Source organism: Erpetoichthys calabaricus, chromosome 12 (assembly GCF_900747795.2).
Source record: "Erpetoichthys calabaricus chromosome 12, fErpCal1.3, whole genome shotgun sequence".
In the NCBI taxonomy this organism is placed as follows: domain Eukaryota; kingdom Metazoa; phylum Chordata; class Cladistia; order Polypteriformes; family Polypteridae; genus Erpetoichthys; species Erpetoichthys calabaricus.
Window position 1 is genome coordinate 101,055,867 of NC_041405.2, and position 576,716 is coordinate 101,632,582.

Consider the following 576,716-nt stretch of genomic DNA (forward strand, 5'->3'; position numbering starts at 1 on the left):
ATTTTGAGAACCACTGCTAAGATGTTCCCTCAAGTGTCAGGCTTGCAATATATAATTATATACAATATATGTATTTCCTAAATAAGTAACGTCAATTTACATTAAATATCATGTGGAAAATATCCATAAACTTCCTAAAAACCCAAGAGGTTTTAGGTGCTGGGATGAGGGATGAGAATGCTAGTAGTTCCTTGGTGGAGACAATGATGGCCGAGAAGTGAAGGTGGTACAAGGAGTCAGGAAAGCAAACAAAGTGGACAGAACCAATGAACAAAATCTGAACCCCAAAATATAATGTCTCCATAATGGTAAAGCCCCAAGTCCTGTTGTATTTTCTCACATACATATTTTGTAATCTTCCTGCTTAGGTGTTTTATACTGGGGGCTAAAATGTAAGCTCATATAATGTATTGTTTAGTTCTGGTTTACGTCAGTCCGCTAAATAAGAACGGATGTGTGGAGGTTATTGTGTTGTTTTGTTACAGTAGTATGCATTGTTTTTTTAATTAGGATGAGTGATTCTTTTTTAACTCTCTAATCAGTGGTGGGTTTCTACTTCTCCATAGACGCACAGGCTCGTCGTTGTAGGAGGTCACATTAGGCGACAGAGTATAAATTATTAACAATGATTTTAATTGCAGTGTGCCTGCACAGAGAATGTTCGGACTTGACCTTGCTTCAGAGTTCATCTCAATGACTTTCATCTTTAATAGCAGAACTCTTTTATCTACATTTTGTAAACAAATATCATTAACGGTGAAGTAGTTTGTTTTTACCGTCTTCTGCTGATCATTGTGAGTGCACCGATTAACTTCCATATTAGATGTAAAACGACTGAACAATTGCCACAACTCAAGAGTTCTCCAGAGCCTTGACAAGCACAACATGTAAAAGTCCATTTATTATACCAAATCAAGAGCGATTATGAATCTACTAATCCCCCGCGCCCAGTGAAAGAGCACACCTTTAATTACAGCATTTAGCCATTCTGAAACTGAGGCAGCACCCGTAGAGGACTACTGGACGGCTGCCAAGGCGGATTCTTTCCTGATGGTCTTTTTATATTATAGAATAACAATGCCTCATATTTAAAAATACAGTGTCCACATATTCCAAAGCAATGCCTTGTATATCGGGATGAGAATTATAGTTTGTATAACAATGTCTAATCAAAAAGGGTTATTGACTTTCATGTGCAAACCAATAAAACTCTTACAGGCTGTGAAGAAGGTCTGCAGAACAGGTTTATGGGTACAGCAGAGATACAACGAGATGGCCAGTTGTGTCTGAGGAAGCTGTATGGACATGTTTGAAAAATGCACCTATAAAATAATGACCGAATTATTAATGAATTACTGGCCATGCCTTTTCCAAACACTCACACATTGCTCTTGTCAAGGCCACTCCAAAACCTTCACACTTTTATATAATTAATACTCAAAACCTGTTTTCATGGCTGCCCTTAAATTGTAATTGTTACAGTAGACATGGCATGCAGTTAAGGCAAAGATCATCAAAAGGTGTCTGATGTTTTTCCAGATTTATTCTGTACTGTGAAGAATACCCAGGGTTATTTATTTAATGAAAGCAGGAAAGAAGAATGAAGGTGGGCATTGGTTTGTTGCATTTACTGCATGCAGATGGGAATTACAAATCCCTGTCCAATTTACAAAAGCTCTGAATAGCCTTCTTTGCTGATTTCAACTTAAAATCTGCATATTTGATCACATTAAACAGTATCCTGAATCACTTTTTAACAATATCCAGTATACAGAGAATTTGCTTTTATTTTACATTGTCACAAGGGAGCAGACGAGTAACTCCACTTACCTCAGAGTGTGGTCTTCTCTGAGTTCATCTGCAGACTGTAAAGAACTCATGGAGGACACGTCCAGTAAATCATCCTGAGGTGCCTGGGAGCGAGGACAGCCCAAGAGGGTCAAGCAGAGGACTACCTCTTCCACTCATGTGTCTCTGCAGACCCCAATAAAAGAAGAAGCTGGAGGACAGAGAATGGGAACAGAAGGAACTCCAAGAAGTACTGGACAAAAGCACTGGTACCCCTTCACTGTTTAAAAAGGAATGACAATTGTAAATGGAATAAGCTGAAACTGAAAAAAGTAATTGGCATCCACCGTTCTTTAATCCATAGACCAGACACTTTGCTTTTGATTCAGGACTAAATGCATTGTTTAAAAAATGAAACAAATGAAACTGGTATGGATAAAGTTATTGGCACCTCTAACCACACACCTTTTTGAGGCATTTCTGGAGCTTCTACACCACTCAGCTGGTGACCTGGTCCACTCTGCTTGAGCAGTCTGGTCTCTTACGTTTGATTGATTCCTTCTCTCAGGTTTCAGCTCTTTCTATTGATGTTCAGTTGGGTTCAGATCAGGATTTTTTTTCAACCATTTGTGGGTGCATTTAGATGTACGTATGTTTTGGGTTGTTATCCTGCTGGAGAATCGAAGACCAGCAACTGAGGCAGAGTGTTCTAACATTGAGTGGTATGTTTTGCACCGGAATGCCTTGATAACCTTCTGATTTCATTGTGTCCTGCAAGATTCAAGGCATCCAGTGCCAGACGGCAGCACAGCAACCCCATAACATTAAGGAGCCTCCTCCATGTTTTATGTTATTTTTCTTTGTCCATCCATCCATCCATCCATTATCCAACCCGCTGAATCCGAACACAGGGTCACGGGGGGTCTGCTGGAGCCAGTCCCAGCCAACACAGGGCACAAGGCAGGAACCAATCCCGGGCAGGGTGCCAACCCACCACAGGACACACACACAAACACCCACACACCAAGCACACACTAGGGCCAATTTAGAATCGCCAATCCATCTAACCTGCATGTCTTTGGACTGTGGGAGGAAACCGGAGCGCCCGGAGGAAACCCACGCAGACACGGGGAGAACATGCAAACTCCACGCAGGGAGGACACGGGAAGTGAACCCAGGTCCCCCAACTGCGAGGCAGCAGCGCTACCCACTGCACCACCGTGCCGCTCGGAAACGGTAATGCAACTCAGTATTCTGCATTGCTGTTTAATAAGTGCATTCTTGTTAATTTAATTTTTTATTCTTGACTTTGCTGACAATTCAACTTTGAGAAGTCAGTCATTCTCCAACCTGCTATATCCTAACACAGGGTCACGGGGGTCTGCTGGAGCCAATCCCAGCTAACACAGGGCGCGCACACACACACACACACACACACACTAGGAACAATTTAGAATCACCAATGCACCTAACCTGCATGTCTTTGGACTGTGGGAGGAAACCCATGTAGACATGGGGAGAACATGCAAACTCCACGCAGGGAGGACCCAGAAAGCGAATCCGGATCTCCTAACTGCGAGGCAGCAGCGCTACCCATTGCGCTACCGTGCCGCCTATTTTTTTTTGTCAGCATTATTTTGTCTTCTGTGAACATAAAGCTGCTGTGACGTACCATAAAGCTCTAATTTAGTTTCATCTGTATGAAGGACATACTCCAGGAAGAACTGTGGTTAGTCCACATTCATTTTAGCAAACTTCAGTCAGGCTTTTTGTGTCTTCCTTTCAGGAATGGGGTTGTCCTCGGTCTTCTACCATGGAGTCCACTTTCATTCAGGTAGCAACAGATAGTTCACTTGAAACTGTCATAACTTGATGTTGGAGGTCAGCATGAATCATTCTTTGTTTTCCTTAGTTCTTTCTTCACCATTCAAATTATCATCCTGTTCAATGCGGAGTCAATTTTCTTGCAGTCACATCCAGGAAGGTTGCCTTAAACCAGCTGATAATATTAGCTACTGTAGTCACAGAAATGTGAGACCAGCTTTGTTATATGGGTTGGAGACGGTGACACTGACCAGAAAGCAGGAGACAGAGCTGGAGGTAGCAGAGTTAAAGATGCTAAGATTCGCACTGGGTGTGACGAGGATGGATAGGATTAGAAATGAGTACATTAGAGGGTCAAGTCAAGTTGGATGGTTGGGAGACAAAGTCAGAGAGGCGAGATTGCGTTGGTTTGGACATGTGCAGAGGAGAGATGCTGGGTATATTGGGAGAAGGATGCTAAGGATAGAGCTGTCAGGGAAGAGAAAAAGAGGAAAGCCTAAGAGAAGGTTTATGGATGTGGTGAGGGAGTGAACCGCATCCTGATAATTATGTTTGCCTCCTATGTATATCAGATTAATGCACAGACATGCAGGTTAAAAAGTTTGCCGTGTTGTCTATACACCGCGTTCCAAATTATTATGCAAATGATATTTTTCTCTAATTTTCCTAAATAGTCGATGCAAGTGGCAGTCAGCATAAATGTTTGAGTCATCAACCATTAGAGTATAATTTGAATGTTACTGAACAAACCTCCTAATGATAACGGTATGTTTCCAAATTATTACGCACAACAGAGTTTCAAAACATTTTATAGGTTGTAAAGAACTGAAAATGGTCATTTGTTGAATTTGCAGCATTAGGAGGTCACATTTACTGAAATCAAAAGCTATTTCAATCAAAAACACCTTAACAGGTCAAGTTAGATATTAACATAGGACCCCTTATTTGATAGCAGCTTCACAATTCTTGCATCCATTGAACTTGTAAGTTTTTGAAGAGTTTCTGCTTGAATTTCTTTGCAGGATGTCAGAATAGCCTCCCAGAGCTGCTGTTTGGATGTAAACTGCCTCCCACCCTCATAGATCTTTTGCTTGAGGATGCTCCAAAGGTTCTCAATAGGATTGAGGTCAGGGGAGGATGGAGGCCACACCATGAGTTTTCTCTCCCTTTATGCCAATAGCAGCCAATGATGCAGAGGTATTCCTTGCAGCATGAGATAGTGCATTGTCATGCATGAAGATGATTTTGCTATGGAAAGCACGGTTCTTCTTTTTGTACCATGAAAGAAAGTGGTCAGTCAGAAACTCCACATACTTTTTCAGAGGTCATTTTCACACCTTCAGGGACCCTAAAGGGGCCGACCAGCTCTCTCCCCATGATTCCGGCCCAAAACATGACTCTGCCACCTTCTTGCTGACGTCGCAGCCTTGTTGGAACATGGTGGCCGTCCATCAACCATCCACCACTCCATCCATCTGGACCATCCAGGGTTTCACGGCACTCATCTGTAAACAAAACTATTTGAAACTTAGTCTTCATGTACAGTACTGTGCAAAAGTTTTAGGCAGGTGTGAAAAAATGGTGCAAACAAAGAATGCTTTCAGAAATATAAATAATGATTGTTTATTGTTATCAATTTACAAAATGCAAAGTGAGCGAACAAAAGAAAAATGTAACTCAAACCAATATTTGGTGTTACTACCTTTTGCCTTCAAACCAGCATCAATTCTTATAGGTACACTTGCACAAAGTCAGGGATTTCGTAGGATTCTAGTCAGGTGTATGATCAACCAGTTATACCAAACAGGTGCTAATGATCATCAATGTCACACGTAGGTTGAAACACAGAAACAGAAACAGCTGTGTAGGAGGCTTAAAACTGGGTGAGGAACAACCAAACTCTGCTACCAAGGTGAGGTTGTGGAAGACAGTTTCATGTCATGGCAAGATTGAGCACAGCAACAAGACGCAAGGTAGTTATACTGCATCAGCAAGGTCTCTCCCAGACAAAGATTTCAAAGCAGACTGGGGTTTCAAGCTCTTTTGAAGAAGCACAAAGAAACGGGCAGCGTTGAGGATCGTAGATGCAGTGGTCAGCCAAGGAAACTTGAAGTGCAGCAGATGAAAGACACATCAAGCTTATTACCCTTCAAAATCGGAAGATGTCCAGCAGTGCCATCAGCTCAGAACTGGCAGAAACCAGTGGGACCCAGGTACACCCATCTACTGTCCAGAGAAGTCTGGCCAGAAGTGGTCTTCATGGAAGAGTTGCAGCCAAAAAGCCATACCTCTGACGTGGAAACAAGGCCAAGCGACTCAAGTATGCACGAAAACATAGGAACTGGGGTGCAGAAAAATGGCAGCAGGTGCTCTGGACTGATGAGTCCAAATTTGAAATATTTGGCTGTAGCAGAAGACAGTTTGTTTGTCGAAGGGCTGGAGAGCGGTACAATAATGAGCGTCTGCAGGCAACAGTGAAGCATGGTGGAGGTACCTTGAAATTCTGGGGCTGCATTTCTGCAAATGGAGTTGGAGATTTGGTCAGGATTAATGGTGTTCTCAATGCTGAGAAATACAGGCAGATACTTATCCATCATGCAATACCATCAGGGAGGCGTATGATTGCCCCCAAATTTATTCTGCAGCAGGACAACGACCCCAAACATTCAGCCAAAGTCATTCAGCAGGACAACGACCCCAAACATACAGCCAAAGTCATTAAGAACTATCTTCAGCGTAAAGAAGAACAAGAAGTCCTGGAAGTGATGGTATGGCCCCCACAGAGCCCTGATCTTAACATCATCGAGTGTGTCTGGGATTACATGAAGAGACAGAAGGATGTGGAGAAGCCTACATCCACAGAAGATCTGTGGTTAGTTCTCCAAGATGTTTGGAACAACCTACCAGCCGAGTTCCTTCAAAAACTGCGTGCAAGTGTACCTAGAAGAACTGATGCTGTTTTGAAGGCAAAGGGTGGTCACACCAAATATTGATTTGATTTCGATTTCTCTTATGTTCGTTCACTGCATTTTGTTGATTGATGAAAATAAATGATTAACACTTCCATTTTTGAAAGCATTCTTTGTTTACAGCATTTTTTCACACCTGCCTAAAACTTTTGCACAGTACTGTAGTTCTGGGCCCACTGCAGCCGTTTCTGCTTGTGAGCATTGGTTAGGGGTGGCCGAACAGAAGGCTTATGCATAACTGCAATCCTCTGAAGGATCCTGCTCCTTGATGTTCGCGGGACTCCAGAGGCACCAGTAGCTTCAAATACCTGTTTGCTGCTTTGTAATGGCATTTTAGCAGCTGCTCTCTTAATCCGATGTATTTGTCTGGCAGAAACTTTCCTCATTTTGCCTTTATCTGCACAAACCCGTGTGTGCTCGGAGTCAGCCACAAATCTTTTAACAGTATGATGATCACGCTTAAGTTTTCGTGAAATATCTAAGGTTTTCATACCTTGTCCAAGGCATTCAACTATTTCACGCTTTTTGGCAGCAGAGAGATCCTTTTTCTTTCCCATATTGCTTGAAAATGGTGGTCTGCTTAATAATGTGGAACATCCTTCTTTAGTAGTTTTTCCTTTAATTGGGCTCACCTGGTAAACTAACTATCAGAGGTGTCCGAGATTGATTTCAGTGATCAAAAGAGCCCTGAGACACAATACCATCCATGAGTTTAATTGAAAACAAAATATTTAATCTTTATGACACTTAAATACAATTTGCATAATAATTTGGAACGCGGTGTAGATGCTAGTTGCTGATGATGGTCCAACAAACAGTCACTAAGATCTCTTTTTCTAATCGTCTACACTCAGTTTTTAAATATTAAATATGGAGGGGTTTAACACAGAGTGTGCTGGAAGGTTCGAATCCCTTAAGTGCCAGAGCAAGGCCCTTATCCTGTAATTGCTCCATCCTGGGTATGACGTTAACCTGAAAGCAGGTCTTGAAATTTGCTGGGAAAACCTGGGTGTTGGCACTCCAGCCACTGTAAAAAACCTCACTGTTCCACTCCATTTGAACTAATATGCTGCTGAAGTGTCACCCGTTGCACAGCTGTGCTCAGCTCCTAATTTGGGATCCAGTGGTGGTTCATCGTATGGATGCATGCTCTCACCCTCTTAACACAGTATAACATTTCCAAAACCACTGTGACCACTAGTGAGCAACTGAAAGTCCCAGGTTATTTTATGCTGTAACAGCACCTTAGTAGGCTTCTTATTTAATCCAGCACTGTAGATTATAATAAATGTTTTCTCAGCGAGCATTGCCCTCTTTCTCCCTCCTCTGGGTCATATGGAAGCTTAACAAAACAGGGAGGTCCTCTTTTGGCAATGCCCTTTGGCAGCACTCAAGGACCATGACAAGGTTGTCCTTCCAGACTACCAGTCCCATGCAACTCTGTCGGTGTCCAAATTGAAACCAAATCAGAGGAGCACTGTGACCTCTTATACTGGGGGATAAAATGTTCTTGATATGGTGTCTTCTGTGGCTTATCTATTATTTGGCCAGCTTGAACCTCCATTCATGTTGTCTTTCTATTACAGCCTCCTGTCCGGGCAAGGACTCACTCTCTATCCCAGTCAGGATGCTAGTCCGTCCTCTATGGCATTCACATCACTAATCCAATTCAGGCTAATGGGAGCCAAATTCCAGACTTCCTAGAGTGTGTAACCTTACACCCCACAGTCCTCTTCAGGTATTGTACTGTATATCAGAAAATTCCAGAATTAAACAGTGATGACAGAACAGACACCCCAAGCTACTATAACACTATGACACAGTATTAAGCCTCAACCAAAATCAAGTCCTGGCATCACTAAATAACCAATAAGCCTCTCTCAGACCTTCTGATCTCTTTGGAACTTACTGTAAGCCTGCCTGAGCTTTCATAATATTTAGAGTTTTTTTTTTTAACTCTTCTTACTTTTTTAAACTTCACATCAGTCAACCTGGAAGAATATCAAGAACTTAATTTTGGTGGAAAAAAAATGTGTATCTGGCACGATTAACGACTTAGTTTTCCATTTTTGAATGTCTGGAGGCTTCCTGCATCTCCATGGCAGTTTCCCTGCTTTTTGATAGCTGTTGCTGCATTATTTTATGCACGTTACTGATAGTTGATATGTTTGTTTGTTTGTTGGTACACTGAACTTAGCATACTAAAGAACATGTTGTGCAATGTGGCATTTTTAACAATTCCTTGAGGAAAACTCAAAAATTCCATACAATAACTTGTACTTTGTTTTCTTTATTTCATGTATGCTAATCCTCTTCAACTTTGTTTTGCACTTCTATTATACTGTTATTTACGAGAGCCATACATTACAATTGTAAGTTTTTGTACTATTATTTTGTTTTAGGTACCTTTATTTTCAGATGTCATTTATCATTAATCTGAAGACTCCATTTTTACTTTCTCGTATACGAAGTACAGGAAAAGTATTGTAATCGTCCAAAGATTTGGTGTTGAGAATTTGATGAATCATGATGGTTTAGACATCCCATGACTTTCTCGTACATGAAGTATAGGGAAAGTATTGGAATCCTCCAAAAATTCCCATTTCGAGATTTTGATGAATTTCATTGTTTTAGACCTCCCTGTGCCCGAAAATACCATTTTTGGAATTATGTCTATGTGGGTGTGTGTGTGTATCTAAACACAATAACCTGAGTATGCTTTCAGTTTGGTCAACCAAATTTTGCATACAAGTATTATGTACAAAACATAGATTTCTTTCAAGTTTTAGGCTATTTCTGTTAACTGGAAGTGGTACTTTACCTTTTATTCATGTAGCTGCAGAGTCTGATTTATTCAACTTTACTTTTATAATAATTGTTCAATATATTATTGATTTGATTTGTTGTTGATGGTTCCTTAATGTAGATTATAAAAATATAATCCTTGTCTTGCGGTTTACTCCTCAAATATCCACCCCCATATCTGAGTATACAAGAAAGTCCAGGGGAGTCCACTCCCAAGTTTTGTTCTATTTTTGGTGTCTCATGGCTGTTTTGTGACTGTCCTGGTAGAGCCATGGGCAGTTTACTACTGGTATTGCTGTGTTCACAAGCTATCACACACAAGGGTTATCCGAGTTTCCGATTTGGAAATTTCATGTGAATGCCATACAAAGTTGGAGTGCTGAGTCGGTCAAGTGAGAGAAAACAGTGCTGCCCAAATTTTCTGAGTCGTGATGTAACACTGTCCTTAATAATAAATAATAATAATTCTTTGCATTTATATAGCGCTTTTCTCACTACTCAAAGTGCTCAGCAATTGCAGGTTAAGGGCTTTGCTCAAGGGCCCAAGAGAGCACAGTCCCTATTGGCACTTATGGTATTCGAACCGGCAACCTTCCGATTGCCAGTGCAGATCTCTAGCCTCAGAGCTACCACTCCACCACTCTGTCCTTTAACGTACGCCAATCATATAAAACAAAAAATATAACCTGGTCAGGCACAAATAGCATTTTCGTGATCCAGCTGCATTAAAGCAAAACCATACAGCTTTAATATGCTTAGTGTGATCTTTATTTTTATGAAATTTTACAGGTTGTCATTTTTTTTTTGCACATCAAAAAACAAATCAAGACCAACCTTGTAGTTCCCGATAAAGTCTGACAGGAAACTCATGTGCACACACTGACGTGGGAAACTGGAATGTCACAAGTTGGAGCTTCGAAAACTGCTGATTTTACGTGAACGCAGTCACGTAACAGCCTGAGTCATGACACCTTGCTATGAAAGATGGCATGTTAGTCTCGATGTCCATGTTTTAGGATTGGCTCTAAAATACATCACCATGTGTTTTAGTTATTTCAAACTTTTCCTGGGGATTTAGGACTTTGAGTGTTTTTTGACTATGAGTTTTGTCGAACATTTTTGGTTTCAGTGTTCAGTGTTTTCTTGTCTTTTTTTTTCTCATACTCCTGTTATTTCACTTGAATTTTTATTCTCATCTCATTGTCATTTTTCTTTAATGCAAAGCCTTGGTGGGCTGCCTATTTTTTCTTACTGGCAGAAAACAATGTGGTAACAACATGAAAAGAATTATGTAAAAGCGTGTATGAAACATGCACGTTTTTAAAGAACATATTTCTGATTAGTTTCACGATTTGGTATATAAACACTTTCACAGACTGTGGAAACTTACCACATACTGTACACGTCCATGATTATATAACAATTACAAAGTCAACCATTGTGGGAGAAAAGCATGCCAAAAGAAAAATGCTTGCAGGGAAAAACGGGATTTCCTCTCCAGCTGTCAGATTTATAAAACATTTTGAGCCTCTTTTTGTGCATATGCAGCATTCCACACAAATGTTGGGATTTATAAAACTTGACAGGAGAAGGTGACACGGAACTGGCCAACAGTTCAGAAATATCTCAGTCAATCTTCACTCTGTCATGCCTGCTGTGCTGGAAGCCATTAACCAACCAGCAAGGCGCTACACCCGGTTTTCGTGTGGGTGAACATACACAAAACAGGACATGTTTTTTCCAACATAAAAAGTCAATTTGCAGCACTGTCCGATTCTCCTATTATAACTGGAGCAATTTCATAGCGAGAATGAAGCTGCTAACCGTGAGCAGTGACTTTCAATTGATGCACATGTCATCTGTGATACCAAAATGTGACTGACAAACGTTGTGTTCCTGTGGCCCAAGTCAACTCGTGATTCATTTAACATTGAGGCAAAGTTGGTTTGTCAGATGTGATGGTGCTGTACGTGGTTGTAGGGTTTGTTGGCAAACCCTCAGACTTGTATACGGTCTGTACTATTCATTGTAACAGTAACCATGTTGTTACATGTGCCAGGTAATTGCAGCTGCCCACTCAGAGACTGGCAATTTATGCCCTTCTCTGACCCCTAGAATGCAGAGGAGAGGGTCTATAATGCCATGTTCGATCTTGCACTCTCAGGTGCGGAAAGCACCCAGATACTCTTGATTGCTGGTGGCGTAGTCTCACTGTGTCATGACGGAGGCTACTGTGCCAGCCAATGAAGTTCTGCAGTGTTGGGACCGCATATGTATGAGGTAAACTAACGCTGTGCACATATGTTTAAGGTGTGTCTGTGTACGCACAGTTACAAGGTGATTGTGATTTATAAAGATAAATTGCATATAAATGTGCATATGCCATGTTTTATAAATCAGATTTTTCATTTCCCTGTTTTTTTGGCATTCAATTATTTTCAAACTCAGACCCACTGAAAGTTTTATAAATGAGACGCCAGAGCTGTAGCCGTTAGACAATCGGGAAGACACATTATATTGGAAAGCAGCAAAGACAGGTTGCCAGGTTTGCTATAAAACAGTTGAATTTGCAAGACAGGATAATGGGCAATCTTCAATGGACTAGCAACTCTGTGGAGAGCGAACTGGCATCCATCTTTTTAGTAAACAGTGGATTGCCAAGTCTGGCCTCATGTTTTGCAGATCCCATTTAGTTCCAAATTCAAACCTCATTCAGAGACATCCAAACCCCAAACTGTCCTGCTTAATCCCTGCCTGCAACAGTTAATACTGACACACTGCACGGGGGCCTCTTTTAGACTGCACATAATGTGGTGCTATAAATTATACAGTACAATTACCATTTCATTTTCAGGCTTTTGTGTTGTCCATTTGTACATTGTGTTTCTCCTGCATTGTATGTTTTGTTTTGCCACATTTTTAAATTTTCATTAAAATATTATCTTTAAAGTGAATAAAGTGAATTGTGAAATCACAGTTCATGAGAGGCTAATGTATCATAACTGAAATTAAATGTAATTGTGTGTTGTTAGGGTGGCACGGTGGCGCAGTGGTAGCGCTGCTGCCTCGCAGTTCGGAGACCTGGGTTCGCTTCCCGGGTCCACCCTGCGTGGAGTTTGCATGTTCTCCCCGTGTCTGCGTGGGTTTCCTCCGGGCGCTCCGGTTTCCTCCCACAGTCCAAAGACATGCAGGTTAGGTGGATTGGCGATTCTAAATTGGCCCTAGTGTGTGCTTGGTGTGTGGGTGTGTTTGTGTGTGTCCTGCGGTGGGTTGGCACCCTGCCCGGGATTGTTTCCTGCCTTGTGCCCTGTGTTGGCTGGGATTGGCTCCAGCAGACCCCCGTGACCCTGTGTTCGGATTCAGCGGGTTGGAAAATGGATGGATGGATGGATGTGTGTTGTTAATGAAAAAGCAAAATAATCACAAAGGCTGGTTACCTCACATTGCCTTAAACCAACACGTCTCAAACTTGTCGGGGTGTCTGGGGCCCCCAACTTCTGTTTTCAGTTGGACTCCTAGCCTGATTATGCAAGCTGCTATTTTCCAGTTTCTCCATTTTGGGGTCAAAATAGAAATTAGAGAACTAAGTCCAGTCATTTTTATTACAATGAATCAAGCATTGTGGATAAATCAGTATCTTTTTTAATTTAGATTTTAAGATGTCTAAACTCATGATTTTCATTCTGCTTTGAGGTGTTCCTGTTATTTATTCCATGATTTGCTAATGTGCACATTACTCAAAAAACCCAGATAATAAAATGAAATCAGTTTGAGCTAAAAATGACCAGTTGAAACTGTTTGGAGCAAAAACCTGCAGCCACAGGGGGTCCCCAGGACTGAGTGTGAAAACCACTGATTAAAACTTTTCAGATGTTTTTGATGTTTATTTCTGCATTTTAACAGCCCACAATTGTCACTGCATGCACTTCTGGCTGTGCACCTCATGATTGTTCTGTAGTAAAGCATGAGGAGCTTCCTTTATTAAGGATTAATTGTGTAACTTATACATAACTAAGGATGGGTAGGATAGGCTCCAGCTGCCCCAGGACCCTGTCTGTATAAAGCGGGTTAGGAAAATGGATGGATGGAAGGTTGGATGGGTATACCTACTGTATATATATATGTGTGTGTGTGTGTGTGTGTGTGTGTAGAAAAAAAGTAACTTTAATATTTACTGTGAAGTGACAAAAGCATAAAATCAATTGATAGAACTCTAGTCATGATAAAAGTATCACATTTGCCACTGGTGAAGCGTTCACATCCTTGATATCCTGGACTTGCAGTTTTTTTAGTTCTTTTGCATTTTTTCTCAATTGAGAACTAGACTGCTAGGCTATGCGCCGTTGTGAAGAGGGGGGGCTGTATGCACCCCAAGTAGACGGGGCTGCTCCTCTGAAACTCCTCTTAAGCAGTGAATGGGAAACAAATAGTTTTTTTTTTTAATCACCTCTTTGCTTGATCAGCTGCTGGGTTGCTGTTGTGCCACGTGATCTGCACTTTGCTCGCTCGTTGTGAAGAGTTGGGCTGAACGCACCCCAAGGAGATGCGGTCGCTCCTCCGAAACCCCTCTTCAACGGTAATACAATTGGAAACAAGTAACAGCTGTTTTTTTTACGTTCTCTTTGCTTGATCAGCTGCTGGCTTGCTACCGTGCTGCATGATCTGCATTTCTTGCGGCACTTCAAATGTTTAAAAGCCTGTTACAGCACCTGTCCTTTTGTCTCACTGCCTTGTTTCTCTTGTCCCCCAGACATCCTCAAACACTATTCGATCTCTTTTCACTGTCCCGTTATTTCACCGAGTAATATTTTCCGTTTGTTTGTGATAATGCAATCTTTACTCTCAGTTTTTTGAGACTTTCAAATTTTCCTACTTCCATTATCTCTAACCTGCTCTGCATGTGTATCACGGGACTTGCTTCCAAAGGTTGTAAGTATGACGTGACTTGTCCGGGACGTGAAAGTGTCTCACTTCCAAAGATCACATCTTGTTTCTCTATCGTCGCAAGATTTTTTTTTTTTTGTAATAGATATCACTAAATACTTTTTTTTAGATTTTTTGCAGTAGTTCTTGTCATTTTTCTTGACTGTATGCCCTAAAGACTTCCATTTTTAAAGAGACTGAAATTCTTTGTAGAATGTTCTGTTTTTTCCTTCCTCTATGTAATCTGTACACATTATTTCATGAATGTTTGCTTGTGAGCCTCACCTACATGGCTCCCATTGAAACTTGCTGACATGTTTCTTGTTAACACGCGATATTCCACAGGCAGTAGCAGCCTCCACAGCTCTTTGCATCAATAATATCTGCTAGTGGAAAAGAAAACAAAGTCAGATGTGTCCTTTTTCTGTTTATAGCTAATTCAAGTTTTGTCTAAAAATGAAACATTAAAAACAACCATCTTTGGAATTTCAGTCTAAGGCAAAATGTAACAATACAGAAACTCTATATTGTTATTTTTTAAGACATTATAATCAAGAGTATGTGCTCATTGGCTTCAAATGATATTTTCAGGTCTCTTCTTGCCACAAACACACCACTGTGTTTTGAGCTGGCCATAGATCTTCAGGTCACTTACTGCTAGGGTCTTTATAACTTCTTTACAATGCTCAAAGATAATTCAGCACTGCACTCTTATCTACAGTGTGGAACTTTGAATAAAATGTGTAACACTTCATGTTAGTTTACTTCATTTATTCATGTCTGTGAATTCTAATGACTTTATAGTTGCAGTGCAGCGGATTCTAACCCATTACATGTAAAACGTGGATTAGAGAGATGTTACACAACTTACTCAGTGTCACACAATGAAGAAGAGGCTGACCCTGGTGGCTAAAGGATTAAAGTGCAACCCGAGAAATTAATGGAGGCAAGTATAAAAGACACAATTGAAAGCCTCATATACAGTATAGGTGTGTAACATAAATCTGTTGCATGATCTGCTGGAAGAAGAGAACAAAGAAAGGCAAGAGAAGCTCAATCTGTCAACAAAGGCTAGCCCTACATTTATCCGATAAAACCTTTCAGGACACAAAGCTACCAGATGAGGCGCGGCTGCCACAAGGACAATGGAACACAAAACTTCACAAATTGCTGATTGGGGCGAGGAGGCAATGACCCTTGTTCTAAAGACCAAGCCTCTCATTCAGCCTAGAGTAGTCATCCAACATATTTCTAAAACAATGGAAAAAGTATGGCAAGCAAAAGAATTTATTGTTTTCAAAATCAAAAAAAGACACAACAATACTTTATATGCCTGATGCAAAGCATTACCATGGTTTCAGAAAATAAAAAAAAAAATATGAAGAATAAAAAGAAAACACACAGCTGTCATAACACCTTTTCCACAACCAACAGCAGTTAGGACAATTAGGGAGGGCACCTTTGAGGAACAGGGGGTTGTGGACCAATGTTACTTATCTGAGTGATACGTTATCTTTTTCAAGGACAGTGCTGTGGATTTTTTTCTTAAAAAATAGTGGTTTTGAGTGTTTTTATCTTAACCTGCATTATGTGATGTTGTAGCCCGTGTAATAAAATAAACTGCCTGCTTTAGAGAACTAAAGCACGTCTACAAGCCACAGCATAGGGAATGATCAGCTATCATCGTCATCCATCACCCTAATGTGGTCTGCATTTTTATTCTTACAACATTGTATTCAGGTGTCCAGCCTTATTGTGCTGTGTGTGTGTGAGTGAGTGTGTGTGTGTGGCATACAAACATACACTCTCTTGCTTGTCTGTGATAGCAAATCTCCCTATTTGCTGTTGGCATGATATGGTACTACTGCTGACAAGCTCTCATAAAGTGGATGTGTTGGCCCATATTTTGCAACCCCCTATAAACCTGCCATGTGGCTGAATTTAGGTTTGAACAGCAAAGTGTACTTTAATACACTCAAAGCATGAGTTCTTTGTCACATATGTAGCTTATAAATGCATAAGCAAGTGCACACAGCATTCCTACACTAAGGACTAATGGAAGTATGGATTGCCTTCTAAATTTGTGCTACTATAACAGTCATGATTTGTACTTTCAGAAATTGAGCTGCTTGTTGTCAAATTGTTTGCACTCAAATTAACGCGGCCACCATCTGAGCTCGAGGACTTGTGCATTCACATTATTAACTCATCTGGCTATCATAAAGACATCCAGCCAAGCGTTACTAAGGAAGGTACTATATCTGAGTTTAATCATTTGATGTCTAAATAAATATAGCTTTGCTCCATGCTTTCACACTGTTAGAATGGCAATGGAGGTATGTCAGCTGTAAACAACTTACAAACATACAGTATAGTCAGCAAAGCGAGCTAAATGCTAAAACGTACAAGAAAACAAAAATACACCTCTGAAAAAAATCTATATACACAAACAATTGGTTAAAACTGTTTATACAAAGCTTTACATTTACATTACAACTTTTTTTAAAATTTAACTCAAAGATAAGGAAATATAAAAATTCTGCCAAAATTTATTGAGAAACAAACTGACTTAGAAAAAAAATCCATTTTTGTTTTTACTTTTTTTTTTAAGATGAAGTTATGTGTGTTTTATTGTTAAATTATAATTTGTACAAAAATTTTTGGTTTCAGATATCTTTTTTAAATACAGTACAGCTATATGTATGCACGTATATAATTGTGTGTATACCTGTAAAGAATTTATTATAAATAAATAATTCTTAACCCACCATCCTACCTCTCTTATACAGTATCTCTTTTCATAAACACGCATATATACTGTACACATATGCACAAACTCGCAGTATATATCTGGGTTTTAGACTTCACCCAGATAGGTGGATACCGAAAGAAAAGGAATGTAATGTGCGCGTGTGTGTGTGTGTGTGTATACATATATGATGTTTACAGCTATATACATGCGCTGCAGACCTCCAGGCTCCGTCAACAGAAACTGCTCATTACCATGACAACCATACCAGAATGAATAAAAACTGCTGCCTCCTGGTAGAGGAAGTCAACTATTGTAAATCTCAGGCACTGGAAGACGTCTGTATTTCTCCTGCTCCTACACAGTCCTCTAAACCGTGTCACAAGTGCCTGAAAGAAGTGGAGTAAACTCAGCTCCTGTTAGCTAACTTGAACTAGAAGCCCTGCTTCATTCACCAGTCTACAAGTCTGCAATTTATTCTTATTCATATATAAAAATAGATACTGTGCATCTTCCTCAGTTTTTTTATTTAAGCAATCCTACCATAAAATTTTATGTTGAATCATTTTTTTAAAAATAAAATGTACAAAAAATACAGCAAAGTTAAAGGCCATAGAAAAAAAGTGAACTTCATATTTTAAATATGACACCCCTTGACTTTCTCTCACAAGAATCTTTGTCCTTTCTTTGAGCATCAATTCAATATATAATATATGCTTGTCACATGCCGGGTTCCTCTGTTGCAAGAGTTAAAGCTTTTAACTACAGTTTCAGTGTAAATAATAGAGGTCTATACAAGCCACTCCGGTTCAGAGGGAACAATCACTGTATCGACAGAAGAGGCGAGGCCCAGTAAATGGCAATAAAAGACAAGAGCCAATCAGACGCTGCTGTGAGAGGCAGTGGCACATTATTTGGACTTTGGACATTGCAACAGGGGCAAGCTAATAATGAAGATGTAAACTTTCACAGTTTCTAAAAGTCGGATTTGGCACAGACTTTTCTTTTTTCTATATTACTTACAGCATAATATTTGAAGATGGCTTTCGGAATATTTTTCCAAACTTGCTTTGCTTTTAATTTAAATTGTACAACACATTACACACCAGTAATACAATGGTTGCAAATAATGCTACGAGGATGAGAAAACTTTGCTTGGTCACCCTTGATACTTAAGGAAAATATTTACGATTCTATGGAATCCACATTTTCTGTGATTATCCCTTACTGAGAAATCACATTTTACAATTGTTTTTATATTAAGAATTGGAAAGTAAGCAGCAATATCAAAAAGTTATAAAACCTTCCACATGCAAAATTGATCTTTTTAATTGCTACTTTTAATTTAGTTTGTTGACAAAGGTAGCGCCTGATATTCCTTGACATGCAATCTGGAGAGGGAGAGACTCCCCCTACGCAGGGTCTCATGCTTTAAGAAGAGATGCTAGCAGATGTGCCAGTGAAGACCCATCAAAGTTTTTCAGCCTCTCTGACATCAACAGGGTGCAGAAGAGAACAGGAAAAAGAAAACTGAAAGATGTTGCCATAAGTTGTTTTTGGCTGGCAGATCAGGAAATCTGTGTTGTTTTGGTGACATCGATTACCCTGTGGTACAAATGAGTGGCTGGAATTATGGCACCATATTCCACCACAGAACCCTGAATGTGGACAAGAGATACCAGCATTCTCCTTTAGCTGAATCTCTTCTGTACACTACACCATGTACAGATGTGTGGGTGTATTGTGTAACGGATTAAAGTGGTACATCTTCCGCTCAGTCAAAACAGAGTTGACAGTGTCTGTAGGAGGATAAATAAGATGCTCCCTGTAACTGCATTGAGGACAACTCCGAAACACTAATAAGGCACATTATGTGGAAGCAAACAGAAGTCCAGCAGGTCAAAAGAAAACCTTGTAAGAGCAATAAATTAAGAGTCATTTGCACAAGTGATGGTCCTGGTTTTATTCAAATCAGTCCTTTTTATGTATCTGCAGCTTCTTGCTTTACTGATACAGGGCTGAAGGATGGAGAGCTGACGTGAACAGTCAGAGGCTGACACCTTGTCAGTTGCATGTTTTGGACCTCCTCCAGCTCTGTAGAAGGTGTTAAACCAACAGTAGGGCTGCTACTCTCCTTGATGCCCGTTTCATTGACTATGTGCTCTGAATGCCCATTGATGTGATTTGTGAGTACCTGAGTGGGTTCTGGAGAGCCTCCAATAATAACAGTTTGGAAACCGAAATCTGTATCTTCATCGGATGTTTTGATTGATCCTGCATAACTGACAGAATCCCCACTGACCAGAGACTGAAAGTAGTTTGCATCTAAGATTTCCTCCTTAATGTTAATACCATTTACCTCACCAGGTTTGAGGACAGTAGCAATAACTGTGCCGGGGTGTTGCGCCACAACAGGCTGCCCACTGGCATTCAATGTGACAAGACGGGTTATTCCATTCATGGGTTGAGACTGGGCTGTGGTGTTAATCAAGCTGCTAGAAGTGGATGACAAAGTAGCTAAGAGTTGCTGATGAGAGCTGTCAGACAACCCATTGACTGCAGAGGGTAGAGTTGTCTGAAATGCCATCATATCTTTGATCCCTGGGGTTGAGGAAGGCACAGTGTGAAGAATGACTCTCTGGCTAGTAGAGGAGGCAGGGTCTCCATTGGAAATTACAGTTGTTAGAGGTACAGTTTGTAGAGTCACTGTCCCTGTAGCTTGTGCTCTGGAAGTCAGCATCATTGGAACACTTGCCTGGACTGAAGCTGGTACATTAATGGTCCTGAAAAAGGATGAAAACATTTCATGTTTTATTAAAACTGAATTTCACACAGTCAAGTCAATGTAAAATAAATCCCAATGGCACCACGCAGTAAGCCACAAAAACTATAAATGAGAAATTTTAATGGATGGTGTCATTTGGCACAGTGGATTATAGCGTGTAACATTCCAGGAAAACGGCTATTAATCATTACTGTCATACTGAGAGCAGATTCCTCTTGGATAATTCAGACATTTTCTATTAAAAATATAATAAATACTCTCAATTGAACAAAACTAAAAAAAAAAAAAAAAAAAAAGTTTTTTTTTCAAATGTTAAATAAGCTAGTTTTCCAGTATAAAACTTAAGCACTGAGTGCCACCGTACCACAAAGGCTATCACTGTTGCCTCATAGATCGAATCCTGCACCCAGATATTGACTGTATGGAGTTTGCACAGTCTCTCTTTTGTCTGTGTGGGTGTTCCTATCCCATTCCTAATGATGTATAGCTTAGGTTTATTGAAGATTTAAATTGTCCCCAGTATGAGTGTGAGTTTAACTGCAAGTACAAGATTTAAGAGTAGATTGATTCAACAGAGGTGGTCCTCACACAGTTACAGATGTCATCTATGCCTAAAAAGCTTTGTAAGATGTTTGTAAATGAAAACCATGATACGGAGTCTTATTAGATTGATAGTCTTACTGTACTGCAAATTAGGCATCAAAAATGTGTAATGAAATTAGATCTACTGGTTTTCTGTGTTGGATTGATGGTCTCACTGTGCCTTATGTAAAACATTAAGCAGTCACTCATCAAGTACCACTGTACAATATAAAATACAGTACATACACCCTCTCTGATTTCCTGAATTTTTGCACATTGTTTACTGTAAATATCAGTTCTTCAGACATCCACATCTTACAAGATTTACTGGCCAAAAGTTGTTTTTTTTTTTCCCCTTTAACAAAACATTGCTGTGGCACGGTGGAAGCCCAGAGCCTTAGAAAATGCTTTGTAACACTTTTCAGGCCAATGCATATCAACAAATATTTTCCAGAAAGAACGGGATGGACAAGATTGTTGGCCTGTTCAGGTTGCAATTTCTTAATGATATAATAAGTTTTCAGGAATGTACTTCAGTTGTGGCCAGATCACTCTGATGTTAAGAGCTTAAGTTAGTCATATTTATATTGGGAGGGGACCACCTAATCCATGCCAATATGTTAATCAATATTTTAAAATAACCTAATATACTTGAACCTGTGTACCACTCGGTCAGGAACACTGGCACTGGCACTGGGAAGTCAGGAACACCGAGAGAAAACAGTTAACAATAATTGTAACTTTGTTTGGGGGTGAGTTCACGAAGAGGAAAATAACATTTTCTAATCAAATACTGAATGTTTGATTACTGTGTGTATCAGTGTGATGCAGCACATACAGTAGAGGTCCATGGCTGGGCGAAGGGAAGGACAAGATGTAGAAAAAAGTTTACAAGCAATAGGGATAACCGCATCCTGGAGAGGATTGTGAAACAAAACCCATTCAAAAATGTGGGGGAGATTCACAAAGAGTGGACTGCAGCTGGAGTCAGTGCTCCAAGAACCACCACGCACAGACGTATGCAAGACATGGGTTTCAGCTGTCGCATTTCTTGTGTCAAGCCACTCTTGAACAAGAGACATCGTCAGAAGCGTCTCGCCTTTGGACTGCTGCTGAGTGGTCCAAAGTTATGTTCTCTGATGAAAGTAAATTTTTTCATTTCCTTTGGAAATCAAGGTCCCAGAGTCTGGAGGAAGAGAGGAGAGGCACAGAATCCACGTTGCTTGAGGTCCAGTGTAAAGTTTCCACAGTCAGTGATGGTTTGGGGTGCCATGTCATCTGCTGGTGTTGGTCCATTGTGTTTTCGGAGGTCCAAGGTCAACGCAGCCGTCTACCAGGAAGTTTTAGAGCACTTCATGCTTCTTGCTGCTGACGAACTTTATGGAGATGCAGATTTCATTTTCCAACAGGATCTGGCACCTGCACACAGTGCCAAAGCTACCAGTACCTGGTTTAAGGACCATGGTATCCCTGTTCTTGATTGGCCAGCAAACTCGCCTGACCTTAACCCCATAGAAAATCTATGGGGTATTGTGAAGAGGAAGATGCAATACGCCAGACCCAACAATTCAGAAGAGCTGAAGGCCACTATCAAAGCAACATGGGCTCTCATAACACCTGAGCGGTGCCACAGACTGATCGACTCCATGCCATGCCGCATTGCTGAAGTAATCCAGGCCAAAGGAGCCCCAGCTAAATATTGAGTGCTGTACATGCTCATACTTTTCATGTTCATACCTTTCAGTTGGCCAACATTTCTAAAAATCCTTTTTTTGCATTGGTCTTAATTGATATTCTAATTTTCCGAGATACTGAATTTGGGTCTTTCATTAGTTGTCAGTTATAATCATCAACATTAAAATAAATAAACATTTGAAATACATCAGTTTGTGTGTAATGAATGAATCTAATATACAAGTTTCACTTTTTTAATGGAATTACTGAAATAAATCAACTTTGTCATGATATTCTAATTTTATGACCAGCACCTGTACATATTATATATATATATATATATATATATAAATAAATAAAAAAAAACAAGTATACTTTGAAAGGAAACTTAGTAACAGGACAAAAGCACCAACAACACAGAATATTAAACTCAAATGCCTCAAGCTGCAAAGTTTTGGCGCCAATCAAGTATAATAAATTAGGTCATTTGAAGAAATGTGACTTTTCTCTTACCTAATGGTATGTGGAGGTGCAGGGACTGCTGCCCCCTGATTCGGCTGGAGGACATGAACAGTTTGCAACAGTTGTTCCGATTGTCCCACACTGATTTCTTGGAATGGCATTCCTGGGTTCTGTTGCTTGACTGCCTTCAACAGAACTGGATGTGCAGGAGACTTTCCCTGGCTTGAGCGCGAGTTTGCACGTTGTCCTCCTCGACCTTGACTGACTGAGTGGTTAAGTGCCTGATCTGGTCTCGAATCAGAGACCTGAGTATCCTCATCATCAATCACTATCAGGTCTTTGGGCATTTCTTTAAACTGGTATACAAGTCTCTGTCCTTCAACTTTGGCAAGAATTCCACGCTGATAATAATATCTTTAAGAAAAACAGAACAAGTATAGGATATTCTGATCAGAGAGATTTTAGTTGTGGAAGAAGAACATGACAAATATAAGAAAACAGCAGGAGAAAGAAACAATAAAGAAGGGGCTACATTATTTTATATTTAGTTACTATGCTGTACTTTTTTCTCAAACAGGTTGGTGCTTGCTCGATGTAGACATTTTTTGTAAGGTACAATAAAAAGGAATGCTCAATTTGGAAAACAGTGTTTCATTCAAAACCCACTAAGCATTAAAAAGAATCCTGCTTTGCCTTTCATCAGATTTGAAATTTTGAGCAGTATGGAACAATGTCCAGAAATTAGGCAATGTGCCCCTACTGCTGAATAGAATGCTCTTGTGTGTACCCATGAGATATTGCATACTTAAAACATCTGGCACCTCATCAGTCAGGATCAATTAAATTTATACCATCATAAGTATTTATAAGTTCTGTTATTTATAAATACTGCAATTCTTCTGGATCTACTTTGCACTCTTTGATGAAAGGGGAGGTTTCACTCATAATTTTGTACAAATGCGGGAAGCAAAAAAAAATTTGTGAGTAAAAATGTCAGGGAACCCACAGCTAAGAAAATGATTTTAAATGCATTATAATGTATACATTATAAAATAATGCGCTGTTCATATGGAACAAATAGGTGAACATCCAGTAAAAATCCTATGGATTTGGAAATACCCAACATCACTGGCAGATCTTGAACTACCAAATAATTCTCCATAAATGTGCTTCGCAAGCTTGTTCAAATTTTAAAAATGTAGTGAAAGTTCTTTTCTTCTGTTGCAAAGTAGGAGAAACAACATGTGGCAGCAAAAAATGGGCACTTTCAAGGTATGATACACAAGTTGCCTCACCTGAGAGCACGCCCCATGGTTTCATAGTTCATATCTGGTTTATTTTTGTGTTTACCCCACAGTTTGGAGACTGCTTTCGAATCTACTAGCTTAAAAATTCCCTTTTCTCTCTGTGTCCATTTGATGTATTTGGGGCATGTGTTCTTATCTTGAAGAAGAGCAAGGAGAAACTCCCAAAGGTAAATTGTGTTCCCTAAGGAGAAAAGATAATCAAATTAGTTGAACTTGCAGTAGCCGAACAAAAAAGGTAAAATCTCCAGTGACCTAGATTTTTTGCAGTATAGCACAGGTGTTGACCTCCAGGCCTGGAGGGCCGTAGTGGCTGCAGGTTTTCATTCTAACCCTTTTCCTAATCAGTGACCAGTCTTCATTGCTAATTAAATTCTTTTGCCCTGCATTTTAATAGCCCTGGTTTTAAGGATTCTGTCCTCTGAATTGATTCTTTTCTTCAATAATGGCAGCCAAACAGAAATGAGATGGTGAACAAGCCAAGAGATGACCAGCTAAATTGGGGCTTCAAACTCCAACCAATTTCACTCCAATCAGTTTCTTAATGAGAAGCTGAAATTCTAATTTCAGCTGTTAATTAAACTTGTTATTTAATTCCATGGCTTGTTGCTGCTCTCATTCTGCCACAGCAGACATTTCCAAAACTGTTGATTTTCTGTTTTTTCTAAGAACATCATCACAATGTTTTGGTGACCTGAGAGATAAACCTTACTGAGACCTTCACTTTTCTTTATTTTCAGATATTGTGTGATGGGTACAGGTGAGCTGGTCGTGTGGGTGGCTTGTTTTGTGTCTCATTATTGTTTGGCTGCTAATTAAGGATAAAGAAACAACAAAGGGGCCTGAGCCCAATTTAATTAAAATCAAGGCAAAAGGAGTTAATTAGCAGCAAAAAACTGGTCACTAATTAAGAAGATGGTTAGAATGAAGACCTGTAGCCACTGCAACCCCCTAGGACCAGAGTTCGACACCCGTGCAGTATAGTAAAATTAGATTTTCACTCTAAACAAGAAATGACAACACAACATATCATTGTCATTCCCACTTAATCCAATTTGGGGGGCAGAGAACTAAAGCCTAGTCTGGTAGCACTGAGCACAAGGTAAGAACCATCCCTGGACAAGACTGCAGCCTAAGGTAGGGCCCACTTACACACAACCACTCTTATACTCATGCAGGGCTAAATTGGTATTTCCAATTCAACTAGCATGCATATCCTGGACTACCGATGCAGAGTCTACACGGGCAATGAGCAAGTGTAGGATTTGATTCCAGGATGTAAACCTGTCTGACAGCACTGCTCACCACTGTGCTGCCAAACTACACTAAGAAATAATAAGCATACATATATCTAGTGATAATACAGCAACTTCTTTCCACTTGACCATGACTTGTCTTTTTTCTGCTTAGCACTCATCTTACTCTGCTTATTTTCAACTAGGCTTCACTCACACAGAACACATTAGCACTTTCAATATTCTTATACATTTTACAAACAAAATTAATAACAATTCACATTTTCTCATTGCTTCAAGCAAGTAATAATAGGAAATGTAATAAATAAAGAAATCACTGACTAAATGACTCATCCATATTACTAACAGAAAGCAATGTAATTTGTTTTTATTTTTTTCCTGCAGAAGAGTTGAATGAATGTACTGGTATTCCCTGATGGTAACTACCTCAGTGAAAAACAAAATTAAACATAATTGCGAAAACAAATGAGCTATCAACAAGCAATCGATCAAACATGAAAAATGCTTCATATTCTCAGTGGTTTGACCTCAGAAAGATAGACAGCACTGAATTCAAACAGTGTCTGCAGATGAGTTCCCTAAGGTACCTACGGCTGTCCTCTCTTTTCAGGCATCGGTCCTGTTTGAACCAAGTGAGATCCTGCTGTCCCGGGGACAGAGAAAAACAAAACAAAGTAACCCCACATCTGGTCCCACGTGGAGGACTGTTAAGATATACAGACGAGGAGCCCACACCAGGGTGCTCATTCATGCCAGCTTACTGCACTGCACCATCCATCATTCAAATCCTGCCTGAATTTGAAACAAGAAATGTGGCCAGATGGTGCCGAGACCCCTGGCTTTTTCAGTATGCACCCAGGGCACTTGGTTGAATGTAACATCTTGAACACTGACTTCTGCAGAGCCTAAATATAAAATAATTCTATAGAAAAATGCATTATAATGAAGGCAATAGCATCAAAAATATAGCAATAAACTGCATTCTGGACATGAAAAAAATTCACTTTGTAAAAGCTTTGTCATGAGCTGGCGTTGTTTTCTACTGTTAGCTGTAATAGCTCTTAAAATTAAATGTTATTCTGTGAGTTCTAGTTTTACATCCTCTAGCAATTCTCACACATTAGCATATGAGCTTCATTATTACATTTGTCTTTGGGTTACAAGCCAGTGTTAAAGTGAGCAATAAAGAGTACAAAAAAATGTCCTTTGTAACAAAATATTTGAAAGCAACAGATATCAAGTCCAACTAAACATTAGTCATTTTCAATGACCCCTTTTGATAGAAGTACTGTGGTACTCCAAGGCAGCATTTCTAATCTCCACAACAGTGTGACTATTACCAACTAATAGCAACTATTAATATTACATTTGGGCAAAATTTTAATATAGTAGTATACTTGCAAAGTTTCAGGGATGGTGGTCACTGCAGAAAGATTCTCTACATGATACATATCTGTAGAACCCTTACCTTTCCCATCCTTGCTCCTCTTTCTAAGAGGTAGACTAGGTGTGGAGACTGGTGATGACGGTCTGACTGGCCGGGGTTTCCTGACTGGTAGATGAAATAAAGTCAATGAAATACTTTTTTAAGTAAGAGTCCTAATCAGTAATAGGCACATGACATTAATACAGCAGAATACAAAAACTGAAAGGGAAAAAAACGACATTACATACATCTCTACCTAAGAGTAAAGAATATTAACTGTTGCCATAAATAAATGAAGAAGAAGTCATATGAAGGAAACTTTTAAAACTCTTGTTCATCTCCAATATATTTATAGCTGTCAACTATAATCAAAGTAAAACATATACATGCTGAACTGCTGTGCCATCCATCTTGTGCTCAGCACTGCTGGGCCTGTAATAATTAATGTTTTTTAAATTATAAATGTCTGACACTATGTGAAACATCTGATTATAATTTATTCCCCAGTTTGATTTCTTGAAATTCCTCTGAGCAACACAGACACCTGCTGTTTGCAATGCAATACAATGTGGCTAGAAAATATGCAGCTGATGGCCACACAGGAGTACAAACTTGGGATGTCACACATTGACTGGAAATAAGATATACGGCCTACATTTTAAATCTATTAAATCATAAGCCATCTACTTTATTCTTCCAACTTAATAACTAGGAAAGCTGAATGTGAAATGGCAATAGTGCTGTTAAGATTTTTTTTCTGCTAGTGTTCCCAGGAGAGATGCATAATACAAAAGAAACCAATCATCAACCTACCTTTCTTTTTCTTTGGCGGCTTTGTGGGACTTTTCTGTGAAATCTCATCAGTGGACTCCTCATCCAGGGATACATCTACTCCATTATTATGGTTCTGCAGCTGCTCAGGCTGGAGAGATATGTATGTGAGCTCACTCTCCAGCAAAGTACTGTAGCCATGAACTGTTAAAAATGAGAAATAATAATGTAATTCTTTATGCCATGCATGATGACTACCACAATTCAAATTATTCTACTGTACTTTAGTCTAATCATTAATAACAGAACATTAAACGTTTTAGATAACTTTTGCTATATAATACAGCTAAACTGAAAGAAACTGGGGGAAAGGACGGAAGGAAGGCAAATAGGAAATTAAAGAAACTCTAAATAAAAGCAAAGGAACAAATCTTCACATAATGTCAGCATACCACTGAAAATGGTAAATAGTAACAGATTTTCACAGAAATTGCCTTCAGCTGCAGACATGTCATTGCAATGCAAACCAAATTTGGGTTTTAGATTTTAAGATACAAAACACATCTGTTTAGTTTTTTCCTCTTCCAACAAAACTAATATTAAATATGCCTCAACATGATGAAACATTCTCTCATTTTATTCAGCTTTCTCCAGGCTTTCATAATAAAATGAAAACCTTTTTTAGAGTTGCCTGTAGATCAGAATGCATATGCAGCACTAGAAATGATAAATGTCTGCGCTAACAGCTGAATGCAGTGCAAAGACAATGCAAGAGGTGTTCAAAAGAGTCAGAGTAAATTCTATTGGCCTATTAAAAAGTGAACAACTTTAAAATTCTAAAATGCTACATAACCTTGGATCCAACCGACTCTATGTATTTTGGAGGACAGGCCACCAGGAAACTGCCACAAAAGTTGGAGATCAGGGGTGCAGGGGAACCTGAGGCTGCCAGAAGAAGCTCCGTGGAGAAGGCTAGACAATTTCCAAAAGATATTCATGTGTATGCACAAATGACTGATAAAAAGATGAGAGACCAGGGAGAGGTAGAGTTGGGATTTAGAAGGTGGAAAATTGGGAGCTTTTGTGTCACACTTTATGGTGGGAAAGCCATCTGACACTGAAGAGTTTGTTTACAGCCCAAAGACAGACAACAGGGCTTACTATTTTTTGTTTATTTTGTATATTGTTGTCTCCACATTTGTTCACCCCTTCCTTGTGTATATTTTCTACAAAAAACACCACATTGTTTGTATTTTATGACATTTTGAAGGTTTTGACATGCTTCAATCAGGACATGGGTCTGATATAGCCTCACATTAAACTGACTGTAACCATGGATTATTTTTAATATTAAAAAAACACCACATTGTTTGTATTTTATGACATTTTGAAGGTTTTGACATGCTTCAATCAGGACATGGGTCTTATATAGCCTCACATTAAACTGATTGTAACCATGGATTATTTTTAATATTATATTTTTCTGTGTACATCTTGCTTATTCTCTTACTCTCACAGTTCAAGAACAAGCTGTTTGGTTTATTGGAAAATATAAACTGACTTAGTGGAGTAGTTTTCTGTGACAAACAAGCATACTGTAAAATTCTAATTTCTGCCCTGGATCCACACACACACACACACAAAAATAAATCTTAAAAAGATTGGAGGAAGTTTTAAAGATTTATAATGAATCACTACTGTGGTTTACAGTATGTTTTTCTGAAAGCAAATACGTTTTCTATATAATGCAGGGAGGAAGAATCTCATTAATACAAATAATTAAATTTTAAATCAACCTATTAGCTACCTTCTTTTTGCCTATTAACAGTTCTCATTATAAAAAATTGTGAGTGTGCTCCCCTTGACTTCCTCTTATACTGAGATAGAAGAAATGGTCATCAGAACCACTTCCAGTTGTGCAAGATTTCTCATATATCATATGTCTTTGCTTCTCATCATAACTAATTGATAATATCGACACACAATCATTTATCTCTATTTGTAACCAAACTTTATATTAAAATGATATTTTCACACTTAGGGAGATCGAAAACAGTGGTGGAATTTTTTCATGATTACATATGCGTTACCTAGATTACGTGCAAAGTAAAAAGAGTTATAGCCACCTAAAAACATAGAAAAAGTGTTAGTATCTATATATATAAAATCCCTGTGTGCGTCCAGGTGTCCGTGTGTGGGTGTCTTCTTATGAAGTTCGCATGCGCGGGGCACGGTGCGACACGCGATATTACTGTCAGAGAAAGTTAGAGGCGTTTTACGGAAATACAAACCAGTATTACTGCGAGAGGAAATTAAAGGTACACAATACAGTGATGCATATTACAGTCACATACAAGCCAGTATTACTGTCAGAGGAGATTAAAGGCATATTACCGACGCGCACGCCTGTATTACCACCAGAGAAAATTAAAGGTATATTACGGACGTACAAGCCAGCGGATGTACAAGACGGTATCCTTCAATAAGGGCGCGCACAAAAAGGCGAGCCCTTATTCGCCGCGCTCAATTGAGGTCGCCCGTTTGAAGCTTGCCTTTTTGTGCGCGCCCTTATTGAATAGAGCCGTACAAGACAGTATTACTGTCACAGAAAATTAAAGACACACAATACACGGCAGCAGCCCATGAAGAACGGTCAGCTCAGCAAGTAAACATCAACAAAAGAAAGGCTGAAAGAAAGAAAAATACGACCAACAAAAAGAATGAGGTCAAAGTCCCTTGCCATTTAATATAGACTGTTCCTACTAATGTTTATGCACTACTGTTCTAGCGCCCGTTATTGTAACGGGCTAAATGACTAGTTAAATAAATTGCTATAGGTAGAACTGCATTTAGCTACATTTGATTATGATAACGATGGCAGAAATAAAAAAAAAATTAAATATATTACCAGGAAAATGACGGGGAGGGACGTAGCAGCTTATTACTCCTATTACATTTTTATATTTACATGGCATGTTCAATGTGTACAAGTTATTGTTAAACTGATGATGTACAAATTAAAATAAAATTAATAATAATTATTGAAAAAATATGCATTATATTGAATACATGTTTTAATATCATGTACACATTTATATTTCCATGATAAAAAAATGTGGATAGTTGTTTAAATAAAATACTATTTCCGGTTGAGTAATTTTTCTCAAATTTCATATCTGTTTGCTTTTTATCACTATAAATATCTAAACAAAATCGGAATGATCCATCTTTAATTATAACCATAGTTTACTTGAAAATTTGCAAAAGTATTCAGTTATAGTACCACTTCTGGTTGGTCGGAAGTGGCCCAAACGTTGATAGGATTCCTTAGTTTTGATATAAAGCATTGACTTAGGTCAGAGCGTTTTCAAGTGATTGTGTTTACACACAGACACACAGACAGACATAATTTCAAAAATGGTATTTTCGGACTCAGGAAGATCTAAAACGTCAAGATTAATCAAAATCTCAAGGTCGAATTTTTTCACAATTCCTATACTTTCTCTATACTATTTATACAAGAAATAATAATACTATGTAATATCTGTGGAAGATTTACCCTTAACCAGCTATGTGTCATACCCCTAAATAGTTATTTAGAAACTGTAACCATAAAATAATCTTACTTATGACCTTCATAATTTTAAATACTTTTGCCATGTCTTTTCTTAGTTTATGCTTTCTTTGGCTGTCCTTCAGTTGAAAAATGTACCCAGCAGTTCTTCTCTGGACTTCTCTACTTTTACTCTCTTATGATGTTCTTCTGACAAAAACAAAATCATACGTTTGTTGGCTTTCTCTTCACATTACAGTACTTTAGTAAAATTCATTCTTCTCTGTCTTTTGATGTGCTATTACTGAACATTGGCTCTTCTTTTGTAACTGTTTCCATTGTTATTTATATAATGTTAGTTAATAAAAATGGCATTTACTTTCAAAATGTTGATTTTTAAAAATCAAACATGAGCCTGTTTGAATTACTCTGGTTTGAGCTGTCTACCAAAAAGCAGGGTAAGAATCTATTAATATAATAACTAGAGTCTTTAAGGTCTAAAGAATAAATGTTGTTTAGTCCTCTTTATTTAACTTAACTTAGGGTAAGAATCTCTTAATACAATAACTAAGAGTCTTTAAGATCTAAAGAATACAGTACATGTTGTTTACTCCTGTTTACTTAAAGTCTTTATTTGCTATTATCTCCCTCTCTGTTATTATTGAAGTAAAGTACTTAGAACATGTGGCATCTTACCTAAGATTTTTGGCATAAGGTTATGGAATTTTTCTACTATAATGGTTATGGTTATGTTCCTATGCAGTTCTTTATATGCTTGACCTCATACTTCTCCACTCTCTTTACTAACACATAGCACAAGCTTGATCTTTTATATCATTTAAAGAAGCTTAAAGATTAAAACGTGCTTCTGTTTTTAGCTGACTAGATTGCCTCAATCCATTCCTATCAGAGCTATTAAGAAAAAACAAAAATCAGCTTCATCTTGTTGAAAATGCAGCAGCAAGAACCATAATCATAAGGATAAAACTGGAACACATTTTACCCGAATTAGCATTGTTAAACTATCTTTTTAAAATACTCTAAATGTATGTAAAGATTATGAAAAATCTTGCATCTCCAGATATGTCCATACTCCTGTAAAGCTAACCTTAGATCTTTGAACACTGGCTTACTCAATGTGAAACGTAAAATAACTGGTGAGGTGGCCTCTTGATTTTAATATCTGCAATTTCTCATCAATAGAGATAATTCAGGCTAGTACAGTTTATCAAGACTCCTAAAACACATTTTCTTAAATAAGCCTTTTCATAATGAATTCATGGTAGACCTACTTAATATAGCCTTCTGTAAAAAAGATGAACACTAATGTTGCATAATTACATATTTTAAGCTTGGCATCGGTTCACAAATGTTTGTTTCTGTGTATATATATCCATGCATGCACACTTGGATACCATCCAGGTGACTCATGTAAGCCAAGTAATACCACTGCCAGGCAGAAGGGGCGCTGTCGCTAACCATGTTTCTTGTTTCCTCCACAGCATGGTCTCCGCTGGATGTTCTAAGCCTCCTTCCCTTCTGTGAGTGGCCAGATATAACCTGAAACAGCAGAGGAGACCGAGCTCTCTGAAACCATACCCTGTAACCACCTGTGTCCATCAGTTAGCATCCACAACTGACTATATACAGTATATAAACTTGTATATAGTCAATTCTTGTTATCCATGGGAGTTACGTTCCTGAAAAATCATGTGGATATGGAAATCGTGCATACTGCAGTATGGATCCAATGGGAAAAATGGGGGGTGGGGGGCAGGACCCTGGCTCTTTGGGTCATCAAGGTTCAATTTACCTTGTTTAGAATTGTCTAAAATGTACCCAGGACAAGACCCAACCTATGAACGCTGCCACCTAGTTCTAACATCACTTGGCCAAATGTTTTGGTAATGCAATCCATACTTTAACATTATTTTGGACAAAAATCTTTACGTACTTTTCAAATGGCCTCGGTATTACAATCACTCCTAATCCATTATTTGGTGTACTTCCAGAAGGCATCAAAGTGCACAAATAAATCATAATCTATATATATAAAATTCAATGTACATGGGTTTGTGTGTATGTATGTATGTATGTATGTTCCAGCATCACTTCTGAACGGCTGGAGCAATTTTCATGAAACTTGGTACACATGTTTCTCATTGGTTGACTAAAAATACTGTAGGGTGAAACCAACCCTAACCCACCCCCTTCTGGGTAGGGTGGGGTTTGACACTTGGAACAACCACCAGAGGGTGAACTGGAGGTGACTGCCAGCATTCTTTATGTTTGAGCAACCACCGCGCCGCTGTTGCTTTTGAAATTAAATAGAGGGTCAACTGGATGATACCATACATACAAGAACGCAAGACAGACACATTAGTGAGTCTTCATTGTTTGTTACTTTATTTTTATTTTTAAAGCTGTGTTTTTTGTTTAATTATATTTTTCTCAAACAATTAAAAAAAAAAAAAAACTTTATTTTCCTCCCGTGCCTATACTACTACTAGCACACAGACTTACCTTGCTCAAGTTTAAGTTTCCCAACGCACCCTCTATAACTCAGTGGGTATATGACACACTATGATATCTCAAATCAGAAAAAAACAAAATTTGTATCATAGGATATATCCAAAACTTTAAAACATGGCAAAAGTGTATTAAGATGTTTTAGAATAAGCAGGCTGCGGTGGCTTGGCACCCTGCCCGGGATTGGTTCCCTGCCTTGTTCCCTGTGTTGGCTGGGATTGGCTCCAGCAGACCCCCGTGACCCTGTGTTCGGATTCAGCGGGTTGGAAAATGGATGGATGGATAAGCAGGCTAGGTCTGTGAGTGACTCTCTTATGTTGTTTTTTTGTATTTAAATAGTTAGACTAGTTTGATTGTTCCCTTGTCCTTCTTTTTTTCTCTTTCACTTGGGTGGGGGCTGAATCTTATTTTGCTTTTTTTTCTCCTTTGTATTAATTTCAAAGTAAATGGTTGTACCTATTATGTTATTATAATATGTTTGGTTGAGCAGCATGCCATTGTAATGTTCAGACTTGGTTTAATATCTGAACTAGTCACTGTCGAAGTAGTGTTCGGGTCCACTCAAAAATGCTAATATTCCCTCTGAAATAAGTATAATTAACACCATAACTTAAGTAAAAATAAAAACAGATAAAAGGGAAAGTATCACTTACGCATTCTTTTCTCATCCAAAATATTATTAGGTGACTCCATGTTTAAAAGTGCTTCAGCAGCCACAATGGTTTCCATATTGTCTTCTGAACTGGTACAAGAAGGTTCAACTAAAAGTGAAAACATTGCAGAAATTGAATAACTTACAGGAACAAACAAAAATAAAAACTGTGAGTCTCATATTACAGGGCCATAACTTTTCCCACTCATCCTAACACTACAGATTCACTGCATACTAAAGATTCAATGTATATCATAACATAGCAGTGCCTGAAAGGTAAAAAAAGCTTACTTATTTGGAAAATCTAAAATCAACAGACGCTTCTAGGATGTATTTCAAACCCCATCTATTTTGGGAAAAAAGAAAAAAAATGAAATTAAGACCATTTAACGTTTTGTCCCCCGAACTGAGATGGAGAAGTTAACATTGAGTTAAGAAAATTTGGAAATCTAGGTACGGTTTGATAGAAAAGTTATCACTGTATGGTTCTCCACCCTTTTTAAATTTCTGGGCTTACTCTATAAGAACTTATTACCAATAATATCAAATACAAATAGTCCTGGATTGGTCTTGTCATGTTTTTATGTTTTATATCTTTTCATTTTTTTAACAATCAGGTATGGAATTAATTATAATAGCATACTGACAAAGAATTCAAAATTTAAAATGTGGTAGTTTATTCTACATATCTGATGCTTTATAAATATAAAGTAATCACAAGAATGTCATGCAAACATCCAGAAATATTAGGTAAACTCAAACCAATTTGCTGAGATACATTTCCACTCTAAGTGCTTTCACTTCATTCGGCTTTGTAAAATCCCATAACTATTATCTCCCTGTGCTGGAACAAATTGCTGTTGACTCTGTTAAACTTTACAGAAATATATTAGAAAGAGATTACCAAGACTCACATCATTGAAGAAGAGGGAATGACAGAAAAAAGCTGTGATGTTAATAAAACAACCCTGTTTATTATGAATGAATTCAAAATACTTGCTCTGTTGGAATGTTTGTGAATTGGATGGCTCTGCAAACATCTAAAATGGTAAAACCAGTTGCACTGATGATCATGTGATTTATTACTGTTTATCCCTGACATAATACAATGCAGCAAAGCAATAACTAGCATACTGATGTCAAATACAAATAGGAACTAATCATAATGATTAATATTCATGAAGGAAATCTTAAACTGTGACTGATGGCACATTGTCTTGGGAAGAAGTTTGACTCTTAAAGTATCCCTGGGTTTTAGGATCAAATAGAGTAAATTTGGTTTCATAAATAAAGAAGAGGAAAAAAGAAGGAAAATAAATGTTAATGCAGATGCCAAGTATTATCATTTTTAATGCTAAAAAATTGTAAAGCAAGATAAAAAGGGAACAACTCTCACTAGATTAGGTAAGGTTCCATTATTCTTAATTTGGTATAGTCTAGTATATCTTAACCCTGCACAAAATAATTTTCTGAACACTAAATCTGACCTGTATTCCTATGGGCTACTACACTTTACAGTATATACACTGTGTTCATGGTGTACTCAATGTAACTTGGTATTATAAACAGTTAAATGAACACTTCATTCTCAAATTGCTCAATCTAATCAGTGTTTTGCAAGCCCAAAGGCTATCCTGGGTTCAGTGGACTCAAGGCTAGAATAAGCCCCATTCACACAAACATACACTCCAACTTGCACTCACAGCTATGCAAAGCCTACCCAGACACCAACCCAGTGCAGCTCTTTTTTCATAACTGTTTTCTCCTGTAACCAATGTGTATCAGGAATTATAATTTTCAGTCTTTTCGGTGTTTTATAAAAAGACCCCAAGTCTAAGTCAATACAATCAAACAACCTGTAAACTCAAGCTGTGCAGTAACTACGAAGCTCAGATATTCAGTAGTAAAAATCTTCTTAAAATTGTTTAGGTCTAATAAAATTATCAATATATTAAAACATATTTTGAAGTTAGTGTTGGTTTGTGAGCTGGAAGGGTGACGGACCAGCGCCAGCCTTCCAGGTTTGCCTCTGTCTTTTGACAGTGCCTGGAAAATGACAGAACAAATGAAATGTACATTATTAGTAATGTAATTCTTTTTCATATTGCTTGGTTTGTTAATTATTCTGTAAACAAGAAGTCAGAAAAAATAAATATAATTCAGTACTGTGTTATTCTATTATTGGGTTTAGTGGACCAAAATCCTTGCTGGCAGCCCTGGATGCAATGCAGGAAATAACCCTGAATGGCATTGTAATCTATGATAGGGCAATTTCATGAGTACAACCACACTCACTTACAAAAGTCCACTTTATAGTGTCAACTGAATGTAATGTAATCTGTACATCTTTGAGATATGGGAAAAAAAACCACACAGAAACAGGGACATTGTAAATTCCACAGACACCACAGAGGTTGTTTATCAACTCAGATTTCCTGCCCTCCTCAGTTCAATTCAGTTTCCTGTCATTATGATTATAAATTAGTATAATTGCAGTGAAGCTTTTGCAAAATGGTCTCATAATGCAACAATACATCAGTACCACAATAACAAGGCAGTACATGAAAACTGACAATCACAACAAAACACAACAGTGATTGGCAATAAACAAATAAAAGAACATCATATTTAACCAAACAAAGACTAAAGAATCTATGGCTTGATATTTTTGCAGAACAAGTAAATGAATGCATCAGACAAAAACAGATGTCACAATTAACAGTTCAATCAAAACATGCAAAGAAGACGAGTTTATGATGTATGGATAAAAGACATTTGTGAATCTAGAGGTTTGATGCAGAATATTCCATTACTGTTAGCTGAATGCAAAAAGACCAAATAACCCGTGGCTTATATGTGCAAACTATGCAGAGATGCTTCTAGCTTTACTCACATGCTGCTCATTATAAACATCCTGAATCAATGAATGCAGCACTCTGTTGATGAGCAGGGTCACTTTCTTCACCCTCACCAAAGCCTTATTGTCTGGCACAATAGAATTTCCATACTACACTGTAATGCAGCTGGTCACGAGATATGTCTAATATGCCACAAACATATATGATGCATACTGATGCTACCCAGAATGGGATTTGAACCCAGGACTTTAGAGCTAGGAGAGTTATTTACTGTACTGTCCAGACTAAAGCACAAATCAAAGTTGTCTCTCATTCACCATTCCTTGAGAATTTAAAATTACAAGAGGTTTTTCTTTTATCCAATCTCTGATGATTTTGAATGTTTCTTGTATAACAATGTGCCTTTTTTCTAAAAACAATGGTATTTCAGGTTTTCATCTGTTTCATAATTTATAATGTCACATGCTAAGAATAACTTTGATTTTGTTCTAGGAATAATAAAACCCTGACAATAGCAGATAAACCTCGCACCAATCGTCTAAGAATACCAATTACAATGCAGCATTCCTTTTTTGACAGCATAGGTATTAGTAAATTTCACCACATACACTATAAGGCTGTTCAGATTAAATTTCAACACAGTGGATTATCTCCATAAGTACATCACCCACCACCAAGGGCATCCAAAATATTTTTGTCATGCATAAATATAAAATGATTGGTCATTTAACACTTTATGCATTAATTTTACATTTCTGCTTGATTGCTGTCACTCTGCATTGAAAAATATTCAAACACAATCATATGATACATACATTTTGAATAAGCATGCAATTTACATGTGCTTTTAAGATGACTGAATTGGAAAGTAGTTAAAAAAATAAAAGTAGCTCCACAAATCCAAGGTAAACAGTCCTCTTATAAAACTGAAAATGTTTAGCAAATGTTCAGTGATAAATGCTCTAAGTGTGCAATATAAGAATGTAAATTGGTAATCATCTTAAAGTGGCTAATGGTTTACTCCTTTAAATTTTGTGTTAAACTAGCCATTTGAGTCAAGACAGGTTACTGTCATGAAAAAGGTTTGATAAATATTGATAAATACTTGAAGTGTCTATTTGTCTAATTTCTTATTTAAAGTGTTAAGAACATTTTGGCTTTTGTATGAAAACAACTATAGTACTTCTTAGTGTCTGTCTTTTGTTGGAAATGTTTCTTTGAATCCTTTAGTCTGCTTTAAATATCTCAATAGCGATGAGAAAGTAGTTTGGGGATTTATCTTTGTGTTGTTTGGTGGTTTTAGAAAAAACAAATATCAAGGTACTACCAAAGTATTTGTTTAAATTCAAGTGACAGGTTTCTCATCAGTATATCCAGCTCTGCTGGGTATACAAAAATATAGCCCTATAGTCAGAAGAGTAGTCTTATTTTATGTTCAGGCACCTAATAAATAAAAAAAAATACATAAAGCTGTTATGAACCCCATTAGTAAAGCTTCAATGCACTTTGAATAGATGTAACCTTAACCGAAAATTAGACATGGTGGGCTTAGTGTTGTAACTTGACCAACATTACTTGTTTATTCTCTCTGCCATTCTGTTCAAGAATATCTATGTTAGGTAGAATGCCCAATGGGGGCTGGGCGGTCTTTTGGCCTTGGAACCCCTGCAGATTTTGTTTTTTTTTCTTGAGCCCAACTGGAGTTTTTTTTTGTTTTTTCTGTCCTCCCGCCATCTGATCTTATCACCGGACTCATCTTTAGTGCCTTACATCAGTGGTCCCCAACCTTTTTGACAGCAAGGACCACTTTATTAGATCAAATTTTTCCACGGACCGGTCGGTGGGGGTAGGTTGGGTTTTGGGGGGGGGGGCAGTTTTATACACAATTTACATAACATTTCTATTATTATTAAGTTATTAAGCAGTTCGCATACGTTTGCAACACGAGATTTTTCTTCTTTTTTTGCATATAACAAAGACATATGCATTGCATTTGTCATTCCAACAGACTGCGCATCACAAACATTAACACTTTTATCGTTTTTTTCGTGTCTGCCATTTCTATAGGAGGGTGACAATGAGTTAAATTCCAATGGATGTTTTTCAGATGTTGACAAGCAATAAGCAAAACAGAAAACAAAAACATCAAAAAAAAAAACAGTACGAGGAAAGTTCAAAGAAAGAATTTTTTTTTTACAATGTTTCTGTTTGGGGATCGTTGTGTAGCCTAAATGTGTACAACTGAGCTGCGGCCACAGATTTAACTGCTCTGTGGATGATTCATTCAAGCATTTCAAGGTCACCTCGTTGTAATGAAAGCATCTGCTGAATGTACTTCGTAGTAACGAGATTTCTATAGTCTCGTGTCATATGGGGAAACTGTCGGGACCGTAAAAATACTTTGTTGTAATACTCTCTCACCTCGGTCTCTCTCCTCTCTCTGGGCCGCTGCAAAGCCCCGCCCACCAAGCATTCTGAAAAGTCTGAGTGAATCTCCATTGCCGGCAGTTCTCTCGCGGCCTGGCTGTCAGACGGCTGCGGCCCGGTAGTGGGTCGCGGACCGGTGGTTGGGGACCCCTGCCTTACATCATGAAATTGCATATAAGGACTCTACTCTTCTAATTGATATTAACCTGTTTTTTAAGATCATTTAGATTTATTTGATTTTTGTTTCTTTCTTTGTTACTTATTCTTTAATATTATTGCCTAATCTTTCTTTTCTTGTAACGTTCTCTTTGACATCTGGTAAAGCACTTTGAGCTACTGTGTTTGTATGAAAAGTGCTACTTAAATAAACATTGTTGTTCAAATAATCTATATATATAAAGGAGAGTTGGGATCCGTGTGACTGTGTTTGTGGAGGGACGGAGAGTTAAGTGGGTGTTGGAGTCACGTGATCATCTCCCCTCCCATTCACCTCATTTCATTCACTTCTTGCCGTCCTTTCTCCTTTACTGATTTACTGTTTAGTAGACGCGGTACGTACTGAATAGTATTATTTCCTTTAGTGTTACTACTTAGTGTTTCTTAGTGTTTAGTAGACGCGGTGTGCCGGTGTTCCCGGCTGTGTTGCGGTTTAGTGTTACTTTCTACTTCGTTTTTGTACTTTAGTGTTTAATAATAAATAATAATAATTCATTACATTTATATAGCGCTTTTCTCAGTACTCAAAGCGCTAAAATAGTGAGTGATACTTAGCTGATAGCAGTGTAGAAGCAGCACATCACAACGCAACCGGTAGGACAGGCGGGTGTGGTAGCGTAAGTGAGCGGCGATAACAAGCAGCAGAAGGAGGAAGCAGGATTTGGATGTTCCAATACACAGCCATAAACAGTAACGCTTCGTAATTTCAGGCGTGATCGCCCCGGAGCCATAAGCCATAAACCAGGTTAGTATGAACATCAGATCAGTTCCCGGTCGTAGGGTACTGTAAGATGAAACGGGAGCAGATCAGCATAGCGAATATAATCATGGAGACAGATCATCCCGAGGTGCTAGATCGCCAGGTACAAAGAAATGTTCATAGGTCTCGTCCTGTGATCCACAAACTCAGCTGTTCCCAGTAAAGTGGAGTCCATAAAATCTGTAAATATTAAGCCAAATCCATGGAATTCGAGTCAGCTGTATCCACAAACTATACGTACAATAAACGAAATAAAACAAGCATAAGAAAGTGCAGAATTAAGGTGAATTTGCGAAAAGTATTGTTAACAGGGAGGAGAGGCAACAACAAGCGTGCGCCACCGTCCCCTCAGCTGCTATAATAAAGCAGTTATAATAAAGAAGTTTAGTAGACTTTTACTTTATCTCATTTAGTGTTCTTCCCGGCGGTGTTGACGTTTTTTAGTGTTAGTGTCTACTTAGTGTTTGTGTTTAGTGTTATGGAAGGAGTGATCTTACCACTGTCAGATTTTGCAATGAATGAGTTGGTAAATAATGATTATTTATCAACAGATCACATGAGCAAATTCAACGAAATTTTAGCTGCGCATACAATTTTCCAACCTCAAGAGGTTTTGCTAATGTGGACTCCTGACATACCTATAATGCCCATTCCACAAAATGCAAAACATATTCAAATATTACCTCCTGCAGCTACTGAACGAGTGACTCACTGGGTGTGTACCTATTATGATGGTGCTGTAATTCATGTCTATGACAGTTTAAATGCTGATAAAAAATTCAACCTCACCGAAGAGCAGCCTCGTTTCCTTCATGCTTTGTTTCCTTACAAACCTCCCATAGTTTATGAAGATGCACAGCAACAATTAAATCATACAGATTCTGGTGTATTCTCAATTGCATTTGCTGTATGTATTTCTTTAGGTATTGACCCAAGTGATCAAGTTTTTACTATTTCTTCAAATACACATATATATACACTAGTCATTTAGCCCGTTACAATAACGGGCGCTAGAACAGTAGTACATAAACATTAGTAGGAACAGTCTATATTAAATAGCAAGGGACTTTGACCTCATTCTTGGTCGTATTTTTCTTTCTTTCAGCCTTTCTTTTGTTGATGTTTACTTGCTGAGCTGACCGTTCTTCGTGGGCTGCCTCCGTGTATTGTGTGTCTTTAATTTTCTGTGACAGTAATACTGGCTTGTACGGCTCTATTCAATAAGGGCGCGCACAAAAAGGCGAGCTTCAAAAGGGTGACCTCAATTGAGCGCGGCGAATAAAGGCATTCGTAGATAATTTAGTTCAAATGGCTCTGGAATATGTGAAGAGCAACAAAGGTGCAGATCTTTATTTACGCGCGCCTTTATTCGCTGCGCCCAATTAAGGTCGCCCTTTTGAGGCTCGCCTTTTACACACATACATATATATATATATACACACACACACATATATACATACACATATACATCTATACTAATAAAAGGCAAAACCCTTACTGACTCACTCATCACTAACTTTCCAACTTCCCGTGTAGGTAGAAGGCTGAAATTTGTCAGGCTCATTCCTTACAGCTTACTTACAAAAGTTACGCAGGTTTCATTTCGAAATTCTACACGTAATGGTCGACAACATCCGCCATGTTAAACTTTCTTATTTATGGCCCCATCTTCACAAAATTTGGTAGGCGGCTTCCCTGCGGTAACCGAAACCGTTGTACGTACTTATTTCGGTGGTATGACACCACTGTCGGCCACCATATTGAACTTTCCAACGGTCTTTGTTACTTAATGGGCCCATCTTCAAGAAATTTGGTACGCGGGTTCCCAATGCTAACTGAATCCTACTTACGTACATATATATGTCCATAGCCTGCAGCTTGGTCCACACTCTGAATCCTCCAGGCACTCCTGAGCATAATCTAATTTTGAAGGTTGGGGCACCAATAATGTTACTGAGAAACTTACAGCCACCGAAACTTTGTAATGGCACGAGACTTCAGGTCACATGCTTGCAAAAGAACCTAATTGAGGCAACTATTTTTACTGGCGGTGGCTCAGGGGAGAGAGTTTTTATTCCTCGCATCCCCGTTATACCCTCTGATCTCCCATTTCAATTCAAACATCTCCAATTTCCAGTAAGGCTCTGCTTCACAATGACAATTAATAAGTCTCAGGGACAGACTCTACAAAAGGTTGGCATTGATTTGAGGCAAGATTGCTTTTCACATGGCCAACTATACGTTGCATGCTCAAGAGTAAGCTCGGCGCACAGCTTGGTCATATTACAACCGGAGGGGCGAACTGACAATGTGGTATACAAAGAGATCCTTAACAAATAATTATTGGTACATTTTCCCTTAGTTTATTATTTAAAATTTTAAAGCAGTACTTTGCCGCTGCGAAGCGCGGGTATTTTGCTAGTGCATATATAATTGTACATGTCAAAATTTAATAACCTACTGAAACTACTGGTACTTTAAAAGTTCAAGTGAGCTTCAGTGTAAGCAGGGTTTGCTAGAATAATCACCAATAACAAATAAAAAGAATAATTTTAAATATCAAATTCATTTATATATCAAATATACTATATCAAATATTACGTTATTTTCCCTCTTTAACCCTAAAGTGGGTTTCATGATGGATTGTGGGATGGATGGATGGACTGCAGAACAAGCCACATACATGTAAACCGTGCCTGTCCTTGGATTTCTTTTGCTCTTTTCCTACTGTTTGTCACTGAGCTTTGATTATGCTCACTGCAAGTGACAATAATATGAAAGTAAAGAAATATGACATCAAAAAATATTTATGTTTGGTATTAAATTATATTTTTTTATTTTAATACAACGACTAATAACAGACCCTATATAAATTTTTCAAGAAATAAACTAAAACCATAAGGCTTCATTTGCTTATTTCCTAAATTTATGATAACAGAAATATCTGATGTTGCTGGGATAGCTCTGGAAAGTGATGATGTGTTTGAAGTTGGTCAGACATAAAAGGAAGAATCTCACAGTACTCTGTACGCATGACAATAGTGCTACTACTACATTTCAAGAGTAGTATTTCTATTAGTTGTACTGCTATACATCTTTGAATATACTGTATCTGTCTGAACTCAACATGTCCTTAAAAAATGTGAAGTTCAATATAATTCTCTGTCTCTAACAATTTACCTTTGGCAATGGGTGTATTTGATATTTCCAATTTACTCAAACTTTGTACTGCACTGTCTATGTTCTTCCTATAAATACTTTAAAAAAATTAAAAGGGTACCTTTAGTAACAATCAAGTGTCACTGCCACAGAAAAAAAAATACAGAATGTTGTTTTATATATAAGACTAAACTCCGAAACATCTGTTTGCAAGTTGTTCATCGAGAATCTACAAAACCCAAAAAACCCAAAGAAAGCAAGGCTTTCTATTGTCCAGGCTCAAAAGCTCAAACTTAGGATATCCTGTCCTTTAATTAATGATCATATATTAGAAAAAAACCTAGATAGTGCTGAAATAGCAACTTTTTTATACTACGTTTTGAACATTGATTTTAAAGTCAAATAAACTGAAAGGTCAAAATTCTTTTTTTTGATTAAACATGATGAAATGAAACCTTAAACACTTACTTTACAGTAAGGAGACTATATAAATGTAATGTATTATTATTATTATTAAACCTGTTTGTGCTATTTTTAGTTTAACCACTAGATGGCTCAGTCACACCAAAAATCTGAAAATCCTAGCTTTATAGCACTTTATGTCATATCCTTATTCAGGAGTTTGTGCAATTTGCCTTGCCAAAATGAAAACTGTTTAAACAAAGTTTTACATGCATTACATTTATTGTATGTACCACCAACTAAGCTGTAACAGAAATGCATGGATGGATGGTTAAAACTATGATTAACCTTATCTGATACACACTTGACTTGTGACAAAATTAAATATTAAAGCTTTAATTAGATATTTGGCCCTGGCACACTAAACCCCAGGTTCACCAAGCTTTGTTTTTTCTTAATTATACCTACATATTCTTGCAGTTTATTCAACTCTGCTTGTTTGGCTTGTTGCTGCACACCCTGATGCAACTGTCTATTACCCATCAGTATATGTTTCTGTTTTTTGGAAAATCTGATAAACATGAAATGCATTCATGTTTAGGAATTATACTTAAAACATGTAAAATGTGGCTATTTCAGATGGATAATTAAAGCCATAAAAGGTTTCCCCACGAAAAGCTGCTCACTTATTATCCATTCTTTTACTCTGGAGCAAAATACGATTGAGTATAATGTGTGTCATTTGAACTTGTGCAAAAGCTGGAGTACTGCTGGAAGTGAAAGAAAAGTAAAATGTTGGCATTGACTTCTTTGTCATTTCATGCAGTGCTCGAGTGTATAAAAATGCTGCCAGAGCTTTGGTGCAGACATTATTCTGGTTTTGAAAGCTGAGAGAAATGTGATTGTTAAATTAAAAATTATTAACTTAAAAGCTGTTATTCTGAATGACTGACCAACATCCCAGATATTGTACATAATCCAATATTTTCCAAACATGGCCAGAGTAACAAAATAAAAATATGCCTGCTAGGTAGTATCACTGTTAGCTGTTATGCAATAAATAAACATGAGAATTAAGATCCTCACAATGGGTATATAACTAAATGATTCCAGCCAGTAGGGATTTATAGTTTAAAATTTTCTCAGTGTTCTGAAACAAAATCCAACAAAATATACACTTATCTTCATCTTCATAAATGATATTGGGTACTGTGCTGAGTTTACATATTACCCCAAACCTGTGTGCTTTTTTCTTTCCCAGGACCTCCCGTTTCTCTCCCAGGTGCCTTATGTGCAACCCCTCATGCTAAAAGGACAGGCTCCAATTTTCCCAGAATCCAAGAACTGGATTAAGTTGTTTTATTAAATGGATGGATAAAAATGGTACCTTTGAACTTTGCGGTATGTAATGAATGTGACATTCTTAGAAATATATAGTGCCCAATCAGCACCAGAGCACATCAAGTGACACTCATTTACAAACTTATTGACTGTGTTTTGTTTTGTTTTATTTTGTGGCGGGCAATGAAATGGAATGGGCACCAAGGAAAAGCAAACCTCAGCTACTACACGCAATAGAGTGGTTTTGCTAATTAAAAAGAAGGATAAAACATAATTCATTTGTGAAATAAAGATAATTATTTTTGTTTATGAATTGTTATTTAAAAAAGTAAAGCACTGTGAAAGGAAGGGATTCTTGCAGGAGAGCTTCATGAATAGTATCTTATTTGCAACTTATTCTGATTATACCCTGATCCAAACACTGCATTGAGAACAGGACATGGCAGAATTTTAGCGAAGCCGAAACAGAATTCCCACAGCTGGGAACGACAGTAACACTATAGCAGCTGCATAGATAGTGTAGTTGCAAACAGCAGTCAATATGCCAAAAAATAAAGCAATAGTGCAGAGTAAGAATCCACTAAGATGGCACAGTAGACTTAAAACATGTCAAATCCTGGAGGACACATCTAAATCCAGGTCAATAGCAGGGCAGTTGAGCTTCACATGTAAGTTAAAAACTGTTAATTAAAGCGATAAAATAGTGTGTAGAAGAGAAGTGTTAGTGTTGCTAACATAAAAGTGACAAGGGCCAAACAGAGTATGATAAATAGGTTGATATCAGTTTGCCAGGCTTGTCCCCAAGGTAAAGTAATTTTTCAGGATTCTCATTCTTCTTAAAAATTGTGAAGATAATTATGATAGCTATGCAAACAAAAAACATACACTAGATTATGCACAGTATGGTTTTACAACTTAGCACAGCACTAAATTCTTTTAAAATTTATCTGTAAAAAGAATGCAGATGTAACAACCAAGTAAGTAGTTAACTGCAGAACCAAAAAGAGTGTTTACTTTGCATATGTTTGTGACTGGCATGTCTACACCAATAGGTGCACCAGTCCCTTACTTGAACATTAGATATAAAACAAATCAAAAACTTCAAACTCGACAGTTTTACAATAAAACAACAAAAATGTCTTGTTATAGGGTTAATTATCTTGAAAAATGAATGCTATGTACATGTGGGTTGACCAAAAAGTTTTGAACCTCAACTATATCACTAACCAAGTCATGTTTTAACCATGATTCCCTTGAAAACTAATACATTCGTTAAAATGTTAAAAGTTTTTTGTTCCACTCAGATAAAATGTTTTCTATTGCTAATGCAACTTGTCTTCTGTAGCTGACCATGCAGGTTCCTTTCAGATTGAGAAAAAGGAGTTTTTTGCACAAGGCTAGGCCTGGGGAATACGGTAGGTATGGCATCTGTTCACATCCAAAGTTTTGCAGAACATCTTTTGCAATCCATGCAGTATTTGCAGAGACATTGTTCTTAACAAGCATAAGGATGGTTTTCAGCTTTCCTTGCCATTTTGCCTTGATTGACTGCTGCAAAACCCAAAGCAAGCCAGCGTAACATGGACCAGTTAGGGGGACTTTGAAAAATGCAATCAAAATGGACATTATCATCAGTGTCATAAACAATTATGCACATGTTTTTACTGGCACTGGCTTTTTACTTTGAATTTCCTTGACATTGGAAATTCACCATGCTTCCATCATTTCGATTGCTGCTTAAACTCTGTGCCATTGTTCACTGCCAAGTTTCATCTCTGGTTAATAAATTAATTCTTAACAAATGCATTAGGTTAAGGTTCTTTTTGGATCATTAGATATGGTGATGCTTCATTTCAAGGGTCAGAATTCTGGACACCAATATACACTGAACTTACCTAATGTTTAATTATACATGAAGAATGATTTCAGCTGACCCTTAACTAATCCCTTTCGTGTCTACTGTTTCACTCCACAGCAGCAACAATTTCTTTGGTTATTGGTGTTGTAGGTCACCCAGACCTTGGCTTATATCTGAGAGACATCCTTTCAAAATGTGGACTGGTCCTGCTATATGTTGACTATGCAAGAATGAATTTCTGAAGGTATATCTGACCTCTAGTTTTAGAAATTCAAAATTTACACAACACACAATTTTAAGGTTTTCAGCATCTGTGTTGACTTGGATTTGAATTAAGAAACATATACTATAAACCACGAATGCTAGAATCTTGAGTTTCACATATTTTAGTATAATTTTAGTATAAAGATGCTAATCTTTGACCACCTGCAAACTCAACTAAGAGTTTTTGATCAACCCTAGTTAGTGTATGAAATACCCTTTAGTAATCCAGGGTTACATTAGTGCTCCAGTGTTTGCTAATAACTGAAATTTTACTCTGACATACAGAATGCTATTAGTTAGGATAGTTATGTCATAATTGTATGGTAGATAAGAAATCTCCAAAAAAAAGTCTCATAGCCTTTTACTTTTAACCAGAATCATGCAAAATGGCCACTTTTATTGACACAAAGGACCTTCTGTGTGAAGCTCCTTACTTGCTTGCTATAACTGTGCTGATGCTCGCTTCAACTGTATCAAAAGATTCTGTTGAAGTTTCATCATTTGGAACATTTTCATTAACTTTTCTATTTTTTTTTAGAATCGGATAACCTAAAACATTTTTCTTTTTTAATTTCTGGGTGGAATTAGGTTAAATGAAATATCACTGGCTAAAATGGCAATCTTGTAATGTTGCATAAAGTAACTGCATATAGTAAACCAATGGCATAGTTCTAGTTAGTTAACACTATATGCAACATAAACACACTGTTTTTTGGATAAAATAAAAATAAACATCCTAACAATGACCTTCTTCCATGTTTGTATTTGAGCATATTTTATTATAAACCCAATAAAAGGCACTTAATGATTTATAATACCATGAAATATCATTAATATTTATTCTCAAGGACCCTACCCCCCTGTAGATGTGATTTTGAAGCTTTCAAGGTTGTCTAACAGGACACCCATAATTTGCACCTTGATTGCCATCTTGATAAAACAATACCATGAATTACAATGGATATAGAGGTTATCTGACAAGTCACCAGAATCACCACAGTACATAAGAAGGGCTTCCAAACCAAAGGAGGCAAAAGCCCTCCTGCAACTATGAAAAGAAGAGAGTGATCATCAGGTCAATGCAGGTATAATGTCCAATGACTGGCCTAAATGAGAAGGTGTGCATTATGTTAGGGGACCTGAAATTTGGAAACTACAGAGTACTGAACAAGGGCAAAAAAACGGGGACCCTAAAATGAGCTTAACCAATGTTCCTTAGACAGCCAAAGGGCACCAGGGATTCTCAAAATTATGCTACTGAGACCCTGTTATCTACTAGCTAGTGCTAGATGGTTAGGAACTCATTTTACTGCCTTGTTGTTTAATGGAATATAACCATTTGTAAATGCAGAGACACCAATAAGCCACCAGAGGGTACTATATATGGTGAACTTTACAACAACAACAACAACATTTATTTATATAGCAAATTTTCATACAAAAAAGTAGCTCAAAGTGCTTTACATAATGAAGAAAAGAAAAATAAAAGACAAAGTAAGAAATTAAAATAAGACAACATTAGTTAACATAGAAAAAGAGTAAGGTCCGATGGCCAGGGGGGACAGAAAAAACAAAAAAAAACTCCAGACGGCTGGAGAAAAAAATAAAATCTGCAGAGGTTCCAGGCCACGAGACCGCCCAGTCTCTTTATACATAATTTGGACTCTCGTGCTTCTAAAAATGATGTGAAGGAATTCAACAAGTAAATGTTGGGAGGGGGTTAAGTGGCTGCCTCCTTCCAAGCAAATAAAACTTACAGAGGAAATTATATTTCTAGTATGGAAAAGGGTGGTTATAATTTGGAAACAATCAGGAAAGATATTATTTACAAAATTTTAGAAGGTAGGAATCATAAAAGATAGAGTTTAAAGCAAACAACCTGCCTCTTCTGATAGACAATGGTATACTGTTAAACTTTCTGGCAATTATTTTTGTGTCTTTGGTGTTTACTGTTTTTTGGGAACATAGAATGGGTGCTCATTTATTCCTTATTCATTCCCAAAGGCAACACAATACTGCAACACTTCATACCTTCTCTGAAATGCCTTTACCACATGATAGACACTGTCTGAAATACTGTAGCACTTACTTCAGCCACTTAAGTCTGTTGCTGTGGGAACTGGAAGCAAAGTGTTAAGTTACATACTCTGAGGCTTCCAATGCAGATGCAGAGAAAAAAATGGCGAGGCAGTACAGAAAGAAGAGATAGCCAAAAACAGGAGGTTAATGGTCAAACATTTCACTGAATAATGTTCATGTGTCTAATATGTCAAATTTGTGGCTCTTGTAATAGGAATAGCCCTAAAAATAAATACAAATACAGCAGCATTAAGTAACATTAATGAAAGCAGGTAAGAACAATAGGTTGCACCAGCAGCTCCATTCATTTGGAAGAAATGAACTGTACTCATCACAAAATTAGAGCACATTCAGTAGATATGGTGCTTAGCTGCCCAATGATGTGGTTCTAACCTGCAAGTCCAATATTGCTTCCAATGATCTGCTCCGCTGCAACATCCAAAGAGGTATCAGCCATTATCCCATTAGGAACTTCATCTGATTCCAGCCCTGAATACACTTGCATGAGATCCGCAGCAGGGTTCTGTTCCACAATTACTGCCGGGAACACTGAGGGGTCATCCAGCTAGACATAAAACATATTTTTTTAATTAAAATTCACTACTAAGAAATGCATTATCTTTAAAATGCTGTTATTAGCATTGCACTTAGCTTGAGACATATCAAGCAGACTTATTACATATGTATATATGTATACATATATAAATATATGTAGATTTTCCAACCACCCTAACTGTATAGATCAAATTTCACAATGTTTGTTTTAAAATACACAACATGACTTTACAGGAAGCACAGGCACCTTAAGTGAGTTCAGTGCTATACAGTGAGTAACTAATATACGTGAATGTTTCTTTACCTTTGTCATCCCAGCGACTTACATAAAATCCTGACATTGACTTTTATTTCACATATAAAGAATATATAGGTATTGCTTTCTTGTATGAAAAAATTTTTCAAATTAAGAATATGTAGAAATAACAGATGTTCAGCTATGACAAGATTGTTAGTATAATTAATTTAATTCAGTTAAATGGACCTGAAACAAGCATCAAATTAAAACTGGATATCAATTAAAACACAATAAAAGTAGTGATACTTAAAGAAGTATTTAAAAACAGCATACTGGTGCAGTGTAGGATGGCTTCACATCTCTAAAAGCTCAAATATACAGTACGACTTGCACAAAGAAGAAAGTCACTTTATTCAATGTGCAATTGGAACATTTCAGATTTTAATATTAAATAAAAAAAAGTTAGACACAATCTAAAAGGAAAACCACACTCCATTATAAGTAACTAGCAGAAATAGCATTTCCATTACAAATATCTAAACATGGCTTGTCCTTTAACAGAATGCACTTCTCCCAAGTTCCTTTTTTGATAAACAAGGATAATACTGCTTCCTCAGTATTCTTCCACCCACTATACAGTACTTATTTCTGTATCTAAGAGAAAATTCATACAAGTTTGGTGGCGTGACAAAAGTAAAGATAAACAAGTTAGTTTCATTTATATACTATGTAAAATGTGAAGTTTTTGTATCACAGTTTTTTATGGTCAGAAGGAGTGAGATTAATTGCCTTCACCGTTGGCTTAAAGAAGGAGAAGACAGCGTTAGCAGCAGCACCCCCTCTTGCCTCGGAGGGTTACCACATACCTCGATGGAGCATGCGAGGATATTAACCGACACTCATGTGTGACACGATAGCAGTACATATTAAAGTTTAGCTCACTTTTTAAACAGTTTTGCGTTTAACACTCTGTATATTCTATATTTTCTTTTCAACCAACAGAGATTCTATTCTGTACACTATGTAAACTGCTCCAATTAAGCCAAGCAGCTTTTTCTGTGGAATTGACTTTAATTACAGCTCATTTGTCTAGTCGACAAGTACAAGACAACACATTACCTGTTTAACAGTCAAAATTTGTATTAACAGCAGTGTACAGTGCATCCGGAAAGTATTCACAGCGCATCACTTTTTCCACATTTTGTTATGTTACAGCCTTATTCCAAAATGGATTAAATTCATTTTTTTCCTCAGAATTCTACACATAACACCCCATAATGACAATGTGAAAAAAGTTTACTTGAGGTTTTTGCAAATTTAATAAAAATAAAAAAAACTGAAAAATCACATGTACATAAGTATTCACAGCCTTTGCTCAATACTTTGTCGATGCACCTTTGGCAGCAATTACAGCCTCAAGTCTTTTTGAATATGATGCCACAAGCTTGGCACACCTATCCTTGGCCAGTTTCGCCCATTCCTCTTTGCAGCACCTCTCAAGCTCCATCAGGTTGGATGGGAAGCGTCGGTGCACAGCCATTTTAAGATCTTTCCAGAGATGTTCAATTGGATTCAAGTCTGGGCTTTGGCTGGGCCACTCAAGGACATTCACAGAGTTGTCCTGAAGCCACTCCTTTGATATCTTGGCTGTGTGCTTAGGGTCGTTGTCCTGCTGAAAGATGAACCGTCGCCCCAGTCTGAGGTCAAGAGCGCTCTGGAGCAGGTTTTCATCCAGGATGTCTCTACATTACTGCAGTCATCTTTCCCTTTATCCTGACTAGTCTCCCAGTCCCTGCTGCTGAAAAACATCCCCACAGCATGATGCTTCCACCACCATGCTTCACTGTAGGGATGGTACTGGCCTGGTGATGAGTGGTGCCAGGTTTCCTCCAAACGTAACGCCTGGCATTCACACCAAAGAGTTCAATCTTTGTATCATCAGACCAGAGAATTTTCTTTCTCATGGTCTGAGAGTCCTTCAGGTGCCTTTTGGCAAACTTCAGGCGGGCTGCCATGTGCTTTTTACTAAGGAGTGGCTTCCGTCTGGCCACTCTACCATACAGGCCTGATTGGTGGATTGCTGCAGAGATGGTTATCCTTCTGGAAGGTTCTCCTCTCTCCACAGAGGACCTCTGGAGCTCTGACAGAGTGACCATCGGGTTCTTGGTCACTTCCCTGACTAAGGCCATTCTCCCCTGATTGCTCAGTTTAGATGGCCGGCCAGCTCTAGGAATAGTCCTGGTGGTTTCGAACTTCTTCCACGTACGGATGATGGAGGCCACTGTGCTCATTGGAACTTTCAAAGCAGCAGAAATTTTTCTGTAAAAATTTTGAGCTTCATGGCAAAGGCTGTGAATACTTATGTACATGTGCTTTCTCAATTTTTTTATTTTTAATAAATTTACAAAAATCTCAAGTAAACTTTTTTCACGTTGTCATTATGGGGTGTTGTGTGTAGAATTCTGAGGAAAAAAATGAATTTAATCCATTTTGGAATAAGGCTGTAACATAACAAAATGTGGAAAAAGTGATGCGCTGTGAATACTTTCCGGATGCACTGTATATTAACATTTTGTTGACTTTTTAAAGTTTTCAGACTGAGTACTCACTCATTCAGCAATAATACAACTGACCTGAAACATGTAATAAATATGCTATTAGCATCTATGCAACAAGAACTGAAAATAAATTTGTCACATCATTAATCTATCCATCTACTTCCTAAAATGCTCTTCTATTCCATGTTCATGGATCAGCCAGTTGATCCCAGCAATAATGCATGCAGCACAGATAATGGAAAATGATACTGTATAAGGTTTCACCCATTTATCAGCCTACAGCAGCACAGATTCTTTGCCATTTTGATGTAGGTATGCTACCATTAACTGAACTTTTTCAATTACAAGACAGAGATTTGCTTTCTACTTGCTATCATAGAAATTAATAATAGAAAATTTTTTGCTTTTCTTTGAAATTCAGAAATATGCTTTTTGTTCTTACGCATATCTCTGAGCACACATGACTTGATTTAGGGGTGGTATAGGGGTTAAACCTTGTCCTGCGGTGGGTTGGCACCCTGCCCGGGATTGGTTCCTGCCTTGTGCCCTGTGTTGGCTGGGATTGGCTCCAGCAGACCCCTGTGACCCTGTGTTCGGATTCAGCGGGTTGGAAAAAGGATGGATGGATGGATAGTGGTTAAACCCTGCTACTTCACCACTCCAGAGTTCAAATCTCAGTTTGGTCATTCTCAAAACATACATTCCTCCCATTTTACTGTTATATCCCAAGATGTGTGTGTGACAACTGAGCAGCGACAAAGTTGGTTCCTGCCCAAAGCTACTAACAGAGTTTGTATGTATGTATATATATGGTGGCGCAGTGGTAGCGCTGCTGCCTCGCAGTTAGGAGACCCGGGTTCACTTCCTGGGTCCTCCCTGCGTGGAGTTTGCATGTTCTCCCCGTGTCTGCGTGGGTTTCCTCCGGGTGCTCCCCCGTGTCTGCGTGGGTTTCCTCCAGTTGCTCCGGTTTCCTCCCACAGTCCAAAGACATGCAGGTTAGGTGGATTGGCGATTCTAAATTGGCCCTAGTGTGTGCTTGGTGTGTGGGTGTGTTTGTGTGTGTCCTGCGGTGGGTTGGCACCCTGCCCAGGATTGGTTCCCTGCCTTGTGCCCTGTGTAGGCTGGGATTGGCTCCGGCAGACCCCCGTGACCATGTGTTTGGATTCAGCGGGTTGGAAAATGGATGGATGGATGGATATATATATATACACACATATGCACACTATGTACATTAGGTGGCCTGAGTCCCAAGACCACAGACACAACTACAACAAACAAGTCCCGGGTTCAAACAGGTTTACTTTATTTAACAAAATACTTTTGTACAGGTTTCTCCATTTCAATCATCACAGTTCTTTCTTTCATTTCATCTCCTTTATTTTCCTCTTCCCAGATGAGTTGTATCCTGCTCTGTCCCAACTCCAACTCCCTGGGCAAAGTGGAGGGTGTCCTTTTAAACTGGACCCGGGAGTACTATCAGTGCCTAAAGCATTATCTCCAGGAAGCATTGTTTTTAAGTAAATTATGCAATAGTTTCCTTACATTTCCCAATTCATTTGCTGTATCCGTAGTTTAAACTCGTTGAATGTGAATGGACACGGTGGGGAGATTTTATGAGTTGGAATCACATATGAGGTTTGTTCCTGCTTTACACCTAATGTTGTTGAAACTCAGAATTGTAGTGTATTTTGGAGTCTATACAACTTTTTTAAAGTAAGGCTGTTCTGCTTGCTCATTAGAGTGCTATAAAAACTAAGAACAAACTTGAAATTTAAATGAGTTGAATTTTATATTACTAAGCTGCAAGTGAAACAAAGAATCCTAACCAGCTATAATTTGCAAGAAAATATGTTTGCATTACCTGGTTTATTTCATCCATCCCATTGCTGGCAAATTCAAACACCAGCTCTGTTGGGTGGACCACTGTTGCCATGACGCCTAGGCCACTAGTAGATTTTGGAGATAAGGAGAGAGGGGGGATCCCTCCCTCAGGCAATCTGCCAGAATACAGGAAGCCGTCACTTTGTACCAGAAAGTCGAAGCTCTTCAGTTTCTTTCCAGATGGTGTGACGTGTCTACAGAGGAGTCAGTGGGTCTTTGAGGTTGATTTATTGATTGACCTTTTTAATCAATCAGATAACAAACCACAGTCTTTTCTTCATATACAGCATATGTCCATCAGGGTGAAAGTATGTGACCAATTGACTTGTCCCATAAGAATTAATGTAAATCACTGAAAGATAAAAATAACACAAGAAACATAAGACATAAGACATTGGACATAAGACACTATTTAATATTTTTGTAAAAACAGGTGGAAAATAGCTTGATAATAACAGAGGAAATAACTGATGCGTATTTCAGCGTGATCAGATACATTCATTTGTGTAGAATCCTGATACTGAAAGTAAATAATGATCTTAACTGAAACACACCCAATGTTTACAAGCAGAAAATAAAATAAAACCTGGCCTATGTTACTCTGTATTACGTTAAACTGAACACGATCAGTCCAAAATGTACTAACACATTAAAATGATGGATATTTGTTTGATGCAATGTTGCTTATCTTTAATCTAAGCAGAAAATAAAATAAAACCTGACCTATGTTACTCTGTATTACATATTCACATCCTTCTAGTAGTGGACATACAAAATTCCTTCATTAAACTGAACATGATCAGTCCAAAATGTACTAACACATTAAAATGATGAATATTTGTTTGATGTAATGTTGCTTATCTTTAATCTGAAGATTGCGCAAAGCTTGAATTTACCAGTTCTATTTTGATTTTCTTACTAAAGATCTAATATTACATTCATGTGAAAATATAGCAACTCTTAGAGGAAAACAGGAAAAAAAGGCTAAAATTAAATTTTAAAATATTTTGGGGCATTGCAAAATATATTATCAAGTATCCTTTTTTGGAATCCTCTTGTACAATTTTGCTACAAATGACTGTATACATACTATGGAGAAATTCATCAAAAAGTAATTTATTACTAAAAAAAGGGAAGTGTATCATAAAGATAAGATACATTGCAACCTGTCTTGAAAGCAAAATTTCTGTTTAAGATTCATTCTTTTTGAAAGCAATACATCACTAAATTCAAAGAATGAGCCAACCCTGAATGGGATGTTGAATCAACTCAGTGCAAAACCATGTACACATTCTCATTCAGTTCTGGGTTCATTTCTGCTTTGCGCCCAATGTTAACATTTGTTTATGGCTCCGCAAAAGAAAAAGCAGATTCAGACAACTGATGATTAATTTAGAAAATTTGAATAAAGAAGTTAAACATATTTAACAGGTTTTTAAGCTCAATGTAGTTAAAATTTTCATTACTAGAGACTCTGCATTTATATTGTTATTCTTTACAAGACTGTTTGAGATACCTACAAGTGGAAAATAAAAACTGTTTAGCCAAATTTTAATCCATTTTGGTAAACATAATGCAATACTCAATCATATCCACTCAGGGAATACAGCCTATCCTGGCAGCATAAGGTGCTAGGTAGCAATTAACCCTTGAAGGAGCACAGAGACCATGCAGGCTCCAACAAGGGGCCAATGTAGAAACTGTACATAACCCTAATACACACAAACGTCATGTCACCCCAAATTTCTGGTTTTTGAAATCTGCTCTTTCATTTTGAATAGCCTTGTATATATTCAAAAATTTATTTCAAACAAACTGTATAAGACAGACAGAAACACATTCCGCACATCACTGAATGGACGAAAGTTAAAACTTTGGTCCTATGGTCCTTTGGGTTGCATGCACTCAACATGAGCACCATGTGTAGTATGACAAACACCAAAATGATAGACCATTTCTTGCCACACATGAGTCAACTGTTCCCTAGTTACTGAATTCACAGCTTCCTCAATTTGATGTCAGCATATCTTGACGATTAGCAGGCATAGGTGAAACAAACACTCTTTCTATAATGTACCTCATAGATAAAAATTGCAGGGGGTAAGGTCTGGAGACCTGGGAGGCCATAGATGATGAGCAAGATCTTGTTGTCATCCTCTTCTAATCCATCGTCCTGGAATGGTGTTGTTCAGGTTTCTGTTCAAACACACCTTGGATACGCTCGACATTTTCATCTGACTTGTGTGGACGACCAATGCTTTTACGTTTGCATATGCAACCTTCTACAAATTTTTTATGCCACTCATAAATTTGCTTATGACGAGGCGGATATTTGTTGAACCGTCTGTGGAATTCACGTTGCCATTGAACAATGAACTCACATTTCGCAAATTGCAGCATGCAAAATGATTTCTCTTATTGTGTTGTCGCCCTTTTACTATAAATGAGAAACAGCGCTAGTACTTTTAGTACAGCTTTTACACTTTGAACTTTCCTCTACCCAGTGATGTGCGGAATGTGTTTCTGTATAGTAAGTTTATTAAAATATGTAACATGCAATAAAACCTATCGTCACTTCGAACAGAAAAGACAAAAAAAAACTTAAAAGAGACAAATGATTGTCTGGGAACTGGTACAAAAATACTTAGAAAATAAAATATATTCCTTAACAATATTGGGACAATGTAAAGAAGTTCAAAGCTACTACTAAAAAGATGGCTGACATAAAACAAACATGATGCAACTGTATATTATGCACAAAGACAGTGAGGAGGATGAGTAATCACAAGTGGATTACTCATTACTGGGATCATCTTGCCTCCAAATCAACAACTAGCTAACTAGCTATCATTTGAATGGCTAAAGTGGCTAGCCTGACAGGAAATGTCTGCTCTGATTGAATTGTTTTGTCATTTGCATTATCAGTACATTTGGAATATGGAGAGAAACAAATATCAACCTTCCTCCGAAGCATGACTGGTTAAAAATTATGTTGTGAGGCTGTCTTGTTAAAAATCAATGGTATAACGAACAGTATGTTCTGACCACAAACCTTGCTGGAGGTACCAGAAAGCTGTAACGCAGTCACAGAACTTCTAGCAAGCAACTGAACCAAAAACACCTTCAAATCCATAAAGCATATGGTTGACTAGACACAAAAATCATAGTCTCTGGATTATTTAAATCTGATTGAAAACTTGTGATCCTTTGTGTAGATGTGAGTGTGTGTCAAGAGTCCAGTAGAATTCTATACACAATGAGAAATGAATGCTTCAAGATCCCTCCCAATGCCCACTCTTATTTAGAAAAGCCTTACTGACTGTCATCAAAGATTTACCTGCGATTTACTGAAAAGTGTGAAATAAGTTCTATCTAGTTATGTCCCTGCATTTTTGAGATTCAAAGTCAACAGACAAGCTTTTATAGCTTTTATAGATGTAATATAAGTTTGATCAGTACTGCTGGGGCCCTGTCCAGGGTTTGTTCCTGCATTGTGCCCTTTTTGCTAGCTGGGACAGGCTTCAGCTGTCCCTGTAAACTTGTTGAGAGCTTAGCGGGTTAGAAAATGACTGACTAATCAGTTCTGGATGAGATATTGTTTAGGCAAACAAGCAGTTGGGGCTTGGAGTGCTGGGAGCACACAGAGCTAGGATTAAAAATGTTGGGTGATTGGGTTACTGACTGTACAAGACAGCAGCACAACTTAGTTACAAATGAATCAGAAGAAGAATTAGAACAAAACAAGTATCGAGTTACAAATAGGAAATCAAAAAACGTAACCAAGGATCAATACATGTAACTAAAATCATAGTCAAATAGAAAAGACAGAAATATGAAAAACATTAAAATACACACATAACCAGATATTTTCCAAAACAACAAAAGAATCATAGTTTTAAGGTTTGGGTTGAATCCTGTCAAGGACAACCAGAAAGTGCACAAAGGGACATTTATCCCTTGACCTGTTATGCACTGCACACTTCTGGTTGACCTTATCTTGCAATGGCATGGCAAATGTCCACAAATACTCCTCAAAATGGCGATGCTTATATGAAAAGCAGCATAGTGTTGCAGGAGATTGCTATCTATTTTCAATATCATTAAAAACACACCAGGCACAAAAATGAATGAAAAAATGAGATTTCCTTAACTCTAAAAACCTTCAAACAAGGACCAAACAATTTTTTGAGAAGGAAAATTTATAAAATATCAAAAGCAAAAGCCTTATCATGATAATTATCGGTTCATTTCGTGACACTAAATGAATGGCTTTGGGCTTTTTAAATGTTATGATGGGCATGGTATTTTTTAATTTACAAAAAAGGACAATATTAACTTTTTAATGCTCAGTATAAAGCAGTGCTATTTGTCACTTGAAAAACAAGATGTAATGTACTATAGGTGTGGAGGGCAAGCTAAACCAGTTTTCAGCATTTTATAATCACCACTGTAGTGTGACAGTTTAATTCACTTGACTAATACTGGTTAAAGATCGTCCTTTGTCTGTTTAGTAGAACCAGTCGCAAATTAGAAAAAACTCCATGACTGTATTACCAGCCAATCCTGAGCAAGCACAAGGCACTGACTGCAGCAACCAACCTAATCTACTGTAGCCTGTCACCAAAGCATAACATAGACATTTCTACAAATGCCATACTTTCTTTTGTTTAAAATACCTAAAATATGTGCACACACCACCACTGAAAACAGAATAAGACTCAGAAAAAATGGGGACATACACAGACTGACATGATAAACCTAGTAAAGAAACCAGACAGTTTATTCAGGAAAATGTGTTCAGAAAAGAGTATCTATTCCCTGCTATTCTGTCTTAAAAGAATTTCTTCCATTTGCAAAAGAAAAGAGAATCACATTTACCATTTGTGTAGTGTGTAAAAGATTAAATTGTGAATCATAGTACAGGTCAAATCCCATTATAATGAATACCAAAGTAATAAAACTTTCAGAACAAAGAATACCTATTGTATGCCTGGACAAATATTCATACAACATCATGTTTAACGGATTTCGTTTTAACGAAATGTAAATTTCACTATAATTAACTTTTTTTTCGGACAAAAATGGCCACTAAAGATAATAATACAAGGCAAAAAATACTTAATGCCGCACTACACTTTTCGTTGAATCTCGAGAACCCTGCAACAGGCTGTCTCTTTCTGGTTAGGCCAAAAAAAAGTGAAAGTCTGTTGACAAATTTCCAGTCAGATAGTCTCGGCAAGAGTGTAGGTGCAACATCATACTAACAGCCAAATTCTGAGTCAGTGCAGCATCCGCGTGGGTAATTGTGTTGTGTGCGGATACTGTACTGTTCTGTATCTGTATAGAGATACCTTAATTTGTAATAAGAAAATATCTATACTCCAACCCTGAATCCATTCATCCATTATGGAATCCAATTAATCTGGTTCTGGGACACACTGGCCGGTATCATTTGAGGCAATAACTAGAGCCATGCAAGAACCAAACCTGAACCACCTGAATGCCAGACCATTCAGGATCACCTCTACACTCAAAAACACCAGTCCAATTTGGATTTGCCAATTAGCGTAACATACATGCTTCCGATATATGGGGAAAAAACACATGCTTGTCTCCGATATGTAGGAAAATAGGAAAAAACATATTACATTCTGTCTGGTATGCTTATATAAAATTAATCATATGAAAGGAAGTGATCTGAGACCTTTAGACACCTGATCCATTCAGTTTGTCTTGTTCACTACTTTATGCTTGACTAAGCAACAGCACAATATACTGCCATATTCAGAAATTACAGCAAAGCCAGCAGAACAGAGCTTGGTATGGTCAAGGACGTGGCAGGTGTTTAGAACATCTTAGACTTATGAATTACAGGTGAACATTTGAGACAAATGCAAAAAGCAACCATTACAAAAAAGGGCGACAAAGCTATTTAACTATTTAGCCATTGAAGGTGTGCATTAGAAGTGATAGATCAAATAAGGAACAACTAAAGAAGATGTAAGTGATGATCAATTGAAAAGAGCAGAGACTTAAGTACATGCACATATACTGTAACATATACAATCACAGGAGTCTGTTCAAATCATTACAATGCTACAGATATTTAACAGAAGTCTGTGAATTATTATGAAGTGAATGTCTGAAAACTGAATTATTTTAATTCTTTAAGAGTGGAAAAAAATTCTACTTAAAGGCGACATTTGTATCAAACATCCAAGTACACAGAAATCATACAGAACAGTTTTGTTGGTAGCTTTCCCATGCATACTAAAATTGGTAGATTAAAATAACTATGAACATATTTCCTTTCCAAAGTGACATCTTGAAAGAAAAGCCGTGACAAGGCATTGTAAAGTATTTCTGAGCTCATGTTTGCATTTTTGGCAAGCTGAATATTGTGTTTTAATGTTAGATCATGGGATACCCATCAGGGGCTCATGATAGCTTGAAGGCAAACTTCACTGAAATACAAAGTTCTTTGTTAATTGGCATACTCAGTACAACATCAAGAGACAGCATGAAAAAGTCCTCAGCAAAGCAATCTGTCACATTTCATTCACAATATTTTTTGTTCATGAGATTTTAAAATTTTTCCTTTTAATATTGACTATTTTATCTTTTCACTTCCTCTTTAAATGTAACAATTAACCCCCAAGATTACACATGTCTTGTCTGAAAAATTTGGAGTATGTCTTTCCATCTCATCATCATATGTTAACTAAACTAGTCAATTACACTGCCTAGAATCATCAATCAAATCTCATCAAGAAAAGCAGTCGGAGCCATCACAGCAAGATCAGTTCAATGAAGGGTCTGTCCCAGCTCACCATGTTAATGCACAAACGTGTTATTTCTGTTTGAAACAGATCCTTACATTGCCATATTGAAATGGGTCAGAAGCTGAAATCATGAAGTATTTTTTAAAGTTTTTGTACCATTTTATTAACTCTTTTAAAAAGGACAGAATTATTTGTAACATTTTCATTATTCATTTTTTCCCAGTAAAATAAATGACTTTAAAACTACAAATAATTACCCATATTGTTCACTTATGCTACATTTTTATGGATCTTGATTTAATCTAAGTACATTCTTTTCAGATAAATGGAACTAACCGCAAATTATGAATTTCTTTAATCACAATCTCTTTCAAAATATTTTAGATTTTGATTGACTAGAAAAGATAAGCCCCTCTAGATAACATGTTGAATGGACACCAGTGCATCAAGAAAATGTTTAAAAGGTTTAAAATGTATTGGCTTACACCTGATTATACCTCTTTTCATTCCACAAGATGGGAGAGCTCTCAAATAGATTCAGTAAATTTATACATGTACAACCAGAACACTAACCCAAATTAAACTGCTTTTGTCACTTGCAGTTCAAACAGGCTTAGCCCCAACTATACACTTATAATTGTCACTAATGAAGTAACCATATATACTTCTAAAATGTTTCTTTGTTTTGTTTTTGTTTGTTTTTCTTTTAAATTATAAACCATGTTAAAACAGCCCAATTAGTAAGCTTAAATGATACTGTGATAAGCCAGAGACTCAAGCAAACCTACAGTCATATGAAAAAGTTTGGGAACCCCTCTCAGCCTGCATAATACTGTAATTTACCCTACTTTCAACAAAAAAGATAACAGTGGTATGTCTTTCATTTCCTAGGAACATCTGAGTACTAGGGTGTTTTCTGAACAAAGATTTTTAGTGAAGCAGTATTTAGTTGTATGAAATTAAATCAAATGTGAAAAACTGGCTGTGCAAAAAATTGGGTACCCTTGAAATCTGATGATTTGAATGCATGTAACTGCTCAATACTGATTACTTGCAACACCAAATTGGTCGGATTAGCTTGTTAAGCCTTGAACTTCATAGACAGGTGTGTCCAATCATGAGAAAAGGTATTAAAGGTGGTCACCTGCAAGTTGTGCTTCCCTTTGACTCTCCTCTGAAGAGTGGCAGCATGGGATTCTCAAAGCAACTCTGAAAGATCTGAAAACAAAGATTGTTCAGTATCATGGTTTAGGGGAAGGCTACAAAAAGCTCTCTCAGAGGTTTAAACTGTCAGTTTCAACTGTAAGGAATGTAATGAGGAAATGGAAGGCCACAGGCACAGTTGCTGTTAAACCCAGGTCTGGCAGGCCAAGAAAAGTACAAGAGCGGCATATGCGCAGGATTGTGAGAATGGTTACAGACAAACCATAGATCACCTCCAAAGACCTGCAAGAACATCTTGCTGCAGATGGTGTATCTGTACATCGTTCTACAATTCAGTGCAATTTGTACAAAGAACATCTGTATGGTAGGATGATGAGAAGGAAGCCCTTTCTGCACTCATGCCACAAACAGAGTTGCTTGTTGTATGCAAATGCACATTTAGACAATCCAGATTCATTTTGGAACAAAGTGCTTTGGACTGATGAGACAAAAATTGAGTTATTTGGTCATAACAAAAAGCACTTTGCATGGTGGAAGAAGAACACCACATTCATTCCAAGAAAAACACCTGCTACCTACTGTCAAATTTGGTGGAGGTTCCATCATGCTATGGGGCTGTGTGGCTAGTTCAGGGATTGGGGTCCTTGTTAAAGTTGAGGGTCAGATGAATTCAACCCAATATCAAAAAATTCTTCAAGATAATGTTCAAGCATCAGTCACAAAGTTGAAGTTACGCAGGGGTTGGATATTCCAACAAGACAATGACCCAAAACACAGTTCGAAATCTACAAAGGCATTCATGCAGAGGGAGAAGTACAATGTTCTAGAATGGCTGTCACAGTCCCCTGACTTGAATATCATCGAAAATCTATGGGATGATTTGAAGCAGGCTGTCCATGCTCGGCAGCCATCAAATTAAACTGAACTAGAGAGATTTTGTATGGAAGAATGGTCAAAAATACCTCCATCCAGAATCCAGACACTCATCAAAGGCTGTAGGAGGCATCTAGAGGCCTTATATATTTGCAAAAGGAGGCTCAACTAAGTATTGATATAATATCTCTGTTGGGGTGCCCAAATTTATGCACCTGTCTAATTTTGTTATGATGCATATTGCATATTTTCTGTTAATCCAATAAAGTTAATGTCACTGCTGAAATACTACTGTTTCCATAAGGCATGTCATATATTGAAAGGAAGTTGCTATTTTGAAAGCTCAGCCACTGATAAACAAAAATCCAAAGAATTAAGAGGGGATCCCAAACATTTTCATATGACTGTACCTTGGAATGAGTAATTCAAATTAAGTAAATTATCAAAAATCTTATTTTTATTAAATAGCTGCTTCACAAGTATAGACTAATTATACAGTAATTTTGTTTGAGGGGAGGGAATCAAGTATTCTAATAAAAGCCTTATTTTAAAATGTTCTATTGAGTGTGTTTTTGTACTGTTGATTTTTTGTTTGCTCAGACTGTTATTAAGCTTGGCTCTGAGCCTTACCAATATAGACAATGTATGAATGCACCAAACTAAGCAGAAAAAATAAGACAAGCTTTTAATGTCATCTTAATTTATTATATATGACTCATTTCACGGTACATACAAGATGCTTTACAAAACTAACAAGAATAGTACATAATGAATGATTACCCTGCGAAAACTAGATAAAATAGGCAAAAAACTAAAATTTGTCTATATTTACATTTAAAGCAAATTACCCTCTTCCAATCTGAGACTGATTTTGATATGATTTCCTGATTGTAAATATCTTGTTGCACACTCGCAGAGAAGACGTTATCATCAGTAAGAAAGGTTTGTGCAGACTTGTGTAGTCTTTATATACAACAGATAGGTGAGAAAATTTGCATATCATGTGATAATGACCAAGGATCAATGCAATTTCAGCCACGCTAGGGTAGAAAAAGTTACTGAAAGGTGTGTAGATTCTATAAAGCATTGTGTCTGTCCGTTGCTAGCATGGTCAGTGTACCTAAATAGGTTGCAGCAGCCTTCCTAGTACAAGACAGAACTGTAGAACCACATTGGAAGAAACAGAAAGAAATGCACCTGAAGGTGAGCAGCCTGATGGATATCAAGTGCCAGAACATGGTGCCTTTTGTGTTATTAATGACTGCAAAATGCTAATCACTGCTATGTACATATAATTTTGCAAATATGAACAATCCACTTAGACCCTCTTTTCACTTTTGTGTTGTGTTTATTTCTTTAAATGTTAGCATACATGTTAAAGGACAGTGTTCCAGCAGTTTTGTAATGGGTTTCTTTTATGTTCCTTTTCCTTCTGCTTTGTTTAAAAGTTTACTGTAATAAATCTTTGTTTTTAACACACTTGGAATTATTTATAATCATTTTTTACATTTTTGAGCATTTCTGAAAGTGTTTGGTTTTACTACTCTGTCTGGGACACCACCTGACCACCATTTTGAGATAATGTTTGGTCCCAGGTGCCACTATTTTGCATCCATTTTTGCATGGCTGCAGCCATGTTGTTTGTGGCTGCTATGCAGAGATTGTGATGCACTTTCACATCTACTTTATCACGTTGTAGATAAATATGTAAATTATTAACAGGCAGTAGTTGACTAGTTGTCCATTACATTCATAAATATTATTTTATTCACCCTTCAATAGCACATAATATTCTCAGCTAAATTCATTGTCTTATTCCATGCAGTACATCTTTGGTAGACTCGTTTTAACTCTTTTGTTTTTTTTTTTCTATGTATGCAGTCATCTGGGGAAATATATATCTTGAACTGGTTTTTCAATAAAAAACATAAAAGCACTAGCTGACATGTTGTCGAAGGGTGGTAAAGTTTGTGCATTAAGGTTGTGACTTACATTAATGAAGCATTTCACAGACTGACCTCTGCCGTAATTACATTGCTAAATATTTACATTTGCATTTTCTCAGAAAAATTTCCAGTGCAAACAAAATGTACAAATAGGTAAACAAAGGATGTATTATAACTGTAATGATTCCACTGTGTGATGCATTATCTGCAATGTGTAGAAAAAACCTTTATCAAAAGAAAAAACTTTTTTTTTTCTCATTCCTCTTCAATTTAAACATGTGCTGGTTAGGTTGTCAATTGCCTCTTGGCCTTCTGAGACTGGGAATGTGGTGTATGTAAGATGACACTGTAAAGGACTGGCCCCCACTTACCCTGAACTAGATTAAGAAGATTTGAAAATGTTGTGAAATAAAAATTAATTTAAAAGAAATATAGAGAATTTTTGTTTGAATATTCTGCTTCATTTTGGAACTCAATAGCAGACAAACTTCATAATAACTGTTAGCATTTGTCATTTTCTTTATTCTACTAATAACACTTGGCAGTGTAAGAAAAAAAATTACTCTACTAACTGCTGACTCGTTGGAATCTGTCCATTCCTTATGTCTTATTGTACTTTGTGATTTAAATATTCAGCTTGATACTAGTGATTCTAAATCTGTCACTGACTTGATACACTTGTTAGACTAATATAATCCCATTTTCAAATAGGGGGTACATACAGTATTTTTCTTAATACATATTCAACTGTCTTCTTTCGCTAAACATTTACTATTATAAATTGTTTAAATTGTTATTTAAATACTGGAAAAAACCAATACTGCAAAAAACAACAGACACCTTTGAGTGCATATTCATAGAGCTGCATGTATGACTAGTACAATTATTCAAACCTTTCACATTCATCTGATCAGATCAATTTATTATCATTCCATTCAAAACACAGTATCAGTAATCATCACTCTTACAAGAATGAGTCATCAAGGTAGCTTCTAATTGTGCTTGGAGGTTTTAGTGATATAGTATCAGTAATTTAATGGGTGATAACATTACTAATATGTTCGTTTGAAGAGCTGTCATTGCTGAGACGTGCTGATGTGAATGTTCTATTTATACAATGCAAATGAATGTCATATTAAAAGTACTTCATGAAAACAGGCAAATGCAATTCACAGCTTAAGCATTTTTTTATATGTTGCATTTTCAAAAGTGGTAAAATTACAGCTGGGAAACTGTCTGTCCATAAAGTTATAAATTTCTTAATTTTTATCTTAATTATTAAAATTAAAGCTATGTAAACATTTACTTACTCTTAGTGCACATGAGTATTATTATTACTCTTTACATTGGTAATAATGACTATCCTAAATCTATTTGTAAACTCAGTAAGGGACTAATTACCAATTAATTTAGGAATGATCATTAATGCTTATTGTATCATTGATAACAAAATCATCAGGCAGACACCTCCGATTTACTTGACACACAATAATGGCTCATGATGTCATAATTTGAACAACTTCCAATCAAATTTGCTTACAGATTTTAAATATTTCTGTAGCACTTTCATTCTATTATTAAGTCCTCTCTCAAATCAGATCCCTATTATTTTAATTATGTTACTGTTTTTTCTTATATTGTTCTGTAAAAAACTATCCAACTTTTAATAAATTCTACAAGTAAGTTTCATTGTAGTTGAAATAAGGATTTGCAAGTGAACAGAAATAGATATCTGGCTTTATCACTTCATATTTTCATATTTAAGTATTCCCTATTGATATACCAGCATTTACTATGAAAGATGAAACTGCCACTTATGTTTACCTAGCAGTGAAAAATTGTTATTTAAAATAAATTTAATAACTAACTCAATGTGGAATGTTGTCAGCTGGTAACAGGTAATAAGTTTATATTGGTTATATGAAGAAACAAACAATATCTATCATTTAAAATGAATTACTTATGCAGTGACCAAAAATATTAAGACAAAGTTCATGTTTAAATAAACTAGGGGGCTTCGCTCGCCAACCCCCTTTTTTGGTTTTGCGGATACACGCTTTTAAGATTTTTTTTCTTTGAATTGTTGCTATTTCATTAGTTTAACTTTTATTTCAGAACTTCTGTAAAAACAATATTTGTAATCTTGCGAGTCCCAATATGCTGAATCTTTTTAATGAGGTCTGAATAGGTTTCTCTGTTTGGAATTTAAGCATAGACAAAACGATCTATATCATCAGCATTTAATAATTTTTTTTTACAAAGTAAAAAAGTAAGTAGAGTTCTGCATTGGACTCCTGCCTGTAAAGTCGTGCTATTTTCCTCTCACAGTTCCAAAAGTACATGGGGTTACCAAGTTGATACCCCAGCTTTTGTCTAGGTTTTTGTACAAGGGCTAGACAGAACGTTTTTGACTCTTGGGGTAAATTTAGGTTTTTAAATAAGCAGACAGATAAATATATATACATTAACAAAGTAACCAATAAATGCATGTGTGGTAAACTCTGTTTTTGAAATTCTCAAGATTCTTTATTTGTCACATGCATAGTTATACAGGACAACACGCAGTGAAATGCATCCTGATCCGCTTATCAAAAACTGTGTAAAGTTAGAAGAATATCAGTTAGATTAACAAAAAGTCATAGATTGAAAGAGAACAGTATAGTAGAACATAATAAATAAGTACAATTATGTGAATAAAGTAGAATTACAGTGGGGCAAAAAAGTATTTAGTCAGCCACCAATTGTGCAAGTTCTCCCACTTAAAAAGATGAGAGAGGCCTGCAATTTTCATCAAAGGTATACTTCAACTATGAGAGACAAAATGAGAAAAAAAATCCAGAAAATCACATTGTCTGATTTTAAAGAATTTATTTGCAAATTATGGTGGAAAATAAGTATTTGGTCACTTACAAACAAGCAAGATTTCTGGCTCTCACAGACCTGTAACTTCTTCTGTAAGAGGCTCCTCTGTCCTCCACTTGTTACCTGTATTAATGGCACCTGTTTAAACTCGTTATCAATATAAAAGACACCTGTCCACAACCTCAAACAGTCATACTCCAAACTCCACTATGGCCAAGACCAAAGAGCTGTCAAAGGACACCAGAAACAAAATTGTAGACCTGCACCAGGCTGGGAAGACTGAATCTGCAATAGGAAAGCAGCTTGGTGTGAAGAAATCAACTGTGGGAGCAATTATTAGAAAATGGAAGACATACAACACCACTGATAATCTCCCTCGATCTGGGACTCCACGCAAGATCTCACCCCGTGGGGTCAAAATGATCACAAGAACGGTGAGCAAAAATCCCAGAACCACACGGGGGGACCTAGTGAATGACCTGCAGAGAGCTAGGACCAAAGTAACAAAGGCTACCATCAGTAACACACTACGCCGCCAGGGACTCAAATCCTGCAGTGCCAGACGTGTCCCCCTGCTTAAACCAGTACATGTGCTGGCCCGTCTGAAGTTTGCTAGAGAGCATTTGGATGATCCAGAAGAGGATTGGGAGAATGTCATATGGTCAGATGAAACCAAAATAGAACTTTTTGGTAAAAACTCTACTCGTCGTGTTTGGAGGAGAAAGAATGCTGAGTTGCATCCAAAGAACACCATACCTACTGTAAAGCATGGGGGTGGAAACATCATGCTTTGGGGCTGCTTTTCTGCAAAGGGACCAGGACGACAGATCCGTGTAAAGGAAAGAATGAATGGGGCCATGTATCGTCATATTTTGAGTGAAAACCTCCTTCCATCAGCAAGGGCATTGAAGATGAAACGTGGCTGGGTCTTTCAGCATGACAATGATCCCAAACACACCGCCCGGGTAACGAAGGAGTGGCTTCGTAAGAAGCATTTCAAGGTCCTGGAGTGGCCTAGCCAGTCTCCAGATCTCAACCCCATAGAAAATCTTTGGAGGGAGTTGAAAGTCCGTGTTGCCCAGCGACAGCCCCAAAACATCACTGCTCTAGAGGAGATCTGCATGGAGGAATGGGCCAAAATACCAGCAACAGTGTGTGAAAACCTTGTGAAGACTTACAGAAAACGTTTGACCTCTGTCATTGCCAACAAAGGGTATACAGTGATCCCTCGCTATATCGCGCTTCGCCTTTCGCGGCTTCACTCCATCGCGGATTTTATATGTAAGCATATTTAAATATATATCGCGGATTTTTCGCTGCTTCGCGGGTTTCTGCGGACAATAGGTCTTTTAATTTCTGGTACATGCTTCCTCAGTTGGTTTGCCCAGTTGATTTCATACAAGGGACGCTATTGGCAGATGGCTGAGAAAGCTATCCAGCTTACTTTCTCTCTCTCTCTCTCTCTCTCTTGCGCTGACTAGGGGGGTGTGAGCAGGGGGGCTGTGTGCAGCTGCTTCCTGAAAGGACATGCTGCACGGAGCTTCGCATACTTAAAAGCTCAAAGGGCACGTATTGATTTTTTATCTCTCTCTCTATCTCTCTCTAACTCTCTCTCTGCTCCTGACAGAGGGGGTGTGAGCTGCCGCCTTCAACAGCTTTGTACCGGCGGTGCTTCGCATATTTAAAAGCCAAAAAGCCCTATTGATTTTTTTTTTTGACTGCTTGCTTTGCACTCCTTTGAAAAGGAAGATATGTTTGCATTCTTTTAATTGTGAGACAGAACTGTCATCTCTGTCTTGTCATGGAGCACAGTTTAAACTTTTGAAAAAGAGACAAATGTTTGTTTGCAGTGTTTGAATAACGTTCCTGTCTCTCTACAACCTCCTGTGTTTCTGCGCAAATCTGTGACCCAAGCATGACATTCTAAAAATAACCATATAAACATATGGTTTCTACTTCGCGGATTTTCCTACTTCGCGGGTGGCTCTGGAACGCAACCCCCGCGATGGAGGAGGGATTACTGTATAACAAAGTATGGAGATGAACTTTTGTTATTGACCGAATACTTTTTTTCCACCATAATTTGCAAATAAATTCTTCAAAAATCAGACAATGTGATTTTCTGGATATTTTTTTCCTCATTTTGTCTCTCATAGTTGAAGTACACCTATGATGAAAATTACAGGCCTCTCTCATCTTTTTAAGTGGGAGAACTTGCACAATTGGTGGCTGACTAAATACTTTTTTGCCCCAACCACTGTAAGTGTTAAGGTGCAATAGTGTAGTAATTATTGTGCAAAACCAAAGTTAGACTGGTGCATAGTTAAATGAGGCGGTTTGTTTGTTTGCGCTACTGCAATCTTTACTTTTTTATATTTTCTAATTTTCCTACTTTCATATACTTTAACTTTCTCCACATGTGTATAGCGCCAATGTTTTTTTTTTTGAGCCTTTCTAATTTCCCTGGTTTCATAGTCTCTAACCTGCTCTGCATGTGTTTAGCGCCAACGTTTGTAAACGTCTTTATGAATTTCTACTTTGTCTTTTACTCACTGTCATTTAATTCTGAGCTGGAATGGACTTGATTTTTTTTCAATTCCACTTGTTCCGGGCTGATAATTACTTTCCTTATTTTCTGAATTTGCACCTCGATTATTCTTTTTTGCTCTTTTTTCTGTCCAACGCATTTGAGTCTCTTTTCTCCGCGCTTTTCTTTCTTCTTCGTTTAATCGTCAACGTTTCATTTCTACCCTATTCATTTCATTTCTACCCTATTCATTTCTACCGTATTGACCTTATACACTTTATATGCACTAAGAGCCCTTGAGCTGTGTGTGCTGCATGACTGCCTTTACACTACTGATTTGTTTTTTTTTGATATTGCTTGTAAGTAGGGCGTGTCTTGCAAGACTCTCGTTCTATGTTCCCGTGAGACGCACCGTGGCAGGTCTCTTTCGTCTTGCGGGTCTTTAAATTATCTTCCGAGAAGATCACGTATTGTAGACTATCAGGACAGGGGACAGGATTTCTTTTTATAATAGATAGAAATGAAAAAGTTAAACATAATTTAAGAATTTATATTAAGCTTAAAAGAGCCTGAATTTGTAGACAATTCTAGACTTTACTAACAACCCAAGAGTTTGTAGTCCTGAACACATAAAGCCACAATTTTATTTTTTACATCACTTGAACTTAAATTTAGGCCTCATCTGTGAAAACATCAACTTTGAAGCAGATACATGAATATTCCTGATTCACCTTGTTAATTTTTACATCACTTGAACTTAAGTTTAGGCCTCATCTATGAAAACATCATCTCTGAAGCAGATACATGAATATTCCTGATTCACCTTGGAACAGAATGTACCAATAGTTTATTATGACATTTTATTAAGTTCTGCACAGGCACTAATCCATGACACCACCCCCCTTTTTAACAGATTTAGTCCAAGAATGGTCTTATTTGATCCATGCAAATTTTCCCTGTCTGTTCGTTTTCTACTTCACATACTTCATCGTCTCAAAGATGCACAGGTTGCAGTAACTGACCCAGTATAAGTGAGTGTGATATGTATTTGTTGCTAGGTTCATTTTTGTTATACCTGCTGGAAAAGGTAAGTGATTTTTTGAAAGCACCAGGAAAAGAGATAAAGTTATAATGTCAAGCTAAAGTCTACAGCCAATTATCAGTCCTGCCTTTTACCACAACCCAAATGTTATAAATGTCAGAAAATTGAAGATCACAAATCTGGTATTTAAGGAAAACAAACGAAGCAAAGAACATGCCAACAAGTTAAGTATTTTATCTATAGTCTCTGATAACCCGGAAGTGTATGCTGTGCACCTTAAAACCGTTGACCCAATGACATCACAGGTCACGACCTCCAGTTCTATACAAAAAAACCTATAAAATAGCAGCCTCCATAAAAACAAAATGGTATCAGAAATAGATTCATCAACTCAAAGACCCTATGATTGCATGTACAAAGTCCCAAATAAAGGCTTGCAAAATGTGGAAAAAACTGAAAACAAAACCAATTAATAAGAATTTTCGTGTATTTTTTAATTTATTATTCCATAACATGATTAATCTAACAATGTTTATATTTTCACTGAAATGTAGTTTTATTTTTTTGACTGTGGGGACTGATTTTTGTTTTTAGGAATGGTACTCTGGCTGCTACCATGTGCTTGTGCTTGACAGCTTGTGTTCACCTCTGTTTTATAGGCGTCCTTCCACTTTGTACCTCCTTATAACAAAAAAGTTGGAATTAGGAACTGTTGTAAAATTATTTTTGATGGTGCATGACATCATGGCTAAAGCTCTGGACTTTAAACACGAAGTTGTCAGTCCAATCCTTATCTTTTATTTACTGTGTCACTTTCGCAGTGTCCATTCCTCCATGTTCAAGTTTCTTGATATTGATTTCAAAAACATTTGTGTGCTTTTCTTTTCATGAAAGACTTTAGGGCTACTGAACAAAACACTTTTTTGATTTTGATTTTTGAATTGAGAATTGGGCTTTGTCATTTTCTAACTTTCTGGTTTTAACCTTGACTCATTTATATGTAGTGTTCTTCTCACCTCCAGGTCTTTTTGTTTTTAGTTTGCCAGTTTCCCATGTGAAACTGAGTGAATCATGCAATAGACTGGCACTCTGTTCAGGTTTGTTTCCAGCTTTTGTGCCCAGTGCTGCCAAGATAGGCTCTGGGTCCCGGACGCCCTAAAATCCAATTGAGTGGATTAGTCATGTGGGCTTGGTTTTGTTTCATCCATATAGTATCCAGGTCTTGGAGATTCAACAAACACCAGTTTTCCAAACTTTTCTCTCTACTATATGTTGTCCAGTTCATATTGCGTGATAATGTTCACTCCACCCTTCCCTTCCACTTTATTTTCTGCCTTATGATCTATTTTGTTTGAGTGCCAGTTTTAGTTATTTGTAGCTTTCATTTTGTAGATAGGCTCCAGCTTCCCCAGAACCCTGCTCATGACAAAGCAGGTTTAGAAGATAGATGGGTGAAAGATGTCTGATATGTCATAACTTTAGTTTGACAACAGATGATTTCAGTACTGTCATTTGGTTTGACCTGTCTTAAAATGAAATGATTTGAATACCTTGCAGCTCATGATGTGCACAGTAACGTATTTATTATCTTTCACTTCACTTTCATGATGGAACAACTTTACGGCTATGTTTTGCTACTGGGAAAACAATGTACATTTTTACTAGCCTCATCTGCAATACAGCTAAAAATAAGATATTTTCATCATATCTAAGTACATAAGGCTTATTAGAGAATGCATCAAGACTTAATGTTAAAGGTAAAAGAAGAGGAAACAAGGTAAACAGATACTATCACTGAACTGTGACTCCAAGACTTGAAAAACAAAGGGCAAGGAACTAAATTATGTTATATAGCTGAAAATATTAACTTTGATTTTTTGATTTAATATACTACACTATTTTAATAAAATGTTTGAATTCAATCCATTTCTTTATCTAGTCTAGTGAAATTTATGACTCAGCTCAGCTTCAGAAATAAGTAATCAAAGTGTTTGTGACAATGCTCACTTAAGTGTTATTATTCTACTTTTTTGCTTCTAGGATTATTATGGCATGATTATGTATCTATTAGATTTATGGTTTCTTATGGTTATTATGTTTTACAATTCTATTAATGGTGCATTTTTATGGCTTCTTTTTTGTTCGCTTAAGTATTTTTGCAAGCACCAGAATTGTTCTGATGTCAAAGCTACGTGTGATGTCACAAATGCTAATGAAATTTAGGAAGATGCTTTAACAGCAGCTGAATATATGGATAAAAACCACAAAAGACTCTTGCTTTGCACTAGTTATTTACAGAAATGATCACAAAGTAGCTAAGAGTTATGAAAAGCTTTTCAAAAGAATTTTAGCTCTTGTTTAGGCACTACATTTTTGTTTCAAGTCTCATTTCTTATGATTTTCAGCTTCTGCCTATCAAATGACTGTTTGCATTTGGAGCCCCTTTAGGTGCCTTCATTTCCCTAAAACAAAAGTCGTTCAGAACGAGTGTGTCATTACGAAGAATGTGCAACCAAAATAGTACTAATTATTCAGTTGTTTTTTGTTTCACCTATCCACATTAAATTTAAAAACTTACCATATTTTTCCAACACTATGTAAAATCAATGTGGTTGTTAAAATCAGATATGCAAAATAGGGTCTCAAACACGCCTTACTGATGATTTCTTTATGTATCAGCAAATTAAAAAAATATATGTTTTTTTCTGCAAAGACTGTTGTCTCTGCAGAATAATAATATGCATAACACACAGTAAAAACAACATGGTACAGCAGCCATAGACTCCTAGTTCAAATCCCAGCCAGATTACTGTCTGTGTGAAGCTTTCAAGTTTCCTTCAGGATACTTGGGGCTTCCTTCCTCATCCCAAAGACATGCAGGTTAGATTACCAGTTAACTTTAAGTTGCACTTATGACAGTGATAGTAGGTATAAATATAACTGTACCCTATGGTGGATTGGCACCCAATTCAGGGTTGGTTCCTGCCTTATGCATGATAGTGCCACAACCCTAAATCAAAATGGAAGGCTGGAGACAAATATCCTTTTCTGACTTATGTAATCACTCATTTTTTTTTCTCAGATGAACAACAAATAAGGTTGATTTAATAATTCTACTAAATCAACCCAGGTGAGCAAAAGGTTCCCATTTAACTAATAAAGCCACTTTTCCCAATATTGCAGTTTGACTAGCTAGAGCCTATTCCACTATCACTGGGCATGCACCAAGAATCCATGGCCGCCAGTTCACAGCTATGAACATACTCTGGAATGCTGCCAACCTCATTCATAGCAAGCCGATTAACCAAATATTCACGTCTTTTGAATGTGGAAGGATACTGGTACACCCAGAGTAAACACAACCTGTTCTGTGCGTCTCTATTAAAAAATGAAATGTATTAGAATGGACAACATTTTCATTGACAGCCAACCACTGAAGGAGTCACTACACGACTATGGGTGATGATACACTAATTTCATAACAAGGTAGTTATATCAGGTAAGGAAGACAGACGTTATGAGGTAAAATACTTTTACTCACTAAATTATCATGGTGCCGTAGATTTTCGATGTGTTGCATGATGATTAGCACTTCTAAGTACAATTTTAACTGTACTCCGTACACATGACAATAATGACTCCATAAACCAATCAAGGGCAGAGACTGGCAAACCAATTCACAGGGCAAAACTAAATTACAAGTTACTAAATCATCACAGAATCAGAACCTAATCAATCTTCCAAATTGAAATGCTCAACTTTTTCATTTATTTTTAACAAAGTTTGGAAAATAATAAAAAAAAGTTGCTTAATCTTAAATAAGATGGCTATCATGAGATTACATATGAGCATGGGAAAGACACCATATAAATAAAATGTATTATTATTATTTATTATTATTATTATACCATGCCATGTGTGGCCCACATAAGCAACAACATGCAGCATCATTGTGATAAACATCACAAAATGCAGATGATCATGATGTTACCAAATCCAACTGTACAATAAATGAAAATTTTCTACAAGGATGGAAACACAGTTGTAAATACAACCCAGATCCCTGGAGTGGTGAGGCAGCAGTGTTTACCACTGTTTGATTGTGGCACTGTATCTTTATTCATGATATTTTGAGTCCTCATAGTCAGTAAATACTATATACAGCAAAGATTGGGCAGTTAAACCAGTAGAAACAGGAAGAGGCTGAACAATTGATGTGCAGCAATCTTATCACTTTTCCCATTGCTCACTGAGGCAAGAAAATGATAAGGAGGTTCTAGGTTTGAATTCACCACACACCTTTTACATTTCTAGGACAAATGTGAAAACACTCAAATAAAGCTACTTCAGCTAGTATTTCTTGAGCCTGAGCATTAGAAATGTTATTGGCATTTTTAATAAAGAGGGTATTCTGTTAAATACCAAACTGAAAATTAATAATCATTATGAATTATGGAACTTTACTAAAAATAAAAGCATTATGAAATTAAATAAGGAAGGAAAGAATCTAAACCGTTACCACCTAACTCTTTCAAAGGAAATTTGTCTCGTAAATATTACATGGAGTTAAACTTTAGCCAGCAGGCCTGGCCTAACAATTCCTTTCTGTAGAACTCCTATTTTGGGACAACAACATTCAGTGGATTGGAAGGAACGCAAATATGTTTATATGTTTACTAGTTTTCAGATTTCTGGACTCTGAGGCTCCACTTACATTTTAAATAATTGTCAATAAAAAAAAAAATTGACACAGAGCCAGTGCAGCATATATCCCTTAGTTTATATACCTTCTCTTTTCAATAAGTGTTACATAAGTACAGTTACAAGCTACAATCACAGCACAGGCAGATAATGTGAGCTTTCTAAGGTGACACAGGACTGAACCAACAACATCGTGTTTAAAGTCCAGAGCCTTAACTGTGAAGTCATGCAGCATATCTTACTCAAAAATATTTTTACAACACTTCCTAATTATCCATTTTTTTGTTATAAGAAACTACAAAGTGGAAGAACACCTATAAAAATGAGGTGACCACAAGCTTATTCATGACAGCTACAGTAACCAAACTGTCAGGACTCTAGTAGTATTTACAGTGCATCTGGAAAGTATTCACAGCGCATCACTTTTTCCACATTTTGTTATGTTACAGCCTTATTCCAAAATGGATTAAATTCATTTTTTCCCTCAGAATTCTATACACAACACCCCATAATGACAACGTGAAAAAAGTTTACTTGAGATTTTTGCAAATTTATTAAAAATAAAAAAACTGAGAAATCACATGTACATAAATATTCACAGCCTTTGCTCAATACTTTGTCGATGCACCTTTGGCAGCAATTACAGCCTCAAGTCTTTTTGAATATGATGCCACAAGCTTGGCACACCTATCCTTGGCCAGTTTCGCCCATTCTCTTTGCAGCACCTCTCAAGCTCCATCAGGTTGGATGGGAAGCGTCGGTGCACAGCCATTTTAAGATCTCTCCAGAGATGTTCAATCGGATTCAAGTCTGGGCTCTAGCTGGGCCACTCAAAGACATTCACAGAGTTGTCCTGAAGCCACTCCTTTGATATCTTGGCTGTGTGCTTAGGGTCGTTGTCCTGCTGAAAGATGAACTGTCGCCCCAGTCTGAGGTCAAGAGCGCTCTGGAGCAGGTTTTCATCCAGGATGTCTCTGTACATTGCTGCAGTCATCTTTCCCTTTATCCTGACTAGTCTCCCAGTTCCTGACGCTGAAAAACATCCCCACAGCATGATGCTGGCACCACCATGCTTCACTGTAGGGATGGTGCCAGGTTTCCTCCAAACGTGACGCCTGGCATTCACACCAAAGAGTTCAATCTTTGTCTCATCAGACCAGAGAATTTTCTTTCTCATGGTCTGAGAGTCCTTCAGGTGCCTTTTGGCAAACTCCAGGCGGGCTGCCATGTGCCTTTTACTAAGGAGTGGCTTCCGTCTGGCCACTCTACCATACAGGCCTGATTGGTGGATTGCTGCAGAGATGGTTGTCCTTATGGAAGGTTCTCCTCTCTCCACAGAGGACCTCTGGAGCTCTGACAGAGTGACCATCGGGTTCTTGGTCACCTCCCTGACTAAGGCCCTTCTCCCCCGATCGCTCAGTTTAGATGGCCGGCCAGCTCTAGGAAGAGTCCTGGTGGTTTCGAACTTCTTCCACTTACGGATGATGGAGGCCACTGTGCTCATTGGGACCTTAAAAGCAGCAGAATATTTTCTGTAACCTTCCCCAGATTTGTGCCTCGAGACAATCCTGTCTCGGAGGTCTACAGATAATTCCTTTGACTTCATGCCTGGTTTGTGCTCTGACATGAACTGTCAACTGTGGGACCTTTATATAGACAGGTGTGTAGCGCCTTTCCAAATCATGTCCAGTCAACTGAATTTACCACAGGTGGACTCCAATTAAGCTGCAGAAACATCTCAAGGATGATCAGGGGAAACAGGATGCACCTGAGCTCAATTTTGAGCTTCATGGCAAAGGCTGTGAATACTTCTGTACATGTGCTTTCTCAATTTTTTTATTTTTAATAAATTTGCAAAAATCTCAAGTAAACTTTTTTCACGTTGTCATTATGGGGTGTTGTGTGTAGAGTTCTGAGGAAAAAAATGAATTTAACCCATTTTGGAATAAGGCTGTAACATAACAAAATGTGGAAAAAGTGATGCGCTTTGAATACTTTCCGGATGCACTGTATAGGGTGTGGTGTGCCAAAGACAATTCAATTTATAAACATAATCTAATCAGACATGTCTTAAAAATATGGCTTAAAATGACTTTATAAAGTACATATCATGGAAAAAGGGAATACAACTTGAATTAGATTATCAATCTATCCAATATTCTGAGTAAAAGATTCCACCTTGAGGGGGCACTTATTTCTCAATGATTACTAAAAAAGGGGGACAGCTATGAACATGGAAGGATTTAACTGGACTGCTCATCATGTAAAAGCAGCTGAGTGGCAAATACTTCATCTGATTGTTTAAAATGTAGTGTTTGTACTACTGTTTTATTTACTTTGACAAACTGTTCTGTTCTCTGAGTCACCTTGCTTTAAGATAATTAGATAAAAAGTGAATTTGTGCACGTTTTTGAAGTTGTGCACGTTTCTGAAGTTGACAGCACAGTTGTACAGCGGACAGCACTCCTGCCTCTCAGCTCTAGGCCATTCCTGTCACTGTCAGCTGGACGTTCTAGATTTGCCTGCTAGGAATGAGTGTGAATATGCACTGTAATCAACAGGTACCTGTTCTGACAGTTGCACTCACATCTGCCTATTTAGACTCAAGCTTCCATTATCCTGAAATGGATTAAACTGCTGCTGGAATGAAAAGACAGATACAAGACTATTGCAGATATTTTCTTAATAGCATGAAGATAAAAAAATGAAATTAGTACATGTGAGTCTGCCTGCAAAAGACTGGCATCTCTTCCAGGAATGGTTCATGCCTTGTGCCCAATACTAAGCTCCTGCTTCTGTGATCCTGAACTAGATTAGGCAAGTTCAATGATGGCTGAATGGATGTCTCTTAAGAATTTTAGAAATTAAATTGACTGGTATAGAAGTGGTCCTTTGTGAGAATACAGTATACATGAGGGTATCCTGCAGTGGCCTGATACCTCATCTAGGCTGTGCTCTTGATCTGTGCTGCAGCGATAGCCTCCATCTACCTGTGTTACTGTTACTGTAACAAACTTCAGCACTTCAAAACGTGGACTTGTATTAAGTAGTATGAGAAAATGGATGGTTGGATGGTTTTGTATTTAACAGCTGGGCAGCATATAAGCACGATGGTTAGAGCTGCTTCCTTATAAATCTAAGGACAAAGTTTTCACTTCTGATCCTGTCAGTGTACAAGCTGTTTGCATGTTCTTGTTGTTTCTCTATAAGCTTTCCTATTATAACTCTGTTTCTCTCAAATTACAAAAACATGCATAATAGTTAAAATGATGACTCTTAAATGGCCTAGTCGGAATGAGTTGGAGCTACATGTATGCCTAGCAGCTTTGCCGTAAAAAAGAGGTTTCAGAAAATGAAGATGTTTTAAAGTATTTCTTAATCACGGCGAACTGCTTCTCACAATACCCTTTATTTTATACTTAGATAAGGATAAATATCTACACAAATTTAAGAATGATTGGGATTCATCTATCTGTCACACATCCTATAATGCGGTAACCAAGTAAAATATGAGAATGCCATGGTAAAGGAAAACTAACGATATGCTTTAATATTGACTATAAACTTGGACCCACCCACACCATCCAGTTCACGAGATAGCTGCCATTCAGTTACAGACAATTTAATGTTTTTATTGTTAAACCTTTCTGTAAATTAGGTGCAAAACACACAGCTAATAAAAATGACAGAAAATACAAAAAATTAACAAGTCAAGCACTTCTTTGTGCTACACTAGAATCACACTTGGGAGCACAAATGCAGTTGCAGTGCTATCCCAACATTCTGAAGTTATCAGAAATAAAAACATGTTAATCTACAGTATCTGTTCTCAAGTCTCATTTGTGCCACACATATACATCACTTGCAGTTATGTGACTGGCATTTCTAAGGAAGGAAGCAAGAGTCTCCAGAGGCACCTTAAATGGCACAGCAAAGAGGATAGCTGTGGACTCATCTGCAAAGAAACAGCAGCACAAAGACACTGAACTTCTTTTACCAGCAAATATTTAACATTTCCTCTCTAATGGCAAGTCATTCCTTGTTGCTTCTGGCGCAGTATCACTCACATCAGCTGTTTTAAACATGCTGTAAGTAACGTAAAACACAAAATGGCAAAAAGTACAATTGACTTGTTGAGTGCCAAGTTACAGGACTGTTTGTAGTTACTGACCATAAGATAACAATCCAGAGGCAGATCAACATGAGCAGGAAATATGACTTTGTGCACTGCAATGCAAATTATGGCAGGGTCATAAAATTAATCACAGATGTGTCAGAAAGCTTGCTGTGAACATAATGGCTGGTGCAAATACACATTTATTAGAAACTGGCAAAACAGCTATTGTCAATGGACTAATGGCCTGCCTTTGCCCATTTTGTGAACCTGCTATTTCCATTAGAACAAGTGCCTATAATGCATGACAAGTGCAAATGTTAAAGCTCACAATTAGAAGGGACCACCAGCTCCTCACAATGTGCACTTGCCCACACTGGGATTAGATTTAATTATAAATTTAGGGTCTGCAACTAACCTAATATGCCTATTTATTGAGGAAAGCTGGAAAAGCTGGATAAAACACAGAATGAACATACTTACTTCAAACACTGGGAGTTGAATGCAGGCCTCAGAAGCTATGAAACCATAGCACTACTACATGACATCCGTTCAAATCTTTTTGTCACAAATCTACCACATTTATGAGGCATTATCCAACAGCAAAACTTTTCTATTGCATTTATTGTATTTTATGCCTTTTGAATTGTAAAACATATTAAATAAAAAATGAAAAAATGGAAACCTTGACAAAACCAGTTAGGTATTTTCAAATTATTTACAGTAGGGTAATTTACAATAAAAACAACTTTTTTTAAATGCTAAATTGCACTACATTTTAAATATGTTTCACTGATATACTGAATAAAGTGGTCCATCCACTCATTTCCTCAACCCACGTATGTCAGTACAAGGTCACAGACAGCTAGAGGCTCTCCCTGCAGTAAAACTCTCAAGGCAGGAATGACACCAGGAAAACACTCATGCCCTCACCAGACCAACATGAAATCACTAATAACCAAACACGAATGTGTTAGCTATGGGGGAAGAACCCATAATACTCAAAGAAGACTCAAAAAGAACATGCAATCTGCTTCCTGGCAATAACCACACCAGGAATTCAACCATGGTCCTTTAGCCCGTGAACCAGCAGTGACATTATGCCAAAGGGTAATCACTATCATTATGCTTCCTTCAGGGGTTGAGGAATCATTGTACTTGACATATCCTTACTTTCCCCAGGGTTCTTATATATTGGCTGCTGACCAGCTACATTCTGAAGGCTGCTTGTTCTGAAAGGCAACATATAACTAGAAGGAGGTGTGCCAAGGTACAGGATAGAGAGGCTGCACCATTACCTTTCTAGAAAAAGGCTATGGGCCACATTCACTTTGTTGAGACTGGCAAGGTATTTGTCCAATCTGCCCAAAATGAAATGACATATATTGCTGCTTTTCATCTTTAAATTTCATCAGCTCTATAACATCAACTCCAATTTGTCAGGTGACCTGGGCCTGCTTCATTATCAGGATATTTTTAGTTATTCTAGGGTCTTTTTAATGGGAGTCAGATAGCTTGGAGCAAGAAAAGCCACAAGTAGAATAAAAAACCATGGACTTCAAATCTGATAGGTATATAAGCAAGATGAGCAAGGCTTTTTTAAGTCTAGTTACAGAAAATAAAGGGAATCATTTCTCTGGTTTACTGCAGTATACTTTTTGGAATAAACAAAGATGGGATGGGAGCAACTATTATATCATGAAGGATTCATTCACAGAAGCATGAAGCAGGACCAAAACTCAAATGGCATTATGTTACATGTCTCCTGCATGTTGTCTATGGGCAAGGTTCAATTCATGTTGCAGTAAATTATAGTCTCAATTAGACAAAATAAGGGATGAAGGAGTATGCCACCATCAAAGATAAGGAAAACTGTGGGTGGGGAATTTACTCCTGAAAAAAAACAAAAAAAAAACAAATTCTTTTCTACATGGTGGTACGTTTTGCAGAAGTACCACTACAACTCATTCAACATAAGTTATAAAGCTTACTAAATGACGTAACTGTAAATAGACTGAAAGGGTACTAGTAGGACATCATTGGGCAGGGTAAAGTCCCACCACTTCCTGACTTCTTCTACTGGCATACAAAGGACTTTTCTTCTTGTCAGTGTGGTATACACGCTTTTGGATGTAGATTTTTTAAACGACTTTACACTGGCAAATTAAAATACTGGTGGTATCGTTGCTCTGGGAACTTCTTGACAGCAGGGTGTCCATCACACTATCTTTGTATAACACTTAATTTCATAAAAAGAAAATAAATACAACAGCATAGATGGTTATTATTTATATTTATTGAAAACAGCATACTTTTAAATGTAAGTAGGGATAGTTTCAAATAATATAGTTAGCAATTCATGGACACAGCTGATGACAAAACCTCATCCAGCCATTTAGGAACCAGGAAAATATTAGAAGCTCTTACGCCTGCGGTGCTTGCATTTAAAATGCAGGCTTACATGGAGCGTTCATTAACAAAGATTAAAAATGTGCAACTAAAAATAAGATGGTCTGAGCGGGACCAGCAAAAAAAGAATACTTTACAGACAAGCTTTCTTCTGCTTTGAACCTCATAAAAAGTTGTGCAGATAATATTTAAGGATTTCTCTTATCTTCATGTAGCACACCACTCTTTAATAGTGTAAGCAGGAAGAAAGCGAGAAAGAGAAAGAAAAAAGGTCCCCACAAACTGACCCGAGAATCTAGAACTTCAGGAAATGGAAGGGGGTTTCTGTCACTTCCTGTCTGTTAGACCACACTGACACTAAGTTCTCTCTTTTGTTGCTGTGACTTAAAGCAATGGAAACTCTCTTTCTCACTATATGAAATCTACCAAATTAACTCATTCCTACCAATCCTCTAAGCACAGAAATATTTAACTGCAAAGTGTGAAATTTGCTGTTGTTTTATTTTTTTTTTGAGTAAAGTTACAATATTATCTCTGAAACAACTACAGGCAGTAATCATTCTGTTGTAGGTGAAATTTATAAGAGTGAGGTAAAACTACTTACACTTTATGAAAAATCATATACCGATGAAACAGCAATTTCAAGTGCAAAGCAGATTTCCTTTATAACTTGTTTTCTGCACATGTTAGCACTTAAGAATACTTTCAACAGACTTCACAAGTTCACTGCACGTCTTACGTGCAAACAACAATCCCCTGCTTCTAAAAACTGTAACAATTGTACCACAACCTATTGACTTACCAGCTTCCCAAGTAACAGTCCAAAAGCGCTCAGGTCCTTGAAAAACATTCAAAAGCTGCTGGGTTACAATTTTTTTTTTTTCAAACTTAAAGTCCCGTAGAAAAATTTGAAAGGCAAAATGATTTATTTGTCAACTGAAACTGTTAAATGAAACGGTTTCAGTAAGTATTCAGTTCTCAACAGCTAATATTTATTAAGCAACTTTTTTATTTAGTGATTTTTTTAATAACAGCTCTGAATCGTTTAAATTAGGTGCTGCTAACTTTACACACCACTTAGGAGAGATTTTTGTAGAATCTTCTTCAAAGATTTGCTCCATTCAAATTTCTAGGATCATGTGTTTGCACATTTTCACATGAAGTCACAGATTTCTGATGTGGTTGAGGCTGAAACTTCAAGTAGGCCTTTCACAAACGCTTCTACCTTTAACTGTTGAGCCTCCTCATTGTTGCTTGGGATCACTGTCATGCTGACATATTAAAACCAAGATCCATTTTGAAAAAATCTTCCCCCACTGCTCCACCTGTTTTTCTTCCAGTTTAACTAATTGTCCATTTACTGCTGATAAGAGGCTCCTCCAGAACTGAGGTTCTCCTCATTGGTACAAAATCAACATTATCCAAAGCCGATAATCTTTCACTTGCTATTGATTAACTCTTTTGTTTCCCCTTCACCTTGGGTCAAGAGTCTGGGTGTCATCCTTGATAGTACTCTATCTTTCCAATCTCACATTAATAACATCACCCGGTCTGCTTACTTCCACCTACGTAATATTAATCGCATCTGCCCCTCTCTCACTCCCCATACCACTGCCATCCTTGTTCACTGTCTTTTTACTTCTCGTCTGGACTATTGCAATTCGCACCTCTTTGGTCTCTCTAATAAATATCTCCATAAGCTTCAGCTAGTCCAGAATTCTGCTGCTCGCATCATTACTCGATCCCCGTCTATTCACCATATTACTGTGGTCTTTCAGCAGCTTTATTGGCTCCCGATTAAGTCTTGAATTGATTTCAAAATTCTGTTGTTAACAGGCCATTCATAATCTCGCCCCTCCATATTTGTCCGACCTTCTTCATGTTGCTATTCCCTCCCGTAATCTTAGATCCTCTTCCTCTATTCATCTGACTGTCCCTCTCGCCCGTCTAACCACCACTGGGAACAGAGCATTCAGCTGTTCAGTTCACGGACAAATACGTTTCTCTTTAAAAATGTTTCTGAACAAAGCAGCTGCAATAAAAATACAAACTGGAATAACAGAATGTACCATTTTTATTCAGCAACATTGAAAACATACTGCCAAAATAAAATTTATTGGAGGAATAGATTTCACTCTTCATTGCCACGCTAATATTAAACATAAAATGAATTTGCTTGTTGCCTCACTGCACATTACTGTAAATGATTAGCAGGAAGATTACAGAAAACATGGTCAAAAAAAAAAATCTAAATTATATTAGAAGATGCAGAGGTGTTTTTCATAGTATGCAAATTTGTTCCCAGACACAACTACCGGGTCCTCTCCAGTTCAGCCTGTTCTTTAAACAGGTGTAACAAGTGAACAAATATATGTATGGCAAAACAGTCCAGTGCATTCAAGGACTTAGTTAACTGCTTTGAAGGTAGGAATATTTTTTATTTGTTTATTTACTTCATCAAAAACAGATTACATTTTCTTGTTTATTACATATTTTTGTAACAATGACTTGTTTATAAATAACAGTGATAATGTAATGTACAAGCATGTATTAGTAGAGTACATCAAATACAGATTTTTAAGACCATTTTATAATATCATTTAATTAAAATCTAAACACAAACAGACTTGTAGTGGCGGAAATAGTGTTCATTGGCACCAGATTTAACTCAAGAGATATAAACATTACATCAACTGATGTACTATTGTTAGTTGGGGAGGGTCTATAGCTAATTTTAGTTTTTATTTCTGGAAAATAAGGTTGCTGAAAGAAGTGGAGTGTTAAAATGAATGTTGAAGTCCAACTCTATAGACAAGTCAATAGCTTGAAATGTGGATTGGTTTTACCATCTGGAGCAGCTATTGAATGTGCAAAAGAGGAAAATATACAAGTTGAAATTACCTCTCCTAAAGTAAATTTTAAGGAGTAAATGAATCAGTAATTGTGACCATACAAAATGCTTCCCTGTTTTAAGAAAGATGATTATGAAAATTCACCAATAACTTTAAAATAAGAATTTTGAAATTCTAATCATTTGTACAGTGCACTCTGTGTAAGATATTGCCAAGAAAACTAAACTTTCCAGAGAAATGACTTCAAAGAAACAGTATACTAAACCTAAACAAAATGAAACCACTGGGAGTTGTTTCACGTGGCCAAACTGATAGACAGAACAATGTAACAGCAGCAGTAGGTGCTTTCTGATTTTATGCAAATGCATCTTGAAAACCCAACAGGAGTCAAAATCAATCTTGGCTGAGGTTCTTAGTTATCAGAGTTAAAAAGTAACACCCTGCACAGTGAAACTGACTAACAATACTGATGAAGCCCACACTGCTAACAACACCAAAAGTATTGATTTTGACAGGTTACTGCTAGAATAATTAAATCCAGACACCTATAAAGTAGGAAGCCATGCTAATATCCAAAACGTCAAAACAGCTTTGTAAGTAGGAAGTGAAAAGTTGACTGTCTTCTGCTTTTACACAAAGCCCTTTTACAATTACCTCAGTTAGTCTTTCTACTTACATAAAGCACTTTTTCAGAACATGAGATCTCAGTTCCTCAACAACCTGATAATCCTGTAAGCTTGAGTAGAAGGAGCTCCTCTGATATCAGCTTTCCTGCTGTAGGAAGACACAAAAAAGTTTTACGTTAATAAAGATAATATGAACACTTGTATTCTAATTACTTTGAATATTATTGATTTGGTTTGACACAGAGCATAAATGTAAACTAAGTTCTATTGATTTAATTCTTTTTTATTCATTCTCTCATTTATTTTAATATTACAATATTAACAGACAAAAATGACTCAGGTAATTAGGAGCTGTTCAATTTTTGAAAAGGACTATAAATTGCTCTTATTTGATGGTAAACATAACATATTATACGGTCTCTTCCTGAAACAAAAAAGCTTTCACTTTACTACACAGTAGGAGGGCGTTTAAATACATGCATGTATAAGCCCTTTAGTTACATCACTTGCTACATCACTTTTGCCATTTGTACGACTTACGATTTTACTGTTAGTTCAAGGACAGCTGTTAAATTGCCTAGTTATGTTACTTTTAGCATACTGTATAAAACTGAAATTGAGTGTCTTTCTTTGTGAAACAACCTAACAAGAACATTTTAATCAACAATATTGGCACCCAGATATGAAAAATAATTAAGACTAACTGCTTTGTTCCATTAATTAATTACATTTTTTAGCTATTTTATACTTTACATGAGTACATTTCATGTAGGGCTACATTTTTTACTTTTACCCCACTTATATTTTTAGGTGAAAGGGCACTTTGTATCATTACATTTTCCTGCAAGTACTTGTTACTCATTACATAGACCAAACTATTGAAAAATCATAAAACAGACCTATCAGGTGTGGTGTCAACTTAAGTTAAAGTTCATTGTTCCTCAGACACAATCAATTAAATCCTATGTATCATTCAAAGCTAAAAGAACAACAGCGCCTTCCACTGCTTATTTGAGGGCCATTTCTATGCTTTCCACTCACTGTTGAGACATGGAAATTGAATGTGTATTTTCCCCACGTCGTATTTAAAAACTGCACCTAAAGAAATTTCTGCTTTCAAGAATTCGCCTTCAAAATTAAAGAAGCAGGTTAAAGTAAGCGTTTTTTCCCTCTTCTTAACTTATCTTATATGGAGACCCTGAAGTCACAAAAAGCAGTTTTCGAGCATTGTGACACAACCAACTGGTATACATCTGGTTATGCTAGAGAGTTAATAATATGCCTTGAGTTTAAGTGTGGTTACTTCTGTAGATTACATGAGTGCTCGAGCGGGTAGCTTAAAGATAAAACTTGGTACCAAACTGAGCAAAGGAAACCACAGCTTTCTGAAGAGAATTCTTGTTTAAGATAAACAACAATTTTGAAATTGGTGTTTTAGTGTCTATCGCAATAATTGCCCTTCTCAAATCAATCTTTACTTCAGTTAAGTATAATAAAACCAATCTGTGTGGATTTTCACTCAGTTTCTTTATATAGTGTATCTGTTTGAGTGATAAGGTTAAGAGCTGATCACTTAATTTGTTTATTCTTTTTTTTGTATTTTATTTTATTATTAGTTTCTCTCGAGTAGGAGTGCCTTGTCTACTGTTGCCAGGTATCCCAATAGGGGAGACACTGCCTAAGTCATATCCACACTCACTGGTACTACACATATCATCACTGTGACACTGACTGCATTTATGTATGGATCAAACAGAAGAATGATTGCATTTGCATGATTCATTATTCTGTTTGCATTTCTGTAGCAAAAATATTACATGTCATGAAAAAATAAAATATGATATATGTATGGAGCTTTTTATACAAAGCCTTGCACCTTCTCATTATTATAAAATGTACTGTTACTTTTGGTACTTGAGTGCTTTTGGAAGTTAATACTTTTTACTTTACTTATGTATTTTTTTAATGAAATACTTTTTACTTCAGTGAAATTAAACATTTGACGTTGTATTTCGACTTTTACTCAAATAACACTGCTGAGTACTGTTTACCACTATAACAGCACCACAGCCAATGAGAGAACAGGCCTGAATTGTCCCTTAATCACTCCCACTTACTGTACAGGTACACCCTTTTGGGCAGTAAACAACTGCAGGAGCATATCACAGCAGGCTTCAGACTGACGGCAGCCATGCCCCTTTAAGAAATATACACACATACACTGGATACAGTTACTACAAGGATTTTCCAGAATTCTTCACTCTCAGTTGAGTCTTGCTTAGATAACCTACAGTCCAGTATAATAACAAAAATAAAGCACTACGATAATGCCTTCCCAGTGTCTAATGAATCATGCCTGTTTTATTGAGAAGACATGTACTCAGCATTTAAAAGTGGAGGTTGTACCTCTACAAATAAATATTATGATGTTATTTTAGATTTTAGATTAGTTTAGTTGGAGCATTTACAAATTAAAAGAAGCCATACACGATGATTGCAGGATATTACGGCTGAATGTAATGTCTGTTTGGCAGAACACAACTGGCACATCTCTGACAACTGATACTCTAAAATAACAATACAATACTTAAATGGGACAAGGAAGACCTAAACTGGGGCAGTGTAGCACTGTCAAAAAGACTTAAGAGAGACTGATACAGTCTAGAAGGAGGTACAAACAGTTGCAGTCAACCGAGAATGTCATGAGTGCTGCCCAGTATGCACAATACTTAGTAAGAACTTAGTCATGATTAATTAAAATGTGGCATGACACAATATGCTCAGTTCTGCTTAATTCAACTCAGGGCTATAGCAGCAATTAGTTTAAGGTAGGAACTGGCCCTTGAACAGGTGTCAGTAAGCTATGGGGCACATACACAAAGGCCCAACTTACACTTGTATGTCTTTTCCGAAATGAAAATGATTACATCTTGCCTGAAGAAGGGGCCTGAGTTGCCTCGAAAGCTTGCATATTGTAATCTTGTTAGTTAGCCAATAAAAGGTGTCATTTTGCTTGGCTTTTCCTGAAATGAAAAGAAAACCTGACTACCGGAAGGAGAATTTATGCACATGGGGTAAACATGCAGACTCTGCACAGGCAGCAACCAAGTGCAAAAAATCAAACCCCGATCACTTGATCTGCAAGGCAGATGGACTAACGACTGAATTACCTTGCAGTATCACTATAAACTGGAACCCTGTTCAGACCTTGCACTCAGTGCTGCTAAGATTGACGTCCGCCTTCCCTACAATGAATTGAATAAATGGAATAGAAAAAGAAATGGATGATATTGCTACATGAATCAGTCTGATTCTATGACTTTAATGGAATAAAATACAGTAATTCATGTTTTACTGATCTTTAATGTATGCAATATATTGAAACACTAGTAGAAGTAGATAAAAGAGTTTTAAAAAAGAAAATATATAAATAGATATATTGATATTAACATACTTCCAAAATAATGGGTATTCCCTAATGCACATTAAGATATTTCTATGGAGACAAATGTAGAAAAACAAGACATACACAGAAGGAGAATACTCACTTTCAATTCTCCTTCTAACAATATTACAATTCATATATTTATACACACATCTATTGAAGATACAGACATACAGAAAAACAAAACACACACTTAGGCATTACAGAAATAAAGGTTAAGCTTCGAAGAATAAAATACTAAGTTTGACCCTCTCAATTATGAGTAGACCTATATAGGTCTTAAGTAATTAGATTCAGAAAATATATGGATAGGTGACATCCATCCATCCATTATCCAACCCGCTATATCCTAACTACAGGGTCACGGGGTCTGCTGGAGCCAATCCCAGCCAACACAGGGCACAAGGCAGGAAACAAACCCAGAGCAGGGTGCCAGCCCACTGCAGATAGGTGACAAGGATATCTTCCAAATATCAAAACTGAACTATAGCCAAATGTGTCACTAACTGCATAAATACTGTTCCTTCTTTATTCTAACCTGTGCTGAAAATGGTCTTTCAATCACCACAACATTTACAGCTCTCTTCCATTCTGATTAATCCATCAGTCAGTTTTTCTTTTACACAATGCTTTCATAGCAAGTATCACCATAAAATTCATTAAAAGGAAATAATAAAAATACTTCATTTTTGTCTTAAAAAATACATAATATTGGTCATATAAATGCTGTTACCATTCAGGATTGTGTTGCAGGCACAGCCAAAAAATTATATTGTATGGAACTGACTCCCTGATCTACATTAGTATATTTGTTTTTATAAATGTTTTATTTTTTAATGCACACTTCAAAGTGATCTTAATAAAAAAAAAAAAACCTTCTTTATCTGGATTTGAGAAAATGCAGTCTCATTAGTTCATGTTTTATTCAGAATATTTGTCCAGGAACGCCAAGCATGAATTATTAAACCACAGTGTGTCTCCAAAAAATACTAAGCAGCACCTTGTTTCTTGGATGTGGCCATCAGTTTATTAACACAAACGGGATCAACCAACCTGCAAACCGAATGCAACATGGAAACTGGAAAGAGTGTGGCAGCCTGATGAAGAGCTATAGAAAGAGATTTCTTCTGTCACTTTCTTAAGTGAAATCCTGACGAAGTGTTTGACAGCTTTCTGACATTGCAGTTTGTTTAGCCTTTTGTGATTATTCCATGTTGTGTTACAGTTCAGTTCTAACTTGACATGGAAAACAAAGACAAATGAATGTTTCTGGCTTCCCCTTTTTCCTGGGCCTCCAAAATGGCTTTGTTTTGCATCAAGGTATCTGTTTGCTTCCATTTCATTCGTGTGTGGTGTAAACACTGCAGTCATGAAAGCCAGAATGTTTTATCTATATTAAAACAAAGGTGTTAGCCTGTTATGTTTTGAGGTGTCCATAATCAGGTTGGCTTTAATACAAAACAGCCAGCAGTAGTGTGAATGATCCGTTTCAGCTACTTTTCATTTTCCTGTCCTCAACAATCCAAAAAAGAACTGGGTCATGCAAGAAAGACAATGACACTACTTCCCTACCCAATATTTTAGAAAACAAATTCATTTTCAGCAGGTGGTATGGTGGCACACTCGTAGTGTTGCTGCCTCATAGTAAGGAGGCCAGGGTTCGTGTCCTAAGCCCACTCTGCATGGAGTTTGCATATCCTCTGCGTGAATTTCCTTCCAGGTGCTCTGGATTCCTCCAACACAGTCCAAAGACATGCAGGTAGGGTGAACTAGTGAGAATAAATTGGCGTATTTTCCCAGCAATGGACTGGTGCCATATTCAGGGACCGTTAATGCCTTGGGCCCTATGCTTGCTGGGATGGGCTCCAGCCCGACATTAAACTTCTTTGGATTAAGTAGGCTTGAGAACTGGTGTAGTATTGTTTTTCAGTATAGCAAGCAGAGTAAAATAGGAGTTGCAGTGTGTAATGTTATGATTACTTTGTCCAGTGCATATCTTTTCTACATAAATATAAATTTCTTTTCTTTCATGTACTAACAATAGCTTAATTTTTCCAAATGTGTTACAGCTAGGAGTTTCCAGTAGGCCATCCAAAGCTATGGTACACTTCTTGTTGCCAAAACAAATGTGTGCCTAAGACATTTCCAACATTATACTTTTAGAGCAAGACTTATTTTTAAATAATACTTTACATCTGAAAATATACCTTTTTTAAAAATTCTGATCATTCTCCTTACACCACTTTGCAGATACAGTAATACAGATAGTATTCACTTCTTGCACAATCTTGAGGGTCTATAACCATAACTACTACCTTTGCTCCATCTGCAACTTTTCTTGCCCGTCTTAAATTTAGAACTTCAAGTTTACATTCGAGAGGAACCAATTCAGGCCAACAACCTTACCAGTTAGCTAACAAGAAGCTGAGTCTATTTGTTCTTGTCACCTCTTCAGCCAATCCATCTACCTTTATTTGAAAGTGAGCCAAATCAGAAAACCCATCCCATCATATGCTAAATCCTAGTCACTATCTGGGTGGAGCTGACAACTTGAATGGTGCTGTTGAATAACAGAGACCTTGCTTGAATCCTTGATGATCTGCATATGTTCTGGTAAAACATTCATACATACATAACTGGTAAATATATGCACTAAAAAAATATAATTAATAACATTTTGCTACATGTTAAAATCTAACCTAAAGTTACTCTGTTTCTAAAATTTTATTCAACTGATGCTAACGTCTGTTTCTCATACTTTCTTAATATTGTAATTTCTTAATACTCTAATTTTACTCCTTTGACCTCCATTGCTATTAAAAAAAAGTTATAAAACATTACATGAAAAAATTCAGCAATGTTCATGATGTAAATCATTGCTTTGGGTAAAATGCTTCATTTAGTCTAAAGATCAAGTAGAAAGGGGATTTGCTGGGTAAATATTCGGGTTTGGTCTTAGTAACCAGTTAAACTGGCAATTCCTGTTGGATGAAAAAGCAAATAATAACACTGACCTTTTCAACATTTTTACACTAAATCACCCATTTTCTCCTTTACTATATATAATCCCTAGACGTTTAAATAGGTGGGCACTTCACTTTATCATCTTTACCCTCCATGTTCGTTTTACGCCCTTAATTTAAATTAGATTGGTATTCTGAAGATTTCCCAAGCTGACTGGAGGAAATCAGAGCTTTAAACTCAGCAGTGTTGCAAAAACAGTGAATCCCACATAATATGTAAAAAATTTGTAATGCCAGGGTACAACTGTGTGGAAAAACCAGGACCACTATGGGGCAAAAAAACATGTCAGGACGGATGATCAGAAACAAAACCTTTGAGCACATCAAAAATGGTAAAGGGGTCTTGGTGGCTCAGTATAAAGCTGAAAGCTACCTCTCAGGACAACAAAGGGCACAGAAAAACCAACAGACAGATATAGTAGAAAGCAGGCAACACTTGATTTGCTAAAGCTGCCTTCCTCTATCAGTGAGATACCAAGATCTCCACTGCGGGTTGGCAAGAGACCACAAAACCTCCAGGCTGAAAGGAGCAGGCCAAGAAAACTAGGGCCAAGCTGCTTATTTGTTAAAGAAAATGAGACCATGGAGGACTATTAAGATATGAAATGAAATCCAGGCCAGCAGGGGGAGCACCAGATGTCTCATAATTTGGGTCCGTGCTGCCAGGGAGATAAAGCAGGACGTATGGAGGCTGCATAAAAGATATGACCTATTAGAAGCTATGCTGGGCTCTGTGCTGTAAGGACACCAGAAGCACCTTGAGAGTTAGATTCTGCTGAACCTATAGTTAAAAAGGGCTTTCTCTGACTCAGGATGTAATTCCAAAGCATGACCTGGAAGTGACTCCAGTAAGGAAGTTAAAAGCTGCCTCACATTCAGGAATTAATACGTCTTGTGTGGACAAAGGCTCAATGGAAGGAGGCAGAGAGTGCAGAAACATGACAAAAGAGAGTATCCAGAAGAAGAAAATGCTTTGGTGTGATATCTAAAAGACTGACATGCTGGACAATTTACCTATGCAGGCAGTGTTTTTGTTTGTGTTCAATATCCTGGGTACTTGGTGAGATCTCTGTTTATCTTGTGAAACTGCCCCCTGTGTGTCTCATTTTAGAAGCAAACTGGCCATTCCTTGACAGAGTGCTATCCTCTATTATTTTGTATATGGAGTGACACCATGAGGGCACTGACAATCATTAATCAGTTGCATACAGATCAGTTTCATGGCCAAAAAATAAAATAAAATGGTAATAAGAATAGAACAATCTGATATGTTTTAACTTCTGTGTTTCAAGATTTATACCTTTAGAATTGACCTATAGGAAGGTTTACAGGTCGGCACCATCTATTTCATGCAACAAAAACATTAATGCCAAAAAAAATAAAAAAATAAAAATAAAAAGGATGGTTAAGGCCAGAGTAAGCGTAGTTGCTTTTCATGCAAGGTCCATTAAAGCACACCACAGAAAACTGTTGTTATTGCCCAAATCTAACAAGTGAAATATATTGCACTGTTGTTATAGAGAGCATGGTGCTCACCAGAACCTGCACTGTACCCATAATGACAAGAGAGTTGTGTATTGAGTCTATAACAGACAGACTTGCTTCTTGTAATCTGGATTTGCAAACAGAAAGCTGCAACTTCACATTCAATTGCTGAGTTAATAAGGGGCACCCTGAGCAAGTCAGTTGTCATGTCTGTGATGCAAATAACTGTACAAAAAAGTACCCGAACTTTTTAATGCCACAGATGAAACATTCTTCAAGCAATGCGCTGGTACACATCATCAGTGATGTTACCTAGGGTAAATGGGTATTTCAGCTCTTTGAACAACAGAATATTCTCGTCCAGACTGCCTAGTCGGAATTATGTTCCAGCAGGATTAGTCCACAGGTCATTGCTCATTATCCAGAACCATCTGGAAGCTTTCTCTTCAGCCTCAGCTCCTTGCTACCCCTATGATAATAAGCAAAGTGTAAGTTCTGCAGTGCAAGGTGACAAAAAAATCCTCTGCACCAGACTTCAATGGGGTCACATCATGCTCTGCATCCTTTTCTACAGCATTCCTGCTCAGCTGTGGTTGTGGATATGACCTTGCCCTGATGAAGATGACTAGTAACTTGCCTGGTCAGTGACTTTTCATGTTATTTACAGCTGTGTGCATAGATTCTGCTACCAGCTTTTAGACATGATTGTGCAGCAAGTGGCAGTGTCCTTCTGCCAGTGCTTTCGGGCAACTGTGGAGTAAATGAAACAGAAATTGGTCCAATGAAACAGGGTGAATGATGCAGTGTTATGATGGCAAGCACTGCTGCCTTACACATTCTGATTTCTGGTTTATAATCTAGGTCTGGCCTCCTTATGTGTGGAGTTCTCCCCATATTTACAGTTATGTGTGTTAGGATGATTTATGCCTCTAAATTATTCTGGTATGAGCGAGTATGGGAGTGTGTGTGCCTGCATCAGATTAGCATCCTTTCAATGGCTGGCTTCTGATTTGTGCACACCTCCCAAATGTAATTGTATTGGGGTGTATAAGTTCAGAAAATAAATTAATGTTAGGTGGCATATTTTTATCAATATTAAGATGCTTCAAAGATTATAGAAAAGGAAAGGCAAAGTTAAAGTTTAGCTTCTGCATATGGAGCGATTATGTCATGAGAAATCTCACATGCATCAGAGTGGGGAAGCTGCCTACATAAATACAGGGTTAGCCAAAAAGAAGTACCACATTTCAAACATTTATTCTACAAAAATGGTACAAGATAAAATAATTTTAATTACGACACAAGAAAGGGTTTATAAAATAGATTTTTTTTCACTGTGTTTTAAAAATGATGTCTTCAAGGTGGTGGCCATCATTAGTGATACTCTTTGAGACGCTTGTATAACTCTTTCGGGGAGTTTCAAGGGGAATATCGGCGATTTTGTGGTGAATAGCATCCTTGAGGGCCTCAAGGTTTTGAGGTTGGTGTGTGTATACCTTTGACTTGAGATAGCCCCACAAGAAGAAATTGCATGGAGCAAGATCAGGCGAACGTGAAGGTCACCCGACATCACTGCGTAAGGAGATAAGCTTCCCTGGAAACATCTCCCACAAAACTTGCATGGATATCTGCGCTGTAGGAGCTGTTGCTCCATCCTATTGAAACCAGGCATCCTCCACATCTGTTTCTTCCAGTTGGGCCGTAAAAAGTTATCTAACATTTCAATGTAACATTCTGAAGTGACGGTGACTGTTGCTCCACCCTCCTCAAAAAAGTAAGGGCCTACAATGCCAAATTCTGCAACATCGCACCAAACTGTAACATGCTCACGGTGCAGCGGTCTCTCATGAAGTTCACGAGGGTTCAGCCCAATAGTGAAAGTTTTGCTTATTATGCAACCATTCATTTGAAAATGAACAGTTTGCAGAATGTTTGCGCACAACTCTCTACGGCTCTCCCAGCCTCTCTCAGTGAGTTCCTGCAGTACCATCATTTTGTATGGATGGAAATATAGGTCCTCATGTAAAATGCTCCTCAAAGACATTTTGGAAATGCCTAAGGAGAAGAATGTTTGCATGCTGAAAGTCCAGAAGACTGTAAAATTGATGCTCTTACAGCTAAGATATTTTCAGGCGTTTGTACAGTCCGAGGATGGCCTGGAGATTTTCTGTTCAATGTTGTACCTGTCTGTCTAAATTTAGCCACCCAGTAAAGAATTGTTTTCCAATTTGGGACATCACCATTAGGAAGAATGCTGAAGTGCATCGCATAGTGATTATGGATTTGTTGTTTTAGAAGGGGGCGGCACGGTGGCGCAGTGGGTAGCGCTGCTGCCTCGCAGTTGGGTGATCTGGGGACCTGGGTTCGCTTCCCGGGTCCTCCCTGCGCGGAGTTTGCATGTTCTCCCCGTGTCTGCGTGGGTTTCCTCCGGGCGCTCCGGTTTCCTCCCACAGTCCAAAGACATGCAGGTTAGGTGGATTGGCGATTCTAAATTGGCCCTAGTGTGTGCTTGGTGTGTGGGTGTGTTTGTGTGTGTCCTGCGGTGGGTTGGCACCCTGCCCAGGATTGTTTCCTGCCTTGTGCCCTGTGTTGGCTGGGATTGGCTCCAGCAGACCCCCGTGACCCTGTGTTCGGATTCAGCGGGTTGGAAAATGGATGGATGGATGGATGTTTTAGAAGGACACTTTCACAGCGAAAGCGCGATGTGCACCGGACCAAGGTATGTTGCCGACTGAAAACTACAAGGGATCGCCTATCAAAGAACATTCCCTCCCCCCACCCCAAACCCACTCGGCTGCCTCTACCTTGTGCAATGACTTTGAGAAATGTGGTACTTCATTTTGGCTCACCCTATATAAGGTGGATAAAAAGGATTATCTGTCAGAGATTTCAAAGATCACTATGCCTGCAATTTTTGAGTACAACCAAACTCATCATGAGCCTGAAGGCATTCAGAAGGGAGTTTCAGTGTAAGAAAAAAAGTTAAACGGACTTGCTGTTTAAATACCTTCTATGCTTATTTCTTCAGAAGATCTAAGAAATTAATAGAGGTTGTGCACTGCTTTCAAGAATATTGCCCATTTGTTTCATGGTTTGCAAAATTTTTGCTCACCAGTCACTACTAATGCTTCCAGCTATTTTCACCAGTTTATTTTCCTGTCAGACTCAGCTAGTTTACAGTGATCTGATAAAGTGCTAATGCTACTTCATAGAGGATTGGTATTCAAATTAAAAATCCATAATAACAATAATTATACATTTTATTTATATAGTGCCGTACCCCCAAATTCACACAGTAAAACATACAGAGCAAGGTAGGAATGTTGGGCTTAAGGCCATTTGAATAAACTTTATCAAATAAAATGGGGCAGCCATGTGTTTAAACACCTAAAGCAACAGATAAAAAATTGTAGTGATGGCTTTAAAATGAGCTAGGAAATGAAGCGCATGAAAACTGTTGAGTTTCAGTAGTGTATTCACCAGCTGGATATTGGGAAAGAAAAGGGCGTGCACCAACTGGCCTTCAAAAAAACAAAGACAAAGCGATAAAAATGCTACTCTGCAGGTTTCAGGTTGTTCCTGACAAACAAGTAAGAGGCAGTTTATTGAAGAATGCCCCATTTAATCCTTCAAGCCAACAATTAGAGCAATGATGTAGTCAAAAACTTGATGATGCACCTAACAACTCCAAGAGTCATTGATTATAGCTATGATTATGAATTTAACAAAAGATCCGCTCCTCTCAAAGGTCCAAAGCCGCTCTTCTTCAACTTAAAGCACATTCAGATATCAGCAATCTAAATGACTCGCACACACCAACAAAATGGCTACTTCTGAAAGCTGCTGGTTGCTCGTGTCCCAAATACTGAAGTGCTAATGGAGGTGACTCTGCTCTGATATGCGACACTTTACTCTGAGCTACACAGTCAGCAAGTTGTAGCTTATTTGTCTAGTTTGAGGTTTAAGAGAGCCACAATAACTGTTTTTCAAAGAGATAATTTTTCTAAACATACTTGCTCTTGTTCACTTTATGAATACCTAAAACCATGAATGAAGATAAATTTTAATCACCTTGGTCACTGCTGAATCACTACCCAACTATCACAGCACAAATCTGAAAATGAATCAGCAAAAGATGCAATAAAGGGTCATACCAGACGCCAAAAAAGTAAAAATTCTTTCTTATCAGCGAAATAAAGACATTTTTTCAAGTGAGTTTAAAAAATCAGCTAAGGCACATAACAAATCAAGGTCACTGGAAAAAAGTCTGTTTCACGGAATTTGAAAATACATTCCCCTCCTCCTCATTCAACATTGTGGCATTTGAATCTCTCCATAACAAATAAATAATACAAGCAGATAAATAAGGGAAGACCAAATGCTTCATCATGAGTATGCTATTTGTAGGCCTGAGCTGTTGAACAGGGGAAGATAAAAGGCCAGTTAGGGAAACTTCTAGGACACACCAAAACCTACATCCTTCTGCTTATTTTTTTTAAATCATATATATATATATATATATATATATATATATATATATATATATATATATATATATATATATATATAAATGACTGAATCAGCCTAGCAATCAAAAAATTGGAGCAAACCAGATTAAAATTCATAAACAAAAAGGAGTGATAAACCAGCATCAAAATCTTTTGGAAGAAACTATTTGGGAAACTAGTTTAAATTTACTAAATATATTCCCTATGCCAAACAAAGCTTAGACAATTTCTCAACCTTACATAAAAAACACCATGACATCAATGTACATGCAATCACATGTAACCACGGCATCCAGTGTCAACACAGAACACATGTATAATGGGTTAAATGGAGAAAACAAATTGGTTTGACTTGAGTGACTACTGTTTTATTCAGGGCCGCTTACTGCCTTGCCTTTCACCTAATGGTGCCAGGATAGGCTTCAACTACTCATGATACTACACTTGTATTAAGCAAGATATGAAAATTAAAGTAAGTATTAAAGTATTTAAGTATTTCAAAATCAGTGGGTGAACATTAGTGAGACAAGGAATGATCCTGTTCAGGAAAGCAGCACAAATATTTGAAAAAATAACCTGTATTGTATAATTGTGTATCCAGAAACAGGTAGAGCTAAGCCGCTGTGCATCGTTGGACTAATATAAAAAATGTATTCCACATCTGGAAACCAAATCTGTTAGGCTGTGACTTTTTTTTCCTGAACCCACTTTCTTTCTAAAACTAATACAGGGATAAAAGCAGCTAGAACTTCAGCCATAACAAATTAGGAACCATTGGATATGGGAGTAAAATAGAGTATCAAGAGAAAACTTCTATGGATACAGAAAGGCCCCAGGCTTATATCTAAACCCACACACCAAAGTGCTGCACAGGCGTCTTTTCAATTATTCAATCATTTCCAAACTTACTTGTTCCGAAGCAGGGTTGTGCTGGAGGATGACAATATCAGTCCATCACAGGGCACACCCACACTCATCTATCAATTAGCTGAGAAGGCATGCCACTGAGATGTGGCAGGAAACCAGAGTACTCTGAGAAAGCCGACATAGCCATGAGGAAAACATACAGACTCCACACAGACAGGACTTAAACCATGTTTTGAAAACAGGACTAGCTGCCACGAACCAGGTTCCCATTTTATTACATATTAAATAATGTCTGTTTGTCTGACAAAACTTATACAAGTAAAAAAAATAAATAAAAATAACATATGTTTTCTTGAACTACTTAACCAAAACTGTAATTGAAATTCTTTAAATAACTTACCATACTTGGATTTATCTTTCCTTGGATAGATTACGTTGTCATTACACAAGACTTTCTGTTCAACCAATCTGTTTGCTATCAATGAGAACGATAGCATTCTCCGACAATAACAGTAGTCAGCTCCATGTCAGTGGGATTACCAAGCCCATTGCTAGCCTTATTATCAGAGATTTCTAGACTGACAAGAAGCAAGTGAGCATTTAAAGAACAACTATTAGGATTGGGGCAACACGGTGGCACAGTGGTAACGCTGCTGCCTTGCAGTAAGGAGACCTGGGTTCGCTCCCTGAGTAGAGTTTGCATGTTGCATGTTCTCCCCATGTCTGCGTGGGTTTCCTCCGGTGCTCTGGTTTCCTCCCACAGTCCAAAGACATGCAGGTTACGTGCATTGCCGATCCTAAATTGTCCCTAGTGTGTGCTTGGTGTGTGGGTGTGTGTGTGTGCGTGCCCTGCCTGGGATTTGTTCCTGCCTTGCGCCCTGTGTTGGCTGGGATTGGCTCCAGCAGACCCCCCGTGACCCTGTGTTAATATATAGCGGGTTGGACGATGACTGACTGACAATTAGGATTGGCAAGCTTATTGGGCTGAATGGCCTGTTCTTGCCATAGTTCTAATGTTCTAATATACAACAATGCTACAGTATTGGTTGCTGCTGTTAGACGAATTATCAGCCCTTTTTCAAGTGCATTGGAACTTAATAGTATTAAATTAAAATGCAAAAAATCAAATCTACTTGTATTTGATTTACTGTCTTGCTGTAGTGTATAGTGCTTCAAGTTACTTTTTCCAAGTACTGCATAATAGGAGAAATGGTATAGAAAGCAAAGACCTTCGCTTAGACTACTATTTATCGATCTTCTTAAAGATACTTGCTGCAAAATACAGCATTAACTATGGACCATAAATTATTGTAATTTACCAACAGGTCTTCATTTACATAGTGATTAGCATATCATAACAATGAAAGATTTTGAAATGAATGCACACAGGCATTATTGTTGTTAATTAAACTGCAGACAATAAACTTTCTAGTGGGCCCTGTAGGTACCTCCAGGTGCAGTTGCATGGGACTGATGATCGCCGATTACATCTGTTCAATGGAGTGATAACAAACAGACCAGGCATTGTGCTTCTTGGAGGTCGACAGTAGCTGTAGACTGGCTTGTCACTGAATAGGTCAACAAGAACAAGCTTATGCTATTCTGATGAACTGCATAAGCTTCTGGTAGAAAAACACCTGAGCAACACAACACTACTTTAGTGATCATTTAAAATATAAACCTCATACATGAGTGAAGATGGAGTTACTAAAGGGATGTGTCAGCATGTATTAATTATTCACACCAAAAAAAAGTTTCAAGACATAATGTTCCAGCTTTTTCATAATTTTCTATCCTTGAGAGAAGAAGTGTTATACCCACTGTTTTTAAGAAGTGTATGATATGCACACATAATGTATTACAATGTACAGTGGTGACCTAGATTTGAATTTCTGCAAGTTTTCTCCCATCAGGTAATAGTGTGAGTGAGAGCAGGTGTGTGCATTAGGACATCCTCTGACAGGCCATTGTCCAATCTGGAGCTACTTTCTGCATTTTCCATGCTACTCATGTACTTTGTGACACTGTAAGGGAGAAACTGCATTCAGAAAATAGCTGGAAGTGACAAAGTCATAAACTTAGTTGAGACGTCCGGTATGATTTATTTGAGTGTGATTATTGATAAGAAAATGTGGCCTACTAGCAATTACAGAAGGGAAAAAATAAGGAAAAAATATTTTTTGGTTAATCACTTTACTATAATTCACATCTTATTTGTATTGTAGTGCCTGAGCCAAGCAGGCATTTAAGAGACAAGATGTACCTGGTCTGCGGTGGGTTGGCACCCTGTCCAGGATTGGTTCCTGCCTTGTGCCCTGTGTTGGCTGGGATTGGCTCCAGCAGACCCCCGTGACCCTGTGTTCGGATTCAGCGGGTTGGAAAATGGATGGATGGATGGATGTACCTGGTTGAAATGTTTACAAACCAGCACCATTTTAAGAGTTGGCTCAAACAACAAATTAAATTTCCCTGCCCCCCTCCTTGGCTTGACAGCTCAATGGTTACAGCGTGCATTAGCCCTCTACCACAAAGCTTCTGCATTTCTCTTCTGAGAAAAAAAAAAAAAAAACTGTTCCTGTTTTTTTTTTTTTTTTTAAGTTCGACAAGAACTTTAAGTTTCAAAATAGGAAAGATAATTAAGCTGTGCTAGTTGAGAAATGCTGTGTTAGCTGTGCTGGTTTACTTTGAAGCCATCTTTGAAGTATGTGAACTACTGAAAGGTGTACGTGTTTAGAAAAGCAAACATGATAGTCTGTTCACGCACTTTAAGGAAACTTATAGCGGGAACAAAAAAGTGTCACTCAAAAAGATGAAGGGAGAAGTTCTATAAACCCCACAAAAAATACAACATGGTACAGCAACTTAACAGATGGAGAAGCTCACAGAACAACATTGTGGTATTTTAGCTTAATAAAGAATTGGGCTCACAAACGAAGACAGACATATTGAACCCAACCCAGAAACAGCCTAACCTGGCTCTGCAGAAGCAATCTGCCATTTTCTGAAGATACAAAACAGTACATACACACACAAAATACTGTAGTAGGTAATGGGTCAAGGTCCCCTCTTATATATACTTTATACTTTACTATAAGTAAAAATTCCTAATTCACAAAAATATATCACAGATTTAGGATTCCACGACTAGAAACATTTCACTAGTGTATTGCATTACAAGTAGTTGTAATTGTAGTTTTGTTACTTGGCACTGCAGCCTAATACTCTGCTAGTACTGCTTAAATTATTGAGGTTATATTCATGTTTATTGTACCCCATCACACATACATTTAAAATCCTGGTATTTTGGAAACAGGTATAGAAGCATATCAGAACTTAACACTACTTCGACTTAGCTACCACTCCCTCAATTTAAAATATTACAGTATTCAGTGATTCTGCTGCCTATCGTTTTACTTTACATATCTAGCAAGAAACTCTTGAAAAGACTAAACATATTACTAGATGAATAATCCCTATAAATAAGATTCTGCTCTAAATAATTATTGGTGTTGGAGTTTACAATGCATCGCAAACATTCGTCATGGGTTTCCAGGCTTGCAGATTGGAATGAAGCATAATAAATAAAATATCTTTAATTTACTCACAACAGTGCACAACAGCTTGGCCGCGTCATCTTTCCTCCTAGGGTCGCTACACTATGAAGAAACTGTAGGCACAGAGCAATGACAGGCCTTGTAACTTATAGCTGCCATCTTCAGAGCTTTTGAAAATAGCACAGGAAATTGCAGCAATGAAGCACAACTGCCTCACTGGACTAGCTGACTTCTTCACTGAAGGCGTTCTCAGTCGTGTTTGTATTTTTGGCAATGGTTTCTTTTTTCCCCTCAGTGCTTCAGTTCACCTTTTTTCATTATATTTAATGCATTACCAGTAAAAGATGTGTTTAAGTCAACAAAGTGCAAAGGCATCAAGGAAAAAATGACCCTGTATTAACCTTAGTACTATTATTTTTTCTTTTTGTACATTTTTACAGACGGAGTAGCACTCATATCCACACTACATATCACTGAATTTATATAATAGTCCTAGCATACTAAAGCTATTTATCCATCTGTCAAACCTGGCAGCAGAGAGTGCATTTTAGAAATGACACCCATTCAAAAACATCAACTGTTCTTTGGACTGATGTGAAATGTCTTTTAGATGTGGTAAATGAGTGAAGCCATTCCTGTACATATGTACAAGCATGCGGCTGTACGGTAGCTTCAGGTTTCTAAAAGAAATTAATAATATAAATAACTTATATCATACTGATGTAGCCTATACCATTTTTGTTTTATATGCCATGGTGCAAAGCAACAAAGATATTTACAGTACCTACACAATGATGAAATCAGTTGAAACACTGTTGCAGCGACCAACTTCCAGGCTTCATCACTGTACTTTCCTTCTTATGATCATGTAATAGAAAACCTTGGTTTAAATTATGGATGGTCAGATGGGAATATTGTAAATGGTAGATATTGAGGGTGGGGTGAAGCACCACACAAAATTGCAGTGTTAACTCTATCACTAAATGTTACTCAAAGTCATTTGACAATATACTGTAATTGCTACTGGCAAAAGCATCCTTCCCCTCATGTAATGTGACACGATGGCATATACCAACTGGATTCATAAACTTATCCAGTGTACACATAAATATTTCTATGTAAATTATCAAAGGAGATGTGACCTAGAAGAAAGTCTTTCCAAGAAAATAGAGCAGAGTGTTAATGAAATGTTTGTTCAGGTGGCAGGGGTTGAAAACACTAAATGGAAATCAAAGTCGAAGACAAGCAGGGGTCAAACAATTAACTTTTACTTAGATGGCAAACAAGAAATCGAAGTATACAGATTTAATTAGAGGCAGAACTAAACAAAAGTCTTTTAAAAATTCTTTTTGAAAAGGCTCTCAAACAGGTCATGTCTGATGCATTATCAATTAATGCATGTGCAGGATATTCCTGCAACAGTAATGTGTCCTTGGATGTGAAACTGGGCCTGAAACACAGCATCATGTCATCAAGGCAGTGATAACAAAAGAAGGAAACAAAACATTAAATTAATTTTCAAGAAATCAAATATTGGAAAATTCCCCAAAAGGATCTAACAGAACACTTAACTCACCAAGTATTCTGAGAGGAGAAATATAAATATGCATACAACAAAGACCTTGCTTTTTTAACAGAAAAAAACGTATTAATTACATCAGTTTCTTCACCAAGATGCACGAACTCTCAATGAGGAATAAGAAGAGTGGAAGCAAGAGTTGGCAAGGTGTATATATAAAAGACATCCATTGGTTTTGGCAGCCCCCAACACAACATGAGTGAGCAGATCTACAACAGCTACAAGCTAAATATCATCCAGTGCTGAAAATGAAGTACAAAGATTCCCCATACTGGATAAAAAGGTTTAAAATGTTTAACTTTTCTGAATGTAATTCCTTCCTAAACACTGCACTTTGAATAGTGTACCCAGCCCATGTTACCTGCCTTTATTATAAAAGTTTAACATGAAGATTCCCAATTTACTTTCTTTTTTTAGGAAGTAGTAATGTCAAAACTACATTCAGCACCATCACAGCCTCTAAACAATAGCTTCAGTAATCAATGCCAATTTCACACAGGAATGAAATATCTTAACAAAAATCTTTTTGAAAAGGGAAATTATTTTTCTGCACAAACACCATACAATAAACAGACCTGAGACTGCAGCATCATTAAGACAACTATGTGCAACTATGAATTGTACCATATACAAATGACAATAAATCTAAACTTGAATTTGGTCTTAAAGCTGCATCTGCATTTCAGCAATATTCCAGTATTGAACTGGAGTAAACCAAAAGAGACTCTATAAATAGATGATTGTAAGGTATATTCTTTCATTGAAACACAGTGAATCATGCCATAATGCATGTAGAGCAACATAGGCATAGACTATTTTAAGTATGGGAATACTAAACTGAGGAGGTTAGTTTAACATGAAAGGTGAGGGCCATACATGCACAAAATTGAGGCGATTCAGAAACATGAAAGACAATGTTCTATATGTGCTACTGGTTTGATATGTGTTACTATAGCCTTTTGTGGTTTCATGGTGTCACAGTGTTTACTGAGGCTATTTCAAAGCTCTTGAGACCTGAAAAACTGCCAAGTTTGCAGATTCGCCTCATTTTTTAGGGGGTTGTCTCTGTGATCTCTGCTCTTTGTTTAAATAGCTTAAATTAAGAATGCAAATCTACTTCTTTTGACTAAGCGTTGGTGTGCAAAGACGTGGAGAGGCACATAATTCAGGGCTGGTTCCTTCCTATGCTCCTAAGCTAGGCTCTGGGCACCCCAAGCTAGTACTGGAATTGGCAGATTTCAAAATGAAATGATAGCTAGAGACTATGTTTTGCTAGTGGCCCTGGATGGACTATGGTGAAACTGCCAAGGGTAAGTACAAGTAGGTACTTGTACAAGTAAGCAAGTACGGTCATTAGTCTAATATTACAGATCTTGGGCAGCAGCTGGCAACATCCATTTAAATAACACCTTTCAGCCACACCCAGGGGTGTCCATATTATAAAACTAATGAAGCTTAAGTTTTAGGGCTTCTAATTCTGTAGGGAACTCAGAAGTGACATTAGTCCACATTGCTTGAAAATTTTGGGTGTCTGCTGTATGAGAAGGGATTTTTTTTAAATGATAATATTAACAATATAGTACAATTCGATACAAAATAATAGTTAAAATAAAAATTAAAAGGTTATTAAAGTATTATGTAGGCTAGCTGTAAACAAAAATACGTTCCAATTAGATAGATAGATAGATAGATAGATAGATAGATAGATAGATAGATAGATAGATAGATAGATAGATAGATAGATAGATAGATCGATCTTTATTGTCATTGTCACTTTTACAAAGGAACAACGAAATTGAAGAAGGATTGAATTGAAAGGATTGAATTAATTAATTAAATTAAATTGAATTAAGGATTAAGGATGTTTTGTTCTATTTAATATAAAATGATTCTAAACAATTTAAAGCACTATTAACATTTATGACAGAAATTGAAATTTGTATTTAAATTATTTTATCATATTTCTTTGCTTGTGGAGATTGTAAAGTCAACATCTCTGTAACTTTTTTTGTAGTTAAATAATCTAATGCTATATTAAAATATATTAAATATAAAATACTATTACAAGAAATATTAACAATTTTGCCTACCTGTATGTATAATTAAAATACAGTAAAAATTAAAAGGTGTGATGGATGGCCGGCTAAATATTCCGGCCCACACCTCCAGGCTGCCAGGTGGAGCCCTCCCAACAGCATGGAGGTTCCCCGAATTCCAGCAGGGCCTTATGGACCTTGTAGTTTGTATACACATCCCCGCTGGATACCTTGGGGACCACCAGGAGTCGCTGTAGGGAGGCTGTCAGACTGTTATGTGCCCTATAACCCGGAAGTGCATTATGATCACATGACCAGAAGGAACGACGTGCTTCCGGGTTGAAGAAAAGGACTTTTACTCTGACCCGGAAGTAATGAGGACTTGTGGATTGGTGGACAGGAACCACTTCTGGGTCAGGGGGTATAAAAGGACTCTGGGAAAACCCAGACATTGAGCTGAGCTGGGAGGAAGGGTGGCGAAGTGTCTGGGAGAGGAGGAGTGTTTATTGTGCTTGATTATTGATATTTGTATTTGTATGTGTAGTATGGAGTGGAGGGTGCTTAGTGCACATTATTATCATAAAAATAAAAAGTCTTGGACTTTTACCTGGTGTTTGGCATGGTACCTGAGGGTTCGAGAGGTCGATAACAACCCCAAGGATTCTCTGGCTGTCCGTTGGCAGAGGACCTGATATTTAAACATTTGTGCAAACAGTGAACCCTAAGAAGGTAACGTCGGAGCACCCGAAGGTTGAACCGCCACACTATTACAAGAGTGCTTCGACAGTGAGCCTTATTCGACTTCGGACCGTGATGGGGAAGAAATCCAGCAAAAAGAATGGGAGTCGCCCAAAGGTACAGACCATAACTGACACCAAGCGACTCTGGACATACCTGACGGGCAGTGAGGAAGACAGGGCGCTGATTGAAGCCGAGGAAGCCCGAGCGGCGCGACAGCAGGAGCGCTCTCGGAAATCGGACATGCTGGACTGCCTAAAGGACCTTAAAAAACGCCATTCAAAGCTGGAGGTATGTGCCGAGAAAACGCCCGTTACGCCGGGACCTTTCTTTACTTGTTTTTCAGAGGTCTGTTGGCACGAATCGGACTGTGAGTCGGACACCTACCTTATACCTGGGCAAGATGGCCGCGATTCGGAGAAGGCGCACCAGTCTAGGAGTCTCCAGGGGTGCCTATTCGACGATATCGGTCACGTGGACTATCCTGGGCAGGCTGGGTAGGCCGAAACCAAAACATGGGATTTTGGGAAGGAGAAGGTCAGCGTCGGTCCGTAGGTGAGGTCAGCATTTCCCCGACGGAACCGAGCTCCCCGAAACGGAAGAGGGAGGTGAGCGAAGCAGCGGCGAAAATAACTAAAGAGAAAGAGGAGCGGGATGTAACTGAACGGTCCACCAATAACTTAGAAAAGGTGGATCGCAGTTGGCCGGCGGCGGCCACCTGATCCTCTAAAGACTCAAATTCCCAAGAACCTTTGCGCAATCCAACCAAGCACGTGCCAGGAGCGGACGTGCCCATTAGCACCTGGCTGGAAGGTAAGGCAACTGAATATTCTAGCCTGCCTCCAGCCGACTTAAATAACTTTTCCAGCCGACTTAAATAACTTTTCCTGGGCTGCAGGGGAGGTGGAAACCGTCATCCTGGCCCTGCAGTCCTTATTTAAAGTGTTCCAGGTCCTACAGGAATCGAAGGAGGGTCTTGAGAAGAAGCTCGGCGGGCCGTGTGGAGCCCTGGTCGAATGGCTTCGTACACGCGGAACATCATCCTCCTACCGGCAGGACAGAGCAGTACAGGTAAGTGAAATATGTGCCGTACAACATACACGGACGCAGTGCGATCAGGCCCCGCAGTTAAAAAGTAGCAGGTGCCAAAGCACTGCGTGCCCAACAAAAGAGAGCGGAACGATAACCAAGTGGTCGGGGGAAGGACCGATCGAGCCGGGGCGACTGTATGAGACAGCTCCTCGGAGCGATGCGGACCTCAAGACCCCGACCCGCGCTATAGGGGAGTTGCCGTTGGTGACAGAAGGGGCAGGGGAAGCGCCAATCAAACCGGAGCAGTTGGAAAGTACTGTCTCTCGGGGCGATGTGGTGCTGAAGACGCCGCCTCCGAATAAAAGAAGGTCAACGGGCATGCAAACAGCAAAGGGGCTCTCTTCTTACAATAGGGAGACCCAAGCTGTGCACAAGCCCCAGAGTAAGCAGGAGATCCCCACAACAAAACGCGGGTCTCCTGACAAGATAGAGAAACGGGCGGAGAGAACCGAGGCGGCCATAAAACCTCCCTTGGCGGAGAAAAGGGCGGAGACAGGACTAACGGAGTTCCCGAGGTGTTTCCGGTCTCGCGGAGGAAGACAACCGGGAGAACAACGGCTCTGTTATAACTGTCGTCGGCTGAGCCACGTTTGGCGAAGCTGTCCTCGGAGGACACAGGATCAGAGGGACATACGATACACCGTTCCCCCTAGGTTCTCTGGGGAGGCTAGACAGCACAGCCAAGGCCCGACTAACGAGTTCTCCTGGAGGAGGACGGCACTCGCGGGGCTGGACGCTCCGCCCCAGTGGACTTCACTAAGGGGAGAGAACTGTGATGGATGGCCGGCTAAATATTCAGCATGGAGGTTCCCCGAATTCCAGCAGGGCCTTATGGACCTTGTAGTTTGTATACACAGCCCTGCTGGACACCTTGGGGACCACCGGGAGTCGCGGTAGGGAGGCTGTCAGACTCTTACGTGCCCTATAACCCGGAAGTGCGTCATGATCACATGACCAGAAGGAACGACGTGCTTCCGGGTTGAAGAAAGGGACTTTTACTCTGACCCGGAAGTAATGAGGACTTGTGGATTGGTGGACAAGAACCACTTCTGGGTCAGGGGGTATAAAAGGACTCTGGGAAAACCCAGACATTCAGCTGACCTGGGAGGAAGGGTGGCGAAGTGTCTGGGAGAGGAGGAGTGTTTATTGTGCTTGATTATTGATATTTGTATTTGTATATGTAGTGTGGAGTGGAGGGTGCTTAGTGCACATTATTATCATAAAAATAAAAAGTCTTGGACTTTTACCTGGTGTTTGGCGTGGTACCTGAGGGTTCGAGAGGTCGATAACAACCTCAACTGTAACAAAGGCAATAAAAATATCTCCATTGGTACATATAATCAGTAGATGATGTTTTATAACAAAAAAGTGGAGCTGTTGAAAAGGCAATCACAACGTTAGCATTATGATTGCCTTTTCAACATGATAGCACTCGTGACAGCGATCTAGACAAGAATTTTTTTCAGTAAAGTGTTCATAAGGATACAATATTTTTATTACCCCTACTTAAAAGTAAATTTTATATTTAGAAAGGTTAAGTAATAAAAGTGAAGCACTGTTAGATTAGTCTAAGCCTATTATTGTTTTTCTCAATAGCGGTTACCAAGACCTCATTGCTAGATGCTAAGGGGCCTCCGTAACAGTTCAGGCTGCAGGGCCCCAAAAATGTATGTTTGTCAATGTCTTCCTTCACAAACTAGCAAGAAATGCTATCATATCTCGCTAGAAGCTACACCATATTTGAAAATGATGCTTTTTTAAAATTCTCTCAGTCTTTCTACAATGGTAACTGAATCCTTCATTCATTTAACATTCATTTTTCTTCAGCTCTTGGCTAAACTTGAAGATGCATTGAACAGGTCACAGGGTTTAATCTACCGCTCTATGTAGTTCTCTTTCCATGCCTGTAGCTGATTTCCATGTATTTGACTGTATATTTGAAGCAACTAATACAAGAATGCAGGTCACCATCCTTCTTGTGGAAATTTCACTAACACTTTTCACATTCTATTAATAGACTAAGAGACTTGAATCATTTATAACTTGCAACTATTACCATGCTTTCAAACTGCAAAATTGAATTGAACAGAAGGCTCATTATATGGTGGGGGGGGGGTTAGGTGTTGGCATAGCGGTTAGTGCTGGTGTCTCATAGATCCAGAATCACAGGTTCAAATCCTAGCCTAGGCAGTTTCCTAATGGATTTTGCACATTTCCAAAATGTTTTCGTGCTTGGTCTGGTCTCCCTCTTAAAACGTTGGTGGTAAAGTAAACCGTAATTGCTAATTTGGCCTAGTGTGAGAGTCAGTGACTGCATAAGTGGGCCCTGGTATGGACTGATGCCATGGATCGGTATATTCTCTAGTCTCCCGTGGCTCTGAATCAGATTTAGCAGGTTTGAAATGTATTTTATATTTCAAATTTAACTGGGAAACTGCAGTGGAAGTGGCCAGAAATGAGTCATCTTTTCAAGTGATGTAACAATTTTTAAACACATTAAAATCAACTATAAAATAATGTATGTTGAATCTAGCCAGTATATATACAAAATGCAGTGTCATATAATTTGCTCATTTTATGACATACAATTCATTAAAGACAAGAATAATACATAACAAACTGATACTTGAAAAAGTGAAATAAAGACTTTATACATCAATTTTTAAACAGGTCAAACATGTTTATTGAAATGAAAATATAGATTAAAGTTCAAATTCATTTAATGCTCTTATTACAGTATATCTTCAAGGCAATTACCTTTCTTGTTCTTCTTCTTTTCTTTATTTTTGCCCTGTTATTCAATAGCCTACAATACTTCAGCCATTCATTAATGCTGTATATGGACAGGATTTTCTGGTCTAAATCCGGTACAAGTGTATTTTTGAAAACAAGGAGAGAGAAAAAAAAAAAGCAAATTCCGTTTCATAATACCCGGGATGTCTTAAGTAGAGAGAAGCTACAGCTAAGGTACAAGGGTGGGCAGAAAGGCTTGCAACGACATGCTCAGTGTGAGACAGTGAACCAAGGGCTCAGCAATGAGCTGCTCTGGCACTCTTTCACAATCATAGCTCTAGCTCAGGGCTGTGTTTGCACGCATCACTCATACCATTACTAACATGTCATAGCATGGGAAGGCTGGAAAAATACTGAAAAGACACCAACAAAACAATCATGACTCAGCCCAGCTCCCAGTTCAAGATGTTCAACTGTAATTGAAAGCTGCTGTCACAGTCTAACGAATCTGATTTGCTCAGAATAGCCATGCCCAGACTACTGAAGGGTGTCCACACCCAACAGAACTCCAAAGTGCCCCCAAACACCCACATATTGCATTATTTCAATGCTTTACCAGAAGCAAAACACAAACAGAAAATGGGCAGATTTTTATTTTACAAATTCATACTAGATAATACCCCAATCAGCCGCAACATTAAAACCACTAATGGGTGAAGTGAGTAACATTGATTACCTCGTTACAATGGCACCTGTCAAGTGATGGGCATGAAGTGAACAGTCAATTCTTCAAGGTGATATGTTAGAAGCAGGACAAATGGGAAAGCGTAAGCATCTAAGCAACTTTGATTACTGCCAAATTGTGATGTCTCGATGACTGGAACAGACTATCTCCAAAACAGCAGGCTTACCTGGCCAGGTGTACTCATCCATATTTTTATTATGGTTGTGCTAGGAGTGAATAGTCTACTCACTTTTAATTGACAATTCATACTTTGTTTTTTGTTATTTACACCAACTGATGAGCAATATGCCCTTTCTTTTAAGATCTATAGTTTCAAAATCAAGTTTTATTTGGCATGTGTAAGAGGCACATGTTATTTTCCACAACTGATTTCTGACTTATAATACAAAGACACTTCAATAAACAAAAGCAAAAAAACCAAGAGTACAGAAAAGCAATTCAGTACACACCAGTAAAGGGGTATATATAATATGTAATCTGTCCATCCATTTATACATAGTGTTATCTGTCCATCCATTTATGCACCGTGTTTGCTTAGCATGGAGTAGTGAGGAGCCAGAGTTTAACTCCACACCAATGGGAACAAGGCAGGAATCAGTCTTGTACTGAATACCAACCTACTGTAGAGAAGACACACACAAACACTAACACAAGATCAATTTAGAGTCTTCAATCAATACAGGATAAAAGTGCAATGCCCAATGCTAACACCAAGCTTACAGCAACATTGGAGAAAACACAATAAGTGATAACTTGAGAACCTAAGAAAACTAACAATAAGATACCACTCAGTCAATCAAGATCATTTGCTTAGCTATATTATAGCTAAGCTGTCCCAATATCTCATCCAGGTACTTCTTAAAAATGATCAAGGTTTCCAGCTTCAACTACATGTCTTGGTAGTTTGTTCCAGTTTCCCACATCTCATTGAGTAAAGAAGTGGTGCCTGACTTCAGCCCTAAATGCACTTGACCTTATATCCTGGGATACACCTGGTTGCCTTCCTCTGCACAGCTTAATGTTTTTTCTTGAAGCGTGGCGACCAGAACTGTATACAATACTCTAGATTCAGTTTCACTATTGAATTCTATATTCTGAAACAGTGATCCAGGTACCTGGGATTGTGAGACAAAAGTACTAGCAGGCCCTGTAAAACACATACAGCTAAAAAATTCTACAAACATCTGATCTGATTTGTCTGCATCTACTGGCATGTAGACATATATTGTCCTGCAAGAATCACTGTTTCCTGATGTTACTAGTTAAGACAGAGAAGTATTACCGATTTGAATCTGTTTCCTGTTAGGTTCACCATCTGTGCAGACATTCGCTTACTTGAATTTAGCAAGAGGATTGTGAAGCTCACTTATGTACACTGGATAGTGATGTCATGGTGACCATTTTCTCCCATTAAAGAGTCTTATTAACACAAATCCACCGTCAGGATTTCGGATTTAATTAGAATGTCATACACCCTGCACTTGACATTTTTCCTTCCCTGCTGCTGGCACCAAATTTGTTTCATCTGTGTGCATTTGTCTTCATGTCTTCTGTGTCATAACACTTCTGTAGCATCCTCAAAGTTATGTAGCTCTCTTATTTTGATTAGGAGAAAATGTCAAAGTTGAAATAATCCCCCCACTTAGCAGGGTGGGTGGTGGCGTAAGACAGGTCACCTAATGATTTGCATGACTAAACCGGGGGAGCAGAAGGTACTTATCATTATTGCCAACATTATTATTCATACTATATGACATCTCCTAAATGGTAAATGAATTATCTCAAATCAGGCTGTCATTTCTGATTTTACAGTTTTTTTCAGGTTTTGACGTTAATTGCTCCTTTAGTCCTTGATTTCTCTTTTACTTTCATTGACTCAATACTGTAACATTCTCTACCAAACTGCTTTATAACCTCTGCAATGAATTTATTTCAATAGACTGTTTTCAGCAAACGATTCAGCAAACGATTTTGCTGCTGTTTTATTATTAAACAAAACTTGACCCAGAAACCCAGGCTTACAAATGTTAATTTATACTCAGGGCAATTTCAAATTACAAGAGTAACATTGTCAAAGTGAATTTCCTTTGCCCTCCCAATTTTAGATCTGCCATTTTCTCATATAATAAAAAATTATTTCATGTTCAATATAATATAAACCATAAATAATTTTATTTACATTAGTGCAGGATCAGCCTCTGATCCTTAGGTTATATAGGATGCAATGAAGGAACTCTATTTTGTTCTTTTCCTTAATTGGAAGTGACAAATTAGGGTGTGACAGAATTTCCTGCTGGGTTTTTTTGCAAAATGAATTGTTAAAACTATGCACCATTCACTGCTCCTTACTTAAACTGATAATTAAATTTTTTGGATGCATGCTGTTTGTCGTCATAATCTTAAATAGGTGGAGTGTGATAACAAGGTGGATCATATGACATTTATGTCATGTAACTAGAACAGACATTACAACCATAAACAAAATAGCCACAGCCAGGCAAAGATGAATGCAAAATGTTGGCAACTTGTGACAATTATTTCAAAATGGTGATGCAAAATGTCACAAACAGAATGACAAAGATAATAAGTCTTAATTTACTAACAACCACACAGAAATGATACTAAAACTTTACAAATGATTAAAAACAAAGGTTAATCAAAAATTATTTTTAATTGTCACAATCAATCTAGAGTACTCACGGCACCTGAAGCCATCATCCTTAAATACTCCATAAGTTTCTGGGCATTCGGTCTTCTGTGAGGAATGGTAGGGTACCACGCTAGAATGGTGTTCATTTTTTCTTTTATGTGGCAATACATTTCTGTAACTCTTTCCTGGTTATGTCTTGCATATCTGCTTTCCTGGTTGTCACTAACACATTGTATTGATAAAGTTATCAAGATGTGCCAGAAGTAATAGCTCATATCAATAATTTAAATACATGCCAAGTTGTTTACAAAAATGTTGCTGGAGAGTGCATTCAAAGTCATTCATAAATTACATCTTGTCCATATTGTGTTTATTCATTTAATGAAAACCACATACAACATCAATATCACACAACAGTATATACCGAACCTGTGACTCATCCTACAATTCCAACTCCACTACCATCATGCCCCTTTCCATGGATATCAACAAAACCTTTATTTCCAAACTGTTCTTTTTAGCTTTGGGGGAAAATGTTACCCGTATATTTAAAATTCCATATTCTTCCTTTCCAAACTAAATTTAACTCATTATTTTTTATTTAATGGGGCTGCAGCCAGGAATACACAATACATAATCAAAATATTCTGTCAATTGATATACTCACTGAAATCATGTGTGTCTCCCTACATATAATATTTATTTTCTCCATTATTACACACATTCTTTTGCAAACATAATGCCTTAAATAATAAATAATGTCCAATAATATTACACATGTATTTGTTAGGTTTACTTATCATCTAACTAAAAAATAGATTGCACTAAGTCAACTGTACTTCCCTTGAAATTGATGTAGAACTGTGCTGCATTGATCATAAGAACAGATTTAGTTCCATTATGACCACATTCACTAATGACTGTTACCTTTGAAGTTAACTTTATTCTCATCTCCTGCTCTAACATCTGCTTGTCTCTTCTGGAACATGTTGCAGCCAACAAGATCAGCAAGGTGCCATACTTTAATTCTGTAAGATCCACCACTTCCATCTTTTTTCCTTAAATACTACAAGGTTAAAACTAGAACTTCAGATATGAGTAGAATGGAAGGAAGTTGATTTTGAATTGGATTTTTTCTGGTATTCCTTCAGCCACAATGCACTTCATTAAACTGGTTTCATTGCATAAAAATGATCACTAAAATACAAATGGAAATTAAATTCAGTGTATGGCAGAATCCTCCCAACATATGATGATGTTTACAAACTTCACCCAGTGAAACAGATCCTTATTTAGTCTAGGTACACCTGAACTTTCTTTAAAAGAACATAAAGGAGCAAATATAGTAGAGCTACTGCCAGTTACCTATATTTAACTTAAATGCACATGGCAATTGCAGCATAAACAAATGACATGGATTATTATTTTGGACTTACTTTAAAATCAATTTGGTTTTATTTTACTGGAAGAAATAATGAAAGTAACAAAATAAATTTCACCGTCACTACAACTGTGGACTGAAAACAGCACTCAGTTTTTCTCCATACCAAACTCTGGGCATGACATACTCAATGTAATTGTGAGGATTTCATGTGAACTTACCTCATATTGGGAGATGTTTTACTGACAGGGTTTACTTAATGGCTTAATGACTGTTTTATCGTAGCATGAGATGGGATTTCAATTCTGACATGGTCTCCATCAGTGTGTGGAACTTCCATGTTCTCCTTTTATCCAAAGTAAGTTTTATCCAGTACCTTGGTGTTTCCCCAGTCCAAAAACATGACCCCAAGTGGGAATGTTTTGCAACTGACTGTCACCCCATTCAGATTTGTTTCTTGTCTTAGCTGATATTGTTAAGGAAGGCATCCCTAATGTGGAACGAGCAAATTTAGAAAATTGGTGGATTGATGCTGATTGACATAAAGTTTATAATGCTGAGCACTGAAAGGTTTATTTTACATATTATGTTACTATTGGCAGATGCAGAAGAAAACACATTTTAAAGGTGGATAAAGTTATCAATAGGCAACTTTTAAATATGTTTTCCTCAGCTGCAGGAAAAGATCTTTTGGCATCCTTTCACATTCATCTGACTGCTATTGGCAAATCATTTGGAGCCTCTAACCAGTGAATAAAGCAAGAGACTCATCAAGAAGTCTTTCAGCCTTTTCATACAATTGAAATGGTAGGAAGAAAATACATTAAAACAGAAGTACCACTGTAGAAACAGCAATAAAGGCAATTAAAAGGTGAAAGACACAATACAGCATGCTAGGCAGAAGCTGGTTTAATATGTATAATATCTTTTTTATTCCCATAATGATGGTCCCAGCATTACCCAACTTGGCAGGATTTCACCATTAAAACATAATGTATATACTGCACAATGAAGTTAGCATTGCTTGGTAATGTCCTTACAGTACCTATAGTGTGTTTTGCCAGTCTTTTTTTTTTAACTGACATGCAAATCTGCCACATGTACTCTGCCAAAGTTATCAAGAGTCCCCTGGGTCTTTTCTGGTGATCCACTACATTATGTCCTTAAGGTCTTAAAAAATTGGAATTTTGTGACCCTTTATAGTGAACTACAAAAATCTATGCAAGTTAAGCACAGAGAGAAACTGCAGGTACATGATGCTATCATCAGTTCTTTATAACATATTGTACTTACAGTCATAAGAACAAATTTGGGAACCCCGTTAAGCGTTAAGCCTTGAGCTTCATAGACAGGTGTGTCCAATCATGAGAAAAGGTATTTAAGGTGGTCAATTGCAAGTTGTGCTTCCCTTTGACTCTCATCTGAAGAATGTCAGCATGGGATCCTCAAAGCAACTCTCAAAAGATCTGAAAACAAAGATTGTTCAGTATCATGGTTTAGGGCAGTATTTCCCAAACTCGGTCCTGGTGAACCCCTGTGGCTGCAGGTTTTTGTTACAACCGGATTCCAAATCAGTGACAACACCTCATAGCACTGATCTCATTTAATTAGCTGTTTTTTTTCTTTTATTCGACGTTCAGAAAAGCACAGCAGCATGATTTTTACATTTATAAGACATTTAGAAATATTTCTGCTTTTGCTATAGATTTAAATGCTTAACTCTCTTTTGTTGATTTCATTATACTTTGCCCTTTCTCTGTGCAGTTTTTCCCTCTTCAGTGTATCTTAATAATGAGAATTTAAAAACGAGCAGATCAGACACCCAGGCAAACAACACTGAATAATCAAAGGCTGCAACTACTTTAGCGTTAGACCCACTAATTAGTAAATAATGGATTAATTAAACAATTAGAACACCTAGAAAAGTAGAATGAAAATCAAGATGAAAATACTGTTAAAAAGAAAAAAAAAACATTATTCCTATATAAGTGCTTGGTACATTTTAATATTTTTTTAGCAAACTTAGGTTTCTAATTTCTATATTGTTCCCTAAACACAGAACTTGGGAAATATCAGTTCACTTAATTAGCCCAGGAGTTCAATTAAAAACAGAAGCTGGTTGGAACAAAAACCTGCAGCCACAGGGGTTCACCAGGACCGAGTTTGGGAAACACTGATTTAGGGGAAGGCTACAAAAACCTCTCTCAGAGGTTTAAACTGTCAGTTTCAACTGCAAGGAATGTAATCAGGAAATAGAAATCCACAGGCACAGTTGCTGTTAAACACAGGTCTGGCAGGAGAAAAATACAGGAGTGGCATATGTGCAGGATTGTGAGAATGGTTACAGACAACCCACAGATCACCTCCAAAGACCTGCAAGAACATCTTGCTGCAGATGGTGTATCTGTACATTGTTCTACAATTCAGTGCAATTTGCACAAAGAACATCTGTATGGCAGGGTGATGAGAAAGAAGCCCTTTCTGCACTCACGCCACAAACAGAGTCGCTTGTTGTATGCAAATGCTCATTTAGACAAGCCAGATTCATTTTGGAACAAAGTGCTTTGGACTGATGAGACAAAAATTGAGTCATTTGGTCATAACAAAAAGCACTTTGCATGGCGGAAGAAGAACACCGCACTCCAAGAAAAACACCTGCTACCTACTGTTAAATTTGGTGGAGGATCCATCATGCGGTGGGGCTGTGTGGCTAGTTCAGGGACTGGGGTTCTTGTTAAAGTCGAGGGTCAGATGAATTCAACCCAATATCAACAAATTCTTCAAGATAATGTTCAAGCATCACTCTCAAAGTTGAAGTTACGCAGGGGATGGATATTCCAACTTGACAATGACCCAAAACACAGTTCAAAATCTACAAAGGCATTCATGCAGAGGGAGAAGTACAATGTTCTGGAATGGCTGTCACAGCCCCCTGACTTGAATATCATCGAAAATCTATGAGATGATTTGAAGCAGGCTGCCCATGCTCGGCAGCCATCAAATTTAACTGAACTGGAGAGATTTTGTATGGAAGAATGCTCAAAAATACATCTATCCAGAATACAGACATGTTATATTTGCAAAAGGAGGCTCAACTAAGTATTGATGTAATATCTCTGTTGGGGTGCCCAAATTTATGCACCTGTCTAATTTTGTTATGATGCATATTGCATATTTTCTGTTAATCCAATAAACTTAATGTCACTGCTGAAATACTACTGTTTCCATAAGGCATGTCATATATTAAAAGGAAATTGCTACTTTGACAGCTCAGCCAATGATAAACAAAAATCCAATAAATTAAGAGTATAATGACTGTACATATTTGACACGTTGAACACATACAGTATCTATGACTATACATATTTTGCCTAACACAAAAAACAGTCAACATAAACATATTTATAGAAATTCATTTTTGTCTGAACTCAAATAAGGCTATTAAAACCATTCACAATTATTTTCATTTTTCAGTATGTGACTCGTGGACTATGTGTATTTTTACTTTTTTTTAGTTTATCACAATAATACAATATGATTTCAGCATTAAAGGTCATTAGCTGTCCCATACTTTATATTTATAACATTTCTTTTTTGTGTCTTATAGATTAATAATAACTGAATGGTGTTGGAATCAAATTTTATTGTATTTTTTAGATGTAGATTTAATGCACTTCTTCTCATGTTAATGAGCTTACAGTACAAATTGAAGGTCTGTAAGACCATAAAACTATCATTAACCACAAAATATCAGTTGGTATATCTTCTTCTGGTTGCTCCCGTTAGGGGTTGCCACAGCGGATCATCTTCTTCCATATCTTTCTGTCCTCTGCATCTTGCTCTGTTACATCCATCACCTGCATGTCCTCTCTCACCACTTCCATAAACCTTCGCTTAGGCTTTCCTCTTTTCCTCTTCCCTGGCAGCTCTATCCTTATCATCCTTCTCCCAAAATACCCAGCATGTCTCCTCTACACATGTCCAAACCAATGCAATCTCGCCTCTCTGACTTTGTCTCACAACCGTCCAACTTGAACTGACCGTCTAATGCACTCATTTCTAATCCTATCCATCCTCGACACACCCAGTGCAAATCTTAGCATTTTTAACTCTGCTACCTCCAGCTCTGTCTCCTGCTTTCTGGTCAGTGCCACCGTCTCCAACCCATATAACATAGCTGGTCTCACTACCGTCCTGTAGACATTCCCTTTCACTCTTGCTGATACCCATTTGTCACATATTACTCCTGACACTCTTCTCCACCCATTCCACCCTGCCTGCACTCTCTTTTTCACCTCTTTTCCACAATCCCCATTACTCTGTACTGTTGATCCCAAGTATTTAAACTCATCCACCTTCGCCAATTCTACTCCCTGTATCCTCACCATTCCGCTGACCTCCCTCTCATTTACACACATGTATTTTGTCTTGTTCCTACTGACCTTCATTCCTCTCCTCTCTAGAGCATATCTCCACCTCTCCAGGGTCTCCTCAACCTGTTTCCTACTATTGCTACAGATCACAATGTCATCAGCAAACATCATAGTCCACGGGTAATCCTGTCTAATCTCATCTGTCAACCTGTCCATCACCATTGCAAATAAGAAAGGGCTCAGAGCCGATCCCTAATGTAATCCCACCTCCAACTTGAATGCATCCATCACTCCTACCGCAGACCTCACCACTGTCACACTTCCCTCGTATATATCCTGTACAACTCTTACGTACTTCTCTGCCACTCCCGACTTCCTCATACAATACCACAGCTCCTCTCAAGGCACCCTGTCATATGTTATGCACAACATTTATCATCACACCTCCAATTTCCAGCTTCATAATCATTATTGTGCCTGACACTCTTTTCACCTCCAAAACACTCTTGACATACTGTTCCTTCAGAATAACTCCTACCCCATTTCTCCTCCCATCCACACCATGACAGAACAATTTGAATCCACCTCCGATCCACCTGGCCTTACTCCCCTTCAATTTAGTCTCTTGCACGCACAATATATCAACCTTCCTTCTCTCCATCATATCTGCTAACTCTCTCCCCTTGCAAGTCATACTGCCAACATTCAAAGTTCCTACCCTCAGTTCCATTCTCTTTACTTTCCTCCTCTCCTCCTGCCTCCGGACACGTCTCCCCCTCTTCTTCTCCTTCTTAACCCGGGGCTCAACCGATCCGGTATGGAAATTTGTATTGTTGTCCGCATATTGATTTGGCAAAATTTTACACCGGATGCCCTTCCTGACGTATGTCCAAACCCCAATTTATACGGGCTTGGGACCAGCACGAAGAAACACACTGGTTTGTGCATCTCCTGTGGTTGGGTATCTAAAGTACTAAAAATCTATAAAAAGGACCCTGGGTATGAAGAAAAAAAGAAAATGAATGCCACTGTTGTTGTTGGAGGTCCTTTACTTATTTAATCCATACTGTATGTTTACATATTGTAGCATTCCAATACAAGAATCATATTATGAAGAAAGCACTGCTGCTATATGATAATTACATGTCCCACAGAGTTAAGAAAGCAAGTCTTGGCCTAGACTCTCAGGGTGGCACACGTTAAACTATTATCTGCATTAAAGTGTCCTGTAAGTGACAGTAGTACATAATTGTGACAGCACTCTGGCCTCTAAACTCTTTTGACATCTCTCTGGATAATTGCTTACCTTTACCAGGGATAATGTCCAGATGTAAATGGATTCTTAGAAATATAGGCCATACTGGAGCCCAAGCCCTTGTAATCATTCCTGGACTGGTGAAACTGGGAGCACAGTGGTTCAGTCCATAGTTCACATCCCTGTTTTGACTGTTCTCTGGGTGGAGTTAATATAATATTCTCAGGTTCTACTTAAATTATCTGCCTTTCCTCCTAAATCTCAATTACTTGATGGTCAGGCTGAAAGAAGACCCTAAATAGCTAAAATGCAATTGATTGTACTTTGCGAGTGACTGAGATATGCAACTACCTGATGCTAAATGTTGCTTTAATCATTCTGACAAAAACTTCAAGTTTTGTAAATGGATGTACTAGTGAGATTATGGATTAATGACTGCTTACTGTATTTAAAAAAAACTATAAACTAAAAATAAAGTGATTCCTCTGAGTCTGTTTTCTACTTATGCAGGAGTTTCCCATAAAAGGGATGTCAGTAAAAAAGTTTTTGAATGATGAAGTGGGTCTGCCATGTGATTCCATAAATGCTGACTGTTTTATAGTCCGATATGCATACCAAATGTGTGTTTAAATTTATCTTGCTGTTAGCTTTCAGTTAACTTTATCTGATAATTTGAGTTATTCAACATTTAACACACCAGACTAACGGAATTTCCCATTCAGGGATACTAAAGTTCACCTCCACCTGATCACTTCTTGATAACACAAACGTATTTCTGACAAGAAAATGCTACCCAGCTCAACATAGCTCATCAGTACACATTTATACAGTGCATCCAAAATAATACTCACTTAACATCTGAAGCTACCCAAGGTGCTAGTTTCAAAAATGGTGGCAAGTGAACAGTTTTCATGTTTCAACATTTCTTGGTGTGAACAAAAGTTTTCTAACATTTGTGTGTTTCTTCCGGACTTGTCACAGACTGTTATCATTAGCACTTGGGTTTCCTGTATTTAAATACATAATGTGACATGAGCTTCAGTATTTTCAGCCTTTCCATCTGCTTAAAAAAGTAAGATACATAATCTGTGATGACGAGGCCACTGAATAAACCAAGTAGAAGCAAACAGTTATCCTGAGCCCTCTACCTGCAAGTCAGCAAATGGCTCAAATTTGAACAACACCCAGAACTTCCAATCAGTGAATGAGCCTGTAAGTCATGTGAGTTCCTTGAAAACATGCTTTTGAAGCACTCAAGAGTGTTGCAATTATTATGTAGTGTTTAGATGGAAAAGATCAAACTGCTTAACATCTCCTTTAAACAATGAATGCTTTTGATGGCTTACACATTACAAGTACTGTCTAATATTAGGACAAAAAGAAAAAAATGACTCTCAGCATCTTGTTTTAGAGGGACTTTTGTATATCCTGCAGTTTTTCCACAAATATGAAACCCAAGGAATCCAAAGATAGACAATTCCTGAAATATTCCATCTGTTTCAAGTATGTCCCTTCCAGGGTTGTTAGAAAATTTATTTTTCCCAGTAATGTTCTAATCCACAAGCAAGTAAACATGAATTAAGAGAGAACCTTCATCTGAGGTCACAAAGCACCTCTCCTTCCATCATTGCACAACTTGTACAAAATGGACAGCTGACAGTAGTGGTCAACAATGTCTAATCTTTTGGAAATAATTGACCTTTACAAAGACAGATGGTGCTTTGCCTGACATGAAGATAAAACTCCTTAAAGTGTAACTTTCTCCAAAAACAAATCCAAGGCTAGTTAAAATGGCTGAGGACATTGGGGAGCTGAAATACAAGCACCCTCATTTTTATAAAAGACAAATGATTCAAAGCAAAAGCAAATGACAATGAGGGAATACTATAGAATGCAAGACACCATCACTTTATAATATAAATATGCATATAATGTAAAAACATTTAATGAACTAAGACACCATCATATTGGGAAAAGAAAAGGAAACACTAAGAAATGGGAGAAGAAATCACAGGAATCTCTACCTCTCTGTCTTAATAAAATAAAAATAAAGCAAAAACATTACATAAAACCACTGTATTTTCCAGCCTCCCTATTTTCCTGGCATAGCAAGAATTTGTTTCTATTTAGGTTACAAAAGTAACAGTGATTTTGAAATGATGGCACAACAACTCAAGTTTCTTAAATTTTATTTATTTTTACACTTTAAGAAAGAAGGTAAGCCTGTTTCACTCCTAAAAACTTGTTGGTTTTATGCATCCCTGCTTTAAATTTGTTTGTGAATTAACCACATTACGAAACACTTTTATTAGACATTAAGTAATAAAGAAAATGCCTGCTGGCTATAATTAGACCTGTGTGTGTATTTATGCCTCTCCAAATGGAGAAAGAGGTACTTTACATTACGGGTTCACGAGTGAATTAAGTGTTGCATTGTAATATGTTGAACATAGAACTTTATGTTATTTTTTTTTGTATGTTTTTTACCAACACCTGAATGTATTTTACTGTGATAATTTTTAAACTTACTTTTAGACATTTTAATTATTGGGAGGTTTACACATGTTTCTTGAAGGCTGATGTAATGTAACCCAATTAATGTCTAAGCTTTAAGATTTCGGGAAGGGTGCTGAATGAGCTCATTTTCAATATTTACATACAGTACCATATAGCAAAAGATTCTTGAATTTTTCTCCTCAGACAACTGTAGTGCTTGAACATCATGATAATTTCATATATTTTCAGATTTTTAAAATATTGGGTAGCAGAAAATATACAGAAGTCTTAATTGAATGGCTACGCAAAAGGATAGTCAAGTTTGCACCAAGGGCCTGTACACAAAAACTTGTTAAGTGTTTTTCGCCTAAACAAGGAAAACAAAAATCACTCTCTAAATATTTGATTTATTTGCTTGTATGTTATTCTTGTGAATCATTCCTTTAAATCTATACTAATAAAAGGCAAAGCCCTCACTCACTGACTCACTCATCACTAATTCTCCAACTTCCCATGTAGGTAGAAGGCTGAAATTTGGCAGGCTCATTCCTTACAGCTTACTTACAAAAGTTAAGCACATTTCATTTCGAAATTCTATGCATAACGGTCATAACTGAATCCTACTTACGTACATATATACGTCCATAGCCTGCAGCTCGGTCGCCGTGTGAGGCGGGGTTGTGTCCTGCGTCCCCCGGCCTCCCATGTAGTTGGCTGCCTGCCTATATTGCGTCCCCCATCCTCATGCCTCCCACGTAGTTGGCTGCCTGCCTATTTTACACATTTGGAGAACCGCCAATGCCTCTTAAACATCTTAGATTTACAGGTGACGATTTGAGTAGTGGACACTTTGATGTTTATGAATGTTTCAACTCTCAAAAGCTGGATGCGAAGTTATCGATGAAACCGGTTGTATGCTTACAACGCTTGACAGATGCCAAATGTCACTTCAACACAACAAGTCCTGCAAATACTAACGTAATTGAAACAAACCATGAAACTCAAACCGATTATGACAGCAGCAATCCAAGCTGTGAGAAAACAGTAAAAAGGAGGCGTGTCAGACGTCATGGTACATTTTCTGATGCAGCTAGATGGAAACAACTTTGTGACGCTGCCGCCAAATACTCGCAGAAAAATCCACAAGTTAATAGACACGCTGTCGCTAAATACTTGCAGGCAAATCCACATGTTCATAGAGACGCTGTCGCTAATTACTCGCAGACAAATCCACAAGTTAATAGAGACGCTGCCGCTAAATATTCGCACGCAAGTCCACAAGTTAATAGAGCTTCTGTTTCTAGGTACGATCCCAATAATAAAAAGCGGCTCATACGAAAACAACAGGTTTGGCTCAAAAAAGCCGATTGTGGATTTGCATACAGCCACCGCAACTTTGTAACGGCACGAGACTTCAGGTCACGTGTCTGCAAAAGAACCTAATTGAGGCAACTATTTTTACTGGCAGTGGCTCAGGGGAGAGAGTTTTTATTCCTCGCATCCCCGTTATACCCTCTGATCTCCCATTTCAATTCAAACGCCTCCAATTTCCAGTAAGGCTCTGCTTCGCAATGACAATTAATAAGTCTCAGGGACAAACCCTACAAAAGGTTGGCATTGATTTGAGGCAAGGTTGCTTTTCACATGGCCAACTGTACGTTGCATGCTCAAGAGTAAGCTCAGCACACAGCTTGGTCATATTACAACCGGAGGGCTGAACTGACAACGTGGTATACAAAGAGATCCTTAACAAATAACTATTTGTATATTTTTCCTCAGATTAAAAATGTTTACTTTCTTCTTAATAACAATTTTAAGGCAGTACTTCGCTGCTGCGAAGCGCGGGTATTTTGCTAGTAATTTAATAATTACGTTTGGACGCTTGCTTAATGTACACAGAGACCTTTAATTGTGCAGACGTGATAATGTCAAATGTTATGCAATGTAAACATCACATGCCCAACAAGACATTGCATCTGTAACTCCAAATTGCACTGTCCTACTACACTGCTACACCAAACAGCCACACCAACCACACCAGCAGGAAAACAGATACAAAAAACGGCAGTGCAATGATCTCACCAGGATAACGATACAAATAACAAAAAGTAAAATAAAAGTTAATAACACACAAAAAATCAAACATTCTAAAGAAATGAATAATGCATTCCTGACCAGTCTGTCTTGTTGCACTTTTCAAATTAACTTCCAAGACTCATTAACACTTTTACCTAAACAGAACTAAATTCCGACACTGTAGATCTCTTGGGGAAATGGAAGGATCTGGAGAGTAAGCCTGAGATAGTCTAGTTACCTTGGAGCACTTGTTTTCTTAATGTTTGCATATTTTAATGTGTATAATGTAACTGAAAATATTGTTTTCTATTTAGACTCACTACTCAATAATGTTGCTTATTTGGATTCTCTTTCCTTTCGGTTCTAGGTTTATTTTGACATAAGCAATATTTACAACAAAGTTTTTAATTCAGTTTGAAGTGGACAAAACCTACCATATGTTTAACAAAATAACACAAAAGACAGAATACAACAATAAGAAAAAGGTCAGTCTGAAGGTGCTCTTGTGTCACTTTCAATAAGGTTTCAATGTCCAAGGCAGGTAACCAGAGAACCGTAACCTGAGGAACTCAAAGAGGCCAATCATCCCCACCCATGCACGATAGATGCTGATCACAGCGTGACTCTCTCACAATAAATAGCTCAGAATGAATTCCAGTACTTGACCACATGACGCCATCTGTGGAGGTCTGGTAATGCCGAGTACCCAGTGAAGGAGTTGAGGTCCTTCATGTCAGATCTCAGTAAACCACACCTTCCATCTTGAAGTCTAACCACTACAGGAAAATTCAATCTTCACATGCACATGCTCCTCTGGGAGTAGTAGTGCATTGTTTAAATCCAAAAATCAAAGCAATACAAAACCTACTCTTTCACAATAAAATTCAAGAACACTAAATACTATGCAGGTTAAGAGACATACTGTAACCAAGAAGTGATGAAGAGACAGAACACCGAGCACCACCATCTTAGATCCATATTATATTTTCACATGTGTACTCTGCTCTGTCTGTGTGTGTTTAAACATATGTCTGTGTGTAGAATGATACTAGCATGATTACAGTTATCATATATTTGTTTCTGCACCACCATAGCTTATTTGTTTTAAAGGCAGCACATCAAATATATAGGCAATGCAGAACAATGATTAAAACGGGACTGAGACTTGATTCAAATGTAAGCTCATTTTCACAGCCTACATTTAGAATGTCAGAGCAGAATTAACTGTATGCTGTGATGCACATGCAAAACATGAAAAATACAATACAAACAAATGTTCGGCCAATGATTTGCACTTACACTGTAGGCACTAGTGAAAATTGCAGCCATTTGCATTTCTGAAAGAAAAGAGGAAGTACCTGGTTAGGAAGTGGTAGTTTGGGAGCTAAGACTACTCTGCCATATTTCAAGAAAAGAAGTGCACAATGAAGGCAGGAAAACAACTGATTGTGAGAAATGATATTGTAAAAAAATAATCAAAAATCTATAGGTAAAATAATAAATCAACACAAATATACATGTCTGAAAACAGGGAAAAATGGCACTGCATGATAAAAGGGTTATGGAAATATACATAATAAAGGAAGATGCTGACCTCAGAGATAAAACTCTGCTTCTTTTGTTTCACACACAAATCCACTTTTGAACTGACTTAACCGAAATATGGGTCATGAGAGCAGGTGTAATTTAACCCAAAGCATTTGGTGCACCTAACCTTAGACAAGGCACCAGTGCAGCATAAGGCCCTGTCACACAAACACACTGAAATCAATACAACTTCTAATTAACACAACCCATGGGCATTTAGGGTGTGTGAAGAAAACTAGAGCACCTTGAGAAAAATCTAAGTATACAAGAATCAGAATCAGTGGTCAGGCTGTGATTTAAATACAGATTTGTAAGGTGCCATCATGCCATCTTTCTTTTGTTAGTAAGTTTATATAGCTTTTCATGATATGCTCTTCAAATATGAGGACCCCCCCTAATATGTAAGATGAGGTTTAAGACATAATTTAAATACAGCCTACTCTAAATAGTTGCTGGAAGTCAAATCTTCCTTTTAATCTCCTTCTTTTTTTTGACATCCTGGATGTTATTAGTTTCATTTAGGTATTCTCAGATTGCCTGATGGGACTGAGTAGTCAGCTGGCTAAAATATGTGCCTATCTTTTTTCTTGACCATTTCTTGTTTTTTCTCCCTTCTTTTCCAATACTATTGACTGTTGGTCATGAGCTTATTATGTGTACATCAATATTTTTTGTATATTTTTACATCATATGCTTGAATTATTTATTTTTTTGGCTAATTCATGCCAGTGTAGAATAACAGAGGACTGAAGCCTATCCTAAAAGCATCTGCTACAAGGCAGGAACCCACCCAGGACGGAATGCTAGTCAAACACAGGACACGCTTAAACACACACCATACATGTTAGATTTCCAATCGACCCAATCTGCTTCTCTTTGGACATAGTAAGAAACCAGAATGCCCTCAAAAACTGATGGACACAGAAAGAGCATGTAAACACAACACAGGCCTGTCAAGCAACAGGTAACTCTGGTTGACACTTTGCTGTAAAAATAGTCATAGATGGCCTTCCACTTGGTGGTCAGCTATATGCTATATAATAATATTATGAGTACTATCTGTCAATAAACCATTAATAAATGGTAGCACTGACACCAAAGAAATGTACTGAGGAAGGGCTAACAGGTTGAGGCTCTAAAATAATGTGAATGCTGGCTTCAAAGGACAAGAATTTAAACAATGCACATTGTACAGAACATGTGCTATACAGATTACAGAACTGTGTTATGTATGCAAATAGGACTTCTTTAAGATGAAGCTGCACTGCTGAATAAGCCATTACAATTATGCCTGTTGAAGACTTATGAGATCTTCACACTTAGTGCATGTCATTAATGTAATATTTGTAGGCCCAGATGTTTCAAAGATAGGATCAAATCAGTTCAGTTTTATGCTGGAGCATCAGTCAACAAAAGATATACACTGAGATCTCACACATGCAAAGAATACAATGAATACAAAGAACACAAAGTAATGGGGGAAACCAAATGACCAGAGCGGTAATGACACATTGGAAAATTCTCAAAGTTGTCTGCTCAGAGGGACATTCAAGAGTAACTCTTGTAGAAGGTAGCACAGTGTGAGCATATCTTAGATGAGAATTCCTAGAATTGATCGCACCCTGCTTCTGGTAAATATTAATGATCTCACTTTTGAAAAGAAAGAAAAAACTAACAGATAAACTTAGACAGATTCAAAATTGCTTGGCATGAAAAGCAAGATGCTATCAAAAAAAAAAAAAAAAAAAGACAGAAACCAAAGCATGAAAAAAAATCTTTTTGATAAAAATGTTAGGTGATTTTGAGAAGTGTCTTAAATCATACCAGGAAAGAATTTTACCACCAAAGTGGGTCTCAAGCTGCTCTGACGTCATTGTGGCCACATGATACTTTTCTTCAAAATGTGCCTGCCTGCAGGCCTCTGCTGACTTCTCCCATTAGTCTCTTTAGGGCCCGCCCTTGACTTGCTGTACAACCTTTCTTTAACACGTCTCCTTTATCAAAATGTCATCTCACTTTACTGCCTCCTTTTCTTTTTCTTCTCTATCAAGTAGAATTGAGGTTTTTAGTGCTTTTTCCACCATAACTTATTTTGACTTTCTTGGCCTCAGAAGTCAACTAACATTACACGTATATTCAGAAAAACATTTGTCTTTAAAATTTCTACTATATTTACAATTACATGTGCCAATTTTACTAATAAACTTCTTTATCCAAAGTGACCTACAAAAGACGTTAACATAATTGAGTAAACATCAAACTGAGGACTGTTTTCAAACAAGGACAAGTTTGCAAAATTAGCTGTCAAAAGTGAACAGTCTGAAACCAAACAGTACAATGCAATACTAGTTACCATTTTACTAGCTACAAAGTTCCTGTTGTTCGAATCATTATCAATTAGAATATTAACAATACATTCTCCTATTCTACGTATGTAGGGAATAAAGAAAGACTAAACCTTTTCCCAAAAGCCACCCATCCATTTGTATCTCTATAACCTATTAAACTTGCTTACCCAGTGCAGGGTCATAGGGCCAAAGCCTGAAACTGATGTCAGTTTTCTGAAGCACACACTTGTACAGTCAACCCCACATATCCATACTTACTGATTTAGAATTACAAATCAGAAATACAGAACATCAGTAGACTGTGGGAAGAAACTGGATACTCTCGAGGAAACTAAAGCTTACAAATGACACATATGCAAACTCTAAACACAAGGCATCCTGTATGGATAATAAACAGGGGTCCAAGCACAGTCAGGTAGCAAAACTTCGTACTGTGCTATCATTTTACTATAGTGTATGGTATAAAAATAAATATGTAAAAAAATATTTACTCACCAAACATACATTTAAATAATTTTTGGGTAATTCCACCTTCAATAACTTTTAACTAAATAGGCTATCAACATATACTCCCCAATTATAGAACATGTTCCATCTGCAAATATCACATCTCAAAAATAAGCTTTTCTCTTTCAAATAATTTTTGGCAGGTACTGTACAAATTTAACAGAACATCTAACAAAAACATCTCTAGCACACAGTGCATTCTGGACCTTAAATTTCAGAATCCTACATTTCCTGAAGCTGGAAAAGAATGTTAATAAACAGAATAAGGAACAGGAACCAAATGTCAAAATTACAGAAGCACAATTACATATGCGCCTTAACTTATTAAATTTGCATATTTCTAGGGATGACTGCAACAAATAATAAATAAAAATAATAAGTTCAATGCACTACACAGCACTATCCTCTAAACTGTACTGGACGATCATGCGAAGTGCTTGGTGTGTATTTTTGGGGTTGGCCTCTCGTAAAGACATGGTTTGCCCCAAGCTCTGCTTTTCAACCTGGCATAAATGATCCAGCTGTGACTTGCCAACTTGCCTTGCATACATTACTCTAAATAGCCAGAGGCTGTTCACCTTGGAGACCAGCTATGGATGTGAATACAATGTGAACATTAAATGTAATTGCTTATTAAATATTTAGAATTGGGGTCCATGGTGCTACAGGCTACAATGTTAAGTGATCCCACATTTTAATAGGCCCCCATAGTATATTGTTTGAAATTCTCTTTGAATTTTAACACAAAGATCCTCTTTGGTTTCTTTCAAACATTGTGTGAACGGATGGCTCATGATTGCCCTAAGATTTCAGATTGTTGTGATCATCTTTTTGGCTTCTTTCAAAACATTATATCAGATGATACCTGATGATTTTTCCATTTTCACCGCTATTTCTGTGATTTGTTTTTGTTTTTTTTCCAAGGAGAGAAAAAGACAGGCAGAATGTGCAAGCAAGTGAGAGAGAGAGGGGGAACAGTTGAAAAGTTGAAAAGCTGCCATGTTTATCTTCAATAAGACCCCGACCATGCATAGTACAATTCAATACCCGTCTTTATTAAGTACGATGAAGCACATGTACAGATACACTTAGTTGGCATTTACAAAACAAAATCAATTGGTTATGAACAGAACAGTATGATTATTAATCAATCAATTCCAATCACACCCTGATCTTTTGGTGTACAGTATTACTTCTTTTAAATAGAAAGTTCTGTAATAAATTTTAATTCATTCATTGCCTTATTACCTGTCATCTCAACTAAGTTTTATTGGACCAAAAGCATCCCAATAAGCTCAATAATGGGCTGGTTTGCCAATACACCTAATTACTCAAGAAACAATTTGTTTAGGTCATGAAGACTGCAAAACACAATCTGTTCTGCTCCTATACCTCAAGCTAGGAAATGGTCAAGACATAAAATCATTCACTCAGTGGACACTGCTTTAGACACTTAGATCACCCTGAAACAAAGTGAAAAAATATTCTCTTCAAAAACTACTCTGAAAAATCCTCTTATTGGTCAAAGGATCTGATAAACACCCCAACCCCCCCATTTAATTCCTTCATACCTTTAGGTGTCACTTTATGTTCGGAGTAGATATTGTGTAAGAAATTGACTTTAAATGGTTGTATAAACTGTTGTGAGGACATACAATTTTAGGATTTTCAGTGATTTTTCCCCGAAAAAGAATATTAATATCGTCATGTAGATAGATAGATAGATATGTATCCTCCTGTACCATGTTTCTAGTATCATCATGTTTCACACAGTTCCTATCCATGTGCATAAATATGTTTCTGGCCCTCACCATTTTTTTTAATGAAAAGTAGTAGAATATTGCATTTATTTTCATTTACGGTACATCTGAATGCAGATCAGCCTTTTTAAAAATATGGTGCAAAGTTAATGCTGGTAGTAGGAGTGCACCCAACATTAGCCTTTCTGAATTCCTTCTAACTGCTTTGTAAAGCATACTGGTGTGAGATACGTATATAAAAATGAAGACAAACAAGTCTTTAGAGATAAATGAAAAGTAGAAGACAGACTGCCTAAAAGTAGAAGGCAAACTTGCATAAAGAAAAAGAACAAAAAAAAACACTCCAGCTCTGGGTGGTGCCAACAGCTAGGTTTCTGTGTGGTAAAAGACAGGACCTAAAAGAAACAGTATCAGACCACATTCTGTTTTAATTTTTACAAATAAACATGCAGGAGAGGGTTAATAGAGGGAAATGCACAGCCATCAAGAAAGTGTCATAAAACACTTAATGGCCATCTCAGGACTAGCCACTACCTCTGGAGCAGCTGACCACACCAGGAAGGAGCTTATTGCATCTGCTCTGGTAATACCTATAGCATTCCATAGGAACAGTGCTAGGCCAGCAAGATATGAACAGTCCAGGTAGCACTTCCATGAGCGTTCATGTCTATGATATGAAGATTACAGTACCATCCTTTAATACTGACATGCACACCCTTCTAAATGTAAATCCAACTACATGGTCCCAGGTAATCAACATACTGTAACAGCTCCCCAAATATCAGGCTTTATACCAGGGACAGGGATCAGACATACAGAGTAGATATAAATCAAACATCTTCTTAGCCAGAGACTAACTAACTACAAACAATGTTCCTGAGGTTTCTGATACACAAATCATTATTTCTGTCATTTGGTCTCTGATGCTACCTAACCAGCCATTGTCACAGCAAAAATCTAGGGGATCTAAAAGTGCAGAGTCCTTTGAAAAGATGAGGATATGCCAATGGTGTGGTGAACAATTTATGCTGAGCATTACCTAAGTAGACAATACAGTACATTGTCATAGCAAAAGAAACATGTCCTACACACTATGCACTGTATAATCAAGAATATCTAACACAGAAGTAACTTGAACAATATAAGTAAACTGAGCGAGATTAAAACAATACAAATTCTAAACTGTCCTGGGTGGTTATTCGGTCCTTAATTGTGATCAGTCAATCCATAGTTGTTTGCTTCTGTGTCCTGCTGTCTTAAATAGGCAAAAATGAAGGAAGCCTGCCCACAGCACATTATGTGAATCTCCTAGAAAAAATTCTACTGTAGCTAAAGGCTCCCAGCTAGCAAATGAACTATGGGCATGTAAGGAATGTCTTCTCTCTCTTGACATCTACCGTCACTGATGGAAAGATGACTCTATTATTTTAAAGATGCTTACCAGACAATAGTCATCTCCCTGTCTAAGTTCAATTTATAACACGACTCCTTGGGGGCCTTCTTCTCACTGGGGTCTCAGTTACACCATGAAAATATATAAAGCGTTAAGAGAACTGTGAAGGAAAAGTGCCATATAAACATAAATGTGTTAATCAAGCTGATAGTGCGGATTTAAAAGCAATCTATTTGTACTTGTGAAGTTAATTACATTTTTGCTGTTACTACAGCTAAATCTATACTTCTGTAATATATTTCAAGGGTAAGGAAAATCAAAGCAGCCAAAACTAAGGAGACAGACCAAGGGCATAAAAGAAATGTCATAATGCAGTCCATCTTCAGTAATGTACCAGAAGACACTCTTGGTGATGCAATGTTCTACCCAAACTGAATTCATGCAAATGGGGGACTTGCTGCAAAAATGCAAAAAATATATACAGAATATATTTTTACTTTCTCAATTTTTTAAATATCTTAGCTGAGATACTAGAGCAGACATGTTGTGAATGGACTAGCTACCTAAAACATAGGTCTTTGATTGTACTGTGTAACAAATTCCTGAACCACTGTTTACAGAACCAAATCAGACTGCACATTCAGGCCTATATTTTTTAGCTGTTTCAAGTGGACAAATTTATTGCCAAACTAATTCCAGTGCTCCCAACCTGTAAGTGTTAAATGTAGGTTATTAAACTGTACCTCATAAATTTAGCTTCACGAAATGTACCTCCTCAAGGCACTATACCAGTGTCTGGTGACAAAGAAAGATTTACTTTCCTTTGTTGTTTCAAGCAGCAAATATTCACCATGACTGACACACAGTTTAAGAGCGAGAGGCTTAAGCCCCTGTCCATACCTACTCTCTTGAGTTTCCTACTGGACTCTGTGTGGGTGAGAAATGGTAGATCAGCGAATGAGTGGGCTGAAGATTCTGAATAAAATAAACCAATCTGAAGGTTTAAGCATCTGGTTTGTTTTTCTTCAGCTGATATAAAGGCAACCAGGTCTTCTAATAGTTTTATCATCTCCTGAGAGGAAGGAAGTTTTCTTTATGAACTGATGAAAGGCATCCGTAGGGTTACTAGCAAAGTGTAGAAGCTCTAACTCTCACTCACTCACCCTACTACTGTCTCAACATACAATATAGCGTATGTTCATAATTGAGCAGAATTGCTTTGCTGAAATAAGCAGACAATAGGTTTCGTAAAATGCTGTCATTCAGAGTGAGTTTCTACCAAGTGCTGACAAATAAGGATCTCTGAGATGAACTGAATTAAGTGAAACTGGTGGTGGATAGATGTTCTGGTCCAAGAAAACAACAAATGTTTTCATCAACTCTATACAGTATGTATGGTAGCAGAGCTTTTTTAAGTCTCATCAACTACCTGTACTCACAAAGTGTTTTAATTTGCCTTCACAGAAAAGCAGAGATATTTCTTTTCAAATACGGGTTGGGAGATGAATCATGAGTCAGAAACCAGGCAAATTTTGTAACCAAAAAGTCAGTCCTGTCTTGTACCAAACTCTAATTCAGAAACCAAGAAGTCTGAAAAAATGGCTCAAAACATCAAAAGCAAAGTACAACGCACATACAGTACTGCATTCAAAATCTCAGATGACCCAAGAGTCCACATTGGTGACCGTTATTACCTCCACGCTGATGTCATAAACCTTGATCTCTGACCTGATTACCATAGTGAAGATGTAACAACCGGACCACAAAATGGCAGCTCCCATTATTAAAAGGCATCAAAAAAAGATGTGAAAATAAACGAACATCTTTAAAAATGTTTTGAATACATTTTTAGAGTGACAGATCAAATCTGCATGTATTCAAACCTAAAAAGAAAAAAAAAATCCAAAACAAATGCAAACTAAAGCTAGGAAAATATTGTAAAGAAACCAGATCATAACACAAACCATTGGAAGATGAGAGAATCAAAAAAATTTCAGGGCAATGTTGGATATATAAAATATACTTCACAACCTTTCAATTGCATGCAGAAGCTGCTTTTTGGAAATAAAAGATCAAAATCAACACAATCATAAGATACAAATGTATTTTACAGATGTAAAATGCACTCATGGGTACTATTAGGCATACGTACCTGCTCATTAATGCAAATAGTTAAACTGCCAATCCTGTGACTACAACATAGCATGCACATACAGTCTAGCAGTGACGTTCCTGTTAAAGCAAACATCAGAATGGGCAAATCACCTTTTTGAAGTGACTTTGACTATGGTGTGATTGTTGTCACCGTGGTTGTTTCAGCATTTCAGAAACAGCTGCCGTCATGGTATTTTCACACATTACTGTCTATAAAATTAACAGAGAAAGGTGTGATAACAAAAAAAACAGCCATTAAGAGGCTGTTCTGAGGCCAAAGAGCTCAGAGAGGTATGTCCAGACTCATTCAGGCAAACAGAAAGGCCACAAATACTCACATAACAACTCTTTAAAACAATGGTGTATAGAAAGGCATATCTGAAGGCATAGTGTGTCAGACCCTGAAGCAAATAAGCTAAAATGGCTCACACGGGGCTCCTCTCAGCTAAGAAAATGAAGGCTACAGCTGATGTGTGATCACCATAATGGATGACTAAATATTGGGGAAATTATGCTCTATTTACAAAATTTTTATTTATGCTGTGATATGAAGATGGTAGGGTTAGAATTTGACTTAAACAGCATGAATCTATAGCTCTATCAATAAAAGCTTGTGGTGGCAGTCTAACAGTATGAAGAATGTTGTCTTAGCACATTAGACCTCTAACACAGTGTTAATTGAAAGCTGCAATTTACTTAAAGATTTCTTGCTAACTACTTCCACCTCTTTATCAGCACAGAATACTTAAAGCAGTATAATGCACCATGTCTCAAAGCATACATTTTGTTAAATTGGTTATACAAGCATGACAGTGACTTCATCTTACACCAATGGACTGCATAGTTGCCAGATTATAATCCAATTCAGCACCTTTTGGATTAGTTTGAATGGGGTGATCACAGCACGAATGTGTGGATGAAAAATCTGGAGAGTACATGTGATGCTATTGAGGCAACAGGGAACAAAAATAGATATGGACGTATCTTGCATGATCCATGCCTCAAAGATTTCAGCATGTTGAAGATGCAAAAGCATTTCCTACTCAGTAGTAGATAGGTACACCAAATGAAGTGACAACTGAGAGTATACTGTATATGTCATCAAAAACCTGGGCTTGTGTGTCCTTTGTTCTGGTACTTCTTGTTTCTTCCCATATTCCAAAAGACAAACTGTACATCTTAGGTTATATGGCGACTCTAAACTGAATCAGTATGAGGGAGAGTGGGTGTCTGCAGAAGAATTTACCTATCACCTCTTTCAAATATAATGCAGAATGTAGATTTAGCAAATGAATGTATGGACAACATTTATATTTAATAGGGTGGTTACTAACTGTGTGACATTTTCCCCAGGTCACATAGTTTTCTCTGGATACTTCACTTTCCTCACACATCCCAAAAAACATGCACATTAGATTATTTATCTATTATTATTTATAAGTGAGTGCAAATGTTTGCATGGGTGTCCCCAGTAACAGATTATGTCCTATCCAGTGCTTTATGATTTCTGAAATGAAGGTATGCAGCATCATAACTGCATATGTACAAGACTGATCAGCATACATCCATCCATATATGATTGTTTAAAGGTGGCAAACAGGCGTGGTTAAAGGAGCGTTCACATACAGACATTTACAAGACGATTATGGTTATGGTCAGCTCTCTATGCTCATTTTTCTACATTACTCTAATCACCTTCTCCACGAATCCAAAGTAATAAAGAACGAGCCCACAATATCTCTTCATCATTTAAAGCCACACACCAGTTTTGCATGTCAAATTACCAACTGAAAACACCATGAAGACATTTCCTTTTAATATATTTCTCCTTCTTTCCAGTTTGTCTGTAGTTATAAACCATCCATTTTATATGCCACTTTTTTGTTCAATCCTAGTGTTTGCTTGATGGTTGTCAATCGATCTTCATGTAATATAAACTTCTGCTTGAAATTGCCAATTTTTTGTTTTCCCTGCTGTTGTACTTCAACAAATAACCTTCATTATTTATGATCCACAGTATAACACACAATCTTACCTAAATATTAAGGCACTGAACTTTAGAGTTACCTGCACTTGGCTCACTTTGAGATCTTTAGGATGTCTCTTATAGATAGATAGATAGATAGATAGATAGATAGATAGATAGATAGATAGATAGATAGATAGATAGATAGATAGATAGATAGATAGATAGATAGATAGATAGTATCTATCTATCTATCAGAAGTCAATTTTTTTTTTAAATTCAAATTTGTTGCAAATTTATTTTCTACACTTTTAGCATAAACAAGTTACATGACTTACTCAGGTTTGTACAGTAGGCTAATGATGGGAAGTGAGCCGATAGCTTTGTACTTGACAGCCACCATGTCACACCACCTGCCATGCTGCATATTTGTGTTGGCTCAGGGCAATATCTTGACACATTCCTCACACTGCCTCTGAAGCTGTAGAGCAAATCTTCAAATGTATTGCCTACCACAGAATGAACTTCTGTCATCTCTGCAGGTTTGCACATCTTTATTCTTTTCATACTCAATATGCAACCCACCTCCTTCTTAGTTTATATATACTAATTACTTTTAACTCCTCATTTGCTCTAAGACATGTGTCCCTCATGTTAAGAAAAAGGCCATATGGTACACATCAGATCACACATTAGTTGACCTTATTCAAGCCTCTGTCCCATCATTGCTGGGTATACCTAAACCTTTATTGGCCCTGGAAGGGACTTCTTTTATTCAGCTTTATTCCTACTGTAACTTCCTTTTTTTAGTTTTTCAGTGACTACTCTCTCAGGAGGCAACCTGTGAGATGAATAAGTAGAGTGGGCACATACTGTATGTACAGCCATTTACCCATTAGATGGAAGGACTTGGATGAAATAGGCTTACACAAAAATTCAAAAAAGCTGTTTTTTTAATTTATTTACTGTTCTTATTTGGAAAATACTTTAAGATAGTGCTCATGATGAAAGTCTCCATATATAATGAGTACAGGTATGCCATTAGATGCTAGGATAGAATTTGACCTCATACTCTCAAGATGAAAGAAATGACAGCAACTGCTGCTCTTTTAGTCATGTGATTACAGCAGTCAGATCAAGAAACCTCAGGAGGGTGGTTAGTGCACATCCAGCCACAGAGCTGCAAGGCCCACGTTGCTCTAGAGCAACATGCTATGTCCTAAAGGCCCGTCCCTGTATGAGCTTTCACACTATGTTAAAGCTAGTGTCACATTTTTTCCATCAATAGTGCTATAAATGAAGAAACCAGATCATTAAAACAGCACAAAGACTGAAACTTGTGAACTGCGAAATCTTACACTTGTTGTGAACGATGACATTGGTTTTTGCTGAACGACAGATAAGCACTAAGAGGTCAAATGCATTTTAAACACATATCTTGTTATCAAGCGTGGTAGCATTAAACTTCAAACTTGTATACTTGCCTCCATACCTAATCATTCTACATTATTTAGAAAATAATATAAAAATGATATCCCATTGACACAAGTCCAGTTTCTAAATCCTCCTTATCAGTGTTGAGGGGACCTGAATTGTTGGCCAGCAGCACCAAGTGCAAAGAGGCAATCAACCATGGATGTGACACCCCTTGCCATTACAAGGCAGGTCCTCTCATATGTACAAGTCTGATTTTGAATAACTAAATAACTTAACCTGCATGTTTTTGGAATATGGGAGAAAAGCCACAGTTTCCAGAGAAAACTAATGAAGATACACAGAGAATGTGATATCTTTGGAAAGACTTGACATGGCAAGGAATCAGTTAGCAATGGTACGGATGTGCCACTGTGCCACTAACTTATGCTCAGGCATGTTAAGTATCTCAGTCAAGACCACGGTTGTCTGTCTGAAAAGCATCTTGCCCATAAAATGAACACCTAAACAGAGTTCACGCTAACACACACCCATACAGGAAGTAAAAATTTGCCAAGTCTATATATCTCTGGGATGTGGGAAGAAAACAAGAGGATGAAGGGAAAATGAATGGTTAAATGGAAGAAAAATCAGATTCAATCCCATTTCCTGCAGGTGTGAGAAATCATTACACTGCTCACAAACAAATATATCCATCCATCCATTGTCCAATAACTTAAGTAAATTATGAAGTTGATTATATGTCTTTACTGTATGTACAAGGGTATCCATCAATATTAGCACTTGAACAGGTAAGCCTTACATAAGCTCTTGAATTCCTCTTAGGACCCAATGAAGCTGATAAGACTACGCTAGTGTGAATGCAAAATGCAACCATACAGGGTTATTTTTAATGGAAGGTTACACAATACCAAAAATGTTCAAAGTCAGCCTCCTGAAACCAGACTGTGTTGTTTAGATCTGACTTCCAATGCAGACTTTCTAACTATAGGCTTCATTCTGTTTTGGCTATCAGGACTCATTTAAGAACATGAACACTCTAATATGATGGAAGCATGTTTTTGATGAAGATGGGAAGAACCATTGCAGGGGTGTATTCTGCTTGGTATTGTAAGGTACAAAACACATTGCATTGAGCATTTAGACAGTAAGAATGATTCAAATCATTGTGGAGTGAAGTCCACATGGGGTACTGATTAGAGGTACTATGATTAGAGTCAAGGGGCTGAGTGTTCTCCATGACTTTTATACAGGAGAAAGAATGACTTGGGTGGATGTTTGTTTTCATTTATAACAGTGAGTTCATCTGTACTGTATGCACATTGGGCATACACTATAGCATAAATCTACATTACAGTATATGATGTGGGTTGTCACTAAGACATACAATTCCAGATCCCATTTATGAGATACATTCCTATAAAATTCACATATAGATAAGATGGAGCTAAATACCATTTTGGCAATCTTAATGCATATGAGGGGAAAAAAAAATTCCAGACACTTAAATAGCCCTTGTCCTTCAGGCTAACAAAGAAAACAGAACAGATAGATAGATAGATAGATAGATAGATAGATAGATAGATAGATAGATAGATAGATAGATAGATAGATAGATAGATAGATCACAAAGGAAATTGCCGGGTTACAGCAGCATAAATACTAATAACAAGAATTACAACAATCATAAATATATTAATAAGGTACAAGCACACATATAACAAGAATAATCTTTAAGTAAATTAACAAAGTGTATGTATTTACTAAGATACCACTTTATTTATTTAGTCAGTCAGTCATTGTCCAACACAGGGCACAAGGCAGCAACAAATCCCAGGCTGCCCACTGTAGGGCACACACACCCACACACCAAGCACACACTAGGGATAATTTAGGATCACCAATGCACCTAACCTGCATGTCTTTGGACTTTGGGAGGAAACCAGAGCACCTGGAGGAAACCCACACAGACATGGGGAGAACATGCAAACTCCACACAGGGAGGACCAAGGAAGCGAATATTTATTTAATAATTTTTAAATAATATATATTAATATTATTTTAATAATATTTGAAAGGTAACATTATCAGATCAAATTGATTTCATTCAAGCTCAAAATTGATTTACTGCTTCAAAACAATATCACAGTCATGTCTTGGAAAATAAAATCATCTATGATCAAGGTTGCCATTCCACTCTTTTTATACTCTTTAATAATGTATAATAAACACTACAAGCATCTGTCAAATTATAGCATGCACATAAATATTTAGTAGAAAACTCTAATGGTGACAGTTATCAAGTTTTTTTTCCCTAAATTTTCAGATTACCCCATTGTTTTATAAAGGATTACAGCAAATGGTTAGTCCTGCTGCTCCTTAGATCCAGTATCCCGGGTTCAAATCCTATGACTGGACATTGTCCATGTATCACTTATCATTTTTTCTCTATGTCTGTACCCAGGTACCCTGACATTTCTCCCACACCCTCAGAGATATGCAGGTTTGGTTAACTAGCGGTTGTGTGGCTGTCTGTGTGACTAGGCACTTCTATAGATTGGCGCCCAGTCCAGGGCTGTTTACTGCCTTGTACCCAATGCTGCCAAATAAAGGCTGTGGCTCCTTGTGACCCTAAATTGGATTAAGTGGGTTTCAGATGGATATGTTTTATGATATGGGTGTAGCAAGTTGGATCCTGTCCTGGGTACAAGATATTACTTAACAATGAATGAAGTAACAATGAAGGAGCTTATCACTGGACACTCTCATACAAATGATTATCCACCAGTTAACCTCATGTGCATGTCTTTGAGGAGTGAAAGGAATGAAGACCACATCAGATACCTGTCTAAATTACTAGAGGACAGTACTCTGGGAACTGCAATTAGGCATCTGGAGCCAAGACAAATGAGCACTAACTCACTTTTCAAAAGGTATTGAGGAATAAAACTTACCTAGTTATGGCTGAAAGGGAAGATGTCAATTATCTGTCTGTGGTGGCCCTGCAGTGCATAATACAATTTCTAAAGAAATGTCTATCATAAAAAGGAAAGTGTAATAAAAGATAAAAAAGAGAAAGACTTTCAGAATTCAAAAGAGAGATTGCATTTAAGCAGAGTGTACTGCTCTAATAATTTATTTTCCAATAACACCGGGAATAAGAGAAATGCTGATGGTCTGATTACTAGTGCATTTCCATTGAAGGAAACTATAGTAAAACAGGCAATATCTGTAAGTTTATTTCATAAGTTGTGAACAGTAGGTCTTTGTATAATTACCCATATGGATGATACAGAGGAAATTTCAACCATGTTAATTGATCTTTTTCCTGCTTTTCTATATTATTTTCCAGGCATATGTTTTCCAAAGCTGCTAAATCCAATCCAAATCACCAAAAAAATTCAATATCATGATGTCATAGACTGAAACTAATCAGTGACCACAGCATCCAGCAGCATCTTTCAGACATTTTCAGGTCAGCAAGGGCTCCAGATACAAAGGAAAAGCCAAATGCAGTTAGTTACATTCCATGGCTGGTTCCAGGAACATTTGAGAAACAAAAATAAAACAGGATCTAGGCTAACTCTTGGCACTAGTGGAAAAGTGACAATGCAGAAGATGAGTTGAGTTTAAACAGAAAAAATTATTCTTTTACAAGGCATCCTTCTCACAGTATTGTGCCACTTTCATTTTTGATCATGTCTTCTAAAAAAGGTGAGGATCCTTTGTTGAAACGTAGTTTCTGCAAATAAATGCCACCTTCCACCTAGTTGCAACCTCCAGAAGTAACACAGCACTTTGTATCTAAATACATCCCTTGCACTGAATACCTACTCCACTATTTGAACGTGCTGTCTGCCATTTTGAAAATACCCTTTAACTACTCAACATTTTTTTCTTTTTGCATTTGAAGTAGCATTTTCTTTATAGGTTATGATGATGCTTTACTTTTGTATTATGTTTTGTATGTCAGGGCTGCAGCTTTAATGAGTGCTGAATGCCACCAATCAAAAATATTCATATTTCTGCAATTGAAATTTCTCTCTACTATCAAAAATCACATCAGATCAAATAACACCACAGTACAAATATTCAAAAAACAAAATCAATGCACATCATGCATGTGACTGGATGGTGTACTAAAGGGGCACTGAGGCAAGTAGAACATTAATGATGATGTTGACAAAATAAGGGTAACCATTGCTATAGAGAAAAATGTGTCTCTTTAGCTTCCTATTTTTGCAAATGATCGATAATACTGGAGATGTTCTGTCTACATAATCTGTAGGCTCTATGGGTGTGTACAGTAAACTGTGCTCCAGCTGGACAAGACTTGCAAGTCACAAATGAAGGATCTACTGTCATAGACCCTGTTCCACCACAGTTTAAAACCATGCATCTCCTACTTGGCTTGGGCTTAAGAATGATCAGACTTGAAACTGCAGGACTGTATGCCACACTGTCTTCTCTCTCTAGACATGGCTTCACTCCACATGCCTTTCACCCTCAAAGAAAGGAAGTGAGCACTGTATCATACTGTATGTCATGCATCACAAATAAGCCAGCGAGTTACTTATCATACAGGGGCAGATCCAGCCTCAACGATCCTGGGATACTGTTGCTAATGAAAATTACAGCACTTACATGTACTTCAGCTACGGCTTTGGTGAAGTTGGCAGTTAAAATAATTCTGGCTCCAACTCATCTCTTCAGCGTTTGGTTGCAGACAAAAAGACTGGATCTGTTTTAGTTCAAACTTAAGTACTCTAACAGAGCTTTTTCATTTTTCAATTAAACAGCTTTAACGTTGCTAAGGAAGAGAGGTGTGCCACAGTTTACCACCCAAAAACATGTGATCATGTGAGAGCATACCAAGAGTGCAACAAAGTCTAGCTGCCTCCTTGATTATGCTACAATATTTTGTGCCAATATCTCATCCAGTCACTTATTAGTCACTTGGTTTGAAGAAGTGCTGTCTGGTTTCCCACTCTGAATATACTGTAGTTCCTCTTGTGTTTTCACTGCTGTTTTCACTGTTTATGTAGAAAAGATTGTCTGGATTCACTTTGAATACTTGGAATATCTGTATTTAGATCCTGTAAACCCTCCTCTACTCAAAGGGTTTCCACCCTGATAGTGAAACATTGTCTTTATTGTCTAAATGTAGTGTATCAAAGATGAGGATCGTTTCATTAGTGGAGAATCACACAATTCACTACTGATCAGAAACTAATCTATAACATGGGGGAAACTTTGTGGGATTGACAGTTTAGTTTTTTTTAGCAATATGATTTTAATGTAGGCATCTCAGTGGTTAAACACTTTCACCTCAAAAACCCAGTGTCCTATAACATAAATCCACATGCCTATTTGTAGTCCAATGTGGATTCTGTATGTTATCCCCATTACAGTATGGCAAAGTTAGTTAACAACTCTAAACTGGCTCTGTGTGACCCCATGAGTGGTCACTGAGATAACACTGGTGGCCTGTCCAAGGCTGGTTCCTGCCTTGAATCCAATTGTGTCAGGATAGGCTCTTCCTCCATGCAGCTGTGAACTAGATTAAGCAGATTTGAGAATGTTATTTTATGATCGTAATGATGTAGTTTCCTAGTTGTCCCATACCAAAGGGCATTGGCACACTGTTCATGTATCAGTCATTTGAAGAAACACTTAAACAAATGGTAATATTTTATGTCTGTTTCTTCTTGCTAAATTCCATCAATACATAATTTTTTGGTAGCTGCTCCATCCAGTTCAGAGTCACAGCAGACCACTATTATATTGTGCACAAGCAACATTAGGCACAAGGTAGGAATCAACAGCTGATGTGGTACTATTTCCCCACAGGGCACATTCATGTTCACAACCACACTCACTCATACCAGACCAATTTATAATTGTCACTGAGAAGAATCCATAGAGACTTAGGAAGAATGTGCAAAGTCCAGACAGACACTAACCTGGGAGTTTTAATAAATACGATGGAGACTGGCTAAAGTTCCTAGCTGCAAATAAATAAAATACTAATTAATAATAATAGCATCTAACATTTCACGGTATGAATCAGTGCCTCAACATGTAGGCATTAGTCACACAGTGGAGGGTTTAAGTCCCATGGCTTGCTCACTGTCTGACCTTAATCAAGTTTGTCTTGCATTTGCAATACAAGGCTATTTAGCCAACATTTTAATGTTTAAGGATAGCTCCAGGAACTTTTACCTTGAACATGTGGAGTCTGCTTGTTCTATCCAGACCTACATTATTTTCCTATTAAATCCCAAAGACTTTTGGGGTAGGTTAATTGGCCAGGATGGACTCTAGGAACTGGCAAGCTTTTTCATAATGAAAAAATCTGGCTCAGAACATGGATCAAAGCATGAACTATATACTGTTCATGTAAAGCTCTATAAAAGGTATTATATATAAAGAAGGTTAAAGAATATGGCTATAATTTTCCCCACCAAGTTCTGGGAGTCTTGTTATTTAACCCAGAGAATAAAATCAAAATGGGTTTATTTTATCAGGTCATCTAATTGCCTTCAACAGTCCTGCATAATTTCTCACACATGTGGCAGCCACTTAGTAGCAAAGTCCATACTACTCGGAAATAAAAACCTCCAAGTTGAGTTGTACTTTCCACTGACCTTAGTGTTGTTCAAAGGCTCAAAGTAAAATGAAGGTAATGAAGAATGAACAATGAATGAGCAAAGCAATTCCACAGAGAGGAGATGCCCATGCAATGTGCTGGGCCAGTGAGAAGGGAATGTCCAAGTGAGCTAAACTATCCCATTAAATTGTTGGTGACCAATGTCAGAAGTGAGATTTATTTATTTATTTTTTGAAATTTAAAGGTCAAAATGGAAGATGTTTAAGACCACTGATACAGCACCACAATTTCTATTATCAGACTGCAGCACAATCATTTTGCACTGATCTCAGTTTCTAAATCAAGCTGATGTGTGAGTGCACATTGCTAAAGTTAAAAACAAAAAAGCCAAACTTATCAGCATATGGCACCTGTCAACTTTCCGATTCACTGAGTTATTCTAAGGCAGGGTTTTAAATGCAGCCCCTGTGGTGTCCACAGAGTCTGCAAGTATTCATTGGTAGCTACTACTGGTAACAAAACATACCTGGAATCCATTGTTAGAATTCCAAAGAATTCGTTCCTTCTTTTTTGAAATTAGCAGCTGCCAATCTATTTCTATATAAAGTATACAGTATATCATGCAAATCTGATTGACTAACTCACATTTTAACAACAATACTATATCCTGCTAGTTAAAAAGCTGATATTTGGCAGGACGGTAAATCGAAGTTAGTAGGTAACTGCTGGGAAAGGACATTTCATCAATATGTAGAGGTAACCCCTGCCCCGCCCCCCCCCCCCCCCCCCCCCAACAAAAGAAAAGCTAAATACCCCCAAATCTCAAAAATGCCTTGATAGATTTAATTGAAATTTGGTGATATTATAAAAAACAGAAAATTAGCTGACACTTGTATTTTATTTTTCAATATTTGTTGATAATAAAGCTGTAATCAGTGGGGAATTCTAAAGGCTATGTCACACTAGATGACTTTTCCAGTGATTTTCAGACAAGCTTTAATTTATATAATCTTAGCCAGTCAGAGGCTTTTGGTTGTCACACTCCCATAAAACCCAGTGTCTAATGTGACAAATCAAACAGATCTAATTTTCTCATTAGTCGGAGGGGTGGGCTATGTATGCTGGACAGCTGCAACCAAATTAACTAATGAATGCTCCTTCGGAAATACAATGCATAGAGTGTGACTGACAAGGAAGAAGGAAGATGTGTGTTTTGAACCTCACAAAAACAAGAGAAGCTCGTCTGTCTGATATCTCATATTTTACATATCATAACAGAATGGAAAAAAGAATTAAAAGGCAGGGATCGCTGCTGAACTCACTGCAGTTATTAATCCTTCAGGTAACATGTTGTCAGAGAAAGGGGCAATTATGACTTTACTGGAAGATCTGCACTTGGTTGGTAAATGTGACATGGGCTGAATTTTCAGTTGTGTGATTTGACATGGTGATATTGGCAAATCTGACATATTCCATGACACAAACATATTATGTGACATCAGGTTTAGGAAGCATGTCATTTTTTTTTCAGTAGTGATTGAGCAGAAAAATGGGGCAGGCAGTTCTTGCAAATGAATGCCACAAGCAGAAGCACGCTACTGTACTAGCTGACACAGTAATCACACAGAGAATTGGGCTTGACAGCGAGTAAATAGAGGAAAAAGAGATAAGGTGGCAAGCTGCACAGAAAATGAGATGTGAATTGGAAAAACAAAAGTCAGATGAAACTCAAAGATGTGGTTAGTAAGTGGCCTCTTTGGGTTTTCAACAGTTCTCCCTATTCTTTCGGCCTCTTATTCCTCTCATTGCAGTATAAAATACATTCAAATTCAAGCTGAATTCGATTGTTCAGCAATCTCATATACGAAACTTCAAAGAATGTGTTGTAGGATGGGTTGGCTTGGTGGTAAAATGCATACAGTGTTGCAGGGAACTGGGATGTCCCCTTCAACATCAGACCACAATGTGCAGCTACACCCTGGTTCACATAGCACAAATAGACAAGTGCCAGTACAGTACACCAGCCCACTTAAAGCTCAATGTACAACACAAGCTGGGGGCAAAGGCATACCCTGGTCAGTTTAAATGCTTACACAGCTTACTAAAGGGATCCCCTAAGGAAAGTGCATAGAGGAAGAAGACACTGCACTTTTTCACTGTATTTTTTTCTTTTCACATTTTTTATCTGTTCAATGCTTAAAAATTAGAATTCACTCCATGGGATATGTAAATGTGCAGCCTGTAAACGTCACTGCTGTATGTAATGAGTTAAAAGTAAACCACAATTCAGTGTATATTGCTTTTGATCTAAATCCTCGAACACACATCAAAGTGTTATATTTAAACTGTTACATTCTGACTGACCATTTTTACAAGATCTGCTACAGATGTTATTATAGTCAGTAAGTCAGTCATTACCCAACCCGCTATATCCTAACACAGGGTCACGGGGGTCTGCTGGAGCCTATCCCAGCCAACGCTGGGTGCAAGGCAGGAACAAACCCCGGGCAGGGCGCCAGCTCACCGCAGGGCACACACACACACACCAAGCACACACTAGGGACAATTTAGGATTGCCAATACACCTAATCTGCATGTCTTTGGACCGTGGGAGGAAACCGGAGCACCCGAGGAAACCCATGCAGACACAGGGAGAACATGCAAACTCCACTCAGGGAGGACCCAGGAAGCAAACCCAGGTCTCCTTACAGCGAGGCATCGGTGCTACCACTGCACCATTGTGCCGCCCAGGTGTTATTATATTGAAATCAAAAATTCACAATAGTCCTACTAACTACGTGTTTGAATTTAAATGAACAGTTTGCTCTAAAATGGTGTTTTGCAATGACCATTAAGTCAAGTCACTACAAAAATCAAGAACCGATTTATGGCAGGAATGTTTTACTTTATGTAGAACGTTGAGGAACAGTGGCGAAACGGAAGGGCAGAGGTACCGCAGCTGCCCTGCAGTATGGAGGCAAACGTTCACATCCTGGGTGCTCCCTGCATGAAGTTTGAATGATCTCACTGTGTCAGCATGGATTCCCTCCAAGAGCTCAAAGATATGCAGATTAGGTGGATTGGTGACACTAAATTGACTAAGCTGATATATCACATCTATTACAATTATATTATTATTAATATCAAATATATTATATTACAAAAATTAATGCTGCTTTTACGAATCCCATACCAAATGACATATAACAGACACATGGATGGCATGGCGCATTGCAAATGTGCACAGTGAGGCCTAAATTGATTGCGTAGATTTCACTCTTAGATGGGTAGCAACGGCTTGTGCATATACACATACATACATACATATGCTCTCACCGTAAATGCCAGAAGTGATTCCACTCCATTGGGCCCTTGAGCTGGGCCCTTAACCTGCAATTGCTCCATCCTGGGTATGACGTTAACCTTCATCCAGCACTGCAAGCTGAACCTCCAACTTGAAGCGAAAACTTAGGGTTGATGGCAGGATTGGCACTCCAGCCACTGTAAAAAAAACTTACACTGTTCCATTCCATTCCATTCAAACTAGTGTGGTGCTGTGGTGTCATCTGTTGTACAGCTGCGCTCGAGTCCTAATTTGGTACCCTGAGGTGGTTTGTCATGTGGTGGGTGCGGCAACGCACTGTATCAGTGCATGCTCGCACTCTCCTCCTCCTTTCAATTTTTTTGCAATAAGTAAACCATCTATTTGGAGATACATGTCAGAAAAGTGTTCATTGCATTGCATGAGGTGCTAGACAAAGCATACATTGATATATAAGCTTGATCGTTTGAATGAAATGACTGATGGTTTTAATGTAAAATGGCAGCTTAATCACAGTGTCAATGCTGTGGATGGAAGCCACATTTTCATCAATGCTAACAAAGAAGCTATGCCTGATTATATTAAAGGAAAATTTATTTTAGAAAAAATTGTTAATTCATTACTGGATAATTTTATACTTTCAATCTATACTGCTTCACTAGTGCCCTGAAGACCCATGCTTAATTAAAAAACTATGTGCAGCTCTTGTAATAACTTTATTTATTTTAAATATCAAATTTATGAATAGGAAAGGTTTAGAACATATCCACAGATTCACCATGATTAATGACAAATAGCTCGAAGATAGCATAATGAAAATGTTTATACTTGGCCAAAAACTCCATGAATAGTTTCAAAGATCGTCGCTAATAAAGATTTTGTTGAAAAGTTGAGCATTTTTTATCTATTGTGTCAAATATATTGTACATTTTTGAAATACAAAACAGAGATGTAAACTCTGAGAACACTCTTCTATGTAGAATTAGCTTGTAAATGCACTTATATAACATTTTGAAGGCATAATGCACAGAAATTTTCTTTGTGGTGGCAACAAGCTTAAAATCCTGGCCAGAGTTTCATCAGTGTATTGCTTACTTGGGCCACATATATTATCTGAGACACACCCAGCTGTGTTATTAAACTCACTTCAGATACACTTACTTATTTCATAACACTATCTGTCCCCACTCAATAATTTTGGAAGGCTACCTTGGATATTGTGGGTGTTACAATTATTAAAAACCATTAATAACTGTTTGAGCTTGTGAAACAGGGAACATGTTAAGAAGTTGAAGTATCTGTGGACCCATGAAGTCATCATAAAAACTAGTAGTGAAGTTGACTTTACACTAGAATAACTCCATCCATCCATCCATTATCCAACCCGATATCCTAACTACAGGGTCATGGGGGTCTGCTGGAGCCAATCCTAGCCAACATAGGGCGCAAGGCAGGAAACAAACCCCGGGCAGGGTGCCAGCCCACCACAGCGCACACACACACACACACACACACATACACCCACACACACCTAGCACACACTGGGGACAATTTAGGATAACTCATCTTTCTAAACAAGTCTTACTGAAAATGGGTGATTTGCTCTTTCAAGAGAAGTATTCACCGATCCACCCATCCATTCTTAGACTCACCCATGATAAAAGCCTCAAGTAATTCAACAATTAAAATCCTTAAGCAACTCTTTTCCCTGTCACTGATAATTATGGTCCATAAATGCATGTTCAGTAATCTTGACATGTTAACAATAATAGATGCTTTAGAAAAATGTGTTAAGAGTCCAATTTCACAGTCTAATGACCACATTTTCAGAACTAAGCCTTATTTCTATATTTTGCTCCAATTTTATACACTCTGACAAAATAAGGTATTTTATTTATATAGTGGAAATAAGTGCAAGTTTCTACATTTTAAGGGACTAGTTGAAAGACACACAGTAAGTCAGAGGTGATGACTGAATCAGAAGTCAAACACTTTGTAGTCTAGCAAAGTGTGCCTAAAGATTCAGTTCAGTTTAATTTAGTTTCCTGTTGTACAGTTCACTTCACTGAATACAGGTCTGGTGAGGTTACATACATTTACTCTTGTAATACGTGAAGAGTAAATTACAAAACATTAAAATTTATGCATACTGTACAATGTAAACACATATATTATGGAAGAGAGCTAAATACCGTTTTGGCAATCTTAATGCATATGAGGGAAAACAAAATTCCAGACACTTAAATAGCCCTTGTCCTTCAGGCTAACAAAGAAAACAGAATGAGATAGATAGATAGATAGATAGATAGATAGATAGATAGATAGATAGATAGATAGATAGATAGATAGATAGATAGATAGATAGATAGATAGATAGATAGATAGATAGATAGATAGATAGATAGATAGATAGATAGATTTAATCCCAAGGGGAAATTCACATTTTTTTTTTTTTTTATTACAAGAATATTCAGTAGTACTAGGGTTTTGTACCGTGTTTGCCATTATGGATGTAGTGAGAAGTCAAGCAAAATGGCACCTTTTATTGGATAACTAAACAGATTACAATATGCAAGCTTTCGAGGCAACTCGGGCCCCTTCTTGATTACATCTTGCCAGAAGAATGGGCCTGAGTTGACTCGAAAGCTTGCATATTGTAATCTTTTTAGTTATCCAATAAAAGGTGCCATTTTGCTTGACTTCTCACTACAAGAATATTCAGGAAATTTCCATTCTAAAAATAAATAACAATAAAACAAATCTAAGTAAAATTTTGCATTGATGGATTAAACAGTATTCTTGTCAGCTGATAAAAATAATCAAAGAAACTATGGTATCTATATTCTATATCTATAAACATGGGGTGTAAGTGCCAGCTCCATATAAACCGTGACTAGGCTAGAATTTGAAACAAGCCCTTCTTCTGCAAACCTGTGGATTCCATTCCAACCTTTTAGCCAGTGTTAAAGTGGGACAGTCAATTTTTTAGTACACTGATAGAACTCAGGAATATTTAAAAAAAGAACAAGAACCACACATTTAAAATAAAGAGAAATAGAAACCTGATAGATTAATTTGGAGCACAGTGTATATGCATTAGTAGATAGATAGATAGATAGATAGATAGTATTTTGTATTTATGATTTTTATGAGCTGCACATGGGCCAGCAATTTCTACTCTCTATTACATTCTGATGACAGGGGAGCACATTTCTAAAAATATTTGACTTTTCTCAATTTTCCATCTTCATGACTTTTTTCTAGCATGTGTTATTACTAAACAGAGGCTTCCAAATGAGTTCTGATACTCTGCATAAAAAAAAGAAGTGTGGGAGAACAGTGATGCTTTGACTGGAACCTTGCTAACAAGTTCATCTTTTGTCTTTTTTTTATTATGTTTGTTCCTTCACTGTTGCTTTTATTTTTCTAATCTAACCTGTGGATTTTTTTTGACATTTTTCTTAACCCCTACATACTCTCTAAATCATCTGTTAACTGCAATTTTCTTTTTTGCCCCTGAAGAGTCTCGCAAAATTCAATTAAATTTTCCTGAGCTCTGCTAAAGCTGGCAAAACCAAAACTATGAGATTATGCCGAAGGGTAATCACTCTGGAGAACCAGACTTGAAGTGACGGTTTCTGCTTTTGGTGAAGTTGACTTGTTTTTCGAATGAACTGGCTTTCAATGGTATGGCAGGCGCAACAACTTCATTTTATAAAGTTTGTTAATATTGTAAGAGTGAACTACATTGCAACTTAAAAATAAAATACAAATGAAGATTACAACTGTAACTGAAGAATGACAACATATAACTTATACACTTAAGAAAAACAAATGATGAAATGAAAAAGTGTTCTAAAAATCCAGAAGAGTCACAGTGAAAACCCCTGGGAATTTTATACATAATTAAAGATCATAGAAAGATCCCAAGAAATAGCTCTGTAAATAACAACAAAAAAAGAGACCTCACAGTGCGCTGAGAAAATGTTACATTGTTCAGGTTTTCTACAGCCAGTGGTCCTGAATTACTTACAGTATTCTTTACCAGTGCAAACACTACACGCAGACATGCACAGCACCAAAAAGAGTGTGTATTCTTTGAAGAGAGAAAGAAAGGAGTAAGTTCTCCTAAATAAAAATGTGCACAGTAAATTAAATTAACAATACTGTGCATTATAAAACATTGCAGCCCTTATAATTTTATTTTTCTGGAAGATCCTGCTACTGACATACAGCTCCCTCAAATGGTAGAAACTTCAGACTGGCCTTCAGCACCGCTTTTCACCCATCTAACACTTCTGAAGATGACGCAAAACTGTACTGCCGTATAATTGGTGGGATTCGATTTCTTTTTTACTTATTGTAATGCCTCTAAGTATGCAGCTGAATTGTTTATGGCAGGGGGGCTACATGTTTCTGTTATTCTATTTTAATGCACACTATAATAATAATAATAATAATTCATTACATTTACTTAACTGACTTCTTAAGGCATACTGTATAAATGACTTTGCAAACAAAATGTGGCTTTCACAAGAAGACATTACTGCAGATTTAGAACATTTTCAAGAATTTTTATTAAAGGCCATGAACAGATCAGTTTACAGTGAGGAGTAACAAAGTGACAATAACAACATGGCTGCTATTCTAATAAAGAGCGCATTGTACTTCACATCTGTACCTTTTGTAAATCATAAATTATTTCTTTTTTCACAGAAATTGGGCTTCTGTGATAAGCTCTAAAAGCAATACAAGTAGCACTACCATGAACAAAAATTAAGAAGAATTTACTATGCCAGGTACCCTGAATGCAGTGAAAAGCATCTCAGGGAGGGGCTAATTTATGGGTGACAATTAGCTACTGACTGAGAGTTTGGTGCTAACAAAAACCTGAAACCCCAGCATCCTCCACAGCCCTAGGACAATTATTCCTATTTATTACTCTATTACTAATATAGAGTGACCTGAAACAGCTTAATGAGTACAGGATGGATATGCAGCAAATTAAGATTCCTCAGGTGGGGGAATTCCCTGTGATGGCTGGTTGTGATATAGATATAAAACTCAAAAATCAAACTTCTGTAATTCCAATTCCCTATAAAATTCAAAAAATTACTGATGACAGCAAAATGGCATGGTGAGAGTGACTTTAACCATGTGTGACCTATGTGATGAACAAAAGTCTATTTCTAGGCTGCTTCCAGATACTGTATGTCTCATCTGATTCTAAATTTCAGCTCTTTAGGATTCTGAACAAGAAAAAAGGCAAAACAAAATGATTGGAAAGGCAGTGTTCAGTGGAACTGGAGGAGGAAAGGGGTGGCACTCCTGTTATACTGTAAATGGCCTGAAAGAAAAGACTAGTATGTTGACCATGGTTGAGGCCTTTTAGTCCAGTTGACAAGAGCAATCATTACACATATGTATAGATGGGTGGCTAAATAAGGCCATTTGGGAGAGATGAGAAAGTATCATACGGTATCCGTCCATAAGTCTTTTTTTCTTTATATTTTATCTATGACATTCACTTAAAGTTATTTGTTGTTCAAGACATTCAGCTGTACTGTTATACTGAGTTAACTGCTTTATACTTTAATGATACTTCCTCTGTAAAACACTTTGTAGTGGTATAATGACAGTGTTTTTCCTACAACTGTCTTGCAAAAATGTACTAAAAGTGGAATCTCTCCTTCTCTTCTCAAACAACTACATCTTTTTTTTCTGAGTTTAAATCAAAAAAATAATAAAACAGTTCAGTTTTAAAACAGCTGACCTACAAATTAGTTTGAAAACACAAAAGTTTATGAGCATTGCATATAACTAAAATAGAAAGTAACATCAATTCTGGGAAAGGAAATTGAGGATAGCTGGCTAGACTAGCGCAAAAAAACTGGTGCACTCTTCAACTGTCCTCACTAACCGTCATCACATTTTCATAGACCAACAGGCTGTTTTGATGTTATTGCCTAGACATATGTAAGTACAGAAGATTAATTCTGTTAAACACTCATTGTTGAATGCTTTCATTCTCCTCACCTATTTTTAAAATAGTCTACATATCAGATAATTTCTCAGTACATAATCCAAATTATATAACAAAGCATCATAAAGTGCTGTATAATGTTATAGCGAAACTAAATGGTATTTTAATTATCAAGATTCAATTGTTTTAAATTTGAGACAACATCCCATATTGATTTAATACAACAGGAGACCTCTTCTGTTTAAATATGGCAAACACTACATAAAATATGGACCCATGCAAGCCTGTAATTGTCTTCAGGCAATACTTTTTTGGTTTACTTTGTGGCTCATGATCTGTTGTTTATTCCGTTAATTGAGTATTGAGGCTGTAACCAGAGGTCCTGCACACATGCTTTGATCTATTTAGTTCTGCCTTTTTAAATCACTTCCAGAGCTGGGATGGTTCTTGTATTCTGGTCAATTTGCTGCTCATAGTTGGGAATATAAAAGGATGTCATATAAATCTAGGAATATTTTAGGAAATCCAGCACAGGCAGCCCTGGATTGCCTGCTTTGTGGTGTCATCTGCTTTGCGATGAACCTCAATGAATACTTTGGAATATTTTAGTCTAAATGGAGTTTAAAACTTGAACACCTCACTTCACATCCAAACATGTCAGACCACGGTGAGAGTAAATGAACAGTGTTTTGTGCATCTTACTTTAAGAGTTACACTAACTTAAGTAATTACACCTTACCTTCACCATTTTTATTCCATTTTTTCTGGTGCCGATCACAGTAGCAACATGCTGAGCTGGGATGACTAGGACTCCCTATCTCCAGCTATTTCTTTAAGCCCTTCTTGGTGACTACCCAGATGCTCCCACAACAGTTCATAGATATAACCCTGCTGCATATCCTGAGTCTGCCCTTGGGTTTTCATCCCATAGGTTGTGCCTTGTGCATAAGCAAGGTGCTAAGGGGGCATCATAACTACATGCTTAAACCACCTCAAATGGCTCTTGTTGATGTGGAGAAGTAGTGCCTCTACTCTGATATCTTTACATATTGCTACATGCCTCACCCTGTCATCGAGAATTGACCCAAAAAACCCTGCACAAAAACTTCATTTTCACCACTTGTACCCATGATCTCTTTCTTTCAGTGACTACTCAATGCTCATTCCCATAGAAGAATAGAGGAATGTACATTGACCAGTAAATCAACAGCTCTGTCCACAGGCTTATCTCCCACATCACCACCATACACAACATTCAGAAAACTGCTGTTGCTGCACTGATTTGATTGTCAATCTCACTATAATCTCTACCATCACTCGTGAACAAAACTACAAGATACTTGAACCCATCTATTTGGTGAAACTGCTCCTTTCTTACCTGCTGCGAACTTGTCACACTTTTCTAAGACAGAAAACTATGACTTCAGATCACAAGGCACTAATTCACTCCTGAACCACATCATAGTCTGCTGGGATCATTCCAGTGTGAAGTGATCATTGTATAATGAGCTCAATCAGCAAACAACAGATGCAACTCTTAGGTTCTCAATCTAGATACCCTCAAAACATCAGGTGCATTTTCATAACCTGTCAAATGAGATCATGAATAAGAGGCAAGAGAAGATGCACTCTTGAAGCACTGAAGGGCCTTGACTTAATACCAAGTATTCAAAATAAATTTTCACTCCACAAATGGCATACAACACAGGAAAATATTCATACCTATGGTACAAGAGGTAAAGAGGACACACTAAAGAGAAGGTGAAGAGAAGGAGAGATGGGTACCATAAGATAGCCAAGTGGGTTAGGTTGTTGTGCTTGACAGACAGCGATCAATACCTGTTAGATAAGCACAGACAGGCTACAGATTAACATATTTGTCTTTTATTTTATGATTTAGTTACTCCTTTTGTTCATTCAGTTTTTTATACCTTATGGCCTCTTTGTAGGAAAAAGAATGTGCTACAAGAGTATCACCTTTTGTTACAGTATGATTTGGGAAAAAAAGCCAAACCAGACAGACATAAAATAAGTAAATGTTGTTACTGAACTACAGCTAGTTTACAAAAAAGATACATCTAAGTATCCACTAAAGCATACATTGAGTTACATACTATTCATGACTTGCCATTTGTTGCATGTACATTAGGCATCTCTTCTTGGAGTTTACTCCCATGACCATTGAAAAACAAGCTTTAACTGAGTTACATTAAAAGATAAAACCTAAGCCTCTCCATTTTCACTAATTCCACACTTAATATGATGATGACAAGGTATTCATGTGTGTAATATTTTTCTTTGCTTAGTATACAGTATATTCTGATTCACATAATATTATTTTGGGATTATACTTTAATTGTTTAACACAAATATAATCTTCATATGTTCTTTAGCAGACCGAACGGGAGGTTGGCATGCCCAAACATATCTCATTATTTATGTATTTCTTTCTTCTATCATATGCTGAGATTACATGGGCTAACTCTGCTACCTCAGAGCTCCCAGGACACATAGGTTCAGTTGTGGGCCTGATCCATGTGAAGATGGCACATTCTCTCACTGTACTCAACTGGGCTTCTTGTAAAACATAAATATGTCAGTATTAGATTACCTTGGCCTGGTACTGGCCAATATGATTGTTTGTGAGTGTGCCCCAAGAAAAACTGGTGTCTTATGCAGTATTGGTTTCTGTCTTGAAGTAAATGTAACCAAAACAATCTTCTTGTATCTGTGTATGCAAATTAACTGAAAAAATGGAACAATGAGTCATCTTTCATTGGAATAGAGGCAAAACATGAACGATGGACAATCATATTGAACTACAAGTCAAGCTGTATTGCTTATGTTGTTTTTATGTCTTTTTTATCCCATCATTATCATATGCAGCAGTCTAATGTAGCAAATAGATTCCAGAGGTCCAATCTGAATAATTATTTAGTCTAATAAGCTAAAATCGCACATGCTTACAGATTAGGTAAATCGGTTTCATGTGGACTTTCCACTGTTACTTCTCACTTTCAGATTCTATGCACAGAGAATGAAAGACGTAAAATAGGATATAAAGTTAGACTGATCTCATATTACCTCATGGAGGAAAATGCACTAAACCTTGAGCTAAGCACAGAGTCTCAGTGGCTTTAGTGTTATTTGAAAAAAAAGTCAATTTTAACTTCATACTGCACCTTTCAGAATGAACACTGTCTAAATGCACAGGATGCATGCATATACAGTTTGATAAATATACTGTATATACATATATATATATATATATATATATATATATATATATATATATATATATATACATACATATACTGTATATACATATATATATATATACATACATATACTGTGTATATATATATATATATATATATATATATATATATATATATATATATATATAAGGGTGACACGGTGGCGCTGCTGCCTCGCAGTTGGGAGATCTGGGGACCTGGGTTCGCTTCCCGGGTCCTCCCTGCGTGGAGTTTGCATGTTCTCCCCGTGTCTGCGTGGGTTTCCTCCGGGAGCTCTGGTTTCCTCCCCACAGTCCAAAGACATGCAGGTTATGTGGATTGGCGATTCTAAATTGGCCCTAGTGTGTTCTTGGTGTGTGGGTGTGTTTGTGTGTGTCCTGCGGTGGGTTGGCACCCTGCCCAGGATTGGTTCCTGCCTTGTGCCCTGTGTTGGCCGGGATTGGCTCCAGCAGACCCCCGTGACCATGTGTTCAGATTCAGCGGGTTGGAAAATGGATGGATATATATATAATCTAGTAAAAGTGACCACAACAAAATAAGCAATACTATGGATAAGGCACTGTCAGTAGCATGTCCTGGCAGAGAGAATGGACCTAGACAATGCGGTAAGAAGAAATTTCTATTCATGGTTCCTTTAGGGTGAATGAAGAAGCCTCCCCACGGATTTGAGAAGGACACTTTATACATGCAGGCTGAAAGGGGCTTTGGTATCTTTATCTGTTCATCTATTGTTATTACAATTCCTTTGATTCTACCTCTTCTTGTATGTTTATTTTTTGTCAAAAAGTCACCCTCTTTCACTTTGCGTGAGATTCTTTGAGTTTATTTTGAGTTTTGGAATGCCTTCACCAGCACCAAAACATTTTCAAACCTGCTTAATTTACTTCTGGGGCAGGCATGACTAGAAATACACTGGGTGCCTATGTTTTGGTAAGTTACTCGATGGACAATTGGTTTCAGAGTCTGAAGGTGACAAAGATTAGGGGAATATCAAACAAATTAATAGGAAAGAAAATAAGTCATGCACCGGTAGTGACAATACACATCATCTTGTCAGCTCATTAAGTGATAAATGGTAAAAGGCCTCTGTGCTGATAAATGGCAGCACACAGGTACAGGCTGGGAAACTATCAACTTCCTCCATTAAGAAGCTATGAAGCTAAATAGCTCTGAAAGTAATGGAAGGCTCACAGTTGGACTGAAAACTGGATATATATTCTTTTGGAAGCCCAAAGTAGTGCCTCCCTTGACCCAAAGAAACTAGTGAAGAAATGACAGTGAGTCAAGCATTAAAACCAACTTAAATCAGAACATTCCTTGAACCTACCCTCAGAAGACAAGTTTGGGAAAAAGCTCGCTTATGAGAGGAAGAGAGATTTGAATTGTGAGGAAGAAGGAAGGAGAGAGAGAGAAAAAAGCCAGTGGCACATTGCATAACTCAGAGGAGATGTCAAACTTGACGACTGTGATCTTGTGATCTTGTCGCCGGAGTATGTCAGATGACAGGACTAGAAATTGCAGGGCCTGGCAAAATACATGACCCTGTGACAACATTCCAGCTCAGTTTCACCACTTTCACCCTTTTCTCTTATTGCCAATAACATGCTGCCTGACAGAGCTGGTGCGGTACATATGCTTTATATGCAGGTATAGCAAGTTCAGCCTCAATCTCAACCTTTTTTCCCTCTGTTGCAGTACATAAAACATGAGACATTGGACAGATGAACCTCTCTTCTGTATGCGAGATGCAAAAAATGCCATGTTCCTTATTCCTGAATTATATATGCATTGTACTTCCAGCTGAGTGCTTATTGATTCTCATCTCTTACACACACTGCCCACACCTATAACTTAAGACAAAAATAAACTCGTTGAATTTTGTTGTTGAGGTGAGATGCAGACTTTGTTAGACTTAGTTGCCAGGTTTGTCAGACTACATGACTACATAAGGTTATGTAAACAAAGTCTGAGATTATAAATTGCTGGAAAAGTCGTGTAATGTAACAAGGCCTTAAGAGAGCGATATATGGGGTGAGCATTTGCTTGACGTTACTTATGGTAGGTATGTGGGAAAACCAACCATACCTAATATGCAGAAAATAAAGTCTGTGTAGGCAGGCCAAAATGGTAATAGGATTTATTATTTTATTGTTTATATGTATTTGGAGCTGTTGTTTTTGTTTATTCCTCCCCAGTATTTAGTCACTTGATAAAGCAAACCATTTTGTACATCTTCAGTCACTCTGACTGTGAGTACTTATGGCAATATATGTACAATAGCCTAAGGAAACAGTGTGACCTTTAAGCTGTAAGAAACTATCAAGACTTTCTTAGTGAACTTTCAACACTCTATAGCAGTAGTACAGAACCAGACCCTGCTAGAAGTTCAACATTAAGGTTTTACATAGCATGGGTACATCTATAGTAAGTTGAAAGGTGAGAACAGAGTTTTAGTCAAGCTTGTTTAGCTCTGGTGATTTAAGCAAATTAGCAGTTTAGTTTAAAAGCAAGTTTGCCGTCAGGTGCTCGTGTTTGCTTTCATGCCAATATATTTTAACCCACTTTGCCTAGGGCCATTTTCACCTTTTCTTTACTGCTTTTGCAAATTATCAAAAACACCATAAATATAATAGTTTGAGTACATGTGACTATGGTATTTATTAAATAAAAATATAAAATTTCAGTTTACTTCAAAAGCAGACCTTCTGTGTTATAGTTAAGCTTGAAAATATCCACCCAATCATCTATGAAAACGAGACGCCACATAACCTTAGATAAGATTCTAGCATGGGGCATATTTACAGGCATACGAACATATGAGACCAATTTAGAGTTTCTAATAAACCTTATCAACCTGTTTGTAGAATCTCCACAAAGATTCAAACCCAGAACCCTGGAGTTGTGAAACAGGGACACTGACTGCTGTGCAGCCATGCAGTAAATAACAATTACCAAATAAAAGTATAAATTATTACAACAACAACTTTACAACAAAGTCAGAGACACCACACTTATTTTCACATGTTGACGGAGATGGTGTTTATCACACCCAAATAAAAGAAAAATCTTGGAGGTTATATTCTGGAGGATTTATTCTGGTAGCAACTGCATCTCTTTGACCACAGTTAAATTCACAATGTTGCACCGATACAATTTCAAATGTTAAGATCCACTATGGTTCTTGGGAAATCACCATTTGCATAATTCCCAGGTCAACCATAAAAACCATCATGATGGCATTTTATGATACAATTTGAGTAAAACACAGAGAAGCTGGAAATTTAATTTTCTTTGTTCCCAAGTATTGGCTGCTTGCAAACTCTCTGGTAATTGAATGGAGCTAGCCTCAGACTTAGCCGAGGTGAAATTTTGCAACACAGTTTTCAAGAACAGTAAAATAGTATATAATCCAAAAGAAACGGTCCTGAATTTACTTGCTCTGCTGAGAAAATGGGCTCTAGTTGTAATCAAACTAAAAAGAATTTCCATTGATTTGGGCAAAATAGTTGAAATCAATGGACCAAACTAACACAAAAATACAACTACTTAAACTACTACTATTACTACTACTAGTAGTACACAGTGAGTGTGAACAAGACAATCGCACTATATTCCAGATTCCATGTGTTAAAATGTGTTATTACCATGGAAAACAGAGACAGAGCCAAAGGGAATCAGCTAAAGAGTAGGCATGAGAGGGGAAGAGCCAGAGAGAGAGAATGTCACAAGTGAGAAGTGCCACAATGGCTGACAGGGGTGTCTTAAACCCCAGCTATCCTTCTGTTCACTCCTTAACATTTGCTTTTCCCACATTTCAACCACCAACATATTACTTTTTATGTTTTAAACTTTTAAGAAATGTATGCAGTATATTGCTGAAACACTGACTCCTAAGTTTAAATTAAAAAATGTATTACTTTTACACCTGGTCAATGACTTTACTCAAAGCAACTTACAAGTTTAGGATACAACTGCTTACTGGGATTTTATACCATTGAAACAGTTTGGTTAGGAAAGTGGTTCCCAAGTTCAGTATCCTGGGGGCCATCTGAGGCTCAGCTAAGTCGGATGCTGGTTTTTGTCCCAAACAACTTCTGGTTTTGAGTGAACTCCTGCCTAAATTAAGAAAACTGTTATTTTCAAGCTTCAATATTTAGGCATCAATGCAAAAATGACAAAACTGGGCTTTCTAAATTTTTATTGTAATGTGTGTTACATGAACATGATTTATTGTTTTTTGTCTTAATTTTTAAGATTTAAATCACAGTCATGATCACAATTTGAATTCTGCCTTTCCTGGAATTCTGGCTTATTAAGCTCTTATTTACCAATGGGCAAGTTAGTGGGTCAGAGCCTGAGGGTGCTGATGGGGAACAACTGGGTTAGGTGACTTGGTAAGGGTAATACAGTGTGTCAAATGCAGCAACTAAACCAGCCGCTTGGGGTTTAATGGCTAATGCCATAGCCATTACACCTAACTACCTGCCATTCTTGAAAATAATTTATGATTCTTGGACCAACTGATAGATATTATATCAACAGTTTTACTTAATGAATTAAAAACTAAAATAAGGTGATGTGATTATGGGAGCAAGCCCCAAAGTCAACAAACTCTCCAAGTATTGGGCCACCAAATATAGATAAGCTCAAGTTGCATGCATGACCTAGCCTGGGGTGCTCTCAGACCAAAAAAAGGCATTTCATATAAGTTATTAGAGCTTAAGAATAGGAAAAGACAACTGAGTTTCACTATTCCAGAATTAACAAATAAACAATTTGAAGACAACAGGGAGGTGAGACCATTTGCTTTGAACGTAGAGTCCTGAAAGTGCTCAGGAGTGGAAATGTGGTGCAACTGGTTAGCGGCCACAAAGGTTTCCATTTTTACCGGGTGATGCAGAATTGTTTAGTGCATTCCCCTGATGAGGGTGGACAGGGTTCATTTCCTCTTTGTCACAAGGAGACTCTAAATAGTGAAAATCTTTAAAAAGATATAAGAAAAGCGTACCCGCAGGGTTAAGGAATTGCCAAACAGAATGACGTGGCCAGACCTTTATAATTATGTCATTCTCTAACATGCAGTTCCTCCCTTGATACCATCCATCCATTGTCTAACCCAGTGATTCTCAAGTTCAGCCCATTGTGCTTCCTGTGGCTGCAGTATTTGTTCCAACCAGCTTCTCAATCAGTTTAATTTAATTAGCTGACCCATTTTTTTAATTTTATTTTGCATGTAGAACAATGCAGAAGTATGAGATTTACATTTATAGGACAATTAAGACGTACTTGTATTTTTTCTGTTGTGGCAGATGGCCGGTACACCTCTTCTTTATATGGTCCGGGGAAACAAGCAGGGACTGAACAGTACCTCCCCCAGGATGGCAGATGGCAGCCCCCCTGGGTGGCAGTGGTGCCTTAGATTCCCACAGGACTCAATGGGAGATAGAGTTCTCTACAACCCTGTTGGGATCCGGGGGTGCCGCCAGGGGGAGCTGGAGTGGTTCCTGAGCCTGTGTGGGCAGCTCTTCCGCCACACCTGGAAGTGGAACTAGAAATAGGTCATCAAACACCTGGAGCACTTCCAGGTGGGCTCTAAACGAAGCCAGCAGCCACTACTCCGGGAGCCAGAGTTGGGAGGAGAAGACGAGGCTTGCCGGAGAGGAGTGGTGGAGAAAGAGAAGAAGAATTGTGTGGGCTTGTGCTTATTGGGACTATATTGAGTCTGTGGGAATAGGGAATGCGTTACCCACAGGCGAAGAAAATAAAATAAAATCATTTACTTGTTTTATCAGTGTGCCTCCTACGTCTGTCTGTGTTGGGTTGAGTGCTGATATAGCGGCTTTTGTCACACTGTATCTTTAAAATCCCACTTTGTTTTATTTTTTAATTCACTTTTTCTGTGGACTTTGCTTTCTTAATTGTATCTGAATGTGGAAAATGAATGAAGAGCAGAGGAGACACAGCACAAATGACTCTGAAAGTAGAAACTATTTTAGTTTTACCCACATACATGCTTATTAGTAAATAACTGCCTAAATAACTTTAAACATTAAAAAAATGAAAAAGAAACAGAATACATTTTTTACCCATTGAGCACATATAAAGTCCTGCTTCTTTCAGTAAAAATATAGTATAATCAGTCTGTAATTTCTGGATGGATGCAAAAATACAGAAACTGGGAAATAGCATTTTGCCTAATTAAGGTAGAAGTCCAATTAAGAGAAGAAATGGGTGGGGCAAAACCCTGCAGCCACAGGGGGCCCCCAGGACTTAACCTGAGAAACACTGGACTAACCCACTTGTTGCAGTTCAACTTCAGTGGTAAATGGCACCTACCTTAACAACATAATGAACAGGGTACCAATCCACTAAAGGGTCTGCTCACATACCCACACTCACTCATACTCAGTCAGTTTAGAGATATCAATTAAACTAAAAGTGCACATCTTTGAAAGAAAAAAAAATGAATAACCTGGAGAAAAGTTCACACAAAGCAAGAAAGGGATTGTGCAAGTTCCATACAAACAGCAGCTGGGGAAGGATTTAAAACTAGGACTGCAGAGTTGTAAGGCAGCAACATAACTAACCACTGTGCCTTCCCTCCTCCCTTCACTGAAGGATGAAATTGTGCTGAATCCCTAATTTAAACAATTTGTTAAACTTCCCTATTTTGGTCCTCCTTTAGAAAATCCAGACTCATTAACAGAGGCGATACACAAAGTTTTGAATTATTAACTGAGACGGGTGGAATTTTTCTGCTGCTTCCATTTTTCTGAGCATCACATTACTGTTAACCATAGAACAACAAAATGCTGAAGATGCCACTTATACTATATTATGGAGCCCGCCACAAATCTTTAAGTCTTCACTGATTTTCGTTCTGAAAAGGAGGGCCTGGTGCCTATCACAACAAGAAGAAAAACGGGTTTCTGTCAAATGTCAGCTGGAGGTGAGCTGTTTGCTGTTTAGCTAAAATAAGAATTGAACACTTTTATACTACTTTTTGGGGTTTTCAGCCAGTTTCACAGAAAGGCCTTTGCAAATAGTAACTTTCCTGAGGGAAAATGGACTTGCAGACAAAGTGTAGCCATACTGGTGGAGCTCGTGGCTTCTAAAGCCTTGTTTTTTATGTCTGTGACTCATTAATGTGCAACCTTCTGCTATTCCTCCTGGCTTTAGAAACAATTAAGCAATTTTAAGAATAAGCAACAATGGAAGGCAGGAAAAAGGGGGAGGAGGTGGTCAGAGCATGACTGCAATTCAAGGGTAACCACCCTGTCTACACACAGTAGTTTGATGCATGCTCAAATATGGTGAAAAAAAAAAACAACAACTACAAGCCTCAGTGGGAGAGGTGGGAAAAAAATCTCCTTACTAGGGTGTCGCAATTTGCAAGCTAGAGCCGGGCTAGCCCGTATGCAAACTAACTCCTCCAGTGTTAAACAATGAAGCCCAGAAAGCTGGATGAGGTGCAGTTAAACCAGCTCATCAAGCAAATAACAAGGGCTTTCAGAACATGCCACGCATAGCGCCAAACACACCACTCCCTTCCAAGAACAAAAGCCAAAGCTTGGACCATTGAGGTAAGGGTTAAGAAAGAGAGCGAAAAAAAAAACTACCCTGAATTAATCTAAACCCGATTCCAAACAAGGGCACAGTCTTTGACAACTGTTCTTTAATGACCTCTATCCTATTCTTAGACTATTTTCTTCCAGAGAAGGTCTTCAAAATGTCATTGATTAAAGAAAAAAAAAAATGATGTGATAAAGAAAGTTGCAGGTGATAGGCACAACTACTACATCACTCTAATCTCATGCCATACATTCCATGGCAATTTCTTGGAGTGCTCCATTTACTAAGTTTGTTTCAATGCCCATTTTTTGTTCCATCCTCATTTGTATTTCCTTTCCATATCCAGCACATCAATTCGGCACCTTTGCCTCTCAACAATGAAAGCAAACGGTTGGTATGATTAAATGTCACCTGCTGCCGGCTTTCTCCCACATTTGCCTAAGGCTCGTAACGAAAAAAATACATAAATAAACAGCAGCCATTGCAGCGCCACTCTCAGCTCATTTACTGCACACACTTGCATTTGAACCAAGAATCATCTTTCTGTAAAAGGGGAAACCAAATGTCTCAAATGGAAATCACATGCAAATCATCTCACCTTCTCTGCAGCTAGCTTCATGCGTTTCCTGGCAGCCAACAAGATGAAACGATGCTGGGAGTTTTCATCCTCTGAAGGAAAAACAAAATTATAGGGCATAAGTCAAAGAAAAAAAAATACAACATCACTGTCCCTCGGACTCCAACCCTCATATCCCTCATACCATGCAAAAGCTAAGACTAAAGCCCAACTGTGTTTTCAAGACTATATATTGCCTTTAATGAATGCACACAATTCACAGCTTCTCATATTACAACAACTACAATTTTATTGTTGCTTTCATTGACAAGGGTAGATATAACATCTTAGCCTTTCGGAGGGAAATGCCTAAAGGACTATCAAAACCTTATGTCTGTTAACATTCTACAATCAAACTAAACACATTATCTACAGAAAAACACATGAAAAACATTGTGCTTGAGAATTTATTATAAATAAAGCACAGCTATGCTCGCATCTCCAAACAATATGCTGACGTCTTTTTGAGGATTCAGTCATTGACACATCATGAAAACCAGTATGACTCTTTGTTTCACAATGCTAATAATAATAATTCATTACATTTATATAGCGCTTTTCTCAGTATTCAAAGCGCTATCCACACAGGGAGGAACCGGGAAGCGAACTCACAATCTTCCACAGTAATGCTAGTTCAGCGCATTCACTTGCTTTCAGAATTTTTGGAGTTACGATGTATAACTTTTATTTTATTCACATTATTTACAGTTTGCATTTTGGGAGGAACGTGTGGTTGTGGTTGATTTCATTCTCGATCCACACGGAAAGCAATTACAGATTAGCTCTAATTGTTTTCCTGAAAGTTTAAAGCAAACTAATTGCATGAAGTGTGCAACATAGTATAACCAAATTTTACACAAAGAAATGAGATGACAGGTTTTAGCTGTGTCACACACCACAGTATCATAGGATATAAGCTCATGACCTCCCAAATGGACAAAGGCTTTTTATGCAACACCATGCAGCAGCATGGCTAGCAGGTGATGAATCTAGTGAAGTATCAAGGTGATAAATTATACTTCTTTTTAGAGCAGCACTCACACAAAACTTCTCCTTCTCTAGAGTTTCAGGAGCCTGTCGCTTAAGCTAAGAAAGGCACAGGAAAAAGGGTTCCTATTTTAACATACACTGGGGTAACCTAGAGCTGCAATGACCTAGAAAACGTAACCCTGTCTGGACAAGTGCTGAGCTGTGAGACCCTAGGCCACTGAGGCCTTAAAAGAACCGGAACAAGGTGCAGGCTCACTTTGAGGCACTCAACATGCACACATCTGCAGCAGGCCACATTAGTGACCCTAGTTTATCCAATGAGTATGTCCTTCAGATGTGGAAGGAAACCAAAAAGTACCCAGAGACAACCTACACAGGCCGTGAGCTGACACTAGGGATTGAACCCTACTTTAGAAAGCAGAAAGAAATGTTGAACAGTACTCTAATACTGTGGGCCTTCTTCCATGTCACTGCTTGGAAACTGGGATAAGAACAACTTAAATCGCTTTTTCAGTTCTCTTTTTAATTTTTTTTCACATATAATATCTCCTTGTTCAATATTAGTCATGATTTAGTACAATTACATAGATTAATTTCAACTTAACTCAGCCCATAAGTCAAGTGGGCACCAAAGCCAGAATGCAGTACTTATTCTACAAATCACTACCTACAAATGATCATTATATAGTGGAAGGCAAAAGATCCACTTCTGTATCTTGATTTTTATTAAAAGAAAAGCACATTTCAAATACTGTACGGTATACAAATGACTGGAAGGAAACTAGGCTTTCTGGTTCCCTTTTTAAATGTCATATTACAGGTGTGAATTTATTTTTACCATCAGACTTTTTTCATCTCCCGGGTCTATACTGCAAGGCTTCATCACTGTTACCATTCATTTTCCAGTGCTTCTTTGCACATCTTGAATTGTCATTAACAAGAATCTTCTAACCTACTATCCTGTAAAGACCAAACTGAAGAAGACTTGATTGCGTTATCTTATCAGCTCTTAATGTCAAGGTACTTTGAAGTATGTTCTGCTAATCTTCCTAGCCTGATTATTTCCCTCTAATGTATTATATTTATGACTGTTTTCACATTTCGGCATATTCTGTCTGTGTATCACAGTATTTTCTTTCTGCATACCAAAAAGGAGTGTATTTATTGACAACTCTAAATTGACTCCCTACATGTAAGTGTGGCCTGGGCTGGACTGGTACCCTGTTAAGGGTTGGTTTTTACCTACTGTTCAGTGTTGCCAGGTTTGGCTCCAGCCTATATAATGCTACAACTGGATTATGTGGGTTCAGAAAAAAGGATGGATTTAATTATTTTGCATTGTACTTTCTGTGTTGTTGTTCTAAGTTGTATTGTTGTGTGGTTTTTAAATGCATTGTTCTGGAGTGCTTTATATTAAATAAAAACTGATTCCTAGATTCTAATATAAGAGGGTGAATGGGCAAAAAGACAAGTAAAAATGGCAAAATATAAGTAAAACAAGTCAAAAAGTATAATAATATAAATAATTGTCAGAAGTGGGCTTCCAAAATTGAAAGAATTTTACTCATTATAATGCTTGGTATGTAAACCATGCTTGAAGTCATACGTCACATAAACATTGCATCACATAGGGCTGTACATAGTAATCCCAAGTAATCCCAATCTGCAAAGTATTCCAGAAAGTAAAAGATAAAATAAAATAAAATAAGCGGCCAAATTACTATACAGGCCCACCTTTCAGGATTCATTACAGAGACACAGAATTGCTGGCTGGCTGCAACACACACATTACAATGCAAATTGGTTTGAAAGAAAAGTAGGAAATTATAAGCACATGGGAATTTTTAAAAATGTAGGATAAACAAACATTTTGTTGGAAACAGGCTAAGAATAGCTCATCCATTTCTATGCAATCAGTATGTTATAAATTATAAAGTTAAAACATAGAGGTTCCCAAATTACATCAATGTTCCATACTCTATTCACTCTTGTGGGAACATGTGCTCTCTGATATCTGTGCAGAACCAGCACTTAACCAGTATGCCACTGTGCCTATCTTAAGCAATGTATTGTAAAATAAAAGAAATGTACCAGAAGTGCCAGGACTGATGCAGAATAGTACTGAAAAAGCTTACTCAATACACGCCAGATTGCTGTAGGTTTGTGTATAGGATACAGGAGCTTTTTTATTTTTATTGCAGCAACAGGAGGGAGCCAAGATCATAGACACACCCTTCTCAAATGACAAAACAGAGCTGACGTAGACGGAGGAGCATACAACACCCACGGGCCTGAGGTCACCAAGCCAGTGTGCCTGGAATGGCTCTTAAAGGAACAGCACACAATTGTGCTGAAGCTTTCATCTGCTTCATTTGTAAGGTAAAGTCAGAAGGCAAACCCTTGTTAAAAAAACAATGTTCCCTACTGAACAGGATTCTGGAAGAACTTGTCAATGCTTTTATAAAGAAAACTAATAGCACGGTATGTCAGCTTCACACAATATGCTTTATATGAGGCACTAAATAAAAAGACACCTATAATCAATAACACTACATGTCCACAAATACAGAAGCAAGTGCAGTATATGCCATTTCTGACTTTCCAATTATAGTATAAACATGAAACCTACTGTGAAATTATAGGTTAAAAGATGAGCCTAACACAACAATAACAAATCATTTTAATTTATATATGAATTTGCATTCTAAATTTCATAATACAGTTTTAGGGTATATTACTTCATTAAAAACTGTAAGGAGCTCCTAGGCAACAGGTTGCATAGTATATCTAGTAAATTTGAATGAAAAAATGAAACTGTGTGTGGTTATTGCAAGTCAATAAATAAATAGACATTCAAAAATATTTTGATAGATAGATAGATAGATAGATAGATAGATAGATAGATAGATAGATAGATAGATAGATAGATAGATAGATAGATAGATAGATAGATAGATAGATAGATAGATAGATAGATAGATAGATAGATAGATAGATAGATCCCGTCATGGACTAGCAAAGAAATAAATATTTAAAGTAGGTACCAGGGTAAATGCTCAGCAGAGAAACTTAATAACCATAGGCATGGAAGTTGAATGCAATTCTGCATCCTCAATCAGCAAAGCGTAATCTTTTATCTATAATGGAATATTGTATGAAGCAACTCTTTTTACAAATTATTTTCCATTTCTTCAAATAAAATATCTTTGTATTTCCGTCCAAAAAAAAAAGCTTCCAACTACGTGATAGCAAGTTAAAGCCTTTAGTTCATTCTCCCAAAAATACAGGCACGCATGCACACACACATACAGGCACACACACACACTTTGTAAAGTCTGTAGCTGTCAGAGCTGTAGGCTCAAATACCCTCAGTTACAACATGGTTCTTAAAAACTCTATTGCAACATGGAGGGAAGCTGCCCATACAAGGTAAAGGTGTGGAGACAAGAGAAGCAAGTCGGCCAAACTAATAGTGACAGCAGGATCTTCGTGAACAAGGGGCAACATGCCTTTCCTGAACTGTCACTACATTGCACGCTTTGAGCTTTGACGAGGCTTGAATGGACAAATTTTGCTGATGCATGGAGCCACCATGTACCTTACTCCTGCCTCCTGCTGCCACTATTAAGAGCTCTGTCATGTACGCTCCAAAGTTACATTAATTGATAGTAAATTAAGCAGCAGACTGATAAACAAATAATCAGGTCAAATCAAGTAATAAATAAATACATTACTTTCAAAGCTACACAAACATGGCAACTACCGATCGCCTTAAAACCAAAACAACAGGTGTGAGCATTATAAAAACAAGAGTTTATTGCCCGGTGCCATTTAAACATGCTAATGATACAAGTTACTGGATCCCAGGATTCTTTTCTAATGTAGCCCAACCCCACCTATGCATAGACACACACCTGTATTCCACACAGAATACAGCCATTTGACTAACCTTAAAGCCAAGGAATTTTTCTGCTGGAGTCCACACAGATGAAACAGAAGTATCAAAAATTTTAAAAACGGAGTCACTAGCTAAGCACCAGCTCAATCCAAACAAAAAATGCAAAACAAACTTATCAAAAATGAAATAAAAAACAAAAACGGAGATGATAGAAAGCAATCCTTGAGTGTACTCAAAGTGAGGTTTGTAATCAATTCTAAAACCTGGGTTCAGGTTGACAACTCAGTAGAAAGAAAAAGAAAAAAAAGAAAAAAAAAAAAAACGGTAGCACTGAAATGGCTGCTGGTGGAAACCAAAAGCAGAAGTGCTCTGTAGTGGCTCGATTTCTCAAAGTGACTCACACAGAGAAGTCAGTTGTTGGTGGGGCGAGGTCAGATAAGCCTTCTTTCACCTAGCCAATCGAAGGTCAGGGGTGGAGCCGGTAGGCAAATCTACCTTCAGGTAAGAACCCCTCCCCCCAGCACCTCCACCACTGCTCTATCTCTGCTCATCTGTTTCACAAGCAGACACAGGTAAAGGGGGGCAGGGGGAGGTAAACTACACCTGGATCTACTACAGCCAGCTCAGGGGCAGATCTGATGAGAGCTTTACTATTGCCAGTATGATGAAACACCTCCTGCCCCCCAGCCCACCCCATCAAACTCCCTATTCCACATGCACACCTGACTTGAAACCATCCTTTAAAATTACTACTAACTAGGTCAAGTGAGCAGGCATGGCACGTGGAAAAATTAAAGGATGGGTCTGGATTGAGATCAAAGCATACAAACTGGCTGCCTTGTACAGGGCTGAGCGAGCACCAGGAGGAATGTGCAGAAAATGTTTTGACGAGCAAAGTTATTTACGACCATACAGTCAGCCATCTGGTTTGGCAAGACACTGTGCACGGACCTGAAAAGCAGCCACTCTTCATCCAGAGTATGGACAGTCTACAAAATTGTCTCAAACACAGGTCTGCCAGATCGGCTGAAGAGCTTACCCTCACCTTCACCAACAGAAATGATTCCACATTAAAGCTGAGTTAGCCAGGAAAAGACAAGCAGCTGCCAGCAATGCATCCCTCTTTCTTTTATGCAGGAATCCAATTTCAAAACTGTTTATTCAAGTAAAGGTTTCTTATACCTATTGCCTAGTGGGAGTCTAAACCACCCATTCTTCCATCTTCTAATTCTCTAAATACAATTAAAGGTCACAGAGAGCTAGAGTGTACACTATGACAGTGCACACTTCTAGTCAAGAATGAAATTTAGTAGTGGAGTCTATCCAAGCAATATGCACAAGGGAGGAGACAAATGTGGACAGGACACATACTGTATAGGCATAGATACACTGACTCATGCCTGCAGTGTCCATTCAGTATCACCAATCAACCTTACACACTCTTCTTTAAGACATGGGAGGAAAACAGAGTACATTGAGGAAAACTCAATCATGACTGAACATAAATACTCCACACTGAAAGTGATACAATAAAAAATATGTGTTCTTCAAATACAGTAAATACAGTGGTGTGAAAAACTATTTGCCCCCTTCCTGATTTCTTATTCTTTTGCATGTTTGTCACACAAAATGTTTCTGATCATCAAACACATTTAACCATTAGTCAAATATAACACAAGTAAACACAAAATGCAGTTTGTAAATGGTGGTTTTTATTATTTAGGGAGAAAAAAAAATGCAAACCTACATGGCCTTGTGTGAAAAAGTAATTGCCCCCTGAACCTAATAACTGGTTGGGCCACCCTTAGCAGCAATAACTGCAATCAAGCGTTTGCGATAACTTGCAATGAGTCTTTTACAGCGCTCTGGAGGAATTTTGGCCCACTCATCTTTGCAAAATTGTTGTAATTCAGCTTTATTTGAGGGTTTTCTAGCATGAACCGCCTTTTTAAGGTCATGCCATAGCATCTCAATTGGATTCAGGTCAGGACTTTGACTAGGCCACTCCAAAGTCTTCATTTTGTTTTTCTTCAGCCATTCAGAGGTGGATTTGCTGGTGTGTTTTGGGTCATTGTCCTGTTGCAGCACCCAAGATCGCTTCAGCTTGAGTTGACGAACAGATGGCCGGACATTCTCCCTCAGGATTTTTTGGTAGACAGTAGAATTCATGGTTCCATCTATCACAGCAAGCCTTCCAGGTCCTGAAGCAGCAAAATAACCCCAGACCATCACACTACCACCACCATATTTTACTGTTGGTATGATGTTCTTTTTCTGAAATGCTGTGTTCCTTTTACGCTAGATGTAACGGGACATTTGCCTTCCAAAAAGTTCAACTTTTGTCTCATCAGTCCACAAGGTATTTTCCCAAAAGTCTTGGCAATCATTGAGATGTTTCTTAGCAAAATTGAGACGAGCCCTAATGTTCTTTTTGCTTAACAGTGGTTTGCGTCTTGGAAATCTGCCATGCAGGCCGTTTTTGCCCAGTCTCTTTCTTATGGTGGAGTCGTGAACACTGACCTTAATTGAGGCAAGTGAGGCCTGCAGTTCTTTAGATATTGTCCTGGGGTCTTTTGTGACCTCTCGGATGAGTCGTCTCTGCGCTCTTGGGGTAATTTTGGTCGGCCGGCCACTCCTGGGAAGGTTCACCACTGTTCCATGTTTTTGCCATTTGTGGATAATGGCTCTCACTGTGGTTCGCTGGAGTCCCAAAGCTTTAGAAATGGCTTTATAACCTTTACCAGACTGATAGATCTCAATTACTTCTGTTCTCATTTGTTCCTGAATTTCTTTGGATCTTGGCATGATGTCTAGCTTTTGAGGTGCTTTTGGTCTACTTCTCTGTGTCAGGCAGCTCCTATTTAAGTGATTTCTTGATTGAAACAGGTGTGGCAGTAATCAGGCCTGGGGGTGGCTACGGAAATTGAACTCAGGTCTGATACACCACAGTTAGGTTATTTTTTAACAAGGGGGCAATTACTTTTTCACACAGGGCCATGTAGGTTTGGATTTTTTTTCTCCCTAAATAATAAAAACCATCATTTAAAAACTGCATTTTGTGTTTACTTGTGTTATATTTGACTAATGGTTAAATGTGTTTGATGATCAGAAACATTTTGTGTGACAAACATGCAAAAGAATAAGAAATCAGGAAGGGGGCAAATAGTTTTTCACACCACTGTATGTTGAGTAATCATGGGACCAAAGATGCCCAAGTGTCAACACATACTTCACATGCATTTCCAAACTTTTCTTACAATAAAAAACATTTTGTTCAAAAACTTGGTTTTGAAGGACTGAGTGATTTTTTGGAAATTTGCTCCTCGTCAGTGTGGTCAAGCCACACCACAAGTGACTGGGGTCTAATTAAAAAAGCAAACAGGAGCTGCACTGTGGTATAACAATGTACGCTTTGTCTCTTGTGCAAATAAATTTTACCTGCGCCAGTGGCTGCCTATTTTCATCTGGTGAGGCACTGCATCTAGGCCTTCATCACTTAATTTAGCTTTTTTGAAAGAACATCTGCATTTTTGGTTTAGCAATCATGGAGTCAGTGATTAGCTTGGGCCTAAGACAGCAAGCAGCCATTTAATATAAAGCACTGGAGCTGCCTACTCATTTGTGCCAGGGTATCTGCATGTTCTGCCTACAGTGTACTCAAAGTATTCCAACCCCTTCACTTGTTTCATATTCCACTGTGTTGTGATACATTTCTTTAAATTCATTTCTTTTTCATGTTAAGCAAAGCTCAATAACCCAAAATAATTGATAACAGCAATTGAAAAGTTTTTGCAAATTTATCCTTAACCTGCAATTGCTGAGCGCTTTGAGTAGTGAGAAAAGCGCTATATAAATGCAAAGAATTATTATTATTAAAAATTTAAAAAATGAAATGCCACATTGAACAGATCCTTTTAAGCCAAACGCAGACCATTGGTGGACAGCTGTTTTCAGTTCTCTCCAGAGATATTCGACTGGGTTCAAGTCTGGATTCTTACTGGGCCGCTCAAGGACATTCCCAGAGTTATTCCTAAACCATTCCTGTGTAATTTCTGCTTTGTGTTTAGGGTCATTGTCCTGTTGGAAGGTAAACCTTTGGCCAAATCTGAGGCCCAGAGCGATTTGAAGCAGGTTTTCAATAAGGATGTCTCAGTACTTTGCTCAGTTCAGCTTTCCCTTCACTTTGCCCTGTCTTCCAGTTCCTGCTGATAAAAAACAACCTGAGAGCATGATGCGGCCCCACCATGTTTCACTGTTGAAATGGTATTACACAGGCGATGAGCTGAGCCTGGTTTCCTCAGGACACAACAATAATCTCAGTTTCAGCAGACCTGAGAATCTCATTTTTCACAATCTGAATGTCGTTTAGGTGCCTTTTTGCAAACTCAAGTAGGCTTCCATGTGTCTGGCCACTTTGTCATAAAGCTCAGATCAATGGAATGTTGCGATGATGGTTGTCTTTCTGGAAGTTTCTCCTATCTCCACACAGGTTCTCTGGAGCTCTGCCAATGCCACCATCCGATTGTTGGTCACCTTCTACACCACCATTGATCAGTTTGGCCAAAACACCAGCTCTAGGAAAAGTCATGATTTTTCTAAACTTATTCTGAATTATTGAGGGCATTGAGCTCTTGGGAACCTTCAATGCAGCAGAACTTTTTTATTGCATTCCCCAGATCTGTTCCTCGACACAATCCTGTCTCTATGCTCTGCAGGCAATTCCTTTAACCTCATAACCTGGTTTTTACTGTGATGTCCTAGTAAAGGGTCTGAATACCTGTGTCAATATCTTATGTAAGTTTTTCATTTTTTTGTAATTCTAGTGTACTGAGTGTTGCCTGATGAGCTAAAAAATTAATTTAAATATTTTAGTATAAGACTGTAACATAGCAAAATGTAAAAAAATGAAGCATTCTGAATACTTTCTGAATCTACTGTATCAATGGTACTGTGGGAAACAGCCCGGACACCGACAGGCAGACATCGTTTTGTCACCCAACACACGTTTATTATACAACTATTTACAAAGTCTTGTGCCACACAAACCACAGACTCCCCCAAAGTCCAGGCCAATACCACAACGCCTTACCTTCAGACCACCTCCTTCTCTCTCCTTCCAGACCTCGTCCTCTTCCACCCGACTCCAGCCCCGAATGAAGGGAGCCAGCCCCTTTTATCCATACCCGGATGTGTTCCAGGTGTGCACCGGCAATCTTCCACCCGACACGCTCCAGTGTGGCGGAAGTGCCAGCTGTCTCCCCGGAAGCACTCTGGGTGTTCCCTCTCTTCTTCCCCCCCAGCACTTCCTGGTGTGGCGGAAGTGCTGGGGTCCAGGGTCCATCAGGCACGGGGACGTCCCCTGGCGGTGACCACAGGCCCCTACAGGGTTGAGCTTCTAAGCTCTGTACCTGTGGCCCCCAATACAACTAGGGCGGTCGCCCCCTCGTGGTCTGGAGGAGGCATGAGCCCTCCTCCTGTCTCCCCGGGCGTCCCGGCCGGGTAGGAATCCCAGCCGAGTGCCACAGTACATTGACATTAAAGTAAACTTCCATCCATCCATCCATTTTCCAACCCGCTGAATCCGAACACAGGGTCACGGGGGTCTGCTGGAGCCAATCCCAGCCAACACAGGGCACAAGGCAGGGAACCAATCCTGGGCAGGGTGCCAACCCACCGCAGGATAAAGTAAACTTTCTAAGTTTTATTCTTGACTTTTAGACATTAGTGTTTCTTGTATTTTTTCACATCTAACAGTCAAGCAAGGAAAAACAATAATAATTAGAACTCAGCATGAGCTAAAAGTACATTACGTGGCTGTGTGGCAAATGTACTCAACAGTGATTTGTGGGTTAGCAGGCTGATTCCCACTTGTAGAATAATTATATATTACACAACATCCTAAAATGACTACAAGCGGGAAAATTATTAGTTAGTAAAAAATGCCCTACGTATATTCAGTTTATGAACCTACTTATTCCATTACAAGGAATGGAGAACCACAGCCTACCCCAAAAGCACTGAATGCAGTACATGAACTAGCCATGGGTGGGATGCGACTTCATTGCAGATTATGTACTCTGATGCCACGACAATTATCACTCAACACCATCAGCCTAGAGCAGGATGAATCTATGAATTCTTGTTTTTAGGTGAAGCCTTATCAGCATGCTGTAGTAGAAATTGCAATTCCTCAGACTAGACAACCAGTCTTCAATTGTACAGCTTTCGTGAACTGTGCTCATTGTTCTTTGCTGACAGGAGTGAAATCCGGCATGGTCATTGGCCTATCCACATTAAGGTCCAACATGTTATGTGTTCAGAGATGTCCTGTTACAGTTTACTGTTGTACAAAAGTGTTATTTGATTATGGCCATTGTTTTAGCAAGCCTCTCTCACTAACGAGACATTTTCATACATAGACTTCCACTCACTGAATATTTTTTGTTTATCACACCATTCTCTGTAACCTCTAGAGATGGCAATTTGTGAAAATGAAGAGGGCAGGCGTACCAAAAATGCTGGATTCTTCTTGTATGGCACAGCAATCATACCATGGTCAAATTCACATAAATCACACGTGTGTCCATTCTGATGTTCATTCAAACAACCACGAAACATACTGTATACATTGAGTCGCAGCCACATGATTGACTGTAGGTGTCATGTAGGTGTACCTCAAAGAGTGGCCACTGCATGGATAATGTAAAGTAAAACTGTACTGAGACTACCCTCCACCATTTAGATCCTAATGCTATCTAAACAAGATCTAAACAAGAGCCTCTGAATTTTATTTAAAATTATCCTCTATTTTTCTAACTGAGTACTTATAAAGGAAGGAAATATGGTGTTGCCAGCTGTGACATATGTCTTATTAATTCTGTTTTCAAAGTAAAGAAACTGGGTATTAGTGGCCATGCATATAAATGTCAAGCAATTTACATCAAACGCATATTCCAATCTCTGAAAAATATACACTAAACCTGTACAGGGTGGCATTGTTGTATAGCTGGTAATGTGGTGGCCCCACATCTAATGGAAACCCTGGTTTCCTCCAGGAACAGACAGATTGTTTACTAGGCCTAAACGCAAGCAGTTGGGTTAACTGGAATTTGTCAACTGAGAGAGACTAGGAGGTGTGCATGAATGTCCCCTAAAATGGTTTAAGGCAGCAGCAGAAAATGTCAGTAGTTACAGAAGATTCTTCTTACAAACAGCTGTTATGCAGATTGCATTGGCTTTCACATGTCCCACTTGGAAATTTTGGAGGCAAACTTGGTGTTCAAGAGCCCCAGAATTAACTTATCAATGCACCACCCAGGGAGTCCATTCTGGATAGTTTGCACAAATCATTTTTAATACTTTCAAAACAATAAAAATTGATGTTTTTACTTTCGTCAATTATTAGTAATTTTTAATCTTAACAGGTATGGTTTACTGTACATCTAAAACTGGCACACCCATTTTGATAGGCCCAGTCCTTTGTATTATTCCAGGTGTGGAGACATCCCTAGAGGGCGTTCTCCTTTTACAGCACTTCAAGGTGTGTTTAGAATCACCTGCTGGGATCCTGAACAGAGAATGAAGTGAGTGTAAGAAATAAAAGGGAAACTGTCCTTCTACTTCTACCCTTGCTTACTGCTAGTGGCCTTAGCCATGTGTAGAAGCTGATCAGGACTAATAAAGAAGTTGCTACCTATCTAATAGGGCAAAATGAACTTTTTTTCTCCTTTCCTTTGTGATGTCCCACATTTTCTATAAATAAACAATTCAGATCCATAAAGTTAGGAGAGTCTATGCAACCCAAAAAGTCTTCACATATCTGTTGACCTCTCTTTTTATCTGATTGCATAGTCCTTCAGATTTGGATTTTTTATTCTACTTCTGTCCAATCACTAATGCTGACTGTACTAATCCGTCAGATGCACAGTATTTTTAATCCATCTATTCATTTCCTAAACCCACTTTTTCATTTTACAGTTGTAGGGAGCTGGAGTCTAACCCAGCAGCATTATTCATAATGCAGAAACTAGTCCTTTATGCAATCACTCCATCACATAGCCTGCTCATAAACACACAAAATGCAAACACTTACACTGGATCATTTCAGACACAAAAGGAAATAGAACTGTAACTAGGAGAGAAAATCTATGCAATAAGCAGAAGAGCGCAAAAGATATCAAGGATGAATGCAGCAAGGCAGCAGTGCTAACTACACAACTAGTGATGACCTGCCATGTTTGTCCTAAAATGTAATTCTTCGTCTTTTATTTTGTCAGTTATTTAAGCTAAAAGGCCTTGGTGACTAAGTTTGATTAGGCTACAGCCCTGTACATGAATGGCTTTTGAGTACTAAACCCTCTCATCCCTAAGCTCAATTCTTGTTTGAGTCTGCAGTAAACTACCTGGTCATGGATCTGATGTGGAAACTTTGCTGTCTTCTAGGAAGCAAATGGATGAGATGCTAGGCTCCATTAATGTAGCTATCAGCTAATCAAAGAGTTGGATGAATATATTGTCCTACATACAATAAGTCAGCACAGATGGTTGCATCTAAAGAACTAAAAGTGGAGGGGAGGTGCACAAGGGCATGGCAGGCTTACAAAAGTCAAAAGCATTTGAAATTTTTCCTTGCCAGTAAATAATTCTTTGATATTAATTTCTCCTGATTTTTTTAATAATAAAGATACATTACTATTTTAAATTAATGAATTTCAGCAAGGTAATGCAGTGGCTAATAATGACCCTGGCCTCACAGGTTTAGGATCCAGGGTTCAATTCCCAGACTGGTCAAGGCCTAGGTGGAGTTTGCACGTAGTACCTATGTTTGTTTGAGGTTCTTCTTGGGTTATTCATCATTCTCCCAAATTCCAAATATGTGTTAGGTGTAATGGCCTCTCCAAAATGAATAGCTGCCATGTTGTGTCTCAGCACCTCACTGCTCCCATTTACTGGTCTTGTTCTGTTGTAGCACTGTTATAGGGTTGAAATGTCAATCTTGAGTTTTTGACAGATTTCAGGTATAGCTGAACATGCTTTAATGACAGACACTTGTCACAGACACAGCTTGATGGACCGCATAACGTATAAAAAGATCAACTGATAATGATCAAATCTGGCAATTATTACAATCCTTAAAAGCTAAAACCCTGATGATTTTGAACAAAATCAGTTCACAGAAAGCAACATTTCAGTTGAATATGATTTAAATTTTTTCAAAAAGATCCAAAAAGTTCCTCGTTTGAACAAATGTTTCAAATACTGTAAATGTTAAGGGAAACTAAAGTCTTGATATTTTAATTCAATTATTTTGGGAGTTTTCCAGTCAACTCATTTTGTATGTTAATGGTAGGGAAAACTTTTACCCTCTGAGGCACTGCAGTTTTAATTTTGTACAAATGCTGCAAACGAAAGTTGTTGTTAATAACGAAGTATGCAGACTATCAGCTTAAAACACGTTTTGAAACTTTTCAGCAATCGTATAAATCATGAAATTACCAGTGAAAATACCACTCAATGATGCCCCATCTGTCCTCTAGATATTCCTCTAGGTATTTACAGTGTTCTTAAATGCGTTAAGTGACCACTAATGTTGGTTTTGTTAGTTGTAAATAGAGGGCACAGATGAGCTTCTAATGAGTGTGTTCAGAGTATATAGAAAGTTGTATGATCTTCTAGGCCAGGTTTTTATGCCTAGTGTTTAAAAAAGACACGTGTGCTACTCAACAGACTCTGGTCCACTGGGTCCACTGATCATCTAATGATGGATATGGTGGCAGAGAAAACAAGCACGGATAGACCGCTTATCCAGTAATAGAATAGCTTCAGTTTGAGACAAGTGCCCAACAGCGAGGACCTCAATGCTGAGATTTGAAATTGTAGTTGCTGTCAGCTGACCTTCCAGATCATTATGGCAAAGGCAGAAACTGGAAGTGCCCAGTGATCAAAGCAGAAGTCGACCCAAACTCTCATACAGATCCTACATATGAGATGTCTGCTCTAGAAGGTTTGGAAAATGATAACAAAGGGACTAACTGTTCCAGACAACTTATAAGAAAATGGTCCAGGAGAATGACTTCTTACAGGACAGGATGAAAGCTGACTGCATACAATAAGGGCATATCAAAGTGTGCTTTAAAATCATCTGTGGTTTATCGTAGAGATCATGGAATAAAACATTGGGCTGTTTGTCATGCTTCTTTTTTCTCTCTGGATTTTATGTTGTATTCTATTCCAAGCCTAAAATACTTAGGGATGCTACACTGCTGGCAGCTCCTGGCATGAGGCCAGTCTTGATCATGCTGTATCAATAAGTGAATTTAGAGGTGCAATGTGAAACATAAAGATTTATCACCTACGGAAAATAATGACAGTCAATCAATAAATCTACAAAGGCCTAATGTGAGTAAATGAAGATGTGTGCACAAGTTTGTGACCGAATCCGAATGGACTGGCATACTCTCAAGGGTTGTTTCAGGCCATGTACAATGATGCTTGAGAGGAGCTTTGACACCTAGTGATCATGTAATGGTAATGTTGTTTAAAAAGGTGAATAACTGCAGATAGGTAAACCAGTTACTTCCGACAAAGGTGTGGAAACACTTCTGAGTTAGAGAGAGATGACTTTGCTTGGGAAAAAGCAGGCTAAAACACTCCCTAACAGCCCAGAGAGGGACAGACTTTCAGACACCTTTCTACCAAAATTGTGCAACACTTCACCAGCCTGAACACCTAATGACTAGAGTCCTGCTAATCCTCCAAGACAAAAATTCTTAAAAGGGCAAAGTGAGAAAAGTGTAATATAAATGTGAAGAATTTTTGTTATTAATTCTCCAAACCTAAGATAATGAAAAGCTCCCTATTGGGCCAGACGTCCAGTAGCTTCTTCTCAAGCCTTTATCACGTTTTCATCTCTCTTTCTTTCTTTGATATGCCCAGGTAAATGATCTCTGAGGTACCCACTACTGCTCTGCTACAATAGGGCATTTCATCCCCTAGCTGTGTCTGCCTTCCCACACTAGTAAAGATGTATGCCAGTGCAGACAATCCTCTCAGTTTCCTTTGTCCTGTACTTATTTCGTTTCACATTCCATCCTGGCAATACTTGCCCACCATGCAATCCTACAGGACAACTAAAAAACATTTTTATGTATTCCCTTTAATCATGGCCTAATGGAACTTTATGTTCCTTTAAAACCTGTGTGATGACAGTTTCACTTAAATGGTAATGATCAAAGTTAGTCAGATTTATACTAGACAGGATGGCCTAATCAGTACAAATTGTTAACCAAAGTATTCAAACTGCCGAGCCAAATTATACTTTTAACTGTATTGCATAACCAAGTGGAACAATAACCTTCTTATACCTAAAGAATGCATGTTTGAATTAGACATTAGTACTTACATATTACTGCATTCCAAAGAAATACGTCATTACTATCCTTCATCATTTTTATTCTGCTTTAGATGATAAGGGTCATTGTTGAAACAGTCAATAGACCACCCTACCTCCAAATATTTTCTCAAGATCATCCTGGGGAATTCACAAATTCTCCCACTGCAGTAAATAAAAATTATTCTTCCAGTGTGGGTCTGTCCCTCAGCCTTCTCCCAATGAGCTGTGTCTTGTACACGCAGGAACTCAGGAGTATGCTAACTACATGCTTAGATCAACCTGCTCATCATCTTCGAGTATTACTGAGCTCCTCGCCCTGTAATTAAGAGTGAGCTCCGAAGATCTTTTTGGCCCACTTGTACCATAGGGGATGTAGGCACAGACTGATATAAAGAGAGCTTTCTGTGATCATTTAGCGCCAGCTTCACAAATAAGAGTCTGAACAAATCACTTAACCTGTATATATTCCTGATGTAAAGAAAACAAAGAAGAAGAAAGTCTTTTATCATGGCCTTGTAGTTTTTTAGTCATTCATTTGGAAATACTCAGACCCCCGGTTCTCAAAGAAAAGGGATTATTAATGTGTTTCTTAAAAAACACAGCACCCCAGGTAACTGTGCCAAAGGTGCCACCACAGTTTTTGTGCCCTAATGGGTGTGTAAAACTGTCTTCTGCACTTGGAGTCTATGACTTGTGAAGGACTCAGAGCCCAATTAGAGGGTGAAGGGAGCCTGCACTTCAAATTTGTTGGTGGTACATGACTTCTTTTTTGCAGTGCCAAGTAATGCTCATGAAATGTCCAAAGTTCTACTACTTTACCGGCACGCATGTCTCAGTTGTTCCAGTTCTTGCATTCTGTAGTCTGTATTAAACACCATGCATCATTCATGTGACACTCACAGCTGCTGATACTATATATGTGCTGTAAATAGTTATTTCTTGCACATCCTAAAGGAAGTTACAAAGTGTTTTTTGTCATTTTTCGGCAGCACTTGTATCATGCATGATGCTGATCAGGTGCCACTGCTGTTTTTCTGTACAGTGGATAAATGGCTCTATATTCAAGCTGACCTCTGACTTTGTGATAGTAAACTGTCTCATCATTTCTTGCTCATTGTCAGTGAAACAGCCCCTGCTTTTGGCTTGATGCTGAGCTGATGTCATTGATCATGTGGTTTTTCAGATGCGTGCAATGTGCCTCACTGTCAGCAGATGTCACCGATGTTCATTTCCTGTGCATGCCGCTACTTGCCGTGAGAACGACCTGAAGCCCATCCACGTGGCCAAGGATATCCATGGGTTATGTTACGCATATCTTGGCATATACTGTCTATATAGACCGAGATCAAGGTTCAAGGCCAAATGGTTCATGAGTTTTTCTAAGACAAACAGACAGCCCTTAGCATCTGATAAATACAGACTTACAGTATGTCTAACAATTTAGACATCCTTAAGACTTGCTTTCCCCAATCCGTACAACACAGTAAATACACATATAGAGTACAGTATTGCTGATTGCATTGGATTTGCAACACCCACTTGTTTCTTGCTTAGGTTTGTCACTGTACCTCTGGAATCTCCATTAGACACCCATTAACCTCTGCAAATCAGTGCCAATTTAGGAAACCTCAAGAGACTCTGGTCCACTGGGTCTACTACCAACTACTTACATCTCCCGCCAGTTTCTTTCCTGAAGTTGAATATGTAGTTTGGTGTTTGCTTCAGAATTGACATATGGGTTCTCAACAACACACTATCTTTAAGCTATGGTGCCCCTAGCAGAAAAAGTAAGAGAGCAGAACTGACCATAAAAACATAAAAGCTGTGTGAAAAGGTAATGACAACTAATTATAATAATATGTCAGCACTAGAAGAGGGAGTATATATTGGCAAAGCAAATAAAAGTAAAAGAAAGTTGTGTTTTATAATAATAGCAGAAAGAGAGATAAAGAGAAAGAGACAGATACATGTAAAAGTATTATATTGCTAAAATATAATATACTATCACCACGAGTTAGGAAAAAACAGTTTTGTCTGACAATGCAATTGCCAGAATGCCATTAAGAAAAGTTATTTCAGCCATTTGGGTCTGGAACACTGAAGAAGAAAAGGACAGACATCTGTCTATATCCATTTTCTTTATTATGGTCAAACCACATAGCAAGGAACAGAAGGAACACTTCCTCACCAAGACATGTAAGAAAGAACAATTTATGTGAAGGAAAGCCACACAAACATGAAATTAACAATGAAAATTCATATGGAGGGCTCTGAACAGATATTTGGGCAGGGATTCAGAATATGGGTGCACAGAGGAACATATGTATTAATCTGTTTTTATATTGTAAATGTCACGCTGAACAATATCTCACAAAGAGACTAGACAACAAAATCTTGAATGAGTTTCTGCAGGCCATGCTTTTCTCTGTCTAAAGGAGGCCACTCACAGGTTCCCTTAAAGGCTTGTGTGGGCTACATTACAGGCATGCACATGTGGTTACTGCTCTTGGCAGGGCAGCGCAAACAAAAGTTTGTCACATGCGTCAAAAGCACAGCTCCTATTTTTATGGTGCACGAGAGATAAAAGTGACCACCTCATTTGCTAGCCATCCTGTGGTTAAAGCATTGACAAGTAAAGCTGTCTTGCAGTGGAGAAAAGTTCACATCTTTATTTAGCATAACAAGAAGCTGACTGCAGTGGGGATGCATTCTGAAGAGACTGGCTCTTCAGATGTTGTTTGTGGGGGAGGGCTGAAAAAGTACTTCAGTCTACCATGAACAATTACTGGCTCAGTGAAGGACTTTGAACTTTAGAGACTGTAAAGGGAGTGGTGTGTCCAAATACAACCTAGGGATATTAACATACGCACCTGGGAGCTAAAGACACTGACTCAAATATAAATGCGTTCCCTTGACGTGAGGAGAGGTTTGAGGGTATTTGGTCAATGAAATCATACTGACTACCACTGGCTAAAACACTCTTACACCTCTGTTGTTGCTCACTTTTGTCACTTATCTGTCTTAAAATACATATACATCTAGTTTCACAAATCTAGAACCTCCCAAGATATGTTTTATAATAAAGTGTCAAAATTAAATTTAATATACATAATGAAAAATGTTGATGCTCTACCTGGGAAGCCTCAATAAGCCTCTTACATGTAATCCAGTATTTTGTTGGAATTTACAGCCAAGAAAATCAGTGACTGAAATCATCACAAAGCAAATGTTTATCAAGCTCCGATCAGACAAGAAGCTTTATCTTGGGAGGGGTTGATGGGGCAGACTGTTACAAATTGTCTTATCCGATGATGCACTATGTGGTATCCTTCACAGTAAGCATCATCCCAAATAATGTAGCCAAATGCCTTGAGTTTGCTCCACACAAAACAGAGATATGCAAAAATGGTTCCCTTGAAGTTAATCATCTATAAGAAGAGGATAACAGAGAGCTAGATTACATCAGCAAAGGATATGTGTACCAGCCATGCCAAGTAATGCTGTCACCTCACTTGTGGTACCTTTGTGCCAGTTACTGCTTTTCATTCTGCATTTCTGTATTTAAATGCTTCCTCTTGGCTATATTATTTAAGTTTCAGTCCAATGAATACAGTAAATACAATATTAACTACAAATGTTATAGCTGAAAGTCACAGGACACATGAATGTTTGTTTTATATACAATTTGTTGTTCACTTGCCCCATAATTTAATCTAGAATTTACAAAAAAGGGAATACTGCCAGTTTTATATCACAGGTAGACCTAGTGTTTCATACAGAGACATTAGGCTTTGTAGTCTTTTTTAACATTTAGTACTCTGCTGGGCCCTTGAGCAAGACCCTTAACCTGTAATTGCTCCAGGGGCACTGTACAATGGCTGACCCTGCGCTCTGACCCCAAGGGGTATGCGAAAACTAACAAATTCCTAATACAAGAAATTGTATAAGGTGAAATAAAGAACAAAAAAAAAAAACTTTAACCTGAGTTTCATTCCAAGATAGACAGACTCAAACAGAGACTCCAGTTTTCTTGTTAATTAGTATATTCTGATAGAAAAACACATTTAAAAACCACAAAGTACAATATAATCACAATACAACATACAGTAATTGTTTCTATTTTAATATTTAGGCTTGGTTATAATTTTTATGTGGATGATATGCTGATTTATCTCATTGTAAAAGCAAATGTCCATCAGCCATTTCTTGTTTCATGACTTGCCTTGTAGAGATTAAATACTACATGGACCACAACCCATCCATCCTTTTTCCTAACCCACTTATCCAGGGCAGTGTTGTGGGGCAGTTGGGAGTCTATTCCACCAATTAAACGGAACAAGGCAGGAACAAATCCTGGACAGGGCACCAGCTTATTGCAGGGCGAACATACACACACAAGCACACACACACTAAGGCCTATTTAGCACTGGCAATTCACCTAAGCTGCATGTCTTTGGACTGTGGGAGGTAAATGAAGAACCTAGAGGAAACCCACACACACTTGAGGTAAACATACAAAACTCCACACAGGGAACAGCCTGGATGCAAAACCGGGTTTCCTTACTGCAAAGCAGCAGTGCTACCATGCCACCCTTGATAACAACCCTTTTAAATATAAACTAGAAATATAAATTCAGCTTATGAAAATGAACTTTCCATTCAGTCTAGGTGATGATACTAGCATGCATCATCATCTTGGATTCTTCATTTTCTTACTTAGCTCACATAAATCATATTAAAGTAAATTTCCACCCAAAATATTTTTTTTATATGTGACTTACCCCAAAAAGTCTCAATCTCATGTTTTCATGTTCTTTGGAGAATACAACATAGAAACATTTTTGATAGAATGGACCCAATGGTGACAAACATTGGGTAATTGCACCTTTGAATTCAAGATCCCCCCTCCATCATTCATAGGTCAAGAATTCTATTTTCAACTCAAAAGCACTATCCCATGTAAAGGGGCTTCTTGATTGTGGACTACTTTCATTTTCCAGAGTTATTTACAGCATTCAACAATATTTATTTAAAAACTCATACATTTTGCACATTGTAAGCATACACATGAATGACTTAATGTGTGGATTATGTGATAAAAGTAACATGATTTTCAGTTAAAGTGATATTTTTTCATGGATGTTTTTGATACCTGCGGTGGGCTGGCGCCCTGCCCGGGTTTGTTCCTGCCTTGCGCTCTGTGTTGGCTGGGATTGGCTCCAGCAGACCCCCATGACCCTGTGTTAGGATATAGTGGGTTGGACAATGACTGACTGACTGACTGTTTTTGATACTGTTTGCTGTTGTCCAGCGTTTCACCATTGGGTCCTGTTTAATCAGGAGCTTTGTCATGTTCGTTCTCCATAAAAACATTTGACTAAAAATTTTTCTAAGCCATCACTAAAAACTATAGGGAGTAAGTAACATATAAAAAAGATATAATTTTTTGTGGAGTATTCCTTCAAGAAGGCCTCTTACTTCCACCTTGCCCACATGTCCACTCGTTCATCCTTCTCTGATACTAAGAAGCTTGTCTATGTTTTCATTACCTCCAGCATTTTCTAACTCTTTTGAGATGTGTGTTCTAATCTGTTATCTCAGGTCCAGTTAAATCAAAACTTTACTGCAAGAGTCTACACTGAGACTCACAACAACCACATATTTTGTTCAGCTTTCAATGGCTTCCTGTATCTTAAAGGATTGAATAAAAAAATCCTGTTCCTAGCTCATGAAGTTTTAAATGACCTGGCACTGAATTACACAAGTAACCACCAGCACTACAATCCTGCCTGTCCACTTTGGTCCACTAAAGCTTTTCTTGCCCCATACTAATCTATGCTCTAAGGATGATGCAGCCTTCATTTCTGTTGTCCCTAAACATTTAAATGACAACCCTAAAATAATTAGATTTGCTGACTCAACACATTCTTTAAAAATGCAAATTAAGACATGTCACCCACGGAGGGTTTTTAACTTACACCAATATTCTTACCCTTTCTTCCACTTCAGGCTCTCTTTCCAGATGGAACTTGGTATTGTAAACTGTGAGATTTTGTGCAATATCTTCTTTTCAGTTGTCTTCATGTGTTAACTCTGGACTTTGTGATTCCTTTATTTATTTTATACTTGGTGTTTAATGCTTTAATGGATTAGATATGATCCAATATTATTTATCAACTACACCAGAAACTCTTAAAGTTTAGAGGATTACTTACACCCTGGATACATTCTGCAACCAGAAAACAGTTTGAAAAGCTAAAAAAGGCTGCAAGGTTCAGGCAGCTTTATGGTATCTGCAAATTCGCTCAAAGAAAGGGGCAAATATGTATTTCTTCAAAATTATACAGCTCCCTGAAAGAAAAGAAGGCTAGCCATAGAATAAAGAAGTGTCCAGCTAGTGAGCAATCTGACTGCAAAAACTTTTTTATTGCCTTCATTGTCCATAAATAGAAATTTCTTGTTTCAGTTGACAACACTGAACAACATAAACACACTCAAATGTAGGGTATACAATCATGATATGCCCACTGTCACCGTTTCTAGATGATAAAGCATTTCTCTGACTCAGCACACAATGTAAAATAATATAAGGGGAAAAGGGATAAGACTATGGAAAACAAATTTCAATTGTGTCTTTTCAGCAGATCTGATACTTACATGTTTCTGATTCAAGGTTTTTATCTAAGCAAGTATTTACAGTACCTCCCTGTCTTCCTGAGAAGCTAAACATCTTGCCATTTTCTTATTGGTTGTCTTATCAAACTCAAGGTTTTCTGTCTGAGAACCCTCTAAGAGAGAGCATCCCTGTCATCTTTAACCATGCCAATCAATGGGCAGTATTCTTGTGTTGTTCACAAAGGTGTTTTGTCTGGAAGCAAGCAAGTTCATTATGGACTTTCACACTATACAATTGGACACATTACTTATGTTTAGCCATGCTATATGTCAGAAAAACAACTGGCAGAAATTACACTATTTGATCCCCACAAAGAGGTCTTGGTAGGTTGGTTCTTGTTTCATATGCCATCATGGTCTCCCCTGAACAGGTGAATCTGCTATATGTCCACATTCTCCACTGTCATATTCATTGCTAGATAAAAACTATTACCTGGCTTTGTCAGGCAACACATTAAAGTTATATGAAAGAAAAGACATAAAAATGCCAAACAACACTGAAAAAAGGAACAACAAGGGGGCAAAATATGAGAATCTTCAATTGAGGCCATTTCTTGTGGAACCTGAATCAAAAAATAGAATCCTCCCCAGTTTTATATTCATTAACATGATGTATGCATTCTAAAACCATGCAACAAGGCACTTGAGAACTGTGAAATGTCTGACCAGTTGAAAGAAACAGAAACATTGTATTCTAAGATGAGAAAAAGGGGGTCATAAAAACATGTAAAATAAATTGAATTTACCAAAATAGAATGTGCAGATGTTGTGGGGAGGATTGCCACGAGCAAAATGGTGGGCGCAGGGTATTTGTTTCTTTTAGTTATGAAAGCTACTAGATAATTGGCTAGTTATAAATAATAACACCACTGCTGAAGCCTCACATAACACAGTCATGTATATTTTAAGAAAGAAGATTTTTAAATACAATCCATACACATGCATTTAAAAGCCACTAATGAAAAAGGTAGAAAGGCGTACAGCCTTGTACCATGGTAACTATCTTCTGTGCTGGATAAATATAATAAAGTTATATTTATTAAGATTGCTGGATAGCATGGCAGCATGTACTGCGACTGCCTCACAGCTCCAAGGACTCAAGCTTGATACCCGGACACAGTCTGAGTGGTATCTGCATGGTCTCCTCAAGGTCACATTCTGTTTGTTTTTTATGAGATACATCACTTTACCCTCCCATCATAAACACATAAGGTTAGGTTGATTGCCAAGTCTAAACTTGACCATAATCTGGAAATTTGAATGTAAGTATGGATATGCCAGTCAAGGTAAGGTTTTTGTGCTATGCTCAATGCTGTCATGTTATGCTCCAGCTAACTACAGTACAGTACTATAATCAAAAAATGTCGGTTTAAAAAATGAATGGATTGACTCACTAAACAGGCGCATCCATTCATTTCCTAAGCAATTTAAAATAGTTTTTTGGGTCAGTCAGTCAATAATCCAGGCAAGGTACACTTACTGCAAATACTCAGTGTTTGTATTTTTGTACCCATGATACTGCTTTTGAAAGTACTATGGAACTAATTTGTCATAAAGATCCTTTTCAGATTTAAATAATTTTTTAAATATAATTTTGTGATTTTTTCACATTTTAAATCTCAAAAGCAACTACATATCATTAGAAACTATGCAAATTGCAGCTTTTCTTCTTTCACTGTTCGTAATTTAGTATTTTTATCCCTGCATTTTTACTGAACAGATCACAGCTGGCAGTTTACTAGAATAACAGAAAATTAACAGAATACCAGAATAAAGAATAAAATATAAAATGATACAGTACAGTAGTACTAGTAATAGCACCCTATTACAATTAACAGCACTTTAAAACCATACAGACAAAGCACTTTCACTCTGTCAACCTTCATTTTATACAACACAATTAACTTACTATATACACCACCACTAGATTTATTACAGAGCTAACAGAACTAAATTACAATAATGGATTAGTACAGTACATACAGTATAAGAAATAGAAGAAATGAATATAAATATAAGGAGAAGAATGGACTTCTAGACAGAAAATTAAAAACAAAAATAAGTATCAAAAAATCTATGAGAATAAGATATGGCTACACTGTGAAGTTAAAATATGAAACATAAAAGTAACAAAAAGACATACAGACAGTGCACAACTATGGTAAAAAAACGGTTTCTGTTAGCTTGAAACAATTTTCAAGGTCTCTGTATTTTACCTTCTTTTACTAAGATTCATTCATTCTTTCATTTTATGGTCTGACCAGTTTCATTCCTTTATTTTCCTACTTCAAAATCCTCTTAGCTGCTTACCTTTTGTGCACTCAATATCCACATTTTTCAACCATAAGACACTCTACACTACCTTCTAAAAGATCTTCTTCTTGAGTTCTGTGTGTTTTGGTTCAGCTGTAATACAGTACATCTATGGCCATTTTGACTCAGCTACCTGCCGATGGGTGACATATGTTAAACACAAAGTCACCACCAACCTGCCATGTCTCCAGGTAAACATTTTATCACCTAAAGTTACAAATTATCATTTAAAATAGAATAACATCCTTGGCAGAGTAGGGCAACTAATATGTGACAGTAACTGAACATAACATTCATGTAGATGTTGTTCTTGAATATTTCAAGTTAAATATCCCATACCAACAAAGACAAGAAGAAACAAAAAGCAGTGGCCTACCATCTTACTTTATGCTGTCCAAGAAGCACAATTAAATACCTCAGATTTAGATATAGGCTTTTCTTTTATCCTCATTCATTCCACTGTCTGAGCTCAGCAAGCCCAGCCAACAAAAGTTCTACGTCTATTAGGCAGTGTGTCATAGTGTTTTAAGATTCGATGGAAAGGCACCCTGTCCAGGGATAGTTCCTACCTTGTGCCCTATGCTTGCTGAGATAGATTCCAGCCCCCACAACCTTGCTCAGGATTAAGCAAGCTTACAAAGTGGCATGGTATGACTTCAAACCCTGAGGGTCTGGGTTCAAATCCCACTACCGACACTGTGACCATGAGAAAGTCGCTTTGCCTGTCTGTACGCCAATTGACAGAACAAAAGAAATTTAACCAATTGTATCCGAAAGAAGAAGAAGAAGAAGAAGTATCTGAAATGGTGCATATTACCTTGGATGTTCTCCACTGCAGGAATAGCCATAATATCACAGTATCATTTAAAACTACATTAAATTCTGACAGACTTTGTTTGAGAAGATGAAGAAAGCTCAACAAGAGTATCCAATTAATGGTGACACACTTATGATATGTAGAATGCAATGAGGGGGCAAGATGGCCTATTGTCTTTGGAATCCATAGACCAAACTGTCAGGTGTTTTTGTTTTTCTCTCCTTCCTGGCCATATGACCACAGCATGTGTTATCATTCTGGATATTCTTTCTGATTCCTACTGTTTCATACAACCTTTTATATACATCTGTCCTTTATTTTTTGCTTTTTTTTTGTAACTCAATGTAGTTATTACTATTGCAAAATCCTTGAATCTATTTTTGTATAATTTTGTTTTTCTCTCCTTCCTGGCCATATGACCACAGCATGTGTTATCATTCTGGATATTCTTTCTGATTCCTACTGTTTCATACAACCTTTTATATACATCTGTCCTTTATTTTTTGCTTTTTTTTGTAACTCAATGTAGTTATTACTATTGCAAAATCCTTGAATCTATTTTTGTATATAAAATTGTGCTATAGAAAAATTTTGTTTTCATCTTCCTTTTTCCCCAAGATTACTCATTTCATGTCATTCCAATTCTTTATTAACATTCATCACCAACTCTTTCTTTGGGCTCTGTTTAATTGACACATCTCATGTAAATTCTGATAGACTCTTTTGGGACAGAGACAGGTCTCTCTTCCTCAATTGATGAAAACAACATCCATATCTTCTATATAGAACATGTATGCCTTGTTGACAGTACTTTAATCTGCTGGTAATCTCCTTAGCTTCTGTATTATGGAAAGCAGCCAACATGCTTTTCCGTTTAGTTGTTTTATTTTCTATTATTAGCTGCTCTATTTCCAAATGTCATAAAGAAAACATAATTCTTACTGTACACTTACCTTCAGTAAAGAAAGCAAATATGTACAGTAATTCAACACCTTCCACAACATAGATTTCAAAATAATAATAATAGCAATAATAATAATAATAATAATGATAACAACAATAATAATGATGATGATGATCACTGGTTTCTTTAGCAACTGTGCAGTGCCTTTGGGCGGATTCACCTACCGGACAACATTTTGGTTGTGTGACACCTATTCTACACATAATAACTGTATTTTTTCTGTGAGCATACAAGGATCAGAGTCACCTTTAAAAGTGTCTAAACTTCCTACAGCAATAATTGCAAGGTCAACCAGGAACCATGAAACCGATCTCTGTAAAAATCACTTCTACAGGTATATCGGCCATTGACAGGCTCATCACCTGACAATCAGAACCCACAAAACTATGACCCTTCTCACTGAATATCACAGGTTGTGTATTGGTGTTGTACAAGTCATACATTTCAGATGCAGAAAAAACTTTATTCAGTCACGTGGCTGACCATGCTAGAATCCATCCCTACCTACATCAATTTGTCCAATATTTAAGTGTCATTTCCAGACCTCATTAATTCAGGAAAGATCAAATGTAATAGAGGTATGAGCAGTACTCAATGCTAGGGTGAGAACTTGGGGGTCTGCGTGTCCATTACTTTCATTCCAGTAACACAACAGATTATCACTCTCAAATGTCTATACAGCAGTATATCTTTGCAAACTCTTATGAAATGGGCAATTATGCAAAGATTTTGAATTCACCACCTCCAAAACACTCTGTGATATGGTAAACCCATTGTCACACCCAATCAAATAAATATGATTTAAAAGCGAACAAAAAATATTTTTTTTATGAATCCACCCTTTTAAGAGCACTTTACTTCCTTATTGTGTCTATCCTACATGCAGGGTGAAGAGAGGTCTACTTACGCAACAGACAGGAGGAATTCAATAAGTAAACTATCATTGCTATCAACAAAACCACGATCAGTCATTAGAGTAGGTGACTAAGCAAGACATTAAATACATGGTTATAAAATGCATGGTTATTAATAATTTTTAAAGTTAAGACAGGATCAGCAACATTTTCATCAAACTTTTATTTCTAACCATCAATCATCTATCTCCGTACGGCACACACACAGTGGGGGCCAATTGACAACTTACATATCAACTTACAATTAAATATGCTCATCTGGCATGTGATAGGAAAACTGTAAGAATCCAGAAAAAAAAACAAAACAAGTAGAAATGGAAGACTGTGCAGTGACTAGTCTGAGACCTGAGCCCAGGATTCTAAAGCTGTAGGGTAAAAACCCTAACTTACCAAAATAAAGACCCACGTTCATAAGCAGAAAATGATCAATGCTTTCTTTTAGTTTCTGAAAAAAAAATTCAAAGTAAAATAAGTTCAATATTGCACTGACTTACCCAGAAAACAAAAATTGAACAATGTAGGGCTCTTTTTGTAAAGCTTTGAGAGGTTTTTTTTTTTTTTTTTAAGGATTACATGATGCTGCTATTTCTTTGGTATAAACTTGAAACTCTACCAGGAGTCCCACCGTCATTCTATTTGGCATCAGTTATTACTTGATAATTTCCTTTCAGTTTGCTCAGCAGGCGCCAAAAAAGGTTGGGGGGGAGGAGGAGAGAAAGAGGCGTGGCTTAAGTTTAGCGTGCTAAACAAACTGTGGTGAAAGTGGCTGCAAGTGTAACCAACCTCCCCCATGGTAAATGTGACTGTGGTGACTAAGTGCAGGAGACACACCTTTCCTCTGCATTCTGAAAAAAATGAGGCTTAGTAAAGAACATGGACAGTTTGCAGTGTCCAGTGGGGTCCTCTAGACGCTTATACTGAGTCCTCTATGTGAATAAACAGAGATAACACATTCCACCTGCATTTATTATCTTATGAACTGGCCTATCCAAATTATTAATGTTGGCTGTTCATTTTTTGAAAATTACACTGGAATTATTTTATTTTATCTTCAGTAGTAAAATTAAAAAAGAAAAAAAAATCAGGTAAGGCAAGCAGATTTAAGGGCGGGGACAGATTTGTCCAGGATAACGTTGACACAAATGGCTGAGTTTTTCTGATAAGGGTTCACAATATGATGTTTTAAAAAGCAATTGAGTACAAGTCTTATAGAAGCTACGCTAACACATTAATGGTCATTATAAAGTATCTAAAGGATATTACTTTAAATTGCATAGAAGAAGCAGATCCCAGCCTGTTAAGCTGAGACCAAACATAAGATATACTTGATCAAGCAGACCATACATTTGATTTACTGCTTAATTGGCAGTTCTGTTTTGACTCTATTTAAGTGAGAATGTGGATGCCTATGGGCACTACGATGAATTGGCACCCAAGCTAGGGTTGGTTTCCTGCACCTAGGTTTCAGTCCCTTGTAATCCTAAGTAACATTTAAACAGGTTTGACAATTCTAGGGTATCCTACTGAAGAACTCTGTTTTCATGCATTTTCCTGAAGATTAAGACTAACAATCTTCGTGAGATGACAGCAGTAAATAAATAAAATGACAGCCTGTAGTAACTAAGGGTATACTCCCACATTTCTTCTGTGCTCTCTCTGTCATGGGCTCTGTCTGCTGGACTCTAGTGCTAGCAGCTCAATTTGTCGATCTTAAGGCCAGACTGATTCTCACCTTATTCTAGAGAGTAATTCCAGAGGTACTTTTGGGAAACCTCTCATTTTCTATTGAAACATGAATTAAAATGGGGAGTGGATATGGGTCTACTTACACAATAAGAGGAGAATACAACATTTCAGCTTGTCCTTAGAGCAGTGATTATAGCGGATGAGTTAAAAAAAAGTCACTACCCAAAATCTTGTGAATCTCCTGAAAATTTACAGCTGCACTTAACTCATGATAGGTAAATCACCTTCAGAACTGCCAGCAATCCACCATTCTCCTTGTCAGTCTAATAAACTGCTTATACTCTCTTGAAAACAGGAATGGTGCGGTATATGGTGATTGCTCATCCTGTGAGGGCTTTTCATAATGACCCAGTTTTCCCACCCATAACTCAAGGCTGTGCATGTAAGGAGGGCCAGCACTTGGGTGTCTATGAATGCAGCCTGCAATGACCCCATCCAGGACTGGTTCCTATTATGCACCCAGTGCTGATTGACCAACTCTAGTGCCTGATGAGAATAATGTGGTTTGTCAGCAGAAAACTGGCTTCAATTTTTCATCTGATGACACTGGGTTGTGAATCTCTCAAATACTGTGCCAACCCACGTAGATGGTAAAGGGACCACTTCTAAGCTGGCTTGAAATTAGTTGCCTGGTAAATGAAAGTCTTAATTTTTTGAACACTGATTCAAAACTAGATAACAAAATAAATGGATGACATTTACTTAACATACTGTATTTTATGGAAAAACTTCTAAAGAGCTTATAATTGGTGAGAAGACACTATGATGCCCTAGTGCCTGCAGCCATAGGCACCAACTCTTTTTGGAGTATTTGGTAATTTATGACTGTGATGGACCACTAAGTAGCAAGTGAGGAGGAAGACAACTTACCGTACAAGTGCAAAACAGTTATCAGTGTTTATTAAAAACAAACAAAACAAAAGTGCCCCAGTGCATACATTAATAAATATATAAATCTCAGTACAATCATGTCATAAAACAATGTCTTCCAAAGCACAATAAAAAATAACAAATACAATTAAAATTAAACCCGTCCTTGATTCATTTCCTTTTGATCTCAGGACACCAGAACAAATCCATCCTGTGAAGTCCTCCCAACATCATACCGATCTGCTACCTCCATCAGAACCCATAGGCTGGTTCACTTGGATTACCACATCTCCTTTCCCTAACAAAGCCCTCAAAAACATTCTCTTGCTCTGCCCTCTCTACATCAATGCCACAACACACTGTTCCCCTTTCCTGTGGTGACTCTCCTCAATTCTCTTCTGCTCTCTCTCAAAATACTTCAACAGATTTGAAATCTGATCCCTCAGAACTCTGCACAGCCACCGGTCCTGTTCCCTCACGGAGCTCAGCAAAACCAATGTTGTCCATCTTGTCATAGTCGAAAGATACACCCCAAATTATTTTACTTTACTTTAATAATGTGATAACCCTAGCTGTCACTAGTTGATTACTGCCAATTCCACCGTAACTAACAAACACCTGTGACTGCAGGTGCTTATGTGTGAGCCACATTTCCATAAAAGCTACAATACCAAGAAGTGCACTAAAATTTCTAAAATCATTTTAATAATTTTACCCATTAAAACACTTTGTGACACAACTTGTCAAAGATAAAAAAAACTGATAGCAATGATTCAGTCACAAAGTAAATAATCCTTAATCCTTACAGAGGCACTACCACAGAAAGCATGTTTAAGAATTTTAAAGATGTACCACTATATGACAACATATGCTGGTTTGCTCACACAGCATATCCATAGCTTTACAGAATTTCCATAATATTCACTGTTTCATTATTAAGCAAAAGGTCTTGATTAATCAAATTGCTACATGTATCAATGGAATAATTTATCAAACAAAAACTAATAATGCGACTGGACTGGACAGGTTCAGTCCTGCCACTGTTTTTTAAGTGACCCAGAGCAAGCCTTTTAAACTAACGTCCCTGTTGATGTTTGTAGATGGTGTACAGTAGAAAACAGTCCAACAGAGAAAACAACACATAAGATCACACATGCTTCAGTAAGCGAGTGGCTTCTTTCACTTTCTAGAACTGTACGTTATACAGTGGTGTGAAAAACTATTTGCCCCCTTCCTGATTTCTTATTCTTTTGCATGTTTGTCACACAAAATGTTTCTGATCATCAAACACATTTAACCATTAGTCAAATATAACACAAGTAAACACAAAATGCAGTTTGTAAATGGTGGTTTTTATTATTTAGGGAGAAAAAAAAATCCAAACATACATGGCCCTGTGTGAAAAAGTAATTGCCCCCTGAACCTAATAACTGGTTGGGCCACCCTTAGCAGCAATAACTGCAATCAAGCGTTTGCGATAACTTGCAATAAGTCTTTTACAGCGCTCTGGAGGAATTTTGGCCCACTCATCTTTGCAAAATTGTTGTAATTCAGCTTTATTTGAGGGTTTTCTAGCATGAACCGCCTTTTTAAGGTCATGCCATAGCATCTCAATTGGATTCAGGTCAGGACTTTGACTAGGCCACTCCAAAGTCTTCATTTTGTTTTTCTTCAGCCATTCAGAGGTGGATTTGCTGGTGTGTTTTGGGTCATTGTCCTGTTGCAGCACCCAAGATCGCTTCAGCTTGAGTTGACGAACAGATGGCCTGACATTCTCCTTCAGGATTTTTTGGTAGACAGTAGAATTCATGGTTCCATCTATCACAGAAAGCCTTCCAGGTCCTGAAGCAGCAAAACAACCCCAGACCATCACACTACCACCACCATATTTTACTGTTGGTATGATGTTCTTTTTCTGAAATGCTGTGTTCCTTTTACGCCAGATGTAACGGGACATTTGCCTTCCAAAAAGTTCAACTTTTGTCTTATCAGTCCACAAGGTATTTTCCCAAAAGTCTTGGCAATCATTGAGATGTTTCTTAGCAAAATTGAGACGAGCCCTAATGTTCTTTTTGCTTAACAGTGGTTTGCGTCTTGGAAATCTGCCATGCAGGCCGTTTTTTGCCCAGTCTCTTTCTTATGGTGGAGTCGTGAACACTGACCTTAATTGAGGCAAGTGAGGCCTGCAGTTCTTTAGACGTTGTCCTGGGGTCTTTTGTGACCTCTCGGATGAGTCGTCTCTGCTCTCTTGGGGTAATTTTGGTCGGCTGGCCACTCCTGGGAAGGTTCACCACTGTTCCATGTTTTTGCCATTTGTGGATAATGGCTCTCACTGTGGTTCGCTGGAGTCCCAAAGCTTTAGAAATGGCTTTATAACCTTTACCAGACTGATAGATCTCAATTACTTCTGTTCTCATTTGTTCCTGAATTTCTTTGGATCTTGGCATGATGTCTAGCTTTTGAGGTGCTTTTGGTCTACTTCTCTGTGTCAGGCAGCTCCTATTTAAGTGATTTCTTGATTGAAACAGGTGTGGCAGTAATCAGGCCTGGGGGTGGCTACGGAAATTGAACTCAGGTGTGATACACCACAGTTAGGTTATTTTTTAACAAGGGGGCAATTACTTTTTCACACAGGGCCATGTAGGTTTGGATTTTTTTTCTCCCTAAATAATAAAAATCATCATTTAAAAACTGCATTTTGTGTTTACTTGTGTTATATTTGACTAATGTTTAAATGTGTTTGATGATCAGAAACATTTTGTGTGACAAACATGCAAAAGAATAAGAAATCAGGAAGGGGGCAAATAGTTTTTCACACCACTGTATATAATGACACATTATAAACTGCACTCAATTATAATAAAGTATATTTATTCAATTTGAAATCACAGAACAATGCTAAAACAAAAGAAATTCGTGAACAGACACTGAATCCCCTATAAAGATTATTTTCCATTTTGATATGTTAAAATAATTTTGTGCTATTAAGCATCTGACAGTGCTCTCTGACTATAAAAAGTATTTGCACTTTGAGTCAAGTCAAAAAAAAAATAAAAACACTTTTTACCTTTAAATTTTTTCATCTCTGAAATACGCCTCAACAAAGACAACCACAAAAGCAGGAAGCCAACAAGAACTATTTTAAGGGAAGATTACTGTGTGTTAAACTAAGACAACATGGCTAAACAACTGGGCCATCATAAACAGATATCTGAAACTTGCATGAAATAAGCATCACTGAAGCTGAAGGGCAGAGGTCACAGGCCCACCCCAGCTAATGTTATACCCGGTGAAAGAGTACACACACTTCACACAGAGGTGAAATCTTACGGGCCTGGATGATTAAAACCATGTTTTTACTGAGAAAAGACACACACGCTCAGTTTGTGAAGAGGGTTCACGCATACTGTTAAAGTTATATGAGACAAATGAACAAAATCATCATTAATCAATCCACCCTTCCATCTTCATTCCCACTATTTCAGTAGCATGGGGTCCTAGGCAGAAACCAGCCCTAGCCATGATGCTCACACTCTTAGTGAATTTACTGTATAAAAGCATGAATAAGGGGGTGGAGCTGAGCATTCGGGTAGCAACATGTCTCATAAATGCAGAGAATTTCCAGACTAGGATACTGAGTTCTAGCTGTGTCTTTATTAGCTCTGTTGAAATGGTCATTTTTACAGGAAATGTTATAACGAGTATTATTACTATAGATTTGCCTGAATGATTTACTCTATGTAATTTACAGTTATAGGATGTGCTACAAATGTTGCAGATATTTTTTACAGTCCGAGAACAAATAGGGTAAGTGACTTGCTTAGGGTCATACAGTAAGTCATAGAGGGAATTTATACATCAACCTCACAGCTTAGGCTTTAGTGCCTTAAACACAACACTATACCACCTGCCTACATTATTTATTCTTTTCATTTTAGATTAATGAATTAATTAATTCATCTAGAAATTCAGTCTGATCAAATATTGCCAATATTACCAATATGGCTATTTATACATCACTTTCACTCAGCCTTGCAAGTAGCCACAGTCTACCTCAGCATCTACAAACACAAGATAGGAAACAACTGTGGGCAGGGCTTCAATCAGTCGATGTTCACACTCTCACTCACTCACTTCAGGCAAATTGAACCTACTCTGCATGTCACTGGGAGTCAAGAAGAAACCTTGAAATAAACAACAAAACATTTATGTGAAAAATGTACAAACCACACAGACTAATCACTGCACCACCATGCCATCCTCTTGCAAAATGTCTTCAGCTTAGAATAAAATGTGACTTTGATTACAAAAGGCTGCTGGGGAAATGATCAAAGTTCCATGCTGTCTCAACATGTCTCCTCATAAACTGTCAGTACTGGGGGTGGAGTGATGGTGTGATGAAAGTTTTTGGTCTGTGCGTGCCGTGTTCTGCTTTGGTCAGATCAGATGAATTTCATCTCCCCTTGAACTGTGCCTAGGCCTGAAGGCTCCTCTGAACCCTGATCTGTTTAGATAGACATGCTTACAATTTAGAGCCTAAAGAGAATGCCAAGGCCGAAAACCAAAAAAAGTCTTACAAATGCAAATGAGTAAAATCCATAAAAACTTTCATTCGGGACAGGACAACGCAATCATTGGCTTTGGACTCGTTCCCTGAATCCAAGCATAAACATAAAGCTGTCAGCCTGTCTGTTTTATTACATAGTTCAAGGCTCAAAGTATGTCTGTCATCTTACATTCTGGACAGCGGAAAGCTAGATTGGGACTAAAAACATACTCATCATCAGTATTTTGTGATGCTTTTGTGAAAACAAAAACTTCCAGAATTGCAAACCACAAATCATCTTGGATTTTTGTGATACATGTTAACATGGCAGCCTGGTCACTGTCTTCTTTCTTGAACAGGAAGAAGAGAGTTCTGGATAAAAAAGAGAACAACCTATAAATGTACTAAATGTAAATGCTCACATGCTTTTTAAGAAATACTTTACATTCAATTAGACACTGGCACAGAAGAGGACAGGACCACAAAGATGGCACAATAAAGAACTGCAATTGGATAGCAGGAGGTAGGACCTAAACTAGCTAAAGACCCCATATGGTTACAGGTCAGAGGCTAGGAAAAACATTAAATTTGAATAAATGTGATAGCTCAGTTCAAGGGGCAGCTATGACCAGAATGAATCCTTGGACAAACAACTACCAGATCTTTATAGGAATTTCAAACTTGAAGAAATAAACTGTGACAGGCAAAAGGGAAAAAAGTTTCCACATTATAATGTGAGGCAGTGGGGAAAATTTTAATTTGAGAGTACAACACACTTGTAAAAACACAAAATTGATTTCCTAGATTTAACCAGGGCGGCACGGTGGTGCAGTTGGTAGCGCTGCTGCCTCGCAGTTGTAAGACCTCAGGACCTGGGTTCCCTTCATGGGTCCTCCCTGCGTGGAGTTTGCATGTTCTCCCCGTGTCTGCGTGGGTTTCCTCCGGGCGCTCCGGTTTCCTCCCACAGTCCAAAGACATGCAGGTTAGGTGGATTGGTGATTCTAAATTGGCCCTAGTTTGTGCTAGGTGTGTGGGTGTGTTTGTGTGTGTCCTGCGGTGGGTTGGCACCCTGCCCAGGATTGGTTCCTGCCTTGTGCCCTGTGTTGGTTGGGATTGGCTCCGGCAGACCCCCATGACCCTGTGTTCGGATTCAGCGGGTTGGAAAATGGATGGATGGATGGATAGATTTAACCACCAGTAGGACACCACCTGACCCCTGTTCAAATTTACAGTAAATATCAAGCCTTTTTATCACATTACGGTATATGTTCTATACATGTGGAAATGATAAATACATTTGAAAAACAAGCACTTCCTCCCAACAGAAGGAATTACAGTTGCACTCAGTTTTTCCCCTCAGTTATAGGTTCTGCATTATGTCATCATTTGATCCAATCAAATGAATGCATGCCATTGCATCTTACTGTATATCACAACTAGTTGTGCAGTAAAAAATCAAACTAGCTGTAGGCAGTGTTGACAAGCACATGTTTGTGGAACATTACCTATGGCAAGAGGTTCTGCTAAAAATCTACATTTAAAAGACATCACTGCAAGTTATTAGGTTCTCAGGCTGACCCATCGTCTTTAAAAAGCCAATATGGATGTATCAATGGTCTAAATGTGAATGAATCAGGCTTACTGTTAAGTGCTCACTTTGGACCTCTGTTATCATTCATTCACATCATGTGTTTTTCTGCTATAAACTGTAAAGCATCTGTATAACATTTTTCATATGTAAAAATTGTTCTAAACTGTATATATAATTCATGACTAGCTCTGACCCCACATAGCCCAACACAGTATGGCTAAATATATTAATCATAAGAATATAAAGTTTATCTGTGATGCCAGCTATTGACAATGTCATTACCCACTATTATAATTGTAACATAGAAGAACATAACATTCTAAAACTTGTTATTATAATAAAATATTTGAGCATTCAGAATTCAAATAATAAAGCAAAAATTGGAACATACTAAATACTAAGGTATATTTGCAAATTAAGAAAGAGTAGTTTTACCTGTGATCACTATTTAATTAGTTCTGATGGGAAAGAAGGTTTCATTACAAATTGTATGCATGGCATTCATATATTCTGTTGTCTGGTTTAGGTAATTCAGTAATGTTAGGTATGTATAGAGCAGCAGCAATCAACCTCCAGTAGAGCTGCAAACTGCTAGCAACCAAATAATATCAAGCCAGCAAGCACCACTAAAATTTACAGTGTAGGTTACGAAAACAATTGCAAACACAGTGCATTACTTACTAAATATTTGATTTTTTTCCTTCAACATTCTATGATTTTGAAGGATTTATAATTTAAATACAAGATAACAAAACAATCCCCAAGACTCTACTCAAGATGCAGCAGTTTTAGAAAATGGATGGACAGATGAAAAGCAAAAGACTATAAAAAAAATAAAATAGAAACCTTTGCAGAAGCAAACATGGACCAGAATATGCACTGCATGGTCCTCTCATTCTATCAACTGCTGAATTATACAAAAAAAAAAAAAAAACTGCTGCTTTTTTTTAAGCATTTACATATCCATCTACAGTATTTTATGATCCTGCTTCTTCCACAGAGTCATGAGAAGCTGGAGCCTTTTCCAGACAGCATCAGTTCATAGACAAAAAGAAACCCTTAATGGCAATCCAAGATAGAGAACACTTAATCACATATGCCCTTATTTACACATCCATGTTGGGCCAAGTTTACAAAAACCAGTTAAACTAAGAGACATATCTTATATATGTGGCTAAAAACTGCAGCATTCATAGACAGTGCACACAGGGGTGTGTATAAAACATAAAGTCTGTGACTGAGCCATGAAACAAGATAATATTCCTGAAGCTGGGAGGCAGCTACTTTTTGTTCTAATCCCAACTAAGGATGTTGGTATTTCCTGCTAAAGATATTTGATATCACCATAAATTTATCAACTATAATCATATTGTATAGTACATTTTGCAGCAAATGCCACATAGACACAATGTTATAGCTAATGTGTATTTTGCACATTGCATTGCTTTGTATAAACCAAATGGGCCTCTTTATATATGCAGTTTTCAGTTTATTTATGGTAATCATTCGCTGCCTGTTTAAACTTCCTCTGACTACTTATTCACTCTTGTCAGAGAGTTGTATGGAGCTTGAGGAAATTCCAGAATCATCAGGTACAAAGCAGGAACACACCCTGGACAGGATGCTCATCCATCACAAAACACAAACTCAATTTAGAGTCTGCAATCAACATTAAAATGTGGTGCCTTGCTTACATTTACCACAAGCAAGCTGAAAGTATAATGAACATGTTTTTATTAATCAATCAAATCCAGAGCTAGATGTTAACTAAAATATTGCAGATTCATTTGGAATTGTCTCTTAACAAGGTCAACAGAAATATGAGTCAGCTCTCCTGCCAGCAGGGACCACAGATCAGCATTCTACCCACTCTTCCTTTCCTCTGCTTCTCTTTAGACAGCAACAGTGAGACAGAACTAGAGAGTGTGGGATATCTGTGCCAACATTTCTGCATTGAGAGCTCTGTAAGGGAGACTTTATGAAGGCGGTCAGGATTTGTTTCCTACCACTGAGTAAGAGGCTTGCACTCTGTGCCAGGCAGCTGCTAGAACTTGCTCAGGTTCCTTCCAGGAAAAGAAATCTAACTTTCCATGCTTGGCGGAGTCAGCTTTTCCTGCACAGAAAAGCAACCAACTTTCTTTTACCAGCATAAGGGAAAGTGTGACATTTCCTTGCATTACACAAAAATTGTGTAAAAGCTGCAGCATTAGATATCATAAACACCTAGTAAATCACAAGTAGGGAACGACCAAACATTTCAATACACTGCACATGGAACCTAATATAGATAGGGGAACAAAAGGGACAGGAAGCTATGAAATTTAGTATCCTGGATTAACTGTATCTAGTTGCTGTCTATGTAATGCTTGCATATTCTCCCCATGTGTGGGTCTCTTAAAACACCTTTTTTAATTGCTCATGTTAGGCAATTCTAAATTACTAAAGTATGTCTAAATTACTAAAGTATGAAGTGAATACTTGAGTAAGTCCTGTGAAAGACTGCCAGCCCATATGGCTGGTTCCTACCTTCCCCTAGTGCTGATGGGACTGCCACTTGCCCCCTTGAATACAATAAACTGTAGGAAGATGTTGAGCAACAGTACTTGGACACTGGACCATTTCTTTAGTTCTCAACCATGTAAAGCAAAGAGCAGGGAAGTAGCTGAAGTCACAGTGTGCCGTCACAAAAGCATACTTCTGCCTCACAGAGGTGTAGAGGGGAGAGGAACAAGAGTGACACAACTCCATTACCATTTCTACCAATGAAGCATTCTAAAACAAACACATGAAAAAGCAAGCAGCGCAATTCTACCCACAGAGTGGTAACAAGAAGAGTGGCCAAACTCTTCACAAAACGCAGGCAAAGAGTGGAATACTCTATCAGTGCTGTGCTCTTGAACGAGAATGGCCCAACTCCAGCTCAAGACAAGCTAAAAGTAAAAGCAGCGTAGTGCTACCATTGCAGACATTAGGAGCAAGGGGCTACAAACTATAAAAATGGGCAAACAAATGTAAGAAGACACACAGTTATACATGTCTCTTAGCTATGAGTAGGTTTTGCCCAACAACAGTAAAACGAGTGCAAAGAATGCATCCATGGGTATGAACAAAAATTGCCCAACCTAAACACTTAAGAAACTACGTATAGAGGAAAGAATTCAAGTAATGAAATGGCTGTGATCAAAAAGTATTTCAGCTTTAACAATAATGTGGCAGACAGTAGAAGTGCAACAATTCCTTTAATGCAAGGTGGCATAACTAGGCAAAAAGACAGAGGAGCTGACAGCGGTGTCGTTTAAGTTAGATCAGAATTGCAACAAAATAAAATATATCTGCATGGGGGATTTTCCAGTTCCATAATACATTAAAGTAGGTTTTTTGTCCTGTGGACTAAGGAGAGATAAACTTAAAAATATAATTTGCTAATTCCTGCTGTTAACACAATTAAGGTATAAACCATCACGTAGTATAGCACACTTCAAAACTAAGATTTAATGAACTTTGAATATGACTGTATATTCCCCACCTTCCAGTGTCAGCTCTCTCTTAAAATGAAGGATGGAGATGACAAACTCCACTTTTATCGGTTTTGGTCACTGACCAAGACAGTATTTTCATCCCAGAGAATGCAGTGTTGTCACTTAGTTCTGTGAAGAGCAGCTGTACATGTGGGTGTATAGGTGCTAATGAGCCACAAAGGAGCGTAAAGCTGAGAGAGTCCTTCGGTGTAATTCCCAAGGCAAGAATACAATGTCAGGCTAGTGAGCTGATGTGTTGTATGTTTCCATCCATTATTCCATCTTTTCATTTTCTATTTCTAATCTATTAAGTGCATTATAGGACATAAAACTCAGCAGATTATCTGAGCAGAATTAGGTGCAAGACAGAATCCAGCTTTGGACGGAGCACCAGTCCATCTCATGTCACCAACACACATACCACTACTCAATCATTGTAAGATAATTTTAATTGACCTAACACATTTGACTTTGGGATGTCAACCCTTAATGGGAGCAGCCAAAAGCAGATGAAGCTGTAGAAGGAACCTGGAGCAAAGGACAAGGAACATATGTGCATAATCCACACAGACAGTGATCTTTGTAGCTGTGAAATGGCAACACTAACTACAACACTATCATGTGGCCCAAGTATGGTAACTCGATTTTCAACTTACATACCGATTAAGGCCTGACTAACAAAGATTTTACTTTGTTTTCTGTGTTTTTAGATGCTTTAAATTTAAAAGGCAATAAGGTCAATGAAGTTTAGATTATATTATCAGTGTTTGATTGAGAGTATAAACAGGTGATTATCCAAAAACTCATGTTGAGAGTGTTAAGACAGTTGAACACAGACAACATGCTGACTCAGTGGCACTGCTATGCCATGGCTTCAGACACTTGGGTTTGATTCTCATACTACTCGCTTCATGTGTGGAATTTGCATATTATTCACACATCTGAAAGACAGACATGCTAAATTACCTGGCCATCTCCCAAGAGAACGAACATGGACATGAATGCCCTGTATTATATGCAATAAGAGCCAATGACCATTAACTCCTAAAATCTTTTGCTGCTTGTCTGTCTTATGTTATGCTACAAGCAGAACCCGGTGTTGTACAGGTAAGTAATTTCAAGCTCTGGTCAGTTTGTCTTGCACTGTCACTCAACTGTATTAAAAATGATAAATATAAGTCCAAAGGTACCCCTCAGGATGAAAATTTTGGGTTGGGACATAGTCTTCGGTCTTGCCCTGATCAAGTAAGGGAGGTTACAGTTAGGGTTAGCATGGATTTGTATAATGGACATGCATATGCAGTACACAATACAAACAAATTGATATACGAGGTGAGACACAAAAATAACCGGACTGGGCTTGGGGCTTTCCTGGAAAACCGTCTGGAGGTTGGCCGAACGTGAATCATAGAACTATATCCCCTCCTACACGTCCTCTCAAACTGCCGACTGGCTAGGTATATCCTGTGAATAGCCCAGTCAGTATTTGCACAACAATTGCTACACGAGTTGCTGCTAAAATGTCAGGTGAAAAAAATTGAACAGCAAATGAACATCAAATTTATTGCAAAATTGAATGAAACGGCCACAGAAACTTATGAAATGATAAAAACAGTGTACGGTGTTAACAGTTTTTCTCGCACACAAGTTTTTCAGTGGCACAAACGTGTCAAGGAAGGAGAAGAAAATGTGTAAGACGTTCAACGCCCAGGTCACCCATGCTCATCTTGGACAGCTTAAAACAGATTGTTCGAAATGATCATACTGCTTTTTCCGAAAAGCAGTTTTTGACTGACAAAAAAATTCCTATCCTCGATCATCCTCCCTACTCGCCGATTTAGCTCCCTGTGATTTTTACTTGTTCCCAAAAATCAAAAGTGACCTCAAAGGAACACATTTTTCTTCAATAGATGAAGCGAAAACAGAAACGGCAAGCCTATTGAAGAGCCTCAAGCAAGAAGACTTCCAGCACTCTTTCAATCAATGGAAGATATGTATGGAGCAATGTAGAGATTGGGAAAAGGAGTATATAGAAGATGATAATGTTTAGAATGTTGTAATTCATCAATAAATATATGTTTTTTTTACCAATCCAGTTATTTTTGTGTCTCACCTATAAAATAAATCATACTTGAGCAAACACACTTTTTACTGCAGTAGTCTGAGAACAAACCAGATGAAACCACTCTAGTTCTATATAGAATGGGAGGGTCTCATAAGAAATATTAATGTGGTAATAATGTAAAAGATTAAATTGTGTTAGGAATTATGTTACATTCAATTTAGATTAGATATTTTTTTTACATTTAACAGGAAAATTCCAGGTCTGAGGTCTTTGTAGCTGATGACAACACTTAACCACACTCACATTTCTTTGGCTCAGTGGAATCCACTATTTCATGACTTGTTTATACTTCTATTGCATCACATCCATTCTCCCTGATGCCTGTGAGTGCTTGACCAGCTTCATTTTTAAAATATTCTGTTGAGTCTTCACAAAAGCAACAACTTATTATACTATTGTCAGAAAGGATAAACTCTGCTTACATGTACACATGAGCTTTGATAAAAAATAATTAGGACCTTGATTTGGAAGTGTGGTTACAACTACCTCCAGGGCTTTTGTGTATGGTGTGGGGCGAGCTGATCCTCCCTACGACACCGTCAGTACCGTAACCAAAATGAGGACAAAACACACCAAGCAAGGGGATGGTGAAAAGTTCAAGTGCTTTTATTTAAAAAAAGTGTTCATGTGGAGGTTAAAATCAATAATTAGAAAAATCTGTTAAAAACGAGGTTAAAACAATGCAGTGCAGGAAACATTTAAAATCAGCAAGCCCTGGTGCCTTCCTTAAAAAATGAATGTCTCTCCGGCTTATCCTATTCGGACCTCCCAGTCCGGATAGACATCAACCAGGAGGTGCAGACACCCATCTCTTCCAGCCCGTGTCCCCCACCACCAATCCCACGGTGTCCGCGGGCAACCACCGAGCCTTACTCTGCCCAAATTGCTGCCAATCCAGGCTCCATCCAGTGAGGATGCTCCGCACTTTCACCGCTGCCAATGTCTCCACCCAGCGAAAGCACCCTGAAGCGATGCCCACTCGCTCCTCCTTGGGGCTCTTTTCCCATCCACCTGCTTCCACTCTGTTCACCAGCTTCTTTTCTCTCTTCTCTTGCCTGCTTCTTCTCCCATTTTTAAATCTTCGCTCTTTTCTTGACTGTTTTGTTCTTCCTTTCTTTTCTTAACGTGCGCTCGCCTTTTATATGCTGGGGAGCTATTGCAGGTGCAATCGTCTGATTGCCGTTCCTGGCTGATAATAAGGTAATCAGATTGCCAATACATGCCGGCAAGGCAATGCACGGATGGCTGACTGCCTCGCCTCTTTGGCAGACCGTTCGCACCTGCTCCCACTCCCCAGCATGAGCATGTTTATTATTTATTTACTAAAACAGACACTCTTTTTGAGCCATGGACCCGCTATACCATACTTGCACAGTGAGAAAGCATCAGTTTAGAGAATGCTGAGTGACAGAAAGAGAGAGCAGCCCAACTGGCAACAGTCATATACAGTATTATAAGGGCAAACAGAGGAAGAGGGAGCATCCTAAAATTACCAACAGAAAAACTAACATTGTTTCCAAAAAGAAAAGTGAAACAAACAAGAAAGAGTTTCTTAAAGGAACAGGGAAGTATTGTTCAAGTAGAATCCCTAGCTTGAAGTGATGGGCTTTTGTTCAAAGGATTGTTGATGCCAAAGAAGGTCCAGAAAGAGGGTGGAACAAATACCGCAGCATCACAACTAATACCATATGTAGACTAGAAATAAGAACAAGACTGTTTTCAGAAATTAATTTGCTGTTGATGTCTACTCACAGAAAACAGAAAAATTAAATATCAATTCCTCCTACGTCAACATTTTACAGTAAAAAGAAGAGTGTCAAGGAGCAAGCTGGAATCAACCCTTTTCAAAAAATTTCAGTTGTCTGGGAGTGAGCACAAAAGCAACAAGTTACAAAGAAAACAATATGAAGTCATATTTCTCTGGAATTCCTAATGTTTCCCCTAATTATTTTTTTCTATAACACATTATTTGCAGTTTTCTTGTGCTGTATCACATGACTCCCAGCATCTCCTTGTTCTATTCTGTAAGTTCTCATCCTGTTGCCTGTGACCCGTTCAATACAGATGATCCACAATCATACATGAGGATTAGGCTGGGTACATTTCAGTCATAAATGAGCTCACAAGTTACCCTAATTACCACTTAATTGGCATCAAGCTTTGTCAAGCTAAATTTATGAAAAGTAAACTGTTCTTCACAAGGTCTCTGCTAGCACGCCCTGGGAAGCCTAAGTATGTGCAATACTTTTAGTCCCTATCGTGTCACTTTTTGTAATGATTTCTGTATAACAAGAAAGCAAAATTAAAAAAAAATCTAGATTTTTACAATTAAAAATAAAAGTACAGTAGAGTACAGTGATGAGAAATTTAAAAGCGATAACTTTAATTTTATTTCAACTGCAACACTTGCAACTTCAGTTAATGAAAACAAGATTAGAATTATTGACTGCTTAGAGAAAACAATAATGGACAAATCGCCCATCTATCCAACTTAGAACTGCAGAATGATAAAGCCTTAAAAATTGCATTAGATTTCCTCTGCTTCTTTCCAACATGTTAGTTAACACATTCTCCATTTCCATGTGGGTTTTCTCATGTTACACCAATTTCTTCCCATATACCCAAAACATGCAGGTACCTAGCTAACCAATCGGTAAGTAAGTGTAAACTGCATTTGATTGCTGGGTAACAATTAGCTCCTTGTGACCCTGTTCATTTACTAACATGCAATATGAGCTAGTTTTAGACACTTGTAAGATGACACCCTACTGCCGAAACATTGTTGCAAAAGAGATCCTGCTGGAAGTAAGAGGAACCACTGGTTCAGACATTTGGAGTATGCATTTGGCTGAGACGCCACTGGTGCAAAGCTGGTATTGAATTAATACCCAACCCCCAAAAGTCAGAATCCCTCTTAGAACTGACGATACCTTAGCATCGCAGACATGTGGAAGACTAGAGATAACTGGCAGCCAACCAATCAGGGGTGGACTGACACAGAGAGTTATTTAAGAACAGGTCAGGATAAAGCCCAGTGATGTAGCTACACCATCCTCCTCTTCTACATCACAAATTTGTGGGGAACATGGCGCTAAATCATTAGAAGACATAATGATTGAATGCAAGCACACTCAGATAACTGATTGATGATATTAAAGTGTTCAATGTTTTAGAAGTAACCATTGATTTCCAATTCAATATAGTGGACACAGGACCAAAAGGTACCACAGTTATTAATGCTCGTGCCTCACAAGTCTAAAGCCTCAAGCTTAAACTTAATCCTCTGGTTTATTTGCTGCTAGCAATTCTTTTCTTGAGGTATTTTAGTTTTCGTCCCATATTCCATAACTGTTAAGGTTAGGGAAATGCAAGCATCTGATTCATATGAGTGACTGTAACTTTCAATGAATTGGTATCCTGTCCAGAAATGGTTATGGCCTTGTCCCACTGGTTCCAGGACTGACTCAAGACCCTCCTTTCTCCAAGTTTGAAGTGGAGGATTAGGTTTGGAATATGAACAAATTCACTTTTTTTTAGCAGCATGCACACAGTTTTTAATATCTAGAATTCTACCTGTGCACAACAGTGTTACCATTGAAGATTAGCCCCCTACCACCAACAACTGGAATAAATGGGTTGAGAAATAAATTCAATTCATATCAGTTGATTTTCGTAATAGCACTCTTCACAAAGTGCAGGCTCTGAGCACCATAACAAGTTTACACGCAAAATACAATTACAAACTTGACAAGATTCTAATGCACACACTGTCCATGAAGGTACAGATTAGTTGAAAATCTTCAAACTAAATGATGTGAAAGGATCTAGAAAAGTTTGTGTCTTTTAATATCATTGACAGCAGAGAAGAGCAAAGGAAAACCAGAGAAAATAAACCTCTGGGGGATCTATGATCAGTTATACTGCAGCTAAAAGTGAAAAGACAAAGTCAGATCCAGTCACAGTCCTGGGGGATCATGTATAAACGGTGCGTACGCACAGAAATGTTGCGTACGAACGTTTCCACACTCAAATCGCGATGTATAAAACCTAAACTTGGCGTAAAGTCACACACATTTCCACGGTACCTTATACCCTGGCATACGCAATTTCTCCGCTTGGTTTTGCAGACTGGCGGCACCCAGCGCCAAAGCAGTGCTACTGTTCCTGTATGGTTACCCTTTCTTTCTTAGATCCACATTCCTGACGCGACTTTATAAATACACTGAAACTAACTGCATATTGTTTATTAGTGTAATGCATCTGATTGTAATTAACCTGCAGCAATATAATGGTCCAGGGAATAGCCATAGTATTCCAAATACCATAACTGCTTTAGCGTTGTTACTCTGAATGCATCTTCTTCTTCTTTCAGCTGCTCCCGTTAAGGGTATCCACAGCAAATCATCTTTCTCCATATTACTCTCACTGCACCACTCGGAGTATTTATATCACTGTATCTGAGTGGTTAATCACAGCAGCAGCTAATTGGAAAGAGAATTATCGGTATACAGCATGAAGCAGATGCTGCCTGAGCCACGGCAAAACGTTTCAGAGACTTTCCTGTACGGTTTAGAAAAAGTTTCATCCCAAGAACTATAAACGCACTCAATCAGTCCATCAAGTGCTCCTTGTAGAACTGTTTGTACTTATAAGTACAATTACCTCACTGTAAACTTGCACTACAGTTATAATATTGCACAACCTGCGCCACTTTATAAAGCGCGTATTTACATATGATGACAATATCATTTTTAAGATGAAATGCAGCAAAATATGTTGATTATATTATACAGATAAAACTTTAACTTCATTTAAATAATCTGTATTGTTAATAATTAAACATGTGAGGACATGGTGCTGCAGCGCTAGCTAGTTCAGGGATTGTTCCTGCATTGCGTTGTATTCTTGCTGGTGCTGACGCGACACTGAAAGGACAGACGGATAGAATAATTAAACATATACAGTAATCCCTCCTCCATCGCGGGGGTTGCGTTCCAGAGCCACCCGCGAAATAGGAAAATCCGCGAAGTAGAAACCATATGTTTATATGGTTATTTTTAGAATGTCATGCTTGGGTCACAGATTTGCGCAGAAACACAGGAGGTTGTAGAGAGACAGGAACGTTATTCAAACACTGCAAACAAACATTTGTCTCTTTTTCAAAAGTTTAAACTGTGCTCCATGACAAGACAGAGATGACAGTTCTGTCTCACAATTAAAAGAATGCAAACATATCTTCCTTTTCAAAGGAGTGCAAAGCAAGCAGTCAAAAAAAAAATCAATAGGGCTTTTTGGCTTTTAAGTATGCGAAGCACCACCGGTACAAAGCTGTTGAAGGCGGCAGCTCGCACCCCCTCTGTCAGGAGCAGGAAGAGAGAGGAAGAGAGAGAGAGAGAGAGATAGAGAGACAGATAAAAAAAATCAATACGTGCCCTTTGAGCTTTTAAGTATGCGAAGCTCCGTGCAGCATGTCCTTTCAGGAAGCAGCTGCACACAGCCCCCCTGCTCACACCCCCCTACGTCAGCGCAAGAGAGAGAGAGAGAGAGAAAGTAAGCTTGATAGCGTCTCAGCCATCTGCCAATAGCGTCCCTTGTATGAAATCAACTGGGCAAACCAACTGAGGAAGCATGCACCAGAAATTAAAAGACCTATTGTCCGCAGAAACCCGCGAAGCAGCGAAAAATCCGCGATATATATTTAAATATGCTTACATATAAAATCCGCGATGGAGTGAAGCCGCGAAAGGCGAAGCGCGATATAGCGAGGGATCACTGTACTACGAAGATATTTCAATGTTCATTAAAAGTTTTGAAGAATCGGCGTTCTAAGCTTACAAATGGCTTCACGTCTATTATAGAGTTGATTGTGTGGCGATTGGGTATTTGGAGAAATAAAAGTTAGGACAGGAATTGGAGGTTAGTATGTTTGAAAGAGACAGTACTTCTGTAATAAATTATTTCATCGAAGGTCGCGCATGGCGCAGCAAGCCTCTTGCGTGAGACATGAACAAGCACTGCTCCACCGTGTTCCCATGTTTAATAACATGCTTTCATTCCTATTATTATGAAAAAGATATCACGTATACATCTCAGTATTTTAATTATTCAGTGAGCTGTAATATCACGAATGTAATGGATTATGTGTCCTGTCGGAGAAAGAGAAAGTCCGTTTAAGAGAAACTAGTAAATTAAACGATTTTAAGATGAAGTTTATGATGTTCTACTTTAATGGCAAAATAAACTACATGATTAAAGTGGACATTTTGAGATTAAAGTTGACATTTCATGCTTTTTTCCCCACTGTGTGCCTATTTTTTTTGTCTGTACCCTAATAAGCTTTCATATGACACTCAGACGGTCCGCTACGAGTCGACTTTTCACGGCGACTTTGATATGTGACTTCTTTTTTATTTCGGGCACTGTGCGACTTTGTAAACTTGAGCTTTCGAGTTTCTCCGACACTCTGTCACTCGATCAACTTCCTTTTGTTGATTATACCACTGTTTAAACCAACAAATAATGCATTTTTCCTTTGCCTCCACTTGGTATTCGCTGAAATTCTTATTATTTTCCCCCATGCTTTTCCCATTGTCTTTTCACAGAAGGCTATTTATATTGATTTGTATATTCAAAGAGACGTAATTCTGGGAGGAGTTGGGGCGGGACAGAAGGCGCGTGCACGTGCGTTACTTTTCACGCTGATTGGGATTTATGTAGCGGAAGAACGTGGAAGTTTGCGTACATACAGATTCCTGCATCTGGATTTTTCTGTGCGTACGCACATTCCCGCTTTTGTGCTTACGCCATGTTATAGTCTGAGTTCTACGCACGGCATTATACATATGGCCCCTGGTCGCATAGGCCAACTACCTGCCTACCACCTTCTGGGAATCCTACAGTATACAGTAAGTTTGTTCTGGGCAATCTAGTAAGATAGCAGAACATTTTCACCTTTAGAATTCATGGCTTCCACTGTCTCTGGGGTCTTTCCCATGGTCAGGAAAACAACCTGGAAGAAGACCAGTAGCATCAAGCACACCACCAGGATATCCAGAATTAAAAAAGAACAAAGGGTCAGAAACAGTTCTTAATTATGGAAATTGTTACATTTTTTGCACAAATGATTTAAAGCAGAGCACAGCAAATTAGCAAGTCTAACCAGAGTGTGCTAGACTAAAGTAGGATTTAAAAGCTGAGAGACTGAAGATGCATCTATTATACTAGCAAACAGATACTCCACAGTTTGAGGACCCTGTGGCTAAAAGGTTCACTGTTATTAATCCATGCAACCCTAACCCTTTAGTAGACTGACTTCTTGAGAATATTAATGCATGTTCTGATTTATATAGAATGAAAGATCAGATAAGTAAGTATAGCTGAGGCAAAGCTTAACTAGAAGTCAGTGAATGAATAAAAAGGCACAGTGGAGAGAGGTAAAAAAAATTAGTGAAACTTGGCCACACCAAATTGGCATTTAAGGAGCACAGCCAAATGCTTCATTGCAATTATGTCTATACTATAGATTTGTTGTTGAAGACTAAGTGCATTACAAAGGTTACATAGCTGCAAGTATGATACATCTGGTGTGTTAATACCTACACAACAAGCCCTAATATGAAAATACAGGCTAAACTCACTTATAGAAGCAAAGAATCAGGGCATTTCTAGCATGTAAACCCACTAAGTAGTTCTTGCTAGACAAGGAGAGATGGGATGTTTTTCACATGGTGCCTCCAATAGTCTGTATACGACTAGCCTTAGAACTTCTATTCTAGAGCTGCATTTATCAATTACAGTGTAGACAAAAATCAGTCCTGGATGGGACACACACACACACACACACACACATATACATAAACGTGCATACACACTCTCTCATATACCAGGCCAGTTTACAGATGCCAGCTAACCTCACATATAGAAAGGTATACTGCAATAAAAGAACATTAATAAATACATGGAGAATTTGCAGGTCCTTTTGACTTTTGTGCATGAGGCACACTGTAAACAAAAACTTGCATCTCAGAGGAACAGCAACACAGAATCACGTCATGCAAAGCAGTAACTTTGAGCACAGTGCTTTTACCTGCCATGGAACTTGATTTGTTATATACTTTGGGTGCCAGTGCCGGTGCAACCAGCAGTGGTGAACCATGTCTGGGGTAAGAAGGGGGTTGGTTGAAAAGCAGGTAGGCTGACATGGCAGGTAAGAGACTCCAGGTACACTGTTAAAGTAATCACTGCTTTTTGTACCTTATTAAGCTAAAGGATGTTAAGAATATTGTCAGTCTTCTTGCTTGTCCACTTGAAGGATACAGGGAGTCAGAAAAACAGCCAAGCCACAGAAACTCCAACTAGTATGAGAAGCAAGCTAGTGCTCACACAAAGACACACACATTACAAACCCATTAATATAGACAGGCCAATTAAACTGAGAGCCTGTCTTTGGCCTTTGGAAGGAAACCCATGAGAAGAATGCAACAAAATACTAATTCCTTGGTAAAAATCTGTGAAGAGCCAGTATTAACCACCATGAGAAGAATGCAACAAAATACTAATTCCTTGGTAGAAATCTGTGAAGAGCCAGTATTAACCAATGTGTTTCCTATGTAGTGATTCTAATCCAAGAGGAACTTTAGACATAGAAAGACTTCTGTTTTGCCATAAAACAATATATCAGACACAGAAGGTTAGTGAAGCTGGAAATGTAACACATTTTGTAATGCTTGGCTGTTGATGTGTGTTTTGTGTAGGTATCACTCAGGTACAGATTACTGGAGCAAGTTACCCAGAGACATGCCAAGCGACCACAGTGCCCTAAGCTTGAACTTATACTCCTTGCACAGCCTTGGCTTCTTCTCTAACACTCACTCTTCTTCGTCCATTGGCGAGGAGAGCATTAGTGATGCTATAGGCCAAGTCTCAAAGACCAACGCACATCTGCTATGTTTAATAAAAAGCAGCTCACTAATTAATCAGATATTTCAACTTGGCAAGCTGCCCGTAAATAAAAAGAAATAGCTGAAATGAAGGAGACAATAACAAGAAGTCACAAAGTTCAATGCCCAGAAACAGAAATGCAGTTCTCACTGAGCCCTGCATCAGGAAAGCTGGCAAAGACAGAGTAGTCCACCAGAGACAAAAATATAGGCAAGCAATCCTCCAGGAAAATGGAAAAAAGGTGAATATGAGTGTCTAATAGGTAAAATTTAAATATAATTCAATATTAAACGATCTTCAAGGTCACAGATGAGTCAAAGCTTATCCTGGCAGTCTTAAGAGCAAAACAGCAACCAAACCTGGATAAGGCAAAATTCTGTTACAGGTCACTTACAGATATGGAGTAAATTTAAACTCATCAATTACCCTAACGTGTGTCTTTGGAACATGGAACAGCCACCAGAATAAACCTCACACAGGTAGATGCAGAACATGCAAAATCTACACAGACAGCCACAGGCAAGCATTTGAACCCAGAGCTGTAAGGGTTGCAAAGATGCAGCACTAACCGCTGAGCCACATATTATTCCTGGACATTACAGTGAAACGAGAAGATGATGATTCCGCAGAAAGATTAACTGTCTTTTACAGGAGTCTGAATAGATCAATGCTTTTCATTGTTTTGGATCTCCTTCCCTCCAGCCTGGCGTAGAAATGAAACCCAGCCCTCTTTTTGTACATCAACAAAGGCAAATATAATAAAGCAAAAAAAAAAAAAAAAAGAGGAAGAGTCTGCCCGACAGTCAAGTTCCCCTTCACTTTTTTTTTTTTTTTTTTTTTTAAACAAGACAGAAACATTTTCACAGAAGATAAGGCTGAGTCACCAGCAGAGGAAGTGTTTCGTTTTTTTTTCCTCTGCTGTTCCTTTTTGTTCTATTAATGTCCAACTTACCGTGCTCTGCTGCTTTACATTACAGCACAAGAGGTGGCAGGAACTTTCTGGGCCAGGGGTATGTTTCACATTGGAGGGAGAATATTTATTACACTTTATGGAGATTCCATTATTGATTCTTTGAAGAAGGGTCTGCAGAATTTCACACCATGCCACCTGGTGGCAGCAGAGAAGCCAGCTCGTACTAAGGACTTTTTGTCTTAGAACGTGGTACCAGACAAGGATGCCCCTTGTCACCATTACTTTTCGCAATCGCCATTGGGCCACTGGCAGTTCACCATTGAAATGCTTATGAGATAAAGGGGATTATCAGAGAAGGACTTGAACAGAAAATTTCTCTATATGCAGATGATATGGTACTGTATATATCAGACCCACAAAATACTGTGCCTGTAGTCCTAACTGCACTAACAGAATTTCAAAAGATCTGTGGTCTCAGAATTAATTTGAATAAAAGTGTGTTCTTTCCAGTGAATTCTCAAGCACACAATATTAGGTTGGACACCTTCCCTTTTATCATCACAGATCAGTTTAAAAACCTAGGGGTAAACATTACGAGTAAACATAAAGCTCTTTATCAACAAAATTTTGCCATCTGTATGGAAAAAATTAAGCAAGACATGCATAGAAGGTCAACCCTTCATTTCACTTTAGCTGGAAGAATTAATATTGTTAAGATGAATATCCTTCTGAAGCTTCTCTTTTTATTTCAAAACATTCCAATATACATCAATAAATCATTTTTTAAGAAATTAGACTCAACTACAACTTCATTCATTTGGAATTCAAAACATCCACGTATACAAAGAGCGACCCTACAGGCAGAAGGTGGCATGGCTCTACCTAACTTTCAATTTTATACCTGGGCAGCAAACATACAAACTATAAAAACCTGGACGTGGACACAAATAGATGAACATACACAGGCTTGGTCCACAATAGAAATAAAATCCCGCAGTACTTCTTTATATTCCATGCTTTGTACCCCAATAAATGCAAGTTATTGCCAATATACTAACAACCCAATTGTGCTTCACTCAATCAGAATATGGAACCAATGTAGGAAGTATTTTAAGATAGAGAAGCTTTTATCTGTGGCACATCTGCACGAGAACCACCTTTTTCCACCCTCGCAGACATATGCAGTTTTTAATATCTGGAAAACATTTGGAATTAAATCACTTAGAGATCTATACATAGACAATGTCTTTGCATACTACAAACAATTACATTCCAAATTTAACTTTCCAGCAACACATTTCTTTCACTACCTTCAAATTTGAAACTTTGTTAAACAGAAACTGTTCAATTTTCCTCACCTCCCACCTGCCTCTAGGCTGGAAAAAAATATTGCTCAGTTTCAAGGACTCAGGCAGCATGTCTGTAATATATAAAACCAATTTACAGTCCCTCCCTTTCAAAGATCCAAGAGGACAGTGGGAAAAGCATCTCTCACTCAACATCTCAGAAAAGGAGTGGAAGGTAGCAATGCAGAGAATTCACTCAAGCTCCATATGTGCAAAGCATAGAATTATTCAACTGAAAATTATATATCGAGCACATCTGTCTAGTTTAAAATTGTCCAAAATGTTTCCAGGGCAAGATCCAACCTGTGAACGTTGCAATCAAGTTCCTGCCTCATTGGGCCACATGTTTTGGGCCTGCACCAAATTAACATCATTCTGGACCAAAACCTTTAAATGCCTATCAGACAGCCTTGGTGTCACAATCCCTCCTAACCTATTAACAGCTGTGTTTGGTTTACTCCCAGAGGGGCTTAAAGTGGAGAAGGACAAACAAACTGTATTGGCCATTACTTCACTACTGGCACGCAGACTTATCTTGCTCAACTGGAAGAATCCTAACTCTCCTCTGTTAAATCAGTGGGTAACTGATGTCATATACTATTTGAAATTAGAAAAAATCAAATTCTCACTTAGAGGATCTGTGCAGAACTTTTTCAAAACCTGGCAGGATCTAATCAATAACATTTTAGAATAAGCTTTTATAGCACTGAAGAATGCAGATTCTCTCCTCATTTCTTTTTCTTCACCATTTATCTTTATTCACTTATGAATTCATCTATTTACTTATTTTTACTAGCTTTAAGTTTTACTCTGTTGGCCATGCTCTTTTTCTCAGTGGTGGGGGTTGATTTGTTTTTGATCTTATTTTTGTAAAAATTGATCTATTTGTATGGAATGTTGTGTGATTACAATAAAATCAATCAAATTTAATAAAAAAAAAAGAAATTTACAACAGAAGCAAAAGATTAGTTAGTACCGGCTAAAATGGCACCTGGCTGCACAGGAAGGTGATAAAGCTGCTGAAAAGAAAGACAGATGACTGCAGGGTTGCTTTATATAGGACACCAACATACTAATATCAAGATTTGTTTTTACCATTGATGAAGTAAAACCTGTCAAAATGAGACCATTGTGAAATCCAACCATAAATAATTTTTCAAACCTGCTTAATCCAATCCAGGGTCATTAGACCACTACAAAATGCTACTTAATAACCCTAAATGACAGAGCAGCATCTGTACTTTCATCACTGAAAACAGCTATCCATCCATTTAATGAACCCGCTTCTTCCATTACAGGGCTACAAAACAGGAAGAAAACCCTAATTGGATGGGCCAGCAATACACACTTCTCCCACCCTCACTCAAAGTGGAATAATCTGGAGGTTTCAATCAGCCTTATACATGTATATCCTTGGATACAAATGTGAGTACTCAACAGACACAAAGGAGAAGTTCAAATTCAGTAAATGGTGTGTGCCTTGGCAGCTCATCCAGGATGGGCTCCTTTCTATCCTTTGGCCACATATACTCTTGTATTAGAAAGAGCAGGTTTGATGAAAGATTAGTAGATTAGTAAACTGCATGGCCATTCAAAACTGAGACTTACATTGCATAATAGTTAAAAACAATAAAACAAAAGTATTCAACCTGCTTAATCCAATGAACCAACAAATTTAGCAATTAAATGTGCATCCATTCATTCATTTTGTGATCTTGCTTACTCCAGTACAGTTGTAGGGGCTTAGGACGTGCCTTGGCGGTATTAGGCAGGAACCAGCCATGAATGATGAAGTCAAAGCCTGGACTTACGTTTTGTGAGACAGCATTGCTAACCACTACACTGCCAAGTACAATATGAAGTATGAGAGTTGAACGTATTTACCAAATAAAACTGTCACTTGAAATAGTAGTACTCGTAGCAGCAGTAACTGTTGCAGTACTTGTAATGTCACTTGCATAGAGTATGGTGATATTATTAACTTTCAGGTCCAACTAATATGCAGCACCAGCACACTTGCACATGAACAGTTCTGAACAGTTCTTGTGGGCCTGTGTAACAAATACAGTACATGACCACAGCAGAGCATATCACAGTAGCATTAGGAAGGAAAGTAACCCTGTACACATGCCTACTTGGGTCAATTTACAGTTTATAATGACCCTAATCTGCATGTGTTTAGGACAAAAAGTTTGAAACTTACACACACTCATGTGAAGAATGTACAAACTCCATTCAGCCAACAACCAGAAAAAATCTGAACCCAGGACGTTAAACACAAGGCAGCAACACTCACCACTGCACCACCACAAAAGAAACATGATTATATCTAATATGTAAGGTCGGTGTGGGCAGGAAATTAAAAAGAAAAACAAACAAAAGCAGATTTAAAGGCAAGAGCTCAATGAGAATCAGGAAAAGTCTAGTACAACACTAAGACAGGAACAAATAAACAGACCACCCAAGGAAACAATCACAACTTCATACAACACCTTTACTAAAATACTGTTAGGAATAGTGATTATAGTGATCGCCAGTTGAAGACTTTGCACTGAACCTTTATCTGTGATGGAGTAGTAGTTAGGGATGCTGCTTCATGGCTCCAGGAGACTGCATTTGACTCTCAGACGGTATACAAATTTTTTCTGTATCTGTGTAATTTTTCTCCCACATCTGAAAGACATGTATGTTAAGGTGAGTGGGAACTCAAATTAGCTTGGGTTGCTGCAGCATGTGGGCTATAATGCACTGCAGGTTTGTACATTTTGTTATGTTACAGCCTTATTCCAAAATGGATTAAATTCATTTTTTTCCTCAGAATTCTACACACAACACCCTATAATGACAACGTGAAAAAAAGTTTACTTGAGGTTTTTGCAAATTTATTAAAAATAAAAAAACTGAGAAATCACATGTACATAAGTATTCACAGCCTTTGCTCAATACTTTGTCGATGCACCTTTGGCAGCAATTACAGCCTCAAGTCTTTTGAATATGATGCCACAAGCTTGGCACACCTATCCTTGGCCAGTTTCGCCCATTCCTCTTTGCAGCACCTCTCAAGCTCCATCAGGTTGGATGGGAAGTGTCGGTGCACAGCCATTTTAAGATCTCTCCAGAGATGTTCAATCGGATTCAAGTCTGGGCCACTCAAGGACATTCACAGAGATGTCTTGAAGCCACTCCTTTGATATCTTGGCTGTGTGCTTAGGGTTGTTGTCTGCTGAAAGATGAATCGTCACCCCAGTCTGAGGTCAAGAGCGCTCTGGAGCAGGTTTTCATCCAGGATGTCTCTGTACATTGCTACAGTCATCTTTCCCTTTACCTTGTAACGGCCGACCCCTTACCCAGCCGGCAACTACACCTCCAAGACCTGTGGCCTGGATACTTTACTGAGATGAATCTAACTATCAAGCCGTACCTCTTAACAAATTACACTTTTCCCCCACAATTGACGGTGTAAATATAAGCACGCAAAAAGCAGATGTAAAAAATAAACTGATTAAATGTATTAAATGAAACCACAAGACAAATGCAAAAATAGAAACATAAATATAAATATCCCTCCACCACATCAACAATGAGACACCACCATATATAAATACAACAAAACCCTCCCTTGCCCCTGTAACATATAACACACAACACAAATAACAAAATGAATGATATACTGAATGATTGTGAACTTGAGTCCGGTTATAAAAACTGTCCTGAATACAGATGACTGAACTAGTGGTAAATGAGTCGTTTGATTTTCCCGGCAAATGGAACAACCTCACCGTGATTCCTCTGCGTATGGTGGATGGCGAATTGACCCCGGGGTCTCAGCAGATGAAGGATGAAAGCAGTCCGGCAAAATGAAAAACAAACTAGTGCAAAGGCGCGATGTGGAAAAACAACAAGTAAGTTGATACGTGGTTGAAAAACGAATGGTCTCCTTTCTCCTCTCTTCTCCCTCCTCCCCTCTCCTTTCTAATTACTTAAATAGTCCTTGTGACGGCTGTAACTGATTAATTAAGAACAGGTGTTTTCCAGGTTAGAGGCTGTGGTCTTCTTCCATCATTGGGGACGGCATTTCCTGATACACACACATAAACAGCAAACGGGACAATGGAAACAAGACGCACTTAGAACTGACATTTAACAACACTAACTATGTAGCCCCGCTACAACCTGACTAGTCTCCCAGTCCCTGCCGCTGAAAAACATCCCCACAGCATGATGCTGCCACCACCATGCTTCACTGTAGGGATGGTATTGGCCTGGTGATGAGCGGTGCCTGGTTTCCTCCAAACGTGACGCCTGGCATTCACACCAAAGAGTTCAATCTGTGTCTCATCAGACCAGAGAATATTCTTTCTCATGGTCTGAGAGTCCTTCATGTGCCTTTTGGCAAACTCCAGGCAGGCTGCCATGTGCCTTTTACTAAGGAGTGGATTCCGTCTGGCCACTCTATCATACATGCCTGATTGGTGGATTGCTGCAGAGATGGTTGTCCTTTTGGAAGGTTCTCCTCTCTCCACAGAGGACCTCTGGAGCTCTGACAGAGTGACCATCGGGTTCTTAGTCACCTCCCTGACTAAGGCCCTTCTCCCCCGATCGCTCAGTTTAGATTGCCGGCCAGCTCTAGGAAGATTCCTGGTGGTTTCAAACTTCTTCCACTTACGGATGATGGAGGCCACTGTGCTCATTGGGACCTACAAAGCAGCAGAAATTTTTCTGTAACCTTCTCCAGATTTGTGCCTCGAGACAATCCTGTCTCAGAGGTCTACAGACAATTCCTTTGACTTCATGCTTGGTTTGTGCTCTGACATGAACTGTCAACTGTGGGACCTTATATAGATAGGTGTGTGCCTTTCCAAATCATGTCCAATCAACTGAATTTACCACAGGTGGACTCCAATTAAGCTGCAGAAACATCTCAAGGATGATCAGGGCAAACAGGTTGCACCTTAGCTCAATTTTGAGCTTCATGGCAAAGGCTGTGAATACTTATGTACATGTGCTTTCTCAATTTTTTTATTTTTAATAAATTTGCAAAAACCTCAAGTAAACTTTTTTCACGTTGTCATTATGGGGTGTTGTGTGTAGAATTCTGAGGAAAAAAATGAATTTAATCCATTGTGGAATAAGGCTGTAACATAACAAAATGTGGAAAAAGTGATGTGCTGTGAATACTTTCCGGATGCACCACTGTAGTTGGTCCTTCAGTTGTACTTGATACTGCTGGTTAGGGATGTCACAAGAACTGAACCTTTGGTACCAAGTTAATAACAAAGTGCTGAAAATTTAAAATGGTACTAGTTTTTTTTTCAGTATCCATATTACTAAACGAGAATGGTAAACCGGATGGACGCAGGGACATGGGCCGTGGACGCAAAAGACGTAGTGCGCAGGCGCCCCCCCTCCAAGCACCGGAAACTGAGAAATGATGCACCACGCCCATAGCAACAGACCCATGCAACAAAGCGCCACACGAAGCCCATACCACACGAAACAGGACACACACAAAAAAGAGGATTCAGACCCACGACACACAAAGCACCCCTCCACTAACAGAAATAAGAAATGAGGCAACGTGCCCCTAGCACACCAAAAACAAAGGAGTCAGACGCAAGCGCCACATAGCACACGAAATGGTACGCACACAAAAATGAGGATTCACACCCACGACACACAAAGCCCCCGTCCACTAACAGAAAGAAAAAATGAGGCACCCCTCCACTAACAGAAATAAAAAATGAGGCAACGCGCCCCTCAAAAAAAACGCACGACAACAAACAACGTCATACATAGACAGCAACAGACCGGACTACAATACATATACAGGCACAACACCTGATGGGTAATAATACGAAGAAACGAAATGTCCCTATTAAACATACGTCATCTGAACACGTTCAAACTACACACCATAGGTGAATCTCATTACAATGATGCACTATTAACCGTACAACCACAGAAAAGGCTCCATATAAACAGTGAGTGCGATCCTCCTTATAACTTATCCATATTAATAACAATAAAGAACAAACAAGTCATGATTTCACGATCACGCTACAAAACGATACGTCTCGAGTAACGGGACCACAAACACGTACCCGCATGAAAAAAAAACAATAAAGGTCGGCGCCTACAACGCGCTTCTGAAGCCGGTGAACAAAAAATGTCTCGGATCCAAAAACGCAAGGCTCAACTAACACAATTACAGAAACGAGCCCAGATGGACAGACTCAATGAACGTAGACGCATGCAGCGCGCGTCTCAAAGTGTTGAAGCGAAACGGGCACGGGTTCAAAAGGAAAGAGCTCGAGTCACAGAGATACAAAAACGTGAGCGAAGAGACAAAATAAATAAACGCAGACGTCTACAACGCGCGTCTGAAATGCCGGAAAACAAGCAGGCGAGGCTCCAAAAAGAGAAAGCTCGACTGACCGAGATACAAAAACGGGCACAGAAAAGGCTCCATATTAACAGTGAGTGCGATCCTCCTTATTACTTATCCATATTACTAACGATTAAGAACATACAAGTCATGAATTCACGATCACGGGTACAAAACGATACGGCTCGAGTAACGGGACCACAAACACGAACCCGCGACACACACAATGAATGTAGACGCATGCAGCGCGCGTCTCAAAATGCTGAAGCGAAGCAGGCACGGGTTCAAAAGGAAAGAGCTCAAGTCACAGAGATACAAAAACGGGAGCGACGGGACAAAATAAATTAAAGCAGACGTCTACAACGCACATCTGAAATGCCGGAAAACAAGCAGGCAAGACTCCAAAACAACAGTTAATTTGCGCATCAGCTACAACCGGAGTGGCAGCTAATTTGTTAATAAATGGTCGCACATGTCACTCCTTATTGAAAATACCGGTCCCAATCACAGAAACATTGCTATCCACTATGAAAATGAACAGTAACAATGCACGTGACATCCGTCTTGCAAAACTGTTAATTATAGATGCATGTACAATGGCATCCAGTCACTTACTCAACACCATTGATAAACTTCTACAAACACTGATGAATATGATATTCCCTTTGGAGGAAAGGTACTTCTATTAGGAGGAGATTTTAGACAGTACTTACCTATTGTTCCACATGCCGTGCGCTCAGCTATTGTTCAGTCCACCTTAAAATTCGCGGACAATTGGCAATTGGGATGTCCACATCCAGAATATAACAATTGGTTATCACAACTGGGAGATGGGACACTCACCAATACAGATGGACTTCACCCAGATATTATTACAATTTCTCAAGCCTTTATCTGCGACAACTTAGTTACGGAGATATTTGGAACAGCAATCTCATTAGACCAAATACCCCTTTTAACACAACGGACTATATTATGTCCAAAAAATATTAATGTTTCCCACATAAATAACCAAGTCATTGCATTACTTCCTGGAGAGGCACAGCTCTTTCTAAGCTCTGACAAAGTTGACTCTGATGACGACAATGACCATTTTAATTTACCCTTAGAATACTTAAACACTATTAACCCAGCCGGATTACCACAACACAATCTTAACCTTAAAATCGAAACAATATTCATGCTATTAAGAAACCTTAACACTAGACAGGGTTTATGCAATGGTACACATTTAGTCGTCAACACCATGACACACAATGTTATTGAAGCAAAAGTTCTTACAGGATCACATGCTAACAATACTGTTCTGAATCCTAGAATTGACCTTTCACGTTCTGACCTACAATTACCTTTTACACTTAAACAGCGACACTTCCCCATTAAACCTGCATTTGCCATGACCATCAACAAATCACAAGGACAAACCATGGACAAGGTTGGCATCTACCTCTCTGAGCCCGTATTTGGACATGAACAACTTTATGTGGCCTTCTCACGAGTTCGCCGTTAATCTGACGTTAAAGTTAAGGTTATAAATGATCCATGCCAAGGAAAACTCATTCAAGGACAAGACACCATCCCCAACACCAGGGGTTGGCGAGCGAAGCGCCCTAGTCAGTAGTATAACATGAAAGTTCGTACTGCACTAATGAGTGACTAGTGGACGTATTACTTCTTTAAATAAACCCATAAAACTATGACCAAGAAAGAAAGGATTTATATTGGCAAAGTAATGGTCCCTCATCGCATGGTTCAGATGAACAGTGACGGCGCGTGCCTGTTCTCCTCGCTGACCTACCTTGTGTATGTGTATAAAATATATATAAAATCCAATGTCTGTCTGTCTGCTTTTCACTAGAGAACTACTTAACGGATTTAGATCTTTTTTTTTCTAGAATTTTTGCAACTTCTCTCATCGCGCTAAGAATCATAGTTCATTTGCAGGAGCAATATATTCACGCTAATCCGAGAGAGAGTCTGCGGGCCCTCCTCACTCACAGGCCAGCCTCCGTTTTAGTCGGTCTACCTGCCGCCACGTTTTGGAGTGTACCTTGTCTTTCGCTTAGCTAGCGATACCTGTTTCTTTATTGATTTTTAAAGCTTGTCCTGTTTCACTATTACACGGGCATAGCCGCAGGGGACGGCTAGTACAGATATAATACCATACCAGTTTCTAGGCCTGTTTAATCCTGAACAGGGTCAATGAAAAGCTAGGGCCTAACCCAGCAAACACAGCACCTGCCCATGGTCAGGGTGAACACGCACCACAGTCAAATTAGCATTGGAAATCCACCTAACCTGCATGTCTTTGGAATTGTGGGAGGAACCCAGACCACATCTACATAGACAAAGGGAGAACATGCAAACTCTGCTCAGGGATGACCTAAGACGTGAACCCTGCTCTCCTTGCTGTGAGGCACAGCACTCCACTGCCCCACTGTGGTGCCCAGAGATATAATAATATTTGAAATTTTATTTTTAGTATTGCTTTTAAGCAGTATTTTGGAGTTACAGGAGATAAAATGTCAGAAAATAAAATTAGATTGTTAACATGTTATGATAAATCAGATAGCCCGTGATGATATCATTTTTTAAAAGTCACATTCTGAAATCCTTCCAAGATTATAACAGCCCCCTAATTGGATGATACAATGGAGGCACCCTCTGGTCTATTACAAATTAAATTGAAGTCTTTCATTGTAATTTGATATTTACGAATGCCAGTACTAGTTTACTTAAATGATAACTGGGCAACTATTTGATTGGTATACCACTAATTTAAAGTTGCTGTTACTATTAGTATTTATATATTTTATATTCTATTACAGAAATAGGCGCAATATTTCCCACATGAATAACAAAGGTACCTTAAATTAAAAAGTCACTAAAAGGAATTTCTGCATTTGCCATGGTACTCAATAGGTATCGAGTATCCTGAAATTTCACAGGTATTAGTGCAGCATCACTACTACCAGTATAACTTGGCTTCTTGTGACAGCAAACTTGAAGAATGAATGGATGTTTCACACACAAAAATAATAAAACACAAAATATATTTTTCATTTAAAGATGGTTGACAGCAGTGAGGAAAGGTTTATAGAAACGTCTGTACAAAGTTCAAAGTCAACATCTGGTGGATCGACGCCAGTTGGCCACCTGAATGAACAGTCAGTGGTGTCAGAGCATTGCCTCCAATCACCTTTGAACAAGGTAAATTCAGGGAAGTCTAGAGATACGACAAGGTCCTGCCATTGAATCATAACCATAAGAATTGTTCTTAAAGAAAGTCCTCTGTGCCTTACACTTTCAGGGCAAATCCTCTGTAATAAAACACATATTGCAGGAGGATATTCTCCAAACCAAATTACATTCAGATTTCTGTCTGGCCAAATCATGTACACAAATTTCTGGTTACTAGAGGTAACGCTTCTGAAAGAAAGTTCATCCACTCGGAATCTCTGCATCATTTCTGAATTGATTTTCTTGGCTTCTGAAAATCCAAACAATTACCCCACTGTAATTACACCTGTACACTATCCATAACTCCTGATAGGGACAGCATCATATCAAAGTTTCCTTGACAAACAAAGCAAACAATTAAAGGAGCAAATAAGTCTGACCTGGGAAGCACCCAGCCCAGACAGTATGAGTATTCCTTTTGACTGAAAGGAGTGATTACCATTGAAAACTCTTTTTCTTGTCCCAGTGGAAAACAGCTACAGCAAAAATTCTGCAGAAGCTACACTAGGTGTTCAAAGCAAAGCAGTGAAGTTGCCACTTCCTACCATGGGGTCAGCTGCCTCTGCTCCTCTTTCTGTCTCTCAAGAGGCTGATGGCACATATGGTAAGTTGTGCTGTCACATGCTTCAACTTTTCTTCCAATGACCATTCCCTTCTTTTATGTGCCCGTGTAGGATGAGGCTACAGATCACTCCATTTCTGAAACCATACTGATAATTAGGTGGAATCTATGTAAAAAGGGATAAACTTTTACAATCCTTCTGACAGTCATTTTGATCAAATACAACAGCTTGATTGTTACCAGTAAATTAAAAAAACAGGCACTCTATCAGCTCACAGGTAGGCAGAGCTCTAACTGACAGGAGCAGAAAGTCCAAGATATGCGCCTTCACTGTACACACAAAAGTTAACACGCCTCTCTCTTATTACACTTGGCAGGTAAAGTACATTTTATACTTGTATAAATGTTGTACAAAGAGCAATACCTGAGGCACAGAGACACCTAGTGGCCATTTTTTAAATTCACTTTCAATTTCTTTTTATATTACGACCCTTCCATTAAGCTCTTTATGCATGGCTATGCTTAAAGTGGGCCTTTTCCCATGGTGAATGAGTTCATCTTTGTTATTTCATATGATGGCTAGTGGTTAGCACTGCTGTTTCATACCTCCAAGGAAATGGGTAAGAATATCATACCCAGTCACTGTCTCGATATGCTCTCCTATTGTTCATGTGGATATTATTTCAAATGGGCTGATTTCTCCTCCCATATCCGAAACAACTGCAGGTTAACTCTAAACTGGCACAGTATAAATGAATTTGATCTGAGATTAAATCACATCATGCTCGGGGGCTGTCTTGCACCAAATGACGTCAGGATAAGCTTTGCAACTCTGTAACCCAAAAACGGACTTAGTCAGTTTTGTAGATAAAAAAACAAAAAAAGATGTAAAGACATGCCATGTTCTAGTTTAATCCATTACTCCAGAATGCATACTTCCTTGATCCTTTACTGTATTATCACTTTTAATTTGTATGCATCATAAGAATCTAGACATTAGTAAATCCATTCATTTTTAAACCCACATACAGGCACAGTTGAGACGATGGACCATCACAAAAAGCACTCATTCTGAACAAAATTAGATACATTGCAAAAAAATACATATACACATACTAGACAAAAAAAACTTTAAATGGGAGTTCTTTTGTTTTTATTTAGCAAAAATATCTGCCAACGTGGTAAGCAAAATTTACTTGACAAGATTTCTTAAAGGAAGCAAAAAAAATCAAATACAAATTTTTTGATAAGTCAGTAATTCTTAAAATAAGGAAAACAGGATTTAATGTCTTCATATAAATACCTTTCACTTACTTAGATTTCATTTTTTGCAGTGTGACCATTGATCTGGTAATACAGACTGTGTAGGAAAACCCAAGTGAACATGAGGACAACATGCAGCAAATGCAATGCACGATCATCCATGAGAATCAGCACTACAGTATTCACTGTGAACACCACCACACATTATGTATTCATCATATAGAGTAAAAAGTGATATACTGTACAATATTATTAATACATTATAGGCTATTAATTACTTTGAAAGCAGATTTCTTTGTAAAATAAGCATGTTTTATTATTAGCCTTTCTTTTCCACACTGAAACTTGCCAATCATTGTTTGTTCCTGCTTCCCATTATCTTCATAGCTCACATCCAACTCTGTGCCCAGAGTAAAAAAAAGGGCTATGGCAGGACTACACCCATGCATAATAACAGTGGCCTAGTTCATTTACAACCAGCAAGTTCACGTTAAATTCTAAACAGTGCCTCTATTTCATTAACTAATGTCATCTCCAGACATTTTTTATCATGTTTTCTGAAGGAGTGGATACATTTTTAGCACAGACCTTAGACCCAGTCTATAAAAAGCATGTGTATATCTTCATTTTGACTCTGCACGCAGTAATGATTTGTCAGCAACTATGTTGCTCCACTTGATGACTCTAAAGGATATCTCTGCATCTTCGTATGAATATGTTTCTTTGTAGTACATCTTTAGCCATTAGATAATAAAAAATAAACACAAAATGCATTGCCTTTATTAGCAAAAAATGCCAATGTCCATGAAATTCTACTTTAAGTGAGAAAAACTAGATTGAATATCAACTTCCAATTGAAAAAAAAGGCTTTTTTTCACTTTTTAGCTATAACTGAATGGAGAGTCGTCTATAAAGAAAACAACTTGTATTTATTTTTTGTTAATTTCTCATCCAAAATATTTTTTACATCTCCTTCATTCTAGCTTGCTTATTAAATCAAGCAGATAAGGAGCCTGCGGTGGGCTGGCGACCTGCCCAGGGATTTGTTCCTGCCTTGCGCCCTGTGTTGGCTGGGTTTGGCTCCAGCAGACCCCCGTGACCCTGTGTTAGCATATATCGGGTTGGAAAATGACTGACTGACTGATAAGGGGCGAAACACCACCTCCTAGTGGACAAAAAATGATAACAGCTTACAGTCATATACATTCATAGACAACATTCATTCCAGCCACTAACCAATACCAACCCTGCTTATTTAATGACATTAGAAGCACTCTGGTTGTTATCGAGGTGCAGATTTTCGGTTTAAACAATCATACATAGGAATGTCTGTGGCAGTGCTAATGTTTGTAACGTGTCAGCTGTATTAATGAAACATACAATGTGTTCCAACAGATGGCACATATCAAACATTTGCACTGCTTATTAGATTCCAGTATCAACTAAGATTACAAACACACAGACAAATCAAACAACACCACCTTATAAAGGCAAACCTAATTACAACCTTCTAGCACTCTCAAAAATAAAAGGCTCTTAACTAAGACATCTTGCTCACAAGAATATAAGAGTGCTCAGATACACCAGAATATACTGATACCATTTATCATAAGCACTGCTTGTTTAAGCTATCTGCAAAAAAGGGGAGGAACTGCAATAATACCTAGAATAAAAATGCATTATTATTCTAAGGTGACAGGTTGGCATAATGTTTACCACTTGTTTGGTCCCTGACTGCACCAGGAGGTCTTTATAATATACCCACTAAACAAAAATAATTCTAGGGGCTTTTTTGGACCATCATACAACACAGGCAGAGTCAAAAACCAGGACCGGCTGACTTGCCATCTGCATGCTCTCAGTTGTTCCATCTAGGTGGACTGTCTAAGTAAACATAGTCTCTCATGTGGCATAAATATCCAACACACCCAAAAAATATACCCAACAAATGGAAACCAGTACAAATGCACAGAGAAGCATTTTTTCAGAAAAATTGTTATTGCTGTGAAAATCCTAAACAAAGCACACAGATAAGCCACCACATCTCTTTCCACAAGCCCTTTATAAATTTCCGGCCCAACATGCCAGGCAAAGCCCAGTGAATTTCAAAAACTACATCAAATGTTGGTAAAGGGAAATTAAGGAAGGTGAAACAGGTAACACTAATAGACCTTAGGGCATGTGAAATGCCACATATCCTCTTTCCTGTAGCTATATAATTAGAGAAAAACATGCAAAAACTTTATTATTTTAAGAATTTCAGTTTCAGAGACACAAACACGTGAAACCACATACATGCTGCTCAAAAAGAAAAAAACACACTGACATAGATTTAAAGAGGTCTATGGTGCACTTGCATATAATGTGAAAAGCACCTGCTACAGTTGTCATGTCTGTATGTCTGTCCATCTAAAACAATTTGGTTTCCAGTGGAATGACTTTATTTAATTTCAGCCCATTTACTATTTAAGGAAATTTGGAAAGGACAGTTTTAGTTGAGACCTCTCAAATTGAGTGCAGTACAAATTTTTGAAATTTCAAATCCATACGTTGAAAAGATTTGGCGAATTTGAGAACACGTCTATCTTAAACTAGAGAAACATTCTTTGCAACTTTAAATATGGATTGGTTTGCCATTTCAAATTTACTTTGAAGGATGTTACTTCAACTTGTATATCTTGCATATTTTCCAGTTTTACTCATCTGACAGCTCCTCCTGACAGCTAAACGGATCCCCAGTACAAGTTAGTCAAATGCAGGGAGAGGCACATAAATGAATGTAAGAAAAAAGTAATTATGTAAGCGTCACTCTATAAGCAAAGAGTGAACAAATATGTACTCTGTATTTACCGTTCATTACACTAAAAACAACATCACAGGTGCTTTATTTGCACATTATAATAATTCAATATTTCTCTGATGCTCTAACTTATTGGCAAAGCTCCAGACCTGCTCACCAACAGCCAACAATTTTACCTTATGACTCAACAGTTACTTTAATTCTCCATCAGGTGTTTCTTTCAAACATGTTAAGTTTAAGAAATCTGAACTACAATTAGCGACAGCCCCCCACAACCAATAACAGACATCAATTGATGCCATTTTTACATTACTTGAATCAGAGGGTGCAGCTTATGAGAGCTATTGAGTCACCACAAGCATTTTTGGATTATGTTTATAACTACATGACATAGTACTGTTAAAAAGAATGTATTTAATGAAGTCATTATCACTGTTTTTTTGAAAATGACTCACTGTTACAAAAATGCTTAATAAACAAAAATGTGATAACTGATTCTTAAGCAAAATAACTAAAAACTAGTAAAACACTACAACTTTCAATCAGTTAACTATATCCCCAAATGCACCTAAATGTTACATCATGAGAACATTTCCTAATTTGTTCAGGTTGTGAACATTTTATCTTCAAAGGAGCTGAGCACCCTTGGCTAGAAGTATGGTTTAAAGTGGAATAATGTACAAAGGTTGGTTTAGTTTATGTACTGGACCTTAAAAACAATGAACAACTATATAATAGGGAGAGGGAGTACATCATCCATCCATCCATTTGCCAACCCGCTGAATCCGAACACAGGGTCACGGGGGTCTGCTGGAGCCAATCCCAGCCAACACAGGGCACAAGGCAGGAAACAATCCTGGACAGGGTGCCAACCCACCGCAGGACACACACAAACACACCCACACACCAAGCACACACTAGGGCCAATTTAGAATCGCCAATCCACCTAACCTGCATGTCTTTGGACTGTGGGAGGAAACCGGAGCGCCCAGAGGAAACCCACGCAGACATGGGGAGAACATGCAAACTCCACACAGGGAGGACCCAGGAATCGAACCCAGGTCCCCAGATCTCCCAACTGCGAGGCACCATACAAACTGTATGTAAATATTTTTTTAAAGATTTTTAAGCACAAAAATAGTTAATTATACCATAGAATGCACAGTGTAATAGTAAACTAAATGTAAAAACATTGAATAACACTGAGAAAACATTGAACAACAGAGAAAACTAACATTGCAAGAGTTCGTGCTAGACCAAGTTTGCATTAGACCCTTACGAACTGTTCGTACAAGACTCTTATGTACTGCTCGCTGTAAACACTTTTTTTATTTTTAAGCAGAGTTTTAAGCAGAGGGAAAAAAAAGTTTGAAAAATCCTTAATTTATACAAAAACTAACCCTAAACAACCAAGAAAACTAACCTTGTATGAGTTGAGTTCTGGCGGAGAAAATGGGAAACGGAGAATGGGAAAACATTGGCGCATACGAACCGGAAGGGAAACTGGCCGCCAGTGTTTTTGTTCGCCACCAGAGTGTGTGGTCATGAACAGATGCGAAATTTTGGTGAACTTTTTGATTGTAACCCAATTTGTACATGATCAGAAACGTTTGGGACCTGATGTTCTACTGTATCAAACTTTATTTTTTTTCAGCACCTTTCACAGTCATCACTGTTTCATGGCACCCACATTACTGCATCTCTCTGTAGATCAATTTTCTTGGAGAGAGAGAGAGAGAAAGTGAGTATGAACTGATACAGCATGTTGCTGCGGCCATCACACAACGAAGCACCTCAGGATCCCATAGTCATATGACTATCACCATACAAGTTTCCATGATTTGCTTAAGTTCTTCCACTTAAAATGGAAGAACTAATGCTGAGGTACACTGTAAAGACAGGCCTCTTTGGAAACCTTCTTGGGAAGGCTTAATCTTTATAAACTATTTTACTTTCCTCCTACAAATGAGTGATTACAGTGACCAAATGAATGATTCACACAAACTGTGTTTTAGTTACACTGCTAGTTTTCCTCAAGCTATGTGACTAACTGTAGTTATGTAGTTAAAAGCATTCATTTCTTTAATTAGCCGACTTTGTTCATTTCAGGTTTGCAATTGACAGGATAGGACATCAGCCTGCCAGAAGCCACATTCACTAAGTGTGGTCAGCTAAACTAAAAACTCCCATTGGGGAGTTAATGGGAAAATTGAGAACACAGAGAGAAACCACAATAGACAAAGGGAGAACAGAACTGAACTCAGGACACTAAAGATGTGAGCACTAACCATTGGGCCATCCACAGCATTACCTACATCAGAGGAAATAAGCACTACAAACTGAAAGCTACACTCACTAGGAAAGGGGAATATATTAAGTAAAATCATGTCAAGTAACTGAATAGTCATCTTTTAATGAGACACTGTAAGATATTTTATAAAAAAAAAAAAGAGAAACGTGAAAGTTTACTCCATGTCCACTGCTGAGCTCTGCTGATGTCACCAAATAGACATTTAAAGGACAGAGGTCATGACCCAGAACAGAACTAATAAAATGGTAATGGGCTGCTGACCAATCAAGCCTGTATGGGGGCTGCTGACCAATCAAGCCTGTATGGTGAATCTGTTGAAAGAATGTTAATCATGTTCATTTGGAAAAAAAAAAAATTAATGTGTTAAATTTGACAGCCTTTCTGTATACACTGGTGATGTGGAGGTTGTTTTAAAGCTCAAACCATGACCTTTCCTTCACCCATTGTGTGTGTCTCGTTCAGATCTCTCTAGGTCATATTCCACAAGAGTACAATGGGGCTTGTGAGACCTGCCATTTTAAACAATACCCTATTACACCTTACACCTTCCACAACCATGTCACATGGTGACAAGGAGTCTCATTTAAGTGGGCTGTACTCAGTACACGACCCAATTATCACCCAGACCACCTCAAAAAACAAAGCAGATTTGAACTTCAGTGATCACAGTGATAGCACACTGGATCTGTTTTAGAGAGACTTCTAGTTCTTTCTTCTGCTGCAATTTCAAGTGACTGCTTTATCATCTTTTCAAAAATGTTAGAAATGAGCCTTTATGCTGGTCAAGAAGACTCACCTTTACATAATGTTGGGAAAGTGACCCTGAGTGGCAGACTACATTCAGATAAATTCTCCCTCTGCAGGGTATGAAGACAAAAGAAATTGTATGACTTCCAGGAATGCTGTTAAGTCATCACCCAGGCCTCCTTTGTGAATATGTACTGGCAAAGAATTAGAAAATGTCTCTGATGTAAGAATTGCAGTCTGCAGGCACATCCCTTTATCATTCCATAAACCCAACCCCCAGGCCCAGCCCGTCATCTCCTTTATGCCCTTTCTCGTAATGAGCTGACTCCTTTCCTGGTTTCAGTGGCTTTTTCAGTCCTGCTGCTCAGACCATGCCAGTGTGCTTTATCAAACTAGGGAGAAACAAATCTTAACAGGCAAGGCATATTCAGTTAGGATGTATGGTGTCCTCTGATGACCAGCAATAACCAAAAACAGATATGGCTTAAGCAATTTGTATGTAGAAGTGCAGTTTACTGCTGGTGCATGGCATTACACTGGATTTTAAATGTGGAACTAGAAAGATGGATTTTAAATGTGGAACTAGAAAGAAAGAAAGAAAGAAAGAAAGAAAGAAAGAAAGAAAGAAAGAAAGAAAGAAAGAAAGAAAGAAAGAAAGAAAGAAAGAAAGAAAGAAATTTGCTCTGGTAGGACTGCTGAAGCTGAAAAGCCCAGCTCTATATTCTCTCTCAAAAACTGCTGCATAAGTGCCCAGTGTGGTTGGCATATTCAAATTCAGGGGTACTGAGGATCAATAAACTTTACGAGATTCACAAATCAAAACATAACATGACAGATCAGGTTGCTTCCAACACACAACCATTCCATTGACACTCAGGCGTTTGACTTCAACAATGCCCCTATGGAATAAAGAACCATCTGGTATGATTAAACATTTTTGTGCATGTGGTGTCCCCTTAATTCTTTCATAATAATAATAATAATTCCTTACCTTTATATAGTGCTTTTCTCACTATTCAAAGCGCTCTCCACACAGGGAGGACCCGGGAAGCAAACCCACAATCTCCTGCAGCAGCACTACCACTGCGCCACCTGTGAGGATACCTTGTGCACTAGTGTCTAACTGAGGCTTTATAAGCCACATATATATTCTAATTTCAAGAAAAGGCACATGCAATTAACAAGCTGACTGTATCCATTTTGGGCTGTTTCATTTCATATTTAATTGTGATGTGAACTTTGTAGGAAATTTCATTTTCTGAGCTTGCTTATTAGAATAGACCATCAAAGGGAATGACTGTATAGCTGCCAAAGCCATTGATTTTTCTTACTCTAGAAATAATACATTTTAGTTTTACGTACACTAGTACCAGGAACTTAAAAAAAAAAACACAACGGTGCAATTTATGGGGCGGAATGGTGGCTCTGAGGCTAAGGATCTGTGCTGGCATCCAGAAGGTTGCCGGTTCGAATCCCCATCAGTGCAAAAAGAGATCCTACTCTGCTGGGACCTTGAGCAAGACCCTTAACCTGTAATTGCTCCAGGGGCGCTGTACAATGGCTGACCCTGCACTCTGACCCCAAGGGGTATGTGAAAACTAACAAATTTCTAATACAAGAAATTGTATAAGGTGAAATAAAGAACAAAAAAAATTTCAAAACAAGTGTAGTTCAAGCTAATTCAATCAATTCATCAATGCATCTATCTATTCACTGTCTAACCTCACCTAATCTAATTATCCTAAAGGTTGTGAGTATGTGATGCAACTCCATTGGTAGGACACAATCAACAGTCAACCTCACATGCATGTCTTGGGGATGTAGTAGGAGAAATGAGCACCAAGACAAAACCTACATGGACACAAAGTGAATGTGCAAACTCTGCATAGAGAGTGTCCATGTTGGAATTTGGCCCAGGACTCTAGAGGTGTGATGATGCAGCAAAACTAATCATTTCTCCAAAACATCGTTGCCAAAAAGAAACCAGCTTACCTATAAAATTATGTTGCTGAATTTATGAGCTTTGTGAGCTGTTGAAAAAGATTCCAAAATGGAGCAGTAGCCAGTACAATGAAGATGAGATAGAAGGTAATAATATTGTTTGGTCCAACTGAAAATTTGGTCAGCAGCACAGTAATTGGCTGAGATTTGGTGCCAGTAGATTAGGTGGGGAAAGGGCTGCCTTAGTCTACATGAGACATTATGAACATGCACAAAATAAACTTAGCATCCAGGATGGCAAGATAAGTAATAGCTGGCAAAATTTCTTACCTTACTAAACTACACACAAGTCACCGCTTATGTTAAGCTATCAGTAAGTCAGTCAGTCAGTCATTGTCCAACCTATCAGAAATATTTAACATGTTCCTGACTTCATGTGTCCCCCTTGTCGCCACTCTGTTAACATGTCACCCTGACTTACTGTAATAAAGCGTTCTAGTAGATGGCGTCTCATCTATTGATTTTTTGGGGAATGATGCAAAACTCAGCTCACCAGCAGTCTCTTTAAGACGCACCACTCCATTAAAGATTAATCACTGCTAAAGCAGCTGCAGTGAAATATCTTAAAGCTGTCAACCTAAAAAATGCCTGACCCATCAAGTCACAGTCAAAATAAGATGAGCAACACTCAAGATAACGGCACACTCTCTGGCAAACTGCAAGGTCAAAATCCATTGGTGGGATAGATTAATGTGTAAGAGCAACAAAAAGGTGAGAATTACAGACCCCAATGTCTGTGCTCACCATTAATGCTTTTAATGATAAACCACTCCAAAACTTTAGGAGCAAGGAAAGCAAGACAAGTAATTTTGACACTGTTTGAGATCCACTTCTTCATATGTCCATGGAGCTAGCCATAATACTAAAATCTTTGTGGTTTAGTTTGAATTTTGTACCCTACTGCTTATTAACTTTATACTTAAGTCACCAAAAACTGTATGTATTACGGTTTGCTTTTGTAAGTCAACCTGGATAAATGTGTCTGGCAAACAAATAAATAAATACAGTATATGACAGCAACATGGTGCTACAGTGTGTAAGACTGAAGCCTCATATATCCAACATTATGTTCGTAATAATAAATGAGGCTTCAGAGATCCCCATGGAGTACTTGTTGAGTTACATCTTTTTTGTGTTAACATAACATTCTCAGCCTGGCTTAGTCCAACTCAATATGCCAGGCAGCCAGAGCTTTCACTGGCAATGACAGGTGTGAGGCAAGAGCCAACCCTGGATGAGAAATTAATATTTACAATTAGTTAGCTTACTTTAAGAAATCTGGTCAAGTAAGTTTGGCTTACACTATTGGCAGAATGTTTTGCTAAATAAAAGCATAACATCTCCAATTTAAAGTTTTTTTTTTGTCTAGTTTTTGCATATGCATTTTCTGCAGTGCTTATACACTCCCTGGCCACTTTATTAGGTACACCTTGCTAGTACCAGGTTGGACCTCCTTTTGCTTTCAGAACTGCCATAATTCTTCATGGCATTGATTCAACAAGGTGCTGGAAACATTCCTCAGGGATTTTGGTCCATATTGACATGACAGCATCACGCAGTTGCTGCAGATCCATGATGCGAATCTCCTGTTTCACCACATCCCAAAGGTGCACTATAGGATTGAGATCTGGTGACTGTGGAGGCCATTTGAGTTCAGTGAACTCACTGTCATGTTCAAGAAACCAGTTTGAGATGACATGAGCTTTGTGACATGGAGCATCATCCTGCTGAAAGCAGCCATCAGAATATGGGTACCTGCTGTCTTAAATGAATGGACATTGTCAGCTATAATACTCTGACAATGATAAAGGCTAAATTTAAACAATTCTCAACTGGTACTAAGGGGCCCAAAGTGTGCCAAGAAAATATCCCCCACACCATTACACCACCACCACCAGCTTGAACTGTTGATACAAGGCAGGATGGATCCATCATGTTGTTGGCGCCAAATTCTGACCCTACCACCTGAATGTCGCAGCAGAAATCGAGACTCATCAGATCAGGAAACATTTGTCCAGTCTTCTATTGTCCAATTTTGGTGAGCCCATGCAAACTGTAGCCTCAGTTGTCTGCAGTGTGGTCTCCTGAAGCTGTAGCCCATCTGCTTCAAGGTTTTACGTGCTGTGCATTCAGAGATATCTGAGTTACTATTGCCTTTGTATCAGCTCGACCTCTGGCATCAACATGGTATTTTCGCCCAGACAACTGCCACTCACTGGATATTTTCCCTTTTGCAGACCATTCTCTGTAAACACTCGAGATGGTTGTGTGTGAAAATCCCAGTAGATCAGCAATTTCTGAAATACTCAGACCAGCCCATCTGGCACCAAGAACTACGCCACGTTCAAAGTCACTCAAATCACCTTTCTTCCCCATTCTGATGCTCAATTTGGACTTCAACAGGTCGCCTTGACAATGTCTACACAACTAAATGCATTGGGTTTGAACAGGTATACATTATAAAGTGGCCATTGACTGTATACATACATATATACATTTATACAGACACACACACATATATATGCATGTCAATGTGTGTATACATGCACACATATACATGTAAGTGTGAATACAAAAGTATACATAGAATCAACTGTATACTTATGTATGTGACTTTTGTTGACTCTGTAGTATTGTCGTTGATTTTTGAACACATGCAAGAAAGAATTTCATTGTACCATGCACTCATGACAATAATCTAAAACTTGTTATTTTTCAAAATTATCTACATAAATTCAACCATAGAAATCACAAATAAAGTTTCTTTTAAATTCCTCTAAATGCTTTTATACTATTACTACCTTAAGTTTGATGAAATGGCCGAATAGGTGCTAGTTTTGCTGCCTCACAATTCCAGAATTCTGGTTTGAATTCAAGTGTCTGCTTAATTTGCACATTCCCATCTGTGCTCCTCCAAAATAACAATGAAGTGCAAGCTGGTAACAAAATGTGTATACCATTTCGATGCATTGGCACCCCAGGCAAAACAAACTCTAGTAACTTTGGAATAAGTAGATCAAGAAAATGAGCCGGATCTCCACTTCATATGTGATATATTTAATGGCTCCATGACTTTATGAATGATTCATCAGTGCCATGTAGATACTGTATTGTCATATTGTCACAGATGCTGAATCAAGAGATGCAAAAAGAACCGCAAATGGCTATTATCTTGGCTTATTCAAGTTGGCTGATTACCCCCAAATCCCGTTCCTCCTGTTTTCACAATCCTAGATTTTTTTGTGGTGAGACTTATTCTTTTCATGTCATCTTCACCATGACAATCAAAATGCAGCTCTTCATTCCATACTTCACCGCCTTTACCCCTCACATACACATCTGCCTATTTCTCCTTAAAAAACGACTTACCACCCTCCAAATCAATCCCTTCTCTTCTCTTTCTCTTCCTCACAAACACATCTGTGCTTCAGTTTCCTCCTTTCACTCCATTCAAACAACCTATGTACCTTACATAGTGCCTTTATTCCATAAACACAATCCAAAACCCACATCAACAGCACAACTGTCCAGATGTATTTTTTATACTCAGAACACAGGCAGCTTAAGTGATTTGCTCAAAGCTACAAAATGAGTCAGACACAAAAACTAAACTGATTGCTTTGTGGTTGAAGGTCCATTGCCTTATCCAGTATGTCACATCCATCTTCCTTAAAACTCATAAGTTGCTATGTAAAAATGTTTCCATAGTGCCAAAGAGTGAAGAATGATTATGAGAGGGGTACATGCTATACAGTGATGTGAGCTCCTGTGTGCTGATAAAACAGAATGGGAAGGGTATAATTAAAAGAAAATAAAAAATAGAAAGATAAATTAGCAGGGCAGAGCAATGGCAACAACAGATAAATCAAAGCTCATTTCAGAGAAGTGTAGAATGGCAGCCTTTAACACAGACATCTTTCTGGCTTGGTGAAAGAAAACACACAGGAGTGCTCAGTTGAACAAAGTCACTAATTATGAACAAAAGGAGCAGATGTACTGACAGAAATGCAAGGTAACATGCTTTGCCAAGGTCACTGGAGAAACTAAGTATTACAAATCCACTCGCTCACTGCTCTTATCTGCTTGGACACAGACGTGCAGGGCTGCGTGTTAATAGCAAGTATGGCAGTGCGGACAGAGGAAACTCCCCCAGTTGAGATGTGAAATCGCCAAGACGGCAGACTGTCAGAGACTTTTGCTTGTGTATCCAATAAAATGAGGTTGCTCAGCTGTTTTGGATTTATATTTGGAATTCAGAATGCATCACATAAATACAGAGAGATAGGGCACACCCATGGTAACCGTGGAGCACAGTGTTAAGATCCCAGGAAAAGTTATTCTCCTAATGTCCAAGGACATCTTTACGTGTACATAAGATATAACAATTCCACTAGGTTGAATTATACGAGCAAAGGGCCCTCTGAGGCAGCCACTGTGGTCTATTAGCTTAAACGTCTCAGTATAAATGAAAAGTTTGCCATCTCACCTCTGGCTCTCAGTGTGACCCTGAGCAAGTTACTTAATTTCCCTGTGCTGCACTTGTAAAATACATACAGTACACATGAATATAAAGTCTGTACTTGTAAATGATATCTCATGGTATTCACCCCAGAAAGGTGCAATACAAAGAAAATGTGCTCGAGCTCTGTATTATTTGGAAGCATGTGTCCAAATCCCCTCATCTCTACAAATGAAGCTTTTTCATGCCACTGGCGATCTATTCATATGTTCTGTATCTGTAACAATCATCCTCATTCACCTGGCTCTAGACTTGAAAGTGCCATTTATTCCCCCCTTTCGGATTACATGACAAGAGGTCTCGTAGGAAGGCCTATGGCTTTCATAACATCAGCCTGCAGATTTTAGCCCTCTCCCTTCTCATACACCATCCATCCATTGTCTCCCGCTTATCCGAGGTCGGGTCGCGGGGGCAGCAGCTTGAGCAGAGATGCCCAGACTTCCCTCTCCCCGGCCACTTCTTCTAGCTCTTCCGGGAGAATCCCAAGGCGTTCCCAGGCCAGTCGAGAGACATAGTCCCTCCAGCGTGTCCTGGGTCTTCCCCGGGGCCTCCTCCCGGTTGGACGTGCCCGGAACACCTCACCAGGGAGGCGTCCAGGAGGCATCCTGATCAGATGCCCGAGCCACTTCATCTGACTCCTCTCGATGCGGAGGAGTAGCGGCTCTACTCTGAGCCCCTCCCGGATGACTGAGCTTCTCACCCTATCTTTAAGGGAAAGCCCAGACACCCTGCGGAGGAAACTCATTTCAGCCGCTTGTATTCGCGATCTCATTCTTTCGGTCACTACCCATAGCTCATGACCATAGGTGAGGGTAGGAACATAGATCGACTGGTAAATTGAGAGCTGAGCCTTGTGGCTCAGCTCCTTTTTCACCACGACAGACCGATGCAGAGCCCGCATTACTGCGGATGCCGCACCGATCCGCCTGTCGATCTCGCGCTCCATTCTTCCCTCACTAGTGAACAAGACCCCGAGATACTTGAACTCCTCCACTTGGGGCAGGATCTCGCTACCAACCCTGAGAGGGCACTCCACCCTTTTCCGGCTGAGGACCATGGTCTCGGATTTGGAGGTGCTGATTCTCATCCCAGCTGCTTCACACTCGGCTGCGAACCGATCCAGAGAGAGCTGAAGATCACGGCCTGATGAAGCAAACAGGACAACATCATCTGCAAAAAGCAGTGACCCAATCCTGAGCCCACCAAACCGGACCCCCTCAACGCCCTGGCTGCGCCTAGAAATTCTGTCCATAAAAGTTATGAACAGAATCGGTGACAAAAGGCAGCCCTGGCGGAGTCCAACTCTCACTGGAAACGGGTTCGACTTACTGCCGGCAATGCGGACCAGGCTCTGGTAACGATCGTACAGGGACCGAACAGCCCTTATCAGGGGTCCGGTACCCCATACTCTCGGAGTACCCCCCACAGGATTCCCCGGTCAAATGCCTTTTCCAAGTCCACAAAACACATGTAGACTGGTTGGGCAAACTCCCATGCACCCTCCAGGACCCTGCTAAGGGTATAGAGCTGGTCCACTGTTCCGCGACCAGGACGAAAACCACACTGTTCCTCCTGAATCCGAGGCTTGACTATCCGACGGACCCTCCTCTCCAGAACCCCCGAATAGACTTTTCCAGGGAGGCTGAGGAGTGTGATCCCTCTGTAGTTGGAACACACCCTCCGGTCCCCCTTCTTAAAGAGGGGGACCACCACCCCGGTCTGCCAATCCAGAGGCACTGCCCCTGATGTCCATGCGAGGTGGCAGAGGCGTGTCAGCCAAGACAATCCTACAACATCCAGAGCTTTGAGGAACTCCGGGCTCCTTCTCATACACATACAGTGTTATTCCCAATAAAAATGTGAACTTCTCCATATACCTACCATTCGTTATTTGTTCTTCATGGCGCACTTTCATCATGTTTTTGCGGACACTGGATCAATTTATGCCCAGGAGAACAACAGCAAGGAAACAGTCCTTATTTTACATGTATTCCTGAATTGGATTTTACTGTGGAAAGCTCTCTTCATTAATGCTTACCACTAAGGAAGATGCAAGATAAAATGGACAAAAATGAATTTACAAAGATGCTTAAAAGCTTGAAGGGTTAAAAAGTTACTACTCTGATAATGAATAAACTAATATTTATTTTTATTAAATGAATCATAATTTTAACATGAAGGGTGGTCACAGCATTTATACTAAAGAATGATGCATTTGGTTGTCAAGCTTTGGACCTCAGTCCTATAATCCAATATAAATGTGACTGCCCGCTACTTCAATTTTGGGTACTCAGCTCTTGTAATGTTTTTAAAACAGGATGCTGATCCAATGCAACATAAAACAAATCTGCTATTCAGATGCCACCAACTTGTATTTTTTCCTTTCTCTGTAATTTCCATGAAAACCCATACTGAAGCAAAACAAGCAGAAAGTGCCTGATGGTTAAAAATTAAAGTGACTGCAAAGCAGGCAGTCATGTGGAGAGAATGAATCACACTGAACCCACGGCATCTTAAGTCACAGCTCGTAGCAGATGCTGTGCTTGAGAGCCGAGAGGGTGTGAAGAAACCATCTCTAAGGCCTGCTGCTAAAGTTGCACCCCTCTGCCTTTGTAAAAGAGCACACAGAAACAGTACTGCAGCCAGCAGAGAAGTAGATCCTAAACAACCCTGATAAAAAAAGAAAACTGGCAATCTAGCTAAGGGCAACAGCACCATGAGTTAAAAACGAAAGATGATAAAACTTCAGGGCCAACCAGCTAAACTGTGAATTTAGTTAGGAATGAATAAACTTGATATCATCCTTCATCAAGGCACAAAAGACAAAGCTATTATTCTACCAGAATCAATAGGTCAAAACTTTGGTTTAATACAAATGTCTAAAAAAAGTTTACAGACTGAAAGTTTGAAAAAAAAAACTTAGGCAATACTCCAAACTCAACTAAAAGAGAGATATTAAAGCAGGCAGAGAGACAGACAAATTAGAACATTACAAACAATTACAACTAGGTCACCAGAACAATTAAAAAGAAAGGAAGCTTCTGACTTGGCAGTCCCAGTCCCAGTGAGGCATTATGCCGGTGTATTGCTGTTGGCATGAAGGAGCCATGGGTGTTTCATGACCCATCTTTACTGAATAATTTGTTGGCTGAAAGTACTCAGTGTTAGTGTGTCAGGGAGAGGATGGCGCTCAGATCAAAAACTATGGTTTCTAAGTTTGACATGCTCTTCAACCAGAACTGGCTAAACTCAAGAGCTCAAAATGCACATTAGTGGAAAATCTGCAAATATGCATAATCTTTATTAATTGCTTTACACAAAAATGCTTCAGATGTATTAATATAATGATAATGAAGCAATACTACTGTACTTTTAACCACAAAACACAAACAGTTTAAACTAAATAGCACAGTATGTTGTCCTTATGCTTAAATATAACTAGTTGCTAGATGAAAATTAACTGAAATTTAGTTGAAAAAAAGATTTGGGGTATTATGTGCTTATTCATATTTGTGGAACTGCCATATGTTTATACTGCTGTAATCCATCTCTCTATTACAATAAAAAAATCCTGGGATGAGACGAGACTTTTTAGCCTGGGACGAGATGTGACTTTTTCAGACAGATACTTTCATGTCCCGCGAGACGAGACTTTGTGCCAATAGATTTAACCACACCTGGGGCCGGAAATAAAAGACAAAGAGTAAATGACAAAGTAGAACATCGTGAAGAGGTTCAAAAACATTGCCGCAATACACATGCAGAGCAGGTTAGAGATAATGAAAGTACTAAAAGTCAAAAGTCTCAAAAAAAATGATAGTAAAGATCGCATTAGCGCAAACAAACAAAAATTATTACTCGGTGAAATAACGGAACAGTGAAAAGAGATCGAATATATTGTTTGGATTTAAACTTCAAGTCAGAGATTTGTAGATCGTCTGATTCGTGTTGCCATCCGGGAAAAGTAGTGTTTCTTCCCAATGAAGAGGCGTATCTGCGAGAATTAAAAGATTTGTTGTTTGGTGGAAGTGAAATCCACATACACAAGTGGCAGAGACGTGATGTGGCTGGCATGTAGTGGAGGCCGGGGGGTTGGCAAGCGAAGCGAGCAGGAGGTGAAGCCCCATAGTATTTATAAAACACAATTTCTTATTTTTTCCAATGCACAGTTCTGCTACTGGTATTCTCACCAAAAAATTAGAATTTTAACAGTTCACTTTGGCCTTAGGGTACAAGGGGCAGCACGTGGTGGAAATGTATGATATTTACATTTAGTTATTTGGCTGACGCCTTCAACCAGAACAACTTACAACATCTGAGATACAACTGGTGACATTTCCTTGTGTTTTTCCAATTGGAGCACAGGCAGTTGAAACACTAAAATGTGATCTATTGACAGAGAAACAACAACACCTTGTGATGGTAGTGTAATTGTTAGCATGCTAGGCAAGGCATTCGAATTTGGTTCCTGCTCATTACATTTACCTTTTTTCTTTAATGAAGTATTTCCCTTATTATGTTTATCATGGTCCCAAGCCAAACCAGGAGGAGCCATATTTCCTCTAGAGTCTGATTTGGAGTTGTACTAGGGGGCTCCGCCCCCTGCTCGCTTCGCTCGCCAACCCCTGGTGTTGTGAAATTACAAAGAGCGTGATGTATGAATGAGATATAGCATAGTGTGAAGGTGTAGATGACGCATATAGGAAGCAAATAAAGTTGTCCATGTCCAAAAACGGGCTCAGAGAGGTAGATGCTAACTTTGTCTATGGTTTGTCCTTGTGATTTGTTGATGGTCATGGCCAAGGCAGGTTTAATGGGGAACTGTCGCCGTTTAAGTGTAAAAGGTAATTCCAGGTCAGAACTTGTAAGGTGAATTCTAGGAATTAGAACAGTATTGTTAGCATGTGATTGTGTAAGAAGTTTTGCTTCAATAACATTGTGTGGCATGGTGTTGACGACTAAACGTGCATAAACCTTGTTTAGTGTTAAGGTTTCTTAATAGCATGATTATTGTTCCGTTTTTAAGGCTAAGATTGTGTTGTGGTAATCCGGTTGGGTTAATAGTGTTCAAATATTCTAAGGGGAAATTAAGATGGTCATTGTCGTCATCAGAGTCAACTTTGTCAGAGGTTAGAAAGAGCTGTGCCATTCCAGGAAGTAATGAAATGATGTGGTTATTAATGTGATCAACATTAATATTTTTTGGACATTATATAGTTCGTTGTGTTAAAAGGGGTATTTGGTGTAATGAGATTGCTGTTACTAATATCTCCGTAACTCTTTGAAAGCAATGCCAATTGTCTGCATATTTTAAGGTGGACTGAAGAATAGCCGAGCACATGGCATGTTGAACAATAGCCAAGCACTGTATAAAATCTCCTCCTAATAAAAGTACCTTTCCTCCAAAGGGAATATTATTATTCATTAACGTTTGTAGAAGTTTATCAATGGTGTTGAGTAAGTGACTGGATGCCATTAGATGCAAAAGCAAATGAACTATTGTAGGATCTAATGCAGTTCATAAAGTTTTTACTTTCAGGTACATCGTTAGTTAGACTAAGTGGCGTAAGCATTTAGCACATGTCTGGCGTTGATGTCCGTGACGTGTATCTTTTGCTTGTGCCGTTTGAGAGGCGCGTTGTTGTACGTCCAGTATTTGTGATGTGCTATTTTGGAGCTGTAATCGATTCGCCTGTGCTGTGCGAGAAGTTCGTTGCAGTTTACGTCGTGCATTGTTTGTATTGAGTCTTGTCCGTTTTCGTATGTCGGTTAGTCGAGCTTTCTCTTTTTGGAGCCTTGCCTGCTTGTTTTCCGGCATTTCAGATGCGCGTTGTAGACGTCTGCGTTTATTTATTTTGTACCTTCGCTGCCGTTTTTTTATCTCTGAGACTCGAGGTCTTTCGTTTTGAACCCGTGCCTGTTTCGATGCAGCACTTTGAGACGCGCGCTGCATGCGTCTACGTTTATTGTGTCTGTCCATTTGCGCTCGTCTCTGTAACTGGGTTAGTTGAGCTTTGTGTTTTTGGAGCCGAGACATTTTTTCTTCCGGAGTTTCAGAAGCGCGTTGTAGCCGGCGACGTGTATTGTTTTTTTTCATGCGGGTTCGTGTGTTTGGTCCCGTTATCCGAGCCGTATCGTTTTGTACCCGTGATCGTGAATTCATGACTTGTTTGTTCTTCAGCGTGAGAAATATGGATAAGTAATAAGGAGGATCGCACTCACTGTTAATATGGAGCCTTTTCTGCGGTTGAACGGTTAATAGTGCTTCATTGTAATGAGATCCACCTATGCTGCATAGTGTGAAGGTGTTGAGATAACGTATGTTTAATACGGATGGTTCCTTCAGAAATGGGGCTTTGTGTGTCATTTCTTATTGATGTTAGTGTGGTCGTGGGTCTGAATCGTCATTTTTGTGAACGTTTCGTGTGCTATGTCCGTAGTCTGTCCCGTTTCGTGTCCAATGGGCTTTGTGTGGCGCTCCCGGCTTCTTTGTTTTGTGTGCTAGGGACTTGTTGAATCCTCCTCTTTGATTGCGTCCCGTTTCGTGGGCAATGGGATTCGTGCGGCGTCTGGGGGGGGGGGGGGGGGTTGTGTTGCTATTTGTGGGGCGCGACCGGCTTCTTTTTTTTTGTGTGCTAGGGGCTTGTTGAATCCTCCTCTTTGTGTGTGTCTTGGAGGGGGGGTGGGATTTGTGGGGCGCGAGCGGCTTCTTTTTTTTTGTGTGCTAGGGGCTTGTGGAATCCTCCTCTTTGTGTGTGTGTCCCGTTTCGTGTGCAATGGGTTTCGTGCGGCGCTGTGTGCATCGCCGGCGTCTGACTCCTTTTTTCTGTGGTCGCGGCGCCTCATTTCTTGGGGCGCCTGCGCAGTACGTCTTTTGCGTCCATGGCCCATGGCCGGATGTCCCTGCGTCCATCCGGTTTATCATTCTTGGTTAGTAATGTGGATATGTAATTACTCACTGGTACACCATGCACACAACCTTCTGCCCTGTTTTTCTGGTGCACTTGAAACTGCACTCTGCTGCTCAATAGTTGTAATCCAATAACTAAACCAAATCACATTAAAAAACTGGAATCACTTAACATATGTATTCCGAACAGAATCATTTTTCTGTCTTTAAATTTACAGCCAACTTTTTGAGTAATACACAGACAAAACGGGGAAACACAGCTTACGTCTACATAAATAAAGCGGATGTGGCATCTGTTTGTATCTATACTACATATGTTTTTACCAGAATCACTCAAAAACAGCTGTACTTTTTCAAAACAGAAAATAACTCAGGATAGTTCAACTTACACTAAAGGCTATATGAAATCTTAATTCAGGGGCAGGGAGAGCTCAGTGAATCTGATATTGTCAAAATGTTGATCAGTAATTTCCATCCAATACAATGTCAATGGCCAACTTTAAAGCTGATTGATTGTGCATGAATGACATCTGCCTGGGGAGTCCTGGTAACAGAATCCATCCATCTATCCATCATCCTAACAATCCCAGCCAACACAGGGCGCAAGGCAGGAAACAAACCCCGGGCAGGGCGCCACACACCAAGCACACACTAGGAACAATTTAGAATCGCCAATGCACCTAACCTGCATGTCTTTGGACTGTGGGAGGAAACCGGAGCACCCGGAGGAAACCCACACGGACACGGGGAGAACATGCAAACTCCATGCAGGGAGGACCCGGGGAGCGAACCCGGGTCTCCTAACTGCGAGGCAGCAGCACTACCCACTGTGCCACCTGGGAAGAGAATGAGAGGCCAAAATCCTAATAGTATGTGACAAAGGAGAATCTGTGTTTATTCCTTCATGTAGTCCAGTGACCTTGTCGTGTCAGTCTATGTATGTTTTATAGTCACAAATCTCCTGTCAAACTGTTTCTCTCTTTGGTGACCAAAAGTTATTTATACAGATGAGCGTAGAGTAAAATTTACTGGAACATTTTGAAATAAAACTTGGATTACACCAAAAAACACTGCTAGTTAAATGCAAAAGACAATTTGTTCAGAGAAGGAGACAGATTACTTTTATCCCCAGACTTGCCAGGTTAACTCAATTCTGAATATGATTCCATTTAAACCCAATAACTAGAATGTCTTAGGTGGATTGGTACCTTGACCACATCTGGCTCTTGCCTTGCACCCAATGGCTCTTCCTCTGACTGATGCTACTTTAACTACACATGTGTGGAAATATTAAGTTATCTCTCTATTATAAAAAAAAAATCCTGGAAAGCAAAAGCAAGGCTACGATACATGATCTTCTCGGAAGTTCTCGGAAGACATTTAAAAGACCTGCGAGACAAAAGAGACATGCCACGGTGTGTCTCGCGGGACCGTAAACATGAGACTTGGTGCCAAGAGATTGTCCCAGGGCCGTCTCACAGGGACGTGGAACTTGAGATTCTTGCAAGACACGCCCTACTTACAAAAGATATCATATATGAGCACACCCATCAAAAAAATCTCAGTCGTGTAAAAGCACGTAGTACACACAGATCATGTGCTCTAAGCACATATAAAGCGTATAAGGACAATACGGAGAATAAAGACCCAAAGGCGTTGGAGAGAAAAAAAGGCAGATAAGAGATTATGAAAGCAGTGGAATTCAAAAGGCTCACACAAACGATGGTGCGATACACATGTAGAGAATGGTACAGAATACTAAAGCAGTAAAATTCGAAGGTTGAGGGCTTTTTGGTTTTAAGTGACTGTTAGGTCCGATTGAGGGAGGGCGGAGTACAGCACGGAAGACTGATAACGGGGTATTGATTGATGCGGTAAGGCGGGGCGTTGGAGAGGGTGCTAGAAAGTTGTGTTTGGGGTTAGGAAGTCGGCGATTGTTCAAGTAAAACTTTTGTAACACTTTATCATGTCAGTCACTACAGTTTCAAAGAAAAGATAGAAAAGATTGCATTACCACAAACAAAAGGTGATTAATCATCAGACCCAGGTGTAAATGAAAAAATAGCAGGACAAATTCGAGGTCAGAAATAAAATGCAAAGAGTAGACAAAAAAGTCTTTTCACATTCGCATCATTCAATGCACAAAATGTGGATTTACACAATAATGGACCATACGCTAAGAGAATCTGTGCTCCCGGAACAGTTTAAGCAACGACAAGTTAAATTTCGAAGAATACACAATTCGATCAGGTGTATATTTATGATCACGGACAAGCAATGCAAATTTTAACAGGCAAAAAGAAAGGTAATGTACAGTGCATCCGGAAAGTATTCACAGCACATCACTTTATCCACATTTTGTTATGTTACAGCCTTATTCCAAAATGGATTAAATTCATTTTTTTCCTCAGAATTCTGCACACAACACCCCATAATGACAACGTGAAAAATGTTTACTTGAGGTTTTTGCAAATTTATTAAAAATAAAAAAACTGAGAAATCACATATACATAAGTATTCACAGCCTTTGCTCAATACTTTGTCGATGCACCTTTGGCAGCAATTACAGCCTCAAGTCTTGTTGAATATGATGCCACAAGCTTGGCACACCTATCCTTGGCCAGTTTCACCCATTCCTCTTTGCAGCACCTCTCAAGCACCATCAGGTTGGATGGGAAGCGTTGGTGCACAGCCATTTTAAGATCTCTCCAGAGATGTTCAATCGGATTCAAGTCTGGGCTCTGGCTGGGCCACTCAAGGACATTCACAGAGTTGTCCTGAAGCCACTCCTTTGATATCTTGGCTGTGTGCTTTGGGTCGTTGTCCTGCTGAAAGATGAACCGTCACCCCAGTCTGAGGTCAAGCGCGCTCTAGAGCAGGTTTTCATCCAGGATGTCTCCGTACATTGCTGCAGTCATCTTTCCCTTTATCCTGACTAGTCTCCCAGTCCCTGCCGCTGAAAAACATCCCCACAGCATGATGCTGCCACCACCATGCTTCACTGTAGGGATAGTATTGGCCTGATGATGAGCGGTGCCTGGTTTCCTCCAAACGTGACGCCTGGCATTCACACCAAAGAGTTCAATCTTTGTCTCATCAAACCAGAGAATTTTCTTTCTCATGGTCTGAGAGTCCTTCAGGTGCCTTTTGGCAAACTCCAGGCGGGCTGCCATGTGCCTTTTACTAAGGAGTGGCTTCCATCTGGCCACTCTACCATACAGGCCTGATTGGTGGATTGCTGCACAGATGGTTGTCCTTCTGGAAGGTTCTCCTCTCTCCACAGAGGACCTCTGGAGGTCTGACATAGTGACCATCGGGTTCTTGGTCACCCCCCTGACTAAGACCCTTCTCCCCCAATCGCTCAGTTTAGATGGCCGGCCAGCTCTAGGAAGAGTCCTGGTGGTTTCGAACTTCTTCCACTTACGGATGATGGAGGCCACTGTGCTCATTGGGACCTTCAGAGCAGCAGAAATTTTTCTGTAACCTTCCCCAGATTTGTGCCTCGAGACAATCCTGTCTCGGAGGTCTACAGACAATTCCTTTGACTTCATGCTTTGTTTGTGCTCTGACATGAACTGTCAACTGTGGGACCTTATATAAACAGGTGTGTGCCTTTCCAAATCATGTCCAATCAACTGAATTTACCACAGGTGGACTCCAATTAAGCTGCAGAAACATCTCAAGGATGTTCAGGGGAAACAGGATGCACCTGAGCTCAATTTTGAGCTTCATGGCAAAGGCTGTGAATACTTATGTACATGTGCTTTCTCAATTTTTTTATTTTTAATAAATTTGCAAAAATCTCAAGTAAACTTTTTTCACGTTGTCATTATGGGGTGTTGTGTGTAGAATTCTGAGGAAAAAAATGAATTTAATCCATTTTGGAATAAGGCTGTAACATAACAAAATGTGGAAAAAGTGATGTGCTGTGAATACTTTCCAGATGCATTGTATATATTCCGCGAATAACATTACACACCAAAGGAGATCGTGATATGCCATTCGTATTACAATGTTTACAGTTTACCATGAGAATAGCTTTTGCTCTGACAATCAATAAATCACAGGGACAAACATTAGAAAAACTAGGATTATTTATTACAGAAACAGAAACAATATTCACTCACGGGAAGTTATACGTTGCGTTGTCACAATGTGTCTCCAAAAAATATTGTTTTTAATGAAGCTTTAAAGTAAAAGTGCAAATAATGAAATTGAAACAATTCCAAAGGAAAAAAAAAGTTAAAATTGTATATCCGATTAACCAAACACAGGGGTTGGCAAGCGAAGTGAGCAGGGGGCGAAGCCCCTAGTATTACACAAATCTCTTCTCTTCATCCAGACAGAGTACATAAACATAGATGTGCTCTGCCCCCATCTTTGTACCAATGCCATCTAAAGAGACAGGATGAAGAGACAGATTTCAGCTTGTAAAGAACCCCATTTCAAACCCCATTTTACAATTCCTAAACCAGCACTTTTAATATACTTTATTGCTACAAAACTGCATTTTGTTTGCAACTTCAGTCTTTTCAGTATTTTCAAATGAAATGCTAATTTTTTCCCAGAGCACTCCTACTGACATTGAAAATGCCTAGTTTCCAGTAGGTCCTGCCTTTTGACATCCATTACTAAATGTCAAGCTTAAATTAGTGACCTAGAGATTCGCTCTTTTCTTATATAATGGGGTTCAAGAGTTTGAGAAGAAAAAATATTTATATATTCACTCCTACTTCTAAAATAATCAGCCTTGTATTTGCCAGTGCTTCATTACAAAGACATCTTCTAATATTAGTTTTTCAACACTGCAACACTTTCTAAAAAAAGTGCTAATATTACCTGGGTGATGCCAGAACAGTTGGCTGGTAAATACCTGTAGTCCTTAATCTTACAGACAAAAAGATCACATGCACACTCTCACTCATGCATTTGTCCCTTCTGTGGGCCTACCAACGTCCACTGACTCTTGAGAGACATGAGCACAAGCTGAGATCACTTTAAACCACACAAAAGCTTCAAAGTGGCCAAAGTGATTCACTTCTGCTATTCTTGTTGTGCCTTGCATATATGGTAATGTCAAGGCAGTCCAAACCTAAGCAACCAGAGACATTGCTGGTTTAAAAAAATTATTCATGCAAATCTGGTTGCTAGGCATTTATACAAGAAAACCTTTTGGTTTTTTTTTTCTTACAGGATCCTTAAGAGTTTTGACTTCAGCTCTGTTTTAATGCCTGAGATTTAAAAAATATCCCACAAGGCCTCAGCCACTAAAACTAACTAAAATCACAAGCTATTCAAAAGATTCATGTGACGCTCTCCATTATACCCATAAAAAACACATTCAGCGATCTGAATATTTCACTGAGTTTTACTTCAAATCATTTAATACTGTACAAGGTCAAACCACACACTGGTTTTAGGGCAGGAAACCTCCCAAGATCTGAACGTTTCAGAATATTTCATCAGAGTATGCCGTTTACATGACCAAATAATAATTAGCACCTCAAGACTGGGTTTAAACACACTTGCTGTCTCTGTGGTGCTTTTCTGACATTCCATAGAGGAGTACGGCTGTCCAATTTAGAAAGAACTTTATAGATGTCAATGTGTCCTGCAATGGTCTGGTGTCCCATTTCAGATTGGCTCCTGGGTTGTACCCAGTGTGACTGGGACTGGCTCCACCACATTGGACAAAAGAAGCCTCACAACTTCCGATATGTTACATTATAACCGCCAATTTATCCAACAGGCTTCCACCACATTCCTCTATTGTGCTGCAGCTCCCTTGATATGCAGATCAAAAAGGGATGGACTACCAAGCATCCATTATGGGGTGGCACAAAGGTGACACGTGCCACTCTACCCCATTCCATTCCAGACTGTGTACTCCTGCAGGTTTCCTAAGGAGTCTCATTTTCAACCACCACCCAAACATATGCAGTTCCAAACCTAATGGAATCTCATTCAGGAGTGCTTCATACCTTGTGGCCATTGCTGTCCTGCAATCTTGTACTAGGTAAAGCCAACAGAATGTAACAGCACTCTGCAGCACCTACGATGTGACTGACTCATGTGAAGCCTACAAATGACACTCACAAAGTGCCTAGTCAACTGCTCATTTTTCGATATGTGTGTCTTCTGTGATGTTATCATAAAATATAGTTACACTAGGCCCTCTGTAAGGATGCAATAATGTAAATTTACAGTTACTGACAGGATTGATCTGTGCTTCAGTTGTGCTGATCTTTCTTCTTTGATCAGTAAAGTGATCACAGATAATTAGTTCTGGTGACAATGATTAGGGTCATGTCGCATGTGACATCATTAGGTGTGTTGCAAATGACGTCAAAGGCGTAACAAAGTGGATGAATGCTGTCCATCACATGATGATAATTAGAGACATTTATATAGCACTTTTCTAACTACTCAAAGTGCTGTATATAGACAAATGGGAGCCACTTCAACCACCACTAATGCGCAGCATCCACCTAGATAATGAAATGGCAGCCATTTTTGTGCCAGTACATTCACCACACATTAGCTATCAGGTGGGAAAGGAATGAGCAGTTAGAGAAAGGAGATGGGGATGATGGGGGGGGGTCAGAATAGACATTGGATAGAATGGACTATTTAATCAGGACATATTCTTTTCAAAAGATGCCAAGGGATCTTTTATGACCACAGTGTCAAGACGTCAGTTTTACATCTCACCCAAAGGATGGTGCCATTTGTACAGCGCAGCGCCTTTGCCCCTGCACTGGGATCTACACTCAGACCACAGGGTAAGCACTCCCCGCTGGCCCCATAAACACTTCCTCAAGCAGCAACCCAAGCTTTTCTTGCTGGTCTACCACCCAAGTATTGGCAGGGTCCAAATGTGCTTTAGCTACAGGTGGATTATCTGTTCTGAAGTGCTGGTGGTATGGCTTCTGGCTACTCGTGTGTGGAGGTGTGTGTGTTTGTGTGTGTGTGTGTGTGTGTGGCCTAGGGCATGTCACCTCTTCAGACTTAAAGTCACGTACTTCCTGCAACCCTGTCATGAGCTGGCACTATGCCCACTGTTCATTGTGGACTTGGATAAGCACTGGCTGATCTGGGCAAGCGAGTTAAAAACACTAATAACTCAACTGTTAAGCATATATAGAGCTAAATGTGCCATAAAAAAAACTAAAGAGTTAAAACGTGTAGGGGCGATTAAATGGCACAGTTAGGCCAGTGATGGGAATGCAAGAGTCATGCCCATTCGGGATTGGCCGATCAAATATGAGATTAAATCACGAGAAGGGGCCAATCCCCTCTCTCGGGAACCCCCAGGGCAAAGACAGAATTCGGCTGTGTGGCGAAACCACCGATGCGTCACATTCTTGTGGAAAGCCGGTCACGGGCTGCGCGTTACCCTCAAAAAAGCAAGGGTTCGGCTGGCCCGCGCATGACAAGACGTGACAGTAGCACCACACCCTCCCACGATAATCTGCACATAACACAAGACACAAAACTTTCAAACTCATCCGCGGGGCATCCTTCTGTTGTGGAACATCCACGCTGCACTTTTGAAAACTGCGCACAACCACTCAAGTCAGGCGTGTCTGCTGCCATATAGCCACATAACTGCCGATACATCACTTCGTGATAGATAGATAGATAGATAGATAGATAGATAGATAGATAGATAGATAGATAGATAGATAGATACTCGAAAGCATCCCAAGACACACCTAAAAGTCGGACCGACCAGTAGCATCAGTGACAAAGCTTCAGCAACAAGAAAGTCAACTTCTCTCGTTGTTCACTCCAAGCCGAAGAGCGGCAACACGCTAAATGCCCAGTCACTGTCACGCTCCAGACGTTAGCGATTTCGGACGATACGGCGCTTGTGCCTTCGTGTCTCCGACATACTTACCCACTTCCTAATTTTAGAGCCGCTCCTGAGAAGAATGCAGATGAAGCGAGCGCCGCGCATCCCACTTGGTCCCGTAACTGTTTGGGGATTTCCTAGCAGCGTTCTCCCCTGATTGGCTCATGTGGGCGAGTCACATTTTTTCCATAACATTGGCCAATGGCCACACTTAGGGAGTATCGCGAAAAACAACCTCTTTTGTCGACACGCGTTACGTATGAATCGTCGCGTCGTTGGTTTCTCCCGTTCAGTTTTGTTTTTGACTTCATTCATGCATATCGTACGTGGCTATTGGGATGTCATCTTAACCCTTTAAAATGTTTTAAGACGACCGATGGGATAGAGGCACTGTATAGACATCTGTGTTACAAGGAATTTATGATTTTCCTTTTATTTAATCATTCGTATAATTTATACATGAAGCGCGCACTCTGCAATTCAACAGCTGCATAAAGTAAGAAATACGCTAATTTGGATATGTGGTAAGTATACCCTGCCCGTATTTAAATGAAGGTTTGGTGATGGATGGAGCGATAAATGGAAGACACAAAAAGTTCCGTGAACTTAACTGCGTGTAAAAGTACGCGAACGTGCTAGTGGTATGCGTACCAGGCTCTCAGAAATGCTTTTTGGAGATGGTCCCTATCTTTAAATAACTTTTGATTAAGACCAAAAGTGTTCAAAAAGCACCGTCCCCTTGATATTAAGACAATGCTGGAGTGGGTTGTTGGGTGAAATGACTGGCGATGTGAGGCAAAGTTCCTGACGTAGCATTGCCGAAACAGGTAAAGGTTTGTTATACCATGACTGATGGAAGATATTTGTGCATTAATCGCTGTGAAACAAGTTATCACAAAATCAAAATGAAACCGTAAAATGCTAAAAGGGAGTTAAAAAAAAGGAGAAAAAAAAAACTCTTCGTTCCCATACCGGGAGTCGAACCCGGGCCGCCTGGGTGAAAACCAGGAATCCTAACCGCTAGACCATATGGGAAATTGATAACTAATGATGTAGTTTTTTATTAGATATAATATTAGATATGTTTAATGTGTTAAATTTTCAGTGTTTATCATTTTTTTCTTACCTCCTTTTCGGACCATGATGTTTTCAGCTGTGTAATATGCTTGTTTACAAAGGATGCTTTACGCCTTTTAAGATGAAAGGGCTTATCAAACAGGCAGGTACCGCTGGCACAAGTCTGCTCTTCACATAGATCGCTTTCTGCTGGTGATTAGTAGAAATTGCAACAACTTGGTGAATGTCTGAGTAGTAACACGAGTCACGCTATCCTGTTTGGCGAAGGTGACGAAATTTGCAACGGCTCTATTGTCACCATTAATCGCTATAACATACAAAAATACAGTAAAGAAAAAATAAAACCGTTTACGGGATTGAGATGGATAGAAACTGATAGTAACAAATCGCTACGACGATTTGCATTCTCGACTCCATTTAGACATTTAATATAGCTTATTAATTTTGTGAAATTGTGTGCACTCGTATGCCAAATGCTAAACGCAAAAATGAACTTTCTTTTAATGTAAATGAGCAATCACACACTTGCCCCTTAACCTTTAAAACTTTTTTCTTTATAAGAAATCGGGACCAGTTTCGGAAGTGATGTGTATTTCTTAATTCAGCACATCAGTATTCTTTCATGATTGTTTTCACAAACGTTCCATAAAATGGAAAAAAGTAATCATTTGAACTCCGAAACGCTGCCTGCAAACTGATAACATTTTGAAGAATTATTGTAAATGACATCATAGCTTCCTTTGACTTTTTCTATAAACATGAGCACCAATTCCAACTATTCTTGGATTTGTGACACAAATGAAACATCCGAAGACTGCCGCCACAATCAGAAATCTGACTATGCTAACACTTGTGTTTTTGGGAGTGGAAAGTGTCGAGTAAGGCATGAAACTCAGATTTACAGAAAACATGGAGACGTTTACCTGGAAAAACCGGTAATGTTTTAAAAGGATAAATCGCTCCTGTACTAATTTAACAATTATTTAACTCCATTTCACTGCGTAAACATCAGAAATTAACACTTCAAATGAGCCCACCATTTTCATTTGGATGAATCTATTCAGGTAGCTAATTTAAAGAGTATTTTGTATGTAATATAATGTGCCTGTCAGTCATTTTCCAGTGATGTAGGTAAAACATATAACCATCCAAAAAATAATTTAAACCCCAAGCAAATTAATTCCTGGTAAAATAATCCAATTCCTGAATAAATATCATTCATTTACTTTGTAACAATCAAACACACTTTTTCTAAAAAGCAGGGCAAAAGTATAGAGAAAATGTCACTCCTTATGAACTACTGGATCTACTGTGTCCTCCAAATGACTGAGCATGTTTGCCTTCACTCTTGGCATGCAAAATGAGGAGTGCTTCAGACTTAGTTAGGTCCATAACTATTTGGACAGAGACAACTTTTTTCTAATTTTGGTTCTGTACATTACCACAATGAATTTTAAATGAAACAACTCACAATGCAGTTGAAGTGCAGACTTTCAGCTTTAATTCAGTGGGGTGAACAAAACTATTGCATAAAAACGTGAGGCAACTAAAGCATTGTCTTAACACAATCCCTTCATTTCAGGGGCTCAAAAGTAATTGGACAAAATAAATAACTGGAAATAAAATGTTCATTTCCAATACTTGGTTGAAAACCCTTTGCTGGCAATGACAGCCTGAAGTCTTGAACTCATGGACATCACCAGATGTTGGGTTTCCTCCTTTTTAATGCTCTGCCAGGCCTTTACTGCAGCGGCTTTCAGTTGCTGTTTGTTTGTGGGCCTTTCTGTCTGAAGTTGTCTTCAGCAAGTGAAATGCATGCTCAATTGGGTTAAGATCAGGTGACTGACTTGGCCATTCAAGAATTTCCCACTTCTTTGCTTTAATAAACTCCTGGTTTGCTTTGGCTGTATGTTTTGGGTCATTGTCCATCTGTATCATGAAACACTGCCCAATCAATTTGACTGCATTTAGCTGGATTTGAGCAGACAGTATGTCTCTGAACACCTCAGAATTCATTCGGCTGCTTCTGTCCTGTGTCACATCATCAATAAACACTAGTGTCCCAGTGCCACTGGCAGCCATGCACGCCCAAGCTATCACACGGCCTCCACCATGTTTTACAGATGATGTGGTATGCTTTGAATAATTAGCTGTTCCACTCCTTCTCCATACTTTTTTCTTGCCATCATTCTGGTAGAAGTTGATCTTGGTTTCATCTGTCCAAAGAATGTTTTTCCAGAACTGTGCTGGCTTTTTTAGATGTTCTTTAGCAAAGTCCAATCTAGCCTTTCTATTCTTGAGGCTTATGAGTGGCTTGCACCTTGCAGTGCACCCTCTGTATTTACTTTCATGCAGTCTTCTCTTTATGGTAGACTTGGATATCGATACGCCTATCCCCTGGAGAGTGTTGTTCACTTGGTTGGCTGTTGTGAAGGGGTTTCTCTTCACCATGGAATGATTCTGCGATCATCCATCCCTGTTGTCTTCCGTGGACGTCCAGGTCTTTTTGTGTTGCTGAGTTCACCAGTGCTTGCTTTCTTTCTCAGGAGGTACCAAACTGTAGATTTTGCCACTCGTAATATTGTAGCAATTTCTCAGATGGGTTTTTTTCTGTTAAAGCAGCTTAAGGATGGCTTCTTTCACCTGCATGGAGAGCTCCTTTGACCGCATGTTGTCTGTTCACAGCAAAATCTTCCACATGTAAGCACCACACCTCAAATCAATTCCAGGCCTTTTATCTGCTTAATTGATAATGACATAACGATGGACTTGCCCACACCTGCCCATGAAATAGCCTTTGAGTCAATTGTCCAATTACTTTTGAGCCCCTGAAATGAAGGGATTGTGTGAAAAAAATGCTTTAGTTGCCTCACATATTTATGTAATCATTTTGTTCACCCTACTGAATCAAAGCTGAAAGTCTGCACTTCAACTGCATCTGAGTTGTTTCATTTAAAATTCATTGTGGTAATGTACAGAACCAAAATTAGAAAAAAGTTGTCTTTGTCCAAATATTTATGGACCTAACTATTTTCTCCACAGACCCTCTCTGCTTGCTACCAATTCATTTTCATTATCATTTTCATTATCATTTTCATTGTAGTTTGCACTTAAATCTATTTTTTTAATAAACTGAACACAAATGCTTAGGTATTCACCACACATTCTCTATTTAAAGCGGATTAGCAACACGTAAACATTAAATTGTGATAAAAACTCTGAAAATGTTCTATGTGAGTTCAGGATATTAAGAACAGAACTACAGTATGCTTTCTTGTAATAAGGAATCTGATGAAATACCAAACTTTGCAGTTCTAATATACTGCTTTCTTGTTCCCAATATTGTGTTGACATTTTTAAGTGTAACAAAAATTTCATTTATTTGAATTGGTTTGAATTATTAAAATAAAAGATATTAAAACAATTCTTTCAATGCATTAATGCAATTTTATGCAAATTTAGAAGTTTTATTTGTTGTTCACATATATATAGATTTTCATTATGAGAAAACATGAATATAAAATAGTATCTGTTTGGGAAAGATCCAGCAGAAATGCTGTAGAAATTCGTGCTAATACCAAGCTGACCAAGTCAGGTTTTCAAATGAATAAAATAGTTTTTACAAATTTTCACACTTGAAACTGGAATATCCTTTAATGATGAGTCTTCACAGGATAGTTTGTTATTTAGGTTCATGACTATTTAAAATTCAAGAGCTTTGTAGGATGAAAGGATATGTAAAATTCTACCAATTACAAATGTCAATTTTTTGTAAACTAGTTGTCAACTGTTACTCAAATTATACATTTATTTTCATAGCACTTGCAGATCATACAGTCTTAACACAATTTTAACAAACATTGATTGATTGAAGCTGGGACATTACAGAGGAAATAAATGTGCACTCTTCTTGTCTTTAAGAGCAACTCTTGAGTGGTTTAAAGTCACATAAAAAGATCAATATTAAAAAACTAGTCCATAAGTGCTAAATATAATTGGTTTTCAGTCGTCATGTATATTGAATAGCTTGGCTACTTCGTTCAGGTCTGCATGTTCTTCTCCATCCTTAATGATCTAAATAAAAAAAAAAAAAAAATCACAAAGCATGTGAATACAATATAAATCTGTAAGGAAATCATTTCAGAAGTTAGCATTTAATTCTGAGCATTCTTTTTGTTCAAAACACTGCTCTGTGTGACTTAAGAAGATGCAAAATATGGACCTGAAAATGTGAAATATTTCATATTAAATGTTTCTGAAATGCATTATATAGTGATTTCTTCAAAGAAAAACATTCAGGAGACTGAAAAACTCCTCTAGAGTCCCATCCCAGAAAGTTAAGAATATTAACGATTATTGAAGCTTATATGGAAGCAAATACTACAACTAGAACACCAAAAATAAGGAACTGGGGTTTCATGTATAAACAGTGTGTACAAACAAAAATGTTGCCTGAGCCACTTATTGCTTTCATATTGTATATTTTTTATTTTTTTATCATATTATTATAATTGTTATTGTTGTTGTTATCATTTTATTGGAAAATAAATTTATGGAGGATCTGCATATTGAATCTCATTGTACCATACAATAACAATAAAGGAATTCAATTCATTTGAGAGCGCGTATTTACAGATGATGACAAGTGGCTTCGAAGTTGATTTAGATTTCCAAGCCCTATCTTCTTGGAGCACTTGATATCATTTTTAAGATGAAATGCCTTAAAGCATGTATATTTCATTATACAGATACATTTTTAATTTCATTTAAATAATGTATACTGTTAGTAATTAAACATGTAGGCATGGTGGCGCAGCAGTAGTGATGAGCTGGCGCCCCATTCAGGGATTGTTCCTGCCTTGTGCTGTAAGCTTGCTGGGACTGGCGTGACCCTGGATGGATAGATGGATGGAATAATTAAATATGTACTACGAAAATATTTCAATGTTCCTTAAATGTTTTGAAGAATCGGCGTTATAAGCTTACAGATGGCTTGACATTTATTACAGAGCTGATTGTGTGGCAATTGCTTGCTTGTAGAAAGAAAAGAAAGGATAAAATTATTTCATCGAGGGTCGCACATGGCACAACAAGCATCTTGCAGGAGGTGGGAACAATCTCTGGACAGGGCGCCAGCTCGTTGCTACCACTGAGCCACCGTGCACCCATATTTTATACATCCTTTAATTCCTCTCATCATGAAAATGATATCAAGTATACATCTTAGTATTTAAATTGTTCAGAGAGATGTAATATCATGAATGTAATGTATTCTGTGTCCTGTTGGCATAAGAAAAAGCCTGTTTAAGAAGCACATAGTAAAGTACATAGAAGAACATATAGAATACGAAGCATTAAACATGCTACTTTATTTAAGATGGGATTTGAGAAACTAGTAAGTTAAACGATTTTAAGATCAAGTTTATGACGTTCTGCTTTAATGACAAAATAAACTAAATGATTAAAATGGAAATTTCAAGATTAAAGTTGACATTTTGACCTTTTTTTCCACTTTGTTCCTGTTTTTTTTTTCTTTTCTGACCTTTTTTTCCACTTTGTTCCTGTTTTTTTTTTCTTTTCTCTGTATCTTAATACACTTCCATATGACACTCAGATGGTGGGCTACAACTCGCTTTTTCACAGCAATGTTTTTATATCTGACCACTTCTTTTTTATTTCGGGCACTGTATGACTTTCTGAACTTAAACTTTCAAGTTTCTCCACCACTCTGTCACTTGATCAACTTCCTTTTGTTGTTTATACCACTGTTTAAACCAACAAATAGTATGTTTTTCCATGCCTCCATTTGGTATTCGTTGGAATTCTTCTATTTTCCCAGTGCTTTTGCAATTGTCTTTTCACAGAATGCTGAGCTTAAAGGCTATTTATATTGATTTGCATATTCAAAGAGGCACAATTCTGTGAGGAGTTGGGGTGGGGCGGCAGGTGCTTGCACGTGTGTTACATTTCACGCTGACCGGGATTTATGTAGCAGAAGAACGTGGAAGTTGGCGTACGCACAGATTTATTATGCATCTGGATTTTTTTGTGTGTACGCATATCTCTGTTTTTGTCCTTATGCCATGTTTTAGTGTGCATTCTATGCAAAGCGTTATACATGAGGCCCCTGCTGGTGCCTCGTGTGTAAACGGTGCATACACACAAAAATGTTGTGTATGCCCATCTCCACACTCACTTTGAGAAGTATAAAAACTAAACTTGGTGAAAGCCACGCACATTTTCATGTCACCCTCAGACCATACTTGTGCACATTTCTGCTTGGTTTTGCAAACAGGTGGCACCCAGTGTCAAAGCAGTGCTACTGTTTCTGTGTGGTCTCCCTTTATTAGATTCGTATCCATGACATGGGCTTTATGAAATACACCAAAATTAACTGATTATCATTTACAAATTTAATTCACTTGATTGTAATCATTGTGTAACAATATAATGATGCATGGAATGGCCAAACTATTCCAACTACCATGGCTGCTTTAGCGTTGTTAGAAGACAACACAAATAGAAGAATTGGAAGAGAACGCGTATTTAGAGATCATACTGATTTCTTGGCCCATGATGATAACTGGTTTCTAAGTTGATTTGGATTTCCAAGAGCTATCCTCTTGGAGCTGTGTGCTGTTAGAATACTAGGATGTACATTTGATTTCATTTTTATGATGAAATGCATTAACATATGTATATTACATTTTACAGATAAATTATTAACTTCAATGTTCCTTAAACGTTTTGAAGAATCTGCATTCTTAGCTGACAGATGGTTTTACATTTATTACAGACATTTATTGTGTGGCAATTGGTTACATGGAGAAAGAAAATGGAAGGACAAGAATTGGGGGTTGGTATGTTTGACAGTGACAGTACTGCTGCAATAAATCCAAGCAAGCATTATGTGCGTGGCAGGAACAATACCTGGACAAGAAGCCAGCTCATTGCTACCGCTGCGCTACCATGTCCCCACATTTTTAATACATGCTGTAATTCATTTCATCATAAAAATGCTATCAAGTATACATCTTAGCATTCTAAAATGTTCAAAGAGATGTAATATCTTGAATGTAATGTGTTCTGTGTGGCGATCACAGCCTGTGCACTCATGTCGGTGTAAGAGAAGCACGTAGCGATTAACAACTGGGTCTTGGAACACTCAGAATACAAAGCATTTAACGTGCTACCTTAATTACGATGGGGTGAAGTTACGAAGTTTATGACGTTATGCTTTAATAACAAAATAAAACTATGAAATTAAAGTGGCAATTTCAAGATTAAAGTCAACATTTTGACGTTAATCTTGACATAGACCTTTTTTCAGATGGTGGGCTGTGACTCACCTTTTCACGTCGAATTTGGTATTTGACAATGTCTTTTTATTTCAGGCACTGTACGACTTTCTGAACTTGAACTTTTGAGTGCCTTCACCACACTGTTCCACTCCATCAATTTCCATTTGCTACTTATACCACTGCTTAAGCCACACTTCACTAGGTAGGACCTCCATTTCACATTCACTGAAAGTCTTTTTTTTTTTTTTTTTTTTTTTTTACACATGCTTTTGCTATTGTTTTTTTTTTTTTTTCTTCACGAAACACTGAATGGAAGGGGCTATTTATATCCATTTTCATATTCAAATAGGTGTAATTCTGGGAAGATTTGGAGTGGAGCTGTAGGTGCATGCATGTGCATTAAAATTCATGTTTATTGGGATTTATAAAGGCAAAGTGTGTAGAAGTTTGCTTACTCAGTTTTATGCATCTGATTTTTTTTTTGTGCATATACACATTTTTGTCTATATGCCATGTTTTAGTATGAATTCTATGCACAGCGTTATACATGAGGCCCCTGGTCTGTGTGAATTTTAAACAGTCAGAGGCTTAACAGAGTCCCACGACAATAGTATTAAATTCTGATACCTCAGACAAAAACATAAGATAAACGATCTTATCAAGTACATTTTTCATCAAAAGCAGAAATTTGTTTCTGATAAGACATTGGCTGTCAGTCACTCTGGCTCTCCGAGACAGGAATGTAGAGCAACTGGCCTTAACAAATCTTATAACAAAGACCTTTAACACGGCATTTGTCTTCTCATTGATGTACAAATAGTAAAAAAAATAAATAAATACTTAAAATTAAGCCATTTAAGATTTTTGTTATACATTTTAGGGTACTCTGTCAGTCTAACAGCAAGCACAAAGTCACGACATGCACAAGCACATGGGCAAGCTGCATTTAATCAAACCAAAAAGGTCTTTTCACTTTTAACATTGTATTATAAAAAGTGGGACAATGCTGGTGGTAAGCACCTTTCAAAATGCATGTTGGAAAATGGGAAAACAAGGCATTTCAACAGACAATACATGCAGCTGATTGTTCAGTTTGGTATTTATAATGTTTAGTAGATGGCACCTAATCAATTACTAATTTAACAATAAAAATAATAGCCATTCTACATTGGCATAGCTTTTTCATCACAAAGAAAGTTCCTTATCATCTTAATTTAAAAAAAAATGCCAGAAACACAAACCTGCATGGAAAGTTCATGTTATTAATAATTTAAACAAAAAGGATATACTAATAAGAGAAGTACCAAAAATGGACACAATATACCTTTCTAGCTATTGGCATCCTGTTAAATACATTCCAGAGTATGACACCAACGATCACTTTGTCTCTTAGGTAGAAAATAACACCCTTTCCATAATCGTCTCCCTGCTGAGGTGTATTAAGTGTAGAAACAGCCTTAGTGGAAATGCCAACCCCAGAAGCTGTTGCTTCAGTCTCACTTTCTGATCGGATACCAGTACCTGCAAAAGTTAACAGAATTAAAAATATGCTTGAGACATTGTCACCTTGGAAGAGTCTTCAAAACGAAAAAAAGATAAACAGTTTTATACTGGATCTGTTCATTACTCAACAATATTACAATGGACCGCCATTTATATGTTTACATATAATTAGCATTAATATAAAACGAAAACAAAAAAAATGAATGTTTAAATACAGAAAGTGTGCATTATATTAATTGTAGTGCAAATAAGATCAGCACAATCTTAAAATGCCCAGATTGGAGCTTTAATAATTAGAGAATATGTTATGAATAAGTTTTGTGTATAAATACAGCTGTATGCAATGCGTTAATGCATATTGTGCAGAAAGCAAACATTTTGCATTATACCTGATTCCTCTGTTGCTGCTTTTGGTGTGTCTTTTGCTGTTGCTTTAGCAAAAACACCCACAGTTGGTAAACTGCTGTCTACAATCCCAATAGCTTCATAACCCACATAAGGTCCAAGGTCACTCCTGTTAGAGACAGAGAAAAAAATGCAATATGAATTAAGAAGAAATGCAGACATAAAAGGTCTCAATCATCTGTAACCCTTGCCAAAATGCAATTACATTTTAAAAGCTACTATGAAAATTACCCATCCATCGATTTTCTTCAATTTTCCATTCAAATGCATGGCTCCTGGCAGCATCAACCAAGAACAAATGCGCACACACACACTGCATATTTAAAGTTGTCAATTAACCTAACAGAGACATTAAATTAAACAATAAGTATGAGATCTTTAAAACCCATCCATATAAATACAGAACCGAGTATGAACGGATATAAACTTTTCTATGCTCAGTTTCACATTGAAACTGTTGAAAGGTTAACATAATGTTTACATTTCCTTTACAAATTACAATCTGTTTAAGGACTAATATCTTTTATAAAAACTTTTAATTTGATATGCAGAGACTGGAAACATGATATAGATCCTTGGTAGGCCTGGAGGCCAAAACCTTATTCCATTGTATAGACCAAAAGTTGCAAATAGATACGGAAGAATGTACATGATACAACAAAGAATCATGTGGTAACAGGCAATAATAATCAAATAGCAAAGAACAGCAAAATGAAAGTAAGAAAAAAAAAAACAGGAAGAAAGCTGATAGTTAAACAGAATACAAAAAATAAGGTTTGCAGATATGGAAAAACATGTAAAAACAAGATGGGTTGACAATTGTGGGCAAATAACTTGCTTAGCTCATCAAAACATTTTGGTAATATATAATAAAAATAAAATAATAATAAGAAAAAAAAACAGAATTCAAATCATAGAATATCCAAGCTTTGAGTAGTACCTGTAACATTATTAACAGGAACAAAAGGCTTAAGGGTGGAATAGAACCTCTTGAGATTGGTAACATCCAGGGACGTATGCAGAGAAACACAAGGCAGCAGATTTAATTAAAAAACGGACCTGTGAGCTAGTCTCTGGCTACTGCAAAGTAGGGACAATAAGTGACTGATACAAAGGTGAACAAGTGGCAAACTAAGCTCCTCCTTGATATACTGTATAGGGTGAAAGCGGGGAGCTATGTCGAGTATTAGGGGCCTAATTATAGTAACATGTCTGGGATGTGATCAACCTAGGTACAATCATGCATTCCACTTGGTAAAGGAGGCACAAAAACTGTACTGAAAGAAATCTAAGATTCTGGGAGGGGGAATTATGACTTTACACTTTGTTGAATATCACTAGACAGACAGGAGGAAACAAAAAGGTGACAGAGAGCGGGTCTCAAAAAATGTATTAGAATATTATTCAAAATTTGTGAGAAATTACAAAAAAAAAAAAAAAATCAGGAATACTAGAGGAGAAGGAAAAGGAGAAGGAAAAATATTTTCACAGGGTTCAATGGTTTCCATGTATGGATTCAAAATACTGCTTTCTCCTAAAGAAAGCATTCCAAAAACTCTTGAAAGGTGCATTGAGGAGTTTACTTTGCAGAAAGGTTAAATTACTGCAGAGGAGCTCTATCGGGAAGTATGAACACTCCATACATATGAAAGAATTCCAAACAACCTCACTGCTGGATACTATGGGGATTTTTTTTTTTAATACATTAACATACCAATATAAAGTATGGGGTTTCATTGATGTCTCTCTTCAACACACAGGTTCATACTGAAGAATAAAGAAGCAAAGGAGCACAAGTGGGATGTGACCATTCTGAAGTTAAAACTAATTGAAACAATGAAGTGGAGCACAGGATGCTTAACACCTACCATGTACAAGCAAAAGGTCAAAGTTCATCCAGATTTAATTCAACAGCGTTAAAATGCATTTTATAAGCATAGACATCACCATAAAACGGCATGGATTAGAATTTGGTATTGCAATCAGGTGCAAGCTCTCAGTCATGTGTTAAACAGCAGAAAGCCATCAGCTAGGAAACTGAGAAACCAAGTGAAATTGTCAAGTTGCATTCATTAGGTGCTAATCCAAGACTTTTTCGGAACAGCTGATAATCACAGTCCACCTTTTCCAGAACAATGAACGGGCACAAAACTGATTCTGAATAAAGACAAAGACGACCATCATTCCCATAGTTACAGAGCAGCAAGCTAAGAGTGGTTAAGTTTAATTGCAAAATAAATAACCAGGAGAATATGACAGAAACTCTTCTTTATGTAAACTGTGGAAAAAGAGAGCCCTCTAACATTTAAAACAGTGTGGTATTTTTGAAATGATGGTTATTTTTCCACAATCACTATCTACTGTCAATTGCACCAAGCACTTATTTCTTAATAAAAATATATTTAGTAACTTTTTAAAAAAATGACATCTCCCCCAAATAGCTTACATTTATAGCACATACAGTAGAACAGCAGGATAAAAATGAAACAAAGATTTCTGAAATCTGCTGAATGTACTAAATACAGAATCAAAGCAACAGGTTAAAAAAAAACATCTGCATCTTTCAGATATAGTCATGACAATGTATGATGGTGATTTGGAATATGTCCAGTCAGCTACAGTAAAGAGTTTAGAGAAAAAGTGGCTGTTACAACAATGATTGGAGTAGACCTCAGGAGCCTTATGAAATTCTATATGCTCTATACAAGTCCTATGCGAGTCATTGTTTTTGACCTAAAACCACAACACAGGAATGGGAGGATGGAGAATGCCATGAGGAGACCTGCAAAAAGGCTGACGTGGCCAAGCTAATACACAAGTTAAGGGGATGATTCCAGGCCTATGGTCCCATCTTCAAGCTCTCCCTATGTGTTAAGGCTTTGTACATCCATCAGAGATGAAAAGAAAGCACTAATGTCACAGAACTGTTTTTCACAGGGTACAGGTCAGCACTACAATCCAAGTAATAAACTTGATTCATATTTAAAATAGCAGTCAGATAATACACTTTTCACTTATATAGTTATACATTCATTAGCACACCTCCTGAATGTGTTTGAATCCCAGCTTAGTCACTGTCTGTGTGCATGTGAATTATCCTTCAGTTAAACATTATAAAGACAAAACGTTTTAGTTTAACAGGCTCAGTATGAGTGAGGGTGGGTATGTGCATGTGTATGTCATATAGTGAACTCACAATCTTTTCATTGCTGGCTCTGGTCTTGTGCCCAATGTTATCTGTATAGGCTGTACACTTGAAAATGAATAAGCAGGCTTGATAGCAGATGAATGAACCCTATGGCAATTATATGAAATAAAATAATTATCTTAATCTCTTATAAAATGTATGTATGCGCATATTTCCTCAAACCACATAACAGATATTTGTTCCAAAGATAATTGCATTATTTGCTATACTCTACCATTTTGTGTGTAGGCTGCTGTACATAAAACACACACAGGAACACTTCACTTACATACGTCAACATGCAAAACTACACATATCAGAAATTTGTGAAGAGAAAAAAAAAAACCTATATTGAAAATGTCACTTTATTACTTTAAATTTACACAATAGTTGATGAGATAAAGGTAAACGATTTTAAGAACAGGAATACTTTCTCTATCTCCAAATGTTACAAATGATTTCAGTTACCTACAAGCTAATCAGAATCTCTCAAAATGTTCTCTTGTTACTGATACATGTCAGTACCTTGACAGCAGAAACTTGTCTCAGTGAATGAATGTAACAAAAATCACAGAGACTAGCAGTCTTGAAAAATACACGTAGTAGGTAGAGAATAACTGATACAAACTTAACCATACTCCTACTACTATTTACAGCACATAACTAAGCGAAAACTTTTTTTTTTCTTTCTTTTTTTTTTAAATTAGCTCTTTATTTGTATAGGATTAACCCTAACAAGCCCAGACTGTGATAAAATATTGAATGAAAGGCACCGGTGGTGCTCAAGCTACTAATAGATTAATAAAGCAATTATAAGAATATTTTTATTTCTCCCAAAAATCATACTGTTCCTGTTTACACCAAATACTTTAAATAACTTCAGACTGTTTTTCTTTTGCAGGAGACATGGCAGCACATAAGTTATTGTACAGACCCAATGCCAGGTACTGCATGAGAATCCTGCACAATCTCTCAAGGTCCGTGTGGATTTTATTCAGGTACTCTAGTTTTCTTTCATGTTGCAAAGATGTGCAAATTAGGTTATCTAATAAATCTGAATTGGCCCAATGCTAGTGAGTGCGCCTTACAATGTACTGCCATAAAGTCCACGGTTAGTCCCTGCCTTTTACCTGTTACTGTCAGTACAGGTGGTGGACCCAGCAATCCTGTCTGGGACCAGGAAACTAACATTCTGGTTTTTTTTTTTTGTTTTCTTTTTTTAAAAGAACACAAACTGTTACCATGTATTCTCAGAGACCTCTGCATTCCATCTAAAGCTAGGCAGAATTTTGCCTTCATGATCTTGTGCCTGCCTTCATTGGGACTGGAATCAGCTACAACGACCACAACACAAACTGCAGGATAAGTTGGATAGTACTACAATCTAATAGCTTACTATTGTCATAGCTACTACTTTCCCTCGCCTACATGATGTAAAGAACAGGGAATACCTAGAAAGGGTGAGAAGTAGATTATTATTTTCACATTTCATCATCAATTTGTGACCCCCTAAATAACCCCAAATGGTTATTAATTAAATTTAAAAATACACACACTGCTTAATAACCCAAAAATGATGCAATGGTACATTTCCCATCTATCTATCTATCTAAAAGGTTTATTTTTGTTTAGGAAAACATATTGATATGCTTTGGAGTCAGTTGTGTATGAAACAAATTTACTGTCAGACTTCAAACCAAGAACAGTTACTTTCATAGGAACAACCTGATGCAGTCTTCATTGATCTGTGAAAAGTTTGGTTTAATTTTACCTAAAAACTATAAACTGCATGTCCCTCAATACTGATTGTCTAAAATCTACCCAGGACAAAACTAATTGTGAACAATGTCATCAGGACCTGCATTGCTTGACCACGTGTTTTGGGACTATTCTATACTCACACCATACAGAAGAAAAAAATAAATCTTTGCCTTCCTGTCAGACAGTATTGGAATAACCACTACTACTCCTAATCTATTTACAGCACCGTTCGTTTTATGATCAGATGGTAGGATAGACTACTATATACTGAAAATTATGTTGTTATATTTCACACTACAGTGCTCACTTTTCACTTTTATCTTAGTATCTATCTATCTATCTATCTATCTATTCAACCGAACAAATCCCAAAAGAACAATTTAGAACATGATGAGAAAAGAAAGTCCTATTTTATTAGGGGGACAATAAAAATCACATTTTCCATTGAAGGAATTGTCCAAAGCCTTTTTAGAATTTGGCAAAAATGTTTTAATATTGCCTTTAAGTAAGCATACTTAACTCATTAACTCTCTAAAAGCCTCAATATATTGGGGTTTTTAGCCGAAATAAAACCCACATGCATCTATGAACTTAATGTCTAAAAATCTGTTTCAGCTATTACAGTACAGTATGGCAATTACATTTTCCAATTTACTGTAAATTTACATTAATCATCGAGTATAATTGATAAGATTATTCAGTGTACACCCTCAAGACAAGTTAACTGGACATCATATAACCATTAAACACTCCTAATATCCACCCAGCCCAACCCAATCTGAATAGGATTCCTAACCTACAAAAACCAATGTCTAAACCAGAAGTTCCCAAAGTGGTCGATATCGACCCCTTGGGGTCGAAATCGGTTTCCCAGGGGTCGACAAAAACGAAAACTGATTTTGGGGGTCGACGAGGTCTAAAAATCGACCCCTATTAATTAACACAAGTTCTTATTTGAAACTTTCAAGATACTGTATAAGTTTTGTTACGTGTACCAACTTGTTATAAGAATGACTAATATTTTAGTAGGAAGTATCATTGTTGTACTTTTAAAAAACTCAACAAGTCGATAAGCGTGCACAAGTTCGTACAAGATGAAAAACTCGGCAAGTCATTAAGCGTGGACAAGTTCGTGCAAGATAATGAGTTCGAGCGTATAAGTCTTTCGGGCACGTTTTGACTTGTTCTGTATTTGACGCATATACGCGATTTAACACGAACGAAATCATGATCAAGTTCAAGTCCAAACATGCTCCTGATATTTTACTATATAACAAGCTTGCACTTAGGTTGAAAGTTCATTTGCGTTTTGAAATTCATTGAAGCTTGAATGATAATACACTCATCTACTAATTTATTTCAAGAGGTTACAAAGTGATTACATAGTTAAATAAAGTGAATTAAAATAAAGTGATTGAAAAAGAATTTACAAAGTGCTTAGTTACCTACGTGCGTTTTATTATTGTTTTTTTAAGTAGTTTCTTAAACATATATTTTTTTTTTGATTTGCAAGTTTACTGCGAGTTTTATGATGGCAGACACGAATAAAAATGCAGACAATACAGTTTGGACTACTTGAAGTTTGGATTTATTCCATCTCTATCAAATCAACACTTGCCGATGTGTCTCATATGTGAAAAAGTATTCAGTAACGATGCCATGAAGCCTTCAAAAATGGAGGACCACTTATCAAGAGTACATGCTGACAAAAAAAGTAAGCCCTTGTCATTCTTTCAAGCACTTAAAGAAAAACTAGAGAAAAGGCCATCCATAAGATCGATGTTTGCGTCATCATCTATGCAAGACGTTGATGGTTTACGAGCGTCCTATAATATATCTTTACTAATAGCGAAGTCGGGGAAACCCCACACAATTGGAGAGCAGCTTATTTTACCAGCCATTGCGGAGGTCCTCAACAATGTATTGCACAAGCCCGCACATGATATTATAAAGAGAATTCCTTTGAGCAATAACACCGTTCAGAGACGAATAGACGAGATGGGTCACGACGTGGAAAACATTTTATGCAATTTCTTACAGACCAACAGATTCTCTCTCCAGTTGGACGAGTCTACATTACCCGGCAATGAATCTCTGTTGTTAGGATATGTTCGATATATTAAAGATGAAAATATGTGCCAAGAACTGCTTTTTGCTACATATTTAGAGACTGATACCAGAGGAGAATCGATTTTTCAGGCCGTGGAACGTTTTTTTACCGACAAAGCTATTCCATGGAAGAACATTGTTTCTGTTGCGACTGATGGTTCACCATCTATGGTTGGTCGTCATCGAGGTTTTATAGCTCACTTAAAGCTACAACTGCTTGAGGTACTGGTCATTCACTGCGTGATTCACAGACAGCATTTAGTAGCAAAAAATCTGTGTCCTAGATTGCACCAGTCTTTACAATATGTTATAAATGCTGTCAACAAGATTCAAAGCAATTCTTTGAACTCTCGGTTATTTGCTCAGCTATGTGAGGAAAACGACGAAGTCTTTACTCGGTTACTTCTGCACACTGAAGTTCGCTGGCTATCAAGAGGCTCTTGCTTAGCAAGATTTTCAACTATTTTTGAATCTGGGAGTTTTTACAAGAAAAAGATCCGAATTTGAAAGAAAATCTGAACAACTGTAAAACAGATATTTATTACTTGACTGATATCTTTGGTATGTTTAACAAAGTTAATTTGCAGCTGCAGGGTGACGATCTCAACTTGATTAAAACAAAATCAATAATATCGGCCTTTGTGGGTAAACTTATCCTTTATAAACAAAATTTAAGCAGAAAAGAATATTCACAGTTTCCGCATTTGTCAAAATTACCAGAAATGCTTCAAGACGATGTTATTTTATCATATGTCACTCACTTGGACGCATTACACAAGGATTTTACTAAGAGGTTTGAGGATCTCTTAAATTTACAAATTCCTCAATGGATAATAAATCCGTACAATATCACAGCCATGGAAGAAGCTAATGTGATAATGCAAGAAGAGTTGATCACCATCAGCACAGACGAGGACCTTAAGCAAAAGTTCAACCAAGGCTATCAGAAGTTCTGGTTGCAGCGCAACATTGAAAAACAGTATCCTGCATTGTGGAACATTGCTGAAAAATACCTTATCGCTTTTCCATCATCATACCTAGTCGAAAAAGGCTTCAGTGTGGTTACAAACATTTTGACAAAACAAAGAAACTGTTTGAAAATCAACGAACGCGGAGATTTAAGGCTGCAACTCACCAATATTGAACCAGATTTAGCTAGATTGGTAGAAAGTCACCAGGTTCATCCATCACACTGAATTTTTTATTTTTTTATCTTTACTTTGCGATTTAAATGTTTTTTTCAAAAAATAATTACCTACTTAAGTATTTTTACGTAATTTATATTAATAATTATTAATTACACTTGATATTTACTGAATTTTATGTCTATTTATTTTGTTAAATTTTGATGAGAAAATGATGTCAAGTTTACTCACTTAACCAACCGCAAAGCTTTTAAATCGGTAAGTATTTTGTATCAATAGGAAAAAAACTAGAGATAGGATTTTTAAAGTAATTTGGCTATGGGGGTCTGAGGTATCAGTTCATTTTGGAAAAGGGGTCTCTTGCCCAAAATAGTTTGGGAATCCCTGGTCTAAACTGTACTCAAATGAAAAAGTTTTGATGACAACTTGCATCCTGCTAGTCTATATTTTACGGACTTCTCCCCACTTTAGTATTTGAATTGGAGTCCTAGCCTACCCCCTAAGAATAATAAGCTCACAGTTGATCAATAACTTTATTCATTTATTTGTTTATTTATTAAATGTCTAACAGCTATTCTGCCCAGACAAAAGGAGCTAACTTGTAAAAGGTTTGAATTGATACATCATTGTAAAGTAAAAATAATGGGATCATGGTTTAAAGTTAAGACACAGTACAAAGAATATTAAAAATGTTTCAAACTTCTGAGCCGTATCATTAATTGTATACCTACTGTATTTTGCATCTTTTTTAAACAAGCATCTCCTACATGCAAGCCTACTATACCAATAATGATAAGCTATCCCTGAACAGGTGAATTAACTCGAAAAGAATTAATTTAATATTGTCCAGTAATGAATTTTGCCCCAATTATTTTTTTGACTGCGATGCTGTTAGTGTGAAGTAGGAGAGTGAAGTTTCTTTTCAACTACATTACAATGCATGTTCCCATCCTCCCTTGTTAGTTACTCAGAATTAGAAGTCATGTATTGCTTCGCACATAGAAGTACAGATGCTACCACTGTGGAGTCAGAGAAAATATATGAAAAGAACCATCTGCAGAGAATAATAAAATATCAATCTTTGCTCAATCAGTAATTCTAAAAATGAACCAGCAATAAAGACCAAGTCATAAAATTCATCCATGACTCTACTTCAAGGTGACAGTAAGACTCCATTTGTTCTGGAAGGTTTTATACACACAGCAGGAACTAGCACTTGATGGGATACCACTCATAGTAAGACAAACTCATGCATACATCCACAATTCTCCACAGTGAGCAAATTTTGAGACACCAATTAACCCAACATACAAGTTCTACACAGTGACTTACCCAAGATTACTTATGCTATAGCACTTACCATTACACCATGGTGCCATCCAGTTAGCTCAGTGTATGAAAAATGTAAGAACTTTCTTGCCTCCATAATTTCTAGAATAGGCTTTGTATTGCTTATTAAAACTACAGAGGTTCAGAAAGTATTCACAAAAATCAAGAGGTTACACAAAGTACAGCACGTCACTATAGTTGGTCACATTCCTACTGTCCCTTCTATCGTAGTCTGAAAAATTGTTACTTATTTCCCACTTTACACATAGTACAGTACAACATGATTGTGCAGTTTTATTTAATAGTCAATCTCTCATTTGTTTGCCTCACTAACATAGCATAACCCCTAAAGCAAGCTCTGTATCATGTGCTGTCATATCTCACATGAAAATCATCTTTTTAAAAAAAAAAAAAAAAACTTTTCAAAATGCAACAAGTCAGTATTGCTTTATTTTGTTCTGCTTAAACCTAAAATGTAGCTCTGAAATGTAAATGTAGTCTCATATTTAACTTCCACTGAAAACTACTCTCAACACATTTGGAGCTGCTTCGCTTTCAGCAATAACCACTGTGTAAGGTTTTAGGCTACAAACACATAGGTTAGACAAACGCATAATTAGAAAAAAAAAAGAAAAAAGTAAAAATGCACAAGTAAACATAGTCTTCATATTGTCAAGCAACAATAGGCATTTTGTCTAATCTATTCAGAAAATTAAAAGAAAAATTTAGTTGAAGGTTAAAATAGCAGTTATTAAATTTCAATTATAGACAAACAAAATTAAACAATAACTTAAAATTAACAAAACTCAGTTCCATATCTTTTTTTTTTTCAACATTTTTCATTTATTATGCAATAAAATCAACCCTTACCAGAACATGGACTGGTGCCAGTATGGTTTGTTTGCCCCAGTCATGTTTTCTCCAGCTAGCCTGCCACTGACTACAGCATGGTCATGATGTTCAACACGCCGACGTCCCAGTTTAATATCATAAAAGCAAGCTGCATCCCCAGCCTATAGGTTGAAGAAAATTACATTTTATACAGTAATCAATATTGAAAAATAAAATAAATCAAGTAACTGGAAAAAAGAATGCATTAAAAATTTAAGAGAAACATATTTATACTATAAACAGATAGAACTGGGTCATCTTTAGTACTAAATACAAATACTAAATCATAAAAGTATGTAAAGGAGGGGAGGGTAACTTTTAAACCAGTAAACCTAAATTCAAAACATGAAAATTTGCCAATGTTAAATACAGAAAAATAAAATAAATAAATAAATAAAATATGCAATAAAGACAACTGAATGTGCATGGCAACACATGACGTCTACTTTAGGCTTGATGCTCCAAAAACATGAAATGGTGGATTTCACTCTGACAAGCAGAGGTGTTCTACAAACTGTCCTTTCATCATTCAGGAACACAATGCAAAACTTTTCTGCAAGCAGGAAAAACAAGAGACTATCTCAACACATCTTGATTTCACCAAGCACACTAAAATCCTGTGCTAGTCAGATTGCTCCTACTTTTGCAGATGTTTTTAGTTTTTCAGTCAAGTAGGTAAAAGTTCCAACTGCTTAAAGCTGTGAGCTAGTATACATGTTCCAAAGGCATTCTTATGGTTTACTCAATGGCTACAAACCTATCTTGACATCTATCATAATTAAACTATATAGAAAACTAATAGCCAGTTTTGCTCCCTATATGCATTTGGACTAAAACCTGTTCGCCTATAGAGTGAACAGGTTAAGTGGAGAGTACAGTGTCGCTGAAACTTTTTGACACTGTTCAAAGCATAAAAAATACCTAGCACATCTGGTAGCCTTTATGAACTACAGCATTGATTTTACTATAACAGTTATTGCCTATGAGATTTCCTTTCAGACAGAAAGAAAATGTTGAAACTAAGTGATTCCATTTCCATTCAATTCAAACCATAGCATATGTCATCTGTAGTGTTTTGTCTCTTCTTATTCATCACACAACAAAATACTGCATTTCACAGGTTAATTTGGAGAAATAAATGATCAATTATGACTCTGTTCCTGCCTACCAAAATTAAGTAACTTAAAAAAAATAAGTAAATAAAAATCAGATCCTGAGCACCACTATTTCCAACCTTGTAACAACCCTGTAACATTAGCTCAGTCTGATTTTTGTGGGTTGTTGGGGAATTTATTTACCGTTGTCCTTTTGCATATTTACAGTGCATCCGGAAAGTATTCACAGCGCATCACTTTTTCCACATTTTGTTATGTTACAGCCTTATTCCAAAATGGATTAAATTCATTTTTTTCCTCAGAATTCTACACACAACACCCCATAATGACAACGTGAAAAAAGTTTACTTGAGGTTGTTGCAAATTTATTAAAAATAAAAAAATTGAGAAAGCACATGTACATAAGTATTCACAGCCTTTGCCATGAAGCTCAAAATTGAGCTCCGGTGCATCCTGTTTTCCCTGATCATCCTTGAGATGTTTCTGCAGCTTGATTGGAGTTCACCTGTGGTAAATTCAGTTGATTGGACATGATTTGGAAAGGCACACACCTGTCTGTATAAGGTCCCACAGTTGAGAGTTCATGTCAGAGCACAAACCAAGCATGAAGTCAAAGGAATTGTCTGTAGACCTCTGAGACAGGATTGTCTTGAGGCACAAATCTGGGGAAGGTTACAGAAAAATTTCTGCTGCTTTGAAGGTCCCAATGAGCACAGTGGCCTCCATCATCCGTAAGTGGAAGAAGTTTGAAACCACCAGGACTCTTCCTATAGCTGGCCGGCCATCTAAACTGAGCGATCGGGGGAGAAGGGCCTTAGTCAGGGAGGTGACCAAGAACCCGATGGTCACTCTGTCAGAGCTCCAGAGGTCCTCTGTGGAGAGAGGAGAACCTTCCAGAAGGACAACCATCTCTGCAGCAATCCACCAATCAGGCCTGTATGGTAGAGTGGCCAAACGGAAGCCACTCCTTAGTAAAAGGCACATGGCAGCCCGCCTGGAGTTTGCCAAAAGGCACCTGAAGGACTCTCAGACCATGAGAAAGAAAATTCTCTGGTCGGATGAGACAAAGATTGAACTCTTTGGTGTGAGTGCCAGGCATCACGTTTGGAGGAAACCTGGCACCATCCCTACAGTGAAGCATGGTGGTGGCAGCATCATGCTGTGGGGATGTTTTTCAGCGGCAGGGACTGGGAGACTAGTCAGGATAAAGGGAAAGATGACTGCAGCAATGTACAGAGACATCCTGGATGAAAACCTGCTCCAGAGCGCTCTTGACCTCAGACTGGGGCGACAGTTCATCTTTCAGCAGGACAACAACCCTAACCACACAGCCAAGATATCAAAGGAGTGGCTTCAGGACAACTCTGTGAATGTCCTTGAGAGGCCCAGCCAGAGCCCAGACTTGAATCCGATTGAACATCTCTGGAGAGATCTTAAAATGGCTGTGCACCGACGCTTCCCATCCAACCTGATGGAGCTTGAGAGGTGCTGCAAAGAGAAATGGGCTAAACTGGCCAAGGATAGGTGTGCCAAGCTTGTGGCATCATATTCAAAAAGACTTGAGGCTGTAATTGCTGCCAAAGGTGCATCGACAAAGTATTGAGCAAAGGCTATGAATCTATACATATTAATAAAAGGCAAAGCCCTCACTGACTCACTGACTGACTGACCGACTCATCACTAATTCTCGAACTTCCCGTGTAGGTGGAAGGCTGAAATTTGGCAGGCTCATTCCTTACAGCTTACTTACAAAAGTTAGGCAGGTTTCATTTCGAAATTCTACGCGTAATGGTCATAACTGGAACATGTTTTTTGTCCATATACTCTAATGGAGGAGGCGGAGTCATGTATCGCGTCATCACGCCTCCTACGTAATCACGTGAACTAAAAACAAGGAAGAGATTTACAGCACGAGTCAAACGCAGGAACGAAGGTAAATGACGTTAATTTTTGAGTGTCTTTTAATACTGTGTAAGCATACATATTAACACATGTGCAATTAAACGTGTGCATTTACGGGGTGATTTCTCAGGCTCAAAAGCTCGCCTTTTACTAAAAAGGTAAATGCAAAACTATTTTCAATCATTCTATGATCTGCTTCTCACAACTGAAGGCACAGTGGCTGATGTTACGTCACTTGCTGTCCAACCATAAGCGTTACCTGGTAGGTAACCAGCCACTCACTTCACTCCCTTACGGGAATCGAACCTCTGAGGTTTTCTTTTGTTCTTACTTAAAATTTAAAAGCAATACTTCACCGCTGCTAAGCCCCTCTAGCGCTGATGTCCGAGGTTCGATTACCGTAAGCAAGTGCAGTGAGTGTGTAATTACATTCACGGCATTCGTAGTCTGATTCACAATCTGATTGTATGGGTGGTTACCTACCAGGTAACGCTTATAGTTGGCCACCAAGTCAGGTCGAAGTGATCACTCGAGTAAAGGCAGCTTCACAAAAAAACAGATCCTTAACAAACTGTTATTAGTATATTTTCCCTCAATTTAAAAAGGTTTTATTTTCTTCTTAATAAAAATTTAAAAGCGGTACTTCGCCGGTGCGAAGCGCGTGGATTTGACCGACTGACACATACAGACATATTCATGAGTGCAGGTACTTCGGAAAGAAAGCACCGTGTAAACCTAAAGTTTAAATTAAGTTCATAGACCTACAAAAGGTTGCCATTCATTTGAGGCAAGATTGCTTTTCTTCTGTACAACTATACGTTGCATTCTCAAGAGTGTGCTTGCACGGCTTCGGATATAGATATATATAGATATATATATATATATATATATATATATATATATATATATATATATATATATATATGTATGTATGTCTATATATAAATATGTAAGCTTATAAGTACTGCCTTACTTCTCTTTAAGAAAGGAAGATGTAATGATACTTGATTTAAACGATTCCATGTCGTCCTGGGTTTGCTTAGCTTATTGTCAATATCTTTACACGTTTTTTTAAGACTTATTGACTGAAACGGGCTTTCACGAAAAAAGTTAGGGCTTTGCTACAGGATACACCCTCCACAAGTTAAGCAAGTAAAAATAAAATATAGATTTCTGTTTTACTTAAACCTTTTAAGTTCGTATGCATAGCCCCATTTGGCTGTTTAATTTTTTTTTTTCTTTCTTCAGTAATATTTAATCTCCTTAAAGAAAAAGAACATATCCATTTTACTTTTTTTGTATCTCTTTAGTAATATTTTAGTGTAAAAGGATAACCAGTATTTAAACCTTTTATGTTACTTTATACATTTATTTTACACAATGTTGAAAAATGAATAAGAAAGCTACATATTTTGGCAGCTGCTGCTTTAATTTTCAATGAAATGAAAAAAGCTCTCCAAGAGAAAACGTCAATGAAGAAGAAACAGTTTGCACTATCTAAAAATGAGAAACCCTCATTTATAAAAGTTTGCTGCAGATGACTTAACTGAAAATAAATGAATAGTTCCTATGTGTATAATACATATTTATCTATTTTACTTATGCCTTTATTCCAGCAACTTACAACATCTGAGGTACAATTTGTTACATTACTTTTGTTTTTTGCAGCACAGGCAGGTGACCTCAGGGTCACACAGTGGTGTCAGTACCAGGATTTGAACTGACAAGCTCCGGGTTTACTGAAATATTACTGAAGAAAGAAAAAAAATGAAAACGGGCAAATAGGGCTATGCATACAGATGTCCATCCATCCATTATCCAACCCGCTATATCCTAAATACAGGAGCCAATAAGTAGATATGTATATATACAGTATATATATATATATGTGTGAATGTATGTATGTATATATGTATGTCTATATTTATATATATATATATATATATGTAGATATGTAAATTTGTATATGTATATATGGATGTGTATATCTATATATACGTATGTATATGTAGATATGTGTATATGTAGATATGTATATATATGTATATGTATATATATGTTTATGTGTGTGTGTGTGTGTGTGTGTGTGTGTGTATATTATATATATATATATATATAAAAGACACCAACACTCATAACAATGACAACACAATTACATTGACAATCATGTTATGTTATTTTTAAAATGTTTCCTTTTTTTTTTCATAACCTCTTTAACACACTACTCCACTGCGAAGCGCGGGTATTTTGCTAGTACTTATGTACATGTGATTTCTCAGTTTTTTTATTTTTAATAAATTTACAAAAATCTCAAGTAAACTTTTTTCATGTTGTCATTATGGGGTGTTGTGTGTAGAATTCTGAGGAAAAAAATGAATTTAATCCATTTTGGAATAAGGCTGTAACATAACAAAATGTGGAAAAAGTGATGCGCTGTGAATACTTTCCGGATGCACTGTATATTGAAGCCATATTATTTGGAGCATCTCCAAATTAAATTTCACGCAAATGGTGTTATTCCTAAAAACTTAGTAAAAGACTGACATTTAGTTTTTTTTTTTTAAGTAAGCATTTATCTGAAGTAAGTTTTGCTAAATTTTAGATTTTAATAGAAGTTCCATCTCCTAATATGACCAGGATGATCATAATTAAATATGTACAATCCTTAGAAATATGGTCATAGATTAATATAACAAACAATACTTACCACCCATATGTTTGATCGTGCCTGGAGTTCTGAGTTCACCCGAAACCCTCCAAAATCAGAGTCTACTTCAAGGCCTCCTGACTTCGCAAGTTCAACATTTGGCTCTAAACCAACAGCTGCCACAATGTGGTCTGTTTTCACCTACCACAAGAATATAGATTCATAATTTTTACCTTTTTGATGGCAATAGTGTAATAAGATTTCAAAATGACACTGTAAAAAAACAAAACAGTATTTAAAAAAATACTGGGCATCTAAAACAAATTAAATATCAAAATACCAAGAATAAAAAAGTTAAAGTATGATTACTTTAGGCTTAAATGTGTTCACAATTTAAGGAAAATATACAGTTAACCCTCATACAAATTAATATATTAGGATAAAACATATTTGTCAACATTAATAAAACCTTGGTCAATTACAGAATATTTTAATATATATTCTGTTACATAAAAGGTACTTATTCTTAGGTTTCAAAACAGATTAATTAACTTTTCATATAATTTAAAAAAAAAAAAAAAAAAACTTTAGTAAATCTAAGAAGAAATCACAGCTGTCATCAATCTTGAAAGTGAACTCTGTCACTGAATAATGTTTAAGATTAATGTTATGCTAAACTGCCAAGAGTAAGTTCTTGCTAAAAGTAAGGAATTCCAAAACACTAGCCAAAAGACCAAGTGCAAGCTACGTTGGCTCAAGTGTCTTAAGGCAGTGTAAATGTGACTGGTGCTGCCTGAACAAAGAAGAAAGCATACTCATAGAACTCGCAATTTTGATTTGCAATTCCTTATTAGATCCACTCATTTTGGGCGGTGTATCTCAAATCCTAACATCAAGCACTGTAACATCATCTAATACTAATAAAAATTATATCTGCAATGGGGTGCCACTGTGGCACAGTGGGTAGCGCTGCTGCCTCGCAGTTAGGAGAGTTCCCGGATCCTCCCTGCATGTGGGTTTCCTCCCACAGTCCAAAGACATGCAGGTTAGGTTCACTGGCGATTCTAAATTGTCCCTAGTGTGTGCGCTTAGTGTGTGGGTCTGTTTGTGTGTGTGCGCGCCCTGCCCTGGGTTTGTTTTCTGCCTTGCGCCCTGTGTTGGCTGGGTTTGGCTCCAGCAGACCCCCGTGACCCTGTAGTTAGGATATAGTGGGTTGGATAATGGATGGATGGATATCTACAATGTTTTAATTGTGTACATGAATGTGACAATACTATGCAATATTTTTTTATTTTTAAGCAGGAAACGAAACCTAATCAAATCAGACATATTCTTGGTGAAAAGATACCTTAAATGACACACTTTGGTATTACCCTATTACACGCAATGTTCAAATTAAAATCATGATTAAAGGCTAATCTCATCTTTACTGTACCTTATTTAGCCCAAATCGAATGCAATGTCATCTAATATTACTCCTTTAGTGTAATAAATCCAGTCAATTGCATATTTTGCATTGATATTGTTTCTTGATTATTTAATAATAACAGTGTGATCTGTTCTGAAGTAAAATTTTTTTCATATTGATCACTGGAGAAGGTGCTATGTCAAGTGATAGACAGAAATAGCAAATGTAGAAAATGACTGGTGCCAATATGATTTTTTTGTTCTGAACATTTTAAACATCCACCCATACACTCATTTTCTTAATCTACTCACCCAGGGCAGGATCACAGGGCAGTTTCATCCTATTCCACCAATTATTGGGAGCAAGGCAATATAAATCATAGGCTGAACATACGCATAACTAGGCCAATTCAGTAACAACAGTACATCTAAACTGCATGTCATTAAACTGATGGAGGGAAACTGGAGCACCCAGAGAATGCTAATGTAAACATACAAACTCCCCACAGGGAGAACCACTGATGCAAACTCCTTATTGCAATTTAGCAGCGCTACCACTGTGTCACCCGCATTATAAACCATTATAAACAGCACTGACAAAAATGGCAAAACATCTTTATAGCTCATGACACTTTTGAAATAATTGGCTACTTCAAAAGTTAAGTGTGATTTCTGAAAAGAAAAAAAAAAAGTGTTATGGAGTTAAGAGTTTGTTCAAAATGACAGATGGCACATTCAATTAGCAGAAAAGGATATTCATTACTAGGGGTGTATTTTGGGTTCTTTGTGATTTTTAATGTATACTTATTTTTTAATTTCAAATGTTTATGTGTTTCATTGTTTCCTGCACATAGAAAATTTAGCAGGGGCTACCGCTGCAAAATTTTCCACCACACTTGCTGCTACAAAATTATACAAATAATGAAAATCCATAACTATTTTTTACTCTACACTTAATTATTTTGGGAATTAATGCTGTGAAAACTATATGCACAAGGTATTTTTTTATTGAATTAATTTGTTAGAGCTTATGCAAAGTCATGGTTTAAAGGAAATGTTCATTGCCTATTGTGGGTGTTTTAGCAGGCAAAGTAAAATCAATTTGATACCATATGGTACTTAAACATGTCTATTAGCTATACATTTTCATTTGCGATGTTATGATTACCTAGACACTGACTTCATAACCAGATTTCATTGTGATTGTACTGCACTGATAAACCAGTCAAGCTATTTATTAATTGCTATACAGACAATCAAACCAACTGATTTGTTCAACTAGATACCATGAATGTCTTTTGGACAATGACAGAACACTGTATCTGCTTACAACCTTCATGTCCAATGCATTTTATATTTCCCAAGCTACCTTATTCATTATAGGATGGAAGCTGTGCAAGCAGTCATAGGGTAAGCTAAAGACAACATGCATATACTTTCAGTAAGGGATGTCAACATTTGTTTTTTTAACTTTAAATTGACTTAATGCAAGCTCTTAAATTACATTCAAGCTTCATGTTCAGATAATGACCAACTCAAAACTTTGTCGTGGTATGCAGTTTCATGTAGGCTGTACCAACATACAATCCGAGTTTTATAGCATACTACGTAGTTTATAAATGGAATTTTACTGAAACTTTATTTGATTGTTTCAACTTAACATTGTTCTCAAGATGCTTATCAAAACATTGGGGATGTACTTATTGTACATGATGTGTGTTCATAACAAGAAGACATTACTAACTTGCAAAGAATTAATAGATTTTGAATAAGCAGTTTGCGTGCATCATGGCAGCTACATTTTAATCTTTATGTATTCAGAGAAACTTTGAATTTCTTTTTGTGTTTATTTATTGTTATTATTTGTTAACGTATACACTGTATATTATTAATTATTAATATTATTAAAAAAATAGTTAAAAGCTCTGTTTTTTTTAATTGCCCAGCTTAGCACTATGCAAAAGTAATAATAATCATAACCATTAAGCATTAAAATATGTATGAAAAATATGTATGAATAAATTGAAAAAATTTATTTGTAAGCATTACAATATAATGGAAATGGTCATGAGACTAAGACAGTGATATTTACCAAGATGGATTTTCCCCTTAAAGAGTTGCCCCCACTGCCATATCAGATTTCAATAAGAAACACTGCTCGTTTGTTTTATAAACGGTCTTTCAATAATTTTATTCTGAAAAGTCCCATAAAGGCCAACAGAAACATTCAATTCATTCAATCACTCATATAAGCACTGTATAAGAACAACACTGGTTTGCATTAAACCAGAATGCTCCAGTCCTTACAAAAATATTCTACAAAGGCTTCACACAATTACACCCTTCAAGTTTTAATTTTATGAAGATAAGTAGTAATCTATGGTGATGTACAACGTTTCATACAATTCATATTAATTTGATCTATAGATTGCCCATTTAAATTAACTTTAGATAAGGAAAATATTTACCATTCTGCCATCTTTTAGTTTAATCGACAGTCTTCCATTTTCATAATTCACTGATTTTACAACGGAGTCTGGCATCACATTCACACCCTCTACATGAAAAGCATAAAAAGAAAATATGTAAGATAAGCCTCCATTTTTTAATGAAGCTTTCCTTTAAATCTGTTACAAATGTTTACAATGTCTCTGCATTTTCTTATTTATATGTATATACATTATCTTGTTTTCAAATTCCAATCTGCACAGGAAATCTGTTACATGACTATGATCAATACACTAGATTTTCCCCAATAAATAAGATGACCCTTTGCCCTGAATAAGTGGTTTCTAATGATTCTTATGTTTGATAGCCAACTGCACAGTATTATCATCTTAATTCATAAATATCTGTTTTATATACAGAGTATATAATATTTCTAAGCATTTGCCTTCCAGAAAAGAAAGCACTTATTTCTTTGCATTTTTTTCACCGATGTTTTATCTCATCTAGGAGTACAGCAGAATGTTTAGGAAACCACTCTACAAATGTTCTATATATCAAGGAACTTAATTTTAGAATGCTAACACTTTTTCTCTAGACAGATGTTAAAATACATACGTTTAGAGACTGCTACTTAAGGTGGAATATCAGAACTAAGTTTCAATTTACAATTAAAACACTGTGAGTCAGTCATCTTATGAGAGAGATGTGTGAAAGGAATTCATTTACCAGACATGTACAAGCAGTAGGGTTACAGAAGTCCTGAAGGCAGAATTAGTAGTTAATATGTAAATAAAAATAGAAGTTAAACATTCATGTGAAAAATTAAGTATACCCCGTTAATTTATTTTAACATATGTGGACACACAGCTCTTTTTCAACAAAATGTGCTGTCTGCATGGAAAAAAATGCAGATGTGAATAGATGGTCTGCCATCCACCTCAAATTACCAGGGAGATTCAACACTGTTAAGATGACCATCCTTCCCAAGCTTCTTTTTCTATTTCAACGCATCTTAATATACATTGAATCTAATTTCTTAAAAAATTATTTGTAAATCATATCCTCATTTATTTAGAATTTGAAACATGCACACATCCAAAGGGAGACTCTACATTGACCTAAAGCAGAAGGGGGCATGGCACTACCCAACTTTCAATTTTACTCCTGAGCGACAAATATATAAGGTATAAAGACCCGGACATCGACACAAATTGATGAATATACACAAGCGTGGTCTGCAATAGAATTAAAATCTTGCAGTACTTCTTTATGTTCCCTGCTTTGTGCTCCAGTAAATACAAATTATTATCAATATACTAATAATCCAACTGCCATTCATTCATTCACTCAGAATATGGTACCAATGTAGGAAATACTTTAAAACAGAGAAGCTTTTATCTATTGTACCTCCACGTGACAACCACCGTTTTCTACTTCCTCAAACATACACAGTATTTAATGTTTGAAAAATGTCTGGGATTAAAACACTGAGAACTGTAAATAGATAATATTTTTGCATCCCACAAACAATTACACTTTAAGTTTAACTTCTCATCAACACAATTTTTCTGCTACTCTCAAGTTAGAAACTTTGCTAAACAAAACCTGTCCAATTTTTCATACCTCCCACCCACTTCCATTCCTGAGGAAAGACTGATCAGTTTTGAAGACTCACATAGCATATCTATACTATGTAACAACATTTTGTAGTCCCTTCCTTTCAAAGATCCCTGGATACAGTGGGGAAAAGACCTTTCACTTAATATTTCAGAAAAGGAGTGGAAGGCAGCCATGCATAAAATACACTCTAGCTCCATATGCGCAAAACATTTAATAATTCAACTTAAACTCCTTTATCAAGGATCTTGTAGGAACCGGTCTTATTCAAACTCCAGAAATTTAGTTAGACTTGAAACTTGTTACTGAAATATATTATCACCATACCTAAATCGAAAGAGCACTCTCATAAATGTTATAAATCTGGTGTGAGTAGAGATTTAAAAATTATCCCAGGCAACTAAAAATCAAACATTCTACTAAACAAGTGCCAACCTTTCCAGATCAGGCCACCACAACAAGTTCAGCCCAAGAGCAAAATGAAGGAAGCTGAAGTCTGAGAATTCCAAAAATTTCATCACAGGACCTACAAGTAGCTCTTACTACTGCTGATGTAAAAGTGCATTTGTCTACACAAAAGATCTACATCAGTGAGGTGCCAGGTAGCTCTTCAAAAAGAACATCAGGGCAAGACTAAAGTTTGCCTATAAATACCCAGGCAAAGAACAGGGGCCTCATGTATAACGTCATGCATAGAATTCACACTAAAACATGACGTATGGACAAAAACAAATGTGCGTACGCACAAAATAATTTAGATGCATAAGACTGTGCATAAGTAAAGTTCCACACGCTTCCCCTTTATAAATCCCAATCAACGTGAATTTTAATGCACATGCCTACAGCCCCTCCCCTCCCAGGATTTTTGTAAATTTTAATATGCAAATCAATATAAATGGCCCCTTCCATTCAGCATTTTGTTAAAAGACAATGGTAAAAGCATGTGTAAAAAAGAAGAATTCCACAGACTGTAAAGTATACTATTTGGTGGCTTAGGCAGTGATATTACCAACAAAAGGAAATTGATACGAGTGACACTTAAAAAGTTCAATTTTAGAAAGTTGCACAGGGCCCAAAATAAAAAAGAAGTGGTCAGATGTCAAAGTCAACATGAAAAGCCAAGTGTCCGAGTGTCATACAGAAGCATATTATGGCCAAAAGGTAAGGGAAAAAAATAGGGACACAGAGAGAAAAAAAAAAAAGATCTATGGCAAGGTTACAGTTGAAATGTTGACTTTAATCTCGAAATTTCCAATTTAATCTCATAGTTTATTTTGTCATTAAACTAGAATGTCATAAACTTCACCTTAAAATTGATGTTTAATTTACTATAGTTTCTCAAACCCCATCATAACTAAAGTAGCATGTTACATGGTTCATATTCTAAGTATTCCCCGACCCAGTAGACTGGAGTGCACAGGCAGTGATTGCTACAAAGAATACATTACCATTCATGATATTACAGCTCTCTGAACATTTTAGAATACTAAGCTATATATTTGATATAATTTTTATGATGAAATGCATTAAGCATGTATTAAACATGCAGGGGCATGGTGGCGTAGCGGTAGTGATGAGCTAGCGCCCTGTCCACGGATTGTTCACGACTGTGGCAAGATGCTTGCTAGAATGAGTGCGACCCTGGATGGACTAATTTATTGCAGCAGTTCGGTCTCTGTCAAACATACCAACCCCCGATTCCTGTCCTTCTGTTTTCTTTAATAATAGTATTAAAGCATCTGTAATAAACGTAAAACCAGCTGTAAGCTTAGAACGCAGATTCTTCAAAACTTTTAAGGAACATTGAAAAATCTTCATTATACATGTTTAATTATAGCGCCCTGTCCACGGATTGTTCACGACTGTGGCAAGATGCTTGCTAGAATGAGTGCGACCCTGGATGGACTAATTTATTGCAGCAGTTCGGTCTCTGTCAAACATACCAACCCCCGATTCCTGTCCTTCTGTTTTCTTTAATAATAGTATTAAAGCATCTGTAATAAACGTAAAACCAGCTGTAAGCTTAGAACGCAGATTCTTCAAAACTTTTAAGGAACATTGAAAAATCTTCATTATACATGTTTAATTATATTATCTATCCAGGGTCAAACCAGTCCCAGAAAGCATAGAGCACAAGGCAGGAACAATCCCTGGACGGAGCACCAGCTTATCACTATCGCTGTGCCATCGTGCCCCTGCATATTTAATTATTAACAGTATACATTATTTTAATGAATTTAACAATTTATTTTTTTAAATGTAATACACATATGTTAATGCATCTTAGTATTCTAATAGCACAGATCTCCAAGAGGATAGTTCTTGGAAATCTAAGTCGACTTAGCCAGTCATAATCCTCTGTAAATTAACACTCTCTTCTGTTGAAATGAATTGAATTCCTTTATTGTCATTGTATGGTACAATGAGATTCAATATGCAACCTCTCCATAAACTTATTTTTCTATAAAATGATCAAATAATATGATAAACAAACAATGAAAAATGTATACAATATAAAAGCATAAGTACAATATACATGTACATAAAGTGAAGATAGTGCAAATGGTCCATAAAGTGGCTCAGGTTGTGCAAGTTTACAGTGAGGTAATTGTAATTGTAAGTACAAAGTTCTACCAGGAGCACTTGATGGACTGATTGAGTGCGTTTACAGCTCTTGGGATGAAACTGTTTCTGAGCCTCGAGGTATGTGCAGGAAAGGCTCTGAAACGTTTGTAGAATGGGAGAAGTTGAAACAGGCTGTAGCAGGGGTGAGTGGAATTCATGCAGATACTGGTGGCTTTCTTGAGGCAGAGTGTGCTATAAATGTCCTCCAGGGCTAGAAGCTCTATCCCAATAAGCCTCTGTTCTCTTGACACTGTAGAGATTTTCAATCAGCTGCTGTGCAGCTGTGATACCACACACAGATATAATTGTTTAAAATACTACCAGTGGTGCACTGAGAGTAACAATGCTAAAGCAGCTATGGTATTTGGAATAGTTTGGCCATTCCGTGCACTATTATATCATTACTGAATGATTACAATCAAGTGCCTTAAATTTGTAAACGATATGCAATTAATTTCGGTGTATTTGATAAAGCCAGCATCATGGATGTGAATCTATAAAAGAAAGGGAGACCACACAGAAAAAGTAGCACTGCTTTGATATTGGGTGCAACCAGTTTGCAAAACCGAGCAGAAATGTGCGAATGCATGGTGTAAGGCATGCCATGAAAATGTGTCTGAGTTTACGTCAAGTTTAGTTTTGTACACTTCTCGAAGTAAGCGTGGATATGAGAGTACACACTATTTATACAACAGGCCCCAAGATTTCTACAACAACATGCTCTGGACAGATGAGGCAAACAGAGATGTACTTGGCCACCAAGAGACATGTTTGGTGTAAACTAAAGACAGTTTTTGACCAGAACAACCAAAAACCAACTGTAAAGCATTGTAGTGCAAATATGATGATATGGGGCTCCTTTCCTGCATTAAAGCATAGAATCTCACCATCACAGAATCCAGTATGAATTATTCAATGTACCTGAGGGTGCTGAAGGAGAATGAGAGACCATCTTTAAGAAGATGGCTTGGGATTTGAAAAAAGACACCCCTCAGATGTTGAGACAGCTGAAAGAATTCTGCATGGAGGAGTAGAAGAAATTAAAATCTTCATCGTCACACCCAATTCATCCATCCATCCATTTTCCAACCCGCTGAATCCGAACACAGGGTCACGGGGGTCTGCTGGAGCCAATCCCAGCCAACACAGGGCACAAGGCAGGAACCAATCCCGGGCAGGGTGCCAACCCACCGCAGGACACACACAAACACACCCACACACCAAGCACACACTAGGGCCAATTTAGAATCGCCAATCCACCTAACCAGCATGTCCTTGGACTGTGGGAGGAAACCGGAGTGCCCGGAGGAAACCCACGCAGACACGGGGAGAACATGCAAACTCCACGCAGGGAGGACCCGGGAAGCGAACCCGGGTCCCCAGGTCTCCCAACTGCGAGGCAGCAGCGCTACCCACTGCACCACCGTGCCGCCCCACACCCAATTTCATCATCTTTATCTAAAGATTCTATCTAAATAAAGATCAAATTTTGGTATGTCCACATATGTTAAAAAATGAAAAAAAAAGCACTACATGGGGTGTACTCACTTATTCCATACAACCATACAAAGTAAATTTTGTTCTAACATGAGTCCAAAAATAACTTACAATACCTCAGCTTCAGTAGTACTTAAAAAAAAATAAATCTGCCAGGTACCTGGACCAAAGAATCATTAAAATGCAATATATTTAATACACATACCTTTTTTGACCTTCTCTGTGGTCCAGTTGCTGAGGTATTCTGGTAATATTTTCCCCATGTTGCCCATTTCCGGAAATATCTGGTTGACCTCAAGGCTAGTTTCTTGTGCTTTGATAAAAAATATATATTTGACCATTTTAAATAAATAAAGCACATTCAGAAAAGCTGCAGGTATACAATAATGTTAAAGTATTGCTGAGGTTTAAAGACAATATATGTCAAACTTTACTAATTTGTTTTGTGTTTTTCTACAGAGTATTTACAGTTCAGTTTACCATGCTATACTCAAATATATATTGTACTAATGAAAATTGACTGAATTGGAGGATTCACTTAGTTTGTAAAAATATAATTGCAGATTTAATTAGTTATATGTTTAAAAAAGGATTTAAAAGTTTGGTATACCTCTCCTTCCAAGAGCACAAGCTAATTCGCTTCCAAGGAAACCTCCACCAATAATAGTGATAGATTTTACATCTCGGGATATAGTTTCTAGAGACTTAAAATCTTCAATCTAGAAATAAAGGGGGAAAAGTAAGTGTATTTTAAGAAGAAAAAACATTTTCCAGACCCAATTACTGTAATTCAGGATTATGGGGAACCACAGTCTAACCATGCAGAAAAACCAGAAGCAAAGCACAATCCAAACACAGGGCTAGTTTAGAGGGAAAAAAATCATTGAATTAGGTTAGACAAAATGCAAAATAGCCATTGTTATAAACAGTATATATTTGTAATAGTCATTTTAGCTTTATAATGTGGTGAATAGCACTATGTAAATAAATATTGACTTATGACCCGATATAGGGTAGTCAGGTTTAGGCTTGAAACCTGACTCTTTGTTATAGTTCTTATAAAATAAAAAAAAATTAGGTATAGAACTTTATCACGAAGTGGCCAATGGGTTGAATTCTGAACCTATTAAGATGCCCATAATGAGTGTGTAATGGAATGTAGTACAATTTTATACTATAATATAGAAATGAGTTAATCAATGTAGCATAATGGCAGGCTGAAATGGCTAAAAAGAGACAGAATTTGAGTAAAATACATGTTTTAGACAGATATGTCACAGATATTACGGGTACTCTCAAATCTTGACTATCCTCTGTCTCTTGAATTATGACTTCTAATTATTTCTTAACCCCAGGATTCCTGCCTTCTCATTTCTAATGTCAAAACTGATGTGCTTTTCTTAATTTATGATTACAAAGACGAAACACAAGATGATCTGGTTTAAAAGTGATTGTACAGATAACTGCAAGACTAACCAATGAATCAATGAAATGACACCTGTTTTACAGATGTCATATCAAAACATGGCAGTGAAGATGGAGCTGTGTCCTCAGACAAAGCTTTTGATTTACCAGTAAGCTGACAGCCCCATCTTTGCATACAGTTATGACCTCTGGGTAATGAAGGAACAAATGTGATCATGAGTACAAGAAGCCAAAATGAGATTTCTGAACTGGATCACTGGGCTTTCTGTCAAGAGCTCAGCAATATGGGAGCACCTTGCAGAAGAAGCAGTGCTTCCCTAGAATAAAGGGGATTCATTGGGACAGTTTGAACATATACTTAGGACACTCTCTGGAGTTTACCAGACATCAAGAACACCTGGAGCAGACCCAAAACATGCAGCAGGGATTAAATTTTGTTAACAGCTCTACAGGTATATAGGAATTCCCCAGGAGATAAGAGTGAATTCCTAGGAAAAGCACCATGAAAATGATGAAAATTAACATGAGACATAAATTCTTGGACAATCTTTTTTTTTTTTCCTATCATCTTGAAAATAACCCTAATGCTGTACTTGTTATTTTCCATGTTATAATTGTGGAGTAAAGATCACAAAGAACCTTAGTTTCATATTTTAGATTTCTTTTTTTTTTGGTAACTCTTTAGCCATTCAAAAACTCTTACCTAGATAGCTCTTCATTAAATGGCACATATTACTTTTACTCTTCCCAATGCAGTATAAAATGCATACAAACTCAAGCAGGATTGGATTTCTGAATGCACTTACATGCATATACTATAAAGAACATAGTTTTTACCTTGGAGTTAAAAAACAAGCAATATTGAGTAGAACAGGTCTGCCCCACTGGACAGACTGCAATGTGCTTCTATGTCAAGGTTCACAAAGCAGAAACAGGAAAGTGTAAATACGGTGTACCTGCCCATTTCAAGCCCTATGTGCAAATATAAGCCATGAGCGATGGCATGCTTTGGTAAGTTTAATCGCTTGCACAGCTCAGTAAAGGAGTCCTTTCTTGCTACCCTCCCACAGAGACCCTTTTCTATGGAAAGCTCTTTAAATTGTGGACCCATGCACCTTCACTCCAGTTTCAGCCAAAGAGCACTGCAGACTTCTGAGAGTGACACCTTGATTTTTATAACCTATCTCACCAGTTTAAATCTTCCTCTGATGTTTAGTTTTGAGGGATGGCCTGTTCCAGTAATAGTCTTGGTACTGTGATGAAACTTCTGCTTTCTGATGATGGATCCAATAGTACTTAATGGGACATTCAAACTCCTTGATATTTTTTGTAGCCATTTCCTGCCTTGTGCATTTCAATAACTCTGTTAATCACATCAGCAGAATGCTTCTTCATCTTCATTTTTGCAGTGATTGCCCATACATCCAGAGGAAGATATAAATAACTCAAATGTAGTTCCTAATTATGTTTAATTATGGTCAAATGACTGTCACCTGTGTGTCATTTCTGAACAATCTGTCACTTGTACCAAAGCACTGAGGTTTAAATTTAATGCAAACACTAAGTTCTGAGTTTTTCCTCTTCGGCTAAATATCTACAGAAGAGTTTATTTTGACTTTGGAAATGTATTGTTAAAGCGTAAGAGTTGACATTGAAAATACTGAATGAACAAATAGGTGTACAAATCTTTAGTCATGTAGACTATCATGACGACTTTCAAAGGGATTTAAATATTTTTGCATGCCGCTGTCGTCGTCTTCAGTTAATATCTTTCTGTCCTCTACATCTTGCTCTGTCACACCCACCACCTGCATGTATGTCTTCTCTCACCACATCCATAAACATCCTTTTAGGCCTTCCTCTTTTCCTTTTGTCTGGCAGCTCCATCCCTAGTATCCTTCTGCCAATATATCCAGCATCTTTTCTCTGTACATGTCCAAACCAATGCAATCTTGCCTCTCTGGCTTTGTCTCCAAATCACCCAACCTGAGCTGATCCTCTAATGTACTCGTTCCTAATCTTATCCATCCTCATCACACACAATGCAAATTTTAACATCTTTAATTCTGCCACCTCCAGCTCTGTCTCTTGTCTTTTCATTACTGCCACCATCTCCAACCCATATAACATAGCTGGTCTCACTACAATCTTGTACACCTTCCCTTTTACTCTTGCTGGTACACTCTAAATCACTCCTGGCACTCTTCTACACCCACTCCACCCTGCCTGCACTCTCTTCTTCACCCCTCTTTCACACTCTCCATTTCTCTGAACTGTTGATCCCAAGATCCACCTTCGCCAACTCTACTCCCTGCATCCTCACCATTCCTCTGACCTCCCTCTCATTCACACTTGTATTCTGTCTTGGTCCTACTGACCTTAATTCCTCTCTTTTCTGGAGCATATCTCCACCTCATTATCTCTACATCATCCAATCTTGTCTCTCCTTCTCATCATTCATCAACCTCTCATAGTACTCTTTCCATCTGCAACTCTGCAGTTACTTATTATGTATGGAAAATACATTTGTAACAATAGATCATATACAAGTCTCTCTATTATAAAAGAAAATCTTGAGATGAGACAAGACTATTGCCAAGAGATTTTTTCAAGTTGGTAGAGGGGGTCCCGCCCTCCTCTCAACCATTTCCCGTCAACGGCCCACAACCATGGTCTTCTCACATCTCATTTGTGTGAATGCTTTTGTCAGACAAAGTTCTTGCGCTCTCAGCTCTTATACATTTTTCTCACTTTAAGTTCCCAATAAAGGAAGACTTATGTCCAAATGTTACTGAAGAATTTTATCCCGAAGGGTTATCAACAACAGAAATGAGTACACGGGCAATCCAAGCACCGAGAAACAATGGTCAAATGAACTAAAGTGAAAATTGTTGATCGGTTACAGGGCAAATTGGTTAAATGCTGTGGCACGCAGCTGGGGGTGATACCCAGCCGGGACGCCCAGGAGGACCGGAGGAGGGCTTACACCTCCTCCGGACCACGAGGGGGCGACAGCCCTGGTGGCTTTTGGAGACCATGGGTACAGAGCTTTGACGCTCAACCCTGTAGGGGCCCACCAAGGGGCGCCCCAATGCCTTTGGAGCCCTGGCCCTCAGCACTTCCGCCACACCCGGAAGTGCTGGGGGGAAGAAGACCAGGGACACACGGAGTGCTTCCGGGTACGCAGCCGGCACTTCTGCCACACTGGGGAGTGCCAGCGGAAGATTGTCAGAAGGCACCTGGAGCACATCCAGGTGGTTATAAAAGGGGCCGCCTCCCTCCATTCGATGGCTGGAGTCAGGAGTGTAGCAGGACAGAGCTCGGAGGAGAGGAGTGGACCTGAAGAGAGGCAGAGTGAGAAAGGCCTGGACTTTGGGGGAGTTTTGGGGGGTTGTGTGTGCACCTTGTAAATAATAGTTATAAATAAATGTGTGTTGGGTGAATCAAAACCATGTCTACCTGTCTATGTCCGTGCTGCTCTCCACAATGCATATCAATAGACTATGCTGAAAAAGTTGGTGGTGATGGTGCGGAAGATGAAATCATCAACTTACAATATCCCGTAGAATATCTACAACTGTTAACACCATCCGGTCTTCCACCGGCCGAATTACTGTTGAAAGAAGGATGTATCGTAATGTTATTGTGTAATTTATGTATGTGTGATGGGCTATGCAATTGGACAAGATTAGTTGTATTGAAAATTGGTCGAACAATTCTGACATGTAAAATTTTAACAGGCGACAAGAAAGGTAATGTAGTACATATTCCTCGGATAACATTAGACACCAAAGGAGATCTTGATATGCCATTTGTATTAAAACGTTTACATTTTCCCATTAGAACAGCTTTTGCCATGACAATTAACAAATCACAGAGACAAACATTCGAAAAAGTTGGTTTATTTATTAGAGAAAGAAACGATATTTTTTCATGGGCAGTTATACGTTGCATTGTCACAAGGCAAGTCCAAACACATAATCAAAATTCAATGCGATATTGAAGAAAAGTTAATTCCAAATATTGTTTTACTGAAGTTGTATAGAAAAAGTGTAAGTTTAAAAAGTATTTCCGTGTTAATTTCAAAGCCAAACGGAACGAAATTGTACTACTCAACAAATAACTCTAACGCAACATGAAACATAATTTACTTTGAAATTATTACGTTTTACTATTTTTTTTAATATGGTTAATTATTCACTGTAATGTAAAATAGTTAGTTCTATTATTATGTATATGTAACAATTCCCATGAAATTTACAATCTGTTTAAATTGTACATCCGCTTCCCCATACGTGAGTGGCAGAACCACAAAGTGGCTAGCGCATAGCACCTGCCTGGGAGTTGGCGAGCGAAGCAAGCAGGGGGCAGATCCCCCTAATTAAACAGAAGTGTATTTCGAGAAAAAAATCTGTAAATAATCAATATTATATGTCAAAAATGATAACAGTATGCAAAATTACTGAAGAAAAACTACAACCTTTCGGAAAAGTGTCGTTCTTTTGTTCACTTCCTCTCCGGCCCTTTCAATAGATGGCAAATTTCTTGGTGTGCCACCTGAACAAAACAAAAAAAAAAAAAAAAAAAAAAAAAACAACAAAAAAAAAAATAAACATGAGAACCAAATCTTAAAATGAATATTTCCTTAACAATGGCAGAGACTCTGTAAACCATTATTTTATGCCACTAACCTGTAGCTACTAAGCATTTTTCATATGAGATTTCAGAGCCATCATCTAGTCTCACCTTGTTTCCGCGGGCATCCATGTGAACAACCTATGAAGAATAATTTAAAGTAGCCATAAGCAAAATTATTATTATTATTAGTTTGATGCTGTGGGATGAAGTTGCCATTACTCTTTATTTTTACAACAGCAAAATAAGCTTCCCTAGCAGATTGTCACCCTGCAGAGCAAAAGGTTGTATTTCACAATACACAGCTTTTCATGAGTGGAAAGGATGAGAGTTACTTTGATATCAACAAATGAAGCCACTCATTATAAACAAATTACATATAACTTAAGCATGTTTCTTTCAAAAACAGTTAAATTAGATAAAAACTGTGATAACAAAGTTACAGCAACATCTCAGTGTTTTACCAAATACCAATGTTTAGAAAATAAGCAGTTAAATTCAGCTACAAAAAGAGGTTTAGAGTTTTAACTTTTATAGACCTGACAAAGAGAATCATTAATTATTGATACAACTCAGCCACAACACACATAGGCACAGTTTGTAAACAGTCATTAAATATAGAACAATCTTCCTTAAACAAAAAGGAAAAAAAGATGTTAAAGACTGCCTTCTCCTTTTTAATGTTGTACTGATTAAAGTATACATGTTGGACTCAGAAAAAGAACAAACACACAAGTCTAAGGAAAAATATGCAAAGATAAATACATGGCTTGAAACGTAAAAGATTAAAAAGATTTCGGTAGAGCATGATCAATCAACACACAGTGCTTCCACTATTTTTTTTTTTCCAGCACCAAAGTAACGTTACTTAGACGTTTCCTTTTGCAGATGCACACTGACATAGTCCTTGTCTAATTCACACACCTCCAGGTGCTACTACTGTCCAAAGATAATGAATTAAACCATCTTATTACACATCAAAGGTGAAGAAATCTACTGCTAACCTCCTGATCTTCTTCAGGATGCTCTTAGGTTAGCAATAAAAAGTCTTATTTGAAATCGCTTTCATATATAAATCTTAGAGAATTTCTGGTTTAACCATTTAAGTAACTTACTGGTATTTGCTTGTTCACACTTATCAGGCCAACGTGGTAATTTTTTAGATCGACTATATTCATACATTAAAAAAATAAATAACAAAAAAGTAGCTAATGGACAACATTCAAGTGCTGCTGTTATTTTGTGTTGTACACAATGTACCTGACTGAGAAAGATTAATTAAAGATACAATTACTGTGAATGGGACAATAAAAATGCCACAGACAAAATGAAACAGAAGCTGAACAAAGCTTAGTTTACACAACTGCAGGCCATTTGAAATGTCACTACTGTTTCACTGCCACATGTGGAAAGCAGCAGCTGTGAAATGCAGCAGATGCCACAAGAATGCATGTGGTGGGAACCAGACTTAGCGATTTCTGACTTGCCTTTCACGAAATCTCTGTTTTTTCAAAACTGGTTCAGTTTCCTGCTACATTTCATACAGAGAATTTTACAAGACAAAGTTCTGGAAACGATTCAAGCAAGTCAAACACTTCTGTGTACCAGAGCCTCACTCATCATTTTTACATGCATTCTTTCTATGTACTCAACACAGCAATATTGTAGCTTTGCTCTCATTTCAGCAGGCCTGGCAAGCTCTCAGTAATTGACTTAGGAAATTGCTAGGCAAGGTTTCTTGGTACTTCACACTAACTTTGTTCAAACCAAGTCCTTATAACCCAGCCATTTAAGGGTAAATTCCTGGAATATTCTGCACATTTGTAGAGATTCTGAAGATATTAATAGACATATCCATGAATTTACATATAAAAAAAAAAAATGTTCGTCTTAACCAAACACAAGTAAAACTGCACTCAGAAGAGCATCAATGCCACTTAATGCGTCAAGGGGAAACAGTCTTAAAAATGATTATAGCATATGACAAACAAACATACTACACTAGCCATGTGCGCCCAACTACATTGCGTGTGTTAAAGTTGTCTGTGAAGGGCTCCCTGTTTAAACGCGGCTGTCAGTCGTGAACTAGGCCCTTCGTCGCACAGCATTATGATTTTTTATAAGGGAAATAAAATTACAAAACAAAACCCTTGGACATTGATTCGATAGGAATGGCCTACTCGGAATCACTGTCCTAATAGTAATTATGTGGTGGTGGAGGAGCATTTCTGGTTCTCTTCGCACGACTTATGGATGTTTAATCATAAGTGGCGTCTTCCGCATCATCTTCGAGACCTTCAAAATCATAGTCTTCCCATGTTGGGATGTTAGGTTCTTCTTGATTTTCACAATGTTGCATGACATCTACCATGTCATCAATACTGTCCCAACCAATGTCGGCTAAGTTGTCAGTAAGGTACGTCTCCATAGGTTCTGTGTCCAGAATCTCATGACATACAATATTTTGTGTGAAATATTTGCTCTGGCCACCTCTTACATGCAGAAGAAGCAGCCTTAAGTAGTATCTCTCCATATCAGAAGGACTGACAGAGTACATTCTGCTAATAAAATTGTTGTGGCCCCTCTTTCTTGGAGTCCATGAAGTTGTTTTTGTATTGAACACAAAGTGACTTGGCATGTCTTGGTACAGGTATTGCTGTGCAGACTCATTTGTTTGATTCAATTCAAACCACGCTGTCAGTGTGGTTCTGCGTCCCGCCTCTCTTTCAAGAGTTTCAACTTCTTTACCTTCATGAAATACTACTCTTTGTTGGTTTGGCAGATGTGCTGCAAGTCGAATTACTGTGTGTGACTGTTGGTGCATTTTATTTTCTCGTATTCTCCACATAGCTTCAGGTGCACTTATGTATCTACTGTCGAGGAACATTGAAGGTTCATCCCAGTGAAGTTGTGTTTCCTTTGAATCGAATTTTAGTTTAGCTCGATCATGTCCTTTGTAAACATATTTGAATAAGTATTTCACACTTTTAATGCTTGCACAAATTTCTACATTAATATGTGCATTGTACTTTAGGGTTAGGTACCTATTATATGGAACGATCCAGTGGTTATCCACTGTGAACTTTCCAACTTTAATTTTTCTCCCATCATTTCTCCTGCGATAAACTGGGTAACCATCAACGTTTGGCTTGGTTTCCTCACTGAAATCTTTCGGATATTGTTTGGAAAATATTTTTTCCTCATTCATGCATGGGCTTGTCATGTTCAAGTGTCCACAAGGGCCATGAACCATAGTCGCCTTGACGATTTCATACAATCTCGGGTTTTCGACCGGATCTTGAATTTCACAACATACCATCTTGTCAATAATGTCAACAGTTCTTGGTTTATCGTCAGGTCTGAGAAAAAGCAGGAGGTGGCAATGTGATAAGCCACGTTTTTGAAATTCTATTACATAAACATGAGCGATCACCACTCCAAGTACTTTGTTCATGAATGAGTCATGCAGTAGTGCTGTAAGTTTCTCCTTGAAACTACGTGCAACCAGATCAGGTCTATCCTCTGGTCTTTCTCCAGGCTTCAAGTTTTCCATTACTTCACGACACTTTGGATTCATGGTCATAGTCATAAATACATCAGTACCAGGCTTTACACCTTCGTTCTCTGCAAGATTATTTACGTGGTCCATTAAACCAGAGTAGAGATCACTCCTGAGTTGAGCTTGATCTATGGAAGTGAATTAGATTAGCTTCTATCTTGCAATACGCATCCACCACGTACTGTTGGAATAGTTTTCCAGCACTGAAGATAGGTTTGAACTCATTTCGAGTCGCCAATCGGTAAGCATAATATTGGAGGTGCGTCAAGTTTTCTCGCTTGACAGCACCTACCAATTTCGTTCCACTTATCCATCCTTTGTCCCCATATGGAAACAAAATCGGGTAAGTCATGGGATCATAGTGCTGACTTAAGATTGATATATTTTGCATTGGTGCATTCTTTGGGTGGACACAAATATCTCTTTCAAATGGGGGTTCACCATCGTCGCTTTGAAATACAATTGCTATCTCATTTGCTGTAGGAGCGTTGTAACGTCTTTGATCATTTGCCTTATCTCGGTGGATCCACATGTAAACTTCTCGTTCTGGTCTCCCTTCCTCCCTGGCTCTGTTAATCTCTTCCTGCGCAAAATCTCTCATTATTTTGTACGCTTCCGCATACGGATTTATTTCGTTCAAAATGTTAGCAAGACTTTCCATTACGGATGGTAAACAGCCAGCGTTCTCTAAATTTCTCATGCGTTGTTGTAGTGCTTGTTCCGCATCCAAAATATATATTTGAGCAAATTTTCTTGGTTCACCGTTAGGTGGGTGCAAAGTCGAGGTTTTATGATAGATTTGTCCATGTATTTTGTAGCAGTATGGTCCCCGTCCCGCTACATGTTCAACTTGCGCTCCCATTGATGCAAAAGCAAGAGCACTGTTGTATGAACGGATGTTGTCTTTGAAATTTTTGGAATGTTCATGGGTATTTGTTATCAATTGTTTCATCACTTCTGGATAATCATGCAACGGTGGGAGTTGGACTTTTCCTTTATGGCAGCAAGATGTAAATTTGCCATCACTTGGTATTTCCGATTTAAAGTTAGTTGATTGACAATATTGACATATTTCTGTCATTGCTCCAAAATAATGTTCAGGAACATCATTTTTGTTAAATGGGCGAAGTGCAATTCCTTCAAGTTCAGGTTGTGATTGTCTTGACATTTGGTACATAGAACGTCGAATTTGAAGCCTAACATTTCTCTCCTGGTTGGTTTCGTTAGCAAAACGTCGTTGGTCACTTTCACGTTGCATCGTTAATCATTGTTGTTGACTCTTGTCTACGTCTACGATTTTGTCGTTCCATCTTTCGTAGATGTCGGTTTTCGCTTTCTCTGGCAATATTTCGCTGACTTATTTCACATTGCCTGGCCAGCCTTTGTTCACGGTGACTCTCGGTCTCCTCTGCCAACTAGTGTCGACGTCTTTCACCTTGCTTTGAGAGTCTCTGACTCCGTTCACAGTCCGTCTCGTTTTCACGACGCTGTCGTTTCCTCTCACGATCTCTTCTCAACCTTTCTTCTCTCTCCTCATCAAGTTAGTTTCTTTTCATTTTAATTTTTTGTACTCGAGGTACGATTGCTACTCAAGGTAGTCTCTGTTTGCCACTCAAGGTGGACTTTGAATTTTTTGTTGCCCTGAGAAGGGCAGTTGGGTTGTTTGCACTGAAAAGTGCAGTTCCTTTTAGAATTGGTGTTGCCAGTGATTTGAACACAGATGCTGGTGTCGACAGTAGTTCCACCACACGTTGTCCAATCTCGCAGGTTGCTTTGTGGCAATCCAAAGAGTAAGGAAGAACCAATGCTTCTTTCTTGAACTCCAAACGCTGACTGATGGAAAAATCACAGAAGTGTGTCCGACTTATATGTTCTATTTAATAAGGGCATGCACAAAAAGGCGAGCTTCAAAAGGGCAACCTCAATTGGGCGCGGCAAATAAAGGCGCACGTAAATAAAGGCAAGCTTCAAAACGGCGACCTCAATTGAGCGTGGCGAATAAACGCGTTCGTAGATAATTTAGTTCAAATGGCTCTGGAATATGTGAAGAGTAACAAAGGTGCAGATCTACTCGTAGTCGAAGGCTACACATTCAGAAAGGAGGAAACTATCAACGGGAAACACATCTGTAAATGCACTGAATATAGGATTGGAAAATGTTTGTCTCGCTTAGAAGTTCATGCATTAATTAATTGGATGTTTTGATATTCTTGCTTTCGCCTTTTTATACATTCAATCATTGCCTTTGGGTAATAAATGTCAATGTCAATTTATTTATATAGCAAATTTTCTGTAATAATTTTGTTGCGTTTCCCTTTATTCGATGCGCCCAATTGAGGTCGCCCTTTTGAAGCTCGCCTTTTTGTGCATGCCCGTATTGAAGGATACCGTGTCGGTTGAACATGAATTCGCGGACAAACAAAGATCAAGATCCAAATGAAGTATATATATATATATATATATATATATATATAGTGCATCCAGAAAGTATTCACAGCGCATCACTTTTTCCACATTTTGTTATGTTACAGCCTTATTCCAAAATGGATTAAATTAATTTTTTTCCTCAGAATTCTACACACAACACCCCATAATGACAACGTGAAAAAAGTTTACTTGAGGTTTTTGCAAATTTATTAAAAAAAAAAAAAAATTGAGACAGCACATGTACATAAGTATTCACAGCCTTTGCCGTGAAGCACGAAATTGAGCTTGGGTGCATCCTGTTTCCCCTGATCATCCTTGAGATGTTTCTGCAGCTTAATTGGAGTCCACCTGTGGTAAATTCAGTTGACTGGATATGATTTGGAAAGGCACACACCTGTCTATATAAGGTCCCACAGTTGACAGTTCATGTCAGAGCACAAACCAAGCACGAAGTCAAAGGAATTGTCTGTAGACCTCCGAGACAGGATTGTCTCGAGGCACATATCTGGGGAAGGTTACAGAAAAATTTCTGCTGCTTTGAAGGTCCCAATGAGCACAGTGGCCTCCATCATCTATAAGTGGAAGAAGTTCGAAACCACCAGGACTCTTCCTACAGCTTGCCGGCCATCTAAACTCAGCGATCGGGAGAGAAGGGCCTTAGTCAGAGAGGTGACCAAGAACCCGATGGTCACTCTGTCAGAGCTCCAGAGGTCCTCTGTGGAGAGGGGAGAACCTTCCAGAAGGACAACAATCTCTGCAGCAATCCACCAATCAGGACTATATGGTAGAGTGGCCAGACGGAAGCCACTCCTTAGTAAAAGGCACATGGCAGCCCGCCTGGAGTTTGCCAAAAGGCACCTGAAGGACTCTCAGACCATGAGAAAGAAAATTCTCTGGTCGGATGAGACAAAGATTGAACTCTTTGGTGTGAATGCCAGGCGTCACGTTTGGAGGAAACCAGGCACCGCTCATCACCAGGCCAATACCATCCCTACAGTGAAGCATGGTGGTGGCAGCATCATGCTGTGGGGATGTTTTTCAGCGGCAGGGTCTGGGAGACTACTCAGGATAAAGGGCAAGATGACTGCAGCAAAGTACAGAGACATCCTGGATGAAAACCTACTCCAGAGCGCTCTTGACCTCAGACTGGGGCGACAGTTCGTCTTTCAGCAAGACAACGACCCTAAGCACACAGCCAAGATATCAACGGAGTGGCTTCAGGACAACTCTGTGAATGTCCTAGAGTGGCCCAGCCAGAGCCCAGACTTGAATCCGATTGAACATCTCTGGAGAGATCTTAAAATGGCTGTGCACCGACACTTCCCATCCAACCTGATGGAGCTTGAGAGGTGCTGCAAAGAGGAATGGGCGAAACTGGCCAAGGATAGGTGTGCCAAGCTTGTGGCATCATATTCAAAAAGACTTGAGGCTGTAATTGCTGCCAAAGGTGCATTGACAAAGTATTGAGCAAAGGCTGTGAATACTTATGTACATGTGATTTCTCAGTTTTTTTATTTTTAATAAATTTGCAAAAACCTCAAGTAAACTTTTTTCACGTTGTCAGTATGGGGTAATGTGTGTAGAATTCTGAGGAAAAAATGAATTTAATCCATTTTGGAATAAGGCTGTAACATAACAAAATGTGGAAAAAGTGATGCACTGTGAATACTTTCCGGAAGCACTGTATATGTGTGTGTGTGTGTGTATATTATCTATAATAACAAAAAGGCAAAGCCCTCACTGACTGACTGACTCACTGACTCACTCATCACTAATTCTCCAACTTCCCGTGTAGGTGGAAGGCTGAAATTTGGCAGGCTCATTCCTTACAGCTTACTTACAAAAGTTAGGCAGGTTTCATTTCGAAATTCAAAGCGTAATGGTCATAACTGGAACATATTTTTTGTCCATACACTGTAATGGAGGAGGCGGAGTCACGTATCGCGTCATCACGCCTCCTACGTAATCACGTGAACTAAAAACAAGGAAGAGATTTACAGCACGAGTCGCACGCAGGAACGAAGGTAAATGACGTTAATTTTTGACTGTCTTTTAATACTGTGTAAGCATACATATTAACACATGTGCAATTAAACGTGTGCATTTACGGGGTGATTTCTCAGGCTTAAAAGCTCACCTTTTATCAAACGCGGGAACAAAGGTAACTGACGTTGTTCACTGTCTTTTAATACTGTGTAACCATACATATTAACACATGTCCAATTAAACGTGTGCATTTACGGAGTGATTTCTCAGGCTTAAAAGCTCACCTTTTACTAAAAAGGTAAATGCAAAACTATTTTCAATCAGTTTATTGAAACACTCCCGTTAAGGATTGCAATAACATATTCGCGAGATAAAAGAACGAAGTAGGGGGAAATGGAGGAACAGCCGCAAACAGCGAAGAGCAAAAAATTAATTAAACAACTGAGAACGGAGCGAGTTAAGCATACAAGCATGTTCATAAGGGAAACAAACCACGGTGTAAAACGTAAGTTTAAATAAAGTTTATAGAAACGCTCCCGCTGCGGATTGCAATAACATATTCGCGAGATAAAAGTTTAATGAGAAGACACGAGGTATAAACGAACCACACGCCGTGGCGCAACGTTAGGGGCAACAGTTTCAACCCTTCTATGATCTGCTTCTCGCAACTGAAAGACGGCACATGGCGGATGTTAGCCGACTTGCTGAATGCAACGTTAGGGGCTTCAAGTATGGCGCTGACGCCACATCTCAGTGCCAACACTTTGCAGACTGTACTTAAAAGACACGCCCTCCTCACTGGACAGTTAAAAACACCAATCAAACTAACGATGACATCAAGTATTACCCAATCAAAAGTAGGAAAGGAGGCATCTTCATAAAATGCGTGTGGGATGATTTGCATGAGACGCTGCTGTAAAAAAAAAATTATTACAAAAATACGGGATAAATCCCGTCCAGTATTGATTCAAAACGGGACGCACAATTTCATTGTCAAACGCGGCACGATTCCGTATTTTAAAGGACGGGTGGCAACCCTACAGTGCCAGGTAACCACCCATACAATCAGATTGTGATTCAGACTAGGAATGCAATGAATGTAATTACCCCGATCTACATACAAGGCGAAAGTCTTGCAACATTCAAAGATGATGGTTTGGGATAATTAGTACTTATTAAGTACACCATGGAACATAAAAGAGCTTATGAAGCCTTGAACCGAAAAAAGCAACATCTCAGAGATCGTACAAAAAAAAAAGGAGGTAATGTCGTTTTACTCGCTGTAGATTTTAGTGAAACATTACCAGTTACTCCACGAGGGAGACCAGCAGATGAACTCAACGCTTCTTTAAAATCCATGCTTCTCCCACGGTCGGTTATATGTCGCATGTTCTCGGGTAGGTACACCAAAAAATGTATACATTTAAGCATGTAATGGGCAAAGAAAAAATGAGGTATACCCGAAGGCACTGCAGTAGTACTCAATGTAACTTTACTTCTTAAATGTTAATGTTTTACTGTTTAATAATTTATACGCTTCTTATATATTGTTCAAATTCTTTTATCAAAATACCAGTGACAGCGCAATGCACGATAACATGGAGTGAATACACCATACGCATCTGCCCATGGCCGCCCTGGTGTGCGCAGATAGGAGTTGATTCTAAAATAAAATAAACATAAAAAGAGTAATACAATCATCACCCATAAAGCGGATAGCAGACGTGACGTATTATATGTGTACCACATTTCAAGTCAATAGGTGAAACAGTTTGCAAGCTACAGGTGATTTAAATATCCTGGACAGACCAACGAAAAGCCACGGTAGCAAATTATACAAGAAGATTTTACTGTTTAATTATTTATATTTATATGAAATGTGCTTCTTATATATTACTTCATATTCTCATATGATAATGATGTTAATGTTGTTTATATTGATTTCTATGTTATTGTAAGTGCATCTATGTGTGTATATGTATGTATGTATGTATGTATAATATATATATATATATATATATATATAAAAAATATATATATAAAAAATATATGTGTATATGTATATATATATATGACAGCAACACTCATAACAATGACAACACAATTACATTGACAATCATGTTACGTTATTTTTAAAATGTTTCCTTTACTTTTTCATAACCTCTTTAATACACTACTTCTCCGCTGCGAAGCGCGGGTATTTTGCTAGTATGATATATATATATATATATATATATATATATATATATATATATATATATATATATATTGGTTCAGATACATTGGTTTGAATATATACATTTGTTTTAATACATCCGATCAGATATATATATATCGGTTCAGATATATACATTGGTTGGGATACATTGGTTTGAATACATCCGTTCAGATATATACATTGGTTCAGATACATTGGTTGAGATATATATAAATTGGTCTGCATAGATCCGTTCTGATATATATACATTGGTTGAGATACATTGGTTTGAATACATCCATTCAGATATATACATTGGTTGACATATATATATATTGGTTGATATACATTGGTTAGGATATATATATTGGTTTAAATAGATCGGTTTAGATATATACATCGGTTCAGATACATCCGTTCAGATTTATATATTGGTTGAGATAGATCCGTTTGGATATATAGGTTGGTTCAGATATATACATTGGTTGGAATATACGGGCCGGCGCAGCACACGGTCACCTAAGTTTAGCATCTCTCCTTCACTTCATCATTGCTTCAATATTGTTGTCATTATTGCATGTATTTTATACAAGTAGCATATGCCTGTCTTCCACGTTTTGTTTCATACGCCATCTTGGTTGGGGGTCCTCGATTTCAAAGCACTTTTTTTCCTTTCATTATTTAAAACACTCGCACAGATACCGGCCTCCTCGCCCCGGCTCATTGTACACACCTCACTTGCTCCCTCTTGTCCCTCCCATGACCGATTCTTCTCAAAAGCCGAGTTACCGGAAAGCATTGATCGCAACCGCAGTACGTCCTATTTTTTCACCTCATTGAAACGCTGGTTTATCATTGACCGAAAGCCGCCCGGTGACATCTGTTATTCCGTATTGCAAGCATTTCATTAAAGGCCGATCTGATTCAGCAAGGAACTTAGTCCCATTTGCTGAAAGGATGTTATGGTGGAAAACACTGGAGTTGCTCTGTTTCTTTTAAATGTTGATCAGGGATCAAAATGACCAGAATATTCCCGCTTCACAAATCGAGGGTCGCACATACTACTGATTAAGCGCATCTGTCAAGAGCGATTATTTTTTCACCCCATAGATCTTTAGTTCATCATAGATAGAAATCACCGCGCTGCTTTCAATTATTCCTTATTGGCAGCATTTCATTTAAAGATGATTCACGTCAACAAGGCGAAAGAGTCTCTTATTTTGACAGGACAATCTTTTTTTAGGTGTAAGCATTTTTGATTGACTTACAAAAAAAATAGTTATTACTTACCCTCATTGCTTCAAATTAGCTTTTTAAAAAACATAATTTATTTATGACAGTTTAAAATAAAAAAGTAGTGCTCAAAATTATAATGCGCCGTATCTATCTGGAAGAGGTGGTGGTAGGAGTAAGATTGCTGACTCGCAGTTAAATGATCACTGGTTTGTGTCTGGGGGATTCCTTTCTGTTATTTTATTTATTTATTTATTTTTACAAATTGCTTTGAGTAGTAAGAAAGGCACTATAAAACGTAAGGAATTAATAAATAATAATAATTATTATTATACGTGTGAACGCGTGATCAAATTCAGCCGCTGCATAGTGGGGTATAAATGGGGACACTATGTGCTCGACAATACCACAAGTTCATTGAAATAATTACACAGCAAGGTGTGCACGCAATACAAACATAATGTGTATATTATTGAAATTTTTAACAAGTTGAAAGATGTAAACTGGTTAAAATACACGAAATTATACATGTATTGCTTTATAGTTCACATATAGTGTATGTATTATTAAAATAATGATATAAAAATCATATAAAATGGTATAGAATCTGCGTCATAGACTTATTTTGTGTCATATTTCTTCAAACAAATCTTTAATTAGTTTGCTTTAAAAAAAATCTTACAGCACACCTGTGAACCATTAAAAATCGCTGAGAAATTGCCCGATTTCCCCCACCTCGCACCCTCCACAATGCTGGAAAAAATACGGCTCAATTTCGAGGAATTAAACACTATTTCCGCATTATATAAAATCTTATTAGAGTCCCTACTTTCAAAGATCCAAGAGGACATTGGGAAGAAGATCTCTTAATCAATATATCAGAAAAGGAGTGGAAGGTAGCAAAGCAGAGAATTCATTCGAGTTCTATATGCGCAAAGCATAGAATTATTCAACTTAAAATTATATATCGAGCTCATCTGTCTCGCTTAAAACTGTCCAAAATGTTTACAGGGCAGGATCCAAGCTGCGAACGTTGAAACCAAGCTCCTGCCTCACTGGGTCACATGTTCTGGGCCTGCACCAAACTAACATCATTTTGGATAAAAATTTTTAAGTGCCTATCAGACAGCCTTGGGGTCACAATTCCTCCTAACCCATTAACAGCTGTGTTCGGTGTTCTTCCAGATGGACTTGAATTGGAGAAGGACAAGCAAACGGTGATTACATTCACTACACTTTTGGCACGCAGACTTATTTTGTTAAATTGGAAGAATCCTAATTCTCCTCTGATAAGTCAGTGGGAAACCGATGTTTTATATTATTTGAAATTGGAAAAAATCAAATTCTCAGTTAGAGGATCTGTACAAAATTTTTTGAAAACCTGGCAGGATTTAATCAATATTATTTTAGAATAAGAGAAATAACTATTACCGCATTTAATTCCCTTCTCCATCTCTTATTTACATATATATATATATTTACTTCTCCCGTTCTTTTGTTTAATGTTGCCTTATTAAAAAGCCCTAAGCAATTTTCCTTTAGCTAAGCTCTCCTTCTCAGGGGTGGGGTTTGATTTGTCTTCAATTTTGTTGGGTTATAAATTGATCTATTTGTATGGAATGATTACAATGAAAATTAATAAAATAAAAATATAAAAAAAAAAAAAAAAAAAATCGCTGATCTTAATCAATCAATAAATATTTGAACAGGTGCTCTAAAATATCTGTGCCTCGTAGAATTCAGTGTCCATTCTCTTAGGTGCACTGAGATGTGATTGCTGCGGAACTCCTCTTGTTCGTGTGCCTTTGCGCGCCGCTTGTCTTTTGTTTTAACGCATGCTCCGTGCAAAATGCTGTCATATCTGTTAGTAAACATGCACGCGCAGCGATGTCCTGATGTCTGTGTTCTAAGGCAGCAGGTATATTAAACGCTATTGACATTTTGCCGGGGTGCTCTGTGATTGATGGTGGACAGAAAACTTTGTTAAAATTATATCGAAACATACCAGTCGTCAGTTGTATTTTCAGTAGTTTTGGCGTGTTTACTGTTCTGTTACCAAAAAATTCTTCAACGGGGCACATCAACAAAGAAACATGGACAGTAAGATTTTGTAAAATATCAGTAATAATAATACATTGCTCGACACCCAGTAACACTTTACAAAGACATTTAAAGACAGCTCGTTAAAATAAATTTAGCAATCCATTGTCATGCTATAAGTGATAGCTTGCTCTTAAACATCTGTACAGGTGGTTATTCCTGGGGATAAAAAAGGAAAAAAAAAACCACGGGAAAGGCTTTGATGTTGAACTCAAATTTCACCTCCGCCATGTGAGTCATTAAAACTATTGGAACGAAAACGCATGTCTCATCCACTGGTCGGGATGCTCATTTCCATGGCTGCTGCAGAGCCGTAAAATGTGTGCCCTCTGACTGCTGATTACAAAATGAACACCGGAGAGGTAAAATTAGGCAAAATTGATTTTAAAAGGTCTTAAGTATAGTCTTCTATATAGTCTTCTCCACTATGTGTCTGCATCCTATCCCCTACAGGGAACACTCGTTTCCATGGCTGTAGCAGATCCATGGGCTTGTGTGCACCCTGTCTGCTGCTTTCAAAATGAATCCTGGATAAGTAATATTATCTGAAATCCATGGTAAAAGATTGAAGAAAGTCTTCTACATCACTTTCAAGTCTACTGTGTCCCATTGTCCTCTCCACTCAAAGGGACACTCACTTCTACAGCTGAGCTTTTGCTTCAGAGTTGTGAGCCCCAACTGTTGCTTGCAAAATGAACATTAGACAGCTAAAATTGTTATTGGATTGGCTTTTTTTTTCATTATACAGTAATCCCTCGCTATATCACGCTTCGCCTTTCGCGGCTTCACTCCATCGCAGATTTTATATGTAAGCATATTTAAATATATATCGCGGATTTTTCGCTGCTTCGCGGGTTTCTGCGGACAATGGGTCTTTTAATTTCTGGTACATGCTTCCTCAGTTGGTTTGCCCAGTTGATTTCATACAAGGGACGCTATTGGCAGATGGCTGAGAAGCTACCCAGCTTACTTTTCTCTTTCTCTTGCGCTGACTTTCTCTGATCCTAACGTAGGGGGATTGAGCAGGGGGGCTGTTCGCACACCTAGACGATACGGACGCTCGTCTAAAAATGCTGAAAGATTGTCTTCACGTTGCTATCTTTTGTGCAGCTGCTTCCTGAAAGGACATGCTGCATGCTGCACGGTGCTTCGCATACTTAAAAGCTCGAAGGGCACATATTGATTTTTGACTTAAAAACAAACTCTGTCTCTCTCTATCTTTCTCTCTCTCTCTCTTTGTCTGCTCCTGACGGAGGGGGTGTGAGCTGCTGCCTTCAACAGCTTTGTGCTGCGGTGCTTCGCATACTTAAAAGCCAAACAGCCCTATTGATTTATTATTGTTTGCTTTTCTCTCTATCTCTGTGACAGTCACTGCTCCTGACACGCACTCCTTTGAAGAGGAAGATATGTTTGCATTCTTTTAATTGTGAGACGGAACTGTCATCTCTGTCTTGTCATGGAGCACAGTTTAAACTTTTGAAAAAGAGACAAATGTTTGTTTGCAGTGTTTGAATAACGTTCCTGTCTCTCTACAACCTCCTGTGTTTCTGCGCAAATCTGTGACCCAAGCATGACAATATAAAAATAACCATATAAGCATATGGTTTCTACTTCGCGGATTTTCTTATTTCGCGGGTGGCTCTGGAACGCAACCCCCGCGATGGAGGAGGGATTACTGTATATTAATATTAATTTATTTATTCATTCAGCCTCTGTTTAAAAAAAAAAAAAAAAAAAAAAAGAAGCACATTTTCCCTTAGAGAACAAATAAAGTTCTATCAAAGTATCTATCTTAAATATATGAGACGTTGAAACATTAATATTATTTGTCAAATGAAGTACTAAATATCCACTGATACACATTTGTATAACAAGTCAATTAAAGAGTCCGACAAACAGCAACTGAGATATTAAAACATTTTATTGAATCTGTTCTGACAATTATAGTCTTTTAATTAAAATAATGATTATAATTATCAGAAAACTTAGCCATTTTAATGTCAGCATGAAACCAGGCCAGTAACATCTTTGTGAAATAATATCAGCAGTTTTATAAATTCCAGAATGTACACCGATAGCACTGGCATGAACTTCCTTACAAGTATCCTTTGTCTCCTAAACTCAACAAATAACTTTCATATTCCTCCTGTTGCCCTGCACCTGTTCTTAGATTAGCGATTTTCAACTGTTCACAAGTGTGCTGTAAGATTTTTTTAAACCAAACCAATTGAAGACTTCTTTGTAGAAATAACAAAACAAGTCTACTACGCAGATTCTATACCATTCTATATTATTTTTATATCAATATTTTAATAATATATATACACTATATCCATCCAGTATCCAACCCGCTATATCCTAACTTCAGGGTCACGGGGGTCTGCTGAAGCCAATTCCAGCCAACACAGTGCGCAAGGCAGGAAACAAACCCCAGGCCACCGCAGGGCAAACACACACCAAGGACAATTCAGAATCACCAATGCACCTAATCTACATGTCTTTGGACTGTGGGAGGAAACTGGAGTACCCGGAGGAAACCCAAGCAGACACGGGGAGAACATGCGAACTCCACGCAGGGAGGACCCAGGACTCCTAACTGCGAGGCAGCAGCACTACCCACTGCGCCACCGTGCCGCCCCTATACACTATATGTGAACTATAAATACATATATAATTTCATGTATTTTAACCAGTTTACATAACTGAACTTGTTAAAAATTTGTATACTAAATATTTCATATAATCAATTTATATGAACCTTTACTTCAGTAATATACACATTATGTTTGTATTGCGTGCGCACCTTGCTATGTACCCTAAGTTCTTGTCTATAAGCCGCGGCTTATCTAAGGAAAAAAGTTGTGAAAATGAAAAAATAGAATATCGGCTTATACATAAATCCGTCTTATACAGTAATCCCTCCTCCATCGCGGGGGTTGCGTTCCAGAGCCACCCGCGAAATAAGAAAATCCGCGAAGTACAAACCATATGTTTATATGGTTATTTTTATATTGTCATGCTTGGGTCACAGATTTGCGCAGAAACACAGGAGGTTGTAGAGAGACAGGAACGTTATTCAAACACTGCAAACAAACATTTGTCTCTTTTTCAAAAGTTTAACAAGTTTGACAAGACAGAGATGACAGTTCCGTCTCACAATTAAAAGAATGCAAACATATCTTCCTCTTCAAAGGAGTGAAGCAAACAAATTAATATGTCTGTTTGGCTTTTAAGTATGCGAAGCACCGCGGCACAAAGCTGTTGAAGGCGGCAGCTCACACCCCCTCCGTCAGGAGCAGGAAGAGAGAGAGAGACAGAGAGAGAGTTTGTTTTTCAGTCAAAAATCAATACGTGCCCTTCGAGCTTTTAAGTATGCGAAGCACTGTGCAGCATGTCTTTTCAGGAATCAGCTTTACAAAAGATAGCAACGTGAAGATAATCTTTCAGCATTTTTAGACGAGCGTCCGTATCTTCTAGGTGTGCAAACAGCCCCCCTGCTCAATCCCCATACGTCAGGATCACAGATAGTCAACGCAAGAGTGAGAGAAAAGTAAGCAATCTAGCTTCACAGCCATCTGCCAATAGCGTCCCTTGTATGAAATCAACTGGGCAAACCAACTGAGGAAGCATGTACCACAAATTAAAAGACCCATTGTCCGCAGAAATCCACGAACCAGCAAAAAATCCGCGATATATATTTAAATATGCTTACATATAAAATCACAATTTAAATGACCGCTACGCGCGCGTGTTGACTCGGCGACGCCCAGAGCAGAAAGAACGCGCTCCGGCCGCTCCAACCGCGCCATGCGGGGAGTGAGAGAGACGCCAATATCTCACACTCTCTCCCCCCCTTAAAGAAATTAAATGGGTGCGAGTGAGACCACTGACCTCCCTCCCTTCTATTAGTTATAGGTTATAGTACGTTCGGCTTATCCATGAGTCCGGCTTATCTATGATACGATTTTATTTTAAAAATTCGTATGATTTTTGGTCTCCGGCTTATACATGAGTCCGGCTTATAGACAAGAACCTAGGGTAATTATTTCAATGAACACGTGGTATTGTCGAGCACATAGTGTCCCTATTTATACCGCACTACGCAGCGGCTGAATTTGATCATGCGTACACACATATAATAATAATAATAGTAATTCCTTATGTTTTTATAGCGCCTTTCTTACTACTCAAAGTAATTTATAAATAAATACAATAAAACAGAAAGGAAGCCCCCAGACAAAATCATTTAACTGCGACTCGGCAATCTGTCTAATCTTCCTGTTAGATACGGCGCATAATAATTTTGAGCACTACTTTTTTATTTTAAACTGTCATAAATAAATTATATCAAAAAGGTTTAAAAAGCCACTTTGAGGCAAAGAGATTAAGTAAGTTTTTTGTAAGTCAATCAAAAATTATGCCTATTTATACAAATACACATATACATATACTGATCATACATACATACATATACATATACATACATACATACATATACACACATATATACATACATACATGCATACATATAGGGATGGCCGGCAGTTCAACCCAGACGAAACCCCCAGGACGCTAGATGCCAACTTTCCTGCAGCTTAGTGTTGCCCCAGATTCCCGCAGGGCATTATGGGAGATGGAATTCAGCTTCACAGCCCTGCTGGGTACCGTGGGTGCCGCCAGGGGATGCTGCAGGGAGATAAGGGGATTTCGGTTTCCAATATAGCCCCGAAGTACTCCCAAGTCATGGGGACAGAAGTACTTCCGGGCTGAAGAAAAATGTAATTCTCCCTCTGACCAGAAGTGCTGACAAGTCACGTGAACAGAAGAGGAGAAGCACTTCCAGGTCAAGAACTATATAAAGAACTGGTGGAGACCCAGCAAGCAAGCCGGATTTGGGAGGGAGTGTGACAGAGCTGCTGGGAGGGGAGGAGGAGAATTGTTTATTCATTGTGTGCTTATTGTGGCTGTGGTGCTTTGGAGGCACTAATTAAGAAGAAAATTAAAATACTTCTTGGTGCTTTTAAACCTGTGTCTGCATCTGTCTGTTGGGTTTCATAGGGCAACAACACCCTCAAGCGTCCATCCTCTTACAATTTCTCTCTCTTTCTCTCTCTAGATATAGATAATATATGACAAAAAAAAAAAAAATCACACAGAACGAGACTACTGAAGTAAAAAAAAAATTTAACTCCAGATAAGCACAATGTAAAAATAGATCTAATCTCTCTCTAACGCCTCAAGAAATGCAAATATGTGCAGGTTTGAGAAACATTTTTTTGTCAAAAAAGTATTGGAGCAAGCAAACGTACACCTACTTGACCAAATCCCATATTTCCAGGCTTTATTCAGCAAGCCAAGTATTCAGCTTTTTCAATGCAGACAATAAGCATACACTTACATGAATGGAGTACATAAAATAACAGTATACATAACTCTCCTATGTTCAGATCAGACCTTGATCGAAGGATTATTATAATAGTGACCTTGTATAATACAGTATTCTGCTACTGAAAAAAGCAGTAATATTGGTGTAGAAAAATACATTAAAAAAATAAAGAGTTATTAAGGGAACCACTTACCTTTCTGCCATTTAGTACAGCTACTCCTCCATTTTCTACGTAAGGCAGATCTTGTGGGCTCACGTAGAAAGAAAGTGGTTGAAAATAGATACTACAGAAAAAAAAAGGAAATTGATAAGCAGCAAATATAACATAGCATTCTCAAAATCCGAGGAGGGTAAAGGGGACGACAGGTCTTACTCCGGTAGTAGTGGACGCATTACAGGAAAAAGATTTGAAAAGGTCCACTACAGGACTGCCACACAACACACATACATAAGAAGCCAACTTGGAATCACTAAATAAATTAACCTGAAAGGCTTTTGATGTAAAAGGAAGCTCAGAGAACCAAAACAAAAATCACTTCAGACCAAAAGCAAATGTGCGAACTACACATGGTCAGCTATCACTGTATTCAAATCCAGGAGACAGTGACCCTGTCCTTTGTATCCCCATTCCACCCCAAGTAATACCACATACAAGTGTATATCTGAATTTGAATTTTTTCCAAGAAATCTCTTAAATTATATCACTATGATTTGAATTAAGCTTTAAAGTCACCTCCTTTCTTTTCCATTCCACTGCTTAAATCTCAATGTCTCTTTCACATTTGGATCATCAGAGAACCAGAGCTCTTTGGAAAGTGGTGGACGCATGTATGGCAGATCTGCTTCTTCAGTGACAATAAGTACCTATCACAGATAAAAGTGGATATACTTTTAAAATAATAAGGATGAGTGATCTTACTATCATGCAACCTTGAACTGGATATCGATGTAAAAAAATTAATGGATGGGTTGACACTGTTCATCAGGAATGTTTAAAATTATAGAAGGAAATACAAAGGTTAAGTACATATGCTGAAGATTAATATACACATTATTGTCAAATAAAAACACATGAATACAAACAAACATTTTTAAAAAATTCAGTACTTTTTGTGGAAAGAGGACAGTGCAACTATACATATTAAGAATGTTTCTGTTTAAAAAAAATGGACCATTTTGGGTGCATATTATCTATTATTCAGGTTACTTCCTCTTGTCACTGCTGCATGAAGTCTAATTTGTAAATGAAAACTGAACAGGGCAAAATCAATTTTTAACCAATTTTTGTTCTTCGGTTATGAAAGTTATATTAAATAGAAAGTCCAAACTAAAAAAAAATATAAAATTACTGGTACAAGAATGAAAGACCTAGTAAATACAGTCCATTTACACAAAATGAACTACTATTGGTCCAAGTCTGCCCCCTACTGGGTACTACTGACAATTGACTTAGACACATCATTATGAAGTTTGCAAAGTTAAAGAAAAATGAAAATAAACAAAAGAAATGTAGCAGTAATAGTATCAATTCTGTCAATAGAATATGTAGAAATACACAAAGATGAAAAAAAAATCTGAATACTAAACTGTGAACTTAATTACACCCAAAGACAACCACAGTTTTAATACTAATTTACAACTATTGCCAGATGTTTCTCTTTAATTTTAATATTTAAGTATCACAGCATATTTTGAATAACATCATTAAAATTAATTTTCAATGACCAAAAGTCATATATGTTAAATAGACACAAAGTATATCAGCATGGCTACAAAAATGTAGTTAGCATACTCCCAATATTTAGATCCATTCTGGATCAATGATAAGGGAAATGTTGAAATGTGTTTAGATGATTTAGAAGTAATCAATACCCGAAAGTTGATCTTTACCAAAAAAAAAAAATCAGCAAAATGACAGCATGTTAGAGTGACTTGTACAGGTCAAATCCTGTAATAGCGAATACTGAAGTAACAAAATGTTCAAAATAACAAATACTTTTTGTTGGCCTGGACAAACATTCACACAACATCATGTTTAACAGATATAAAGAATAATGCAACAGCAAAAATACTTAATGCCATGATTACACTTTTGCCGCATCTTGGGAACCCTGCAACAAGCTGTCCCTTTGTTGTTAGACCAAAAGAAAGTGACAGTCTGTTACAAAATTTCTAGTCTTGGACAGTCTCGGTGAGAGTGTAGGTGCAACATCATACAGGTATAGCCGAATTCGGAGTCAGTGCTCCATTGAGTGTCCACATGGGTGTGTGCAGATACTGTACTGTTTTGAGATTCACAGCGCTTCTCAAAAGTTTTCTTTGCAATAAACAAAAAAAGTGAGGAACGGTGTCAGTTTACATTGAAAGAAAAATGAACAATCCTGGAAAAAGCTAATTCAGGAATGAAGAAAAGTGACGTGGCGAACGCATTTGGAATCGCACCATTAACACTGTCAACAATTTTCCAAGAATTGAAAAAATAAGATGACAAAGTTAAAGATCGGACATTAGGGCCTGAAAATAAAATTAGAAAAATGTTTGTATTTCTCTGTAAAAAAAAGTTACATTTACTGTCTCATTTTCATTCAGTATTCATACCTATATTTCTATTAAAAAAAAGTCTCAATTTCAAATAAAATATTTTTTCAGTTTTAAGAAGTGCGTTTTTTTTTTTTTTTTAATAAAGGTAGGTATTGTCAAGCGCGGGTCACAGAGTTAGTTGCATGAGAGACAAGGTGAGTCCAGGTTTCCAAGGAAAATACAGATACTTCATTACTGTATAGAGAAGGCAGGTAGAGTCTCAAGTCTTCATCCAACACAGAAGCTGTTACTTAAGAACTCAAGCACACGAAATAGGAGCAACAACACTGGGGCAATCACCTTGCTTTAGAACCCATCTTCAGATTAGAATTACTGCTGTGGCAGACCAGGAGAGTGCAAGGAAGAGCAGGTCAAAACTCAGTTATAAATGTTTTAAACACTGTGCAACAAGCACATTACATTATAAGCCAGATCCTGCAGAGGACAACCAATTTGCCCTTGGTTTACTGTTTACCAGACACAGCAGAGTAGCTATGGTGCTGTCATTGTGCCACTGCCATTATAGAGATGGCAAATCGCTGGGACCCCTGTCATAACAGTACACATATTTTCCCCATATTCATTATAAAGAAATTTTCATCATAACAAAATATTTTTATGGTCCCATGAATTTCGTTATATATCGGGATTCCACATGTATTATGTATTGTGTGAAATTACCAAATGACTGAAATAATACAAAGAACAAAATGCAGGAAATTCAAAAATCTGACTGAAAAACTAGAACAAAGGTTTAATTTGCCAAACTTTGGCATAATGGTTATTGACCAACTGTATAATTATGTGAAGGTACTGTGTAGGTGCCCAACATAGACATCACTGTACACGAAAGTGGTCTGGGGCCGCAGATAAAGAGTTTCACATAAAAACAGTTCAGTGAGTTGCCTCAGCTTTCATAAATGCACCACTGCACCCACCGACTCTTTTTCAAATTTAACTCTCTTGCAACCAGCAAAGCACACACTTACCATCATACTGGAATAGCGGTCTTAATATACTCATGACTTACAGTTGCTGCAGCTCTTAGAAGCCACAGATGTGAGATGGAGTGCTCAAGACATCGATACACCTTTCACTGATACGGACTCAAAAGATTACAGCAAGGAGGAATTATACAGAAGTGGACCTTGTGTTGCTCAACAGCAGTCCTCTAGCATGGTGGGAAGAGAAAGCAACCAAATTCCCAATGCATGCTTCTCTGGGGAAATCATAAATCTGTCCCTGCTAAATCTGTGCCCAGTGAAAGCGTTTTCAACTGCAGGGGATATTGTCACAGTGCAGAGGTCTCAGCTGCATGCAGAGTGTTTACATTCTTATTTTTCTTAAACAGAAATAACATAAGTCCTTCGTAGATCCAGTCAGGACTCACAGCTAATATGCCAGAGTAAGGCAATCAATCAGAAAATAAAACAACAAGGCATTATTAAAGCAATGTTTGTTGATAACATATGAAACAAAAAGAGAAGTTTAAATTTGCATGGCTTTGGAGTGTAGTGACTTTATTTCGTAATTTGTTAGGGTCATTACTGTTACGTTTATACAGTACAGTGAAATTCATACATGTATGTGCTGATCAACATGCAACACATATTGTGTTACAGCAGTAACATAATAAAACAGGACCTCAAATATTCACATTGAGAATGTGAAATCAATAATTAAAATGCACAAAACTGAATTATTATTCTATAGAAAAAAATGGGTCTTACACCATTGCTGCTCAGCATCATAAAGAGTGAAAGAAAAAGAAGTGGGGGGGGGATTATAACTGGGTAACCCGGGTAAACCCTGAAAATGACCTTTATACCAGTGATGATGATGATGATGATAATAATCAATCAATAGCACATATTTCCAAATAAAAATACAAAAATATAGTAATAACAAAAATGCAAATAATTGCAATGTTTTCAGCTGCCTAATCTGTTTGAAAGGTCCTCACAACTCACAAACATTTTCTCTGCCAAATGCTGACAGCACCTCAATCAAATCTTAGCAACAAATGTGTATGTTTCACTACCTTTACTCTCATGGTTCACTTCCATCAAGCTGGATATATCAGTGGTATATGCAACTTCTTGTTTCTCTACATGCTTTGAAAGCAATTTGGTATCTTGAACTTTTAAGAAACTAGCTACCAAACACGAGATAAAATCACTTGTCGCAATAAAGGTCTCATAATAAAAAAAGTACTGTAACTTTATGAAAACACTTTAGATTACCACCTTTTTAATATGCATATAATCTAAATATTCAACTTAAAATGCCTAAACATTTCCCACTTTAAAGTGACCACATCCTGTACATTTTAAGGCCTTTGTTTTACAAGTGGACTGGTATCCCCTTTGCAACCAATGCAAGCTTTTCTAATAGATGTGATGCTCCATAAAATTACTAAACACAGCTTCAGCCAAATAATAAGTATCTAGGTAAATGCCCACACTGCTGTTTGTGAAAATAATAACCTTTATTTCAAATATACTGTACTGTAGCAAAATCTAATGCCAACAGTTGGCCAAATAATAGATCAATCCAATCTCCAGCCAGAAAATTTGTTTGATCAAAATGGTTAACAACTCACCCTTGCACCTGGATCTCTAGCTCGAATGGATCTTGCTGCTGCAAAAGATGCTGTACCACCACCAATAAGGAGGTAAGGAGCATGCGGAGGTATTTCAGGTCGTGCCTGAACAACTGTCATTTCTTGAGCTGAAAATCAAATAAATAAGGAGAGTGATCTTCAATGCTGCTTTAAATACAACTAATTTTAATCAAAACACCTAAATCTACAGTTATATTTAAAAACAGATTGCATTAATGGATCTGAATTCAGCAAATCCTCCATGTAAAATATGAAATACATTTTTATAGCATATTTTCAAAGAAAATAAACCACATTATACAAAGTAAGCATAAAGTCACAAAACTTGTTTATTATTGGAGACCAATACAGTGATAAATTGGTCTCTCCTCCTAGGCTTCTAACCTCGTCGTTAGGCATGATATAAAATTATGTTGTTTCAAATTTCGCGATACAGAATACTGATAATACGAAATGTGACACTGTATTGTATATTGTGCGACATTACCACATAACTGAAATGAAACATGTAGGAAAATGAAAACATCTTTAGTTGAAAGCAGGCAATTTGAAAATCTGACTGAAAAATTAGAACTAAGGTATAACATGACACACTGAGTAAACTTTGACAGAACCTTTATTCAATGCCTGTGTAATGATGTAAAAGGTAAAAATTGTTGATGTGCAACATAGCCATTACTGTACATGAAAGTGGGCTGGGACCACAGGTTTTAAATGTTTCATACACACAATTTAGTGAGTACTATTCTCAGATGAGTGCAGCATCAACATTGTATCATAAGTCCACTACTGAATCCACAGGCTTGTTTTCAACCTATATATATAATTCACTAAGCCGCCGACAAGTAGCCACCCATGGAAAGCACGCACCGCCAACAAGTAGCCACCCATGGAAAGCACGCAAGACAGCCACGCCCACCAACTCTAAGACCATTGGATACGACGACAACTCGCAGAGCCACGCCCACCAACTCGGACGCAGCAACTCACAGAGCAGAGCGACATTCGCGTTCGTCTCTGCTAAACTCCATGTGCACCTTTGAAGAAGTATGTTTGTCGCGGATGTGAATCGCTGTATGCAGCGTGTAGAACAGTTTGCGAGGGGTATCCCATGGTCTTACAGTTGGTGGGCGGGTCTCTGTTAGTTGCTCTTGCGAGGTTCAGTCTCTCCCTGTGCATTTCCTGTGCAACACACACACACACACACACAGAGGCAGCGCGAGAAAGAGAGCCGCACACACACACAGGCAGCGCCAGAGAGAGACGCGCGCACACACACACACACACACACACACACACACACACACACACAGAGGCAGCGAGAGAGAGAGCCGCGCGCACACACAGGCAGCGCCAGAGAGAGGCAGAGGTACACACACAGGCAGCGCAAGAGAGAGACAGATGCACACACACACACACACACAGGCAGCGCCAGAGAGAGACAGATGCGCATGCACACAGGCAGCACCAGAGAGAGACAGATGCGCATGCACACAGGCAGCGCCAGAGAGAGAGCCGCGCACACACACAGGCAGCGCGAGAGAGAGACAGAGGTACACACACAGGCAGTGAGAGAGAGAGAGAGGCGCAAACACACACACAGGCAGCGCCAGAGAGAGAGCCGCGCACACACACAGGCAGCGCGAGAGAGACAGAGGCACAGCCACACACACACAGAGGCAGCGAGAGAGAGAGCCGCGCGCACACACAGGCAGCGCGAGAGAGAGACAGACGCACACACACAGGCAGCGCGAGAGAGAGACAGAGGTACACATACAGGCAGTGAGAGAGAGAGAGGCACGAACACACACAGGCAGCGCCAGAGAGAGAGCCGGGCACACACACAGGCAGCGCCAGAGAGAGAGCCGGGCACACACACAGGCAGCGCGAGAGAGACAGAGGCACAGCCACACACACAGGCAATGAGAGAGAGAGAGAGCCGCACGCACACACAGGCAGCGCCAGAGAGAGGCAGAGGTACACACACAGGCAGCGCGAGAGAGAGACAGACGCACACACACAGGCAGCGCGAGCGAGAGAGAGGGCTGGACTCATAAGGTAGGAAGGCAGTTAAAGAATGCACTGGGCTTGATTTTGTTTACAGCGATCGGTTCGTAGTGTTCATTTTTGAAATGTTACTTTTCTTGGTGGTTTATTAAATTACAGATTTTTTCAAATGTTCATTTTTTGTTGCTATAGCGCAAACTATTGCAGTGTTAGTTTTCTCTGTTGTTGAAGGTTCAAGAAATTGCTTCGGTTCACGACAAAATCGGTTTACAACCAGAGTTTGGGAATGAATTATGGTCATGAACCGAGGTTCCACTGCATTCTTTTCGGTTATGACGCATGACCACGTCCACCATCACAAACTGTTTTACACGCCATGGTCTTAGAGTTGGTGGGCGGGTCTCTGTGAGTTGCTCCTGCGAGCGGGCACATGACCAGGCGGTGTGTATGCTTCGAGAACGAGGGTGGACGCGGCAGGACCATCTAAGAAGAGGCATGTTTGTCGCAGATGTGAATCGCTGTATGCGGCATGTAAAACAGTTTGCGAGGGGTATCCCATGGTCTTAGAGTTGGTGGGTGGGTCTCTGTTAGTTGCTCCTGCGAGCGGGCACATGACCAGGCGGTGTGTATGCTTCGAGAGCAAGGGTGGACGCGACAGCACCATCTACGAAGAATAATATTTGTCACGGATGTGAATCGCTGTATGCAGCATGTAAAACAGTCTGAGAGGGGTATCCCATGGTCTTAGCAGTGTCTATGCTTCTATGTGAATCGCTGTATGCAGCGTGTAAAACGCTGTATTGTATGTTGCCATCTCCAGAGTAACATCTTTTCATTCACCTACAGTCGTATCCTCAAAACCAACCCCATTTGGACAACTGTGTCTTTCACCCATCAATACACAATTATGCGGCATATGCTACACCGTGGGTTGGCTAGTTTAAGTTTATTTTATTTTAATACAGAAGAAAATGTTTACAAAGACATTAAAACTCTGTGAAAATGTTATTTTGCAATGTTATGAATAATGAATGTGTAATGAATGTGCTGTTTTTAAATAGTGCTTTAGAAGGAACTTGGCAAAATTTTGTTAAACTGAAGGCTAAAAACAGACTGCCATACATTCTTACACTAAAATGAATACAGAAATTCAGCAGGTCAACTTGGATTGTTTAGTGAATTTCCATTCAATTTCACTAGATATAGGACACTTTATCCTATAATAAAACACTTTACCTTTACATTCTGTTACGGTGTTAAATAAATGTCCTTTAGTTCTGGCAACAATTCATGCTAATCTCAAAGAAAATAAGATAACTGGCAAACTAATAATAGTCATGTTCTTAGACCTGCTTACTCCAACTGAGAGGAGCACAGGATAACAATCCTTCGCAGGGTCCACTCAGGCAAACACCAACACTCACACTGGGCCATTTAATAAAGTCTACAAGGCTTTGAGAATGTGGAAGGAAAACTGGAGTATTCAGAGGAAAAGCACGGAGACACAGTAAGAACATACAAACCACACAGACAATCAGGTGCTAGACATGAACCTACAGTAGTATGATGGATGTGTAAAGTGGCAATGCTAATCAGTGTGCACTACTATGCCACCTAAGGTAAGAATATATTAACTATATTTTAACTAAATATCTCAGACTTAAAATAGCATTTACACAACCTTATTTTGACTGCTCATACGTCTTAAAGCTGCAGAAAATCATTCTCTGACAGGAAAACCATTGTGGTATGTGAATATATATATCTATTATAAAAAAAATCCTGGGAGAGAAAGACTAGGGAGACGAGACATGATCATCATGTGACGATCACGAAAGACACTTAAAAGACCCGCGAGACAAAAGAGATGGGCCACAGAGCATCTCATGGGGACCTTAAACATGAGACTTTGTGCCAAGAAATTGACCCAGGACCATCTCTTGGGGACATAGAACATGAGATTCTTGCAAGACACACCCTACTTACAACCAATATCAAGACAGACCCTGGGCAGCAAAATACTCAGTCGTGTAAAGGCTTGGAGCACACACAGATCAAGGGCTCTCAGCGCATATAAAGCATACAAGGACAATACTATATATTATACAATATTATAGATGAAACGTCAATGACTAAGCGAAGAAGAAAGAACAGCGCAGAGAAAAAAGACTCAAAAGCGTTGGAGATAAAAAAAATGCAAAAAAGAAAAAGAACAATCTAGGTGCAAATTCAGAAAATAAGGAAAGTAATTATCAGCCCGGAACAAGTGGAATTGAAAAAAAAAAAAAGCACGTCCAATCGGGCTAAGAATTAAAAGACAAAGAGTAAAAGACAAAGAAGAACTTCATAAAGATGTTCAAAAATGTTGGTGCTATACACATGCAGGGCAGGTTAGAGATTATGAAAGCAGTGGAATTCAAAAGGCTCAAAAAAAAAAAAAAAATGGCGCGATACACATGTAGAGAAAGTTAAAGAATATGAATGCAGGAAAATTAGAAAGTATAAAAACAAAGAAAGTAAACATCGCATTAGCGCAAACAAAGACAAATTATTACTCTGAGAAATAACGAAAAGGCGAATAGAGATCGAAGATATGGATATAGGTGATATATCAGAAGTATGTAAACATTGTAAGGCTTTGAAGTTTAAGTCAGAGAATTTCAAAAACGGGGTTTACCTCACATGCATTTATTGGTTACTTTGCAAAAAAAATTATTAACTGCTGATGATGTTGATCATTTTGTCTGGGCTGAAATTCCAAACAGAGAAACCTATCCTGAATTATGGTACAAAGTCATTAAACACATGTCTCACAGAACTCATTTAAAAGATTCAGCATGTTGGGACTCAAAAGATTCCAAATATTGTTTTTACCGAAGTTCTGAAATAAAAGTGAAACTAATGAAATAGCAACAATTCAAAGAAAAAAAAAAATCTTACAAGTGTGTATCCGGAAAACCAAACATGGGGGTTGGCGAGCAAAGCCCCCTAGTATATTCCTTGGCAAGTCTGGCTTTTTGGCTGAGTATGAGTGAAAAAATCTATAGGCAGAATTAACTTTAAATAAATAACTGTTTAAACTAGCAGAGATAACTTTATTCAAAATTGTATAAACTGCTGTAAACATCAGAAAGAAGAAGCTGTGAAATTAAAAAATGCCACCAACATTAATATTAAACTGCTTTTTAAACTGTGGATTTTTGACTCCCCAAACTAAACCTACTTTCACTCCCTCCTGGAGTCTAAATTTTTTTTAATTGAAAGATAGTAGGTTTATTATTGTTGAGCTGCTAAGTGGAGATTTTGTATGTCTATTTAAATCTAAGTAGTAACATGCAAAAAAACCAATAGGATCAGTTTCCTTTCTTACACAAACATATCTAGGAAATGAAATTGCCCCTTTGAAATTCCCTCATATATCATTCATCACTGTGAAAAGACATTCAACAGTTAATGGTTGGTTTCTCCTAATGTCTGAGGTCTTGCACTGAAATATTAACTTTGCTCTGCATTATCACTCGTTTTCAAAGGACATTAAAATGTATCCCCTTAATCTCCCTTCACCCCCAACCCCACACACATAAAAGTAGCAACAAATTACAAAAGTTTAAATGCATTACAAATTTAGGCTCTGTATTCTGTGACAACATAAAAACTTTTTTTAATAAAAACTTAAAAATTGTAAAAAAAAATGAAAGTATTTAATTTAATTAGATAAAACTGAATTGGACCATACCCCCTTCAGGTTGTTGATTCTTTTCCACTGAAACAGGTTCTGAAGATGTGGTAATCTCTGCAAGAAATGACCATATAATTAATAAAAGCCATTAAAATGAATTCAAATAAAACAGCTGTGGAAAAGTGAATATAAAAACAGAATTGATGCATTCATACTACTAAACATAAAAACATTCCACAAGTGCATAAGTTAATAAATTATAGAAAAAAAGATTAACTTGTACCTAAAATAAACAGTAAAAAATGTAAAAGTTGTTCCTGCGATTTCTTATAAAATGAAAACATAGTTTAGTTTAACCTATTTTACATTTCAAAAGAAATTTCAGTTATATAATAAAAATAAATTAAATGTGCATAACCTCTAAACACCACCTCTTATTTTAATATGTTAGCTAATTAAAAATCCTGCTTCAATGAGAAATGAAACACGCACTTAAAATGAAGCCCACTGATGACCATGCATCACCTCTAAAACGTTTAGATTACCTCACATGTTGAATACTGAGTTTGTACAAACAGGACAAAACACAAAGAATGCAAGGTTTAGGTTTGGCATTAGTACCTGAGGAGACCAAACTAAATCCCCAATAAATAGATTTGGGTTAGCAGTTAGTAAATATTGAGATAAATGCAGAGTAAGAATGGATTCTTTTGTCCTTAACAGAAAAAGATTTGTTTTACAATATCCAGCCTCTTGCACTGATTAAAAAAAAGGAATAAGCATAGGACTTGCCTGATATTAAAGCAAAAGGCATATCATAAACTATGTTTAGAGCTTATTGCTTTTTTTGCTCAAAGCATAAGGCGAGATATATCTTCTGTTATTCTGGCACAATGAAAATTTTAAAAACCTGTATGTTCTTTAAAGGCTTCTTCAGTGGACACTTTTTGCAATTCCTCAGTGACGGCACCTGCACTTTCTTCTGGGGGCTTAGGCCCCTGTTCTTCTACAACTGGGGATACCTCTGTCTTAGCCACAGGAGATTTGTCATATATTGATGAATCTTGATTTCAAAACCAAAATGCAACCAACAATAGGGTAATATTAAAAAACAGAAAACCCAAATGATGAGACTGTACTTAAATTATAACGTTGTTTCAACTACAGAAAACGGAGTTTATAAGCTGAGCTAAAAAATCTTAAAATCACAAGGGCATGCAAGTTACAGGAAAAAAGCAGAGAATGTTGATTTCCATTAGAGTAAATATTACCTGCTTGTTAAAATAACTCACTGTTCACTACAATAGTTATATTGACTGTTAATCATCACCATAGCCAAACTGCTCCCAATGCAAAACAGAGAATTCTGCTATAAACAAAATTCAGAATGGAAATTATTTAAAGTATTCATACTATGAATCAATTTGTTGTTCCCAAAAGATCCACTGAAGCGTAACAGTATCCCTAGACAAGGAACTACAAACGTCCTCAGTGACTGTATAAAATAAATTGATAAACAATCCACCTTGAAATGTTTTCAGTGTGATACGATACGATTGAATAGATGGTCTCACCAAAAGCCAGAGCTAATTTCATTTCAATCCCTCTTATATTAATACACATGAAATGCAGACAAATAAAAACCAGGATCTATTTTACAACTAGTAAGAAACCTGAGCACAGTAGCATATGCCCTAACACTAAATGATACACAAGGCATGAAAATTCAGAGTGTACTCCACTCCATCCCACACATGTACAACACTTGGGAATGGTGTACACTACAAAAGTGCTACATGAAGTGTGTTAATCCCACAGGTTGGTGAGATGCTTATGTCCACACATGTTGGTTAACTGAAAAGATGTTAATGGTCAATAATACCAAAGAATTTCCAGCAGCAGATTTCATATTAACATATTATTAATCCTCAAAAAGTTTATTTTCTTCCATTGCCTTCTAATGTTTCATGTGCACATTTGAAAAAAGAAAAAAAAAAAAACTGACACCCGATACCATAGCTGATTAGTAATTTTGCCAAATTATAATGTTTAAAAAGATGAATATGTATTACCTGTAAATGGTTTTTCATTCACAGGTTTCAGAACAAGGGCCATTCTTTCATTAAATCGGGCTTTATCTTCCTGTAAATGTCTATATACCTACAAAATACAAAGAAATGTAAATATCTGTTGTGTTTCAAAAAGAAATCTGTTCATTCAGGTCATGACATTATTAAAGTCTTTCGATGCTAAATATGCTTTATAGTTTGAAAAAGGAAACCTGGGGACAGTATCTTCTCAGACTGTCAATGTTTAATTCAATAAATCATTTATTTTCATAAATAATCATGTGTGAATGTCACCTGCACAAAACTTTCTAGTGCCCATTTAATTCTATGTATTTACATTTCTAAAACTGTGGGTTTTTTTCCCTATAGCCTTCAGAGTCACAACTATTGTACCAAATCTAATTTGGGTTATTAGTAGTTCATTGACATTCACTTAGAATTATTTTTGTCATTAACATTACACATATAAGTTGCCTTTTTGGCATATTTACACTTCTAGGTCAAGCCAAAGCAGTAAGCAATGCCTTAAGAAGCAGTTTATACTTCTGCATCGCGCCTCGCTGTAGGCACATGCCTGAAAGAAAAGCCAGTGATCCATTATAATGTAGACAGTTTTTTTCCCTTCTGGATCTCTACTCCTCTTCATACACATTTTCTTATTTAGGCAAACATTTTTGTCTGTTACATTTTTGCATTTTTTCATACATTCGCCACAAACTGGCCACCATCTGATTGCCTTTATAGTGTTGTGATTAAGTATCATATACTGTAAATGTTTATATTTTCCAACTTCATCAAGAAGTCTTATCTCGATCTGCTACATGTTTACTTCAGAATAGTGAAAAACGAACTGGACCGCATTTCAGGAAATACATAGTAACCAAACTGTCCAATCAGTGTTGTAGGAGACACATTGACACAGTTTTGAGGGACTGCACATCAGCCACTGCCATAGGGCGTAGGCTCAACAAAGTAGTACTGTATAAAACAGCCAGTTTACTTAGATATTGAGAGAAAGTTAGTATTCCTCTCTTTTAAGTTGGGTGGTTGTTTAGAGAAGTTTAAATCATAAAAATATCCTAGAATAAAAATGGACAGAGTGAGCCCTATTATTACATTCAATACCAGAACTATTTGCAATATGCAGGCATCATTTGCTCATCAAAATAATAACATTTACACATAAGTAGTGATTTTCCTTTCAGGTATAAAAACAATTATTTTCACAGTTCCACAGTATTGTAAGCTACTAATAAAAGACAGATTATTTTCATAAAATGCTGGGTTTTGGAAGGATTTAGAAAAACTCAGATCTGTTTAAAAATTCAGCATAAAGAAGAATAAAAATAAAACACTACCCCTAGTTAGTAAAAACTCCAGTTTAGAAAACTATTTCACTCGAGGTTTTCAGCCAAAGACAAAAGTCACAGCTGAAAGAAAGATAGTGAACTTAACCAAACACAATGCTTACTTAAGCCTTGGGTTTTCATCACACTGAAGAGAAGATTTTTGGTACAATATAGCTTAGAGTAAGCTAGCTTCCCCATCTGTGGTTTAGCTTAACATATGTTTACCTTTCAATAAATGTGAATGCTCATAAGCTAGATCAGATTTAATTTACGGTTTCAAATGCTGCCCAGAAATGTCACCTGCAGGACTAAGCGCAAGTAGTATGAAAACTCAATAACATGAGCACTGCATGACATTGTAATTATGTCCTGCTTGCACTTACTATATATATATTTTACATCTTCATTGTCTGATGCTTAGATCTCTGCTGCAGGGACCTGTTCGATATTTCCACAAACATGTGGGGAACAAAAAATCAAAATGATAAATGAAACAGGCACGAATCTACCAGTCCCTGGTTTGCTTCAGTTGCCTCATTTTGGGCACCCACAGTCAGTGATCCAGATTAAAATAGGAAGATACAGAAAAAGTTTGGATGTTTATGGCAGGAATATAACACATTGAAAGAAAGAATGCACTGTATCCATACATATTTTTCCATACTTAACTAACATATAAAACTCAAATCTGTGTGTGTGTGTGTGGGTGTGTATACAGTACACAAATCCACACTATTGGCCCAGTCTCTTCCAAAATGTATACACCTCCCTCAATTAATCAGGGGAAGACCATAAACTATATCCCGACCCAAAATTCTCACCCAGGGGTTACCTTTGTTTTTTTTTTTTTTTTACCTTTGACAATATCAACCTGGTGGCTCAATACCAGACTACCAAACAAACGGACCAGAGCTTAAAATCACTTACCCCTGCAATGCTGGTGCTGCTTCTAATTCAAAACAAATAGCACTATTGCTATAATTAATGACATATTCAAGATATTTGGATACATCTATTGAAAACTTTAAAAAATGAATAAAGAAGGTAAATACTCACATATATACCAGAACCAACAAACGTTCCACCTACAAGTAGATAATAAATCATGTTTTCACTGCTACGACCTGGTATATTTGAAGACATCTGAGCTGTAGGTACACCACCCCAAGAATCCTTGAATTTTGATACTAAGGAGAGAAAAAAAGAAGAAAATAATTAATGGAACATTGGGCACTAAATACAAATATGAAACATTCATGTGCATTCCATTTCAGTTCATACTTGTGTAACATAACAACTATTATTAACAAACAACACCAGTGATTGCCCCACTACTAAAATTAATTAATTCATTTTCTGTTTAATTTTAAATATTTATGCCAAAAGATTGCTGTACATATTTTTTCTGGCTTTTCTTAAAAATGTGTCATAAGATTAATTTGTGCTTATATTTATACTGTCAAACTACACTGAATCAAATTCTGTTTGATGCATTGATGTTTTCATATACTGTACCCTTTCAATTTTCTCAACATTCATATTTGAATATATAGTCAAGGTTTATAGAGTGATTGTCACATGTGCAGTGAAACTTTAACTTGCCTGTGCTAATCAACATGCAACATGCCACCACTCTCCAGCACCAGTGATTAAAATAACCTTACCATGTGAAACTGCTAATACCGTGAAGGCTAGCAATGGGATGTCATAACAGGTTGCTACCACTTTAACTTGCAATGAGTAAATCATCTGTTTGGAGATACATGGCAGAAAAGTGTGCATCACATTGCAGGAGATGTTGATCACCTTACACATCAATATAAATATGATCATTGAATGCAATGACTAAAATGGTAACTGTGTCAGTGTTGTGGATGGAGGTCACATTTTCAAATATGCAAATGTATTGTTCCTGCAGAGTGCTCTCAAGTATTCTACAAGATTACTATTATGCTATTACACTGCTAAAATGCAATAAAAAAATCTCTTCATGTTATTGGTGTTATTTAAACTTAAATTCAACAGTATCAGTTCTTAACAAAAATCAGACAAATTCAAGAAATTAGATATCGAAACAAAACTGACAATTGGAAAAAAAAAAAAAAACAAAGTAGGGGGGGGGGGGGGAGATTTTACTGACTCATAGTAAAGTCAAAGTCAAAAGTCAAAGTGAACTTTATTGTCATCTCATGTTAAGTTGGTACCAGCTTTCTTACAATATCGGTAGTACCGAAAAAGTCGGTACTGTACTCAGGCATGACAGCAAGTAGGTAATTACTTCAGATAGCACAATAATACATGATAAAACCAGAGTAAAAACTTCATTGAAAAATGTCTCATAGTGCTGATGCACCACTCCATCAACACATGTTGAAAAGAAAATCAGCAGAGGTCATGTCTAGAAATGCTTTTGTGTTTATTCAGACAGACACACAACATTGAGTTATAGCTACTTTTTCCCATTATGGAATTAATTCAGAAACAGATTTATAATAATAATAATAATGCATTTTATTTATAGGGCACTTTACATTAGTAGTAAATCTCAAAGTGCTACATAAAAAAGTTTAAACAAAGGCAAAGCAAGATAAAAACAGAGATAAAACAACAATAATTAGTAGCATTCTTGTTAATAAGCTTTCCTAAATAGAAAAGTCTTTAGCTGTTTTTTAAAACAGTCCACAATCTGCTGTGTTCCCAGGCTCTCTGGTAGGGCATTCCAGAGCCATGGAGCAGCGGTTGCAAAGACTTGGTCACCCATTGTATGAAGTTAGGTCACAGGGGAGCGAAGGCAGTAGGTGTTTGCAAAAACGGAGGTTTCTTGTAGTGGATTGTAGTATAAGGAGTTCCTTGAGATATTGTGGAGCATTTCCATGGACACACTGGTGAGTAAACAAACAGAGTTTGTATTCAATATGGAGGTGAATAGGGAGCCATTGAAATGACCAAAGGATTGGTGAAATGTGTTCATATTTCTGCACCCTCATCAGGATTCTTGCAGTACTATTTTGAATTTGTTGGAGCTTTTGAAGGCTCTTGCTGGGCATCCCGATGAAGAGTGCATTACAATAATCCGGCCTGGATGAGACAAAGGCATGAACCAGCTTTTTAGCATCACAGAGGGAGAGGTAGGGACAGAGTTTGGCTATGTTTCAGAGATGAAGGAATGCAATTTTACAAAGGTGATGGACATGTGTATCAAATGGTAGGGACGGAGTTTGGCTATGTTTCGGAGATGAAGGAATGCAATTTTACAAAGGTGATGGACATGTGTATCAAATGACAGATGGGAGTCTAACTTGACACCTACGTATGTAACAGAATGGGAGAGGGCAATGGTATGGTCAGAAAAGGAAATACTATTTACAGAGGAACAAAGTTGATGGGGGGGGTGCCAATTAAAAGAGCTTCAGTTTTAGTGTTGTTCAGCTTGAGGAAGTTCAGTGTGGGTACGAGATTTAGCATCCCCCAAGGCCACATATTCAGCCACTCAAACCACTCCAAAGCAATGCCAGAAAGTCCAATTATATAGTGAAGATGATGAAGAAGAACATTATGATCTACCGTATCAAATGCAGCTGTGAGGTCCAGAAGGATAAGGAGTGATGGAGAGCCCTGGTCAGCAGCCATCAGGATGTCATTGGTGACTTTGACCAGGGCTGTCTCTGTACTGTGAGAAGTTTGGAAACCAGATTGAATTTTTTGAGGTGATCCTGAAGCTGGACCAAAACAACCTTTTCCAAAACCTTAGACAAAAATGGAAGGTTGGAGATCGGATGATCGTTTGCTATCACTTCAGGATCCAAAGAGGATTTTTTCAAATGAGGTCTAATTTTTGCGGTTTTCAAGGCCAGTGGGACTAAGCCGCTCTGGAGAGAGTGATTAATGATATCAGCAATAAGAGGGCTTATATCTGATACATTAGCTTTTACCAGAGGAGTAGGAAAAGGGTCCAATGAACACGTTGAAGGCCTCATCCTCTGTATGATGCCCTCAACTTCTTTAACTGTGCTACAGAGGAACTGGGAGAGGCAGCCCATTGGCTTTGATGTAGAAACATCCAGCAAAGGAGGGCTGGAGACACACAATGAGGAGCGGATGATGTCTACCTTAGAGGTGAAATATTCAATAAAATTATTGCACTGCTCCTCTGTGAAATTATTACAGGTGTAGGTACGAGGATTGAGTAAATGATTTATCATGGAAAAAAGTTGTTTGGAGTTTCCAGGACTGTTGTTGATTAAATTTGAATAGTACGGAGATCTGGCAGTGGTCAGTGCTCTGGAGTAGTTTTTTTGGTGTTCCCGATATGCTAATTTCTGGATTGTTAAACTGGTTGCAACAAAACGCCGCTCAAGGTCTCACCCAGCTGTTTTCATCTGTCAAAGCTCACTTGTAAACCATGCGGAAGATTTTACAAAAGAGACCACTCGTGATTTAACTGGGGCATGGGTCTCAAGGATGTTCTGGAGCCCATTGTTGTAATAATTGACTAATTCATTGACAGAAGAAAGGTGTGGAGCAACAGAGAAGTTCTTAATGTCAGCATTTAAATCAGTCGAATTTATTTTTTTCAGGCTCCTGAAGCGGATGCAGCGCTGTGGTTTAGAGCAGGGGTCCCCAACCACCGGTCCGCAGCCATCTGACAGCCGGGCCGCGAGAGAACTGCCGGCAACGGAGACTCACTCAGACTTTTCAGAACGCTTGGCGGGCGGGGCTTTGCAGCGGCGCAGAGAGAGGAGAGAGACCGAGGTGAGAGAGTATTACAACAAAGTATTGTTACGGTCCCGACAGTTTCCCCATATGACACGAGTCTATAGAAATCGCGTTACTACGAAGTACATTCAGCAGATGCTTTCATTACAACGAAGTGACCTTGAAATGCCTGAATGAATCATCCACAGAGCAGTTAGATCTGTGGTCGCAGCTCAGATGTGCACATTTGCACAACGATCCCCAAACAGAAACATTGTAAAAAAAATTCTTTCTTCGAACTTTCCTCGTACTGTTTTTTTTTTTTGCTGTTTTTGTTTTCTGTGGTTTTCAGTGATACCTTTTGCTTATTGCTTGTCAACATTTGAAAAACATCCATTGGAATTTAACTCATTGTCACCCTCCTATAGAAACGGCAGACACGAAAAAAACGATAACAGTGTTAATGTTTGTGATGTGCAATCTGTTGGAATGGCAAATGCAAAGCATATGTCTTTGTTATATGCAAAAAAAGAAGAAAAATCTCAGGTTGCAAACGTATGTGAACTGCTTAATAACTTAATAATAATAGAAATGTTATGTAAATTGTGTATAAAACTGCCCCCCCACTCCCCCCCCCCGACCTGGTCGTGGAAAAATTTGCATCTAATAAAGTGGTCCTTCCTGTCAAAAAGGTTGGGGACCACTGGTTTAGAGTATAGTGAAAATGTGGGTAAATCCATTGAAACAATTTTGTTACTGGAAACACCCATATCAAGTACTTGGAAGTCAGAGATAAGGACTGAGTCAGTAATGACTAAATCGAGGGTATGGCCCTTGTTGTGCGTGGGGACCTCGACAAGTTGCCTCAGATTTAGGCAGTCCAGGAGCTCTAAGAGCTGGGCAGCAGAATAATTAAGAGGGTGTGTCCACATGAATGTTCAGATCTCCAAGAATCAGTACATTTGATGATGTTGTACAGAAAGATAAGAGCAGCTCATTAATTTCCGTAATGAAATCAGGGTGTTGTTTTGGTGGTCGGTAAATAAGAAGTATTGTTATAAAAAGTGGATGCTTGTAATTAACTGCCAGGCATTCAAAAGTTTAGAATTTAGGAAGGGGGAGAAGTGATAATTGTAAACCTATACGATGGATTACAGCCAGACCACCACTACGTCCAGAGCTGCGGGCCTTTTCGAGGTAGTGTACCCAGGATGGCAGGACTCGTTTACAACCGAGTATACCTCGGATTTATACCAGGTCTCAGTCAAACAAATAATGTCAATCCCCCTGTCTACAATATGATTATAAATTAGACAGGCTTTATTTGTCAGGGAGTGAACATTAAAAAGATGTGTGCTTTGTGCTTCAAAAATGAAATAATGTCACCAATCAAATGAAGTACAATTGTTTAACTTGTATTATAATGCATTTATTTGTAAGAGGAGATGAAAAGGTACTGGAAAAATCACTTTTAAATAGTGTTCTAGACAGCCCCGATAAATGAATGGAGGCTTCACATTCATTCTCCGATTGTAATGAGTACTTCTATAGATGTCCATCAGCCCAAGCATCTGTCCATTTTCTAACCAGTGTTTACCATTTGGAGTTGTACTGGGGTTCAACTCACACGCATCCACAGTTCTGCATATAGGACTAGGGGCTGACTGCCAGTGTTAACATCAGCTATAGGAAGTAACCATACTGTAGGTACAAGATTCAAACAATGTTGCTATTTGGCTTGTCTATACCAGCAATGACATGAGTTGCTCCATTTGTTAATACCAAAATAATGTTTATGTAGTGCTTCAATGCCTCAAAGGACAATGCACATCTCCCTATTAATACAACATGTACTGTGTTAACTGAGATGTGTAACCACTGAAACAGGTAGTCAGGAGGACAACCAAAACAGCATACTTCATTGGTTAATACAAATCTGCTAACACTGAATTTATGTCGTTTGTTTGGCTTTTAGAGGCAAACTAACATTCACTAGTATAACCCATAAGAGAAAGTACATCATATGTTTGAATGGTATGTTGAAGAATGTAATGCTGTCTCATAATTACAAACTTATAGAGTACAGTGTGGCTGCTATGGGGTATCACTGAGCACCAAACCCCAAACACAACTTTGGTTTAACCAAAGCTTATTTTTATATTCAAGCAGTACCACTGACAGGCTACTTTTCCTTAGAAGTGCACATTATAGTATAATATAATGCACATTTTCTTTTCTCCTCCACTCTTCCCAGGCGAGTGTTACCCAGCTAAGCTCCTTTGCGGAATCCAACTCCCCAGGTAAAGTGGAGGGCTCCCTTTTAAACCCAACCATGGAGTATACTTCCAATGCCCAAATCACTGTCTCCAGGAAGCACTTCCTGGATCACCCTGCAACAGGGCATTCATTTCCCAATAGCTCCCCCTGGCTGTCCCCACAAAAACCAATAGGGCAGCCCTTCAGGCATCCATAAAGAGGTTAACCACAAGAGATGCTGCATCCCAGTGTGCAGGAGATCGACCTTCACAAGGGAAGCATTCCCCCCCCAACCACCCCCAACTGTTTTGGCCTCCTGACCAGCAAGGGCCTGCTAACTTTCCCAGTTAGGATGCTTTTCCATCCAGGTTGTCCATCCATTATGCAGGCTTCCCAACTAGGTAATGGACTCCCATACATTAGTGCTGCTGGGATTCCAGTCCCACTGTACCAGCTGCCACAGTGCCATTCCATGCCCACTTGGCCATGAGGGGAAATGTCATACCTCCCCTACATTCTGCTTGGGGCATGGGTCCCTTCATCACATCAGGTAACGACAGCACAAGTAATTTTCAAATTCTGGATTTATATACAAGTATAGGAAATAAAGTCTGATCACACACAAAAGAAACAAAGGTTGTTTTACAGGAGTTCTGAAATAAAGGATTAATGTAAAACTGACAAGTTTGATTTCACAAAGGAAGCACTGAGGTTTGGACAATTGTTATAATAAAAAAAAAAATTAAAAATGTGGACAGACATATTTGTAAAATGAAAGTGCCATAAGTCTCTGACATTTAAAATTTAAAATTAATTTGACTAATACATTAAATATTACTCTTAAAATACTCTCTAGTATTGCAAATATAAATCTTACAATAGCAATTACAAACCTCTTAAATTCTGGTTTGTCAGCGAACCAGTTTCTAAGCATGCTGTTACAAAAACAGCTTTAAAGAGTTGGTTTAAATGGAAACATCTGGAATTATCTTGTAGTTCACTAATGCATGTGTACTAATGTTTGCATTTTTATATTTAATATGGATTTTAAGTATTTCTTTTCAGTAACTGGTCAGAAAATGTGAGAGAATAAATTTAGAAAGTGCACATGCTAAGATAAATCAGGTAGTTCATGATACATTTTCCAAGCCTGTTTAGTCCACTTCAGGGTTGCAATGAATTGAAGGCAATCAATTTAGTCTTATACAGTATATGTTAACAAACCATAAAAACATGCTTTTCTAGCTAAATTTACACCTTACACACTCTACTTCTATTTAATTGTAGCTGCATGGTTTTCATAATAAACAGCTAAAACAGACATGTATACTTTCTTAACAAGCTGGAAATGCAAACCTAAATATGAATCCTTTACAGCACAGACACCTGAAACCTCCCTACATGCTCAATCAGTCAAAGAAGACCAGTTTAGATTCACCAGTTCCCCATGTGGGAGAAAACTAGGGTGGTCAGAAAAAAAACAATGGTGATGTAAAAAGGATCTGCAGACTCTGCTGGGATAGTGCCTGGAGCTGTAACATTATATGAAGCACATTTGATCATGGGCAAGTAACTTTTTTTTCTTCAGAACAAACAATGCAAAATTTAAAATAACAGAACAGTAAAGTAAGATTTAGTGACTTCAATCAGTGAAGCAGGGCAAGTTTCAAAGTCCCTATTCACTAGCAGAGGGTTCCTCTAGGGTGCATTGTCTTTCCTATAGCAATGGCTACCTCTTCATCAATCCTTCTGCACACCTACTTAAGTTTTCTGATGACATCATACCAGATGTAAATGAATCAGCTGTCTTGTCAGATTTCCCTAAACAACCAGGACCTGAATACTCTGAACACAGTGGAAAGGATTGTAAACTTTGAGATACACACATCATTTTTCTCCTACACCCCAGCTATGAAGTGTCAAAACAAGAGGGTTTAATCATTTAAATTTCTTGGTACTATGACACATCATGTAAATCAGGATGAAACATCAAAAATTATCAAAAGCAACACTTTTTTTTTCTTTAGCAACTTAAAAAGTTAAGTGTGTCCAAATCATTGCTGGTCTCATTTGAAACAGTGGGTACCAAACACATCCTTACTTCCTCCGTAACAGTCTGGCTTGTCAGTGCATATGGTTTATCCAAAACAAACTGCAGTGTGTTATTTAGACTACAGAAAGACTGCAGACCTGGAACTGAACTCTTTTAATGACACATATATACCTTAAGTCAGTAAGTGAGCAAGCAGTATAACCAAAGATCACACCTACCCAGGTAACCATGTCTTTCAATTATTACCATCATAAAAACAGTACCATTCACTCGGAACAAAATCCACTTGCCAAATAAAAAGTTTCTCTCCCCTCTGATTCATATCCGCATTCCTGAGATTTCCAAAAACTACCATAAAACCTAAATTACTGAATGGTTACTTGTAATGACTTGTATGATACCAGACACAAGTGCAGTTCCATACAATGTCAAATCATGGTATAGATTTGTGTTCTTGTATACTACTATCATTATCTTTGTTTTGTTGTGATGATATCACTATTGTTAATTATATATATATAGCTGAAACAACTTGAAGAATTCCAAGCACCTATATTGCCTATTAAAATAAAGTTCAAATTTGCATTTGGACTGTAGAAGGAAGCTTAAAAACATTTATGTAAAACATGAACCTAAAAACTTCACACAAATTGTACTATAGTTACAAACAGATACAGAGCTAAGCAGCCAAAAGACTGCAATGCTACATGCCACAAATCATCTACAAATATATGCCACACTCCCTGTTGACTCCTCACAAGCACCAGATCACTGGAGTCAACTAGGCGCAATCTGGCAACATAAACTGGCAGCTGCCATTAATGACTTGGGGAACAGCATTTGGATACTTGCCTGGTAACAATGTACTGAGAATTTTCCAAACTTGTAGGCCACTTACTACAGAGACAAAGGTGTGATCCAAGTGGTTAACCACTTCTTTCACCCACCCTTTCCACACCTACAGTTTATTTTTCAATTTTCTGCTTTTCTATAAGTGATAATAGATTCTAATCACACTAACTGCTTTCGGACAGGAAGAGATCATGGCTTAAGGGGTTGTGGCTGGGTTGGTTGAACGTATACTGCAATGAAGAACAACAAACATCACTAAGGATCTCTTATATATATTTCTCTTCTGGTTCGTCCTGCTTCCACTTCAAAACCAGTCCCGTCCACACGTAGCCGACACAGCATTTCTCGATTCCTATTCATCCTCTGCCAAACCCTTCCCCACGCTGCCTGCGGCAACAAAACTTTTCAAACGTGAACCTCACTTGCTAAACACAAGAAAAGGCATTCTTCCCAACAACTATATGAGTGCCAGAAATACAATAAGAAGTTCACTACACAGGATTGTCTGACTAAACACAACAAAACTCATTCACATGTCTTGCAATGCGACATCTGCAAAGCAACGTTTCCAAACCAACGCAGTCACATGTCTTGCAATGCGACATCTGCAAAGCAACGTTTCCAAACCAACGCAGTTTTAGCAGACATACACACAATCCTCTTCCCGTTACCACAGGTACTTCTTCACCTCATTCCTGTCTTCCTGTCCAAGAATACAACATTGGGACTCCAGACCAGCAGTGCAAACACTGTCATGCACTATACTGGCATGCTGAACGCAATACATCCAAAAAGTACTCGAGGTGCTGCCACGACGGTAAAGTAGCTTTACCACCTGTGTCTTTACAACAGCTTCTTACACAGCAAACATCAGAGGCTAAAAATTATTGTGAACAAATTCGAGAATACATATCTTCTCTAGCATTTGCTTCCATGGGTGCACAGATAACTCAACCTCCTGGCCACGGACCATACTGTTTTAAAATACACGGGCAAATTTATCACCAAATCTCTCCACTATACGCTAACACTTCTACCTCTCCAGGATATGGACAGTTGTATGTTTTTGATGTATGCTTACAAAATAAAGCAAACTCTGCATGCAGCGAAAATTTACTTCCCCAGCTAGATTCCATGCTCAGAACCATCAACCCCTTCGCTAAATCATACAAACACATGCATGAAATCGCTCAGTCCAATCCAACAGCATCAGTACGAATGGTTTTCAAGGAAAACCCTAGGCAGAATTTATGACGATACAATGCCCCAACATGTCACACCGATGTTGCAGCGATTTTCGTCGGAGAAGATGGCAAACCACCTGCCGAAAGGGACATTTGCATCTATCCCATATGCAACTCCTGTAAACAGATTTCCACGCTCAATATGAATTGCGATCCTATGGTTTACCCACTTTTATTCCCTTACGGAGACATTGGCTGGCACAAAGATTTACAACATGTTCCCAATAAAAGAACCACCAAGCGAATAAGGCTTACTCAATGCCAATTTTACGCGTACAGATTAGCAATGAGGAATACATTTAGTATTTTGCACTCCAGCGGCAAACTATTCCAACAGTACGTCGTAGATGCGTATGTTAAAACAGAGAGCACGCATCTCAACTATCTCACATTACACCAACATAATCTGCGCGTGGAACAATACAAAGGACTGTCAGACGCACTGCAAGCAAACGCTGAAAATAACATCATACGTGTAGGCAAAATGATCATATTAATATCCACATTTCCAGGAAGTCCAAGATACATGCAACAAAACTATCAGGATGCCATGGCCATAGTACGTAAATTCAGAAAGCCTGATTTCACAACTGCATCTTTCAAGAAGTATTTATTTCTTCTTGATTTCTGAATTCCTTTCTCACCGTTTTCCATTCCTATTCTTACACCGCTGTATGCTAAGGCGGGCGTCGGCTAGTTTTAATGATTACCTTTCCTTAACATTTCTTTTCATTTGTTACAACTTTTGAAAAACACCAGTCTCATACAGTGAAAAAACTATGCACATGGAGAATAGGATCAGCATAACCTCTGGTGATCTGTGCAAGTGAGTCATGCAGCCCAGACTGACATTAGAACATTCACACAAATTTGATGAGAAAATGCAATTTTGGCAAACAAGCTCCTAATTCTTTTAACATAATTTCTCAAAAATGACATCAAGTAGACTTTTGAAAGTCCCTAAAGTACTAGACTATACCACAATTCCTGGTAACTAATGCCATATTCTGTATCTATGGCTCTCTATGTGAAGAAACTGATGAGTTTCTTGAAATTGGTTTTTTTTTTTTTTTTTTAAAGAGTAACCCTGAGGTGGGTTGGCACCCTGCCCGGGATTGGTTCCTGCCTTGTGCCCTGTGTTGGCTGGGATTGGCTCCAGCAGACCCCCGTGACCCTGTGTTTGGATTCAGCGGGTTGGAAAATGGATGGATGGATGGTTTTAAGAGTAACCTCAAGGATTCATTGTACTAGCAGCCTTCATATCTTCTCCATTTGCTAAACTAAATAGACTCATTTGCTTCAAACTTTCCTAACAGTCATGGCTCACAATCTTGGAATCAGTCTAGTTGTACATCGTTGTATTTTCTCTAGCACTGCTGTCTTTTTACCAATATGGAAAGCAAAACTGCATCCTGTACTCCAAATGATGCCTCAGTTGTGTATTACTGTACAGGTATATAGCTTAATCATAACCTACCTTGACTTGTACTCCACGTGCTAAGCCATATAAGTTAACATCCTACTAGTCTTCTTAATCACCTCTGTGCTCTTTATGGATGTAGAAACTAAAGAGTCTAAAATAATTTCTTAGTTAACCTTATAAGATGTACTTTCAAAGTTAGAACCTCCAATTTAGGGCTGAGACGATGGTTGATGACATTGTCAATTAGCAGTCTACATCGTCAATGTGAATAAAAATCAATGAAGGACTCCAAACGTTTCCAGAAATTTCTTCAAAGTATCAAACCTCAGCCATCACATTTTTTATTATTTCATACATCTCACAAGAAAGCTGTCAAGCAATCATAAGGTGTTTTCATGCTCACGCCACTTGCTTTGTTCTGAATCAGATTAATTTCTCTGTTTCAATTTCTATTTAGTTGGGTTGCATTTGCAAACTTTCAAGCAAACTAATCATATCAATAAACACCCCAAGGCCATGTTATGAGTTTCTTTAATTGGGGAGAAACATATTTTACAGGGAAAATATGTCATGAAGGGTCAACAACAATTGTGTTTGCGCAGCTCTGCAATTTCCCTAATTATATGGTTTATTTACCAAACATGGCTGTCTGAGCAAAACACGTATTATCATACAAGTGGAAGACTACTGGGAAATTATGCATTGCTAGGCCTGGTATAAAAAGGACATGTTTGAAATTGCAAAGTGTACAAAAAAAAAGCCAACTCTATTGAGAGACTGTGCTTTGGTTTTATGACAGTAGACATAGCAGGCAGGTTTAATTTAAAACATACAATGTTTAGTATTTACTTCCAGTAGGCACCCTATAAACATAAAAGCTTAATTTAACTTCTCTCAAATAACAACATGTTTACTGTCTTAATTTTTGCATATATTTTTTTAATAATGTTAATTTTTAATTGTTTCATAAGCATTTGCTACATATGTTAAAGTTAGTGTGCATGCACTGAGTGGATGCCACACCTCACCTGTGAGCACCACTTTCACGGTACAGGATTACGGGCTTTGCCACATCATAATGTGTTTTGATCAACTGGATCACAAGTGAAATTACAATAATTTTCTGATCACACACAGGACAGAAGTAGTGAGCCTAACCAGGTGCTTGGCTTGCTCTGATTGACTAGTAATCGTGAGTCATTTTATGTGAATTGTGTTACATTTGTACTTGCTTGCATTTTTATTTGTACCTCTATACAGTTTTAAATGATCCATGTTAACTCATGACACATTATGCTGTAAATGAGACTCCCTATTACTGACAGTGGACGCTTACCATGACTACCACAGCATGCACAATTTCACACATCATGCACAGTATTTCATGTTGTTAGTCAGATCTGTCCCATGTCAGATCATATTTATACCTCATGCAAACTGCTCCATGGTTCACTTGGTACTGCACAAAGACCACTACTTAAAAAGGGTCTCAGTACAGTCATTTTGGTTTGTGCCAGGGAGCAACTAGCTTCTTCAAATCTACCTAAACAAAACAGGCTTTTAAGAAAAACGCATCAGAGTTACAAAAACTGGTCCATACAAACTAGTTGTGAAAATGCCTATATTCACAGGTAGAGACATGTGAATTGAAGCTCCAGCAAAAGCTGTGGAGACACTATATGCAGTGAGTGGGTGGAACAGCTAATTGTTCATCATCCACAAGCATTTCTTCACCCATCCACCAATCAAACAAGCAACCCGCACAGGCAATGACATCATACATTGATGAAATGATGTGAACTTTTAAGACACTGCACAGTCCTACACCCATTTTGTATTCAAAATAATATCACATTCTTGTTTCTTACAAAAAAATACTTTACATTTATTAACAAAAATGTGACAGATCGTGAATACAGAAAAAGAATGGGTACAGTGCTCAAGCCCTGTAAGCCAAAACTGTGAGGCTGAACTAAGCAATGTGCCACCATACTGCCTACTCCTAAATTATATATAGACAAGTGTTTAAAAATGAACATTCTTGCCTATACCTAATTAACTTATTTTGATTTTTTTAAACTGAAGATACTGTTATTATTATGCTGGAAAATACTACCTTCAAAGTTGCAAATGTTTGAAATGGCAGTGGGTTGCAATCCAACCCACTCTGATGGTTGTGCTTAATTCATCAAGAGAGACCAAGGTGCTTTGATGATCGCCAACGGGGGAAACTGGTGGGTCATATTTTAAGATAATTTCAAGGGAAAAGTGGGTTGTGACACCAGAGAGGTTGCAAAACACCACTTTACAGGATAAATTTAGTATTTTTCAAGTCAAAGTTATTTCTTCACAATTACTGTGCAAATAAATTAGAAATATAAATTTTTGTTCTAAAATGAAACATTTTTGATACATTTTAAAAATACATTGCTTCTTTTTGCCATGGTCCATAGCTGAATGAAAGAGCTTCAAAACTTTCCAAATAAATCCACTTTGAAAAAGCAAAAGGTTTCTACTTATGAAAACATGTCTTTTGCTTTTACGAGGCATCCTTGTGATAACAAAAGGAAATAATTATGTTATCACAGATTCTTGGAACTATGTTTCTTGAGGTAAGAATACATTTCATGTTTGCTTGTCTGCCGACAGCTGCTTCATGGGTGGAGTTATGAAGCACCAAAAACCAATTACTGGCTTTTTTAAATGCATGAGGAGTCACTCTTGCTCAGGATATGGTAATATAAGAACTTAGCACAATGTGTTTCGAGTGAGTATACTCACGGACACATTTATTCCAAACAGTCCACAATACATATGGAGAACATGAAGACCCTGCAACCGAGAAGCAAAAATGAAAGCTCTGTGCAACCCTTCTGCTTATGCTAAACTATCTGTGGTAAACTTACTAAACTTCAGTCTGACTAAATAAACTTATGTTCCCGCCTTTTGCCCAATTTTCGCTGGCACAAACTCCACCTGCCCTGCGACTCAGCAAGATGGATAGATGAATGGATGCTTGTAACATGTGCTTAGTTCTTGTCACTTGATTGTGTGCACTCTGTCACTGAAGCACACACATTCATTATCAATCAAGTGGCACCAGACAGTATCTCTGCAAAAGCAATAAGCCTCCATATATTGAAAGAATATAAGCGTAAATGTGCCCTTTCAGTTATCATTGTCTAGTTGTCTACACAACTGGGCATCAACATTAATAATGCGAACAACGTCATGTAACAATGAGTTTCCGAGGTGATTCCACTCCCGAACAGCCAAGTACTTCCACCCCATTCTGCAGGCTGCAGTGAGGACAAGTTTCCCAGGGGGCTAAAATGGTGGCATGGAAGAAGACAAACAGCATAGTTGGTGAAGTTAAGGGCATATCCAGTCTCCTTTTAAAATCACTGAATTTCACAATTTTTTTTTTTGCCTTTTGCCATCTTAAAACAACCTGGATACACTGTTTTGTAATATGTGTGTAATCTCAAAATGCGGATTAATACTCGATAACATTTTTGACTTGAAAAATGGCATTAAGCAGTAAGTTTAACAGTTTTTCTTTAACATGAGTAGACCCTGGTATACATAAGCTCTATTTTAAAACACAAGAGTGGGGGTAGTTATTTTTTTTATATTTATAAAAAAATGTTTCACTTTAGAACACAATTTCAAGTGGCAAACTAATTATATATAGTCCTGTTTGCCTCCAAATATTTTCTGTAGGATTCAAAATGCATCTGCTGCTATTATTTTAATTAGACTTTACCCATCTTCCCTAGTCAAAAAAAAACAAAAAAAAAGTGGATAAAGTAAATTTACTTGACTAATGTGGGAGACCAGCAGCACGCACAGGAAAATGATTTTTTCCTCCAACTGCTTCAAGACATTAACTCACAAACTCAACAAGTATAATAAATCTGGGGAAGGAATACATAAATTACAGAAGAATGACCCGTTTCCAGTTTGCTTCCTATATAATGAAAGTCTACCTTACATAAAAACACACACAGGGAAAAATCGTTTTGAGCTGAAACATTCTTCTAACACGTGAAAATGTCAGTGACAACGGGTATAACTGTATCGAAGCGACTAACTATCCATCCATCCATCCATTTTCTAACCCGCTGAATCCGAACACAGGGTCACGGGGGTCTGCTGGAGCCAATCCCAGCCAACACAGGGCACAAGGCAGGAAACAATCCTGGGCAGGGTGCCAACCCACCGCAGGACACACACAAACACACACACACACCAAGCACACACTAGGGCCAATTTAGAATAGATGATTTAAGTAACCTTCCATGCCATCATAAATTCAGTATGCATTTACATCGACGCTGGTGGTTACACTACGGCATAAACAGCAAGGTGCAAAACTACTGTACAAATATCGCGCTGCAGTGCTACAAGATGTGTGGCCCAAATTCCACCTCACATTCTTCTAACACAATCGATTACTTTAAAGGAACAGTAAGAGGTTTTCTTGACTCTTGCCAGACGCCTGTCGGAGTATAAGAGTTGCTCAAAGTAAAAACCACGCGTCGTAAGACAAGAAATGACAGAACTCCTTACATCCGACTCTGGAGCATTTCAGATGTAATGACAGAAGGTTGCAAACTATCTTTAGATACGAGTTAACTTCACGGCCTTCCCACAAAACGTTGAATAAGTTATAACTAAATATTAACTGTGTAATTAGATATAATTATAATAATAATAATCAACTACAATACATACTTCAATATGTTTCTGACTACGGAATCCCGGAAATGTCATTACTTCAGTAGAACTGGTGATAACCACAATGTGGGAAATTCTCTTAACTGAGTGACCTGGCACATTTTCTCTCAAATAAAACTCCACGTTACTGGATATCAATCCGATCGATATAACACGTTTGCGATCACAATCAAAAAGACCTTATCCTTACCGTTGGGCTTTCGGCCCCACGGAGTGAAGGACCTGGCCAGTGGTGCCAGCTTCTGCCACGACGCCCTACACTTCAACATTCTGCAGACTCTTTTCTAAAGTCCCCAATGTTAAGAGAGAACCATTCAGTAGGACACACAAGCCAGGCAGCAGCAGTCAACGAAGCCCGCCTCTCGCCGTGGTTAACCTTAGAATCTCCACCCTCAGAGACAGTGCTGTATCCTAATTGGTGTGGGCATGTTACAAATGTCTCCTCGGATTGCTTCGCTTCATTATCACTCAGAGTTACTAAGAGTTGCTTCGTCTTGATTGGATAGATGTTTTTAAGACTTGCAACCTTTACCCTTTAAGGTTCCCGCCTACGAAATTAGAGGTCATCCATTGTCAATCAAATGAATTACTTAACGAAGGTCAATGCGTATCCAATCCACTACCTTAAAAAAATGCATGTGGCTCTTTCCTGACTAGTTATTGGCTAAAGAAGTCATCCCTTAATTTATAGGCGGATCAGTAACCCGGAATATTTCATTGAATGTCACATTCCCCATGTGACGGTTCCAGTTGTATTGCCTTTGGGTTTTACATATTTTAGTGTCACTGTGCAACTTTAGGTAGTTTAATTCCTCGAACTCTGGAAGCGTGTGGACCAAAACACAACTTGTCTTTTGCAAATACATATGCCGTTTTATTTCCAGGATAAACAAAGTGATAGGTTTTTGTAAACGCATTTTCATTATAAATGTATGGACATCAAAATTTTGTTCAGTTATTTTTTTATCCAGCGATGTTTTCGAAGTTAATTTTGCAACATGTCCGTTTTAGAAAAGAGCTTTGCAGCTTTAAACTTTCAACCTTTACATCTTCTCGAATTCCGTGCATTGAGAAAAAGTCTGCCAGCGGTGAATGTATAAGCCGGCGAACTCGGGAAAGTCAAGTTGCTTTTCGATGCCTGGGTACCAGCGTTTCACACAACGAAAAACATTACCTCACAACTCCGATCTTTTACGTCAACGCCGGGCCACACATTGGTCACCTGTATTCGGCGGTTCTTGCGGATTGTCTCTGTCGCTATAAACGGTTACGTGGCTTCAAGTCCAAATTTTCCACAGGTAAACTGTTATTATCCTTCCATTTTTTCCATATTAAACGTATCTTGCTACGGGTGTTTATAAATTGAATCACCCTGAATGTTTAGCAGATTTTTGATCGTTAACGGTGAGTCATGGCCAGTTACCGAAGGGTGTAGTGGAGGTCTTTTGCCACTACAACCATGCAAATGTCTGGATACACCCACACGTTTTCATGTTTTTAATGCATTGATACCTTTTTTTTTTATCAAGTTACTATTTAATAAATGTAAAGGTACTCGTGTGTTATAACCCCGCCACAAGCAAGAGAAAAACTTCATCTTTTTTTTTTTTACTTTCGTTTATTTACAAAACAAAAACAAGAATACAGTACGTAAAATTAGATTTTTAATCAAATGTCGCGAAGTTTCTAATGTCGTTAATTATAACATCAGAAAGGGTCATCGCCGTTGAGCTTTGTACCCCACAGGAATTCGCAAAACGGAGAAGCGCTATGTGGGGTGAGTTGCGGGGTTATAACACACGAGTACAGATTTGAAAATTATTAGTGCGGTTAATGGCTATTACTGTTTGAAAAGAGTAATTTATTACTCACCTATCACTGCCCTATTTTCAGCAGCCATTCATCCTTGATAAATTATACATAAATATAAATTGGTCATTAGAGAAACTACTAATTGTATTAGAAACAATAAACGCTGCTATTCATTTGGGTTGCAAGGTACTGGCATTCCTAAAGATCAAAAAAGGTTCAAAAATATCCATAATAGTCTACTCTGTATGTGTGTGTCTATGTGTGTGTGTTTTTGGTTTTTTTTTTTTAGCAGAGTGGAAGATCATGGGTTTTCAAGAAAAATAACCATTATTTCTTGAAGATGTTTGTTTTTGGCCATTTTTGAACCCCAGGATGACCTTTAGGAATGCCACTTCATTCAGAGTAACAGGTTTCAGTGGTGCTAATACAACTGCAAAAGTTTCTGTAATAACCAATTATCGTTTTTCCATGACTATTTAAAGATGAGCTAAGCAAGTTTATCATTAGGACACTGAAGGAGTGGCTGCTGAAAATGGGGCTTTGCAGTCATATGTGAATAATAAATTAAAAACTAGTTGTTTAAAGTATTAATGGTCACTAGAAACACTAGTTTAGTCTTGGTTATATTTTTAAGTGTTATCTTGTGTGATATGTGGCCGGCTTTTCATTCCGGCCAATACCCCCAAGCCGCCAGGTGGAGCTTTCCCTGCAGCATGGACGTGCCCCGAGTTCCAGCAGGGACTCATGGATTATGTAGTTTTTATGCACAGCCCTGCTGGATGCCTTGGGGACCACCAGGAGTCGCTGTAGGGAAGCCCGTAGACTCTTACATGCCCTATAACCTGGAAGTACGTCATAATCCCAGGACAGGAGGAAACGGTGTGCTTCCGGGTTGAAGAAAAGGACTGTTTACCCTGACCCGGGAGGAATAAGGACTTGTGGGTTGTGGAACAGGAACCACTTCCGGGTCAGGGAATATAAAGGACCATGGGAAAGCCCAGTATGCTGAGCTGAGCTGGGAGGTAGGGTGGTGACATGTCTGGGAGTGTGGAGGATTGATTATAGTGTATTGGTATTGTTAGTATTAGTGATTATATGAGTGTTGTGGAGTATAGGGTGCTTGGTGCACATATTTGTCTAAATAAAAGTAATATTTGGACTTTTATATGGTGTCTGACGTCTGATCAGAGGGTTCAAGGGGTCACGGAGACCTCAATCTTTCACACTTGATATAAAAAATGTCAATTTCTATAAAAAATAAAATGTTTGAGGATGTACAAACTTTTGAGTGGTAGTGTACATGTGTATTGGCACTACAAAAACTCACTTCAGTCTACGCATCTCTCTGACTGTGCATTTTCAGCCAACACATTATTCAGTAGATATGTGTTAAGGAACACTACTCGGGCTTCTTTATGCCAAGAGCAATAGAACTTTATAATGCTTAACTATTAATGCTCTTTTGTATATTTAGCAAAGTCTAAAGTTTTCTTTCTTTTTAGTTATTCTGGTGTATTTGAGAAGGTGGTGGTTGTTTTTAGAATAAGTCTTATTTTGCTTTTGTAAAAAGCTAAATTTCTACCTGGGTCCAAGTTGTTATCTATCTATCTATCTATCTATCTATCTATCTATCTATCTATCTATCTATCTATCTATCTGTCTTTTAGACAGTTACTGTATATACACACATTGTTATGTATGTGACTCAGACCTGGAATTGTGTATTTTTAAAATTGATGTTTGCTCAGTGTCCCTAACAACAAAGACATGATGGGAAAATAATAGAATAAAATGAAGCAATTTGCTGTGTCCAAGAATGAGTGTCACTGTTTCTGTCCAAGAAGCAAACTAGCATGGGGTGGCCAACCTGAATAAAGCTGCAAAATTTGGGGCTGGTACAAATGTCCCTTTACCCCCTCCACCGGATCAGATGATTGATTGTGAAAAGCATGTTTATTTAAGTAGTAAAACAATGGTGTGCATTAGTTAGAGATAGTATTATGATATTAGGCTCTCATACAAAGTATGGCTGGGGTGCCAGTTCTTCATAGTCTGCTTCTACTGTGGCAGATTAGAGTCACATACAGTCATATGAAAAAGTTTGGGAACCCCGCGTAATTCTTTGGATTTTTGTTTATCATTGGCTGAGCTTTCAAAGTAGCAACTTCTTTTTAATATATGACATGCCTTATGGAAACAGTAGTATTTCAGCAGTGACATTAAGTTTATTGGATTAACAGAAAATATGCAATATGCATCATAACAAAATTAGACAGCTGCATAAATGTGAGCACCCCAACAAAGATATTGCATCAATACTTAGTTGAGCCTCCTTTTGCAAATATAACAGCGTCTAGACACCTCCTATAGTCTTTGATGAGTGTCTGGATTCTGGATGGAGGTATTTTTGACCATGCTTCCATACAAAATTTCTCCAGTTCAGTTAAATTTGATGGTTGCCGAGCATGGACAGCCTGCTTCAAATCATCCCATAGTTGTCACAAACATGCATCAAACACGGCAAGTTTTCTCATATCAAAACCTTTGATGCATCATTGGTGAATTTTTAGCCTTTGATTTTCCAGTGACACCCCATGACCCATTAGTCTTTATTGTAAAGCATCCATGAGGGCAAGATATTTTTTTCAATTTATAGAAAACACTTAACCTCGGTACACAATTTTGCATGGCAAATACATATATACTGTTCTTGTGAAGGAATAGCTTTTACTTGAAAAATACCAAACTCAATCATTTTAAAAAATATGTTAGCTATAAGATAGAATATGATTCTGAAATGTTTTATTAAATACTAAAGAATAACAGTTCAAACAATTATTTTAACATCAAAAAAAGGTTCAAAATATTTCTTTCATTTTAATATGCAGGAACAGATGAGCATGGCCTGAAAATACAACAAGCTGCAGCAGATGCAGGGAAAGACCCGTTGGTGTTTTGTACAGAGGTGTCTGAATCATTTAAAGATTTGTTCAAGACCTTCAACATTTCCTATACAGATTATGTAAGAACAACTGAAGAAAGACATCTAAGAGCCGTTTCGCACTTTTGGAAGATCCTGTTTGATAAAGGTTTTATTTATAAAGGATCATACGAAGGCTGGTATTCCATTCCTGATGAAAGTTTCCTCACAGAATCCCAGATTACCAGTAGTCATGATAAAAATGGAAATCCAATCAAGGTTTCATTGGAAAGTGGTCATCAGGTACAAAAATGATTATTCTTTGTCCAGGTTATGTTCCATTCATGTAACATTTAAAAATACAAGATACCTGTTAGCACTAGGCGCAATGCAGTTACCATCCTTGCATTGCTTTCAATGATTCGGAAATATGTGTCTTTGGAATGGAGGAAGTAATTGGGGTAACAAAAGAAATCACACGCAGAGAAAGTTGTAAAGAGCAAACTCTATATAGACACTAGTTGGCCAGAGAATTGAACCCAGGTCCTTTTGGCTGTGATGCTGCATAGCTGTTCACTAGTGATTTTGTACTACTGCATTGCATTTATTTGCAAATGACTAATAGGGTGGTTTCCTGATCTTAATATTATCTACAGTCATGAAAAAATAAATAGACATTGCGTCAGAATAATCACCTAGTAACTACACTACATGTATAGTATTATAATATTATAACATAGCATTATAAAACCTACTTAATCCTGGTCAGCATGCATAAGGAGCCAGAGCCTATTCCAGAAGCACTGGGCACAAGGCAGGAGGCATCCCTAGACAGGGCAGTAAAGTGTTATGTTTCATTTAAATAAAGAATGCAAGCCATTTCAAATAGGTTTAGTTAGAGGACTAACCACCTATTTCCATACCACCTATTTCAAAATAAGCAATCCAGCAGAAGTTAAGCCTGTTTGGACCCAGGCAATACTTGAATGGGAGAACATCTAGGAGAAGTTTGGGTGTTACTGCTGGTAGAGAGGTTGGTGAGGCCTTTTGGGGTGGTTACTCTGTGTTCCATATGCGGAGCCATACCAGGGACACTGTGCTGTAAATATTGTAGAGGTTCCTGACTTTCTGTGGTCATCAAAGATCCCTGGGCATCTTTCAAAAAGAGTATGGTGTTTCCCAATATCCTAGCTAAATTTCGCAGCCCAGCCTGCTCATTCTGGCCCCCTAATCATCCCCTGTCTTTAACTGGCTATCTCTCTCTCTCTCTCACTAATGTTTTTTGAACATACTGGCACTGAAGTGGCTGCCGTTTCATCATCCAGATGGATCCTAAACATTGGTTGTGATTGAAGTGGTTCCCCATTATGTATGTAATGTGCTTTGAGTAGATTACAAAAGCACTATACAAATGTCATTAATTAATTATTGACTGAGTAACTCCTAAAAAATTCCAACAGCAGATGTTTATCCATTCCATTTACATATACTTTACTTCAGTCATATTCCTTTTAAAGAGGAAATTACATTTTGTTACATATGGAAGGATTTTGCTAATAATGTAAATGTTTAAATTAAACTCTGTATAATTAAATGTTTGCTCACATGAGACCCTCAAATCTGCCAAAGTCAGTTGTGAACATATCTGCCTATTGTAATACAGCAATTAGGCAAACCGTAAATTGGATCGACTCGGTATGTTTAAACAATTCAGCTACTTCTGATTCGGCTTCAGTCTCTCCAGGTCCCACTGTAGTCAGTGCACGGCCAAAGTCAGCAGCACCAATTCAGCCACAGGGTGAGTGGGTAACAGTAAGACGAGGGTCTAAGAAGCCAAAATTTAGTCCCTCGGACCCAGAACAGATTCTCAGCACTCCACAGCGCACCTGTGGAAACTGAGAATAAGAAAGTGCTCATAATTGGCGATTCCATAATGCAGAATGTTAGAATTCCAAAGTATATTAAACCAGCAGTTAATGTTAAATGCCTCGCAGGGGCCAAGATTTCTGACATAGATGCCGCATTGGACCGTGTCGCCGACGATGAAGTATCTACCTTATTGCTGCCTTTTGGCACTAATGATATATATTTACAGCAATCTGAGGTATTAAAGAGGAACTTCATCTCTCTATGCACCAAAGCTAAAATAAAATGTCGGAATTTAGTTGTATCTGGCCCCTTACCAAGATTATATAGAGGGGATGTGATTTACAACAGATTGCGTTCCCTTCACTGCTGGCTAGAAACCTGGTGTGCAAATAAAAGCATAGCATTTGTGAACAATTGGGATGATTTTTGGGAAAGGCCTGGATTTTTCAAAAGAGATGGTCTTCATCCTAACTGGAGGGGATCATATGTATTAGATAGATTATTATCCCAAAATATGGCAGCAAAACTGCCTGGCTGACTGATTAGAGCACCATCCAGGCCACAGTCACGTGACCTTAAATCACAAGCTGTTGTTTATCCTACCTGTTACTATCCTGAAACTGTTACCCATAATCCCTGTTGTGGGGCATCCAATAAATTTAGTCTTGATGCAAACCTTAAATTACTTGATAACCAAAAAGTAAGGAGTATAATTAGACCAAGGAATAAAACCAGACCCTCCACAAGGGCCATCTGTAATAGAAATTTACTTCAAATTAAAACAAAAAAATATATCACCAGTTCAGAAAGAAGCATGCATTTTTAAATGCTGCTTATTGAACATTCGCTCTCTTGGCAGTAAAGCTGTTTTGGTAAATGATATTATATTAAGTACAAAATCTGATCTGTGTCTTCTCACTGAAACCTGGCTTAGTAAATGTGACACTGTCCCCCTAGCTGAGGCGTCACCAGATGGATAGTCGTTCCTTCATAAGTCTAGAGATTCTGGTCGAGGAGGAGGCCTTGGAATAATTCATTGTAACAAAATGCAAATCACTTCTAAAAATTTAGGCGACTTTACATCCTTTGAGGCATTCATTTTAAATATTAAAACAGATTTCAACACAATTATAGTGCTAGTCTACAGACCACCAGGGCCATATTCATTGTTCATGACTGAATTTAGCAACCTTTTATCTGATTTGGCTATAAATTATGATCACGTAGTATTGATGGGGGATTTTAATGTACACATTGATGTGAAAACTGACACTTTTAGCAAATGTTTTACTTATTTGTTAAATTCAGTAGGATTTTGTCAGATTGTCAAAGGTCCAACTCATAATCATAACCACAAATTAGATTTAATTATAACTTACAAAGTTGAAATTCAAAATTTAAATATTACTCCATTAAATGAAGTTATTTCCAATCACTACTTAATTACATTTGATTTAGTCCTGCCCTTGCCAACGCACTCACAGATTAAAACAAAGACATTGCGACATCTAGATTGTAATTCTGCTTCAAAATTCATAGATACTTTGAGTAAGTCGAGTGTAATTGTGAAAAATCATTTAGATCAGTTAACATCAAATGTAAATGTGGAAAACAATTTAGATCAGCTAGCATCACATTATAATGTGACTTTGAGAGATGCTCTGGACGCAGTGGCTCCCCTTAATACAAAAGTGATCAAAGCACATAGAAACCCTCCCTTGTTTAATGAAAACACTCAAACTCTTAAATTAGAGTGTTGAAAACTGGAGCGCAGATGGAGAACAACAAAACTGCATGTCTTTCAAATTGCATGGACAGAGAGTGTTAAAAAATATAAAAAAGCTCTCTTTAAAGCTCGCTCAGAATACTATTCTACAATAGTAGATAGCAATGATAAAAATCTTCGGGTACTGTTTAGAACAGTTGCTAAATTAACAAATGGGAATTCAGATCTACAGTGCAAAACACCAACAGATATTAGCAGTGCAGACTTTATGAATTTCTTCAATGAGAAAATTAAAAATATAAGATCTCAGCATCACAGCACAAACCGCATACTAGCTTAGCAGACCCTGTCTCACATTGCATTCAGCACTTTACAAATTTTAATCCTGTAACTGAGCAGGAAGACTTTAACTTTAATTTCTAAAATGAAACCCACTACTTGTTCCCTAGATCCAGTGCCAACAAAACTAGTAAAAAGTGCAATGGATGTTCTTGCAGCGCCTATTCTAAGCATTATCAATAGTTCATTATTGCATGGCACAGTACCTGATGCACTAAAAGTGTCAGTCATTAAACCATTACTTAAAAAGTCAGACCTAAACCCACACATACTAAATAATTATAGGCCTATTTCAAATTTACCCTTTCACTCTAAAATACTAGAACAAGTAGTCGCCAGTCAGCTTCAGTCACACCTTATGCATTACAATTTATTTGAGAAATTCCAGTCTGGTTTCCACACTGTTCATAGCACAGAAACGGCACTAACGTGGGTTGTAAACGACATTCTGATATCCTCTGATGAAGGAAAGTCCACTGTAATTTATGTTGTTAGACTTAAGTGCAGCATTTGACACCATTAACCATTCTATTTTACTGCACAGGCTAGAAAATGATGTTGGGCTTACAGGCACAATGCTCGCTTGGTGTAGTTTTTATTTATCAAATCGATTCCAATACGTACAGAAATCTGCTGACAGTACTCCATCAATGCACACAGAAGTTCAATATGGTGTCCCGCAGGGCTCAATACTGGGACCTTTACTGTTTTCACTTTACATGCTTCCACTGGGATCTATCATTAGGAAACATAATGTTAATTTTCACTTGTACACCCAGTTATACCTTTCATTTAGATCAAATGAAGTTTCTCCAATGTTGTCTTTAATTAGTTGTGTTGGTGAATTAAAGGAGTGGATGGATGAGAACTACTTGTCTTTAAACGCAGATAAAAAAGCGATGTTAATTGTTGGAGGGAATGACGCTGATCACAACAATATTTTGTCATCATTTAACTCAGTTGGAATCACCGTTCATTTTTACTGAATCAGCCAGCAATCTAGGAGTTATCTTTGACTCAAGCATTCCATTTAAAGCGCATATTACAAAGTTGTCCAATCCTTTCTTCCATCTTAAAAATGTTGGGAAATTAAGGTGTTTTCTAAATAAACAGGATTCTGAGAAATTAATTCATGCATTTCTTTCTAGTAGGATTGACTACTGCAATGCGGTGTTCACTGGATGTTCAAACTGTTCTTTATACAGCCTCCAGTTAATCCAAAATGCTGCTGCAAGAATTATTACAAGAACAAGAAAATACAAACATATAATTCCAGTTCTTAAATCCTTACACTGGCTTCCGGTTAAGTTTAGGGCAGATTTCAAAATCCTCCTTTTAACATATAAAGCATTAAATGGCCAAGGTGCGGCGTACTTGTCTGAACTTATCATGACTTATAAACCAGAGCGCACATTAAGATCTCAAGATGCCGGTCTGCTCATGATTCCAAGGATTAATAAAATAACAGAGGGAGGTCGAGCTTTTAGTTACAGGGCCCCTAAACTATGGAATGGTCTGCTAGCTACTATAAGAGATGCCCCTTTGGTCACAGCTTTTAAATCCTGGCTGAAGACTCACTACTTCAGTTTAGCACACCCTGACTAGAGCTGCTGATTAACTGTACAGACTGCATCTCTGTTGTTAGTCATTAGCACTAAAACATAAGTAATATGATAGTTATAATTTGTTACTAACCCTCACCTATTCTGTTTCTCTTCTCTGTGCTCAAATGTGGCAGTTGGTGCCACGGCCCACCTGCCAAGTTGTTTTGCCTGTCTCAGGTAAAGCCATCCCTGATGGAGTATCACAGGAATCGTGGGGTAGAGGGGTCCTTTCATCAGATTGGCTGGCCCAGCGCTGTTTCAGCTGTGGAATGGCCAAATGGGGGAGGCAGCTTGATGGCTGAGGTCTCCAGGACTCTAAACAAATCCAAATCATATTATGGAATGTCATCTACTGTTAAATTCTGCTCCATACTTGTAAATTTTTTATTTTTATACTGTATTGAGGATTTGTTCTGTTCTGTGTATTGTATTGTATTGACCCTCTTCTTTTTGACACCCACTGCACACCCAACCTACCTGGAAAGGGGTCTCTTTTTGAACTGCCTTTCCCAAGGTTTCTTCCATTTTTTTTCCCTACAAGGGTTTTTTTGGGAGTTTTTCCTTGTCTTCTTAGAGAGTCAAGGCAGGGTGGGCTGTCAAGAGGCAGGGCCTGTTAAAGCCCATTGCAGCACTTGTGCGATTTTGGGCTATACAAAAATAAATTGTATACAGAAGAGAGTTTTAGGTACGAAATAGATTCTTCATTTATCACAAGGAAAAACAATGGCACTGGTTAATCTTGCCAATGCACTGTCAACTGCTACTATTGCAGTCTCCTTAACACTCGAATTTGCTCCCTCTCATGAGACATCTTCCTATTTTCTCCTGGTTTGTGAGATGGTCTGCCTGGTTAATGGGAACACTTACTAAAAATAAACCAGAGGTGGAACCAGGGTGTAGGTTGCTCCTGTTTGTCTCCTAAGGTCAAAGCTTTGCTACTTTGAAATAATCATTTATTAAAATTAAACTCCTATTATAAGACTCCACCCCTTCCTGTGTCCCCTTCAAATTATTCCTCCTTCAAGTGTTATTCATTGTTCGTACTGCTAACAGTGTATGTGTTTGACTTTATAAAACATCAGTATGCAGATGCATATAAGAACAAATTAGTAAAACGTTGACTTCAGAAAGAGCCTTTCCTTGGAAGGCAGAAATAGCCATGGACATGGTGCCAGTTTATTGCAGGGATGACTCGTGCACACACTCATATGTATAGAAAGGGCTAATTTGATATAGCCATTTAGCCTAATTTGCATGTCTTGGGGGATACGAGAGGCCCACACAGGCATAAATTCATAATGTGCAATGACTAGCTGCTATGGAATTTCCAAGGATGTAGCACTATCCACTGTGCCACCATTCCATCCTGACATGTAACAGCATTATACAATACAATTTATTTTTGTATAGCCCAAAATCACACAAGTGCCGCAATGGGCTTTAACAGGCCCAGCCTCTTGACAGCCCACCCTGCCTTGACTCTCTAAGAAGACAAGGAAAAACTCCCAAAAAAACCCTTGTAGGGAAAAAAAATGGAAGAAACCTTGGGAAAGGTAGTTCAAAAAGAGACCCCTTTCCAGGTAGGTTGGGCGTGCAGTGGGTGTCAAAAAGAAGGGGGTCAATACAATATAATACACAGAACAGAACAAATCCTCAATGCAGTATAAAAAAAAAAATTTTACAAGTACGGACCAGAATTTAACAGTAGATGATATCCCATATGGCGGCACGGTGGCGCAGTGGGTAGCGCTGCTGCCTCGCAGTTGGGAGATCTGGGGACCTGGGTTCGCTTCCCGGGTCCTCCCTGCGTGGAGTTTGCATGTTCTCCCCGTGTCTGCGTGGGTTTCCTCCGGGCGCTCCGGTTTCCTCCCACAGTCCAAAGACATGCAGGTTAGGTGGATTGGCGATTCTAAATTGGCCCTAGTGTGTGCTTGGTGTGTGGGTGTGTTTGTGTGTGTCCTGCGGTGGGTTGGCACCCTGCCCGGGATTGGTTCCCTGCCTTGTGCCCTGTGTTGGCTGGGATTGGCTCCAGCAGACCCCCGTGACCCTGTGTTCGGATTCAGCGGGTTGGAAAATGGATGGATGGATGATATCCCATAATATGATTTGGATTTGTTTAGAGCCCTGGAGACCTCAGCCATCAAGCTGCCTCCCCCATTTGGCCATTCCACAGCTGAAACAGCGCTGGGCCAGCCAATCCGGTGAAAAGACCCCTCTATCCCACGATTCCTGTGATCCTCCATCAGGGATGACTTTACCTTAGGCAGACAAAACAACTTGGCAGGTGGGCCGTGGCACAAACTGCCACATTTGAGTACCGAGAAGAGAAACCGAATAGGTGAGGGCTAGTAACAAATTATAACTATCATGTTACTTATGTTTTAGTGCTAATGACTAACAACAGAGATGCAGTCTGTACAGTTAATCAGCAGCTCTAGTCAGGATATGCTAAACTGAAGTAGTGAGTCTTCAGCCGGGATTTAAAAGCTGAGACCGAAGGGGCATCTCTTATAGTAGCAGGCAGATCATTCCACAGTTTAGGGGCCCTGTAACTAAAAGCTTGACCTCCCACTGTTATTTTATTAATCCTTGGAATCATAAGCAGACCGGCATCTTGAGATCTTAGTGTGCGCTCTGGTATGTAAGTCTTGATAAGTTGAGACAAGTAAGCTGGACCTTGGCCATTTAATGCTTTATGTTAAAAGGAGGATTTTGAAATCTGCCCTAAACTTAACCGGGAGCCATTGTTAGGATTTAAGAAGTGGAGTTATGTGTTCGTATTTTCTTGTTCTTGTAATAATTCTTGCAGCAGCATCATTTTGGATTAACTGGAGGCTGTATAAAGAACAGTTTGAACATCCAATGAACACTGCATTGCAGTAGTCAATCCTACTAGAAATAAATGCATTAGTTAATTTCTTAGAATCCTGTTTATTTAGAAAGCTCCTTAATTTCCCAACATTTTTAAGATGAAGAAACATGATTTGGACAACTTTGTAATATGCGCTTTAAATGACATGTAATTATGCATGCTGTAATAATAATATTTTTATGGCCACACTCACAGTTTTGCTCTCTGGCTGATTTTTCAGGCCCATCCAAACAATAAGCCATAAGCATTCTGACAACGTGGTTATCAACATACTTTGACAGCATCATCTGGACGCTTAATTTACCAGGACATCAGAATTTTTACTTGTGTTTAGTCTCAACAGATATTATAGCCACAAGCTTAGATGAATTGATGCACCAAACTTGTAACCTGTATTTCCATAAATGCTTATGCAAACATAGGGTTCCGACATGGAGGATGCACTTTTCATACCAAATATGAGTTTTGGTTATTGTTCTGACAGGAAAAAATTAAGTTGTGCAAGGCTGCATTATATTCAGGGGACTTTTTTTTTTTTCTAGATAAAGACTAGAACATAACCCTAGTATAAAGCTGCACAGTTCAAAATAAAATAACCAAATTATTGAAATGTGCAAACATTACTTTTCAAGAATAATTGAAAAAATGTGTAAAACAGCAAATATTTTATAAGAAGTAAATGGTGTTAAAATTTATTGATACCAGTTTCAGTAACTCAGAACACTAAATAAGCAGAATATTAATTTTTCAGAACAATAAATAATAAGTAGACAACTGTGTTTAAGTATAAATCCTAATTATATGAACTGTAATTACAATTAAATGTTCATCATCCATGGGGGGAAAAAAATCCTTATTCATCATTATAAATGTAGAAAGATTCACACCAATGCAGAATTTAGTTTTAATCTCTGTTAAACATTTTGAGCTGTTCACTCCATTATCACTCAGTCCATTTCCAGTTTTAGCTTAAAGCCGTGGGGACTGAAACACAGTATTAGAGAAAGTTATATTTTTAGTGAAAATAGTAACGCTGATTATATTTTAACAGGTGGAGTGGATGAAAGAGGAAAATTATATGTTCCGTCTCTCAGAATTTAGAATCTCGTTGATTCACTGGCTCCAGGAACATCCCAGAGTCATTCAGCCAGAAAGATTCCATCATATTGTCCTCCGTTGGCTTGAGGAAGACCTTCCAGACCTTTCTGTATCTCGCCAAAGAAGCCGTCTAAACTGGGGTATCGAAGTTCCTGGAGATCCTGAGCAAACTATTTATGTTTGGCTTGATGCTTTGATAAATTACCTCACTGTAGCTGGATATCCTGAAGAACATGCAGACTGGAGTGGGGTCACTTATCATGTGGTAGGCAAAGACATTCTAAAGTTCCATGCTATTTACTGGCCAGCTTTTTTAATAGCATCTGGCTTACCTCTTCCTCAGGCAATATATGTGCATTCTCACTGGACAGCTAATGGACTAAAAATGTCTAAAAGTCTAGGGAACGTAGTCAACCCACATGAAAAGTCCCAAAGGTTTACAGTTGATGGTCTAAGATATTTTCTTCTAAGACAAGGAGTCCCAGATACAGACTGTGACTATTATGATGATAAGATTGTCAAGCTGCTTAATTCTGAGCTTGCTGATTCTTTAGGGGGACTTTTAAACCGTTGCACAGCTGTTAATATGAATCCTGAACAAACATATCCTTCGTTTTGTACCACCTGCTTCCCTGAACTTACATCAACTGCTTCATGTAACAGAAGGACTTCCATGGAGGATTACCACCTTATAAAACTTGTGTCTCATCTTCCGGCAGAGGTGGAGCATCACTTCGAAAATTTCAGAATTTATAAAGGACTGGAGGCCATCAATCAGTGCGTGAGACTAACCAATGGATTTGTCCAGAGACATGCCCCATGGAAGCTGAACAGAAATGATGAGCATGACCTTCGTTGGCTCAACACCATTTTGCATGTTTCTTTGGAGTGTTTACGTGTGTTTGGAATTCTGTTGCAACCAGTCATTCCTGTGTTGGCTGATAGACTATTAGACAGGCTTTCTGTAGAAAGTAGTGAAAGAACCTGGGATGATCTCGCATTTCTAAGAAAGTATAAGGGGGGCTACTGTCCCTTTGAAGGACGTGCGTTGGGTCCAGATACTGGAGTGCTTTTTTGTCGGCTGGACAGATTAGAAGCCATGAAAACGTCCATGAAAAGTAAAAAGTACTGATCAGATATATACTGTAGTCATTGAATTTTTTACAACCAGTTTACATGACATTTTTTGTTAATATAGTGTAGTCTTAAATGCACAATGGAGGTCTGAAACTTGAAAGCGAATGACCTATTAGTCATGCTGGACTTAACACTGTCATATAGAATTGTGAACCCTGTCAATATACAGCACTCTGGGAGGCAAAACAGTAGAGCTGGTTATACTATTGACTCTTGAAAATGTACTAAATACATATAGTCATACATTGGCTAAAGAAATGTTTTAGATGCAATGGGTTAAAAAATCTTAAATATATTTGCTAAAAGATAAGTAAAACAAGTGTCTAGCAGGATGGTAAGATTGTTCTCAAACATTGGCAAAGCCTGCATGTCCAATCCATGCCTTGAAATGTTTCTAGTGACATTTCTGGCTTACCAAATCTACAGAAATTATATAGAGTTTACAACTTTAAGCAGTAATTACAGTCTCCAAACCCCAGGAGGTTTTGATTTCAATAGACAGCCTAATGGTTAGCTTCCATTTCACTTCATATTGGTAACGGTTGCTGTTCAAAACAGCAAAGTATACATAATGAAACAAGAAAATTAAAATGAACGGTTTGGGAATTTTATGGGTTCAAAGCATGACTGAGCAGTTTGTTGACCCCTTAGGATGACTGCTGGCATTTCAAGCCTAAAGTAAAGGGTAATTTAATATCTTTGTAGTCCTTTTACCACACAACGTCATACAGTCATCAACACCCTCCTATACCTCAACCTGCATCGCTGTCGCATACAGCTGTTTTTGTGCCTACACATTGTCTGCAGTGAATTTACTAGTGTCTCTGAATCCAGAATAATAGCAAGACAACAGAGGGGAAAGGTGTACTTTTTAGGCAAAATAAAGAATGGACTAAGGAATAAAAAATATTAAATGAACAAAATGAAACACAAGATGCTGCTGCCTGTCTGGGACTTCTTCTATGTACCAGGATAATGCTGGCCCCATTTCCAACCTCTTATACTCTTTAAACACTCCTTCCTCTCACACCCTAACATTTTATAATCTAGCCTAAATTTTTATGCTAATCAGGTGATTTCTGCAGACTCGACATTCAGACCCTAGTGGTTAGGCTGATTTGGGATGAGGTCACTTCTGCATAACCTCTGGGACCATGAGCAGTTTTCCTAAAGTCCTGATGCCACCCTGAAGCTTCCTCGAAAATCCCAAGCCTCACAGGCAAAACTCAGCCTATTCAGTATATGAAACAGCACTGCCCTTCCAAGTCAATGTGCCCACTAGTGTCCAGGAAAGGTTCCTGTCACTGACATTTCTCCCTTATCTTCCTTTTCCTTGTTCTCCCATCTCTTCTGAAAACTATTAAAAGATTGAGGGTGAGGTGTTCTCTGCATTGAGTTGCCAGTTCACTAGCATTCTGATTCAGAGTATTGTTTGCTCCAGCTTTGCATGCTTCTCTTATTGTAGGTTTCTCCATTTGATTTGTCTGATCTACTTATTAAAGGACAGTAAGTATTTTTCAGATCGTTATTTTTTCACAGTCATAATTTATTAATTTTGCCCGTGAAACTGCATTGTAAAGTGAGGTATATTTTATACATTTTAAAAAATAACTACCTTAGTGTTGAGTTTTATATTGGAGCTTATGGGTAAAAAAAATGCTTTAAAACTTACCAAATATGTCAATTTTCCAAGCTAAAAATGTTATTGAGTATTGATTTGCATGTTAAGATTACATACATATTGCAAAACCGTGATTCCATGTCATTTTTAAGAAGGAGGAGGTGGAGGAGGTTAGGAGCAGGCGCTGATACCATGCATTGCCGCACCCACAACACGACAAACCAACTCAGAATCCCAAATTAGGACCCGAGTGCAGCCATGCAACAGCTGATACCTCAGCACCACACCAGTTCAGATGGAGAGGAACAGTGTGAGGTTTTTTATGGTGGCTGTAGTGCCAATTCTGCCACCAACCCCCAGGTTTTTCCCTGCAGGTTGGAGGGCCTACGTGCAGGGATGGATGCAGATTAACGTCATACCCAGGACGGAGCAATTGCAGGTTAAGGGCCTTGCTCAAAGGCCCAACAGAAGGAAAAAAAATACTGTTGTGAGGTTCAGCCATTTTTTAAAGGGGTCCAGCTGTGCTCTTCACTATTCTGTTCATCGTCTTCTTAAGGACATTTCAGAGCTGGGGGTGTGCATTCACCTCAAAACGTTATTGCCAAGTGCCATTATTGACATTGAATTTTGATGTCCAAATGTGATTTGCTGTCTCTGTTCTGTAGATAGAACCTAGACAATAATAACTAAAAAAAGTCAGACACTACTATTTTTTATATTCTTCCACTACAGGAAATCATATTTCGCAAACATGCATCCTACTGCCACTGGATTGATAATGTATACGTGTGCTTCAGTGTGAAAAAATACTGACCATGCATGTAATATGCAGTCAAGTTACAAAAACTGAGCAGACTTTACAGGCATCCACCCATCCTTCTTCCTAACCCGCTTATCTAGGGCAGGGTCGCGAGACAGCTGGAGCCTATCCTAGTAAGCATCGGCACAAGACAGGATCAGTACCTGGACAGGACACCAGTCCCTCACAGGATGAACACACACACTAGTGCCAGTTTATCAACACCAATTCACCTACGTTTGATCAGGTTCAAGTTTAGTACATTTAGTAAGGATGCTTTACTATAGGCAGAGTGGTAGAGCAGAGCTGTCACTTCTGCCTCACAGTGCCAGGCTCTGCATGGAGTTTGTATGTTGTCCCCGTGTATTTACACATTTACAGTATCAGTGGGTGTCAGTGACCTTACTCGCTCAAAAACATCCTCCGTCCTTTTATTAACATGTTCTCAGCAAGAGTGACTCATCATGCATTGAAAAAGTTGAAAATTGGTTTGTGTGCTCCAGTCTGCTCAGTCATACATAATTATGCATGTGCATGATTGTGCCATGCAAAAATACAATGCAGTGTAATCAGCTCAGTTTAGATGTATTGTTATTTTACAAGGTACAATGAATTTTTCTCTGTTGGCTATGTAGAATAACAACACAGAAAGTAATGGCTGAAGCTTGGGCACCATTTAGGAAAAAATAATCATATGCTTGGAGCATGCATCAGTCTGTTACTACAAGCCATGGCAGAACATAACCTGAAGAAAAAGAATTGCAGAAGCAAAAGTAGAATGATAAGCAGGATATAGCTTGGCAAAGTGGGGGTTGTCAGTTTACCATTGAGAGCTGCTGCAAGCAGGGAAAGGAACAAGAAATGTATCAATAAAGTAATACCAAGAATTTGATCAAATGTATTATTTCCAGTTTACTTTTGCTGTCACATGCCTTAGAAATGGTGAAGGTTCAAACCTTTGCTGCTTCAAACTGGGTGCATTCAGAAAGTTTTACGGCTTTTTTTCACAACGAGATGGTGGTACCCATTAGCTCCATTTTAAACTGCAAGACGTTATTTTTTAAATTTAATGAAATATGCCTCAAACTTGAATGCAGAACATGTTGTCCCTCCTTTAATGTCTTTTCTTACCTGAATTTTTATTACATCATCTTATTAATATATTCGGTTTTATACACAATGAAAATGCACAAAATAAAGCCATAATACAGGAACACAGTCTAGTTGGGGATATATCTTGAGCTTCTCCTCTTAAAAGATAAAGCTGTCAAATAAGTTAAATTTTGTAAAGCAGTAATAAAGAAATTGAATTAAGTAAACTTTCATTTTCTGCCAACAAATCCATAAGACACTCAACCTAAGACGCATTGCAGGGACCTTCATTCTCTGCTTGTTAACTCTAAATGAACCAGCCACAAGTGAGTGTTGACATATGACTTGGACTGGTGTATTGTCCAGGGTTGGATTCTGCCCTGTGTTCAATAATCCCCACGTTACCCTGTATTAGAACAATAGACCATGATGTTTTTGGAATGAAAATTAAGGTGGCAGCACGCAAACACTCGAGAGAGATGGTATCAGAAGGAACTGAGCAGCCATGCAGGGAGTATGGACAAGTGCGTGGAAAGAAGATGATGGAGCACTGGGAGAGCAGAATGTATGAGACCTGCTCCTCTGCTTAAATCCATTAGCCTGGGACAGGCAAGTGTCAGAAAAGTTCCTGGATTGTGTCAGATCAGCACACAGAGTTGGGGAAAGGGAAGCAGGTGGTGTTGCCCCTGACACCACCTGAGTAGTGTGGTAAGGAGTAGGCAGTGTGCATGTACAGGCAGTGGATGTGGCAGAAAAAAGATCTTTGGAGCCGCCAGGAAGGAATTTTGTAAGATCCAAGCAGTTGCAACGGAGTTCGATGGAAGTGGCCTTTGGTAAACCTTGTGTGAGTGTGGAACGAACAGTGCATTTCACAATGTTTTAGGCTAACCTCACACCAGTGATGATAAAATGTTGGTTCGATAATACCATTAGAAAATCACACAAAATGAATCTCTGTAAACATAGTTGTACACCAGAAGACAATATTAAAGACGTCTTAAAAGTAGAATGAAAAACTCAACACAGAAAGCAGATGTTCAAATCAACTTTCAAAAATTTCCAGTTTTTATTCAGTCAACAATACAGTATAGTAAAGACGTATTGTAGATAAAATAATTGATGTAATTCGTGATAACTACTCCAAAATAGCTAGTTGTGTCACAACACACCTAAACAAAGGTAAATCAAGGACATTATGCGGTCCAAGTGCCTGACCAAGCAACCCGGAATCAGGCTAGTAGTGCCAGACACAAAGGAAATTTCACATACTTCAAACATATTTTTCTAGATTAAGCACATAATAGAAAGTGATTATGATATGTAAGTTGAACTTGCAATAAATATTTTAACACTACATTAAATTATTAAGATGAGTTTGCTACCTATTTAATTTTGCACAACAGTACCTTCTTCTGCAAGACTTGGGCGCAGAACCCCACTAATAAAACGTTCAGAAAACTCAAGAATTTTGGTTATTCTGAGCTTCTGCATAAAGTGCATTATGATGGTGAAAGTATGAATGTCTGAAAAAGACAGATTAATTGAAAGAGCCATCATTTTTAAAGTGGGAAGTATTCCATTGCAAGGATCCACTTGGGCACACAGGGCTCATTTAAAATCACTGGTTAACTTCAATTGCACTTCTTTTGGACATGGGAGGAAAATTGAAATGCCAGGTTACAACACACAAGACACAGGGAGAACATGCAGACTCCACAAGGGCAACACCCAGGTGAAAAACTGAAACACAGGGAGCAGGACCTTTACGGCAGGAGCACTAACTACTGCATCATATGTTTGCGTTAAAGTCCTGCTCAAATCTAATCATTATTGCTTCATTTGCCTGTTATCCATCTTTTGAAGATGATTTTCTCATGTTTATAATTGTTGCATAACTGTTTCAATTAGACCTGCATATTCAATTAGAGTATAATAAGCAACGGCAAATCAAAAACCTGCTCTCTTTTGTACGGCAACATCTGATGCCTGATTCATGTGATGCTTTCCAAATGATTATGGCTTGTGTTGTCTTCATCACTACGGCAGTTTGTGTGTTTTAGTGTACCATTCATCTCAAGCAGTCCTGACAGCCTGGGGGAGGAGAGCAGCCTGGGATGAAGTCCCAAGGGTTCCTATGGAAACAAGTGTTTTTTCTTCAAAAAATAGGGGGATGGAAGCTAATTTGGTTAAATGCAAATGTTTAAACTATTGTAAACATTTGGAGGAGTCCTGGCTTCCCTACACTCACTTTTAGGTGGTAATGGTTTTGTGGGAGTGGGAGGCCAACCTGGCCACACAGCAGGCTACTTTCATGTCCTCTTTCGACTTTACCACATGCTGATGGGCTGTGGGAGGAAAACTGTTTCAGTGATATGCCAATGAAATATTTAAATGCCATTCAGCCACATATATCTGACGCTATATTAGCCAAAATTACATAAAAAAAATATATGAGCTCTCATTAACATTATTTTTGTGACAGATGCTCTAATGGGGCGGCACAGTAGCACAGTGGTAGCGCTGCTGCCTTGCCCTTAGGAGACCCGGGTTCACTTCTCGGGTCCTCCCTGAATGGAGTTTGCATGTTGTCTGTGTGGTTTACTCCGGGTACTCCGGTTTCCCACCACAGTCCAAAGACATGCAGGTTAGGTGCATTGGCAATCCTAAATTGTCCTTGGTGTGTGTGTGTGTGCCCTGCCCGGGGTTTGTTTCCTGCCTTGCACCCTGTGTTGGCTGGGATTGGCTCCAGCAGACCCCCGTGACCCTGTAGTTAGGATATAGCGGGTTGGATAAGGGATGGATGGATGCTCTAATGAAATATTTGTAACGTCAAAGCATCAACATTTATTTGTCCATCCATTGTCTGGCCTGCATTTTTCATTTCAATTTTGTAGAAAGCTGGAATGATTCTCACTCATACCAAGAACCAGGCAGGAACTGAACCTGAGAGGAACATCAAACCACCATGGGCCACATTCTCTGGTAGAAAAAACCTGAGTACCTGGAGAAACTCAAAGTCACAATGAAAGAATGAAAACTCCACACAGACGGCCTCTAAGCAGCAAAATAAATTAGGAAAAAAAACTATCCACCCTTCTATCTATGCTCTGAGCCCACTCATTCCAGGGGACACTGAAGAGGACGGTACAGGCACCAGTTAGGAATTAAGGGAAGTCCATCATGGTGCACACTTCAATGAGTGAAGGAGGATCAACTTAGAGTCACCAATCCACCTGGTATGCAAATGCTTTCGATGTGAGATAGAATCGGTAGTACATGGAGAAGAACCACATGAACATGAAGAAAGGTTTACACCACACACAATCATGGACCAGACTTGAATTGCAACTCAACTGTGAATAATCAGCACCTTCAACTGAAACTAGAAAAAATATACATAACATTCAGATATGCTTGAGACACTTTGAATGTTGTAGAAAATGGCTAGTGTTTATGTTCTTAATGTTGTTTTTAATGTAATGAAAATACTGAGTATATGTTTAATCACTCTGTGCAGAACAGTTTATGCTTAAGGAGCATTCTCTTTCATTCACTTCTAGATGAGTAACTTCTTATTTTACTTGATATATGTTTTACTAAAACTCATTTATCTGGTACAACTGCCAGCAGCAGGAGGAATAACTTTGTGCAAGCAGCTGACATGGCTGCGATTTTCCACCCATGTGCGTGAAAAAGTAAGTACTCCCTATGGAAATTGTTGACTTTTTCATCTGTATCTGAACAGGCAAATATTAGATCTTCATTCAGACACTAATTACAGGAAAAGTTGACATATGTCAACAAATGGCACACAAATTCACATTGTGTATTCATTTTTATAATCTTAATTAACTAAAGTGTAGATTTGTCATATGGAAAAAGCAAGTAGACCCCTACATCTATCACCACTTCAAATCCATAAAATTAGAACCAGATGCTCCAGATTAGGTGCCAATTATGAGAACCTCCTTATGGAGGATGGAGGTAGAAACTGCCTTATTTGAACTACAGCTACCCAGTGTTCTGTTTGCTTTTTGACATGTGTGTCGTCATCATGCCAGGATCAGACAAGCTCTCTTAAGGCCCTCAAAAAGACGTTTGATGGTGCCTAGGAGTCACGGATTTAAAAGTGACAAATTATTTGAAGTCAATCATTCCACTGTAATGAAAATCGTCTGCAAGTGATGCAGATTTCAAACAACTGATAATTTGTCCAGGACTGGCCAGTCCAGAAAGTTCAGCCAGAGATCTGACAGTCTGATACTAAAAGAAGTCTTGCAAAACCACAAAATTGCATTGTGGAATCTAATCTGTAGATAACACTTGCAAAGGTTGGTGTCAAAGTGCAATCAGAGATTGCAGAAATGCAACTTTCATGGCTTGGTGTGTCAGGAAGAAGCATTTGTTGTCCAAATAGAACATTAGAGCAAGACTACAATTTGCCATTGGACATTTAGGGAAAGACCAGCGGCCTCATGTATAAGCAGTGCATACACCCATTTCCACGCTCATGTCGAGATGTTTTAAAAACTAAACTTGGCGTGATGTCACATACATTTTCACGGCAGCCTTACACCATATGTACGCACCTTTCTGCTGTCAACAAAGTCGACTGTATTCCACAGAGTGTATTTACTTTTTCACATGACTATATTCGCACATACCATACCACAACATAACAAAGCTTCTATAACATCAATGAACTGGCACAACATTCTCAAACCAAGTTTGGGGCCTATTCCAACAGCATAAGGCAGGAGCTAACCCTGGGCAAGACTCCAGTCCATCACAAGGCTCATTCTTGAACACAGGGCAAACTTAGATTCACCAATTAACCTTACACACGTCTTTGGGGTGTTTGAGGAAAGTCAGAATCCCCAGAGAAGAACCCACACAGAACATTCAAATGGGACACAGACAACAACCAAGTGCAGGGTTTGCACCCGTGACATTTAGATGATCTGTCAAGCAGCAGCAGCAGCACTACCCACTGCACATCCCCTAATGAAAACTTGTGTGAATATTTTCACAAATGTCCATCCTTCAAGTGTCACATCTTTGCACAACTCTTTAGGATGTATGTAGATCTTCTGAGACCCTGCAAAAGTCCACAAATGATCTTGATTAGTAATATTTAAGTAAAATCGATTATTTCTGTGGTTGTTTTTTGCACAGAAACTGGTTTCAGTGTCTACTGTAGAATGTTTTGTTAAGTAGCATTATATAGATACTAATGATCAGTAAAAAATTACAGAGCAAATGTACATAGCAATCTAATGGCAAAATACATTTATTTAAAAAATGTTAGGTTCTGGATCCCCAGGACTCTAAAATTGGATTAAGTAGATTTGGTAATTGGATAAATGGATGAAGTAAATAAAAGCTTGGCAAAGAGCAAATTGTGTAATACTGCAAATACAGATTATTGATTACAATCTTTTCCTGGAATCATAGCAGCAAAATGGCAGTTATGGGCTTTGGCTGAAAATATATCCTTAATGTGACCAATGTGACATTGAAGAATGCAAGGGGAAATTTGAAAACTTAACTCAGGTATGGATGGCCTCATGAATCTGAGCAGGCAGTTCTAATATCAGACTTGCTTCTGTCTTAAGCCCATCTCTGCCCACTTAATGTATTACAGCGTTCATCTGCTTCTATTCTTTTAACTGTAGCACATTTTTCTTGTACAATTCTCTAGTATTTTTCTGTAAAACAGCTATGGTAAGGTGCTACTGGAAAAAAGACGAATCTTTTTTGTTTATTTACCATATACATTGCCTATAAAAAGTACCCCCCCCCCCCCCAGATGTTTTCACATTTTATTGCTGTATGACATTGAATCAAAGTGGAGTTAATTTCATTTTTGGACACTAATCAACAGAATATGACTTTTTAATGTCAAAGTGAAAACAGATGTCTGCAAGGGGCTCTAAATTAATTACACATATAAAGCATGAAGTCATTCATGACATAAATATTCACTCCCTTCATGTCAGTATTTAGTAGATTCAACTTGGACAGCCATATGCCCGGGTCTCTGTTAGCTTTACATATCTGGAGACTATTTTTTTCCTCATTCTTCTTTGCAAAACTGCTCAGGGTCTCTCATGTTGCTAGGGGATTGTTAGTGAGTTGCCTTTTACAAAGTCCATCCACAAATTTTCAATTACTTTGAGACCTGCGACTCAGCCACTCCAGAACATTCATATTTTTGTTTTTGAGACAATCCTGTGTAGCTTTGGCTTCATGATGGACTTCTCCCAAGGTGCAGGTTTCTTGCAAGGTGCATCAGGATTCTCTCCAGGATTTTTCTGTAGTAAGCCCCAAACCACAGACACAGTAATAATGAACACAAAATATAAATAAAATAATGGTCTTTTATTCTTCTTTTAGGCTCTATTCACAATCCTCTCTCGATGTGAGCCACAATTATGCAATAATTGTGCTGTCTCCCGACTTTCATCCATGTGTGGCAGCAGGCTTCCTTTAATGCAGGACCTGGAAATGCTTCTGGTGCCATTCTGTCTCCTGTAGGAAGGACAAAGTCGGGTAGTCCTCCCCCAACAAAGCCGTCTACAGATCCCAAGGAATCCCTACAGGGCTGCACACCCAGACCCCATTTTCCTAGCACCCCTCTAGGTCTCCCAACTGGGTTTTGCCACCTAGCGCATGGGGGATGGAACCACTCTCAAGTTCCAGCTTCCACTGATCCAATAATTATTTTATACCAACTGGGCACAGAGTTATTCTTTCCGCCCTGCCGACCAATCCATCCATTGTTCCTCTCAGGCGTCCCTTCCAGTTAATAGTACGTCCTCTGATCCAGCAGGGGTTCCCGTTCCCCTCCTACTATATATATATTGTCACACACGTGCACATGGGAGGCAACTAAAGGGCTTGAATAAGGGCAGTTCCGAATAAGACCAGGATGTGGCAGAGTGCACTGACTTTTTTTCTCCCTTTCCTGCAGACCATTCAAGGGAGATTCCACCTGGCCCTCTTGATGTCATTTCTGGGACCGAGCCAATGGAAGGAGACCTTGCCAGCTCCGGCCCCTGTGATGTCACATATGGCTGAAGACCTTCATGAGCCCAACCCCTTTTTTTCAAACTTCCTGTCTTCCCCTTTAAAATATTCCTCCTTTTCCCTATTCCCTCAGTTCTGTTTGGACTCAGTTTTGTGCACATCAGTGCTGTATTAATTTCTCGACTTTGTATATATATATATATATATATATAAATGTATAAAAAATTAAGGGAACATTTAATCATCATGGTCTAAAACCAAGCCAATGAAAGTGATAACAGATGCACTGGAGAGGCAAAAACAAATCACCCTCCCAAAAGTGATGTGGTAAGAGAGATAATTAGCCAAATAGAGACAGGGGGTGATTAGGTGGGCAGAATTACTAAATGGTCATGTAGGGCAATTTAGCCTGAATATCAGGATGCATCCTGCTCTTAATGAAGGATGCCCAGGGATCTTTAATGACAAAAGAGAGTCAGAACCTCGGTTTTATACCTCATCTGAGTGACATCATCATTTTTACAGCACAGTGTCCCTGTCACTGCACTGAGGCATTGGGATCCACACACAGGGTAAGCGTCCTCTGCTGGCTTTTCCAACACTTCTAGCAGCAACCCAAGCTTTTCCTAGATGGTCTCCCATTCAAGTACTGGCGAGGCCTGAACATACTTAGCTTCAGGTGGATGACCTGTTTTGAAGACCCTGCAGGTGGTATGGCTGTTGTGGTGATATTTGTGTTATGGTGGTTATTTTGTTGCTGTTGTAGCTCCTAGGTGAAGCTTTAAGCAGAACTACCCTTCCAAAGTGCATCTCCGAGCATTGAGGAGCTAACACTCCTTTTTGGACACAATCTTTTAGGGTTCTTGCTTGTAACAGAAAAAAAAGCATCTGGAAGCATCATGTCGGTCTTTTTCTGGTTCCAGCTTCAAAGGAGCCCTAAATATGGAAATCACCATCCACCTTACTGTTTGCAGTGGATCACGAACAAGAACAGACAAGATTCTGTGAAATGTGAAGAACAAGCTAAATCCAAAAAGGACTTAAAAATTTTGATAGGGGAGTAGAATCCTAAAACCAAACTGGGAAACATAAAGTAAAACTAAATAACGAAAAGTTAAAATAAAAAAAATAAAATGAGAGAAACCAACACCACAGCAGCGATCCAACTTCAGCACCCTTCACACAGGAAATCCACAATAGTTGTTGCACTGTGTGGTTCCATAGTAGTGTTGTTCTATCAATATGTGATGTGGCACATTGATTTGTTAAAGGCTTTTTGAAAATGCTCACTACCAAAGATGCTCTAGTAAATAAACATTTGTTTCAATTTCAGCATATTCCTTATACACATTTTTTCAAGTATTGATGCATTTTGTTCTGTAAAGGGCTTTGGAAACTACCAGGGCAGATTAACCATTAAGCAAAATAAGCACATGCTTAGGCCATCAAGAGAAAGGGGCACCACAGAAATTTTCCATTGTTGGATTTACTATGGACCATATGATGCAAACCTGCAAATGGTGCAGCTGAACCAGGTTCCACAAGAAGGGGCTCCCGCATCCCCCCATCTTACTGAAGAATTTCCTTACTTAATTTTCTTACTGTGAAGTTCCCCTTGGGATTAATAAACTATCTATCTATCTATCTATCTATCTATCTATCTATCTATCTATCTATCTATCTATCTATCTACTGTAACTTTTGTTTTATTCTGAAAAATAAAATTTTATTTTCCAGTTAATTATTGTTTATATTTTAAATTAGATATATCTGGGGACACCAAATTCTTTTAAATGCTTAGGGCCTGTAAAGGTCACTACTCACTGTAAATGCCATTACTGTAGATGACGCCATCATGAGTAGAAGATAAACATGAATCACTTCGGTGTTTTTCTAAATGCTGTATGGTTTCTGTTGAATTCTGTTTTATAAAAAACACAAAATCCTCTCACCATGAAATGCTTGTATCAATAATTGCTTAAGAATGCTAAACTTAAATGCAACTAAATTTGTCATCAAATTGGTACACTAATAAAATAAATGTATTAACTTCTGAATTGCTGCTGCATTTGTCTTCAATATTAAGAAATTTGGCTAGATTATATTTACAACGGTAAATGAGCAAATTTCTCAGATGCTATTGTCGAGCTTTATAAGAAATACAAAATTGCACGGCCAACGTCCAGGACTTACCGGTATACCAAAGAAAATCTGAATATGGAGCACCCGAAAAGTTTTCCCATAAGACTACTTTCTTTTTACGATATAAGAAACCCCTAATATTTTAGCACTCTCATAGCTAAGGATAAATAGCCGTCCATAGTAAATAGCTACATGTGGCACTTCATTAAATGTCACAGACATCACATGTACGAACCCACGAACTGACATTTGCAGTTTTTGCGTCGGCGATGTCTGGTGGGGGCGTGGCCAACAGAAGGAGCGTGTGGTGGGCGTGGTTTGGCGAGCCTTAGAAGCACCTGTCTATCTCCAAGCTGCGGGTCGAGACGGACGATTGAGGGTCAGTTGGAAAAGAAGGGAAAAGGCAGCTTGTGCTGATCAGTTCGCTTGCATTCCATCGAGATCAGCATCCTATGGGATGAGTCGCATTATAAACGCTAAAATGATTCGCGACCACTGCGGCTTTCTGACTGAGTAGAGAAGTGCGCTTGCACCACAAAGAGGCCGGCGAGATCTGAAGGTCCAGTGGCGTTGCGGCGGATTCTCGTTGGCTTACGTTGCCCAGCTGTGCTCTGTGACCAGCACGCACCCACCCCCCACCCCATACTTCACGGTCATCATTGACTGCCGTAATGGCAAATGGAGGTTTATCTGGTGGCGGAAGCATCAATAGCAGCAGTAAACCGAGGAATCTGGCATCCTCTCTGGAGCTCGACTCATCCCTGGATCACAGTGTCCAGACCCGGATATTCAAGATTATAGTGATCGGCGACTCGAACGTGGGAAAGACGTGCCTCAGCTTCCGCTTCACCGGGGGAAGCTTTCCTGATAAAACGGAGGCTACTATAGGTGTTGACTTCAGGGAAAAAACGGTCGAAATAGAAGGGGAAAAAATCAAGGTAAAGTGACCGCCGCCCCGTAAAAGCGAGCTGGTGTTCTTTTCTTTGGGCAGGAGAACAAAAGAGCCTCCTTTTTCTCTCTCCCTGTCACTTTCTTTGCACTTTGTAATTTGGCATATAGGTACTGCATGTTCGGGGCGGGGGATCACTCCAGATTAATTATTCTTTTGTGTCTTCTTTAAGTTCCCCGTCTTCGCCAGTGTGATGACACAAGTAAGTGGATGTTTGCTTCCGCTCCAGAAAGCATCCTGTGATAAACGAGCCGGCATTGTGCCTCTTGTGTGAGCATCAGGCGTATTAATCGCGTATTTAAACGCATTTTTACACGAAAGTGCCCACAATGTAGCTGAGAGACAAGCCTTTGTGCGCTTGGAGTTGGCCTTTCAATTCACTTTCTCCATATTCACCCTTCACTTGCCAAATTCATGTCTCCATTTTTTTATGCGTTGAAGTCAGATTGACGGTAATGTATATTCTGCCCCCCTGACCATGTATGTATCATAACATGGCGATCCAGAGTTGCGTCTGTTTTGATGCTGTATTGTTATCTTCGTTCGTTTTCTTTTTTTTTTCTTTTTCTCGTAGCAGTTTTATTGGTGAATCTATGCATGTGCTCTGAGTTTTTTTGAAAAAGCTTGGTGTATGAATAAAGCAAACTGAAATATAGCACCATGCAATGATGCATCATAGTATATTTCAATTACCCAATCAAACTTTGATTCATTTTTCAGACCTCTTACTTCAGAGTCCTATTTTAGCAAACCTGAACATAACACAGATAGCAGTCCCAGACACGGTGCCCATTCACATTGCAAATCCAAGCTCATCTTTGGGGTGTGGGAGGAAGGTGCCAGGCTGAGATTTTAACCTGAGGCACTGATGGTGAGAGGCACCAATGGAGACAATGGTACCCCATAATCAGGCCCGGTCTTAGGTATTATGGGGCGCTAGGCGAAAGGGGGGTCCAGGGGCCCCCTGGAAGCTCTGTGAAATGCGTGAAAATTAGACCAAGGAGTCGATCCGGAGCCCCCCTGACGCTGGGGCCCTAGGCGGTCGCCTACTTCGCCTATGCCTAAGGCCAGGCCTGATTGGCACAAATAATGCTGTAGTATATTTAAGTATATATGACAATTGCTCACTCGGACAATTTGTTTTGGGGGCACCCAAGAAGGTGGGGGCCCTAAGCTATAGCTTGTGTAGCTTATACGTAAATCCTGCACTGCCCATGATCCTACCAATTCAAAATACTTTTAGGTTGTGCCTTATGTATCTGAACAGGCTCGGAGCGCTGTACAGATTTTAAGATTTAAGTAGTTTCCCGGTACAACATGAACAAAATACCACACAATACTTCACAAAAGTTAATATGCTCATGGCTTTAAAGGGCAGGCAGCAATGGAAGGGAGGAAAAATGAAATTCCAGTCATACAGAAAATAATTCAGGCAGCCTGTCATGCATAGTGGTGGTCATAATTGCAGTAGAATCGTGTAAGGGGATAACTGTAGACTTGGCAATGATGATGCCATTTTTTCCCATCCATTGTAAAGGTTCCCTTCCAAAGCCACAGTGTCAGTAGACATCACAGAGGGAGATCAAGAAGAAGCAGAGACAAGTGGCCATATCAATGATGCCCATAGGTGACGCTAAGTATGTGTAATAGGCTGAAGTAGAATGTGAAATAGTGATCTGGAGGAAAATATTAAGAAATGCAGACTGGCGCGGAGCACTGAGGACACAAGATATGGTAAATTTGAGTAGCAAAGTGGTGGCAGTGACAAAAAGCAGAGGCAAGGATGAAAGTAACATGAAGGGCACAGACTGAGGGCTATGTCGTAAAGGTAACCATCGACACAAAACGAATTTGGAACTGCTGGGAAAACAGTGTAAATCAAATAAGAGAATTAAAAGTTAGGTCTTAATTTATGGATTTTGGGTAGCAGTGAAAAAATGACAATGTCAGTAGCAATAACAAAGCATGCTATGCTAAACTCAGGAGGCTTGATTTCAATGGTGCAGTAGTAAAGGAGTGTCTTCTGTTATAATGTTTGCAGCTAGTTTGGGGCCCCATAGTTAAGAGTTCTTAAAATTACAAGATGAGTAAAAAACACTTGCATTCTGAGACCTCAGTGTATGTTCTGAAGCATAAAAGTTATCAAAACCCTATAAGGTCAGGAGTGGATTGAGTGCCTTTAGCCATTTCTGGCTTTTCTAAGATGGCTTGAAATCCAAGCGATCAACGTAGACCAACGTGGCAGGCCGTGTTAACATTTAATTCTATTAATTTAATATCTGCTTTCAAATCTTTGATATCATGAGTTTTAAATTTGATATCATCAGTTAGAAATTTTATATCAGGCTTTTTATAGTTGATATCAGCTTTTTACAATTTGATATCAATTTTGATATGGAGCTTTTGACAATTGATATCAACTGTTATATCTTTGATATCTGCTTTTGAAAATTTGATATCAAAACAGAGTGATTAAGTGTGAAAATGGCTTGCCACATGTATGATGTTTATAGATTTTAATATAAAATATTGTACCTTTTGATATCCATATTTTAAAATTAGATATCAAGCTTATGAAATTTGATATCAAGTTCTTAAAATTTGATACCAAACATTTGAAATACTTTTGTTCCTAAATTTGATGTCAAGGATTTAAAAATGGATATCAACATTCTAATGTTTGATATCAAGCTTTTAAATGAGATATTGAGGATATTAAATTTTATACCAAGCTTTTCAAATTTTAATATCAGGTTTTAAAAATTTGATATCATTATATTGAAATATAATATCAAGCCTTCCAAATTTGAGATCAAGTTTCTGAATGTTGATATCAGCTTTTTTGGAATTTGATATCATGAGTCTGAAATATGATATGAAGCCTTTTTAAAATTACATATCGCATGCTTTGAAAGTAGTACTGATCACTGTCATGCAAATAGCAATTTGCAGTTGTTACACAACTTAACTGCTTTGACTTTGGCGTGGAGGAATAAAAAACATCATGTTTTGTGGCAAAATTTGATATCATGCTTTTAAAATTTGATGTAAAATTTTGGAAATTTAATATCACATTAATGAAATTTGATATCAGGCTTATAAAATTTGATATCGTGCTTTTGAATTTTAATATCAACATCTTCAAACTTGATATCAGATTTTAAAAATGCAATATTGCATTTCAAAAGCTGAATATCAAATTTTACAAACTTGATTTCAAATTTAACATGCCTGCAAAATGACAAAATATGAGGATTTAAAATCAGCATGATATCAAATTTGGGAAAATTGGTATCATTTTAAACAAGTGATATCAAATTTCAAGAGTTCCATATCAAATTTCCAAGGGTTGATATCAAATTGTTTAAAGTTGATATCAAATAAATAACTCTTGTTATCATATTTAAAACCACCAATAGCAGCGTTGTAACTGCTGATATCAAGGAAAATGAATTCAATATTAAAAGGGCACAATACACCATGAGAAACATATGTCTCCTTCATATGCCATTTGGCATGGGATTTGTAAAAGCAGTTTTAATGTTTGCATTGCGCCGTCAGTTGGAATGACAAATGCAATGTGTTTTTTTACTTAAAAAGTTTGTGATGCACCATTTTGTGGAATGACAAAGATACATCAACCGGACGGACACACACAAACACAGACACATGTCATTTTACTTTATTTAGGTGGATATGTCAATAGGAGAATTTTACAATCTTCTCTTAACATTAACTGAAAGTGTGGTGACTTAAAGACTGAAGATGTACAGCCATACTTCCTAAATCGGTAGATTTCTGAATGAATCACAGAGCAGGTTGAAGAACAACATTTATTTATAAAGCACCTTTTCATCCAAACAATGTAGCTCAAAGTGCTTTACAAAATGAAATAAACAGAAGTTAATATAAAGCATAAGCAAATAAGATTAGGCAATAATATTATAAAGTATGTAACAAAGAAAAAGGTAAGTTCGAGAGGCCAGAACAGAATAAGCTGGAGAAAAAAACAAAATCTGCAGGGGTTCCAAGGTCAAAAGACCACCCATCCCCTTCTGAGCATTCTGCCTAACACAGGTGGTCTAAATCAGTCTTCATGGTTTTCAGGCTTCACGTGGAAGAAATTGAAGAGGATGGGCATGCAGACATCTGGGTCACCCGCCATTCAGTCCTTAAACACAGGGGGCAGCATTGTACCTTGATCAGGCAGAGATTAGTAGGGAATTGCAGAACTCAGTGGAAAATGATAATTCAGAGACCATTTAGACTAATAGGGATACAACTAAAATGTAGCTACGAAAAAGCCATTTTCAAGTAATAGGTTTTCAGCAGTTTTTTTTTAATTGTTCTGCAGTATTAGCCTGGTGAACTGCAATTGGTAAAGTATTTCAGATTTTAGGTGCTTAACAGCAAAAGGCCACCTCACCATTTCTTTTCACTTTGGCTCTTGGAATTATAAGCAGAACCTCATTTGAAGATCTGAGGTTACGAATTGGAGTGTAAGGGGACAGATATTCAAAAATGTAGGATCAGGCAAGATTATTTAAGGCTTTGTAAAGCATTAGTAATATTTTAAAGTTAATTCTAAATGACACGGGTAACCAATGTAATGATGCTAACTAAGACTGGTGAGATGTGCTCAGATTTTCTTTTTCTAGTTAAGATTCTAGCTGCTGCATTCTGCTTTAACTGTAAACGATTGATGTCTTTCTTTGGTAGTCCTGTTAGGAGTGCATTGCAGTTATCTAGTCAACTAAAAACTTAAGAGTGAATTAATTTTTCAGCATCTTGTAAAGTTATAAGAGGTCTAACTTTACCTATATTCCTTAAAGATATTCCTTGAAGATCCTGTGATGTAAATTGGGGCAGTTAGTGTTGTAAATGAAATACAGTATCTTGTTTTTTAATCCTGCATATTGGGGGACTATACAATAAAGTACAATACAATACAATACAATTTATTTTTATATAGCCCAAAATCACACAATAAGTGTCGCAATGGGCTTTAACAGGCCTTGCCTTTTGCCAGCCCCCCAGCCTTGACTCTCTCAGAAGACAAGAAAAAAGGGATGGAGTCTTATAATAGGAGTTTAATTTTAATGAATGATTATTTCAAAGTAGCAAAGCTTTGACCTTAGGAGACAAACAGGAGCAACCTACACCCTGGCTCCACCTCTGGTTTATTTTTAGTAAGTGTTCCCATTAACCAGGTAGACCATCTCACAAACCAGGAGAAAATAGGGAGACATCTCATGAGAGGGAGCAAATTCGAGTGTTAAGGAGACTGCAATAGTAGCAGTTGACAGTGCATTGGCAAGATTAACCAGTGCCATTGTTTTTCCTTGTGATAAATGAAGAATCTATTTCGTACCTAAAACTCTCTTCTGTATACAATACAAATTATTTTTGTATAGCCCAAAATCACACAAGAAGTGCTGCAATGGGCGTTAACAGGCCCTGCCTCTTGACAGCCCCCCAGCCTTGACTCTCTAAGAAGACAAGGAAAAACTCCCAAAAAAAACCCTTGTAGGGAAAAAATGGAAGAAACCTTGGGAAAAGCAGTTCAAAGAGAGACCCCTTTCCAGGTAGGTTGGGCGTGCAGTGGGTGTCAAAAAAGGGAGTTAATATAATACACAGAACAGAACACAAGTAATCCTTAATACAATATAATAGTGCAATAGAAATATTACAAGTACAGAGCAGAATTCAACAGTAGATGATATCAAATAATACGATTTGGATTATATTCAAAGTCCTGGAGAACTCAGCCATCAAGCTGCCTCCTCCTATTGGCCATTCCACAGCTGCATCAGTGCTGGGCCAGCCAATCGGATGAATGGACTATCTAAATTTAGATATGTTTTTGAGATGGTGAATGCAAAAACTAGATAACATAGGTGTAGAAAAGTGTCAAAGCTAAAGCCTAATATGTAAGGAAATCCAGCAACACTAGCAAGTTCCAGCTTGTTCACTTCTCTATGTGAGGTCTTTGCCTTCTCCCTGTGTCCCCGTCGTCTTCTTTGTTGCACATTCCATCAGTCCATACAAGTTTGGTTTCTGCCTTGTAGCTGAATTTTTCACAATAGGCATCATCTTCACACATCCAGCATTATGTTTGTTAAAACATCAGCAACAAAATGTATTTAGCACAATTTCATACAAAAGTATTGCTCAGAGTGCTTTAAGGAATGGTAAAAAAAGAAAACAAAAAACTAATAACAAGAAGAAGTAAAAGTGCAGATGATGCTTGGCTGGGTAGTGTGCTCCCACCAATTTGACAAAGATTAGCAAGTGCAGAGAATGCTTGGATCACGCTAGTGTTGTGTTCACACATAAGCTCTGTATTACTTTCTTTCTATTTTAAGAATTTGTTTTCTTATTAACAGTTTGCATCATTGACAACTTATTTTAGAAAGGACTATTAACAAACAGCAGTGACAATGACTGTATATCACGAAGAGGAGATCCATCTGTTGTTTTGCATTCATCATCAAGCACTTGTTCAAATGACAGACATTCTGAAAGAAATAAGAGAGCAGAATTTTAATAAGTACGATCTGTTTGTTCCTGTGAATAAAACCCAGTGATCTTACCTGAATTCCTCAGAGGCTAAGCATAGTCTGTTTTTCAACTAATCTTTTATACACAGATGTAAGAAAACATCGAAGTGTTCAAAGAAAAGAGAAATTAATAATTTTTTTTGCTATTAATTCCTCCATCCATCATTGAAGCGCCGGGACCTAAGCCAGTTTAGAGTCTTAGAGGCTTGTGCATCGGGAACCAGCCCTGGATGGGTGACAGACTTTTGTTTTCTATTGAAGTGCCTTTCACAGACAGAGTCAAAAGTAAAACATTTGAAACAATACAAAATACAATTAAACTAACATTTCAACAAATAAACCATAAAATGGAAGAGCCAAAAACAGCCTCTCATATGCTAACTTAAAAAGGTTCCTAACGAACTGTTTTTTAAATGTAGAAATTATATCAGCAGCCCATAAAGCACAAGGAAGGCTATTCTCACATTTCCTGTGCAACAAACTGAAAAGCCTGATCCGGACGAGATCTTTAGCGGAGTATGTGGAACAATATGAAGGCCCTGGTTATTTGACCTAAGTGGGCGACTGGTAGTACAATGTTGTAAAAATTCTGAAATATTTTGTGGTATATGACCATGCAGAGCTCTATAAGTGATTAGTAAAATTCGAGTTTCCACCAGAAGCCAATAAAGAGAAGATGAACATACTGGAACAGGTTAACAATCTGGCAGCAGCATTTTGAATAGAGTGAAGACGCAGCAGCGATGTCTTGTTTAAACATGTAAATAAAGAATTGCAGTAATCAAGATGTGAAAAAATAAAAGCATGCACTAACGTCTCCATTTGAGCCTTCGATGCTATTGTTCTTAGCTTTGAATCAGATCTACCAAGGTTCAAATTCCATAAATGCCAGAAGTGATTCTACCCTTGAGCAAGGCCCTTAACCTGCAATTGCTCCATCCTGAGTATGATGTCAACCTTCAACCAGCACTGCATGCAGGTCTTCCAACTTGCAGGGAAACTTTGAGAGTTGGTGGTAGGATTGGCACTCCAGTCACCATAAAAAAAACTCTCACTGTTTCACTCCATTCGAACTAGTATGGTGCTGAGGTGCCGCCCGTTGTACGGCTGCACTTGGCTCCCCAATCTGGGTGGTTCATTGTCTGGTGGGTGCAGCAACATGCTGTATAAGCACATGCTTCCAATCTCCTCATCCTCCTCCTACCAAGTCAAATTCCTGTTCATTAAGTACTGGCTAATAAAAGTGATTCTGATAAAAGCAAGAATGAGAAAGGGACCTAACGTGAGCATCAAGATTTAAAGACTGGTCAAACATAACACTTAGGTTCCAGACACAAGATTTAAAGTTGAGTGAAACAGCCGATAACTTGAGACTGATCTCTGCATGCAAATTTAAATGGGCAAGAATGAAACACTCCGCTTATTTTTAATATTGAACTGTAAAAAATTAGCACCTAGCCATTCACTCTGAAATTCGACCAGGGCAGATAACTTTTGGAGGTGTTGTGGTTTAAAAGAGCATGAAAGCTGAATATTGTCAGCATAAATGTGATATGAAATATCTTTAAAAGAATTTAAAATTTGTGCTAAAGGAAGAATGGACAAGGAAAATAACACTGGCCCAAGAACAGATCCTTGCGGCACTGCACACGACAAGGATGCTGGGGCTGACGAGTTCTCACCCACGCCAACTGAGAAACTCCTTCCTGCCAAATAGAAAGTAAACCTGTCTACGACAGTCCCAAAGGTACCCATGCAATGCTTGAACCTGTTAATTACAAGCATGTGGTCTACAGCAGGCATGTCAAACACGAGGCCCACATCAGAAATCTGTGCGGCCCCCATGACAGATCCTAGTTAGCACTGAACTTGTTCAAAATGATTACTATCGTTTGTGATTGAATCATTCTGCATCTTCGGTGTTACTTATTGACTTTTCTTACTTCTGCCTTCTGACAAAAGCGCGTTTTCCCATGGCATTACGGTACCGGAAACGTCATCTGCTAGTATAGCCACGAGCCTTGACCAAAGTTAATGAGCCGCAGCATCACAACTGAAGTGCTAGGCTGCAGTAGCGGACAGCAGGGGTGGCCTTAGGCATGTGCAAACTGTGCACCTGCACAGTGCCGCCAAATCCCAGGGGCCGCCACGCTTATATATATTGAATATAAAACAGAAAGAGAAAATAATGACACAGCTGACGGCAATGTGGCCGAAAAACATTGTGTTTCTTGTTAATTAGTACGCTGTATTTACAAATGTCGCTAGAGTCGGAGCAGTAAGCTATATGTAGTATTGTAACGTTCTGCCGTAATGAGAATATCATGGGCCGCCACTTGGTTTTCAAGTTACAGACACGCGTATATAGAAGCGTGTCATGAGCACGAGGCGGCTATGCAGTGTCCGCAACAGATGTGGCCATTCGCCCTGCACATACCGTATTGACATTGCCAGGCGAAGGGGCCACCGATTCTTTCTCTGCCCAGGGCCGCCACGAGCCTAGAGCCGCCCCTGCTAAGGCTACACTACTGACTGGGCTGCTGAGACTGGCCACTGGGCAGAACTGACCATCACGAGTAGTAATAGCCCACATACTTTCACGTTTTTTTGCTCTAGTTTCATGTAAATTTGTGCTAGTATTGTAACGAACAGTTAGTGCAGACTACAGCTGAAGATCTGAAGTGGACGCGAGAAGTTGGCGAGTTGTTTATTAACATATTTTTGTGATTTTGAGTTTGTAAAATTATTGTAGGTCAGGTGGCTTTTTGCATATCGGCTTATTTTACAATATAAACTTTGAAGTAAACTTAGTAAAGTAAAATTTGATTTTTGGAGGATTTGTTTTCCAACTTGAATTTCTGAGCAATGAATTCAGTGAGCATTTTCGTGATGTCAGTTCACACAAACAGGGCATTGCGCTGTTCTCTTACAACATTGAGAATGCGCCTGAGAATATCCAAATGGAATTGATTGAAGTGCAGTCAGATTCTATTCTGATGGCAAAATACAACGAAGTTGGTGTGCCAGGCTTGTATGCTTGCCTGCCACCCTCATATGTGCAGATCTGTAAGTTGGCATCGAGAGTACTGTCAATGTTCGGAAGCACTTACTTTTGTGAGCAATTGTTTTCATTAAAGAAAGCTACCAAAACCCCACATCGCTCAAGACTTACCGTCGAGCACCTTTCATCCCTCATGAAAGTTGCAGCTGCACAAGATTTCAAGCCTGATATTGACGAGCTGGTTACTAACAAGAGATGCCAAGTGTCGAGACAAAAGAAATAAATCTCATACTGTAAGGCTCCTATATAAGCAATGAATATAATATAATAAGGACCTAGCTAAGAGGCTAAGACTCTAATTCTATACTGTTGTATGGAGACTGTATGAAAATAAATTGCTTTTCTTTAAACTTTAAACTTTAAGTGTTACATTTTTTAAAGTTTTCAGTATTGGAAAGAAAGCTACAGTAACTTTGTATAATAGTATAATAGTATTTGTTACAGTGCGGCCCAGTCATGCACGTATGGCAGTCGAAGCGGCCCACCAATGGTAGGGAGTTTGACATGCCTGGTCTACAGTATGCTGCAGTAAGGACTAAAAATACAAGGACCAAACACTCCTCCACAACAGCAGCCATCAGAGAATCTTTAGCCCACCCTAAGAAGTGCCGTTTCTGTGGAATGTTGTTTCCTAAAGCCTGACTGAAATGGATCTAAAATTTGATATTTATTAAGAAAAGCAGTCTGCTGTGATTCGACTACCTGTTCTAATATTTTAGCTAGGAAGAGGACTTTAGAGGTAGGCCTTCGACTATTAAAATCAGGGGTCCTTCACAAGGCACACCGGAGCACACTCTCGTACCCACACCCGTTCATACACAGAGGAGTCCAAGTTATTTAACATACCTGTGGGGAAAAAATCAAAGCAAAGACAGATAAAAGGACAAACTTCATGAACTTCAAACTTCAGCGACACTAATCCTTGTGTACCCATCCATCCATCCATTTTCCAACCCACTGAATCCGAACACAGGGTCACGGGGGTCTCCTGGAGCCAATCCCAGCCAACACAGGGTGCAAGGCAGGGAACCAATCCTGGGCCGGGCGCCAACCCACCGCAGGACACACACACCAAGCACACACTAGGGCCAATTTGAAATCGCCAATCAACCTAACCTGCATGTCTTTGGACTGTGGGAGGAAACTGGAGCGCCCGGAGGAAACCCACGCAGACATGGGGAGAACATGCAAACTCCACACAGGGAGGACCCAGGAAGCGAACCCAGGTCTCCTTGTGTACCCTTATTTTCAATTCAGTTTGGTTAATTTTTTTTTTTCAGATAGAGCACTTTTGATTTAAGAGTGCGTACACAGACCTACAAAACTAAAAATTGTTACAGAAGTGTGCACAACCCTCCAACACTGACACACATAAGCACTCATTATAATGAACTGTCATTGATCTATCCTTAGAATTTGAATTACAAGCATAATTCAAATATAACATCAATGGCTTTAAAAAAAGACCTCGTTCTCACCAGTGCAAGTCAATTCCCTTTTCTTTGACCACAGGCTTAAAAACATTTGGTTATCAACGCTAAGCCCATATTTCATTCTGGGAGGCCTTCCCCTTTAAGATAAGGGTCCAGATACAGGTTGGAATTTGACATATTTAGCATACATTTGGAACCAAAAATGGGGGGGTCGGGGAGTGGGTTTCCATTTTGCTTTGGTGTACACCTCAGATAGGGTGCTAGGCTCCTTGTGAAGATTAGGCCAGTATTCAAAACATTAAGAAATGTAAAGGAGCATAACTTATTGGCTAAATGTATTGTTGTCCACAAAAGTGATGTAGGGCTACAGTAGCTAGGCTGATATCCTACCTATGAAATTACTCTTTCTGTTGTTTCTTTTCGTTTTTAAAGGAGAAACCTTTTTTTCACTTTTTAAAGTTCTTTATCCTTTGTTTTGCTGAATTAAATGAAATACATTTGCTTTAGTTAGTCTTCACTGCACGAAAAGGATTTAGCTGTTCCCATGTCAATGAGTTCTAAACTCTCTATCGTGATAGATGAGTCCAGCGACTCTACATACCAGGAACATCACTTTGGCTGCTTACACTTGCAGATTCATTTTTTGGGCACTTCCCAGAACCTACCAAGTTCTTTCCCATGGAAGCAAACTGTAGCTGTTACCAAATGGTTCTGTCATGATGTGGGATGTCTGTTAACAAGCTGGTTCTCGCCTGGCTAAGAAACCCTATCCCATCATCGTTCCGCTTCACTACCACGGGATGACTCAAAGTAAAGTTCTTTTGGACTAAAAGCAGCGACTCCAACCCTACTTTCCCTAACTGTCCCAAATGCTTTTTTCTTTGTTGAGAATTATAAGAATATAAGAGCCCAGGCTCTCTCATAGCGCTTCTAAGTGTGAGTTTAACACTTCATAAAAAACACCAACATCATCCATCTGCTTTGATTTCTAGAATGAGGCAACTTTTTTCAATCACATGCTTATTGAAGTCAGACATCTGCTGAGTTCTCCCTTTGGAGAGGACAGTCTGGTCAGTCCGTGCCGTTGCACCTTATTCTCTGAATTGGAGAGGTGTCTTTCTGGGCTTTAATGTTGCTGCAGCTCAACAAGAAAGGTCAGGCATTGAGCTTGAAGATGTACAATTTCCTTATGAATCCACAAGGGGGCGCCACTGAGCCCCAGACCTCGGACACAGTATCGCCCAACACAATCTTGAGTTTAAAATAACAGATTTTTATTTTCACCAAACTCTTTTCCAGTGTACACAGCCACAAATATCACAAATATAAATAAATAAATGTCTCTTCTCCTTTCACTCCTCCTGATGAGCTTTGCCCGCTATCTCTCGACTCTGACTCCCAGAAGTGAGGCAGCAGGTTCCTTTTTAAGGCAGACACAAGAATGATTCTGGTGCCTGTTGGGAGCACTCCTGGATCACATGTAAACCAATATTGTGTTCCTCTGCCAGTGCCCTCTGGTTGCACCCAAGGACCCAGACAGATTTGGATTTCTGCACTCCACCCTGCTGGTGTCCTAACTGGGATCAACTTAGAGGAACATTGTCACCTTCCGTGTAGGGGAATGAACTGGTCCCATTATTCGGCTTCATCCAGTCTATCCATTAATCCTAAATTCCAGAATACTCTGGCCCAATTGTATCTCCATTCCCGCAGTCCTCTCATTATGACCTCCTGCCAAGGTAAGACATCGGTCTCCATCCTGGCCGTAATGCCCATCTGTCCTCCATGGCATTTACACTGACATGAATAAGTTTATCAGGAATGGTTAAAATTATGTTATTAAATACCTCACTAATGTGACCACTAGGGGATGCCACAGAGCCCCAAACCTCAGGCACAATGCTACCTCACACAATTCATATTTATTTATTTTTCACCACCACTATTACACACCAATGTCATCCAAAGCACTCAAAACAAGTATATCTCTTCCTCCTTCCATTTCAGTTGAGTGTTGCCTGCTACCTCCCGACTCTGACTCAACTGGAGTAGACTGGAAGGCTTCCTTTTATTTTGGACCCAGGAGTACTTCTGGTGCCACAGTACAGAATGGTGGAAGCACTTCCGGGTCATGTGGAAGCCCTGTGAAGTAGGTGGTCCCTCTCTCTCTGGCAGCACCCAAGGACCCAGACAGGACTGTCCTTCAGGACTACAGTTCCATGGATCCCTGTGGATGTCCACATCAGGTCTACTCCAGAGGAGCACCAGCATCCACTGTACTGGGGGAGCCACTGCTCTTGAGAAACAACCTCCACCAGTCCCTCCATTAATCCTTCACCCCCACTGGGATAATAATCAAGTCTCATCCTGGCCAGCTTCTGCCTCCTTCCATGTTGTTCTTCTATTTGGCCTCCAGGCCAGGCAAAAATCCACCTTCAATCCCAGTCAGGCCGCCAGTCCATCCAAGAAGAGCACTTACACTAAATATATAGTATGTAATAGTGGCTGCTCAAAAGATGCCCAAAACTCACTAAGTATCAGTGACTATTTTATTGTGAGGAACACTTCATTTGACACAAAGTAGCCAGGCATTCAATAACAGAACTTATTCTAGATATTTATGATGGTCTTGTGTTGATTTTATCCAAATTTCATTTCTGCTGCACCACCAACAATTTAACTGACGTTGTGTCAAAACATCTTTAGTGAGCTACTGTTCTGAATGGCACTTCGCTTAACTGATCCATCAAATGTTAACTTAGCTAACTTAGAAAGTGAAAAGTTTGTGGGCGTCTATTGCGGTTCAGCCCTAGGCACAACCCATTGAGAGATGTGACCCACAGTGCCTGAGACCCAGATAATCCACCATGGCCTTGAAGTTTGCTAACACCCCATGATGTGCTGCTTTATGTGTCTTTTGGACACACTGGTGGTTTTCTGTTTTTCATTAGACCTTGGGGCTCCTGGGAGCTCTCTTGGAGGACTTGTACCATGATAGTTGATGTAGGAATGTCTGGTCAGACTTGTACATTTAGTTATCAGTACAAACCCTGTGACGGGCGGTCTCGGCCATTACCCAGCCAGGATGCCAATGGAATGGAAGGACTGGGGAGCTGGAGTTTGGTGCAGGCCTTTTGGGTTCTGTGGGGGTCACCAGGGGGAGGTGCAGAGCCATTCAATGGATTTCCACCACACCTGGGTGTGATTCCAGGTACTCCCGATGAACCACCTGGAGCACTCTCAGGTGTTGAATAAAAGGAGCCGCCTCACTCCATTCAGAGCGTCAGATTCGGGAGGAGGAATAGGAGGAGGAGGAGGAGGATCACCATCTTTTGGTATTGCTGCTTTGGACTGTATTGTGCTGTGGGGAGTGAGGAAAAGTGCTTCCCAGCTGTGAATAAAATGTGTGTGGCAAACTCATGCCTCTGCCTTTCTGTGTTGGGTTAGGGCAGGCTGTACACGCCCCATGGTCACAACCCCAAAATCAAGAGAAGCAGTTGGGGAAAAAAGTGATATTACCATCACCTAAGTGTAAAAAATATGCAAACCTTTCACTGGGGCATTTTGAATTTTGCTGTTACTGCGTGTTATGGAAATGTTTTATTTTAAATAAGTGTTATTTTCCTCTATACTTATCACTGCTACAGTGCAGTATTGTGATATTAACTACTTTCAGTCGATCAAAACCCCATGAGCATTGCACTGTTGATGACTGAAAGTTAGGTTCTTCCAGATATAAGAAAACCACAACTGAATCTCTCAATGTTTATTAACAGGTACAAGTGTGGGACACAGCAGGTCAAGAGCGATTTCGCAAGAGTATGGTGGAGCATTACTACCGCAACGTACATGCTGTGGTCTTTGTGTACGATGTCACAAAGATGGCTTCCTTCGAGAACCTCAAGACCTGGATCCAGGAGTGTAATGGCCATCACGTTTCACCCTGTGTGCCTCGTGTGCTGGTGGGCAACAAGTGTGACCTAGTGGACCAAATCCAGGTACCCTCCAACATGGCCCTCAAGTTTGCTGACTCCCACAACATGCTGCTTTTCGAGACTTCTGCCAAAGACCCCAAGGAGAGCCAAAACGTAGAGTCCATTTTCATGTGCCTAGCTTGCCGTCTAAAGGCTCAGAAGTCTCTGTTGTATAGAGATGTGGAGAGGCAAGAGGGCAAAGTGAAGCTCAGTGATGAATCGACCATCAAGAACACCTGTCCGTGCTGAGGATGGGTGGCCTAGAGTTTTTCGATAACAAGAATGTGCCTGCATTGTGTTGCTGACATGATCCAATCAAACTGCTTTTACAATCCTTTTTTATTTTTTATTATTTTAAAATTTCCATTTCCTGTCTGCAAGTGATATTGATCCCTTTGTTCTGTTTTTGGAGAGTTCCCTTTTTAAAGTGATTGCTGAAAGCCAAGGCGGCTGCTGTCCATTTGTTTTCTTTCACTACAACTTTGGGCGTCCTGCCCGAGAATGGATTTTTTTTCCGTTTCAGAAATGCTTGATGTAAATCACGTGGATCCGACAACTGTGCTTTTAACCTTTTTATGAATGGGATTGATTTGGTATACCTCTTGCTTTTCAAGAGAAGTGATGCTTTCATTTTGTTTCTTCGGTTGTTGCGTTACATCACTTTGTGTGGGTTCAATATAAATTTAATAAAAAAACAAAATGACTTACTGTTCAGCTTTGAAGGGAAAAGTGTTTACCCTTTGACATTCTTCGTCCATTGGTCGCCACATCCCTGGTGTTTGCAGTATATTTTAAAATAACAGTTGTGTTTAACCTTTTAACAGAAACAACACACTTGAAAGAAGTTTTTTTCAAAGTGGTCACCATGCTTCCTAGTTGATTTGTTATCTAATCAGAATGCTAAACTGGTGCCGTGTTGCCATGCGTCTTTATTCACTTATATTGGGAGCGAAACAATTTTCATAAAACTGAATTCACAGTGAAACTCAGTGTTTCGATTTGCAAAAAAATTGGTTTCATTGAGACAAGAAGAAAGACATTTACGTCTTTCTGGAAGAATATACACGCATTCATTCTACACACATCTGTCTGTCATTTCATATATAAATAAAATCTTTAGAGAAACAACAAAAAAAAAATAACCAGACTCACTTCCCGCCACACACAGACATTCTACTGACCTTGCAGTTGTGAGTTGTGGTTGTTCTACGGGTATAGTCCTTTTGATCGCAGTCCTAAGGATGCATTGGATACAGAAGCCCCACCATTCATGGAGCACACATACCATCAAGTTCATCTGCTGGAATCCAGAAGCCGAAAAGGGCAGTTGCAAGATAACGGCTGGTCCAGTGGAGGGCAGGCTGCTTCTTGTAGAGTTGGATGTCCTGTGGAGAAAACGCATCTTCATGTGGAAAATATGGAGCATTTCACAATTTTAAAAAACACACTGAGGTTTTCTGTAATGATGTAAACAAGCGGTGCACATAAAATTGATTTTTCAGGTATGTAGTTGATTACTTCCATTACACAGCCATCCACGGAAAAGAACACAGGTTAACATGAAAATGTGAACAAGGATTTCGGCAGCAGTATTCCTTATTGTTCAATGCAAAAAAATCCTTAAAATTTTGAAATATTTATATTTTTAGAAAGTTTTGTGTTTCATAATTGCAAACTGAATTTTAGTGTTATTTTCAATCAAAACGTATCTGTTTTGCTCATCACTATTTGGATGCCATCTCTGTGCAGCTTGCATTTCCCGTTCACTGATGTATTTGTTATGAGGAATTTGAAAAGTAACCCATCATTCCCAAGTATTAACCTTCTTTTCACTTCCAGTCCAGTGTACTAAGCAGTATTATTTTGTTTCTTTTCATTTGTCTTTGTTTGCATATTCTGGTTCAGGGGTGGTCAGTACCGGTACTGGAGGGCCACAGTGGCTGCAGGTTTTCATTCCAGCCCAATTGCTTAATTCGAAATCCTTGCCAATCTCAGAGTTTATTTAATTGTATGGCTTGTTAGGGTGCAATGTTAGGTTCTCATATCATAGATTTTTTCCTTTCCAAGGAGATCATTTAAGTGATTTGAAGCGTAAAATGGATAATTTTCAGTCTGTCACATTTTTATTAAACCAAACAGTGCATGATGAATCTACACAGGTGTAAATGGAAACAAGTTAGACGGAGAATGGTCATTTCCAACTTATTGCTAATAAAGAGCCTTTAAAAACACTGAGTGCAGCTGTTTAAGACTGAAATAAGCAATTAAAGGTGAGGAACTTTAACAAGAGAGACCACTAAAATGAAGCATCACACTTGAGCAATAAGCTCTTTATCAGCAATAACTGACTTCTCATTAAGAAACTGGGTTGGAACAAAAACCTGCAGCCACTGCGGCCCTCCAGGACCGACATTGGCCATCCCTGTTCTATTTAATATTCATTTTCACTTGTTTATATTAGTTTTTTCATGGGTGTTGCCATTGATGTGTTTAGATTTCATGACTTGTCACCATTTTGTGTGTACGTTCACTATGATGCTAAGTGGTTGTTAGCCCCATGATTTATATGTCATGTGAAGGGTCATTATGGCAGCCACGGACATTTGCATTAATCAAGGGTCCAGCTTATTATGATGACTTGTGACTATCAAAAGTTAAAGTGTTAGAGAAACTCTTCTGGTGAAGAGTTTTGGCTCTGTTTGGTTTTAATGGCCGATCTTACATCTTCCTTTCTAACAGTCCTGTTTGTTTTCAGACTGCCCTTCTTGCCTCTTCATTTAAGAGAAACTTTTGCACATCTCGGGTGCTTACCTATAAGAATTTTGTCTATTTGGACCATTCTATCAGTCCAAAACAAACACTACAATGAAAAGAATCACACCGCAGTGTAAGGATTATGATGTGTACATCACAACCTGCTTGCCAGGAGTGTTTTATTAAAGGAATACTCCATCTAAAAATATTTTTATATGTTACTTATTCCTTGCAGTTTCCAGTGGTGGCCAAGACAAATTTGTAATCTCTTGTTATCGGTAAGAAGGGACATAACAAAATTTCAGAGAGAACAGGACCCAACATTGACCAATGCTGTACAACAGCAAACAACGTGAAAAACAAAACAGAACTAAAAAAAAAAAAAAATCTCCCGTAACTCACATTGCATAATCCACATGTCAGCTACCCAGCTGTATGCTCAGCATGTGCACAATGCATGTTTTTTTGTTAAAATATTGTTAAATATTTACTTCAAAAATCATAAAGAGGAAATTTAAGCATAATGGGAAGGAATTTTTAATTGAAAACAGAACTTCCGACAAATGAAAAAATCTTTCCCATAATGCTTTTAGTTTCTTGTTTATTATTTGTGCATTTTTAACAATATTTTAGCAAAATAGCATGTGTTTTGAGCATTTTGAGCCTACGACTGGATAGCTGACATGTGGATTAAGAGACACAATGTAATTTAAGATTTTTTTGCCTATTTCTCATTGATGTTTGTTACAGTGTTTGCCATTGTACTGCATTGGTCACTGTTCTATCAGAAACGTTATTTCCTTTCTCCATGAAAACACAAGATTTAAAATTAATATATTTTTTAATAGATTATTTTGGGGGGAGTATTTGTTTAATTTGTGCCTGGTAGCTGTAATGCCGCCTGTTTAGTAGGCGCGTGATGTGCATGTTAAGTGGCTCAAAGTGTCCAAGATGGTTGCTCACATTAAGCAAACGACGAACGAGCGGCATCTAAGACAAATTAACCAGGGAATTGTTTAGGTTTGTTTGGTAATTATTCCAAGTTTAGTCTTTTTTTAACATCAAATAATGGTGCATATGTGCATATGAACCTTTGCTATGAATTGGACTATGCTTTTGTTTGCCCCCAAAAGAATGTTTGCTTATCAGGTGCTCCACATTGAACATAATTTCACCCCCACAGCGGGTGACCTGACCTAAATATCTCAAGTCTGGTTGTAAACAGCAACTACTGTACATAACTGATTGTCAGGCCTCGCTTATTCTCTAGTTTGCCTCTTAGGTAACTGCACTCTGAATTCTTCAACATAGTGCCAGTGTAAGAAATGTTTAAGTTATCTGAGTAAAGAGAGCAAATATTGTGTAGTTATGGGTAAATAAAAAACGTGTGTACCCATGAACCTGACTCTCAGAAGAAACAGCATCGTGCATGTCAGGCTAAAAAGAAGGGATGATGAAAAAAGAAACTGAGCACCCACAAAGCCATAAACAATGAGCTGTGCCAGGGAAAAGCGCTTTTTCACTTCGGAGTGTCGTCCTCCTCTCTTGGCTTCATTTGGCTTTCTTGTCCAGGCTGTCATAGCACAGGTGCCTTAAGCATCTGAAGCCCACAAAATGAATCATTTTCTTGCCAGTGTCAATGAATTGTTCTGTTTTATTTATTCATCCATTTATTCATTTATTCCTGGCTGTCGTGCAACTTTATGAGGGTGTATTGTTCTTTGCTTTTCAGAAGGAAAAATATGCTGAATTATAGGATTTATATGGTTTTCAGCTTTTAACCCTGAGCAGAGTTGAAATGCTGGATTTACCATGATAGTGTCTTTGTGATTTTAAATGACAGTTTCATTGGCTGTCCATTTTTTAGGGTCATTTACTTCAGAGCAACAGTAGGAGAGCTTTGGTAGAAGACAGACAGTCAAATACTTGACTTATTCTGCATGGAGGAATATTTAGGACAAACAAATAATAAAAAGTATTGTGAAATGTGAAAATAAATAAATAAAAAGACTATGAATGATATGTGAGCATAAATAAATAAATGTGTCATGAAATATATATTTCCTTATGTATTTATTTAATTACTAGCTGTGCTACCTGTCTAAGACGGGTTGAAATCTAAGTAATCCACGTAGACGTCGGCATGAACATTAGCAGTGCACCATGCAATGTCTGTGTCTCTGTTGTGTGCCATTTGGTATATGATTTTTAAAAGCAGTGTAAATGTTTCTGCTGCACCATCTGTTGGAATGACAAATGCAATGTATTTTATTGCTAAAAAAAGGTCTGTGGTGCATCAACTGTGGGAATGGCAGAGAAATAGCAACCATAGGGACACAGGCAGACTAACAGACACTTATCCTTTCTTTAAGGTGGATCTCTTCATTTACTTATTTCAGTGACGCTGCATACAACATGACATACGGCTTGACATGAAAAATTGTCCTTTTTACCCGTTGAAGTTGAGAGGGGGGGTTCTCACAAGTACTGTTTTGCGATTGGTGAATCGCCAGTAAAGGGGAAGCTCACAGTCACAACTCTGCGCTTGCCTGTGAGCCACAGGGTGCCCAAGGCCAGCAAAGTGCCTGCTCAGGGTTATGACTGTGAGACTGTGGTGGACGTGATTGCAAAAAAAAGTTCGCCAGAATGACTGCACAAAGCTGATACTTTAATTCTAGAAGCTCATCATCCAATCAGGGGGCCATATGTGACGTGTGGTGTCTGCCTATTAAAATTTTTTTAGTTTAAATGACAAAAAAGCAGAGATTGTGTGTTTTGAACCTTTTTGATCTTACTTTTGTTACAGAAATTAGTCTTGGTCCCTTCAAAATCTACTGTAAACCCTTCACAAAAAATCTTGGTGTGATTTTTGATATTCCCTTAAATTTGAAAAACAAATTAACTCTGTTGTTAAAATATGTTTCTATCAGCTCAGGGTATTAGCTAATGTCACACTCTTTCTTTCTGTATATGACCTTGAAACACTAATTCATGCATTTGTCTCTTCTCGGCTTGACTATTGCAACTTATTATAAACTGCAGTTAATCAGTCATCCTTTCCTCATCTTCAGCTTGCCCAGAACACTGCTGTCAGGCTTCTAACAGGCACATGAAAACAGAACTACATCATACCAGTCTTAGCTTCTCTTCACTGGCTTCCTGTTCACTACAGGATTGAGTTTAAAATTTTACTGCTTGTTTTTAAGTCCCTGAATGGTTTAGCCCCCTTTTATCTAACTGACCTCTTACACCCCATACTCTCCTTCACGATCACTGAGGTCCTCTGACCAGAAGTTATTGGTTGTGCCAAGTTCTAGACTAAAAGCTGCCCCTATGCTTTGGAATAGTCAACCTTATTATAGAAGGTCAGCACCAACTTTGGTCACTTTTAAATCTGTGTGCCTTTGAACTTGTATGTTAGTATTTATTTTTTTGGTTTATTTTTTAGAGTGTGTGTGTATATACTGTTTGTATTGGTGTATTTATGGAAGCTGTACAGCACTTTGGTCAACTTCTATTGTTTTTAAATGTGCTCTCTAAATAAAATTGACTTGACATGACTATAAATGTAGCACATGATGGCCACATATCTATGGTGCTCTGCTGACAATTCACCAGTGAAAGAAACCGTACCTGCTAAAGCCCTTCAACACATATTTCATGCTGTTTGTGGTGTCACTGAAATATGTAAATGAAGAAATAAATAAATGCAGAAAGAAAAAAAGCAAGAAAAACACATTTCATTCTTTATGCTCACCTATCATTGTGTTTTTATTTATGCATTTATTTGAGAATATGATCTTTTTATATGTTCTTTTACAGCTTTTTCACTGTGACTGAAAAGTCCCACAGGAAGTAAATAAAAGTGGGATATTCTAGCACAACATTTTCATCCCATCTCAGTCCAGTCCGACGAGGACTGGAGGGATGTGGGAGGTCAGAGCCGCTCCTGGAAGCATCAGATGCAAAGCAGGAACCACTGCTGTATAGAAGTCTGAGAGGTGCGTGTCTGGGGGGTGTCGGAGGAAACCCTCTGCAGACGTTCCACAAGGATACCCACCAGGTGCTGGATTTGAACCCAGGAAACTAAAGGTGTGAGCCTGAGGCGCTAACCACTGTGCCACCATGCTGCCTGGTGTTCTGACAGAAACTAAAATTCACACCATAAGGTTTTTCTTTAGTGAAAGTATTACTGATTTTGTTAAATCTGTGATTTTAGCTTTATGTATGGTTTATCTTCTTAGGAATAAAAGCGTGAAATGAAGAATCCATTCTTTTGGTTTCAGAAAGTAAAACTCTCGTTAAAACATGTGCAAACTACACCATGATATACGGAGTGATTTATCAAAAGGGTGAGGCCGATTGTACTGTTCCCCCTTAGAAAAATCCCCCTCTGAGCAAAAAGAAGATGAACACAAAATCCAGGTCACTGATGATTGTACTTTTGGAAATTGCCTCCCAGGAAAATCACGTGGTCAGATTTAAATGGCCATTCGTAAACACTCATCCACTCGTCCCCCATTTTAAGTAAGCTCCTCATCTTTTTATCTTTTTGCTATGCTAATTTTCTAAACTACATCTTGTAGACATTTGTCCCTGCATGGATTGTGTCACTTCTTCACATTTATGCCATGCATGCTTCACTAATAAAGGAATAAAAATGGGAATATGAATATACACGCGTGCTCACCGTTTTTACAGATTATCACCAGCATCCCTGGCTCTCCTTCCTTTTACTGCTGTAGCATATTCTGAAGCCTTTCACTGTCAGCAGTTTAGTGAGGAGTTGTCCTGTCCCCGAGTTTTGTGGCCATAAGTCAACTGAAAGGAAAAAAAAGAAACATTTTTCAAAATGGTCTTTGAGGTTTTGCGAGAGCCTCAGTAAAAGCTTTAAGTTCTAATTAAAAATGGCGTAAAATCCGGGTACTGGTTAACAGTTACAGGCAGTCGAAACGAGCTCTACATTTAAAAACACTTCGTTCGTGTTCACATTTTCAAGATGTTTGCAATTTCCTAATACTGCAGTTTTCTACTAATAGCAAGGTCCCTGTTTTTATGAACAAGTGCGCCCGTGTGGAAAAGGAACAGCGATGTAGTACTGGGACATTAAGCAGAGGGCAGCAGCAGCACCCCCTGTCTGCGGGCTTTGTGCAAACGGTGAATGTCTGCCTTTACTGCGCAATATTTCAATGTAATGTTGCAATAAGCACTCCAAGAACACCAACTAGTGCTGATGTTGGACAGAAACAAAAATAAAGAATAAAAAAAAGAAATGTGGCCATGGGAACTTTGTGTTTTTCTTTTCTTTCGTTTGTGTTTCTTTTCATATGTGCAGATTTCATTTGGATATTTTGAAGTATTATTGATGGAGCTTCTGCTTGCCTGCTTTAATACTCCAGGAGTGATTTTGCAGTATTATAATGCATATGGTATGTCTAAACCATAGACCATAGACTTAAAAATGTTATCACACTTGGTTTTTGCCAGCTGGGTGCTAAGAAGTGTAAATTCATTTTATAGTCTGTGTACTGAGATGCACTTACTGTATTTCTTTATTTACAGTAACAATTTCAAACCTTCTTAAACCAATTCAGGGTCGTGTGCCAGTTGGTCCACACAAAAATGGGCAAAGATGTTCATCTCTGTATTGCAAACAAAGTGTTTGAGAAAGTCCTAGGATGAGTGACTAGGCTGATTTAGGGACTAAGAAGTATGAGGTGTGAGGAGGAATTGAAGGAAGTGACCCTTATCATCTTAAGCTAATGCGACTTCTAGTCTTGGGGTTTGCCAAACTTGCTGATCTCATCGCCAGACCATGTCAGTTTACACGACTGAAAATCGCTGGGCATGTCCAATTTAATAGAATCTCAGTACTGCCAGAAGGGATCCTACTCTGTTGGGTCCTTGAGCACACAGAATTCTGTCCTCCTTCCCATCCTATTTGAACTGAGGTCTGTCATATCCCATGTACTCATGGAATTCAACATTGTGAGATGAAGAATAATACTACTAAATATTTATTCACAGCAATGTTCAGATATCATGCTCTTGTGCCGAGGTTTGCTTTCAAAGCATATTGAACTACATTAAATCGCCACCACCAGCCTGCACTGTCAATAATTTGCAGAATGCATTTGTAGTCTTGTGAGGTTTTAACAATTCTTCCTTTAAATTGCTTGCATACACACACACAGACACACACAGATGAATAAATTATGACTACCACCTTCCTCTTATTACAGTAATTAACACTGCAAGATGTCCTTTCAGTGTTTGAGATTGTGACCTGTAGGCAGGGCCGTCTTAACGTATGGGCACTGGCCAGGGGCACCAGGAGCAGAGGGCCTCACAATGTTTCTGATGCTTATGTATGTTTCTGTTTTGCTATCAAAGTGTACTACTTTGCCTGGAGGTCTATGATGCTGCTGTTAAGATGACCCTGCCTGTAGGAGGCGCCACTGAGACCCCAAACCCTCCAACACACCAACAGCAACACAAGTCCCAGTTCAAATAATAATTTATTTTAACATACACCGTCACAGGTAATGCAGAAACACAGCACAGGCACAGTCTTTCTTTCTTTCTTTCTTTCTTTCTTTCTTTCTTTCTTTCTTTCTTTCTTTCTTTCTTTCTTTCTTTCTTTCTTTCTCTTCTTCAAGTGAGTGTTGTCCAGCTCCTCTTCTGTCTCAGACTCACCTGGATGTGGTTGAGCTGCTTCCTTTATGTCAAACCCAAGAGTACTTCCGGTTTGACCACACTACAGGCTGGAAGCACTTCCAGGTCAGGAGGAAGTTCCTTAAATTGGGAATGATCTGTCCCTGCAACTCCCCCCTGGCGGCACCCATGGAACACCACAGAACTGTCTAACAGGGACTGCAATTCCCAGTCTGCCCTGTGGGTATCCATGCAGGCACTGTAGCCCAGGAAGACTGCACCTATTGTATCAGGGGAATAAATAATCCATACGATTGGTGTCACCCTGTCCTTTCATTAAACTGTCATCTCAGCTGGGTAAGGGACCTTGCACCCATGCCTGGTGTACATTACAAGATATTTGTGTGCTTTCTGTTATGCTGCTAGAAGATGATAAATGTACTCTGAGAATTTTGAGGTAAGGAAGACAGAAGGTTTGAGGTAAGGTAGGTATACTGACTTATCATGGCACCAGAGAGTGATGAGGTGTTGCATTTAGATTGGGACATGTAAGTAAGAATTTCACTGTACTCTGCACATGTGACAATCACGATTGTATAAACCAATAATGATCCTGTATCTTGCAGTATGGCTGTTAGCTTTAAAGGGCAGTGTCAGCACAGTCTCATTGACTGAATAGACAGGGGTGTACCTAAAATATGAGCCCCTCAGCCAGATGTCAAAAATATCCTGTAACCACTATGGTAGGGCTTCTCAAAGTCAGACCCAATGCCTGCAGGTTTAGGAGCTGCCCAGTTTCACAATCAGTAACTTTATTTAGCTGGTCTTTTTCTACTTCTTCATATTTTCTGTATTTAAAAAATCACAGTAGTGTAAGATTTACATTGTTACGACATCTAGAAATGTTAGTATTTTTGCAATCTCTTTAAATGCTTACATAACTCTCATTTGTGCTGTTCCTATTAACTTTTTTTTTTGCTGTGGATTTGCTCCCTTAACTGTACCCTAACATAATGCCATTTTACAAGGAGCAGAATAGACATAGAGGCAAACAACACTGAATGCTAAAAGGCTGCACTTACTTCTGTGTCAGACTCAATGGCATGGTCATTAGTAAATAATGGCTTATTTGGAAAAATGGAATAAAATCATGATGGTGATGATGGAAATCTTTAAATCCAGAATAAAAATACTACATTATATCCCACTGCAATATATTCGAATGCTTGCTAAATGCCATTTAAAATTTAGGAAACCTAGTTCTGTAATTTTTAGATTGACACTAAAAGATAGAATTTGGGAAATAACAGCTTTCTTAATTACAACAGGAGTTCAGTTAAAAGCAAAATGACATGGGGACAATGAAAACTTCCTTCATTTTTATTGACTTTCTTCTCTCTGTACTGGCCATACACACTAAATGAGATGTAACAACCCCCCCCATTAGGCAAACTGTAATATTTCTCTGTCTCTGGTTATGATATGGCCAACCACAAAAGTAATTTCACTTCTCCAGCCACCCTGGCCAAGTCCTCATTCATTCTTTCATTCATTTTCCACTGCTTATCCAAATTCGGGTCACAGGGTCAGCAATCTTAGCAGTGAGGCCCAAACACTCTTTTCCCCAGCCACACTTGCCAACTCATACTGTGGGATCCCAAGGCCTTCCCAGGCCATCTGAGTGATATAATCCTCCTTTCTTCCACAGGATCTCCTCTCAGCAGGTTGTGCCATAAAACCTCCACAGGAAGGCACCCAGGAGGCATCTGTATCAGATGCCCGAACCACCTCAATTGACTTGTCTCAATGTGGAGGGTCAGCAGCTCTACTCCAAGCTTCTCCCAGATGTCTATCTCTAAGAGAGAGCTCAGCCACCCTCTGGATTTTGGCCGCTTGAACCCGCAATCTCATTTTTTCAGTCATTACCCAAAGCTCATGACCACAGTCAGGGTAGGGACGTAAATTGACTGGCAAATCGAGAGTTTTCACTTCTGAATCCGCTTATTCTTCATCACTACAGATCAGTTCACGTGTTATTTAAAATCACTCTCTGGGACGGGACTTTAATGCCAGTTCAGGTTAGGTTTGTCATCTGAGGCCATTGGGTTCTGGTTAGGGTAGCCAAATGCTGAGACTGGGAACATCAAACTGGGATGGTACAATACATTAGGTTGGAGTGTTATGTGCAGTTTTGGTCACCATGCTACAAAAAAAAATCATAGCATTCAGGAGCTGCCAGGAACATCCCAGGACTTAAGGACATGCCCTACTCTGTCAGCAAATGAATCCTTCTTTGTCTCAAGCAAAAGAGACTGCAGGAGAACCTAATCCAAGCCTGCAAAATCTTCAGAAGCATCGATAAAGTAGATCCAGCTGAATAGCAAATCACATACTCAAGGACACCAGTGGAGAAGAGTGCATTTAGGATTGCCACCAGGAAGCACTTCTTTACTCCAAGAGTTGTGGGAATCTGAAATGAACTACTGAGACATGTAATTGGAGCAGAAACCTTGGCAACCTTTGAGAAGTACCTGGTACAGCTTTGCTATTAGCTAAACAAATGAGCTTGATGGACTGAATGGTTTCCTCTCCTTTGTCAGATTTCTAATGTTGTTCTATTCTAACAGTAAATTCAGGGCTGAAAAAGTCAAACTTGGAATTCATTTTCACCTGTTGTTTCCTTCTGTTGCTTTGTCTCTGTCTCTCCTCTACCTTGTGGTTTATGTGCAGACAGAGGCCACTAAAAGGGGTTTGTCCAATGCGTTTGTAATTCTTTATTTTGTTGTAATCCAAAATTTTTACAGATTCTCAGCGCCTGAATGCCCTCACAGCAGTCATTACAGAACTGTCATTTTTATACTAAGTATAGGGAAAATATTTTAATCGTCCAAAGATTCGAAGTCAAGATTTTGATGAATCTCAACGTTTTAAACATCCCTGACTTTCTTGTACAGTCATCTCTCACGTATCGTGGGAGTTACGTTCCAGAGCCCCCCGCGATAGGTGAAAATCCGCGAAGTAGCAACCTTATATTTATTTTATTATTTATATATATTTTAAGGCTTTATAAACCCTTCCCACACTCTTATAAACCTCACCGCCTTATTACGTCCATTTACAACTCGTTTTGCTCCCTGGTTAAAGGACACTGCGACTGTAGATCTTATATTCTTTTCCTCCTTTTAAATAAAAAGAATCGTGGACTCGTTGATGCCGTAATGGCATCCTACAGCGGCGTAGCTGTTCCCTTCCTTCAACATATCCAAACGTTTTACCTTTTCGGCAATCGTTAGCATCTTCCGTTGGCGCTTGGGCATGGCCCCTGAATCAGTAGCAGGAGCAGATTGTTTTGGAGCCATAACGAAGGGCTTGACTATGCACAAAGATAAACACAAAAGAGCACAAAAGTTAATTCTTTACACAGCGAAACACGTTGATGCTGAATGAGCAAGACGAGATTTCCTGGTTAACGCAGCGGAATCGAATTCGGCGCACCGTCGCTGAACCAGTCAGCACACAGGAACCTAACTGCGTGTTCTGATTGGGTAGCTTCTCAGCCATCCACCAATAGCGTCCCTTGTATGAAATCAACTGGGCAAACCAACTGAGGAAGCATGTAAAAGAAGTAAAAAGACCCATTGTCCGCAGACACCGGCGTTATATATTTAGATATGCTTACATATAAAATTCGCGATAGAGTGAAGCTGCGAAAGTCAAAGCATGATATAGCGAGGGATTACTGTATATGAAGTATGGGGAAAGTATCAGAATCCTCAAAAAATTCAATTTCAAGATTTTGATGAATCTCAACGTTTTAGACCTCCCTAAGTCCAAAAATATCATTTTTGGAATTATGTCTGTGTGTCTGTCTATGTGTGTGTATGTAAACACGATAACTTGAGTAGGCTACTCTTTCATTTAGGTCAACCAAATTTTGCATATAAGTAGTAGGTATAAAACGTAGATTTCTATCAACTTTTGGGCAATTTCCATTAACCAGAAGTGATACTCTTATTTTTTTAGAAAAATTTTAAATTATTAAATATAACAGATACCTCTAATGCAAAATGTTTACAAGGTCTCATCATATGCATGCCCTGTAATACAGGTTTACATTTAAATATTAAAATAATAATGTTGACTAACAATTGAAACACTATAAGAAGCCGAAAGAATAAAATCGTCACCTCACAGCAGCCATTACAGAACTGAGAGGGCACCCAGATGCATGTGCCCCTTTTACCTTTGGGATTAAACCATTTACATAGCAGGGGTTTAGATGACGTTAACTACCTCTCAGCTCTGCAATGCAAATGCTGCCTATTAAAAATATACCTAACAAAACACACTTAAGCCCTCACGATGTAAAATAACAACAAATTATAAATAAATACGAGGGCAATCCCAAAAGTAAGGTCTCCAAAGCCACACTGTTGGCCACACTGTTGTGCTTGGTGCTTCCTCCACTCCCAAACAAGCATATGTGGCTCCGCTGGGATGCTCAATCTTGGCTTGGCAGCCCTTGAAAATGGAGCTCCCGTTGAACGCTACCGCCAAGTACGAAGTTCGCGCAGGAGACCGTCAATTTCCGACGAGACAGTCACGAAGGTTGAGGAAAACATGCGTAAAGATCGGCGATTGGAGCTTCATCACCCACCCTCCCTATAGTCCGGACTTGACACCCAGTGACTACCACCTGTTCCCTAAGTTGAAAGAACATTTGTCCGGAAGGCGATTCTGCTCCGACGAAGAGGTGAAAGATGAGGTTCAATGCTTCCTGAAGGACATGGCAGCGAGCTGGTATGACATGGGCATTCTAAAACTACCACAGTGTCTACAAAAATGCATCGACCGAAATGTCAATTATGTAGAAAAAGAAATAAGTCTTTAACCTTTAAAATGATGTAAACATTATAGAAAATAAATGGGATTGCCCTCGTACCATTGGATGACTGTAATTGGAAGCTACTTAATCTACACTAACGCAGCTCCTACAGTATTTCTTCACATCAGTGGCATGCTGCTGAATTAGACAGGTTCGGTAATGGATGGACTGAGTGATTTATTACATCATGCTAATCCTCATTCTGATTTCGTACATATCAACACACTTTTATTGCTAAATCTATATTACTAAACGACAGTTTAATTTATGCATGGATGGCGGACGCACTGAAGCACATGCGCACTGCGCCGCAGCGCCCCAGAGTCAAACCCAGCGGCTTCCCAGAGTCAGTAGGTGGCACCCAAACAACACAACCTGTAAACTAAACTTGCTCTAATCCACTGTACCAGCAGTCGGTGTCAGCAGAGGCAAAGGAGTCACGGCTCCAAATGGAAAGAGCTCAATGATTTGTAATACAAAACCAAGCCCGTACTTCCCAGAGTCAGTACGTGGCGCCCAAACACCACAACCTGTAAACTACACTTGCTCTAATCCACTGTGCCAGCAGTCAGTGTGGCATATATGAATCACCTAACGGTAATTCAGTATTAAATGTAAATTGGATTATGCTTCCTAACAGTAAACGACTTCTACCTAACGACACAGCCACAGAACAACAAAGACGAGACTGCATGGATAAAAACAATACACGGAGGCTCCTACAACGCGCTTCAGAGACACCAGAAGCAAAGACGTTACGGCTCCACAATGAAAGAGCTCAACTAACGGAAATACAAAACGAGCCTGTATGGATAAACACAATGAACGAACGCAACCACAACGCGCTTCTGACACAGCAGAGGCAAAGGAATCACGGCTCCAAATGGAAGGAGCTCAACGATTAGTAATACAAACACGAGCCCGTATGGCTACGACCTGTAAACGAGCCCGTATGGACAAAAACAATGAACGAAGGTGCCCACACAAAGAAACCGCTTCAGTACAAATATGTTTATTTAATTAAATGAAAACTTTACCATGGCTATGACCTGTGAACTAAACCTCAGGTAAAGCGTGCACGCCAGGTTGTACAGCCACCCGAACGTGACTGCCCACACCACCGCATACATGCGAATCCGCCGCCGTCAGCAAACGACTTCTCCCTGACGACACAGCCATTTGAATCCTGTGCCCAGCTGTTGTCTTTGTGGAGAGGTCATGTTCTCTTCTTGTCTGCTTGACTTTTCCTCCAAGCACTCCTGTTTTCCTCCAACGTCCCCATAGACATGCAGATAAGGTCAACTGGCCCTGTTTAAAGACAGTTTGACCAACGAGAGGAGACCATTCAGTCCATCAAGTCCATTTCTGTCCCAATATCTGATCCAGCTTCTTTTTAAAGGTTGTCAAAGTTTCTGCTTCAGCTACATGACTCAGTAGTTTGTTCCAGAGTCCCACAACTCTTTGAATAAAGAAGTGCTTCCTGGCTTGTTTGGGTGTATACGTTAGTGGGTCCTCCAATACACTGGCACCATATCCAAGCTGTCGGCTGCCATATTACTAGTGCTGCTGGGATAGATTCCAGCCCCTCGTAACCTGGGCAAACACTCTTACCAAATCGTATATTGGCACGATTATCACTTTTTATTTACTGTAGTTGCCTTGTAAGGCCCTTTGTGACAGTTGTGTAAGATGCTGTATAAAGAATTTTACAATAATTTTACAATACACATTATGCAGCACTCACAGGTAAGTGGACAGCCCATCATTTATGTTTCTGCATGCAGTCTTTCATGCTTTATCAGTCTGTTTCTATGCAACCATTCTGCTTAATTATTGACCCTTATGCATCTCTGTCTACTGTAAAAGGGAAAATAAATAAGCATATGATTTGTTATAAAAGTACTAGGGGGCTTTCCCCTTGCTTGCTTTGCTCACCAACCGCTCCCACCCCCAGCCTCCCCTCCCAAAGGCTTGTGCTACGCACCAGCCACTTCACATCTCTGTTGCTCACATTGTAAAGAGGGGAGCTGGATGAACCCCAAGGAGATGCGAAACCCCCTCTTGAACAGTGATACAATGGGAAACAAATACAGTTTTATTTACCTCCTCTTTGCTCGATCAGCTGCTGGCTTGTTTGTTTGAAGTGTTTGAATAACGATTCTGTCTCTAAAATCTCCTGTGTATCTGTGCAACTCTGTGACCCAAGCGTGACAGTGTATGTGGATTTCACTTTCACCAAACAACAAATCTTTTAATTCTCACAGATATGCCTCTTCATTAGAAAGAAACAGTACTTTTCCCTGATGGCAACACAAATTAGATGATCTACAAGTCTCCGACTTAAAGTTTAAATCCAAACAATATATTCGATCTCTTTTCACTGCTCCGTTATTTCATCGAGTAATAATTTCCATTTGTTTGCACCAATGCGATCTTTACTATCATTTTCTTGAGATTTTCGAATTTTTGTACTACTATTATCTCTAACCTGCTCTGCATGTGTATCATGCCAACATTTTTGAATTCTTTACGATGTTCTACTTTGTCATCTACTCTTTGTCTTTCATTTCTGGCCCCGGATGTGATCAAATCTCTTGGTACAAAGTCTCATCTCGCGGGACGTGAAAGTATTTCTCTGAAAAAGTCATGTCTCGTCTCTCTTCCCAAGATTTTTTTATTATAATAGAGAGATTTAAAGTAGTGTTTGGGTAGGGTGACACAGAGTTTAGGACTACCGCCATGCACAATCCTACATCCTGGATGCAAATCCTGTGCCTTGTCCTTGCCTGTGTGGGATTTCCTCTCACATACACAAAATGTGCCAGTTAGTTTGACTGTTAATCCCAAATTGTCACTCTGTCCAAGGGTGGTTCCTGCCTTGCTGCTGATGCTGATAGGATAGGCTCACACCTTCATAATTCTAACTCAATTAAGTGGGCTTAAGAATGTAATGATGTGGATAACTTCACAGTAAGTAGAGAGAGACTTGAACTTTTGCTATTGGCTTCTGGCATGAGCAATCATTTATTTGCAGCTTTTTAAAGCAAAAGTATGAGTTTAAAAAATGTAAGGATGCAATTATCTTTATACTTATTTTAAAGAATGTCATTTATGTAATTGTTGAAGCCCTGCATCAGTGCCTAAATAAAATTCAAAAAAGAGACCAGAAGAGGGCAGCATAAAGTAACTCTCTGGGTCACATTTTTTAAAAGGTAATTGAATGCTTCGAAGCCACTAATGAAGGCTGGTGGCAAAAGCATCCAGTGTTGCATTTTAAAGCAGTCTAAATTAGAAGATTAGAAAAAAAAACTCAAACTTGTTATTATAAAATATAAGGAAAGCTAGATCATCAAAGTAGCCTGCAATTATTGAAGATGACACTGACCTGGGTAATATCTGCTTTAGAGTGCTTGATCATGGATCTTTTTGGTTAATCTTCACTCGTGTACGTTCCACGCTTCAGTAATGTAATTAATTTCCTTTCTACAGGGCATCTGGGGCTCCTAGCATTACAAGAGCGCTTACAGTGATAAATAAATCACCTCCAGATGCTGCCGCTGCGTGGGTTGGCTGTCGCATTGCTAAACCACTCTTATTACATTTCACCATGCTGCCATTTGTTTTAGGGAGTTGTTCGCACTGTAAACCTTAATTTATGCTGGTATATAAACAGATGACAAGGCAAAAAAGAGCAGGAGTACAGTGGAGAATCTGCTTTAGGAAACACAAAAAGCCTCTGAAGTCAATTACTTTGTATTTATTATTTTAGCTCACATAGGTGTTTTGTTATGCAAGAGATGACACGGAGATTGTCATTCCAAGCTCTCCCTCTCACTGAGTCTTTGACTGATACACTTGCCATATTCATTACTGTACTCCTCTATAGGAGCAGAAAATTGATCCAATCTCACTTTCTTGTACGCACTCTGTGTTTTCATAACCCACAGTTCATTTCGCTCAATGTTTTTTTCACATGGGAAGTATTGACATAAGCCCCTGTTTCATGATGAAGAAATTATTTTCTCCTGTATCAATTTTAATAAAGTCGTAAGGAGGTGAATGAATACAGTACTGTAGGGATTAGGTGTTCACTTTTTAACTCTTAGGAAAATATTATATGGATCATTATCCAAGGCTATGTCTTGCAGCAAAAAAAAAAAAAAACTGCTAATAAAATCACTGATGCCGCACTAGATGGCTCTGGCCAAAGAGGGAGGCCTTGAGGTCTGCTGCTGCTGGAGATTGACCACTATGATGCCCCATATCCCACCACGTACCTTGCAACGGTTTAACCAGGGGGCATCTAGTAGTCATACCGAGGATAAGCCAGGGTGAGTAAGAGGGACTCAGACAAGATGGCACAAAAATAGACAGTTCTTTAATAAAGAATAATAAATAATAAATCAAAATGACAGTTCATATATGTGGATTAAACTGATGAAATAAAGAACCCAAATGCAGTACAGTGTAAAAGGTGCTATATAGCGCCCGACCCGGCACAGACTCAGGCAGAGGCACGTACTTAAATAAAGACTCTTTTATTACTCTTCAGCAGTGGGGCACGCCTTCCCCGTGTCCCACAGGCCCAACACAGTCCCAAATACACTCACAATTACTTTCTCTCTCTCTCTCTCTCTCTCTCTCTCTCTCTCTCTCTCTCTCTCTCTCTCTCTCTCTCTCTCTCTCTCTCTCTCTCTCTCTATCCACCTCAGCACCACCACTCCTCCTCCTCAGGCTTAGTCCTCCTCCTCCCGACTCTGGCTCTCTCAAGTGGTGGTGGCTGGCCTTTTTTATACCCCACCCGGAAGCGTTCCAGGTGCTAGATTACCTGGTCTTAATTGACCTTCCGGGTGGGGCTGACGAGTCGACCAGCTGGGCTGGAAAGTCCATGCAGCTCCCCCTGGCGGCCATCCAAGCCCCCAACCAGGCTGTGGAGGACTCCATCTCCCATGGAGCCCTGCGCCAGGTTGGGGAATCATCGTCCACCAGGGAGGCTGCCACCAAGCGTCCCGGGGGAGGTACTGAGCTGCCCATGGTGGCTCCCCTGGAACAGATGCAGCAGGGGCGTCCCTGCCGGGCATGGGACCCGGCTGTCCTTCACAACAGATAAAAACACAGTGACTCTAGTCCTTTTCCTTCTCCCTTGTCCAGGCTGCTCAACAACTACAACAACAACATTTATTTATATAGTACATTTTTATACAAATGATGTAGCTCAAAGTGCTTTATAAGATGAAGAAAGAAAATTTATTAAAACAAAAATAAGTTTAGCAATACTAAGTAACAAAAAATGAAGTAAGGTCCAATGGCCTGGAGGACAGAAAAAGAACAGCAGAGAAAAGTAGTGGTTGGTATGGATTGTGGAGCTATGAAAAAATGATAATCAAGGCATATACTGTATAGTTTATCAGGGCTACCCTAAAATGTAGCTTTGAGAAATCCAAATTAAAATAGTGGATTTTTAAGAATTTTTTAAAGTGCTCCACTGTATTAGCCTGGAGAAGTTCTATCGGTAAGTTATTCCAGATTTTACACGCATAACAGCAGAAGGCCACTTCATCACTTCTTTTAAGTTTAGCTCTTGGAATTCTAAGCAGACACTCATTTGAAGATCTAAGGTTACGATTTGGAGTGTAAGGTGAAAGGCATTCTGAAATATAGGATGGAGTGAGATTATTTAAGGATTTGTAAACCATAAGCAGTATTTTAAAGACAATTCTAAATGTCATGGGTAACCAATGTAGTGACATCTAAACTGGAGAGATGTGCTCGGATTTTCTTTTCCTAGTTAAGATTCTGGCAGCTGCATTCTGCACTAATTGTAATCGATTGATGTCTTTTTTGGGTGGTCCTGAGAGGAGTGCGTTACAGTAATCTAGTCAACTGAAAACAAAATCGTGAACTAATTTTTCAGCATCTTGAAAAGTTATAAGGGATCTAACTTTTGCTATATTCCTTAACTGAAATAATTCTGTCCTGGTAATCAGATTAATATGCGATTTAAAATTCAGGTCAGAGTCAATAGTTACCCCTAAATTCTTTAGCTCCGTCTTGACTTTTAATCCTAATGCATCAAGTTTATTTCTAATAACCTCATTATATCCATTATTGCCAATCACAAAAATTTCTGTTTTCTCTTTAGTTAGTTTGAGAAAATTACTATTCATCCATTCAGAAACACAAGTAAGACATTGTATCAGTGAATGAAGAGAGTTGGGGTCATCAGGTGCTATCGATAAATATAGACTCAAACCAATTTAAGACACTGCCAGAGTGTCCCACTCATTGACTAAGGCGATTTCTAAAAATATTGTGGTCAATGGTATCAAATGCAGCACTCATATCTAAGAGGATGAGAACAGATAAATGGCCTCTGTCTGCATTTACCCGCAAGTCATTTACTACTTTAACAAGTGCAGTTTCAGTACTGTGATTTGTACTAAAACCTGACTGAAACTTATCAAGAATAGCATGTTTATTCAAGTGATCATGTAGCTGTGTAATGACTGCCTTTTCTAGGATTTTAGTTAAGAAAGGCTGGTTAGAAATAGGTCTAAAATTGTCAAAAATAGTGGAGTCGAGATTATTTTTCTTGAGCAGGGGTGTAACAACAGCAGTATTAAGACAGTCTGGGAAGACCCCCGTATCTAATGATGAATTTACTATGTCAAGAACACTCTCAATTAGCACATTGGTTGCTTCTTTGAAAAAGCTTGTTAATATTGGGTCAAGGATGCAGGTGGAGGCTTTCGGTTGAGAAATTATTCTATATAGATTGGGTAAATCAATCCTGGTGAAAGAATTTAATTCACTTAAAATGGAATACCAGCATTTAATAGGATCAGCTTTGGGGGGATGTACTATATTGTTAATTTAGACTTAGGACTTTCTAAGTAGAAAACAAAAACAAACATGACAATAACTCCCATGACTTTCCCTTCACTCTCCTTACCATTCCAGGGAATGAAGGACTTCTTCCAAAAGAAAAATAACTCAAATAAAATGAATATCCAGCTCTCCACATTATCTCCTATTCTCTGTGCTCTAGGGGATAATCAAGAGTAAGTTCACCCACTACATTTCATTTGGCTCAGGAGTACTGCAGTGCACCTTCCACCAAGATGGACTCAATGCCGACAACATAAGCAATCTCTGATGACCATCTTCCCATTTTTGTCCACTCCCTTGATCCCTTCCTCCAATCCCAATTACCTAGTGCCTCTATGTAAGGTCTTTTATGTGCTATTACCTAGAAGGAAGCCAATAAATCCCTGCCCACACATGAACAGCCACTCCAACTCTGACTACTCTTCAGTAAGTAATTCCATTCATTGTGTTCATTTTCATATTTTTACTCTTTCTTGCAACTCAGTACCTCTCGCCAGGGTGCCTCTTCATGTCTTCGTCCGGATGAGGTGTAGCGCTCCACCACTCGCCTTTTCTCATTGCAAATGTGTGAGTGAACCTGCACAGCTGTCTTGCTGTTTCCTCTCTCATCAACATCACTTTCTAACATTCAGGGTAAGTGCCCCTATGTAACTAATTAAACCAAAAATAAAATCTATAAATAGTTAACACGCACACTCACAAAATCATCAACATAGAGTAACTCACCACAATCAACCCTGGCTGGTTATCCTAAATGAGGGTGTCTGATGTTGAAAGACTCAAAGCACTCAAGGACTCCTGCTTATATCACTTATGATGTGTCCCAGCTCATCTGTATTGAATATATAATCATACCCATGCTGAAGTATTTCAGAAGCTGACTTTTATGAGCAAACAGGTCTTACTTTTATGTTACAGCCAGGGTTTGTTTCCTGGTGTTGTGGTATGAAATTTTGCATAGAAGTTCATAAATATTTTGTATGTCTTTATTTGTTACTCATAATACTAATGCCTATCATTGATAAGAACAGCAAGAAGAACAGTCCCTCCCTCTCTCTAATACCAACTGATGAAGAAGCACCTCTCTGTCACACCATTGCCATGAGGAGCACAATTCGGTTGCCATATTGAGACAGGCATGTGGCCTGTTCTGAAGAGAGCTGACCAAAAATGAGGACTTAACTAGAGACATTTAAAGTAACTACAAATATGTGTGCTGCCTGAAACTACACATCACCATTTATCAGGTTGTATGGTTGCAAATATTCACTTGCACTTTGCATATTGTTATTATTTATGAATATTATCAATAATACATTGTTTAAATTGTAACTTAACTCTTGCTTATCTTTTACTACACCTAATTGCCTGAGGTTATAGATGTAGAAGGGAAGATGGGGAGATGTTATATGGTACAGTACCTTGTGGTAAGTGTGTGAGATTTGAGGCATTCTGACAAAGGCTACACATTAATAATACAAAAGGGGAAAGTAGAGTAATGAGTCTACTAAGACAAAACACCTGGGTTATGTTTATTTTCCATTCTATTGTTATTTTTGTCATTTTTTAATTATTATTTTCCATGTGTTTTAGTTTTTATGTAATTTTTGTTAATTTTGTTATGGTTAATGTGGTATAATTTACAGCTTTTGTATTGTGTATATTTGAATACATTCATTCATCCTATATATTTCAGGCTGGAAGGTGAGTTCCTCAGACTATGTCCACACTACGGCTGGGTATTGGCACTGATGTCCTGATTCGATTTGATTCTAATTCACGATTCAACTCAATATCGATTTTATGTTGACTGAATTAGTGTGCACTGATAAATTTGAAGTGGTAGCTTTTTTAGAGATTACTTAACCATAGATAGAGAACATTAATATAATGTGACAAATTTCAGTAACACGTCATTTGAAGGGTGTCTACAAAGTGACTTCATAACACATGCATAAGCACAGAATGGCATTTAAGAAGTAACACTTGATTAGTAATGAACAGTTAACATCAGTATTTGCAAGATGTGGAACAAAATGTCATTGCTCTTTAAAAAAAATTCACAGCATTGCACTCATACAAAATTCACCATAATTTAACTAACATATGTATTGCCACTGCAAGTACAATACAAAGCGTTGCCACTCCCACCACATGATGAACCACCTGGACTGAGACCATCAGAGTCCACAAATATTACAGGGGACTCCTTGTTTTAACACAATGCAATGGCATCTACTTTATAAAACATCTGTATCATCTTGCAAATAATATCAATATAAAATAGTCAAATATTGCTTCTTAAATAATAAATGTTATTCAAGAAGCTATTTTTCTGTTATGAATCTAAATGTAGGCACCCTTCAACTAAACTGTTAGCCAAATTTATTCCCCTATTGGACATTTAAAATAATCTTGAATTAGTTGAAATTAAAGATACAGTGGGAATATTTGTGTCTTTCTATAATTCTACAAGTTACACAAATCTTCAGTTGCTCACGTATTGTAACAACGTTAATCAGTCTCAAAAGTGCGTCCTGACATTCCTCAGACAAAAAGGAAGCATTTTAAAATGATGAGCAAGAGCTGATGCTTGTTGACAGTGGTGTTGGATGAATGAATGGAGCATAAAAGAAAAAGAACCGGCCATTGTGACTGACAATATCAGTAATATGATTTGTTTGGTGCAGATTATGGAGATACTTTACCTTGGATGCTTTGTGCTCTGAAAATTCTAACAATTGCTCTCTTGCTTAGAAGGGTGAGGCACATTGCAAACTTTTTCCATCGTAGCAATGTTTATTGGACTTGCCAACATTCAAACTTGTGACTGATGTGGTCATGTGATGGAACAGCACATTGGAAATGCTAGAAAGATTTTGTAACAACAGCCAGCTATCTGAGTAGCTCTGCATACTGTATAGGCAGCGAGGTTGTTTTCATCTGTGAGTGGCATGTAGCACGCTTGTCTGCAACATGGTTGTTTCTAATGTATTGACATGTGATTGTCACGTACAAATCTGCTGCCCTGAATATTCAGCTGTCTCAAGTTAGGGCTACTCTCTCCACTGGCCTGAGAGATGTGCTGATGCTTTGCTAAAGAATCTTCATAAAGCCTAGGTGCAATAACTTCACTCGGTTGCTTTCTGTTGGTATAGCATACCGCAGTTCAAACCCCAGTATCATTTGTCGAAAGCCCATGTTTTCAATGATGTTGTAGGGTCTCAAATCTTTACAGGTTAAAACTGCTTTAGATTTTTATTTTATGTGTGCGATAAAAATTGAATGGAAGCTTGGAGCAATCTGCCATCTCCAACGTAGAGTTACCGTAAGTGTTAAAGGCGCCAATGAGATAGTAAAGTGCTTTTTCCGTAGAAAGCCTTAATAAGTGCATTAGCACAATCTCCTGGATCAGACACCAAATACAAAGATACGCAACATCTACATATATTGATTGAGCAGGACAGAAACTCACAAGATCAACCTTGAGACTTTAATCCCCTGCCAACACTTTGACAATATTTGTAAGCTACAATTTTTTCTTCTTGGTTTATTTTATTCTTATATATGATGGTGTAGCTTAGGTGTTGGAGTAGAATACACTGGGTCATAGATTACTCTGCAATCCTGCACAAATCATTCAATGTGACCTCACTTCAAGTTTTTATTGATGAAAAAAAAGCTTGTACCTTGTAATTTTCTCTCGACAATACTTGGATTCAGAATTATTAGTTCCCTAAAATATACAGTTATACCTGAATTTTGATGTAAGTTTTTAATTTTAATGCAAAATAGAAGCAGAAAGATAATGCATTTAAAGAAGACAAAAGCTAGCAGGTGCTTTTCTTTGGCTTTCACCATATTGTTATCACTTGAGGTTCAATGGCACTCCAGAGACCTTGACTAGTTACACATCCATTTCTTTTTCCCTTTCATTCTTTTAGATCTCTAAGATTCCCCCTGGAAAGGCGTTCTGTTCTGCCTGTATAATTGAATTTCTAATAAAGCAGGGAATGCATTTTTGATAGACCATTTCAACAATGGCAAATGAGTTACTTTGCTCAATGAGGGTCCACAGAGCCCTTCAGATGAATGCGCTATCTAGTCTTGCAAGCAGCCTTAGCCGACTACCTAATTTGCCAATGATAGTTTTCCTCTGGCCTTTTTGTTAGCATTAATTTATGACTGGAGTGCGCCATGTACTAGCGCTGAATGAATTAGTCTTGTAGGCACTTGTGATATTGCATTCACAATTGAAAATCCTCCTAAATGTTGCTGAGGTAAAAAAAATAATAATATTCTGAATTTCAATGCAAGGCTTTTTGTGCTCCATAAAATTTCCTACTCTCCAGGGTAGTTATTAAATTTGTTCATTGATCCAGTTCTTTAGGATTATTGTAAAGAAAGACCACAAAGTATTTTGACTCTTTCCAAATAAATCTCCTGAATTCTCTTTTAGAGAGCAAAGCCTGGCACCATGCACAGAAAGTCTAAACAGCAGGCTAATGCGTTTCAGTCCTCATCTTCAGAGACTGACTGACATGGTAGCATCCAGCAATAGCAGCAAGGAGATCATACTGACTGACCTGCTTGATCACAGGGTATATCAAGCTTCCCAAATCTGTGACTTATTCACAAATATTTAGGAGTCTTTAATAGTTATAATTTACAGTACTTCTAACTTTTTCTGTAAACCTGAGTTTTGGCAAATTGATTAATATAGGAATATTTTCTGTGGAATGCAAAGACCTCAAGGCACTCTCTTAGGCTGGAGGCTGGCGTCATTCTATACGACGTGACGTGACTTCCAGTAGAAGGTTGTTCATTACTGATCTCATTGCTCCTCTGAGGGTCTCAAATTTATATGCCGAGAAATCGCAGAGGGTGACTGCACAATTCCCACACAGCTTTTCATTACAGTTCCTAATCTTTTGTTGTGAAACTGTCTCAATATTGAATAATTTTGACAGCCAATAAGCATGGAGCAGACTAGAACAGGCTACAGAATTGGCCTTTGTTTTTTTTTTTGTTTCTTTACTGACGCGACAAACACAAAACATCTAGCAGATATCTGTGCTGGCTCCAAAGTACAAAAACAAAAAGCATCTCTTCATTTGCACAATTCAAAATGTTTGCTACAGTGCCCTCAATAATGTTTGGGACAAAGTCACATGTTTCCTTGATTTACCCCCCCTGCTCCACAGTTTAAAATTACAAATCAAACAATTCAAAAGTGATTAAAGTGCACACTGCAGACTTTCATTTAAGGGGATTTGCATACATTTCAATCATAGCATGTAGAAATAACTACACTTTATCTACAGTACATGGTCCCTCCATTTCAGAGCACCATAATGTTTGACACACAGCAATGTCAGGAATATTAAAGCAGTCATATTTAGTTCTAGTTCTAGTTCTAGTTGCTTATCCCTTGCATGTAATGTCTGCGTAAATCTACGATTCAAAGACATCACCAGGTCCTGAGGATTTTCTCTGGTGATGCTCTGCCAAGCCTCTAAGGCATCCTGGAACTGGAGTAGATAAGATGTTTCTGTACACTTCAAAATTCTTTGTGTGACGGCCATCAGCAGTTATATCATCAATGAAGGTAAGTGTGCCAGTACCTATGGCAGCCATACATGCCCAAGCCATAACACCCTGCCACCACGGGCAGTTCCTTTACATCTCCACACTTTGCACTTGCCATCACTCTCATACAGGTTCTTCTTTATCTTGTCTGTCCACAAGACCATTTTCCAGAATTCTGCAGGCACTTTTAAGTACTTTTTCACAAACTATAATCTGGCCATCCTGTTTTTCTGGCTAACTAGTGGTTTGCATCTTGCATTGTGGCCTCTGTATTTCTGTTCATGAAGTCTTCTGCGGACAGTGGTCTCCAAAACATACACATGTACCCCCTGAAGACTGTTTGGGGCTTTATCTTTACCACAGTGAGGATTTTTCTGTCATCAGCAGTGGGTCAGTCTTCTTCAGGTTTGTGTTCCTGTCAGACTTCAATTAACCTTTAACTAAAATAAGCCCACGCTTAGGGCAGCAAGAGGAGGGGACACCACAGAGTTTTAACTCTTTCACTGACACACACAACTTTAGTCCAATTTTTGTTATTGTCCTTATTTGCCATGTTCAGCTGTAAATTGCATAATTACAATTTTTTTGGCATGGTGAATGACTAAAGTTTAAATTTTTGGTTTGAAGGTGTTGTCAGGTATCACACTTTTTCTTACTCTAGTAAAAGATTACAAGTCAGCTCAGATACATTAAGTGCAAGCCGGTGAGGACTGATGCAAGGGGGACACCGTTAAAAATGCAGACATTTAAATGATTGTAGTATTTATAGTAAAGTTGAGGGATGCTGGGAGCATACGCTGATAGCACATTGCCACACCCACCATATACAGAACCACCTGGATTGGGACCTGAGTGCAGCAGGTGACACCTCAGCACCACACTGGAACAGTGTCAGGTTTTTTACGGTGGCTGGACTGCCAATCCTGCCACCAACGCCCATATTTTCCCTGTAAGTTGGAGGACCTGCTCGCAGGGCTGGATACAGATTAACGTCATACCCAGAATGATGGAATTGTAGGTTAAGAGACTTGCTCAGGGGCCCAAAGGAATAGAGTCACTTCTGGTGTTTATGGGATTTGAACCAGTAACCTTCCAATTACTGGCGCAGATCCCTAGCCTCAGAGCCACCACTCCGCCGTATAGTAGAGTTGGACTGAAAACATAGACAGGCTTAAGGGAATATCTAGTAAGAAATAAAAACACCTTCAACAGGCTGCTTAAACTGAGAGAGCAGAAGAATGCAGAAAGCATTTAGCAGTGACAGCACCTTCAGCAGTTAATACAGGGTCTTAGGGAGGGCCAGCGAGTATTAAACAGGTTAAACCTTGTGAAAGAAAGAGCCAGATACACAACAAAGATTTGGGGCAGCCACCCATATAGTTTCCCTGGCTGCAAAAGGCTTAAATTTGTGTACAATATGTACAGGATAGAGTCCAGAACAGAACTGTTCAAGTATGGTGGATGAGCGGTTTGTATAGGTGGTTCACAGGAAGTGATGTCCTCGGGGCCGGGACAGGAGGGATTTCTCGTGGTTGGTCTGCGGAGAGAAAAGAGAGAGGTTTAGTGCACCCCACCGCCCCCCGACCTGGCATGGAATTGACGTTTCCTGGTCCCTTTGTTTGACTCGCAAGCGCACGTGTGTGACAACCTGTAATTAAATTATATTCAGTTTTAAAAGGTCTTAACTGTTACACAAACCTTTTTAAACATGAGGCTAGTACAATACAAGTCCTGTATCATGTTGGGCTTTTTGGAAGCTGACTTCAACAAAGTCTATTTTCATCTTGTATCCATGAGAGGTGCCAGCTGATCGAACACCTTGAGCTTGGGTTGTTGACCTCAAGGAGGAGGTGTTTAGCATGCAGTGTTGTAACTAACTGGCAGGTCTTGCCCAAGTGTCCTTTAGGGGAATAGTGTGCACCCTTAAACTGGTGCGGGAGGAAATTACAAATCAGAGAGTTAAAAACAGGTGGGTCATGGTTGAACGCAAGAACAAGACAATGGTGCACAATGTTCAGGGCCATCAACCCCAGAGTTGGAGGTTTTCGTCAATTTTTAGGACTTTGTGGAGCTTGGTTCAGATAACTCTGCGGTGATGTGTAGAGATGAGACGCTCCCATTGGCCACCTCAAAATCAGTCACCAGAAAGTTGTGATAGTAGGGGACTCATTTATTAGAGGAATTGAGAGACAGGTTTTTTTACAGTACAGTGACAAAGAGTCTCACACAGTGTGTTGTCTTCTGGGTGCATGAGTGGGAGATCTTCATGGAAGGGTGAATATGCCCTTGGCCGGAGCAGGGGAGTGGAGTAAGCTGTCTTTGCCCATGTTTGAAATAATAATATATATAAAGGCAGATTGTTAGTTCTGCCATGCAAATCTGAAAAGTTATGTGCCAGCTGAAGAGCAGAACTGACAATGTGGTCTTCTCTAAAGTTATGCCATGCCGTGCACCTGTCAGGTAAGACTGAGGAGATTAGAAGGCTTATTGCGTGGCTCAAATCTTGGTGTAGGATAGAGTGGCATAGGTTTATAGAGACTTCTTCTGGAACACATGGGATCTGTTCTACCATAACAGGTTACCTTTGAACAGAAGGGGTACCAATGTGTCATGGAGGTGAATGAGTAGGTTAGTTAGGAGTTGTTTGAACTAGAGAATGGGGGGAGTAACAGTTCAGGACAGGACAGATTTAGAACCTCATATGAAGGGACAGACAGCAGTGTAATTTCAGATACACTCAGTAACTTAATTTTTATCCCTAGGCAAAGTGCCATAAACGTTTTACGAAAGGCTTGTCTTACGCAAAATAAAATACAGCCATTTGAAAATATTTGACTTTTTCAACATATTTGAACAGGCAAACAGTAGCCTACAGATAAATTCCATATGCTTGAATAAAACGCAAGCAAAATTGGCCTTTTCAATGATTTTATCAACAAAAATTTTAATAGATGTAATGGTCTATTGGTGAAAAAGTAAGTACACCCATGTTACTAGAAGCTGGATTTCCCTTATTTCTCAGAAATCAGACATTAAATTGGCAAAATTTTTGACCACTCCTTCAACACAGAACTCCTTCAGCTGCAAGATTTATTTGGGTCTTCTTGCATGTACTGCCCTTTTCAAACTCCCCACACCATTTTAATGGGACTGAAATCACGGCTTTGTGTAGGTCTGTCCATTTCTTCTTCTTGAGCCATTCCTTGGTGGATTTACTTGTGTGTTGAAAGGTCCATTTCAGGTTCAGTTTCAGCTTTGCGACAGATGGCCTCATAAGCACACTTGACATGATGCAGAATTCATAGTTGACTCAATAACTGCAAACTGACCAGACTCTGAAGCAGCGAAGCAACCTCAAACCATAACATTTCCAGCACAGTGCTTCACAGTTGGTATGAGGTTCTTCTCCTCAAATGCTACCTTCATTTTGTGCCCGACTTGTTTACCGTTACTGCAGCCAAACAACTTAATCTTTTATTCATCTGTCTAGAATACAGATGGCTTCAGGGTTTCATTCTAACCCTTTTCCTAATCAGTGACAAATTTTCACTGCTTATTAACTTATTATCCCTTCATTTTAATAGGTCTGTTTTTAAGGAAGGTGTCCTCTGAATTGATTCCTTTCATTCTTAATGGTACCCAAACAGAAATGAGCTGTGAAATGAGCTGACAGATGGCCAGGTAAATTGGGGTTTCAAACTCCAACCAGTTTCTTAATGAGAAGCTGATTCTTGCTGTTAAGTAAACCCGTTATTTAATTCCATGGCTTGCTGCTGCTCTCATTCTGCCATAGCAGACATTTCCAAAACTGTTGATTTTCTGTTTTTCCTAAGAACACCATCAAAACGTTTTGGTGACCTGAGAGATCAACCTTACTGAGACCTTCACCTTTCTTTATTTTCACATATTGTGTGATGGGCACAGGTGAGCTGGTCATGTGGTTGCTTGTTTTCCGTCTCATTGTTGTTTGGCTGCTAATTAAGGACAAAAGAAACAACTAAGGGGCCTGAGTTAAGTTAATTAAAACTAAGGCAAAAGAAGTTAATAAGCAGCCAAAACTGGTCACTAATTAAGAAGATGGTTAGAATGAAAACTTGCAGCCACTGCAGCCCTCCAGGACTGGAGTTCGACACCCCAGGTCTAGAATATATTGTTCCAAAAGGCCTGGTTTTGACCTATATGTTATAGTTTTGCTCTAATGTTCCTTTTGAACAGCAAAGGCTTTTTTTCTGGCACACCTTACATGCAGGTCATCTCTTTCTGATTGTAGATAAATGTACTTTGACACCAACTTTTGTAAGCAGATTAAACTCTGGGGTTCTTATAGACTTCTTTTATTATCGAATGATCAGCTCTTGTGCTGAATTTGCCAGTCCTGAACAAATAAGAAGTCTTTTGAAATCTATAGAACTTTTAGATAACTCATCATTTTAACATGGCTTTCCCATAGCTTTACTTTAGTTTAATCCTGATATTTTGTATACACATTTAATTATCATTATCATTCTTGGAGGCTCCGAAATCCGTACTAACCTCTACTTTCTCTGCTGTTCTTTTTCCGTTTTTTTGTGGTGCCGATCTGCGCCACCACCACCCGATCAAAGCACCATGCTGTCCCTACATTGACAGATTGAAGGCCAGATGTCCACATGACTATCATCATCAAGTTCTTGTGAAGCCTGAATACAATGAGGACTGATTAAGATAATTTATGTTTGGTAGAATGTCTAGAGGGGGCTGGGTGGTCTCGTGGCCTGGAAACCCTGCAGATTTTGTTTTTTTCTCCAGCCGTCTGGAGTTTTTTTTTTTGTTTTTTCTGTCCTCCCTGGCCATCAGACCTTACTTTTATTCTTTTTTAATTAGTATTGCCTAATTTTATTTACTTTTTTCTCTTTCTTCATCCTGTAAAGCACTTTGAGCTACATCTTTTATATGAAAATGTGCTATATAAATAAATGTTGTTCTTGTTTTCTTACGGTGGAATGATTGACTTCAAATAATTTGGTGATCTTTTTAAACCCTTTGCCAGACTTGTGCACATCTGTAACCTTTTTTCTGAGGGCCTTAGACAGCTCTGTTGAACTTGGCATGAAATGACACCACACATCAGTAGCAAAGAGAACACCAGAGCCTAGATATCTACGGTTTAAATGAGACAGGTTCTACCTGCCTACTCCCTAAGGAGGTTCTCATCATGGGCACCTAATCTGGAACTCCCAATTCTAATTTTATGGATTTAAAGTGGTGATAAATGTAGGGGTATTCTTACTTTTTCCATGTGACAATCTGAAGTTTTATTCATTTAGATTATAATACGTGAATACATCATGTAAATTTTATGTGTCAGTTGTTCAAGTATATCACCTTTATTTGTAGACAGTGTTTGCATGAAGGTCTACTGTTTGTCTGTACAGATAGGTAGAAAGTGTCAACAATTTCCATGGAGTGTAAATACTTTTCACATGGTAGTAGGAAAGATTCTATTTTAAACTTTGTTTTTTTTAACTCAGACTTTGTACTTTAATCATCATTATTGCCTCTTGCTTCTGACCGTTCTTTAATAAAAAACCCTTACATTTTTAAATCAATACAAATACTTAACTACTCCATTCTTTTGATTTTTTGTTTTTGTTGTTTTGTCCTTTTGTCTTTAGATTTTGGCTCCTTCAGGGCCAGAGGTTTTACAGTCTTCCTCTTCCCTGTGGAACTTAATATGTTTAAGTTTAAGTCTCAGGGCCAGGCCTCCCCTCTGAGTTTAAGCATTGTTGAGTTCTGTGGGCCAGAATTCGTCACACTGCTTTGCTGATCCATCATCCTGAGTTCAAATTATACACCCTAGTTACTCGAGGGGCGGCACGGTGGCGCAGTGGGTAGCGCTGCTGCCTCGCAGTTGGGACACCTGGGGACCTGGGTTCGATTCCCGGGTCCTCCCTGCGTGGAGTTTGCATGTTCTCCCCGTGTCTGAGTGGGTTTCCTCCGGGCACTCCGGTTTCCTCCCACAGTCCAAAGACATGCAGGTTAGGTGGATTGGCGATTCTAAATTGGCCCTAGTGTGTGCTTGGTGTGTGGGTGTGTTTGTGTGTGTCCTGCGGTGGGTTGGCACCCTGCCCAGGATTGTTTCCTGCCTTGTGCCCTGTGTTGGCTGGGACTGGCTCCAGCAGACCCCCGTGACCCTGTGTTCGGATTCAGCGGGTTGGAAAATGGATGGATGGATGGATAGTTACTCGAGTTTGGTGTATAATGTTTTTTATCATTTGTTTTAAAGCCACTTCATGCCAGATGGCTTGTAAATTTTGTCACTGGGAGGATAGTTAGGGTAAAGTTTCACTGAATGGAGGATCAGTTGAGAATTGCAGGCAAGCTAACCCTCCTTATGTTGTGAATGTCACTATTTTTAAAATTCTGTTCTGGACTTCCCTGGGTTTTCTTCTGGAAGTGGTGTTTTTCTATGTGAAGTACCTTAGGGGCTGGGAGTATGTGATTATATTCTGTCATTAAGAAAAGAATAGTTTTGTTTTTATTTACATACCTTATTTATTTACAGCGTTGCTATTTTATTTCTTTGTGCACACCACACAATTTGTGAATCAGTTGTCAAGACGCTAGTTCCAATTGCTGGGATGTATGTTTTTCAGTGATGCGAAGCGTGGCATAGTTAGAGCAACATGTTCTGTACTGGCACAATGCATATTTCAGTATCTGTGTTTGGATAAAAAAAAAAAAAACTTTTTAGCATGTCATGCTGCTTTGCCATGAAGTTTTGGTTTCGATTTTCTTGTGTGTCATCCTCAGCTGCAGGTTTGCTTAACGATTTTCAGCTTTGTTGCTTTCGATTTCTCTGCCCTCCCTCGACCTGTATTCATTTCCTGGTCTCAATTCTCTGCTTATTTCTTGTGTTTGGCTTAGCCACAACAAAAGCATGGATCAAATAATGAATGGAACATTTTTAGAGAATTACGGCATACTCAGAGGAAGGTGGGAGGAATTAAAGCTCCACTTAATGACGTAATGAAACAAGAGTAAGCTTTGGCTTATTCATTTCAGCATCTAGTCTTGAAAATTAGTAAGTCCCAGGAGTGGTGGGCAAAGTGTGGAACAAGTATTTTTCTTAAAGTTAGTGGGGGTAAAGAGCCATAAATACCATATGCATCACATTTCTCAGGTGATCAGCAGTTGTGTAGAGGCTTTCTAAATCTGTGCCAACTAATATTTGACATGCAACTATAGACCTTTGCCTCAGATAAACCCAAAGTATCCCATATAATCACCCTGTTAGATAAATAGCCATTAGATTCAGCTTCTGTGAGATACAGGGAGAGCCATCCTAGTATTAATTCCTTAGACATTTTCTTAAAAGATTTTCAAAAGGTGTTTTGATCTCTATGTTAGATCTGCCATGATAAATCCCTTAAGAGAAGGCAGTTGAAGTATTAGCAACTATTTGATAGTGTTTCAGACCATAGCTGTGGATGTAGGATCTCCAGAGAACACCTTGATTTCTCACTGCACATCCCCCCTGGTAACATCTTTCACTTTAACCTGTTTTCATTTCCCGATCCCAATCTTCTTTTTATTTCTCATGTTTGGCTCAACCATGACACTGTCCAGAAAGGGTTTCAAGATCCACGTTGGAGGGACCATAGTGGCAGAAGAATTTTATAAGTCTGCTGTTGTTTTGGTACTTTGGCTCTCCCCTCAGGGTCTTATTTAAACATTTTTGTAAGAAACTAGGTGGCCCCCTGCTCGTTTCGCTTGCTAACTCCTTTCCCCCCCGCTAGCGCTATGCGCCATTGTGAAGAGGGGGGCTGAACACACCCAAAGGAGACGCGGCTGCTCCTCTAAAACCCCTCTTAAACGGTGATACAATGGGAAACAAATCCAGTGTTTTTTTAACCTCCTCTTTGCTCGATCAGCTACTGGCTTGCTGCTGCTGCCGTACTGCATGATCTGTACTTTGCTTGCCTACCCCTTTCCCCTCCACCCCCCGTCTGCGCTACGCGCCGTTATGAAAAGAGGCGCTGAACACACCCCAAGGAGATGCTCGATCAGCTGCTGGCTTGCTGCTGCTGTGCCACGTGATCTGCATTCCGTGCAGCACTTTGAACATTTAAAAGCTTGTACAGCACCTGTCCTTTCATCTCACTGGCTTGTCCCACAGACATCCTCAAACACTATGCAATCTCTTTTCGCTGTTCTGTTATTGCACCGACAGTGGCGTAGCTAGGGGAGGGAAAGGGGGGGACATCCAGGGGGCGCCAAATTTCCCTTCCCAATTGCATTTTGGCAAACAGGAGGGTGCGTGAAATCTGCAGAAAAGAGAGAGGTTTAGTGCACCCCACTGCCCCCCGACCTGGCATGGAATTGACGTTTCCTGGTCCCTTTGTTTGACTCGCAAGCGCACGTGTGTGACAACCTGTAATTAAATTATGTTCAGTTTTAAAAGGTCTTAACTATTACACAAACCACTTTTAAACATGAGGCTAGTACAATACAAGTCCTGTATCATGTTGGGCTTTTTGGAAGCTGACTTCAACAAAGTCTATTTTCATCTTGTATCCATGAGAGGTGCCAGCTGATCGAACACCTTGAGCTTGGGTTGTTGACCTCAAGGAGGAGGTGTTTAGCATGCAGTGTTGTAACTAACTGGCAGGTCTTGCCCAAGTGTCCTTTAGGGGAATAGTGTGCACCCTTAAACTGGTGCGGGAGGAAATTCCAAATCAGAGAGTTAAAAACAGGTGGGTCATGGTTGAACGCAAGAACAAGACAATGGTGCACAATGTTCAGGGCCATCAACCCCAGAGTTGGAGGTTTTCATCAATTTTTAGGATCTTGTGGAGCTTGGTTCAGATAACTCTGCGGTGATGTGTAGAGATGAGACGCTCCCATTGGCCACCTCAAAATCAGTCACCAGAAAGTTGTGATAGTAGGGGACTCATCTATTAGAGGAATTGAGAGACAGGTTTTTTTACAGTACAGTGACAAAGAGTCTCACACAGTGTGTTGTGTTCTGGGTGCATGAGTGGGAGATCTTCATGGAAGGGTGAATATGCCCTTGGCCGGAGCAGGGGAGTGGAGTAAGCTGTCTTTGCCCATGTTTGAACTAATAATATATATAAAGGCAGATTGTTAGTTCTGCCATGCAAATCTGAAAAGTTATGTGCCAGCTGAAGAGCAGAACTGACAATGTGGTCTTCTCTAAAGTTATGCTATGCCGTGCACATTTCGGCAAACAGGAGGGTGCGTGAAACCTGCAGTTGTCCCCGGGCACTGAAAACCCTAGCTACGCCTCTGTACACTGAGAAATCTTTTCCATTTGTTTGCACTAATGAGATCTTTACTCTTCATTTTTTTGAGACTTTTGAATTTTCCTTCTTCCATTATCTTTAACCTGCTCTGCACGTGTGTCACGGGACTTGCTTCCAAAGGTTGTAAGTATGATGTGACTTGTCCGTATTGCGTGACGTGAAGGTGTCTCTCTGTCTCTCTTCAAAAGATCACGTCTCATAGCAAGAAAAAAGTCTTGTATCGTCACAAGATTTTTTTTTTATAATAGAGTCTCATTTTTAATAACAGTGGCTTTCATGGCATTATTCAAAGTGTGGGGAGCTGCTGAATAGCTGTCCTGTTTTGTTAGAATACATTGTTATGGATGTATGTATTGAACATGTCTTCTGGGGAATGTTCCTGAGGGAATACATGAAGGAGCAGGGTCTTTTATAGAAAGTCTAGCATACTTCTTCCTTTCATCCCTAGAGACAAAAATGCTGTTTGCCAAAAAAATCTGCCTCTTTAAGTTCCCTAATGGCAGTAAACAGAAGCAGGTAGCTTCTTCCATCCATCCCTTATCCAACCCGCTATATCCTAACTACAGGGTCACGGGGGTCTGCTGGAGCCAATCCCAGCCAACACAGGGCACAAGGCAGGAAACAAACCCCAGGCAGGGCGCCAGCGCACCGCAGGGCACACACACACCAAGCACAATTTAGGATCACCAATCCACCTAACCTGCATGTCTTTGGACTGTGGGAGGAAACCCACGCAGACACAGGGAGAACATGCAAACTCCACACAGGGAGGACCTGGGAAGCGAACCCGGGTCTCCTAACTGCGAGGCAGCAGCGCTACCCACTGTGCCACCGTGCGACCCAGGTAGCTTCTTTAAATGTTTATTTACTTTTTTTGTATTTCTCTCCATACAATGGCAGTGTGAAACGCTAGGGGTTGCTGTTGCCCCCGTTAAACCCAACAGACAGATATGCAGACACAGGGTAAAAGCACAAAGAAGATATTTGATATTTTTCTTCTTTAAATAGTGCTCCTTCAGCACCACAGCCACCAATAAACACAAGTAAATAAACAATAAATCACTACAATTCTCTCCTCCACACCTCCCAGCAAGCTCTGTCCTACTCCTCCCGACTCCGGCTCACTTGCTGGGTCACCAACAGTCCTTTATATAGCGTCTGACCCAGAAGTACTTCGGCTTTTCCATCCATGTGACTTTCCTGCACTTCCCAGTAAGATGGAGAAGTTGAGGTTTTGGTCTGCCCGGAAGTACTTTGGAGCTTCTGTCCCCATGACTCGATAGTATTTCCGGGCTGTATAAAAAGCATGAGTCCCCAGGTCCCCCTGTAGTGTTTCCTGACGGTCCCCACTGTACCCACCAGGGCTGAGAAACCGAACTCCAGATCCCATGGTGTCCTGCGGGAATCCGGGGCACCGCAATGCTGCATGGAAATCGCCATCTGTCATCTTGGGGGAGGCAGTGTCCCACAGTAGCTACTTCCCCCATCCTTCTCCTCTTTGGATGTCCCAGCCGGGTTCAGCAGCCAGCCGTCCGCCACAATCAGTTATGACAATAAACAAGAGCCTGGCCTATTTTCCAACTCTTTAAGTTTTTTTCTGCTTGTCTGGTTATTATAATCAAATTATACTGCAGATAGGCTTATGCAAAACTGTCTGTGAAGGACTTCACTGTAGTAAAATGCTATAAAATTAAAGATGGTTTGCAATTTCAAAGTATGTGCAGCTTTCAATTGCATTGTGCACAAAGATGTGTAGACTGATGCCTTGTCACCGTGTACCCATAACAGAGAGAGTTAGAAAGTTTACATTTTTTTTCCTTAAATTGTCTCTTTCAAACTCCTCATCGCTCAGTCTTTTCCTCATGAAGTCCACAGAGCGGTACAAATTGAACACTATCAAAGAGCTAATCTGGAGGTAAACACATTAATGCATCTCGGCTCACTGCCTTGATACGGACCAGTAGGTGCTAAAGATCTACAGCCAGTCAAGCCTTGAGCCTCCTAATAGAGAAGTGATGCTAATCTTCATGTGGCCTACACATCTGTGAAGCTGGCTTTGCTAAACAGGAAAGTTGAGTAACAGATGTATGAAATTAGAAGGAAAAAAATGTCTGATGAAAGAATAATTCAAACGTATACTTAACAGACATACTAGGGATTAGCTGTTGTTGCACTTATCGGGACTCTCCAGGCAGTGGCTGTGTTTAAAACATACTGAAGCTTTAGCACACTGACGGCTTATCAGGAGAGGTGTCGGTTTTGACAGTTGGTGTCTGCAGATAAGAAAAAGGTCACAACTCACTAAGCTCTACTTGGCTACGGGGAAAAAGTAGGCCAAAGAAAGAAACCTGTCTCTCCATTCAACATGAGTTTTGAACAAGATTTAAGAAAGAAGAGCAACACTGAAACTCCAGGAACTAAGCCTGTGATGTTCTTTAGGAAAAAGCTTGGATTTTCAGATTCTGCAATCGTATTGATGATATAAGATATGAAAAGGCAGCTGCAATTTTGGGGTGGTATGCACCACTATCTCACAGCTCCAGACACCCAAGTTCAATTCTAGGCCTGGTCATTGTCTATGTGTAGTGTCTGCACGTTATTTATGTGTTCCTGCAGGCTTTCATCTTAGCCTCTGGTTGCTTCAATGTATGTTACTGTGGATTAATTTGAGACAATAATTTTTCCAAGTAGTGAGTGGGATTCCATCCTAATTTGCACTCAGTGTCCCTCCAAAAAGTGGATGAATGGGTAAAGTGCAAAATGTTCCTGGTTATAAGATGTCAAAGGGTAAAATGTTTATTATAACGATCCTCTCTTGATATTTTTTAATTTGTGATGCACATCTCTTTCTGGACAAGTAATTACACATCGGTCCCATCTTAAAATGGGCTTGGCTAGCTATTATGTCGAAGGCAATTTAAATCAGCAAGAACATAAGAAATTGGACAAATGAGAGCATTCAGTCCTTCATAGCTTGATTGTTTAGCTAGTAGCTAAGCTGTCTCAATATATCATCCAGATTCTTCTCAAAGGTTGTCAGGGTTTCCGCTTCAACTGCATGTATCGGTAGTTTGTTCCAGATTCCCACAACCCTCTACTTAAAGAAATGCTTCCTGGTGTCAGTCCTAAATACACTTCTCCGTTATTTCCCCTGGTGTTCTTGAGTATGTGATTCACTCTTAAGTTGAAATAATTCTGTTGGGTCTACTTTATTGATGCCTTTAAGACCAGGATTAGGTCCCCATCCAGTCTCCTATCGTTGAGACTAAAGTTTAATCCTCTGAGTCTATCAGAGTAGGACACGTCCTTAATTCTTGGTTGCTCACCTCTGTACTGCTTCAGGTGCTGCTATGTCTTTCTTGTAGCGTGGTAACCATAATTACACACAGTATTCCAGATGTGGTCTCACTAGTGCGTTTATGAAGCCTAAGAAAAATGTTCCTTAATTGATATTCAGCAGTATTTATGATATAATCTAGCATTTTATTTGCTTCTCTGCATTGCTTACTTGACAAAAATGTGTCAACATAAACTATTGAATGCTTTTAAGAGGCTGTTTCCTGCGTGAATCTCATCTTGTATTTAGAGTTGATGTTCCTGTTGCCCACTTGTAGTACTTTGTATTTTTCTACATTCGACTACATTTTCCAAGTGTTTGCCCAGTTCTGAACCTTGTCCAAGTCTTTTTGATTTGTTTTTGTTGCCTCCTCAGTGTCTGTCATTCCATCATCTGCATATTTCACAAGTTTATCAACTGTATCAGAATCTGTGTCATTAATTTGAATCAGAAAAAGGAACAGATCAAGGGGAGATCCTTAAGGGAATCCACTGATGACCTCACTCCACATCAAGTGGTGTCAGTGCCTTTGAAATCATTTGCTTTTAAATTAAGTGTTCAAAGTCATGGGAAACTTCATTCTTTTGTGAGTGTCTTATGGGGACAGGTTTATATGGACGCAGGGGGATTGGAAAAGAGGGTTGCACTACAATTTGTGCTAACATTTCCATTCAGTAGCAGTCGAAGGCCATTTGGAGCCCTAGGTGGAGTGGATGGATGTCACTGGGGAAACCTGATGTGCCTTCTGAATTCCTTCTTTCTGATTCCTGGAATACAAATCACCCCAACATGGGAATGCCAGTGTCATTCAACTGGATGATGCTAAAGGCATCGAGTCATGACCTTATTAAGTAGTCATTCTCCTTCTATAATTTTTCAATCTTTAACGTTTTTGCCCTTTAACGTTTGAAGACTAAATAGGGAATTTTAGTTGAGGCCCCAACACTTTGTCACATTTGTGTCTATTGTTTTCACATTGACATCAATATAACTTGCCATATCTGTGTGAGTTTTACTTCCACATCCCAAATACAACCTACAAGCAGATTACAAGCAACTCTGAATTGACTTGGTGAGAAGGAGTGTGGGAGTGCGCTGGCTTGGCACACATCATTCTGCGGCCTTAGTGCTACCCCCCTCTGAATCGACAGGACCACAGTCAATAGGCAATAACGCATTAAGAGTAAATATCGTAGCATTAAGGTATTTCCGCTTTAAACATTAATTTAGTGTGCTACAGAACAGCTGGAGCCCTGCAAGATTTCTAAGGTTTTAACCATGGTTCAATTCCTCAACAGAAAACTGAAATTCTACATTGGAAAGAAAAATTTCACAAGCCAGACTGGCAGTGTACTTAACTAAAAAAAGTACTGTACTTTTATATTAATGATATTATTACATTAATGAACCTTGCAGACCAGACCTACAAGGTGCATCTATTAAAATAATGAGACTGATTAAATAACTCACCTTTATTTATATGTGTTACAAATTTAATGCTTGTCCCCTTCAATATACTCCCCATTTGCACCAGTACATTGCTGCAGTCTTGTTTTCCACTGGTCGAAGGCATGGAGCAAATCAGTTTCTGTCAGCTGTTTTAACACATCCACCATTTTCTTCTTTACAGCATCAACTGACTCAAAATGTGTCCCTTTAAGCACTGATTTAACTTTTGGGAAAAGATAAAAGTCACACGATGCTAAATCGGGCGAATATGGAGGATGTTCAAATGTAGTAATGTGCTTGTCGGTCAAAAACTGCTTTACAGAAAGTGCTGTGTGAGGAGGCGCATTGTCCTGGTGAAGAATGAAACCATTTTCCCACAGTTGCATCATTTTTTTATGACTTCTTCTCTCAGCTTTATCAAAACTTCCTTATAATAATGCTGGTTAACTGTTGTGCCTTCTGGAACCCATTCTTCCAAAATTACACCCTTGATATCGAAAAACACAATGAGCATGGCTTAGAATTTTGACTTGCTTTGACAAGCTTTTTTCATTCTTGGTGATGACGGTGTTTTCCAGTGCATTGACTGTCTTTTGGTTTCAGGATCATACTGGAAGATCCAGGTTTTGTCACAAGTGATTATTTTATGAAACAGGTCTGGATCTATGTCAAGTTGCTGCAGAATGTCAACACAACATTCCTTGCGATGTTCTTTTTGCTCTGGTGTGAGAACCCTTGGGACCATCTTTCCACAACCTTTAAACTTAGCATTTTTTCGGCACACTACAGAAAACACAACCAAACTAAATGGCGACTCACAATCAACTGAACGTCATAGAGTGTCGCTGCTTGTCATGTAGGTTCAGATATGTTCAAGGTCACCACGCATGAAGTTATAACCGGTTCTGACTGCTTTGTTTACTAGGTGGAATCACAGTTTTAGCTTCATCTTCTATTTCAATTTTCTTTGCCAGTTCATGCTCTGTGGAAATCGTAGCCAGTCCATTAACATTATCTTGTCTACTGATGAGTGATATGATTTGTGCAAAATTGAATTCATAGTGAAACTCAAAGAAATTAGCAAAATAAACAGTGTTTTACTGTGTTTTCACAAAAGTGAAAAAGGCATTTAGTTCATATCTGAAAGAATTTTCATACAATAATTTTCCATGTGTCTGCATATCATTTAGTATTTAAATAGAAATCTTTAGTGAAAGAAAATCACCAGAAGTGTGCACATCCTTAACTAAGATAAGACGGCTGCTATGTAATGGCAGTGGACTTGGGGGTCTGGCAGCAGAGATATTCCATGTTGTGAGTTTTCCTTTGGAGAAAATTTGGAAAATATGCAGAATGTCACTTTTATAAAAAACACACTGTATTGTGTGTAACGTGAATGAGAGGCATAAATTAAATTGATTTGAACTGATACAGCTTACATGGTTTAAGCAGCTTATGTGAATGAGCCTTTAGGAAGCAATAGGGGAGCTATTAGGAAGCAATATTTCTTGTACCCCCCCTCCCCCCCCAACATTAAAATCCCAAAAGATTCTTTACAGGGTGTTGCTATAATGAAGTCACCTGTGAAACAAACTTTAGTGTCAGTTTTGCAAAAATGTATGTGAATTTAAACTTGCCTGTTTCGCTCATCCCCTCTTCATTGCATTGCAAAGGTAGGTTTCTGCTTTTTGAGAAGCTCATCTCTACTGAAGTCACCAAGACGGGAAGGGTGAATAGCCCTCTTAAAATTACCATCTAATTCAGTGGATTTTAGGAAAGAGACAGGCAGTTTTGGTCATTTTTAATATGCTGCACTTTGCTGTTAATTAAAAATCTCTCACCCCGCTTATCACAGTTAGTGCCAGTACCATAAAGTCAGAGGAGGGCAGACTGAGCTGGGACTGACACATTTCTCAAACATTTATCATGATTAGAGTAAGCTTGATAGGATTGAGTCCTTATCAACAAGTTTCTGATATATCACATAATAGCTTAAAGTGGTACATTTGACTGCTGCCACCTTAGCCAAAGTAACAATCTAGGCCATGGCCTAATCTACATGGATGGCCCAGCTCTGAGGGGGCACTCGATTGTGCCCTGCAAAGTACTGACAGCCATTCCCATATGTGATTTGTGATTCATTATTCAGGGTCACAGGGAGAGGCTCCTGGCCATTCTGCAGCCCTCATACAGTAGACAAAACTACACACAGAGAATGACTTGTCCAGGATTTGAACCTATTCTTATGGAATTTTGAAGCAGTATGCAAGATATTAAAAAAATAAGTATTATTCCGCTATTACTCTTATAATTAATATATTCACGTGTTTCATAAGTTAATGAACTGTGTTGTAAGATCCTGTTTTTAATATGTGTTTTATAAACAACAAGGTACATCCATTTTTAGCAACATAAGGCACATGTGTTGTGTGACTCCAAGTTTCAAAAATAGCAAAAAGGGGTTTAAGGCTTCCCAGACTGACCATAAAGACAGGCCACCACGTTCACCAGCCTGCCAGAAGAGACACACCCCAGATCTAGCCAGCCCCCAACAATTACCTGACACTTAAGCCTAGCAGGCCCCAAACATGGCAAGCTGGCAAAATAACAAGAAATGTCTCAAAATATATCAAAAAGCCAAACAAGAGAGGGTAACCATAAACCCCTGGCTTGTAAACGAAAGGGAAAAGAAAGGAACTAGGAGTACAGATGTATTAACATAAAAACAGAAAAATGTAACAGAATGCTCAAATGAGCAACAAGAGGCAAAAAGGATTTGCCTAAGAAGGGAATCTGAGGTGAACAGGCCCAAAAACACAATCCAGTAATTGGAATCCACAGAACAAAAGCAAGAAAGTCTGCAAAACCAAAAAATCAAACAAAATAGCAAAAGTCACACAAGAACTCCTCCACAATCACAAAGATCCGTTACTTGAGTTTCCTGGGGCCTCATGTATAACGCCGTGCGTAGAACTCACACTATAACATGGCGTAAGCACAAAAGCGGGAATGTGCGTACGCACAGAAAAATCCAGATGCAGGAATTTGTACATACGCAAACTTTCACGTTCTTCCACTACATACAGTAAATCCCGATCAGCGTGAAAAGTAACGCACGTGCACGCGCCTTCTGTCCCACCCCAACTCCTCCCAGAATTACGCCTCTTTGAATATGCAAATCAATATAAATAGCCTTCTGTGAAAAGACAATGGGAAAAGCACAGGGGAAAATATAAGAATTTCAGCGAATACCAAGTGGAGGCAAAGGAAAAACATACTATTTGTTGGTTTAAACAGTGGTATAATCAACAAAAGAAAGTTGATCGAGTGACAGAGTGTCGGAAAAACTCGAAAGATCAAATTCACAAAGTCGCACAGTGCCCGAAATAAAAAAGAAATCACATATCAAAGTCGCCGTGAAAAGGCAAGTCGTAGCCCACCGTTTGAGTGTCATATGAAAGCGTATTAGGGTACAAACAAAAAACATACGCACACAGTGGGAAAAAAGCACGAAATGTCAACTTTAATCTCGAAATTTCCACTTTAATCACGTAGTTTATTTTGCCATTAAAGTAGAACATCATAAACTTCATCTTAAAATCGTTTATTTTACTAGTTTCTCAAGTAGCATGTTAAATGCTTTGTTCTGTGTTTGATCTTCTATGTGCTCTATGTGTGTGAATCACTACGTGCTTCCGTTCTTTCTCTTTCTCCGACAGGACACAGAATGCATTACATTCGAGATATTACAGCTCTCTGAATAATTAAAATACTGAGATGTATACGTGATATCATTTTCATGATGATAGGAATGAAAGCATGTTATTAAACATGGGAACACGGTGGCGCAGTGATTGTTCATATCTCACGCAAGAGGCTTGCTGCACCATGTGCGACCTTCGATGAAATAATTTATTACAGAAGTACTGTCTCTTTCAAACGTACTAACCTCCAATTCCTGTCCATACTTTTCTTTCTCCAATCGCCACACAATCAGCTCTGTAATAGACGTTAAGCCATTTGTAAGCTTAGAACGCCGATTCTTCAAAACTTTTAAGGAACATTGAAATATCTTCGTAGTACATGTTTAATTATTCTATTCGTCTATCCTTCCAGTGTCGCGTCAGCACCAGCAAGAATACAGCGCAAGGCAGGAGCTATCCTTGAACTAGCTATACGCTGTGGCACCGTGTCCTCACATGTTTAATTATTAACAATACAGATTATTTAAATGAAGTTAAAGTTTTATCTGTATACTATAAGCAACATATTTTGCTGCATTTCATCTTACAAATGATATTGTCATCATACGCGCTTTATAAAGTAGCGCAGGTTGTGCAATATTATAACTGTAGTGCAAGTTTACAGTGAGGTGATTGTACTTATAAGTACAAACAGTTCTACAAGGAGCACTTGATGGACTGATTGAGTGCGTTTATAGTTCTTGGGATGAAACTGTTTCTGAAACGCGAGGTCCGTACAGGAAAGGCTTTGACGCTTTTTGCCGTGTTTGAGGTAGTGTACTGTATACTTGAAACTGTATACTGATAATTCTCTTTCCGATCATCTGCTGCTGTGATTCACACTCAGATACAGTGATATAAATACTCCGAGTGGTGCAGTGAGAGTAATGTGGAAAAAGATGATCCGCAGTGGCAACCCTTAACGGGAGCAGCAAAAAGAAGAACAAGATGCAGTGAGCGTAACAACGCTAAAGCAGTTATGGTATTTGGAATACTATGGCTATTCCCTGGACCATTATATTGCTGCAGGTTAATTATAATCAGATGCATTACACTAATAAACAATATGCAGTTAATTTCAGTGTATTTATAAAGCCGCGTCAGGAATGTGGAGCTAAGAAAGAAAGGGTGACCACACAGGAACAGTAGCACTGCTTTGACGCTGGGTGCCGCCAGTCTGCAAAACCGAGCGGAGAAATTGCGTACGCCAAGGTATGAGTTACTGTGGAAATGTGCGTGGCTTTACGCCAAGTTTAGGTTTTATACATCGCGATTTGAGCGTGGAAACATTCGTACGCAACATTTCTGTGCGTACGCACCGTTTATACATGAGGCCCCTGGTCTCTGGCCTTAAATAGCCAGAGGGATGACTCAGGAGTGGTGATGTCAGGCTAGCCCTGCCATCCTGGGGCTTCGCCCACAAAGTAAATGTTATGAAGTCACACAGGACATAATTACAAGTGTAACAGAAATAACATAAAGATATGTCATCTCATCTTCTCAAACACTTTTCCTGGAGAGGGCTGCCATGTTGTAAAGATATTAAAAAATAATTCAGACGTGAGCATCAGTAGGCTTTGTGCTTAGGAACCAAGTTACCCAAACTATTCTATAACATTTCAGTAATTATTTACCGCTCTGATGCTGATCTTTATGATCGTAAAATAGGTCATTACGATAGCAACTGACAAGAAGATTCATCATTAATTGCAGAATTACTGTATTTGAGGGTTTCTCTACAGGGCCTCTTTCTCTTGCACGATTTGGCTTAAAAACTAATCAGCACATTGTCATTTTGAGTTTGGGTATTTTTCCGCCCAGCCATTTTAGCTTTAGACCATCCTCAGGAAACAGTGACACACAAACACACACACGCACACAGACAGACACACACCCATCATTGAGATATCAATGTTTTCGGTATCAGGGGACCGTAAAATGTTGAGATCCATCAAAAACCAGAGATCAAAATTTTTGAGAAATCGAAAGCTTTTGCTCCTCCCCCATAGACAAAAGGTTATGGGTGTTGTGTGTACAAAGCAATAATAATTCAAAAACAACAATAAAATATAAAATACACATGAATTCAGACTGGTATTGAACAACATCCATCCATCTTCTTAACCTGCTTATCTGGAGCAGGTTTGAATAGAAGCTGGAGTGAAAATGAAAATGTATGCACAGCAAAGTCTGTTATAAAGAAATGTAGAATGATAGGCATGGTGTATCCTAGGATCAATCTTCTACACCTAAGGAATGGGTAGTTTTAATCTTAGATTTCTTAATGTAAATAAAGATAGCAAACCCAAGGATTAAGAGTTCATCCTGGAGCCAGTGGCAGTGCTAATCGATTTGATTATTTTAGTGCAGAAGTCCAAAGGAAGAATTTAAGAACAGCCTTGTGAAGAAAAGAGAAATGAAAGAGAATGACGATGAATTGTGTGGCAGAGGCAAACAAATAAAAAAACTGAAGATAACCTCTGAAGATGAGCGTGAGGACATTGTTTAAAATATATATATATATATATATATATATATATAGTAGCAGTAGAGGCGTGTGTCCACCTCTTGAACCCTCAGGTACCACTCCAAACACCAGGTGAAAGTACAAGACTCTTTTATTTTCTTCTTATACAGTGCACAAAGCACCGTCCACTCCACACTACTCATATAAATCAATACACTGTCACAAATACCAATCCTCCACTCCCAGACACTTCGCCACCCTACCTCCCAGCTCAGCTCAGTGTCTGGGCTTTCCCAGAGTCCTTTTATACACCCTGACCCGGAGGTGTTCCTGCCCAACAGTCCACAGTTCCTTATTCCTTCCAGGATAGGGTAAAAGTCCTTTTCTTCAACCTGGAAGTACGTCATCTCTCCTGCTCATGTGACCAGGACGTACTTCCAGGTTATAGGGCACATATGAGTCCATGGGCTTCCCAACAGCGACTCCCAGTGGTCCCCAAGGTATCCAGCAGGGCTGTGTATAAAAACTACATAGTCCATGAGGCCCTGCTGGAACTCGGGGCACGTCCATGTTGTTGGGAGAGCTCCTCCTGGCGGCCTGGGGGTGAGGGCCGGAATAGGAAGCCGGCAATCCACCACAATGTATATATATACATTACCGGGAGTACGTCACGGTCACATGAGCAGGAGAGATGACGTACTTCCAGGTTGAAGAAAAGGACTGTTTACCCTGACCCGGAAGGGATAAGGAACTGTGGACTGATTGGGCAGAAACACCTCTGGGTCAGGGTGTATAAAAGGACTCTGGGAAAGCCCAGACACTGAGCTGAGCTGGGAGGTAGGAGGGCGAAGTGTCTGGGCGAGGAGGAAAGAGTATTGTTTGTAGTTATTGTGGTTTATATGAGTGTGGAGTGGAGGGTGCTTTGTGCACTGTATAATAGTGAAATAAATAGTGATTATACATTCACCTGGTGTTCACAGTGGTACCTGAGGGTTCAAGAGGTGGACCACGCCTCTATCTGCTACAATATATATATATATATATATATATATATATATATATATATAAATATATATATATATATATATATATATATATATATATATATATATATATATATATATATATATATATATATATATATATATATATATATATATATATATATATATGTATATATATATATATATATATATATATATATATATATATAGGGCGGCACGGTGGCGCAGTGGGTAGCGCTGCTGCCTCGCAGTTGGGAGATCTGGGGACCTGGGTTCGCTTCCCGGGTCCTCCCTGCGTGGAGTTTGCATGTTCTCCCCGTGTCTGCGTGGGTTTCCTCCGGGCGCTCCGGTTTCCTCCCACAGTCCAAAGACATGCAGGTTAGGTGGATTGGCGATTCTAAATTGGCCCTAGTGTGTGTTTGGTGTGTGGGTGTGTTTGTGTGTGTCCTGCGGTGGGTTGGCACCCTGCCCAGGATTGTTTCCTGCCTTGTGCCCTGTGTTGGCTGGGATTGGCTCCAGCAGACCCCCGTGACCCTGTGTTCGGATTCAGCGGGTTGGAAAATGGATGGATGGGTGGATATATATATATATATATATATATATGTATATATATAATTTTCAGATAATTTCAATATAAACAATTTGTGCCAGTTTTTTTTCTGTATAATATGGCAATGAAGTGATGGGATGAGTCTGATATTTATAATTGTAGCTAACATTTTAAGTTTTCATCTCTTCCTAAAGACTGAAAAGAAAAGTGTCCCTTGGTTAGTGGAGAAATTACTGGAACAAAGGAGGAAAAAAAAGCATCAAAAACTTTGGAGTACTTCATTGTGAGTTTGCATAGTGTTCATTTATTTGAATTAAACAAAAGTAATTACCTGCTGTCATTTTTAAAACATAGACATCTTACTAAAAAGCCATGCAAGCTACAGCAAAACCTATCATTATTATTTATGCACGTATTATTTGTATTTTGTATACTCAAAGGGTTTCCTTGTATAGTATGTATGAAATTGTGAAGAATTTTTGAATAGCAGCCCTCAGGAGCACCATGTGTGAAAAGTGACTCGATGAAGAGAAGCAGAAGTCAACTCTTCACGCAGTAGATACTGTGAATGGTAAGTTTGTTTTTACTAATACTTAAAGTGAAGGAAACGTTAGCCCTGACTGACTATGTATATCTGTGTTGACTCACATGTTTGCTGTTTGCATGTAAGGCATGGAGAAGAAGTCAAGGGAGTTGAAGAATATTTTTTCCAAGCTAAGAGAAACCCTAACAAGACCACTTCCCATCTCCCCTCTAATCTCTTCAATGCAGACCCAAGTTGACTTGAACTCCCGACAACCCCAACCCAAAGGCAGCAACCCAAAGACAGTGGGGGTAATAATTGCTAGATGACCTGGGATGCATTTATATCTTTAGCAAATGAAGAAGCTAATGTGTCACTTTTATATTTTCAGGCTGTAACTGCAGAAAGCACAGAGGTCAACAGCATGACCTTAACAGCTGCGGTGTAACCATCAGGATCCAACAAAACTGGCCTGTAATCTCCTTGGTGTGGTGCTTAGCAGAAGAGAGTTGGCAACACACTCCTTAACTGGCCACAAAGGGAGTGCCAAAGAAAATGTCAAGCCTCAGTTCAATGGTAAATTTCTCAGTGCAATTTTAGGTGAGTGAGCTCTAATACAACAGAAGGAACACCTGTGGCCTTCAGAGTGTCTGAGCAATTTAAATGTCATTCAACTTTTTTCATTATTGTAATCTCTTTTCTGAACAGTATCACTGTAAGTCCTATAGCGAGTAGGTACCTCATGTCTTAGGTTTTTAAACTTCAAGTAAAGCCTGTTGTCATGTGTACATAGTACAATGTACATAATTCATACTTGTACAGAACAGGTGACAAAAATACAATGCCAGAAATAAAATGGTCTATGATCAATTTCTGTCACACCTTGAAAAAGTCTGCTGCAGCTCACATCAAGGATTTAGTGGCAGCTTCCCAAAACAGGCTAAAAAAATGAGAGCAAAGCTGTACCAGAAGGCACTGTAAGTATACAAACGCCACAACATTGTCTGCAACCCTTCGAAATATGTCTCATCTCTTCATCCCTCTCTGTATGTGTGCAGGTCTCATGGAGACATTATGCCATTGCTTTATTTATTTATTTATTTTTACACATATCCATTTCTGAAATAGTGTGGGTGACTATTCTGGAATATTTTAATGAATGTCTTTAATTGATTTGTTTTCTTTTATTAAATGCTGGACCAGTGGCATAGCTAGAGTTCATGCCGCTCAGGGCGGGGTGGTGTTTCAATTTGCCGCCCTCCAACCTTTCCGAATATGTTAATCTATTTAAATAGAAAATTAAAATGACCTATAGAGAAAAATTAAGATAGATTTTGCATAGATTTATTCATATATAGAGAAACAGCAATAATTTTTCACATATAATTATTTATAAGCATAAACTAGACAAGAATATAGTTCAGATGCACTGATAAGCTGTGTTCTAATTATTAGTTTAATATAATTATGCTGTGAAAACCAGAACCAGTGTTGTGTACAAGTGATAGGTGGAGATGTTTTCTGCACGGAGCAAGAATGCATTAGGAGTGATAACGAAAGAAATATTAAATTAGTTGTTTATCTTCCTAGAAATTATTATTGGTATAATGTTTATGTATATTTTTGTTACTAGCTCATAAATTTCAACTGCTGTGTCTGATGCCGTCACAGAAGGACAGTCTGAAAATGATTTTTGAAGCATTTGTGGATAAAAATCAGAGAATTTAACTTTTCTCATTCATGAGTGATATTTTTGCAAACCCCTGCTGCTTACACACGAATTGTACTGAGCTTTTTGGCCAATAATGCTGCCCCCAAAAATGTGCTACCTGGGGCGGACTGCGCCCTCCACCCGCCCCTAGCTACTCCACTGTGCTGTACTGTGCTCTGTCTCTTTTTTATGCTTTTCACAAGATTGAGATATCCACTCTTATATACACTTTAAGGGCAATCGTATTAAATAACTTTTCTGAAGTTGGTGAACTATGGAAATTTCAAAACCCATATTATAAACTGGGTAAACTATTGAGGTAGGATAAGAGAATGACTAAGTCAAAAAAGAAATGTTAGGGTGACAACCAGGTTGTCCTTTATAATCAGCAGTAGTCTCAAAATAACAACAAGTGCACATTGGTGTGGCACAGGAACAAACAAAACAAACAGCAAGACAGAGCCTTCTGAGGCTGGGTTAGTTTGCTCTCTTGAACAGGTCAGAAATGGTAGGAGCTTCATCCTGAGGTCTAGTTGGTCCACAAATAGACCCTTTCTTCTGGGGACATCCAGGCTTTATAGGGGTCTGACCATAAGGGGAGAAGTCAGTTGCTTTAATTAGGTGTCTTCTCAGAGCTGTGGAGGAAAAGGGAGTTAATGGCAGCTCCCTCTACTGTCCTGGAGTGGTGTTGCATACTTTAGATGTGTCCGTAAGGCAATCCTCTGACACACATATGTGACACTATAAAACATAGTAATGCGATAATAGTAGTCAAACCATTGTAGTGTGTGATTAAAGTACTAAAACCATAGTTCTCCTCCAGCAAAAAAAACAAACTTAACCTTACCATGGTACCACCACGGTTCATTTTGGTAAAGGTGGAAGCAAAAGGAGGAACATTCTGTATGGATGTGAAGCCCTGGTGTCCTCAACCTGTCTGTTAGGCAGGACCAAAACTAGGACATAGAGACTGAAGGCAGTTTCTTCTGTGAAGAGGAGTCTTTGTCCAGTTTGCAGTAATCCACAGCTGGCATTTCAAGACCCTGTTTTGTCCTGAAGTGTTCTAAAGGTTTTAACCAGCAGTGTATATATATATGCATAATAATCATCTCAATACAAAAAATACCAAATCTTGGAGATGGCACAATCCCAGTTAATCTTTTCTTCTTCAACAGGCAGCTTAACACTAAACTTACATAGTGGAGTGGGCCACTAACTAGCAGGAGTGCACACCTTTCATGGATCTGACATTTTTATCTTATTTTGAGAGTATTTTCATTAGTTGACACTTCCTCGCTGCTCCAGTAACTCAACTTCATTTCACATCTGATCAGCATCGATGTGTAGATTACTTCTCCCGGTATTATTTTGGGTTTTATAGTTTAGGTTCTGCAGTGGGCTGATGCCCTGCCCGGGGTTTGTTTCCTGCCTTGCACCCTATGTTGGCTGGGATTGGCTCCAGCAGACCCCTGTGACCCTGTAGTTAGGATACAGCGGGTTGGATGATGGATGCATGGATGGATGGATGGATAGTTTAGGTTGATTGGCAACTTTACCTTGCCCTGACCTTAGTGTTTTTGCTTGACACAGGCTTCCTGCAACGCCGTAGTTGTATACCTGGATGGATGGATGGTTGAGTGGTCAGGTTTCATTTCCGTTAAATTATGCTGAGAAAAACTTCAATTACAACAATCAACCACTAGATGGTAATACTGTTATAAATTTAGTGCCGATGACTTTTTGAAAACTTCTGTTCTCTTGGGAAGATGTAATTTTATATATCAAAATATTTTTAGTACATGACAACAAATACATCATCAGGCTTTTCTCTCCTTAGAATGATGCAAATTAGTAAAGAGATGCTCTTATTGGTAAAAGCCTTTAATTTCCAGTGTCTTCACCATGCCATGCTGATACCATGGGGAGTTGTGCACTTTTCAGTTTACACCAATTATACGGTAGTTTGCCTCACTAGTTTTTCTCCACTAGGGGTTTCAGGAACACATATAGGAACAGGAACATCATATAGGTAGATTTATGGTTTCTATTAAATAAAATGAAGTTATGCATTTTAATTCATTTTTCTTTATTATGGTGCTAATGATTCTGACTTTTTTTTTATATGTACTGTATTTATAAAAATAACTTAGATATGCATGTATAGAAATGTGTAAAAACTACCATGGGTATATCCGGGAGAGGGGAATATGATGAGTTTGAAGCCCCCCAAAATATATTTTAATGACAGTTACAATTGATTGATAATAGACAAAATTATGATTCATGTACTTTTTGATTCACCCCAAAATTAATTCCTGATTACACCCCTGTTGTTTACATTTGCATCTACAACTGTTACCACTTGATTGGAAGGTGTCATGGGCGTGATGGTTCATTCCTATTTAAGAAGGTGGCAACTATTGGTAGAATCATAGTTTCTAGATTGAAAATAAAACTTTGTAACGTGTTTAGTTAGTGTAATTTTTTTAGGGAAGCAGGATTTTGCATGCAATTTAAACCTTGACTTTTGGTTAACATTTTTGGCTTTGGTATCTTTTATATACAGTATTTTTTTGTTTTTCTGGCTTAGATCATGTTTTGCCATGGTAGGGTCCCAAGGTGACAACTCTATGGGGGTGTGCCAGCCACCCAACCCAACACAGGCAGACTCCAGAGGCACACTTACAAAAGCTCACGCTTTTTATTTTATTTTCTTATTAGTACACAGCACAAAGTGCTCCAATCACCACAATAGCTCAGTCCCTTCATTCTTTTCCCATTCTCTTTCTTTTCCTTTTCTCTTCTGCCGCCTCTACTCCTCCCTTCACAAGCTCTGTCCTCCACCTCCCAATTCCGGGTCCCAGAATGGAGTGAGACGGCCCCTTTTATGTTGTACCCGGATGTTCTCCAGGTGATCATTGATGGTCTTCCTACAGCACTTCCTGGTGTGGTGGAAGTGCTTCCTTCCAGGGCTCTGGAATTGTCCAGGTGCCCCCTGGTGGTGACCATGGGCCCCCACAGCCTTTCCAAGCTCTGTTCCTGTGACCCCAACACCCACCAGGGCAGCTGCCCCCTCGTGTTCCAGGGGAGATACTGTTCATCTTCTGGTCCTTCCACTCTCTGGGCATTCCAGCTGAGCATGAGCCCCAGCCATCCGCCACAATCTTTCTTACATAGATCATAACAGAATGATCCATAATCCTACCATACTGTCAAGGTTGACTGCTACTGTACTTCAACTCTTCTTTAACATCTATAAAAAATGTAACTTTGTAGAGTACCTGAATAGATGAGAGAAAACTACAAATGTATTAATGCACCATAGATTATATGCCCAAAACAGTAGATTGCAATGAGTGTTGGTAAAATAACGTAGCCTGATAATAGGCTACAAGATAGCTCTCTGTCTTATTATGTTGACTGCTCTCTGCTCACACGTGCAATTTGAATGGGTTGGAAATAAGGCAGCATGGCTTATCAGAAAATGGTCACCAAGAGATATGGTCTCTACAGCATGGAAAATGGTAGAGAGAGAGAGAGAAAGAGAGAGAACAGCATGCAAGTCTCCATTTATTATGGCTCTGTAGACCCCGACACATCTCCTGGACACCTCTAGGACCAGAGTAGTGTTGCAGAATTCTCCAATAAAAGAGCACAGCCACAACTAGTTCTGCTGCTTCGTTCCTGCATGTAAGCATCCTCTCCAGTTTCTGATGAACACAAAAACAAAGAATACACCAGTATTAAAGTCCTAAACTGCCTTCTCAAACCTGCTTTGCTTCCTGAGTCATAAATTCTACATATCCCTTCCACTACAGTCTTTCTCCGTGGGCTCAAAGAATGTAAGGTTTCCCTGGCCGACTGTGGTCATCTCTCCCCCTCAGATGGCTCAAAAGTTCTTATCTGATTTAGAAATGGACATGAATGTTCCAGGGAAACAATTTGTTATACAGCTTTCTTCCTTTTAAAATAAGACATGACTAAACATCTGTTTTTTCTAACATTGTAATATCAGTCTATTATCAATCTATATGCTAGATATTATTCTCTTTTGCAGAACCCTGCTTGTTTTGTGACACGATTATCTTTAATTTCCATGTCCATTCCTATTAATTCTGTTTTGTTTAGAAATGCAAGTCAGAATTCCACTTGACTCTCTATAAGTGACAATATTACTGATACATCTGCTAATACTACTGCGATTGTTATTCATATTTGCAGGCACAAAATTCACTACATTTTGGCTGTAACATAACTTCAGAGGCTTTGCCCTTGCTGCAGCTACAGAGATCTAAATACAGCATATGCATTTCTACAGACGCTGATTAATTATTCTTGATTAAAAGATCAGTTAGTAATTTGTTGAAAGGACAGACGCTCAATGTAACTTTGCACTGTGCTAAACCTTACCTCTTGCTCTCTAGCCTTTTCCAGGACATACTCCAATTCATTGAGTTATTTCCCCCTTGTCTGCCTATATAACTGAATGCACTTTCCTAATCTGACGTAATGCGTGTTCACTCTCTATAGGCAGCATACTTCAAAAAAGAAGATTTACTCTCTGAAGCTTATTTCTGGGATTTATTTCCTCCAGGAATCCTGAAACTCTGCTGACTACGAGAAAAGGCAGACAGTGAATAGCAAAAGGTGTGTGGCCATATAAATGAGTAATAGACAATGACTGGTGCAATGCGCTATAGGAGGTAACAGCAAGCACTAGTTTATAGACGCCACAGGACCCCTGGACCTGAAGGTGTATATAAAAGTGACTGATTAGAGCATATGAGCATAGAGTTAGGAGGTGGAGAGGTTTGAAAATGGTTTATGAGGGAATATATGAACTATATGAACTCATACAATTAAACTACCAGGAAGCCTTGTGCCTACCTTCCTGATTCAAACGTCTTCTAGTTTGTTACTTCTCTTATACAAACCCAAGTCATTTGGTCAATCACACATGGTAAATTTAGCACATTTAAAGGTCATCTTTTAAAGACTTAATGCTGCATTCACATGCAATAGGAAGCGGAGAACATTTCATGTGAATACCCATCAATGCTAATATTATTCAGCAAATTACCCAAATGAACATCCATCCATTTTCCAACCCGCTATATTCCAAACTACAGGGTCACAGGGGTCTGCTGGAGCCAATCCCAGCCAACACAGGGCACAAGGCAGGAACCAATCCTGGGCAGGGTACCAACCCACCGCAGGACACACACAAACACACCCACACACCAAGCACACACTAGGGCCAATTTAGAATCGCCAATCCACCTAACCTGCATGTCTTTGGACTGTAGGAGGAAACCGGAGCGCCTGGAGGAAACCCACGCAGACACGGGGAGAACATGCAAACTCCACGCAGGGAGGACCCAGGAAGCCGAACCCAGGTCCCCAGATCCCCCAACTGCGAGGCAGCAGCGCTACCCACTGCACCACCGTGCCGCCCCCAAATGAACATAAAACAAAAAAAATAATAACCAGTCAATAATGGAATTTTTGCAGTGCATTGTACTGAGAGTAACGTGAAATATACTTTAAATATGTTTCGTGTTTTTATTATTTGATTATGATCTTTAATTGCTACCAGTGCTATTATTTCTGTCCCAATAGCCCACAGTACTAACTAATCGCTTCCATGTCATCTTCCACTACACTCCTCTTCACAATCTGGCTTTTTACTACCTCCTGCCCTTTGGGCCCTAACTAAATACTCATCCTCCGACCCCAAGGACACCACTGTACTGTATGGATAGGGCTCTTAAGCCTGAGCCACGAACCACTTGTGGGTAAGCCCTAAGAGCCACTTCTTGTGCCCTAAGCACTGTGTAAAAGGTCAGTGTTGCACTGTCAGAGGTACTTGTGCACTTCCATACCAAACACAGGCCCAGAGGGAGTCCTCCCCCAGTGACTCAAACATGTTACACTGAATAGTTCTGTTCAGGCCCTGTACTTGCCCTTTACCACTCCTTGTTTGCTACACACAGAGCTGCACCCTGTGTTACTATCACGTGGTCCTCACCGGGCACATATTGAAGGAATGCTGCACCCAAAGTGGTCATTTCTTTATCTGTTACTTACTTGTTTGTAGTTATGTTAAAATACACATGTTTGGTGCATACAGCTGGATACCTGACATGTGGCGTATGTGACATGAGTAATTTGAGATTTTCTTTTATAGCTATTTTGATATTATTTTGCCAATGTTCATGATTATTTTTGGGTGGAATATTTGTTTAACAACTTTAATGCATTAACAATACATTGCTCACATTTATTATCACATTTACCATTGTGACAGATGGCCGGGGCCCATACCCAGCCGGGACGCCCCTGCAACATATGTTCCAGGGGAGCAAGCATGGGAAACACAATATCTCCCCCAGACACCAGAAGGCAGCCTCCCTGGGTTGCAGCGGTGCCTCGGGCTCCCGCAGGACTTCATGGGAGTTGGAGTTTGGTGCATTCCTGTTGGGTTCCGCAAGCGCCGCCAGGGGATACTGCAGCAGAAGCTGCTAGCCCCTTTTGGGCACTAGTTTCGCCACACCCGGAAGTGCAGCTGGATGTCTGCAATCAAGCACCTGGAGCACTTCCAGGTGCCTAATAAAAGGAGCCAGCAACCTCCACTCATTGGCCAGAGCCGGGTGGGTGAGGATGAAGCTTGGAGGAGGAGTGGTGGTGCCGGAAGAGAGGAGTGTGCTGTGTTTGAAGTGCTTGTTTGTATACTTATGACTGTGTTGTGCCTGTGGGGATTATGGGGAAGGCGTACCCCACAGGTGAAGAACAAGAAATGTTTCTTGGTTTTTATGCGTGCCTCCGTGTCCATCTGTGTCAGGTCAGGACCTATATAGCGCCTTTCTTACACCATACTTGCATGAAAACAGAAACCATGTTAAATACAAATTAAAACAGCAGTTTAATTAAATAAACAAATCATGATAGTGTACACCCCACTAAAGACATAATTTTTAGCATAATTATAAATGGTCCACCTAATAGCATTTTTGGAGACAATAAACTTCTGGATATTCGGCTGTTGGTTATAAACACCTAACTGTTATGACATTAGCCAAATGGCAGTATTATAAGTACATACTGGACAGTATAAAAAGATTAACTCCTTGAGTGATTGAATCCCGAGGCTCTCAATATCTCGGATGTCCGAGAGGCAGCTCAACAATGTAATCCATATTACTAACCGAGAATGGTAAACCGGAAGGCATGGACCCAGGTACACAGCGATGGACACAGGAAACATAGTGCGCAGGCGCCTACAGCGCGCGTCTCATAAACCACAAGCGAAGTCTGATCCACCGCGAACGAAGGAGTCACGGCTCAAAAACAAAAGAGCACAATTAACGAAGGAGTCACGGCTCAAAAACGAAATAGCTCAACTAACGCCACACAGAAAAGAGGATTCTGCACTGCACCCCAGAGTCAAACGGAAGACACTACGGGGTCCGCAAAGGTCCACAAAGAGAGTACGGAAGGCGCGAGAAAGTACGAAAGGCGCAGGCGCCTACAATGCGCTTCTGAACTAAATGTCCACACTACACAGAATGGTCCGGGTAATAAGAATAAATGAACTCTCCGTATTAAACGTACGGCATCCTCACACGTCCAAACCATATAGCATATGTGAATCACATTACAGTGATGCGTTATTAACAGTACAACCACAGAAAACGCTCTGTATTAACAGTAAGTGCAATTATCCATATTACTAACGGTAGACAACGGATAACTAATGGAGTCACGGTCACGGCTCCAAAACGATCCAGCTCAACTAACGGAGCTACAAAAGCGAGCCCGCATGGATAAAAACAATAGACGTAGGCGCCTACAACGTGTGTCTGAAACCGCCGAAGCAAAACTGTCTTGGCTCCAAAACCAAACAGCTCGACTAACGGAGCTACAAAAACGAGCCCGCATGGACAAATACAATGTACATAGACGCCTACAACGCACGTCTGAAACTGCGGAAGCAAAGCAGGCACGGGTTCAAAACGAAAGACCACAACTGACGGAGATACAAAAACGAGCCCGCCTGGATAAAATCAATGAACGCAGGCGCCTACAGCGCGCGTCTGAAATGCCGCAAGCAAAGCAGGCACGGCTCCAAAAAGAAAGAACTCGACTAATGGGGCTACAAAAACGAGCCCGTCTGGATAAAACAAATGAACGCAGGTGCCTACAATGCGCTTCTCAAACAACTCAACCAAAGGAGTCACGGCTCCAAAACAAAACATCTCAACTAACGGACATACAGAAGCGAGCCCGCCTGAATACAATTAATGAACATAGGCGCCTACAACACGCCTCTCAAACAGCAGAGTCAATAGATAAACGACAAAGAAAGGAACGACAGACGGCCGCTAAACAATTCCGCCAATTAGCTGACAACGCATTCTGTAATGAGTCCACTATTAGTGAACATTCATTAGGATTAATGAATATACTTCCTTTGTTCGTCATCTACGCCTTTACACTCCAATATATCTCATACATTCATCAATGTATTTCGGGTTACCCAACACCGGGGGTAGGCGAGCGAAGCGTGCAGGGGGCGGAGCCCCCTTGTAGAGTCAGATTACAGAGATGACAAAAATGATAGACTGGGGTCAGTAGCAGTTAATACAGATCACCATACATGTATTTTTGAGCAAAAGACATACAAACAATACTATAATGTGAACAGCTAAACATTATCTCTAAAGTAGTGGACTTTAACACTCAAGTAGTGCGTGCCTTCAGCCTGGATTTAAAAGAGAAGATGGTGCATCTCTAACACAAGCAGGTACATCATTCGATAGCTTTGAAGTTCTACAGTTAAAGTCTCAGCTGCTTATAGTACTTTTATTTATTCTTGGATTGATAAAAGTGTGTTCATTTGCCTAGTTAATTATTTCAGAATATGTATTGTAGTAAAATGATTGACCAAGAGAATCAAAAAAGAGTTGGGGAATTGTCCCCTTATAATATCCAGTGATTTTGCACAAAAATAAGCAAAAAAAAAAGGTGATCAAAAATCATAACATTTGGTATTCAACAGAAGCTGGAGGTGAGTATTTATAGAAAATGGCAACCGAAAGGAAGTAGTAGTGGAAATGACGCCATAATTGGAAGACGGAAGTGACGTCATCAAGAGGCGACTGGAAGTGATGTCATCGGGGAAGGTCGGAAGTGACATCTTCGAAGGGCGACTGGAGGTGACGTTGTCTCCGTGAGTCAGAGGTGGAAGTAATGAAATGGAATGGGAGCCATTTTGGGAATCTGGAACTGTTGAAGGGTAGTGACTTATTTTATTACTTTTCTTCGACAACTCTGGTGAAAGAAGGAGAGAGGCGTTATTACTTGATATCACCCCCTTGTCTCGCGATAGTCCACTCACCCCAGGACTTGTTGGTTGCCTCCTAAGTGTGCATGTGTGTGACAGTATATATTCACATGTGTATGGCATTTAATATCTTATTTCAGAAACTCATAGAAATTCAGACTGAAAACAATGACCCAGGCACAATAACCTGAAGAGAAAGCACAAATGTGCTGCTAGCTGTGTTTTTCCATGAAGCCTTATAAAAGGCAGTGCAAACAGCTGGAGCCACCCACACAAACAGTAAACTTTTCAGTAAGTCTGCTAAGAAAGGCTGGCTAGACAGGGAAAATTTAAATGTGCAGCCTTTCTTAATTATGCAGAATGAATTTTCAGTGGAAAGAGAAGTTCTTTGTTCACTAGAGTAATTATTTCTATTAAATTAAGCAGCTCAGTATTAAAAAAAAACTTTGTGTCATAAACTGTACACATCTGATTTATTGCATACAATGGCAGCCAGTTTCTTATACAGTTAATGTATTGTTAGGTTAATGGACTCACAGCGCATCAGAGGCACAAGTTGAGTGTGCAGGCTTGTGGTTTACAATTGAGAGTCTCAGCTAGTATTCTGCACGTCCAAGGAAAACGGTTTGGCTAAAAATGTAATAAAGTACAGTATTTCAGAAGTACAGGAGATACAATATAATGCTAATGCTACCTGGCCATTTTTGGGAAGAATACTGAAAGAAACTGAATATTTCTATTACTGGTCATTTATATAGTGTACATCATGCAAAAAATGCGAAAGTAGAAACACATTAATACTGAAGTTGTATTATTTTTATTTAACAAAAATCTGCCAATGGTGTAATCAAAATTTATTTGGCCAGATTTCTTAAAATAAACTAAATCATCTTAAGTACAAAATTCTTGATAAGTTAAAAAATCTTGCAATAAGGAAGACAATATTTAAATGCTTGATATAAACACTTTCACTTGCTTAGATTTCATTTTTTGCTTATTGTATTTAAGACATATTTAGATTGTTTAATGTATTTTATGATGCTGTAAATGCCATTACATTTTAACAATAGTCTGTTAAGCTTATGTGGACAGAGTAGCTCAAACCTGTTTGCCAGTAAAAGTACTGTTACTTTAAAAACATATCACTCAAATGAAAGTATTCAGCCAAATATTTACTTGATTAAAAGTAAAAAGTATCAAATTAAAAAATACTTAAGTGTTCAGTTACTTTGATTTATATTAGGCTTTGAATGCACTGAAACAATGATGTTAAGATTTTCTACATTTTAGGAGACATACAGTACATGTTTTCAGTAAATTAAATCTGCTATTTCCAATAAATGTTAATATGAGTGTGTAAACACAAGGGGGCAGCACTGAGGCCCAAACCAAAGATACAATAATGCCCAAGCACAACTCTGGGTTGAAATAAAAGATTTTAATTTGTTTCCAACACCTTCTTACAGAAACACCAACTACCAATTCTCTCCTTCTATCTCCCAGTGAAGTGTGGGAATAGTTCGGGTGCCACACTGTGTCCTCTTAGAAGTCATATGGCAACCAGGGAGATCCTCCCCAGACAGTGCCCTCTAATGGCACCCAGGGACCCTGACAGGGCTGCATTTCTGGACTCCAATTCCCATGTACCCTTGTAGGTATCCAAACTGGGAGACCTCGGGAGGACCACTGCCACCTGTTGTATGGAGGATGGAACTGCTCCTGGCCTCCAGCTTCCACTGGTTCATCCTTTATATGACTCCGGCTGGACAAGATGCTGTTTCCTTGTCCAGCTGGCGTGCCTATCTATCCACCATGGTACTTACAACTGGTACAATGCAAAAGGTAAAACAACAATGTTAAGCGCTGTTTTATTTATTTATTTTATTTACACAAACCAACTGCCCATACATAACTTGTTTCAAAATTAACTAAATGAACTTTAACATAGTGCCTTCCCCAAAGGTCACTTAATAATGATAGCTTGCTATTTCTCTCTGATTCACACGCTAAGAAATTCAATGATCTTTTTCACTGTGTCGGTCTAGCTGATTTTATAGTTAGATAATACTACTTCTAATAAATATAATGACTCATTTAGTAGCTTGGCTCATTTTGTTTTTGCAAGTAGAAAGTTGTCTAGTAGAGCTACTGAGTTGGATGTTTCGCAGGTAATGCTGATACTAAAGTGCTAAACAAGCAGTGCAGAAGTGCAGAAAACAAGCAGAACTTGCTCTCTGCATAGAAAATAACTTCTTTAGCTAATTATACAACAAGTAACCTTTTAGAACTATGCTAAGTGGAGGTCATATATGATGAAATTTCTTCATCTTTTGATATATGAGGTGAGACACAAAAATAACCGGGCTGGGCTTGAGGCTTCCCTGGTAAACCATCTGGAGGTCAGCCGGATGTGAATCATAGAACTATATCCCCTCCTACACGTCCTCTCAAACCGCTGACCGATTAGGCGTATCCTGTGAATAGCCCAGTCAGTATTTGCACAACAATCGCTACATGAGTTGCTGCGATAATGTCGGGTGAATAAATAAAACAGTGAATCAACATCAAATTTCTCAGGAATTTTCTTTTTTTCCGTAGAGCAGTTTTTGACTGACAAAAACATTCCTGTCCTCGATCATCCTCCCTATTCACCCGATTTAGCTCCCTGTGATTTTTACTTGTTCCCGAAAATCAAAAGTGACCTGATGGGAACACATTTTTCTTCAATGGATGAAGTGAAGACAAAAACGGCAAGCCTGTTGAAGAGCCTCAAGCAAGAAGACTTCCAGCACTGTTTCAATCAATGGAAGATACGCATGGAGCGGTGTAGAGATCGGGAGGGGGAGTATATAGAAGGTGACAACGTTTAGAATGCTGTACTTCATCAAGAAATATTTTTTTTTACCAATCTGGTTATTTCTGTGTCTCACCTCATATGATTACAATACTTGACACAGCTGTTGTTTTTTATTATCATCTTCAGTGGAAAAATGGCTGAATTTGAGGCCAAAGATGTTAATTCAAAGTACTTGGCAACTACTTCATGGCTCTGACTTTCTGTTTAGAGTGTGTTGTGTTTCCTCCCCTAGCTAGCATTCACATTCCTCTCTAATGTTATTTTGTTGATTTTTCATTTTTTGATCAATATTAATATTGTTACTTTTGGTATTTATTTGCATTCTGTAGTTTTATTAGTTTATTTATTATTTAGTTTCTATGCATCTATGCTTGTCGTGCCATGTTCCATTTGTTTTGTGGGTGGTATCCCAAGAGGCCATCACCATCAAGGGGCTGCACTATTTAGGCTGAAGAAACACACAGCTCCTTGTGGTTTATTGAAAGAGTTTGGTGGTTTTGGTGAATTCTTTTGTGATTATTACTCGATTGCTGGATTCTTCAACCTCTTCCTCTGCTTCTTGACTTCTCCTTAAATGTCTGTTTTTGAGACATGTTTGCCAGCATATTGCCTGTTGCATTAAGACAGCCCGTTCTGGACTTGGTGACACTAGCTGAGTACTGACTGACAGCCAATTATGGGCAGTGGACTGCACAGAATAAGTCATTGGAAAATGAAAAGGTTTTGTCATTGGCTAAAAGTACTCGCCAAGAAATCTGTGACTGATAGGTGAAACTGACCAATAGCATTTAGAGAATAAGTCAACAAGGTGTTGTTGCTACTTCTTCACAGTGGAAGATATTTGAGCATATTAGATAGATAGATAGATAGATAGATAGATAGATAGATAGATAGATAGATAGATAGATAGATAGATAGATAGATAGATAGATAGATAGATACTTTATTAAAACACAACATGTGAAATATTCAGATGTAATGGTAACATGGGGGACAGAAATTTAATGTGGGAGGTTGTGGGTTCAAATCCTGCAACTGACACTGTGTGACCACAAGCCAAGTTAGTTCACCTGCCTGTGCTCCAATTGGAAAAGCAAAAAAAAAAATAATTTAACCAATTGTATCTCTCAAATGTTGTAAATTGCCTTGGATAAAGACGTGAGCCAAATAAGTAAATGTAAACTGGAATAAATATACATTTTTTTATGTCTACAGATTTACTCAAGTAAAAGCAAGAAGTATCATTGCCATCCACTACTATGACAAGAACATTCCCCCCCCAATACTGTATATTTAAGGACAACTAACCTTTCATTTTCTATCTATCTATCTATCTATCTATCTATCTATCTATCTATCTATCTATCTATCTATCTATCTATCTATCTATCTATCTATCTATCTATCTATCTAAATGTAACATTTTATTATCCACCTCTTTTGACCACTGCATTAAATGCAATCGCTATATGTTTCTACTTAAATTGTACTTTGAATGACAAAGATTAAAGTCCAAAATATATATGAAACAAACTAGAATGGTGTGTTAAGAATGATGGAAAGAAAATATACCAGGAGTTACAGGCAATGACTATACCTTAAGAGATGCTGTGTAACTGTAATTAACAATCTTGTTTTCCAAATGGTCTGAATAATTCCTGTTGTAGGTGTGATACCTAAGGACTAATGATATACCAGATAAAGGACATGAAAGATGTAAAGCACACAGATATTGAACTAACTGTAGATTCAATTAAATTGCATGTTAAACTTGGGAAAAAGCTACAAAACCCCATGTGCATAAACAGACACACGCCAGTTAGTGCACCCCTTAGGAGTAGACCTCTGTAATTGTCTGTTGTGAATCTTGCCCTGGTGTTTTCTTTTTTATTATTTTGGTTTTTTTTTTCTTAAGATGTTTCATTTGATGTCTGTTAATGATTTTGTAATTATTATGCTCTTACTATTAGTTTAATTTATTACTGTCTGTTAATTGTGTTATCATGTCCCTAATTAATTTAAAGGACACTTGTGCTATTCTTACTCTGCCTGTTGCATCTGGTGACTAAGGTTCTGTCTGCCGCTACATTTTTGCAGTGGCATTGGTTAGCAATAACTGTGTTCTTTTGACCCTTTTGTCCTTCTTTTTCTTCATTGTAATTTTGTTTTGGCCTGTCTGATTTTTGATTTTTGGCTTTGTGTTTTGGATTGTAGACCTCTGGGATTTGTTCATTTGTTTTTTTAATTCTAGGATTCTGTGTTTTGTATTTTGAATGTTTGTTTTTTTTTAGTTTTATTTCTCTTTTAAGAAATACAATCACTTTCTTTCTGTAATTTGATGTTTTCTTTTTTGTGGACAGGATTTCTTTTTACTTTTTCCCTCTACAATTTACATATATCATAACAAACCTGACATTTGAAAAAGAACAGAAACTGAAGGAAATGAATGTGTTTTGAACACTTTTAAAAAAAGTTTCTAGTGTTTGTCAAAGGTTATAATCCATTATTCGTTTTTGTTAGCAATTGTTTATATTTTTATCATTATTTTAGCAACATCATATTGTGACCATTTTGTGTGCTTCTGTTTTAAGGGTTGCAACTGTTTTGGAGTTTCAGACATTATGTACTTCTAGGTATGTGACATACATTCTACATGGCGTGTGACATCATGATAACCACACTAAAAAATATAGCTATGTCTATTTAACAGCATGTGAACTTTAACAGAATGAAAGAAAATACTTTACAAATGATTTGTGTTTTAGCAAACAAATAATTTAGCATTTCTTGCTTACTTTAATTTAGTTTTGTTCCTGGCTTTGATTTTAGTGTAGCCACTAGTTTAGTGAATGATGGTGTACCAACCTTACTGCAACAGAGAATAATATCTAGCATACAGTTTGATAATATGTTTTATTTGTATTGTTTAACAATATAAATGTTTAAACAGGCAGGGAAGTTATTGTTTAACTATCTAATTTTAAAATGCAGGAAGCTAGATAAGGCAGTTGTTGCTCTGGAACATTTGCGACTTACAAGTTCAGATAAGGCGTTTCGTTATGCACCCTGGTGATCTGTGACAGGGAGGTGGAGAGTTGATCAGAGTGGGCCAGGTATGCAAGAACACTTTACACTCTATGAGGCTTTCTGGACTGGAAGGGACGAGTAAACTTATGATTAAGAGAGTAGCAGGTTTGAGAAGGCAGTTTAAAATGTAAGTACCTGGATATCTATTGATATACAGTATACAGTAGATATAGTAATATCTAGATATCAATCTACTTCCGGGCGCTGTGCAGGCAGTAGTCTTTTATAGATGCTCCATATCTCTTTTTTTTTGGAAACTGAACTTATTTACTAGTTACTAGTCTTATTTAGGGTTAGAATTGACTTAGCCACTGGCTTGTCACTAATAGTAGCCACTAGAAACTGCATAAACAGATTTTAGATGGATCTTAAATTTACCAACCAGTGGCAATGCATGCAAACCCCGGCATGTCTTGACTACACTTCAAAATGGCTGCAAAGTTCAATGGAGCTGTGAAGAGGACCTGAAAGCTGCCTTATATCTACAATGCCTGGGAACATAAGAGACCCTGAGAAAATAAAAATGTATTAAATATACCCATAATCAGGACGGCACGGTGGCACAGTGGGTAGCGCTGCTGCCTTGCAGTTAGGAGACCTGGGTTCACTTCCCGGCTCCTCCCTGCATTGAGTTTGCATGTTCTCCTCGTGTCTGTGTGGGTTTCCTCCGGGTACTCCGGTTTCCTCCCACAGTCCAAAGACATGCAGGTTAGGTGCATTGGCGATTCTAAATTGTCCCTAGTGTGTGCTTGGTGTGTGTGTGTGTGTGTGTATGCGCACCCTGTGGTGGGCTGGTGCCCTGCCTGGGGTTTGTTTCCTGCTTTGCACCCTGTGTTGGCTGGGATTGGCTCCAGCAGTAGGATAAGGAAATTGAAGAGTAAGAAAAATAAAAAACAAAAGCTTATGTTGAAGGAATAGTGTATTTAAAATCTTATCACATCTGTGCTGCATTATCTAAATCAAAAAGTTGTGAGTACAAAGCCAATTCTGACTTTTTCCCCATAAAAAAATGTGATTATAAGTATAAAAATGTTGCTAGAGGTGTATAACTGTTAACTATAAAACACATTATTTTTCTGTTATCAGTGGAAATCTATTACTATTATGAATATTATACTAATTGAAAAGCCTTTCAGTTTGCTCAGTAAATTATTAGGCATCAAAGTAGGTTTCAAAAAATCTAGCAATAAAATAGGAACATGAAGAAAAATCTATGATACAAAATGAAAAGGGGGTTTACTAGTCAAGTTCTCCATGTAGGATTGTAGTTATGGTAAAGCCCAATCAAATGATAAGGTAAGGAAAAACATTGCTAGTCTGAGTTACACTAAAATTAGCCATAATATGTATGGGTAAGTAAAATAGGAGCTCTGTTTTAACCTTAATAATAATGCATTTTTTGTATCTTGTGATCTTAAGTAACTATAACTTACTTGTCCCCTGGTTATGTGTTGTATTTTACATGCTATATATACTCTTGGCGGAATGGTGGCACAGTGGGTAGCACTGCTGCCTTGCAGTTAGGAGACCTGGGTTCACTTCCCGGGTCCGCCCTGCGTGGAGTTTGCATGTTCTCCCCCTGTCTGCGTGGGTTTCCTCCGGGTACTCCGGTTTCCTCCCACAGTCCAAAGACATGCAGGTTAGGTTCATTGGCGATTCTAAATTGTCCCTAATGTGTGCTTGGTGTATGTGTGTGTGCGCACCCTGCGGTGGGCTGGCGCCTTGCCTGGGGTTTGTTTCCTGCCTTGCACCCTGCGTTGGCTGGGATTGGCTCCAGCAGACCCCCGTGACCCTGTTGTTAGGATATAGCAGGTTGAATAATGGATGGATGGATACCTATAATCAGCTACTTGCCCTGCGATCGCTGTCACTGTCCTGCTCCACTGATAGACTGAGAAGATCGTTCCTCCCCCAAACTATGCGACTCTTCAGTTCCACCCGGGGGGGTAAACATTAACATTATACAAAGTTATTGTCTGTTTTTAACCTGCATTATTATCAATCTTTAATTTAATATTGTCTTTTGTATCAGTAAGGTGCTGCTGGAGTATGTGAATTTCCCCTTGGGATTAATAAAGTATCTATCTATCTATCTATCTATCTATCTATCTATCTATCTATCTATCTATCTATCTATCTATCTATCTATCTATCTATCTATCTATCTATCTATCTATCTATCTATCTATCTATCTATCTATCATGCGAGTCTAAGCAGGTCAGTTTCACTTTACTGCAGGAGCTGTTTGTCTACCGACGGAGAGTAAAAGCAAGGCAAAAAGGTTTTAGGATTGGTCTACCATCCATTGCAATGGACATTGTTCGATCGCTGTCAAATAAGATGGAGGAACTGTCTGCTCTTATAGCTGGGTCATGGAGCATATAAGTTCAGTGGCATTTTTGTGTTTTACAGAGAGCTGGCTTAAACCCAGTATGCCTAACATTGTTTTAATGCTGGAAGGATTTCATATTATTTGAGACAACAGATACCCAGCGTGGAGTGGAAAAAATACAGGAGGGGGACTGGTCATCTGCATGCATGAGGAATGGTGTAAAGGGAGCATATTACAGTTAAAATTACAGTTAGTAATTCAGACATTGAAATTTGGCTGTCTGAATTTGTCCACATTATTCGCCCTGAGAGATGAAATACATCATCCTTATTAATGTTTTCATTCTTCCCCCTGCAAATGCAGTCTTAGCAACATAAATGATTTGTTTTGTCACCAACAATTTAATGATGACTCACTTAGACCCTGCAGTTTTAATATGTGGTGAATTCAACCATGTGACTTTGGAAGGAACAGTGACAAATTTCTACTAGTTTGTGTCTTGTTTCAATTCAGGAAAACAAAAGCTGGAACTGCTCTTTTTAAATGTTAAAGATAACTTTAAGTGTACACTACTGGCACCTTTGGGCAGATCTGACCACAACCTGATTCATGTTATTCCCAGTGACAAGCCTGTTATTAGACAGCAACTTGTTACCACCAGAATAGTGAGGAAGTGGAGCCTGGTGGATGAAATGGCTCTGAATGCCTGCTTCCAAATGATAAACTTGGAAATGATGTATAAGTCACAATGGAATGATAATGAGGGACTGCATCACAGACTATACTAACTTTTGTGTTGACACAATGTTACCCTCAAAGACAGTATGTTACTTTCTGGACAACAATCCTTGTATTGCTAAGGAGCTAAAAAAGAGAGCATTCAAATCTGGTGACAAAGAGGCTCTAAAGGACACATAGTGAGTGCTTAAGAAAAAGCTGAGTGGTGGAAAGGAAGCTCATGAAGCTAAAATAGAAAACAGACTCAATGTCAGGAATGGATTGGATGTAATTGCTGGACTCAAGCAATCCAGGGATCAGATGCTAGAAGGAAATGTGGACAAATCTAATGCCCTGAACCAGTTTTTTAATAGATTTTCTCCCCTACTGCCTCCTTTTCCAATGACTAGTCTTCCCATACCATCCCTACCACATCAACAATTCCTGCCACAACAACTGGAATGGCCAGTGATGAGCGCAGTTTTGACCAACAGTATGGACTGTCCATAATTAATGACCAAGTAAGAAGACAACTTAGCTACATACAGGAGAATGTAGGAGACCAGATAGATTCAGTCCTCAGGTTCTTAAGGTCTGTGCTAACCAACTTTGTGGTGTCCTCTGTCACCTGTTCAGTCTTTTTCTAAGGCTCCAGAAAGTGCTGCTACTGTGGAAAACATCCTACATTGTTCTTGTTCTGAAAAAGGCATGAGCCTCTTCACCTATTGACTACAGACCAGTGGCACTTACATCTCACATCATGAAGACCTTTGAGAGAGGCTGGTCCTGGACTGCTTGAGTCCTCTTGTGGTAGACTACCTGGACCCCCTGCAGATTTCCAAAGATTGGAATGGAGGATGCAATTATCTATCTGCTCCGCAAGGCTTATTCTCACCTTGACAAAGCTGGCAGCACTGAGCATTGTGTTTTTTTTTTATTTCTCCAGTGCCCTCAATACCATCCAGCCATCCCTGTTAAGGGGTAAGCTCAGAGTTAAGCAAGTGGATAAGCCTGTGGTGTCCTGGATAATGAACTTTCTATCTGAAAGACTGCTGTTTGTGAGGCTCAGAGACTGTGTTTCTGATACGGATGTGAGCAACACTGGAACATCACAAGGAACACTCCTGTCTCCTTTTCTCTTTACTCTCTACACCTCAGACTAAAAATATAACACCGGGTCATGTCACTTGCAGAAATTCTGAGATGATTCTATACTTTTTGTGGTGTATTGATAACATCATTTTAAGAGAAGCTCACTGAATGAACAAGCTTTTTAAAAGAGCAGGCTCAGTTATGGGAGACACTTTGGATCTCCCTGTAGGTTGTAGCAAAGGAGAGAATTAAAACAAAACTGAATGCCATTATGAACAATGCTGCACATCCCTTGTCTGACACACTAACACTGAGCAATTTCAGCCAAGAATTTATTCAACAAAAGTGTGTTGAGAAACGCTACTTCATACCAACAGCAGTATGCCAGCATAATGCCTTACTGTGACTGCCAAGGCAGAAGTTTTCTTTCTTTCTAATTTTTTCTTCCTTTTTAGTTATTCTGTGTGACACTAGGGGTCGCTGTTGCCCCATAAAACTCACAGACAACACATCCAAACACCATATTTTTAATTATTACAATTATGTGCACAAAGCACCTCCACCTCCACAATACTCAATAATAATACAATAATAGCCATAATAATACAATAAATCAATCCTCCTCTCCACCCAGCAGCTCTGTCACTCTTCCTCCCAACTCTGGCTCTCTCGCTGGGTTTCCCACAGTCCTTTAAATAGTCCTTGACCCGGAAGTGCTCCTGTCCTTTAGTCCACGTGATTCAATAGCACTTCCGGGTCAGATAAAGAGTTATATTTTTCTTCAGCCCGGAAGTATTCCAAGTACTTCAGTTCTTCCGTCCCCGTGACTTGGGAGTACTTCCGGGCTATACGGGAAATAAAGATCCCCTTGTCTTCTTGCAGCATCCCACGGTGGCTCCCAGGGTCCCCAACAGGGCTGTGAAACCAAACTCCATCTCCCATGGTGCCCTGCGGGAATCCTGGGCACTTCTATGCTGCAGGAGAGATGCCATCTAGTGGCCTGGATGTGTCGGCTGGGATGAGTTGCTGGCCGTCCATCACATCTGGTGTTTGTTCACACTATTTTGTTTGTGAATATATGTTTATTTGTCCAGCTATGTATTTATTTCTTTAAAGAGCTTCTTTAAATATTTTAATTTTATATATGTATGGATAAATGTGTAACTTTCTCTCCTGCCTATTCTGATACCCTTCATCTCTACATATATAAAATCCAATGTCTGTCTGTCGGTATGTCTGTCCGCTTTTCACAAGAGAATTACTTAACAGATTTAGATCATGTTTTTTTCTATAATTTTCTTGAACATTCCGGTTAATTTTGCGACTTCTCTCATCGTGCTAAGTATCATAGTTTGCTTGCAGGAATGATATATTTGCACTATTCCGAGACAGAGGCTGCGGGCCAAGGGGAGGGGGACATGTGACATCAGGAGTAGGGAGCCGAGCAGGACCCTCCTCACTCACGCGCCAGCCTCTGTTCGAGTTGCTCTAACTCTGCATTATGGAGTGTATCTTGCCTCTGCTTACCTACAGATACCTGTTTGCTTATTGATTTTTAAACTTTGTCCTTTTTCACTATAACGCGGGTGGAGCTGTGGGGGATGGCTAGTAGAATATAAAAGAAAAGTGGAGATACTGATCTACAGCAGAAGTAAACCCTAACAGTCTAGTTAAATTGGGTTTAGAGCATTCTGTTATACTATGCAAAATAAAGAGCATAAAGGGGAATAAGCTCACCCTATGACCCTAACACAACAAAACACCTGACAGCTCTACAGTATTCAAAAGAATCACAAGGTACAAGGAAAAGGGTTGGGGTTTCAGGGGACTCCCCATTTAATGTCCAGTTGAATGAAGAAAAATTCCCTCTAAAATTACTCGTGTATTGTTAATTAATAATGTGATGGCTCATTAATGTGATGGCTCTTCCAAGCTGGTATGTCCTTGATCCGTTCCCAGCTTCACACAAGATACCTGTTATGATGTGGCTTATAAACCCCATCCCAGGGTCACTTCTGGCTTTTCCCAGAGTTACATTATGGAGGGAAGGCACTATAACTGCAAAAGAGACATGAGTTCCAGTGGTGCATGCTGTCTCTGTATGTTTTTAGCCTTCAGTTTACCTTAAAGAACCAGGTCTCCTAGTTAGCCTCAGCTAGCTGAAAAATATAATGGACTGTACATTCCTGTGAATTCCCTCTAAGGACCTAAGGACTTTTATCTTTGCCTTCATTCTCTTTCTTAATAGAGGTTTAGGTAAATCTGACAACTACAGAGAGGGACTTTGCATTATATACGTTGTTAGGCTGCTGGCTCCTACCTGTTTTCCTTGTGGGACTCTCAAAGGGTATTAAAAGAATGTATCACTTGGTAGTAGTACCCAGCTAACTGCACTCATATGATGATGTACTACTGATTCCAGCGCATGCATCTTTCTCACTATTAGGGCCTTGTACAGCCCTGACTTTTATATACACCACCTTTTTTACTAGCATTCCCGATCATGACTGGGGTCTCTGCTGCACAATTACCAACAAACCATCGCATTAATAACATATTAAACAGCCTATTGCAACCTTGGTACTGGATCACCTTTACTGTGGAAAGTCATTATGTACAGGGTGAGTCAAAATTATGTTAACACTAATGGTAGTGCTATGTATATACTTACATACAATTTTTGTGGACAATTTATGTGCCACATATGGTATGTGTGTTGAACATGATGGCGAACAGGCTGAGACATTCCTCTAAATCATCTTGCACATATGAAGTATGTTTTGTGAATAAATTGTTTCCGCCATTCAAATGTTAACATAATTTTGACTCACCCTGTACAAAATATGCCAACCTTACCTGGGAAAATTTAAATTTATTAATATTAATTAATCTAGGAACTTGCTCGTTTCGAGGATTGTTCTTTATTAATAGTTTTGTTTCTAGTTTAAAAGTGCATGCAGTTCCTAAATTAAGTAATTCAACAACACTTTCTTCAACACACAGGCAAAGAATTTGTAAAGATTTGATTTATTATTGTGACAGTCTGTCTTTGAACCCCATATGGAGAAAAGGACACCAGAGCTTGCAAAGAAGAAAAGACATTTATCTCACAACAGGGAAGAATAACATTTGGAAAAATACAACATACACAATGGAACAATAAAGCACTTTTCAGCCTCACTGGCCTACTTTTTTTTACTGTAGAAGTAGCTTATATGCTTGCTCCAGGATCCCGTAAAAGTCTCACCCAACTTTCACTCTTTTTCTGGCTTAACTACAGACCAAGAGCAAGAATATACTATCATCATTGCCTTATAATTTTACAGAGTACCTGAAAAATCTATTTTCAGCATTGTAATAATAGTAATAATAATAATTGTAATTTTGTTTATTTAGCACCTTTCATACATTAAAGTGCAGCTCAAAGTGCTTTTAATAGGTTGTAAAAATGCATAAACATAATAATTAAAATATTAAACATCATAAAAAGCATTAAAGTTCAATGTCTTAAAATAAAATAAATAAAATCATCATCATTTCAAGTCTAGTTCTATTAACCTATTAATCAAATAGGAAAGGAAAGCAAAAACTCCAGTTTGTTATGATTCTGCGTATTATTATTATTATTATTTCTGTTATGAATAAAAATAATTGTGCCATTTCTGTTGAGTTTATTTTTTTATGAATACCACCACGTTGAGTTGCCGTCATTATGAAATGGTGTCGGTTCCTACAGAGCACGTCTCCAGAAATGCCATAATTAGCGTAACCTAAGTGATGATATAAAAAGCAGGGCATCAGACATGTCATTATTCAAGTTTTCAGATTCTTCAATAAAAACAGCCTTAATGCATACATTCATTTTGCTATTCTGAGTTTCTGGTGCTTGACTTTTTCTTTGATTTTCTTCCCTATGATTTCTCGATTAACAATCTGACAAAGCTGAAAGATACAACTGTTTTTCTGTTCTTATTCCTCTGCTTGGCTTACATTTCCAATCCCTTTATGCCTTGCTGGCCTTTCCAGTAGACTTAACACACCTGGAGAAAGTAGAACTCCCCCTGAGTTCTATAGACAAAAGAAACCATTGCATTTCACTGTATGTAAATGTGGTGATATTTATTCAGTTAGCACTTCCATATTAAGAAAACCTGCACTGGTTTCTTCATTCTTTTCAGAAACACAGGCCACATGACACACAAGCTTGAAGGCTAGACAAGCCTTGACAGTAAATTCAGCTTAACGAACTGGCTTCCAGTTACAAAATATCAGTCAGATCAAGCGTCTTTTAGGTGACACGTAATAATCAATTCAGATTGGAGAGCCAGCATTAGCAAACAGGGTACCTCAAAGTCAGAACACTGTGAATTCAGTCTGTTGTATACCAAATGAGTGATGACATCACTATCACATTAGCATACCTAATAAAATGGCCACACAGTGTGCTTTCATGTATAAGAGTGCCCAGATGCTGACTGCACAAGACCAGTTTTTTGAACCCTTGAATATATATTTGAATAAACCTTTAATAAGTAATTAACACAGAAGCAAAAAATCTGAGTCATTCAATTTGTATTATATCTTTCACTATTTTGGTTAAACGCTAAACAGCTGAAAAACAAATGAAAAAGTTCTCAAGAAATATTTTGATATGAAGATAAAACGCTTGCTGTTTCAGCGCCTCCTGTCCAAGATGCAGTCCCAAAGGATTTAAGAGCAGCTGCTGCTGCCTAATTTTAGAGCATTTTTAAATGAATTCTACCTACGCCTTACACCTGGAGAAGCTTAAAACTGTCACAAAATAGATGTGTTGATGCGTACGCTAGTGATGATGTTGATTATCTGTCTGCTTTGCTGCAATCTGAGGTGTATGCAAAAATTACCTGCTGTCATCTAAAACCTTACTGAGGTAACCTCATAGAAACCTTTAAAAAAGAACCTTTGACGCACACAGTAAATTAGGATTTCTTTTTTTTAATTCTGTTGTGAAGTTGTTTCATGTTAGCATTCAACCTTTATACTAAAAGCCTAAGAGGTGGTGGTGGTTAATAGTTGGTTGAGATGAATTCCTTTAAATACTTTTTAAATAAACCTTTATATGAAAAAACTTTTCTCTCACACTCTTTTTACCCTTCAAGGCTGACAATTAATTTTTGTGACTTTTGTGCAGTCTGAAATACAGTGATTAATAAGACATGAATAAATATTGCATACAATTGACAGCTTTAATATATGGTCAATGCCAAATATCATAAATAACTCAGAGCTCTGCACAGTTTGGTTCACACAGCAAGATCCTGTAACATAATGCAGCAAGACAATGTGAAAGTATGATTTTGAAAGTCAGCATTAGCAAACTGTAGTAGAAGTAAGACACTGTAACCATGAGGGGGCGCCAGAGAGCCCCAAACCACAGACCCAGCAATACATCACATGTTATTAGGATAAAACAAAGGCTTTATATTCTTGCCCAGAGCAGTTTCCACAATCCTCTCCAAATGTAAGCCACAAAATACAGTAAATCATACAATAAATTGACGATTCTTTCTCCTTCTCTCCTCCAGTTGAGTGTTTCCAGTGCCACGTCATATCCCCCAGGAAACACTTCCGGGTCATAAGAAAATTAGAGAGGTCTTCCCGTGACAGTGCCCTCTATCGATATGTAGCAACTCCGACAGGGCTGCACTTCCGCACTACAGTTCTCAAGCATCCCAACTGGATTCCCATATGAGAACCACTGCCACCTAGCATATGAGGGTTGGAACAACTCTTGATTCCCGGCTATTGCTGGTCCATCCATTATTTCCTGCCAGCTGGTGGTGGTGGTGGTTGGGAGCATGCGATGATTAAACACAAAGTTATTACTCTGGTCCACCAACCAATATCCTTTCGTCGTCATTCTTGCCTCCTGTCCAGGTAATGTGTATTTCCCCATCTCTCTGTACATAAAATGTTTGGATCATGCAGCAGAAGACATTTATGTAATATTTTTAGGCTATTAAGCTTTTCAGTTATATTGCTTTTTGTCTAACTATTCTAGATAGGAAGACCACATTCTAGTAAGCAGTCCCTCAAGGTTGCCCCTGGCTTGGAATGTTTATCTCCCTATGTAATCTAATACAGAATGTAATGTTCCTAATGTCCCATATATTTCTATTATCCTATTTCTATTAGATTAACATGTCATCAGCTATATTCACACACTTTAAAGGCTTTGTTTAATAAAAGATTGTTAGCACACCTGTGATTACAATGTAGCATGCATGTGGTGCTCCAAAGTCATCTTTGTTAAATAAACTTATTATACTGTATATTGCTGTGCTGCAGTATGAAGAACATTTTTATGTATGAGTGCTGAAGCAGACTGGAATAGGGATTTTTTCCCCTAACAAGCACTTCATATTTTTTAATTAAAAAACAGTAGAAAGTTTTCCCAACTTCAGCCATTTCTTCAACCAGCAATTACTAGCATTTTACTAGCTTCCCACTCAGTTTTAAACTCAAGATCAGAAGCATCCTTGGGTAGGAGGTCAGATAATAGTGGAGCACACTCACTTGAGCCTAAGTCTTGGAGTATAAAAATCATAATTTTTTTGAAATTGCAAACTGCCTCTATTATGGTTTTTTTTGCTCAATTTTTTTGCTCAAACTAAGTATAATAAATGATCTAACTAATTTACACAGGTCCTTTGAAAACAACTTACCTAACTACATCTGCATTCTTTCTTCCTTTTGATCATTAATTGTACATTCTGTTTTCTTGTGACCAATAATTTACCAATAGCTAATAGCTATTGTAACAAGAATGAGTCAGAGACATCATAAAGAGTTGGGGCAGCCACCCGTATAATATGCTCGGCTGTAAAAATTGCTTCTTCTTTGTACACGATGTGTATAGATCAGAGTCCAGAACAGAACTGCCTGTACTGAGGCAAGACAGCAGTTTTAAAGGCCTGGAAAGGAAATAATAATAATAATAATAATAATTCATTACATTTATATAGCGCTTTTCTCAGTACTCAAAGCGCTATCCACACAGGGAGGAACTGGGAAGTGAACCATCAATGTTGCAGGAACTGGGAGTTGAGTCCTCGTGCCCGGAAGTGACGTCATCCTTGGGGCCAGCAAGAGGCGAGATTTCCCGGGAAAGGTCTGCAAGGGACTGAGAGAGATAGTCAGTACACTCTGCCGCCCCCTGGCCTGGCGTAGAATTACTAGTGTTTAGGCCCCTCAGCTGTTTCCCATGTGCACGTGTGTGACAAGGCCCCCCCTTTAGCCCAGACCCATCGGGTCAGGCGGACCTGTCCGAGAGGTCGTGGACTCGAGAGAGAGCATCTGCATTGGCATGGAGAGAACCCTTCCGGTGAACAAGCGAGAACTTATATGGTTGGAGGTCAAGAAACTACCTAGTGACCCGCAGATTTGACTCCTTGTGAAGGGCCATCCACTGGAGAGGTGCATGGTCCGTCACCAGAGTAAATTCACGGCCCAAGAGGTAGTACCTCAACTGCGTAATCGCCCATTTTATCGCAAGAGCCTCCCGTTCCACTGCCGCATACCTGGTCTCCAGATCCAGCAGTTTCTGGCTCAGGTACATGACGGGGTGTTCAACACCATCGACACTTTGGCTCAGCACGGCCCCCAGACCTGTGTCCGAAGCGTCCGTCTGGAGTATGAAAGGAAGTGAAAAGTTGGGTGCTTTCAATATGGGTGCTGACGTAAGGGCCTGTTTTAGGTCACAAAATGCAGCGGCAGTCTTGTCAGTCCATACCACGTGGTTTGGAGCCCTCTTCTTTGTTAGGTCTGTCAAGGGTGCTGCTCTCTCAGAGAACTGGGGTACAAACTGGTGGTAGTACCCAGCTAACCTGAGAAAATCCTGCACTTGCCGCTTGGTATTCAGACGGGGCCAGTTTAATATGGCATTAACTTTGGAGCACTGTGGCTTCACGGCACCACAACCCACCAGGTAGCCCAAATACTTAGCTTCTTTTAATCCAAAGAAACACTTCTTTGGGTTAATTCGAAGCCCGGCTTCACCCAGTGTCCACAATACCGTTTCCACCTGCCACACGTGATCCTTCCATGTGCTGGAATAGATGACAACGTCATCCAAATAAGCAGCACTAAACACGTTATGAGGCCGGAGCACTCTGTCCACCAGATGCTAAAAAGTTGCCAGAGTCTCATGTAACCCGAATGGGAGGACCCTGTACTGCCAATGCCCACTAGGGGTGCTAAACGCGGTCTTAGCCTTCGCTGAGTCCGTTAAAGGAACCTGCCAGTACCCCTTTGTCATGTCAAATGTGGTCAAAAATTTCGCTTGTCCAAGCCTCTCGAAAAGGTTGTCCACGCGAGGCATTGGATAGGCGTCAAACTGGGAGACTTGATTCAGTCGACGGAAGTTGTTGCAAAACCTCCAACTCCTGTCGGGCTTACTGACCAAGACAATTGGACTGGACCAGGAACTATAATTTTCCTCAATCACACCTAGCTCCAGCATGCGCTTGATCTCAAGGCTCCACTTCTGCCTTCTTTGCTTCGGGAAGACGATATGGGCGTTCTGTCACTATGTCGTGCGCAATCAGAGAGGTCCTTCCGGGTTGCTCACTCACTACCTCCGGAACGGACAGGATTGCTGTCTCGAGTTCCAGTCTCTGTTTAGCATTCAAGTCGGGACAGAAGTTAAGGCTGTCATTCTGAGCAAAGAAAGAGCAGGGCTGAGCAGAGGAGGGATCGGGATCCCTCTCCTTCCATGGCTTCAGCAAGTTGACATGATATACCCGCTCGCTCAGCCGATGATTGGGTTGTTTCACCAAATAATTGACGAGCCCTTTCCTCTCCTTAACTTCACACGGGCCTTGCCAATGGGCAAGCAACTTAGAATGCGAGGTAGGGACCAACACCATGACCCGATCCTCCGGTTGGAACTCCCGGAGAGCTGTGCCATGATCATAATAGTGGGCCTGTGCTGCTTGCGCCTCTTCCATGTGACTTTTTAAAATAGGTCGGATTTTTCCGAATCGATTGCGTAACTGCGCGATATACTCTAATATATTGACAGAGGAAAGAGCCTCTCCTTCCCATCCTTCTTTTAAAACATCCAATAATCCTCGGGGTTGTCGTCCATACAACAGTTCAAACGGAGAGAACCCCGTAGAGGCTTGTGGGACTTCCCGATAAGCAAAGAGCACGAGGGGGAGGGGCTGATCCCAGTTCCTCCCGTCCCCGCTGACCACCTTGCGCAGCATTTGCTTGAGAGTCTGATTGAACCTCTCGACAAGACTATCGGTTTGAGGATGATACACCATGGTCCTTAAGTGCTTTATTTTGAGTAACTTGGCCGTTTCTTTGAACGTTGCCAAGGTAAAGGGCGTCCCTTGATCCGTAAGGACTTCTTTAGGGACCCCGACACGTGCAAATACACCCACTAATTCCCGTGCTATAGTTTTAGTAGTGGCAGAGCGCAGCAGAACTGCCTCTGGATATCGGGTAGCATAATCTACAAGGACTAATATATATTTATGTCCACGGGCTGAGGGCTCCAGAGGTCCTACTATGTCGACCCCAATACGCTCAAAGGGAACATCAATCAGGGGGAGGGGAACAAGAGGAGCACGGCCCCTCCTAGGAATTTGCCGTAATTGACATTCTGGACAAGAGATGCAAAAACGGCGAACCTCCTCATTTATTCCCGGCCAATAATATCTGAGCTTAATCCGCTCTAAAGTCTTTTCAGGAGGCTGGCGTGCACCAACTCACAAACCTGCCGCTGGTAGGTTCATGGGATTAGCAGCAACTTCCGCACCCCGCCCTCATAATCAGCTACTCAATATAACAGATCGTTGTCTAGTACAAAGTGAGGGCCGCGAGGCATGGGCTGATGAGTGCGTTGGCCATTGACAAGCACGACTGCATTTTTAGCAAACTTCAGGGAGTTGTCATTCCATAGCTCTCTCCTGAAAGACGCCGGTGTTTTTTTGAATTGAAATTGTATTTCAGGGAGAGGGTCCGGACTGACCTCAAGGGGCGGGGAGTCCTCCCGACTTGTCGAGGCCCAGGTTGATGACGTGTTTAAGTGTGACAGCCCAGGAGCCTCCCCATCCTCCTCGGAGTCTTCTGTATCTCTCTCCTCTGGCAGGTTTCACGCCGTGGAAACAGCCTGAGTCGGATTTGTCCCTTTTATGACTAGGCCTACAGGGTTACGGGGAGTAGTTATCAGTACACCGCATTTACTGTCAGACCAGTCTCGCCCTAGGATCAGAGGAAAAGGTGGGTGTGGGTGGACCACCACGGAGAACTTTTTTACTAACCCATCATAGCTTATGACACACAGGGCGGTTTTATATAAACGTGTTTCACCGTGTATACACCGGATACTGGTCTTTTTTCTTGTCCACTGTCGCGGTAGTACGTAACGGCAATCAACAATAGAGATGTTGCTGCCGGAGTCTAGAAGGGCTGTAACTCTAAATCCAATGATTATTACCACTCACGTATGACCAGTAGCCAGGGGGTTCGTAAGTGCACATAACCGTCCTCCCTCCTTCCACCTGCATCCCTCCGCACTCCCGCGCGAACGTCCCACCCCGAACCCCGGGGACATCGGGACAGGCTTCGATTTATATGGAAGGGACTTATACAGTGGGACATAATCCCTACGAAGTCCACTAGAGGACCATTCTGCTCTCACAAATTGTGAGGCTGGCTTAGATCTTACTTGAGCTATTAGCTCGTCCATGGAATGAAAGTCTCCCCAGACCGGCTGGGCAAAGTTATTGGGAAGACCTTTAAGTAAAATAAAGCAGGCCACCTGCTGCACAATTTGCCTTGTGTTTAATTCAAATGACTTCAGCCATTGAGCCACTAGCTCCCAGAGAGCATAAGCTTGCTCCCGGGTTGATCTCTCCGGATCATATTTCCAAGCTTGTAGGTATTTTACCTGCTGGTCTGGGGATAGCCTATATGTCTCTGGGACCTTGGTCCCAACGGGTGGCTCAGTCCTCTCCTCTGAGAGAACATAGTAAGCCCTTTTCGTTTTCCACCCAGGAACCAGCCCACGTCGGTGGGTCTCCTCCACATTCTCCCTGTGTAGGACTAGGGGCTCGTTGTCCCTTGGTGGGAGCGAAGCCTACACCGTGCTGCTCCGGACCGCTGAGCACGCCACCCACCCGGAAACACGGCCCCAGTACTCTCCTACCTGAGTATATCCAAGGTTACTTCCCGGTTTCTTCTGGGAAAGTCGTATCCTGCCGGCTACGCCACTGTAACAAGAATGAGTCAGAGACATCATAAAGAGTTGGGGCAGCCACCCGTATAATATGCTCGGCTGCAAAATTGCTTCTTTTTTGTACACAATGTGTATAGATCAGAGTCCAGAACAGAACTGCTTGTATTGAGGCAAGATGGCAGTTTTAAAGGCCTGGAAAGGAAATGACGTCAACATTGCAGGAACTGGGAGTGGCGTTCTCGTGCCCAGAAGTGACGTCATCCTTGGGGCCGGCAAGAGGCAGGATTTCCAAGGAAAGATGTGCAAGGGACTGAGAGAGATAGTTAGTACACTCCGCCGCCCCCTGGCCTGGCGTAGAATTACTAGTGTTTAGGCCCTTCAGCTGTTTCCCATGCACACGTGTGTGACACTATATATCTTGTTTTATTCAACTAGTCATTTATGGTGCTTTTGTTTAAAATGGCTGGTATTATGTACTGAGAGTTCTGAAACACTATAGAGTTCCAAAAATATTTCCAAAAATGCTCATTAGGGGGGATTTGCAGTCAGACCCTGGCTAGCTATAAGGGCAAATGTGGGATCTTTAAAAGATGAAAGATTCATTTCACACAAGGTTCTGATACACATTGACACTCCAAAGAGCACAAAAAGCATGCAATGACGGGGAGAAGTGGTGGCTCTGAGGCTAAGGATTTGCACCGGTATCCCGAAGGTTGCAGGTTCAAATCCCTGTCACTGCCAAAAGAGATCCTACTCTGCTGGGCCCTTGAGCAAGACCCTTAACCTGTAATTGCTCCAGGGACGCTGTACAATGGCTGACCCTGCGCTCTGACCCCAAGGGGTATGCGAAAACTAACAAATTCCCAATACAAGAAATTGTATAAGGCAAAATAAAGAGCAAAAAAAAAAAAAGTGTAACAATACCCAAAATAGTAATCCAGAGAATGGTCTGCTAACTGAGCAGAAGGTCAAAAAATCTAGAAAATCACAAAAGCGCAAGCTTGTGGGAACCACCCACAAGACACAAGGCACATAACACAGGCATAGAAAACAAAGCAGATAAGTAATAAAAGCAACCTAACATATGTTACAAATAAATGTCACAAAAATGAATAAAAAGGACATAAAAGAAAGAACTGAACCACAGCCAGGGGTGGAACCTTGACTGAAATATTATATAAAAGTCCGACAGTTTGCAACTTAATAATAAAGAAATTGGGAGATAACAGGAGTTTGGAGAGATAAGTATGAGGGTCAAAGCTTTTGGGCAGAGCCATCCATCCCCAGGATAGCTGGCCAGTCATACTGTATGTGTGTAATATCACATGGTCCAGAACACCATGTGTATTTTTGACATAAATAAGGGCCCATCTGAGGAACTAGAGAGCAACAAAAGAGGGTGAAAGCAATGTGAAAGACAAAGATATCCTACAGAGAGAAATACTATTCCATCTGGATGTCTGAGAACGCAACTCATGCATCGCTCCAGCTGCTGAATCAAAAGCTACCCAGGACAATAGCTACTTTTGACACTGCTGCTGATTTTCTATATGTTTTCTAAGACTATACAAATCCATGACTTTATTATTTTATTTTCAATTACACTTTCTTCTACTGGTATTATTCTACTTTAATAAATACCACATTGCTTTTAAAGTCCTATGCTTTGCTTATATATCTACCATGAGTGAAGTAATAAAGTAAATACAAGGCACCTGGTGTAGGGGAGATAGTCAGCATTGTTCTCCTACAGGATTATCAGGCAGAGAGGGGCACCCCAGTACTGGAACAGTGCCGTAGAAGTAAGATATCATTGGCTGATAAGTGGCACATAACCAAAGGGTCTAGGATATTCTTGGGGACCAAAGTAGCAATTATGTCTAGCTTATTTCCATGGACACCCATATGTTGTTCAGGCTGAGTACTAGGGAGTGACTGGAAGTGTAGGCATCACTCATAGATTTCTGTGTAGATATGATCTGTGTGTGTGTGTGCTTGTGTTTATGTGTGCTGTGTGTATTGAGCTTAAGGTGCAATAGTACACCAATCCTATAACAAACTTGGTGAGTTCCACTCATCCTTAAATAATACAGCCTACCAGGCTATTTTAGAGCACCAGTAACTTTAACTTAGGCATCTTTGGAAAGTACCCAGAATGTGTGATGAATGTCTACCTTTATACAAAAAAGCCTGGAATCAAAGCCACGTCCCTGGAGCTGAGACAAAACAGTGCTAACTATGGCATCCCTGTGCCACTCGAAAGGAAAAGCTATCAAACTGTCACACGGTACTAATGAGATACGCTTGGCGTACTGTAGGCAGATTTGGGTAGATTCACAACAGTGATTTACCTTTCCTTGTTTGTGGTTTGTTTTCAAAGTCCTACTCAATATCATAATCCGTTCATAATTCTCTCACTGGTATATCACTCGTCTTAAGACTTTTTCCTCTTATTTCACACAGAGTACTTGTGAGATAATTAAAGGCTTTAGCTTTAAATAGGTTGGACTGCTGGGAATCAGAACAGGCCGCCTTTAATTGCAAGCTTACCGGGGTGCCGCTGTGTATTCTCCTTTGCATTTTAATTGCCGAGGCCGTTTAATTATGACCTCGGCTGTATATATTTGTCTGCTTCTAACTGAGAGAGGCTGAGTATCTTTGAGGTACTGCATGTGGGCCCATGATGATAAAATTATGCCCACTGCCCACAGTGAGTTTTGATTTCATCTTCACACTTTGTTCTCTGAACTTGCTGCAGAGGTGTGAATGAGTTAGACACTTCAATATAATTTTAAAGTACTGTACCAGTGTATTGCTTTCAACAAAGATGGATTATAAAAGAAATATTAGAGTAATTTAACAGTTTAAAACTCCATTTTTTATTGTTCTAAACCTGATTATCCTGGTTTGGTCAGGTAAGTTAAGAGCTAGAGCCAACCAAAGTAGTCTCACAGTGGAGGTAAGGTCATGCTGTTATTGGCTCTATATATTTATTATGGCTCTCTAGACCAGCGGTTTTCAAACTTTTTGCACCAGGGACCCTTATTATATTCCGGAAATAGCTTGTGGACTTCTATATTGAACAAGTAAAATTTTATAATGTAAAATGCAATCAAAATAACGGACATACAAGTTCCACAGTACCTTCTTCACAGTCATGATGACTACTATAATAGAAAATCATAAATGAACAAGTAAAGCAGAATAAATTTTCTTTACACCTATGTGCATGCAATAATTATGGAACAAAGTACTTTTTAAGAAATTATTAGGCTACCATTGCTTTCAGTTAACACTAATAATATATATTTCCCATTGGGATTAATAAAGTATCTATCTATCTATCTATCTATCTATCTATCTATCTATCTATCTATCTATCTATCTATCTATCTATCTATCTATCTATCTATCTATCTACCTATCTATCTATCTATCTATCTATCTATCTATCTATCTATCTATCTATCTATCTATCTAATAATGTCAGTGGGAAGGATGTGCTTGCTTTGATTTGCACAAACTGTCAATTTTTGGTGCTACTTTTGATAAGCTCACACGCAAGTCACTTTCAACGGCCAGTCTGGATCTGTACTTGCTCTTCATATTCGTAAGTGCTGAAAATGCTGTTTCTCACAAATATGTTGTCGTAAACGGTAACAAAATCTTGACTGCATTGTCGGATATCAAGGGATACTCAAAAGCCACACTCAACAGAAAAGATGACAGTGATTGCTGCTTGAACTTATTTTGTAAGCTGCGATCGCAGGACAATTCAGCTAACTCCTCCTGCTCGCACCCAACGAGGTCAGTCAATTCAACATCAAAGGGACTGCGGACCCAATCAAAATTAGCAATGTAGCAAATCAAGAAGTATTCATCAAAATGGTCAGCCAGCGATTGCAAATACTGCTCAACATCGTAAATTATGAGATCGGCGTTGATCAACGAATTGTTGCAGATGTAACCATCCAAGATTGGAAACATGTCTAAAACCTTCTTGTTAATTCTGGTTTTCCATATACTGAGCTTCTTCTTAAATGCTGCAATCTTGTCGTGACTTCTTAAGATGTTTGAATCTCTTCCCTGAAGTGACAAGTTTAGCTCATTTAGTAAGTTGAATATATCGGCCAGATAGGCAAGTTTGCCTAGCCAAATGTTATCAGCCATGAAGGTCAAATACATGATGCATTATTTTGCCTTGTGATAGCCATCGTACTTCTGTATGGAGCAAAAGATTCGAATGCTCAGCCCCCAATTCTTCACAAAGAATTGCAAACGTGTGAACATATACTGGTCTGGTTTTAATTAAATTTACAACTTTGATGCAACCAGACAAGACTTCAGATAGTGATTGTGTCATGTTCTTCGCTGCCAGTGATTGCCGATTAATCATACAATGTGTCACTGTGATGTTAGGTGCTTCTTTCTTCACACACGCCACAACTCCAGAATGCTTCCCGGCAAATGCCTATGCACCGATCCCATGACAGACCTGACTGTGAAAGGAAATTGTCGAGCACTTTGAAAACCTCCTCGCCAGTTCTTCTGCAAGGCATTGGATGACATAAAAACAAATCTTCTATCATTTCCCCTTCCCAACAGTATTGCACAAAGGCCAGCAGTTGTGCCTGGTTGGCAACGTCGGTGCTCTCATCCAGTTGTATTGCAAAATAACCTTCTTTCTTTATATCATCTGCCATGTCTTCTATCCTTCTTCCAATTGTGTTGTCAGACAATGGCTTTCCTTTCAGTTTTGCAGCACATTCTTTGTCTAGAACTGTTTCACACATATCAACTACAGAAGAAAGAATTAAATCTTCAGCAATTGTGTGAGATTTCTTAGCGCAAGCCACTCTCAATGTCACCCAATAGGATGCTTTCAGCAATTTTTCGTTTGGTATCAATGACGACTTAAAAAATATTGTCTGCTTGATATATTCTTCCTTCTTTCTTTGGAAAAATATTTTTGGTTTACCAGCTAAATCAGGATGATTCTTCGTTAAATGCCTTTTCGATTTGGCTGGTTTCAAAGCTTCATTTGACAAAATTTTGTTACAAATCAGACACTGCGGTCTATCTGAATTTGAAGCACATTCGACAAAACCAAATTTAACGCAATCCTCGTCATATTTTCTTAACTTTGGTTTTGGCTTTCTCTTGCATTTTGACAAGTCATTAGTTTCTGATTCTGAATCGCCAAAACTGTCATCTGTTTCATGTAACGGCAACTCTGTTATCTTACGCTTCAAAAACGTATCCATTCCCTACCTACGGCAAATAACAAAATAATTATTAACTTAGGAACTACAGCGAACGTGAAAGAAATATGCCAGTTACGTCAGTAGACAGAGTATATTATAGTATTACCATATTATTAAATGCTCTGGCCATACGTTTTAATTTCAACAACAGACTAGAATACGTCTTATTGAAATTTGATGTCACCGTAGCATGCATAGAATAATTAAAACCAGCATCACTAACATTGCTAAAATACTAAATGGTCTGATTCTGACCAAAAAGGCTCATAGGGTACCGAAGTGTTTTGAAAGTAACAGCGATAATTAACAAGACGCTGCATTATTATGGAACTACGCAGTGTTAATTAATGGATATTTCACAACACCCTTGCAGACCCCTGTTGTATCCTTCGCAGACCCCCTTCGGTTCACGGACCACAGTCTGAAAACCGCTGCTCTAGACCACACTTCAAGCAATTAAGCATTGTGGCCACCAAAGGGCACCCTAGAACCCCAAACACCAGGCACAACTCAACGAAACACAATTTTTGATACAATAAAAGGTAGTTTCATGTACAGTGATTTCAATCAGTCCAGCACAAGAATAACACACAATTGGTCACCTTTCTCTCCTTCCTCCACCACTCCTCCATGAGTGTCATCTGTGAGTTCCTAACTCTGACTCCCTGATGTTAAGGAAGTGGCTTCTTTTATGCCGGGCCTGGGAGTACTTCCTGTGCCATAGCACTGCATGTCAGAAGCACTTCTGGACAAGGCAGAAGACCCCCAAAGTAGTGGTAGTGTTTCCCTGCAGCTCCCCCTGGTGGCACCCAAGTACCTCAATAGGGCTGCCCATCAGGAGTACAGCTCCAAATATGCCCTGTGGGTGTACAAATTGAAGTTCCACCAGAGGGATGTTGCCACCCTGCATATAAGGGGAACACATGGTCCAGGAAGCAGTCTCCTTCTATCTTTCCATGATGACCTCCCGGCCAGGAAAGGTACCAACATCCACATTTTTCCAATGTGGATTACTGTTCTGGCAAGAAATTGCCATCCATCTCCATCTGGATGTTGTCCCTCCATTATGGCATTCACAGCATATATGAACTGAACTGATACCACTGCAGAAAGAGTTAAAAATTGGAATTAATTTGTAAAACACCTAAGCAACTAAATTCTCAAAGGAAAACAAAAATGGTCATTTTATTTTCTATCTGTTACTTAACCCATGTTGCTTGTATTTATGGCTGAAAAAAATATTAATCATATGTATTTATGGAGAATGGAAGATTGCATTGGTTTGGACATGTGCAGAGGAGAGATGCTGGGTATACTGGGAAACGGATGTTAAAGATAGAGCTGCCAGAAAAGAGGAAAAGAGGAAGGCCTAAGAAAAGGTTTATGGATGTGGTGAGAAAGGACATGCAGGTGGTGGATGTAACAGAACAAGATGTAGAGGACAGAAAGATACGGAAGAAGATGATCCACTGTGGCAACCCCTAATGGAAGCAGCCGAAAGAAGAAGAAGAAGATAAACAAAAATTCCTGATACAGTAGGCTTCTGTGGGGACCAACACTGAACAACAGCAAACAACACTAAAATGTCCCTAAAAATGTCAAATTACTGGTTGCATATCCCTCATATAAGGTATCCAGTCATATGCTTAAAAGATCTCATAGTACTGTATTTTTGCTAACATATTATTAAATAAACATTTCCAAAATATCATCTTGTGAACAAAAGTAGAGTGCACTGAAATTAGATAATGTTTTAAATTAAGGACCAGTCTCCTTCTTTTATTCATTGGTCAGTACTCCTGCACAGTAATAGCTCCTTCATAAGTTACCGTCTGCTTCATGTGATATGAACATTACAGAGCATGGTCTGAGAGACATGTATAAATGTAAAAATAGTGATTAAAAGCTAAAAAAGATGTGTAAAAACATTATCAGGTGGGAGATATGCTTCGTATTTGTGCATATCTAAAATGCTTCAACAAACTCGGCTGTGGCAGTTTCACAAACAGCAAATGAAAAACCCAGAAGTATTGGATCTGCTGCAGTATGGGGATACTTTAACCTTTAAATCTGACAGATTTCAGGTAACAGGTCAAAGCCTGAAAGTCTTGTCAAGCTGAACATAAGTGCAATTTATTCTGGGAAAGCTGCAAGGCAAAGCAGGATTCAGAATATTTTGTTTAGTTAGAAATGTCAGCTTTTGATTACCATGGGAATTATCCTTGGCTAGTGTTATATGGAAATAATAACATTCCTGTGTTCTGAGAAATTGTAAAAATGTTACGTGCTTTGCTAGGAGAAAAAAAACTGAGGTGTGCGTGCTTAATTTGGGCAAGAAGGGGAATAAGAGAGTTACTAGTTTTTCTTCTCATTTTCTGTCAGCGTTTTATTGTTTTCTTCTTTTGTAGACCCTGTTTGTGTAGGTGAGTTATTCAGTAGGTTATTGAATACTTTCCACTTTATCATATGTATCCTGTAGCTTCACTTTTATTTATACATTTTTCAGGCAGTGATCTACAATAAGCAGTCTGATTGTCCCTACCTTGGCTGGTCACGTCTGTAATCTGAAACTCTTTAAACTTGATTACGGAGACTTTTGCAGTGCTAAAGAAGGACTTAACTTGTCCAAAACACATGAAATACAATGTCAGATCCTTTTGTTTTATACATTTTTTTGTCCTTTTTGTTTTTTCTGATGTACTATATTTATCTGTTTAAATTAATTATAAACATTTTATTAATATTGTTGTTTGTTTATTATTTGTCTTCTTAGTATTTTTGTGTTCTTCTTCTAAGTTCCTTGTGCTTTGTAGGTGAAACTGTAAGAGGCGGGAACACCAGATGTCAACACAGAAGAACAATGCTCAGCCTGCATATTGGGAAGCTGGGGAGTGGATCTTAAAGATAAATGTTTTAACTTTTCAAACCAAATCCCCCCTTTTTAGGCCTCAGCAAGCCAGAGCCTGCCTGTGGAGTTTTGGGCCAGGCAATGTTCAGTGAGGCCTTTTCTGAGCAAGCTATTCAGGGTCCTGGTCTGTTTTATGGATTTTCTGGAGGCTTTACACCTTCATGCAATTTTTATTAGAGTGGGTAGAAGGATCACATGAACAATAACAGCATTTTTGGTAATAAAAAATATGAGCACATACAAGCTTCCAAAATAGTTTAAAAAATACAAAATAATAATCATATAGAAAAATAAAATCAAAATGTGCAAAACCTGCACAGAACATTCCTTTATTAGAAAAACCTTAGATTCCTGACAGAAATCAAGAAACCCTTCTTGCTGTAGCCCAGATGTTGTTGCTGCCATAGTCAATCATATACAAAGCTGTCATCATAAATGAACACAATTATCATAACAGGTGTGTCACAAAAGTTGTGTTGTCTTCTCCAAGAAATACTGTTTGTTTTTGTATGTGCCACCGGTTTATTTACAGTTAGGTCCATAAATATTTGGACAGAGACAACTTTTTTCTAATTTTGGTTCTGTACATTACCACAATGAATTTTAAATGAAACATCTCAGATGCAGGTGATGTGCAGACTTTCAGCTTTAATTCAGTGGGGTGAACAAAACGATTACATAAAAATGTGAGGCAACTAAAGCATTTTTAACACAATCCCTTCATTTCAGGGACTCAAAAGTAATTGGACGAATTAAATAACTGGAAATAAAATGTTCATTTCTAATACTTGGTTGAAAACCCTTTGCTAGCAATGACAGCCTGAAGTCTTGAACTCATGGACATCACCAGATGCTGGGTTTCCTCCTTTTTAATGCTCTGCCAGGCCTTTACTGCAGCGGCTTTCAGTTGCTGTTTGTTTGTGGGCCTTTCTGTCTGAGGTTTAGTCTTCAACAAGTGAAATGCATGCTAAATTGGGTTAAGATCAGGTGACTGACTTGGCCATTCAAGAATTTCCCACTTCTTTGCTTTAATAAACTCCTGGGTTGCTTTGGCTGTATGTTTTGGGTCATTGTCCTTCTGTATCATGAAACGCCGACCAATCAACTTGACTGCATTTAGCTGGATTTGAGCAGACAATATGTCTCTGAACACCTCAGAATTGATTCGGCTGCTTCTGTCCTGTGTCACATCATCAATAAACACTAGTGTCCCAGTGCCACTGGCAGCCATGCACGTCCAAGCCATCACACTGTCTCCACCGTGTTTTACAGATGATGTGGTATGCTTTGGATAATGAGCTGTTCCACACCTTCTCCTTACTTTTTTCTTGCCATCATTCTGGTAGAGGTTGATCTTGGTTTCATCTGTCCAAAGAATGTTTTTCCAGAACTGTGCTGGCTTTTTTAGATGTTCTTTAGCAAAGTCCAATATAGCCTTTGTATTCTTGAGGCTTATGAGTGGCCTGCACCTTGCAGTGCACCCTCTGTATTTACTTTCATGCAGTCTTCTCTTTATGGTAGACTTGGATATCGATACACTTATCCCCTGGAGAGTGTTGTTCACTTGGTTGGCTGTTGTGAAGGGGTTTCTCTTCGCCATGGAAATGATTCTGCGATCATCCACCACTGTTGTCTTCCGTGGACATCCAGGTCTTTTTGCGTTGCTGAGTTCACCAGTGCTTGCTTTCTTTCTCAGGATGTACCAAACTGTAGATTTTGCCACTAGTAATATTGTAGCAATTTCTCGGATGGGTTTTTTCTGTTTTCACAGCTTAAGGATGGCTTCTTTCACCTGCATGGAGAGCTCCTTTGACCGCATGTTGTCTGTTCACAGCAAAATCTTCCACATGCAAGCACCACACCTCAAATCAACTCCAGGCCTTTTATCTGCTTAATTGATAATGACATAACGACGGACTTGCCCACACCTGCCCATGAAATAGCCTTTGAGTCAATTGTCCAATTACTTTTGAGCCCCTGAAATGAAGGGATTGTGTTAAAAAAATGCTTTAGTTGCCTCACATTTTTATGCAATCGTTTTGTTCACCCCACTGAATTAAAGCTGAAAGTCTGCACTTCAACTGCATCTGAATTGTTTCGTTTAAAATTCATTGTGGTAATGTACAGAACCAAAATTAGAAAAAAAAGTTGTCTCTGTCCAAATATTTATGGACCTAACTGTATATGACTATGTTTCTCCACCTTTCCACCTCCAGAAAGCTTTTTCGCTGTCTCCTCCCATATCCCTCTTCCTACTTTGGCTTGCCTTCCTTTCTGTGAACTTCCTTCCAAACTCTAGACTTGAAGGTTTCTGACAAAGAAGTGAACTTTAAACCCTCACTCTGGGGTTATTTCCATAATAATGCACCTTTGCTTATCTGTGAATTTATCCAACACAAGTATCTTGATGAATTTCACATTTTATTCAAGAGAACAAGATAAAATCCTAAAAGCCTAAGGGAAGACGACATGGAACATGAAGCAAAAATGTCTTTCTGGAGTATGGATAAATGGAAAAATATTTATGAAAAGCAAAAAATGACTAAGGAAATGGTAATATATTAATAAATTATGAAATGCAAAATAGGGAAAAGGAAATGGAATGTGATACATTTAATTAAAGAAGCTGTATGGTGCAAAACACAGGACCACAGGACCATAAGGCAATTTTAGACAATGCTATAAAATAATGACAAAAAGTGGACTAATCAAACACAAGAGAAGTGTATGAGAAAAAAGGAAATTAGATATGAGGAAATACATGTTGCAGTGGATGCAAGTAAAGTAAAAGTAATGTGCAATTTAATGGTGATTGAAATCAATGAAACCCACTCTAGAGTTAACATAGTGCCATATCTAATGGGAAAGACAAAAAATATAAACATCAAAGAAATGAAAGGGAACCACAGTAAAAATGTCTTTCTTTTAAGTAGTACAATTTTGACCATAAATCAGAAGAAATGTAACATGTTATGTTTAACTAAAACATGACTACAGCTCAACAACTGATTTTGTCACAGTCATGACATGGTGGTGGTTTTGCCTTCACATAATGGACTATAAAACGCTTATTTTTGGTGCTTCTTACTTTTCTTTTTAATATTTTGCTGTCCATATATTTGATATACTAATCCATGACCCCGCTCTGAATAAGTGGGTTAAAAAAAATGGATGGATAGACCCTGATTACCTAGGGTGTAGCTGTAACAAAGCCTGGGAGACACCTCTAGACCATAGGGTAACATAGTGTTACGTCATAACAGAGTTGGACGTAGGTGCCATGCTGAGTCCCATCTCAGTCAAGGACAGAGAAGTGCATAAGCACGGGAGACTGTATGTTAAAGCAACACATCCATCACTCTGAAGAATGTGAAAAGTGTGTTTGAGACTGTACTGCAGTACGTTCTACAAACACAAAGGACAAAGTGCTCACACCATCCTTCAGTGTGTGTCAAAGAAAAACTGATCCTGAAGGAATCAGAAACAAAGCATCATCTCCATCTGAGACAACTCGAATCCAACAGACAAAAACAATTATTACTTTTGTTTCTTAAAACTGTATACTTTATATCTTTATAGTTAGGATAAAGCCAGAGAATGTATTAACATACATACTGTATCATTTTGGTTATTGGTGTTACCTTACCTGAAAATAATACTTGGTGTGAAGAGTAAACCTATAGCTCTTAAAAATTTCTTCTCACAAATTTACAAGGAACACTGGGGAGGCAGGTGGGTAAGCTAGTGCACATGCTGAGAAAGAAGAAAACTAGAAAGACTAAAATACCTGACTGGCTGAAACACCGGAACTCTCAGAAAAGTAGGTCCTAAACTAAGACAGTTTTAGCAGGCATATCTTCAGATAAAAAAATAAGGAAATAGAATTTATATTTTTTTATAGGAGAGAAAAAGATCAAATCAATGTAACTTAGATTTACAGTATATTTTGTGGTGTTAGTTATTGGCATTGTCTCTTGTAAGAAAGAAAATACAAAGGAATCATAAAGAATTAGGGCACCAGCCAGTGTATCCCTGTATAACTGCAAAAAAATTATAGGGCGATTTAACAACAAAAGCGGTAACGTCTTTCCAGACATTAGTCTAACACTAGATTGAGATGGCAGTGAAATCGGTTAAGAGGCAGGCAAGGTAGAAGAGATGGACTCAGGGGACTGGAACCAGGAAGTGATGCCACTTGTCTTTCCATAATCGGTCATCAGGTCTAAAGAAGAAAGGAGAGGACTGCATGGGCTACCCATCTAAGATGCGTTGAAATCTAAGTAATCAGTATAAGCCTCAGTATGAACATTTGCAGTGTGCATCATGCAATACATGTGTCTCTCTTATATGCTATTGGGTATGGGATTTGTAAAAACAGTGTTAATGTTTGTGAGGTGCAATTTAATGGAATGAAAAATACAATGCATTTTATTAATACAAATGTTTGTGATGCGCTATCTTTTGGAATGACAGAGATACAGCAACAGACAGAAACACAGACAGGCACACAAATACTTATCCATACTTATCCTTTTATTAAGGTATATAAGGTCTATACTTTATACACACACATTCCTGATATTATAACAATACCATATCAGCAGACACTTTATCACAAAAAGTTGCAACAATGCTGAAATTATTATTTAACTGAATGTTACAAATTACTGGGATGTTTTGACAAAGCCATATAACTTACACCCATTCAAAATAAGTTGGTAAAGTGTTTCTTTCCATCATTCTGTTTACGATTATGCTGTTCTTGGCAATTTACAAACATGGCACAAAAAGGGTTGTATTTGCATAGGATGCATACATAATTAGCTTGATGGTTTCCAGTGCACTAATAGCAGTTATTAGATTAGGATACAATAATACTTATTTAGTATACAAATAGATAGATAGATAGATAGATAGATAGATAGATAGATAGATAGATAGATAGATAGATAGATAGATAGATAGATACTATGGATCTTAAAACGATTGAAACCTGTTGAAAATACATGCATAATGCATAAGATGATATGAACACCTACACACCTGCTGAATAAAAGTAAAGTATTTATAAGTGTGCTCTACTTTAAAACACATATACCCTTATCAGTGATTCTGTTATTTGGTAACAATGCTGTAGTGTGGGTTTACAGATTAATTTGTTTATTTAATTATTTATTAATTCTGACAAATTGATTGGCAAACGACTTTAATTTATACTTTTTCCCAAACTAATATATTATTTGAACCTGATGTTCAAGTAAGGATACATTTTTCCCATATTAATAGAAAAATTACCATGCTGAAATATCATGTGTTTATTTGGTAATACTAATAATAATAACATTAAAAAGAAATACATTTAAAAGTCTAGCGGGAGATGGTGAAATACTTTCCGGAGCACAGACTATCCGACTGTCTTTCTAAGAAATAAAATCAGTCTGATACAAATAAACTCACTTGCTGTACTTCTTTAATGATCCTGTTATTTTGGAATATTTTTGTAGTACTGATTATATTCCATAGCGCTGTAATTTTAAGGTAAACCATTTTGCATGTTTTTTACATTTTATCCGTGCCCGCTACACCCTTTTCACTTAACTGCTCTTTCGGCACAATAAGATTGGCATGGAGTTTACCAATCGATGAGTTAGTTACATTTTTCCCCGCCCCTGGTAGCGTTTTATTGGTGAACTCGATGACTTATCTCTAGTGCCCCGCCTTTTTCCTTACTAGCGTATTACTGTAGTAGGATTTCTCAGTTTCCTAGTACCTGTTTGCTTCAGGAAGGTCACTGGGTTTGTTTTAACAGTGACTGGCATGGTTTCGTGTCTGTGGGTATAGATGGCGGAGTACAATCAGACTGGCCTTATGGTCGCCTTGGTTTTGTTTACAGTTTTGACCGTGCGGGATATCTATTTGGGCAAAACAACAGTTCAACTGCAAGAGGCCAAAGACAGCAGGGGCCTAAAGCCGGAAAAGGAAAAGCAAGAGGAGAAAGAACCACACATTGCAGCTAAGCAGAGACTGTACTCCGGTCCTGTCCTTAAATTTCAGTATTGGTAAGTAGACGGCTAAGCCAAGAGTGCCGAAAGAAATGCACGTGCTTCATGTGTGCAATTTAAGCATATTTAGTATGTGACACATTAAGTAGCACAGATAGAATCCTGAGTGACAAAACGATTCATTTTGTTGAAATATATTGCTTATAAAACCATCAGTGGCGTGATGTTATTTAAAATGACTTGCCAGGAAAATTCGTGTTTTTTTTGTAATGTGTTAGAATTTTTAACATGTTTCATCCCTTCAGGTATGTATAAAAGCAACTGTTTTTCAGTTCATTGGCACCACTGTGTAGCTATTTATTTATTTTTTAAATATTTGTGCAGTAACAGAAATTATATCATAAACAAATGTATTGAGAAGAAAAAATATTACACATTCAAATTTCCATCCTCGTGTTGCTTCAAATGTAAAACCTATGCATAGCTCTTTCCTAGTCATTTAAAAAAAGTTTAACTGAACATGTGGAATTGGTCTCTAACCAAAACATCCCTTAAAATGAAAACCAGCACTTTGTGTGGTGTTATTCTGCACTGTTTGAAAAATGCTTTGTCATCTCTGTACACGTGACTGTTAGCTATAGGTGCGCTTCTAAGAAACGTCCTTAATATACCGGTAAGTATGTATTTGCAGATGATGCAGAGTTGAGAGTTACAATTAATCACATTAACATAGGGAATTAAAACTATATGCCTGGTGAAATATTTAATGATATGAAATTAATCAGTTATGAGAGAGATGCATAGCAGCTGAAGGCATGCAATGCTTATGTAAAATGTTAAATATGGAAATCAGGTTATATAAAGGATGTTGAATCTAGAGTGTATGAAATCAGGTGACAGAAACATTTAAAAAAATCAGAGTAAATGAAAGATTTATCTGTGTACAACAAGGATACCTGTGTAAGTTGTAGAGGTGCAATGATATGCACTGGTACCTCCTGCCCTGGTAGTTGTACTGATGGACTGTGTAGTCTGCTAATCTAGTGGTCGTCAGGCCAGGAGAAAAAAATTAGTACACTTTGTTAATGGTCAATAGCAGCCCATGCCTCAGGTACAGTCATCTATGTTGTATTATGAGCGATATGTGTGGCAGACATTGTCATGGATGTTAAAACATAAGCAGAAAGCATATGGTTACTGGCATTTTGTGATGTTTCTATGTAACGTGTATGAGACCCATCCAGGGGTCATTATGATCTGGTTATATTGCCTTTTTAATTTGGACCTACCATGCAGTTGAGTAGTTACATTTGTAAGCACAAGAAATATCAGTCTATTTCTAGACAAAGTAAATTAAGTCATCGTATTGTGAGGACCAGGCATCTATTCCAGCAGTATTAGGTTGACTATGCAGCATTAAATTCTGACAGTCTATCACAGGGCACATTCACAATCGCATTCAGTTGCACATAGCCATTCTTGTGTCCAGTTCATTTAACATGCATGTCTTTGGAGCAAGGGAAAATTCAAACTTGTGCTTACCAACGTAACACTTGGCATAGCCCATGTCCTCAAAAAAGGTAGTTCTGAGAGTAGGGATGCACCGATACCGAAACGGGTATCTGGTATCGGCCTCGATACCACATTTTCTAAAGTACTCGTTAAAAGTCCCCCGATACCGGGGACCGATACCACGGTCTGAGAAATGTCTATGTTTGAGCGGCGTGTAAGGGGTTAATCACAGGCGCCGAGTGCCCGCCCCCAGGCCCCGGCTGCAGCTCAGAGCGGGGAGAAGGCGAGGCGAGACATGTCAGCCGTGTGGAACTATTTCAAAATGAATGAAGACGACAAAACAAAGGCGGACTGCAAATTGTGCTCAGCGAAATTGTCCAGAGGAGGCTCAAAAGGTAGCGCATTTAACACAAGTAATTTAATCAAGCACCTTAACACCCCAACACGACAACGAGTACAAAGAGTTTACCCACGCTTCTAAACCAACACAACCCACACTGCAGCAAACTCTTGCAAGACGAGAGAAAATGTCCAGAGACAATCCACGTGCTGTGAAAATAACACAGGCAATTATCGAGTACATTGCATTGAGTGACCGGCCACTCTCGGAGGTAGAAAATGTGGGATTCCTGCGTCTCCTCCATGTTCTGGAGCCCAGATATGATGTCCCAAGCCGCCGCTACATGACTGACACGGAGCTGCCTAAACTACACGACTCCGTGAAAAAACATATCCACAGCCTACTGCAAGCCTCCTCTGCGTTTAGTTTCACCACGGATATTTGGACAAGCAGTGTTAGCCCCGTGTCGCTAATTAGCCTAACCTCCCAGTGGATAGACGAGAGTTTCACGCCGCAACGAGCCATATTACATGCGAAACAATTCCGCGGCTCGCATACCAGCCAGGCTATAGCGCATGTGTTTGAGGACCATGTTGTCCAAAGCGGCAGAGTTTACAACAAACTGAAAAAAATACTTGAGTTGCACTGTCACTGTTTAAATTTTTTTTTTATAATCATTTATTCTGTAGTATGTTGCATACAACATGCTTTTCATTTTAAATAAATGTTCTTAATTCCAAACTAGTCCCTTTTTTTTTTGTTAAATTATATGACTAAAGCTGTTACCTGTAAATTTAAATCATGTTTTTATTAAGTACTCGGTATTGGCGAGTACTGAAATGCAAGTACTCGTACTCGTTTTCCAAAAAAGTGATATCGGTGCATCCCTATCTGAGAGCAAATGGAACACTTGCTTGTTTTTAGTTGAGTGCAGCTAATGCAATATCAACTTGGTATACATTACCTTTGTTGACAATAGTAAACGATGATCTGGTGAATTTTGAAAACACATTTTACAGTGTAATTTTAGAAAATTCCAAAATGCAGGCCTGTTAGCATAGCAACAATATTTCTTTAATAAGTAATATATATAAAAAATACAGGATGAGTCAAAATAATGTTAACATTTGAATGGCAGTAACAATTTATTCACAAAACATACTTCATATGTGCAAGATGATTTACAGGAATGTCTCAACCTATTCGACATCACGTTCAACACATATGACATATGTGGAACATAAATTGTCCTCATAAATTGTATATACATAGCAGTACCATTAGTGTTAACATAATTTAGACTCGCTGTGTGTGTGTGTATGTATTATGACGTGTGAGTCTTGCACCCTAAAGATGAGCCTGACTCTCGGTACTTTAGCAAAACCAGCTTTATTCAATTCCAAACTTGAACAGGAAGGTTATTTATTATAGTGGAATCTACCATTCTACTATATACAGACACAGCAAATAGGCAGGGCCAGGTCAGTGGCCAAGTTATAATGTTCCCTGCATGATCCATCTGGCGACTGTCACTTTACGCATGGCAGTGGTAAGCTTGTAGTTGTTTCTTTGGTGCTGTGAATCTGTGGTTGCCTTGGCAAAAAGAAGCAACCCTGTTGTCCCATTGGTGAGGGTCTCAGAAGAGGCAATCACACTTCTGTGTGCCATCCTGTTGGGGAGGGTCTCAAAAGAGTTCAGAAGTCTTCCATCCCTCCTCTTAGCTTTGTCCACACCAGTGTGGGCAAGCGACCATCCAAGCCAGGCTTGGCCAGGTGTGAGAGAACATCAGGATTGATGTGTGCAGCCCCGGGATGGTGGCGAACATCAAAAGCAAATGCTTGTAAACTAATAAACCACAGAGTGAGCCGGGCATTTGTATCCTTCTGTCTGTAGAGCCACTGGAGCTAAGCGTGGTCAGTCACTAGGGTAAACCACCATCCCCACAAGTAGTACCGGAAAGTTTCCACAGTCCACTTAATCGGTAAACATTCTTTCTCAATGGTTGAGTAATTGCTCTCCCTGGGAAGCACTTTCCTACTGAGAAACACGATTGGGTGTTCTTCCCCCTCAAAACATTGTGAAAACACTGCTCCTAAACTGAAAACACTTTCATCCGCCTGCAGAATAAATTCCCTTAAAGTCTGGATTTCACAGAACCAGGAATGAGGATAAAGCAGACTTTAGGTCTGAGAAGACTCTTGTCATAGGTATTGGTCCAGATAGATAGATACTTTATTAATCCCAAGGGGAAATTTACATACTCCAGCAGCAGCATACTGATTTAAAAAAAAAAAAATATTAAAGAGTGATTAAAAATGCAGGTATAACAGACAGTAACTTTGTATAATGTTAACGTTTACCCCCCGGGGTAGGATTGAAGAGTCGCATAGTGTGGGGGAGGAATGATCTCCTCAGTCTGTCGCTGAAGCTGCTCCTCTGTCTGGAGATGATACTGTTCAGTGGATGTAGTGGATTCTCCATGATTGACAGGAGCCTGCTCAGCACCCACCGCTCTGCCACGGATGTCAAACTGTCCAGCTCCATGCCTACAATAAAGCCTGCCTTCCTCACCAGTTTGTCCAGGCTATGCTGCCTCCCCAGCGCACCACCGCGTAAAAGAGGGCACTTGCCACAACCGCCTGATAGAACATCTGCAGCATCTTATTGCAGATGTTGAAGGATGCCAGCCTTCTAAGGAAATATAGTCGGCTCTGTCCTCTCTTGCACAGAGCATCAGTATTGGCAGTCCTGTCCAATTTATCATCCAGCTGCACTCCCAGGTATTTATAGGTCTGCACTCTCTGCTCACAGTCACCTCTGATGATCATGGGGTCCATGAGGGGCCTGGTTCTCCTAAAATCCACCACCAGCTCCTTGGTTTTGCTGGTGTTCAGTTGTAGGTGGTTTGAGTCGCACCATTTAACAATGTCCTTGATTAGGTTCCTATACTCCTCCTCCTGCCCACTCCTGGTGAAGCCCACGATAGCAGTGTCATCAGGGAACTTTTGTACATGGCAGGACTCCGAGTTGTATTGGAAGTCCGATGTATATAGGCTGAACAGGACCAGAGAAAGTACAGTCCCCTGCGGCACTCCTGTGCTGCTGACCACAATGTCAGACCTGCAGTTCCCAAGATGCACATAATGAGGTCTGTCTGTAAGATAGTCCACGATCCATGCCACCAGGTATGAATCTACTCCCATCTCTGTCAGCTTGTCACTAAGAAGCCGAGGTTGGATGGTGTTGAAGGCGCTAGAGAAGTCCAGAAACATAATTCTTACAGCACCACTGCCTCTGTCCAAGTGGGAGAGGGACTGGTGTAGCATATAGATGATGGCATCCTCCGCTCCCACCTTCTCCTGGTATGCGAACTGCAGAGGGTCGAGGGCGTGGCGGACCTGTGGCCTCAGGTGGTGAAGCAGCAGCCGCTCCATGGTCTTCATCACATGTGATGTCAGAGCGACAAGCCGGAAGTCATTCAGCTCACTAGGACGTGATACCTTTGGGACTGGGGTGATGCAAGATGTTTTCCAAAGCTTCGGGACTCTCCCCTGTTCCAGGCTCAGGTTGAAGATGCCCTGTAGAGGACTCCCCAGCTCCAACGCACAGGCCTTCAGCAGTCGTGGCGATACTCCATCTGGACCCACTGCTTTGCTGGCACAAAGTCTCCTCAGCTCTCTGCTTACCTGGGCTGCTGTAATTGTGGGTGGGGGGAAACTCTCTCCTATGCTGGTATCAGCAGAAGGATGGGTAGAGGGTGCAGTACTCCAAGGTGAGAGTAGGTTAGGTTGGTCAAACCTGTTAAAGAAGTTGTTCATCTGGTTTGCTCTCTCCACGTCTCTCTCGATGGTGGCATTCAGCAGTCGTGGCGATACTCCATCTGGACCCACTGCTTTGCTGGCACAAAGTCTCCTCAGCTCTCTGCTTACCTGGGCTGCTGTAATTGTGGGTGGGGGGAAACTCTCTCCTATGCTGGTATCAGCAGAAGGATGGGTAGAGGGTGCAGTACTCCAAGGTGAGAGTAGGTTAGGTTGGTCAAACCTGTTAAAGAAGTTGTTCATCTGGTTTGCTCTCTCCACGTCTCTCTCGATGGTGGCACCCCGCTTCGAGCTGCAACCAGTGAAGATCTTCTTCCCACCCCACACTTCCTTCATGCTGTTATACTGCAACTTCTGCTCCAGCTTTCTCCTGTACTGCTCCTTCACCGCCCTGAGCTGGACTCTGAGTTCCTTCTGCACGCGCTTGAGCTCATGCTGATCACCGCCTTTAAAAGCCATTTTCTTCTGGTTCAGAAGGCCCTTGATGTCACTTGTAATCCATGACTTGTTGTTAGCATAGCAGCGTACTGTTCTTACTGGAACTACAATGTCCATACAGTAGTTGATGTAGTCAGTAGTGCAGTCAACAACCTCCTCAATGTTCTCACTATATGATCCCTGCAGGATATCCAAGTCCGTAGTTCCAAAACAGTCTCTCAGAGCCTTCTCTGCCACAGGGGACCACTTCCTGAATGTGCATGTGATTGTAGGTAGCTCATTCACTCTTGGTTTATAGTGAGGCTGAAGCAGAATCAGGTTATGATCTGCTTTCCCAAGCGCAGGCAGTGGGGTGGCGTTGTATGCGTATTTAACGTTTGCATACAGTAGGTCAATAGTCCTATTTCCCCTGGTGTTACAATCCACATACGGGAGAAGGCAGGTAATGTTTTGTCCAGTGTCACATGGTTAAAGTCTCCAGCGATTAGCACAAGCGCCTCGGGGTGCTGTGTTTGCAGTTTAGCAACAGCGGAATGGATGATGTCACCCGCTATCTCCACGTCCACCCGAGGAGGGATGTAAACAATAACAATGACGTTTCCAAACTCTCTGGCCAAGTAATGGGAACGCTGACTTATGGCCAACAGTTCGATGTCCCTGCAGCAAGTGGAGATTTTGACGTTTACATGTCCAGACAACATTACGGTCTTCCTTCCCTTTGTCAAGACAGTGAGGGGGGCAGCTCGATGCACAAAATTGTGAATGAACCGCCTGTAATATCCTGTGAGCCCAAGGAAAAGCACAAACCTGCCTGTGTTTCGGGACGCAAGCACCTCCCCCACCTTGTCCATTTGTGGCTTGAGCAATCCTTTCCCCATGGAATATCCCAAATAATGGGCTTCTGACATACTCAGTCTGCATTTCTTAAGGTTAGCTGTCCGCCCTGCCAGTCTCAGACTCTCAAGCACCGCCTGCAGGTGAACAATATAAGATCTCCAGTCATTACTGAAAATGACTATCATTTTAGATATGCTCCTGCGTATGTGGAATGGGGACACAGGATCCGGTCCATCATCCGCTGAAAGGTCAGTGGTGCTCCATGGATACCGAAAGAGACCCTTGTAAATTTAAACAGCCCGTCTGGAGTGGCAAACAGAGTCTTCTTGCAACTGGACTCTTCTTCCAAGGGCACTTGCCAATAACCCTTTGTGTGATCTAGGGTGGTAATATGCGAGGTCTGTCTGAGCTTTTCCAACAAGCCATCCACACGCAGCATCAGGTATGTGTTAAATTTAGAAATTTTATTTAACCTCCTAAAATCAATACAAAACCAAACTGAACCATCAAGTTTGGAGACAAGAACAATAGGGCTTTGCCTCTCGCTTTTGCTTTCAAGAATTGCACCCATCTTGAGCATCTATTGAACCTCATATATCACCTTCCTTGTTGCCTTCGGAAGGCGATACAGGGGCACATGTTGGTTTCTAGTACACAAAGAGCAGTTAGCAGATTATGACAGTAATTTGCATTAAATAAACATGTCTGACACTTCAACAGATAATTCTGATGCTAGCTATCATGGCTACAAGAATACTTATTTAGTATACAAATAGATATTTATCAGAACTATGGTTCTTAAAACTGAAAAATAAAGCTGAAAAATGCATGTAAGATGAGATATGAACGCCTACACACACACACCTGTAACATCTGAAAAGAAAGTAATGCATTAATAAGTGTGCTCTACTTCAAAACACATATACCCTTAACAGTGATTATATTATTTGCTAATGCCACACTGTAGTTATTTGTTTATTTACTTATTTATTAATTCTGATAAATTGATTGACAAATTACTTTAATTTATACTTTTTCCCCAAACTAATACATTATTTGAACCTGATGTCAAGTAAGGATGCATTATCCCCATATTAATAGAAAAATTACCAAACACGGCTGAAATAGCATGTATTTATCTGGTAATACTAATAATAATAACATGAAAAGCAATAAATTTAAAAGTCTAGCAGGAGATGATGAAATACTTTCCAGAGCACAGATTACACCACTGTCTTTCTAAGAAACAAAATCGGTCTGTATATATACTGTATGTAAATAATATATACAGTGGGGCAAAAAAGTATTTACTCAGCCACCAATTGTGCAAGTTCTCCCACTTAAAAAGATGAGAGAGGCCTGTAATTTTCATCATAGGTATACCTCAACTATGAGAGACAAAATGAGCAAAAAAATCCAGAAAATCACATTGTCTGATTTTTTTTAAAGAATTTATTTGCAAATTATGGTGGATAATAAGTATTTGGTCACCTACAAACAAGCAAGGTTTCTGGCTCTCACAGACCTGTAACCTCTTCTGTAAGAGGCCCCTCTGGCCTCCACCCGTTACCTGTATTAATGGCACCTGTTTGAACTCGTTATCAATATAAAAGACACCTGTCCACAACCTCAAACAGTCACACTCCAAACTCCACTATGGCCAAGACCAAAGAGCTGGGGTTCCACGCAAGATCTCACCCCGTGGGGTCAAAATGATCACAAGAATTCTGGGACCTAGTGAATGACCTGCAGAGAGCTGGGACCAAAGTAACAAAGGCTACCATTAGTAACACACTACGCCGCCAGGGACTGAAATCCTGCAGTGCCAGACGTGTCCCCCTGCTTAAGCCAGTACATGTGCAGGCCCGTCTGAAGTTTGCTAGAGTGCATTTGGATGATCCAGAAGAGGATTGGGAGAATGTCATATGGTCAGATGAAAAAAACTCTACTCGTCGTGTTTGAAGGAGAAAGAATGCTGAGTTGCATCCAAAGAACACCATACCTACTGTAAAGCATGGGGGTGGAAACGTCATGCTTTGGGGCTGTTTTTCTGCAAAGGGACCAGGACGACTGATCCGTGTAAAGCAGGCATGTCAAACTCACTACCATTGGTGGGCCGCTTCGACTGCCATACAAGCGTCAGTGTAACAAATACTATTATACAAAGTTACTGTAGCTTTCTTTCCAATACTGAAAAGTTTAAAGAAAAGCAATTTATTTCCATACAATCTCCGTACAACAGCGTACAATTAAGAGTCTTAGTCTTTTAGCTAGGTCCTTATATTACTATATTATATTCATTGCTTATATAGGAGCCTTACAGTGTGAGATTTATTTGTTTTGTCCCGACACTTGGCATCTCTTGTTAGTAACCAGTTCATCAATATCAGGCTTGAAATCTTGTGCAGCTGCAACTTTTATGAGGGATGAAAGGTGCCCGACGGTAAGTCTTGAGTGATGTGGGGTTGTGGTAGCTTTCATTAATGAAAACAATTGCTCACAAAGGTAAGTGCTTCCGAACATTGACAGTACTCTCGATGCCACCTTAAGGATCTACACATACGAGGGTGGCAGGTAAGCATACAAGTCTGGCACACCAACTTCGTTGTATTTTGCCTTCAGAGTAGAATCTGACTGCAGTTCAATCAATTCCATTTGGATATTCTCAGGCGCATTCTCAACGTTGTAAGAGTATGGTGACGTAAACAGCACATAGTCCTGTTCGTGTGAACTGAAATCACGAAAACGCTCACTGAATTCATTGCTCAGTAATTCAAGTTGGAAAACAAATCCTCCAAAAATCTAATTTTACTTAATACTAAGTTTACTTCAAAGTTTATATTGTAAAATAAGATGATATGCAAAAAGCACCCTGACCTACAATAATTTTACAAACTCAAAATCACAAAAATTTGTTAATAAACAACTCGCCAACTTCTCGCGTCCACTTCAGATCTTCAGCTGTAGTCTGCACTAACTGTTCGTTACAATACCAGCACAAAATTACATAAAAACTAGAGCAAAAAAACGTGAAAATATGCGAGCTATTACTACTCGTGATGGTCAGTTCTGCCCAGTGGCCAGTCTCAGCAGCCCAGTCAGTAGCGGTTCTAGGCTCGTGGCGGCCCTGGGCAGAGAAAGAATCGGTGTACCTTCGCCCGTCCGTTGTGGACACTGCATAGCCACCTTGTGCTCAGGATATGCTTCTATATGCGCGTGTCCATAACTTGAAAACCAAGTGGCGGCCCATGATATTCTCATTACGGCAGAACGTTATAATACTACATATAGCTTACTGATCCAACTTGAGCGACATTAGTAAATACAGCGTACTAATTAACAAGAAACACAGTGTTTTTCGGCCACATTGCTGTCAGCTGTGTCATTATTTTCTCTTTCTGCTTTATATTCAATATATATTGGCGTGGCGGCCCTGTGCAGGTGCACAGTTTACACATGCCTAAGGTTGCCCCTGCTGCAGCCTAGCACTTCAGTTGTGACGTTGCGGCTCATTAACTTTGGTCAAGGCTCGTGGTTATACTAGCAGATGACATTTCCGGTACCATAATGCTATGGGAAAACGCGCTTTTGTCAGAAGGCAGAAGTAAGAAAAATCAATAAGTAACGCCGAAGATGCAGAATGATTCAATCATAAACGATAGTAATCATTTTGTACAAGTTTAGTGCTAACTAGGATCTGTCAAGCGGGCCACACAGATAACTGTTATGGGCCGCATGTGTTTGGCATGCCTGGTGTAAAGGAAAGAATGAATGGGGCCATGTATCAGCAAGGGCATTGAAGATGAAACGTGGCTGGGTCTTTCAGCATGACAATGATCCCAAACACACCGCCCGGGTAACGAAGGAGTGGCTTCGTAAGAAACATTTCAAGGTCCTGGAGTGGCCTAGCCAGTCTCCACATCTCAACCCCATAGAAAATCTTTGGAGGGAGTTGAAAGTCCGTGTTGCCCAGCGACAGCCCCAAAACATCACTGCTCTAGAGGAGATTTGCATGGAGGAATGGGCCAAAATACTAGCAACAGTGTGTGAAAACCTTGTGAAGACTTACAGAAAACGTTTGACCTCTGTCATTGCCAACAAAGGGTATATAACAAAGTATTCAGATGAACTTTTGTTATTGACCAAATACTTTTTTTCCCCACCATAATTTGCAAATATATTCTTCAAAAATCAGACAATGTGATTTTCTGGATTTTTTTTCTCATTTTGTCTCTCATAGTTGAGGTATACCTATGATGAAAATTACAGGCCTCTCTCATCTTTTTAAGTGGGAGAACTTGCACAATTGGTGGCTGACTAAATACTTTTTTGCCCCACTGTATATCTTTTGATTGTGCATGATGTTAATGGAGCAATGTAAAATTAAAAAAAAAAAAATGAAGCTCAATATGGATTTTGAATGGATTTTGGGGAAAAGCTCTGTCCGCTTGTCACCTGGAATTGCAATAAATGGGCTTGGAATATGAATTAAAACTTTAGTTCTTTGTTATTTTGATATTTTTATTTTTATATTTGCAATTCATGCTGGCTTGCTGCTGATATGTTCATTTTGTAATGGGAATCATCTTTGTGAATTTGGAGTGTATAGAATTGTCCAGTGTGTATCTTTTATATACATTTATGGAGCCTGAAAGATAGTTTTGCATAGTGGCATAATATAGGGGTTTGTTTAATGTCTTCAGGTTGTTCCTTAGCTTTGGTTAGTTTTAGTTCATATCATCTCACGTATTGCTTTTGGGATATGATGTAATGATAATGAAATCTGATGCAAGTTAAATGTGTTGATAATCAATCCTGAGTCACTGAAAAATGCTGTTACTCTGTTACCAGTGAACTGAAATGTTTCAGCATTGTTACTAAAAAATGTTCATGTTTTTGTGTTTTTTTTTTTTTTTTGTTTTTTTTTTTTGTGTGAATATAGTGTATTCAGAATTACAATGGTTTACTAATTCATGCACTTTCAGAGTTTGATTAATACTGGACACTTTATAGTGAGAGTAGGTATTTGTGACTGTATAATGCTTAGTTAAGGCAAGTTTTTCAGCTTTTCAATTATAATGCACAAATAATCATATTTGTAGCAATTCAGACAGCACATTTTAATGAAGTAAAACTTTATGAACAAAACTAATTCATAATGAAGAGAGCAATGACAACAACAGCTACCATGTCAGAAATTTAATAAGGCAAAAATACATGCATATAAAATATTATAGAAGCTTTAACATCAGAGCTGCATTTTAAATTTAATTGACATTGCTGAGCACTAGGGCTAGTGAAACTAAGAACCAATTCATATGACAGTGTAACAATACACAATATTGTTTTGTATCGTTTGATATGGGGCTGTTGGCTTGTAATGTGGTGAATGAAACAACACAATGTAGATGTGAGTAAATAAAGTATTGTTTCTTGTATTATGTGAGATGTGTTTAAAATTTTATAGGAGTGGAGCCCCTTCTTCCTCTGAAACACCACCATTCTTCTTTTTTTACAGAACCAGATACAAGAGACAAAAGTGTATACTCTTGAGTTTCAAGTCATACTACTTGGGGAACTAAAACATGTTTGGAAGTGCTTTGGCTTTCCTCTATTTTGTGACTGTGAAGAATCAAGTGGCAATTCATAACTTAGCATGCCCATTATGTCACATGAGAGTGGCATGCACCTGTGTTGATATTAAAAAACATAGACAAAAGAATAAAGCAGCACAACCTGAGGCAGCTTCAATCAATTGATTCAGTTAGGGCTAAAGAGTCCTTTGTGGCAGTTGAGATATCTCTGGTTGCTGATGTGAGACCATACTCAGTAGTGGAGTATGCATTATTCAGGAACATGCTGCATGTGCCACATTACAACATTCCATCTCAGCAACATTTTAGTTTAGCAATAATTCCTATATTCTACAACAAGACAAAAGTACAACTTGAAGACTGTCAGAAGTGCAAACTGCCACTCTTAACTACAGACTGTTGAATGTCTTGGGGTACAGAGAGGCTACCTGACTGTGGCAGCACACTACCTTACAGAAGAATGGAAATTAAAAATCTACTTGTTTCAGGTATACCCCCTTGAGAGTTATACTAGTGAGTGGGTTGTCTGGAGAGCTAACAGAGGCAGTAGCAGTGTGGAAGCTAAGGAAAACAAATGCGATTGTATTTATAACCCATGACAATGTCAAAAATATTGTGAATGCAATAGGAATTTTTGGTGTGTGCTCACAAATGGGATGTTTTGTACATGTTAATAAATAAATATCCCAGAAAGCAGTGCTGGAGAGCCAGATTTTTCATATGTCATATGTATATGTGTATATATCTATCTATTATGAAAAGAAATCCTGTCCTGGAAAGCAAAAAGCAAGTCTACGATATGTGATCTTCTTGTAAGACATTTTAAAGACCCACGAGACCAAAGACACGCCCTACTTACAATCTATCAAATAGGACAATAGGCAGCAAAACATACAGTCTTGTGAAGGATTTGAACACACACAGATCCAGGGCTCCCAGCGCATATAAAGCTTATAAGGTACATTATAAATTAAATGTCGACATCTAAGCGAAGAAGAAAGCAGCGTGGAGAAAAGAGACTCAAATGCTTTGGACAGAAAAAAGAGCAAAAAAGAATAATTGAGGTGCAAATTCAGAAAATAAGGAAAGTAATTATCAGCCCGGAACAAGTGGAATTGGAAAAAAAAACATGTCCAATCTGGCTCAGAATTAAAAGACAATGAGTAAAAGAAAGTAGAACTTCATAAAGACGTTTACAAACGTTGACGTTAAACACATGCAGAGCAGGTTAGAGACTATGAAACCAGGAAAATTAGAAAGGCTCAAAAAAAAAAAAAAAATGTGGAGAAAGTTAAAGGATATGAAAGTAGGAAAATTAGAAAATATAAAAAAAGGAAAGTAAAGAGCGCAAACGAACAAACTGCCTCATTTAACTTTGCACCAGTCTAACTTTGGTTTTCTTAACACTTAATTCTACTTTATTCACATAATTGTACTTATTTATTATGTTCTACTATACTGTTACCTTTCAACGTGTGACTTTTTGTTAATCTAACTGATATTCTTCTAACTTTGCACAGTTTTTTATAAGCGGATCAGGATGCATTTCACTGCGTGTTGTCCTGTATAAACTATGCGTGTGACAAATAAAGAATCTTGAGAATTTCAAAAACAGAGTTTACCGCACATGCATTTATTGGTTACTTTGTTCATGTATATATATTTATCTCTGCTTATTTAAAAAGCTACATTTACCCCAGGAGTCAAAAACGTTCTGTCTGTTGTTTTTTTTTTTAAAATTTTTTTTTTTTACAAAGTAAAAAAGTAACTGCTGTTTTGTCCCTAATGTTTTTCCCTGTGATTTGTTAAGTGTCATAGCAAAAGCTATTCTCACGGGAAAACTGTAAATATTTTAATACGAATAGCATATCAAGATCTCCTTTGGTGTCTGTTATTCACGAAATATATACATTACCTTTCTTGTCGCCTGTTAACATTTGCATCGCTTCTCCGTGGTCATAAATATACACCTGACCAAATTAAACTTAACATTAGTGCTGGGCGGTATACCGGTTCATACCAGAAACCGTTTTTTATTTTTGTTACGATATGGATTTTTCTTATACCGGAACACCAGTTTAAATAGCCTAAACAACATTTGGAATGTGGCGCAGCGGGAAACTGTTTAAAGGGGCACCTTTTTCACTGGTACACCGCTAAATACGCATGCAACAGAGTACATGAGTTAGTGGAGGTATTGAGCGGTGAAAATGGATGGAGAACATTCCGAAATGGAAGCTGTAGCAGACGATAAAGTTGATCATGATGACACAGAAGAACTTTTGACGAAAAAAGGTGCTTTGTCTGTAGATACTTTGGTTTTAAAAGGTCAGATGTGGACCATTATGTTCAAATGTGTAAATACTGTTTCTATACTACTGGATAATACTGCAAGCCAAGTTGTACTTGTTTTATTTTATTTTTTTTTTTGATACTGTGTAATGTACCTGGTTACTGTGTAATAGTGTGACGATGCCGGTCCCCTATAGACTTCCCACATGGAAGTCTGTTGAACCAACACCGTCGATACTTATGACCGAGATGAGCTGTGAAATCTCATTGAAGCCAGGGGATGGTGGAAAGTGTGCAAGTGCTTTTGTTAAAAACAAAATAAAACCAAAAGTGCCCGTTGTGCATTGTTCAGAAAAATACAGTACCCAAATAAATAGCAAATCCATAAAGCCAGTGAAACGTGGGGATAAAATCCATAATAAATAAATCCATTAAAATGCAGTCTCTCACCTCACCCGATCGCAGCACACCACCTTCTGTCTCTACGGCTCACCCTTCACTGGCGTTGCTGGCGATGCCTTTGCAGCACGAACTGCTTTCTGCCAACCCCTGTCTTGGCTGCCGCCACACTGCGCAGCCAGACTGTCCGAGGTCGGCACACCTCCTGTCTTCCTTTGCGCTCACTCAGTCGCTCCTCAGATCCATTGGGAAGTCTTACATTTCACTCGCCCCACTCTACATGCTTAGTCAGTGGGGTGAACCAGCCCCTAGATCGCCTCAGCCTGCGCTCCAGCTTGTGCTGCCTTCTCCTTCCTGATGTCTGGATCATCTCCCATGACTGCCTTTTCCCTTCTTTAACCTCCTTGTGTTCTGTCTTTTCTTTTTTCCTTCCCCCTATCCTGCCGGCCCATAAATATACGTCTCTATGTGCGCAGCGCCGTATTGACATGGTGCAGTAAGCCAATGAAGCAATTGAGAATGATTGGGTGCGACTTGCCTCAATCACTTCATCAAGCCCCCGCAGTCATTTAGTTTTTTTTTTTTTGAAGCCGCAGACCCATTATACCACAAATAGCATTAGCATTATAAGTGCAAGTTGCAGTTTTATTATTTATGTATATAGCTTAGCTTGAAGCAAGGTCCATATTAATGTAATTTGCATAAATGACGGTTCAGTTGGTAAAGATGTCATCATCAAGTTGCACTTGTTTTATTTTATTTTGGTGAATACTGTGTAATGTACCTGGCCTTGAAGTTTTGAAGTAATAGTATAATACTATTATTTATTTTATTGTTATTATTTATTAGTTTAAATATTATGCAGTTTAATGATGGTAAAGTTGTTTAAAAAGTCACTTTAACATGTCAGTGGACAGAGATTGTTAACATTAACAGAAAGTGTAGTTAGTTTACAAAAATATTTACCATTTGTTCCTTTTCTAAGACATGTTCAGTGCAATACAACTTTTGACAAGCACCTCTGGATATTTTACTAAGTCTAAATGCCTCTTTGGATGGTTGACAATTTGTTGTCAAAATTTTAGTTTAAGTTGTTTGCAAAATTTTTTCAATAAAAAGGTTATATATTTTGACAGCAACCATCAAGCAATGTGATTCCTTCTCTTCATTAATGCATTAGTGCCCCCCTCCTTGAAAACTATCACTTTATGGGGCCATGCAAACCTGTATTAAAACTTGTGTGCACATTAAAATGTTTTTTTGTACAATGTACAATTCTCATGACAGTTGAATAGGTTATTCTTAGCCAGTCTACTGCAGTAATTGCAGTGGAAAATGTGGTTAACTCATGCATGGGGAAAAAAATACTGTTGAATACCGTGAAACCGGTACAATTTTGAAAAATACTGTGATACAGAATTTTGGTCATACCACCCAGCACTACTTGACATTGCTTTAATTGTTGCGGGACCACAGATTCTCATAGCGTATGGTCCATTATTGTGTAAATCTACGTTTTGAGCATTGAATTATGCGAAGGCGAAAAGATTATTGTAGACTCGTATGTTTTGCCTGTAGTGTTTGTGGATTCTGTGGTGGGCTGACGTCCTGCCCGGCGTTTGTTCCTGCCTTGCACCCTGTGCTGGCTGGGACTGGCTCCAGCATGTTTTTGGATATAGTGGGTTGGGAAATGACTGACTGACTATTTGTGGATTTCACTTTCCCCAAACATCAGATTTTTTAATTCTCTTGGATACGCCTCTTCATTGGGAAGAAACACTACTTTTCATTGATGGCAACACGAATTAAGACGATGTACAAGTCTCTGAGTTATACTTCAAAGCCTTACAATATTTCCATACTTCTGACATATGACCTATGTCCATATATGAGATCTTTATTTGCCTTTCTGTTATTTTACCGAGTAATAATTTCTCTTAGTAAAGATCGCATTAGCGCTAACAATCAAAAACTTTTGCATTTTTCTGCTTTTATATTCTGTAACTTACTCTGCACGTGTATCGCACCTACATTTTTTTTTTTTTGTGTGTGTCAACAAATGTACTTTTCTGAATATACTCGGCAGTAATTAGCTTGTTTCATATTTTAGTCTGTTATTTTTTTATTTTGGCATAATATAGTACATGAGGTGATAAACTACAACATTTTACCTTCAGAGTGTGATGATTAAAACATCTTTCTCTGTCTGCAAAATCATTCTTGTGTATTCCTGCTACCTCTACTCCCTCTGAGCGTCTCTTCTCAGCAGCTGGGAACATTGTCTCAAAGAAGAGCTCCAGCCTCACACCAGAGCATGTCGGAATGCTCACATTCTTGCACTGCAATCAGGAATATATGAGCTGAATCTTTTATAAACTGTACATTATTGTTTTATTTTATTTGAATTTTTATTTAAACTTTTGGACTTTAAGACACAGCAGTGGCCATTTTTGATTAAGTTAAATGCACTTTTTTGTTTAAAGACCACTTTAGTTTGTATTGTTTAATGTATTTTTTTTTTTTATTGTGATGGTCACACACAATAAAACATCTGATTATTTCCAAATTCATATGTTTCACTGGTAACTATTTTAATTTGGTTATTATTAATTTTAATCGTGTTAATGCAGAGACATTAGGGTGACTTTCACAGGTGGACAGACGTGAGCAGATGAGGTAAGACATGCACTGGAGCCCAGAACAGGATGTGCAACCACTGGTTGCAGGCATCAAAATAGTCAGGCATGAAATAATCGTGACTAATTGGAAAAAAAAATTGAATGATTAGTCAACTACCAAAATAATCATTAGTTGCAACCCTAATTCTGGCCCAAATCATATCTCTACTCTCCATTTGTTGTTTATAAGGTGAACAGATGATTATTTGAAGACTGTTAGGTTAGTATTTCCTACATATTTTGCATTGTAGAAGTAGCTATGAGGAAGTAACAAAGTAATCAAAATAATATTATCAGGGGAAGATAAAACACTGATGCAGAAAAAAATGTATATTCCTACAGTTCTCCAGTAGTTTCAGTCATGTCAGTGGCTTTCCCAGTTTCATACCTTGGTCCTACTAAGCACCAGTCGATTGAGCTGGAATGTAGTATTCAGAGTAGACATTCATGCCAGCCTATAACTGTTCTCTCTGCTAAATCTTAAGCACATTGTGGAATCTCTGCCCTGACAATCTCGGGAAGTTGTAAGGAAAAATAAGAGCCCTGGTCACTATTATGTGTGTTTCCATTGCATACAATTGCTGGCTTTTGGCAGTATTGTTTGGGGAATTATATGATATGAGGAAAATCTCCTCTGTTTCTGGCATAGGTATGAGTATATATTTACTCATTATACTCAATGTTTATCTTGAGTACAAGTCAAGAATGTGGATATTTAACTTTTCTTTAAAATGGAAAATGTGCTAGATGTCACACAAAAACCCTTGTACATTAGACTTCCAATTTGTATTAAACACAAAGGAATTGCTATTGTGTTTTTTGCCTACATTCTGAAGACATTTGTGATATAAAATATACCTAGAGAAAACAAATTGTATTCATAAAACAGTTTTATTTATATCTGTAAAGGAAACCTTATTAAAACCCAAGTAGACTTCATAGCTCCTGAGCGATAATTTAATATTCCCCAAAAAATATCTAACAGCTTGTTTACCTGAAGCAGAAAGAAGACACTGAAAGGTGAAGTGTTACTAATGTCATTAAATGATTCTAATTTAAAGGGTAGATAGCAATAGCCATGTCTACTTATTAAGTAAGCAAAAGACATAGTAGTTAACATATTCATGGCAGTATTGTTATTTACTTGAAGTGTTTACATTTATTTGCTTAGCATAAGCTTTTATTGAAAGCACCTTACAAACATAATTGAGTAACATCAGTCTTGGGACTATTTTGAAGTGTAGCAGAATGGGTTACAAAAATTGATCACCATAAGTGAAGGAAAAAAAAAAAGATCAATCGCTAATATGACAGATATCCACAGAGGAAGCTTTTCTTAACAATGTGAGAGATATTCATAGAACAGTATGGCTTTCAATAGCTTATTGAAAACATTGAGGGGAGGCAGCAGTTCACAAGGAGGTGAGCAGCTTGTTCCACTAACTAGGAGCTATATACACAAAGAGTCTGGATGGAGATTTGATACCACACAGAGGGGCCATCACTATACATTTTTCACTGGCAGACCTGAGTGGGCAAGAAGTAGAATAGCACCTCACCAGTATCTCAATAGGCACAGGTACTGACCCACTGACCACTCTCTGTGAAAATATCAAGGACTTGTGCTTAATGTGTGCTGACTCAGGGAGCCAATGTAGTGGCCTGAAGAGAGGAGTGACATTCATCCATCTTGGCCTGATGGCAAATGTGGGAAGTCCTACTACTGTAGTAGTGAGTTGCAGTAATCCAGATGGGAGAAGACCAAAGCCTGGACCAAAGATTGTGCTGCATTCTCAGTCAGATACAGTCTGATTTTTGTGGACGTTATACAGAGTGAATCTGCGTGAATGAGAAATACCAGTAGTTGAAATGTGGTCAAAGAAAGATAGCTGCTCATCAGTCACCACCCCAAGGTTACATAATGAACTTGGCAGGTGTTACGGCTGTCAAATTAGTCAAATAATAAGGTTTGAATATTCCAATTAAAAATAAGTAAATGTTCCAATTTATTCAAACATAAACCCTTCTGGGTGTGTTAATGTACAGTACTTGTATTTTTGTACACGTTTTTTTTTTATACTTCATAGTAAAGGCCGCACAGCAAAAACAAAAACCATCAGCAAAAAAATTACGATTGTGATTTGCAGAGGCACCATAAGTTGGGGTGGTGTAGTAAAAAATATTAATAATAGCATAGCAGAGTGCCAGCACTTGTCACTTACAAGGGTTTAAGCACCTTTTCATGGCTCGCTGTCCTGAAAACAATCAAGAGGAATACAGGTTGGTTAGTAAGACTGCAATAGGGTAACAGTAGCAAGTGAACTTATATAAAAAAAAAATAAAAACAGACAAGAGGCACGCTGGTATAAGGGGGCTTGTTTTATTATTTTGTCATCCTTTTGTCCCCTGGAAAAGCTCTTATCAGCATTTTTTTCACACAACTGTGTATGTTTAACCCTTGGCTACGTGGAAAGGGAAAACATGAGGATGAGCTGTAGACCATTCCCTGAAATAAAATATCCATTTTACTACATAAAATTAATAACGTTTTTCTTTGGAAAGCAATAAATTATGTATAAACAATAAAGCAATGAAAATGTGAAATATATATATTTTTAAATATATTTTCCATTTTTTGTCGGTAATATCCAAAATCAACTTTTGTAGATTATGAGTGTTTAGGAAATGATGCAGCCTCTTAGTTTTTAGTTCTTTGTTTGTTTTCATTTCCTAAAGTATTAGATACAGACAAATATGTTTTAATGTTTTTACAGTATATCTTGAGGATACAGCAGGGTGTTCGAGGAATATTCGCGGACTATCAGCCAGTTGTACCCGGACATCCGTATTGAAGGAGAAAATTATCCCCCAAAACCTACAAACAGGTAATATTATCCATTCTTTTACAATGTTTATAAGATTTACAAGGCCTTATAACTTGAAATTTGTTATTCTTGTAATGTTGGTAATGTTAATGTGTATGCTTAATAGTAATTGAATAAAAGAGTCTTGCTTCCAAAAGCATTTTCCCATTTTAAATATATTTCAATAAATATTTAGTTTTTAATATGAAACTTTCAAGTCTTGTTAATTTACGTAACTGACCTCCAATATGACAAGTTATTACCAGTTATGTTGACAAAAATGAAATTAAATTTTTGTAGCATAAAAATATATATTTTATGTACATTTTTAAATGAAGTTGGCAGCTATTTCAAGTGGAAGAACTGTATTTATGCTCAGGTTTATTTTGGAAAGTTGATTAGTTCCTGCTGTTAACAATCAGTAAATCAAACAATTTTATATAATTTCTCCCTGTAAAACTTCATATGTGCCCAACCAGGCCACACTTGGGTACCTTTTGAAAGCATTGAAATGTTTTTACGGTGATGCAAAAGCCACCACCTGTCAACAAACACTTAAATGCAATAAATAAAATAAATTGCAAATTAATTGAAAATGGACACCACTGATTTTTTTTGATTTTTTTTATATAAATTCTCTTCAAAGTGCTAAATTTGTTTAAAAGTTATAGTATCTGTTAATATCGGGCTAATAATTGTAAAGTTGTACGGCTTAATAACATTTTCATTAGAAGTATAAAATAAAAGTATTATTAACTAAAGACCCATTCATTTGTTTTGAAATATAAAAAACACCAAATACAGATCACTCTTTTCTACGTGTTCCTACGGGTGCCATGATAAAAGTGTGCCATCAAAGTACACAGTGAAAAATATATACAGTGAGAGATGTGCTAATATCCAAGGTATTGCCATGCCTTTTCTGCTAGATATTCACAATTCATGTTTACCAGACTATATGCATATATATCAACACAAGCTGTTCTACCAGCAGCATAGCTAGTGGTTTGCTTTCTTTACTTCACGCTGTTTCTGTGAGGAAATGTGCCTGAATTTAATTTACTCTTGTAAAAATCATGAAAAAGGTTTGCCTGCAAGTTAAAAACTTCATTAGATTTTAGTTTTGTGTCTTTTAATACATTTTGTGTCCTCTTGTTTTTGAAGAGCTTGCTGGTGTTTCCCCTCCAGAGTTACAGCTGCTCTTAAAACCATCAATTAGGTACATAAGTTCAAGGGCAACAAAGGCAGCGAAGAATAGCTCCAAGGTTTGCCATAAACGGTTGAATTTGCTTGACAAGATAATAGACAACCTACCATGGACTAACAACTCTTTAGTGACTTATCATTGATCTTTTCATCTAGTGGAATGTCATTACTCATCTATGTCTTGCATTTTATTCAAGATTGGTTTCACATTAAGATCTAAATTCACAGATACCTGGTAGGCAAAACTCATCTAGAGGCGTAGAAAATCAATATAGCTTTAGTTTAATTGCTGTCTTCAACAGTTAATACTGACTTTTGGATGGGTGCAGCTTTTAGACTATTTGCAACAGATTATATATAATGTCATGCTATAAATCGCAGAATATGGCTATATTTTTATAAATGACAGATTATTACCATGGGGTGTTTCATTTACCTTAATTGTTTATTACCACTGGAAGTGGTTTACCTTACCTTCTTACACTCAGGTAAATGGTTGTTGTTTATAATCCCTGCAGCCAGTGTTCACTGCCTCAGTGCTCAGGGTGAATGGGATGTTAAATGTTAAATGCTGGATTAGCTGAAAAATTACAAATTTACTGTTTAAATATATTTCTCGTTAATTAGCTAAAATAAAGTTTCAGCAAACTTTTAAAATCTGTGGCACTGTTTTTCATACAGTAAATTCAGTAATTGCTGATACACAAATATTAATATAATAAAAAATGAACTATAACACAAACATTCCTCCTTTTTTGTTAAAATTAATGTTCCTTCTGAAAATCCAGCCATCACCACCACTTAAAATTCAAAAATGTAAAATGTGGGAAAATGTTAAACATGGGCATGTAAATTGGGGTTCAGCTGTACAAAGAAAACCTAAGTCACATGTGTATGTAAAAAATTAAAGTACATGACAAAATCTTAAATGTCAGAAACATAAGGTTAAGAAGTGAATGTAAACCCAACCTGATAGTTCTGGTGTACTGTATATTAGGGATGCACCGATACCGAAACGGGTATCTGGTATCGGCCTTGATACCACATTTTTTAAAGTACTCGTACTCGTTAAAAGTCCCCCGATACCGGGGACCGATACCACGGTCTGAGAAATGTCTATGTTTGAGCGGCGTGTAAGGGGTTAATCACAGGCACCGAGTGCCCGCCCCCAGGCCCCGGCTGCAGCTCAGAGCGGGGAGAAGGCAAGGTGAGGCGAGACATGTCAGCCGTGTGGAACTATTTCAAAGTGAATGAAGACGACAAAACAAAGGCGGACTGCAAATTGTGCTCAGCGAAATTGTCCAGAGGAGGCTCAAAAGGTAGCGCATTTAACACAAGTAATTTAATCAAGCACCTAAAATCCCAACACGACAATGAGTACAAAGAGTTTACCCACACTTCTAAACCAACACAACCCACGCTGCAGCAAACTCTTGCAAGACGAGAGAAAATGTCCAGAGACAATCCACGTGCTGTGAAAATAACACAGGCAATTATCGAGTACATTGCATTGAGTGACCAGCCACTCTCGGAGGTAGAAAATGTGGGATTCCTGCGTCTCCTCCATGTTCTGGAGCCCAGATATGATATCCCAAGCCGCCGCTACATGACTGACACAGAGCTGCCTAAACTACACGACTCCGTGAAAAAACATATCCACAGCCTACTGCAAGCCTCCTCTGCGTTTAGTTTCACCACGGACATTTGGACAAGCAGTGTTAGCCCCGTGTCGCTAATTAGCCTAACCTCCCAGTGGATAGACGAGAGTTTCTTGTTTTTTTTGTTAAATTATATGACTAAAGCTGTTACCTGTAAATTTAAATCATGTTTTTATTAAGTACTCGGTATCGGCGAGTACTGAAATGCAAGTACTCGTACTCGTACTCGTTTTCCAAAAAAGTGGTATCGGTGCATCCCTACTGTATATAAAATCATTAAATAGTAATGTATATAAAACGTTTAATATCAATATATTGCAAGCTTGAGAAGTATTTTGATAATAACTCTGTTACCTGCTGCTACCAACCACAGTCCTTGAACAGTGGCATCCAAATTCTTGACAACAGTATTGTAATGAAAGGCACCTCATTTAAAGAAGCAGCATTGCAAGAATAAGCTTTTCAGTGTATATTCATTATCAGTATAATGAACCATTATGCTCACACATACTTGCATAGTTCTACTCAATGTCAAATCGGTTATGAATGTGTTAAGTGCTACTTTTTTTAAGACAATTTTGATTCTTGTCTTTCATTTGGAATACAGGGAATGCAACATGACTTCAGAGTAATTGCATAGGGGATGACTTCTCTTCCCATGACTGTTGATCATTTTTTTAAAAACTTCATTGTATACACATTTAATCAATGCCTTGTCTTTTTTATAAACAAAACACAATGATCACTGTTACCTGATTTCAGCCAGTTGTATACGGACGTGTTAATATAAATAGGTCATTAATGGCTGTCTGTTTCATAGACCAAACATTACTGGTACTTGGTACTTGGTGCTGGTTGCTTATCTTTCACGGTATCTTGATAGTGTATCATGTGATTGAATTTTAAATGGCTGTAAAAATGTTTTCTTACAGTTTAGAAGTTTTTATTTTATAGCACATTTTTAAAAACAAAACAGTTTCAAAATACGAACAATTCTCTTCATTTTGGTTCTTAACACTAGAATTACCAGAGTCTACAAAAAAACTCGTAGATCCGGCCCACCTTAAAACCATTCGCACCTCTCCGCCAAATGTGCCTAAATGTGCCGATAAAAACAAGCTGCAAGCAGCCGGCTATTCCATCTCCCCACCGACTTAGAACGTGCACGAGCATCTCCCAGCTCATGCCTTGATTGATTATCTGGGAGTGAAGTGGAGTTTTAGAGTGGAAATAATAGATTGTTATTTGGAACACATGCATTTCATGTGTGTTCCATTTCTACAGTCATCTGTGTAAACACATTGTAGCGATAAGATTTGCTATTTCAGAGCGCAGCAGGCTTGCTGTGCCTCAAAGAGACCTGAGTTCAGTCCCCCGTTGAGGAGAAAGTGTTCTTTCATTTTTTTCTTTTTAACCTCAAACGGACATAAAATTTATAAATTGGTATGCACTGTCAGTTAATGAGATCGTTATATATTCATGTGGAATGCTCCTTTTAAAATATTTTTTAACAATTGAGACTGCAATTAACATGAAACAAGTGTCCTTATAACTGTTGTTTTTAAGATCCATAACACACAGACAGACAGAGCATTGCGTAATAGAGACAGACAGGCAGAAAAGTCACTAGATATATAAATAAACAGGGAAGGCACATGTACTGAAAGAAAAAAAAAAAGATCAACATGTGCATTGATCCTGCTGCACTGAATAAGCTCACATGCTCTAACATTCCCCCCCAATCTGACTCTAAGTAACAGCGCAAGTACAGATGCAAACCAAGTGTACATGTGTACTGCATAATATTAACAAAAAGAGCAGCTTGCTACTGAAAACAGCAAATATAGGAGTGAGTGGGGATCGAACCGGGGACTTTTGATCACACTTGGTTTGCGTCTGTACTTGCGTTGTTTCTTAGTCAAATCGGGGGGGTAGGGGGGCGATGTTACAGCGCGTTAGCTTATTCAGTGCTGCAGGATCAACGCACATGTTGATTTTTGTTTTTCTTTCAGTAATAGCGCCAACATAAATCCACACCAGATCTGACACTGTTCATTTTCAAATAATATTGCATTAGTGCGATGATGTTTTCACATATATTGTCTCTCTCTTTCAGGTGTGTAATAGGAACCACAGCATAGAGAGAAGCGTGTACATTGTAACAGGTACACACGTTGTAAATGTAGGAAAGACGATCCTTGCGTGTGTGTGAACAGTTAACATTTGAATCTGATGATTGCATATAGCGCTGAACTTACTGCTCTGTACTATTCTATCCTCTGCATGTCCTGGAGTACAAAAGAAACAGCATACAGCAACATGTGAGGACTGGCAAGATCGGGGAAAAAAAACACACAGTCACTGATAACAAACCGCAAGATGTTATGCGAATGAATATGAATAATGTTGCATCCATGCCACAAAGTTTTCCGAAATGTGCTATACAGGTCATAAAACGAATAATTCCAAATATCATAGATACCTACGTCTGTGTTTTTGTGTTTTTTGACATCATACACCATAAGGTGCACACTAATTCAGCATGAGCAGGAACAGTGACGGTGAGATACAAAGAAGGCAGATTTGCTAGCGTTTGTGTGTCAGCTTTTATCACTCCACATGAGAGAATGTCCAGTTCCATTGTCTCAAAACACCACTCACATCTCTAGTTATTCCGTTTCAAATGAAAAATAACAGCGCGAGATCCCTAGGAGTGAGTGGGGATTGAACTGGGGATTCTTGATTACAAGTCAGCAAATCTTACTGCTATGCCAATGAAGCTGTTGCCTATACCTTGAATCTTTTGTGAAAGTATTTACTTGATCTTTGGACTTCAGGCTTCATACATTATATAGTTTATGCCTACATTTTGTCATTTACTACTAAAATATGAAAAACGTTTGTTTTAAAAATGTGTTTACACAGATTACTGTAGAAACGGAACACACATGAAATGCGTGTGTTCCAAATAGCAATCTATTATTTCCACTCTAAAAATTCAGCACTTCAGTCACTCCCAGATAATCAAACAAGGCTGGATCTATGAGTTTTTTCGTAGACTCTGGTAATTCTAGTGTTATACATCTAAAAACCTGTAAGATGATCTAGGTTCAACATTACTTGTACAGTAATCCCTCGCTATATCGCGCTTCGCCTTTCGCGGCTTCACTCCATCGCGGATTTTATATGTAAGCATATTTAAATATATATCGCGGATTTTTCGCTGCTTCGCGGGTTTCTGAGGACAATGGGTCTTTTAATTTCTGGTACATGCTTCCTCAGTTGGTTTGCCCAGTTGATTTCATACAAGGGATGCTATTGGCAGATGGCTGAGAAGATACCCAACTTACTTTTCTTTCTCTCTCTCTTGCGCTGACTATCTGTGATCCTGACGTAGGGGGTGTGAGCAGGGGGGCTGTTCGCACACCTAGACGATACGGACGCTCGTCTGAAAATGCTGAAAGATTATCTTCACGTTGCTACCTTCTGTGTGCAGCTTTTAACTATGCTGCACGGTGCTTCGCATACTTAAAAGCTCAAAGGGCACGTATTGATTTTTTAATCTGTCTCTCTCTCTCTCTCTCACTCTCACTCTCTCTCTGCTCCTGACGGAGGGGGTGTGAGCTGCCGCCTTCAACAGCTTTGTGCCGCGGTGCTTCGCATACTTACAAGCCAAACAGCACTATTGATTTTTTTGCTCCTTTGAAGAGGAAGATATGTTTGCATTCTTTTAATTGTGAGACTTAACTATCATCTCTGTCTTGTCATTGAGCACAGTTGAAACTTTTGAAAAAGAGACAAATGTTTGTTTGCAGCGTTTGAATAACGTTCCTGTCTCTCTACAACCTCATGTGTTTCTGCGCAAATCTGTGACCCAAGCATGACAATATAAAAATAACCATATAAACATATGGTTTCTACTTCGTGGATTTTCTTATTTCGCGGGTGGCTCTGGAACGCAACCCCCGCGATGGAGGAGGGATTACTGTACTCCTAATTTTTTTTTTCTTTTTTCTGAAAGCTGCTGCAGACAGAAAATAAATATATTGACACTTTTTAAAACATGTTGGTCTGGGATCAGACTCCAAAAAATACATTTACCATTTAGTACATAGTTAGCCCTATGATGTGAGTGCCTCTGAGGTTTATGTGAAAAATAAGGACTGGTATCTTATGTGTTGAACTGATGTATTAACATGAAGAGCAAGAAGCGCAGAGCTGTACATTCAGCCTTCACAACACAATTCTTGTACTTTGTCCATTAGAAATTCGAGCAGCAGTATCAAAGGCTGATGTTTCTTCGACTTTGCAGCATAGCAGCTGCCTTTCTCCAAGTGGTGAGGAGGTACGCAAGTTGAGGGGAGTGCTTAGCCATAAACGCTGTCATGTTTGTACTCTTAGTTCATGGTGAATCACTGACCTAACATCCCACCAAAGAAGTACACAATACTCCTTTTTATATCGCATTAGATTAAATAGAAGCAGTATACCCAAGTAAGTAAAGTCAAGCTCTAGGCATGTTTTGTGGGGCTGTTCTAATGTGTTACTTGCTCTGAGCCAGCTGGTTGGCTGTGGTGTGCAAACTGTAGTGCACAGGGAAAACAAAACAAGGGGTCCCACATTTTCGTTCCAGTAGTCCATATTGTCCGCATGGTCCTAGAAAGCAACTATGCCAAATTTGTTCCAGATCAGTCAAAGGGTGTTGGATTTTATTGGGAAAATATAGACAAGACATTCTGTTTTGTATATATATATATAGAGTCAGAATTGTAGACCTTCTGTTTTGTGTATATATAGAGTCAGAATATTCTGGGTGTCCCTGTCTTGAGGAGAAAGGTGGGTAATTTAATATTTAAAGAGTTAGGACAGTGGCCACAGGTATGGATTGAATATCATTCCAAGGCACACAGAGCAATGGTTTCACACATAAATCAACATAAAACATCTGTTGATGCATGCTGTGGCTGCTGTTGCATTGCTTCACCATCTGGTTTGTACCTCTTGTCAATGTAAGTGGTGGTCCTCCCAGTCGAATGTTGCCATAGGTACATCAGCTATACTAACTTGTTCAACACAGCAATCAGCCGGAGTACGATCAGTTGATGCCAGTACCTCACTTTTGTTTTCAATCTCCATTTCCATATCATTTGCTTTCAAATCGGAGTACAACAAGTCAGAGTCTGATTCAGTGATATTACCCAAAATGTCGTCCAGAGTATTTTGCTTTGCGCATTCACTTTTATCTTTCACCAGATGTTGATGACATTTTAGAGGTTATTTACTCTTTGCTACTTATGCATGTGCAGGGAATCCAGATTAAATCAACAAAGCTAACTTTCCTTCTAGCAAAGAGAATTGAACTTAAACATAATGGCAAGCTTTGTCGCAATTTACAGTTGATTACAGTCCTGTATCCCTGACTTTTGTCAAAAGTCAACATCTACAGTGTAAGAGTTAAGAATGTTGTGAAATACCTAATTATTATGACTAACAATTATGTGGTTTGATTAATTTCTTTTTTAATTTACTCCACAGATTTTTGGCATCATGCATTTTTTATCTTAAACTACTGTCAATTGCATTAGTTATCAGTGGATACAATCCTTTTCCTATGTTTGGAATTGAGACACCAAGGATATGGATCTGGACCCAAGAAAATAAGGTAAATTTGGTATTGTTTTTGTCATCTTCCACATTCTACTTTTTAAATATGCCTGTGGTGATTACCCCAGTTTTTTGTCTAAAGATGTTCTACTGCAAATAACATCAACTTTGCAATGGGTTTCATGTTTGCAGTATTTAGAAACTTGTCCCTTAATCTTGTGACTTGTTGAAGGGGCACCTACTGTACGTGAGTAGTCCACTAGAAGACAGCAGTGAGGTTTAGAAATGTTACTGACCACGCAATAAGGTGCCAGCTTACAGCAGTATTCAAGAATTGAATTTCTCTAAGACATAATTTGATGGTTGAAGTTTTTACAAAGTACAGACAAACCTGTTTATGAAAACTTGCCTTGATAGATAGATACTTTATCAATCCCCAAGTTTGTTCATTTTTTTCAAAAGATCAATTAATGTGTATGTTGTTAGATGTAAAATGTATATTTTTCCCCCTTGTGACTGCGGGCAAAGAGCCATAGGAAAATGATCTCAATTACTTTTAAGCATAAAGCTTGCTAATCGACTAATAAGATTTTACACAGGAATAATTGCTGTGGTTTATGCATGGCGCACTTAATTACATATCCATCAGAGAATGTACAACTTGAGAAATTCCTCATGGTTTACAACTATGTCTGAATTGTGAATAAGGAAAAAACAATGAGGAAGGATTCAGCATGGCCATATTATAAAGATGTGTTCTTTCACTGTTCTAGATCATTTTGTTTCAACTTTATATTCTGGAGAGGAGAATAAAATTAGAAAACTGGTTTGTGCTTCATAAGTGTGAGATATATAAACTCTCTCTCTCTCTCATATATATATATGCGCCCCCAAGACTTCTTGATTGTTTTTATATTATGTAATGTTACATTACTTTTGTACTACTATGATTTCATTCTAATGCTGTGCTGAGCTTTTTGGGAGTCTTTTCTGTTGGGTATATGATTGGGCACGACTTCCTGCTGTGATTTTAAAGTATGTTATCTAATCTCAGTTTTGCTATGTACTAATGCAGGGTTTTCTGGCTTCCATATTTCAGATTTTTTCCTGTCTAATGACGTTTTTCCTTAGCAACATGATTGAGACTCAGTTACTGTCAACTGGTGCATTTGAAATCTTTTTGAATGGTAAGTTTTAAATGTAGCTGAGAGAGAGTAGATTTGGAGAAATTTTCATTTCTTTTTATTTTAAAATAAAAACCATTATATAAATTTCTATGCACTTCTGAGTATAGTTCTCTATTGATTTCAGTCCTAAACTTTCAATGCTGGTTTTCATTCACTATTCTTAAAAAGAAAAAAAAGAAAAAGTGGATGCTGTAAATCAAAAATAAAAAGTATCTGTCCCTTACTTACTTGGCCTGGCACACTTATTTCTTTTTGCCTTATTAATTCCACTACTTGTTTAGTGTTTTTATTGATAATGTGCTGTTTAATGAGAGATCCACATAACTATCTATATAATCTTTATTGCTGGAATTATTATTGATTGGATTTTTGGCAAATGGGAAGTGTGGGAATCATTGCTGACATTATTGTGATTTCATACAGTACTGTGCAAAAGTTTTGGGCAGGTGTGAAAAAATGCTGTAAACAAAAAATTCTCGAAGTATTAATCATTTATTTTCATTAATCAACAAAATTCATTGAATGAACAATAGAGAAATCTAAATCAAATCAATATTTGATGTGACCACCCTTTGCCTTCAAAACAGCATTAATTCTTCTAGGTACACTTGCACACAGTATTTGAAGGAACTCGGCTGGTAGGTTGTTCCAAACATCTTGGAGAACTAAACACAGATCTTCTGTGGATGTAGGCTTCCTCACATCCTTCTGTCTCCATGTAATCCCAGACATACTTGATGATGTTGAGATCAGGGCTCTGTGGGGGCCATACCATCACTTTCAGGACTTCTTGTTCTTCTTTACGCTGAAGATAGTTCTTAATGACTTTGGCTGTATGTTTGGGGTCATTGTTCTGCTGCAGAATAAATTTGGGGCCAATCATACGCCTCCCTGATGGTATTGCATGATGGATAAGTATCTGCCTGTATTTCTCAGCATTGAGAACACCATTAATCCTGACCAAATCTCCAACACCATTTGTAGAAATGCACCCCCAAACGTTCAAGGAACCTCCACCATGCTTCACTGTTGCCTGCAGACGCTCATTATTGTACCGCTCTCCAGCCCTTCGACGAACAAACTGCCTTCTGCTACAGCCAGATATTTCAAATTTTGACTCATCAGTCCAGAGCACCAGCTGCCATTTTTCTGCACCCTAGTTCCTATGTTTTTGTGCATACTTGAGTTGCTTGGCCTTGTTTCCACGTCAGAGGTATGGCTTTTTGGCTGCAACTCTTCCATGAAGACCACTTCTGGCCAGACGTCTCCGGACAGTAGTTGGGTGTACCTGGGTCCCATTGGTTTCTGCCAGTTCTGAGCTGATGGCACTGCTGGACATCTTCCGATTTCGAAGGGTAATAAGCTTGATGTGTCTTTCATCTGCTGCACTAAGTTTCCTTGGCCGACCACTGCATCTACGATCCTCAACGTTGCCAGTTTCTTTGTGCTTCTTCAAAAGAGCTTGAACAGCACATCTTGAAACCCCAGTCTGCTTTGATATCTTTGTCTGGGAGAGACCTTCCTGATGCAGTATAACTACCTTGTGTCTTGTTGTTGTGCTCAATCTTGCCAGGACATGAAACTGTCTTCCACAACCTCACCTTGGTAGCAGAGTTTGGCTGTTCCTCACCCAGTTTTAAGCCTCCTACACAGCTGTTTCTGTTTCAGTTAATGACTGTGTTTCAACTTACGTGTGACATTGATGATCATTAGCACCTGTTTGGTATAATTGGTTGATCATACACCTGACTAGAATCCTACAAAATCCCTGACTTTGCAAGTGTACCTATAAGAATTGATGCTGGTTTGAAGGCAAAAGGTAGTAACAGCAAATATTGATTTGATTTAGATTTTTCTTTTGTTTGCTCACTTTGCATTTTGTAAATTGATGACAATAAACAATCATAATTTATATTTCTGAAAGCATTCTTTGTTTACAGCATTTTTTCACACCTGCCTAAAACTTTTGCACAGTACTGTATATGCCTTGACTTTCTATCCTGTCACTAGGGGTGGATGTTTTGCCCAAAAGTTATATGAAGATATAATTAAAAAATGTCACGGTTACGGTATATATCACAGTATAATAATGTGCGTATACTTTTCAGATTGAATCCAGTGTAAAGGTTTTTCTTTTGGCCTAATTTTATAGGTAAACAATGGGTAGTTCTGTGCTTTTTCTTTTCATAAAGACCATTTTAATTAGCTAAAGTAATAATTTTGATTTTTTTGATTTGACATACTTTATTAATCCTCGAGGGGGAAATTGCATGAACTTTTGGAGATCAGAGTGCAGGGTCAACCATTGTATAGCTCCCTGGAGCAATTATCAGGTTAAGGGCCTTGCTGAAGCATCCAATGGAGAAAGATCCCTCCTGGCATTAACAGGATATGAACCAGCAACCTTCCCCATGCCAGTGCAGATTTTTACATTTTATTTTTATAGTGCCTTTCCCATGCTTAAAGCAATTCACAGAATTTCAGAATGAACAATAGGGCAAAGCTGAAAAAAAGACCAAATACACAAAACTGGATACAAAATAATATCAGTATGAAACACTAAATAAAGATAATTATAGGAAACACAAAGGTTTGATTTAGAATAACCGACAGTAAACCACAATAAAATACAAAAGTACAAATAGTACAAGAAAACCCTAAACAACTGAATTTTTGGTACAAAACATCCTGAGGCCTTAGACAGAGGTAACTGAAAGAAGAGGCAGAATGTCAGGGAAAGTTAAATATCTCCCCAAACAAATGAGCTTTAAGTTGTGTTTTAATTTAATATCTTTATTATGCACAATAAAAAATGAACATATTTTGCACATACCATTAAAAGGTACAGAATATCTGAAAATGCATACTGTGTGGAATATACAGAAAAAAATTAAACAAGGTGGGCAACAAAACATATTCAAAGAGCTATTCCTTCAGATTCCTTTGGTTCCCCATTGAACAAAAACAATCAAGTCTTATTAGACTTCAATATTGGCTTTCAAAACATCTTTATGAAAAATTATATAAAAAAAAATAGACTGACTCCATTGACTGAATACTGCCTCAGCAAAAGCTATCAAGCCAAACCCTACAATGCATATAGCCTGCTAAAGAAAGCTTTCACACTTGTAACACGACTGACATTCAGAATCCTCTTTCTATAGAAACTGATTTTGGTGGACAATATTTTAAAAAATATATTCTAATGAGAAAATATCATTATTTGTACAAAACGAAACATCTCTCATTTCTTTCTAACATTGAAGATGTATAGTATTTGTTATAAATAGCTATAAATAAGTAAATAGTTTTATTTATACTTTGTTGTCTGCTATTTTTTTTTTTAAAACTCTGTAGTGCTTTGTTTCCCTTAGTGCTCCAAGTGTGTGCTTATTTTGCTTAATGGTTAATCCAGGGCTGTTTTGTTATCTTTATCATTATCATCATTGTTGGAAGTAGAATAGATAACTGTAAGCTGGCTTCAGAAAGTGACCTTGTCTAAAAATAATTCTAGAGAGCAAAAGGGTGTCCTGTACAGAATTCAAAGATGTGATCGATAACAGTTTTTCAGAGGTCGGGTTCTAGAAAAGAGGTGGGAAGGAAGTGTTGTAGTTGTGCTCTGTGAGAAGTACAGACTGTGTCAGAAGGTAACAGAATGCCCACTTCCCTTCAAGTGCTTTCTCTTTTGTGACAAGTAACAGTGTATAGGTAGAAAATGATACATAAAAATTTGTACTGGTTGCCAGATTTTTTTACCAGTGTCTTGTTTTTACTGGTATACTATAGCACACTGTACCCGTTACCCTATAAAACTTACAGAAAACACAGTATTATAGGCAGTGTGACACTGTTATTCTGTTATATTGATGATTTAACATTATGGTTACTGGCTTATAATTAGTCTAACACTCTTTCACAAGTTAAAGTATAGACTCTAATGTTGATTTTGTTGAATTTAACACATTTTCCAGGCAACTTATTTAAACTGAAACTGATGAGTTTTTTGGGGGGAAAAAGCAAATACAATATACATTACAAAGGACTTACAATGTTACAAGTAACTAACCTTCAGAGAACTTTTCAAGATATGTTAGTTTTAAAATCCAAGGTGGATTTTGTTTTTAAAAGGATGGTGATCATAATGTTTGATAGTACTAGTTACTAGGCAAATTATATGGAATATTTGTACATTTTTCTATACCGATTTAGTTCTGGTGAATGTAGTGGTGATTACATGATAGGCTAAGCAGATCAGATGAGACTGGACTTTTCTGTCTCCAGTAAATATCTCCAGGCATTTCCAAGTGGTTAAAGAAAAATCCCTGCATACAGTATGCCCTGAACTTCCTCCTAGTAGGCAGTGATCCATGATTTGTTAAATTACAAGATAAATTCATTTATAGCCCATAACATCTGGCTTTTTTTGATCCTGAGCAGCAATGGACATATTCCTAAATCTTTCCAGAGAGTGTCAAACTTCTTACTCTAGAGCAGTATTGATTAAATTGCACTGCTGCATGTTAACCTTATTAGGCCTCCTCTGTAAGTGATTCTTTCAGATACTACCCAGAGCTCATTACATTAGGGGAATATTGAAAGGTAGATTGGTTGTTAAATCCAAGGGCTACTCTGCTACAGTACAACACTTAAAGTAGTGTCACCACTGCAGTAATCTGTGGATCAATATCGAAACACATTCAATTTGTGAAGAAGAGCTAAGCTTTGTAAAGGTCTTAATTGGACATAACTGTTCTCCCTTTAACTGTGGAAAGTAAGTTACTTCAACTGATTCTGTGCTTCAAACCAGATCAGGGTAAGCAAGGCAATGGTAAATTGAGAGAAATAGGGTATGTTTACCTGTATGCATCTATATAGGCATCTGCTGAGACTAGACATCTTGTCCTTGACAGTTTTGAATGGAGCATTTGGTGAGACATACCCATTTTCATAGTCCAATGACAATCTTGTTCCTGTTTGATCTTAAGAATGTAGGCACATCTTTTGTTCAGATTCCTGACCTTTCTTAAGATTATGGAAAGCCACTTGCTGAGATGAAAGTTTAACATATCTGAAATTGAGGATATTCCCAGTGCACTCTTTTATATACATTTTGGTCTCCTATGTCTTTTTTTTAGCCAGTGTACCAATCACCTGAGCCAGCTCATCAACAGTTGTGTATAAGGATACAACTTAGTACATTTTTTACCCAAAAATTCAGAAGATATTTATGAGAAGCCTCAAGGTGGAATATGGTGTTTATTTTTAATAGTATTTTCCTGACAGAAACCCAATTAGGCAGCCTGTTCCTTCTAGTCACACTGAATCATGTCTCTCCATTATCTCCCCATGAATTGAATTTCCCTGGTAGGAATACAGTGTTAATCCATGGAATCCTTTCAAGCACTGTCAATGTTTCTCTTTAAGAAAATCATGGTAACTTTGTTTTAAGGAGGAACATGACTGCGGTACTTAAGCTGACAGTAGTGCCTCGACATCCTTGTTTGCAGTGATCTTTTTCTTGTTCTTGTAATTGCCATCATACATGCTTTTTATCAGGCACATCCCCTTGAACCAGGTTGCCAGGATTAGGTTTCCAAAAACATTTCTAAATTTACTGGAGTACCCAAACCTCTTAAATAGGTTATGATCCTAGGTGTAATATTAAGTTATTTATCCTTTGATTTTTTTCATTTGTTGTAATGAATATTCCGTCTGTACAAAATAGTGTGTGTTAAAGGCAGTAGTCACAGCTGCTTTCAGATTTAAACTTCTCTATAGGCATGTTTCTGAGAATTTCTTTGCAACAGAGTACAGTCGACCCTTGATATACGACCGGCCTGACATGCGAACAACTTGATTTACGACCAAAATTTTTGTTTTGATTTACGACCAACATCTTGCGTTACGACCTGAATGCGGTCACTTGTATCCGCTTGCGCGATTGTAAACAAACAACCGAGAGCGTTTGTAAGCGTCAGTCGGAGTCCTGATGCATGTGTTTGTGGACGTAATTTCGGTTGGTAATTTATATAATTTTTTTCGATAATTGATAAGGAAGGAAGAGAAGGTAACGAAGGTAAAGAAAGCGATCACAATCGAAACGAAGAAGGAAATTGTGCAGAAATATGAGAGTGGTGTTCGTGTGACCGATCTCGCTAATATGTACAGCATGGCGAAATCCACCATCTCGACAATTTTACAAAGAAAAGATTTGTATAAGGAGGCTCCTTCCAAACAATAACCACCTTCCATTTCATTCTCCTCCTCCTCCCTTCCTGCAGCCCAAAGATGTCAAATTAAATGGCGAGTACAGTATGAAATTGTTGTTTCTGGTAGGCTAGGCACTTTTTATAACTTTTTGGTTAGTACATTAGAAAAATTATTGGTGTTTGGTAAATTATGCACATTATTCAACCCTTTTTTATTATGAAAAGGTTAAGTAAGTGTTGCTGTGGGAGGTTCGGAACGCATTATGGGTATTTCCATTATTTCTTATGGGAAAAATAGTCTTGACTTACAACCAACTTGAGTTACAACCAGCCCTCGTGAATGAATCGAGTTCGTAAGTCAAGGGTCCACTGTATGTGTTTCCTTGTTTGTAGAGCCTATTAGCTCACAAAAACATCCTTACTTCAATCCATCTCCACTGATGTAATCCATTCCTGTAGCAATAACTAGTTACTAGGAGGATCAATAAGGCCCAGATGTCTCCATGCAACAAATGGTGTTGCTCTTTGTTAGCAATGGCTCAAAGATTGCACACCAGTAGCATAAACATGGATTTTTATCTGATTTCTAATAATGTATAATGTAATAGGGACAAAATTTCATTAAATGTAATTGCCAATGTGTCACAATACTTTTAATATCATATGTTAATGTTAAAGTCATTGTAAAATATTCTTTGTTGTTTAATATTAAATTTGCAGTTGTTTTTTTTTTTTTGTTTGACAATTTTTAAGATGTCCCAATCTGGTCAAAACTTCAGAGTGGATACGTACCTAATATTCAAGAAGTTTTCCAAATTCTAGACAATCATCTGAAGATGACTCAAGTAGAGAAGTCTTACCTTTCCACTCCTTAATTCTTTCCTTCGATGGAAATAAACAGTAAGTTTTTCTAATATTTCAGAGCTATTGAAGTTAAATAAAAACTGATGTGAAACCAGTGTCTTGTTTAGTTTATATGAATCTTGTAACGGTAGTTCATGATTTATTCTAGAGTTAAAATCGGGTACCTTTGCAAAGTAAATATATGTCCTAAACTATATATGTGACCAGGTAATTTGCAACGCACTTTTGGATTTAGCATGGAATTTATGCGATTGATTGGCATAGTTCCCTTCCTCAAATCTGTTAACTTTTTAATAATAATATTTTATCGCTCCAGGCAGCATTTTCAGAGTACTGGGGGATAAGTTGGGGTTGTTGGTGATAAAGATCCTGTTGTAATTTTTCCAGGACTCTTGTCAAAGCTTTCCCTCTTCAGTCTTCACTTGGTTGATTAAGACAGTCTGTCCCTCATTGGGTGGTCAAGGTGACTTTTAAACTGCACTGCTTGAATTAAGAGCTTTGAGTCACTCATTTCCTCAAGGCACTCCAAGCCTGTGGCAGTTCCAGTCTCTCAAATAAGCTTTGATATTATGGCATCAGTGATAATACTGTTTGCTTGGTCCTGCCAGAGGTGTTAGTCGGCAAGTAATGAGCACTGTAGCTGTGTTTTTTACAAAATTACCAAAGTTCAGCAGCTCTAGCATAAAAATGGGATTCAACAAAAGCCTGACGCATTGAAATGATTCCACAGACAAAGTATCTTCGTTTTTAAAAGTTTTACAGTACTTAAAATTCAAAGTAAAACAGTTCACACAAAAAAGAGAAAATTTAAAATAGCAAAAAAAATTCTTATTAAGAAAAGTTCTGTTCAAAGCTTGAATCTTGTTACACTTCTTTAAGTTTGCTTATTCAGTTAAATCATTTCCAAGCGTTTCTGAACCATTTCAAAATGGTCAGAAACTGTATGCCTATCCCATTTCTAAGCTGAAAATGGGTCTTTTAAGTCCCTGTGAACTGGGATCTATTCTAAACAACTGACACAAATGACACACTGTATCTTAGTTATAGCAAGAAAGTTCTATCTTATACTAACTTACAGGGAGAAGAGACTATACCATTGCCTATGACCATGAAAGAAATTTATATTCTATTCAAATTAAGCAAATTCTAATATGAGTTTAGCTCAAAGTTTTAACTTTCTAAGATGGCTCTTACATGCACCAAACTGGATTTTTAATTTGTGGTATTCATCTTTAGGAAATATTAACATACTAGAAAAGTTAAAGGTAGAAACCAAAGTGGAAAATGTGGAAACTGTCTGTATATGATGAAGAGCACTTAAAACTCACTTTCTTAGGTGACAGCAGAAAATTCAGGGAGGTGCATTGTCTATATCTGACAATGTCACCTGACACTGAAACACATACTTTGATTGTGTAAAGAAACCTTAAAAGAAAAGCTTTAATGGGAGGTTGTTGAAAAGTACACTGATGCTTATGAGCAGCCGGCTGTGAAGTATGATGGCAGCTCTATTATAGTCTGGTTGTGTATTTGAGCCAGCACAGGGAATGATGACTGCTGAAAAATGTAAAAAGATTTTGATTCATCCTGCTGTTCTTTTAGGAAAGGGACTTACTGTCAAAAACATAATCGGTTTCTAAGAGAGAATGACCTGAAACATACCACATGGCCAGGGAAAATAACAGTTAGCCACAGAATAGCTACTAGAAAAAATATTCAGCATATTCATATTTTAAGAAAGGCTGAAGAATATACTGATTTGTTTTTAAAGCTCAAGATATTTTTGTTAATTTTTATTATTTCAGTTTTTTTCTAATGTTCTAAAATGTTTTCACAAAAAAATATAAACTTGTTACCGAGGTAATAAGCATAAACATTTTCTTTCATGGCCTAAAACTTGTGCTTGTTTGTTTTTTATTAATTTTTTAAATTAAAAAAAGACAACTAAATAGATGTGTTTTCTATGATTTATGAAGGTATTAAATATTTTGTTTTCCAGATTCAAAGAGCTTTATGTTCCTGTGACAGTAAAGTTGTCTTGTGGTTTTATGAAGGCTTGCTCTGAAAACAGAATGCTGTGAGTGCAGGCTGGAGGTCTTTACCACTTGACAGAATTCATCAGCTCAACAGGACTTTTGTTAGTAACCTCTGTTACTGAAATTTGCTGCTCTGTCTGGTACTTTTGCCCCCATGTAAACACAGAAATGTAGTGTCTACATTTTGTATTGTATAGATTGAACTCCTTGTGTAATTTTAATCGTTACTAAAATTTTCACAATTTCCGCTTTTTACTTGTGTGTGTGTGCATATATATTTGAGTTAAATGAACGTGGGACTGCATATATCATTAATAAATTAAGTTTACATGTAGTGTGTGTGTGTTACGCTAGAATGAGTTGAAATGGAGAATTTACTTTTGGATCATTTTGATCAAATTTTTGGATCATACTTAATACTGTTGCAAGTGAGAGAACCCTTTTTTGTTAAATAATTAAGTGTTTAAGTGCAGGTTTTATCTCCATAAAGAAATACCTAAGAAAGATCACTAAACAGAAGATTGCATATTATTGAATGTTGTTATTTATAATATTCAGAAAAATAAACCAGAACTGAACACTCCACAATGTCTTGCGCAATGTTCCGGTGAACTATTTGAAGGTTGTTAATTTTTCACAAGCATTAAATCAACAATGGTGGGTTTTTTACATCTTTGTTTTTAATAAATAAATGCCTCTTTACAGTTTTTCTTCTTTTTAAATATAACACATTTATACGGTATGTATAAGTTGTTTTCCTTTTATGTTCTTTTTTTTATCAAATTCATAACATTTTGTGACCTCTGGAATGTTTTTACTTAGAATTTCTTTTGACCAATTTTAAAAGAAAGGCATTACTTTAATGATTAGAGCTTTATTGTAGTTTGATTTTCAGTATGTAATGATTTTACTTTTTTTTTTTCTCACATCTTAACAATTCATGAATTTAATTATTTAATATATTACTATTCTAAAACAAATTTCTTGTGTGTTTTAAAGCTGAAGAAAACTGTATAAAACAAATGCAATGCACAAAAGGCTACATTTGATCTAACTCAGAAAATGGTGCATTGTTCTTTGTGGAGAGAGGTGATACAGAATTCTAGAACAAGTTGATGTTGAGTTTTATCGGTCTCAAACTGTGCTCTAAAACTTCAGTGAGATATCCAGCAGTTGCCTTTTATTTTTTATTCTGGGATGTTAGAGTGTACTATTTATTTAATGAAAGTGTTTTTTCATTTATATTATGCAGTCATCTTGTTCTTAATCTTTTTATAGACTGACTTACTTTCATGAATATTTGATTACTGATATATTGTGTTGCATTTCATTTGTTTGCCACCAACTGCAGTCTTTGATACTTTCCATTTGTCATGGGGCAAGCTGGAAGCTTTATGTATTGAAGTAAATTCCTCCATTCTCAACTGCGCGTAAAAACTACGTACAATACTAGATCCTGACTTCTGTTCTTTGAAACTATGTATGCAGATTGCAAATTTGAGGTGCCTTAGTACTAAAAGATTATAAAGGGAACAGTCACGTAGGCTGTTTTTGTTTAAAAGAGTGCAAGACTGCTTTATAGTGACCACACTTGTGAAGACTAATGAAGACTAATAGTGATTTAATTTGTTGTTTTTAAAAAACATTTTTTATATTGTTAGAAAACCAAGCAGGTTATTTGCAAATACAACAATTTAAAACATTTTATTATAAAATTGAGTAGAATTCTAAATGAAAAATTTAATGTTCGAAGGCACTACCTTTAGTCAAAGTGGTTAACACTTTGAAAATATAAGCAGTGAGCACTTGTTGTATTGGGTTAAAATAGGGAGATTAAAAAAATAAGTTGGCATGCACACTTTGTGCCTGCAGTATGAAATATTTCTCTGTAAATGCATCTCTATTCTAACCCTGGTAAAAGTTATAGAGCTGTCATATGTAAGCCATGGATGTATGTAATTACTAGTGACAGGTGCTACGTGATATTTGGTATCCTGTATTTTTTTTTTTTTTTTTTTTTGCAGATTCATCTCCTTCAGGGCTACAGGTTTTTGTTTCTTAATTAATGGTCCATTTTTATCTGTTCATTGAACAAGCCATATAATTTTATGGTTTGCTAGCGTCCTTACTCTTCTATGTCACACACCTCTAATAATGTTGATTCTCCTTTAGTCAATCATCAAAATGTTTTGTACAAATCAGCTTTGGGCGATATGTCGGTTCCCCACATTTTGTTTTACTTGGCACTCACAGGTGCAAATTAGGAGTAGGTTGTTCATTGCCTTATTTATATCTCAGCTAGTAACTGGTTAAGGGAAAAGTAAGCAATTAAACACTCAAGGCGACTTAGAACTAAGGGTTCTGATCCTTAAGTAGTTAAACTAAAATAAAGCCAAAGGTACTGTATATTCCATTAGCAGGAATTATACAATAACTGCTTTATGTAATACATTCTATTGCCACTTTGTGTTTAGAAAAAGTCTAATGAAAAAATGTGCTTTTTTTAAAAAAAAAATATTTAATCTCGTAATGTAAAAAAATAAAATCAAGTACTGTTAACCCACACATACATAAACGGTTGTACGCAAAAGCTTGGGCAACTTGGTCAAATTGTTGATTTTCTAAGTGAAAAAATGTTGACATACCTCAGCAGATAAGCATGACATTTTTTCAATTTTTTATTCACAATTAATATTTGTTTGCTAAATATAACCAATTGTTTGGAGATATGGCATGTGCTAAAGTTTGAACATCCTTTCAGTCAGTAGTTAGTTATACCCACCAGCAGAAATTACAGACAACATCCAACCACATTTTTGTAGCCAACAGTGTTTCTATTATTTCTTTAGAAAGCGTTTCTCTCTCTTACTGATAGAATGCATCTGATTCAAAAGTATTTTTATTTCTTTTTACATGCACTTCAAGATGTGGGTTGATCTCCAAAATGTTCACGTCTGGGGAACTGGGGAGACAATCTGGAAACCTTAATCTTGAATATTTTTAAGGTGGTCTTTATTGATCTCAAGGTATATTTTTCTTGTAATATCTGCCAGCTTTTCAGCATGTTTCTTTAATGACTCTGGGACATTAGCTTCCAAAATGTATTGATATTTAATAGAACTCATCATTTGCTCTTCCTACACAATGTTTTTTGTGCCACTAACTGCTATACAAACCAGAATGTAATACGTCGATTTGGCAAACTGTTCATTTGTCAAATGCTTCCAATTTTTTCCCTCCAAATGTACATTTGGTGATTGTACCTAAAAGGGATTTTTTTTATTACCACAGCATTTGGTTCCAAAAGGCCACTAAGTAAGGGTTGTCACATACAGTTAGGTCCATAAATATTTGGACAGAGACATCTTGTTTCTAATTTTGGTTCTGTACATTACCACAATGAATTTTAAATGAAACAACTCAGATGCAGTTGAAGTGCAGACTTTCAGCTTTAATTCAGTGGGGTGAACAAAACAATTGCATAAAAATGTGAGGCAACTAAAGCATTTTTTTAACACAATCCCTTCATTTCAGGGGCTCAAAAGTAATTGGACAAATGAAATAACTGGAAATAAACTGTTCACTTCTAATACTTGGTTGAAAACCCTTTGCTGGCAATGACAGCCTGAAGTCTTGAACTCATGGACATCACCAGATGCTGGGTTTCCTCCTTTTTAATGTTCTGCCAGGCCTTTACTGCAGCGGCTTTCAGTTGCTGTTTGTTTGTGGGCCTGTCTGAAGTTTAGTCATCAGCAAGTGAAATGCATGCTCAATTGGGTTAAGATCAGGTGACTGACTTGGCCATTCAAGAATTTTCCACTTCTTTGCTTTAATAAACTCCTGGGTTGCGTTGGCTGTATGTTTTGGGTCATTGTCCATCTGTATCATGAAACGCCGCCCAATCAATTTGACTGCATTTAGCTGGATTTGAGCAGACAGTATGTCTCTGAACATCTCAGAAGTCATTCGGCTACTTCTGTCCTGTGTCACATCATCAATAAACACTAGTGTCCCAGTGCCACTGGCAGTCATGCACGCCCAAGCCATCACACTGCCTCCACCGTGTTTTACAGATGATGTGGTATGCTTTGGATAATGAGCTGTTCCACGCCTTCTCCATATTTTTTTCTTGCCATCATTCTGGTAGAGGTTGATCTTGGTTTCATCTGTCCAAAGAATGTTTTTCCAGAACTCTGCTGGCTTTTTTAGATGTTCTTTAGCAAAGTTCAATCTAGCCTTTGTATTCTCGAGGCTTATGAGTGGCTTGCACCTTGCAGTGCACCCTCTGTATTTACTTTCATGCAGTCTTCTCTTAATGGTAGACTTGGATATCGATACGCCTATCCACCGGAGAGTGTTGTTCACTTGGTTGGCTGTTGTGAAGGGGTTTCTCTTCACCATGGAAATGATTCTGCGATCATCCACCACTGTTGTCTTCCGTGGACGTCCAGGTCTTTTTGCGTTGCTGAGTTCACCAGTGCTTGCTTTCTTTCTCAGGACGTACCAAACTAGATTTTGCCACTCGTAATATAGCAATTTCTCGGATGGGTTTTTTCTGTTTTCGCAGCTTAAAGATGGCTTCTTTCACCTGCATGGAGAGCTCCTTTTGACCGCATGTTGTCTGTTCACAGCAAAATCTTCCACATGCAAGCACCACACCTCAAATCAACTCCAGGCCTTTTATCTGCTTAATTGATAATGACATAACGACGGACTTGCCCACACCTGCCCATGAAATAGCCTTTGAGTCAATTGACCAATTATTTTTGAGCCCCTGAAATGAAGGGATTGTTTTTAAAAAATGGTTTAGTTGCCTCACATTTTTATGCAATCGTTTTGTTCACCCCACTGAATTAAAGCTGAAAGTCTACACTTCAACTGCATCTGAGTTGTTTCATTTAAAATTCATTGTGGTAATGTACAGAACCAAAATTAGAAAAAAGATGTCTCTGTCCAAATATTTATGGACCTAACTGTACTTCAGGTATTGACTGTTGTGGTAATATCACAGATGGTTTTTTTTCTGATGACTCTTCTGTGCAGATCATGCTAACACAAGCAACACTATTCCCATCCATCTCAGCAAAACCTTTCCACAGGTTCTTTGCATAGATGTGTGCTTTATGTCTGTGACTAGTCTGCAAGTAATTCCATTTGAGATTGTCCTTTCTATTCCAGATCATGTACGAACTTCATTGCTCATGGAAATTGCAAGCAGAAAGTGTTTAGATGTCTTTTTATTTGCTTGTCCGAGCTGTAAAATATCTATTATCTTTATTCTCAATTCTCAGTCTAGCCCAGCGATGTTAAAAGAATTAAATAAATTGTACATGGAATATTGTAAAAGCCTCTACAACATTCTTCAGGAGACATAGACCACTGTCACTGGAGTCTTAATTGACAATGGAGGTGGTACTTTTTCAGTATGAAAATAAAGGGTGTTTGTAAAATGGTGCGGTGATGGTGCAGCTAACTCACAGCTGTAACTTCACATATTGTCCTGAGACAATGTGTGTGTCAAGCTTGCATGTTCTCCCATAGTCTCGTCAGATTTATGTATTTATTTATTTATAAAAGGGTACACTTGTTTTCACACACATTCCAGTAACGTGTAGATATGACTTACTGATGGTTCTGAATTGTTTCAATGCAATGGAAATGTGCCTCAGGATCGAGATAAACAACATCTGTCTACACTCCACCCCCAACCTCATACATACACTTCTTATATGCAGAGCCTGTAGTCTTGGTGAAGCTGAATTTTAGCATGTTACCTTTTATTCTCCCTTTTTTAATAAGGTTGGTAAATGTTGTGAATCTTAGTCTGCGTTGACATGCTGTGGAATTGTATTAATCATCCAACTGGGATTTAGTCAGAATGCCCTGAAGTGTGTGTATGTGTTTCTTTTTCTTCTTAAAAGATTTCAAATGATGTGCTTTTTCCATTTTTAAGAAGATAACCTTTAAAAATGAGGGAAGTGTAATAAACAGGAAAAAAACAAATTGTTAAGGAGAAAAATGGAGTGAGGTTACTAAGTGCTTCGGGTACTGCTAAGTACTTCTTCTAAGTGCCGAAGTTAAATGTGTTTTTTTTATCTTAAGCGCTTTGCTGGGTGAATCATTCCTTTTTTTAGTAAAATTGTTGGATTACACAGCGGTATTACATTTTTGGTTTGTATAGCGATTCATTTCTGTATTACTTACTGAAATTACAACACTTCTAGAAACAGTAAGGGCTTATACATTTGGCATATTTTGAAAGGTATAACATTAAAGCAGATATAATTCAATGTGTGATTATACTTGATACAGGGACAGTGCAGCAAACATGGATCCCTAAACAAAGAAATAGACAGAAACAGTACCAATAAATGGATGTGCAGTGGTCTTAAAAATATAACAATGCATGTATGCAACCTGGGCATCACAGACGCATAACAGTGAAATGCTACAAAAATGAATGCTCTGTAACAATGTGTCAGTGGTGCAAACTGGTGGCAGCTTAATGGAGTCTTAGTAACACTTTAGGTACTGCAAAAATGCATCTATTACCCATTTACTGTTACGTAACAAGAACCTAACACACCTTCTTTGGGTCTTCAAAACATTTACAAAACAGCAGTAAAGTGTTCATTCATCTCTGCAATGTGCCCTACTTAACAGAATTTCACTTTGGAGTGGTCTAACTTGACTTAAATGAGGCACATTTCTCTTGATATTCAGTGTTTAGTATAAGACCTGTGAATCCTTAAGCCATTTTACAATCACGTGAGTATGCCACACAGCACAGACATGAATAAGCTTTATAAGCGTCATGAAGACTACTTACATAAGAAGCCCTTTTTAAGGTCTTGTTACATAAGAGTAAATGAGTAATAGATGCATTTTTGCAGCACCTAAAAGTAAAGGGTTACCAGAGCCTAATATACAGACATCTGCTTTACCTCTGACTGAGTTAACTGTTTAATGCACAGGAGATTTACAAAAAAAATAAATAAAAACCGTATTGGTAAGGCTCCTTGGTATACATTGAATGCTATGAGACCTTGTCAGACAGAAGGGGCTTAACAGACTGGTGCTGAACTATATGGGGTCTGAGCTTTAGGCTGCCTTGTCCAAAGCGTCTGCCATGTCAGGTCATTCTCATATCCTACTTTTTTTTTTCCCCCTTTCTAAGGATATCATCCAAGTCATCTGAAGTCTAAAACAGATGAGTAATTTTCAGTTTTTCACTTTTATCTCTTCACTTTCCTTCCAAGTATTTAATTAAACCAAATAGTGCACAATAAATACACACGGGTGCAAATGAAAACAAGTTAAATGGAGAAATGCTGGTTTCTTTTGTCATGAGCATCTTATTGCTAATAAGGAGCAATTAAAAACCAAGAATACAGCTGTTTAAGACTAAAATAAGCAATAAGCGTTCAAAATCTTAACGAGCGAGACAACTAAAGTGAAGCAATAGTGTTACTGGAGCAATCAGTGCTTCTTATTAAGCAATTGGGTTGGAACAAAAACCTGCAGCCACTGCGGCCCTCCAGGAATGACTTTGCCCACCCCTGTGCTAGATGTAGAAGTTGCAATTTCCAGATCAGAGTGTAATGCGGTTAGTTAGTGAGCTCTTCAGCGTCCGTACTTGGCTGCAGTGCTTTGCTGGGTTACAGTGGAGTCAGATTTCACATTTTATTATGTTGCATCCTTATTCTGGAATTGTTGAAATTATTTTTTTTCCCTCGATACCCCAGAAAGACAAAGTGCAAACATGATTTTATTCATTTTTGCAAATTTATTAAAAATAAAAAACTAATATCCCATTAACACAATTATTCAGATCCTTTGTTGTGCCACCTGAAAATTGCATCCCATACTATTGATCATCATTGAGACGTTTCCACCCCCTTTTTTGTGGCTGTGGGTGATCTTGCCCCATCTTGCTGCACTTTCACTTGCCTTACTGTTGGTTTGCCTTATTTCAGGAGCTGTTTGTATACAGGAGGGAAAGTAATGATATGATTTAAAGCAGGGGTGTGATGTAGCTCTGTTGACATCATGGTCCAAACTGTTCTCCAAAATGTGTCTTGTTAGGCAGAACCCCTGTTGACAATGCTTTGGAAGGAATGATGCAAGCTGTGTTAGAATAAAAATCAGCCAGACATAAGTGGGGTTTGTTAACCATTCCAGACAGCACCGCCTTTTTATCACCAATATGTATGTGGAAGACTCGAGGCAGTACTTGAAACAGTACTGAACTCTGAAGATAGATGGAAGGTCTGGCATTTTGTCATTAAAAGATCCAAATCAGGAAAAGCAAGTCAGACTAAGAATATCAATGCAGCACTAAAGTTAATTTAAAATGAGTCTAAATTGGCCAATACTCATGGCGTCAAGACACCCAATGCAAAAAGCATAAATCTGTTTTACGACTCCTTGTCCTGAATTGCTGAGCGTGTGTGTTGTTGAAATTCAGATCAGGTAAGCTGAAGGGTAAGGCTTTGTATTGCATTCTCCTGTTCAACACGGTCTAAAAGTCACAAGAAATGCATATCTGACAACAAAGCAAGAACATCTGAACACCTGCAGGATGTGTAGGAGCTACCAGAGTGGCTGCATATAGGTGTACTGCCATCTTTTTGAACAGTTAATTATTTCATTTGAGCTAATGAGACATTTTGGCAAAAGTATGTCAGAATAAAATATTACATATCACTGGAGATCAAATCAAAACTAGTTTCAATTTAGGTTGTGCTGAAACATTCTGAACTTGCATGTTCTAACTGAGTCAGCTGGCAAGCAATCTGTGTAAGGTAAAGCTGCGTGGCTGGATGTGTGTCCTGAATTTGTTTGTACCCGGCATGGCCAGGCTGAAAGCAAAGGCACAATAAAGAGACTTAGCAGAGTACTGCCATCGCCCTACTCATTATGAAGAGGCAATCAGAGGTTTGTTTACCTGCTGCAAAAAAAAAAATATCACAGACACCAGAATATTTAGGATATGGGGGTCTGATTACTCTTCTCACTTCAGGCAGTGGTGCCCTCAGAGCGAGGTGTATTTATTTAGGGATTTAAGCTGGAGTGGGGATGCTTAACAGTAGGTAAGGGTGTGTTGTGCCTTGTCTTACGAACAAATGGAGTACCCTGCACCTTTTTATTGGGGGCTGCATCTGACAAAATTGATTGCAATGTTTTGTCTTCTTTAGTAATTTTTGCTAGTCGTGTCTGCATTAGTCTTTCACAGTCCGTATGCTCAGACTCTGAAAGTATACTTTTCCTGACAGGGTCAACAGGTGACAGCTGTCAGCATTACATGAGTCCATATTTGTGATGTCACAAGAACAGATTTTTTGGTTAACAAGTTGATTTCAAAATGCCAGAAATGTAACAGTACCAAAGTAATGAGTAACTTCAAGTAGATATGTTACTTTGGAAGGCACGATAAAACTTGGTAAAAGCACAAGTATAAACTATGGCTTACTGTGCTATACCACCACGTTAGCACATCTTTAAATGAAAACAACATTAGTCATGTCTGGAAAATTTCAGCATGTGATTGCCTGGCTCATGCCTATCATTTAAAAAAAAAAAAAAAAGGATGGGGGCAAAGCACCCATTATGGGGTTATCTCAAATAGATTTGTGTGTGCTTTTAGAGTGCATGATGACACAGATTAGATGGGAGGTATTGATGTTTAACTTGTAGATAACAACATTAATCACTTTTTTTATACCATATCTATCACAGTCCCTATAAAGGAATGCAGGGTTTGCATTGATTCATGAAATGCTCATCTACAGCTAGCCGTCTCAGCATCCGTACATTTTCTAAGCTTCATCAGGTCACACGTGCTTCTGTGTATTGGACTGTAGGATGTGGTAGAAAACTGCAGGTGACAGTGCTAACAACAGTTGTGTTGTAGGAAAACTGCTGTATGGTGTGAGAAGAAGAACCGATTGAATGCCTGGCCTCATGTGGCCAGAGCGTGTAGGCAGTTCATGGATGACGAAGGCATTGATACCATTGACTGGCCCACATGTCCCCCAGCTCTCCTTGTGTAACAGCCCATCTCCTGTTATCTCCTCCATGCATGAGACTGTGCTGGGAGACGCAGCAAACGTTCTTGCAATGACACATATGGAGATGCCATCCTGGAGGAGCTGGGCTACTTGAATAGGCTGCAGTAGTGACAACAACACTAGCAAAATACAAAACTAGAGAAGAATCAGGATAACGAGACAACAATTGTCTGAAGTTAATTCACAATTGCTTATGCTTCCTAACTTGACAGATTGATAACCCTGAAGCTTAACTGACTTGGTGTTAAACTGTGATGATTAAATGTTCTTGTTTGAGCAGTGTATAATACGTATACATAAATATACACTAGGTATAGTGTTTGCCAAACCCCTGGCCTGTGCTACACGCCAGCCACTTCGCATCTCTGCCGCTCGTGTGTATGGATTTCAGTTTCACCAAACAACAAATCTTTTCTCATAGATACACCTCTTCGCTGGGAAGAAACACTACTTTTCCCTGATGTCGAACGTCTAATTCGTGTTGCCAAGTCTCCGACTTAAAGTTTAAATCTGAACAATACAGTAATCCCTCGCTATATCGCGCTTCGCCTTTCGCGGCTTCACTCCATCGCGGATTTTATATGTAAGCATATTTAAATATATATCGCAGATTTTTCGCTGCTTCGCGGGTTTCTGAGGACAATGGGTCTTTTAATTTCTGGTACATGCTTCCTCAGTTGGTTTGCCCAGTTGATTTCATACAAGGGACGCTATTGGCAGATGGCTGAGAAGCTACCCAACTTACTTTTCTGTCTCTCTTGCGCTGACTTTCTCTGATCCTGACGTAGGGGGTGTGAGCAGGGGGGCTGTTCGCACACCTAGACGATACGGATGCTCGTCTAAAAATGCTGAAAGATTATCTTCACGTTGCTACCTTCTGTGTGCAGCTTTTAAGTATGCTGCACAGTGCTTCGCATACTTAAAAGCTCAAAGGGCACGTATTGATTTTTTTATCTCTCTCTCTCTTTCTGTGCTCTTGACGGAGGGGGTGTGAGCTGCCGCCTTCAACAGCTTTGTGCCGCGGTGCTTCGCATACTTAAAAGCCAAACAGACATATTGATTTTTTTGCTCCTTTGAAGAGGAAGATATGTTTGCATTCTTTTAATTGTGAGACTGAACTGTCATCTCTGTCTTGTCATGGAGCACAGTTTAAACTTTTGAAAAAGAGACAAATGTTTGTTTGCAATGTTTGAATAACGTTCCTGTCTCTCTACAACCTCCTGTGTTTCTGCGCAAATCTGTGACCCAAGCATGACAATATAAAAATAACCATATAAACATATGGTTTCTACTTCGCGGATTTTCTTATTTCGCGGGTGGCTCTGGAACGCAACCCCCGCGATGGAGGAGGGATTACTGTATATTCGATCTCTTTTCGCTGTTCTGTTATTTCACCAAGTAATAATTTCCTTTTGTTTGCACTAATGCGATCTTTACTATCATTTTTTTTCAGACTTTTGAATTTTCATACTTTCCTTATCTGTAACCTGCTCTGCATGTGTATCACGCCAACGTTTTGGAATTTTTCGCGAAGTTCTACTTTGTCATCTACTCTTTGTCTTTTATTTCCCACCCCAGGCGTGGTTAATTCTCTTGGGACAAAGTCTTGTCTCACAGGATGTGAAAGTATTTCTCTGAAAAAGTCGCATCTCATCCCAGGCTAAAAAGTTTCATCCTATATATATATATATATATACATACATATATACATACAGTAATGTGCAAAAGTTTTAGGCAGGTGTGAAAAAATGGTGTAAACAAAGAATGCTTTCAAAAATGGAAGTGTTAATCATTTATTTTCATCAATCACCAAAATGCAGTGAATGAATAAAAGAGAAATCTAAATCAAATCAATATTTGGTGTGACCACACTTTGCCTTCAAAACAGCATCAATTCTTCTAGGTACACTTGCACACAGTTTTTGAAGGAACTCGGCTGGTAGGTTGTTCCAAACATCTTGGAGAACTAACCACAGATCTTCTGTGGATGTAGGCTTCCTCACATCCTTCTGTCTCTTCATGTAATCCCAGACACACTTGATGATGTTGAGATCAGGGCTCTGTGGGGGCCATGCCATCACTTCCTGGACTTCTTGTTCTTCTTTACGCTGAAGATAGTTCTTAATGACTTTGGCTGTATGTTTGGGGTTGTTGTCCTGCTGCAGAATAAATTTGGGGCCAATCATACGCCTCCCTGACGGTATTGCATGATGGATAAGTATCTGCCTGTATTTCTCAGCATTGAGAACACCATTAATCCTGACCAAATCTCCAACACCATTTGCAGAAATGCAGCCCCAAACGTTCAAGGAACCTCCACCATGCTTCACTGTTGCCTGCAGACACTCCTTATTGTACCGCTCTCCAGCCCTTCGACGAACAAACTGCCTTCTGCTACAGCCAAATATTTCAAATTTTGACTCATCAGTCCAGAGCACCTGCTGCCATTTTTCTGCACCCCAGTTCCTATGTTTTCGTGCATACTTGAGTCGCTTGGCCTTGTTTCCACGTCGGAGGTATGGCTTTTTGGCTGCAACTCTTCCATGAAGACCACTTTTGGCCAGACTTCTCTGGACAGTAGATGGGTGTACCTGGGTCCCACTGGTTTCTGCCAGTTCTGAGCTGATGGCACTGCTGGACATCTTCCGATTTTGAATGGTAATAAGCTTGATGTGTCTTTCATCTGCTGCACTAAGTTTCCTTGGCTGACCACTGCGTCTACGATCCTCAATGTTGCCCGTCTCTTTGTGCTTCTTCAAAAGAGCTTGAACAGCACATCTTGAAACCCCAGTCTGCTTTGAGAGACCTTGCTGATGCAGTATAACTACCTTGTGTCTTGTTGCTGTGCTCAGTCTTGCCATGACATGAAACTGTCTTCCACAACCTCACCTTGGTAGCAGAGTTTGGCTGTTCCTCATCCAGTTTTAAGTCTCCTACACAGCTGTTTCTGTTTCAGTTAATGACTGTGTTTCAACCTACGTGTGACATTGATGATCATTAGCACCTGTTTGGTATAATTGTTGATCAGACACCTGACTAGAATCCTACGAAGTCCCTGACTTTGTGCAAGTGTACCTATAAGAATTGATGCTGGTTTGAAGGCAAAAGGTAGTAACACCAAATATTGATTTGAGTTAGATTTTTCTTTTTAAATTGATAACAATAAACAATGATATTTCTGAAAGCATTCTTTGTTTACAGTATTTTTTCACACCTGCCTAAAACTTTTGCACAGTACTATATATATATATATATATATATATATATATATATATATATATATATATATATATATATATATATATATATATGTAATAAAACATGGATGGAAGGAAAACTGCCATTTAATTTTGCTACTTTAGATATGCACAATATTTTGAGTTTTTTAAGCATCGTGTAAAATGCACACTGTTAGCATTGGTTTTTTGAAACCTGTTGCTCACGTGCTACCTGCAAACAGTCAAGCAGATTCAGAATTTGCACGTATATAATATGTATGTATATATACAGTATATAAAATGTGTGTATGTATTGTATGTATGTATACATGTCAGATGAACAGTTTCCAGGCACAGCGGATGTATGCTACACCATGCTAGTGTGAGAGGGGGCGCTGGAGTGGGAAGGGGTGGCTGAATGTGGCACTAAGTGCACCCCATAGGTTGGTGGGCACACCGGAACGCTCACTGACTCCAGAGCCTAGTTCCATTACCCATCTTTCCCATTTTCTGAGGCTGAGCAGATGAGGGTCCAATGCAGTCTCTTAGTTTGCTTACGCAGTACAATGGGCTGTGTCTGGAAGTGGTGTACTGTACTTTGAAAAGAGTGGAGCATTTGTGAGAAGGCTTGATTTCTGTGCGTCACTTTACACTTAAAATGCTGAAAGCTATGTCAAGTGTTCATGAGACATGCTGTGGAATAAATGATTCATGAAATAGTATGTGTAGAAACACATGTGGACAGCGCCTGTACCCTGTGTAACATGAAATGTTCACTTTTAGTAAAAGCACTTTATTTGAAGTTGGCAGAACATTTGCATTGAAAGCTGAATCTGGTGCATTTCCTTCTTTTCATCATGAGTAAAAGTTTTACGTATTCAGCCTTCGTAGAGCTTGGAGAGGTTTCATTTTTGTTTGTTTGGTTTGCTATTTTCAGTGCTGGAACATCTGCTTCTGCAAGTGTGTGCTGCCTCTTTTAGAAGGTGTGTGACCTGTGCACGTGAAAGTTACACTTGCATGAATAAGAGTGTGAAAGCTTCCTTCAGAAAACAGCGCTGTGAAAGCGGAAGACAAAAATCCTAAGAACCCAACGCCCTGAGGCAGGCAGTGCCATGGCTTTTTGATCTTTCATCCACAAGTAACCAAAATACAGTATCTGGAAAGTGAACACGTCAATGATGCATTGGATAAAACGGGTCAATTTAATGCAACTTGAAAGAATGACCTAATTACAGTGGTGTGAAAAATTATTTGCCCCCTTCCTGATTTCTTATTCTTTTGCATGTTTGTCACACAAAATGTTTCTGATCATCAAACACATTTAACCATTAGTCAAATATAACACAAGTAAACACAAAATGCAGTTTGTAAATGGTGGTTTTTATTATTTAGGGAGAAAAAAAAATCCAAACCTACATGGCCCTGTGTGAAAAAGTAATTGCCCCCTGAACCTAATAACTGGTTGGGCCACCCTTAGCAGCAATAACTGCAATCAAGCGTTTGCGATAACTTGCAATGAGTCTTTTACTGCGCTCTGGAGGAATTTTGGCCCACTCATATTTGCAAAATTGTTGTAATTTAGCTTTATTTGAGGGTTTTCTAGCATGAACCGCCTTTTTAAGGTCATGCCATAGCATCTCAATTGGATTCAGGTCAGGACTTTGACTAGGCCACTCCAAAGTCTTCATTTTGTTTTTCTTCAGCCATTCAGAGGTGGATTTGCTGGTGTGTTTTGGGTCATTGTCCTGTTGCAGCACCCAAGATCGCTTCAGCTTGAGTTGACGAACAGATGGCCGCACATTCTCCTTCAGGATTTTTTGGTAGACAGTAGAATTCATGGTTCCATCTATCACAGCAAGCCTTCCAGGTCCTGAAGCAGCAAAACAACCCCAGACCATCACACTACCACCACCATATTTTACTGTTGGTATGATGTTCTTTTTCTGAAATGCTGTGTTCCTTTTACGCCAGATGTAACGGGACATTTGCCTTCCAAAAAGTTCAACTTTTGTCTCATCAGTCCACAAGGTATTTTCCCAAAAGTCTTGGCAATCATTGAGATGTTTCTTAGCAAAATTGAGACGAGCCCTAATGTTCTTTTTGCTTAACAGTGGTTTGCGTCTTGGAAATCTGCCATGCAGGCCGTTTTTGCCCAGTCTCTTTCTTATGGTGGAGTCGTGAACACTGACCTTAATTGAGGCAAGTGAGGCCTGCAGTTCTTTAGACGTTGTCCTGGGGTCTTTTGTGACCTCTCGGATGAGCCGTCTCTGCGCTCTTAGGGTAATTTTGGTCGGCCGGCCACTCCTGGGAAGGTTCACCACTGTTTTTGCCATTTGTGGATAATGGCTCTCACTGTGGTTCGCTGGAGTCCCAAAGCTTTAGAAATGGCTTTATAACCTTTACCAGACTGATAGATCTCAATTACTTCTGTTCTCATTTGTTCCTGAATTTCTTTGGATCTTGGCATGATGTCTAGCTTTTGAGGTGCTTTTGGTCTACTTCTCTGTGTCAGGCAGCTCCTATTTAAGTGATTTCTTGATTGAAACAGGTGTGTCAGTAATCAGGCCTGGGGGTGGCTACGGAAATTGAACTCAGGTGTGATACACCACAGTTAGGTTATTTTTTAACAAGGGGGCAATTACTTTTTCACACAGGGCCATGTAGGTTTGGATTTTTTTTCTCCCTAAATAATAAACACCATCATTTAAAAACTGCATTTTGTGTTTACTTGTGTTATATTTGACTAATGGTTAAATGTGTTTGATGATCAGAAACATTTTGTGTGACAAACATGCAAAAGAATAAGAAATCAGGAAGGGGGCAAATAGTTTTTCACACCACTGTAAGTGGTGCCAGTTTCAGGAAGTTGTTTTGAAAATATTCCTGCTTGCTGTCCGATGATGCTAGGGTAGCACTGGCATCCTGCAACCATGAACTGAATTAAGCAAATGAGATCTTGGATGGAAGGAAAGCTTCCATTTATGTTTGCGACTTTAGAAATGCCCATTATTTTTAGTGTTTAAAGCATTGTGTAAAATGCACATTTTTGACATTGGTTTATTGAAGCCTGTCACTCATGTGCTACCTGCAGACAGCCAAACAGACTGAGAAATTGCTGATTTTCTGATAAAGAAAAGAATCGGCCATAAAACTCACAATTTGAGCACCTCTAATTGTGCTGTTTCTAATGAGAAGTGTTGGCACAAGAGACTATTTAGCTGTATTAAAGTAAAACGTTTGCAGATTTATAGGCTCATTAATGTCAAATACAGAACTCTGTGAAGTTCTCTCTCACACATGCTAATCCACCCTCTCTGCTGCCATAAATAGTGTGAGGATACGAACAGAACTAGTCATGTCTGCGGGTGGCACGGTGGCACAGTGGGTAGCGCTGCTGCCTCGCAGTTGGGACACCTGGGGACCTGGGTTCACTTCCCGGGTCCTCCCTGCGTGGAGTTTGCATGTTCTCCCCGTGTCTGCGTGGGTTTCCTCCCACAGTCCAAAGACATGCAGGTTAGGTGGATTGGCGTTTCTAAATTGGCCCTAGTGTGTGCATGGTGTTTGTGTGTGTCCTGCGGTGGGTTGGCACCCTGCCCAGGATTGGTTCCTGCCTTGTGCCCTGTGTTGGCTGGGATTGGCTCCAGCAGACCCCCGTGACCCTGTGTTCGGATTCAGCGGGTTGGAAAATGGATGGATGGATAGTCATGTCTGCATTAGTCTTTCATCCTACAAATGTGCAGTTTAGGTGGACTGACATCTACACATATTGGCCAGGAGCGAGTGACAGTACCTCATATTGGACTGGTGGCCTAACCAGGTTTGTGTCCTGTCTCATACTCTGAGGCGGTGTGCGTCCTCCATATTAGAATAAGCAGACGTAGAAAATGAATGAATGTGGAATTGTATCATCAATAGCAAAGGAGCCACCTGAATGAACATGCAACATTTTACATTTAATTACAACTCCATAGCTTAACACATTAATGAAAAGGTCTGGGGGATGAACACTTTTTAGTTACTGTTGTGTGTGTGTAGACCAATTATTAAAACCACTGACAGGTGAAGTGGGTAACAAAGATTATCTCGTTACAGTGGCCCCTATCAAGGGGTGGGATGTATGAGACAGCAAGTGACCAGTCAGTTCTTGAAGGTTATACAGTATGTTGGAAGCAGGAGAAATGTTAGGATCTGACGGACTTTGACATTGGCCAAATTGTGATGGCTAGACAACTGGGTCAGAACTTGTCCAAAATGGCATGCTTGTGGTACTCCTAGTATGCAGTGGTTAGTACCTACCAAACGTGATTAAAGAAAGGGCAACCAGTGAACCTGTGACAGGGTCATGGGTGCCCAAGGATCATTGATGCATGTGGGGAGTGATGGCTAGCCCGTCTAGTCCGATTCCACAGAAGAGCTGCTGTAGCACAAATGACTGGTGAAAAATGTAATGCTGGCCATGAGAGAAAGATGTCAAAACACACAGTGCATCACAGATTGCTGCATATGGGACTCCATAGCTACCCAGTCCGAGTGCCCATGCTGACGCCAGCCCACCATCAAAATTGCCTGTAATGGATCCATGAGATTTAAACTAGACCTTGGAGCTATAGAAGAAGGTGGCCTGGTCTGATGAATCACATTTTCTTTAGATCATGTGAGAAACCAGTTGGTGGGTGAGTGGTTTACCTTTGGAAGAGATGACAGCAGAATGCACTGTGAGAAGCCAGTGGAGGCTGTGGGATGTTCTGGGCAATGTTCTGCTGGGAAACCTCAGTTTCTGCCACATACTGCCTACCTAAAGACTGTTGCAGACCACGTGTTGGAAAAACAAGTCCGGTCCATGGATGGTCCACCTTTCAACTTATAGGACTTAAAGGATCTACTGCTAACGTCTTGGTGCCAGATTCCATAGGTCACCTGCAGAGGCCTTCTGGAGTCCATTACTCGGTGGTCAGAGCTGTCGTGGTGGCAGAAGGACATACACGTTACTAGGTGGGTGGTTTTATTGTTGTGGCTGATTAGTGTAAATGCAATATATAATAGGTAGATAGAACTTATTTGTTCCCAGAAGGAAATTGTATACTGTATATTATACTTATTGGGCAAATTATTAGAAACACCCATACACCTATTTATCAATGCAATAATCTAATCAGCAAATCATGCGGCAGCAGAACAAAGCATAAAATCATGCAGATACATGTCAGGAGCTTCGCTTAATGTGCACATGAAACACCAGAATGGGAGAGAGTTGTGATCTCAGTGATTTTGACCGTGGCATGATTGTTGGTGCCAGACGGGCTGGTTTGAGCATTTCTGTAACTGCCAATCACCTGGGGTTTCCACACAGCAGTCTCTAGAGTTCACTCTGACTGGTGTGAGAAACAAAAATCATCCGTTCTGTGGAAAAAAAACACTTTGTTGATGAGAGGGGTCAGAGGAGATTCTTCAGACTAGTTTGAGCTGTCACAAAATTTGTGGTAACTTAAATAACCATTCTGTGCAACAGTAGTCAGCAGAACAGCATCTCAGAATGCACAACGCATCGAACATTGAGGCTGATGGGCTTCAACGGCAGATGACCATGTCAAGTTACTCTCCTGTCATACCAAGAAATAAAGCAGAGGGCATGTGGGCATAGGCTTACCAAAACTGGACAGTTAAGGGCTGGAAAAACATTCATACAGTAATAACTTGGTTGCAGAAATCGGAGGTGCACACATGGTAAGGTGAGAACTTGGAGCCAACAGCATGAATCCGTGCACTGAACCTGCCTTATGTCAACAGTCTAGGCAGGTGGTGATGGTGTAATGGTGTGGGGAATGTTTTCTTGGCACACTTTGGGTCAATTAATTCCAATCAACCATCACTTGAATGCCACAGTCTATAAGAGTATTGCTGCTGACCATGTGTATCTTTTCTTGGCCACAATTTACCCATCTTCTAATGGCTACTTCTAGCTTAATTATGCACCTTGCCACAAAACAAATGTCATCTCAAACTGGTTTTATGAACATGATAATAAGTTTAGTGTCTTTCAGTGGCCTCCCCAGTCACCGGATCTGAATCCAATAGAACACCTTTGGGATGTGGTATAATGGGAGACTCACAGCATGAATGTAGAGCTGACAAAATCTGCAGAAATTGTGTGATGCAATCATGTCCGCATGGACCAGAAGAGTCTCAAAGGAATGTTTCTAAGTATCCATGCCATGAAGAACTGAGGCTGTTTTGAGATACAACCCAGTGTTAGTATAGTGGTCCTAATAATTTGTTCAGTGTGTGTATCCATCTCTCTCTCCCTCTCTTTATATGTATACTGTATCTACTCTATGCTGTATATATAAAATCCTGAGCCTAAAAGTGTAACGGTGATGTTTTTATGTCACGTTTTTTGTCATGCTTTAAATCGGGCTTATTTTAAAACCTATATATATACGTTTGGTATTATTCTTTTCAGAATTTATCAAACTTTAAAGTGATGTTGTTAGATTATTCCGTTTTTAAATTATAAACTAGAAAATATCAAGAACTCACGTCTTGCGAGACGGGACTTTGTGCCAAAAGATTTAACCATGCCCGGGGCCGGAAATAAAACACAAAGAGTAGGACAGCTGATGTACAGGTTTTTAAATGTTCGAAGCGTCGTGAGAGATGCAGATCATGCAGAATGGCAGCAGCAGCAAGCCAGCAGCTGATCGAGCAAAGAGGAGGTAAAAAAAACCTATTTGTTTTCCATTGTATCACCATTTAAGAGGGGGTTTCGGAGGAGCGACCGTGTCTCCTTGGGATGGGTTCAGCTGTCCTCTTCACAATGCGAGTGGCAGAGACATGAAGTGGCTGATGAGCGAAGCGAGCAGGCGGGAACCCCCTAGTATATATATAATGTATTGTGGACCACTCTGGGGCATACCAGCCACCGTACCTGACACAAATAAGCACAGATACAAACGCAGATGCAACACACCTTTATTTTTTGGTGTGGGAACAGCTTCCCCCTGTTTTCCCACCCTTACAGCCCAGATCTTCAGCAAAGAACCCCAGGTTCTTTTTTTCCTTTTCCTCGGTCCGGCTGGAGCCCGACGTAGCCAGGGATCAGAGGGCTACCGGACCAGAAAAGAAGGAGCTGCATTTGCTGGTAGGGCAACTCCCCTGTTGCAGGACCTGAATGGAAGAAACAGGGGAGTCGCCAGTAGAAGAACGCACCTGGCTTTAGTTTTAAAGAGAGACTGCTTCCAGCCATTATTTTAACCTCAGTCTTTAAAGGATTTTTCTATTGTGTTTTTAACCTCCACGGATTCACCTGTTTTATTGGATTATTTATTTAATGACTTATTGGAAGCACTGCACTATTTATTTGGAAACTTTGTTTTTGATTTTGCTGTGTTTGATAAAAGCACTTTGCACTTTTTGCACCATCCCCTTGCTTTATTGTGTGTCACTGTGCAGCTCATTGGTGACATTACCGATGGTGTCGGGTTCGAGAGTTCCCAGAAGCTGGATAGGAGCATGGAGCAGAACCCGCATCATCACACCACAGTGTAAGAAAATGTTATATATCTGGATGATAAACAGTGTGACAGATTGAGGTCTCCGTGACCCCTTGAACCCTCAGACCAGACGTCAGACACCAGATAAAAGTCCAAATAATGGTTTATTATTAATAATAATAATAATAAATGTGCACAAAGCACCCTCCTCTCCACAATACTCAATAATAATAATAACAATAAACAATAATCCTTCACACTCCCAGACGCGTTGCCACCCTTCCTCCCAGCTCAGCTCAACGTCTGGGATTTCCCATCGTCCTTTTATACACCCTGACCCGGAGGTGTTCCTGTCCAATCCGTCCACAGTTCCTTATCCCTTCCGGGTCAGGGTAAACAGTCCTTTTCTTCAACCCGGGAGCACATCGTACCTTCCTGTCACGTGACCATGACGTACTCCCGGGTTATAGGGCACATAAGAGCCTCCGAGTCCTCCTACAGCGACTCCTGGTGGCCCCCAAGATATCCAGCAGGGCTGCGTATAAAAACTACATAGTCCATGAGGCCCTGCTGGAACTCGGGGGACGTTCACGCTGTTGGGAGAGCTCCTCCTGGCGGCCTGGGGGTGAGAACCAGAATCAAAAGCCGGCAATCCACCACAACAGATAATACCATCCTATACAGCTGGCATGGCATGACTCGGTTATGTTTGTGAAACACCCAGTCGGTCAACAAGTTGACATTGAAAAGCTCCTGCGGCTGAAAACCCAAGAGTGGACAGAACTTGCCAAGGAGCAGGTAGAGCTCAATAAAGCTGGCACCAGTTCATCCCACAGCTCCAAGAGGACAGCTCTTGAAAACTGGAAATGACTTAGAAGCCAGTCATCATCATCTATAAATATGCGCTCTCTTCTAATTCTTCCATTTGCAATGTCTTCTAACAATGCTAAAGCAGGGATAGTCGTTGGAATAGTTTGGTCATTTTGTGCATCATTATATTGTTACAAAATGATTACAATCAAGTGAATTAAATTTGTAAACGATATGCAATTAATTTTGGTACATTTGGTAAAACCCGTATCATAGATGTGAATCTAAAAAAGAAAAGCAGGCCACAGAGACAGTAGCATTGCTTTGATGCTTAATTGGTACTATTTACCACTACTGTATTTACTATTTACCCAAAGTGTGCCAAGAAAATATCCCCCACACCATTACACCAGTACTACCAGCCTGAACCACTGATACAAGTAAGGATGGATCCAACATGTTGTTGATTCCAAATTCCGATCCTACTATCTGAATGTCGAGGCAGAAATCGAGACTCATCAGACCAGGTAACATTTTTCCAATCTTCAATTTTGTTAAAACCATACGAATTGGAGCCTCAGTTGTTGGTTCTTAGCTGACAGAAGTGGCACTTGGTGTGGTCTCCTTCTTCTGTAGCCCATCTGCTTCAAGGTTCAATATGTGCGGTCAGAGATGCTCTTCTGCATGCTTCGGTTGTAATGAGTGGTTGTTTGAGTTACTGTTGCCTTTTAATCAGCTTGAATCAGTCTGGAAATGTTCCTGTGTCCTCTGACTTCAATGAGGCATTTTCACTCAAACAACTGCTGTTCACTGGACATTTTCTCTTTTTCAGACCATTATTGGTAAACCCTAGAGATGGCAGTTTCAGAAATACTCAGACCAGCCCGTCTGCCACCAACAACCATACCACGCTCAAAGTCACTTAAATCACCTTTCTTGCCCATTGTGATGCTCAGTTTGAGTGGGTCATCTTCACAATGTCTACATGCCTACATGCTTTGAGTTGCTGCCATGTGATTGGCTGATTAGGTTTTTGCATTAACAAGCAGTTGAACAGGTGTGCCTAATAAAGTGGCCGCTGAGTGCACATAGACCAGCCATAAGAAGCACATCCTGCCGTCTGTGAAGAAGAGGCCATAATATTAGCTTACGGCCAAAAGAGCTAAAGTATGATTAGAAGAGCGATAAACATCTCGTACACTTGCATGCGTCTATGTATCCATGTAACCTGTCTGCTTAAATGCTTGTTGTATGTGTATTTGTATGCTTATGTAACTCCTTATTGAATTAAATAACATATTTAGGCAGAAAATACTTTGGTGCACACAGTCTTTTAAGTAAACACTATGGTGCACTTCATTTGCTTTCCTTGCTTTTCCAAATCACAAACTTTTCTTATCATTTTATAGGATCTTCTTAAATACACAGGAAATACTCCATTAATGAAGAACTTCTATGATCTCATCAGCCCCATGAGATATGTGCTGGCACTTGGACTTTTCATTACGCAGAGACAATTTCTCTTACAATCATTCTATAATTGTTTAACAAAGCAAAAACAGAAAACAGATTGTTGACTGTGCAGAAGGACTCACAAATGTAATTTCCCTGTAGGTGTTACGTAACAATTGACTGATTTGGATTTGTACCTCCAGCAGCTTTAATTTCAGGGTGGCGACGTGGAATAATGTTACAGGGTGTACTTTTGGTCGGAAATAACTAGTTTTCCTCACAGGATGTTTTGAAAAGCTTAATCCATAAATATCCCAGAATTATGTTCTTTTGTCCCTGAAGTAGTAGGCAGTGTTGGGCTTTACTAACGGCAGTTAAATCGATAGAAACTGGCAGTGATTACAGAGCACGGTGGAATGTTCTGGAGAATCATCATTATTTACCATCAACAATTACTCTGTCTGTGGATCTAGCGTATTTGGAGAAGCATCCCACACATGCAAGACAAATGCAGAGACCAAATAAACTTGTTTATAGGAATGAATTTAGTCAGTTGTACAGTATATATGTTCAATAGTGAACATTTTTAAAGTCTATATTTGCTTCTAAAGAAGTGAAGATAAAACATTATAAAAACTCCTCACCTGTTTAACACTACACATCCTGTAGCCAGAGAGTTATCTCCGCAACAGAAGTAATTGGATTTGCTTCTTTGAGAATGCCAGATTACGTGACTAATACTGCCTGGATTACGGATCCCTCACAACGTTTCAAATGGCCAAAGTATTGCAAGCTTGCTGCATTTTGACAAGCCACCAGACCGCTCTTGGTGAATGAAGGGTGTATGGTGAACTCGACCAACTTCTCAGCCCACCTATTTCCTTCTTTTATTCTGTTGTGGTGTCATAAACACAAGACATCGGACAGCTAAGCCTCTCTTCTCTTTAGCAGTCCAGAACACCCACTTTTGTTCACTCTTTGCAGCAACATTGTATGCATTGTAATTCCTGCAGGGCACTCACAGGTCGTCAACTCTCACACACACACAAGAACCCTCCATGATGACTTAACAGAAAATCAAACCAGTTTGACTGGCTCTTCACAGGCCGAGGCATTCAGGATGGCACACTATATGGCTGGTGGTCACCGGTGCATGAAGCAGCTCACTAAGATTAAGTCAGTAAAGTCGATAACTGAGAACTACAGGAAAGACCATGTGATGTGACAGGGGCTTCAATATCTTGTTAAATTCTGAAAGATGAGTGCTCAAGTTACTTGTAAAAAAAAGAAAAAACACAACTTTAACATTAAAGAATAAGATTAGTATTTTTCAAGTTGAAGCTGTTTCTTCATAATCAATTTATATATTATTTTGTCACATGAAATAAGCTTTCTAAAGGGAAGCTTGTTTTATAAATTTTTAAAAATAACAACAAGAAGTTCTCTCTTGCGTTATATAATGAAATTTTTGGGTAGCAGTATCTCACTGTGAAGAAAAGCCTTGAAACTTACCAAACATGTTAGTTGTTTAAGCCAAAAAACATTACTGAGTGTTGATCCGCGGCTTGAGATTTCACACAATAAAGAGGAGACAAAACAACATCAGAGTGCTGGAACACCACCCTGGTGATCTCGTAAACTGAAATAAGGCAACAATGGAAAAACACACAGCAAGATGCAGATAATGTCAATGTCAATGTCAATTTATTGATATATTGTAGCACATTTAAAACAACATAGTAATGCTGTGGCCAAAGTGCTTTACAATAATAGAATAAAAGAAAAAACAAAATAATTAACATAAAACATACATAGAAATAAAATATATGAACATAAAATAAAATACATAATAAATAGAAGTAATATTATATACATAAAAAATAGAAGTAATGTTATATAATCACAAAGAGGAAACCATCAGTATTACTGAAGGTCACTGAATGCAAGTGAATAGAAATGAGTCTTTAATCTTGTTTTGAACAGTTCAATTGTAGACGACTCCTTTATATGATGAGGTAAAGAGTTCCACAGGCAAGGAGCAGCAGCTGCAAAAGCCCTGTCCCCCTTGGTTTTACACTTGGTACGAGGGACAACCAGAGACAACTGACCAGAAGATCTAAGCATTCTAGATGGCTGATGTAAAGCACACAGTTCAGATAAATAGGCAGGAGGAAGCCCATGTAAAGATTTAAAAACTAGCAGCAAGATTTTAAAATCAATTTGAAAACTGACAGGCAGCCAGTGTAAAGAAGCTAAAATAGGAGAAACAGAGTCATACTTTCTTGCCCCAACCAGAAAGCGAGCGGCAGCATTTTGGACCAACTGTAACCTGTGTATCAGGGATTTGTTAATCCCAGAATACAGCGAGTTGCAGTAATTGAGGCGAGAAAAAATAAACGCATGAGTAGCTATCTCAAGATCCCTAGAAGATAAAAAAGGCTTTATCTTACCTAATAGATGAAGTTGGAAAAAGCAACTCTTGACTACAGAATTTACTTGTTTCTCAAAAGAGAGGTTACTATCAAAGGTAACACCAAGATTGCGGTTTGGAAAAGACAGAGAAAGAGCCAAGAAGTCCAAGACCAATTTGGGCTTTAGCTGATGGACCCACTATAAGCACCTCTGTTTTATTTTGATTTAGATCAACAAAATTATTAGCCATCCAGGATCTTAGTTCAGACAGACAGTTGTGGAGTTGATTTGTTGTAGATAACGTCCTTTCACAAGGGAACTCAAAACTGAACTGACTTAAAATGACCAAATGGGTCCCAGATAGAAAGGGGCGGGTCCAAGAAGGCGGAGAACAAAAGTGACATCAGTGGTGGAACAGCCATCAATCTGCTGTTCTTCAGAGGGAGGAGCAAGAGAGAAGGCATTAGAGCACAGCACCAACCTGTGGTTTGGAGGGTTATGACTAATCTATCTATCTATCTATCTATCTATCTATCTATCTATCTATCTATCTATCTATCTATCTATCTATCTATCTATCTATCTATCTATCTATCTATCTATCTATCTATCTATCTATCTATCTATCTATCACCAGAGCCCTTTAACCATCTCCCATGCACATTCGCGTGACAGTACATGTTGCAAAACAGCATATCCATGTTGTTTTAAGAAGGAAATAAAGCCAAAAACAAACCATCATTGCAAGATTTATCAACAACAACAATTTATCTCTTGTATAGCCCAAAATCACACAAATTATACATCAACCGGCTTTAACAGGCCCTGTTTTTTTTCTGTAGACAACTAGAAAATAGCAAACTTAAAAAAGTCACACTTACGATCTCTTATATTCTTTCACTATACGGAAGCTTATTTTGTTATTTTGCAAAGATACTGCCTGCTACTGCTGGACTGATAATGCACATGTGTCTCCTTCGGTACAAGAATATCGAGTACACATGTACAGTAGTATACAATGAAGTGACAAGAACCGAACAGACATTATAGGCATAGACCCATCCATCTTCCCAATCCATTTATCCAGAGAACAGTTGTGAAAAAGCTGTAGTCTAGCCCAGCAAACATCCAGAACAAGGCCATAACAATTTCTTGTGACATGCGTATGCATAGGAGACAGCTAAAGGGCCCTAGTGACTGCAATTCTATCACCACTCCAGGGGTTGGCGCTATGTCCTAATGCCTCTCTTTCTTTCCCCTCTGCACACCAGTCGATTGATGACAAGGACACCTCTGACATCACTTCTAGTGTCTGTCCACCTGGACCCACCCCTTTCTGTCAGAAAACCGGAAGCTCCACTATCTTGAGACAATTTTGTCTTGAACTCACGTTTGTAGAGATGATTCCACAATATATTGCATGTTTTTTTGGAGTCTGGCTGCCTTCAAATATACCAACTCTTTATTGTTGTCCACTCTTTCTGTTATACCTGGGACAAGGGGCCAGTCCATCGCAGGACAAACACACACCCAGATACTAGGGCAATTTTAGCTATGCCAAACCACCTAATCCACATGTGTTTGGACTGTGAGGGAAAACTGAAGCACTCATGGGGCAACATTCAAACTCCATGCAGGCAACTCCAATGACATGAATTATTATTATTATTGTTCTTACTAGTAACACTTGGACCTTTTGTCCTTGAAGGAAGTGGTGCATGTACCTCTCATGAAACATAGCACCTCAGGACACTCCGCCAAGGTTGCTGCGATGTCCTTCACTGCCATCCAATGTCACTCTTTTCCTGATAGATACTGTATACCAAATGCTTGATGGACCCAAAGCTAAAGAATGTGGTGGAGAAATCCTGCAGCTCAAAGTGGAAGTGTTGTGGTTGGAGTGCATGAGGAATCAGCTGCTTCTCAGTGGAGTGCGCTGCTGTGCTTTTCCTGTCTTTCACATCCATCTTACTACCTGCCATGAGAAGGTCTTGAAGCCCAATTTTGTGGCAGGAGTAGCCTGCACATTCCGTTTATGTGTTATGGAATGTGTATCGTGGCATAAGCTCTCGATTGAGGCCAAGATCAAGACTGAAGGCCTAGGGGTTTGCGAGTTTTTTGCATGACAAACAGACAACCCTTAACATTTTATATATTTAAATTATTGCTGCCCTCAATATCTTCCATCAATTAATCAATTCATGTATTTTCTGTGCTATAAGCACAATAATAATAATACATTCATCCTTCCAGCTTGCTAATTTGCTTATCCATGGTTAGGTCAATGGGGAGCAGGAGCCTAAGGCCAGATTTATACTTCATGCGACGCGACGCATGCTGCAGAGGACACTCCTGCTACGCAAGCGTTGTACTGTTTATACTTGTGCGTGTACTTTACGTAAATCTGGAGGAATCCACCAGGTGGCAGTGCAAGATGTTATCATGGGGAGAACAGGTTCGGCTTTGCTGTGTTGTGAATTGACTGGAACACCCATTAAACTCCGATGATACCTTACCGCAATATCTCTGAAAAGGATGTTTAATGATTATATCCATCAGTCCAGGGATTTGTCCATTTCAGCTAGCATTGGGCATGAGGTAGAAACAATCCCTGGATCAGGCATCAGCTCATCGCAAGGTGAATACAAGCACACACATACACGCTGGCGTCATTTTAGTGTCACCAAATCTTCATATCTTTGGAAGTAAACCGGAGGACACTGTGGAAACCCAGCAGGAAAACATGTAAACTCCAAGCAGGGAATACCAGCGATATGACTCCCTGCGGGAATGCAGTGCTACCACCATGTCACCCCCATGTGTGTCATTATTAACAGTATTCATTATTTAAACAAAATTACCGATTTATCTGTAAAATGTAATATACACACTTGTATGCATTTCATCATGAAAGTGATATCAAGTATAAATCTAAAGATTCTAAATGTACAGAGAGTTGGAAAATCATACATTTAATGTGCTCAGTGTGGTGATCTATTGCTGTTTGCCACTGCTGTCAGTACCAGAGAAAGCCCTAGAAAAAAAGATGGCACAGAAGACGGTATGTGAGACTTTTAAAATGTATCCTGTCATTACGATCAGGAATATGCAACGCTTGAATATAAAAGCACCACGAACGCATCTGTATGTTGGCATTTTGCTTCACCACATCGAATCATTCATCAAACATCAAAAAGTGCACACTGATCACGTAGGATCCTCAACGCGGCTTTCTGTCACATGTAGATAGGAAACAGAGAGACTCTGACTTCACATTTCAACTTTTATCACACTGCGCCCCCTGACTTTTTGCTGGTACTGCAACTCGCGCACGTGTCGCGTTAATTTCTGAAGACCTGCTCAGAGGACGCATCAAATGAATGCTGGGAATGCGTGGCAGCCATGATGCGGGCACGCACGCGTTCTGAGCGTGAAGTATAAACGAGCCCTAAGACAGCAAGCATCGGACATAAGGAAGGAACAACACCTGGACAGGATGCCAGTCCATCTCAGGACAAACACACCCACACACATATCTAAACATGAAAATAATCCTGGACATCAAATATTTTCCAGAGTTTTGCTTCCTGAATGATTTTTGGTGATTATGATAGCTTCAAGATGAACACAAATATTACTTTAGATTGACTGTCATGTGTTTAATCACTTAATGATACTGAGACAATTTGGATAAAAACATTTTGCTGCTGATTTTCATTAGTTTCCTGCATCTTAAAGCTTCCCGTTTTGGTGTCCAACAATAGTCGACAAGCATTAATGGATTCCACTTGCCATGGTACTGCTTTTGCATGGTTGCACTGTTTGGGTGAAACCTTTGACCGTGTTTGTCACTGACTGCACCAAGATCAGCAGGGAAGTAGTCCAAGTGTGAATGCAGAGAGTTAGCAACGTGTTGCACTTAATGGTTTAGTATGCTTGAAGCACAATCTCAGCCAATTGGATTTAGTTCAGTGATTGATTGTTTCCAAGAAGGCCTTACGTGCGATTTCCTCCAATCACAATAGCAGATGTTCGATTTGCTTGTCATTGATGACATTTTTGATATGTGGACCAACAAAAGTGCCTTCATTCATCTTGGCATCAGTTATTCATGGAAATATCTGTCTCATATATCGAAATCCTTCACCTTCCTTCTTCATCACTTTCACAAAATGTTTCATCAGTCAGAGATTTAAATGAAGAGAAGGTAAAAATCTGTGTGTTGGGTCGACAAGGGGTTTATGTGCCACATTCTTCTGACCTGGAAGCAAATGCTTACAGAATGGCCAGTTCTTTTTAATGTAAGGAGACTCTTTGGTATAGCTGTCCCATTCTCCCACGAAACAACAGTACCTGGTGTATCAGAGCTGCAAGCCTAGTAGTAGTGCCACTAGTTTTAGATGACCACAGACGTTCCAGTTGTAGTTGTTGTACCATCCAGTGGTACCGCTGGTCACGACCGTAATTCGTTCCAAAACTCTGGACGCGGCCCGATTTGGTTGCGACCCAAACGTAATTTCCCCATAAGATTGTATGTAAATACAATAAATCCGTTCCAGACCATACAAACTGTATGTAAATATATTTTTTTAAGCACAAAAATAGTTAATTATACTATAGAATGCACAGTGTAACAGTAAACTAAATATAAAAACATTGAATAACACTGAGAAAACCTTGAACAACAGAGAAAACAAACATAAGAGTTCGCGCTAGGCCCTTACAAACCGCTCGCTGTAAACACTTTTTTTTATGAGTTTTAAGCACAGGGAAAAAAATTAAATGCCACTTCTCTTGTGAAATTTTTCAAACCTTCTTCTACTGGCTTTAAATTACTCACCTTCGCCACTCAAAGAAGGATTTTGTTTCAGCAAATCGCCATGAATCTTCCTGGCTTTCTTGCATATGATCGCCTCGCTTACGCTATCCCCTGCAAGTTGCTTTTCGTTCACCACACTAGCAACAGTTTTTCCACCTCTTCCAGCACTTGAGACCTCTGCTTGGTTAACATTGTAACTCCTTTTGCAACATCAGCTGCTTTGTTAGGCCCTGTATATACAAACAAAACAAACTGGGAAACGGAGAATGAGAAATCATTGGCGCGTACGAATGAGCGTAGGAAAACTGGCCGCCAGTGTTTTTGTTCACCACCAGAGCGTGTGGTCGTGAGCAGATGCAAAATTTTGGCAAACTTTTTGATCGTGACCCGATTTGTACGTGTTCGGAAACGTTTGTGACCAGAAGTTCTACTGTATATGTATACTTATAATATGACAGGAAAGCACAAAAATAAGCAATAGAAATAGAACGGTACATGATAAGACAATTTGAAGGTGATTTTTGTGATCAGCATGCCAAAATCCATCAGATTAACCCAAAAGTGTTCAGAAGGCAGACTAATACTGTACATTGTCCAGTGATGAACCTTATCAATCTATAAACATTACACTTACTCATACTGAACCAAGTTAGAATCGATTACCATTGTTACACACGTGCAAGTAGGAGGCCTCTAAAGGGTCTGAATAATTGTAATTCCTCAACAGACCAGGGGGCGGCGGGGTGTGCTGACTGTCTCTCTCTTTCAGTTCCTTGCAAACCATTCTTGGAAAATCCCACCAGGTTCCGGCGCCTCTGATGACATAACTTCTGTTTCCACAACCCCCCAATGATGACGTCACTTCTGGGCCCCGATGACATCACTTCCGGTTCCAGGCCCAATGATGATGTCACTTCCTGTACTGGACTTTAAAGCCGTCATCTTGCCTCCAAACAATCAGTTCTGTCTTGGACTCAGACCAGCGAACATCTCTGTTCGATTTCAAACCTATTTCAAAGTGGTGGAACAATATACGGGTGGCTGCCCCAAAACGTTATGTCTTTGTCTTATCCTTTTCACACCATAAAAGGATAAGTTTGGTATTTTTCAAGTTAATATTAGTTCTTCTCGATCATGGTATATATTAATTTGCCACATGGAATTAGGTTCTAAAGTGAAAACTAAACAACACCATTCTACCATTCTACTGCATTTTAAAATAGAACTAAATGGACTGGAGTCTAAACATGGAAACAAAAGCCTTAAAAATGACCAAATACGTGCACTCAAATCCTATGATTATTTTCCATAAGCAGTGCCCCGTTTAAAGTCAATTTCCATGTTGTATCAGTTTCCATAACCTTTGTGCCATTTCAGGGACACGTCAACGCCAACCAAAGAAAACTTTTTAGACATTGTTAGGTCTGCTGGGAGCGAGCAACATTCCAGTATCGTATTCTGTATTATTGTTTCTATGCTCTTTTCTCCACGTTGAAACTGATGCAGTCTGTGCAGTAATTACTCCAAAGAGACATAGGGGTGTTTGTGGAAGTTTGCTGTTTAACTGGTATCTTATAATTACCATAAAATAAATTCAGTTTGACAGGTAGGGACAAACAAAGGGAAATTTTCAATCATCCATTTTTTGACTTGATATCACTTACTAAAAATGGCCATCAATCCACGGTATAAAAGAAATCATCTCTCTTGGCTTGACGCAGATGTTATACAGCTTTTAATATAAGAATACAGCACTGTTATATTTGGGGGGAGCATAGGCAGTTCTGAAGCCACAACAAAACGTTATGCTGTCCGAGGATGAAAGTAAAACACCACCTACATAATGATAATGGGCCCAATGGAGGAAAGGGAGCCTGAGGCTTAGTTGGATTAAGATTATTGGACTCTTTAAATTACACAACATCTCATCTTAGGTGTACTGAAGCAAAGCTTGCTACTGTATATGGACATGGGTTTGAATTGACGAGGTTGTATGTTTTCTTCTACTTTTGACTCCTTGTACAGTATTTATTGCCTGGTTTCTCATCAAATACACTTACAAAATGATTAAATTAAAGTCTGAATAGTATCTCAATGGAATTGGCCTTGTTCATTGACCTCATCTGCCTCAGTGACATATGTAATAGTGATTGGTGTTTGCTTGAGTGATTTGTTATTTGTTCAGTTCTTTCAAAGTTAGTGATCAGGAAACCAAAGAATAAAGGTAACCTGGTAGGAGAGGCTCCTGGCCTTGGCCACTGCTGTCTATGATGAGAATGAACGATGAGTGAATAGTAAGGAGGTAAGTATAATGGGTTATACAAGGCTAATAATTTTGGTATTTCCAGTATTAACTTATCCACCAATATACTGTCAAAATGCCTTAGAGATTAAAGTCAGTCAGTCAGTCAGTCAGTCAGTCAGTCAGTCATTATCCAACCCACTATTATCCTAACACAGGGTCACGGGGGCCTGCTAGAGCCAATCCCAGCCAGCACAAGGCGCAAGACAGGAACAAACCCTGGGCAGGGCACCAGCCCACCACAGAGAGATTAAAGTATCTTTCGTGAATACTCCTACATGATAAAACAGGTAGCAACATTCAATAACATCGATTATAACAGCAACAAGAATGGAGTTTTTTGAGGTGAAATGGATATGCTAGAAGAAACCACACTCCTGGGACTGAAAGGTTGCTGCGAAGGGAGGCAAACAATGTGGTGAACTGCTGGTCTCCTTTTAAAATGACTAAGTCTCACAAGAAGGTTTTGCTTTCTTTTCTTCCTAAAATGATGTGAATATGCTGTTTTGCACATTATGTCTTCATTCTCGAGACAGAGATCCATACTTGATCATACTCTTCACATGAAAAAAATGGCATATTTTGATTTTAAAGTTTTAAAGCTTTTGTTTTCATGTCTGGACCCCTGCCCCTTCACACCCATTTTAAAATGCAACAACAGGCTCTTTATTTTTTAAAATGTATAAAAAAATGCTTCATTTTAGAACACAGTTTTCATAAGCAAATTACTATATACCATGAAGAAATAACTTCAGCTTGAAAAAATACCAAACATATTCTTTAACAAGTGTCTGTTTTGAATGTGTAAGGAAAGTACATGCAGATAGTAACCAGGTTGGATTCAATTCCAGAATTCCTTTTCTAAATATACTGTAGCAAACCGTGCCCTCATCTGATAATTTCAATATTTCAATTCCATGTTCCATTCACGCATTGAATTGATGGCTGCTGACATTAATGGCTCATTACAGCTTCTGATTGCACACACAAACAAAGAAGAAGGTTGTAAAGAAGTGAGAAGGCTATCAGAGTACTGCAATTAATTGTAATTGTATAAAACTGTCAGTTTTAATTATGCACCCATGTAAATTTATTAGTTTAAATGATCACTGACATACAATTGTATATATTGCTAACAATCACATAGCCAAAAGAAATGTATTCTGCATTTATGATCAAAGCATATAAAGAGAGAACTTGTGTAATGGCTATTGGGAATTTACATTGCCTTTATGTTTAGGATATCACTGAATATTGCATAAGGATCGGTGCTAGTCCTTAGGTTTATGCTCACTAGAAAGGCCTTTAGCCACCATGCTTGCATCCATTAAGCGTTTGGAGAGTTGGGGCCTGCAACACTTCCAATATTTCCCAAGTAGGAGAGCAACTGAAATTGAAACACAGTCTCTAAAAATAGTGTTCCAATACCCAGGCCACTAAACTAATTTACATTAAAAATTCATTTTCTTGCCGTAAGCCTTGCATCTTCTTCTCTGTGTCCATAGTGATTTACTTAACATTCCTTTAGTCAGTCCATTGAAGATTTAGACCAATGGACTCATTGAGAAGCTAGATAGAAGATTCCTGAAACATTTCATCTCAGTTAAAATATGCTGCAAAGGTGAATTATGTTTTTAGATTTAGCATAATAAATTCTTTAAATTGTTAAGACATTTTATTTATAACATTAATCATAGCACTTTAATGGTGTAAAGCAATAAAAGATCCAGCAAAATATCACTTATAAAGACAAATGTAAGCCATTTTCAGGACAATTAATGAGGAAATCACATCAGTAGGCCTTAAATAATGTAACATAGACCAGACAAGTCAAACCTGCCTGTCCAAATCAAACTGTCAGAGCATCATCAGGCATAAGGCAGGACACCAGTCTATGTCAGGACCCCATCTCATTCACACACATACACTCATTTATGTCCTCACGTACTGGAACAGTTTACTGTTGCCAGCCAGAGAGGCGTTGGCTTTTAAAGGGAAAGCAGCGGGGACTGAGCATAACCTCGTTTTTAACTGATTTTTATTCTATATATTGATTTTAACCTCTACTGTTCATTGTTTTTATGGATTATTTATTTATTGAATTGTTTTGAGCACTCCACTTTTTGGACATTAATTGAATTTTTTTTTTTATAATAAAAGCATTTTCCCCTTGCTTGGTGCGTTGTGTCCTCATCAGCTCAGCTCATCTGGTTACATTATCAACGGTGTCGGGTTCAAGCGGCTCCCATTATGTAAGAGGAAGCAAGGGGCCGACTCGCACCATCACAAGCTGACATCAAGGAAACAATTTATTAATTTAGTAACAGATACGACTATGACAAAATTAGACTCCATGATCGGACCACTTAGAGACTGTTCTGAATCGAGGGTAGGAGCACACGTTGCTACAGGCCATTGCTGCACCCACCACAAGACAAACCAACTCAGGGTCTCAGATTAGGACCTGAGTGCAGCCATGCAACAGGTGACACTTCAGCACCACACTAGTTCAGATGGAATGGAACAAGTGTGAATATTTTATGGTGCCTGGACTGCTAATTCTGCCACCAACCCTCAGGTTTTCCCTGAAGGTTGGAGGGCCTACATGCAGGGCTGGATGCAGATTAACGTCATACCCAGGACGGAGCAATTGTGGGTTAAGGGCCTTGCTCAATGGATTTGCTCAATTTACAGATTTGAACTGGCAGCCTTCTGATTGCCAGTGCAAATCCCTAGCCTCAGAGCCACCACTCTGCCCATTCTGAATCGCTCAAGATGAAATGACAGACTATTGGTAGAAATAATTCCTCACTGAATATAAAGTCAGTCAGTCATTGCCCAACCTGCTATATCCTAACACAGGGTCACGGGGGTTCGCTGGAGCCAATCCCAGCCAACACAAGGCGCATGGCAGGAACATACCCCGGGCAGTGTGCCAGCCCACTGCAGGGCACACACACATACACACACACACCCACACACCAAGCACACACTAGGGACAATTTAGGATCGCCAATGCACCTAACCTGCATGTCTTTGGACTGTGGGAGGAAACCGGAGCGCCTGAATATAAAATCATCAATATAAAAATCAATTAAAACAGCATTAGACTCAGGTGGGGGCTGAATTTTGTTTTGTTATGTTCGACTTGATTGTATGTACTGTAATGTTATTTTCTTGCAGCATAAAAGAGAGTGCACAACGCTAAGGAAACCTGCATACTCGCGGTACCGATACAGATGCATCCGCGTCTTTTATTTTTGATGAAAGAAGTGCTGAGCACTGAAGATTTATAACAACAGCTGTCTGAACTGATGCTGTCTAATGAGTGACCAACTTGAGCAGTGATGACTGGGGTCTACGTACCTTGGGCACTTGAAATAGACCACTAACTGATAATGATCTGGGTGTGATCCCCGAGTATGAAGCAGCCTGATATTTCTGCTTGTTCCTTCGTTTTTTTCAGAGACCTGGAACATGCTCCTCTTCCTGATTACCACCAATGCTGGGTTGTTGCAGTAGATAAACAAGCAGGGCTAATAGAAGGTCTTCATGTAAGTTTACAAAGCAACCCTCCCTTTATTTTGTTGATCCAACAGTCCACTTGGAATGGAAGAGCTAGTCAGCAGTCGAATCCAATGTCCACAAAAAAACACTTTACTGTGGGTCTGTTTGTTCAAAGCCGAGTACACCAGAGTCCGTCAAATTGCATCAATCTATTTCTTATTAATTATAAGTTAGAAAACAAAAAATAAGCAATCAAAATAAACAAGTGCTAAATGTGGTAGCCCTCTTTCATACAAAATATGAAGCAAAGAACTGGTGACAACACAGAAAAGCAAATAAAGAACTCGAACATCATGTTAACCAGATTGTGCCTAATAAAAATGTAAAAGACTATCAGGACACCTTTGTTTAGCATACACTGCACATGGCCTCTGTGAACCTCAGCTGTAGAGGCCACCTTTGACTGCCAGTGGCCCTCACTCAATTAAAACTCGTCTTTTCTGGGATGTTGTCTAGAAGGTGTGTGGCTCACAGCTTGTTTTAGATCTCCAGTTGATGGCCCTTCCAGAACTTTATTCCCACTGCATTCTGTGGCCATCTCAGTAAGTGAACCTTTTCATGTTTTCTTCAAATTATCATTCAATGAAATAAGAATAGAAATGACTGGAAAATCTAAATTTATACTGCACTCCAATAAACGGCTGAATTCCACCAAAATCCAAATCACCTAACCTGATCCAATTGAAAAACATGGTGATCATCTAATCTTAATATCTTCATCTAATTCTGAGTGTGTATACTGCATTGGGTCTGATGATACAGTTTTAATCGCTAACAACCAGCTCAAATATCCTTGGCATAAAGTAAGTTAACAAATAAAATTCTATTCAAATATGATGTTTGAAATGGATATGTGCTGCCAAGGAGCCAAGGATTAGGAGCCAAGAGGCTGCTATACTCAGGCAACCTCATTTGTTTTGATGTTAGGACTCCCAGTTTGAATCATTTACAGTATTGGCATGTAGATCTCACTGAAATGATCTGGAGGCAAATTAAGCAGTCCACATCACATGTTCACTTCAGCTTTTTTGCCCAATAAATAAGTCAATCTTGAAATTTAGGGAAGTGGTCAGTTTTACCAAATCAATACAAAAAGAGTCAATACCTATTAATTATTTGAAGGTGTGTAAATTGGCAAATGGCAGAACCTGAGGGGAGTAAATGTCTAATAAATTAGTGTCCTTGGAATGGAGTAAGGCGGAGAGCAGTAGGAGCATAAATAAAAGGGGCAAGTTCACTAAGACGTAAGGACAAAGTTAAAGTCACCTTGCTTTCGGTATCCTGTTAGGTGTATGGGTAGGTTTTGCAGTAGGTTAGTAGCATTTGTGTGCTCTTTTTTTCTGTTCAATTTTGTCTGCTAGAATTGATAACGAAATGGATTATTAGTCCCTAAGTATGGTTTCATGAGTGTTTTCTCACCAGGGAAGCAAATCCCTGTTTCACTACAGCACAATTTGGCAGTTGTTCTTGTCAAATAGGGAAAACATTTGGAACTTTTGATTTCAAGTCCCTTGATGAACACAAAAATTATGTTATGCAAGGACAATATAATATATACACATTCATCGATAGAACTTTGAATTAGAAAAACTCTGAAAAGACTTGGTACACTATCTGCATAATATTATTCTTCCCACTGTGATGGAAACCGGGGCTTCAGCAAACCCCAAATTCCTAAACACGTTCATACCAAGAGTCCTGGGTTCAAATAACGGAAGGTTTATTAAATTCACCTCCACAAAGTAACACAAGCACACAAAACACAGGTTTTCTCTCCTCACAATACCTCTCTTCTTCTCACCACCGCATTGCTCTCCTCCAGGTGAGTGTTGCCCTATGTCCTTCCAGCTCCGACTTGCCTGCGTAAGGGAGTGCAATCCCTTTTAATTACAGACCCAGGAGTACTACTGGTGCCAGGGACGCAGCCCCATGGAAGCACTTTCAGGTCATGTGAAAGTCCATTACAGCAGGGAGCTTGTCTCCCTGCAACGCCATTTTGCGGCACCCATTGACCCCAGCAGGGCTGCTCTGCCAGACTACATTTCCTGGCATGCCCTGCTGGCTTCCCAATGGGCACTGATATCCAGGGCTGCTGCCATCTAGCATGGTGGGGGGAGTAAAAAGCCCCCGGCAACATCTTTCTCTTCCAGTGGGCTCTCCGTCCATCCCTTCTAGTCCTTCCTTCCGGGTCTGATTCCCTTCTCCTCCCCGGCCGGGGTGCCTATCTGCCTGTTAGGAGCTTCCTGTCTGGGTAAGGAACCATCCCCTCTTCTGGCCAGGATGCCCATCCAACCCATGTGGCATCTACACCACATATGCAAGAAAATAATTTGTGCTTTACACATTTACTTGTGTTTACATATGTTTTAATAATAGTTGCTTTATGTAACATCACAGAGTCAGTGCTGCCAAATTCCTTTAACATTCATGCACAGCAATGATCAAATGGAGTTTACACAAACACGGCTGTTTTTACAGTGGCAGTACACTTAGATGAAGCTGGATATTTAGTATAATCTGCAAATTACAGACTACAAAATGACATTTATTAAGTGACTTATAAGAGAAATGATAACACTCACCAAGTTTGTGACAACATGAAATAAAATGTTTCCTTTGAGAAATTGTATATTGATGGATTTGCACCAGTGATAGCATATAATTTTCTGTTTGCCTTCTTCATTTATTTGGGACTGACATTGCATTATGCATAAGTGCTGCATGGTAAGAGTTATTATTCTTATCATCTTGCACAAATCTGGCAGTTTGGGTTAGCTGGCAGGGAGGACATTGTTCAAATATTCCCATCCTTTTCTTTATCATAAAAGACAAGCTAGATTGACACACAGAGATAAGAGTATCCTGAAATGAAGTGTACACATTTGAAAATGTTTTTTTGATAGCTACAAATGGAATAATTGCAAGATATTTCAAATGTATTTTGATTTACTTGTATACATTATTGTCATTTACATTCCAAAGACATGCAAGATAGATTAACTGGAGGCTGCAAATTGCATGGATGAGTGTGTCCTGTGACTGGCGTCCTCTGCCAGAATGGATTGTTTTCACTGCTCTGGATCCCAGTAATTGAAATGGTGAGTTTTCAAAGTTTTCTCAAAATACTGTTCATGTATTTTAAAATAACTTCCTACTCATTGTGAAATATCATTAAACAGCTTCCTGCAAAATGATCTATTTTAGAATTGAACTTTGTGACTATTTCAAGAGACCTTTAATTGGACCACAAATTAAATATATGCTAAAATAACTTTCAATTGTAATATACAGTATGTTGTTTGAAATCTGATGTGTAAGACGTTTAACCTGAGGTCTTTAAGTTGCAGTTGAGTCATCTGAAACACATTTAGAGACATTTTCATTTCATTTTGACCAAATTAAAATGTAGTTCAGGATATTGTACACAAAGTAAAGAAAGAAATCTGAAAGTGAGATCCTACTTGCTAGTCTGATCTTGGTCTAACATTATCTGGGAGAATCAATATCATTTCAGTGGATCAATCGCAATTCTTCCTTTAAAGGAAATGCTCACAGCATTACACTCTGAGGTTGTGGGTTCAAATCCCACTACTGACACTGTGGGACCGAGAGGGAGTCACTTGGCCTGCCTGGGTTCCAATTGGAAACCCAAAAAGAAATATAACCAATTGTATCATAAATTTTGTAAATTGCCTTGGATAAAGGTGTCAGCCAAATAAATGAACGAATGAATATATAACTTTTGTATATAAAATAACAAAGACCATGGCTGTGAAAATAAAAATATTCAGTTAATGACTGTAATGGGGATTAAAAATGCTCAGAAACTAAAACATAAAAAGAAGAAATTAACTGATTTACTGTATGTACTGCACAAAGTGCACTTGTTCCTTTGCTGTTGCTTATTTGTAATATCTAGCATTGCTATAATTGTATATATTATGTCTTTTAAGAATAGGTTTAAGTTTCTATTAGAAATAATAAGCATATATTTTATTATATGGTGTAAGTGGCACTGCTTCAGGAGGCATGTTGTTTTACATTACTGATAAGAGAAGCTGTGCTTTGATGTTTACCTAACCATACAATACACACCCCCCAACCCATTAAACACCCCCCCCACCCCCATAAACCCACCCATACGTCTTTTAAAGATAATATTAAATACCAGTGGTACTTATTTAAGGTGAGGGGTGTGGAGCTGCCACTGCACTTCATGGCCTGGAAGGCGGACAGAAGGAGTTTAGACACATGAGTATGCATTGCTTCCTCCTTCAGCAAGAAAGCTTTAGGGAGTGTACTTTATGGCAGAGGGGGCTGGGAGCATGCACCCAACCGGCTTGGCAAGTGTGACTGTTTTTGGACATTACACAAACCTATAAGCAATCCTCAGCGGGAAGGTCATAAACTGCCCGGGTGGTGTGAAGCAGGGTCTGGAGGACTGACATGTGGCTGTTTTCAATGGGCCACTCAGTTTCACAACACCCCCTTGGTTCTTGGTTTGTGGCAGGGATTGGTATAAGTTACTCACTCTGCCACTCTAGCTCTCTCTCTCTCTTGCCATCTTGCCATGAAGAGAAGACAACTCTGTCTCATCAGCCATATTGATACACCCAGGCTACCTGTGGTCTGTGCAGGTGATGAGCTGACCAGGAAGAATGTAACTACAAGTTATTGCACCACCTGAAACTGCACATCTACCATTAACAGGTTGTATTGGTTTGTAATCAACACTCATTGTATTCTGCTTCCTTATGGTATAATACAGGAATTCTCAAAGTTGGACCTGGGGGCCCACTGTGGCTTAAGGTTTTGCTTCAACCAGATTCATAATCAGTTAATTAGTTAGTATTTTTTTCTCTTTTCTTATTCTACATTAAGAAAGCACATCCGCATGATTTTTACATTTATTATAAGACATTTAGAAATATTTCCATTTTTGCTAGAGATTTACTGTAAATGTTTAACTCACTTTTGTTGCTTTCATTATATTTTGCCCTTTCTCTGTACCTTTTGCTTCCTTCATTGTATCTTATTAATGACAACTAGCCGACGCCCGCCGTAGCATATGGCGGTGTAAGAACAGGAACGGAAAACGGTCAGAAAGGAATTCAGAAATCAAGAAGAAATAAATACTTCTTGAAAGACGCAGTGTGCATGTAGGCTTTTCCGAATTTACGTACTATGGCCATGGCATCCTGATAGTTTTGTTGCATGTATCTTGGACTTCCTGGAAATGTGGACAGTAACATGATCATTTTGCCTACACGTACGTTATTTTCAGCGTTTGCTTGCAGTGCGTCTGATAGTTCCACGCGCAGATCTTGTTGATGTAATCTGAGATAGTTGAGACGCGAGCCTTCTGTTTTAACATACGCATCTACGATGTACTGTTGGAATAGTTTGCCGCTGGAGTGCAAAATACTAAATGTATTCCTCATTGCTAATCTGTACGCGTAAAATTGGCATTGAGTAAGCCTTATTCGCTTGGCGGTTCTTTTATCGGGAACATGTTGTAAATCTTTGTGCCAGCCAATGTCTCCGTAAGGGAATAAAAGTGGGTAAACCATAGGATCGCAATTCATATTGAGCATGGAAATCTGTTTACAGTGGTTGCCTATGGGATAGATGCAAATGTCCCTTTCGGCAGGCGTTTCGCCATCTTCTCCGATGAAAATCGCTGCAACATCGCTGTGACATGTTGGGGGCATTTTATTGTCGTAAATCCTGCCTAGGGTTTTCCTTGAAAACCATTTGTACATATGCTGTTGGATTGGACTGAGCGATTTCATTCATGTGTTTGTATGATTTAGCGAAGGGGTTGATGGTTCTGAGCATGGAATCTAGCTGGAGAAGTACATTTTCGCTGCATGCAGAGTTTGCTTTATTTTGTAAGCGTACTTCAGTAGCTTGCACTGTGTCAAAAACATACAACTGTCCATATCCTGGAGAGGTAGAAGTGTCAGCGTATAGTGGAGAGATTTGGTGATAAATTTGCCCGTGTATTTTAAAACAGTATGGTCCGTGGCCAGGAGGTTGAGTTATCTGTGCAGCCATAGAAGCAAATGCTGGAGAAGAGTTGTATTCTCGAATGTGTTCACGATGATTTTTAGCTTCTGTTGTTTGCTGTGTAAGAAGCTGTTGTAAAAACACAGGTGGCTCCCGCAAAGATGGTAAAGCTGCTTTACAGTTGTGGCAGCACCTTCGAGTACTTGTTGGATGTATTACGCTCAGCAGGCCAGTATAGTGCATGACATGGAAGAGGACGAATAGGAATTGAGAAATGCTGTGTCGGCAGTGTGTGGGCGGGACCGGTTTTGAAGTGGAAGCAGGACGAACCAGAAGAGAAATATATATAAGAGATTAAAAACGAGCAGAGCAGTTACCCAGGCAAACGACACTGAATAATCAAAGGCTGCAACTACTTTAGCGTCAGACCCACTAATTAGGAAATAATGGATAATTAAACAATCAGAACACACGAAAAAATAGAAAGAACATCAAGATAAAAATATTGTTATAAAGAAAAAAAAATACATTATTTCCATATAACTGCTTAGTATATTTATTTATTTATTTTTACCAAACTTAGTTTTCTAATTGCTATATTGTTCCCAAAACACAGAATCTGGACAATAACATCATTCCAATTAAAAACAGAAGCTGGTTGGAACAAAAACCTGCAGCCGCAGGGGGTCCCAGGACCGACGTTGAAAATCCCTAGTATAATACATACTTATATAAAAGCATAACTCTCTCCTATTTGTTCTATGGCTTCATCTTATTGCCTGAAGGCATAGGTATGAAAGCTAGTATAACATATAAAGGATAAAGGCTCAGATTTGAGACATATTAATAAGGTCTACATAATAAAGAGTGCAAAGAAGAAAAGAGGGTCACCTAGGACTCTATACGACAAAACAGTCACAGAAATAAACACTTTATTTACTCAGGTAGTCTTTGTTACAACTAAATGAGTTATCAGACGATGCCCAGGTGAGAACATGGAAAGATAAAAAGTAACAAATTACATACTACCACACCTTTTAACCACTTGTACATTTACTATATAGCTATTAAAAAGCTTTTTTTTAATCCAGTATTTTAGGTTGTTCCTTCTCATTCAAATAATGCCAAATCGCAGTAAACAGGTGTGCAGATAATTAAGGCCCTGCCTGGTGTGACTTGGGGACATGACACAAATAGTGAGGAAAGTGCTCGATTAAGGGAAACCCTTAAATGTAATAAGCAGTATGGACGTGTGATTCTCTCAATAGATCTGAATGTAGTATGTCACGTGACTCACTCCAACCCCAAAGTGCCCCCACTTCCCCTCCCCTGCCTGAAAGTCAAACACCACACTTATGGTGACAAGAACCTCTGTGCCAGATTTCTAGTTTGTGGTCTGAAAAACAAGGCTGTCTGTGTAATGAACAAACAAGTAAGCGATCAGAGATTGTACTTTAGAGATACAGACATTATGTTTTGCTTGAAGACATGAAAAATTTAGTGCTGAAAATGTGCAATAATACATGAATCAGGAAGGAGTGTTATATTATATTATATTATATTATATTATATTATATTATATTATATTATATTATATTATATTATATTATTATAAGTTCCACTCCAATTTCTGTCTGTCTCTCCACATGACATAACTCACCTCCCAGTGGATCGATGTATGGGAGTTAAAAGTAATACTTCATACATAAAATTGTAATAAGACTTAAAATATTCAGTTTGCGCAATGTGTTAATATAAGATTACTTAAGTTAAATAAGGTGCTGCTTATAAGTGAACAGAATACAAACATGGCTAGGATAAGTAGGTGTTTCTAGGGAATGCAGCCTGAAAAGTTATGGGATGTATGCAAATATTCATCCATCCATTCATTATCCAACCTGCTATATCCCAACTACAGGGTCACGGGGGTCTGCTAGAGCCAATCCCAGCCAACACAGGGTGCAAGGCAGGAAACAAATCCCGGGCAGGGTGCCAGCCCACCGCAGTGTATGCAAATAGCCTAATGGAATACATTCAAATACAAAACAATCCTCAAGCACCCACTTATATTGTGAAAGGGTTAATAGATTGCTTGACCTTTAAGCTTAAGGTAACATTGTGTGTATAGGTTTGTAAGAAGATGTCATGATTGACAGTTTTTTAAATTTATGTTTATTTTCTGTGGCCATTTGGATCATTTTGGATCTTGCTCAGTTTAAATACTATTTAGTTTTTTTGTTATTCTGTAGCACCATTTTGTTTTCATCATAAGCACTGCCATTTTTGGACAATTATATGGTTCATTTCCATAACAATGGATGCACAATGAGTGATGTCAATTATGTGACCATATAAAGATCAGCACAAATGCTTCCACATTATCCAAGACGGGATCAAAAAAATGCTAATTATAGATGATCTTTTCCTTAGTGTGTATCTGATTAAATGACTTTCCTTAATTTTTGAGTTTGGATTTTTCATTTGTCCTTTGGCTAAATGAAAGATAGACTTGACTTCCAGTTGGCATGGCTTTTGTTTACATCTCCTCCTCTGTTGCTTTTTTAAAAACAGATTTCTGTCTCTTCAAGATAAAACAGACGATAAACTATAAATGATTGGGACCTCTTCATTTAGAATATCATTGCATTAGCTATGTAGCAATTTGTAAAGTGTACAAATAACATGACCATTGAAATGTCATCAGTGGTTCGGTTTTTAGGATGATGCAACTATTGCTTCATTTCTGTAAAGCTTCAGTCACAAAGGTACTGTGTAACATGGAAGATCTGGAAAGATTTTCTTCATTGACAGGCTCGCCAGCTGCAATAGCGCTGCTACGTTCAGAAGCATCTCAACCGGCTTATGACCATGAAGACTGCAACTCTGCTAAAAGCAGACCACCTGATATAAAGCTTAGTGTGTATTTAAATGGTTTAGGTTGTAGGTTTTCATCTAACACCTAGTATTCCATACATCTTGTTTTTCTGCAAATAAACATATACAGGTTTAGAAGAAATAATGTTTGTTATTACCTCACTGAAGCTACCTTTTGTGTTCTAAGAGTAGCATTTGCTGAAGGGTTAGTGGTCTTTTCCTACCTAAACCATGTCCTACAGGGAAACAGGGTGAAGCTGTTGTTCAGTCCTTTCAATGGTAAAAACCTTGTAAGCTGAAGGAAAGGAGAATGACTGTACGCCATAGTCCCAGAAGCATGATGGCTATCATCATTGGGTGATTATTGTAGGGTGTATAGGTAAAACACGGTTAATAAGCCAAGGTACAGTTAGGGGCATTTCTTCTTGTTCGCCAAAAAAAGAACCTTTGGGGATAGTGTAACTACAGTGTTTAGGGTTATACACAATACAGCTTTCACAATTAAAACAACTGATTTGGTTGAAATTTGGCACACTTATTCTTCAATAAAATTTGTTATGATGGTTCAAATTTTGAGAGATATCTTGCAATATTTGAAATGTTAAAATCATTGACTGAGAAGCATTGGCAAATCTGCAAACTGATCTGTCTTGAAACGGAGAAGCATTCTGTGGGACTTCCAACTACAAATTAGTTTACTGTTTC

General features: G+C 38.6%; 5 protein-coding genes and 1 non-coding gene across 10 annotated transcripts; 3 read left to right on the forward strand and 3 right to left on the reverse strand.

Moving 5' to 3' along the window:
• Positions 1-15,578: 15,578 nt before the first annotated feature.
• elf1 (E74-like ETS transcription factor 1) lies at positions 15,579-259,359 on the reverse strand. Of its 4 annotated transcripts, none has more exons than XM_051935337.1 (11): positions 259,288-259,359; positions 167,074-167,144; positions 86,597-86,694; positions 54,629-55,000; positions 49,810-49,981; positions 34,054-34,161; positions 27,361-27,522; positions 26,590-26,673; positions 23,857-24,049; positions 22,613-22,975; positions 15,579-19,841 (listed from the first exon to the last, which is right to left on the reverse strand). In XM_051935337.1, exons 4-11 carry the CDS (start codon positions 54,698-54,700, stop codon positions 19,040-19,042), a joined length of 1,956 nt encoding a protein of 651 aa, XP_051791297.1. In that variant the 5' UTR covers positions 54,701-55,000; positions 86,597-86,694; positions 167,074-167,144; positions 259,288-259,359; the 3' UTR covers positions 15,579-19,039. The 4 variants fall into 4 exon arrangements, with proteins under 4 accessions (XP_051791297.1, XP_051791296.1, XP_028671760.2 ...); XM_051935336.1 differs by lacking the exon at positions 259,288-259,359 and adding an exon at positions 172,031-172,375; XM_028815927.2 differs by lacking the exons at positions 167,074-167,144; positions 259,288-259,359 and adding an exon at positions 103,480-103,631.
• Positions 259,360-260,205: 846 nt separating this feature from the next.
• trnae-uuc (transfer RNA glutamic acid (anticodon UUC)) lies at positions 260,206-260,277 on the reverse strand. The gene has a single exon. It is a non-coding gene; the product is annotated as a tRNA-Glu (tRNA).
• A 3,488-nt stretch (positions 260,278-263,765) lies between these two features.
• aifm1 (apoptosis inducing factor mitochondrion associated 1) lies at positions 263,766-352,154 on the reverse strand. Of its 2 annotated transcripts, XM_051935335.1 has the most exons (18): positions 351,917-352,154; positions 335,520-335,650; positions 333,118-333,205; positions 331,956-332,108; positions 331,103-331,159; positions 325,339-325,466; positions 320,890-321,020; positions 320,350-320,440; positions 301,325-301,409; positions 301,114-301,190; positions 295,819-295,927; positions 295,414-295,521; positions 289,490-289,578; positions 285,675-285,815; positions 279,930-280,072; positions 269,513-269,637; positions 268,945-269,141; positions 263,766-264,393 (listed from the first exon to the last, which is right to left on the reverse strand). In XM_051935335.1, exons 1-18 carry the CDS (start codon positions 351,993-351,995, stop codon positions 264,322-264,324), a joined length of 2,004 nt encoding a protein of 667 aa, XP_051791295.1. In that variant the 5' UTR covers positions 351,996-352,154; the 3' UTR covers positions 263,766-264,321. The 2 variants fall into 2 exon arrangements, with proteins under 2 accessions (XP_051791295.1, XP_028671762.2); XM_028815929.2 differs by lacking the exon at positions 331,956-332,108 and having other exon boundaries at positions 351,917-352,149.
• Positions 352,155-352,464: 310 nt separating this feature from the next.
• mars2 (methionyl-tRNA synthetase 2, mitochondrial) lies at positions 352,465-368,597 on the forward strand. Its single transcript, XM_028815931.2, has 3 exons — positions 352,465-353,024; positions 356,427-356,761; positions 365,920-368,597. The coding sequence occupies exons 1-3, from the start codon at positions 352,655-352,657 to the stop codon at positions 367,096-367,098; spliced, it is 1,884 nt and encodes a 627-aa protein (XP_028671764.2). The 5' UTR covers positions 352,465-352,654; the 3' UTR covers positions 367,099-368,597.
• Positions 368,598-380,078: 11,481 nt separating this feature from the next.
• rab33a (RAB33A, member RAS oncogene family) lies at positions 380,079-396,471 on the forward strand. Its single transcript, XM_028814660.2, has 2 exons — positions 380,079-380,724; positions 395,566-396,471. The coding sequence occupies exons 1-2, from the start codon at positions 380,458-380,460 to the stop codon at positions 396,010-396,012; spliced, it is 714 nt and encodes a 237-aa protein (XP_028670493.1). The 5' UTR covers positions 380,079-380,457; the 3' UTR covers positions 396,013-396,471.
• Positions 396,472-491,164: 94,693 nt separating this feature from the next.
• On the forward strand, positions 491,165-531,576 carry selenot2 (selenoprotein T, 2). Its single transcript, XM_028815932.2, has 6 exons — positions 491,165-491,509; positions 512,135-512,245; positions 520,624-520,750; positions 521,792-521,879; positions 528,842-528,988; positions 530,952-531,576. Exons 1-5 carry the CDS (start codon positions 491,292-491,294, stop codon positions 528,961-528,963), a joined length of 666 nt encoding a protein of 221 aa, XP_028671765.1. The 5' UTR covers positions 491,165-491,291; the 3' UTR covers positions 528,964-528,988; positions 530,952-531,576.
• Positions 531,577-576,716: the final 45,140 nt, after the last annotated feature.

Coding starts and splice junctions, on each gene's coding strand:
- aifm1 (XM_051935335.1), bottom strand. CDS start 351,995: ATGTTGAAGTGTAGGGCGTCGTGGCAGAAGCTGGCACCACTGGCCAGG. Junction 295,522..295,818: donor TTGTGCTCTTGGAAGGAGAG/GTATACCAAACT, acceptor TTTTTATCAAAG/CACAAGAAACTAGCCTTGAG. Junction 285,816..289,489: donor AACTAAAAGATGGCAGAATG/GTAAATATTTTC, acceptor TTCTTGTGGTAG/GTGAAAACAGACCACATTGT.
- rab33a (XM_028814660.2), top strand. CDS start 380,458: ATGGCAAATGGAGGTTTATCTGGTGGCGGAAGCATCAATAGCAGCAGT. Junction 380,725..395,565: donor TAGAAGGGGAAAAAATCAAG/GTAAAGTGACCG, acceptor GTTTATTAACAG/GTACAAGTGTGGGACACAGC.
- elf1 (XM_051935337.1), bottom strand. CDS start 54,700: ATGGCAACAGTGGTCCACCCAACAGAGCTGGTGTTTGAATTTGCCAGC. Junction 49,982..54,628: donor GGATGGATGAAATAAACCAG/GTAATGCAAACA, acceptor TTTTATGTCTAG/CTGGATGACCCCTCAGTGTT. Junction 34,162..49,809: donor AAGCAATATTGGACTTGCAG/GTTAGAACCACA, acceptor TTTCACTTTTAG/TTGAACCTTCTTGTACCAGT.
- mars2 (XM_028815931.2), top strand. CDS start 352,655: ATGTATGGACATCAAAATTTTGTTCAGTTATTTTTTTATCCAGCGATG. Junction 353,025..356,426: donor CAAGTCCAAATTTTCCACAG/GTAAACTGTTAT, acceptor TTTAATATGCAG/GAACAGATGAGCATGGCCTG. Junction 356,762..365,919: donor CATTGGAAAGTGGTCATCAG/GTACAAAAATGA, acceptor ATATTTTAACAG/GTGGAGTGGATGAAAGAGGA.